Source organism: Lagopus muta, chromosome 4 (assembly GCF_023343835.1).
Source record: "Lagopus muta isolate bLagMut1 chromosome 4, bLagMut1 primary, whole genome shotgun sequence".
Classification (NCBI taxonomy): domain Eukaryota; kingdom Metazoa; phylum Chordata; class Aves; order Galliformes; family Phasianidae; genus Lagopus; species Lagopus muta.
This window is the reverse complement of record NC_064436.1, coordinates 18,137,636-18,699,055: the sequence shown is the minus strand read 5'-3', so window position 1 is coordinate 18,699,055 and position 561,420 is coordinate 18,137,636. Positions and strand designations below refer to the sequence as shown.

The 561,420-nt window shown below is 39.6% G+C and overlaps 5 protein-coding genes and 3 long non-coding RNA genes across 29 annotated transcripts; 3 read left to right on the top strand and 5 right to left on the bottom strand.

The window, feature by feature from the left end:
* The first annotated feature begins 16,984 nt into the window (after nucleotides 1–16,984).
* Nucleotides 16,985–46,153, top strand: LOC125692089 (uncharacterized). Of its 3 annotated transcripts, none has more exons than XR_007376448.1 (4): nucleotides 16,985–17,035; nucleotides 19,604–19,730; nucleotides 20,626–20,696; nucleotides 45,609–46,153. It is a non-coding gene; the product is annotated as an uncharacterized LOC125692089 (long non-coding RNA). The 3 variants fall into 3 exon arrangements; XR_007376449.1 differs by lacking the exon at nucleotides 45,609–46,153 and adding an exon at nucleotides 35,081–35,177; XR_007376447.1 differs by lacking the exon at nucleotides 45,609–46,153 and adding an exon at nucleotides 24,570–24,830.
* A 112,018-nt stretch (nucleotides 46,154–158,171) lies between these two features.
* RPL34 (ribosomal protein L34) lies at nucleotides 158,172–161,579 on the top strand. Of its 2 annotated transcripts, none has more exons than XM_048943268.1 (5): nucleotides 158,172–158,213; nucleotides 158,709–158,782; nucleotides 158,873–158,972; nucleotides 159,730–159,833; nucleotides 161,453–161,579. In XM_048943268.1, the coding sequence occupies exons 2-5, from the start codon at nucleotides 158,718–158,720 to the stop codon at nucleotides 161,535–161,537; spliced, it is 354 nt and encodes a 117-aa protein (XP_048799225.1). In that variant the 5' UTR covers nucleotides 158,172–158,213; nucleotides 158,709–158,717; the 3' UTR covers nucleotides 161,538–161,579. The 2 variants fall into 2 exon arrangements, with proteins under 2 accessions (XP_048799225.1, XP_048799224.1); XM_048943267.1 differs by having other exon boundaries at nucleotides 158,174–158,213; nucleotides 158,704–158,782.
* Nucleotides 161,580–163,320: 1,741 nt separating this feature from the next.
* Nucleotides 163,321–167,431, top strand: OSTC (oligosaccharyltransferase complex non-catalytic subunit). The gene is made up of 4 exons (XM_048943266.1): nucleotides 163,321–163,542; nucleotides 163,716–163,809; nucleotides 165,359–165,556; nucleotides 166,818–167,431. The coding sequence occupies exons 1-4, from the start codon at nucleotides 163,404–163,406 to the stop codon at nucleotides 166,834–166,836; spliced, it is 450 nt and encodes a 149-aa protein (XP_048799223.1). The 5' UTR covers nucleotides 163,321–163,403; the 3' UTR covers nucleotides 166,837–167,431.
* Nucleotides 167,432–184,431: 17,000 nt separating this feature from the next.
* LOC125692582 (uncharacterized) lies at nucleotides 184,432–193,022 on the bottom strand. 18 transcript variants are annotated; one of them, XR_007376749.1, is made up of 9 exons: nucleotides 192,346–193,022; nucleotides 190,675–191,496; nucleotides 190,462–190,545; nucleotides 189,625–190,094; nucleotides 189,046–189,342; nucleotides 188,714–188,832; nucleotides 188,139–188,319; nucleotides 186,095–186,613; nucleotides 184,432–185,866 (listed from the first exon to the last, which is right to left on the bottom strand). It is a non-coding gene; the product is annotated as an uncharacterized LOC125692582 (long non-coding RNA). The 18 variants fall into 18 exon arrangements; XR_007376762.1 differs by lacking the exon at nucleotides 192,346–193,022 and having other exon boundaries at nucleotides 186,095–186,403; nucleotides 186,575–186,613; nucleotides 190,675–192,332; XR_007376763.1 differs by lacking the exon at nucleotides 192,346–193,022 and having other exon boundaries at nucleotides 186,095–186,403; nucleotides 186,575–186,613; nucleotides 188,252–188,319; nucleotides 190,675–192,332.
* An 18,638-nt stretch (nucleotides 193,023–211,660) lies between these two features.
* Nucleotides 211,661–225,455, bottom strand: ETNPPL (ethanolamine-phosphate phospho-lyase). Its single transcript, XM_048943257.1, has 13 exons — nucleotides 225,325–225,455; nucleotides 223,946–224,064; nucleotides 223,645–223,804; nucleotides 222,751–222,825; nucleotides 220,863–220,956; nucleotides 219,697–219,813; nucleotides 217,972–218,054; nucleotides 217,011–217,236; nucleotides 216,020–216,174; nucleotides 215,358–215,447; nucleotides 215,028–215,158; nucleotides 214,041–214,108; nucleotides 211,661–213,167 (listed from the first exon to the last, which is right to left on the bottom strand). The coding sequence occupies exons 1-13, from the start codon at nucleotides 225,390–225,392 to the stop codon at nucleotides 213,036–213,038; spliced, it is 1,518 nt and encodes a 505-aa protein (XP_048799214.1). The 5' UTR covers nucleotides 225,393–225,455; the 3' UTR covers nucleotides 211,661–213,035.
* A 4,195-nt stretch (nucleotides 225,456–229,650) lies between these two features.
* Nucleotides 229,651–374,776, bottom strand: COL25A1 (collagen type XXV alpha 1 chain). Its single transcript, XM_048943256.1, has 37 exons — nucleotides 374,756–374,776; nucleotides 356,312–356,338; nucleotides 350,603–350,620; nucleotides 331,183–331,209; nucleotides 330,991–331,017; nucleotides 320,550–320,609; nucleotides 318,654–318,761; nucleotides 314,921–314,956; nucleotides 305,886–305,912; nucleotides 303,074–303,118; nucleotides 291,923–291,976; nucleotides 290,374–290,400; nucleotides 288,272–288,316; nucleotides 283,484–283,516; nucleotides 283,287–283,322; nucleotides 279,400–279,444; nucleotides 268,516–268,578; nucleotides 267,657–267,725; nucleotides 266,987–267,031; nucleotides 264,845–264,889; nucleotides 264,227–264,304; nucleotides 261,138–261,161; nucleotides 259,748–259,792; nucleotides 258,092–258,136; nucleotides 257,761–257,841; nucleotides 257,527–257,589; nucleotides 255,391–255,441; nucleotides 255,018–255,044; nucleotides 253,025–253,105; nucleotides 251,755–251,862; nucleotides 250,902–250,955; nucleotides 246,058–246,111; nucleotides 244,862–244,888; nucleotides 244,090–244,143; nucleotides 239,928–240,014; nucleotides 237,159–237,197; nucleotides 229,651–235,820 (listed from the first exon to the last, which is right to left on the bottom strand). Exons 2-37 carry the CDS (start codon nucleotides 356,324–356,326, stop codon nucleotides 235,785–235,787), a joined length of 1,779 nt encoding a protein of 592 aa, XP_048799213.1. The 5' UTR covers nucleotides 356,327–356,338; nucleotides 374,756–374,776; the 3' UTR covers nucleotides 229,651–235,784.
* Nucleotides 374,777–376,542: 1,766 nt separating this feature from the next.
* Nucleotides 376,543–526,719, bottom strand: LOC125692579 (collagen alpha-1(XXV) chain-like). Of its 2 annotated transcripts, XM_048943263.1 has the most exons (4): nucleotides 526,170–526,719; nucleotides 525,681–525,750; nucleotides 378,906–378,950; nucleotides 376,543–376,818 (listed from the first exon to the last, which is right to left on the bottom strand). In XM_048943263.1, the coding sequence occupies exons 1-4, from the start codon at nucleotides 526,515–526,517 to the stop codon at nucleotides 376,724–376,726; spliced, it is 558 nt and encodes a 185-aa protein (XP_048799220.1). In that variant the 5' UTR covers nucleotides 526,518–526,719; the 3' UTR covers nucleotides 376,543–376,723. The 2 variants fall into 2 exon arrangements, with proteins under 2 accessions (XP_048799220.1, XP_048799221.1); XM_048943264.1 differs by lacking the exons at nucleotides 376,543–376,818; nucleotides 378,906–378,950 and adding an exon at nucleotides 496,501–496,582.
* A 4,914-nt stretch (nucleotides 526,720–531,633) lies between these two features.
* LOC125692583 (uncharacterized) lies at nucleotides 531,634–561,141 on the bottom strand. Its single transcript, XR_007376765.1, has 2 exons — nucleotides 561,053–561,141; nucleotides 531,634–534,784 (listed from the first exon to the last, which is right to left on the bottom strand). It is a non-coding gene; the product is annotated as an uncharacterized LOC125692583 (long non-coding RNA).
* Between the last annotated feature and the right edge of the window lie 279 nt (nucleotides 561,142–561,420).

Sequence of the window (561,420 nt, the reverse complement as noted above, 5' to 3'; positions counted from 1 at the left end):
CGCTCACTTGGGAAACATCGGAGCGACGCCACTCGTTGTGTTCGGTGCGGGGCATCCTGCGGACCACCGCTCCCCGCCATTCCGGCCCCGTCGCCGGGGCGCACCGTGCCCAGCCCGTACCTCGTCCGTGCACTCCGTTGGCCGCGAGGCCTCCGCACCGCTTCCCCCGGACGGTTCCGTAAGGAATAGGGCTGAGGACGGGAGAAGGTAGCGGGGCACGGCGGGAGGGACGAGCGAGAATAGAATGAAACGGACGAGGAAAGCGGGAACAGAAAGACGGGGACGGGATGAGCCACCCCGAGCACCGCACGGCGCTCCGCGGGCGTTCCTCCGGGACAGCACTGCAAGACCTGCCCGGTCCTTCTGCACATCAGCGGGTTTTGAGCATCCTGTTTTTTATACGCACGCAGAATTGCGTTATAGCAGGATGTCGTGAGGTTTCGGTTGTTTTTTTTTTCTTCTTTTTTTCCATTTTTGCACACCTTTTAGTTTCGTTTGGCCGTTTCAGCAATTGGGATGTATAATAATAATTTTTTTTTAACGATTATTTTACGATCATTTTGTTTTGCAGCCCCGACGGCCGGCCCCGCTCTACCCCAGCCCTACTGCCGGGGAAGGAAGGGAGACATAAGCACACAACCCACGATCCCCACTCGCAGCCCCCCCGGTTGCGTGCGGAGCGGCGCCCCCTATATAGGAGAGGGCGGGAGCGGGGCGGGGCGGCGGCGCTTTGATGTCCCGCCGGCGGCCCCTTTCATCCCCCCCCCGCCGGTCCCCCCGGGCCCTTTGTGCGCCTAAATTTGGCAGGAGCATGGAGGCGCGCCAGGGCGCCCACGTGTGCGCCGAGCTCCCAGCTGAGCCGGCCCCGGGTTTTCTTCCGGGTAAGGAGACAGCGGGGGAGATCAAAGAGTTTGGGGAGCCGAAGCCGAAATGTGCATGGAAATAGAGGGAAATCATCGCCGTCGTCGTAATAAAAATAATACCCAAAAAAATCCTGACGCCTGGACGCGTGCCAGCCCGGAGCTACGGGGGAGAGCGGCGCGCGTGGTGGGGAGGGAGAGGAGGGATGGAGCGGGTTTTCTCCGAGAGGAAAAAAAAATAAAATCTCCCATTTTATAAAGGCTGTCGGAGTTCTTCTCCAGAGGAAATTTAATAAATAAATAAATAAATAAAGGAGAGAAAGAAGGGGAAAAAAAAAAAAAAGAAAGAAAGAAAGAAAAAGCCCACCCTTTTGTTTCAAAGCGCCGCGCAGCCGAGCGGCTCCGCCCGACGGCGCGTCCCAGCGCTGCCGCCCTCGGCCCGGCCCCAGTGGAGCGCTGCCCCCGCGGCCTCGGGGCGTTGAGAGGCGGAGGTGTCCAGCCCTCCCCCCCCCCCTTTCTGTTTCTCCCGTAACCCCTTTGCAAGGTGATGCGACTGAGCAATCTCGAGTAGAAATCGAAATCCATGGGCTGACCTCCCAAACGCCTCCTGCCGGGAATAAAGGAGGAGCGTGGGTGGTTGGGGCGCTGAGCAAAGCACCCTTTCTCCTCTGCCATACCAGTCAGGTGGTCCCAAACCGGGATTGGGAAGACGAAGCTCTGGGATGCTGTTCTCTCTGTTCCACAGCATTATTTGTGCCACAGATAGGTGCTTTGAGTGGAGTAGAAGACAAATAGGGAGCAACATCTGCCGGACTGGGAAGCTCCGTGGTGCTGGTTCTTTCTGAAAGGTGGGCTGGTTTGTAATGCCATCCTGTTGGGGGTTTATTGCAGCTCTATCAGAGAGCAACCTGTGTTCCTCATTTAGAGCTACTTGGATAGAGATTGCATGTAATAGGTATTAGGATATTAGGATTTTTGCTTTTTAATTTACACATCCAGCTTTCCAGTTCTGGGTTGCCATTAATGTTCTTACTCAGAATTACCATGTTTAAGGAGTGAGGTTTTCTTTCCTGTGCTACAACAGGGGCTTTGTGAGATTTGAGCAGACAAATCCAACCAGTGTGTTTTTGCTGTAAGAACTTATGTTTAGATGAAGGCATCGCTAGCGCAGCTCTCGCAAACATGTTTGATTATCTTATTTTGAGATTAAAGGGTTAGCAGTTTAGGAGCTGCTTTCCTAAAGCATCCTAAAATGCAGGGGAAACACACGGTGTATGGGAAAAAGTGGTGACACAAAGTAGCTTGCTAACGAGCCCTCACCTCGTTGAGCATGCGATGATGGGATGATTTCCGATGACTCATCAGATCAGATAATGCGCAGTGTGCGGAGGGATGAAAGGGGTGGCCAGGATGGGAGTGGAGCCTGTGCCTTGTGCTGCAGGGACAGGCAGACAGGAGCATGGCTGCTCGCTGCCCCCAGCAGGGATTTCTGCTCTGGGATGTTCAAAGGGAGCACCGCATCCCTGAGGGCCTGTGGAAACCAGAACTTCAGTAGTTCTGTTGGATACTGCGCTTAGAAGAGATGCTGGCCAAAGGAAAGACTTTTAATTGCAGAGTAGCAGTTTTGCGCATTTATATCAACACTTCCTGCTTTCATAGGGGCAGAAATTCTTCTCCTGAATAACTAACTGTTACACCTGCCCAGGACTGATGATATTTTCCCCATTGCAGAGAGCCAGGATGCACAGCGTTGGTGGACGTGCAAAGCCCTGGCCGCCTCCTGCCAATGCCCCCAGAGCCCCATGGCACAGAGCTGACCCTACAAAAGGGCTCCTGCTGGTGGTTTTATGCACACATCGTTGGAAGCCTCAGGCTGAAAATGTTAATTTCTATTGGTGCTTGCTGGAACAGAGTATAATTAATAGTCACAGCCCTGCTAGGTGATTTGTGGAGGAGTCATCCTTACACAAAAACCCTTGGCCTGGCTGTAGCAAGACCTACTTTGGAATTCAACCTCACCCAATTAACATATTCTGCCAAATATATCATTAATGAGCAGAGCAGACCGCACTGGTGCTTTCTTTTAGATGAACTGACTGTTCCTTTTCTGCACACCCACTGCACCTGGTGGCCTCTGCCTTGTTCTTAATGACTGGAGCTCCCTGTGCCCATCCCACGCTGCCAGCAGGATGTGGGAGCTGCAGAGAAGGCCCCTTGAAGGAGGTGGGAGGGCAGGAGAATCGGCAGCAGCTCCCTAGCAGCAGCTGTGCACCATTGGCACAGGACATGAGAGGCTGCTCCTGGCTCACTGAAGCAGTTCAGTGATGCAGTGAATGTGCAAGATGCCTGCTTGATTTTTCTGAGTGCCCTGACCTCTCTCTGACCACGTCCCCACCATACATGCAGCTAGATGGGGAGGCTGAGCCAGGGGAACACATTTTCCTTCTTGCCAAGGAAGCTGCTTGAGGTAGATATTGTTTTCAAGTGTCAGCTCCCGCTGCCCTGGGACACAACAGACATCAATTTGCCTGGCTGAGGTACTGCACAGTAAAAGCTGTGTAGCAGTCAGCTGCAGCAGCATTCACTAGATGAGCACCAGAAGAATGCAATGAGGATTTTGCAGGCCAAAAGCAGGAGTAATTGCAGAACTTGCATGCCTGGGTAAGCCTCCATCAGCAGCAACAGCCCTTCCTTCCTGCCCAGCGAGGCTTTCCAACAAATGAGGGACGCCAGCTAATAAGGCTCTCCTGGGCTAAAAGACTTTAATAACTTTTACTAATTTCAGTACCTTTTCATGCAACGTGTAATTAAATTATGAGGCTCCTTGCCATAGAATGTTATGGAGGACTGAGTTATAAATGGATTCTGAAAAGGATTAGACAAATTCATTTTGGCTATGAAACACGGCCGTTCAGGTACAACCTCCAGCTCAAAAAGTCCCGAAACCTCCAATTGCAGGAAGTCCGTACTGGCACCAGGAAGATAACGCAGCAGAAAGCAGAATGGAAAAACCAAAACTGTGGAAACTGGCCCAAACACTTGCTGTTACGTAGAAGTCAGATATCTGCAATCTGATCCAACTTAAAATGAGTTTAAATGCATGAATCAGGAGGATCACCTTTTTTTTCCCTTCCAAATTTGAATTTATAGCATGCCATCAGTCACTAGCCTCAAACCATAACCAAGATTAATACCAGCTGATGTGTGCATGCCACTACTATGTTGATAGTGAAATAAAACTTTCTCTGGTTAATTTGCCTCTCCCGCAAGGAATTCAGTCTTTCAGACCTCCCTCTCAGCCAAGACCACCTTTAATAACATTTATTTATGTTTGCTGGTCATGAAGCATCTAAATAGCATTTCATACAAAAACCTTTATAAAAGAACAGAAATGTTGCATGGTATTTATATTTATGTAAAGGTAACACTGGCATTCAGACAAGTTGTGGCTTGGTATCATATGTTAACAAAAGATCATCCATAAAATGTTCACCATAACAAAAGCAATATTCAATAACTAGGAATATTATTTTTAAGTGGGGTTTAAGTTCATTTTCAGTTGAATTTCAGTAAACTTTTATGGTTTCCCTCAAATGAAAGCAAACACCTTGTTGTGTTGAACTGCCTTTTTTTTCCTCAGCAAACTCCACATTTAGCCCTGATACAGGCAGAGGATTCACCAGATTATTTTGCATTAGAGGAGTACTATCTTTAGTGAGAAAAATTAAAACAAAGGGGCTGCAGGCCAAAGTGCCAGAGCCTGGAGAAGCTGTAGATTAAGCTATATATTAATTACTGGATTCCCTGCTGGGAGCTATGAGCAGTTAATTCTTTAATTTTATGCTGTGTTTTTAAGGTAGTTTGAGGTTCTCAACAACCTCACGCATCAAGAGGTTTTGAACATAGACACTGAAACAGGATGTTAGGAGCTGTTATGAGTGTGTTAGAAATGATCTCTGGCAGCCTATGGAGGCAGACCAACGGGAAGCATGAGAAGAGGCTTTAAGGGTTGGTTAGGTAAGCTGCTTTATGCAAAAGATTTGGGGAAGTCAGGCAGCAGTTGGCTCCTAGGTGGTCCCACCAGGCAAAAGCATGTGTGTTGCCTAGCTCCCAGGAAAGACGAGGGAAAGAAAGGAGATAAAATCCTTGAAGGCAGCTCCCAGGCAATCCCAGGGCTGAAAAAGCTAGCTAGATCTGTCTGGAATTGTTTCAGCTCTGGCAGTGCAGCTTCGTAGAGGCTTAGTCCTAGGCCTGACCAGAGACATGACACAGGCTTCACAATGTCCTCTAGGGCATTTTTCTCCTTGTGCTAGATGGACTGTGGGCACAGGCCCTTCTGCCTGAAAAGTTATGTGCAATAGCAGGATGGGCTGAAAATTGCCCCAAGGTTGATTACTATCTTCTGGTCTTATATTTATGGGACTGGGGCATGACACCAGCAAAGAAAACAACAGTGTTGATCAAGACCTACAAGTGTTTGATGTCAGTTGTTCCACAGAAAAACAGAGAAAAAACAGCCAAAGGAGGCCATTTACTCATTCCTAATCTCTAGGCCTCCAGCATAGGAGAGAATGAAAGAGTTTCTAGGTGCACGCTTCCAGCAGTCCTGGCAGCAGTTGTTTAAAATTCATCCTTGCCATCTGGCTTGTATTGTGTCACAAACAGGACTAGACACAGCCGTGGTGCAGAGGGATCTTCCAGATGAAGGAAGGGCTGCCACTTGTGCCTGTGTTGGTGCTGCAGTGCACAGCACTTGTCTGAAGGGCTTTGGAGGTGAGATATGAAAGTGTTGAAGTAGACACCAACTTCAGTATCTGTTAGTCATTATGCACATACTGAGCCTTGATGGCTTGGCAGTGGGAACACTGAGGGTTCATGATAGTCACTAATAGTAAATATATATGTTTTATTTTAATTCTTAAGTGTTGCTTATTTTCTATTAGCTCATGTAGAGGGCAAGGGAAGCCTGGTGATGACCTCGGTGTGCTTGCTCAGAGCACCCACTCAGAACATTCATTTCACCTATATAATGCAATACAATGTGCAGTACCACTTGAGTTTTGGGGACAGCAGATGTCTTCATCTCAATAGTACTGCCAAGTTGCGAAGCTGTGAGTGACTTTCCTGTGGGGAAGATTCCAACCTTCTCCACAGGAAGGGAAAAGAACACGAGTTTCCATTTATGAAAGCAACTTGTGCTGCCTGGTGGGGATATGTGATGAACCATTCTTACTACAATAAATGGGTTACCAAGAGCGGTGGTCAGGCAGGACATGGCTCTGAGCAACCTGATTGTGCTGTAGATGTCCCTGCTCGTTGCAGGGGATTTGGACTAGATGGCCTTTAATGATCCAACTCAAACGATTCTGTGATTCTATGTTTCCACTTAACCTAGAGGGTTTCTGGCCTGTTTAATGATGGTGAGTTAAGCCTGGCCATTCAGACATGCTAATGTACAGGGAAAGTTTTATTGGCAGGAATTTTGCAGGTATTCTAATGTCTTTCACTTAATGCACACGCACAGACTGTAAGGACAGCTCTCTAAGTTTGTAGGGCATGTTGAAGTCAGTGCTTAAGCCAGATGAAACCATTAGAAGAACACAGAGATGCGCACTCAACTTTGCAAGCCCAGCTCCTGTCTCAGAACCCCACCTGACCCCTCCTGTTTCAATGCCCCACCACTGCTGACTGTAGTGCAGATATACATTCCCTGCAGTACGGCAGGAGGGAGAAGAGGCTTTGCTGATGCTCCTCAGGAAGAGCAGGGCAGACGTCTCCAAAAAGCTGAAGAAGCCTCACAGCAGATTGCGTACCCTAGAGACCTTCTTCTTTTCAACTGCATAATATCTGGTTCCAGGACCTTCACCAGCAGTGATGGTCGTGGAGCAGTGCAGGCAGAAAAGCTGCAAGTCATTTGGAGATCAAAATATAACAATTGTCAGCAAGATGTCACATGGAAGCACCAGGAATATTCAATGACTGCACCCCTGTTAGTGATCAGCCTCATTTTAGAGCTGATGTTGGGAACCTGCTTTGGCAGGGGGGTTGGACTCAATGATCTCTGGAGGTCCCTTCCAACCCCTACAGTTCTGTGATTCTGTGATTCTGTGATTTCCCCAGTATACAGGAAAATCTTACTGACTCCTGTGATGGTAGCAAGTTTGGAAATCATTTGACATGGGAAGTGTCCAGATGTATCTTCTCCATCAAGCTCATGTCCTTTCTTGTGTGTTGTAACAAAAATATTTTTTCAGCAAGATTTTGGAACAAGATTTATTTTTAGTTTCTTTTAAGCCAATTTGGATCCAGAAATGAACAAAAAAGCCTCCAAACCCCAAACGAAACAGCACGACTGAACAAAGGGGCTCTTGTTTATAAACTTCAATTTTAAGGGCTTGTTGCACATTCTTCTGAAACAGTTTTTCATCTTTCACTCGCACAGTCCAATTTTTTAAATACTAACCTATTCAAGAAGCAAGTACTTTCCACTGCTATTTTGAGCATCTATTCAGTGCCATCTCCAATTCCCACAAGCTGAACATACAACTCTCCCATGCATTGATCCTCTTCGATAATATTTCCGAAGCAAAAAATAAAACAGTTCCAATGTGTCAAGGAACAAAGTTAAAGAGGCTGAGCTGAATCTGTCCCATGATCTGTCAGCTGCCAAGCCTTCATCGCTTAATGAACCTCACCTCATGTTTCTGCCACTTTGCAGCACAAGAACAGGTCTCTGTTTCAGAAAAAACAACCCAGAAACAACAGCAACAAAAAAATCCCTCTCCCCTGCACCCCCCCAATTTCCCTTTGAATCTAGACAGAGTCTAGCCAGGAGAAAAATTTTCTCTGCACTTCTACCTTAATATTTCTGTCTGCATTGCTTTGCTGTTCTCTGCCGCCAAAGCTAAGTGTTTGCTGAATTAAATAAACCATGCAGCGTTGACAGAGCTTGTGAATGCTGCCATTGTCACGAGAATCCATTCGCCGCCTCGACCCCAAATCCTAGTGCCAATTTTGTACGTATTGGTGCGGTGCTGAGCGAACATGAATTGATCATGTTTATGAGGCTAAGAAGTTCTACAAAAAGTAATTTTGCAGGCTGTTTTTGTCACTGTACGCCAAAACTTCAGGTCTGGTTTGGTCTGGTTTGGAATCAGTTCTGTCTGTCAGGAGAGGTTTTTACATTACAAAATGCTCAGTGAATTAGAACCATGTTAGAGAAACTTCTCATCCTACATCTGACATAAAAACAGTTTGTTTCATTTGCACGTTAGTTAAAAATCGTGGACTTACTGGATTTCCAGTGTCTGCATGATGCAACAGGGGATGGTGCAAAAAAATCGTTTTTTCCTCTCTGTACTATGGGAAGACTGTAAGGTTGATACGGTGTAAAGTCTGTAAGATGAAAAATTTATGCTATTTCTGACAAGGTAAGTTTCTTAAGGACCTTGAGAGGCTCTTGAAGAAAGAAGGTCCTTGAGAGGAGAGGTCTGATTTCTCATCACAAAACCATAATAAAGCTTCCCTATTTTTTTCATGTCCTGAATGCTTCCACCTTGTTGTATACTGCAGAACCAAAGGACCTTCTGCCCTTCTGAGAAACTCACATACAAAATTGGAGCTGCTGGTTCTGTATGAAGTCTGTAAACAAATGCGTCCATCTCCAGCTTCAGCTGCTCTTTGCAAGACTACCCAAGAACACCTCACTGTTATTTCCTCCAACACCTTTTCTTTCCCCTCTTTTCGTGCCTGCGAAACAGCAAAGCAGCAAAGATCTTCCGAAGGTCTCTGCTCTATGGCTTGAGCTGATGCATCAGACCAGAACTTAAGTTCCAGAAGGTATACTGGCTTCAGGCTTTTGGTTTCCCTTTTCAAGTAATGGCGTGTGATGGTACAATAATCTTTTCAGCAGTGTTTTCCCCTTGGCTTTGTTTTCAAGTTGCACAGAGGGCTGCTGTGCAGCTGACTCACCCCATCTTTAGACGCTGTCCTTCATGGAGGTGCGTCTCGCTCCAGAACAGTGCTTTCAGTCCTGTGCTTCAGGTGAGTCAGCCTGGCACCTGGCAAGAGCAGAAATACTGCTTTCATTGACTTTTTGTTTTTTAACACAATGCCAGGGTATACCTATTGCTTGCTTACTTGTGGTCTCATGACAAGGTTTAGTCTGCTACACTTAGGCAAAGTCCTGTGGCTTTATTGATGCTTTCATCTAAAAGAAGGTTGCAAGGTGCCTGGTTTCTTCCAAGCCCTTTATGTGTGAGCTTTCTGGTTCATATAAATAAGGGAAATTATGTTCTTTCAGGCTACTGCCTGACTTCTGCTACATGAACAGAGGCTGGGGCAAACCAAAAGGATAATTCATGTCCACCAGAATTCAGATTAAAGTTCAGAAGTGACTGTTTAAAAGCTCCAGGATAATTATTTCACCTGAAGTTGGATTTTTTTTCTTCAGGCTTGACTTACAGTTTATAAATATGTGAGATAGGAGATTGGTAATTCAGTTTATAGTTTGTATGAACCCTGAAGCTTATGTCAATGCTGTTATCTATTATAGAAATGCAAACATGCTCTTTGATGTGTTATTCTCAGAGACTTGGGAGGATAAAGACAGAATACTCTATGGGCATTTGTAAAAGAAATTCAGAAATTGCAAGTCTACTAGGACCTAATAACATATTTTCACTTATTTTTTTCCACTTTTGCAATATGCTTGATTACAATAACTTAAAAACAAGAAAAATACTGCAACTGTTTAGGCTTCTGCAATGGGATAGCTCAAACCAGTTTCCCTGCTATATCAAAACTCCTTTTTTTATTATGCCAAACATGTCTTAGATTGTAACGGCCGGGAAATTTGGTGCCACATATCTATAATTTATTCTGCTGGGCAGGTTTTCTTGCTATAGGAGCACCTCCTGCTGGCTTAGCACAGCACTGCCCATGGACTGTTTGTATTTTTCAGGTTTGGGAAAAACAAGGCAGCAAAGGGAGGTTTCTTGAGACAAAGGGAAATAATCCAAGTGGGATCAGCTCTGGTGCTGTACAAGGCAATGGGGATGGCTTTGGTGATGGATGCTACCCAACCTACCACAGACACATAAGTACATAATCCACGATGGAGTACTGTTCGTCTGCTAATACCATTGAAGCTCAAACATTTCCAGTGAACCAGGCTGATGAGGATCAGGAGGTGAGAAATATCAAGAAGACATGGCACTAGTCTTTGGTAGCTTCCACTATTCAAGGAAATATCAATCAGAATGTTCTTTCCACCAAAAAATGCCATTTACATTAAAAATGTGAATGTTCTGTGGGTTTGTGAACATTCCAGTGAGTTTCATTTGAAAATATGAAAGCAAAATATGAATTCATCGTGATTGATTACTGCTATAACAAGCAGCTCACTGTTTTGTTTCCAAGCAACTTCTTTCTTGTTGGTTTGTTTTTATTTTTTTTAGGAAGCACTTAAAAAATTGTGTAAGAAAATAAAAGAAGAAGAAAATAAAATTGCAAATGATACTTTAAACTTCTATCTAAATAAGCTAACCTGACCTGAGAGGTTTTTTTTTTTTTTCTTGGTAAACTAAAACAATTGAAAATGCTTGCTGTCATTCAGACACACAACAAAAATAAATTTGAAATATCAAAGTTTCCTCTAAAATGAGAACACTGCCAGTGCTGGCATGTTCCCTTTGGAGATCAAAGCTCTTGGGATGGATGGAGACGACAGAAAGAAAACCTGGTTTGTTAGTTTAAATGTAGTGGGAGGGAAGAATGAGAGAGCAAAGCATCTTAGGGAGTAGGACTTGAACAGAAATGAGCAGTACAGATCTGCTCATCAACTCCTATTACTAGCAGAAATGACTAGCACTGTGGCAACACTTAGAGACTTCTCTTATTTACTGCTAATAGTATATTAAGTATATATAGCTTATATACTATTCTAATAGCATATAAGGAGGCCAATGAGGTAGACACCAGACAACAAACATAATAAAATGTAATTTTTGCATCTTAATCTTTTTTTTTTTTTTTTTTTTTTTAAAGGACTACCCAGGTTTATTCCAAAAATATTTTCCTTCTCTATTGTCCCATTTTAATATTTTGACACACCCAGATGAAAACACAGTGTGTCACTACCATGCCGTGTTGTTCTATGCTGTCATTTGCCGTATGGCTGTGCTCCAGTGTATTTCCATCGACTGCTCCGTTGGTTAATAGTCACCTTTGGCTCACTGCTTTCAGTGTGGGTGCTGTGCCATATTGCTGGTGTTTGCACACAGATGTACGTCAGTCCAGGCCAGAGCTCAACCAGGACACTGTACCTGGGCCTGCCTGCCTATATTGCACATAATTTAAAGAAGGAAAAGCTAGAAAATAATTTAGAAATGATTTGGCAAGTGGTTTAAAACTTCTCTGAGGATGCTTTGGTAAATCTTACTGCTTGTTAAGTCAGACTCCTTTTATTCCTTTTATTTGGGTGGTGACACACTGGAGCAGGTTGCCCAAGGAGGCTGTGGATGCCCCATCCCTGGAGGCATTCAAGGCCAGGCTGGATGTGGCTCTGGGCAGCCTGGTCTGGTGGTTGGTGACCCTGCACATAGCAGGGGGTTGAAACTAGGTGATCACTGTGGTCCTTTTAAACCAAGGCCATTCTGTGGTTCTATGATATGATTCTATGATTCCAGAGGAACTGAAAATTGTAACTAGTACATTTTTAGGAATTAGAAAAACTTACCTAACCTCACATAGTCAGACTATCAGGATATTACCATTTATGGCAGCGCTTTAGAAAAGAGCTTATGGGAGTGTGGAACCCAGACCCAGTTCTACCCCCACTGAAATGCATATTAATTTCCTATCAACTTTCATGTGAGGGATCAAAACTCTCAGCTCTCACCGAATTTCCCTGAGAGTTTGGTGACTGTTGCAAAAATCCCAGCTCAAACCTCCTAACTGTCACTCTCATTTCAGGCAGAATTGGGTGCCTAGTGCGAAAATCCCAGGCTGAACAGCCTGATAACTCCTGGCTTTCAGGGCCAGGCAGCAAGCACTTTGCATCCAAGCAGAAAACCACCAGGAATCTCTGTTTTCCAGCTCAGAGGGTTATGATATTTTGGCCTTGGCTGTACATTCAGGCTGGACGCAAGATTACCTGTGGGAGGTTTAGGATGAGTTTGCCTTCTTCAGGGATAAAGGGGAATTTACATCTGGGCAAGAGATCTGGCTGTAGCGTTGCATTTCTCTGTCCATAGTTGCTGGGTAAAAGTTAACCCAGAATCTGCAATGACTACAAGTAAGTCTTGTGAGATGGACTCATGGGTAAAGATGGGAGGTCAAGAACACATATTCTCTCTCTTTCAATGTCAGCATCAACCAGTGCTATTCTCTTTCTGAGAAGAAAAGTGATGTGTGTGTTATTTCATACCAAATTACTGCAAGCGGATCTGCGCGCCGGCTTTGCAAGTTGGTGCAGAACGTAACCAACCACGGCCAGTGGGATGCTGCAGGGGCAGAAGTAGTCACCGGTACAAATCTAATTACGAGATTAAGACTGCTGTGTGGGTGTGTGCTTGCACGTGTGCCGGGGGCTGCGCGCCCTCCTCGTGCAGACGGATGGCAATAATGAGAGCAACAGCAGTAATGAGTTATTCGTGGAACAAACAAATCTGCTTTACGGTAACAGCTCTGTATCTGTGATCTCTAGCTGCTTTTTATTTAAAAGAAAAAGTATTTGTGTATTGACTGAGTAAAATAGCCTGCTTGCCAGCGCTCTCAGAGCAACAGTAATTACATGGATTTTTGGTCAGTCCTGTCATAGTTACTCCACTAACTTGATTAACCTATATAATGAGTACAGGACTGTGACCAATACTGACCCCACATCAAAGGATGGTATTGCTGCTGTGTGCTGACCTGAATTTTAATTGTTCTCTAAGTTTTGTAATTAAACCACAGATGTGCTAAAGAAGAGATTAGGCATTCTAGCTGGCAGTGTATGCATTTTCCCAGATGTGTCAACTGTGTATACTATAAAATGTCAGATGCCCGCCTCAATACGCAAATATCTAATGACATGCCACTTTGCAGATACCTAAAGCCTCTCTCTTTTTTTTCTTCGTGTCTTAAAGTGGGGAACAAAATTAATTTATATGCTAAAATTCTTCCATATACATTACTGCGTGTCACCATGGCTCTTGCATAAAGTTATATAAATAAATCAACAATGAATAAATTAGAACTTCAAGTGTCTGTGAAGTTCCCATAGGCTTATACACTTGGTCCTCAGAGTCCAAAAACGCTACTGCAGACAGATGTTTTCCCTTCTTCAGGATCATCCGAGTGGTGCATCTGTTGCTTCAGCCAGTGGCTATGCCAGACTCGAGAGAAAACACGTTGCTCCTTAAATGAAGACAACTATTAGAAATAAATTAGAGCATCCAAGAGGCTGCTGTGCCTCCCTCCTGTTGAAATGCGTTTCTCTTCTGGAAGCCCTCATCTCATAAAGGAAAGGAACCATACGGCCCTATTCCACTCAACCCCTCCCTCTGTCTTTCTGATGGAGTAAAGCACATGTTTAGTGTCTGAGCTTCCCAGCACATGTTGCCATCAACCTCGCACTCATTCGTTTAGCAAGGAAAAGTACAATGCCTTTGCTGGCGCAGCTCCCTGCTCTGCTCTTGACCAAGCAGATGAGACTGAACTAAGAGCTTAGCAAATTAATCTAGAGCTGGGTGGGATGCATTGGAAGGGAACAACTGGGACAAAGATCCATGTTTCACTCATAACATTTTGTTTGGAACATATGGAAAGAATTAGGAGCTACATTTTTATCTCGATAAGTTGGGACTTGGGAGTGTGTATTGAGATTTATGCAAGCGTGAATTTGGTCTGAAACTTTTCTTCTTTCCTGTTCTTGTAGTTCTTCCAGCTCCTTGTGATTCATTTCGCCTGTGTTCTACCACTGATGGTAGTCTTCCTTTCATATAGGAAGCCTGCCTTGCATGCAGAACAATGACAAGATGACAAAATATAGCAGGTTTAGTGAGGAGCAATCTCTGAGGTACACACTTCTTTGCATCTTTCAGAGCCAGAGTTCTTTTAACATGGACAATTTGCAGGTGTCTATCAGTATCTTAGAAAAAAATAATTTAATATGTGACCGTACAACTTACTGGGATCTTGAAATAGTCCTAGTCCTCTATCTGAAAAAGAACCCAACAGAGGATAAGAGTAACCACCCAGCACTGTTCTGTAGACACTGCACTTAATATAGCATTTGAAGGATACTATCCAGAGACAGTTTCTGCTTTGTTCTCTCCAGTGGCCTGCCTAGGAATCCCAAAGACATATCTGGAAAGTTTTTTCCTTCAATGTGAGAATTGTTTGTAAAGCCGTGTAGCTGAGTTCATCAACTGGATGCATTTTTTTTCTTTATAGCATGCTTCATTTCTCCTTGGCTCCTGCGGCCTCCAAAGGAAACAGAGCATCACTTCTACAAGAGGTCTTCTTTATGCGTGTCTCACCGCATGTCACCTTCAGGCACAGGGCTTTGCCACCTAATTTGGGTCCTGCCATGAAAGCAATTCCTGTGTGCTAGAGTTTGAAGAGCGTAGATAAATGTAATACTAGTATCAGCACGCTGGTTTTTTTTCTACCATTTTGCAGTGATTACTCACTTAAGCTTGTGACCAGCCTTGAAAAAACAGTGAGAACTCTTAAATGATGGCTGTTGGGCGCTGTGGAGAATGATGCTTTCTTTACCAGGCTCAAATGCACATAGGAACCCTCCTTCCTTTTTCTGGAAGCATCCTCACCTTTATAGAAAATACTGCATCTGCAGTAGAGGCTGCAATTACCCTTCTTGAATGTATGTAAGGACAGAGCATTAAGTAATGTGTCTGCTAGCTAAAGGAAATAATATATCTCTACTGGAAATACTGATGTGCATATTCTTTAAGAGTGAGTTACGCACCTGTGAGAGCAGTTTTTAGACTGTAAATATGACCTCAACTTTTCCTACTGCGTCTTAAGCTTGCAGGCCCATACAATGCATAGCAATGCTCCAAATAAGAATAGAAAACTGTGAAACAAAGTAAAAATTGTTGCTTTCTAGCAATCTAAACCTTTATGAAGCAGATTTTGGCTCTTAAATGGAGACAGTAATATTTAAATAAAATTAAATGGGGTGTCCCAAGTTTGAAATCCTAATACAAGAATTAACAGGGAAGAAAAGTCATAAACAAAATATTAAAATATAATTTTAAGTTAAATATGTTAATTTAAAATAACTTTGCATAGTCATTTGAAAGATGTAATTTCAAGAGAGAATAACCAGTTTAAAATTAATATAATTTATTAACAATTAAAAATTATAACACAAGTGGAGGGAGGTTGGAGGTGAAATATTGAGTTTCCTTTGATAGGTAGAGTAATTATGAAGTATGCTTTTGAAGTTCAAGAAGAGAGCCTTAGGACACAACATTTTTTAAAGAAAAAATTGGCTTGCACTCTCTTCAAGTGATTTATTTTGCACTAAGAAATGGGTGTGAGACATGATGTGATTTAAAATGTCATCCCTTGATGGAACTGCTTGAGGGTGACATCATTTTTTTTTCCTCTCTCTTTTTATTTATATATTTGGCTTCTTGATTTCTGAAGTTCTCTATCTTAGGGAATCTAATGAAATTAAGTTGAAATGAATTTTAAAAAAAAGCAAGCCATCAACACCTCTGCATTCCTTGGAGTAAAACTTTCCCCTAAAGTTCAGGAAGCTAAAATCTAGACTCTGGAGGGAGCTACCAGGAAGGCAGAAATTACTCTGCTGCATCTTTGTCATCCATGTTGTTTACATGATGCCTGTGTTTGAGAAACACCACTTTTTCATATCTCAGACAAATAAATGCAACATGTTGTGGAAGGATGGTCTCTCTTCAAAGCAGGTTGTCCCACGCATCTCTGGGTAGGAAGGATCACTCTTCTTTCCTCTGTGTGCTTTTTTGAAGGAGCTCTTTTAAAAGTTGGGGTTGGACTTAGAGATGTTCTTTCAAGTAAGTTTAGATCTGCCTTGCTTGAGTAAGTGGACATTTTTCCCTGAAACGATAAAAGAACAGACCTAGACTTGGGACATAAGAGTTATGTGATATAGTTGAAATTGTGACTTCAGTAACATGTTTGCTTGCACTGGGCTTTGTGAGCAGGAGGAGGCACAGCTGACTTGTGGCAAAGGACCTGAATGACAGAGCTGGTATCATTGAGTGTGTCCAAAGGTCAACACTGCTGGTGAAACGTCTGGAACATCGTGTTATGAGGAGCACGTGAGGGAACTGGGACTGTTTAGTGTGGAGAAGAGGAGGCTCAGAGACCTTATTGCTCTCTACAGTTACCTGAAAGGATGATGTCAGCCTCTTCTTCCAGGTCACTACCGGTAGGGTAGTTGCACCAGGAGAGGTTCAAGTTGGATGTTAGGAAAAATTTATTCTCAAAAAGAGTGGTGAGACATTGGAACAGGCTGCCCAGGGTGGTTTTGGAGTTACTGTCCCTGGAGGTTTTGAAGGAAAGGGTAGATGTGGCACTGTGTGACATGATTTAGTGTAGTGGTGGTGATGAGATGGTTGATGGTTGGGCTACATGATCTTGGTGCTCTTTCCAACCTTAATGATGCTGTGATTCTTTTATTCTATGATACAGCCAAAATACAGCCTTGCTTTGTAGACCAATCTCTTGTCCAACTTTTGCTTAACTTCAGCAGTATTTTTATATACCTTGCTGACAGCGGTGGTGATTTTTGTCATAAATCTCACAACTTTTGTTCAGAACCCTTAATATTGGAAGCAAGGGATTTATGTGAGAATCTGACAGATTTCACTTTACAGTGAATCTCATAGTGTTTTACCTACTGCTAGTTGAACAGTTCTTCCTTAAAAGTTGTAAGGGACCTGTTATGTCACAGCCTAAACTGATGATTGAGAATCTGGTGAAGGGGGTGGCTGGCCCAGCAAGCACAGGTGCAAACAATTCACCTGTTCTTCCCAGATGACCAGAAGGGGTTGACCCTGGATCCTCCCCTTCCTGAGCTCATTTAAGTGCTAGCCTCCAAAGGGGGAGTGTTTTTTCAATGAAGGCTGCTTTCTGTGAGGGGTTGTTCTGTAGATAGAGATCCTTTCACCAGTTGGGTGAGTCAACTTTTTCCTATATACATATGATTATTGATATTCCTAATGGTATTTTATCTGGTGTTGCAAAGAGTTTATCTGAAGCAATTTCACTGCTTCCAAGAATCTACAAAAGTAGATTTCTAGCTCTCAGATCTGCAAGCTGAAAAGCCTTGGAAAGATAAATAGCGTACCTTCTAGAGGTAGGAAATGGGAAGAGAGCAACTCTACTACATCATTATTACTTTCAAAATCACCTGCTAGAATCCAGATCTTGTAGCTTTGGGTGTGAAGAATCTGGGCCATTGATTTTTCACTGCAAGTGTTTCTGCTGTTACTCAAGGAAATCAAAGTAAAGACCATTAAAGTTGCCACAGCTTTCTTTGTGATTTCCTGTTTAACAATACTGTGTTTGTTTGCAGCCTTACCCAATGTGTACCATTGTCCCACCCTTCTGAGGGATACCAGGCTCATGGCAGCCACATTGCTGTGTATTAATTCACAACCACTGTAATGGTGAACAATACTCTGCCAGGTTGATGCAAATTCACTTGATTGCTCTGGATGTTTCCTGCGAGCTCAGGGATTTGTGTGGAGCTTGTAACAGTCCTGGGAGGTGTTGTATCTACTGGGCTTGGATGGTACATTTAGATGTGAAGTAGTTCTGTTGGGCTGATGTATGGGACATCCATCTGTGCTTGCTACCTATGGAAATCCCAACCGAATTAAAAACAAGCAAACAAAAAACCCTTCCAACTTCACACAGATGTGTTCTGGGAAGTCATGGATGCTATTCTTACTCTCTGCTCCACCAGTTCTGCAGGGCTGAGTGACTGAAATAAAGGGGAATGTATTTCATCACCAGCATCAGTAAATTATAATAGAATACACACAGGGCACAGATCTGCCAAGTAAGAGAAGCTGCATTTTTTCCTTGTCACTTTTCAAATAAAATTGCCATCTAATCTAAAATACAGCAGCCTTGCCGAAAGTCTATGAATTCTCTTTGTATGAGAAAGTGTAGCAAAGTTCGTAGCCAGACTTGTTATAAAAACACAGAAGTTAAAAATAGCAGTGTAATCAAGGAGCAGAATCCAGCTCTAAATGGGTGGCCCAGTTTGCTCTCACATTTGAACACTGTAAACACAAATCAGCCCTTGTCTTTTTAGGCTGCTGCTACTAGCTTTTTCTTTTGCTATGGAGAAATGTTCACGCTTCCCTATCATTTGACAACTCCTGACTGCTTTCGCAGTCTTTGTTCATGAAAGATCTATGTCAACTATGTACCAGCATCCCTTTGACTGTAAGCAGCCCATAATTGGAAAGGTATTTCTAATAGAGTAAATTTTCTGCAGACCCTTTGGAAGGAACTTGCTGTGCTTTTCTTCTGAGCCTTCTACAGGACTGTGCTGCTTTGTGTAATAAGAAAAAAAAAATTGATATTACACTGGAAGATTGATTGACTTTTGGTCCCACTCTGACAGTCACTGAGTTATCCATCCTCACTTTTTTTCAGTGGAGTAATTCTGGAAAATTCATCCTACCTGTGTTTCACACTGGGTGGCAAAAGTGACTGAAAGGGGGGCGCTAGAATGCAGGGCATGTGACCTCCTACCTTCTCTGTTGGGGCTGTGATCCACACCCAGCACTTCATTGAAGGGGAGGATATTATACCATTGAAGGAGAACTGAGATTGTGATAAAAGAGAGGAGTTAGAGGTCTCTAAATTCTTAAATCTTTTTTGAATAGGATCTTTTTTTTTTTTTTTTTAATTTTTTTCTTGAAATGCTTAGTTGAAAAACTGAGGTGAACTCTTCATACTTTCTGAGATACTGTAATCCCGAACCTTGCTGGAGTTTGTACTCTTTCACTTTGCAGGCCTTGTCAATGCCTCTTCAAAGCAGCACAGGCTTCTAGCTGCCTATGGAGTGCAAATGTATTTACCAATTGTGCAATACTTCTTTGAGATAAATTTATTGTTAGTAGTATTTTTAACTGTGAGCCTTCTGATAAAGGCTTCTTGGTACAAAAGCAAAGATGCTGTTGGCGGCAGACTATCACAAAAACACTAGGATTGTGGAAGAGTAGGAGCAAGAAACATGTCTTCTACCCTGTGGCTGTGGTGTGTGTGTTTTTTTTTTTTTTTTTTTTTTTTTATGAGAAGGTCCAGGAAGAGATGCAGTGTGTGTTCTGGGGCTCAAGTGTTGCTGTGCAGCAGGGCTGTCCTGCTGGTAGGAAGCTAGTTGTGCTGGATCCAGGCTGGATCATGGTGGCCTGGCCTTGGGCCACGGCACCCCACTGAGGGGGCTGCTTGTGCATGGCAGAGAGTGACTGAAAATGGCAGAAATCCTCCTTGCTCTTCAGCTTTGCTGTCCTGAGGTGGGATGACATTCCTTGCTTTCCTGGTGTGCTGGAGGAGGCCTGTGTAGGCAAGCAAGATGTGGCCTTCTCATGAGAAGCAGGGGCTGAACCGAGGTGTTTGAGGAAACTGTCCTACACAGATAGCAAACAAAAATACTCTTTGGGCTTTCAGATGTCTTGGAGATAAACTTCTCAAGGATCTCAGACTGTTTTTTTTTCCTCCTGCAGGCCCTTTTATTTTCTTGGGCTGCTGCTAATCAGTAACTACATTTTCCTGACTTCGGGGTCATTACTGTGTTTCCTTTGCTGTAAGGATTTAAAAGGGCTTTCCTATCACTGACAAATACCAAACCAGGTGAGACTGCTGCTTGTGGTGTTTGCTGCTGGAGAGCCTTAAATACTCATACCATGCCTGACAGCGTAGCAATTTCAGCTATTTTTGCAAAAATAACCAGGAAAGATCTCTAGTACTTTCCCAGAGGGGAGTGGGCCTGTTAAAAGCGATGAGTAGGATCCTACCTTGTTGCAGTAGCATGTAATCCACTTTGTTTAACCAATGGAAGTCTGCTTTTTTTAATTACAGTGAAGCAGTTTCTGCTGCTCTGTTGCCCCCGCAAGCTGCAGTCCTTGCAGTTTAGGGACTGCTGGCCCCAAAGTACAGGCGAGTTCCTTCCCTTTGTCTAAGGAAAATGGTCCCTCTGGAAGTCAGCGTGATGACCTGGGGTGTAGCAGGTCGCAGTTCACCTCTTTGCACCTCTTAGCTGGCTGCTAAGTGATAGAAGGCTTTGCCTCCACGTGCCTCATCCCCCTGCTGAAAATAGGCATATAGGGATGGCACATCACTGCTGCAAGACTGCAAAAAAATTGCTGTTTGATAACATGGCACGGCATGTTCTAAAGGGTACATAGAGATGAGTATAGTAAAGCTGATCTTATATTTTCTTTAAGGACTTCCAGACACTGCAATTGCAACAAAATTAACTAAAAACTGCTTTTGATGGGTCTCTTCCAAAATCTCCTGCTTGGAAGTCACCTGCTGAGTTTTATGCTGCCTACTCTGGGCTGCTTCTGGTATGGGAGATGGTTCACTGGAAACTGCACAGCATCGAATGGTAGAATAAAGATATACTTTTAATATAAGATTTCTGAAGTGCTGCTCTATTAAATACAGTAAATATTCCTTAGTGAGTACTATAGCTTCATGCCAGTTGCTTGCATCAAAAGTGATTTCTCGTTTCCCTATTTTTCAGCTGCAGAATGGATCAGTATTTAAATGGGTTGCATTGTGTGAACAGAGAATGCAAAAAATGCACAACTTATGGTGAGTACACTGTTATTTATATTTGGTGGTCTGTTGTTTCAGATGATGTGCAGGTAACCTCTCTGTAGTAAAAAGAACAAAACTCTTTAGATTAGGATTCCAGACTCAAGGTATTTAATTATGTGCAAACTAGTTTAGGCTATGTGCATGTATTCTGTAGTTCTCATGCTCTGTTCTAAGACTTATTTCATGCTTATAAACACTGTAAAAGAGTATGAGGGCTACACAGATTCAGAAGAAAATTGTTTATTTCTTTCATATTTGTTCCAGTAAATGTAGCCAGTGCTCTGAAGCCTAGGCCTGTCTTGATGAAATAATAGCTAAGGTTATTAATATATAAAATAAGTTTAAAAAAAAAAAAAAACAACAACAAAAAACCCTCATGCTGAAAAACTGATTAACTACTTCATTTGTTGAAGAAGGCTGCCAAATCCAAAAAAGAAAATAACCCACATTATACCTGTCACTAAGAGGAGAACACCATGCTGTGTGTTACCTGGATGTTGAGCTATTGGATCAGTGTCTCTCAAGGAGAGTTCTGAAGCCACATGGTGTCTCTGGGTACTGGATTTTGTACTTGGACCTCTGTATTAAAACTCATGCAGAGTGACAGCTCCCTATTGGATATACATCTGAAGAGCCGCAAGAGTGCAAGTCATTCCAGCAAGGGTCTGGTATAAATTACACTCTTAATTGGCTCCAGATAAGTCTATTTTGGACTATGGAACATGAAGAACTTGTGTGGCGTACTAAATCTTCCTACTTCTTTCACAAACCCTGTCTTTACAGGGAACTGCCTGTAAAGAAGGGAGTCATAGTCATACAGATCTAGAAGCTGGCAGGCTTTGCATGGCAAAATCCCATTGGATCAGACCTCGCACAGACTGCTATTATCCTACTGGGCACGTAATTTCTCAACTGAGAGACATGCAGTGAGACCTAGGACCTGTATCAGATGATTTGTTTAGATGTAGCAAGATGTTTTTAAGTGGCAGTGTTTATCTTCGTTCTTATGTGCACAGATTAGGGAAGAGGTAGCCATGGTGTAGTTGTTTAAAACTCCAAATACATTTTAAATAATTCAATGCAATGAAAGTAAAGATCAGTTATTCAAAACATATATTTGCAAAAAATGCAGTGTGACAAAATAAATACCAATAATTTAAAACATTTGTTGGCCTTTAATGTTGCAGAATATGTATCTGCAACAGTAATAAAACCTCAATAAACATGATTTAATAGTTTAGTGTACATTTAACACATAAGCATGCTATTGAGCTGAAAAATCAGACTTCAGTTTGGCAGTGGAGGAATGAGTTTATGAAGTCAGCTTGTAAGTTTACACCTGGTTTGGAAGAGACAGCCACAATCATGTATCTAAGAGAAGAAACTGGTGTTTGTTGAGAATCCTTTATCATTTATTGCATTTACAAGCTGGTGCTTCATAATGTGGTTCTCCTTTATATCAAGTGAAGAAATTTTGAGGGAGGCTAAGAGACAGAATGTGAAGCAAATTTTAAAATAGATGGAGGTAGCTGAAAAAAAATTTATCTGAACTGGTAGGATTTCAATTGGTAATGCAGTGTCCAAGAATATTCTACATGTTTTCTGAAAGCTAAGGAAAATACTTCTAGGGACATGTCAGGGTGTTAGAGGTAGAAATATTGCTAAGCTCAATTGTCCATTGGAGTTAGGACTAGACCACCTCCTTGGAGCAAAAGTAAGGGCAGGATTTCTCTAGCTCTACTTTCAGAAGCTCAGCAGCTGAACCCAGTGCCTATGGCCACTGTTGCTCTCTGCTCCTGACAGCCGTGCTCACTATGAACCCACTGCTGCGAGTCTTAATTCCATGCCTGCATCCTAGGTACTGATGCATAAAAAAGGTGAGGTATAATTCTTTTTCCACTGTGAAAGATGCAGTTGGCAGCCCTTCCTTGGGCAGAAGTCCTGCTGACTTCACTGAATGTTCGTTTGGAATATGGACAACAGAACTCACACCAGAAGAACATGTAGACTTGACGCGTTCATAATGTAGTGAAGCTGCTTGCACGCATAATGTTTCTTTCCTGCAATAAAATGACTGTTTTTCAAAATCCACTTCAGATATTGGAAGTTCCTGCCCCACAGTGAGACCGATTCTAGCAGAAGTAAATATAAATGGATGTAATGTTCTGTATTTTGTAGTCTATAGTGTGGATTTTGTCTATGTGCCTATTATATACCATCATAATACAGTTGGCTTCCTTGGTAATAATTTTTGATTATTGTAATTTGAAGACTTGTCTACATGAAGTACTGAATAGAGGTGTGAACATGAATCATGTTAGCTCTTCAAGCCCCTGTGGATCCTCTTGCCCTGACTGCATTCATGAAGTTTGGGCTAATCCACTTCCAAAGTTAATTAGCATGCTAACTTGTACTGTGCTAATCTTCTTGTGGTCAACAGGCTAAATTGATATTACTTTCAAATCACCTACCTCCTCTTTCTGTTTCATTTGTTACTATTATATAGTGGTGAGAATATAAGCTCACTGTTTCTGAAATATTTGTAGTCCCAGAGCTTTGCAGTTAGAACTCAAATGTTTCATGTTATGCTTTTTCTATTTCTGTGATGATGAGGGAACTTATATATGTGTGGAACTCCTAGGACCTTACAGTGAAGAATTTTAGGTGAGCCTCGATCTTCCATACTATCGAATGCTATTTTGCGTGCTTTTATGAAGAGGGTAATGCAACACAGAATGCTGTACATGGGTTCTTCCAGCTCTGAATTAGTCTCTTTTATCTGTCTCTGACCACAACAGATGTTGGCAGCCTTTCTATTCCATATCCTTAAGTCAGACTAAGAATATCAGTTCCGCTTAGGGAAGCTGTAGGGGAATAGTTTAACCCTTTCAGGAGGCTTTTTTTGTGTTTTTATTTTTCTTTCCTTTAAAATTCTTGACTTTTAATTTAAAGTAAGATTCAGTAAATGCTTAAAGTGGCAACCACATCTTTGAGGGAGTCCTCAGTTTTAATTTCATAGTTGAATTAATTGGTTTCTTTAAATTTTCTGTCAGTTTCCTTCTCATCAGGGACACACAGATGGAGGTTAAAAACATCACTGCAAATGTTTCTAATATAAATTTAGCAAAGGAATTTGGAATGGCAGTAGAGCTGTAGAAGACTTGAGTGTAATCTTCAACATTTAGAAGGTACTGTTTTGCACTATAGATGGTACTAGCCATCTCTGGAAAACTGTTCCTCTTGGACTTTCCAAATGAGTTTATTATAGTGTACTGATAATGGTATGAAACCTTATTATAAAGGCTTATGGGGAAGTAACAGAACTTTCCTCATAGGTAGAGTTAACAATTTTCATTTACCCAAATTCTTTTCAGGATAACCTTGGACTATTTGCTTTTGTTTTAAAACTCAAATTCAAGCAAGAAATACAAGCCATGGTTATATCCCTTAAATTAATTACAAATGCAGATATTTGTTGCTGTGTTTTATTTAGAATTCACATAAAAGCTCATAATAGAAAGGAAGAATATAGTTATATATTAGAATAAACTCTTCTGAATTATTAGTTATGCGTCCACAGTCCTTGCAGTCTGCTCACTGCCCTTTGAGATTACTGGCCATCAGAAAGATCCTGACAATGCCTAAATCAATGCAGCATTCTTCTTACCATTCTGCTGCTGCACTCATGCCTCAAATGCAGCCCTGTACTGCCTGATGTCTAGCTAGTTACATGTATTCAAGTGAGAGGGCTGTAAGGATCTAATTTTACTGACTGACAAGAATTGCAGAAGCATACACAGCCTGCTCATATCCTTTGTGGAGTTGGAAGCAGAGCCACCTTTTCATTTCTTTTTTTCTACTGCACAGAGACGCCATCACATATGTTCTGAGGCTGATGAACTGAAGAGGTCTGGGAGCCACATGTGACCAGCAGAATGAGCACCAGCCTATAGTGCAGTTTCAGTGGGAGATGAATTTTGGGAAAGTTCCCACAGAAATCCCATTGTAGCATTTCTGTTCTTACTGGGCCTGATTTCATTTATTCTGAAGCTTCCTCACATATTTCTGGCATTGCACTGAGACCTTAACATGGGCATAATGCACACTTGCAATCTCATTAATGCTCTTTGGCATTGCCAGAAGGGTGTGAAAGGGCTGTGCATGTCAAGGAGAATCTGGCCCATCGTGTTTATTCATGCAGTAGCTTCTGCTGAGTCACAGTCTGCCTCACAGCCAGGAAAAGGAAGGGCTTGTTTTCATTAGAGGACATCAATACTATCTGGTGGTTGCAGAGCACCGGAGCGCAGAGTGTGTTGAGGGGGATCACAGAGGGCTTTCTGGAACTCAAAGCAGCAATACTTTAGTGTGATGAGTGACGCAGCTGGAAAGATGATATTTTCAATCATACAATACAATGGTTTATCCTGAGGACTTAATCTCCCAAGTCTGGAGTGTGGGGATCGATTGCTCTTCTCCTGGGAGAACAGAAACAGAAGACCTCAGGAGGCTGTGACAACTATGCAGCAGACAGGTCTTCAGCCAGCTTGCTTATGAAATGTGGGCAGTGCACTCTCAGAGGGCAGATGTGCAGCTCTGGTCCCTCTGAACTTCTTGCCTCTTCACAGTGGGGAACAAGAGTAGACTTGGAAAATGGAGATAAAAGAAAATTTCCCCCAAATTAGTTTTTTGATAGGTTAAGTTGCATGGTTTATAACAGATTTTTAGGGGAGTATGGTGTGGGAATGGAGTTAACAGGAGGTACTGAAAAGTAAAAGACTGTTCTGAAAGTAGTGGCAACAGGTTGGGCTGTAGATGGGTTCCTGCTTGAGCAAATGGGAACCTGGAGTCGCTGCCTTCCAGCCACCTGGCAGGAAGAAGTACAAAGAACAAGCAAGGGTACCTTACAGGCCTTCTGATACTAAGAGGGCCCTAATGTTTAGGGGAATGAGGGGTGGTGAAATCTAGAGTTGCAGGTCCTACCTCTGAGTGAGCTGTCCTGACCTCTGATAGAGGAAAAAAATAGCTGATCTTACTGTTGTTTTCTCAGTTGTTATCTATGTGTTTTTATCCTTGAGGTTAGTAATTTGGGGAAAGCTGCAAGCCAAGTGTTTTAGAGGCAGTTGCCACCACTTGTGAATCCCGCATGCCTGTTTGTAGGACAGAGTGGAGTTACATTTTCTGCCTCTATGAGTGGTTCCTTGCTTACATCATGCTGTGCAGTGCCCACTAGCACCATGTTCTTGGGCACTGTCCTGTCTACTGCTAGGTACTGTTAAAGGCTTCCCACCAGCATGCCTTGTGAAAGACCCCTCAGACTGAAAAAGGCTTTGAGACCAATTGCAACAGTGCTCTGTCCACTTTCATTTATAAGCAGGATGTAGCTGTGGCTGCTGTGTACCTTCTATGGTTTTGTAGGTTTGTCTGTTTGCTTCATTTGCTTCTACTCTCAGCTCTCATAGATGAAGCATTTCATACTGGAAAAAATGTTTTGTGCCCAGTGAAGTGGCTTTCTTTTCACCATTATAGAAGAAATGAACACTCTAGTATGGATGCAGACTGAATTCTACCCTATCATTCCCTCTTTGCTGTCAACCTGAACAGATCTTTCTTTGCCGTAGTCTAACTCCAGGCACAATGTCAACATATAAGGAACAGATCATGAAACCTCTTGCTGTGGTGAGTGAGGCTTTTAGAGTACATACCCAAGTAATTTTTCTGAGAACTGATCTTTCATGTGTAGTGTGTGATTTAAACACGAAGATGTCCTGTGATTGCCGTAAGATAATATTAAGTATTTTTAGAGCATGCCAGGCCTGTTGGTGAGTGTTGTCCAATAACTGATAGTCAGAGGGTTTCTCAGTCACTTGTGGTGATGTGGTCTTCCTCTTTGCAGGATTATCAGTCTTTTAAGTGGGATCTAACAACTTTACTCAAAAGAGTGGGATACTAGATTCAACCAAGAATACTTTGAAATTATATTTAACCTAAGGCTTTTACTGAACAGAATACGAAGGGATAATATTCTCTTTCTCTCTTCTTCAAACTTATATGCACATGATTACTGCATTATTTATCCATAGCTAAATACTGTCTAAAGCTTTATATTTATTCATCTCTATTGCAGTTCTGCAGTAAGAGACTTTTAGATTTATGTATTGTATGTGCTTACTGTTAACTTCTATATTTCATTCATCTGTATTTTTTCAGACATATAATTCTAATGATTCCTCCTCTTGTGCTTAATAAACATCTAGTAGCTCATTGAAGAGTATGGAAGAAAAGGTGAAGTTAAACTAAATGGCTTACTTGTGAGCAATACTCATGATTTCACATGAACATTTGATGATGGTTTTCTCAAAAGGGTTCCTAAGAGCATCCTGCAGTCACAGATCATGCTGCTTCCACTCAAAAAATGGTTGATTAAATACATATCTCAGATTTTTTTTTTTTGTCTGTAGCTTTGTTATGCTTTCTGAATCTTTGGAAAAAAACTTCTACTTGAAAGAGTCCTGAGGTTAAACTCTGTTATTAGCCCCCAGATACGCAGTTTCATGAATGGGCTACTGAGTTTCTTAACAACATCTGTATCTGTTGGTTCATACAAGATTTTTGTTTTTATGTTGTTCATTATGATCCTCAGCAGCGTAGAACTTGTAAATGTTGTTTCAATTGTGCTGTTAGTTTCATTATCTTCAGCGTAATCTTTCTTGCTGCAGATTTTTGTTCTTGGATTTGGCTAGTATAACTATTTTTTATGTACCAATGATCTCTGTTAAAGACAGACTTAGCTTCAGAACCAAGCATAAGTTAATGCTGTGGTTAAGAGGGGCTTTAGTAGCATCCCTGAGACTGACCACTTATGAGTTATTAAACAAATCTATGCAACTCTGTAGGTTGAAGTCCAACTCTAACACAGACGTTCTGCATTTCTTTCCATATCTCAATCACCTCAGTCTTCTTGAAAAAATAGAATTGGAAGAGAATAGCAACTCTTCTCTTCCTACTCTTGCCATCTGATGATTTAGCTACAGATGGTGGTTGACTATAACTATGAACAGCCTGTTCCCCAGTGCTTCAGAAAGTCCATGTAAGAGAATTAAGAGAATGGATGAACCAGAATCCTGCTGGCTCCTCACTGATGTAGTGTAGGGCCCAGGAGCTGCATTCCTCCCTACCTCTGAGAAGTTTCAAGGGTACCTGTGTGTCCAGTTCTAGGAATACTGATCCTTGGAAGTGGCAGTACCTTATACACAATTTTTGTATACCTCTTATGAAGTGATCTTGATGTCCACCTATGTATGAGGGAATTGTAGTTGCTAGCAAATAGTATTTAGTGATAATAATTAGTAAATTTGTAGTCTAAGGATTTTTGTTTTAATGCTTCATTTAAATTTTTGGAATGGTAAGTTTAAGGTAATAAATTACAATCATAGTGTTTTTTCTTTTACTTGCTTTGTTCACCTCCTCTAAATAACGTCCCCCGGAACTTGCTTGAAAATCTTCAGGACAGAACCTAGGTGGATAACTTAAACTGCAACCTCAGTATTTCCTTCCTTCTTCCCTACGTACCTCTTTAAATATCATAAATGCCCGATGTACAGAAAAGGTTTAGGGATAAACTAGATCTAAGAAGTTACATATCATAAGCATGTAAATCTAAAATAGGATATTTCTACCATTAGTGATAGATATTCCAAGTCTCTCAAAGGACTACCCAAGAACTCCTTAGGGCTAGGAAGGAATAAGATGATGGATGTTAAAGTAGTGTCATTTTTAGGCATTTTTCAAAATAAGTGGCTATTTTTCTTGCCATTTGGGAGCTATGCAGCAGGATTAATGGTAACTAATGCGCTGTAGGTTTAGACCAACATGCAATTTTAAGTCTTTCAAACATTATCTGGTATTGTAAATAAATAGGAATACATAATCACATGACCTGATTTGTTGGTGTGAGGACGGGATGCTATCCTTAGTAAGTAGCTTATCACTCAAAATAATGTCAGGAAAGAAAAGTTTTCCTGCGCACACACTCAAGCATTCCATATGTGCTGTATTTCACAGTATGTTGCTATGTTTTGCGCTTTCCACACGTGCTGTTACTGGCGAAGTTTACCAACATCGAGACACTTTACAGGTGATTGGCTGCATACATACTACTGCTGGTGATCCATGTGTTATTTTAGTCAAGGTCATGGGGAAAACATTAGTTCTATGTCTTGGGGAAAAAAAAAAACCTGTAAGCCTGGTAGTAGAGTTGCTTTATAAAACAGCTGCAAATACTTCTTCCAGCTGCCCTTCTTCTGCTTTTTTTGAGTCCATTATAATATACGCAAGATCAAAAGTAAAATTTGGCAGTTTTAACTTCAACTGATCCTTTCTTTGTCCCCCCAGAAAAGTGAAAATAAAGGAAATATAAAATAAAATTAAGTGTCCTAGGCAGGCAAAAACTCAAATAATCAAGATAGTTGAGAAAAGAATAGTACTTTCAGTTTAGAAAATACGGCTATTAAAACAAGCAAGGAATAGACTAATTATAGTTGTAGGGCACCTCTTCTATATGAGTTGCAAAAATGAGGATAATAGTCCACACTCAGGGGAGAGAAGGGGAGTGGAGGCTGAGGATGCTCAGCTGGTGAATCAGGCGAATAATGATACTTCAGCATGTCTAATTGTCTAATGCTGTAGAGTGTATAAACTAGGGCAAGCTGTATATTATACAAATTAAAAGGAACCCTAGGCTGTCTTGTATGAGCTCTGCTCTACTGCAAAGGAGTTGCTGTAATTTTGTCTTTGAATGATCTCCAGCAGTCCTCTCTTCCTTGCCTTCTGAGATTTAAGCTGGCAAGTCCCTTAAATTGCATCTCTGGATGTAAACTAAAGGTCTTCCTTGGGACCCTTCCAAGTCAGTGTTCAGGGTGTTCCACATAGGATGCGCTAAGGGAACAGGAATGGTACTGGAATGAGGAGGTTGTGTAACATCTGGCTTTGGGCACTGCAATTGCTTTGATTCATTTCCTTACAGTGAATGCGGAGATGGACTATTCAGTGAAAGGTTTCAGATTACCTAGGCTGGATGTCTACCTCTTTCAAAAAAAAAAAAAAAAAAAAAGCTTTCACTATGGTCATTGCAGCATCTGTAACATGTGTTCTAAACACATTAAGACATGTATAAACCCACACTCTCTTGTTTGAGGAACTGCTGAGTGAGGGCCTTGTTCTTTGAGGAAAGGAAAATAATGGAGCTACCAAAGTGTAACAAGTTGTGAATAGCAAAGAAAAGCTGTGGGAAAGTCTATCCTCCCTATGCCATTATGTGCTGCCTCCCAAGTTGCACAACAAACATGGGAGATGGCCAGCTCTGCCACTACGTTGCCTCCATGGATATTTACCTCTGCTAAGCATAATAGCCTATCTCTTCCTCCCTGTGTACTTTGAATCTATTTTTTAATCTTAATTCAGTTCCAGGGCTTTGGTAAAGTTTAGCTATCCTGCTAAAGATCTTAGATTAATTCAACATTGTTTTTGAGTGGTGGTAATAGATGCCTGATAGAGAAGTTAAACTGTGAAGTAATTTTTCTGCACTGAAAAGGGCTTGGGACTGTTGTTCATCACTGGTTTTCCTGTACTGGTCACTGTGTCCACCTCATGTCCTGGTAATGATCTGCTTCAAGGTTTTCTATTCAGCTGCTCAAGTGAGATGCAAACAGGCCTTCTGTGTCTCATGAGCTAATAGTAAGTTTCAGCCTTTTGTTTTATATCATATTAACAAATCAGTGCAAAAATTAATGCAAGTTAATTAAGTAATTGTTTAATGTGAGAAGCAATGGCAGTCAGTGCAGGATCTGCCTGTGGCATACAGGTAGAAGGCAAGCAAGTACTTAGGTACTTCTTTTTGGTAGCAGCATCTTAGTGCTGAAGCATGGGAGCAGCAGTGCTTCCACACAGACAGCATGTGAAATGAAAGGTGTGTGTAGAGATGCTCACAAGGGCTGAGACAATCATGGCAGAAATGTTATCTCTCAATACTCATTGATCTGGGTTACCTGGATCTCTAGAGAGACTTGCAAAATCCTTGTGCTTGGGCAAGGTTAAAATCTTGACTCTTCTCCCCATGAAAACGAGTTGGGTTGATCCATAATTTTGATATTTAGACTATCAGGCTCTTTCTGGTTCTCTTCAAGACCAGGTGGGTAAATGGGAGAAGGCTGAAACCCATGAGAGGGCCTGGATCCAAAGGATTTCCTGGTTCATGCTGAAGGCTTACTAGACAGGGGTCAGGAAGCAATAAGATTGGAGGATGTTTAGCAGAAATGACCAAACTTCTGGACTGCTTGATGTTAAACTGTCATGAATTGAAGCTCACAGTCAGATGCCCTGTGCAATGAGGTTTAAAAGTAAGAGCCAGCGCTCTGTGAACATCCAGTGAAAAATCTTTCTATTTCATGCAGGCAAATGTCTGCATATGCAGATATTTGCATATGTATCTAATTATCAAAACTCCTTCTGGGGTCAGAGTAAAAAGAAAGCCACAAAACCAAATCTTTAAACAGCCTGACATGAAACCATAAATCTCAGCACACCCAAACTTTGGGGGGAGTTTAAAAACCTTATCCCTATTTGAATTTTGTCTGTAATACACATCTCCTCTATAGCCACAAGTTCAGTACACTTGTGCCTTTTAGTAGTTATGCTAGAAAAATACCTAGAGACAGATTTGTGTAATTAAAATCCTGATTACTGAGGGGATCAGCATGTGATGAGGCAAGAAATGGTGGCTAATATCTGATGTTATCTTGCAAAAGAAGAGCCCTAGAGCTTGCATTGGTTTAATGCTCATTTGGCTTCTCATACGTGAATGATACTGATCATCTTCTTGACAAGCACCACTGATGATAAAGGGTGCAAGCAGGAGAATTACTTGTTTTGGTTTGTGTTGCTGAGTGTGGTGTTTAAAATCAGAGAGGGATGTTTGCGTCTGACCTTTCTTTCAAGGGGTGTTTCCAGAGTCGAGCTTTGGCTGCTTGCTTCTGAAGGAGTAGATGTTTCAAAAGCTGGCCCTGTGACCCAACATCACCACTTACCAGTGTGCATCTCTAGGGTAGCTGAAGGACACTGCTGTAGCCAGCACTGATTTGGGTATGTGCTTTTAAAAAAAGAAAAAAGTTATGATAGATTTCCTTTCCAGAAAAAGGGACTGAATTTGACCTAAAAATCCCTCTGAGAACTAGATATGCTTGTATATTATCAGCTTTTCTCATGAATTAGTAACTTAGCAAAGAAAAAGACCAAAATTACTTTATTCCCTCTGGAAGTACAGTACTTCTGAAAATCACATCCATTGAGAGCTCTAGTTAGTCACTGACAAAGAATCCTTGCCTTTAATTAAATTGTAAGTATTTATGGTAGTGATTACAGTTATCATTTTAATTATTTTCCTTCAGTACAATACCATTGGTTTGCACTGGAGCTTTTCAAAAAGCATCTCCTTACCTAGAAGGACAAATGGCATACTCTGATCAGTGAAATTGTGATTTGCAGATACAGTAGTTATCAGAGATTAGTGTTTCTATGATTTTGAGGTTTAGCTGTCATCCTTCATCTATGTTTAAACCTCACTTTTCTTATTTTTCTCCTGGGGGCATTATGGAAGGAGTATTTTGTTAACTTCATCTTGGAGTTATCCAAATGGAGGGGAGAGAAAGCCTGCTCTGTTTAAAAAAGAAAAAAAAGTGAATTGAAAAATATCCACAGTTTCCACAAGAAGCGTGGAAAATGTGGATATTTTTCAAGATTTACTTAAGAGGGGGAAAGGGCAATAAAAGAAGGAAAGGATTCTGCCCTGTATGTCGAGGGCACCTCACCTTGCAGAGATATTGAGATATTGTGCAGGCTGGAGATAGCATTGCAGTTCTTTTGAGCTGGGTACGACTTGCTAGAATTCCTTGGCCAGCAATGTCCCGGCCCTGCTTATTTACATCCTGTTGTCACAACCTTGAAAAAATATCATGCAAATCTTTTCCCATCCAAGCATATAACCAAGGGAGCTCAGTTCTGCTCTGTGGCCAGAGTGGTAGCATGCTTAAGTGAGGAGAACATGAGGTGCCATATGATGGAGCATCTGCATCTATTCAGGTAACCTGAGTTGCATGACATTCCTTCTTCTGTCTGGCGAGGGTATGGGTGGGGCCCACTGAGTGCTTCAACTTGAGAGCAGTACACATCTGGCTGTGTGGTGAGGAGGGTGTACTAGGTAAAGCCTCAGGAAGAGTTAATTCAGGCAGAAACTAGAGGCTGCTTGTATTGTCTGGGGCTCACTGGATTAGGTACAGTAATCGGGCAGCTTCTGCTCAAAACCACTACCAAATTAACAGGAAAACAATATCTTAACATCAATTTAGTAATACTAATGATATGAGGAACATAAGCTCTCTGGAACTGATTGCAGGTAATGCAATGCTTTAAGATGCCATGAAACAAAGTAGATAGAACAAAATTTCCCAGATAGGGAAGGAGTTCCTTCAGCTAAAAGAGATTTAGTTCTTGTGCAAGTATCCTATTTCAGTTTGTTAGCCCCTGCAGCGTCCTCCTCTGATGTGCTGCTGCAGTGGGTGTGATACAGTCTCTAACAGCTGGTCTCAGACTCTACCCTGCAAGGATTCTTTCAAATAATGGAGTTTACCTTTAACATCAGTGAGTTGGTATTAATTCCTCTGATTTTCTTGGTGGCTGAAATTACCAAGAAATGTGTAAGTGATCCAGTGGCTGACAATTGCTGCAATTATTCATTCTTCTTTGCTTGAAACTGAGCATATCTGCTTTTTTTCTCCCCTGTCATTTTCCCCCTTCCCAAGTGCTTTTAAAGTATTTCTCAGATGTCTGCATGTCAGAGTTCACCTTACGCATTAAAATAAACATCATCCCAGCCTGTAGCCTTTCCATATGTAACTTCACCTGTAAAAGAAATGAGCAGAAATAAACTACTACTTCCTGCTTATTCAAAGTTACTGCTGCTTGTTAAGCAATTTCAAAAGCTATTATATCAATTTTATTTATTAATATCAACTCCCCTTTCAATACTTGTGCTTCACATCTTTCAAAGACTTGTATAAACCTTTCATTCTTCCAACACTCCTCGAGCTCAGATTAACTTATTTTTTCTTTTGATTTTTTTATAGCCTTTTATTTTTTTTCCTTGCAAACCTTAACTAGCTCTGCCTTCTCATTTAGTTTCTTCCTCCTTCTCCATTTCCAGTACAGATTATTCTTTGTCCTTAGAGCTTTGAGTGGTCCCATGTGAATGCTCATCAGTTGCTGTTGCTGCTTTGCTGACAGAAGAGTTGCAGCATGCAGAATGGGAGAGTCAGCAATGCCTGGACCTTGATTATGAGTAGACCTCCCCCTGCTACTTAAAACCTCCCTTGCAAACACTGGAGGGGAGGGGAAACACCTGGTGGAGCTGATATATTAATACTCATACAATAGCACCAATTGCCTGCAGGAATAAAAAAAGACCAAAACCCCAAACCTGAACATCTAACTTGAGAACAAAATTAATTTTAAAATGTAGGTCATATGCTAATACAGCTCCCAGTGTAACCTGTGTAGCTCCAGCGTGCACAACATAGGAGTATGCTGTCTCTTTGTTTTCTTGCTTGCTGTTTTTTGCCACTTTCTGTGCAAATGTGATTAATTCAGCCATGAGACTCACTGGCCCTATAGATAAGATGATTCATTCTTTCATCTAAAGTTTGCTGATGATTTGAGTGCTCTTGTGATTGGGGGACTGTTCCTCTTTCATTGCTGATGAGTAAGGAGATAAAAGGAGGCTTTCCTCCTATGGTCATGCTTCCCTATGGGCAGGCTCTGTTACAGGGGATTTTTGTTGTTGTCACAGCAGTAATGCTCAGATGGTTTGGGTGGACCAGTGAGCCCCATCAGCCAAAGGGTCTTTGAAGCCAACTGGAAAAAATGGTGCCAGCACCTTTGTCTGCATTGGAAGGATCTTCTGGTGGCTTGGGATGCCCTCCTGCTGGAGGATGTCTGGGGAGATGAATGTCCTAGGAGCAGGCTTTGGGCTGAGTGAGTCGGCACATATGTGCTGGAGTCTGTGTTCTGAGCAGTCCTGTTTGAATGCATCAGGACAGATCACTGCGAGGGCCAGAAGAGTGGATTTGGACAATGGTTCAGTTCTGATAGGTTGGTTTTCTACTGCTGTTTGAGCTGAATATTTGCACGGTTCAGACCTTTGCAAAGTTCAGGGTACTTGAACGGGGGCTGTGACAGATTCAGAGCTGCACAGTAACAACTTATGAATACCATATGCTGACTTGGATTATTGGACTGTTTACTGCATAATGATATTGTTTAATTTAATACAGAGAGATGGAAAGAAATAAGCGAGAAAGTAAGATGCAAGATAAGCTACTTCTCAAAGCATGAGAAATAAGGAGCATTGCTAGAAGAAGAAAGAGGCAGAGCTCAAGAGATAAGCAGCACCATTTTAAAAAAGAAAATGTCTTTAAGATGGGATGATGGTTGGCGGCATGAACCCCTAGAACACCGACCTGGTAAGAGACTGAATGCATCTGAAGTGGAAGCAAGAATATAGGCATGTGGCACACATAAGTTCTCACCTGCAGAGCTGGGTAAAGTGTGTGTGTATGTGTTAAAATGAGCTATTAGCGATGCCGATTAGTATCTTAAGTGCACGGTTTTTTGTTTCAATTGTTTTGAAACAAAACTCTTAACGAGTTGTATTTTCTTCTAAGACCACTTTAAATATTGTCTTTCAATTCTTGTATCAAAAAGCTTAAAAAATTCCAAGTCAAGAAAGGCATTGTTTCAGGCCAGTACTTTCCTGCCTCAGCTTTTCACTTCAGTAAGGAAAATAAGGGGATTTATGAAGATAAAGGTCTTTTTTTTTTTCTTTCTTAGTTTTTGGGACTTTCAGTAAACGATAAGAAAATCAGTCCACACAGCTCTGTTTATAACTGGCTCAGTAATTTAAAACCCCCCCCTCAGAAAGCTGCCTCTGTGCTGTACATATGCAGACACAGTTTAAGGAGGCTCTCCGGTCATTAGCATGTTAGAGTCTGACTCTTTGATGGAAAAGCTGGACACTAGATCTGGCCAAAGGAGAGCAAGGGCTATATTGAGTACTTCTATCCATACAGCAAGTGAATCAGAATAGCAAGTGTGTTGCTTGCAGGCAGCACAGGATTGCAAGCTGCATGGGTACTTCATGTCTTAGCTGCCCAGCAGCTCTACAGATGTAGCAGTATGGTCCCTGCTGTGCATATAAGTGCTGGATTTCTTGGCAGACGTGTACTGGAGCCCACACTGAACTCCGTATCTTTGGATCTCGTGTTGTTTGCTATCACTAGTGTTTTCTATCATGTATTAAAATTGGCAAAGGGGAGGCATCTGAGCTAATATAGATGAAAATAGAATAATTAATACTGCCTTGAGAAGGTCCCTTGGTGAAAGAGCAGAAAATAGGTGGAGGTTTGGCTTTCCACAACCATACCGGAGATTACCACTGGGTGAAGAACGCACTAAATGAAATTATTTGAGTGCCAAGGACAGCCGTTTTATTGAGCTGCTTCTGGTAAGGATGAGTGTATGACTCCTGGCATGAAGCAAGTGGGTAGAACGTGAGAATTCCAGTATTTCCCTTTTGTTGCTGCAAAAAGCAATTGCTGTGTTCATTAATATTTGTTGGTGAAAGCTGGCTGGCTGAATAAGGTGGTTGCATGAGGTGTTGAGAAATGCCTTAGATGTTTTGTTCTCATATGGTCATCCTACTGAACAAGCAACTGCCCATTTAAATGTCTGCTTAATTACAGTGGCGCCAGTTTGTCCCATGTTCATAATAGTTGTGCCAGTATTTTTACAATGTACCTTCATTATCTAAGTTTTATGTCTGTTCATAAAATGTTGCTCTAGGCAGGTATGTGGTACATTAGGTAGAAGGGAGGAAAATGAACAAATCCATTATAAGTTAAATTGTAAGAGGACACCATGATTTAGAAGAAAATATTGTAGTATGACCCATTATAGTAGGCCTGTGCTAATGGTATGCCTGCTCTTGGGGGAGAACTGGGACCTTCATTCTCTTGACTCAGTGGAAAGCTGGCAGTCTCACACCTTGCCATCACTGCCTAGTGGAACTGTGCAATGCTTGTTAGCTGTGATGGGCAGAACAGCAGTTGTCCGCTGTGCTCCATGCTTCATCTGACAGCCCTTGCTTGAACTGCTGCTTACCACATCTGCTGTGGTACAACCCTCTGACCAAGTTATCTTTTGCTGAGCTTCTATACCTCAACTCTTGCATGAAATAACATGATGCATTTTCTGTCCTCATTAGCTCATTTTGTCTTTCTGCTCTGCTTTTATTGTTGAAGTTTTTCTTTCCAAAGTAGGAACAGAAATGACTTTTTATGATGTCTCCAAGCACCTCAGGAACCCACAAAAAAAAAAGAATTAGCAAATCAATGTTACTGGTTACCCCATAACTACAGATTTTTCTGCTCCTTTTCTTAGTATTCTTGACTTCAAGATAGACAAGTTATGATGAACAAGATCTTCTCCTGGTTGGCTTTCTGAATCTGCTTGATTCTTGCCTCCAGCTGTCCATGCACTCGGTAGTTAAATCATCACAGCTCTGCCTGGTTCACAACTATTAAAGGGCCTCATGCTTTACAGCTCTCTGATGACATAGGGAAGTGCTATTACCCCCATTTAGTTGAGAAAATATAGCCCAAATGAGATGTAATGACTTTTCCAAAGAACAACAGCATGGACAGCAAATGACCGAGTCTGATCTGCCATAAGTTAAAGGCATCAGTTCTTTTCCAGTTAACTCTTTGTTTTTAAAGGAAAAAACAAAGAAGGGGGGAGGGAGTGGAAATGGGAGGGGAGGAGCAAGATGGTTTTTTAAAAAACTTTAAATAAGATGTTCAGTGAGACCATATCATGCCTTCATTATAATTCCACAAGCTGTACTTTCAGAGTTCTATTTGGAGTTTAAATGTGCAGTTGGGTTTGCTCATCCTTTTTTTTTTAATATCTGCAGGTGTTCACTTTTGTCTTGTGTGTGTGAATTGGGTATTTAAATGTCAAAACCCCTGGTATGTTCATGAGTTTGGTTCATCTTCCCTGTGTTGAGGTAACTGCAGAGGCCTCTGATGATTAAGTAAAGAGAATTAACAAGATAAATGTAAGCATTTGTTCAAACGGATTGTACTTGGAAACCTTAATTAGAGGGCACAAAGCCATTAAAGAGTAAAAGCCTGCCGGCCTGGGGCTGATGAGGAATGCTGGCCTTCATAGCTACAAGCCCAGCCAGCTTCTGTCTTCTCTGCAGTTTTATTTGTTTTTATAGAAACAGTTGGAGTAGTCCATTATTTTTACACTCTTTCTTTCCCTGTATTCAACTGGATTATTTCATACAATGTCTACTTTAAACAGTATCTCAGAAATATGTCAATGTATTTCTTTCTGAAGCCTAGTCTGGTTTACTCTAGACTTTGCAGAAATGCTCATTTTGTTTAAAAATAATAAAAAAAAAAAAAATCCTGCTTTTCTGTGGTCAAACACATGCAAGTAAATAAGGCACAACCTGGAAAAGACATAGACGCCGTTACTTGCATAGGAACATCATCAAACCTTAGTGTCTGGTGACTTCTCCATTTTAAAACATTTTGTTTTATGCTCTTTAGTTAGTATCTTGCAAAAAAAAGCCATATTTTTGCTTTTCTCAGTTTGGGGGAAAGTAAAGAAGCAAATTCAAATCCTAGCATTAGGTTTATTGTGTAAAGGATGAAAGTTTGTCAAGGGAAGCTGGGTATTTGAGCTGGCCTTCTCAGTAGCGTGAAATTTGACAGAAGAGGGCACATGAGATAAGACTGTCAAATTTCACCCCTCAAACAGACTTTGCGAGGCTGCTTCTTTAGGATAGCTAGCAAAGGTGTAGAGGGTGACACAGGAACAAAGAGAAAGGAAGAAAGTGGTGGATGAGAGACTGAGTGCCATTAGACGAGTTGTCTTCGGAGCCGAAGGATCTTGTCTTTCTGAGTTGTATGGGCATTCTTCAGAGGTCAACATTCATGCCCCAATAGTCCTACTCTTTCCAAAGTAAAGGAAATAAACTCAAGGTATGGAAAATGGGTGTCCTTCTCTCAAATGACATCAATGAACCACAGGGATTTTGGCAGGCAGTGCCATTCTTTGAGAGCTGAGCTGTGCTATTGCTCTGCTATGAGCTGTGCTACTGTTCTGCTAATTTCTTTTAAGTAATATACAGATCTCCTGCAGATCAGAAGTTACTCCTGTTGAAGTTTCTTTTGGGATTAAGATTGGGCCCTTCATAAGGACTTGACCAATGAAGCTATTAGCCTGGTCCAAGACATTTAATGTCTGTTATGCATATGCAAGTCTAAGTGCTGGTGCTGCATAAGGAGGACTGCCTGGATAGTGCTGTTACTGACCATGCTAATGGGGGAAACTATTTCTGTTTTCTAGGGTAATTGTTTCTAAAATGCATTGCAGAGTTAGTTGTAGAACGTGATTGAAAGGAATGAATTGGATGACACTGGTTGAAGCATTTTCAACTGGGTGTCTTTTTCCTACTCCAAAAAACTTCACTGCAACCTGGAGTTTAGGCTATGATCTGCGCTCATGTTCTACAAGATTATTTGTTATGGGCTGTGTGTACTTTCAGCAAATGTTAAGGTGTCCTCTCAACACTGGGCATTAGAGATTCATGAAGAAAATCCAGCAAGTACTGCTTGAGATTTTCAAATGACAGGCAGATACCTACTGGCATTAATCTTCTTTCTATATTCTCTAAAGATCTCTTTGACAAGGGTATGTGCAGGACAGGAAGAGCTTGACAGGATTCGGCTCCCTCTCAAATCCCTCCATTACAAATAAAGGAAACCGAGATCCTTCATCATCAGCCCAGGCTGTGGTGCAGACAGCCTGCCCTGTGAGAAGATCTCTCCATTGGGATATGTGGTGCAGACAGCCTCCGGTGTCTGCCAAAAAGGGCCACCCAGGAGCTGTGTAGGTTTAGAGTAGGGTAGGCACTGAAAATTATGATTCTAGCACAAGCCTGCAGCCAAGAGACCCAAAATGAAGCACTGAGATGTGCTCTGCATGGGGTTGCATGGGCTTTGTGATGCCCAGCACCACCATCTATCTTCCCGTGTACGGTGAATGGATGGCTTTGAGACAGCTTTCCTGCTTCAGATAAAAGATGGGTAGTGCTCTTAGTCCACTGGACAACCTGTAGGGCACTCAACAGCACAGGCTGTTGGCAGCCTGGGGAAAAAGATGGGTGGGTTACAGGGGAAAGGGCTTCCTAGCTGGAGAGACTCTAAAACTTTGATTTGAAGACAGTGTAGGTCAATGTTATTCTTAAAAGGCTGAGTTATCCTTGTGAAGTTGTGTAAATGGGATTGATAGAGGCACCATGCCTATGTAATAAAGGACACAAAGCTTTCCTGTCCTGAATGACTGACTTGTTTATGTCTTGCTGTCAGTGCGTGTCATTTCCAAGGTTTTCTCAGTCGTGCTGTCCATTGTGGTTGTAGTCAGGGATTCCTTATTGCTTAAGTTTGGCTCCTCAAAATGGATGTGCAAAGTGAGTATTTGCCTTGCTCTGGTTGTTGTATGCAAGGAACTTCATCACACTTTTAAAAGATAAATTATAAGTTACAAATCTTTTAAAAATATACGTATTTCTTATGAACATTGTATGTCCAGACTATAAAAGGGAAGAAGCTAGCCTAGTGGATTGACTGGCAAAATGGAACTTTTTGTGCAGGATATGTATTACAGTGTACTGGGGGCATGAAAATGTGAAGGAGTTGGAACTAAGTTTTGCTGGCACAAACTTGGAGTAGTTCAGGTGATGATGAACAAAGCCAGGGTTTGTCTCACTGTGGCCTTCTTTGAATCCATACTTCCTTGATCCATGGTTGTAGCTGATTTACAGTTAGTCAGTAACTCCATAATTCCAGTCTTTTCTGCCAAAACCCATCAGCCTTCCCCATGAAGATCTAAGCTTTTCTTCGGGAAGGAAATAATTTAGTTAATTTGCTGAATAAGTATGTGGTAGAGTTTTGTGGGTAAGCCTAAGGGAGAAGATTGAAATCACAAAAGACATTTGAACATCAGCTGGCTGTATGAATTTCAGCACAATGAAAGTCAAGGCAGTGACAACAGCAATTTAGGAGTTTATTTTAAAAACTGTAGCATTTTGCTACAAAACTGTGTAGTGATTTAGGCTTTGAAATGCTTGTATGGCGGAATACTATAGCTTGTCTTATATGAAGACCTGGAACTAGATGTAAATGGTAGCTGAGAAGAGCAGTCCTTTGTGGGAAATCTGAAGACATCCCTCGTCTGCTATCTAAAAGTCAATCTAGCTATCTCCACATGTAAACCTGTAATCCTACAAATATACTATCTCAAGGAAATCTGCAGACAACATTTACATTAAAAGATCAGTCTTAAATGAATACTGGCGATAACCACATGTTAAATCTTGGCTCTTGGAGAAGTTTCCTACTGTCTGCTCCTGAGTGCCCCACTAACCTTGCACCTATAGCTGTTGACCATGGCTTGAATCAGACCTGAAAACTGCTCTGCAAAAATTTCACCAGACCAAGCTGATTTGAGCAGCCAGCAAGTTTCACCTTCCCTTGCAGGAAATCCCAAATTGAGAAATAAGACAGGAAGAGGAAAGAGAGTTTCAGGTCTTCATGAGGAAAGACTGATTCCTCAACAAGATGGCAATTCAAACTTACTCTGTATAGAAATGGCTGGTGAAATTAATGTTACTTTGTGTAAATCAGGGAAGTAATCTGGGCCATGAAGCGACCAGCAAGATGTTACAGGCAGGCAGGTCCCAGGGCCATGAAGATGCAAAATGTGTAGTATTTCCCTGCCCTTTGGTTTATATTTAATGAAATCCTAGAATAATTTGAGTTGGAAGGGACCTTTAAAGGTCATCTACTCCCCTAAAAATGAGCAGAGGTACCTACAGCTTGATTAGGTTGCTCAGGTTTCACCAGTAGCTATGTTGTGCCTTCACTGCAGGTGGACATCAACAAATCAGATTAATCTTGTTGGCATTCATAGATCCTTTCATGAAATGTCCCAATTTTAGCATCAAAATTGCTACCAAATACCAAGGTAATTTTTCCTGATTGGATAGGAAAGATAGCCCTTCTAGAAGAGAGGAAGGGATTTCCCCTTCTTATAAAATTGAAAGGTAATTTAAATGGGTCTTGGAATGAAAGATTTCAAGGATGTGGTCTTGTGTGTTCGGCCTGACTTGGACAAGTGGCTCTGTACCAAACTGGAGACACTCTTGAGGATATCCTGTAGCATAAGATTTGAAGTAGCAATGTTTGGGTTTGTTAAAAAGGTTGTCAAGAGACATTTCTTGAAATCACTAGTGATGATAATGCTACCATTTCTTTGGAGTCTGTTTAAAAGACTATGATGAAAGATAAGAAAAGAAGAAAAAAAAGCCTCAGCTGCTGCTCCTCTAGTACTTTGGGATATCAAGAGTTCAACACAAAGAAAATACGAACAGACAAAAGAAAAATAAGTGAAAGTTCTGGTTCTGCAGTGTTTCATTAAGGATCTCAAAACTGCTTTTCCTGTATGTGGTATTGCAATCCATGTTCAAAGCAAGGCAGGCTCTTAAATCAGATCAGTTTATTGACAATGTGGCCACCTCTCTGTCGCCTTCCTGAAAACCCAAGGCCTCACGCTTTATAAGGAAGAAAGGCTGAAACCTCTTTTAAGCAAGGGACTTTACAGACTCCTGTAACTCCAGAAAAGGCAATAAGAAACTTTAAACACAAGACTTGACTCTGCAGTATTATGTGTTAATGCTCTGCAGTATTATGTATTAAATCCTGCCCCATCTCTGACCACAGGGCAGGTTAAGTTTCATCTCCTTGTTATGGGTGAAGCGGAGGCGAGATGATGTTATTTGTTCCAGGATCGCAGTGCAGGGATGAAACCCAGTATTCCTCATGCTGACTACAGTGCATCACCCACTGAACTGAAGGGCTCTGCTTTGCTCAGCTTAATAATGCTTACAGTTAACTGGTATGAATTTCTCTAGAATTTCATTTTGATGCTTACTGTATCTTAAGCTATCAAGATTCAGCGTGCATGTAAGTGGCATTTTGTAACTGAAAGGTGTTTTCCATTTCCATTTTGTTCATAGCCCTTGAATTAAGTCACCATGGAAAAATGCCAAATAATGCACCTTTTTTTTCTTTTCCAAATAAATATTAAAAACTTGATGCCTCAAGCATATTACATGATTTGCAGGAAATTCCCAGATTCCTACAACAAAGAGACATCCAGGAACCATATCTGCTCTTCAGACTAGACCAAAATTGCAGTTACTTGCAGGAGCAGTGAAGCTAAAGTAGCTGTGGTGCTCACTTATCTGAGCACTACTTAGACACACCTTTTTTTTGTATGTGTTCTGGTACTTGAGACTTGTTTTTCATCCCCTGTTTATCTTTAAGGGGTGTTGTTACACAAATCGGCTGTGGCAACCTCAAAGTGGTAAGATGAAAATTAACATATGTATTTTTATTTGTCAGATTCTTTATACTGGAAGATCCTCTAAAACATAATGCTGAGGTGTTATGGCACATTTCATTTAACAGTAAGAGCTTTTTATATTGGAACAGTTGAGTATGTTTGAGGTAAAGAGGTAACTTCCATCACCACAGGCAGGAATTTAGGATATATTATTATAATGCATAGGCACAGGCATCCTATTTACACAAAGACCAATGATTTGATTTGTATCTATGCAGCATGTGCTGATAAACCTAACTGCATTTTAATGAAACGTGTTTTATGTGGGATCAAACTCTGTGAAACAAAACTGAAGGCAAAAAGCTGAGACTGGAGACACGTTATTAGTCACTTGCTTCCTAGTAGAAGGACATAAATTGCCTGATGTATAGTTTTGTTTTGTTGCATCAGCTTTTGGTACTTGTGTTCTGCTTGCCACTAAGAAAGTCATAGGAAAATGGGCTTCTGTGCTGAAGTGGTACAGTATGCAGTGAAGATGAAAAGGTTTACACATGTGCAACCACCCAAGGCAAAATGAGGGGGATTTGGCCTTGCATGTCTCCTTTCTTCTCCTTGTTTCCTGTAGATTACAATTTAAAGGGTGGGATTCCCTCCTGGGAAGACACAAGGCCTTTGTGGTGTACCAGGACTGACCTCTTAGCAGGCTTCAAACCAAAATGAACTCCACATCTGAACAGCTCTGATTTTGGCAAAAAGAAATATTCACAGCCAAATCTGGACTTTGCAATTCACATCCCTAGGACAGTTTCAAACAATGGTTGTTAGCTGCTAGTACATCTGCTCTGACTCATGCTATGGGTGTGTGCCTTTGACTCCCTTACTATGACTGAAGAAAAAAGAAAAGCAAAACTAGGTGCAAGACTCGTAACCTCGTTCTTAAATTTAATTCATAGATACCAAAATCCTGATGCTGGGTCAGCTTTGTTGAGCTTCACAGGATCACTAGGCTTTGTATCACAAGTCTTATGAGGAGCGGCTGAGGGAGCTGAGGCTATTTAGCCTGGAGAAGAGGAGGCTCAGGGGAGACTTCATTGTACTCTACAACTACCTGAAGGGAGGTTGTGGTGAGGAAGGGTTTGGCCTCTTCTCTCAGGCAACAAACAGGACCCGAGGAAATGGCCACAAGTTGTGCCAGAGATTTAGATTAGACATAAAGAAAATCTTTTTCTCTCAGAGGGTGGTCAGGTGCTGGATTGGCCTGCCCGGGGAGGTGGTGGAGTCGCTGTCCCTGGCAGTGTCAAGAGGTGTCTGGATGAGGAACTATGAGATATGGTTTGGTAGCTTGTTACGGTAGCAATGGTAATGGGAGAACGATTGGACTAGATGATCTTGAAGGTCCTTTCCGACTTTGTAATTCTGATTTTTTGGTTCGTGCCACATCTGCAGGCACAACTGTATACAGTGACAACTGTATACAGTGAGACACATTCCTAAATGCCTTATTTGTTTCATGCCAGGAAAATTTTTTTGGATAAAGCTGATCAAAGGGAAATATTATACCACGCACTGCAGCACAACTCTGCCTGAAAACTAATTTCTGTAATTTCTTTTATGGCTCTTATGCCCTCTGGAGTTTCTACAGCAAGTTGTTCTTGACTTTTGGTTAAAAGAAGTGGCTAGTTGACCAAGAGCTTTTTTTTTTTTTTTTTTCCAGACACGTTTTGCTTAAGATGGAATAATCTTTTTTTCTACCTGTACCTTATTTCATGTGATTGGGCACTGAAATATCACATGGTATGTGGAGGCTTAAGTAATTTCCTTCCTCCTTAAGATCTCAATACTTCTATCATTACTTGAATTACACATTCCATGCTTCGGGCTGCTTTTCTCTGCCACAGTCTTTTGAAGAAACCAGTAACATTTCTTCTACTTCTTGCAACGTGACATATAATTTCATCAGATAAATGTGAACTTTCTATGGATACTAATGATGTAAAGGAAGGCAACTGTGAAAAGGATGCCAAGTTCAATGCATAAGCATTAGTAATTTTGATGGTAGAGGAGACCCTGATTGTAAACATTTGTGAGAATACCACATCACTGAGACACAAAATCTATCTAATAATTCAAAATTATCTTTGACTTCAATAGAGTCAGGATTTAAAGTTTTCATTTAAAGAAGTTGTGAACTGAGTTACTGATAGCTTCCTGATCATGTGAATATCTAAATTTGTTGCTTGAAGACTTGTGCAATGGAGCAAAAATACACATGAGGGCTCTGGAACGATTTCCCTTTTCCCTCATCTTTGCTTCTCCTTTATTTAGTTGACTGCAGAGTGCTCTACTTCAGTCATCCACCAAAGAATGCCTGAAAATCTGAGATGACTTCTAGGACTTTGAGTCTGGAAAGCATTTTATGGCTCCAAAGTGAGGCTCTGCTGTTACTTAATATTTGTGTGGAGCCATAGGTGATTTACATGGCCTGCAGCCCAAAGACATCGCAATCTAAATTGAGCTCTACAAGACAAGATGCTGAGAAAGATAACAGCAAGGAAGGAAATGGAGGAGGATTCCACTAGACAGATTTATGGGCTGTTTGGGAAGTACTATTATGCAGCTTCACTGAAGTAGAACAGTATACTGTTCAGGAGAATCTATATCCAAGATGCACAAATGAAACACCCAACACATTTTTTAATTAAATCATAATCTAAATAAGAAAAGAAACCTGTATCAGCTTGCTCCATTAATCGTAGAATCATAGAATGACTTGGGTTGGAAGGTACCCCAAGGATCACCAAGTTCCGACCACCCTGCCACAGGCAGGGCTACCAGCATCTAGATCTGGTACTAGATCAGGTTGCCCAGGGCCCCATCCAACCTGGTCCAGGGATGGGGCACCTACAACCTCTCTGGGCAGCCTGTTCCAGCACCTCCCCACGCTCTCTGTAAAGAATTTCCCCAATATCCAAAAAAATATTAACAAGTCATTTTGTAGGTTAGAAGTGATTCTTCTGATGGTTTTCTATTATTTATGTTTCCTTTTCAGCTCCAGGTTTCTGAAAATCTTTGACTTTTGAAAGAATTAATTTTCTTTTCCTGAGACTTTTGCTTCTCTTTACCTTATTCCTAACAGCAACTCAGATTTTCTGTAGCAGTTACAGGCTTTTGTTTTCCCACACTTTTGAACTAATGTACTTAAGAACTCCAAGCCCTCTAAGTGGCATTTCTTGTGGAAATTGCTGGTATTATGTTCTTTACTCAGTAAGAATGCCAAGAATTATCTACACTGTGCTGACACTGTTAGTTACGAGGCAAGATCAGTCTTATAAGCACACATAGAGTTCTGGTTCAATGTTGTTTTAATGTTGTTTTATGACTATCTGGAATTTTTTTTATCTCTCTGTTTCTGTTTTATCGAGTGTGTATTATGTCTTTTAATCCTGCATACTTGCATAGTATCACTCTTTATCCAGAGAAAAAAGTTGGATGTAGTTAAATAAAAAAGTGACCTTTCTTAATCCAAAAGAAGATGATGCATGTAAACAAAACCCAAAGTAATTACACTAAAAGATATCTCCCCAGCCTGGGATCACCAGTGTCCTGGCTGAACTATACCTATAAACAGAGCCAAAGAGATCTCCTAAAATACTCAGCATTTTCTTTTTCTGACAAATGACTGGATTAACTCTTTCTCTAGTATATCCCATATTTTTTCTGATGTCTTTTACTCCAGGGTGATTACACTTCGTGTGGTTTGTTGTATTACCAACAATCTGACTTCAGGACGAACATTTAATGTTCCACAACTGAAATGGGAAGCCAGCGTAGTTTATCTAGCTGTGAGATTGATTACAGGTTGCAGTTTTAACAGAGAATTTCACTGGAGGAATATGTTACCTAGAAGTCATTTTTAAGTATCAGCATAATTCTCTGATAATAATTTTCTCATTTTCTGGTTCAGGCAAGTGTTTTTTGTTTTTTTTTTTTCTTCTGAATGGTATTTCTATTCTTATTTGCTGTTAAATCTCACTCGCTCTAGGACTTCCTGACAGGAGGTGCCAATTTTTTCTTTCCCCTATGACTCTCACTTGAAAGGTAATGCTTTGTTTGCTGGTGAGGTAGCCTTGAGTAGGCCTGAGCTGTTTGCTGTGGGGTCTTGGTTCTGCCCTTTGGGCCTTGGGTGTGCTTCTGTACTGGGATTAAGTAGGAGTCTGCACAAGGCAGCTTGTGGTTGGACTCAGCATTCACCTCAGGAACAGGCAACAACAACAACTTGAATTGTTTGCCTTGCTTATGGGCAGAACTCAGCTATAAATAAATAAATTAGTAAAATTTAGAGAAAGGGGCTAAGTCGTGTTTTCCAACATGGGCTTTTGAGAATGTTGTGCTAAGGACGACCAACTTACGATGCTACATGTCCCTACACTGGTGCAGATGATGAAGTGAACTTGTCTCAACTATACCAAACAATCAGGTTTTAGAGTTTCCAATAATATGCCCACAGCCATTGAAATGTAAAGGATTCTCTGAGTGCTGCTGCTGATATATAGAAGGACTGCATGCACTGAAAGCTTGTTGGCATCTGAGGGAAAACGGAGCTCTTAGGAGCTCCAGTTCAGACTGACCCAACCAAGCCAGAACTTAACTGACTTAATTACACCATTCTTGGCTGAGCGTTTAGTTGTAGGAAGGAACCACTCACTGATCCTGGAGCATGAAATATGAGCACAGCTGGGTTTTTTTTTTTCTCTTCCTACTGCTTCTGCTTGGAGCCAAAGCAACACTGTCCTAACTCGTGATTTATGGTTGTTCTTTATAGCAATAAATTAAAAACAAAAATAAATAGAAGCTTTCTGGCACAATTTGCTGAACTTTTCTTTCTCTTAATGCAGTCAAATGATTCATAATTAGAAAGAGTAGTGTACTTTGCTCACTCTGTTCTGGTTATACAGAAACTCATTAAGCACCATGCATCCAAGTGCACTGTTTTATGTAAACAAGACCTCTGAGAGAGATATAGATGTCTGATAAAGATGAAAAGAAAAACAGACTAATACCAGGCCACATAAATAATGACCATGTCACGTTCTTAAAAAGAAAGAAAGAAAAAGTCATCTGCTGTGCAATCATTACACATTTCACAGCAGGATGAGGACAAGGTAAGGACCAGAAATGTAGTCAAAAGAGCAGTCATAGGTTTCAGATCCAAATGATTTAACTACAGCTACGTTGGAAACTTTGCATGATTTTTCCTCCTCGACAAAATAGTACGGACTCTGTCGTGTTCCCGAGTGCTTAGGACTGGTGTTTAGTAACTGTTCTTTACTGAGACTTTCAGGATGTGGTTGTGTTTTGCATCACACAAGTCTAAACTTCAGTAAAATGACAGAATCTGTCTTGCCTCATGGAGATAGGATTTAGATTATCAATGTATTTAGCTATGGCTTCTGGTGTTAGAATGCAACCAAATTAAATGGATTGCACAAGTTGAAAACTCTTCTTGTGGCTGTGTCCCTTGGTGTTGCTATGTGGCTGGGTTATGCTCTCAGTGGTTCAACTTTTTTCTCCAAGAAACAGACTCTGATGACCACCTCAGACTTGCAGCTATGCCAGGATCTCTGTGATATTTGGAGTGGGGAGCCCTCCTGCCCTGAAATCAAGTTTTGCTTTGCTCAATGCAGCTATTTTGCTTGTGGTGAGACTCCCCTTTCTGGAAGTCAATAACTAGGAAGAGCACATGAATAAAAATGCAAGTGGAAGTGCTTTAGGGAGGTTTTGATCCTGGTTTTAGATGTTTGAGAGTATTACGTTTTCTCTGCATGAGAAGTCCTTCAGTTTGCTTAAATTAAAAAAATAAAATGAAGAAAAAGAAAAAAAAAAAAAGTGAAATCTATGAGCTCTGCAGTCTGTGAAGCATCATCCAAACTTACATAACTTTGAAGTAGCCAAGGCTAAAGACACCTGTATTCTTTATAATTATATAGTTTTATACATATAAATGATAAAATAATATGGACTTGCACATACACATAAACTTTATATATATATATATATATATAATATTATATTATATATATATTATATTATATATATATTATATATATTTTATATATATATTATATTATATTATATATATAATATATTATATATTATATATATATAATATATATATATAATACTGCTTTTCACTGGGAAAAAAAAAAATATATATATATATATATATATATATATATATATATATATATTTTTTTTTTTTTCCCAGTGAAAAGCAGTATTTTGGGCTTGACCATTCTGAGATATGACATATATCTCTGATATGAGAAATATTATGTAACTTCCATAGTATGACTCACTCCCTTCCAAAATAAGAAACACTTAACTTAAAAAATATCATTAACTGCAGTTTGTTTTGCCCACATAAAACAATGTAAAGGTCAGACACTTCCACTGTGACTAGATAAACATAGATAACAGAAGTATGTTAGCTTGAATTTTAGCTGAGATGATTTTAAAAGCACAGTTTACATAAATATTTGAGCTAATATTCTTATATGAACTAAGACATCTTAACTTTTTCCAGAGATAATCTTACAGACTCAGTGAAATATAGACTGTAGGCACTTACACCATGACTTTCATTGACAACAGACCTACTGTGTAAAGTAATAGGCCTGGTTATTGCCAGCATAGAAGAAAATGGCTCAATTTCCTTGCAACCAAACATTTCAGATTTTTTTTTTTTTTTTTAAATACACTGTTAGTTTCTTCTCTATTATGCTTTTTACAGACTTAATGTCTATTGTTGATGCTATGTGTTCGTGACAATGAGTTGTGAGAGCTTGGTCTTTAAATACATGACTACAGTGTGCATTCCTGAAAATGATAATGACACTTCATTACAGCAACGGGACTGTTAAAATGAAGGCACTCTGAATATGACTGTAATTGAATGTGTGATAGATTTTGGCCAGCCCTTTTCAATGCTAAGCATCCTTCCAGTGTAACTGGCCCGTTCTTTTTAAGTCACAAGGTGAATTTGGTTGAGATTTGTTTCTACTAGTTGTAGCTAAGCTCTTTTCTATTCATTAACTTTTTGACAGTCACTGACACAGCAGGCACTGAAAAAGTGTCTGTTTAACCCCTGAAGACGTAAGGGTCCAAACTCCGAGAAGATTCAGTTTCACGGAGTCCTCTGCCTTCTCATAGTGCCAGTGTTTTCAGTTTGGTTCTCAGAATAGGTATTTAAAAGCTGTTCTGTAATCCAATTGTGAATGGGAATCATAGCAGAAAGCTTTGCTGTAGCATGAGCAATAGATTCTTAGCTGCTATAGAAATGTTGCAATGAAAGAAAAGCAACAGTAACTCTCCACTGCTGTCTCTGAAGGACACTCAAGGAGAGCATGAGCTATTGCTGGAGTGTTAACTTAAATGGGTTGAGCAGAGATAAGATAAAACTTGCTTAATAGAAAAGTACAATGCTGGTGGTAAATTGCTAGTTGACAGTTCTGCTTTACAGAAAAAGAGTCTTTTGGTTTGCACTTGATAAGCTTGTATGTAAAACTCTTATATTCTTGCTGTTGGCCTCAAAATCAGATAATTTATGTAATATGAGGTTCTTCCTGCCACTTGCAAAAAGTCCGGCTCAACTGAGATACACACCAGGTGAGCACATTGGACAAGGGTAAGCAACTTCATCTCCAATGAGCTCGTTGCCAAATATCTTAAGTGGCTGAAAGCCATCAGAATCATATCTTGGAGAGACAGGAAGGGAGAAGCAGAAGATGCAGTTCAACCAGGGAATGACTGTGGCCTCTCACCATAGAAGTAGGGATGAAGATTGTAAAACCACACACCAGAGAAAGTTAGCAATAGTGGCCTCTGCCCTCCCTGCTCGTTCACTTCCTTCTACAGCCGCAGATTTGAATTGGCACTGTAGTTACATGATTGCTTAGCTTTGTTCCTGGCCATATGACTCATCGTCAGCCTGAGAGTGCACTTGAGCTTGCAGTCTACACGTATCTCAGAAGGCAAAGCTTGACTATCCTTGCACTAATCTATGTCTGCCCTTATAAGACTCATAATGTAGGAGCCACCTCAAAGGAGACAAATTAAACCAGTGCTCATTGTGTTTGAAAATCCTCCCTAGATCCTGATGCATTCATTTTCACTTCAGAAACTTTTCTATGTCATCCATTTTTTTTTCTTTCTGTTTTTATTCTTTTATTCTTCTCTTTTTCTGTATTTCTATCCCTATACTGATTGGTTATCAATGATGTACAGATTATGAGTCAGGTTTTTCTTTTTTTTTTTCTTCTTCTTTTTTTTTTTTTTTCCTCCCAATTGAATATCAACGTCCCAGATGTTTTGGAGGGAAATCTGACAGATTAGGTCTAACAAAGGTATTATACACAGATGATGGGCTGCTGTCACTTCAATGTAGTACTTTTATGAAACGAAACAGTGAAAACATAAATTGCCTTTGCAGACATAGCCGAATGGGTTGCTGGAAACATCAGGAATTGAGTGCTCAATGCCTGGTCAAATTGAAAGAGTAAAGCCAAAAAGAGGTGAGGTTTTAGTGTATTGTTTTTGTTTAGTTTATTTATTTAATTCTATTTGAGCTAATGCTGAGAAAGCTAGACATATGCAGAGAGCCAGTGCTCTCTAATGGAAGAATTCAAGTGGGCCAAGTGCTTTTCTGAAGTTTTTTTCCAGAGTGTCTCAATCACAAATAAAAAGTAACTGAAAGTAAGAAATGCTGCAGGCCCACAAGATCCAACCGCTATGGAGTTAACAATGAATTGATTTTATGCTAAAGTGTGTTACATCCAAAAGCAGCAGCAGAATTCAAAACCACTTCTACAATGGAAAGCATTAATGCAGCTGCTGAATAGGATTTTTCCTCTCTCCATGGTTGGAATGTGGTATATGTTTCAAAAGACAGGAGCTCTACTTTCGCCAAACAAATTGTCATTTTGTTTGCAAGTTTGAAGGCCAGAAAAATCAATTAAGAAAGAAAGGCAAACATGTCACGCAGAGGCAGAAGGATGGCCCTCCACATGTACTGGAAGGCACTTGCACAAATCACATTGCAGCAGAAATGTACTAGTGGCGGCTTTTATTGTAGCCCTCTTTTCTTATCCAAGCCCTTCTCTGCTCCCCATTCTGTCAAACATTGTGATATAAAAGATCTTTTTCCATACAGTAAATAAAATCCAAAGACCTTTGTATGTTTGACAGATACATTGCTGTTCATCTTAGATTTTAAGTTAAAAATGGAAAAGCAGGTGATAATTGGTCAATTTGTAGCCAGGACGTGGAACTTTTTTGAGATATGTGCAGATTTTGCTTTTCTCTACTAGTGTAAAAATCCCAACAAACAATCTGAAAGAACAACTGGCACTAGGGCAAGCATGTGTGCGTGCGCCTGAGTGCATGTGGTGTGCCTGGTAGAGTTTTCTACCCCCTCTTGCAAAGCACAGGCCTTAATGAGTTCCAGGGGGACAGTGGCTTGTCAATCACAATATACTTTTCAAGTAATAGTCATCTCTGCCCCGTCACAGAACCACAAGGCATGAAATAATTAGAAAGCCCAGAGTAACTGCTCTGTTTTACAAGAGCAAAATCCTTGTGTGGATCATTTACATAAACTTGTCACTTCCCATTACGGTTCTAATGCAAGCTGGGTAATAATCATGGGACCAGAGGAGGGGAGGTCAAGGTATGATGCTACTCCATGTTTGAAGCACAAGGTACGCATGTGCCCAGCTTTCCATCCCCCACTGAATTAATGTAAAGTATCTTTTATTTTCCATTAAATAAGAACTATTCATGCTGCTATGGTAGCAGACCATGTGCAGCCTCCTCTTCTTAAGAGAGAAAAAAGGCTTTTGCGTCAAGCCATTGTTAGGGGAGAATTCACTTTGAGGAGCATTTCAAAGCTGATCCGATTGGGGAAGGAATAATGTTAAATATTTGGTATGAAATATTTATAAGACACACACACGAGCATCTGACAAAGTAGCCTGGAAAATACACATTTCTCGTCTTCGACAATTTAGCTCTTTCTCTCTGAGCGAGAGGATGGAGAGAAGGTGTGCACAGAGTGAGTGTTGTATATATAGATAAATGCATCTAAACACACACACACACACACAGAAACAGGCACACTTGCATACAAACGCTTGAATGGGTTGATGGGATTTAAGGCAATCTGCATCTGAATACTGCTCTCCAAATATGGCAGCAATAAGGGCTTGCAGAACTCTGTTTAATAATTGTGAAGGAGAAAGCTCTGTACTAATGCCTATCGCAAGGGGCATCTGTAGAGTAACAGAGGTGATTGCTGCTATTTTCCAGCAACCATTTTGTTGGTGTTCTTCACAACTGTCATAGGGCATCATCTGCATTTCTGCCACAAGAAAACAAGCATCTGTCTTCTGTATGGGTTGATTTTCCACACGTGCATCCGGTTCTTCATTTGCTTTCATTTGAAAAAAATGAACGCGATTAAAAATAAGCAAAGAACAGACTTGCTTATGGGCAACTAGAATTGTATTTTTAATCTTTTCTGCTCTTTCTGATGAAACAAGGCAAAATCTTTTTTTCCAAGGGGCTGCGAGGTTTCAGAAAAATGGGTTATCACCTCATTCTCAGTTTTTCCGACAAGAGATAATGTAATGGCTCTCTCCTTATGGCAGTCACACTGAAATGCACAGGATGGCATATATTAAATAACTAGAATAAAGGAAACCATGTGATCTGCTTTCTTTGTAAGGGGATCTAATAACCCTCTCTTAGAAATCTTACTTCCTTCTCCTTTGTTTTTGTTTTTTTTTTTTTGCCACATCTCTTCTTTGTCTGCCCCACTTCTACCTTTGCCTACCCCACACGACAGCTGTGGGCTGCTGTTATTCTCTGGTGAAATGTCTTTGTGGTGTAGACTGTAAATAAGTTGGAGCAAGACCTTTCTATCTGTCTATAGAGATCCTTTTTACACATGCAGTGCTACATACACTCAGTGCCATGTAATGGGCTGAGGATTCACTCTCACTTTAAAAATCGCCAGATCAAATGCCCCAGGCAGGCTCGACGCATTGTACAACATGTTTTTAAGTGAACAGGCTGCTCAATAGCAAGACAGCATCATTTGCCCTCATCTGCCAGCTTTTGTCTTTTGAGTGGAAGTGTGGGGCCTGGTGAGAGGTAGGATATGAACTGTATCCAGACTCTGTTCCTTATCTCTGAGATCACCAAGAGGGAGAGCATTGTTGATGGATTTTAATCAGCTTTTTCCCCCCCTTGCGCACAACAAAAGTCTAAATCCCTTTTCAGGCCAGATTGCTCCATTTCGCTGCATGGGCTAGGCAGATTGGAAACATGTTTGTCACTCAGCCTTTCTCCCGACCTAATCAGTAGACACTGGGGTGGTGGTGCTCAGTGTATCACCCTTTAATCTATGGAGTCAGCCTTTAAAAGCTGCTGATGCTGTTGCTGCTATGTGTGAGCTGCTTCTGTCTTTCATTTCTGAAGACAGATATAAAAATAATGTTAACCACAAGCATAAGCAGAGGGTTTAGCAGGGATTTGAATCTAAAATGGGATACTTAACACAGGGCAACTTGATTTGGTCCAACAGAGCTGAACCCCTTATTCTGTTAGAATAAAGTGTGTCATATATGGAGGAGATTGCAATGGGATTTACTGCCTCTGTGTTTTAGTTCTGCTGCTGAATAGGCCTAGATGGTGAATAACCATAAGCCACAGTGAGCTGTGGCTGAAAAAGACTGGCTCAGCAGACCCGACTGCAGGTTTCAAGGGTCTCTCTGGTAACACCACTGGCTCACCAGTGCCTTTAAGTTTACTGAGGCTTAGTCCATAGCTGCAAACTTCACCTGTGCCTGACAGAGCAGTCCTAAAGGGATGAATGATCACCACATGCGGTGATAAAGAAGCAGGTTAACTGTCACGGGTATGCAGAGGTTGTGTTGAGGGACATGGTTTAGTGGGAGCTATTGGTAATAGGTGAACGGTTGGACTGGATGATCTTTTAGGTCTTTTCCAACCTTGGTGATTCTGTGATTCTGTGATTCTGAGGTCAGCAGGATACTATGAGGGAGAGTTATGTGATAGGTGTGATGAAAGATGCTAAAAGCTTTAAAAGAATATGCGCTTTTTATGGCAGCAGCCACCACTCTGTTTACACGCCAACAACCTGAATCTGTGTGCACATGTACACACAGACACGTACCCTTTGTGTTAGGATTCCAGGAAAGATGTATTGCATTGACTAGATATGTGTCGTAATATTTTTAATGTTATCTGCCACCAAAATATCTACTTCATATCCCCTGAAACCACACCTGAACTGTTCTGTGCTATTAAAAGATATTGATGAGATATAGAGCTGCATTTACCAGCCCCATTTACTTTATGTCCTGTAGGGACCATGCAAAATGGAGGTACCAAAGAATGCAGAAATGGTTACTTGGGAAGCAAGAGTGGTTTAAAAATTAGACCCAAATGTTCAAACTCAGCACTCTGCTGTGGGGAAAAGTTGGTTGGGTGAAATCAAACTTTTTTATGGACTCACTGAGTTTATGGGTTACATGGTAAGTCAGTCTCGCTGTCTCTTCTGCCAGTCTGTCTTCTCAGAATCCCACCAGCATGTCTCTGGGGGTGTCAGCTCCTGCTTGAAGCTCCAACTTTCCTGAAAGAAGAGGACACTTTCATTTTTCTCCTCATCATTTAAAATACAAAGGAATTTTGAATGAAAAGTTCGATTTTCAACAAGCTGTTTCGTTCTTTTCAATGGCTGTAAGCTATGGCCAATTGTTTTATTTATTCGTATGCCAAGCAACTCCTTTTAGTTTTAACTAAGGAAAGTAAGAAAAATACCAGTCATCTTTCAGAAAATTCTCCTTTGTTTTGGGGAAAGAACACATACTTCAAGGCTCTCCACGTTTTCCCTCCTGCTAGAAGAACTGAGGGACTATAATGGGGAATTACAAAGAAAATTTTCATATGTTTGCCTTGGTAGTGACTCTACCAGTTTTATTCCTGTCTGTATTAATAATGAAGAGTGTTTCTTGTACCTTTCAGTGCCCAAGAACTTCTAATGAAATTAGATGGATATTATTAATATCTTTGCAATAGCCTTTGTCCCTTTGTGAATAAAGAATACTTTTTTTTTTTTTTTTAAGATACTATTCAGGTGGGTGAATTTTAGAAAAAATAGCTGAGGACTTCAGTGTCTAGCCAGATTGGTCAGCAGCAGAGAATCATTGAGACAGATCCTATGTAGGGCCTCTGAACAGCAGGAATAGGTGTGACCAGGCATGATAAAGATTTAAAAAACAAGAGCCAAAATGTCAAGGGTTACTCTTGAAAAAATTAAAGAAATTAATTAAAAAGAAATTAAAGAAAAAATTAAGAATATTTCTTTTTTTTCAATGTGATGGGTGAAATCTTGGACACAGTGTACAAGTCCAGCTGGCTGGTGGGACAGATGTTCAATTCAGTGCCCTGGTGAACTACTTGCAAGCAATCCATATGAGATCTTCACAATAGTGAGAACCTGCTTCCCGTAGCGGGAAACAGGGACAACACGTAATTTCCTAGCTGGTCACTTTCTTTTAAGGGCAAATGCAAACATTCTCACACATACATATATATATATGTACACATATTTTTATATATTTGTAACCAGTTTAATTAAATGAAATTCCTTGCAAGCTGAGACTGAACAAGACAAGGTTCAAGAATTGCTTTTTTTTTTTTTTTTTTTTTTTTTTCAATTTCTCTGTTCAAACATAAATCCTTAAGAAAAGAGAGCTTTGGATATTCCAACACAGGAACGCATTGGCTTTTCAAGCAGGTTGTTGCGAAAGGTTTTACTAAACCACCTCATCAATTAACAAAGATTTGGGCTATGCCTGTGAGAATCAATCACTATTATTACAGATTGGATTGGTAACAAAATGGGAAAAAATTGAGAAGAGATTAAGCTGAATTTAACTGAAAGCTTAAATAAAGTTTAACTTGAGCAAAGTAAAAATTATTTTCCCTGGGATAACAGGTTTTTCTCATTAAGCATGAAAGAGTGTCCAACTTATGTTTTGTTTCATGACACTTTCAAGGAAAGAAAAAGACAAAGTAGATTCAAATGCTTTCGTCCAAGTACCCCGAGACTGGGACACTTATTTTGTTTGTAGGAGTTAAACTACTTCCTCAGCTTGAGAACATTTGAACCAATATCACTCGGATACTGGGGCCTTAATTTAGATGGAGGGGAGAGAAGAAAATCTTAGTCTCTCTTGTTCTGCTTTATGGGGATAATACTTGGAATATTTTGGAGGCCATGAAGGGAATAATTTTGTGGCTTAGTGCACTCACCTAGGAGAAATGAGATCTGTGCTTCTGACTGTGTTACACTGACTGCTTAATTTAAGAGTGTAAGCTTTTCCTGGAGCAGGGACTGCAATCCTTTCCTGCTTCCCCCCACCATTTGTCTAGCTATTTAGTGATGAAACTGTTTTGCTCACTCTCTGAGTCCTAATGAGTGATTTATTCTATGTAAGAAATAGAGCAGATTCAGCAGGACAGGCTGAGATAACCTGACACCAGACCCAATCTGATAGCCTGGCAGATAGGTAGATACGTCCTGGCTCCTATGCTGGTCAGGCAAAGAAAGAGTCTGGACACAGCTCTGCTACAGTCCAGCCAAGTGCCTGAGTGACTCTGGAAGACTTGTAAAGCTAGTAATGAATTTATTTTCTTTTTTTTATTATTTTTTTATTTTTTTCCTAGACTAAGCTAAAAACATTGGTCTGTTATTTCAAATAGATGAGTGAAGATACGAAACTACAGTCAGCAGAAGAGCCTTTTGCCCAGTTCTTTTCTTGACACCCTGGTTGCAACTTCAACTTGAAAAAGTTAGTAAATGATGTTTACCTCAATTACTCAATTGATTCCATGCTTCAGAAAGGAAAACTGAACTTCAGTGAGACTGTTTGCCAGATCAAACAGTATGTTAAGAAACACTGAGATTGTAAACTGAAGCATAGAAGACAAAAGCTAAATGAGCTCTTCAACTACAGGAACACTTTTTTGGTTTTTCTTTTTTTATTTCCCATGTTTCTTATTCCTGGAGCTGAATCCGGAGACAGAGCTACAAAAGACAGGACAAGTAGCCTGATATTTGTGATGGTAACACTTTTATTCAAAGAAAAAATATCAAAAGTAGTACCAGTAGACTGGAAGAGCTTCGTCTGGAGACTGGACATAGCACCTAGACTGTAATAAGTACAATCCTGTCTGTCAAAATGATCACCTAAATGATAAGAAGGACTTTCGCACTTCTCATTTCCATGGAACTTTAAATTGCATTTTACTTCTTTTCTCACCTTCTTATTCTCCTTGAATGAAAAGCGCTGGAAGACAAATTTAGTCAATTTTCCTCTGCTTTTACACTACAAGACTTTCCTCTGCTCTTACCCTGCTTTCTTCTCATAGCACAGGTCCATTCCAGAGTTACTGCTATCAAAAGATTCCCTAGTTGAGAATGATGCCAAAATAAACTGCTTCAGGTCCCACCTCCCAAGACTCTCAGGAATCCCAGCAGAGACTGATGAGTTAGATTTGGCACCTATTGTGTATTTTAAATACATTCTTTTTCCCCTCTGGGTCATGGGTATTTGATGTGTTTAGAGACTTGCAAAAAATTAAGGGAATGACAAGGTTAGCTCACTTGTTCTTTAAGTGACCAAAAAAGAAAAGTCACTACCACAGCAAGCAAGCAAGCAAGCCAGCCATTAGGCTTGTTCTAAGCTGTTAAGCTGTTCCAGACTGTGATGGAGTAAATTTTGTTCCTCCTGTTATTAACAGGAACCATTCAGCAGAGGTAGAACTCCTGTGGCCTTAATTTTTGCAATGTCATTCCCTTATGACCATGTTTTGTATCTTTTTACTGATGGAAATGCTAAAGCCTGGGACTAATTTAGGCACCTGATACCATCAGACACCTGTGAAAATCCCACTCCTAATGGCTTCAGCTTCACCTTCACCTTAGTGATTCTGCTGGAAGCAAAGCTTTTTTCATAAGCAGAGGTGTGATTTTCACTGCCAGAGAAGGAAAGCCTTTTAATTGAAGAGTTACACCTGAATGACTGTTATCCCTTCAGGAAAAGAAAGAAGAAAAAATCCTCATGGGACCAACCAATAACTAATGAGTCTGTCTACGGAGGAGAAGCAAGAAAAGCATATCACCTTGCCTTGTTTGGTTTGGCAGAGCTGGAGCACTTCATAAGAGATGAAGCTGCTACAACTTGCCTTCCTTTCTCTCAAGAGCTGTGCAGCCTCTGCTGCCAAAAGCACTCTTCTATTGGAGCACATGCAGCAGGTAAGTGTCTGCCAAGTGACAAAACACAAACCTTCTAACAAGCAGCTGAAGGTAGGGTGGAGATTCCAGATAGAGACAAATCTATGTCCCTGAGGAGATCTGGAGCAAACTGATCAGTATAAAAAGTATTCACTGCTAATTAAGTCTTGATCCTTTGGCTTCACTTAAAACACTTAGAGAGTATATCAAGTTTGAGAGCAGGTGCTGACTAGTTTGAAAGCACTGGTCCATCATTTCAGGTGAGTGTTTTTTATACAGAAACTCCCTCAAAAGGGAGACTGTAACTTGCTAAGTGATAGATATACCCAGATTCTTTCAAGTATAATACATTATTGACAGAGTTATAATGTTTCTGACTCTACTTTTATTCCACTAAACACTTGGAAAATTCCCCTCAGCTCTGAAAGAGCCTCCTCTGTCTTATATTCTATCTCCTTCATTTGTGTGTATGGAATGAATGCCGAAGGAGACGTAGCCAGGTGCACATCAGAAATTGCAGGGTTATTTTCTTCTGCTCATTAATCCTGCCTTGGTTTGGAACCCATACCCAAACAGGAAAGTCTGATTGTAGGGGAGATGCCACATTCATTCTAATGTCTTTAAAACTTTCAGAAGCCAAGAGCAAAAGAATGCCTCACAAGCTGACTGCATAGTATGTCCACTCCTCAGGTGCCAGAACGTTTAGAGGAGTGGTCACCTTTTATTAGTAGCTCTTAAGTCTCCATGACTGGTCAGATTAAAGAAGGGCAGAGGAAATGTGCAACTGAAAAATAATTAGTTGCATATGCAGTGGGGGACTGAAGTAGAGAGATCGTTAAAAATTTGGGTTATATTTTTCTGTATCTGAAAAACTTCTTTCTTAATGATCTCTGTGCTGCAGAAAACAACAAAGCAAGTTAGAATAAATAAAAATTGTAATGTGCCTCCTTGCTGATATGGCTGCCTGAGGAGAGGCCACAGAATGGTTCAGACTTACAAGAGCTCTCAGTATGACCAACTCCAATTGTTCCTAGCCATAAATTACCTTAAAAAAAAATCATAGCTGAAAGATACATTTTTTTTTCTCATGAATTGCCTTCTGAAATTTAGGTTTCTAACATTCACTTTTTGAAAGTGTCATAATACTGCATTTAAGCAACTAGAAGCATTCTGCACCTACCTCATCAGCTGTATGAAAGGAGTATTTAAAAGACAGAGAAAGATTTGCAAATATACTACTCATTCTTTAATTATTCCCTCTTGTATTGTTGATGTTCTGGAAGTCTGTAGGTACTTTTCAAAAATTCTGGTATGCTTTCCAGTTTCTGCTGCTTGTACTGACACCAGAACCTGTTAGTGTCATGCTGACCAACACGGGTGGAATAAAGATGAATTTTCTTCATCATAGCAAGGTTTTCAGTCAGATCTTTCTTCAAATGTTGTGGTGGTGTGATCACCAGCTTCCTTCCAGCCTCCTGGAATTTGGCAGACAGCTGACAGGTGGTAATTTCTTTTTTCTGGAATGACAAAAAAAGATGTAGGGATGTTTTCTTCCCAGTTATTGTGCCTTGCCTTAAGAAATCCTTGCATGGATTTGTCTCCTTCATATCGCTGTGGAGATGCCTTTCTGTGGCTCTATGCTTGTACTGCTCTCAACACTTAATTAGTTTTTTTTACACAACAGCTGACAAGAGGCTAGTGGGCCAAGTCTATTTCTAAATTAATGGTGTTGTATGGAGGTAACTGGAGGCAATATTTCACTCTGCAAGAGATGAACTTAGTCCACTGTGCCTTATACTGCACAGTGTATCTGTGTTCTTCAAGCTCCATTACAAATGTGGCTTTCACCCTAATCACATACATTGATTTTGGAATGAGGACTTCTGGTGCCTTTATTTGCAGGCATAGTTCTTTGCTACCTAAATAAAGAAGAGTTTTCCTAATTGGGCAGAAATAGTAAAAGGATTTCATTTTCTTTTGACAAATCTACTATAAGCTATGACAGCTACATTTGCTGACAAGTATTCTATTGAGTTTAAACATCAGAAGTAAACTGAGATGCCCAGTATGTTGCAGGGAAAAGAAGTGGTTGAAATGCACCAGAAACTGCAATATGTATCTAGAGCATCCATATTTAGGTCACAGGAAAGTGATCCTAGAAGCAAAGGTTGGGAAAGAAATAAGAACACAGGTGGTGTTGTGACTGTAGTTGAATGTGTTTGTGGTGTTTGTTCTTCATCCTGCTGTTGTCCCTTTGTTCTCCAGCAGTGAGAAGGGAGACTGCTCAACTCTTTTGCTCCATGGGTTTAGTTTTGGGATGGAAAGACATGAGTGTGACGCTGCACTAGGGAATGTGCACCTTCCAACATAGCTCCTTTGAGGGAGGGCCCAACCTGACAGACTATTTCTAGCTGTAGAACAACCCAAGGTCCTTTTTGCCAAGAGGAAGTAGTACAAGAGGTCACAGAGCAAGAGTGAGGCTCAGTGTCAATCCGTAGAAACATAAAATGCATGTAGATGTGCAGGTCTGAGTCTCTTTTGCAGCAACAGAAATGTGGAAAGCAATCTGGCAAGACCCATGAAGGAAATTTCTAAGTGTGGTAAAGCAGCCCAATGTATACTTTTAGCAGTAATCTACATTGCTCTGTAGAATCTAGACTCTCCCTGAGTCTGGAAATAAATTATATTTCCAGATTAGTGTTAGAGGTCAATATATCTTTCTAAGCCAATAGTACCTGAAGTTTTTGATGTTGATCAGGATGTGGATAATTTTCCTATGAAGGTGTTAGTATTATGAGCTACATTACAGGTGCCAAGAAAAACGTAAAATGCAGCTTATTCTTATTCTACAAAAATGTTTAAATACCGTTTGAAGCTGGTGCACTGGAAAAAGTATGCTAAAATCAGCCTAATTCTTCCTCAACTTAATTACAGTCCTTTTCTCCTAAGGGGAGACAAATTTTGTTGATGTACTGATGTCAGTTTTTGGAGGAACCAAACAAGGCCAATAGAAATGTTAAAGCAATCAGCACTGTACTCACCTCTGTCTTCTGGCCTCTCTTTGGGATAGATATACAGCACCTCCAAGATATGGCAAATGTCCAATTGCTTGTGAGGCCACAGCCCCACATTTGAGCTTGGAGCTACCAACTGGCAGTGGCAACAGCCCTGTGCTGTCCGGGTGGTTGCAACCAGTGTCTTTGAAGTTCTGCCCTTCGGCTATCTCCTATTGCACACAGCTTGTGATACATGAGTCTGTGTCCTGCAGCTGTCACCATTTAAGTCAGCAGGCATTTGAAGCAATGCTGGCCACCCCAGGGAAAAGGACAAGAGTTGAACAAAGTGTTCATCTTCAATTAAACCATTGGGATGCCAGTGCAGAGTGTGATTCCCTGCAACTTTCTCCTCTAAAGCCAGTGTCATGTCTTTTAATAGGAAAGAACCGAGGCAGCTGTCAAAGTGAGCTAATTAGCAAAGGTTTGAACAAAAAGGGGGTATTGGTAATGGTGTCAACTGGTTTGCAAGTGGGACAAGCTGACGTTTTGGGCAATAGTCTTGGTAAGCTCCAGCTCTGCTTTTGACTGCTATCTTCACTTTGAAACTTTGCTTCAGAAGAATTTTAAGTTTTCTTGCAGTGAACCAGGCTCATCTCTAGTGTAAGGGCAATTTTTATTGAAACCATATCTGAAACTGCTGCTGAAGACGGTTAGAAACCAGTGGTTCAGATCTTTGTCTGGTGTTACAGTATTTAGGTCGTCTTCACCAGGTAAGACTTCACCATGCAAAGGATAAGAGTAGGAAAATATGACCCACCTGGCAGCTGAACTCACTTAGTCCTGGGCTCAATTTGCCCAAGTATCTCTTTTTTTTTGTCTTTCTCCCATATCAAGCATGCCTGCCTGTTTTGAGCCACAACAAAGCAGTAACAACAGACTTCGACACCTGTGTTTCCTCCAGCTGTGAGTCTCATCTTTTTTTTCTTCCAACCACTTTATCTGCTTCAGAATGAGGGGAGAGTTCTCAGAATTACAAACGCTGCACAACAACAAATGGTGTCTTCCTTTGCTTTATCTGTACAAGTATGTGCTTCTGGGTATTATTTGTCTGTTTCTATGAACTTTATGTGCTGCAGGGTATGCCCCTGACTTAAGGAGTGAGTTTAATACAAATTGCATAACAAAACAATTTAGAGTAGAGGCTCACATATTTGAATCCACAGTTTCGTTCTTAAGGATCTGACTTTTTCTCTCCCTTACCAGCTGTCCTCTTAGAGACTAGTGCTGATAAACAGCCCTGCTGAGAAACCAAATGGCAGAGAGCAAATTGCTTTTTTAAAAAATTAAAAAAGAGAGGTGTAGTGAGAAGAGGGAGCATGAGAGAGAAATCTTGAGGGGAAAAAAAAAAAAAAAAAAAAAAAAAAAGCAAAATTAGGGTGAGAAAAAGTTATTCTAAAATGCTAACTGCTGTTAAGCCTGAATAACTAGACTGGCAATCTGTGCTAGGACTGGAATTGTTGCCACTGAAATGAGTGGAAAATATTGTTGTCATTCACAGCAGAAGAGCAGGAAAGGAATTTATGGTATGAAAGTTGTCTCTGGTGCATCTGTATACACCATGTGCTGGGCCACTTGGCAGGCCAGGAGGTTACATAAAAAAATCTTGGAGAGTCTGCTGTCATTGTTTGATATGTCAGAAACTATATTATTCCATAACCAGAACAGCAGCTCTATATTAGAACTTTTAATATAGGGTAGGGACTGTACGCAGAAAAAAAAATGAAAGCTGTCCTGCTTCCATTTCATGAACTTTCAAGAGGGCTCTGAGGACAGAATCAAAGAAATATGGTGGGCGGTAGCCTAGGGGAAACTTCTGACGCACACCTTACTTGATAAAAAGTCATTAATGTTACAAGTAGACAGCCCAATAACCATGGGGAGTTTACCTGCTCTACCACAGCAGCAAAAATACTTCAGATAGAAGAAAAGATCATTGCAATGCTCCTGAGATTGTAGGCAGGAAGTCAGAATATGGGATATAGTTGAAGTCTATTGGAAAACATTGAAAATCTCACCCTTAAACAGTGAACCAAATTTAGCTCAGCCTGATCCACTTCCTTTCCCTCAGTGAATCTAAGAGAGGATTTCTGTCTGGATAGATGCGTCTCACAACCTAGATAATTAATTATATTCATTTATTTTAATTTAATTAAAACAGGAATAATTTTACATCACAAATTAGTTGTCACTACTTTATTTTTTTAGGGTACGCATTTTAGTCAGCTGGAAAGATCAGATAGATTTGTTCATTTCCTTTTTTGCTTGCAGTTGTTTTTTAGTCCACTTCAAGTTGTTATGCAATGCTATGTTTTGGTTTATACTTAAACTGTACTGTATGTTTTCAACAATATTGTTTGAACCATGTATAGTCCTGAAGGTTTCTCATTTAGAGTTTGTGTTCTACTGAACTTTACCTTTTACCTTTTCTTTCAGAATTATTTGGGACTTTTGGCATACACTGGTAACTTCAAATGTGGAAAACAGTTCACTATTCTAGTTAGCGTTTTTCATTTGGGAGATGTCTGATCTACAGTTATAGCCTCAAAACCTAACTCATAAATATGAACAGAGAGAAGGTAGTTAAATATGTAGAACTGCTACATCATCATTTTGGGAATTAATAGGCTGCTTGTTACTCATTTGAGTCAATCCTTAAAAGTCTTTGTTCTAGCGTACAGAGAGGGTGATCCTACTTTAAATATTGTTTCAGTCTACTCACAGCCATTCTATTCTGTATTTTAACAGAAAACCTCAGACCTCACAAATATACTGAGTTTGCCCTGGCATAGTTATGTGTAAGTAATAAGAATCTCATTCCTGACCTGGCATCATCTTCTGCTCCCTTTGTATTAATTTACTATATGAAGTATAGAATGCATACCAGGCTCAGAAGTATATTTGTAAAAGGCTTCATCATCTTTACATGCCTGTTTTTCAGATGATTCTGTCCACAACTGAGAATTAACTCATCAAAAGATGTCAGTGGAAAGTTGTTTGCATGAAGGATTCTGGATGCACAGGGGCATCAGATAAGTGAATAGTTTTAGGAAAAAAAAAAAAAAAAAAAAAAAAGATGAATTCATATATTTTGAGAATTCTGCTAAAATTTTTATCATCCCATTATAACTCCTAGTCTCGGAGAACCTACACATTTCATGTGCTATGCATATACTTGTAAGAGCTGTACAGAATGAGTTTAATTCCTCTTTAATTATTTCTCAGTCTGAAAAATATCACTGCCTTCATGTAGAATTATCTGGAAAATAGTTACTCTTTGACGTATCTGGAAAATAGTACTCTTTTATGCTTTTTCAGTTTCTGTTTTTTTCCACTTGAATCAAAACATTTTCCTTCCGTAAACCTCTGCATCAGCATAATAAAAATACATGCAGAAAGTCTTTGTTTTATATGTGATGAAAGCAATTTTTACAGAAGCGTATGAGCTTTCATTTCATTTGAATTTTGTAGCACTTTTCTATAAGGACAGAGTCTTTCTGAAATATGTTATGAAAAAGGGGATTTTCTACTTGAGCTGTCTTCTGTCAGAGCTAGTTCAGATATATCGATTTGTAAACCTAGGCTGAAACCCATGTTTTATAATGCATATGTTTCTGATGTCTCAGCTCGTCCAGCCCATCTTTACTGGGCAATTGCACTGAGAGTTGTGCGTTTGCCGCTGGGTCTGTCATGAGGCTTGGCTGGTGCTGGACGTTCTGAGAATTGGCACAACACACTTTCACACGCTGCAAAAATAATATCTTGTGCTAATCCCTCATGGCATTTACATATTACACAAGACCCTCTTTATAGAAGGAAAAAACATTTTCCCATGACCATAGTTAATGTACTGTAAATCTGTGAACTGATGGATCTGTGAGCCACATCTCAGGATACTTTGTTCTCCAGAAAAATACTTGATGCACCAGAATGCTTTGTATCAGAGAGAAAGGCTCTGGTCCTGTTCAAATGTTAGTTCTAGGCTTGAGAGGTCCAAGTTAAAGTTTATGCTTATCTACTGACAGCTGTTTTGCTTTCTCACAATAGACACAAAATTCATGAATTTTAGAGCATCCACCTTGACTCAACCTAAGGGCTATATGCCCATTTATGTGGAAATGGGGAAACAGATAAAGTGCCTGCTGAGACCAACTGCACAGTCAAATGCTCAAGAATGCTCTGTAATGCGTTTGTTGAACACGTCTTTCAACATAGTCTACTTTGTTCAGTCCTCTTAAAGGAGAGAAAGGCTGAATCTTGTTGTAGAGCAGTGACTTCTCACCATGCACCTCACAAATGATATCACAGGTCAGGTGATATGTCAGGATCTACTGACATTATTCTGGATGCTGCTTGTGCACTCAGCCCGAGGGCATCACGTTAGTCTCTGTGACTTTGGGAACAACTAGGAAAATCCTTACTAAAGGTTAGTGTGCAAGACATGCTATAGTTGTGATGCTGAGCTTGTTACTAGCATAAGCATGTATATGCACTGCATCAAGGGGGAATTTAGAATTTACAAGGCTCTTGAGACCTACAGCAGAGACGGGGTCTCCACAGTAGAAACCACCCTAATTCTTCAATTGGGCTCATTCTTCTTACCCTTCTCAGAGCACTGAAACTTTTTTTGCAGTGAGGTTGTAGCACTGCACAGGGTCTTAAAAGTGTGAGCAAACCATGGGTTTTTACAGTCACGTATTCTTTGCTAGGAACTGTATCAGTACTTAACATTTTATTTATTTATTTATTTGTTTGTTTATTAAGAAAACTAGGCAGTCTGTATTGTTTGCAACCTGAACAAAGGAAAGCTTGACCCAGAGTGGGCAATTGGATAGAGCATAACCCAGTGCGCCTTAATGAAGCAAATGGATGCATTTTATTTAAAATACAAATTATTCTTTTGACAGGTAATTTTCCTTGGATCTCTTAGATCACTAAATTTAACAACAGCATTTTCTAGCTGCATTTGGTTAAGAAGGTGATGTGCAGCTGGAATGAACTGTTATGAGGAGTAAACGTAGAGGTGAAGCTGGTAGAAGTGGGGCTGATGTAGTTTTATGGAAAGAGTGAAGACCATGTAAGGAGTAGAATAAGTCCATAGCCGTCAGCTAGTAGAGGAAGTCCTGTCACAGCTTGAGAAAGTCTTCTGAATATCCTGTGCCTTCGTTTGCTTATGCTGTAGCCTTTGGGAGCAGAGTTTCTTTTTGTGCTTTCTTCTCCAACTTACGCTGCACAAACACTGAAGAGGGATTTAGAGACAGGGTGTAACTGCTAACTTCAGGATTGGTGGATAGTGAGAAACAGAGTTGCTTAATAGAGTCTGATTTACTTCCTTCCGCATCTCTCCATGGTTGGTTCTGAAGCTGTTTTTTCTGAAGTTGCAAAAGATGTCCTGTGTTTGTTGCATCGGCCTTGTTTGTCTACAAACAATATGCCAAGTTCTCCTCTGCTAAAACAAAAATGAAAATAAGAAGAAAAGAGTTGCTGTGATCTGTAACTATTCCTGTGCCAGGATTTTTTTTCTCTTATATTCTTTACTTATTTCTCAGAACCAAATTACTGACATGCAGCCATACTGAGATCCTGTTCCTTTTTCACTTCTTTGCAGATGGAATGAGCAACAATGTACATTTCCTTCACTGAATGATAAATACATAAATTAATGGGTGCTTAAATAGTTTTGTAACAGGGCACCAGATGAGCATAAGAACCAGTGAGATTGTTTTCTTTGTCTCTTTTATTTTTAAGCTTTCATTTTTATCCTTGTTTTCCCACTCATGCACCAATACTGATATGTCTATTGCTGCCTAAATCTGATGTGGTGATCAGTGGAAATAAGGCCCTGTCCTGTAGAAGTATGAAATTCTTTAAGCTGAGGTTAAACTCTAGAAAGAACTAACAGAAATTGTTGGTCCAAAATTGTATGCTGATTCTGTAGTCAGTGCAGTGATTTCCCAATCCATACCCTGCACATGCAAGATAAAGAATCATGAGCTGATTTTATAATCATGCTGAAGCTGACCAGATTTAAGTTGCAGGCAGAGTAGAAGTAACTGTCACAGATGTAAGTGCACCACAGCTTTTTGCACTCTTTTGTAGCAGAACAGAATGGGGGAGCATATCACATAAATTCTTCTCATATTCTTTGATAAAAATTTTCTGAAACTTAGCTCAACCCAGCATCGTTGTACATGAAAGAACTGGCTTTGCTTTAAGTTCCCCATGTTCCCCACATAGGAAGAGAACATTCATACTGTCCACTCTTATGGCTTTGATGGAAAGGCAATAAATCTTCAGCAGAGGAACAATAGCAAACTAAAGAAAAGGTATTATTGATTCATGTGTTTGCCTATGGCCTTAGTCACTGCTAAAGTGCTTCTGGTTCATCTACACACAAATGCTCAGAGTTGCTGTGTGTGCTTTGAAAGCAATGTTTCTAAGCTCCCTGCTCATGGCAGACCTATGCTTAAGAGCCTTGAGCAGAAGAGCATCAAGTCAGTGAGATACTGACTTTGAATGATGCTTTTGAGCTGCTTTTAGTCAAACACAGTCTCAAGTCCAAAGCCAGGAGTGCTTTTCAGGTAACAGAGATCTCTCTGAGAAGTAAAGGTCTGTACTGAAGTAGAGATCTATTGTCTAGTAAAAAAGAAAAGAACAACAAAATATTCTGCCAATGCAGAATGACAATTTTACCTCTCTCTTGAACTCTCTTGAGGCAGGGTAAGAATGATTTCAGCTATGGAGCACATCCTTTCACAGTTCTCAACTAACAGTCTGTAAAAATACATGCCAGTGTGTTTTTTTATCTCCTTCTCCTTTAGTTTAACAATAACGCAATGTTTCTATTGCTGACATCTCTCTTACTTTTTACTCCTGCAGACTGAAGCATAGTTAATTAAACTTTGCAACTTCAATATGAAGTTTAGAAAAAAATAAAGATAGTGTTCATGGGGAGAAAAAGGAATTCTCTTAAAGTCAGCTTCATTAACTACTGAGCTATTAGTGTGAGGGTCACTTTGCCCCAACTGAAATAACTGAATCTCCTTAATTGCATTTTTTTTTAAAATTATTTCTTATTTCAAACATGTTATGCTTATTAGTGATTTAATATATCTGGAAGCACAAATTAATTATACCTGGCAGCTAATTGTAGGAAAGTTATGGTGATCAATGTTTATGCTGTTTTTTAAATGTCTACCTTTAGTTTACATACTTGGATCAGTTCCCTCCCAATCATGAATAAATATTTACTGCTTATATGTTCCCATGCAAATTGGATTAATTTTAGCATATTCATGGCAGAAGATCACTGCCTATCCTCAATATTAAGTCAGCTGAACAAGCAAAGTTTTTTTTCCCCTGCTTAAGTAGTGAATGAACTAGATACAAAATTTAGCCCAGGTTTGCTGATCCCAAATGGTTTGGGGGCATCCAGTGTGTTTGGATGGATGGAGGTAAAGGCAATCAAAGAACTGACCAGGAAAGTGACTCTTCCCGAGGCCCTAACATTGAAGAAATTCGGTTAAGTACCGCTCAGCAAAATGCGATGGTAATTGGATAAACAGGGTGGCAAATGTTTGATTTTGGATATGGACAGAACTTAGCACATGCCTGTATGTTTTTCTCTAAATAGCAACTCATGCAGTCTTCATATCCTCTCTGTCCCCACTGAACCGCGTTGCATCCTGTGGTGTTAAAGTACCATAGCTTTCACACTCTCTTCCCCACTCAGCTATCATTTCAGATGTGATGTAAAGAAATGGTCCTTTGCACCTGTAAGGACAGGGAAAGTATGCCCCTAGCATTGTGCATCATGTTCAACCTCCTACGTGGTGACTTTGGGAATACGAACAACAAATCCTGTGTGATATTGACTCTTTTCTCATAGCCAAGAGGTAGCTTGTTTACAGTGCTACATCCTGATAAAATCTGAAAGTGAAATTGTAGCCTTTTCAGGAGATGGCTTCTCTTTTTCCCATTCTCCTAACAATAGGGGTGGGTTGTCCCTTACTGAAAGCTATATAGTTGAGAAATCCTCATCTGTGCATTTGTCATCAGAACTGAACTGTGGAATAAGCCTTGAAGTGAAAAGCCTTTCTACTCAGAGATGTGACCCTTTCAGCTTTTTTGGCAGATTAATCAGTTGTAGGAATGCTGTTTCTTTTGAGACAGCAAGTTGCTGAGGTCTTGTGCATTGTTCTTGTTCTGTAATACAGTATCAGGAACAAGCTGGATACAAAGGCCCAGGTTTCAGGCAGTGCTACAGCATGAGAGACATTAACCAGCACTGTAAGCTTTGCACTGCAGAAACTCTTCAGTTTTTGACACAGCAGGCTGTTCTGATTCGAAAAGCAACCATCTTGTAACAGCTTTTGGGTATTGAGAGCATTGGGTATTTGACAACAAAGACAGTGTGCAGGTGAGATTTATGGATCTAATTCTAGGCATCAATTTGAAAACCTTAGCCAGGATGCTGAAACCACCTGAGAAAACACCAGGATTTTGTATAATCAGTTTGACTTACCTTTTCAATAGCTATGACAGTTGGATGCAAACTGTATTTGGTGGCTTCTTGATGTCTTAGAAGATACAAGATCTCTAGGCCAGTGAGAGAAAGGAAGGAAAAAGCTACAGGGTTTTATTTTGAGTTCCTTTGACTTGATCTTTGACACCACCAAATTAATAGCAACAAGCAGTAGAAGTTCAGCCCTTCTCCTCCATATGGGGGGGCATGCTGCTGGAGTGTTAGAGGAAAGGAAGATACAGTCTGAATGATGTTGTGCAACGAAACAGTCACCATATCCTCCCTTCCAGTCTCAAGCCCCAGAACAGTAAATCTGGCATCCCTCTGCGCACACATGACTGTCCTGTGCGCATCTTCATGATGTGCAGCTACTCCATTATATCTCAGACACACTCCAGGAGGCTTGGGCACCTCCTATGATGTCTATGCCTCTGAACTCCTGGAATGCATCAGACACTTGTGTGATACAGAGTCGATTTTTGCATGGTTGGTGGCCATTTGTCTGGGATTTCCAGATGTTCCAGCTGCTAATTGTCTGGAAATCTGGTGGAATGCTACCCAAAGCAGTTGAGTTGGCAGGCTTGGTGTCTTTTACATGTCTAATTAATGTACTGTGCATGTAAAATGTCTTCCTGTGCAAAGAGAGCCAAGAGGGAAAAGTATGAATTACTAACAAAGGCAGCCTGAACCTCAGTTCTTTGTGAGCCTTGAAGGCCTTTGTTTTTGTATTTCTTACATCAGTGCTCTTATTATAAATACTCAACAAATGTGTGTACTTGTATTCACATGATATATTTCATGTTCTTCATTCTTACTGTGTAAATTTCAAATTTAGCTGCTGTTTTGATACCATACTATTCCTTGTCACGTCAGAGATGTTTAAGTTTTGTCTTGTGAGGCCTTGTGGCCACTCATTATCTCAGACTGAGGAAATCTGTCACAGCCACATGCCAGTGAAGAGTCTGTGCTTTTTTTTTTTTAAAGCTGCTTTCTCTAGGAAAAGATTTTAGATCAGAGGCTAAGGATATGGCATTATATCTATGTGCTATTTACAAGGGATGATTTGAAGATGCTGCTTAGTAGGTTTCTGCAGTTATTTCTCTGCCTGTTTTTGCAACTTTGCGTTCATGTCTGTTTCCCTTCTGCTCTATGCTAGGTGACGCACTGTGGACATGAAAAAATACAGAAGACCCTCGTTAATTACTTGTGCAGATGACACTGGACTAGAAGAACTAAGGATTATGAAGATAAGGTAGGAGAGTTCATCTTTTCAATTAATATGCAATCAGTAGAGGAAAGAGCATGAGAGGATGAATACTATGGCTATGATGACAGAATAGGAGGCTGTGCCTTAGAAACTGTAAGTACGTAACTTAGTGGAAATTTTCTGCATAGGCAGCAAAAAACAACATCTGAGTCTAACATTCTCCATTTGACTTAATTACATCCTTTTAAGATGATAACCATTGTTAGATTTATGAACAAGGAAACTTAAAGTACAGAGAATGTCGTAGCAAATACAATTGGGAATTCTCTGCAGCAAGGACTGGAATGATTATTTCTGGTGTCTTTTGTTTGTAGACCATTACAAGATTCTGACATTTAGAAAAGAGAAAAAGGGTGAATCAACTCTATGCATCAAAGCGCTCAAAGTGGCACTGTGAGGTGCTGATTAGTCTACCATCACGGTTCTACTTTTTTCATTGTTTGTAGTAGCAGTGCATTCAATTAGAGCATTTGAGTTTAAAATAAGTAAGTGGAGTGAAATTGTTCTTAATGGCAGCCTTACCACAATTTTCTGGATGTTTTCCAATTTTATTATGTTACCACATGCTCTGCATGCTTTTTTTTCTTGTTTAGAGTCTAGAATGCAAACTTTCTTTAAAAAAAAGTGAATAAAAAGTCTGGAATTTCAGAGAATTTACAGTTGCAACAGTGCAGAACAGAAACACTGCAATGAGACATGACGACTACATGGTCAATACAGAGAAAGCTCAGTGTGGAAATTTTCTTTTAAATGTATTTCTGAAATATTCCAAATGCAGGAATGTTGAGTCTTTGAAAGTAAAAAATGCAGGGCAAATGACACCATGATCATTATTTTTCCTGAAAATTTAAGTTCAAAGGAATTGCAATTAACAAGAGAAAACAGAAGACTATATTTCCCACAGCACACATTGATGCACAGTGAACATTTAGTGGCTCCCGTAGAAGTCAGCAGAGCCTTATCATTGGTTGAAAATGAAAGAAGTGGGCTATATGAAAATGCAACTGGAAATCTTACTCTTTATTATTCTAGAAGTGCTTCTTTGTATTCCAGATGAGCTGTATTCATGGGATGTGTTTAGTAAGGGCACATTTATAATTTTGTTGTGAGAAGTCAAGAAAGGACAATGTAGATACAAAAGAAGTAAAAAATGTAAAGTGGGATCTTTCTGAAGCTCAGTTAAAATGATTTATTTGATAGGGATGCCAAAATAAATAGAAAATTTAGAAGCATCTGGTACAAGGTAAAATTTCATTTTAATGAAGATTCTTACAAAAAGAGAGAGATTTTTGAAGAATTAGCACCTGTAAATTGAGCTGAAATGGGCATTTTCAACCCCAGATCCTTCCTAAGTACTCAGTCATGAACTTCCTAAGGCTTCATCAGTGGTCTGCATGTATGAACAAAAATTGTATACTGTCTTTTAGATGACTATAAAAATGTATTGAAAAGGGGCTGTGGAGATTGGAGAGAATCATATTTTTTGTTGCATTTACTATTTTATGATCTATTGCACTTTCAGAGTTTGTAAGCAAACAAATGATTTTCTAGTTTGCTGGCATTGAAATTTCTGGATCAGAAAGTGAAACATTCTTTTCTCTCTTTCCCTTTCTCTTCTGGTGATTTTTTTTTTGTTTGTCTAAATGAAGGAGGGATATGTAAAAATGTTTGATTTTTGTGAATTTGAATTGAAAGTTCTTCTTGGTAAAACCAACTACTATGGAGAAATGTCAGCCACGTTTCTCTTTCACAGTAGAGAGGTTAGGCTGAGTTTTGATCCCGTGACCCCTGATGTAGATCACTGAGAGTTTGCTGGTGTTGGTGGCTGGTATTAGATGCTGGCATCCCCTGCTGGTGCAGCCAGCAGTTATCAGTGTTTGCCTGGCGAGCTCTTCCTATTGACAGCCCACTTTCAGCTATCCCTGCTCTAGTCCCTGGGCCAGAGGAATATGGGATGAGCACCCCCAGTGGGAAGTTTGTTGTCACTCTGAGAGGTCACTTCTGCAACTGTGAGGGTTAGCAACTTGTTGTTCTGGAGCAGGGAAGAGAGGGTCTCACAGAGGGACTTTAATATGTGGGAGCTGAAGGAAGACATCACGTATCGCAATGTTCATAACAAAATCTAGCAGGTGTGTTTGTAGCAATAGTTGGCTGAAGCTGAGAAGAAAGTCTCAACTTTCTGTCTTAAAAAAAGGAAAGAAGCTCAGGCTGAGGTAAAAATGGTATCTTTTTGCACTTGCCATCTTTTCCCTTTGTATATAAATTATGGCTTTCTTCATAGGAATTCTTGTCTCCCTCTGTTCTGGCACGTTGTTAGGTGGGATTTGCTCCCCGGTGATGATGTGTATGCTCCTGCAGCTGACTGCATTAGCTGTTATTGAGGAGGAGGGGATTGTTCAATTCCACCAGCAAGGGAGCTGTAGCTTGCGTCTGTCTTAGCTTTGGTATTTTTCTTAAAATGAATGTGTGCTTTCCAATTGATATACCTGCCCATTAGATAGGATCTGCCAGGCCTGGACTTGATCCATTGTTCTACCAACAATATAGTCAGTTCTGTAGCTAATGCACACGTAAAATGAAAGCTGAAAACAAACACCTCTGCCAGATGCAGTATGTTTCAGTGCTCTGCCTGCTAGCAAAGGATCATAGTCAGTGTATTCTAGTCAGAATTTGCAGAAGTTACCACAATATTTCTCAGTGCCAAGGGTCAGGTCTTTAGTCTCCCATGATAATAAAACTACATCTGCCCCAGTGAGAACAAAGGGACATAATTTTGCCCCAGTAAAAATGTGCTTTTGAATGGCTAGAGTTCAATTCACTGGCATCTGAATGCACAATAGAGATGAAATTAAAATTTTAATATATGCTGTTAAAACAACATGAATGAAGAAGAAAACAAAAGCAGGCAAAAATAAAGTAACTATCAAATGGGAAGTACTTAAGGCTAGACTTATGAGATGTTTCAAAGCATGAATTGTAATAGGTGTTTAAAATTTGACTGTTCCTTTATTCTCAGCATGTGGGTTATACTTTGAATATGGAACAAGAATTTAACCTTTTTCAGAAGCTGCATTCTTAACAAATTATTCTTAAAATGAAACTGTTTAATGAAACTGCTTTTTAAGTGCTCTATAAAACCATGCATTATTAACATAAAACCATACATAATACAATATAACACTCTGCAAGGTAACAATAGTCTGCTAACTCATTCATGCACAGTTCTTTGCTACTTTAACTTTAGAATATAATGGGTTAGGCATTGTCTTTGTTGGAGATCAGCGACAAGCACAAAGTGCAATTTTACTGGCAGAACCTCAGCTCTGGGAAGTTCATGGTGTTTTGCAGAAAGCAGGTGGGTGAGCAAGGCATACACTGCAGGGCAGATTGCACAGCTGTAAGATGCGGAATTCCCCTCAAAAGGATCGGCATGTCTTTGAAAATAAATTCATCACTGAAATAAAAGAGATTTCTGATGCAGAGAAAGAAAATGGGGTTTGATTAGTTTTAAATTAACCCTTTTTGTGTTTGTCTTGCCTTCATCTTCCTCTCTTTTCCTCTTTCTCATTGCCTTTCCCCCCAGAATTGGTTTTCAAGAGAGTACAGAGGATGTTTTCATCTTTAAAAGGTTTTATGAGTGTTGCAATAAATTCCTCTGTGCAACCTGCTTTACTGTATGGAAAAAAAAAAAAAAAAAAAAAAAAAGTGAGCTGGATGCATCAGGACCATTGGATTCAGGAAACACTATGCATTCACTGAATATTTTCTCACTAGAATGCTTGCAATTTGTGCAATTGCGTTGCGCAATTAGAATGCTTGCAGTGCTGTGACAAATTTTCACTGTATATTTTTGTGGTGGTTGATATCAACGCAATGCACAAATTAGGAAGAATGGCTGCATGGCATTTGATGCTCCCGTGCTCTTAAGGGTTTGCAGCACTTACGTAGATGTGTTGCTGTGTATATGCTTTGTAGTGTGCTTTATTGTTTCATTCATTGGCTGCACGAGTGAAGATGCCGAGATTTTAATGCCGTATTTCTTCCCTTGTATTCTTGAACTTATCTTTCTCAGCAATTCGTATGCCAGTTAAAACCTGAGCCTGTTCCCTTCACAATAAAAGTGCGTTAGCTTTCTGCTGTCAGAAGCTGCTGTAAATGGGAAGTAGTGAAGTAAAGCCATGTGGGATCCAATAAGCTGCTGAACATTTTCAGGAATTCTTGTTTCATTTCGCAACATCAGAGCTTACTCTCCTCTTGCTGATCAGTGTGAACAGTTTCTGGCAGCAAAAGTCAGCCAAAAAAAATATTTCGCTTTTGCATCTGATAAAAAATTTTGTTATCATATCTAGCTCCAAATAAAACTCTTTAAGCAATTCCTGAAAAACACTAATTAATTTGGGTTTGAATAATGCCCTCAAACTATTAAAGCTGCCAACTGAAAAAGGAACAGATAATTAGGAGATGACAACAGACAGCACAAAGCCAGCAGAGGAAAAATTGGAACACAGCTAGACTGCAACACTGGCTATCCAATCCATTAACAGCTTCGTGTAATTACGTTTTGCTTTCGCATTAAACTGGTATAAACACAAAAAGACATTACTGAAGTTTTAATCTCCAGGAGAAGAAATCTCCTCCTGCCTAACAGCACGCAGCACACACACAAATATGACTTCAATTAGCACTAGTGTGAATTTTAATCTAGCACTTGGTAGGAGCATTCAGCAATGTATATTTGAAATAGGAGGCTGACGCTCCACTAAGGACATTCTGTGCTATTATCCCATTGATCCATTGACCCCTTGATTCGTATCTGTGGGATGTTCAGGAGAGTGAGGATTTACGACTTTAGAGCTCATGAAAAATCACAGAGGATTTTTTTTTTCTTGGTGTGTTCTGCGCCTGTTTCTTTAGCTGGACTTTGGTAAGGACACCAAGGTGCCACTATCAGCTGCAGTGCCTGGGGTGCAAGCTGTCGTGGGCCTGTATCACTCAAGGATGACTTGTGCATTCTCCAGTCAAGCTTTAGTATCCAGCTCCATCTGGTGCACCTCTTTCCTCTTATAGGGTTACCTGCTGTGAGTGCCACACTGGTTTACTTCTACCATCCAGATACACAATACCAGAGTTTGTGTTAGCACACTGCAGCACCACCAAGTGCTGTTTGTTGTGGTTTCGCGTTATTCCCTGGTGGCGGTGCTTATTTGTGTTTAAACTGCAGATGCCCGCTTTTATACAATTTACATTGTTTAAAATGTCACTATTATTTGTTTTTAAAAGAATTCTGCTAGGTTTGGCACAGCGTATCCTGTGATTTACAGTACAGCCCTGTGCTATGCCATTTTAGTGCGAATCTTGAAACAGGGCCCTATGTTTTTTTTCCCTCTTGCTGTTTGTTCTGCTCTTTAATTACATTCATATCAGCTACTTTGAAGATAATGAGACTGTTGGGATATGTAAAAGAGAATCCTGTATTGATTTCAGTCCTAATATCTTATCTTTGCATCTTTCCCTTTCTGCATGTAATGCGTTCTGACTCGGTCACATTCACTCACATGTTGCGATCGGCGCAAGAGCTTCAGCCTGACATAGGGCTTTATTGTGCGATCCAAAAGTAAAAGGAAGTATTCTCATTTTCTCATTAAGCCTGTTATATTATAATTTATTGAAGTTGCTGGGTTCCTTATACATCCTAAGTTATCAAAAATAATTTTTCCTTTTTTTTTTTTCTTTTTTTTTTCTATAATCAGTCCTTATCCTCACTTCTTTTGTTGTTCATCTGAAGGGTACAGATCTTCAAAAATCAACTGCTCATATAACTGTTATGGTGCCTGGAAAAGCATTTTCTAAGTGTAGCTAAGCCATCAGATTTCATATGTATTTTCTTATATAAAAGTGTTTGGGTTTTTTTCAACTAAACTCAGTAAATAATCGCTTTGTGGTTTTGGAGCTGTTTCTGAACTTGAATCCTCCATATAAGCTCAAGTTCCAGCGTTCAGCTGCCAGGTAGAAGTCACAGGGGAAACGTTACTGAGAATTATGTTCTTGCTCTGTTCCAAGTGCTTTTCTGAAGTTTGTTAGGCAGCCCAGACCCACCAGGGCCCAGTAGTTAGCAGATAACCATTCTGCTCCACGGCCTGATCAACCAATTGGAGTCAATAAAAGATTTTGCATATTTTTAAATGGAAGTCTTAGTCTGCTGTCTTTCAGTTTTACAAGACCGTTACCCACATACACACATTTTAGAAGACTGTCTACTTACATTCTAGCTTTGTCCAATTTTTAATAAAAATTGTGATACCCAATAGTTTGGAGCCATTTGAAAATCTGTGCTGGTGCCAGCAAAACATCCCTATGTTCAGTGTGGTTTGAATTTGCATGGTATCACCAAATTCATCCAAAACTTTAATTAAAATACAACTCAAGCAACAAAATTTTATTTTGTTTCCTACTAGAAAGTTGAATTTGTTTTGGATATGATCCTGGTTCTTTTGGTTAGTGCAGAGTCTGAAATGTGTAATGATACCAGAGGCCATGTTTTACTTGTTATATAGTGTGCTGCACAGTTTACTGCAAGGCTTACTGCATCTTTATAAATGATCAGCTTGCATTATCTGTGATAGAAACTTCTTGATCGTATTATTTATATATATATGTATATTTGCTAGAGTTTAGTATGAGAATTTAAATGTGGCAGTGGGGCCTACAGAGTGCACTCCTTGACACAGAAGTGCTGCAAGGTTACCAGGACCCATGTATAGCAGAGTTTAAGCAAAATCAAGAGGTGGCACAGTTCTTCGTCTCTCTAGCCTTGTGACGTTGGAGATGAGTGTTGAGTTTCCAGTTTGTAACCTAGCCGGCTCCAGGAAAAATCTAGCAGTAAATCATCTCCAAAGTTATTCATCTCACATCAAGATGCTGCAGCTACCAGTCCTAGATGTCTGAGTTTCTGGTCTACACCTGGAAGGAAGAAGCTGCTGACTTGCAGCTGAGTCAGGAATTGGATGCAAGTTTCCATTGCTGCCATTTTACCAAGCACTGTGCAGCTGCTGCCTCTGTTTGATAGCCTTTGGGAGTTAGGGTATGGTATAGGGTATGACATAGATGCATCTTCTGGTCAGAAGGGGATGGAAATAATGTAGAGTGGGATGGTGGAAAGGGAAAGGGAGAAGAAGAAGATGAGAAACATCTTGTTTCTTGGCTACACATAAAGGGTTTGGATGAAGGTTATAGACTTCAAAGTGAAGGACATTTTAGGAATATAAAGATAACCCCTGGTTGTCTGCAGGTTCTTTACCATGTAGGTAACTACAGTATCTTCAAAGCTGCTATTTAGCAGAAAGTCAAATATTTCCTTTCTGAGGTTTTTTCCCCTCACTGTCTCCTCTGTTCTCTTCAATGAGAAGAGACTATAAAAATACAACAGAAACATTGCTATATATTAGTGTTGCACAGCCAAAAAATTCCCCACAGTTTTTATACAGCACAATACTGTCTTCAGTGTAAGCTGTATGATAAGTACCATGTATAAAACCAGACTGGAAATGAGGACAACTCTTTTCCACACTGTGTTCTTTGGCCAAGTAGATCCCTTGAAAGATCACTTTGCTGTTTTCTGGCTCCCTTGTTCTCCTGTAAAATGATATTTCATGTGTTAGGAAAGCTCTTTGAGATGTCTGGGTAAAAATCTCTAAGCAAGACTTAAATGTTATTTTATTATATTCATGCACACACTCCCTGAGCAGGTATTTGGCGATATGATGTTTTAATGATTTCCTTTACTGCAGATTTCTATGAATTCAGTGTAATTTCTAAAACTCTTCTTCTATTCACTAGAAAAATCTGCTCTTCATATTCCTATGTAAAAATAAACTCCATTCATTTATTTTTATTTAAAGTAAGATTATGCCTACTACAATTCCATCTGTAAAATGTGCTTTGGCATATCCTTTAAGAAAGCACTTATCTAATCTATTAATCTTTTCCTAAATTCAGGTCTTTCCTACACCTTTATATAGTAAATATATATTTTAACACAGAAGTGAAATTCCCTAAGTACAAAGCCTCATTTTATTCTGTAGAATTACGTTGTCAAGCAATGACAGAATAAAATTCTCCAGATAGACAGAAATACTGCAATGGCCCAATTTATATCTATTCTAAAATATGGATTTTACAAATCATTAATCATATTTTTGTTATGAAGTGGCAGGAAGCTGGCCTAAAAGTCTGAAGTAAAATATACTTCATTGTCACAGAGAAATCTACTTACCACCTGAACTACTTAGAATTTTGATTCCTATATAACGAATACAAGGCACTTCAGGCAAGAAAAATTATGACATAATTGGCAAAAGTCCCATCTCCAGATGGAGGAACTTCTAAGACCAACACATTAGGCTCACATAATTTATGTTATGGGAGAAATAAAGTAACCAAATTCCTTCTGATTACTCCATCCAGGAGCAAGGTTTAAGCAGGCATGTTCTCTGAATTAAAACCAAATTCTTCCCTGAAGTCTTCAACAAATTTAGAATACTGTGTTATGAAAAATACACGAGGGGCAATTGCTGCAATTAAGTCTAAGCTATAGGACCCAAGAGCACTTTGCAGAATCTTTATAGATTTGCTCCTGCTCATGCAACTATATCCTAGAGATTTATATGCCCTATTCTTCTAATAGAAGTGCCTACAAGACTCTACTTGCACTTCCATGCAGTAGGTTTTTTTTTTTAGATGGGGAATGTCAGGACAGAATGACAAAGGGGCTTGTTATATAGAGGGAATTGTACCTGTACATCAAATACTACAGTGCTTTCCCCATTATGGAACAGCTGTTCCAGCCCATGCAGAAGTTTGGAGGTCTAAGACAAGGCTGTTAACCTTGCAGACCACTTACAAGGCAAGCTAGCTGGATGTACCTGTGCAAAATGATACGTTTGCCAACTTTGAAGGTGGCATGAAGGAGGTCTATTGGAACTAGGAAGGAGTTGTAACAATCTTGTAATGATATGTTCCACTCTCATGCACCATCCTTTGGGGATTGAAATATGTCAGTGTTCACTTCCCATCTTTGATTCTTCTTGGTCACAGAGATAACAATCTGCAGAGGAAGAAGCAGGAGAGTGACGCCACTGAGGGCAGGGAAATATTTTTGACAAGGGTGTTTTTTTCTAATCCAGTGTTCTCAATAAATGCTGTACTTGTTTTGGTTCAAGACAGTCACTGAAGAAGACTTTGTTAAACATTTCCCACCAGTCCTGCATATCCCCAAGCAACAGTGCCAATGCCTTGCATGCTTAGGTAATAGGGTGTATTTCTCCAGTAATTGTCAAATAAGGGCTTAGCTAATTTGTTAGCTAATTTAAAAGAAAATTAAGTTAATAGCTTGCCTTGAGAGCAACATGTGCAAATCCATGTAGATATAAAAAAGATCATTCTTTCAAGATGTGTTTTGGCTTACAGCAGGCATTAATATTGGAAGGGAAGCCATGAAAAGTCCCCCATAGCCTACTATTTGCCTACTGCCAACATGGCAGTCTTGTTGGATACAGTCAATCGAGTTTAAGAAAAAATTGCCTTGTTCCTGCTTACTGGCCTCTGCAGTATCAACAGTTTGAATGTATTTATGACCTTCCAAACTAAAGGTGTGATGTGCTTTGTCTGCAAAGTGGCAGGAAGCTGGCATTCTGCCTAAGTTTCTCTCTATTCCCAGCTTTTATGTGGTAAGGAGATTCATGGGTTTTGTGTTGTTGTTATTTTTCCTCTAATTTGTGCCTTTTAGCTGAAGTGTGACGCTTTGGATTGGGGGGCTGAAGAGTTAATGAGATGGCTTTGGTGTGCCCCCGTTCAGGTAATGTTCACACCAGCCATAAATTGCCTACTTGTCTGCAGCCATCCTAGCATGACTGTGTCCCTGCAACATGGGAGCTGCAGGGCTCAGCCACCTAACTGTTCCTGTATTTGCTATGACATTGAGTTTGATGTGAAAAATTCAGGTGTTTTGAATTCTGAGAGGATTTTGACCTTGCCATCAGTTAGTCCCAGTGTTGGGATGAGGAGTATAGGATGAAGGTATAGCCAAGGTCTTCCTGGTCAGAGCCTGGTGAGAGGATGAGGCAAAGAGGAGGAGAATGCGCACAATAAGAAGAAACTCTTCTAAAAATGGGGTTTAAACAACTATGCTGGGACCATCTGTATTTTAACAGCCAGTTTGACTCAACTGTACTGAATTGCCTCCACTAATCTTTGGCAAACATCTCTACAATTACATTAGTAGGATAAATAGCTGGCAGAGATACTTTTTTTTTTTTTTCTAATCCCACAATTTAGAATTTTTCTTATACTATAAAACTTGGATGTTTTATACTTCCTCCAGCAGCCTGTGTTTTTCAATAATCATGATATTTTGGTTTTAGTTCTTGCTGTTGTAACTATCATCAGCCACGCATCTCCCTAGTTTATTTAGAAATAGCATTTAGTCCTTGATGTGTTAGAGAGTAATGTTGAGAGATGGGAAACTGTTCTTTTAGGAATCCTATTGATGCAGAAACTTGGAATACTAAGGTTTATTTCACTAATGACTAGCCATTGTGAGTCCTGCTCACATTTTCTTATCTCCTTTCTACTTCAGTAATTTTATTTTCATAAGATAACACAGAAAAAAGGGCTGTGAAAAGTATGAGCTAATGACCTGGCTGATCAAGTCTTCTGTACATTAGATCAGTTTTGTCGTATAATTTGTTGTATAATGCCAGCTTGGATGATATGGTAGCATCCAAGGACCCAATCCAATTAATACTCCAGTAAAGGCTTCATGAAAGGTCCTACACTGTTGGGGAAGGATTCTTAAATGCGACTTCTCAAAAAAATGCTCCCTGTTTGCAGAATTAAACTGTGCTGTGAAATAGGGATTATTGTTCATGAATTCTGATATTCATATATGTGTATGTCCTGCCTTCAATTGTAAAGTGCATTTCTACCTGGAAATAATTATCAGAAATGTGAGCTAGATAGAAATCTAAGGAGCACACAGGTTGTTTATATTGCATGATAGACTGGAGTTCCAGCAGTTATCCACGTACAGAGTGAATCCACTCACGGCTGACCTTAATAAGATGTAAGTGAAGCAGGCATGTCTCTGTGGTGTGAAAAGAAGAGCATGAGAACCTTGCAAGATTGTGTATGCCTCTTGTAAAGAGTAGTATAACGTGACAAAGGTGGATGATAAACACTAAGATCTTAGCTATAGCTATATAAAACCTCTATATATTGAGGTAATATAACTTATATATTGAGGTAAACCTCTATTAGTGTATTTGATACCAAGTCTGTCTTTGAAGGAAGAAACATGCCAGCCATGGTCTGAGAGTGCATGTGCACTCTGGCAGTGATTTTCTGCAGCATCTGTAGCATGGAGTATGTTATTGAGGGTTGCTCTTTTATTCTTTGTGCTAATAAGGTCAGATTTGTGCAATTCCCAAAATATACAGTGACTCATGTGTTTGTGTTTTCACTGTAGCTCAATTTAAGATGAATTGGAGTCTAATTCTCCTAATTGTTACCTTCTTTGGAGACATTAAAACCTGGATAAGATTAGTGCCCAGTAAAATACCACTGCTGTGTACAGGAACCTTCACACTGACTCCTTGAATGGAAGCTCCTTGAGCTTTTTCTATCTGTCTTCCTGAACTGCCTTTTTAAAAAAAATTTTCACTCCTTGTAGTGCTAAGCTGGTAATGCATACATGAAAAACTACCATGAGATCTCTTGTGAGCCTCATTAAAACAAGAGAGATTAGTGAGATTGATTGACTGAATTGTAAACATCTCCTATGCCCCCCTCCACAATTTTTATTACATAATTTTCCATTCAAGTTTGAGCAATTGACCCGTTTGTTATTCTTGTAACTGTCTGTCACTTGCTTTTCTTTTAATGTGTGAACTTTTTTACTTTGTCTAAATGTGATTTAAAAAAAAGTTTTAGTTATGGTAAAAACAACATAATGTTTGTACTGTAAAAAGTAAATGTACACACAGTAGAGAGAAAAAGAAACTCAGTACGAGGGATGCTGAGAGTCAGGTCTGTACGTGAACTTGTAATTTGTTTGTCGGGTTTTGGAGGACAAAGCTGCAAGCTGCTCCTTCAGGAAATGGGTCAAACCTATTTCATTCAGAGGTTTGAAATGAGTCATGTATTGTCTGTAGTTCTCTGTAGACAAAAGGCCTACAAGGAAGCAAATCTGCATAGTGCATTCATGGTGTTTCTATAACACAATATTTCTTCAGAAGCTTTGCACAAATATTAATTCATTAAGATGATTGCCTTGCCAAAGTCACTTGACCCTTTGCTTTCAGGTCTAGAGCTAATGTAGTCATTGAATTAAAATACTAAGCACTCAGATTAAAAACAAAAATACTGAAACCAAACAAAAACAACATAGAAATAATGATCAGAGAATCATCAGCCAGCTGGAAGAAGATAAAGGTAAGATCTATGGATTCCCTAGAACCAGTGGAAACTGTGCACAATTACTCTGATAGCAAGTAAGAGGAGTTGAAAAGAAGGGAAATGGAAAATGATTTTCTGTTTGATCTCTGAGATGATACTAATAACCCTCTTTTATTTTCATGTGTCCAGTTCTATTAGGAATTCTGTTCAAAGGACGCAGCTGGCAACAGCTGTCTTGAGTGTGCAGTGTCTATTTTAGTGTGTTTAATAGTGTGGTGTCTTAAGTTAAACACATTGCACATTGAATGTGTATTTTTTTTGTATGCAGTCTATAAAGAGTAGTTAGCATCTTATCAGAATGACTGTTTTGTATGTTATATTATCTCTGTTGTCCTCCTCCATGCTGGTCAGACTGTACTGCACTGGTGTTTAAAATGTGTCTAGAACGTGTCTAAAATGAAAGCAAAACCATAGTTTGTACACAAAAGGCATAAAGCATAAGCAAAGAGCTAAACACCAGTAGGCTGAGAAATAAGAATAGTTGGTAGAATGATAACCTCATGGCAGTAGTGTCAGCTCCTTCAACAAGACTTGCATTGTTAGCTCAAACACTGATGTCAAATTGCTGTAGTTTTCTGTAGGAGCATTAGATATGAATTCTCATACCCTAAACTCACATTATGTTGAAAATCTTTCTCTTTCTACACCAGTCGTATGCTCTTTGCAGTGGCTCCTTCAGTTGTTGACTGTGCCAACGATTAAGAGGACTCTGGTGCTGATCCACGTGGTCACGGCTAATTTGCTCCTAATAGCCTTGCCAGAACCCTGGGCTGGGCTCCCCCTCTTCCTTGGGGCAGGGAGGAGGAACGCTCTGATCTCAGAGCGGCCCTTAGGAAAAGGCAGAATAGAGAGAGGCACGCCATGCATTTCCATGCATTTCCATGTTAGAGAAGTGCTCAGAAATCAGTCCCTTCGCCCAGATGAATGAAGCCATTCATTCCAGTGTGTGTGGGTGGAGAGAGGCTGGGATCTAAAAGACCTGCCTGATTTTGTAAATTTCCTGGACTATTCCTAAAGCATGTTGGACTGCCCTAGCCAGCCTCTTCCCTGGCAGGGAGGTAAGGGCAGAGCATTCCTAGTTTGCTGCCTCACTGACTCTGACTGCTCTCTCCCTGCCCCTCTAATTACAGCAATACTGGCTTTTTTGCTTCCACCCATCCCGGCTGTGCCTGCATCCCTGAAACCCTGCTCGACCTTTTAGCCTTTGTCTCCTTTCCCTCACCCCCTCACTTGACTTACAAGCCCAGAGCAGCACTCCCACTCGCTGAAAGAGCCTTGCCCCTGTTTTCCCAAAACACTGCTCCTTCTCTGATCCGCTTTCTCTCTTGCCACTCCATTTCTTTCAGCAAAGCATATTTACCCTCTGCCCCTTGCCTCACCCTGCCCTCTTGAGACCTCCAATCCATTAATGTCTATCACTTTTTTGTCACTCTCAGCATCTTCTCTTTGCTGTCTGTTCTCTTAAGTGACCTTAGTTATTGCTTCCTTTCCCTTCGCTCTTTCCTTGATCTTCAGCTCTTTCTTCACTGACTCCTCAGAAAATCTGCCCCATGAACCCATTCAACCCAGCTTCATGACAATAGCTATCACCACTCTCTGCTGGTCATCTTCCCTGTTTGTTTTGCTTCTTCCTCTGTGTGTACTCTGACTATCGCTTCAACCCAGGCAACACTTTCCTTGAATTGTCCTGTCACCCAGCTCTCCTTCAGGTCCTTTTCTGAAATCTCCTTGTAGTTTGATACAACTGACATTTAGGATAGAATACATTCACCATTCTTCCAAATGACTTTTTATGTTTTATGAAATCTATTCTGTTTTTCTTGCTCTTAGAACAGGACTAAGAATCTATACTTTACTCTTCTTCTAGACAACACAGTGTCCACAGTTTTCTAGTTTGTTGGCATGACTGCATACAGATGTGGGATGGAGCAGGAGGCTGTTTTGCCCCAGTGGTTCTGGGAACAGCTCTGACCTGTAGGTCTGCACCAGGTCAACAGCACAGAAGACCACCTCTTATCAACCCTGTAGCTTCAAACGCTCTAGCCATCCATTTTTTTGTATTTAGCGCTGGTAATAGTTTATTTTTATTCTGCTGTATTTGCCATGATTGAACTTCCCTGCCTCTTTACAGTAGAAACTCTTCTGATTTATTAAAAGTGTCTCCTTCTTGCTCACTTGTCTGAAGTAGGCACCAATTCAATTTTATTTTCCCTAAAACAAAGTTAGGTAGGGTCAAAATACCTTGGATTTGCTTAGAAAACTTAGGTTTTTTGAGTGCTATTTCCCAAAGGGAGTTGTCTTTAGATTTCAACCTGGAGTTTGGTATTTAATTCTTTTCTTCTTTCTAAGAATACTTTTCGCAAGTCTTTGCAGCCAAGGGACTGGAATTGCATTCCTCACAGAAAGAGTGTTCTTAGCTGAACAATTGTTACAGTATTTGGCAGGATCATTTATCTGAGCTGGCATGAAAATATAAATAATATTAAATTAAATGATATTTTTTGATACAATCACGAATTTGAAAATACTTTACTTTACTACTACTGAGGCTGGAAAAGTGAACAGCTAGAAATCATGCTAATTACAAGGACTGTAGAATAAGCTCTAGAGCTCCAAGAGGGAGTCTTGATTAAAGACAGCATTAAGCTCCAAGGAAAATGGAGACTTGGAAAAATCCTTCAAAATTGTAACTTGAGAATGTTTGCCTGTACGGAAGGGAAGGAAGATGGATGATGCTTGAGCTGTGCCTGAAATAAAATGCCTTTACTCTTTCCTTCTGACTAAAGCTTTTAAAATTTTATTGAAATACTGTGATTGTGCTTAAACATGTATTTGGAAAAAAAAGAAATTTGTTAATCCAGGAAATGAAGAATCCATGAAACTAGCAAAATTTTTTGAATAAACCATGTGAAACTAGGTTCCAAGCAAGGAAGCTTAAATATTTCCTCTTTCCTGGTCACTCTTGATGGAGATACTGGACAAGCTCTTCCTCCTTTGAGGCTCTTTTCTCCTTGTGGCTCTTTGTTTAGCATCATTCTATCCTCTCCTCTTCTTGATGTGGAATAACTCGAAAAGCTAGAAATAACTACGAGTATAGTTCCATAATTCCACATAACCAGGAAAGGTTATGCACCTGTGTCCATTTTATGTCTTTCCAAACAACCTGGGATTCTGGCATTACTTAGACCCAACTGTATGTTAACCATTGGAGTCCTGTTTCCTGTGTGAACTGCTTCCATCTGTACCTCAGTCAGCATTGTGTTGTTCTTGTCTCTGTCTGTTCTTTATGTTGTCTGCCATACGTGTATCCATGAAAAAAAATTGCTGCAGACAGTAAATACATTATATCCCATTCTTGGTAGACCTTGCTGCCTCTTTATGGGGTGATTAAAGGATCAGTCCTCCCTTTCCTCTATAGACCTCTTCACCACTGCTGGCCCAGCTGGGAAGAGCAGTGGGAATCCTCTCTGTTGGAAACATCAAGGCCCAAACCATAGTATTTTCTCTTTGAGTGAGCCAAGACTCTGCACTGCCCTGTAAGCAGACCACCTTCCCCTCCCTCCAGCTGACCACACAGGAGCATGGACGTAAAACTGCAATGCAGCAAAGAATAAGACACTCTGCATTAACTGTAAAATACATGGATTGTAAGTGTCTACTTTCCAAATTAATATTTTTACAAAAAAAAAACCAAAAAAACAAAACAAAACAAAAAAAAAACAACAACCAAACCAAAACTCCTGTGGCCTTGTAAAAATTCTACCTTTTTGTGTATTGTATAAAGCAGGCAGAACTGGAGAGAAAATCAAAAGGAGGTGTATTTAGGTGCCAGGAAGTGTAGTTAAATGGAATAATTACAGTGGTCCAGACAACGATGATATTGCTTACACTTTGATAAGCATCTCTTAATCTCTTCTATGATAAATTTAAAAGGTTTGTCATCTTCATTTCCAGCTACTGGAGTTGGATCCAGTCTGGTGCCCATATGACTGCTAAGTCTGGTGTCCTGTCAACTTTAAGGAAGTTTGGCTCCAAGAGTACTTTGCTGTTACAGTCTAGGGTGTAGAAAAACAACACAGACTTCGAATGCATTTCATTTTGATCTCTGGAGATCCAACAGACTAGTCATGACTGTGACTGTGGCCAGTTTGTAGGGAAATTGTCCCACATGCTGACTGTATATCTGATGTCCAAATCAACTCAGTGGCATCAAAGGGATATCTGAAAGGAAACGAGAAAGGAAGTAAAGCTGAAAACAGCTCAGAAACTTGTATGCAACATCTGAAAGGGTTTGGCCCCCTTATGAACTGCTGACAGTTTTGTCACTGCTGTCTGTGTGTGAGCCACCAAAAAAAAAAAAGTGGAGGAAAGCAAAGAACTAAGACCAAAGCAAAAACCAGTTTGCTTAGGTCTAATGAACTGAGCATACCAGGGACGGACCAGAATGGCACATAGTGAAGTAATATGTAGTAGCTTAGTAGCAGATTGTCAACATTGGTGCATCAGTACTTCAGGGATTTTGTTCCCAAATACTAAAATGACAGTAGTTACACAGGATCTCTTTCATGATGCTAATGAAGAACAGCAAAGTCTTAAAAATCTTGAAAGGCAGGCATTAGCTGGATTGTAGAGTATAAAGGAATTAAGGACTGGAAAAAGTAAATTATTTGTTGGTAGTTGGTTTAAAAGAGAAATTGTACTCATTTGGTCAGTGCTCAAGAAATTACAGAAGAAAGCAAAAACATAAGCATTATTCAGAAACTTAAAAAATATATATTTCTAGGAGAAGATGGGCTAGTTAGAATTCTTAGACATTAACTCCCATTCTTATTACTGTAAGACTTCCTGTATTACTTGGACTATAAAGTGGCTGCACAGGATAAGTGTACTTTCACTCTTTCTTGAAATTATGTCAAATTGATCTAATTTCCTCTTGGGGCAGTACAATGAGTGTTGTACGAGGAGCAACAACTTGACCTTAATTTGACCTTAGAAAGGTGTTCTACGTTCTTGGAAGCATAAATTTTATTGCCTTAAAATGACATTGTGAAACAATAAGGCAAAAGACCTATTCTCAGAGATGATGACCATTTCACTGCAAATGGAAGAATATGTAAAGTGAAACTGAGATTTGAGATGAGTTTTGTTCTGCTTGGTGGTTTTCATAACGAATGGCAGGTAGCTAGGCAATGGAATAGGGAGAATCCTTACTGCAATTATAGCAATCCAGAGAGGAAGACTAAGTGCTTCAGAGTCCAAATGATCTTGATGACGGTCTGAAAGAAGCAGGATGCTCCTCTGCAACAGCAAGGAGGAAGAGCAGCACAGCCTCAGGAGTAATTGGCTGAAGGAAAATGAGGTGAGGAACTGGGTAGGAAGTAGTTTTCTAAGAGGTTTGTATTTCATGCTCTGCATACATATGGGTGGCTGAATTCAGAGGGTGTTAAGTCTCTAACTTGTGGTTACCTGTGCATTCTGTAGCCGCCTTGGTCTGTGTTCTCAGAAGTATGTAGGAGTCCAACCTCAGCTGAAATAAGTAAGAATTTGACTCCTAAAGACTTTCTGAAATTGGATCCCTGTTCCCAATCTGTAGAGTGCAGAAAATTATACTTTCCTCTCTTGCAAGTGTGCTGTTAGCATAAATACATTGAAGATTGTAAAGAATTAAGACACTCCAGTAACGGGGATCATATAAATACCTCAGATAAAGCTGTTTCTCTTTTCTTCTTGCATCTCTCTACATTTCAAATTAGACTAAAATTAATCCAATATAACTTTCTCATCCTTATAGTATTTCTATTAAGGCATTTAAATGCTTTACAGTGCTGTTTTTGGCACTTCGCTCCTGTAGGGCATGGCACGGAATAGCACTGTCTGAGAAATGTGGATAAAATGCGACAGAAATGCTGAACATGTGGATACCAAGAAGGTTTCCTAGCAACAATAATGATTTGAAAATTCCCAGAACTTTCTCTTCTTGCAGTTGACAGTCTCCTGTTCTTAGTTCTTATGACTTGTGATACATAATCCAAATGTGGGATTCCCCTTTTCAAATTATTTCCAATTAAGTCTTTATTAGCCGCCTTTTGGAAGTGTGCATATCCACTTTTAAGCAGTGTTGGTTAGACATATGCCATTTGCAAGTCTTTTCTTGGGCTGCAAGAAATACAGGTGTATTATGGAAATATACAGGTGTATATGTCTTCTTGCATTATATGACAAAAGCTTGAAGTAGTTCCACATGTTGTTCTTTGTAAGAGTTTGAATCGAGCAGAAACCACACAGTTTTCTGGTGAAGACATCTAGTGAAAAGAACAAAATGGATAGGAAAACTGTACTAAGTATTTTCAGAATGAGACACTGAATGAAAGAATGTGTGCAAAGAGAAAATGTTAGAAGCGAAGCCCAAATCCATCCCCCCATCTTGTGATCTCAGAAGTGTAGTGAGTGGGACTTTATCATTTTGAGGGATGTTTTGAATAATGGGAAAGTTCAAATTCCACTCCTCGTGTCACTTCCTCAGCTGCTAGGAAATGTGATGAAGTTTACTATTATACAGAAGATCAGCCTTTGATAAGGACTTGGGCAGTAATATGGAATGATTTTTGTTAGTTTTGTGGCTTTCCTTCTGTTCACAGTAGTTAAATTTACATGGGGTGATCAGTGGTGGCCAGCAGTAGCACTACTAGAGCCCTGGTCTCAGTGGCCTTTGGCACTTGATGTTCCATTCAGGTGAAACAGGTCTTACTGAACAAGAGAGGAATTTTCTTTTTCAGTCTTTGGCATCAGGAGAAATTGAATGGCTGGATATGCTTGCATCCGGAACAAGAGAGACCAAAAGGAAAGCAAGAAGAGGGGAGCAAAAAGGAAGCTGTGTCTGTTTGCTGCATGACTGAAGTGGTGTTGCCTGCAATAGTCAAGCAGGAAACGAGGTGTGTGTTGGACAGAAAAGTAAATATTTGTGGTGTTTTGGTTTTCAGGAAGGATAAGAATTGAGACTTTATAAATCTGGTGGAAGAATCGGGTTGCTTTGATGTGGAAGTGGTTCTGGTCTGTAGTGGAACTGACATGTTTTGTAGTTTCCAAAATCAGCTTTAATAAATATATGTTTTGGGGTGGCCTGTGGAGAAAAATAACTTCAAGATTTTAGTATTCATGTAGAGTCATGCCACTCAGAGCTCCTCAAATGGACTTGGGTTGCTAGGGCAGTTTCTGTGCCTGTGACTAGACTGAACTGTAATAGAGAAACAGGCAGAAATCCAAGCAGAGTGCTCATGGACTTTATCTTATTGCTATACCACATTCCTGTTCCAATTCCTCTGTAGTCTCTTTGAGTTAGGTAGCAGCAGATCAAGCCGCAAGTGAGCGGGCAGCAGACCACTAGGCAAAAGAAGCTGCTCCCAAATGTTAGGTCTTGTTCAGACTGGCAGAATAAATGGAGAGTGAAATAGTGCTTATGCATTGTTTGAAGTTATTTGTGACCGGATGTCCTCTAGCACTGCTTGGCTGCATAGTACAGCTGAGGCTGCAGTCTTCTGGGAAGACATTCAAATTTGGCATTATTATAAGTCCAAGCCCGTTTATTCTGATCTAAGGCTGTATTCTGCTCATTGTCCTGGCTAAACAAGAAGTGCAAACAGGACTCTGCAATGAGCACTTGAGTGACTTTTCCAAGTGAGAGACAGTATTTTACCAGAATATGTGAAGGTCCTCAGCAGATGGGGCAGATATGGGTCAGAATAGACTTCTCTTTGTAACATGAAATGGATTTTTAAAAGCAAATGTGTTCTTTTTACACATGGTCTCACTAATTATTAGGAATGTTCAGAGTACTACAAACCAATGTACTAGTTCATATTTTCTTTAAAAAGTCTGTGCAAGGAACTAGATAAGGAGCTAGTTGAAAAATGGAAACATAGGAGCTCACATACATTTTCTAAAGGAAGCTGAGGGAACTTCCTTCACAAAAGTTTTTACATAACTCCTAATTTTGTAAATGTTACTTTCTTAAGTGCAAATTCTGTCATCCCTACTTTTGAGACTTGGACATGTCTGATGGCTATACCTGGGTGTTTCTGAATACTTTTTATGCTTTTTTACTATATGATTGTCAAATGTCTGAATGTGCTTTGATTTGCATTACTTCATTTCTGTCTTCCCATCTCAATTTTCAGCTCTCTTTTGTCCTGAGAAATTAAATAATTTTCTTTTTTTTGGCAGTAAAGCAACTGCCTTGTTGGAGAAAGATGTCTTTTTCTGCTGTGCCTTCTTGTTGCATCCCTAAGGCCAGCTTCCCTGACAGGTCATCCTGCGATGGCACGGAAGCTGGCTGGGGAGCAGCAGGGGTGGTGTTACTAATTGCAGGGACAGGGAAGGGATGCCAGGGCCCAGCCGGCTTCACTCAGTGCCCCCAAGGTGGTCTGGGCAGCACCACACGCAGTGTGCCTGCGTCAGGAGGTACAATCCAGCCAGCAAAGAGCCCACAAAGCAGAATAGCAGACTTCTGATGCCAAATATCATGTCCCAATGCTCTGTGTGCCTGATTGGAATCTCTGCAGCACGGCCTTACCATTCAGCCTCTTCATTTTGGATTGCACTGCCACACCGGCACAAGGTTTTCTGTCAGGAGATGTAGTCTTCTACACCACAGGAGGATGCAGTGCCTGACCCTGGATGAAGTGAAGGCTTGCTCTTTCTCTTTGTAAAGAATAGAGAGCTACCTGGATGTATAGCCTGGCTACGTGCCCTTCTATTATTTTGGGAGGAGGTAGCAGCTTTGGGTGGGAGCAGTGCAGCAAAGAGAGATCCACTGGGCATTCTGTAGAGCAAACCTGGAGGGCTGAGTTGGCAAGTGTAAGCTGTCCATCCATCCTCACCCTGACTGGACAAGGCACAGCCTCTCCTGAATGACATCAGTCATCCCCAGTCCAGCAGTCCGCTCTTGTGCTGCGTGTTTGGTTGTAGCCTTGTGCTGTGTGTCTTACAGATGAATCAGAGCTAGAAGTTCTTGTGCTGTCTTGCCCCCTAAAAGGGTCTAGTGAACAGCAACAAAGTGCCTGGAGCACTTTGAAAAGTGCCCTGCAGGCCTGAAGTGTGGATGCTTGGGGCACTTCAGCACAGGACCGGTTTATTGAGACTGTGCTTGAGGAGAATTTAATGGACCTTAATAGAAGAAATATGGCTTATATCTTTCATACCATGTGGGTTCTAGACTGAAACCAGGTGAGTGTAAAGCAGAGGCCCAATAGTATTCATCCTCATGTACTGCCAGACTCCTCAGCCTACTATGTGCAGCCTGTCTGTGGCCTCTATGTCTAGCAGTTCTCTACAGGTGAGAATGTTTTTTGGAAGACTGTAGCAGAATTACCCAGATTATATATTGAAACCTAACCCTTGTGCTAGTTTTCAGCAAGTACAATCCCACTATTGAGGCTGTTAACCTGGTTTAAGGGACAATGTCTTATTACCACTGTAAAAGTCACATTCCAGAGCATCTGAATCACTGCACTAATAACACACCTGTCAACATGACTCATGGCATGTGCTCACTCCTCATCTAAGAAAAACCTGCAGCAGAACAATTGTTGGATCCATCTGTCTTTATGCTTATACCAGCATGCTGGGAAAAGCTGCAGCATTCATGTACACTGAGTGTATTGTATGGTTCACCAGGAACATCATTTCAAGGAAAGAGCATGACTCACGGGATGCCATTTGTCAGTTCAGGTATTAGGTAGTACCTTATTGATTATTCTGCCTGCAGGGCACAAGGCAGAGAGTGAGTCAGGAGTCCCAGGAGCAGTAGATGTTTGTAAAGCTCTATGAAATCTTCTGATGAACTGTCTATAGATAACTAAAGTTGGGGGGCTAGATGCTTTGCTAATTCAAAATGGCTCAGCGGAATTACATCAGAGTATAATTATTGCAGAGCCGCACCCTAACAGATTTTCAAGAGAAGTCTACAAGGAGCAAGTGGAAAGAAACCATGAAACATTGTCACTTTTCCACTTAAGCAGCTGTGCTGTGCCCCTATGTAAAAAAAAATGCATAGAAGCATGCAACAAAACATTTAGCTGGATGAGACTGAGGATTTATCCCCTTGCTTATGGAAGGCTGGCCAATGCAATCCCATGGGGAACAAGCAAGAGAGCAATTCACAAAAATGTGGCTTTTGAATTATGTCCCAGTGCATGGAAGGCAGGAAAAGATGTCATATGCTGTGCAGCTTCCCTCTTTCAGTTTTCCCAAGAGAAGACTACTGCCTCTTGATTCTTCCAGTCCCTGCCAGTCCAAAGGAAGAACAAAGATGGTGTGGTGATGGGATGCCATTGCTAAAGCTGGAGTGCTGTCACTGTATAGTCAGGCTGCATCTGTGGAAAGGGAGAAATGCCTGTTCCTTACACTGTAAGACCACAGAGGATGTTTTCCCTGTGGATGCAGATCCTCACTCTGACAAGCTGGGTGGTCTCAGTGGAGACTTTTAACCTCTCTGCACTTCTGCTTCCCCTGTGTATGAAATAAGGATAGTAGTAATTAACTGTTTCACAGAGGTACTGTGTTTTCATGTCCATAGAGTGCTTTGAAGGGGAAAAGTAGTCACTACTATTGAAACTCTTCAAATGCAGCTGTATTTCATTGCGTGCATAACAGAGAGTGACATGTTAGTTTAAAAAGATACTTGAAATTCTTGATAATTAGGAAGTCGGGCGATGGCAATTAATACTTTCAGACATGGTGTTACTGCTCTTTTCTAAACTACAGCTCATTTAGAATGCTAGCCCTATAATTTATTAGCAATATTTAATACCTCAGTGACCATAAAACTTAGTGTTTTATTACCACTGATTAACATACGTTTGATGTTCTGCCCAGTGTTACACAATCCAAAACAAATTACTTTCAGGAAGCTGGATATTATATAAATACAGAAAAGCAATAAATAATGCATTGAAGAAACATTTTTCTGTGGGTTCTAACATGCCACAATCTCTTCAAATGACTTAGGCTTCTTAGGCAATTTCTCAGTCCTCCAAGGGTATTTGCAGCAAATAATACACTTCACACCATGCTGGCTACCACTGTTGCTGCCAGTTTGCTGGTGATTCCTGCTACCCTGTGAGTCCTTGATACCATTGGATATTCATGATTTACCAGAGGAAACCTGAAGTTGCTTGGACAGAGTGTCTTCAGTTATGATGGTCTCCTTAATAAGCTACAGATGTGTAAGAAACAGAAAGGCTCTTTCATTTTCTTGGGATGCTTTTTTTTCCTTCCTCTTAATCTGGCACGAAGGAAAAGAGAAGAAAAAAAAAACCACCTGTACAAATGCATTTATTATTGGTTCTCTTGAGCCCGGGTTTAAAAGCAAGGAACTGAGGAAAAAGAGGGAAAGATGGTTGACCTAGGAATTACCAACTGTTCAGAATCTGATTTTTCTTAGTTAGATATGAAGTTGCAACTGTGATAGGTACCTTTTGAAAATTCCAGGCTACCTGTGTACATTTTCACTGACCATGTTGAAAATGCCTCTGAAAATATTGATGGTTTCAGAGCATCTAAGACATAGAAATCTAAGTGAGATAGATCCAATTATAGAGCTAATTTAGACCTGTTTAACACCAAAGTGTGTTTTTCTGATGATCTCTGGTCAACTTTGAATTTTCCTTCAGTGGGCTTTCATGATACGGCTATGATCCAGGTAGGATGAATCTGTAGCTTGAAACTATGTATCAATAAAAATCACAGAAGCTTAACCCAGCAGAATGTGCGATGAAACCACAATTCTTGGTAGAATTGATAAGCAGTAGGCACCCTATTGTGAAATACCCTCATCTTTCTCAGTATAGGAGGTAGCTTTCTTACTGGGACCTTTGTTCCAGCTCTTCTATGAACAGAGTCCACACTAAAATTTAGAAGGTGTGCTCAATGCGGACCCAACCTCTGGTTGATAGCACCTGTCTTCAGCAATGCTGGTAGAGGTTTCTTCTCCCATTTAAGAGAGCAAAAAGCTATAGCTGGTATAAAATGAGGATTTTGTTTCTGTTTAAAGTCATCTTTCCATTGGGAGCAGGGTGATAAAATTGTTTCAGGCAGTTTTATTATCAATAAGAAGGAAGTGAGTGTTTTGGGGAAAACAAGAAAACAAGTATTGAGAACAAGGTTAAAATGATCATTCATCCTCTGGAGGTACTGACAAGTGCCAATGAGTCTTTTCAGTGCACCAGAGAGTTAGTACCCATACACAAAATAAAACGTTTCTTGCCATCCAGAGGAATTTACTGTTTGACTCTGTGATGTGGAAGTGAGAAGTAGGAAAAAAGAAGCAGTAAGATGATGAGCTGTGTTTCTAGCTGCCATAATCCAGCCCTGGCTCAAGCTAGGTGAACTGCTTAATGGCTCCTTTCACACTTCTGCTTAAGTTATACGGTATTTGGAAAAAGCATTGACCTCAAAAATGTACTAGCTACGCACCCTCTTTTTTCTAACCTTCTCTTGCACCCAACATATTCTAGCAACAGGAGGTTTAGTCATTAGCAGAGTTGGGTCAATAATGGATACTTTGTTTCAGTGGTTGACTTGAAATTGCGTTCAATTAAAACTATATATTCTCTTTCTTTGGGTGAAGCAGCAAAATGAGAAAATTCCTGTTGAGTCTACCTGGACAATTTTACTCCACTAGAGACAAAAGGTTTTATTCTAGTTTTTCCCTATTTAACTTTCTGTAGATTGACCATTAAATTAAAATGGCATCAGACAATGACAGCTAAAAAATCTTGTTTTAAAAATATTGAAAAAAAATTATGTTGAAGGATTTACTAACTTAAGTGTGGCTTTAACTATTCATGAGCCATTTGGTAAATCACTTCCAACAACAGACATAACTACCTCCCTCTTCAAGGAGTTTTCTGACAGAATAGTGGGCTAGATCAGAAAATGTAGGTTTTGGACCTTGTGTTAGAGACTATTTACCACACATCTTAAAGTTTTCACTTCTTCCTTTGTATTGTAGCAATGTAAAACAGAGTTTTGTGTTGGCACCAGGGAAAAGAGTTGAACTTCTATCTAGCTGTGACCTTGTCGTGTGTTAACTGGAGACCAGATGCTGCTAACCCAGTCTTGCAGACTTGGTACATAAACCACACAAATGTAAGCTATTTCAGTCTACATTTTCCAGTCCTGGAGACTATATTCTGAAGCTGATGACAGCTAGGAGTTCATGTTGCAGCCAGTACTGATGTAGTGGACATTTAGCTCTTTCTCAGAGTCATCCCCTGCGTATCTGAGACATTTATCTCAGTAAAACTCTTCTTGTGAACATCTGGTAATATCTCTTAATAATATCAAGAATAAGGTTGTGAAAACACCAATTAAAAATTCACAAAGAATTGCTAGTGACTTGTTTCGCATTCACTAAGGCAGATGAGAGATTTGGGCGCCAAAAGATAAAAGGATTTTGACACTGTGATTTATATGGTAAGAAGCCTCCCCCTCCCCCATTCTCTTTTTATTTTTTAAACTCTCCTTAGTCCTGCTGCCCTGCAGCAGTGCTTTTTGAGAGAGGCTAAAGTAAGTTTGTATTTTCTCATGACTGCGTGTCAGTGCCTGTTCCTTAATTCTACATCTGGCTTAAGTGAATTCAGGTGACTCATAACTTTGTCTCCATGCTTAGTTTTTGGTTTTGTTTTGTTTTGTTTTTTTCTCTCTCTCTTTCTTCATTAATCAACAACAATAACATTGTGTGGGAAGTTTTTGGGTTTTTTTGTTTTGTTTTGTTTTGTTTTTGATCTAGTCTACTACCTGGAAAGCCATGTGGGTAACCTTGAGCGGGCTATATAGTGAAACAGTAGACAAGATGGTAAAACAGTAAGAAGAAATGATACTGCCCTTTCATAACACTTTGGTGAGTTAAGGTTGCTGTTGTCTGGACTAAGGGTACTGTCAGTTTGTACTGAAATGACTTGTTCATCCAGCTCTCTGCCATGGCACATATCTTCTTGCTCTTGTCATTCCTGATGCCTTAGATGAGGGTATCCAAATTACACTCTTTGTGCTGTAAGAAAGGGACCATGAAAATTCATTCACTTGCAGCTGTACAGAGCACCAGGAGCAAACTGCTAATCCTGGCAACTCACTCTGGTCTTGCTTTCCTGAAGGAAAGCAAGGAGTTACTGGAACTGTCTGTTATCTGTGAAAACCATGTGTACAACAACTTAGGAGAGGCATGGGCACAGGTGTTCCCAGTGTATGTGCCCTTTCCCTGTCCCTAATGTATGCGTGTCAACAGAGGTTGGATCATACTAAGATGGTTTTTACAGACAGGAGTTACTTACTCTTTCGCTTTGTGGTTTTAAGGTCAAAGGGTCCAGCTAAAGCCAGAATATGCTGCTATAGTATGAGAAGTATATAATGCAAACCTGTAATCAGCTGCTAAGATGGTAAGCATGGCAGTCCTTGGTTTTGTGAGATTTGAAATAAGTCATATTTGCAAAGAAAACTACATGTCTAAGTTCACAAGAAATGTTCTTACTTGTACAGTAGGTGTCCGTTATCACAAGTGTGTTCAAACAAAGCCAAACTGAACCTTTGTCAAAATTTGAGGAGAATGTTTCTTGGCGATTTGGAACTTTTCTTTTCTTTGGTTCTCTCTTTCATATCTGTACTCTTGTTTGCTTGCATGAATACAGACGTCCCAGAGCTCAGTAGCAGACATTTACTACTGAATTAAATTCCTATTCAAAGTATTAGGAAATAAATGATAAATAAAAAGCAATGCTTGTTTCAGTCAGTTACAAATAATGCACCGTGTGCTCTTGTGTGTGGGTGAATGTGAAGGGAGTGGAAAATTGTGACCTTTATGCCACATCTTTTCCCTTTCTAACCTCAAAGGTACTTTGTGCTTGGCTGCACCAGCCCTGAAGGTGCCTTTCACTCATGCTCTCCGTATTTCTGGTTGCTGCAGCTTTCTGGTCTTGTGTGTAAAATAGTTTCAGGAGTGACTGAGAAAAGTGCAAAACTAAATGTATGATAGTTGCCTGAAGTCAGCACTTAATCAGTAAGGGGAGTGTATCTGAGAGCTTGAAGGTGGGGTAAGTACTCCAGAAAAGTGTCAGTCCATGCTGGGTAGCTGTAGTTTTAAATTTTTAAGCATCTGATGTCAGGCCACTGCTCTACAACTACTGTTGTTTTTATGTGTATGAATATGTAGCAAATGGATGTAAGGTGACTCATTAAGGGCTCTTTCTAAACATCAGTCCTGAACTAGGAACAGACTCTGGCTTCTGATCCAAAGCTGCCTACTCCAGACATTCCAAGGCTCTCTCCCAGGTGTGTTTTTACTCTATGACTCAATGTATAGGTTTGCCTGGGTACTTTGCTTGCTTATGGTGCTGCTGCCTTAGGGAGATTTCAAGAGGCCCCAGCCCTGTCCTTCGCTGGGAGGCAAATCTTCCTTGTCTCTGACAGGCTAAACATTCAGACGTCTTCCTGTTTCAGTTATTCAAGGTAAAAGTTTTATGTGGTTCGCCTTTTATGCATAGGAGCAAAAAGGCTGCTGTTTGTTTTTTGCACCTACCTATAGGGATTTTACTGATGGTTTGCTTGCCATCCTCCACCCAAAGGAATTATGTAGGAAGTCACTTGGGATGAGTCAGGAACAAACCAGGTGCTGACATTAATCTGTTCTTGATATCTCTTAGTATAAATACAAATAGAAGGAGGTTCTCCTTAAGTGATGCTGGCAAGAAAGTTAGCTTTGAACTGTCAGCCTGTTTGGGGAAAAACTTGACTGTTCATTCCAAATATGTCTTGGCAATATTGTTAAGGATGCATTTCATGTGTGAACCTTATGCCATATTCTATGCATAATACAGACATGGCGTTCAAAAAGTCTGTTCTTATAGGCAATGGGCTGCAGGCTATGTCATCTCCCAGGTGCGTTGCTTAATGCTAATCTTATAAAATGCAGTGCTCATGCATGCTTGACACATCCTGTGTACAAAAAAAAAAAAAAAAAAAAATCACCCCCTGAATCCAAACAAATACCTGTGAACAGCAGAAAAAAAAAATGTAATAATTTGTCATCTGCAGCCCCAGTGCAATTACAGGGTACAAGTCAGACAAATGAAAATAACCCTGAAGTTCCAACCACCAGGGAGTTTGAGCTTAGGCCAAGTCTCCTTCCTATGCCCGCCTTCATTGTGTGTGTTCGAGTGTAAAACTGAGCATTCTTAAAAGACCTTCCGAGAGACACATGTTTTTTTTTTTTCCAAAACCCAGCCATGGTCTGGCAAAATGTCATACTTCAGGGAGCTTGAACTATTATCCTGAATTGCCATCCTTCATGGGATTCTTAAGGAAAGCCTTCTGATCCCGTGTAGTGTAGATAAACAGCTCTTCAGCTCATTTGGCTCCCAGTGCCATACAGACCACGGATACCTGTCCTGTATTTTGCAGCCATTCTAGGCAGAATATTTTAAACTAGGTTTTGTAGGTATGAAATACAGCAAGACAGAGCATCATAGACCTGTTTTTGCTGTAACTGTCAGTATTTTTAACAAGGAGCATCCACAAAAGAGGCTTCCAGACTTAAGTTCAGATAAATTTTGTGTACAGTTCCCAGTGAGAACAAGGGGCTTGGGCACTGTACTCATTTCTTCTCGTTCAAATCAAAACGCTGTGTCCTAATGCAACCAAAGAAAGAAATAGCACCACCCAGCAAATAATGTCTGCTGAAAATGTTTCAGCTCTTTTAGAAGTACATTGAATGTGTTGGCGCTGGAGGGCTCAGCTTGCATAAGGGAATACAGTAACCAGAAAGACATCTGAAAAGAGAAGGTGCCCTCTTTCCTTGAATACAAACTAGTCTAGTGCAAAAGGAGGAACTTCAGTACTACTTTAGTCATTGCCTGGGCTAAGTCTTCTCTGATACAGGTTGACTAAGCAGCTTCATAAAAGAGGGTGAACGTCAGCAACGGAGAGGACGTTCACCACTGATTTTTGGGTAAATTTTGACTGTACATTTCATGTACCATGTAGTAATTCACATGGAGCTGAGTTCTTCACAATGTTTTCAATGCAAGGAACCATTTTCAGTCTATTTGATCACTCTTACGTATCTGTAAGTGCCTACTTTCCTTCTAAGAGTACAAAATGGATCTAAGAAAGGATTTTGCCTAGCAAGTCAAAATGTTCGTATTAACCCTACTCATTAGTGAGGTAATGCCTGCAGAAGCTTTCCAAGCTCAATTAAGTTGTACCACTGTAAAACAAATGTTTGCAATAGGACAGACTTCTTCAGCTCACATCCGGACAAAACCGACAGCGAGTAGTAGGCAGTTTGCCCATATTTAATTACATTATCCTCTGCCTGCAGTGTACCACAGGCCTTTGGAGGCAATCCAGGGCCATATTTATCTTGTTTATATTTGCTTGTAATTTTTCATGATCGATTGAAGTTTAGGGAAATCATTATGTTTAAAATACCACAGCTCTGGAAATAGGCACTTGGGACTCTTTTCGGTGGCTTTAAGGAGTTTTGCTTTGGTAAAGCTGCTATGGAAGAAGATGTGGAATAGATTCCTGTCATTTATACCAACAGAAATGCAGTAGGTTTTGCTCCTTTAATATTCAGAACTAGTTTTCATGTAGTCTTAAGGGATCTTGTTTGAAGTTAGTTTGTGTCAGAATAAGATCATAGAATTACCATAGAATCATAGAATGGCTTAGGTTGGAGGGGACCTTAAAAGATCATCTAGTTTCATGCCGTGGACAGGACTGCCAACCACCAGATCAGGCTGCCCAGGATCTCATCCAGCCTGGCCTCAAATGGCTCCAGAGGTGGGGCATCCACAACCTCTCTGCAGCCTGTTGCAGGATCATGATTGATGTATATAGGCTAAAGGGAGTTACAGAATGATGGGGACAGTTCAGGCTGGGAAGCACATGTTGCTACTGGCCTTGGCTGTCTGCCTTTCTTAAGACTGAGCTGCCTCTAAATCAGCCTGTTAAAGCTGCTAAAAACAACAGCATCAATGAGGGGTTTCCAGAGACCACAGTTTAGGTCATGTCAGTTCCACTGTGGTGATAACTGCAGGAGTTCAGAAACTGGCTCCCTGAGCTGCTGAGTTACCTGTGTGAACAGGATGGGGCCAACGATTAGGGGTGGAAACCTGAAAGGGCACTCCAGGCTAACTTGTCAGTGGAACCTGTAATAAAGGAAGAAAGCAAAGAATTATTGTTCTGAACTGTTACTCAGCCAAAGTGGTCTGGAGACTGCCTCTCAATTACCATTTATTGGTCCTTCATGGTTGATTCAGCAAAGTGACTCAAGACTGGACTTGCATACATGTTGAAGAGTCTTAGGTTTTTTTTTTGTTGAATATGGGGTCCCCAAAGGCAAAGCAACACTGGCCATGTTGTTCCTCGAGTTGATTATACCACTGTCTTCCTTTAAACCGAAATCCTGTGCAGCTAAATGTTGCTTCCATGTTTGAACTGCATTATCATCAATTGTTCTGACGATACAACTTCAAAAAAAGTTTGCAAAATGTTGGGTTTTGTTTCCTCTACAGCCATTTTGAGGCTAAACTTTCAGGCTTTCTGGCTTGGACCCAATGGGTATATCTACAAAACTGTCTTCCTTTTGCATGTGTAAACCCCACAGCAAGATGCAGGTGCTCACATGCAGAAATACCCATATGTCATACGCTGGTGAGCTGTTTGGTGGTCAGAGACACCTGTCTGCAAGAACTGCAAACATATAAAACTCCTTTGAAGTATCCGTCTTAAACTGCTAAAGATAGTCTCACTATATTTCTGTCCTTGCACAGGTTAAATTAGCAAAAAGACAGGTTGAGGATTAATAGGCAGATCCTGGCAGATTACACTACATCTGTACGGGTGAAGTTGTGATAGAAAGAAGAGAATCTGAAACAAAGTTTGCCAAAAAGAAGGCTCCTATATTTTCAGCTGGAATTTGCCTCCAAACAGCTCTTAAAAATGCAGGTCTATAATGATTCTAAAATAAAGTTTCCAAAGTTGTATATCATTTTGTTTATGAGTAGCCTGAGGGTGAGAAATTGAAGGATCCCTTTTTGGGTTTCTCAGATTACCTGAATTTCATCATACGTAATAGGAAAATTATTTTGTATTAAATATAAAAGGGAGTTTTCAACAGTTAGGACTTGCTATAACTTTATTATGCTGTAACTTTAAAATTTTATTGCATGCTTATGAGTAAGAATTCCATACTTGTTTTTTCTTACACAAAAGATTTTGATGCTTTTAGTAATATGTATTACAGTGCTATAGTACTATGTGCCAAGGTCAGGGCAATGAGTAGTGGTGGGAAAAATAAAAAAAAAAATTTAAAGGCAAAAAATATCCTCTACCAGACCCAGAGACCTTAGCTGATATCTGCCTAATATCTGTCTTTGTTAGGGACAGTGTTGTTGATACACAGGGCACCAGCTCAGGCTGAATTTCCACATCAGCCTTCTGGGTAGATTTCAAGAGGGATCTGAGGGACACTTGGTCTTTGCAGTAATTCTCTGCACAGAGTTGGAATTTATGTCTGGAGCATTACTGTGCTCTACTGTAAGCAGTCTCCACGTGTCGTCAACTTTGAAGAGTTCCCAAAGTTCAATGAGAACCACGTATATTTAGATGTAAGTGAAATATCATGTTCCAGTAATGGCTGCATAGAATAATTTGTTAATATTTTATTTATTTATTTGTCTGAATTCATCCCACTATTTTGAACAAAAACAAAACTCCAGAACAGTTCGGGGACGTTTCAGACTACTGGGCTTCTGGAGCTTTCAAACTCTGCCCAGATAGCACAGAAATTCTGTATGCAGAGGAACAGGTGGGCATGTGCTGAAGAAAGCAAACTTACCTTCTTGGTATACATGAAGCATTCAAAAGGTGCACCCAAATTACTCTCATCCTCATTTATATCATTGGCTATGCTTTTGCATGGAAATTTCTGACTGTTCCGCTACTTCAGTACTTGTGTATCATTTCTGATCTTACACTGTTTATGCCCATCAACTGATAAAGCTCTTCAGGTTGCAAAGCAAATCTCTTAAGCCCTTTCTGCAGAGGATGCTGGCTGTAAATAATTTGCTGTCTTATTTTAGTTATCCAAAGGTCAGCAGGCAGAGGAGAGGCATTTCTACAGCTTTGAAGTAACTTTTGCAAATGCTGTTTTGTCCTTAGGAATACATGTGCATGCTAGGTGTGGGAACACTTCAGCTGACTGAGTATGAGCTAACTGGAAGCAGGACAGCACACAGCACAGTCATACCGTGTCTGGCTCAGTAGGTCGTATTTTACCATAGTTATTTCTACTGAGTCTGAGCTAGTAAGCCTCAAGATCTTATGACAGAAGAGTATTTGGCTCATGTATGTCATAGCTGAAGTAGACAGAGGAGTGCACACAGTAAATCAAAGAATCATTAAGGTTGGAAAATACTTCTGAGATCTATTCCAACTGTCCCACTACCACCAATATTGCCCACTAAACCATGTCCATAAGTATGTAGCTGGATTTGCTTAGCAAGCAATAGGTCCCGTGTGTTCCTAGTAGGCCCAGTTAGACCCAGCAATATCTGATATACTTCAGCAGTGGCTCTCTGGGCAAAGTACCTGTAACCAAAAGGTGCTGGAGGAGATCTATTTCTCTGCAGGTGTTGTAGGAGATCGAGGCAAATTGCTAAAGTTTTGAATTCTTCCTTAAGCAAATTTTCAGAATCAAAAAAAGTGGATGGATCTGACAAAACTGAGCATTTCACTGTCACTTCTTGGTGCCTCTGGGATTCACATGTCTGGGGTTCAGGTCTGAATGCAGCACAAGCCAGGAGACTTGAGTGAAATATTTAGTACTTCTGCATGCCATCTCCTTTTGTATGCTGGTCAGGTATCTGCAGTAACCCCTGTAGCTTGAGAAACTGCATCCTAAGTCAGAGAGATGCTTTTAAAACTCTACCTGCAGCCCACAGCTCTTTTACTGATGAAAATATTGTGGGATAGATTTTGCTCTTCCTCTTGGTGTGCACAATTTTCCCTCCTTTAATCTGCTATAGATTTGCAGCAAGGGTCTGTTTTTATGCCCAGTTCTCCAGCTGGGATGAATAAAACAAACAGAGGTCAAGTGACTAATTCAAACCCAAACAGTGCACCAGCCCTTCAGCCAGGGTTTTAGAATGAGCCTAATGATGTTTAACTCCTTGTTGGAGCTGCTGCTCTAAACTGCTCTCAGTAGGCTGTCTGTCAGATCCACAAAGCTGGTGGGGAGAACAACTGCTCTGCTTTGAAACCATCACACTGCAAATTATCACAGGACCAGAGAAAAGTGCTTGCATAACCGTATGGACCAGTGTCATGCACTTTTTTCCATATACCTCCAGTTTAAGGTAGATAAATTGTATTTTTGTCAGTGTTTAGGGAGCACAGCCTCCAATTAGTCATCAAAAAAGCAAAATCTGTATACATGGTGAATGAATGGTCTATCCTTGGAACTGAAATGGTTAATCTAAGGAGATTATGACACGTTCAGGGAGAAAGTAGATGCTGCCCAATCAGCTGTGTTTGAAACCTCAAAAGCCAGCGGTAAGAGAAAGGAGGCAGAACTAAAACCAAGAGTGTCAGACAGTTGACTGAAGCTCATGCTGTTTGAATTAGAGTTGGGAAAACAAGTGCTCTGAATGTCACTGAGCCTTCATGCCTTCTTCAGGGACACGGGACTGTTTTCCTTGCTTTTCTTAGGGCTCAGGTCTCCCTCTCCTATACACGGTTATCTGGATGGGATAAGAATGACCAAGAAATTTCTCCCCTTATAGTGCTCCTTGGTTCTTGTAAGTAGTGCTGTTCTCTGTCTGCTCCTCACCGTAAGCACTGTGCTCTAAGTGGGTGAGAAGTAGCAAGGAGACTGACTGCTTCCAGGTCAGATAGCTGCATGGGGAACAGGGATGACCTGTCAAGGGGTGGATTTACAACTGTGAGGCCTGGAAAGGGAAAATGGCTCTAGCAGGAGGGCCTTCTATGTGACTCCCACCAGAGAGTTGTCTCTAAATGGCATGGTCTTGTCCGTTGTAACTTGTCTGTTCTGGTTTGGTGTGATTCAACAATAGAGTTTCCACTGTTTCCCTTGCAAGACTCTAAAGAAAGCAGGTCTTACAGACCAGATAACCCTTCCTTATTCATGTGGAATAATCCCACTAAGAAGTCATTCATGGGTAAAGCAAAGAGACGCTGTCTATAAAACAGCTTTCTGCATATGTTTGAGCCAGTGGATTCCTTCATGTATTCTGTTGTTTGTGGTGCAGAACACTAACTGGCAGCAGCAGGGTGTATGTGAATGTAACTTCTTAGCAATATAAGCAAAACAACAATAAGAACAACAGCCCCACCCCTAATATCTTTCTGGTTGAATGGAAAAGTAGAGAAACAAGTCAGGGCATGAGTTCTTTTTGCACAACCAAGGAACGGAATCACCCATATATAATACAACCTCTAGTAGATTGGTGTAGATAGGGCATGAAACCCTCTTGTGCACATTTTCAGTGATATAATTATCAATCTAAAGGAAACCAATTTAACTCCTCTCTGATCTCCTCATTTTTCACTTTCTATGCAAGCAAGGAATATTAATCCCTGGAGAAAAGACTTTGCTGAACCTGAGCTGTTGCGAATGCAGTAGTAGTCCTGTGCTCTGGAGAGAGGCCTCTGAAGACCTGGAAGGGAAGCACTGGCTGCTTGACTCAGCATTTCCAACTTGTCCTTTGGCAGTCTGAACTTGCAGTGAGTCAAGTGCAGTGGCCTTCATAGCAGAAGAGGCTGATTTGGCACAGCCTTGTGGCTTTGAGCACACGCTCTCTCAGAGTGCAAAGAAATGCCAGGTAGATGATGCCAGAGATGAAGCCAAAACCTGTTGCTGCTTGTATTGCAGTCCTTCAGATAGATTGGGGTTGTGACAAGTGAGGCGTGGTTTGATAACTTGTCCCATGGGACAGCTTCAGGGGGCTGTCTTCAATAGTCAGATGAGGAGTGACATGCAGAACAATGAGGAATCCTGCAAGCTTCATCAGCCAGTCTCCCTTAATAACAGCTTGAAAGGATTAAATCTTTGGCTGGTCACACCTTACATTCAACCAGACCATGTGCTTGGAGACAGCACAGCATGCTAGTGACAGCTCAAATTAGTGTGCTTTTGGTGAAGCTCTTAAAATCACCAGAGTTAAAAGGAGATCTTGGGGTCAGATGCGACAGTATCCAAAAATCTGTTAAGTTTCAAAGTTGAGAAAGAACAGAAGCAGTTGTTACACTAGCTGTTAGTGAGGAAAGCAAAATTGCCCCAGCCTTGCCTAGATAAAGTTTTAAAGTGATTTCCCAGAAATGGATTAGTAAAGTTGGAATGGGATTTAAATAGGGGTTCCTTAGATGTCTTTTAAGAAAGTAATATTGAAGCTTTTGGTTATGTCACAGAGCTTGGCAATAACTTTCTCAGCTCATGTCAGTTCTGGCCCATCAGATACAATATCATGCTGGCACTTTCATGCTTATATTTCTTGGATAAGATGTATGAAGATAGCAAAAATGTCAGCAAGTTCTTTTGATAATAGTGGGACAGCATCCTCATGTCACGTGCGTAGGCAGCTCTTTCTGTCATGATAAAAATGGATTGAACTTCTTGGACAATTTCTTCATTAGGCAACACAGGGCAGTGTTGACTCTTTGGTAGCTTTACTACCCGATCAATGGGAGTGGGCAAATAAGGGGAATATTCCAGCAGCAGAGGTTGCAATGAGGACAAAGTAGTGCAGTAAACTCATACCTGCAGCAGCAGTTTGCTCAGTACCTTTGTGTTGGATGTTCTTACTGGCTTGCAAAAATGAAAAGATTTAGAAAAATATTCAATTTCTGCATTTACATGGTTGTAACGAGGAGTATTTTAGTCACAGGAGTGATTTGTGACCTACACAAATAGCACATGGAGGACTGTGTTTCTTAAGCATGGAAAATTTGGGTTCCTGCAACAATAAGAAATTCTTCTCTGTAATCTGTACATAGTTTTATCTGTAGTTATTAAATCTCTTGAATGAGAGATAGAGACTTAAATTCTGTACATGATAGAATTACACCAATGCAGTAAGACAGCATTTCACAAATAACTAGAAGTGGTCTCTGTTGATATGAACTAGAATAAAGTTGAATGCAACTTATCGGTTACTATTGGAGGTCTCGGTAGGCCAGTTACTATGAAACTCTCATGATGAAAAGATGGTGGAGTTCAACACTTGTTTTCTGTGGTAGAAAGCTGTGGTAGAAACTGAGCAATCCAAGACATGCCTGAAGTTCCTGCCAGGATTTTGATGAAGGGACTTAATGGTTTGTTTCTATTAGTATCTATGTCATTAGTGCCAGTTATAGTAATAAAGCAATGAAAGAAGAATGACTCTAGCCCCACCAATTTTAATTTTTCCCTTCGTAACTTAGATACTCGGTTTCTTAATATCCTCCAAATTTCTGCAGGTTGTTCAGGAAACACTCAACAGAAGCCACTATGACAGGAACATTACTGAAGGATATCTGGAAAGAAGAATTTTGGAAAGCACTGCAAAATTTCTAGCACAGCATGATTTCTATATTAGAGATGCCTGACTTCCTTTTAAAAGGAACAGGCAAAGATATATCTTCTGGCACAGTACAACTGTTGTTCCTGGAGAGGTAGAAGGGAAAGGGACCACAGAAAATGAATAGCATTACCTACTCTCCCTAAATGGCATCACCTGGTGTCCTGTGGTGTCCTTATCAATGATCATCTATTTGTTAGCTTGGGTAAGGTCTAATTTTATAACAAGTTTTCCTACAGCAGAAACACTGCATGGTTGATTCACAAAAAGTACAGATACAATGTGTGTCTAGAATCAGTAGTCATTCAATTATGGTTACCACACGTTGCATGACACCATTTGGCTTTTATCCTGGTTCATCTGACATAGCATGTTTCTTTATGAGGCCTGCTCTGGGGCTTCTTTGCTGTTAAGATGCTCCAGTTCTTTGTCAGGTGTTTTGCTGAGGGGAAAGAGATGTTATTTATTGACCAGTGCAGGTGAGATATCAAAGTTGAACAATGGTGGTCTTCCTTGATAAAGTTCCCATTGTCAGAATGTGGTTCAGGGAATTAACATTCTTTCTTAGAGGTTCTTGACTGAAAGGATGCTCTTGCTGAAGGAATCTGCCTTTGAACAGAACTGTAGTGAAAACTTTCTTATAGCGTGTCATGTCATGAATATGGACATCTCTCATCTTCTTGTTGAAGAAAATAAGAATGATTGTTACCCAGAAATCAGCAGATTTCTGTATTTCCCTAGGTTCTTTTTCTTTCCAGGAAAGATTCTCACTGTCCTGAAAGAGTGTCTTACTAAATAAAGACTATCACAGATGTCCTCTCCAGCCTGTGCAGAGACTTGGGTGATTGGTCTTGGCTGATGATACGGATGTGGCTGAGTTCCCAAAGTTCCAGTGAAGATCATGACAAAGTGTGCTTATATGGGTTTCCAGAATACAAATTTCCTGGGTGTTTGTGCTCATTCAGTGCAAACGACCTTTTCCTAGATGACTGCAAAATAAATTCCCCTAATGAAGGAGATGCACGGATGGATCACCTTACTATTTCCAGAGGAGGCAAATTTTCAGCAGGCTGCTGAAGTTCCACTCTTCAGATACATTATGCAGTCCAACAGGCAACACAGGTGGCAACTACACTGTTAGCTTGCCGATTTTTCTTGTGAAATTGAAATCTGTAGACAATGGCTAGTGATTCAGTAGACAAGAAATGTGCCTTCAGCAAGACAACAATTTCACTATTTTTGAATATGAGGCAAAGTGGAAACTACCAGCCATGTTATGATGATAAATGTTTTAGTCGCCCAGAACTACAAATGAAATGGTCTGTTTCTGATTGGGATGGTCTATCTAGTTGGCCTCAAGATAATAAAAAAGTCATGCATAAGTATCCCATGATACAAATTGAATTCTTCAGCCTTTCCCAGAGTTGTCATCTCATGCAGGAGGCCATACTCATTTATATTCTGCAGTGGCAGATTCTTTATTGCAAGTGCCTGCTGGCTGAGGACACCATTCACCTCTCAGTGGCTCCAGAAGTCTTGCTGCTTGTTCCAATTCTCCAGCAAGTTCCAGTCTTGATTGTGAGAAATTTGATGGCACATTTATTGCAGTGACTTGAAGCAGCAAGCAAGTACAAATTTTTTTGTTGTCATTCTAGTCCATTATAATGGTGATCAGATGACTCTCCTGCATTACACTGGTTGTGGTTGATTGAAGAAAAAGAGGAACAACAGTAAATATTTATTTACTTATTTATTTTCCTATGGTATAAACAAGAGATGTATCATCTAAGGTACATTTTAGTGCCACACAAAGCTTAGGTGCTCTTATAATGCATACAAAGTGTAGATCTTCACCTCAGGGGAACGTGGAAAATCTGTGCACCAAAGAATTGATTAGTGCTTCTTTGAAACCAGAGCGGTTCAAGTGTGAGCCTGCTTGAAATGCTTATTGGAAACCTCTTTCTGCTAGAAGAATTTAGAGATAATTTGTCATATTGATCTTTGCCATCAGGAGCCAAAGACTAGAAGGGTAGATTTTAACCTCTCACCTTCCAAAGGGAGACCCAAGCAGAGGAGACACCTTTCAGGTTCACACTTTCCATGAACAAAAGATGGACCTATTGCAGACTTCTGTCACTTAATTTCAGCCACAAAACTAGGGTGGAAAAAAAGCAGCAAAGCATCTGCGCTGAAATGTGAGATAAGGTGATTTCGGCCCTGTTTGGCACAGGACAACAATCCTGCAAACATATGACCACCAACATAATTAACTTAGAATGCTGAGAGAAGGTCCATTAAACATCAGAAAGAGTTATTGTGAAAATGCAGATGGAGTACAACACCTCCTGGGCATGCATTTCTTAGGGAAAAGCACAGGACTGACTTTACTTATCCAGACTGCCTAACCATCTCTCCATCTTGAGAAAAAGTATAGTCAATGGCAATGACAGTGGAAATAGGAGCAGAAAAATCACACATTATGCAGAGAGTAGATCCTCAAAGCTAAAAGGCTGATTGTTTAATTGAATGGGAAACTGTTGGAATAGATGCTTATCAATGTAAATTGCCACTGGAAGAACAAATTTAGAAGTTTCTTTACTTAAGTGCCTTGGTAACTTGACGGATGCTGAAATACACCTCTGAAGTCTAATTCAAAGATATCCATTTATGTTGACCTGAAAGAAGAGTCACCAGATGATACCTAAAGCACCTGAGGAGAAGTCTTGGGGAAGCTTGCATGCGTTAGTTTGGGGTCGTGCAGTTTTACTTCTTTTTTACTTACAGGATGTGATAGCCAGTTGTGATAGCCTGGCAGTCACTGTGTGTTCTCCCCCCAAATACTGATAGGGTTGTTTCTTAAGCTTTTGTCCTTGATGCATTTTCTGAGTGGTAGGATGAAGTTGTGATTAGATGGAGTAAAAGTTTCTGTGTCCCACACTGCAGTGAACTTTTTCTAAAAGGACAACATGTCAGTTCTTGGGAGCTCACTGTAATGATTTTTAGCCAGCGTCTTAGTGGTGTTTGTTTTTTCTAAGCAGTATTACTTTCGTGTGCTTACAGGATGAAATAAAACCCCTTAAAATCATTATGAGAGCTCAGCATATGGCTTGATTCGCTCTTGGCAGGTAGGACTGCCCACTGTCACCCCCCTCAACCATTCCCCTCCTAAACAGTACAATATTTAATCATTAAAGCCACAAGAAATATCTCACATTACTCAAATAAGACGGTACTTTCCATTTTAGTTTACCTCAGGCAAATTAAACAGGCCCTCTTGCAATAGTGACAAGAAGAGTTATAAGAGCTTAGCACCAGACACCAATTACAATTTGAGAACTAAATGCCATAATTAACAAGACATATACTTTAATCTAGAGTAACTTGAATATGTGGCTGGATAAAGAAGAAAGGTAAGGGTAAACTCTGTAATTATAATAAATCAGTGTGCTGAGGAAGTGTGTACCTTTGAGGGATATTCTTTTATTCTGCAATTAATTTTTAAGTGTTTTGCTAAATACCACCCCACTCCACACACAAACACACCAAATCTTTCTTGCACCCAAATTTTCCCCAGTCCTCTGAATAAATGTTTCCACAGACACTTTCCCTCGGTATGTGGATAGCAGGTGTGTCAGTAGCTGCACATCACCGTTATCTCACCACCTGTGGACTTTTCACAAATACTCCACAGTGGCCTAATTCTGCTTTCAGAAAAGGCAGTGGTGGCAGTATTTGTGTGCTTCACTTGGAGCAGAGGTGGGACACTGCTCACTGCAAACTTCTTGAGCATAAAGGAAGCTTCAAACAAACAGCATTTCTCCAAAATATACAAGCAATATATATTTGTATACGTGGCTTTACATTACAGTGTGGTAAATAAAATTACGCTCCTGTTTTTGCTTGAATCTCTTTAAATGACAGCTTATTGCATTCTTTCAGGAGTTTTATTTATACAAGCCTCTCTTTTTGCCATGTTTTTGCCACCTGCAATAGAGTTTTAAGATGTATCCTAATACATAGTAATAAAACATCTTGAATTTTTCTGTGCTCTTACTGATGAAGGTAAATCAGAATTCCTTTTTTGTGTGTGCGTGTGAGACAGAACACTGCCCTCTTCTAATTTAGAAAATTCTGTACCAGAACCAGACAAATGAAAAGGAAAATAAAAAGAACCGTTAAGAGTGAAGCTTTGTGAGTATAAGATGAGCGTGTCAAGGTTAAAGTATTCCTCTAATCCCAGAATCAGGAAGGGAAGCTGCAGCTAATAAAGTCTAACCATGCAGTTTTATTCACTTGCATGCACTTTACTAGAGGAAGAGGTACAGTCTGGAGACCAATTACAAATCACTCGATTCTTTTAATCCCTCTACTTCCGTATGTAATCTAAAAACAAAGATTTATTTATGCCTATGTCTAAGGAAAAATAAATCCTGAATTTTTGTACAATCCATCGTTTTGTTATTGATATGCAACCTCTTATTTTATTCTGGAGCTTTTTAGTTCCTCTGGCTGCTAGTTTCCTTTGGATATCTATGGGTCTAGATTGGCGCTTAGTTTCTAGAACTGCAGGCAAGCTGAAAAAGCATTATCACAGGTGTGCATTATTAAGTTCAGTTTCATTTTTCAGTGGTTTGTTGTGCTTTCAAATAATCAGGACCATGAAGCTCAGTTCTATTAGAGAGGCCTTGGTTTAGATTGCACCTTGGCAATTCCCATTGAAAGCAATGCCTATAAGCTGAGCAAGAAATTGCATGGCAGCAGGTAGACCTGGTCCCTTTGTATTTTCTGCTTATGCATATGTGTTTGTTTTCCAAGTAACAGTGTTTTCTGGACATGAGAGGTGATACAGCTGCACCCACAGTTTTATCTACAGGCAATAAGAGACAGCATGAAGGACTTGGAAGCACTTAGAGTAATAGCGGGAAAGAACGCAAGATTTCCGAGGATCTGCCTTAGACAGGGCACACGTCTAGGAACAACACATGGCAATGGTGTATGGCACTGCTGCTCACCTCACCATGCTGCTGGTTGTCAGCAAGCACCATGAATGATTCAAAAGCCAAAGTAATCCCTGTTTATTTTCTCACTTCTGTGACGAAGGCCAACGGAAGTTAGAAACTGAATAAGCACAGCCTAAAGGAGTTAGAGTGCAAAAGCCTGCAGAAGCCTCGGAGTGCTATTAGTCCTTGGCCATAGATACAGACTTGTTAAAGAAGCTCCTGTTTCAGTTTAAAAAAAATGAAACTTTAACTGACTCTCATAGCGTCACTAGGAACATTTAATATAATTCTCTGTTTTATGTATTTGCTGTCTTTCGTTGGTGCTTTGAGTGATCTTTGCAAACTTGTTTCGTTCTACCCAAACCTAATTAATAGCCCATGTTATCTTCTCAGTAGCATAGCACGAGCGAACATGAAAGTTACTCCTGGCATTCAGTGTGGTAGAACATGTATTTTATTCTCTTAATCATTACACTCCAGATGCAGGAAATGCCCCACATCAATGAAGTAAGCCTCAGCATAAGTCTGCTGTGCAGGTGCTAACTCGGCAAGCTCTTTCTGCTCCTTATCGCTCATCCCTCCCTGTTGTTCTTTCACTCGAATGCTGTGTGTCTAATGCTGCTACCCAGCCATGAGAATAAAGTGGGTGCCTGCGAGACAACAAACACTGAAGCCTGACTGTTGCGCTACTGGTGATAAGATATAAGCCAAGATTGCATAACTCTGCCAGCAAAGAAGTCTAGCTGTGAGTGAGATACTCTGAGCGAAGCTCACAGGGTTTGATTCTGTCCTTAGATAGGCAGAGTCCCAGCAATAGGGAGTACCTTATCAGATCAACCACCTGATTTTACAAGATTTGCAGAGTGCTGTGCCCTAAAGCAAAGGCAGATGCTGAGCGCTGGCTATGCGCTGCACTTTCATTCAATTATAGTGTGATTTCTCAGTACCTTATACTGTCAGATAGAAACTCTGCCTCACGGTGCAGGGACTTTGTAGTGCCACATCAGTCTCCATCACCGGATGGGCGCTATGGAGAATTCTTAGCTGAGAATTGTCTGAATGCTGGGAATTAGTGCAAACAGGTCAGACTGGTTCTCCAAGAAAAAATCCAGGCTGCAGGAAGGTTTGTACCATGTTGCAGTCCATCCTAGTGGCCAACTTTCTGCTCTGCACTAAGCAACGTGTGCTAGATGAGGTCAGAAATAGAGCATAAATGAGTATTTAAGTGATTTATTTATGGGAAGCGTCAAGTGGTCCCTGAAGCTCTTGCACGATAACTTGCCCAAATGTCAGGAGCATCACCCTCTTCTGATATTTCCCTGCTTTTTTTTGCTATCTCTGCAGTATCATGTTAACACCAATGTACTGTGAGCCCAGTCCATGGAATGAAACAGGTGTGTAGAAACTCTCTGAATTATCAATCAAATGCATTTGAATGAGAATATTGAATACCTTTGTTAAGTTCTGCCTGTATATTCTCTCTTTACTGTTCCCTGGATATTCACAGCCTCTGTACTGGTTCCTGTTTGTGCGCTTCCTCTTCTAGTGTGTTCTGGATGTGGAGAGGGAAGTAAAGTTTGCAGGAAATAAAGCAAATGCACAAATGGTTGCATTTGATCTGTGGCTTGCTGTTACCAAGAGAAATAAGTCTTCCATGATTGTGTCCTAGAGTTTCAAGCCCGTGGGGAGGATCTGTTATGGTTAGAAGATATATACCTAACTCTGTACGACAGGCTTGACATTTTCAGCCTGCATCTTGATGCATTTACAAAAGGTGGCAGTTGGGCTTCCTGGTCACTCCTTCAGCAGTAGATCAAGAGTTTCTAGGCATCCAGGTCACTTTAGAGAGTTGAGTGAGGATCTAAAGCTATTTAGATGTCTTTACTCTCTGTCAAGTAATCATGCAGCCAGATCTGAGCCATTCAGATCAGTTTGAAGCTGGGGCAATAATTCCCTGCATGTCTTTCTGTGTTCCTGCATCCTCCCCGTTTCTCCCCTTGCTCTTAAGCACCTGCGTTGCTTCTTTGTGCTGGACCATGTCAAGATCCTGTCCTGGTACATCAAAGCAGTGGGAGACTTCATGAAAGGGCATTAGGAGTGCTCATGTGGTTTCTGTTTGCATTGCAGAGGTCGGGATTTTAGAGCAGTGAAACTAAAAGTGTCTCCAGTTGTAGTTTTTGGAGAATGATTTAGGTGTATAAATCATTATATGCACTGAAAAAGAATATATTTTTTTTCTCTTGTCCAGCATGACATGAGTTTGGCATGATTTCTTCCCTTTGCACGCATGAAATACTTGCCCATATCTCTTTATGTATCTGTATTTATACATGTGCTATAAATAAAGGTAAATTTGAGGGCAAACACTGTGAAATATTGCCTGAGGATTTAGGCTGAGATTGTAATATGTTGCTTGAAGGCTCTGGACAATATTGCTTGAACAAAGGAACCATTTTAATCCGAAAGGGTTTGTTTACTGTAATGACTCTCAAACCCAATCAATATTTGTTTTATTAACCTGTTGGGTGGATTCAGTTTAAAGTCTTGCTGTAGTTTGTTTGAAGTGGTTTGTACTTGGAAGCTCTGTGAGAGGTAAACAATGCTGAGAGTCACAGCAACAGTGGCCTATTGTATTGAGCTGTTCCTTTTTGTACAGGGACTGTTGACCACTTGTGTTGTTTTTGAGGATATCAGCATATGCTTCTTTCCTGACACAACCTCAAGCATTCAAAAACCCCAAAGGTTAGTAAATATTTGTCAAGAGGCACTTTAAAAATATTTTCCTCACAAGTGTTTGCTGGCTCTGCTCCGCAGTTCTCTTCTCTTTTAATACTGTGGTACAGATGCACAAGGAGGTGAACAGTATCATTGTTAATGAACTTCAAGAGCAATGCAGCTGAGACTAATTATATTAAGTCATATGATGACGTACCATTTTTTGACATACGCAGTTTCTCTTTATTGTAAATTAATCAACCTATGAATCTATTTTCATTAGTTAGAACACTGGTGTTCTGTCTCTCTATGTTTTGCATTATTTAGAATCATCGTGGGTTGAGTTGTTTATTTACCTAATTAGCTCCATATGCCTTAACTGCATTCAACATATGTTTGCAAGTACGAGGGACTTGTGTCCCTTTAGGGAACTGCGCAGGCCCTGAAGGCAGGCTGAGGAGATCTGTGGGCATTGGCATGAGCCTCCAACATTCACCACCTTGACAGGCAATGGGGCAGCTGCATTGGACTTAAAATACAGCTTTCCTCTTTAAATCAGGAGGAAAAGAGAAAATGTCTGTGCCGGAGATGGCCAGGGATAGCAATGCTCCCAAGTGGGAGGTTACGGGGAGCACCCGGCAGCTCTGCATAACCCTGGTATTGTCTCAGTTGAAAGAGAACAGCCTTCTCAAAAGCTGAATTGAGTGGCCTCAATTCGTTATGATTTTGAGGCATCTGTAGTCCTGCCAGACTTTCATGCTCAAAAATCCTGAGCTACCCTCCAACAGAATGTGAGGTTGATGGCAAGATCATGAGATTTTTTTAAAAATAAATCAGTTCTGGATTCTTTTATTTGCTCTTTGATGTTCAAGCCCTTGGTAGTTCCCATTTCCAAGCTTTTGTCTGAGAATATGAACACTAGAAACTTTGCTATAACGAAAGCGGAGAATAATCCAGAATTACAAGATCAACGGCACCCATGGCTTTGACCTCCTCCTGTATCCCAGATTTGAATATTCAGGCATTTGAAATCCCAGTTTGCAGCCAGTCTTTGGTAGTCTCCTCCAGTGCTGCTATGGGTAAGCCTCGTAAAGCAGCCGTCCTGCTCCTCTGATCTTCCATCTGCTCCTCAGCTGATCGGCAAAGGGATGCGACCTACGTGCTCCAAGCCAGGGCAGCGACGCACAGAGCGGGGGAAGAAAGCAGCAGCGGGTTTGCAGCTCAGCGGGAAGGAAAACTGCCGACCTGCACGCAGAAAATGTGCGGAAGGGAAACACTAAAAAGGAAGCAGACAGAGCTGAAAGAGAAAGAACTGGCAATCTAAGTGCAGTTGGGTGATAAAAGGACCCGCTGTCTTTATTAACTTTCTTTCTGGGAAGCGCTGCTAAAGCAGCCTTGCTTCGGTATTGGTATTTTCTACATCTTTATCAGAGTTTCCACATGTGCCTGTGGAGTGAATGATAGGACCCAGGTGCTAGCAGCACCTTAGTATCTGAGTGATTTTAGACATTAAATGTAATTTGGGAGCACAGTTCCCTGATGAATACTTCAGAACAGTGAACAGTGCTTAAAGGTCTGTTAGGCAGGGGACATAAAATTCCCTTCTAGATTCTGCTTCCCTGTGATTTCACATTCCGGTTTATGAAAATACTGACTGTGCAAGCCCCAGATCTGCAGCATTTGTGGCTGGTAGTTAGGAAAGGAGCTCAGAGCAATCAGGAGAGCTCTGCTGGCAACATTGCCAGGCATCCCTGCAGTAGCAGAGCACTGTTCTGTTATTTACCAATTCCGTTCCCTAAACCTTCAGGGGTGAAAGCAGAATTACCACCCCTTTCCAAAAGATGCTGAGACTCAAGTGGATTAAAGACCTTGTTCAAGGTTGCACACAGAGACTGCACCTAACCTGACAAGTGAATTTCAGCCTCCAGAGTCCTAATCCAGAGCACTTTCCTCTAGAGCAAGGATAATTCATCAGAGCTCTTGAACTGGATGTGGCGTGCAAGCACTTGGAGCAGGGCTGGCACATAAAGGGCTGCAGTGCATGGCCTGTGGTGCCATGATGCTGGCCCACATTGGCCACACCAGCTGTGCCAGCTGAGCTGTGTTCTCCTTTCACATTGCAAGTTAAGCATAATGCCCCAGGACAGGAGGCCTGGGAGTGTGGGCCAGAAAGGACCTGGGATGAGTTGAGAGGCAGGCTTTGTGTCCTGTAGCTCTTCCCTACGAAGAGTTTAATACATTGTTAGTAAGCACAGTGACATTTGTCACACAACTCTAACCCAGTTTTTCCACCCTGTATTTAGCTTACAGAGCTACATTTGTAGCTACATTACATTGGGTAATTCTACACTATCTGTGACTACTGTCAAAATTCCAAAGGTACACATCTTCCTCTCCACCTACTGTACCTTGTGCTTAGTCTTGGAGCTTCCTACCTGATCTTTCTTTGCCCTCTGGGATTTATGGACTGGACAGGGACACTGCTACAAAAAAGCATCCTGCATGTGGGAGATATGATTCACATTGCGCAAGTGGACCCACTTGAACAGCTTTAAGCCATTTGTGATTGCTCTCAGACTCTGCCCGTTGCAATATTTGCCACCCCACTGACTACAGTCAGGCATACCAAGCATGATTTTTGGTATACATTGGCTAGAAGATATATTGTCCCGGGCTAAGCATTGCTATTGGTCGTGGGCTTTCCCACATCCACTCACAGAGCGAACACCACAGTGGGCTGTAGCATTAAATCCTCTCTGCGGTTGTACTGAATGCTATTCAGTTTGGACAATGCACAAAAGCAGTTTTTGTTATTCATTACCAAGTCCTCTGAGGGTTTGCCTCTTTTTCTGTCTTTCTTCTGGTGATTGTTCTAAAACCCTTGAATCTTTAATTAGAATGAAAATTTGCTTTATTGCTCAAGAGTCTCAACAATATAGCAGTTCGGATGAAATGCTTTCAGCCCAGACACAGCTCAGCACGTTCCCTTCTACACTCTCCTCATCCCTCTGCTCTCCCATGTGCCTTGCATACGTGCCCACTCTTCTTGCCCCCCGTAAATAAATTCAGTCCCAAAACTTCCACATGGAGTGATGCCATACAAACCCTATTGCATGTCCAGCTACTTTCTTCACCTCTAGTTTGCTCCTTTCTTCTTAATTGCTCCATGTAGTCTCCCTTCTTATCCCTCCTCTCTCTAGTGCCTCCCATGGTGAGATCTTGACATTAAGGTCCTGACACTGTGACTACTGCTGAGGAAAAAGAGCACAGCACTTATTTCACAAGGTCTGGGATGTTGGTTTGTTTGTTTGTTTGTTTGTTTTTCCTGGCTAGAGCAGCAGGAAGAGCATCCTTTGAATGCTCACTTGTTTGGGGCTTTCGGGAGGAAACACGTTTTCAGCAGACTTGGGCTTTGAGTTCTGGGGTTCAGTGAAGCTCCAGGGTGGTTTAACAAAATAATGATGTTTACTAAACACATGTAAAATATTCTCTTTTTTGACAAGGTTTCTTCAATTACACAGTATTGCTGTGTCATCCAGCCTTTAGAAGGGCTCTGATGCAGGCAGTAGTGCCCAGGGCAGCAGGGCACTTTGCTGGTCTATGGCACACAACGACTGCTCATTCATCAGATAGTTTTTTCTTCCCCCCTAGTAAAAAGGAACAGGAAAAGTGGAACCAAAGACGACTTTTTTTTTTTTTTAATTTTTTTTTGCTTTCTCAATATCTTTTGTCCAGGATCTAAGTGGGAACTGGAGAGGAGAGGAGAGGAGAGGAGAGGAGAGGAGAGGAGAGGAGAGGAGAGGAGAGGAGAGGAGAGGAGAGGGAGCACAAGCTCACAGGGTATACTTCAGGCTGCCAAGAGGATTTTTACAAAATTAAATATAAGAATCTTAATTGTAAAGGAAAACCAATTTACTGTCTTGACACAGCCTTTTTCTTATTTGTTTTCACAAGAGACTCTTCATGTGTGTGCTTGGTTTCTGAGCCTTACATAAATGGCATGCTTTTTGCACCTATAACTGTTGGTGCATGCATGGCATTGGTTTACTGGGTGACAGCAAGCGGTGCATTTGTTGTAAAAGGGCAGCTCAGATGCCTGGTTTATAATTCTGTAATGTGTAACCCATGTGTTTCAAAAGCTGCCTTGTTGTTGAGGACGTGCACAGAACCTCAGCAACCTGTATTCCATCTCTGCACCGCCCGGAAGGATGAGCCCGCTAACGGTGTTTACCCACCTCGTGTTTGCCTACTGTATGAAAGGGATGCTGTTATTATCGGGCAGACATTCCGAGCCTCAGCCAGACAAGGAGCACTCCACACGCTCCCCCCCCCCCCCCCCCCCCCCCCCCCCCGCCTTCTGACCCGCTCCGGCCGTCTCCATCGGCTCAGCCCCACCTAGCGGGGGACGCGGGCAGCAGCTCGGAACTGGGGGGGATTCGGGGGTTGCAGCCTCCGGCCTTGCCGGAGGGAGCGGTGGCTCGCAGGAACTTGGGCAGCAGGGCTCACGGATGCTTCATCTCTGCTTTTTACTCCCTCCGCGTGAGCTGCGGAGACCGCTTAGGTTGTTTTCACTTTGGCTTCCCCATCTGTCTAACACGTGCCGTGGTTTAGCAAGGTTAATGCGAGGCATAAATAATCACGAAATAAGGCAAATGACCAAGAAATCCTGAAAGCAGATTTTCTGATGAAGCTGTGCTACTCCATGTGGGAACTGCTTCTGGTTTTGGTCGGGGTCTGCTGTGTGTGTATGTCAGGGGGGCAGAGGACTTCTTTGGAGTTAAAATGCAGTATTTGGCAGATGGGAAGGGGAGGTGAGGGAACAAGAAGGACTGAGTCAGGAAGGACGCTTCTGCAGCAGAGCAGAATGGTCCTTTAAAGTTGAGAGGGAGCAGCTCTGCGGGTTTGCAACAAGCCAGGACAGAGGTGCTGTGAGTGTGCCCAGGGCTATGGATCCAGAAGCAGAGATGCTTCAAAGCAGAAACTGTCTCAAAGCTGAAGTAGGATTTCCCCCTGCAGTAACTGAAGAGCAGTAATGCCTGAAATTCTTCATAGAAGAAAACCTAGCTGACAGATTTACATTGGAGTTGCTTTGGCTTTAGCAAGGCTGCCCGAGAGACTCCAGGGGTGTTTGACACAGCATGTGCCCAGCATCCCCCAGCAGGAATGCACAAAATCATCACAACACTGCATGAAGCTGCTGCTTCCAGAGAAGAATCACAGCCACTTCATGTTTACATGAGTGAGAGCTCAGAGAGCTTCTGGAGAGCAAAGTGGAAATGTATTTCCTCACTGAATTTCTGGTTGTAGCACAAAGAGATCTGTTAATAACAGGTGCTGGGCTAAGTATTCTCAAAGGTTCTCCAAATATTACTATAATTTTGTTAAAAAACACCGCCTTAAGCTGCAATTCTGTATTTTATCCATTTCACATCTCGGAAAAAAAGGAACGATTCTGATCTCATAAAAATTCAGTTTTCTATCTATATTACTCTGCACAAAAAGAAAGAGAGAGCGTCAGTGGAGCCGCTGAACAGATCTAGTGTTAACAAGTCCAATGCCCCCCCCATGCCTTAGCTCCCAGCTGCTGCCTGCAGCAAGCTCTGTGCCACAGCTCTGCTGACTGGTAAGCACCACGCCTGGTGGTACATGGTGACATGGGCACCTGAATTTGTGTTTTGGAGGGCAGACATGAGAATTTCATGTTGTTTGATCTAAGTTTCATGCCTGGATTTGATCCGAAATAGCTCTCAGATTTGTGCGCTGTTTTTACAGGGCACCCCAGCGCTCAATACCTTCTTCAGCAGGGTTTTGTGTTTGATTAAAGAGTCAGGTGAATAACACAGACTGCAAAGCTGTCTGATTTCATTGAGGTTTCTCCTATATTTAGGGATCTTGCCTGATTCAGGCCCACAGACATTATCAGTTTCCCGATCTGTTATTTCTGTGTAAATTCAGCAGTAGTTCTGGGAGTTGTAACTTGTCATCCAGGATTTCTACCAAATCACATCTATCCTGGATTACTGATCTGTGTTTTTGCAGATCTGGCTGAGGGTGAAATTTGAATCTGAGCAGCTGCCAAACAGGGCATCTGTCAAGAAATTTACATACTGTTATATTTCTGTAGTTCTCCGCTCTATGTAAATAATATTTGCCTCCTGGCATCTTCCGCACAGAACTGATTTCCTCCCTGTGGTTTCTTGCCAGAATCTTGGCCATTTCAATAATTGAGACTCACACTGAGGCCTCAGAAATGTTAATATCCACAAGGACTAAAATCACAGAGTGCTGCATGATTTTAGCTATTCTAAAAATGTATGAAGAATGAAGCATGTCATATCTTGAGAGACATCATGCTTCCTTGCCCCACTTCTGCAGCCCTTTGTAGTGCAACAGACGGAAACTGGAATCCGTTCCTGTATGCGTGGTTGATATCTGTGCTTTGGAGGAAGATGGAACTCCTTGGCCAGTATAACTGTTCAAGCTCCGTTTCACCCAGCACCAAACCAAGGGGATCTAGGGATGCATCAGAGTGGTGAGAAGGTAGGCTCACTACTAGTTTCACCAAGTTATACGTGATGCTAAATATCCTGTAATCTGCAGCCAGCTGGTATAATGCTACTCTAGCTTAGCTCAGGAAATAGCAGCAACCTGAGAGTCAGGAATTTATAACCAGCTCCCTAAGGCTCTCTTTAATCTCGATCCAGGAGCGAACGTGTCTCCAGTCTTTATCAGCAGAATCTTCCCAGGCAGAGTCTGATCCTTGTCTCTGGGAACGCTGTATCAACGAAATCATATGTACATCAAGCCTGCTAAGTAAAACAGGGCCAGGGAGCAAGCTGGACCACAGATTGCCTTTCCAGCCTAATTATTAACGCACTCTTGACACGAGCCAAGGAAAAGTGTACATAAGGACTATTCCCAACTGTAAGGATGGAGGATACTGCACCACTTGGCTCCTTCCAGCTTCTGTGGTTTGCTTGCCTCCATCCACAACAGTGTCCCAAGCTTTGCACCCTCAGGGGGCCTCCTTATGCCTACCCCAGGGCATGCAGCACATACCCTCAGCATCTTGCTATGAAATCTGGTAAGCTGCAACACATTACTGCACTTTGAACTGAAATAAACACATGAAAAATAGTAATTATATACTAGACTGCAGGGCATCTGTGGAGCCTCTGAAAGACCCAGGCAAGTGTTGCGCAGAGTAGTTAGACTGTTAAAGGTTCCTGGCCCCGTCTTGCTAGTTTTATAGGCAAAGATGCTGGCGCTAAAAATGGTGTTACTATGTGTAGAGTGCTACAGATAATGTCAAAATTCAGTGAACTGTGTAAACTGTAAAAAAATCAACCCATCACCGTGCCAAGAAGACTGGTTATGCAATATCTGTCACTGTCTTCACTACAGTATTTCATATTCTTTCCTAAGTTAGCTCCTCTGATAGAGGCACATTCTGTTTTCAGAGGAAGAGATATTTTATGGCTTAAATGAATATTTTAATCACATATTATCACTCAATCTTGATGAACTATGTTTTCTAATGAACACACGCATGTCCGTACTAATTGACAATCATCGAAGGGGGAATTCAGTCCTCATATTTTTGAAGCTGAACTGAAAGGCATATATAATTCATTCTCATTATCAATTTAGCTTTGCAGGAAAAAAATAACTATGGAAGATAGGAACTTCTTTCCTATTTTTCCACGCTTTTTTTTGCAAAAAGGCATTTCTGTGATTTGCAATGAGATAGAATGAAGATCCATCAAATACCTGTACAAACTTGAACTGGATTGAATTATAGCAATACAAAACCAGACCTATCCCTCCAAGTCTCAGTGAAGCTGCTTTAGTTTTACAGGGCTGGTTATTTTCAGGGCTGTTAGAACACAAACCATAATGTGATGAAAAAGAAACCCCACAATGTTCTGTCCTATCTTAGCCAAGTCTGTCCAAAAGTGAGGATTTCTTTGCTTAAAATATTCTCCTGAAACACGAAGGTGTGGACAACCTGTTTCTGGGAGCTGTTAAAGTAACAGACACTTTCAGATCATCTGACTGGATGATCAGATCTTGCAGTCAGCAGACCAGCATGAGTGTAGAGCCCTGTACACAGGTCCTACCAAAGGGCGCAGGATGGGGAGTCCCCACTGGATGAGGAACACCAGGAGCTGTGGTTTGTTTCTATAGGTTGGATTGCCATTGTCTGGTAACACTAGAACCTGGGCAGGATTTGCATCATTCACCAGGTGTTTACAAGAGACAAGGTGGCTTCCTTCCCTCCCTCTTTGAAACCATCCTAAGTTGCAGAGCACTGGCGAGGGAGACAGCTGCTCTTTGTATGACTTCCAGGAGGGAGCGAGACTTGCTGGATTCTCTGGATGTGGAATGAGAAACGTGCTCTCTTCCTATTTCCCCGGTTAGATTTTTTTCCAGCGGTTGTTTGTGATAGATTGCTATGTGAACAAAGCAGCAAGCAATTGGCCCTCATTATTTTTATACAAAATCTCTGCTTCATCAGCTCTCACCAGCAGAATCACTCCAGTCTTCCCTTTCTGTTAATTGGTCTATTTCTCCATAAGGGAGCTTTATTTTTTTCACAATTCCTCTGTATTTTCTATGTATCTTTTAGAGCAAATCAATTTTTTGAACAAGTTGCTTCCTTCAAGAGCTCTTTCCTCATTTAAGTGGGCTCCAGTGTATTAAGAACTGAGCTGGATGCAGCTAAGTTAACAATACTTCCAACCATATTCCTTGGGTATTTCTCTGTATTAGCTAGGTTTAGGGAGTTGCCATGGAGGTGTATTTGCCTCCAGATGAGTCAGAATTATTTAAAGATGTCTGTCTGGATCAGAAGGATTTATTCCAAATTATGAAAGGTACTCAAGCCTTCATCTTTAAGCAGTCCCTGCCCCTGCAGCTCTCTTCAGATGGACTTGCTGCCACTTTGTTCTCAAAGCACTTTCCTCTTTCAGGTCTTCTGCACTGGTGCCTTTGCAGGGTGTCTTCTCTATTTCCCTCTACTGCAATTGTAGGCAACGACACTTTTAACCAAAGACCTAATGCAAACCTTTGAAATCAGGAAAAATGTTTTCCTCCTTAGGCTTCTCCAGGTATTTTATCACCCACTTCCCACCTGCTGCCCTCCAACGAAGTTAAAAGTAGCCTCAGGGCTTCTCCCTTCTAAATCCTCAGTAAATACAGGGTGACTGAGACTTCTCCCCTCTTTTTGCTCACGATTTCTGTATGGTCTTCTTTTTCAAAGTGAGGTCTCCTTACCCAAAGAGATACAACAAAAAATAAACTGTAGAAAGAACAATTCAGGGTCAGATTTCTTTCACTGGGCATTGCATTCATGGCTATTATTATAGTATTCCTGGGTGGAATAAAGAAATGGTAAGAGAGATGTGCTGAGTAGCCTCTTTCTTCTCTCTGCTTCCTGAGGGCCATGCACTATAGCACCTTGGAAATTCTTCACCACTTGTCTTGAGTGCAGAAGTGCTCAGCTTGGCACTGAGAGAGCACATTGCTTCTATGGGCTGCACCAGTTCTCTTAGAATCACGGAATCATAGAATCATTGCATGGCTTGGGTTGGAAGGGACCCCAAGGATCATCAAGTTCCAAACCCCCTGCCATAGGCAGGGTTGCCAGCCACTAGATCAAGTACTAGATCAGGTTGGCCAGGGCCCATCCAACCTGGCCTTGAACACCTCCAGGGACGTGGCATCCGCAGCCTCTCTGGGCAGCCTGTTCCTGCACCTCACCATGCTTTCAGTAAAAAACTTCCCCCTGACATCTAATCTAAATCTCCCCTCCTTTAGTTTAGTTTTCTCCTATCCTAGGTGGGCTTTCCTCATTCTACAGGAACATTATATCAAGCTGTTTAGTGCCTAGTAGTTACCTACTTTAATTTCACTTTTTTCCCCAGCCTCTGCACTCGTAAGATATCTGAAAAGATGCTATCAGTTACTTCTTTATGCACACCCACATTTGTTCATCTCTGTGCTAAGTAATATAATTACTGATGTCTGCAGAGATTGCACATACAGGTATGAAGACCAAAATAGTAAACAGATGTCAAGCATAATTATGATATACATGTGTGAATGTCTTCATCTGTACATGAAAAAGAACTTAAAAAATATTTTGGTTGTGGTCTTTATCCAAATTTACTTCACCAGCCTCAGGTTTTGCACTTATCTCTAATTCTGCATTACCTCAAAACAGGGATTTCCCATGTTACTTTTAGATGCCAGAAGCACTCGTCAAATAGAAATAGGTCTGATACAGCAGTGTGGAGCAGCATGACCTGGAATTGCTTGCTGTGGGCAGCCTTGCTTTACCTTTATGACAAAGTCCAGAGGAAGACAAAAATTGCTAAGAGAATTAGTCTACAGGTACAGCATAGTGAATTCAGTGGTACTAAAGGAACAGGAAAGCAGACTCTCAGTTGGTGTAACAATTCCTGAAGTTCTTCAGCAAGGCTTTGTTAAATGACTCTCTTTTCCCAAATGCATGGTATTTCAAATTGCAGGCACTGTAGTATGAACAGCAAAAGTGTTATCTGATGAGATCAAGTGGATGCTCGATTCTATTTCATAGGCATAGATTTTGACGTCATTTTTCTTCTAACTTCTTGATAATAGAAGGCAAATTTTTTTGTTGCTGTTGTGTTTTGTTATGCTTTCACCCTCAACAAACTGGTGGGGTAAGATTCAGTAGGAATGTGAAGGATGAAAGCTACCAAACTTTCTTCAGACTGTTCTAGGCATGTATGTTTTGTCTATCTGTACAGCTTCTGTTGTCAGTGGTTTGTTTCTTTTCACACCTAATCATGATGTCAAAATCCGTACAAACAGGTTCTCATCTTTTTCTGGTGTTGCATTGATCTGAACTCTGGAAGACTCTTGCTAGTCATGCAGTCAGGCATAGCCAAACACAGCAGATCAGAAAATTAGTGACAAACTGATTTATCAGTAATGTGCAGAGGCAGAAGAACTGAAATATTGTGGATGTGTATTACTATTTCACTGTGCTTTTGTTGACAAGATAATTAACATCTAACAAGGTTCTTGGTTCTGACAAAGCCCCTTGAAGAAAAAAAAATGGTTTCACAAAAAATATTGTAAAATTGAAAGGAATTGAGTCACAAAGATGTCACTCTCAAGAAACTGAGGAAAAAATCACAACAACATCGTAGGCCTGCAATTATTTCCATTTGCAGGAAAGTAATTTAAAGAGTTAATTGTCCACCAAATAGATAATAGTCCACCAAATGTCTTCCTCGCTTGGGAGGAAAGCACTCACTGTGCTGCCATTTGCAGTCTCCTCAAACATGATCTCACACCAATGTATGAGTTCAAAGTGCTAATAAGGAGAGTGGCAGATGAAGTGTCCATCTTTCACCACGTCCCAAGAAGGTTGAGGCATATGGTCTTCTTCTAACACTTGCATAGTATGTGGTCGTGGGGGCTGGGATCCTCCGGCTGTTTGGGAACGTGGCTGCCCCATTTGTCCTTCCCACCAGCACGTCACTGATTTGCACAGTTCCTGGCAACTATCACACAGCACAGATCTCCTCTACCAGATCTCTCCAAGAAGATCTGGAGCACCAGAACATGGGCTGTTTGCCACCGCAGTGGTCCTTCTGTCAGTGTCCCTCAGAAATCATTTCCTGCATAAGCAGAGCTTCCTCCATATTCTGTAAGCTTGGAGAAAAGCAAGTGGAGAGAATTTAGTAACCTTTTCTTCACGTAAGAATAGATTTACTGCTTTTCTGGAGTTGAAATGAAAACTCATTTTTAACTGATACTTCTATTACTTTTGATGTATTATTTTCACCTTTTGCTTGGTGGTTCTGGTGATTATTTGAGAATATTGGGTTTTTTAATGGCTTTTTATCAGGCATAGGAAAAGTACACAAACTTCTGAGCTGAAAATGTTCAGAAGAGAAACAGACTGACTGAAAATCTGGCTTGCACCCAGAACCGCTGTGTCACCCAAATTATTGTAAAATTGGAGGGAATTATGTTTTTGACTTGTTTATGCTCTTGACATTAGAAATTCAAGCCACAAAAGCTCAGGAACCAACCTGAGCTTTCTAACTTAGGAAACTTGGCTCCCTCTGTAGTCAGTGAAGAGAAAGAAAAAATAATCTCCAGATAGTCGTTCCAGCTTAAGAGATCAAAACTGGCTTATTTTTTCCCACAAACAATTAGAGGTCCTGTAGCTGATTATATGCACACTGCAGGTTTCCCAGTTTGCTAATGCTTTCATTCATCTTTCACTTACTTTCAGTTTCTCAACCACTGAAAAAATCTTTACAAGAAAATATTCAGGAGCCAGTGAAACTTGCAAGCAGGATTTTTCACTTGTTCTAATTTCAGGTTACATATGTAAAGCTTCCTCTTTTATAAAATTGGATATATTATTCTAACTTTTAGAAGAGCCAACACTGTTTTCTGAAACTGACCTTTACCTCTAGTGTTACAGCCAATTACGCAAAATCCTCCCAAAGTCAGATCATTCCTTCTGTTTTATCTATATGAATGGCATTCCTCAGAATGGTTTCACACACATCTTTCATTGCTTCCACCTCTTCTGCAGATTTGGCATATAAATATCAACCTGTTTGTAGTATTCACAGACAAAATTTTGAATATTGATGGGATTTTCCTCTGATTTAAATGTAAAGGGCTTTGTGCCACATGAAAGCCTTCTTTTCCACTCCTTTTCTAACTTGTTTCTTTACACAGACACTAAATTACTTTTTTTTCCTTGGTGATTGTGACCAAAAGGCTTGAGTCCTGTAAATCAAGCAAGCAGGCTTTTAAATTGTTGTCGACCTTCGGCAGTACAAGTTAGGAAAAAGTAACATGTTATCTTCCATGTAGATGCAGCTGATGAAACTAGAAATACATAAGGAGGAAGTGTAGGACCTGTCTGCCCTGCTCTGAGGCTGAGCACAACTCTTCTCAGTTTGCAGTTCTGGTAGTGTGGCATGGAAATTACTCATTCACTGAGTGATCGCCATGGCTTTGAGGAGCTTCTTTTTTTTTTTTTTTTTTTTTTTTTTTTTTTTTTTTTCACTCAAGCACACAGAAAAACAAACTTTAAAATAAAAATTAAAAAAAATCTATTTTTATTTTTATTTTTTTTAATTAGGAAATATTTTCATTGTGGCACTTGACAGGAAGCAGAAACAACAAGTCTCAAAACTCCTTTGGAAAATTTCAATTATTTAAAGCTAGTAAAATGTTTAAATTATCAAGTTGTTTTGAGGTTTGTAATAAAAACAAAAATATGTGTGTAATGCAGTATTTTTCATACAATATATTTGATGGTGTGGTTACAAAGACTGGAGATGGCATCTCTGCTTTCATTTGGTCAAACTCACATCTTAACCATATTGCTTTTTTAATCTATTGCTACTTTAAATGAGCATTGCTGGTTTGCAAATTTTTTTCCAAGTCCAAACAAATCTCCCATTGATCTTATCAGGAATTTTACTCTGATGTGAGATTCTAAGTTAATTGTTAATGAAAATGAACACGACATCAGTAAAACAGTTTTTACTGTCTAGTGCTTTTGGAAGGTTTGTTTATAGAGCTTATAACTTAAGAAGTAAGTTTGCACGTCTTCCAACATAGCCTACAAACTTGCTGAAAATAAAGAAGCGACATCAGGAGCTAATATCAGTGTTGACAAGGACAAAAACAGAAACCCAGCAGCAAATTCTCTGTCAGCCTGTTTAAGACAGAGATTTGAAACTTTCTCCAGCTTGTGGGTAATATCACATTTCTCCCTCCTCTGTCCCCACCCTCCTACTGAGATCAAAAGACAATATTCATGCCTCTTTGTAAGCATTGTGCCATCTGCACAGCTCCATTTGTAGAAGCAAAGTCCAACTTGTCCTCAGCTTTCTTATTTAGATGTACAATACAGAGAGTGCTGCTAGAGATGTGATGTAGTAGTTTTGTTACGTATGAGCCTAAAACCTGAAACCTGCCCTGTGTGCTCAGTCCTAGTGGTAACAGCTTCCCACAAAGTCAGGAGTCAAGATCGCAATCAGTATCAAGTAAAATATGAGCACTATAAGTTTTTGTTTGCTTGTTTGTTTGTTTGTTTGTTTGTTTGAAGGCCACAACTCTAGCAAACAAAAATGTGATTTAAAGCTATTTATGACCTGCTACGGTTGTCTGTTCTTTTACTACACTGAGGTAAGGTAAGATCATGGAATCATAGAATCATAAACAAGTTGGAAAAGACTTCTAAGATCATCTAGTCCAACCATCCACCTACCACCAATACTGACCAGTAACCACATCCCTTAGTACCACACCTATACATTTCTTGAACACCTGCAGGGACGGTGACTCCACCACCTCCTCGGGCAGCCTGTTCCACTTTCAGAGAAGTTTTTCCTAATATCCTGAACCTTCCTTGGTGCAACTTGAGGCCATTCCCTCTTCTCCTATCAAGATCCATTGGAAGCCACAAGAAATGTTCTTCAGATGGTCACCACCTCTCCAAGACTGAGTTGATTGGGGGCCTGGCTGTCGCTGGTAGCTGGGGCACTGTTTCTTATGTTTGTGCAGCACAGAGACGTGAAGCTTCCCTTACAGAGTTCTAGGCCTGTCAGCAGTGCTGGCCAAGGACCAAGGATGTCTCTCTTGAGAGGTTATGGGACAAATCAGATGGAGGAAACATCTTTAAAAAGGAAATAGAAATTGTAATTGACAAATCAGTAGATGTGTTTTCTGAGATGGTCAAAAGCCAGGGTTGCATGTTTGGAAAAGAGGACTCTACTGTTTTTAAATAAAGTACCTGCAAGTAAAAATAGTGATTATTCAAACAAACTGAAGAACCTAAAGGAAGTTACAAGACATGGGGAAAAAATACTAGAAAGTTTATAGCAATCAGTATAGCTTAGAAGATAGAAATGTAAGAAACAGAGGTACAAAGGGATTCTTTCTAGGAAAAAAAACTTATGGAAAGAATAATCCAGGAATTATTTATTCTCTCTGAAATCAATTGAATATGAATATACTGAAAGTATTGCTAATAATTTAGAAAATATGATAGCGCTCAAAAATATGTTGCTGTCATGTTGGGATTATCTACAAGGCACTTTTATTGTGGAGAGATCCAGATGATATCAACAGCTGGGGGTGAAACCTTTTTCTTTCCAACAGTAGCTCAGGAGAATTTAGTGATAGGCATGGAGTCTGAATGCAGACATCTGCTGGTCTCATCACCCTGCACGGTTGGAGAACCCAGGGCCTCCCACCATGTTTTCAAATGTCACACATTTGTTTACCCATGATCTCTTCCTGATGCCATCTGGACTCTCAGTGCACTTCCCATAGAACTGCAAACTCTCAGATCAACCATTCTCTTTATCTGAGTGACGCCTTGTCTTCTAGATGTCTCAATAAATTGAGCCATGCCAGACTTTAAGTTTTGTGTTTTGCATGCTAGGTGAGCTGTTCACGTGTCCTACTCCTATACAATTGTGTATTTAGGCTGTCTAGGCAGGCAGTTGTGAGCAGATGCACTTTCCATGCACACAGATGCATCTTCCACCCCTCCAACAAGGAGAAAGCCTTGTGTGCAACCTGCTGTCTTTCCCTAACTGAGCCTATCTGAGACAAAGTCCTCTGAACTCTAGGAGAGGGCAGAGAAGGCATCTCTATTGAAGATATATATGCAGTAATTGGCCAATATGCTACGCAGTTTTTCTTTATTCAGTCATGGCATATTATGGGCTGGATTTGTGCTTGCTTCACGCTATCAGCAAATTAAAAAGGAGTGAGTCATTGGTGGAGTTGTACAAATTGTCCTTTCACTCAGCAGGAACAGGAATAAGCTCCCCCCATTTGAAGAGACTGTACAAACTGTCCATGTTTTCCTGTCCCTGATCATCAAGTTCTTAAGGGTATACCGTATTCAGTTGCTAAGTAAGACCCTAAGGTCTTTACACCAGAGAAGAGAACAAATAATCTTTTAGAATACGTCTAGATGTATATTACCACGAGAGAATGAGTTTCTCTGCTCTAGGCTGGTCGGTCTAGTTGCTCCGCAAGGTAGCATTCAGTAGCATTGCTTCAGGGATTGAAGTCACCTGGCTTTTGTGCAGGGCTAAGGCAGAGTTGTCATAGATCCTAATAACCAGGCTGCTCTGATATGGCTGCAGAGGGGTATTTGTGGGAGTGCAGGCCATGCACCTACCTTCTACTAGACTTCCTGTTCGCTGGCTGTGCGTGTGAATGCTGCAGATGAGCGACAGCTGAAAAGGCTTGGTTCTCTCCCCATTAAAAATAAATTGCAAAAATTGTATTGATTTCGGTGCAAGGAGATTGGACTCTTAGCCTCCGAGAGGATATTTAATATATTCTGTTACTTGCTTCTTAATGGGATACAGTTATACTATGCCGCACATGGAGCTGCATATGATACAGCGCCCTCAGGCTGCTTGGACAATGCGCTCTCCACTTCAGAGACTAGTACATAAATACAATTCACATGCTCCGTCTTTAGTCATGCCACAGTTTTGTCAACTACATCACATTTTCCTGCCTCAGGCTGTGGTGTGTGCTGTTAACATGCATCTCCGGACTCAGGTCAGAGAGCACAGGGACAGCATGGCATTGCTTCTGTTTTCTCGGGACCTTCCTGTCTTTCCTTGCCATGCAATTAATCTGCTTTGTTACTCTTGTAGATTTTGTTTAGCTTTTTTTTTTCTTCCCTACTACAGCATATAGCCTCTCCACCTTTTGTCTTAAGTATGCACCCAAAAGAGAAGTAGTGTACTCTTTCAAGGCCTCATCTACAATACTGAATTCTAACCCTGAAGATTTAGCCCGTGATAATTAGTCTCCTTGGCCTAGTAATGTTATCGTGAGTTGAAGTGTAACAAAAGAAGATCAAGAAGGGCAACATCTTTTTCTCTCAGAAGACTCTGAAGTTAAATTTAAAGTAAATGCAACGTCCATACATTGCTCCAAAAATAATGCCTCCTATTTGTTTCCATGGAAGCTACAACAGATATCGAGTTATCACAATAACACTAATTGATAAGAGAAAAAGCTACAAAGCACTATTTATCAACATTGTTACTGCCATTAACTGATTCACATGGATGAGTTGATTGAGTTGCTCTTTATTTCATGGTGTGACAACTGTGCACGGCCCTCTGGAACTCTGTTTGTCTTTCAGGTCTCTGTCGCCACTACTGAAACACACTACCCACCACCTCACCGTGCTCACATCCGCTGTTTGGTCTTCAGCCATGTTCACCAAGTGTCAATGAATGTCAATTGGTGCCATTTTTTCCACGTGGAGGAATTCAATTCCGACACACTTCCATGTCACACACCATTCTGCCAGACTGCCCCTCTGCTGCCATTTGTCACATGGCAACAAACTGTAATGGAATATTGGTGGGAAGGTTCAACTTTTACTGCCATACCACTAACATCTGCCTCTGACGTCATGGACTGACATAACAACATGGGAGGCATTACTTTGGACCAGCCCTTGTAATTTGCATGACTCATCTCATTTTATTTTATTTCTCAAGCAGAGCTAGCAAATGTTGAAATTTAGGAAAATAAGATCCTCTTTAGACTGTTCTGAGCAAGTGTGACCTACTTTCTTTCTCAACTTGCCATCAAATCTACACATCTTCCTCCAACTGTCATTGTCTTCCAGAAGATTTTAAACTTATGCTTCCTTAGAATTGCTGGGAATTTATCATATATTGAAGTTTTGGTTAAACTTCGAATCATCAAAAATTACTAAGGAAAAAAAGCTGTCTCTTCATTTTTAGAAAGACTGTGCTCAACCATAGAGAAGGAAACAGCTTTCAATTTTTCTATATGAAATTCCATAGAAATGGGAGGAGGACAGGACTCTCCATCAATAAATCCTTTTTATTTAATGAACACCCAGCACACTGCAGCTGATGGGCCCAGGCAAATCAGGTCAGTGGGGCTTTGCTGTTCCACATCTTCACGTGCAAGATTTCTCTCAGGATGCATTACTTTGAGATTTCCTTCTCTCTCCCTTTGGACTGATCTCGCTATAGCCTAATGTATACAGCAGTGAAATAGATGAAAGCTGACCAAGGGCATGCAGAAGGCAGTACTGAAAATCCCTTTTCCCCTGTTCTTGCTGTCTGACTCCACCTCTTAGAAAGACTTTTGTCTATGAAAAGCAAAATCAACAAAAAACCGTGTAGATTCATGACTTGCTTTTGTCTTCAGCAGTAGCATTTGATGAATGAACAAAGGGACTGTTTAGCTTCCTGTACTTTCTGAATTCAAAATGGAGAGTACTTTCCAATAACAGTGATTTCTTTCATCTTAGAAATACTCCTTCATAAAGAAAGCATAGCTAATACAAATCACAATGATAGATGTCTGTTCCTTGTTTCCTTTGCAACAATTTAGCTGTGTCACTTGTTTCTAATGCCTGAGCATTCATTGTCATCATTCTAAATCTGTTAAATCACAAAAGGATGGAAAATGTTAATAGGAAAAGGAAGAAAGGGGTAATCAGAACAAAATCTGAGAGACAAGTCCATCTTCAAAACATAGTTGCAGCTGAAAGGAGCTGAAGGCATAAACTCATAGCCAAATTCTAGCTCCTAAATGTAGCTTATGGTGCATCTCACTGAGAAAGATGATTGTATCCCTCTTGGTTTGGTATCCCATTGTGTTTCTGCCTGGAGTAGGGCAGTGACGCATGTAAAGGATGTTTGCATTTAGTAAGTACTGAGACTGCTGCTGGGACATTGTGCTGATCCTCTAGAAACATGTTACTGGAATGGAGAGAATGGGTGGCCAACATCCCAAGCTTTTCTCCAACATCCCAAGCTTTTCTGCAACTCCACAACTAGTCAGGACTGGAGCTGTAGGTAACAGCTGGAGATCTGTAGGTAACAGCCATCCCATTTATCCATGGGCTGATATGCAGTGTTGAATGGCTCCAACCTCACTGCTGTTGCTCTACCGGCTCTGCCACCACAAGTGATTCTTGCCAGGCACTGTGTTTGTCTTTCTAAATTCTTCCCGAGTTAATATGTCTAATAGAAGCTTTTTGACCCCTTTCCTGTTATGTGTATCTCCCCTGCTGCAAAGGGTGAATTTGTCAATACGGGGCAATACAGTGTTTTTTGTTTATCAGTAGTAGCATAATTTTATTGCTGCCCTTGCTGTCCTGTTTTGTCCTTCAGCATAGATAGTTCAGCATAAAGTTTCTCCTTCTTTTCTGAGTATGTGGTCTGATGTGTGCCATGCACTACATGGTAGATATGGCCATGCAATACTAAATCCCATTCCCAGGGAATGGCTAATGTTACTGGAATTGTTACTTAATCCTCTGAAAGCTTTAGTGTTGGAAATGGCACACACAGGCTTGCAAAAAAAAAACCCAAAAAAACAAAGGGAGAAAAGGCCACAAAATACTGTGGAGTAAACAAGATCTGGTTTGCAGAAGCTGACTAGAGACAGCACAGCATAGGCACTTCCTAAAGTCACAGATTTTCTTTGTTGCCTCTGTGCCTGCTTCCTGAAGGACTGAAGTATTTTCATGGAGTCCAGATGTAAAAAGACAATAGGTCAGTATAATTAAATACTCAAAGCAAAAGCATATCATAGCCACTAAATTGTGTAGTTAACACCGAGAATTAGGCTTCCAATGTCAGAAGTGTCACACTGAAGTATCTTAATTCTTGAGGTCCTGCTGTAAACTAGACGTTGTTGGGAAAGATAAAAGAAGTTACTTTGCTCTCAATAGAGTAAGTTTGCATTGGCATTTTTTATTGATTAGATATCCCTGGTGAACATACTGCATCCTTAGTAATACAGTATTTATAAAACCCAGCAAAAAAGAGAACCCTGACATCCCGTAACAGCTATGTAGGATGTGGCATTTTGTGTAAAACAGTAGAGTAGAGTAGGAGAAGCCTCAATGCTGTTCCTGAAAGACAGCACTCATTCACTTGAGATGTCCAGCTGAATGAGTGACACGAGCAAGGGTTGCAGAATTTGGTCAGTTGGTAGAAACCAAGCATTGATAGAAGTAAGGCCCAGGTATAATTTTTAATATATCCCACATGCACCCTTTCTCATATTTTTCTTTATACACAATTGAAAGGAAACTTATCTAGAAAGTGAGAGGCTGACATGCCACATCATGACATTACTACACCGTTGTGTTTTGTGAGCCATATTCAATGAAACCCTTGAGTGATCTGTTCCAATAATACAGATAACAGCTAGTAGGATGATTCACCCATCAAGCAATAACGAGCAGCCATTGCATCACCTTCTGTTGTTTATTGTACCCTGAGGCTTTTCAGAATACAGTTGCCTTGATAAAAAGATAAAAGAAGAGAACATAAAACTTGGGTGAAAGAAAATTCTTATTAAACTGATTCTACTTCTTGTCTCCTCTTTCTCTGTTCCCTTTAAAGTTATTATTAGTAAGGCCGGAGTGTTTGATAGTGAACAGGCATTTGTGTGAGAACCATTATTGGTGGAGTAACACCTCTCAACGAATGTTCAATTCAGTGAATAAATGAGGCCCGAAGAATGAGTGTAGGATAGATAGTTAGAGCAAAGTCAAGCCCAAGACTGAGAGACTATGACATTAGTAGTTGAATTCTGAAGGTTTTCTTCCATCTACTTAGATTTTCTGGAAGTCAGTAAGATCTCTGCCCATGCAAGAGATCTGAGTAAAACCTGAGTGATCCCTTAGGCTTTGAAGATATAATAGTGTTTATGTCTCAAGCTCCTCTCAGAGTTCATAATGAGCATTAATTAAATATACCTTAGGGCTCCCTATGCCAGAGCAAAGTACTCTTGCTCTCTTTAAAGAGACCCAGGAAACCAGTCACTGCATGGGAGAAGTTCCTCTAACAGGATTTGGAGTTTCTCCTGGCTCTGGGTCCTTTTTCAAAAGACCCTGAGTTGCTAATTCCTGGACATCCAGGGATTTTTAGGGGTTCTGACTTCCTCCAGCTCCCTGTGTCTTCAGACAGAGATGTTGGTGCTTAGAGCTCCATGTGCCTATATTCTGCTTATCTTTAAGAACAATAAGCAGAGCATCTAGAGTATTTAGTAGCCAGTCAGTACAAGATGCTGAAGACACAGAATGTACTTAATTATGTGAGGTAGGCATTAAGTGCTAACTTACTAATAAATATACCTGAATCATTAATCTCAGAGATCACAAATAGGAGGTCCCCTCTAGTCAGCAAATATATAACTCATCGCATACATTTAAGTAATTCAACACATAAATTGTTCTGCGTTCAGAAAGTGGTGTCAGATTTTACTCTGGGTGGATGTGTTAGACCTTCACAGTTGAGACTTCATAGTGGGAGAGCTGACAAACCCTCTGTTGCAGAGTACCCTACTTGATGTGCCATCGCAACCCAGAGAGTACAAAGAAATGATGACATCATTTATTATCCAGGAGCCTCATGCTGAAATACTGACAGAGAAAAAACTCACCCATTGTCGTCGGAGCCACTAACCCTGATAAGTTATTCTGATCAAAAGACATTTCATTTATTCTGATCAAATTGTTTATTGGCTGTTTCAGAACCAGCACCCATGGGAACCTTGATAATGGTGAAAAGCTGGAGGACAGGACATGGGGATGGACTTACTGTACAACAAGTTATCATGATTCATACTTTCTTTTGCTGCTGCTGAACATACTATGCATGTGACCAGAACTTACTCATAATCACAAGCAGAAATTCTGCTACTTGACGTCATGGCACTAGCCATGATCTGTGTAAGCTCACTGCTTGAGCCTAGGGTAACAGCCAGCACCGACTCGATGAGAGGTGACAGAAGGAGGAGGTAATGTTAGGCGCTTTGATAGAACAAGACAGAAAGAGCACTGCAGATTCTTTTCCAAAATAGGCTCAGCATGGGTTGTCAGTCCTGGAATACCAGGCAAATGTTTACACAGCAATGAGTCCCCCCCTTTGAGACAATCCTACCAATGGAAGAACAAAATCGAAGGCAAATCATCAGCACTCTGTGTGCAAGTTCCCTGCATCCTACCATGTAGCATATGAATTGTATGCACTCCTAAGAATTTCATGCTAATACTCACATTCTTTTTTTTTTTTCTGTATTCTTCCTAAAAGCTTGCCAAGATAAATTACTCTCTCATTTTCCCTAGATGAAATCCAATTTGTGGCACTCCTGATTTGCTGAAATATCTATGGTGCCTCCAAGTTTTTTGTGGTGCACTTGAAAGCAGAGTTTGGTTCATAATTCATGAGAAGTTCGCTTTAATTTTTATATCCAGATTGTGCCATAAATCCTCACATTTTCACTTTGTCAGCCACCTAAAGCGAGGGAAAAGTTTATAACTTTTGCCCCATGACTAATACAAGGCTTTCCCTGCAGCAAAGTGACCGTCAGGAGGAAACTCACCAGACAGTCTCAGTGACGACCTGGGGGGGGTTGTTGGAAGCCCCTCTGGGACAATGCTTTTTCCTGCTTCTGGAAGTCCCTCCTATTTCCACATTGGCTTCTGCATCCGGTACTTTACCAGGATTCTCTTTCACATCAAAGTATCTCTCCCCAGGCTACACATGTAGGGGCACAGCCTTAGTTTCTATGGGAAATAGTTTTATCCCAAAGGAAAGGGAAAGAAATGTTTGGCTTAAATATGCTTAACGCTCCCCCTTCTGTATAAGGAGGTATGTTGTTGCACTTTCTGTATTCCCCTGGGATATTAACATGCTCTTTACTGCACTCAAGATTATTTTCTTAGTTGAGGTGTTTAAAACAGACTATGGGGGAATTTTGCTGTCATCCACACTGGTTAAACAAACATTAGGCTAAAAGTCTGCTAAATTAATGGTATCTTTTTTTTTTTTTTCAGTGTGTGTTTTTGTTTTGCTAGTCTTACCCTTAGGATGAGTTGGTTCCAGTTCTACCATTTAAAAAAGCTTTATCATGCAGATAGTGTGAAGTTTCTGCTTCTCTCCTAAAGTTATTCCAAACAGAGAGAGAGCGCCAATGTATGGGTGACAGAGCTGCTGCTTAGCCCTGTGAACAGATGGGGAAGCCACGAATTTGTGTTCTAATTGAAGCCAAGGAGCGCATTTGATAAAGAGCTCTGACCAGAGATGAGCAGCAGACTCCATATATTGATGAATACCTTGTGCAACCTCAGTCAGCTCACAGAAGGAAAATAAATCTCTGGATACAAGTCTGCTCCTGAGTTGAGTACACCCCTTGAGTAAACAGCATACACAGAAAAGCTATAGGCTTTGTGATAGCAGTTATCATGGCTTAAGGATATTGATGTGATGAGTTTTGTTCGGACCAGCTGACCTAACATACAAAGCAGATGAACATTTTAGTGTACAAACCCATTTTTGAGTTTAATGAGAAAACAGGAGTGTTCCTCATTTGCCAGTGAATGTGGGATCGTTCAGAATTACACATGTGCTTGCTGGTAGCTATGACTGATATCAAGAAAGAAACTCCTGTTGACTTCTGTGGTGGTGAGTTAAACCAACTCAGGACATCCCAACCACACAGACTTCTTCTTAGTCTAAACACTTACAAAACACATATAATTTGTTAGCTCAGTTATTCACTTTTTGAAATCTCCTGACTGTGTTTGTTATTCTACTGTTGGTGCCATTAATTCTTCCCCCATTTCCCTCAGTTGGCATTTAATCTCTTTGAGTTGATTGTTCATGCCTGCAGGATCACTGGGTTTATTTCTACACCAGGCTCTTTGATTCTGCCTGTATTTTGGGGGCTGCTTAGTTTTTTGGTTATTTGAAATGCTTTGAATGTTCCCTTTAATTACACCACTTTGTAAGAGGCTCTTCTGCAAGAGTTGCTAGCTACAACACCCCTGGTTGCCTCAGTAGTCATGATGCTACAGAGAGAAAGCATGAACAAACGTATGTAAACATTTCGTAAAGATGACAGCCACTGAAGTGCAAAATTGACATGTAACCTTCAGGAATCCTTGATTTAGTTTTGGTTTTGTTTTGTTTTTGTTTATTTTATATATTTAGTGTTACTAACAAAAGCTGAAGTGCTTATGGATATGTAAAATGCTTACCACGGAAATATGCAGAATCTGGAAACAGACCTCTAACATCTCAGCCAGAAGTGTGACATTTTTCCTGGGGACAGATTGTCAGCCATGACCAAACATGGCCCAGCAGAATTGAGGATGTATACAAATTGGAGATTGGCCAGAAGAAAGCTACAGGAATGATAAAAGGTTTATAAAGCATGAGTGATGAGGAAATGTTGAATGAACCAAGTTTGTTTAGTCTATAGAAGAAAGACTAGAGGGAAAAGTATGAGTTTTTCAGTATGTAAACAATCGCTTTAAAGAGGACAGTCACCATTTGTTCTCCATGGCCACTAAGAGAAGGACAAAAATAAATCAATGTAATTTGCAGAAAAGACATTTTAAGTTACACTTTGGGAAGAGCTAGGGAGGTCAGTTTCTTCCTCTGGATGTTTTGCTGACATTGGAATTTGTCTCCCTCTTGCTACTTGAAGAAGTACCTGAAGGAGCTTCATTGAGCTTCTCCCAGTGGTTTGGGAGAAATTCCCAACCTTCCATCACATCTAATTCCAGTCTTTCCAGCAAGGAATATGGCTTGTGGTGTCATGAGGGGAGAATGCTGTTGCATATTTTAACAGCCATTACATTAGGCCAATTGTTCTGGGCCCTCACTGCCACCTTGAGGAAGTTTTCAATGCACATGTGTCTTGTGCCATGATATCAGGCTTCTCAGCATGTACCTACAGCCATTGCACGGTCTGATTTGCAGTTCTGTTGGAAACAGCAGAAAGAACAAGGTATTTGCTGTGCCTGCGGCACAGTGACTGTGCTTGAGCTCAGGAAGGGTGTCTTCTGGCACAGGCAGGTGGTGGGTTGAGGACAAAGTGGAGGAGCAGCTGAAAAAAAATGGATACTTGAGACAGGGTTTTAAAAGCACTGAAAAAAACTGCAAGGCTGGTATATTTAGGCAATATGGGAGGTAGCCTGGGAACCTTCAGAAAATGTCCTTCCATCATGTCTTACCTTACAAACACTTTCCAGGGACTTCTAATTTATTTATAATTAATTACTAGTGTATTTATTATTATCAATATTGATTTCAGTTTATGAGGCAAGACACAAAGTTAGCATGAACCATCGTGTGCAAAACCTGAAATACTTGCAGGTTGCTGTGCCAAGTTGATGAGAGCCAGTGCCACACGTGGCATCGAGGGATGCCTTACTGCCAGACTACCAGAGAGGACAAGTGTTCTGGAGGCAGAACTGCCTTCAGATGTAGAGGCATACCCGGGTAGCCTCGAGCAGGCAATGGGGAAGGCAGTATACTTCTGAGATTAAATCCTATCTGTGTCTTAATAAAGACAACTCCTCTGTACGGTATCTTTCAGCATCCTGTTAATTAAAAAGAGGATTAGGATAAATTTACAAAAATAAATAAATTAAACAGAAAGCAACTTCTGCCAAAAAATGAACTTTCATGTTCTACTCCTGCCTGACACTAACTTCCCAGGAGCCAACTTTCTTAGGGAATAGCCTGTTATCAGATGAAGAAAGGACTGAACAAGAAAGATATTCCTTTGTTATGAAAGCCACCCCCTTCTAACAAGACTTTCTCCCCCAGCTTTTAATGCTCGCTGACTTACTTCTGATCTCTTGGCATCTTTGTATTTTCCCACCTGTCTATCAACCTCCTCTGAGGGTATTTTCCTTCTTGAAGCTAAACTTTGCAACACAGCTAAAAGAAAGCAAACAGAAATGGCTTCAATCATTCTCATTGCTTAAAAATTCATAATCATTTCTATAGCCAAAGGCAGAAAAGCTAATTATTTACTGTCCCAACCAGTCTTATCACCTCCTGGGAAAATGTGCTATTGAGCTGGCTGCACTGATACATCTGCAGAAATCAGCTCTCAACCTCAGGACCCAAGTGTACTCATCACCAGTGGGAGTTTTTCAGCTTTGAACAGCAGCAGCAGCAGCAGCAGCAGCAGGCTAACTGTGAGGTAGAAAAGTCAGACACTGGGGAGTGGGAAGACAGCAGTGTCATGCTTCTCTCCCTAGAGAACCTTCTGGCCATCCTGACACTGGCGTTTACATAAGAGCAAGCTATTTAGAAGAGGATTTTCTTTTTTTCTTTTTTAAAGCGCCATGCAAGAGAAGAGCCAGAATCTGGCTGATGTGGGCAGATACCTGTTCACAAATCTTTGCCGAATGGTGGCTCTGTCTTTCTCTTTGTTTTGGTTTTTTTTGTTTGTTTGTTTGCTTGCTTTTTACTGGAAAAATGCCCAGCTGTGAGAGAGTTTGGGGACTAGGACTCACTCTCCCCCTAACCCACCTTATACTGCAGTTGGATCCCACTGGAAACTCTTGTGTATGGACATCCTGTTCCTTATTCCTTTGAAGCAACCTTTTCCCTCTCCTTCTCTGTCTTCCAAGGGCCTTTCATAATCTACCTCTAAACTTAGTTCAGATACAACATTTGTGCCTTCTGCAGAACATGTTCTGGACCAAAAAGACCCTCCCTTTGAGACCTCAAATTCTTTGAACTCCCTCATCCAAATTCACAACAGGCACTTCCTCCTCGTCCTTTTCTTTGAGCAGTCTCTTGCTTTTATTGTCAACTTGAGTAGACTTGCTGCATTTCTCAGCCAATATTAGGAAGATAAACTTGAAAACACAGCTTATGCTGAGGTAGCAGCATGGGCTAATGGAGAAGCCCTTTGCTAGTCTGTATGAGAGCAAGAAGCAGCAGAAAACTACAGTGCGAACCTCATTCATTTAGCCGACATCTTCTAAACCACCAGAAGCATTTTAATAGTTTTATTCAAGTTCTCATACATTTTGCTCGTAGGAAAGTTGTACTGTGAATGATACATAATAATGCTAAAAAATCAGATTTCACTGTGACCAAAACTCAGTAAAAATGGAACGGTAAGCAGGCCTGAGTGAGATAAAGAAAAAAAAGATCTTACTTCTTACAAATAAGTGAAGTATTGGTGGTTTGTAGCATGAAGCCATTGCAGGAAGCAGGGAGTAAAGGAAAGGAATAATTTGCATCAGTGCCACACCACTGAGGAGCAGAAGGCATGATCTCCAGCATGGTCTTTAGGCCTAGGTCTAAGCTCCAGTACATCCAGACAGCTGCTCACAGGTTTGCTCCTCCTGGTCCTTTCGCACTCTGGCTATGCCCCAACCCCTTGAAACCCAGCTCCCCTTAGCTGGTCTGACTGCCTTTCCTAGCCCTGTCTCAGCTTTTCACATAGCAGTCCTCCTTCCTAGCCTGGGGGCAGGCCAAGGGCTGCTGCTGCCAAGACTCCCTTGAGGTTGTGAGGGGCAGCATGGCCTCTTCCCAATGCCCAGCTGCAGTATTTGGCATTGAGAGCTGAGGCTAATGCCAGCATAGTGTACGAGCTTTACGTGAAACCTCTAGATGGCTGAACTGTGCTGGTGGTTTCTGGCAGAAGGCTTACACTGGCACATGCACGGAGAAGTTTCTGCCTTTTCATTTGTTTTCATTGAGAGCATTCATTGCTGTTTCCCTGGTCTGCCACAATTTAATAGGTAATGAAAACTCTACAGTAATACTGCAAATGGTCACAGTCGTAAAGGAATGTCAACATTTCTTCCTTGTGAAGGCACAGGACTAGCAACCTTCCCCTTCCAGGAAAACGCATACTATCCTCCTTCCCATGCTTTCACTCTCTCACTCACCCACTCAGCACAAATTCATCTTGCTTTGACTGAGTAAATGGCGCAGGAGGATGCTGACATCTGGGTGTTGGCAGTGTGTCTCCCAGATGGCCGACGTTCTTGCTTCCTCCTTTTTCAAGATAAAAGGGTACATTTTACAGCCCGTTCAATGATGTTAGAGAATTGGTCTGAACACAACAAAGTGAATAGATCAACAGTTACATTATCATCCTCTACTGCCCTCTATTGAGGATGGACCCATCTGCAGTTATTCCCAATGCAAAACAATTCTGCTGACTTAGAGGTTCAGCCTCGTGAAAATCACAGCTTTTTTAGCCCGTATGTGCAGTTCAGAAAGCATTTTCATTTGCAAAGCTTAACAGGTATGCTTTCTGACATATTACTGTATCCATTATCGGCAGGTTGTATACATAATGCAAAATTGTCACGGATTAACCATCCAATCCCTTGAAAATACACAGAGAAAACCTACTGTACCAATAACCCGATTATTAACCAACCTGTGAAATAGTTCTGGGACAGGATGAGGTCATGTGGAACCTGCCCTGTACATACAATATGCCAAAGGCTCTTTACTTTCAGCCCTCACCTAATCATCTCTGATTTCAGTGGATGAAATAGCAATTAGCTATACCAATCACACCCAGAATTGGAATGACAATCCACTAATTTCTTAAAAAAAGAATGCAGAAGAAAATCTTCCTCTTGACTTTAAAAACTCTCTCTGGCAATATGATTCCATGGCAATGTCATTCCTCCTATGGCAATATTTGTGGAAAAATGAAGGAATGTCACAAGTTATAGTGATGCTAAGAGGAATAAAAGGATAGAAAAGATACCTTATCCTGTACCTTTTTATCATTTATCATCTGAAGATCTCTGAAGGCTTTCAAAGTAATTATTTGCAAAATAATTACTCGCAGGTAATTATCTCAAAAATCACAGTGGACAAGCAGACTGAATTTGTTTATATTTTATGAACAGAGAAATTGGAAGAAAAAAGTAGTCTAAAATGTTTACATCCAAGGTGCCTAAAACTAGGATTGTCCTTCTTCTCTTGTGCTTTCAGAATAAATTTTTTCTCTTCAAAGATGTGTTTAATCTACACAGGGACAACACGGATTTCATGCTGCTAAGCTGCATGACCTAAATTTTTTTTTTTAAACAGATATTTCTCACTGTAACATCTTCATCCTGGAGAGTAAGGATGAAAAAAAGGATGTGTTTGGGTTTCAGCTGTGAAGATTTGAAAATAAATTTCCAAGAAAATGCCACCTATTCTGTTTGATGATTCCTAACGAGAGAGAAGGAGAGATTTCCTGGCCTTTCTTCATGTTGCTCCTATTTTCATAGGTGTCCCATGCTGTTTTTAAGTTCTTCCCTTGACAGCAAAACTGTGACAAGCAAAATTTGATTTTCCATCCCTTGTATAGAAAATCATGTAATTTTTACAAAAGTAGGATCTTCACGAGTATCTTCTGAATCATGACTTCCATGAAATGACAGGTTTACATTCCAGCAGCATTCACCCGTCAGTTCAAATCTGAGCTCCCTGAATGGGAGGGGTTGGGATTTTAGAAAAGAATACACGCTGCTGTTAGAGCTCTTATGGCATTTCATGAAAGCAATAGGCAGTCTTTTGCCAAGAAAGGATTCTCTCCCACAGACCATCTATGTGGTTTCCATCTGCGCATTAATTGGAAACTGCTTGGGGTAAAAAAGTATTCTGCGTTCCAAATTACAGCTGTTCCAGTACCCTGGAAAGGTGCAGGGAGCTCTCTTCCCACAGTCCAGCCCTCCAAGGGGAAACCACAAGGTCTGGATGCAGACCTTGAGCAAGGAAAATCTGGGGCATTTGGTTGGTACTGCCTGTACAGAAGTGGAGCAGTGTGCGTGGTTTGTCTTTGTGTGACAAAGGACTACTTGCTGGCTGCACTCATGCTTTGAGTCTTCAGCAGAGCATCTCCTTCTCTCTGCAAGCTATGGTTGAAGGAACGTCTGTTTTGTATTGTTTCTGCTGGGTAAACATCTCTAATGTCCCCAGAACTGTTTCTGATGACTTCTTTGAGGCATGGGAGCCTTTTACATGAAACACTTAGGAGAAGCCTGGAAACACAGGTGACTCTGAGCACAGCCTGCTAAGCTGGAAAGCAGCAGAGGCTGAGCAGATAGACTGCTCTGGGGCTTTGCTCTTTCACCCAGACCCTTTCTGGAAACTGAGGCTGACATATAGAAAATGACAGGAACCTCAGAGAACAAAAATGTTAGCCAGTAGATAGGCTCTGTGTTGCTTTCACTGAGCAGGGTCTAAGAGTGGCTTATTCCTGATCAATTTATCACAACAGCATTATATCTATGCAAGGGGTAACAGTTTGGATAACAGTCACCTTCAAGGAGCACTCACAGAGCAAATCTAGCTAGATTTCACTTATATAAAGCCTACTTGGGCATCTACCCAATGTGTTTAGGAGATGATAGGCAAAAGCACCAGGAGAAAGGGCCGGTGTGGATTGCATGCCTATTGAGAAGTTTCTTACAGACTTGGGCTCTATGATAAGTCCCCTTGCAACTCATCCTTGGGGTCTTTTAAGAAGAAAAATACAATTTATAAAACATTGGAGTAAGTTTTTAGCATAAGCAAGCTTCATTCTGTGGTTATTATAATAACAGTTGATCCAGGTGGTCATCTACAGATGTTTAGAAACCAACAAGATTTCTGTGCTGATCCAAGATTAAACCTCTCTCTGGTCTGAAATCTGAGCAGTTGATTGACTTTCTCTTCACAACAAATTAATAATGCATAAGAAGAAAGAGCCACACGGAATAGTTGTTAATGTGATTAAAATTGTTTGCAGGTTAATTTTAATTCATTTTAAATGCAGGTTTTATGGAGGGGAGAGTATAGCAAAATGCTATGTAGCAGTTTTCATTGCTACAGGGACTTCACACGACACAGTTAAAGCCCCATCGTCTGTTTCAGTGGGGCTGGAAGCCTGTTTAGTGCTCCGAAATTATGAAAGCAAATGAAATTGAATAGCAAACAAATAAATTCCAACATGATCAGTGATGATGAGAGAACTCCAACTGGGTTCTCTTGGGAGCAATGATCAAGAATTAAAGTCTTGATTTTTTTAAGCTAACAAATGAAGCTTCTTTATTCTACTTAAATGGGATAAGAGAAGCCCTATTAAAGAGAGCTAACAGTGATACTAATCTGCCAGCCACATCCCTGTTGATTCCAGTAAAAAAAAAAAAAAAGAAAAGGAAAGGATTCTAAAATGTTTTACAAAACCCGCACGAAATGAGGGAATCAAAAGATAATTCGAAGCTGTGCAGTTCTGAGAAATATACTGAAAATTCTGTTTTCATAAATGAGAAGTGGGGCAGTAGCGTGGGGTACAGCTCTCATCTCTTATGCTCCAACCTCCATAGCATGTAGCCAGCAGGTTAGCAGCAGTGGTGTATGAAGAGGTGGTGTGAGCTTGGTTGGGGTTTTGCTTTTGTCCTTTTGGTTTTGACTATGGACTTGATCCCCCCCTAGGCATCCTGCCTCCCTGGGATTACTTGCATTTCTGGCGTGAAGGATCTCAGCAGGTGGCTGTGCAGGGGCAATGTGCCCGCTCCGCAGTACTGGCCCACTTTGCTGGTGCATTGGCAGCCTGTCATATATGCTCATCTCCATATAAATATTGCTTAGGCTCTGAATTTGGCCAGTTGTGAGATTATTGCACCATCTGTAATCTGCATGCTCTGAACCTCCGCCTGGCTTGCTGGCCGCGGGGCTATCTTCACAGCCCTTCTGCATCTCCTCCTCCCATGCCCACGTGTGCTCGGTGGCAGCATCCAGCACTGATGGCTTGGCTGTGGCTAGTAGGGAGAGCAATCGCTGTGAAGATGTGTCAACACCGTCGACTGCCAACACAAGGAAGCAACCTGAACATATGCCCAGAGCTCCTTGAGAATTAAGCAGTTACTGCACAACCTTGCGGGTATTTCCACTCAACCGTGGTGACCTGTGCAAGTTAGATTAATGGCAGAGCAGTGGCATCAGCACATCTTCACAGGGCTTTGTGGGCTAATCCCTCAGCAAGGGGGGAAAGGGAGGCAGCCCAAGTGAGATGAGAGAAGGATCTCTTGGCATGGGTGCAACACTAAGGTAGGAAGGAGCCACTGATAAGAGAATTGAAGACAAAATACCTGCACTAGGCTCTGAATAGAAAAGGTGATGGTGGAAAATAAACCATGGTCAAACACTGTAAAGGAGAGACTGAGGAGTCTCCATACTTGGTGATATTCCAAACCCAACTGGACATGGTCCAGGGGCCATGCTCCAGCTGACCTTGCCTTGTGGAGTAGGACTGTGCAGTGATGAATTCAAGGCCAAGATCAGGCCCTCTGAGCAAGTCCCAAAACTTCTACCTCCTGTGAGCAAAAATTCCTATGACGGAATTACGACACAGAATAATCAAGTCACTTATCCAAGTTAGAAAGGATTGGAGTTTTGACTGCAATTTCAATGAGAGGGCAATGGGGTCCTTTGGGTTGGGCTGTATTTTCCAAAGAACCAGACCTGATTCCTAACACTGGAGATATGCTCAAAGTACAGGGCTATATATTTTAAATAGAAACTCCTTTTAATAACCTGGATTTAATGCATTTTACAATGTATTTATTATCTCACACTGTGATATTTTGTAACTTAGATTTTCAGCTAACGAGTAGCTCATCTAATGAAAATAATGATTTTTTCATGCTGTACTACATGGAAACTTAAAGTATTTCAATTAAACAAACCGCCTCATTAGTGTGCCTTGATAATATAGTTGAGTTTTCTTTGATATGGTCAGAAATATCTAGCATGCTTTTGGGATGCAATCAAACTCTCCAATAAACTTGTTGCTGAAGACAGCTGCCTAGCACCATGTATTTCCTGAGCCGTCAAATGACCTAGTTTAGAAGTGTTTGAAGCCATCTTATACAGTGGAAGACGAACAAATTAACCTTGTTTAACAAGTAGTTTTCAATTTGTGTTCCAGAGCTCTTCTGAGCTCTATCATCTCTGATGGAGTAGCATGGCCTTATTTCATTCTTCCTTATACCGATAATATATACTTAATGCTACAGCTTTGACAAGCACCCCTCACCTGCTGCATATACCATGGGAGGAGGCACAACCCTTGCACTCAGAATGTATGTGAAGCCACAGGGCTGGTTATCTGAGGTCTGCTTTGCTCTTTTGTGCTCTGGGAATAACAAAATCACAGCCAATGTTGCTTTTCTCTTTGATTTCTTTGCCTTGTTCCCTTGAATATCTTGTTTGAATGAATATTACGGACATAGTAGAGGAACCTGCAGCAGAAACCCATTTTTTTGTATAGCCAAGATTAAACTGAGCTACTGCTTTGCAGCAGAAGATTTGAGGGAGTGCAGCTAATGTTTCTTTGGACATGGGGTCAGACCTTCAGCTATTATAAATCAGCATAGTTCTGTATAGGGAGCTGGTTTTTATCAGATGAAGATCTGGGTTCACATTCTTGTCATTTCTCTGAGAAAGAACTATTCTGTGTAGCCCTATTTCTACATAGGGCTAGTGTACCTTAAAGCCACAGCAAGGTGCTGTAGTTCAGGCCCTTTCCTTGGAAAATTTGGTTCAGATCTGACTTCTGTCATAGGCAAAATGAGTTACAGGATATCTCTGTGATCGTAGAAAGTAATTAGACGCTCCTCAGTCAGCTGCTGTGGACCATATGTCAAATTCAGGGTATCTTGGCCTTCTATTTATATTCCTAAAAGCAAAAGCAAATGCAAAGGTATTTCTCAGGTGCAGCCTAGTCCCCATTCCAGTGTACCTGTGGTAGCCTTTCCTTTCTCTCCAGTCCCCAGCCAGTTCTCTGAAACAGCACTTTGGTGTGGCTCTATATATCATTTTTAGAAATACATTAAGAAACAAACAAACAAAGAAACAAACAAACAAAAGAGCTTCTCACACAGCAAAACTATCTGGTAGGCTGTAATAAATTTGGGAAATGATACCGTATCTCCCATCAGCTGTTATTTTTCCCTCAGCAGGAAAACTAGTCTGGACCATGTTACTTTTGTTTCTAATCAAGATAATTGTTGATGCCTTTTCTTCCCAGCTCAAACCTATTTGCCCTTGCCGTTTGCAAATAAATATTTACAAGCTCCCATCCACCTACCTGTTAGAAAAACCTAAATTCTAAGCTTAACGTAAGTTGGCAGTGTCCCTTTAATCAAAATTTAATGCTTATCTTCAATCTCCTCAAAGCACATAAAGTCTTGAGGCTTTAGAAGAGAAGGAATCATTAGTGCTGCAGCCTGCTGCTGCTTTCCGGTGAGTGGGAAGTTAGACCACAAGGAGTTATACAAGCATAGGCACTGTGCTGCCCTGCACAAAGCTCTGTTTCAGGGTCAGTCCATTGGACTTTTGGTCCTTTGTTGTCAGTTAGCCTGGGATGTTAAGAAGAGTTCAGTTCCCGTGCAGTCATTCTGCGCTCTGGACCTGTAGAAAGCCTGGCTTGGGAGCAAGCACTTGGAAAGCCAGCTAGGAGCTGCTCCAAAATCTTGGCCTCCAATCTGTGAGTATGCAGCTCAGAATCTCACATAAGGAACAGACCGTCTGATCCCGAGTGTACGCCAAGTTCACCACAGCTTTACAAAAAAATAACACCTTCTGGGGTTTTTGCCATGCACAGCAAAGTGCGGTGTTGCAGAAATATTTTGTGGGCTGCTTTCTGTCTGATAGATAACTCGCAGCTCCGCAGGCGCAGCTACCAAACATTCATCCAGGCATTTCTTTTAGCACAGCGTCACATTTTGTGCTGCTATCAAGCCGTGTAACATGCTTTCTGTTTTAATATGCTCTGTTGTTTTCTCCTCAAACCATTTCCTTTTTCTCCCACATTTCTTTCAACCGTGGAGATCTTGTGCTATCTGACATTATTTCCTTGTTACAAAACTTCTTCATAAATATAGATGTATATAGTAACAATAGACCTTATTTTTTTCTTGTAACCACCAGTAAATGGGTATCCAGACACCTAGCTAGATATTCCAGTGTGTTCCTAATTGTTAAGATCCAATTAGGCTGTGCCTAGCTAAGAATATCCACAGCCTTATGCACGCATATGGTCTCTCTCTCTCTTTCCTCACCCCTTTGCATTTACCATGTGGAGTAGCACGCTGGGCTTTTATCATTAGAGGGTTTGGTTCAGATCTAGCTTAAATGGTAAGCAAAATTGAGTTTCAGAAGATCATTCCAATCATTGCAAGTATTTGCCTAATCTTTAGCATGCTATAGCACAGTCATTACCATTTACAGTATGTTGGAGTTATAGCTTTTAAAATATGTTCATTGTCGCAGCAGGGCACTACCTTGATAGCTCCTGTAGTGAAAACCAGTGTGTGGGGACCATACACTGCAGGCAACACAGCCTTACAGATTAAAGGACTGTAGTCTTGGTTCAGTGAGTTAACAGTAGATCATTGTAACAGGGTGAATAAGGCCTCAGGGTGCATTAATCTATACAGTAGAGGCATCCAAAGGGGTTCTGTTACCTTCTCACCTTCTTAAAGAAGGCATTTATGAAGAAGAAGGGTATAGAGCAATGGGGAGAAGGCAGGAGACATTTTTTTTCATAGATGTAGTGCCATAGTACGTATATGCTTAACAGAAGGGGGAAGGGAGGATGCTTTCTTCTGTCTTCATGTGATGAAAATAAAAAGTGATCAGGATAGATTTTTGTTATCCTCTGGGCATTAGAAGCTTAAATGCAAAATGCATGACTTATTACATCTAGCCAAATCTTAGGGGTAAATATGCAGTACGGGGAATTAGTTGTCGTTAATTGGACTTACGAGCTGAATTCCCAGGGTGCTGCACTGAAAGCAATACCCCCTTTGTTTTAATATTGAAACAGGGAGAATCCGGCTCTGTGGTGGATTCATTTCAATACACCACAGCAGAGCATGCTGCATCATTTCCATCAGGATTTTCAGGCTTTTGTTCTAGGAGCCAGTCTAGTCTGCACATGCTGACAGAAGAAATGATCAAGTAGCAATCCCAAGAGCACAGGCCACAGGTCACACGTCTCCCCTAACACCCTGTTTTAGCTGATCCTTCTAGCAGAGTTAATTGCCACTGGTATAATCCAAAAGGTAACAGAAGAACCAGGCTAGTCTACGTGTTCCTGTGAGTAAAACATCTCAAAGGAACGTTCCTGGTGCTCCTGAAGTGCTCAGGGAAATAACCTTAGGAATTACAAACCTCTTATAGAACCTAAGCAGCAAAACCTTCCTGTACCTCTTCATCTATCTTTAAATCCTGAACACAGATATATATTTTAAGGATACACTGATGCATGGTTGACTTTTCGTTATTCCTTACCTCTCCCCTCACCTCAATACGGTCAGTATTTTCCATGAGAATTCTTTTATTTTAAGGGGCAAAGTCACAGCAAAATATCCAGAATGCCACCTTAGACATTTCACCTCTCACTCGATGATTGGTCCCCACACATTCAGAACAGTTTTATTGTTCAGTGGACTAGAAATGGAGTCTAGACTCTACCCTTTTCACCTTGTGTTGGGGATCGTTTAAATTCATAGCAGATGGCTTTGAGTCATTTCTTGTGGTGGACAGCTTTGTGAAAAGTCATAACCACTCGTTGAAATTGGTGTTTACTTCTGCAAATAATAAAATATTTCTCTCCACACAAGCCTTGAGATTTTTTTAGATAGTAACATAAGTTTCCCTCATTCTTAAGCTGAGAAAATTGGACAGGCCCATTAGAACTAGCACTTAGGTAACTAGCTTGCATATGTGTTTGGAAGGTCTTGTAAGGCCACAAGAAGACACTCCATTACAGACACCCAAAATTAAGGTAACCAGTGTCCAGTGACTGATGGCGCTGCCCTTAATTGTCCTTTTCCAAGCCCGCCATAGGAATCCATGCCAGGGAAGCACTTTGCCACTTTGATCCCCATTGCAGGCACCAACCGCACATCCTCTGTGCAGCGCAGGAGAAAGGCAGCTGCACGGCTTGCTTCAAGCAGCTGCCGTTCACGGGAAGGAGCAGAGATGCTCTCATCTCGAGTAGCTCGGGAGACATTTCCAGTATGAATCTTTCTGGAGATGTGAACTGCCTGTGGCATTATACACATTTCTGGGAAAAGATTGCCTTCGTGCCCTTGATGCCCGGAGGGCCAGAAGGCTTAGACGTGAGCAGCAGACAGGATTTAGCTTGCATTTGGCACTGAGGATGAAACACAGCACAGAAGAGCTACCCAGAGTCCCTTTATTTTATCATCGCTCTGTACGATGGATGGGCGGACCAGCATAACACCGCTGCACCAGGAGGACCTATGGGGGAAATGTGGTGGGCCAGGGACCGCTCCCTCACCTCAGGGACGAGATGAAATGCAGCTGCGAAAATTCATGGAGAATTCATGTCTCAGCACGTGCTCTGCCCAGAGGCTGGGTGCTGTGCTCCTCCTAAAGACTTCTGCAGGGGGAAGGGAGTGCGCACAAAGCCTGTTTAATTAGGCTTTGTGTGGGAAGGACCAGCTCCATCCCAAGTGGAATGGAGGATTACACGTCTCCTCCAGATGGCGAGATATTTTTTTTTTAAGGCAAGGGAAAATAAGCAGGTGTGTGCATGGGGCCTACCTGTATTGGTTTTAATCAGCAACTTTAAGCAAACTCAGTGTTCTCATCAGAAAAGGGGAAAAATAAACAGCTGAGCACTGTGATTCATTTACACTTCAAATATACTTTGAGTTGGTTATTCCTCAATTAATCAAATAGCTGGTGTATCCCTAAAGTAGTATAAAGTGACACGCTGTGTGAAATCAATTTTCCCTTCCAAAATCATTAAATTCAGTAGCCTGTGACTACATCCCTGCTAATTCTAGTACCGGTCCTTTCATCCTCCATTAACTTTGGCACGCCTAACAGGCTGTCAAAAATAATTTCCCAGAACGTAAATAATTCAGAAATTAAAAATTAATAAATAATAACAGAGAGCTACTGGGAGATAGACTGGGTCAATTAGTCAGCTCTGCATTCTGTTTCTTCGCAGCAGGGGGGCAGCCACATTCGTTACTGGAATCTTTCCTCCGATTCCTAGGTCTGATTTACGGCTCTTCATTACTGGATCCAGTCAGACACAATTACCTCCATCACTATCTCAGTTCCTAACTTCAAAGAAACACACATTTTCTTGTCTGCTTTTTTTCTCCTTGCAGCAGCCTCAGCTTGACGTCCCTGGAATTTCTTCCACGCGGACTAATTAATAAGACTTTGACTTATCATATTCACTTCTCTTCTTTGATGTCCTACCTTAGTCAATCATCCTATTTAATTAGAATTTCAATGATAACTTTACTTATCTCGTGGCTAGATGTAAATTAAAATAACGGGATTTTAATTCTCTTTCTTATGGGGTTATGACATTTCTGACAGAAAAAGTTTCAACCCAAATATGATGTTATGTACTTTCTATGCTCGGAGTGCATTCCACTAAATTGTTTTTCCCTTTGCTACAAAATAATTTTGCTTGTTTAACAAGCTCCACTGAAATGGAAATGAACTACAGTTTCTTGTAAAGTAATTTGCACAGGTCCATGTTGTGAAAGGTTACACTGATATAAATGAATATCATCACTGTGACACGTCACGTATTTAACAAGGAAAGATGATGTGATTTTTAAGGTGGGGGGGGAAGGGGAAGAAAAAGACTCCAGAGAGACTATGGACCACAGGACTTCTTCCTCTGTGCTCTGTTTCAGTCGGCTCCTAGTACATTTGCACAGCTTCTTGCTCTCTTTCCTCATTTAAAGATCTATTCCTGCTGTTTGTATTGGAGCAGCACACAAGATTGGATTCAGATTTAAATGAGGCATTTCTGAAAGACATACCTACTGCTGCTCAAAGAAATGTATTGTGGCTGAGAGTTAACAGGAGCAGTACATCCCTCTGCCAGACCTTTCTTTCTCTCTTTTGGCACCCAATATGTGCTTGCACATGGGCTTGCTTTCCTTCCTGTGCCTTTGAGAATTTGCCAGTCTATGACACTGACTGGACGTCGACAGGACAAAGGCAAATAAAGGTGACAACAATCACTCCTCTTTAAATTGAAGCTTATCATGCAGGAGAACCCGTGTGACTGCAGAGGCTGCTGAATCATAGGATCGATGGGAAGAGGCTGGTGGAACAGCAGAATCCTAGTAGGACTTGGGAGATCCATGGAAGGGAGGCATGAGGGTCACGAAAGCAAAGAATGAGGATTTTCAGAGGTCCAGACAGGCTCGTCAAGCCTTACCCATGTTGGTACTTGTGCTTTTACTGAAATGGACTTTTCCATGTGAGGATGTGAATGGTTATGGACATAAACAGAGATTTTCAGAGGAAAGGAAAGTAAGGAGAGAACTGTGTGAAAAAGAAAGCAAGGATGGTTAGCATAGCAAGAAATGGTCTTAAACTATGAACAAAGCAATCTTTTTGGTATGTTAAATGGAACATGGTGACAACTGGCTGGCCCATGCAAATGCTACGCTAATCTGCCACCAGAGATGGTTATCTTTCCAGTCATCTTTGTCAGAAAAGAGTTCTCTGGTTTCACACTGACAATAAGCAAATACATCCTGGAAACCTCATGGTTTCCTAAGGAAAAAGGCTGCATCTGCAGTCCCTATGCTTCCATTTTCCTAGCAGGGAAAAAATGCTTTTTATAGCTGCCACTGGTCCATTTCCAAGATGGTGGGCTGTGCATTTGCTATTCCATCCTCTTCCTTGTATTCAGGGAAAGAATGGAGGAGTCAATGAAAGGACTTGGAAAAACCTGCTCCCCAAAGAGGTGGTTTGGTCCTATGAAGAAGTATAAGTAGTGGGGAGAGCTCCGAGCTCCTTCTTCAAATATTATCCCCACGCTAGATTGCACTAAACCAGCTGTCATAAAACTAACATTTGTACATGCTCTCACAACTGACTTTCCTGACAACCCTTTTCCTCTTGAAAGAAACTGAGAACGATTGAAAAATTAGGGCAGAGCATCACTGGCAGTGAGCTGCTGGTATTTAAGTGACAGCTTCTAAATTCACATTGGTCAAGTTCAGAGCCAGTTGAGTGAGCCCCAAAAATACCAGTACAATAATAAAGCGGTAACCTGTTGCACTTGCAGTATCGCATCTAAACTGTTCCATCATCATTTAATAGTGTTGTTCTTTTAACAATTGGATTCTGTTACACTTTTATATGTAGGCAGGATTATTTAATGGGATTTAATTGGCTTTCTTATTCCCTTCGGGGTTCAGGGCTTAGAAAGTTCATATTAAAGACTCTAATTGCTCTGAAATGTACTTGTTGTCTGAAATATGCTCCAATTTTAAGTATACCCTAAAATCTAGTTCATACATATTTTCTCTTCCTTTGTGAATTAGAAAAATTCTGGTGTCCATAATTTGCACTTAAAAAGAGTCAATAATTACCCCCCCCCCCCCCCCCAAAAAAAAAAAAAAAAAAAAAATCACAGATTGAAAAGAGGGAGGATGTGGCACGGTGAACTGCGAGCCACGAATCCATCAATAAGGCCAGCAGCACACATCAAAGGCTTCTGAGCGTGTGCTGCTCTGCGAAAGCAAAGCTGAGGCAGCTAACAAGGCGCCCAGCCTTGCATGTTTCACGTGCAGCTCTCTGGCTACAGTGGCACAGCTACGTGTACTTCAGGTGCGTGACCTTTGGGGTCACCCTGCTGCCAAAAGCTGTGTCCTTGCAGCACCTCAAAGAAAAAGAGGGAAGAGGCAGGAAAAGTAACTCCCACTGGGTACAGGGGCGTAGCACGGGGGGCTCTTTGGGCCGTACCCAGCCCCTCCCACATTACCCTCCCCGTAATCCTACAACATGGCGACGCCCTTGCAGCTCCGCTGCCGTACAGCATGGCGGCGCCCAGCCTGACGCGCTGCTATTCCTTCCGTGTTCCGGAGCGCCGCTATTTCAGTCTCGACGCGGGCGCTTCCGCTCCCTCTTCCGGATCCGGCGGCTCTAGGTATGGTGGCGAGCTACTGCGGGCCGCCGGCGCCTGTCGGCGTCCATCCGCCGCCATCCGTTGACCGGCGAGCTCTGAGGGCGGCTCCGAGGGCTCCGCTGGTGGCGGTGGCTGTGGCGAGGGGCTAGGGGCCGCATTCGGGCGGGCGGAGAAACAGGGCCGCCTCAGCGGCCTAGCGGCCGGGGTGCTGCTGTAGGGCCGGCAGCCCCCGTCGGGGCGGCAGCCCCCGTCGGGGCGGCGTCCTCTTGTTGGGTGGCGGCGTGCCCTCATCTGCTGTCAGCTCCGCGGCGGGCTGGGCCAGGAGCGGGCAGCGGGCTGAGTACGGAGCGGCGCTGCTGCGGCCGTTGTCACTGGAGAGAGGGGAAGGGAGGGCCGTGTTCGCTTCAGCGCAGCTTTTGGGCTCGGCGGTTCGGTGCGGATGATGCTGTGGTTTGTGAACTGCCATCCGGAGATCGAGTTCTTAAACTGTTGCTGCTTTGGTTTTGCCTAGTTCAGGTGTGAAAAATGGTTCAGCGCCTGACCTACCGCCGTAGGTTATCCTACAACACAGCTTCCAACAAGACCAGGCTGTAAGTAAGCCAGAGTTGCTAGAAAATTTTCTGTGAAGAAAATTAAGCTTAGAATTGGATTGTTGCATTGACTGTTTTGCTGCTGTTTAGGTCCCGAACACCTGGAAACAGGATTGTTTACCTCTACACCAAGAAAGTAGGGAAAGCACCGAAGTCAGCATGTGGGGTATGCCCAGGACGGCTTCGTGGTGTAAGTCTTAGGTTTGCTGGCATAAGAGTTTGGCAGCTATTTCTTTCCTTTTTTCTTGTTTTAATGTTAAAATTCTTTTCTTGTTTGATATTTGTTTCATCATGAATTCAAGAACAGCCTTTTGTTTTAAATTTTTCCATTTGAATATTGTAAGGTGGAGCTGGTAAAACAGTTTGGAAGCATAAGGAACAGGTGCTTTTTTAATGCGTGTGATTCTTATAGCTATTATCTGAACCTGTGTGAGTTAACTTTTAACTGGCTGCAGTTGTTTCAAGTTAGATCTAGATTAATCTGTTGCATGGCTAAAACTTAGAATTTGATCTACTAGATAGATTTTCAAAAAACAAGACTCATTTGACTATGATTTTTAGGAAAAAAGGACTGACTTTTGTATTTTAATGTGCTATTTTATTCCCAAAGTTCCCTCATTTGATGCTATTGCCTTCAATGGCAGATCAGGATGTTTGAGTAACGCTTATTTTCAATCAGCTTGTACCCTTACGAAGATTATCGTTTTTAATAAGCAATTTAAAAAACATGAATGTGTTTCAAAAGCAGTAGAATGGAAAAATCAGCTTTGGAGTGCTGCAGGCAGCATGGATGCGATGTGTGGCTTCACTTCTTGCCTGTTCAGTAATCAGCTTTAGATGCTGCTGGGGCTTTTTGAAGCCAAACTATCCAAGTCTATTTGTATAATACAGCTGTTACCCAAAATTAGGCAGCGCTCTCATTTTCTTCCAATTTTTGCTTCGTATAGGTGCGTGCTGTGCGTCCTAAAGTTCTTAAGAGGCTGTCAAAGACAAAGAAACATGTCAGCAGAGCCTATGGTGGTTCCATGTGTGCTAAGTGTGTCCGTGACAGGTAAGCATATAGCAAACTAACTCTATTCTTAAGGTCACTTAATGTGAGTTTTGAATCTTACTGCATCTTCGTAGTGTAGGCCAATCAAGGGAGTGTGTATAAACAGGAGAGGGAGTGGCTGTTACAAGGGTGGATAGCGATAGGACAACAGGGGATGGTTTTAAACTAAGACAGAGGAGGTTTAGGTTAGATATGAGGAGGAAGTTTTTTCACACAGAGGGTGGTGACACGCTGGAACAGGTTTCCCAAGGAGGTTGTGGATGCCCCATCCCTGGAGGCATTCAAGGCCAGGCTGGAATGTGGCTCTGGGCAGCCTGGTCTGCTGGTTGGTGACCCTGCACACAGCAGGGAGGTTGAAACTCGATGATCATTGTGGTCCTTTTCAACCCAGGCCATTCTATAATTCTGTGGTTTCTGTTCTTCTGTTGTCCTATGTTCTTTTGCTTTGTCTTATGCAAAGATGTTAGTAAAAGATCATGCTAACTCATTTTTTGGGACCCACTGATGTAGTTGTCAGCATTTTACGTAACTTAATGCAGTTAAGCTTTAAGATGACTTTTGCTAGGCATCCCTTAATGAAGCGTTATTGTGTAACAGCCATGTGTCTGTTTACTTCCTTGATAAAGTTGAGGAAGACTGTGTATTACAAACAATATGTCATCCCTGTGAATAGTAATCAAAGCAGATCTCTGGAGCCAGCGGTGTAATGCCGGTTTTTCATCTGTAGTGCAAATGTTGCCAGCCTCTTCTTTTCTCTTCTGTGAGTTCTAAGCTAAATCGCATTAGGTGCCGCTGAAGACAGGTTGTTACAGCTGCAGGTCTTTAGCATAACTTTTCAGTGTTAAGTGCCAGTCTTTTGAGTGTTTCCCACACACTGTGATATTGATAGTTTGCTTTTAACAGATGAGTGCCTGTCTGTCTTTGCCTGAAAGTACACCTCCTTCCCTGCAGCTGGCAGTTCTTTGTCTTTTGTCTGTTGAAGCCTTGCTGGTAGGCTGTTTTTGCTTTTAACTCAAACTCATCAAATAGACTGTTGATGTATGAGGACTACCACATAGATCTATCTACATGGTGGACCTGTATGCCTTCCAGAAATAATAATTGTGTTCAGGCATGACTTAACCTTGCCCGTCTTTGTTTATGGACAAAGGCACTCTAATCCTGGGAGAGCAGCTGCTGTTGTTTTGCTGACTGGACTCATGTCAATTCTCCTGTAATTCTGATGGAGGAAACTGACTAGCTGGTCTCACCTGTTATTATTTTAAGAACTGTTAAATTAATTTGCTGTTGAGGATTTCAGCTTTTTTTTTTTTTTTTTTTTCCTTTTAAGTTAGTGAAGCCATCGAGCATTGCCTTATCTGCCTACAAGGCACTAACCCTACATTTGCAAACAAACAAGGGCTTTTTCCCCAAACCTCCACATTTGTATGCTGCCACTGCCCCTGCTCTTATCTTTTGGTGCTGGCAAGAATGCTCACAGCTTCTTTTAAACTAATATGGAGCTAACACCACACATAGAACATGAAGCACTGGGGCCAACAAAACTGATTGCAGCTTTCTTCTTTTGTGTTCTCAGTTGATTAGATGCATCTCCTGATGGTGTTGTGCTTCCTTTCCAGAATCAAGAGAGCTTTCCTTATTGAGGAGCAGAAGATCGTTGTGAAAGTGTTGAAGGCACAAGCACAGAGCCAGAAGTCAAAGTAAATCTGTTTGTATTTTCTGCCCAATAAATGAAAGTTCCACTTTCCTGGTGTCTTGTCTTTCTGCATGCTGATGAAAGCTGGTAAGAGCTTCTCACAGCTTAGTAAAGGCAAAAATGGGTTTTGATGCAGCAGAAACAGTTAGGATACTGTGTACAGTCATGGGGGCGAAGCAGGCCTGCCTGAACAGGGCTCCCAGCTTTGTCTCAGAATCCCGAGGCAGACTGGAGTAACTGAGCAACCCTTTTTTCATGGCAGCAACTGTGCATGAAATGACTGGAAGACATCTAAAACAGAAAAGCAGACAGCTGGCTAAAGACTAGAAGACAGTGCCAGATGAAGAGGAGCAGAGCTAGAGTAAGCCAAAGGTAGTTTCTTGTTTGTTTTTGTAGTATGTTCTGCAGTTCACTGCTATTTGAATCCGAGGGTAGGGGGGAATTGTCTGACTTGAAGTTAGTGCTGTGTCTGCTAGACCATTGCGTGGTCTGGATTTGGAGGAAAGCTCCAGCTGCTTTGCTCAGGTCACTTGTCAGGTGCTTCCTGGATCTGCAGCTGCAGGCACCATCCGAGCAGAGCTCTGGGTGAATAGACTCTTAATAGCTCTGAGAATCAGCTTTTAGAGTAGCAGCAGGAATGGAGGTAAAATATTTGAATGCAGACCTTGATCCCAGACGGATGGCATTTGAAGGTGATTCTATGATCACTTGGGTCCATTCAGGCTGCGCTTCTGAGAAGCGTACAAAAGGGATTTCTTCCTGCTGGCTCTGTGCTGGCTGTTCACACTGTGTGCCTCGCTGTGTAGTCTGTTCCTCAGCTAAGAGAGATGTATAACGAGAAGAATGACAAGAAGAGCTTGGGATGTTGGGATCAGCTGCCTGCAAGCGTGCAACACTTTGTCAGCATTGCCTCTGAGTGATGGAGGTGGCTATGATCCTGCACAGGGCCAAGCCTGCTGTACCCCAGAGATTCATTTCTTCAGTGCCCCAACTCATTACAATAATGTTCTCAGAGCAGCTCGATGTTGCAGTAAGTCACCTAGTTGTATGAGGCCTTCCTGTCTCATCAGGTTGTGCTGAAATTCCTTCTGAAGGCTGCAGCTCGTTAGAGGCTGCTTTAAGTGCTAAGATTAAACGTGCTGACGTTTTTAGGTGCTGTTACTGTAGTTTACACGGTTAAAACTGTATTAGTTGTTGCCTTCCTGCAGTAGTAGAAACTTTGGTGCTGTGGTTTAAGTAGGGCAAGCATGGGGATCTGTGAAAGAGGCAATGCTGGAGGCAGAACAGTTGAAGAAGAAAAAAATGCCATAAACATCTATTTATTTAATAGGCAGAAACCTTAGCTAATGACCAGCCGGGATTCTTCCTAACGCTGGGGAAGGACGGTTCCTACCGGGGCGAGGGGCAGTGCTCCGCCGGCTCAGCCGAGGCTGCTCGGGCCGCAATCCCCGTGCCCGCGGCCGCCGAGCGATCGGCCCCGCTCACCCTGAGGGCGCTGCGTGCGCGAAGCGCTGCTGCCCCCGCGCGGCCTGTCTGTCCTGCAGGCGGCGCTCCGCCCGCTCCGCCGCGCCCCTCCCGGCTACCCGGTGGCGACACGTCAGGGCTGCTGGGCCCTGGCAGGTGGGTAAAGGGAATCGTTACCCTCCGAGGAGCGGCCTCGGCTTCCGGATGTTTTTCGCAAATCGAAGGCGTCCGCAGAGAATATCTTACGTTCCAGCGTCGCTTTGCGGGGATTTTGTTGGTTTCATCTTTTTTTTTTTCGCTTTTCTTCTCTTTACTCGTCCCTGCCAGGACCCGGCTGGCTTTCCGTTTCCGCCTTCGTGTGAGCAAAGCGCCCGGCGGCGCGGGACCGGCGTTCGGACCGAGCCGCCGCCATGGAGACGCTGTTCCGGCTGCCCTTCGCCGTCCTCGAGTGCCCCAACATCAAGCTGAAGCGGCCGGGATGGGTGCACATGCCCTCGGCCATGACGGTCTACGCGCTGGTGGTGGTGTCGTACTTCCTCATCACCGGAGGTACCGCCGCGCCGCGCCAGGGGAGGCCGCGGCGATGGAAGCCGCGTGGCTGAACGTCCTGCGGCGCCCGGCGGGCCATAGGATACGCTGCCTGCCTGCCAGCTGTCGCCTTGGTTCTCCCCCTTCGCTTGAGACTCCAAGCTGACGCTGTGTGTTTGTTTGTTTCCTCGCAGGAATTATCTACGATGTGATCGTGGAGCCCCCCAGCGTGGGCTCGATGACGGATGAACACGGGCACCAGCGGCCGGTGGCTTTCTTGGCATACAGGTAGGAGCAGCGCCACGTACACAAACATGCGTGAAGGAGCTGTGCCAGCTTACCCTGAGCTTCCCAAAAGGCTGAGCCCGTCCGAAATCTGGGCTGTGATTTGCAAATCTGAAATAAAACCGCTAAAATACAGCAAAAACTAGAAAAATTAGATCTTTCAAAACCTTGTAGAACTGTATATTTTGGTAACGAGTATGTTTTGATCTGGTACTACTTTCAGTTTTTCCTACCTATTTGTTTTTTTTTTACTGGGTGCAGATGCATGGTGATATAATCTTCATGCAAAGTGATGGTCTGGCCTTTTAGCTTTTAATGTAATTGAGAGTCTTGTGCCTGAAGGTTAGAATACATAACATGGATGCCCCATCCCTGGAGGTGTTCAAGGCCAGGTTGGATGGGGCCCTGGGCAGTCTGGTCTAGTATGAAATGTGGAGGTTGGTGGCCCTGCCTGCGGTAGGGGGGGGTTGGAGATTCGTGATCCTCGAGGTCCCTTCCAACCCAGGCTATTCTATGATTCTGTGAACATACAAATACAAAATAGATGTTTGCACCTTTTACTGACAATAAGCAAGAAATTGCTTAGTCAGGATCTGGTCTAAAAATACTTAATCTATACATGTTAATTTTTTTTCTCTACGGTGTATGTGTGCGAGAATCACAGTTCGTATTTTTATTTTTTTAAAATACCAGAACCATTCTGTAAGTCTGTGTCACACTTGGTGTGTAAATTTTGATTTGAGCTGGATGTAGTGTATGACTCGGACTGGGCTGGATGGTTGCAGTGTGCACACGTTGGGCTCCTGCAGGGAATTGACTGCACTTGCGTACAGTTCAGCAGAAACAACGTGCAAGAAGGTGGTATTGACGATTTTAAGGATCTGTGGCAAAAATGATCATTATCATTTCAGTATTAGCATGCGTACATAGCAGTTTCATTTGTACCACGTCTATGAAGTTGCTGGTATTGCTGATTACAGTAATAGGAAAAGGCTTAGTTATTGTTGCATGCAGAAGATCCAGTTGCATGCCCAGCGTGCAGGTAGCAAAACACTCTGCAGACAGGAGCCATTTTTGCTATGTGCTGGAACCTGCAGATGTGCTTCATGTGCTGGCACAGTACTCAGAATGGGGTTTGTTCCAGGCTGAGAATTAGGGCACAGCTGCCTAAACATCATGGTGGAAATAAGTTTCGGAGAGCTTGTTGGCCCCAGCTCTGCACCTTGAGTCATTTGTGAAAGCTGGTGCTACTTTTGGAGTAGATATTTCTGTAAGCTGATGAGCTTGCATGGTATCCAATACTGTATGCTACTGTGCATGAAACCATCATGTTCTTGCCCGGTTGCTTTGCAGGCTCTTAGTGGAGGAAATAAATTACATATAACAGTTTTAATGTAGTTCCGTAATGTAAATTTTCTGAATTTACTTAGTTAGGAAGTCATCTAGCAAAGTTAATAAGTTGAGTAGCTGCATTTTGAAATACAGATAGTTACTTTAAATCTAAATTTTTTCTAACATCCTACCATCTCCCCTCTGTTTTCTTCTCCTGTAGAGTAAACGGACAGTATATTATGGAAGGGCTTGCATCTAGCTTCCTGTTCACAATGGGTGGCCTAGGATTCATAATTTTGGATCGATCCAATGCACCAAATATCCCCAAGCTGAATAGGTTTCTCCTGCTCTTCATTGGATTTGTCAGCGTGCTTTTGAGCTTCTTTATGGCCAGAGTTTTCATGAGGATGAAATTACCGTAAGTAGCGTTTTATTCTCTCTGTTTTTCTCCTCTTTTGTGGCGGCAACAGTAAATGTAAGCTTAGCAGGAAATAAAACCAGGTGTTGTAAACATCTGGACCTTGGCTATAAATTGCTTTTCTTCAGTGCTTTTTTGGAGCAACCTATCTTGAACAAAGTGGGAAAGTTTTGGGCTCAGCTGCTCTAAGATTGCGCTGTGGTTCAAAAAGAGGTGACAGATCCTGGTAAGTCAGATGATACAATTGGTGAGTACGAGTTGTAATTAATTTTCAGTTAGACTGAATATGGCGGATGAATCGTTTCTGTTGACAAGGTTCATGAAAGGTGATAACTAAAAATACTGAGTGCAGTGAAATGGGTTTTCAGAAGTATCCAAGGCAGACCTAAAGTAAAGGTAATGCAGGCTTTTTTTTTTTTTTCTCTGTTGCTGCAAAACTGAACATTACATTGAAGCAATATACGTGACATTTTGATACATTGATATTCAAAGACTGAAAAGTAGGAAAGATCTGAAGCTGTCAGGCTACATAGTAACCAAATGCAAGAATTCCAATTTCTGTTTTCTCTATTTCTAACTCTATTTTATTTAGAGTAGCCGAAACCAGGAGTTTAGAGATACCAGTAATTAATTTCTGGAGTAGCTCTGTGAGGTGTTGACTTCGTAATGCCAGTTACCACTCCTTTCTTAAACATTTATTTACTCTGCATGTGTATTAAGAAAATGTGTTTCACAATGCAGATGTGTTGGGTTCCTCGGTTGCTGGATAACAACCTGCTGTATATTTTTCTTGTTTCATTGATTATATATGTTGTGACGGTTGTTTTTCTTAAAATCTTCAAAGAAATAAGGCTGCAGAGAAGTTGAAGAGAAAAAGAGCCCAGAATTGTGTTCATTGTCGGGGGATGTTAGGACATACTGAATGTCTTAACACTGGCAGTTTGTGTAAAGGGTACAAATAATGCAGCTTTCCAAAGGTGTAACGTGGGCTTCAGAAATTCTAAGCAATTGCTGGAGTTGGATAGAGAGCAATGAGCAGTCTGATCCATTTTCAGGGTTCATTAAGTGACTTGAGGAAGGAGCATGTAGTTAAGTGGGCTGGTGTATACCTTGTGCAGGATGTACGTACTAAATAGCCTTGATACTAAGAGTGTTTTGGCAAGCTGTGGCTTTTGGTTTAATATTGTTAAAGTTCTTCACTTTTTGAGGCGGTCCTGCCTTTGATTGCTAACTTTTTTCCTAACTTAATTTTGTTCTGTAGGGGCTACTTGATGGGTTAGTACCTCTTGTGATGTGTGAAAGCCCGAGGTGCATTTACTCCTCTTCCTGAAGTGTTAAGAAGCAGCAGCTGGAAACAAATTCCACAGTCACTGCCGACAGGAAACAGACCTGAACATGGGAAGCGTCTGAAGAGAGTGCTCTCTGCAACCAGTCTTAAACTACTGATGGCTGATTTGTCATTTTAAAACAGCTATTACTTAGTTGTGTTGTTCTTGTTTTTTAATTTCCAACAAAACAGAAACAAGGAAACCTGTCTTTAGCTCTGCCTTGAAATGAATATTGCCCCTTGGTTTTACAGTTTTTTGTTGCAAGGTCTGTCCCTTCTTTCTTGTGTGGGAGAATTGTGTGAATTGGACAAGAAACACCTGAAACGTTTTCCCAAGTTAAAGTCTGAAAATAAATAACTTTGGATGCTTTACAGTCCAAATGTGATGTGTCTGAAATGATTTCAAAGGCACCTTTTGCCTTATTATTAATGGCTTCGTATGAGTAATTCCAGACGTGCATGGGGAGAGGCAAACTGTATGAATGTGCTTTTGTTTGTAAAAAAAATGTATGACAGAAGCCAAATAAAACTTATTTTCTATGAAGTTATTTGAATTTGATCTATTTTCTGAAACTTTTTCTCGAGTATGCGTCACGTATTCTGCATCCAGGCTTGATATGCTCTACTGTACCATGAATGCATAATTTCTGCTTTATTTTTCATAGTTGGTCAGTTTGTGTTTTTTATCAATATCAAGGGCAAGAGACCTCATACTTTCTGTGCACTTGTCCTGTATCTAAATGACATTATCACCAATCAAATTAATTTACTTTTGTAGCTGCTGCGTTTCTGTTTGAGAGTTGAGGCTCCAGCTTGTTTTTGTCTTCATTTAAAAGACTGAATGTTACCACCATGCTTCATTAAAATGTGTTTGGGGGTAGGAAGGATCTAAACTGACAGAAATGTTTTTTCTGCAAGCCACGTGAGTTTGAGGCACTATTTTTATCTGTGTAGTAAATGTCACTGAGATGTTTTTATTCCCTTAATTCTATATATATCTGTGCATGTACCTAACCTAATTTCAGAGGTAGCTGTTAATTATTTACCCTTGGCGTATTCTCTCATTCTTACACACGTTATGTTTACATTCCCTCATTCTTGCATGCGATATGACTTCTGTGTTTGTTCATCTTAAGTGTGTTTTATTAAGATTTAGGGTAGCTGAAGCTGCTCAGTGAGGTTAAGAACTGCGAAGTTCTGTTCCTTTCAAAGTGATTATCTTGTGGTTTGGTGTGGTGTGGTTTGGCTCATTTTGGTGTGACACATGCTTTCTTTCAAGGGAAGAGATTTGATGTTATGTAAGTCAATAGCAGTACATAATACATCTGGGGGAAGTCAAACAAGACAGACATATCACTGAGTACAGTTGTTCTGATCTCCCTCTCGCTTGGTACTTTTCCCATCGCTGTTCAACTTCAGCCTCTGGATTTGCTGCCAAATCCAAATGAGCACACTCTTGAACAGTGATTTTAATTACGTACTTGAATGGCTACGCATGGTCTGTGAAATGCATTTGGTTATAATTGAACCCTAAGTGATCTAACATGAAACAAAATGGATTTGTGAGTGCACAGTTTTGGAAAAATAAGACTAAGGCCCTGTCTCCAACAAACAAGGTTAAATAATCTTTGTTTCTTTGATCACAGGTTTTGAACCTGGATCTGCTCAGATCCTATGCTCAAGCAGAGGTAGAGAGAGAACAAGGAAACAGTTTCCAGAGCAGAAGATAGGCCACCCAGGATCCAGGTGTGTTCTAGATAGGAGCATTTCACTATGTGTAGCTGAAGACTGGTTTATTTGGGGTATGGGCTGGGGGCTTCATGGTCACACACGGAAAAATTTCTGCAGGACACTTTCACATTAACTGCAAGGAAGGCATTGCTGTACATTGTGGGAGTCATATTATCAGAAAAAGAAAGCCTGGTATTTTATGTAAATGTCTGCTGTTCTTTACAGGTAACAGCATGTGGGTTTTAGTAGGGTTTTAGTGTAGTTAAAAAAAAAAAAAAGACAAAAAGAAAACTTCAATTACTGATAATTCCCATCTGCGTTTGGTGCTCTCAACTAGCATGAATGCAACTTGAGTGTGGTGTGAGAAATTAAAGTTGAAATACTGTGCACACAGTGCTGAAGCACAGCATACAGGAACACATCTTTCCTTGATTAAAAACAGCTGTTTGGCCTATTTCCAAGTAACAGAAGAGTCAGACTGAAGTCTAGAGGTTCTAATTTTCTGACTTGCTGGAGAAAATACTGAATCTGTGCCTCCTCTAGGCTTCAGTATAATCTTGGAGCAATGGTGCCTCATTGGTATAGATGTGGTATTTATAACCTTTGTAGTTTTTGAAAGTTAGCATACACATAAGTGAACTCTTAATAAAATTAACTGATTTAAACAAAAAAAATTGATTTAGGTAAAAAAAAAAAAAGCAAGCCAGATGTTCTGGTTATGTTCTGATTTCCTTTTTTTTTCCCCAGTACAATTTCTGGATTTCTGCAAATTATGGAACAGCAGTGTGTTTGGAAGGTCTGTACCACTGAAACAATTTTTGGCAGGTGTATGGAATCCATTAGGTCCTGGTCTGAACCAGTGATTGAGCACCTGTGCAGGGGTGTAACCAACCCTGGGAGCACAGGTGGAAGCAATTCACTCTTGTGACCCCCGCATCCACAGTTCCCTAACCTCATTTGAGGGCTGGCAGCCTCAAGGAAAGCATCTCTACTGGGAGATCACCTCCTTTGGAGTGTTGGGTGAGCGCTGATCCTCAGAAAGGAGTAAGTAATTTCTTTTTTGTTACCTGATGGCAATTGCTACCTTTCTTGGGTGATCTGGAACTGGTTTTAAGTAGTTATGTCTGCTGCCTCCTGTCCTTATATCGGGAGTATGATGTTTCAACAACCATATTGAGGGGATGCTGATAAATACCTTTGCTAGTAAAGATAATCATGGCATTTTTATGAGTCTGAATTTGAACTTGCAAAAAATGTATAACTTAATTAAAATGTATGATGCTTCTTAAAAGTAAGCTTATTTTTTGGTATGAAGTAGTCCACACTGATGTCTGAAATAAAATGGAGATCTTTCTTAGACTAAGTGGAATGTTCTGAATTCACAGCATTTTGATTCTGAACTGGTTGCGCTTAATGGAATGTTGTGTCATTCTTTTGAAGCTGGATGCTTGTTCTAGTTACCTACTTTATATGCATAAATGTATTTTCTTAAGGTATTAATTAAGAAGCACTAGTTACTAGTAATTGAAGCAGTCGTAAATTGCTGCTGCTGCAATTTACAACAAAGGGAGTACATTTGGTTACGGGGAAGATGGCGGATCTCACTTGTCTGATGCACTTGGGAATGCTATATACAAAAGAAACTTTTTTTCCTTGCAACATCGCAATGGCTGTGAAATAAATGTGAAACTTGTGTGAAAATGATGATTGTGTTTTGCCTTCAGTGCTGGCTTTCTTCAAAGAGTTGCAGTGTTGGCTCTGACTTACCATTAGAATTTCTAGTTCCTGCTTTTCAATTTGTGGTTGTTTTAGAACATTTTTCTTCCAGAGCTTGGTTAAAGAGGTTTGAAACAATTGCAGAAAATGAATGAATTGAAATGATTGGAAGAACCTCAGAAGAACACAATCTTGTAACAATTTACAGTGACTCTGAGGCATTTCAGCTGTGCTAATTACTGGAGAACTGAAATTAGGATTTCAGTGGCAGGAAAATACGCAATTAATGCGTCTTAAAGGGTGGTGTTGGTGGGAAAGTAACTGATGGAAGTAGGAGAGTAGGTGAGAACTAATGATGCTGGTGTCCTTTTTGTTGGGTGTGGATCAGCTAAGAACTGAACTAAGATCACAAGCTTATTTATTAGAACAACAGCTGTGGCACTGTAACGGGAGGCAGGCCTGCCCAGACTTGCACCATGTTTTAACTGGTGATATAGAAGTGAGGAGCTGCATTCTGATGTCTTGAATTATTAAGTGACTTGCTAAGCTGCTGTTTAATGGTATCAATTCAATTACTAATGTCTTTTTGATACAAGATGAAGTTTCACTTACATCACATAACTGCCATACAGGTTCTATAAATGTCAAAGCTGTTAGGCTGTTTTACCTGTGGAATGCAAGAAATAGTGTTTAGCTATAAGTAAATCAGATCAGTGTGGTATCATGTGCTGACTTACGAATGCGAAAGACTGGCGTTAAGAATTTCCTTTTTTGTATCAATTTTCACTGCAAAGTTCAGCGCTGAGGTGGGAACCTGGATGCCTTTATTGGTGGTGGTAACTGTGCTCAGCAGCAAACAGGGATATTCTAGGGTAAAACTTCAAGGGGATGTGCTTTCTGTGTTCGTTAGTAAACAGACTGAAACAATTTGGGAACTTCTAACTTTCTGACAGCTCTTGGATGGTAGATAATATATTCTCCATATTCAACCTTCCGGTACCTCATCTGTCTGGAAATGCAGATGGAGTGAGGGATGTGGAATAATAAACCAGAATTGACTTCAGTCTAAGATAAAGCTTTAGGAGGCGAGGATTGTATGTAGAATAACTGGAAGGAAGTGGTAAGATGATAATTAGCCAACTCTAATCTTTCAAGAGTAAGCCACGGATGAGAGTTATGGACCCCTCAAGCAGAGGAAAAGCAGATGTTTTTTCAGCTGCAGCTTCTGAAGCTCTCTTGCATGTTATGGAAATCTGGTCTATCTGAAACAACTGTAAACTGGATGCAGAAGTACTTGGAAAACCATTTTTAGAGGTGGCTTACTGATTAGCTCATATCTTTTTATCAGAGTGAGTTGGTTTTTTTTTTTGAGGACCATCCCTAGGCTAAATTCATCCAACACCCAGTGACCTGGATAGAATGGGCAGTACTTACTACATTAGCATACATCATAAAACTAAGAGACTGCTGAAGGTCAGAATAAGGATGTAGCATAGTTATCTTGAGAGATCAAATAGTGCCCTAAAATGAACTAATTGGCTTATTCACTTTTGTTCCAAGTGCAAAATAGGTTAGATTGCAATTGGACTTGGTCTTCAAGGTCTTTTCCAACCTGAGCGATTCTATGATTTTATGAAATAGTAAAGATAAATAAGCAATATAGCTGGCAAAATGTGGTGTTACTCCTGGTAACGTATTCTAGGGATAAAATAGTTGACTACCTGACTAAGTTGTCTATAGCAGTGATGGTATTTCCACTGTTTGGAGCTTTAAGAGCAAGGCCATTCAAGCATCCGTCAAAATTTGCTGATAAGGCTAATACAGCATTGGTGTGAAAGATTTTTTTGAAGTGTCTTCCACCAGCTGCCTATTTTCATTACTTCAGAGGTGAGAAGGAAACTTCTGACCTTCCAAACACTGCTACTCTCTATCTTTAAAATTAGTAATGAAAAGGTCTTTCTGTAAGCGACTGTACACCAACAAATATACAGTTAGCAGAGTGGCTTGGCTAGGCTGCTTTTCTATGGGTTGTAAATCTAGAAGAATTATTACAGTAGAAGGAGATAATTGAAAAGAAATGAAAATGCCCACCTGTATCCTTGGCTTGCAGAAAAACTCCAAAGGGAGAGATCTCCAGAAAAAGAGCCTTCTTGGGTGGCAGTCAGCTCTTAAATGGACTCTAGGAGAGGTGCAGCTAGGCTCCACCCCTGCCATTCACACAGGTGAATTGCCTTCACCTGTGCTCCCACAGCTGACCTGGTGTTTGCTTCAGGTGATCAATCAGTGATTTAGCAGTTCCCATATGATGACTAAATCTGTCCTGTAGGTATATACCTGCAGTGTATTCATAAAACAGAATCCTGTTGGTCTCATTTCAATCTGGAGGAAAAAAAAAAAAAGTAGTTGTCTGACTTGCACATGGCAGTAGAAGGTATTTTCATTAACTTTTACTTCAAAGCAGAAAATGGGTTAGTTGTTGATGTAAGGAAAACAAAAAGATATAGATTTCTTATTTTTTGAAGGCCTTTCCATTTCCTAGTTGATTTCTATGTCTGTCTGTCCCTAAATTATGCTGCTGTTAGAATGAAGCAGCAGTCAGAATAGCTGCCATACTGGAACAGAACTATCAGTGGGCAGAGGGAGTCTGTGATATTTCTAGGAGTATTTTGGTGATGCAGCTTTCTCTGTGCATCTGTCTGCTCTGAGGTGGAGCAGCAGAAAACACTAATGAACTTGTAAATTGCTCTGGATTCTCTGGATTTTTACTTTTAAAGAACTTTGCTTCATTGATCTGTGAAATTTAACTTCTACCATGTTTTACTCGAGTGTATGCTGTCTGCCACCATTAGCCATTACACCAGCTCAGAACTACTGTTTTGTCTCCTGCTGGCCTTAGTGGGTTTTTTTGTTTGTTTGTTTTTCCCTGGGGATTTATACTGTTTTTCAGCAGCTGCCATCTCTTGTTTTTCTTTTCTTTGCTGTCATTCTAGACTTTCAACTTTCAGGACACCACTGCTGTTTTTGATTGCTCTTCCTAACTCCGGTGTTATTACTTTCCTTAAAGGATATCATTTATCAGTCTTCTCAGCAATTCCATTTTCTCGTTCCTCCCCATCTAGTACTTTCTCTTTTATCACACTCAAATCCATCACTTGGCTATCCATCAGCTGTGTGCTACTCTTGGCTTTGTTACCTCTATTCCTTCCTCTCTGACTGCAGGTCCTTCAGTTTTCCCTGCTGGCCACTGTCTGAGCTACTTCACCCAGCGGTGACTCCACACTTCATTAGCCCCCGCTATCCATGACAAAGCTCAATCTCCTGCTTTCTCTCATCCTTTCAGCTTCGATCATCCTCCCATCGTTCCTTTAACTACTCCAGTTTTCTCTTAGCTGTCTCATATATTTGTCTTTATTGTTCTACACCTCACACCATCTGTTGTGCTGCTGCTTGCATGACTCATCCTGAAAACAATACAAATCCTTCTGCATCCCCAAATACTAAGTTAGGGAGCCAACAAAGGCACTCTTGTATCCAAAATGGACATCAACAGCAGTCAAGCCAAGATCCTCGTGGAATTCAGGTACATAATTTTTGTTTAAATCGATAGAAGGAAAGTGCCAGATACGTCTGAGAATCCTGCCAAAGCTTCATCACAACTCTTAAGAAAAGGAGGCAGTTGTATCCTGTGGCTGGATTTAAAAACACCTCTGCAGGGATAACCTGAAAGTTCTTTGGTTTCTTAGCAAATAACCTTTTTTTTTTTTTTTTTTTCTGCACATGCAATTACCAAATGTTTTATGAGCATAGACAACACATGGTCGGTATACAGTGGAATAAACTAAGAAAAGTCTGTCACAAATACCAAGATTCATACACACAGTAGAGTAGGCAATAAATATGGAATCTCATAAAAACAGAAATGGAATGTGCTGCCAGACTTTTTTTTAAAGATGCACAAGGCACACAGTGCTACTTAACAAAATGATTAACAAACTAGATTTAAATCATTGTTTGGTTTCATAATCTGAGCAGGAATAATTTTACCTATATTAAAAAGATGTTTACCTCTAAAGTTTTAGAAGGCATTAAAAAGCCTTAGTGACTTAATTATTGTCTTGTCTCATCTAACACCTGGTTAAACCCAGGGTATGTTACACTGAAGTCAGTGGAGACAGATCAGTGCGAGGAGGCAAACTGGGCTTAGAATACTAAAGATATGTTTAAGAGTAGCTTTTAACTATTTTTTAAATATTTTTAATGCATTTTTTAAATTAAATGTTAACAGAAGAGCTGCTTTTGTTAACGTGGATGGTCAGTATAAAATATTTCCTTTGTGCAGTGGCGTTTGAAAAATAAATGTATTAAACATAGTGAATTATTTCTAAAGTGAAGTAAATATTAGTAGTTCCATCATCTTTATTAGCTTAATCCTTGGCAGTCTTGAGATCTTTCCATTTTCCCCGTCTTCGATTTCATTTGTCTGCTAAACCTTCGGTTCACCACTGGATGGCATTCTCTGCAATGCAATTCACCCTGGGAAGAAAAGTCCGGCTTTTAAGTGCGGTACTGGATGTGCGTGCTGTTTTGTACATGAGCGATGAGTGGAATTAGAAGCACTTTTCCTTGTTGCTGAAGTATAAACGTGTGATAAAACTTGTCTTTAGAATTCTCTCACTTAAATTCATTTTACAATTGAAACTTCAGGGCTTGAAAGCATACCAGACAGTACACTTGCACTTTTATGGCACCATCCTTGCAAAGACTTTAGAGTTCCTGTCACACACTGACTTCTTAATTAATCTATATGTGTATACATACAGATTCAGCACACAGGCTGAAAAAACTGTAGTATGAAGTTGAGTGAATTACTCAATTACAGCATTACATAGGTTGAAAATGAAGTGATCCCACATCCACTATATGTCTGGTGGGCAAGGAATTAAATGGCTAAAAGGAACTGGCTATGTAAATGGTTAAAATACAGTAAGTGTGAAGGCAAATACAAATCCACGTGGCCGTCAGTCATCATTTCTGTAAGTTAAAATTATAAGTCAGAACGTAGCAGAGGCAGAGAAAGCTGTGTGGGCATCACCAAGGTTTCTGTGCATATGGTTGCATGGTGAGTTGACTACCACAAGCTTTTGGAGAAGTTCATGCTAAAACCTGGCATCTGCCCTAAAGCATAGTGTGAGAAAATGTTGGTACGCTCCCTGTGAAGCACTGCAATCCACGAGTATGCTTAATTCAGCTACAGGGTTTTCACACTATTGTGTTTTAAGATAGTGAGGTTCTCCTGTTTAATTTGAGAAGAAATTTACGTGACAGCTTATGACACATGTTCTAGGTGTCTCTTCAGCAGTAAAAAGGAGGTAAAATGAAAACAGAGGAAGAGCGTGTGCTGCAGTACCTGTGGAAAAGAGCCCTTTCACAGCGTTAGCGTCTGTCACACAAACAGCAGATAGCTGTTTTTATGTCCCTTTTTCAGCCGGGATATTGAAACAGTAAAGTGATTGACTTAAAGCTATGTGGCAGCTAAATAGCAGAGAAGAATAACATTTAGAACTGATTGTCAGTTCTGTGTTCTACTGATCACGTTGGACACTCCATTGAGCAATGATCCATTTGCTGGAGTTCTTGCAAATTTTTTTTTTTTGTTCTTGGTATTTGCAGGGTAAAAAATGACTCTGAAAATGTTTTTGTCAAAAAGCAGTTTGTTTGGAAAACACAATTATACAGGAACATTCAATTGACACGTTAAGTGTAGTACTTTCCCTTCTGCATACCGGTTTCTGGCAAGTTCTGTTTCTTGAGATGGTGTGCTTCACTGCAGGATCACTTCTAGCATCTCCTTCTCCCTCCTTTACATCTCTTGTTATTGGAAGCGTCACTCTCTCCAATTAGTGCACTGTGCTAAACTTTCCAAATAAGTTTTCTAACATGCTCTGTCAGATTTCCACTCCCGTTATTACTTTGCTCTTAGTCCATAACATCTGCTGAAATATCAGCAATAATAGAATATCAGAATAATAAAAGATTAAGCACACCCTCCTTTAAGACTGTCTCTGATACTGCAGAACCTCTGAAATTGGAGGACTGTAAACTGGCTCCGATTCTCAGGTCTGACCAACGGTGCCTCAGTCTCCTTGTGTTTCCCTGAGTTGGTAGCTGTGTGCTGTGACTTGCTCAGGTATGGTTCATTACTCTCCTTGGGGCAGGAAGCCTTTGTCTCAGCTTCACCTTTCCTGTGTAAAGAACTCCTCAGCACTTCAATTACGTGCATGACAGATTCCACGTTAATTAAATTTTATCACGAGAAACCCTACCACTAAATTCCTGATCGACTTTACTGCTTATCTCGGTCAGCTTGAGGTTTCAGATTACTTTCTAAAGCCAGTTTTGAAAGTCTTCCACAGTTTTCTATGTTTGGTCTTCTTTTTTTTCTTTTTTTTTTTCTTCTCCTCCTCATTCTCCCTTTCTTTCTGCTTACTGGGAAGTGCCAGCGTCCTCATTAGAGCAGCCTGTTTTGCATTTCCCAGGCGTCCATTCAAACCCTCTGCCGGTGACTTTCTCCATGTTCCTGTGCTTTTTTCTGCCCAGGAACACACTGCTGCACACCCTGTGCTCCGGCCAATCCTTTCCCATGCTGACGCAACATGTTTTTCAGGCTGCCACATGTCCCAGGATGACCTTTCCCAGAGTCTGTGCTCAGTCACATTCTGTCAGTTAGTATGAGAGGGAGTTTTCTCCCTAACTGTACGGTGTTGGTCACTGGCAGACTGCTGTGATAACAGCCAGACCAGAGGTGGAGATTCTGGGAGGCAACACTTTTTTTTTTTCTTATTGTGCATTCTGCTGACACCACACATGGAGAAAAATTCTGCACAGAGAAAGGCAAATGTTCACATGACAATAAAGTTACAGTAGCTGCAGTGCAGTGGACTGTGCGTGCTTGTCCTTTCTGGGCAGCGAGACAACTGCCCGGGATTCCTGTCCCATCAGAAATGATGACAAGGAAAAATTACAAAGATTCAGTGACTCAGTACTTAACTGCAGGGGGAGGCAGGGTGTTCAGCTACTGTCGATGATGCTTTGATTTCCTAGGTTGAGAAAAAAGGTCCCTAAAGAAGAAATGCCCCACAGACTTAGAAAAACCTGTTGTTCATGAAGGATTAATTTAGAATACAGACAGATTCAAGCTTCAAAGCTTTCTTTCTAGCTGAGTTACTGGTGTGTTTATGATGTGAATGTACTCTAGCGCTTTGGTCCAAAGGAGCGCGCTGCAGGCTCACATAACACACCTGCTTTAGCAGAAGTGGGGAGGAGCTGTAAAGAAGCTCCAGTGTTAACTGCCCTTCATGTAACCTCTGACACTGGTGGCCCTGGATTCTCATTTCAGGCTTGTATTTTCTTGATAGTTATAGAATGTACTTCTATTACTTCAAATGTATGGTATTTGCTTGTGCAGCAGTACTGCTTGGAGGAGTGAACCTGCATTGGATTTTGTTGTATTGTCTGTAGAAACACACTAGTGGCATTGCTAGGCTGGAAGAGCTCACTGTGTGATAGGAAGGGAGGGAAGAGCAGGCTGACGGGAGAACACTTTCTCTAGAGGATACTTTGCCCTCCAACCTGAACTTTCAGGTAGACTTGCCTACATGGTGAAGCTGAATCTTCCCGGTCCCTGCCAGAAAGGTCTTTCTCAGATACATTTTAGGAGGTTACTGACACTGTACTCGATGTGTTTTCTTATCACTCAGAAAAACGTCTACCAAATTTAATTCTTAACTACTACAGCAGATTGAGGGAGGGCCTCTCACAGAATGGCCCAGGTTGGAAAAGACTTCAAGGATCATCAAGCTCCAATCCCCCTACAGGGCTACCAAATTCCACATGTAATACTAGACCACACTGCCCAGGACCCCATCCAATCTGGGCTTGAACACCAGCAGGGACAGGGCACCAACAGTCTCTCTGGGCAACCTGTTCCAGCATCTCACCACTGTCATAGTAAAGAACTTCCTCCTAACATCCAGCCTAAGTCTTCTTTCTTTCAACTGAAAACCATTTCCTCTTGTCCTGCTGTTATTTACTGTACAGTTAACAAATGCACAGTTGTAAAGAGTGTCATAGTCAGGATAGTATTTTACAGGCTTATAGTTAGAAAGATTATTGTGGTGAAAAGAGACATTATAACAGTAATGCTCACCCATATCCTAGGCTCATGATAAAAAACTCCACAAAAGAGAAATCTCAAAAAAAAAAATCCTTCCCTAGTGGCAGTCAGCCCTTAAATGGGGTCTAGGAGAGCTGCAGCCAGGCTCCACCCCTTCTGGTCACACAGCTGAATTGCCTTCACCTGTGCTCTCATGGCTGACTCATTGCTCGTCTTAGGCAATCAATCAGAGGTTCAAGCCATGACTCGGTAGTTCCCATACATCTACCCTTGTAAAGAATTTACTCCCTTCCTGTTTGTAGGCTCCCTTCACTTACTGGAGGGCTGCAGTGAGGTCACCCTGCAGCTGAACAAGCCCAGCTCCCTCAGCCTCCCTCTTTGTAGGGGAGGTGCTCCAGCCCTCTGATCATCTTCGCAGCCTTCCTCTGGACCCTCTCCAACAGCTCCCTGTCTTTCTTGTACTGGGGACCCCGGACCTGGACGCAGTACTTCAGACGGGGCCTCGTGAGGGCAGAGTAGAGAGGGACAATCACCATCCTGTCCCTGCTGGCCACCCCACTTCTGATGGAGCCCAGGATACATTGGCCTTCAGAGCTGCAGCAGCAACAACTGCTTTGAAAATGCTGTTCCTGAAGCATCTCCTTACATGCTGGGATGTGTGATGGAAGCCTCCTCCTCGCTCAGCACACACTGCTTTGCGCTGAGAGCGTCGGGGTGAGGAGCAGGGGTGTGGGAGCAGCTTTGCCTGCAGGTGCGAGCGGGCTTAGTGCTCACGTGTGCATGGGGAGAGCTTGTTCCTTTTGCTTCGTGTACTGCAAACATGAGAACTGTATTTTTGGAGCTGTCTCATAAAGAATTTTCTTTAAGAAAATAATCAGGTGCCCTTCCTTTGATGTTCTGAATGGGGTTTTTGCAGCGTGTTTTGGCGTATGTGCGAGGAAGCGGCAAGAAAAACTGGGCAGAACCAGAGCACCCGGATGGCTGGGATGGTAACATGGCACCCTGCTTTCTATGCTCCGTGGCTTCCGGTGGTGGGGTGAGGCCAGGGCTCCTTGCCAGCCTTTCCCTGGCTTCCTGCTTCGAAGCCTGGCAGCGCAGGTTGCCCTGCGTGCTGCAAACAGAGCTTTCCTCTGAGGGAGTGAGAGCCGCTGCTGCTGGGTGATAGAGAAAATGGGGCTGCTCTCAGCTGCAGCTGCTGCCTGTGTCACTGACATTGACACATTTTGTTTGTATTTACTGCGTTAATTAGAGAGAGGGTAGTTGAAATTCCTTTCCCCCTTCTTACGCTCTCATTTCTCTGCGTAGGTGAATGTGCTGATAGCAGCCTCTGTACATTCTTTTGTAACCATCCTCTTTGTCACAGTTCCCTAACACTGTCCTATCTCTATAGGAGAGAGAAGAGAAGGAGCTAAGCTCTCACCCAGTGCATGTTGTGCATATAGTGAGTGTCCCCCGTGCTCATAACTGTCCTTGATGTAGCCAGACATATCTCAGTGTGACGAGGAATGGCCATTCCTTGTGTTGCAAGCCTCTGTTAAACCAGAATGCAGCTATTGCCAGACCTGACACGGCTGCCCGGTGTCTTAAGTTCTGTAACAAACCTTCCCTTGCTGCTTGCTTGCTTCCTACTGAGTCTCACGCCTGTATTTCTTTTGCAAATTTGTTTTGCTGCCCTTTCAGCAGTGTGATTGTGGAATCGCCATCACAAATACTGGTGTAGAGTATGGATCCTGGATCCCTTATAGCTGCACAATGGCAACAATTCCTTCTACAAAAGGAGGGTTTCTAGAAAAGAAACAATTACACTATGGAAATTGGTGGAAACTGTACCTCAGCTTCATATCAGATCCTTTAATTCATTAGCAGGGCAGAAAATGTATTCATGCTTGCAGCTTCCAGCTCTGTATTTAGTAGCCGCTCCACATGCGTGTTGTGTTCCCCTCAAAGGCAGGCAGTGCATCCCTCACCTCACTGTTCCCCGATGGCAGCTGGGCAACACTATTCAGCATTCAGGCACCATCCACAGCACCCCAGGAGCAACGAAATGGGCATTTGCTCCCCCCGGACTTTTCCTACTGGGCAAGCCATTAGCCGATCAGAAGCACTAACTGGAACATTAATCAGGGATGCTTTTTCTGTGAGTTAGCATTCAATTGAGAGTAAAGAATCTGCTGCAACCATTTCCTACACAGAAATATGGAGAAAGGGAACTGATATTTTAAAAAAACACAAACAAACAAAGAAACCCAAAAAAAACCAGAATAGTCTTCAGTGGCATCACCTATCCTCAAAGGACACAGAGAACGAGATCATGTTAACTACAATATTTTGTCTCTGCCATATTGTTTAAAAATGCAGTATTTTCAAATGATGGCAGCATGCATTAGATTTCTCTTTTTACGTAAAATTGTGTTATTTTCAGATGAAGTCATGTTTCCATTTCCATACGTGTAAGTACGTGACATTCGTGACATTCAGAAATATTTTCTAACCAACTGTAGTCAATTATTCTTTTGAAAATAGATTCAGATCATTTTCTTATTTAATGACTCTTCTTTTAATTGAAATGTTAGGTGTAGTTATGCAGATCAAATAGTGATGGTGGATGTAGGAAGCAAAGTGTTCTGAGTAACAACACCATTATTGTAGTGGTAATCACTACAGCAGGGGATATCCTAAGTCACAGCCTGAACCAGTGATTGAGCACCTGGTGGGAAGGCCATCTGGGAGGAGCTCAGGTGCATGCAATGTTCCTGAGTGAGCAGAAGGGTGGAGCCAGGATCCACCCCTTCCCAGACCTCATTTAAGGGTTGGCAGCACAGAGTAGCTCACTGTTAGGGATCTTTCCTTTATTTTTGTGTCTGCTGCTGTTGTGTTTGAGGGAATCTTCACTTGTGGTGCCCTGGGACCTTGCTGCTTTGTTGTCATTGCTATGCTTTCCATCATGTTATACTTACATTGTTTTCTTATTTTCCACTGGGCATTTGCAGCTGATGTGAAAGCTCTTTTAGCTTCCCGTGTACTTTAATGATTCTTCACTTTGTGAAGAAGCTGCAATGTAAAAAAAAAAAAAAAACAAAAAACAAAACAAAACAAAAAACTGTATTTAATTTATGTAGTTATTATATTTTCTCTGTGGGAGGACAGAGCACTGTAAGTTACAATCATCATTTTTTTGGCACAAATATCGTGTGTATAAAGCTCCTTGGATTGGATTGGGTTTGGTAGGATATTTATCATGTCTTTAGATAATTACGCCTAAATTTCATGGAAAGGTAAGGTAGTGAAAGGTCACAGTTAGGTGGAATTTTGTGTTTTTTTTTTTTCTACTGAGGAAAATGAACGTCTGCTTCTTTTCTTTGAAAGTGTGTGGGTTATTTAAAGAAAAGAAAAAAAAAATCCTATGGTGAGTTGCATGTTAATCACTTTGGGTAAGTATGCACTAATTCATTTTCTTGGTTTGTTTTTACTTCTGTAGTAATACAGAAGTAGTTACTTCTGTAGTTCTTACATTTATAGAATTCCCAAGTATAAATTCAATGTCCAGTTGTGATATATTTTTCCATACTTGATTTAGTTTTGGCAAGAAATATTGCAATGTCAGCCTGTTTTCCACGGATTTTGTTATTTTATTTCCTCATCCTATCTGAAACACTGATGTGAGAAAAAACAGGAATGGTAAGCGGGTGGCTGTGAATTGAGAGTTATAGTTTGTGATCAGCTGATCTGTAGGACTGGACCGGACTGAAGTAGTAAATCCTCTAAATGGCCTCTTAATGTTACAGATAATGAAATCCTAGCCTACTATTTGGAATATAATCTCAGGACGTGCTCTTGAGCGGGATCTTGATGATCCTTGAGGTCTCTTTAAACCCAAGCCATTCAGTGATCCTGAGATTTTCAAAATTTGAGCTTTGTCTTTGTTTTATGGAAATTGTTCTTATTTTATCCCAGTTAGTTTTTTCCATGAATTGCTGAACATATAAATTACAAGACCTATTAACTGTTTTTTTTTTTAAATTATAATTTTTCCTGTGTTTTTCTTTTTCCAATACTAATGGTACAATTTTTGTCATTAAGAACATTATAGGCAAGAAACTATGTACCTCTAGACCTAATTGGTTTTAATTCCAAGTAATCAAAAGATATTGCCTTAGTAGCAGCTGGAAAGGAATTGTTTTTTCAGAGCATCTGGTATGAGGCCATGTTTTGGTTCTTTGAGAAAAACAATGTTGATAACACACCAATGTTTTTAGTTGATGCTGGGCAGTGTTGTTCAGAGCCAAAGCCATTGTCAGCAAACAATCCATGGAGCTGGGAGGGAATGGAATAGGGACAGCTGACTTAAAGTGGTCAAAGGGTATTCTGTAGTGTGTGACATCACATGGAAAGATTTTGAAGGGGTTAAGAGTTCATCTTGTTCTCTTCCATTCACTGGGGAGCTAGCTGAGCATCAGTCAGGTGGTGGTGGTGAGCAATTACTTGCGCATCACTTACTAGATATGTTTGTGTGTGTATGTATTATCTATTCATAACTATTCATCTCTATCTCTGTAAAAAGTTTTAGTTCTGTTCACATGTAGCAGAGATGTTAAGTCAGGGCCTCAAGCAGTGATTGAGCACCTGGTGGGAAGGGGGGGCCAACCCAGGGGAGCTCAGGTGCATGCAATGTACCTGAATGATTGGAGGTATCCACCCCTTCCCAGACCTCTTTTAAGGGTTGGCAGTGGAGGCGAGGGCATCTCTTGCTGGAGATCCCTGCCTCTGAGATCACCTGATGCTTCTCAGAGGTAAGCAGATTTTTCCCTTCATTTCTGCATCTGTGGCTTCTTCATTTGGACTTGTTTTCATTTACTGCAGCCAAAGACTCTGTCTTTGCTGCTATTGTTGCTGTACTTCCCATCCTGTAATAGCATTACACCATGAGTTCTACTTTAATGGTTTTTTGCAGTTCTCTCCCCTATCCCTCCAGGAAGGTGGGGGATGGAGCACGTAGCTGCCAGGGGGGGTTAAACCACAGCTGGTATTTGCAGAAGGGTATTTCAGTGTGTTTATTTCAATGGTCCTAGAAGCAACTCTTAAAAATAGGGAATATTTACTGTGGATGTTGGTGAATCTCCCAGGCAATTACACTGATGCTCTTTAGTTACTGTAACAGCAAAGGCAGTTTGAGCATGATGGCAGTGCAGAAAATGTACCTATAGAGAAAGCATGACAGCACAGAACCGTTACAGTATCTCAAATTTTTCTTTAAAGACAGCAGGTTTATTTTGGAAAAAACTCCTTCAGTTGTTTGCAACTAAAATGAGAAAGATGATCCTTCTGGGTTTTTCTGGTCTGTAACCAGTGAATCAGCTGGCATGAAGCATTATCAGAAACCAAAGATGACTTCATTGAAATTTTTGTTTGCATGAACTTGGCTATAGAGAGTGAGAGTCCCCTCCTTGTTACAAGGAACCACTTGTTAATTGAGCAATATAATTATTTAAACACAGGTGATTTAAAGACAACTTTAAGTAATACTTTCCTAAGTAATGTACTGGCAAGGAAACTTAAGAAATGGCAGCTGCATTGTGTATGAAATTTGGTAATGTGATTGCAGAGAAACTTGTTAGCAGAAGCTCAAGAAAAGGAGTCTATTAATCTATTTTCTATTAATGTTTACCCTAATGGTAGTGGGCACAGCTGAACACATGGAGAAAAGCATAGAGGGAAACGAGGATGGAAAGTAGTGTTAAATCCCAGCATTCCAGCAACGCTGAAATACAGGGACAGAAATTAAAATACTTCTTACAATCTTAAAATAATATTCTGCAATCCTAGTTCATCTTCATATTGATAACCAAAGATCAGTGAGTTCTTCAACCTTGCATTTTATAAACAGAACAGACCAACCAGGCATAGAGAAACAAAGCTCTGACACTGCTGTAGTAGCTTGTAGTAAAAAATTTAATATGGCAGAAGGGGAAGTAGAGAACTACAGTGATCACATAAGCATTACAAAGCACGATCGTTCTACATTCTTTGATGAGTCAAGTAAGCATATTTCTATACAAGGTATTATCTTGACCAAGGTTCAGCTTTGATTTCCTTTTGTAGCCAGGATTTTATGCAGCAAACATACCCAAACCAACTTGAAAGCATCTGTAGTGTAACAATAGAATATAACAGTAATAGCAATATAATAACTAGTATTACAAATTGTGAAAAACAGTTAACTAAACTTGTCATTACTGATTATATATTAAATAATTTAACAGTAAAAATCCCTTTTTTTTTTTAAAACATTATCTGATTTAAGTACGGAATCATTTGTTCTGGAGAGATGCCTAAGGGCCATCTAGCCCCACTCTCATCCAGTCGAGCAGGCCACCAACAGCTGGATAGTATCACTCTGTCCGCTCTGGCCTTTTGTCATTTGTTCTCCTGGAAGAAACACACAGCCGTAGTCTAATGTATACAGTGGTCTTGTCACTTATAAAAAACTGGAAAAACAATCATTGCACAAAGTTGTGACAAAAATTAATTCTCCTTGCATTCACTGGTGCTGAGAGGTGCAGTTGCCAGCCATGCTGCTACTTTTCAGTGTTTCAAAAGGGTTTGTGCTTTGGGAATTAAGCTCATGGAGTGATAGCAAGCTGTGACAGCTATGAGACCACTCTTGAATAACTTCAGTTTCTGGAGTAAGACCAGTCAGGAGCCCAACAGGTTGAAGTACTTCACAAGACATCTGTTTTCTGTAGCAAACTCTGGAAGTAGTAGTGATAAAATCTACAGTTGAGAAAGTACTTGCAGCAGGGGCTCTTGGCATAGAAGGAAGGCTCTCTTTGCTGTTGTAGCTTTAGGAAGTCAGAAACTAATCAAATGCATATACAGGAACTTGCTTTTACAACAAAATGATCACCTACTTTTTTTAAAAAAGGGAATGTAACCTCTCCTCAGGCAATTATCTAAGTGCTGAGCAGCACCAGCCCTCTTTCACATAACACAGTGAAAGAAGCCGCTGAGATGACAGTCATAGCACTTTCTTTTCCCAGAAAAGGAATCCTGAAGTTATCTGATCCGTCAGCCTTGACATCAGATACCTCTTCAGCAGCTGATGAAGTTGCTCAGGGCTTTAGTCTGCTGAAATTCCAGTCTCCCCAGGTAACCCCATAGCTTTCTCCCTGTCCCACAACCGGACAGCGCAGGAGGAGGTGAGAAAATAACACCTGCTGTACTGGGCTCTGCTTTTTCCTTTTCCGAGCTTCCTGAGGTTCCCCCAGCTTGGCGTCAAGTTCCTTTTAAATGGCAGCTTCACCCTCTGGCAGCGCAACTGTTATGGCTTTATGTGCTACAGGCCATTTTGAGAGACTGAGGGGCACTGGCAAAATTAGAACACAGTAGCATGAAGTGTCCAAGGTGACTGAACCAGAGTAGTGGTTCTTATGCAGGTCAGAATGGAAAAGGGAGCATTGCTTTTTGTACGCCATTGCTACAGTAAAGCGAGCATAGGGCGGCCGAAGCGGCAGCTCTTGGGCAAAAGCCGCATTTAAAGATGATTGCAGAAGAGGCCGCCGCTCAAACCTCCAGCAAAGCAAAGAGCGCTTACCTGGAACCGGCAGAGCAGCAGCAGCGAGCCGCTTCCAAACCGCAGGCTGGGTCTGGGGTATTTCCTGTCCTAGAGGCATAGGACTCGCTCCCCTCGAGCAGAAACAATAAGAGATCAGCAAACAGTCTTCTGGGGAACGCAGTAAAAAACGCAGTAAAGAAAAGAACCGGAGCATTAACTCAGCTACTTGCCTTTTTTTAATCGCCCGCAGGCACGAATTTAAAAAGAAGTTTACTTGCAGAGGGTGAAAGGCCATTTCCTTCTCTTTACCAGCCCACGGTAAGACACATCTTACAGTCAGGTAAGATACTTTTAGTTGGAGATACTTTTAGTTAGTTTTCTAGTAAATCAATTTTTCTTCAACTGTAATTCTAAGCTAACCAATAATAGTCTTACATTCAGAAATAGCGGGAAGCTTACCGGTAATCCCATGAAAAACTAACTTACATACAATAATTACAGCAGAGGAACTGCACTTACTCTGCTTTCAGAGGCGTTCTTGTGCTTGCTCAAAGACACCTGCAGATGAATTTTCAATTTTCAACTTTCTGTGAAATTTTTTAATTTTCACAGAACCCTTCTAAGAAGGCCAAGTGTTTTGCAAGCATTTTTATTTTGTTTTAATGCATTAGTCGGACTTATCAGGGCTTCAAGCATTGGGTTTCCAATACATAAAGCCATAGAGCAGCAAACTTACACTAACTTTAAAGCACTACTTTCAGTTCCAGAAGCAGCCACCACCATCCAGGAGCCACCACCAGCACTCAGGTATCCCCGCTCCCATCAGGGGGGCCCGCAGAGGCCAGGGGGGTGAGGCAGGAGGGAGGCCCCGAGGGGCAGGGAGCAGGGGGAAGAAGGGGGGAGGAGGGAGGGCGGCCCCGGGGGGCAGGGAGGCCCCCAGAGGCCGGGGGGCAGGGAGGAAGGAGGGAGGGCGGCCCCGGGGGGGGGCGGGGGAAAGAGGGGGGAGGAGGGAGGAGGGAGAGCGGCGCGGGGGGGGCGGGCCGCCACATGACGAAACCCACCCCCCCTCCAAAAAAAAAAAAAAAAATATATCTCTTTAGAGATAGTGCAAATTTCGTGGTCTAGCAAACAAAAAAAATCGAAAAACACCCCCCCCCCCCCCCCCCAAACAGTCAGTTACCCCACCACAAACCACAGCCAAAACTAGAATGACCACAGGGCAAACGAGACCAAAAAAAAAAACCAGAAACAAAGACAACTACCAAAACTAAGATCACCACAAGACAAAAAAAGGAGAACCAGAAACCAACTACAAAATACAATCTTAACAAAACAAGACAGCAAAAAAAAAAAAACCAAGATGCAAGACAACTACCAAAAACAGCAAAACTAAGATAGCCACAAGACAAAAGAGAACCAGAAACCAAGACAACTACAAAACACACTCAACAGAAAACAACACAGCCAAAAAAAACCAAGAGGCAAGACAACTACCACAAAGCACAGCCCAAAACCACCAAAACTAAGATTGCCACAAGACAAAAAAGAACCAAAAACCAACTACAAAATACAATCAACAGAAAACAAGACAGCCAAAAAAAAAAACAACCAAAATGCAAGACAACTACCAAAACTAAGATCACCACAAGACAAAAAAAAAGAACCAGAAACCAAGATAACTACAAAACACAATCTCAACAGAAAGCAAGACAGCCAAAAAAAAGACACAACTATCACAGCCCCCAAAAAACCCACAAAATACAATCTCTCCAGCAAACAAGACAGCCAAAAAAAAAAACCAAGATGCCAAGACACAGCTACCACAAAGCACACCCCCCCCCAAAAAACCAAGATGACCACAAGCTCAACAGCAAAGACAGAAAAAAAAAAAAACCAAAAACCACAACTAAGATGACTGCAAAATACAATCTCTCCAGCAAACGAGACAGACAAAAAAAAAAAAAGCCACCACAAACCAAAACCAAGATACCGATACAATCTCTCCACCTACAGTGAACAAGACGACTACCGCAATGCTGATGCACCAATACAAGCCATCTTTCGCTATGCTAACTTACAACACCTTACTAAAACAAGGCGCTCCTTCCTCCACCGCTTCCAAACAAACAGCTTTCATTTAACATTGCTTCGCTTAAGAAAAACACTGGAAAAATAGACCAAAACCGTAACGCTTACTTGACAGCCTCGTCCAACCGGAGGCGCTGCGACGCTGATGGGGCGGGACGCCCGTTACCGTACTTGGGCTGAAAGAAAACAAAAGACGAATCGGTAAGAGACGCCGCAACTCCAGCGAGCTGCTCTAAGATATTCTCCACCCCAAAAAACCTAACCGAGACGAGTTCGTGACATCTCAGTCTAGAAATAACCGTACTAACAAACCCGTCCCAGGAAGAGCAAGCTGCCTTCCTGTGGGGGATGTATTGCTCGCCGGTATCGGCCTCGAACAGCCCCTTCGTGCGTTTAAGGAGCGCCGAGCAAACCCGCTACAAAACAAACGACTGACTCGCCAGTTGCTTGCGAGTCAGGACGCGCACCGAGCGCGGGAACGGCGGTTTCAGCCGCGACTGTAACAAAACAAAAACAAGTTCGCAGGGCTCGACGGGGTCCCAGGAAAGGTCACAATAGTCTCACAGCTACCTCTCCTTCAGGGCGGCCGCCGGTCGCTCCCTGCTCGCTCCCGTGCCTCGCGGCTCTTCAACGACTTCCGCGAGGGCAGGGCTGGTGGCCTTCCTCGACGTCGTCGACTGCACCGCAACCTGCAAATCACAGAGACGGCTCAGGGATGCAGGGCCCCCGAGAGGCCACCGGAGAAGACGCAGCGATCTGGCACCCGGACCCTGAACTCCCACCGTAAGGGCGGTCGCGCTACGCACGCTGTGCTCGCCGTGCTTCCCGATTCGTCAACCCCGTGCCTCCACGAGGAGCGCGCTATCGGGGCTGCGAAGGAAGCGCGACGCCGCACAGCCCACCTGCGCGCCTCCGACCGCAAGAGCCGAGTCTGTCTTCCGACGCCCGGCTTACGACTCCATCCCGAGGGCGCTCCGCGCTCGCCTCGCTCTCCGGGTCCATCTGCGCTTTAACGCCACCGGCATCCTCCCGCTGGCCCCAAACCTGCGGAAAGACAACGGCGGCGCCGGCAGCCCTGAGGCCGGGTGGCTCCAGTTCCCGGGCGCCTGCCTTCTCTTTGTGAAGGAGACTACTCACAGCGAGGATCGGCCACCGTCTCGCGCCCTCTCCGGGGCTGATCCTTGCTTCTAGAGGTCCTGCTGCAGCCCACCCCGGCAGGAGGAGAAGATAACAGGAGAAAAAACAAACGAACTCGTTTGTAAGCAGCCCTTGTACGGCTTCTCATTCCCAGCAGACTGAGAGCTGGACCAAGCAGCGCTGCCCCTTCCCAGTCACCTTCGTCGCTCAGAGTAGGAAGTAGCCTGAAAGCACCCACTCACCCCCCCACAGCCTTCCTCCCAAGGAGGAAAGTGGGAGCAGAGCAGAAGCACCGTGGAGACTTCAATAAAAGCAAAGGGAGCCCACCAGTGGCCCTGCATTACCTCCAAAGCAGGCAGGATGTGAGCACATAAGCAGCCACGTGCGCTAGCTGGAGGGAAGGGAAAAAAAAAAAAAAAAGAAAAAAGGAAAAGCAGAACCATAATATTATGACAAACTCATGCTGGCTAACAAAAAAAAAAAAAAAAAAAAAAAAAAAAAAAAGCAAGGTCAGGGCCTGGCAGCCTGGCAGCACCGTCCCTGTGCAAGCCTTGAAAAGCAGGGTAACTGCCTGGCAGCTTCTTGCTAGCGACAGGGAGCTCCGGGAGAAACCGGCAGAGGCTAAAAAGCTTTGGCCGGGTCCTGCCCCGGGCTCCGACTGAGTACGGCTGCGCCCAGACCATCCCAGCCTCACAGCACCTGGAGGTCATTTCTTCAGTAGCACTGATGGGCCTCGTTAGGGCCAAGCAGGGAGCATCCAGGCAAGGATGTCCCCTCGGGCATCTAGGCTTGCAGCAGGATGGATGTCTTCTTCCTGTGAAGAATACGGTGGGAAAAATAAAGAAAACAAAGTGAAGGAGGAATGATTCAGGATGAAGCTGCTGCCAGCAGACGGGGCTGCGGCACCCGCATCGCACCCCTGGGGTGACTCCGAGCACCCTGAAACTGTGTTTGGCCTCAGGGAGCTGAGCAGCAGCCCTGTGCTGATCCACCCCCCCCAAAAAAAAACCGTAGTGGGAGCTGAACAGCAGCGCCATGCTGAAGCTGAACAGCAGGGGGAACCCGACAGTTGTCCCTCATCGGCCCCGGAAAAGCCGGGTGGGAGCCCGGCAGCCTTCTAACGGAGGCGCGGGATACCCGGAAGCCCCGGTGCGTGTCGTCCCTGAGCCCCCGGCACTCACAGCCTCCGTAGTTTCCCTGGCGGCGAAGCTGCTCACGGGCTTCCATTGATCCTTGCTGTAAAAGGTGCCACTGCAGTTCTCACACTGCGACAGATAAAGAAAAACAAAACAGGAACTTAGACAAAACAAACAAACAAACAACCCTCAAGTTTAAAACCAAACAATCAACCTGAACAGGAACCCACAAGGACAGCATCTTGCAACACTTCTTACCTAAGCAGCACCAGCGCTGGGCTTGAGGGCACAGCCTCATCCTGATTGCCTCTCCATTGAGGCGAGTAGGAGGAACTGCAGCACCCACAACCTTAGAGTTGTGCTTTGCCTCAAGAAATAAAGCAGCAATCCTGAGCCAACCCCCCCCAAACCAAGAAGAAGTAGAAACCAGATGAGAGTACCATGATGACCCCCCCCCCCAAAAGAAAGGAGAACCCAGCTGCAGTTCTAAGCCAGAACCACAAAAAAGCAGGTAGAGAGCCCAGCAGCCTCTCAGTAGACACAGAGAACCACAAAAGTTCCCCCTATAGCTCTCAGGAGCCTCCAGTGAGGGTTTAAAAGGCTTTGAGGCAGGCCCTGCCCAGGGCTCCCAACAAGGCACAGCTGTGCCCCGGCAGCCCGGCCCCACAGCACCTGCTTCGTTAGCACAGGTGGGTCTCGTTAGGGCCATACTGGGATACTGACTACCTAGTTGGTTGCTTCTGCTCTCTCAGCTCTTGAAAATGATAGTTGGCTCTTTGCTTCTCAGGCAAGAGGTTCTTTGGATTTACATTGAGTTTTTTCATTTAATTAGAAAAAAAAAAAAAAAAATGAACCAGTCGCTGAAGAGTCCAATCCTAAGATACGAAGGGACCATTTGGAATAATCAGTAGTGACCTTCAGACAGCATAGATGATGTTGTCCGACACAGCTGCATCGCGTAGCTCCCTTCCTCACAATAAGTCTCGCTAAAACAGCAGACCCCGATCTCGCTCCGAGTTTGTGTGCCGAGTGACTGATCCGGTTTTGCTAGACAGTGCAGCCTAACAAAACCTGTGTAGCCTAAGAAAAGGCATCATTAGGTGAGTTTTGCTCCAGAAGCAAAGCAAACAAAGCAAGAGCTGAAAAGAACCAAAAATGTATCAAGCTGACAAAAAGACATCGGTGGGAAGTGAAAGACAATAGAAACAATGATAACAGCATTGTCGCGTGCTTTTGTTACACGACCAATTGCGGATGCACTGCGCAGTCAGAAGTATTTCAGATTGCTGTGTATATGTCACAATCACTTCTTTACAAATATGTAGATCCTCGCCCACAAAAGCTTTTTTTTTTTTTTTCAGTGCAACAATTCTAGATCAAATGGTTTCCATTTCAACGGCTCAAAGAAAATAGCGCAATCCAGAAATAGTATTAACATCCATGATTGCTCTGGCGGGGATTACTGAAGCGCAGTCATTCTGGCATTTATCAGTATGCAATCTTCATTTCCATAGTCATCTGAATTGGTCTTACTCTGTCTTAACTCGGCCTGACATAGACTATTTGCAAAACTAAGTATAAAGCTGAGTAATCTGGGACAATAGTTAAAATAGACACTTACATAGATGCTAGAACTAAACAGCAAATGCCTTTTTTTTTTTTTTAATAAGTTTATCTGGTATGAAACTGCTATAACTAACTTCTTTTGAACATTTCCCTGTGGTTTTGTGCATTGTATCGCCAGTCACTGAATCTGAGGCTTTGGTATAAACATAAATTCTCCTCATTGAATGTTCACAGCTCCAGTGAAGATCAGTCCCGGGACACGCGAAGCGTTGTCCAGTAGGGAGCCTACCTGGAACAGCTGAAATAAAAACTTTTCATTTTCCTGCAATGCCAAAGCCATACATTGCAGAAAAAAACACCTACACCATGTCAGAATGTACGTTTTCACTTGCCCATTCCCCTTGTCCTAGCAAACCGGCACATCTGTCAGACCAGAGGCTGCAGAACAAGGCGTGCAGCAGAGCGCCCCGGGGACCTGTGTGGATTTTGGTGCTTGCTGCCAGACTCCCCAATGTTGCAAAATGAGGCCTTTGGCCACACTGCAGTTGTAAATAAGTTGGAGCCGGGAGGAAAACACCAGAACTGCTCAATGTGCATATGCTGGGGTATGTCAATTTTAGGAGAGTGGTGATGAGAAATACAACAAAAGGCAGGATCAGCCCTTCCAGGCAGCTCAGGTTATTTCAACATTGCAAAATACTTCAGGAAATGGGCAATTTTTTTCTACTAAAGCTTGGGGAAAAAAAAGGAAAAAAGAAAAAAGAAAAAAAGACAGAGCCCACTGATCACACGGCTTTGTTTCTTTCCTTGGCAATTCGGAAGCAGTTGCTGACTCAGTGGCTGGATTTTGTCTGGGAATTCACTGCATCTCCTCGGTGGCTTTCCCCTGTGCTCGCTCCCTCCAGCCACTTGTGTGTTGATATCCAAACCACGCAGCCCGTTTATGACTACCAGCGAAATTAGTCATCTCAAGGTTTCCTTAATAACAGAGTTTGTTTCTGTGGTTACGTGGACTTTTAAAAGAAATTATTGGCATTCAACTGAAGCAGTAGCTGCCTGAGTCTGGCTGTTACTGGGGCTACTACTGGCTCCTATGATATGGAAGTCATTTCTTTTTTAACTCTGCAACACACATGTCCCAGGTTCAAGAAATCCCAGCACTCAGGACCCCATCAGAATGTGCTACTTTACAGACAGTTAACGACTTTTACCTTATGCCTGTTAACTAATGTTAACATATTACTTTGTCAAAGTTGTCACTTAACTTGAAAAGCCACTTTTCTCCCTGAACTTCTTTCAAGACAGCAGTCATATCCCCCTCAGCTCCTTTCTGCTGGATTTAACAGACAGATGAAGTTTATTTTCATAAGAGAAACTTGTCATCTTTTTTCCCTTCATATCCTCTCATTCCAAATCTTTTGCTTTGCCCACAAATAGTGAGAAATACACAGTGGTCCAGGTGACACATCCTCATTGCGTCACCTAAAATAAATGATAGTGTTTATTTACAGCATCTGCAGGGAAATCCTCTTCCCCTGCAGGCCTTCTCATGGCTGCATCCAACAGATTAATGCACCCATTTCTCTTTCCTGTCTTCAGTTCACCCAACTGAGAGGAGCCGCTAACAGCTTTGCTGTGTTCGGGTCGTGGTCACCAGACAGGGCTGGCTGGGCTCCAGCTCCCTTTCAAGAGAGGTGGACTTGGCCATTTTGCTTCAGTCCTAGTGGCTCAAAACTTTCCATTATAAGTTGCTGTTTTTGTTTGTTTTGCGTGGACCAAACTCAAATGTGTTCAGTATCACATTTTCCTCACTTGCAGACTGCTCGAAGTTGTGGGTTTTTTTCCCCTCCATCTCAGAAAATGGGAATCATTTGTTTCTGAGGGCACGCCTGTGGAAAATTAGTTGTTAACATTAAATTCTTCCATCCGTTTCTTTGAAGAGCTTTACCCCCCGCTTACAGTGGAAAGAAACCTAAAATTTTGCAAGTAAACCCTCTCAGAAGGCATCTTTTGCTGTCCCCATGAAAATCTACCCAAACGTAGACTCACATAAACTTCTGAAAATTCCACTTGTTTGCTTCCACAAGCACATGTCTCATGCTGCTCTGCGGAGGCTGGGCTTGCACCTTGGGTGGAGAGAAAAGCCTGGGACCTGTTGCCCTGAGGACAACTTACTGCTGGTAATGGCAGAAGTGACAGCCCGTCTCCGTCCTCCTCCCATTGCCTGTGTCTTTACTCATTCAGTCCAGCACAAGATCCTGAGATTGACAGGGGTCTTCTGACGCTTTGCCTTAAGGAGGTGAGCACATCTGACTCTTGCAATGAAAATAGTTGCATGATACCTATGCCCAAATAAGGAGTAAAAATGTTTCAGAGTGGAAGTCCTGTATGCCCCGAGGAAATTTTCCCTCAGGAAGTTACACCTTGATGTATTGGCACCAGGACTGACCACAGGCAGACAGATTCGTAGAATCATAGAATGCCTTGGGTTGGAAGGGACCTCAGGGATCAACAAGCTCCAAGCCGCCTGCTGAATGCAGAGCCACCCACTTCCGTAGGGGAGGTGCTCCAGCCCTCCGATCATCTTCGTGGCCCTCCTCTGAACTCTCCCCAACAGCTCCTCATCTTTCTTGTACGGGGGCCCCAGACCTGGACACAGTACTTCAGACGGAGCCTCGCTAGGGCAGAGAAGACAGGGACAATCACCATCCTGCCTTCTGGCAACCCCTCTTCTGGTGGAGCCCAGGATGCCATTGGCCTTCCATGCTGCAAGGGCACACTGCTGGCTCACGTTAAGTTTTTCATCCATCTTCTTTGTTGATTTTCCCCTGGAGCCTCAGAGCCTCACGACTCTGCATTTTCTTAAATACATTGCCCTCAAGAGCCTGTGGAACAGTTATCCGGTGGGAATTGCTTCTGAGTGGGCTGTTGATATTTAAGCCTGTGAAGGTTGAATGTTTTGGGCCCTGGGAACACAGACTGCTTTTAAAGGCTGATAGTCCAAAGAAATATAATTGTGCTACATTTATTTTATGGTCGTAATGATGTATGGTTTCTGAATTTTTTTTTACTAATGCAGAATTTCTTTGCTGATGAAAGGGAAGATGTGGGAAATGCGCTACCTTAGACCAAGATCTTTCATACGATTAGACTTCCCTTCAAATAAAACTCGGGAGTGATCACTAGGATAGCAGAGACTGATCTATTTTGAATAGCTTCTGTATATAGCATCTGTCTTTGTGACTGTTAATGCTCTTGGTACAAAGGGTTAATTTAGTCCTAAAAGGATTATAGATCTGCAGGAGGGCCTATAATTAGTAAAATATTTGATGAGCCGGTACAGACCTTAAAACAAATTTTTCTCTGAAGCATGTGGAAGTATCACCACTTCCAGTACAGGAGAAAAGCAGAACTTCAGCTTCATGAGCAAAACATTTTGTTGACTGGCTGAATCGGCCTTATCTCCTGTAACTAACACAGAAGGCTGGAGAACGATAAAACTCCAGGGGAAAGGCTCCTTAAAACAAAACAAAACAAAAAATTCTTTTCAGTAAGGAGAGTCAATAACTAGATGTGATACTTGAAGAGAAGTCCATCCTGTGTCGGTACGGAAGATGCGAAAGACTCTTTAGCAGCTGAGAACAGCAATGTTCTCAGCTTTCAGTCTCAGTTCTCTTTGGCCCTGGAACAGCAAAGACAGGTATGCCTTGCAGGAAGCAGGAAGGTGGGGTTCTGGCCAAAGTGCTGGAAGACTGTGATGTAAGGTCTTGTGGATCCTGGTAGGGGAAAAGCAAGGACACTATTGCTGAAGTCTGGAAAGTGTTTGTGGGCCAGATGAAGCATCTACATATAAAAAGTTCATCTGGCCAGAGCAGTAGGATCTAAAAATTAGGTCTGTATACCAAAAAAAGGTGATTGTCCACAAAATGACCTCTGCCAGCGATGTAAATCTTGTGTGTGCGCTTCACTTTGTTCTCACTGCTGCTGCCTTGCCTTGTTTTGAGTTTTGAAAGCAGTTATATCCTTATGCTAATTCCCCAATAAAAAACAAATAAAAATGCCAATACGAATAGGCAGAGCATGTCAGTGAAATCCTGACTAAACGTGAGTTTTTCTCCCAGCGATATTCATCTTGGGACTTATCTTAGAAATGCATTCTTTCCTTCTATGATTTTATGTGTATATATGTGTGTGTGTGTGTGTGTGTAATTTAGTATGTTCAGCTCCTTGAAATCAGTGGCGTGACAGTAATAAGCCTTTAAAATGAGGATGGGGACTTTGCAGTTGAGCTCAGGAAACTCTCACTGCTCCTAAGGGACTCTGAGGCAGTGATCGTGAGGGATACTGACAAGCATGCGGATGAGCTGGGAGCTCTGGCAGAGCAGGTGGGGTGAGGAAATGTAGAAATAGACATAGAGGGATAAATGGGAGGGAGAGAGGAAGGAAAGTCAGTCATACCCTGGGATTTGGAGGTGGTGACAAGAAAACTATATTTGCTGTGACTGTAACTAGTGAGCTGCTGGGACATCTGTCATCCCTACTTTTCAGCTCGATGGAAAATACTGGTAGGGCTTCAAAGTCGTATTCCCTTTTCAAAATGAAATCATCAAATAGCTGTTTCAGGAAGGATCGTTGTCCACTTTAATCCCATGCATGATCTTTGCCTTTTGCCCTTGGTTTGTTAATTCACTCAGCTGTTTTGTGCACATTTATCAGACATGTAAGAGCCAGGCCAGCGTTTCTCATCCTTATCAAGGATGATACTTTGAGCTCTAAAGAAATGTACATGGGCAAAAGGCTTGAGATTTGTACATTGTATTAGCTGTTTCTAAAGCGTTAAAATCAGTGGTGCTTTATAGCCCTGTTGTGAACAGGGAAATATAGACTTTTAACTGATGGAGACATTTACCTGCAATGAAATGAGTTATGAAACCATTAGCATGTTTCTTTATCACAGGACACTGTTGGGAAATTCATTAACAGTTAACTCCCGGTTAAGTGGCAGGTCAGGCAGACAAACCGAGGATTCAATGTAAAGGTCTGTTACCTCTTGCAACAACCTTAGGTACGACTGCTCAGCTGGAGTGCTAGCATAAATCAGCAAGGTCTTGTCAATGTGCTTCCCCTGCTGCGATGTGGGAAAGACAGCATATTGTGATCTCAGGAGATACAAGACTGGTCAGCAGTTGCTCCGATGAGTACTACCAAAGCAAATGACTATTCTGTGTGAATAAGTACAAACTCCCCGTGCATCCACATTAAAATAACTAAGCAATCGGCAGTAAAATATGACTATGGCACGTAGGGAAAATAGTGGCTGTATTTCAAGTGTTCGTGGAAAGGGTGTAGATTTATGATAATTCCTTACAGAAAGGCTAAATAAAAAAAGAGGCCAAATGTTTACAAGTAAATTATGTTGCTTGGGAAAAGTATTAGCAACTCATTAAAATACCGGAGAAAAAGTAGTCTACTTTGCATCTTACCAGATCATGTCTAAAAGCATGCAGAGTTTGTGTTGCATTGAATCACTTGTGTTTTGGAGATGAAGGAAAGGCCTAAAAAGGTACAGCTCTAAAATAAAGAAGAAAGCTCAGCACCTTCCTAACAAATGGCTGCAAATGTTCAGCTTTTACCAAATCCTTTAATTCCACAAGCTAGGCTACTAAACGCTGGCAGTCAGTGCTTTGATTCCAGTTAGATCTAGCAGTTGGCACGCAGATAAAACTCCTGCTTTACTTGGAGAGTGTTTGTGCAGAAACAGAAAAGTCATTTAAAAGTTTTCCCGTTTGCCAGTCGTTTCCTTCTCTGGACATCTTCTTAGGATGAGTGGACCTTGTATGGTGGCGTTGCTGGGCAAGGAATTGCTTTTCCTTGTTAAATGTTCTAGAATGGATTCTACAGGTGGCCCAGTTGCCTCTATGTGGCAAAGTACCTAATAAATTCCTAAGCATTTTGCCTAAATAAAGGCAGGAGAAAGGGGCCCGTAATGAGAGTTCCACCATTCAGGCAAAAACTCAATCCCTAGGTCGCTTGTATCCACACTGTCACTTGAAGGGTTAAATGTTAAGTCCCTCAGTGGCATCCAGAACTGTTTCAGAAAGACCAGGTTCCACCGCAGCCCAGCAGGGAACTGACTTTGAATTGCTGCTGATCAAATTGAGGCAATCTGTGATCCTTTCCTGCTTCTGCTGGGAAGTTCACAAGGCATGTCATGAAAGGTTATCAGTGTAACTGAACCGGGAGCCGTTGCAGGATGAAACCAGTCAATTTCAAGTAGAAGGACAAAAGGTCAGAGAACTGCAAACCCAATACTGCCACCAGCATCTTGAGTTACAAGGTTACGGTACAGGGGAAAGAGGGGGATGAGGCGTAGCCTAGTAAACACTCAGGCAACTCTCAAAAATAGAAAGTGACATGAATCCCAATGGCAGAAATATGAAGCTACTGTACAGTACATGTTCACCTGCCATTATCACTTACATACGCTGAGAGGGAGGTCAACTGGCTCCAAACTCCTCTCTGAAGCTGAGAGATATTTTTAAACAAAGCTAATGCATTGAATTCAAATTAATCTGGCAGCAGTAGAGACTACTTGTGAGAGTATTTTAGAAAAGCTTCATTTTGGATAACCATACTTTGTGGTCATTTGGGTTATATCAGTGTTGATCCAGCAGTATACATTCAAGTACAACTTAGTATGGAAATTAAAGCTTTCCATCTGATCCTATTTTTGGTTAAACTACTGCATATTTCCCTTTCATCTGCAGTAGGCCAGAAACCAACTCTTCAAGCAACTGCTTTCAGTCCCCATTCTGTGCTTTTAAGAAAACCTTTAAAGTGTAGTTCATTCCTAGTGAAAACCCCTCGGTATCTTTGATTCTTGTTTCTCTCATCTAGTACTGCATCAGCAACAATGTGCTGGAGACTGTTGTTTGCTATGGTCGTAGATTGTAGGTGTGAGATTTATACTGCTATTACAAGTTGTCTTGAAAACAAATAATGCAGGCGTAAATAGTAACACAGCAAGAACATAGGCTAGAAAGTCTCAGTTTACATTTGACAAGAGAAGAGAAGTCAAATGAAGAAGCTTGGCCGAAGGTATTATTAACTGTTAACTTGTGCAAGCCAGAACCTGAGTTGTATCCAGCTATGCTTCTGAGTAAGCGCAGTGTGCTGGGTTAGTTGGAGTGCCAGGACCTCTTCAGTGCATGTCAACATTGAAACAAGCTGTAAAAAAGCAGGCTCTATTTTACAAATAGCTCCAAGGCTTTCAAAACTTAGGAAATCTCCTGAAATCTCTAATCAGACACAACTTTGTTGAAATCTCTGCTTGCAGAGTGAAAAGGTCAGTCTCTGTATTTAAGTTTTACTCTCTTACGCACACTGGACTTGCAAAATCTAGTGAAAAACGTTGAATCCAATAGTTCAAACAAATGTGTTTGTTGGACAGGACGATTTTTGGAACAAAATGTAATTGCCAAACATAGCCAGTGTAGTCACAATGGAACAAATCAAGTGGAGGGGTGAGGATCTCATTCAAAGACTCCTGTACAGAACAGCATTTCTATACTTGCTCTTTCTGTCCATGTCTCAATCTTACATGTTTCCAGTTGCAAGCTTTTGGAACTGTTGTGATCAGAAACTTTAATGGTGGTTTTTTGTTGGTTTTTTTTTTCCTCATGTATTTATTTTTTTTCATATAAATAGCCATATATGAAATATGTTCTTATGTATTTGCATTAAGGCAGTTAGCCTGGAGACACAGTTGAGAAGGGGATTACAGTTAGTGTTGGTTACAGTAAGTACAGCTTTGAGCAGATAGGTAGAACCGTAGAATTGCTCAGGTTGGAGAAGATCTTACGGATCGCCGAGTCCAACCGCAACCCAACCATACTATCCCCACTCTAACAATAACGATGTTGGTGTTGTTTGGAAGCTGGAGTTGGAAAGATGAGTTGAACGCCAGCAGTGGGAAACTGTACCTTAAGACTCCACGTAACAAAGGCTGCATTGAGTACTTGTTTGTGAAGAATAGGGGACGAGATCACAGCAGGGTGGTTTTTCTGGAGTCTGAAAAAAATGGGCACAATTTAACAGTAAGATGAGCAGTCAGTACAGAACACGTCCTGGTAAAAACTCATCTATAGTTACCTCAATATTTATATCTCTGCTACAATCATGCCAAACTTTTCCACACTGCTTATCAATTTCCTCAGTCAACAGAGACAAAACATATGTTTAGAACATGCACTGATTCATTTTGGCCTTTTTTTTTATTTTTTATTTTTATTTTTTTATCATTATTGAATAACTTCCTGACTGTGTTAATAGTAACTAACTACAAATGATTACTTATGGTTGCTGTCATATGTCCTACCAGGTTTCTCAAGGTTCACTGAGAAATTAAACATCAAACAAACAGCAAAAAAGATTGCAATAGCTAAATGCAACAAACTAAACAATAATTTATGGGGATTCACAGAATAATGCTATTACCTCTGAGGGGTGTTTCTGCTAACCTTTGCTCCCTTTGTTCTATGATTAACCCAAATTATGCATAATCTGGGAAAGGAGCCAGTTTTGGGGGGTTATAAATTCCATTCAATTCATGTAAATGGACCAAGTGGATCAAAAGCTTATTTGTCTTGAACAGCACAGGCACATCACAGATGCTTTGCAGTCCCAACGTGGTGGTTTGAGAAAATCTGATTCAGGGAGAGGAAGAACAAAGAGCAGTGTCACTCATTGTAGGCCATTTTTGCACACAGAATCACAGAATCACAGAATTGTAGGGGTTGGAAAGGACCTCCAGAGATCATCGAGTCCAACCCCCCTGACAAAGCAGGTTCCCTACACCAGGTAGGGAACACCAGGTTTTTGTACTTGTTCCTAACTGTGTACTAACTATATGCTTGAAAAAAACAAGCAGATTTCCATATAAATTTAGGGAATCCAAGTAATATATAGTGATTATTGCACATCCTTATTGTTGGTTTTCCTTATACTGAGGGTGTTTGCACTGTACAAATAAAGAAGCAACCTACTTAGAGCTTAGAAAATACCCTCTGTATTTTCTGTATCTTTCAGCCACTCATCCTTCCTGGTCACAGAGAGACACACAGTATTAATTCTATACTTCTATAACTCTGTATTTGTATGGCCACTAATTCTATAAACCTACTAGAATGTTATACCATTTCCTATGAATGCCTATGAAAGTTTCTGTGATGGTTTTCTCCTCTCTTTAAAGAAGTTTATGAAGAGCTTTCAGTGGACAGCAGACACAAGTTGGCCTGCAAACTCATGTGGCTCTTTGGGTGGTTGTGGTAATTTGTCAGTTGGGTGAGCGGTGCCTGCAGGGGGAGAGGATGTGATCCTTTGGAACAGTGCTGGGAGGTGGTAATGCGTTTTGATACAAAAGGCACCCCCCACAGCCTCTGCATGGATTTGGCAAGAGGTGTGTGGGGTTGAGGAAGTAAGGCTTAGCCTAGTGCTCCAGCCACATTCAACAATTTAGAGGAAGATTTTTCCTCTGCCAAACTGCCAACAGGTCTGTGCAATATCAGTTCTAAGTTTAACAGATGAAGCAATTCATTTTGGAACGCTTTTTCAACCAAAAGTCTGTTTCAAACATGTAAGTTTTAGATGTATTCCTTGAAAGTGTGTGGGGACAGATATTGTCACTTTGGCCGTGGCCATGAGACAGAACGATGTCTTCTGAAGGATGTTTTCTGAAGTGACATCACTGAAAAGCATGGAATATTCCCAGAAAGTAGAAGACAAATGAATATTTGAATGCGTTACTCATTTTTTAAAACAGCTGCTGAGTACTATAGATCTTAATTCACTGTTTGATTATTGATGCTTGGCAAAGAATGAACCAAGTGGATTTTACAAAATGCTTATACTTAATACAAGTCATACAAACCAACTAACTTTACTCTAAAGCCTTCTCCAGCAAAAGAACATGACAGTATATCTGCTATTTGCCTTTTTGCTTCTCTGTTAATTAAAGAAAACTACTAAGAATTGATGCAGAAAGCGATCATCTTTCAGTGCCATTGTGAATTCTCCTCTGTCTTCTCACCTTTTGAAATGTGACCGGTTACGGTTATGGTGAAGGTGAAATTCTGTTGTGTGCAGGTTGAGGACTCTGAGGACTGCTGCTAGAGCTGTGTTGCCCAAAAGCTTTGTGGATGTCTCGATGGCAGATCAGGAAAGCATGTGGTGCACTGCTTAACAGCCTGTGACACCTCTTTCTCTCTTTAGTGTGCCAACATAATGTTGAGAAGCTGTATTCCACTGGTCTCGTGGAGCTCTGGTGGTAGGAAACAGAAGAGCCCACGAGAAATGCAGAGGTGATGCTTAAGCGGTAGAGGCTGAGAATGTGTGGAGGGCAAGAGGTGACAAGAGTGAGGCTTTCACTCTCTGTTTAGAGAAAGTACACTCGAGTACCTAGCGAACAAGCTACTGTACTCCTCTCTCAATTGATGCTGCCAGCAGAGGGGAGCTGTGGTGGGTGAGTAGGGCCTTCTGAAAACAGAAGTCTGAGAAGATGTGGGATGCAAAGGAGAATTCCTTTTTCGAGACAAATGGTAAACATGATTTCTCAGACGTGCTTGAAATTGCTTGCATTAACTAGAAATGAATACCAGGAATGAAGTGGGACAGCATGATGCTTGTTTACAAGTCAAGTTGCCAACTCTTTGGGCCGGCTTGTTTAATTTGTGTTGATTCTTGCCTTTTATGGTACATTAGTTCAAGACAGTGTATGCGTGCTGGCGGAAACCGTTGGGTTGTGAGTCTGTACTTCAGGCTATTTATGCACTTGAGGGTAAAAGCACTCTGTAAATTCACACTTTGTGTTTTCTGGAGTCGTTTAAATGCATGAGACTGTGGATACCGGCGCATGAATAAAGACACTCACCCAAGACTGCTGTAGCTTTGCTGAAGCTGATAGTGCCTCTCTACTTTACACCAGCTGGAGATATGATCCATGCTGGCAAATTTGTTACAGCTGATGAGCAAAAACAGAAGCCTGGTTTATTCTTTCATGTGGAAAAGACTGTGTGGCTCTGCTATTTTCATGCGTGTTTACGGATGGACACACCTACTTTTTGTCTCTTTTCTCTGCTGGTTGCTCCAAGCCATTGAAATGCTCAAATGCCTGAGGAAATATGCTTCCATGCCCTTTAAAAAAGAGCAGCACGTGGAAGCAAGGAATCCAAGCAGGATAGGTGTTAAGACATTTTCTCTTCAACATTTATAAGCGAGATAGATAGTCTTTCTTAATCTGAAAACCTCCTTTCTTTCCAACTGACCCTCATACACGTTGCAAAGACCAGTCTGGCCTCCTGTCCTTATTTGCTGTCCTCCTGCTTGGGATTTATTATGCTCTGGCTATACACAGGCACTTTCTCATGAAATAAACGATAGGACATACAGTTACTTGAAATGTATTGCAGTGGCTCCGTATCCCTTCCACAGAGGGTTTCAAGTGTTCATGCGCTACTTAAATATTGCAACAGTTGTTACACACTGAGCTCTTAGGTATCTTAAAATGCCTTGTTCTGTGCCAGCCATTGTATATGCATTTCATTTGCTGAAGCCACATGTACTCTTGCTAGAGACACCGTCTGCTTCTTTTTCTAATTTTCTTTTCAGTGGCATTTTTGGGTTTTGTCTGCAACGGCACTCTTTGTCAGCTGAATCTCAGGGCTGCCTAAATCCTGGTAACAGTGGTTTGCAGTTACAGCCTTGCCAGAGCAGTGGGTGCCTCTGCTGGGCATCCGTACGGTGCTGGTATCTAACTCACCACCATCCAGCACCAGATACAGAGTCTGCTCACTTGTGGAGCATCCTGGAGCCACCGTTAGGTGCAGAAGAGCTGATTTCACTTGACTGAGTTTCTACCAAATGTGTGCGAGTGTATAGAGTTTATAAACTCCGTGCTATCTGCAGCAGGACAGTTTATGCTTAATCTGCTGTAACATCTGTAAAAATGAAGTTTCCCTTTTTCTCCCCTCTATCACTTCCAAAAATTTGACAGTCTGGAACCTGCAGGGTGAATCTGTACTGTATCAGCTCTGCATGGCTTGTGGCCATGCTGTTTTTGATCTGGCAGTAGCCAGCCTAAATCTGTCTCATCAAATCCTGGCCTCAGGTTGTGCTTTGTGATCAGGAGCACGGTATGGAAAACTGGGTTTCCTGTCTGTCTAGCTGAAGGCAGAATGCGAACACCAGTGCTGTTCAGAATACCTAATTTTAGGACAGTCAGAAACATGGCCAAGGAAAAGAAATAAAGGGGACCCTCGATGGTGTGGAGTCATCTGTTGCCACTGCTTTTTTAAAAATATGTATTTGTGTGTAATTGTTTTGATGGGCATTCTAAAAAGCAAGAATGGCCCCAGGTACACGCGAATATTTCCTTTGTGCCTTTATGAGCCCCCTTGGAAAAGATTGATGTTTTGTTTCTCTGAGGACTAGAAGTCACCGTGTAAGCAGTTGTGGTACTGGAGAAAAGGGTGTCAGTTATCTCGCTTGCAGGTGGAATGCTTCACAAGCTGCCTAAAGAGCCACTGACTGCTAGTGGCGTCACTGCGCTGTTTGGAGGCTCTGGCAGAGTGCGGTGACCAAAATCTTGTGCAAGACTGTAGAGCTCTCTGGATATAATGTTAGCAACTGCTATGGTGATTCGTTGTGCAGCTAGAGTGGCAAAGCTGATCCTCTCCATTCCCCTTGCAGAGTTACTGAGAAAGAGTTGGATTGTGCAAACAACAGATCTTGAGTACTGGGGTCCTGAGATGCTGAACCTAAAAGTACAACCAGAAGCCTTCCATGGCCAGAGATCATTAGTTCCAATATTTGTTGTAGAATTCAAGGATACTTGCAGGAATTAACCAATAAAAAAGTTCTCCAGAATACTGCATTTTCCTACTCCCTCTGTTCTTACTGAAGAGCTGAATTAAGCATATGCCAAAAAGTCTACTGAAAAGGAGAGAACAGTGAAAGACAAATATTGAATTCGAGTACTTCTTAAAAAAGAACTCGGCTCTGGTTGTGTCTCATCTCAAATTCTATCTTTCAGAGTGGATTAATCAAAAGTGGAACACGGCAGACTGATTCCAGAGCAGGCTTTCACGCTGCAAGTTATTCAGCAGTAGCTACTGCAGTGCATGGCTACTCTTTCCTGGGCAGAATTAACTTTGGAGTGCAGACAAGCCTTTTCATTAGCCATGAGTGAATTGCAAAAGCATTTAATAAAGGCAGTGAGTTAAAAAAATCTATAACGGCATTCTTAGTTCATAAACATTTCTGAGCTGGCAATGAAGAACTATTTTCCAAGCAATAGGGAACCTTGTCAATTCTCCTGTGACAGTGTTTTCCCAAGTATTTAAACAAGCACCATTGAAATGCCTGATCTGAAGAATCAGCAGTTTGGGGAGTGCTTGAAACTTAAATAATACTCATAGCATTACAAGTGTAATTTATTCCTGAGCAGCTTACTGAGACAAACAAATGTTCATGGCTTCCCTAAGGGAATTACAAAGGAACTGCCAAAGACCTAAGCCTGCATATCCTCATTTGCCTGGACTGTGGTCATCACTAACTTCATTGCCGCAGGTTCTCCCTTTGGTGTGTGTTAGTGCAGGTCTTTAAAGCTAAAGGAAAATGGACTTATCTGTGCATTTTGTATCAGGTTTCAAATCGGTACCCAGTTTGTCATTGACGTTTCAATGGGAATTGCACTTCCTTATTCAAAGGATGAATTTTGGCAGCTTCTCCTTTAATTAATCCTTTCAACTTAAATCATCAGCAGTACTGTTTGACTCTGCGTGCAAGATTTCTGGGCAACTACTCAAAACTTACTAAGCAATAATCTTTTTTGATTAATCATTCACTGCAAACAGGTTACATAAATGGACTGATAACAGAGTCATGGGACTCTTTTTTTCCACTAGCATTTTGAAAATGACTTCAAAAAGTTTTTAAAAGCTTAGCAGTGCAAAATTAATGTTTCTGCTGCTGTGAGAAGCAAACACTTTTTTTTTTTTTTTCCCTGCTTTAAACTGGTGAAGTTAGATCTCCCTGAGTCACTGGTGCGTCTCTTACCCTTTAAGACAGATCATAGCTTGGTAAAAGCTTGGGTACTGAAGGAATGATGTGTGGCACTGCTATGTACGCTGCTGACTAGCAGAGACTGCCGCTGTTTGTTCTCATGTTGTTCTCATGTTGTGTTCTTCCTCCTTCTTGTTTTAGTTTCCTGTTTGCTTCTTCCTGAGTCAATCTGGCCAGCCCACGTCACCCCTTCTCCTTGCGAGTGATCTGCTCGTCAGGCCTCCGGTTTGCTTGCCACATACCTTTGTGCTTGAGCGGCCTGCTGCAAGCCTTGTTCAGCAGTCTGGAACTGTGTTTGTTCTGTGAGGAGACATTACATGTGAAGCAGTATTCATTTAGAGGAGGTAAAAAATAGAGTGATGGAAAGTGCAGGTGTTCCACACTGTAAAAACAAACACTGTATGTGGGCAAGCCATTGAGTTACTTATTGTGTAAGTATAAAGCACTTTTAATTCAACTGAGGCTAGTCTGGCAAAACAGGAAAGAGAAAGTAGCCTTTCTTGAAGTAATATACCATTCAGCAAGCATATGAGGGTTGTTACCTGACATGCCAGAAGTTCTGCTTTGACTTCCAGACCGCCAGCAATTCACTTGGGGATCTGGTTAAAACAAGGCAACAAGAGGACAGTCTGTGAAGAGACCCACAGAAAGGGAAAGGGGAGCTAGTTGCACCCATTTCTCTCCAGGCACTTTTTGGGGAATGTAAGAAGGGAAACAAGCAGAGAGGTGATTTTTTTTTTTCCTTTAGATATTTTTTTTTCCATGTCCTTTGATGCCCGTGGAAACACCTTTTTCCATAACAGCAGTAAGCTTAGGTATTCTTAAATGCTTTGTCTGCAGTTAGTAGCCTCTGTCTAAGCCCCACGTTCTCTTCAGAAAATGTCTTTTGTTCTATTTCTCAAAAGTGCATAAAACAGTGATTCCATTGCACACTGAATGCATTTTCTGAACATAACTTATTGCCTCACACTTATTGCCTCACAAATGTTTTGCAATGCGTATGTATACGTGTTTCTGTATGTTTGTGTGTACATAAAGAGATACGTATCTCTACACGCCCCTACGATTTCATACACATACTATTTACACATCTGTGTCAGAATAAACTTTTTTACACATGACCTAGCCAACATTGGAAGTCATTTTTTCACTGCAACCTCACCGCCTGTAGCAGTGCCCTCATTTGGCTGTGAGTTAAGAAAGAGGCATCAAATGCTGCAGTCATTTTTGCATACATGCCTAAGCTGAAAGGGAATCTGGTCCTGTCTCATACACACCTATAGGACTCATCTGTACTATAATGCTGATCTTTGAAGGTAAATGTGCAAAGTGTATTCCGTTCGTAGAGCCTAATTTCCTTATGGTTTCCTTCATGTTATTTAGTGCAATCAGTCTATACCTTTACTGCACATAGTAAGGCTTATTTAGTTGACAAAACCACATTCAAGTAGGGACGAAAATGAAGCAACTGTAAATAAATAAATTGAACGAACTGTACTCCGTGACTTGCAGTCCTGTACTATTGGGGATTATGCCTCACAAAGTGATTAACCTTTACAAACCATAACAAAGATTGTTATTGCTGCCTTAGCAGGTGGGAGTAGAGATGTGAAGATGCTAAGTCACTTGCTGATCTGTGTAATGAGTCCACAGCTAATCTGGATCCATGATATTTGTCCGGGCTTTCTGCATTGTCAGTCATATAAGACTTAGCAACGTTTAGTGAGCAACAGAGAGAAAATTTTGTGTTCTTCCCCCTACGCTTCCCTTTCTTCTTTTTTTTCTTCATTCCAAATTGTTGTTGATATATGTTATGTTATGTCGATATATGATATGTTAATATCAGAGCAGAGGTTACCCCGACATATGAGAATGGCAGTGAGCAGAGGTGTGAGACTGGAGGTTGTTTTTCCTAGTACAGATTGGTCTTCAGTTGTGTAGCTCAGTGAAGGCTTTAAACTTTTGAAGTGCAGTATCTAGGATCTTCATTTAGACCCAGATGTGTTTCCTTATGAAATATCAACCTGAAAGGCCCTTCCGAGTAGACTTCTCTCATGACTGAAGCCTGCAGTAATAACGTGACAAAGTCCAGCCATGCTGTGGGTAAGTGGCAAATGCAAAAATACAGTTTGTCTTTTCTCATTCTGAATCTGATGCCTTTTCTGCTGACCCATAGGGATCAATGTTTCAAGTGGGAAAACATAAATGTTTATAGGTAGGATAGATAGAGAAATTCTGTCACAACATTTGGCCTTGCTGTCCTTTGCATAAGTCTTCTGCCAGAGCTTGGTCGGCAACAACATGGGCCAGGTTCAGACTGCAGAGGGACAATAATAAAACTCTTGCTCAAGTCATCACCTGGAAGATTAAATGAACCTTTGTGCTGCTATGAGAAATCTGCTTGCTTGCAAGCATTAGTCAGTTCTGAATTGTTACATTAAACGGAGGAAAAACCAAAGTAGATCAAAATGCTTGCATACAATATGCTTATACAATACAATACAATTGTACAATACTTAACCATGTGGTGTAATGAATATAATTCCACGGAAATCCCAGTCCTGTGGGACTTTGCTAGTGCATGACCGAGCACAACTTCTTTAAGTCTCTGCTTCTCCAGCTCTTAGCTTAGAGTAACTGCAACATTTAGTATTCAGAGGATGCCTAAACATCCTGTTCCTCATTCTGCAAGAGACATTTGAACAGCTTTGTTTTCTTGTAGAAATGCTTTTATAAAGAGTGTTTTCAAATTCTGCATTTAGGCTCTAGTTTTTGCACACTGGTGCTGAAAGAGGTGGTTTTTAGATGAGGGTGTACCATTTTACTGCCTTAAAAATGAAATGCCTCCATTCAGTAATATTCTTTAAAACAAAGACTAAAAAAGAGAAAAAAAGAACAAACAACAAATGCATTGGATGTTGTAACCTGACATGTGTAAAATAATTATATCTGAGGCTTGTCTGATTACTCCTTTCATTCATCTCCCTTTTTTCACTGGATATCATCAGAGGTTGCTTCTTCTGAGGGTATAGATGTGGACCTTTGCTGTCTTGAATATATTGTGTTATCATCTGTCAGGCTTACATCACTGAAGATTGTAAATATATTTTGTGATAAGACTTTTTTGTATGTCTGGAAAACCATATGCCTAGAAAGCACAGACAAAATATGACACTGCATGATATGGAGAAAATAAGTATGAAGAGATTCTGAATGAAACTGGCCATTTGCAGTCTGACTGGGCTTTTGGGTCTCCTCCTCCTCTCCTCCTTTTTAGATTTTAACCACCCAAACTGGTCAGATTGCTGTGATTCGGATTTCTTGTTGACATACTTGGCTTTTTCTTTTTTTGCTCTGTGAACAATACAAACCTGATTTTCTTCATTAATTCTTCTGCTTGACATATTACAACCTTTAATGGAGGTAGGGATGAGGTATACTCCCCAGGCATGGGTATGCAGCATGCTCTGTTTCCTTGGCAGGTCAGTGATGTTATGTTGACATAGCAACTTTTGATCCTGTTTCTTTTCCCTAGAACAGTGCCTTCTAAGGCACAGTTTTCCAATTCTGCACAGGTTCAATCCTGCTTGCTTTTATGCAGGAGAATTAATTGGCATTTGGTTCAGACTCTGACAGTGTTCTTTCATCAGTATTTGAGGCGAGCACTGTCCTTTCTTTTTCCCGTATTCTAAGCAGTCTGTTTGCATTAGGAGCCTTAAAGGTGCAATATAAAAGCAATTGGCATAGTGGTAAAATGCCATAGAATTAATTGGTTCATCTTCTGGTATGATTATCAGCTGCAGTGAAGATAAAAGTAGCCCCAGATCCCCACTTGAGGTGGAGTCCTGCCCCTCCCTCATTCCACTGACTCTTCCTCCTGCTGCTTGTTTTGCACAGGCTTGGGTTTCCTCCAAGAGTCTGCTCATCAGTAAACTAATGGCAAAAAAAAGTGTGGCTGTATTATAATTTTTTTTTTTCTGCAGGGTTAGTGAATTGAACTGGCCTTTGGGGAGTGTCTGATGAACATAAGGGCTGGGGAAATTGAATTACGCGGCCGAAACCTGGCCAAAACCCAAACCTGGCATAGCTAGGACAGGAGAGGAAGAAAGAGGGAAACAAAGGGTTGCAGAGGGGAAAATGCAGTACCTGTTACATGAAGAAAACATATTTGTTCAGTTCAAATGACTGGAACAACTCGTCATGTTTGATGTTAATTATTTCTGCCTACTCTCTTTCATCCTTTAATCGGAAGCTTCTAATTAATAAACCCTTCACAGCAGGGATCGTGCATAATCTTGTCGGACTCTGAAAAATTTCAAGAGCATTAATACAAATATAGTAATAGTAAATCTAGTAAGTCCGTCTCAGCTCCTGCTAGCTGCTGGATTGGTTCCTCCGTATAAATGAAAGTGCTTTATTCCAAGTATATTAGATAAGTGCTCTCCTTCAGGTTTAGCTCTTCTAGATAACTTTCACAATTAATCATAATTAGCGGAACATCAAGGTAGAGAGCTTCTTGTCTTGTGAAGCTGAATCTGGCTGCAAAACAACAAACTGGAACAGGTGCTTTTCCATGTATTTTTAGCCTATGTAGAAACAAGATGCAGGTGTTATAGAGGTAGAGGCACATGCCCCTTGCGTTTATGAAGATATGATCGTTATGTCCCTAATTGGATCTTCCAGTTCCATCTCATCTTTCAGAAGTTAAATATTAATGGTGTGCCACAACAGTCTGTGCCATAGCATAGCCTGGTGGGCTGTGTTACTCTGAGCATTAACCCTCCCAATATCCCTACATTAGTATTTCCTTGCTGGGAACTGTGTGCTGCTCATTTTCTGCGTTTATGGGTGATGTGTAATATAAGCAGCCCTTGCCCTGTACCAGGAGTGAGTTAAACTGGGCCTTTAGACACATTTCATGGTAGGAAACACGTGGGGCACTTAGGAAAAGTGGGTGACCTCCAAGAAGTAAGGAAGGAAATGGACTGTTACTAATCCCTTGGATAGGTGCAGTGTGTTCAGGTGATTTAATTTGCTGACAGTGAACAAGAGATGGTTGGCCTCCAAGTAGCATGTAAGGAGGGCACTTCCCTTCCCCAAGCTCTAGGCTTCAAAGCCTCGGTGGCAGTCTTGATTTTGAGAAAAAGTTCCACAGAAATTTGCTCTTAATATGTTGGCATTTGTTTTGATATACTAGTCTTGCAGTGCTGTATCTGGTCTTATAACTCCCCACCACCCCTCCGGATGAGTTTGACTTAGGTCTCTGTAGCATCATTCTGGAAAAGACCTATGTCTTGCCTCTTGATATGAGGTTAGTAGGATCCAGTCCAATATGCAGGAAGGTCACACAAGTATTGAGGTGTGGCAGCAGAGGTAACATTTGGCTTGGAGGAAGAAGCTCTGTAGCATAGAGCCTTGGGGAAACAGCTACGCCAGTTCTACTGCCGCATGAAGAGAAGCCTAGGCCAAAGCTAAGTGTTTTCTCCTCATCAAATAGATGTTAACGAAGAATGAAATGGAAACAAAAAAACCCTTGCGGAGGACATCATAATCACAAATATTACATATTACAAATAAAGATTTATTTTTATGGAATTATTCAAGAATTGTGAAATAGAAAATAAGCCAGCTTGAGAATGCCAGAAGAAGTTACACTGGAAACATCAATGTTAACATAGCAAATTGTGGAAAATACAAAATTAAAGTGCTGAATCTTCAGACATAGCAGTAGAATCACTAGCAGCAATAACAAAACAGAACTCAGGGTGTGAAAGCTTAAAAGGAAAAAGATTTTGTCTTTTTCCTGAAATACAAACCACTTGGAAGCCCTCAGTGTCTTCCATAGCGTAAAATTGGGCAGGTATTAAAAAAGAATTGTGCACTATTAAAATCTAATACCAACAAGGAGGCAAGTCAGTCCAAATTACCTGCAGCAAAGGCAGGCAGTGGCTGTATGCATACTTTATGCAGAGGGCATCTCATTTTAGTAATCTGTCAAACGTTAGTAGTCACTTACGCATCAGGATCCAATGCAACTGGTATGCAACGCTTCACCTCCGATGAAAAAGAACTAACAGAATTGCTATGAAAGAATCAGGCGGAAATTCCCATGACTTTCAAAACATCTAAAATCCGTGGGAATGCAAGCTGGGCTGCTGGGCTGTCCCTGGGAACCTCATTTTGAACCTCTACTAGCGTATTTTGTGGACTGAGGGAGTTCAATATATAAACTTTTGAAAAAGAAAGATAAAAATCTTACTCTGTATAAATAGTTATCTATAAAAGTTGCTTTATCCCTAGAAAATTATGATCTGTTTTCATTTTCTTTGAAGACAAAGCAAGAATGGCTAGCATAAATGTTCCATCTTCACACAAACAGTAGTAGATACTTGGTAGAGTATCATCGACATCAGCAAAGCTACCCTAACGTACATCAGCAGGGAATGATCCATAGGACCTAAGTTATACAAGGAGATAATAATGGCTTCTCTCTCAAGCAATGTTTTGTGAATTCAGCCATTAAAACATGGAAAGTGATTAACATCTCAATATTACATATTGAAATTTAAAATACTGTAAAAATAGCATGCTAAGCTTATTGTGTTAAACTTAATGAAATTGGCAATTTGCTTGCACGGTGGTTAAGTAATTCAGATTCCGTGTAATGGGACTAAATCCTTCAATTTAGCAGATTGTTTACGTGTGTCAAGCCCTCAATCAGCAACAAGGTATTAAAGTATCACTTGCCTGTTCTGTCACACACAGCTTTCAGACCACATGGTACATTTCTGCTATATCTGAACATGTATTTTAAACTCCTAATGAAGCTAGTTGGTACTAGCACAAAGCTCCAAACAGATCCTAGCACTATTGCACTCTTCATCTCAAAAACAAATAGGAAATAAATTCAATCTGAACAAGAAAACTCTCTCTCTTCATGTCCTTATTGTTTTACTTGGCACTGAGTGTTTTTCAGGATAAAAACCATTTTCTTGTCTGCAGGCAGCTCCATTCAAATGGCTGGTGCTTTCAGTTGCAGACTCTGGTTGAGGACTTCCTTCATTAGCCTGAAACACAAACAAAATATCAATGAAGTGTCATGCTAAACTTTCAACATGCAGCCAACTTAGGTTGATTTCCATTAAGAAACTCTGCATGACTCTTCCGTTTTAGTAGCGCAACTTATTGCCTTTGGAAGAGATTGACCTGAATGTACAAATGCTAATAACAGACAGTTTGTACCCAAAATCTAGATTCATCTGCACTGTCTGGATAGCCAGTAATCCATACGATCTCTGCCTTAATTACTCCTCCCTAGACAGCTGTGCTATTGCATCCTTGCCATTTGCAGCATCAATGGAAAACTCACCAAGGAACACCTCAGTGAGCTTTCCTATGGCACAGTGGACGATACGTACTTTTAAGGGTGTGAGAAATTATATATGATTTGTCCAAAGCCAGTGCTGCAACTTAAGACGTCCTAATTTGAATGCATGGCAACCATTCATACTGAAAGACCTATAGTGGAAACTAAGTCCTTGGAACACTGTAAAAATTGGAACTCTTCCAGGTTGAAGGCAGGCTTAGAAGGCCAAATATCCACTGGCAGCACTCAGTACCTAGAATGAGTAAAATTCTTGACTGCTTAGAGCTCACAGTTGTGTGCAGCCCAAAGTCTGGTAGGTCTTGTTTACATATATGCAAGGCAGACAAGGCAATGGGTTTGTCTATAAAACGTTTCTTGTTGTAGGTCTGTGTTATCAGCTCTTTTTAGATCTGCCCCAGTAACACAATCCTCTCAGGTTTCTTGTAATAGATTATGTTCTGAGCTCAGGTTCAATGCACAGAGCCACTCGTACCACCAAAAAGTACTCAACTAAAATCATTTGTTTCAGCAAACATCTATCTGATTAAAATTTCCATAAAAATTCAAAACATACTTTTATTTTACAATGTGCGTTTGTAGATACATCGTTTCCTGTCTTCATTCCAGTTGCCTCTTCTATTTCTAAGAAAAAAATAATTTAAAAGAACCAAGAGTAAGTAAGCACACAGTCATTCTAACAGCTGGCCCAAGGAAAAGAGTACCCCATCAACTATTCCTCTGTGCATTTATCCCACAGGGGAGTGACTGAAGAATAATGAATATTTCCTAAAACATTTTCCCAAGGAAACGTGATTAATGTATGAAGGCCATGCAGCTTGTGAGAGTTTAGAGAGAACATAGCAGCTTAGCACAGGGGTTCAAGACAGATCTTTCAGAGCTGCCTGCCTGCCTTTATCCAGCAAATTCGTGTCAGTCTATCTCCAGTTGTTTTAATCTCAGGAGAAGAGAGTATTCAACTTAGACTGGGCTTGGAAAGCCCTTACGCTAATAGTATGTTATTAATAATAAATAACCTGATGTTATTTTCCCCTGGATTGGTCCCCAGGTAGAAGATAAATAGAGCCTGAAGACTTTCAGGCTAAATTGGAGCAAGACAAGCAATTGTGCTCAAGAAAGCCAGTTTAGGGAAAAAAAAAAACCAAAACACAAAACAAAACAATGAAAAACCCAAACAGAGCATTATGGAAAGTTTTACCAGTGTTTCAGTAATGTCTTTCAGGCCTCTAGTGAATTACTTTATCTGCTCTTTACCATTCAGTTTGTGTAATCAAAATAAAACATGCAAAAAAAGATAACAAGTCTGTAAGAGGAAGACTCAAGAGCGGGATTTAGCCTAAAAAGCGTGCATCAAGTATGTATGAGGCTTTTAAAACTTTGTTTAGAATAAATGACATTGAGAACAGCAGCTTGGACAAGAAGCACAGAAAGTAATTACTTCTCCTGACATGTAATGATCTGCATTATGGCACTGTGGTTGGTGTTCCCCATGTGTCATTTGGAAATGAACAGAGTATTCTTTTGGGCATTAAAGCATACATACCTGTGAGAAGTACATCAATTGTCTCCACTACATGTTTTGCATCTTCCATAGTGAAACACATTGGTGGTTTAAATTTTAGTATATTTCTGTAGGGTCCATCTGCACTAAGAAGGATTTTCTGCTCTTTCAGCCTGTGGAAAGAGGGAACATATGTTAATAAACAGTTACACAACTACATGGTTCCCGTCCTTTAGGCAAAGTTCAATTCTGAAAATTTTTCTAATGCCATGCTATCACAAGCGACATGAATTTAAACTGAAATTAATGAGTAACTACTTCGGAATATTAGGAGGGTTTGATTGCTGTATGCAGTCTTTAGAAAATGTTTACTTGTAAATGAGGTGAAGGGCTTCAGCTGTAGCTGGTGTTCTCTTTTGTTGATCCTTCACCAAATCCACACCAACAAACAGTCCAACGCCTCTGGAGAAGAGAATAAAACACGGAAAGATAAAATCCTGTGTTCATACTGATAATGTGGGTTAACAGCTGATTCTGAATAAATTCAGCTGACTCATTAAGGCTACATTCTTTCTGTAGAAACCTGCGAACCACAAAGTAGAGTGCTGTGAAAGGTAGCAAAGAACAAGAAGAAAATCAAGAAGAAAAACGAAGGCAAAACTGAAGGTGGCTATCATGATACTAAGGTGAGGTCAGGGGAACCCACACCAACATCTCCAAAGGAAATGATCTGAAGATTTGAATGAGGTTTCCATCATCCCAGGAGTGTGCTGATGACTGGACTATTCTGTGATTATGGACTTTTCTCCTATCTACTCCCAGAGCCTTTCTAGGCTACACTTACTCCCCAGCTAAACAGCTGAATGGAAACATTTATTGTAAAATAAGTTCTTTGCAGTATTGATGTTGGGTAGCCCAATTTCAAAAGGAGTGGCGTGTAAATCATGGCATATTGTTTCTGTGTTCCCCTCACCTCAGACTTGCAGATTTTCCCATCACCTCTCTAAAACACCTAACAGCCATGAAACACCTACCTGATATCTCCCACTAAGGGATGCTTCTTCTTTTGCTCAACCAGCAGTTCTAGGAGGTAACTTCCTACACTTGTAGCGTTTCCTTGCAGATCTTCTTTTTCAATTACCTCCAGTACAGCCAAACCAATAGCGCAAGACACGGGATTACCTCCAAACTTACGGTGAAAACAACAGGAAAACAGAACGCATCAGAAATGTTCATCTGTGTCTACTCCTGTATCTTTTGCTTGACCTCTCCTACGTGACATGTAGTGAGAAAAGCTTAAGGAGGCTGAGATTTTGTGCTGTGCAAGCTACGAAAGACATTTCCCCACGGGCAGCGTTGCAAAGCCCAAGGAAGGGAGCTCCCCATTCCATCGCTTCAGGTTTCAGTAATTTGAAGATTTCACAGCTCAAGCATTCAGACTGCTCTCATGGTTTGCTGATTACGTATGCAGACAAAGTGCTCCTCTGAAGGGCAGTGGGTTATCGATCTGGGGTTTCCTGAACTGTACCATATAAGCTCCATTGAAAGCAGGGGGAATTAATGGCAGCTGGGAAGAAGTCACAGGAGCAGAAAAGAGGATTTGAAATAAGAAGAAAACTGCGCCTCTGTGGCAAGCGTGCCACTCAAATGTTTCCTGGTAGAGGGTCAGTTTTGTTAGGTGACAGCTGCACAGCAAATTCTTCCAGGACCTAATCCCACCTGCACAGCACTCATAGCTGATCCTGTACTGGATAACGAAGTGTTACATGGTCAGCGTTTCAGAGGAAACAAGGGAGAAAAGGGAGTTAAGGTATAATTTATCTGTATGCATAGAAGCTGAGCTCCATGACTTGCCAGAGAGCTAGTGCTGGTCTATTTGTTTTCAAATATTAGACTGGCTAACTCCAGCTCTTAGCAACATGATGTAATGAAGAATGCAGGTGTCAGCAGAATGACTTGAACAACTTGTAACTGCTAAATGTAAACTAACAAACAAAAAGGACAAACCTTCACATACAAACTTACTGTATTAAAATACTCCAGTCCAGAGGCACCAAACTTTTCAGCAATTTCCCTTGTTGTGACCACACAAGACATAGGGTGGCCATTGCCAATGGGCTTTCCCATGGTGACAATGTCAGGCACAAAATCTTCACCTTGCAGCTGGAAAGCCCAGAAATGCTTCCCAACTCTGCCGAAGCCAACCTGGACCTCATCAGCTATGAATACACCACCTGCTGCACGCACATACCTGAAAATAAATAGAATGGATGGTTGGAGTGACTGTGCAAACTGATTTTGAATAGGTAAATTAGGTAAACAAGGATGTCTGCAGTACAGAAAATCTCTACTGTGAAACCAAGTTAGGGAAGAAAAAAAAAAGAACGAACATGACTGCTGAAATATAATTCGGTACTGAACTTCAGTGCTGGTGCTCTAGCAACCGTGCTCAGAAGCTGCATAACCATGCAAGCCCCCTGGCATACATCCCATCAGTCTGTATAAGAATAGCTTGGTTCTTCCTCTCTTATTCCAAAGATTGCTGCCAGGACTCTGCTTTCAGGAATAGTCTGACATCTGGATCCAGAGTGACTTGAGTTTCTCCTTTGTTGTAGGAGCACTCCTTTGCTACTTGAGCACTACAAGTAGTACTACAAATACTTCAAGCTCTACTTATGCTTCATTGACCTGAAAAAAACTAGCTAATACTTGGATGGAAAATAGGAGGACTGTAATTGTACTTCAGGGCTACCACTCTGATGGTTCAACTTTATCTTCCATCAAACTTACACAGAACGTTAAAGATAGACAATTACATAGCTAAAAGAATTAGTCAGCTACTGTCCCATAGAAAATAGAAGTGGGATCATATTCTTCAGAACAAGAACACGTGAGGGATATAGTTGAATTGATTAGATTAGCCCATAGTGAAAAACATATTTGTGGTTAATTTTCCAGGTATGCCCTTCTAGAGCGATGTACATACTCTGCCACTTTCTGGAAATAGCCCACAGGTGGAATTACTTGGCCTCCACAGCTCTGCATGGATTCAGCTATGAAGGCAGCAATCTGAAAGAAAAAAAAAAAAGCAACAAAAACCAAACTCAGGTAAGAGCTATGTTCATCTGTTTGGCCTTTGCACAAATATGTAACAGTCTAGAAATAAACGTTAAAGTGTGTGCCCTAATTTAATCACACACTGGGTTGGACAGTTGAGGGCTCTTGAGAAGTTATGGCTAGAGAGCTTACTCATTTTTCAATAGGGGGTGCCCAAATCGCTGTAGCCAGGGTCGCCTTTGCAATATGATGAGAATACAAGGGCTTCCATTAATCCCTGATCTTACTGCTATTGAAGTTGGAGATGCTCGCTGGTGTCAGCGGACACCAGCTACAGGCTCCTGGGAGCTCTGTAATTTAATTTACAATTTACAGGAGGAAACACAACAATGTTCACAGTTTTCTCCAAGAGATGAATAAAAACTTGCTTAATGCCAGAACACTCCAGTAACAGGTACGCATCAGCTTAATTGTTCAATCTCAAACACCAGGCAGAGCCGGGTAGAAGATGACCTGAGGCTATGCTTTGGGCACCCCTGTCTAATGTAAATAACTAAACAAGTGAAATATCAGCATGAGGCACTTGACAGAAGAGGAGAAATAAATAAATAAATAAATAGATTGACAGATGAAATAATTCCAGTTGCTAGGAATGAAAAAGAAAGTTATTTCAAGTCAAGAAGGGCAAAAGTAGTGGATCAGTTACACTGGAACAACAAAATTTGTTTCGTGTCAACATGCCTATGCAGCAGAGATACAATATTACCCAAAAGTCTCAGCATAAGTCTGCTATTTAAGGGGTTGCATCCCCACACCACTTTTGAACCCCTCCCTGATCATCAAGAGGTCTCTTTGAGTTGGTGGAGTCTTCCTGGAAACAAGGCCGAGCAGTAATGTGTAAAGAATCGTACACTATATTTGAAGAGGCATGCTACAGCCAAAGAGTACGAAGCTTCCATAGCATGTGAGGCTTAGCCTTTAGTACAACTTGTCCTGCCACAGGTTATGTCACCAAAACCTAAGAAATATGCAAAAGAAAGGAAACAAAGGAAGAAAAAAAAAAAAACAAACACAAAACTATCCGTTAGTAGAGAATAAAAAAGTTGATGAAAAAATTAAGAGTGATACAAGTCCATTGGACTAAAAGGGAACATGTTCCCACCTCCACTGAATGTGGGGCGTTGAATCAAGACCTTAACGTCCCAAAATGCTAGTGCAATTGTACAAAATATTAATACACATTGTAAGCAGCCCCTGCTTACAGTTATTATTATTATTTTTTTTTAAATCAAGATCATGTGATTAAAATACTGATCTTTTTAAATGACTCCAAAGTTATCTTAGCTACTGCAGTCAAAACTGTAATATCAAGGTTTTATCTACCATATTTTCTCCATCCTTGACACTTTTACATATCTTTGCTAGAATTTTTGGTGTAGTTTCTCAGCTTACCTCCAAGCCTAGCTGTGCCCTAACATATTCACAGTCTACTGGTGCCTAGAAAAATTATGATAAGAACATCTGGTTGAAAAATGGCACATTTTGAACACAAAGGAAACTAAGTAGAGGAGTATATCTTTAGTTTCCTGTTTTGTGCCCCCATTTTACACTTAGGAAATGAAACTTCAGCATTTCTAGAGCACAAGATACACACCTTGCGTCCATTCTTCTGCGTTTCCTCAATAATCTTTTTCACCTCTTCAGCATAAGCGCTTGCTGGGTCTGGGTGATCTTCCCTATATCTTCCTCTATAGATGTCTGGAGAAGGAGCCTGAAAAGACCAAAATTTTTTTAAAAGCCCATCTTTCTGTGAAGCATTTACTTCATTTTTCTTTTCTCTTGCTCTGCGTTTCTGGAACAGGATATACTTTTGTCTTTCCATGCAGATAAGAGCCAGCACAGTCTCAGTTTCTGAATGGAATTACAAAAAATACACGTAGAGGAGCCTAAACACAAAGGCAGTCCTGTAATGTATTCAGTACAACTGAAGGCAACTGCTGAAAGCCATTTAACTTATCCACCTTTTCAATATCATTCCTCCTCTCGCCTAAGACATAATGCCGTGTCTTCGTCTCTCATCTTATTTTAGATTATTGCAGGATGTTCCATTTCTGCAACTGCATAAGTGGGCTTTCCAATCAGTCACTTGATTTTCAGCATTCTCATCACAGGAAGTAATCTGAGTGAACTTCAAGCGACTACAGTGTTGGAAGAAGTTCCATAAATAAAGAAATGGAACCATAATAGAAAAGAGGGCACTAATCTGACAGCGTGGTTAACACCAAGAAGTCTGGATAGGAAACACCTCTTTGCAGTTTGGTGTACTTCTCTAAGAGTGAATTTTGGTTTGGTAAAACATACAAGATTAGGCTGGAAATCAAACAGTACAATGGTCACCCTGAGCTCTCTGCCCAGAACTGTGTGTACACGCGTGCTCTGCCTTTCTGGTTTTCGGAAATAGACTCAAAATCCCTGCATATTTTTAGCCAAATTAACACAAGAGTTATCGGCTACCTTCTTCAAACTGTGTATCTGTACAGGCCAGTGACTCAGGGTACTTGTTGCACTGGAAGGAATTCAGCTTCACAGCTGAGTACTGTCTTTGAAATACAAAAGCAAGCAATTTTGCTGTTTTAAAGCCACCGACACTCAAGCGTATGTGCACTGGCATCAGCAAAGCAGAATGAAAGTATATTTACACCCAGAAGCGAGCAACTAAATATGCTGCATAAGAGGCATAACAATGTAAAGCAAGAAAAACCAAACCAAACCAAACAAAAACAAAAAAAAAAAAAAAAAAAAAAAGAAAACCACACTTACCACATGCACAAACTCCTTCTTGCTGTCCTTTCCCAGCTGATTAAATTTATAGGGACTGATGTCAATCAGAGATGTAACATGGCCATGGTAAGCACTGCATGAGTGTTAAACGTTGGTCATTTTTCTCCAAATTCATAGAAGAGCTAAATTTACAACTATACCCATAAATAAACCAGACTAAGAGACTGTATCTGCAACAGATAGATGCAACTGTAGAAATGTTTGTGATGGGATCTTGGTTTAAATTCACTAAATCTTTTTTCAAGGCAGTATGAAACTGCTATTGACTTAATTAGCAAGCTAGGAATCAGGAGTGAGGATTTTTTTCTTGCATTAAATCAGCTGCAAGTGTAAGGACAGAAAAAGATGCTGTCCCTGGGTTGCAACACCAGCTGCCCTCACTGATTACGAGCAATAGCTCGCTCCCAGTCTAGAGACCCCAGTTTAGCCTACTCAAGCTTTCTGAGGTAGACACCAGTAACACTGCAAAGGCTCTTAAGAGTTGGTGCTGCAGCAGAAGATTCGTATTTTGTACAGCAGCAGCTCATCACTACCTGCCCCAAAGGCTCGACAGTCTTGTCTGTTTGGCCGAAGCCAATCTCAGGATAAGGAGGAATAATGAAAGCCTTATAATTACGCTAAAAGTGGTTACTACTGAGGTTAGCTTGACTTAGAAATTAGGAAGCACAGCCTTCTGAACATAAGTTCATAATATTTAGTAGCTTCATTCAAGGAACAAACACTTCCATTTAGCCATGAGCTTGATGCGAAGAAATCCTGAACCCCAAAGACATGTCACAATCTAATTGCAGAAGAAATAGTGTACAAAAGGGTTTTAGTCTTTTTTTTTTTTTTGGACTCTTTTCTCTTCTTAATTCCTGTCAGTCATCAAAATCTGCCAGTGGAGCCAAAGAAAGGACAGAAAATAGTCTGTGCCCCGGGCCCACAGATGTAGCAATACTCTGCAGAGCTTTGGAGAGCTGGGGCAAAGAAATACCTTATTGCGTTCAGGAAGACAAGACCTTGCAGTCAAACAGAATAACTGAGCCAGCACCATCATCAGCTTCTCCTTACTAAAGCTACTGGCAGTGGCTCCAAATTGTGGCTGTGTAAGTCAAGGGGGGACGGCAGTGATCTGACTGCAGCTGGGTCAAACAAGCCTTCTGCTGTTCAGGTAAAGATATGCTCTTGCAGTTTCTCTACTTGGACTTTCTGATCAGAGGTTGAGGAAAAGTTAGAGCCCAACAGTAGCGTAACCAACCTTACACCCCCATCTAAGGTAGGGAAACCCAGAGACATGGTCAACCACCTTTTCCATGACTGACAGCCTTTTCAGTTCCTCCTGATTTTGTGGCTGCTCAATCTCGTGTGCTTACTCCTGTGTTCAATGGAGAAGAGCTGAGCATCGGAGCAACAGAGCATCAGCACCATTGCAGAGCTCCAGGATCTTTCTTCTTAACCATGAAGTATTTATTTATCTATTTAGAATCGTTGAGTCCTAGAATCATTTAGGTTGGAAAAGACTTTCATGATTATAATAAAGAAACACATCCAGCAGAGTGTGGCAGAAAGCTCCTTTTCCAGAGTATCCTATGGGCTAGACCACTCATTGGTGCTTCAGAGTGACTCCCAAGCCTCTGGACTGAATTGCTTTGGGATGCTCTGTGTGAAATCCCTGTAACAGGTGCCTGACAATCTCTGTTTCTTACAAATCTTCAGAACTTGCGTTTATCAAATGTGGAAAAGGGAAGCTTATTTCCTGGCCCCTTCTCCTATGAAAGCCTTGCTTTCAGCAGCCAGTACAAGCAGCAGCGGGTTGCTGCAAAGCTGCTTCTGAAGTAATTGTAGGAATTGATGGCTGCATCTGCAGTCTGTTCTGTGTACTTACTTTTCAAGGGTGATCACATCTTGGTGTCCGTGGTACTGCCGAGCCAGTCGTAAAGCCAGATCATTTGCTTCAGACCTGCATAATAGCAGAGACATCCACAATGCAGTGAGGAAGGGCTCCCAGTTAAAATTTGTTCTAACACAGAAGAGTAGGCCTGAGACACAGCAGGCTCTGTTACTATACAGAATACAGTGCTAAGGTTGAGACTGTAAACACCATTTAAGACAGTGAATCAAAACCAGCCCTTTGTACAAACAACAAACAAAGAGATGCATTATTTCACTCCCCCAGTTTGCTCGCACACATTTCCCTCCTCTTGATACAAATGAGACCACTTTGCAGTGCAGTCAGCAGCTGGAAGCGCAACACAACTGCAAGCCTTTGAAAAGCTACAGAACATGCCAGCCCTGCGTGTACCTCCACAATGGCTCCATCCTTCCCAGCACCATCCAGCAGTGGAGGACACATATCTGCTCCGGCTGAGAGCCCCAGGCTTCCAGCCTGATCTACAGTAGCCCCAGTTCCTACTGCCTGTTGGGCAGAGTCCGTGATCACAGATTGGACAGACCATCTGAAAGAGCTACTTGCTTCCAAGGTTGTGTGCCCCTTTAAACATAGCGTTCACTAATTTGCTGTCTGAATTTGCGTTTCTTGTTGTCCATTCCCCCCACCTTTTTTTGTCTGATGTTCTTCAGTTCCATCCTTTGGCTCTCTTGCACCGAGCCGTCGTACTAAGTCCTTCAATCAGTCGCTACTGGAAATAATTGTGTCATTTATTACTAAGCCCCCCTCTCACAGGTTTAAGATTTGGACCAACCTGTTCTGAACGTTCATCTTAAACACAAAGAAAATAGCCTTAGAAATAAATAAATAAATAAAAATGAGCAGACCTACCCAGAGTTAACAAAATAGCAAACAGAGAGTTTCTCTGGCAGGGTAGCAGTAAGACGCTGAGCGTACTGAACGAGGTTGTCATGCAGGAACCGGGAATTCGTATTGAGCAGTTCCATCTGTTTTGTTGCAGCCTTTGTCACATAGGGATGACTGTGGCCAACTAAAGAAGAAAACAGTTGATACTAGCAAACAGTCACTGAACCTCAAAAGGAGACTGAGGAAAGAGCTGTGACCATTTTGTCACTTGAAACAAGTGCGTTAGGATTCCTATTAGACATGAAGCACAAGATAAACTGCTTACCATGTGCAACGTTGTTGATACAGTCTAAGTATTTTTCTCCAGTCTCATCAAACATATACTGGCCCTGAGCACGCACTATCTTCAGAGGGTCCTTGGCAAAGAAAACTTTGCAGGAAGGCCTAAAAAAATTGTATAAAATAACACCATTTTAGTTCTTTGAGGAGTTCCCCCTCCCAAAGGGTTGGTGGGAGGTTATCTGCTGCAGCTCTGGAAACAGGGAAAGAGCTGCTTTCCTTCTCTGAAGATTGTCTGGGAGCAGAAGGTGGTGGAGAAGAACTGCCCATGCCTGGAACCAGGAGCAGCTCTTGCCAGGGGCGTTTTAAGGCATGGCTCTGTCTAGCAGAGTCCTCATGAGCACAATGGCTGCAAGTCTATCCAGGTGCCTATAGGTCCCACTGCATTTCTGTCTGCACGGCTCACGGACACAGCCAGCCAGCAAACTCACTGGGAGTAAAGCAAAGCTGTTAAGAATTTTCTTATGCTGTAGCCAGAAGTTCCTTACGCAACAGCCACAGTGGCTACAGAGGTCACCTTCAGGAACAAAACACTGCCTCCTTGCAGGCTTTATTTCCAGCTTTCACGGGTGCTGAGAAGGCCCTGAAATCTCTATGTCTCTGAAATCAACTGCTTTGAGCAAAACTCTTAAAAGCAGCTTTCTGTAAGCACACAAATCACACTGGCTTCCAGCAGAACTCAGGTTCCTCGTGGCAGATCTGAGGGACTCTTCAAACATTTTTTTTGCCCCTGTGGCAGCAGCTATGGAGTTATGTTGAATGGCATTACTGAGCAGAATGAAAGCCTTCTGAACTTTTAGTAGTGTTTATATGGCCTTGGATAGACACATCTGTTTCCAGGTAACCCAGGCAGTGCTCCTCACACATCCCATGTGTCATCTCTATTGAGATTGGGACCCTGTAAAGCCCAGAGGTAACTCCTAGAAAGAAAACCCACTTGCTTTCTTTCTCACACCTCACACTCCTGTTACATAGATATTTTCTGCTATCTTCCGCTATTCCTCTGCTACACTTCACGAGAAGCACACTTCATCAGCATCATTATTATGGGGCATTTCTGGATGACACTGTTCTCTTCTGCTCCGTGCCAGCCCTTTCTGCAGGAGGTTTTTGGCATCTACCCAACACAGCTCGTGCAGGGAAGCACCCTCAGCAGCCGACCCCTACAGAGGGGTTGATGTGCATGCTTTATGAGGCCACACTCTCTGTGACTTTTTAGGGAGTTTTCTATACACCCGGAGTATTTAGGCTGCCATCAGCAAATAGCCAAGTTTGGTTCTAACAATCTCAGCTTCTTTTTCACCTGCCTGTCGGAAGCAGAATGCCATGGCACAGCCCTTCTCCCGCCCGCCCCGCCGCCCCTACCCGATGTGCTTCCTCCGTAGCGCCAGGGTCTCCGCCTTGCTGTAGCGCTCCTCCATCCCGCCCGGCATGGCACGGCGCGCCACGGAAAGCCCGGGGGCTCCCCGCCTCTTATCGCGGAGCCGGCCCCGCCAAACCACTCCTCCTTCCCTCCCTTGCTCCCTCCTTCTTTCCCTCCCTCTGTGCCCTCCCTCCATTCCTCTTTCCCCGCTCTGCTCCTCTCCCTGCAGTGCCAGGCGATGAGAGCTCGCAGGCAGCGAACAGAAGGGAGACGGGGAGCCTCGCCCCTGGAGCGGGCTGCTCTCCTCCCATCCTTCGTTCTTCACAGCACACGCTTGGGTAACCCTGAGTAATTGATTCACTCGAAACTGGGGCCGTAATTCAAGCACCTTCCCAGTTCTGCTCCATCTCCCAGAATCTGTAACAGCATACTCATACGCAGCATGGGGCTATAGTCCTGGTGTTCTGATGCACTGGTGCATCCTATTTTAGGGCTGGCAGCACTTAACTATAAGTAGTCCCATTCTCCCCTGCTACCCACAGCACTGATTCAGACCTAGGATGGTACAGTCTGGCATTCTTTCATGGATACCCTTGGTGACCGTGGGAGAAAGAGGCAATGACACTAAGAGGCATTGCTTTTCCACACAGCAAGCCAAGCTGCTGGCAGAGCTGCTTAGTTTTACCTCCCCTCTGCCGTGGTGTACCCACAAACCATCCGGAGCTCCTTGAACTACAAAACCTACATCTACCTCCCTGCTGCCCCACTGTGCAGACACTGTGCCCCACAAGCAGTCAAAGCATGTCTAGAATCACACACAGCTTTGCGTGCTGCTGCAGCTTGTCTTTTCTGGGTCGATACTGAGTTAGTCATCCCAGTACTTGGAGGTGCAGACACATACCTTCATATTTTTAGATATTTTTATACCTCTGCCAAGTAAGCCACTTTTCTCCCAGCTTCTCTAGTCGAGCAGCAGCATTTATATCCTACAGGCATTTTCTTCAGCCCGTGTTAATTTTGAAGTTCCCCAGCTTTCACAGCCTGTTTCATCAGCAGCCTCACGTCACCAATTAGCAAAGCAAATGCAGCCCAGGTGGCAGAGACCCCAGCAGCTACACCTCCGCATCCTCGACAGCCAGCAGCCGCTCGTCCTCAGAGCCAGAGATGCGGCACGGACTTTAAGAAGTTCTAGCTGTGTGCGTTAGACACTGTATCTAACTGCGATCCCGACGTCGGGAGGAAATTCAGGACGACTGCTTTTCCCACACCCCGTGCCCGCCTGCCCTCTGTCGGTGCTGGGACAGCGCGTCCCTCCGCCAGGGCTGCTGGCACTGCTGGTGCTGGGAAGCAGCAGCTATTTGCACCGTCCTGCCCCGTCTCGCTGTTTCAGAAAGCCTGCGCCCCAAAAAGATGTAAGGGCTATGCAAGATGCCGTTCTGCTCTTTTACAAGCGTGCATCACTGGCCTGTCGTGCTTACATCATGCCTTTGTTCCAGCTTTAGCAAAACGATGCTGTGTTAGCAACTGATATGATACTCAAGTTCATCAGAAGAGTTCAGAGTGGGATAGGAACTAGCTTGGTACGAGGCAGGTTCCTGCACCTGTTCCTTCAGAGCCACAGAAGGACATGCATCAGCAAAAATGCCCTTTCCTCTTGATGGATGGCTTTTGCACGCTTTTGTGATAAAGTCAATAGTCAGGCTGCCACGTCTCACGTGTAGAGCAGAGAAGGGCTTTTTCCCACAGTTAGCAGAAAGACCCTGCCTGATACACAGGGCTGCCACCCACTCCCAGCACCACACTATTTAGCTTTTTAGTCCTTTCTGGCCCCTTCCACCTGTTGCCATGATGCTGTGGAGTAACACATATTTCTCCATGATATAGAAGATTATTATTACATATTTTTTTAAGTAAGTAGATGTACTGCTTTCTCCATCTCGTTCTGCACACTTTCTGAAAATTTTGTTTTTTCCTGTCTCCCCGTATGGAGGATGAAAAGAAGGAAATGCTACCACAAGCAAGTCAAAGTGTCCAGTAAAATGACTTCCTCTCCCTAAATACTGCTTCAGAGTTGGTGAGCCTCTGAAAAACCGCACATTGCTGTTTCATTCTGAAAGGCAAATCCATTATAGCTGGTCAGTGGAAAATGACCCATGCTGATGACATGTTTCTTCTCAGAAAGATAAAGGCAGGCACACGGCCCCCACTGCCCCTTTGCAGGAGCAGCCAGCATTACCTTCCAGAGCCATTTGCATGCACTCTGCTTTCTGAATGATGTTTGTAGAGAAATCATTTCAGTGCTGAACGTACCAGTAGTGTTTGCAGTTCTGCATTTGTAAAGGGCAAATATATTCACACAACTTCATGAATATCATAATAAGAAGAGTTGATATTTTTGTTTGCTTTTATTGTTACGCCATGTTTGTTTTTATGTATGTTACCTCAGGCAGAATCAGTTACGTCTCAACACTGACTGTGCCACAGGCAGGAGAACTCCTACAAGCAGATGAAAAATTGCCAGGTACTTGTTGTTCCAGGAGGGAGCAGCCAGACAAAAGGTGATGCCAGCAAGAGCTCATGATTGCTTGGAATACTCAGCCACACTGTAATCCGTACATACAAAAATGATAAGAGTATTTATTAGTACTGAACATTATGTCTTGGCATATGCACATCACAGACCTGCATCTTAATTGATGTGACTTCAGACGCAAATTGCAGCACACTGAGTACAGCTACACTGGCAGAACATGCTCTCCTGTTGCAGGTTTGTGTATGGTATTTTCCTGAAAAATACAGTCCATGTATACCGACATACATACAAATGTACACACGCACTTGTGCATGTGAAACATCTAAGCTCTGACTTTACAGCAAACATTTCAAAGCAGCACATTTTTCTCCTACGGATGGAAAAGGGAGAAAATGTCTTATGAGCACTCAGACTGGGAACCAGCAGACCTCAATGGAAAAGCAGATGAGTTCATAACCCTGGGAAAATGGAAAGACTGTGTTTGTGGGAACATGACTCGAATGGTTTGGCATTCCCTTGTTTTGTTTTTCACATTTATTTGGGTGTGGTTGTTAGTACTTGCTGGAACATGAAGGTTTTGTCAGGTCCTTGTGTTGTCCTTTTAGTAACATTTATTTTTGTGTGGTTATTAGAATTGAATCACCAGGTGAAGTTGGGTGAGGTAGGGACATACAAGGACACTTCTGTTTTCCTCTTCTGATTGCCATGGACTCCTTTTTATAAATGGGTAAGGATCAGCAGGTTTAGTAGGTCTACAAAGCAGAGTTGGATGTGAGTTACAACCTTTATATGTTAATTTAACCAAAACTTCCATTACAAATGAGAGGGAGAAGTGGCAGGGATTTTCTGTGCAGCCTTCTGGTGCTTCAGAATGTCACAGAATTATGAAGGAGGGATATTGAAAGGAACAGACGCCAGAGAAAAGTGGAGTCAACATCCCATCAGTGCAGTAGGATGAAGAAGTCTATAGTAGATGGGTTAACTGAGCTTTGACTTTAGAGGGAGTCTGATGTTGAAAAGTAACAGGGAGGCAGTAGCATCCCTGAATGGGAAACCTCCTGAGAGGTAGCTTCGGCAGCAGTCAGAGCTTGTGGTTTGCTACCACACTGGAAATAAATCATATGCTGCAGACAGAGCTTGGTGAACAACAGAGCAGCTATGGAACTGAGAGAGGAAACAAAGGCTGGAAATGTCCAGAACGGTTGACCTCGTGCTAACAAAGTGATGACAGCCTATACGTGTACTGCTGAAACTAGGTCTATTATGGGATAAGTTCTTAAAGAGTAAATATCTGAAAAAAAAGCCATCCAACACATTCACACAGTGTCAGGATTGGGCAGGCCCAGAGCTGTGCTGCGGTTTGAGGGCCCAACATCCAGCTCCAATTTGCTTTTTGTTTGTTTCTTGACAGTACAGCTGCAACAGAATGAAGAACCACTCTCCCTCTTCCATAGAAAAACAACAACAAAAAGTCAAAACGACAAGAGAAGCTAGTACAGAGAAAAAGCCAAGAGTGACCGCCTCAAAAGCAGGGACTACATGCAGCCGCCAGAGAACATCTGCTCTCAGCCTTGCTGGGGATGCCGGGTAAGTTAAGCTTTGTGCTGAGCACCTCCTCTGGGAAATGGAGCAGAGCTATATTTAGTACCCCTAAGAGCTAGATAAGATTAACATACATTTAGAGAGATTACCAAGAGTTAAGAGGAGATGACAAAACCACATGGTGCTCATTCTCTCTTAAAGTCTAGAATGAATACATTTTTGAGGTGAAGGAAAAAAATGGGGAGTGTTTTGTTTGTCTGAAATATTTGGAGATTTAGAAGACCCAAACATTTAAATAATGCTTTGAAGAGGTTACAGCTGCTGCCCAATGTTTTGTTCTTCCAAAAATGTCCCTTGCTCAGAGACTCCTGCAAAAATATATCCTCCGAGAACAGGATGCTTTTGAAAATACACCATTTTTTAATAATGTTTATGCCTCAACTTTTTTAAGCAAAGCAGATTCATAGTAAAACGGACCAGACCTTCATATTCCCTAATGGGTACTGTTGCTTGTGACACAGTCCCTTTGTGTAGCTATTTCTCAGCAGTTCAGGTTTATTTTTCATCTTAAATATTACAGAAAGGGTCCATTGGTGATTTTCAGCTTACAGCTTTATTTCTTTGGACCCCACAATGCTTAAGCAGCAGTTTAAACTTAACCTCAGCAGCTTTTCCAGAGTGAGGAGATGCTCTCTGGTTCGCAAAAGAAGGCCCTTGCTTTTCCTCATTTAACTTTTGTGGACTTATGTAACCTATGGAAAAAGAAAAGGAGACCAAACAGACTTGATCTGAAGGGAATACACATACATTCATAGAACTATTAAGACTGGAAGAAAGCTCTAAGGTCATCTAGTCCAACCATTGAGCCATCCTTGCCATGCCCGCTAACCGTGTCCCTCAGTGCCACATGTACATCAAGAATGGGAGAGCAAGGTGAGTGGTCTTTTTATTGTGCACTGTAGAAAAACACAACATGTTGCCAAGGCCCTGATTTGTGTGCTAATGTGAATACTGACTTACACAACCCACACTAGATTTCAAACTGCAAATTAGCGCAATGCAGCACAAACTTTTTCCATTGTGGACAAACCAGAGCGTATTTTTTGCAGCAACAGAAAGAACTTTATAACTATGCGAATTGGCACCAATAACTGAATTGATATTTTAATAATTACACACTTTTTACATTATGAAAATAAATCATAAATAGTGTAAAAATAATTCTGAAGATCAACTTCTCACCAGCAAGAAACAAAATACAAAACTAAGGAAAACAAAACAGCATACGACTGAAAAACAACAAGGAGAAATTTTAATAATAAAAACAAAAGCATGCTGTTTGATCAGGTTCAATTAAGTGAGGACCAGAGGCCACAATAAAGTGGTAATTAATAACAAATTAAAATGGGTGATTAAAACCTTGCAATTCTTTAAGCAATTCATCAACAGAGGACTTGTGACATATTTACAGGGCTAAGACACTCCAAATATTTATAGGATTGATAATGTGGTACTGACCTATGTGTCCCCCCCCAGAGCAGTTTAATCCTTGCCAAATTACTTTTCTTTGTACTTTATCTCCTCTACTGCATTTATGAGACCACTCGCAATACAAAAATAACTGCACATATAGATGAACTTAAAAAAGTAAAAAATACAAATAAAAATATATAATATTTTCCAAAGGAAAAAATCAGATACATACATCTTTGTAACATTTTTAAAGTTGTGTGATATTTTCCCAAACATGTACAATAATATAAGAATATCCACATATATGTTAACAATATGTAAAACATCCTTCCACCAGCCCAGCTCTTCATAATACTTCTGAGAAGTGTGCAAGTACCAATGGTATCTGGGAAATTCATACAGTGTCCTTTTTAAATAGAAACAAGTAAAACACTAACGGTCCCAGGTTAAGTTAAGGCCCCCTGTTTTCCAAAGAAAATTCTATTTCCAAGCAGCACTGATAACTGGATGCATCTTAAGTAGAACAAAAATAAAACAACACTCCAACTCCTTTTTTTTTTTTTTTTTTTTTTTTTTATAATACAAACTCCACTGGTTTTGTGGAGTATCGCTCTCAAATTCTATCAGAAATGATGGTGGCAGGCACTTGTTTCCAACATCATTTAATGACTCCAACCACCATGTAAAATACTTCAATTACAGAAGATGCAAGAAAACCTTCATTTACACATTACAGCAACATTCAGATTCATAAAAGTTGCAGAAAGGGAAAAAAATGAATAAGCCAGGTGTTTGTCATGATCCTGGTCACTGAAATGGAATATTATTTTGCTATGACTAAAAATCCGACTTTCTTTTGACCACTGTTGTTGCAGATATTAGTGATTTGTATCACTCTTCAGTGTGAAAATTTAGGTCTCTAGGTAAAATACAGAGATTTGCAAATGAAATTTAAGGTGGTTAAGTAGCAGAAAAAAGGAAACTCGAAAGTCAACTACTGTGTGTCTTTTAGCGTCTTGATCACATTCGGGAGTGGATCCCCAGCTTTTACTGACAGTAGTGAGCAAAGTGTTTTGCCTGATTTATGCAGCCAGCAGTGCTTAAAAATCACCTGAAGTTGCTAATATTCCCCTTGTTACTACACAATACATTCTTTGCAAGGGAAGGATGGGTCACTCTCCTTGGTCTGGTGCTAGCGAAAGCGAAGCACAGCCAAGTGAAGAACCTTGCACGGCTGAGCCCCGGTGTAAAATTCCAGCTGTGCAACAGTCAGTGCAACTCTAAATGCTGGCTGGGTCCAGGGTCCTGACACAGCCCCCAGCCTTACACAACCTTCCCATAAGGACCGCTTCTTTCCATTGGTGTTGCATCATCTTTTCCATTGGCACAACTGAGTAACAAATGCCCACATGCATGCTTCTACAACTAACCCTTAACGGATCCAAAGCTATCTTGCCACACTGTACGTGACTAATCCAAGTATTTCCATGAGAATACTTGACAAGTATGCATTTGATTATTCTGCAACTCGTTCATAATACTTAAACGGTAGACAAAAAGAATATCTAAACAGCTGGATGAAGAGCGTCATTCTGCCTTGATACAATACCAGAAGGTGACATCAAAATCAGCAATAAATAAAAAATATAGATCAAAAATACATTGTATATTTGTTCCATGAGTTAAAATTTCACACTTTAACTGAGGAAAAATAAAAAAGTGTCCAAAACATCCTGAAAAAGGTTCCACGTACTAACCGATGAATATGAAGACAAGGACCAATGTCAGACATATTTCATACAGTGCTTAAAAAGACTTCCTGCTTCTGTAGCAGGATTTCTGCACAATGTGGTTATGCTACACTTGAGTAACAGATACTTACAAAACTTCATCTGAAACAATTACTGAAAACTCTCAAAGAAAAAGGAACTAATCATACCTGAAAAGGTCAGGGGTATAGAAATGCTGTAGACTAACACCGCTACACATTTCTACAACTGAAAAGAGTGGTAGAGGAACTACTGCTCCTGTCCCAAACTAAGCAAATCAAATAATTATCTATTTGGAGGAATGCCACTAAAAGATATAACACACAAGGTGGTTCAAGCCGCAGCTTTGCCCTGAAAAGAAAAAAAGATATACTAGCACCAAAAGCAATTGCTTTTTAGAAAATAAACATGTTGCAAGTCTTCACAGGGTGCTTCTCTTGATGAAATATTAAACTGAGCTCCCCTTTTTTTTTTTTTTTTTGTACTGAACACAACTTTTCTAGATATTGTCAGGTTTCATTTTCCAGTAAATCTTACAAGATGAAACATTTTATGCAAATCTTAGCATCAAATCTATGTAGTTTAACCTGTGAAATTCTCTGCTATTCACCATGGTCTTTTATGTGGAATGAACTTTCCATGAAAATGAACAGTAGGCTTTAAAAAGTTAAATTAGACTATCTGAAAAAAAACAAAAACAAAACCAAAAACAAAATAACAACCAGAAAAACCACAATGGTATTCCTTATTCTTATGTGGCAGGAGTTAAAGAAATAAATCATTTTGCAAGACAGAAAAGAAAGTGAGTAAAGGTGCTTAAGTGTTTCATCAGTGGGGTCTCACTGTCGGGGAGTTTGAGGAGAAATGTGTTTTGACTAATAATTAACAGTAGAATCTATAAAACTGCTTTCCTGAATGAAGAAACTGTGAACCAAAGTTCTGCTGGCTTTATTGATGCATATAGAAATGGATGCCATCAGGACAGTTTAAAAATATAGATATACAAATTTAAAAACTATCAAAGTGCTAATGACAGCATGCAAATGCATAGCTCGTTCTGTTGCTATTTCTTAAAATAAGTACGTTGTGTTTGTAGACACTCTCAATATGGCATTGCCAAATGATGTCTAGCCAAATAATAAACTTCCCACTTTATTTTCCATTTGAATACTCAGAGGGACCTTTCAAATATGAATAAATCTGATTGCCAGTATTTGATCTTTTATAAAAACATGCAACTGCTTGTCTTCACATCTGTAATATGGGTAGCCAAACCATGCCAAGTCAGAGCATACGCATAAGAAGCTGCTTCTTGTCAGGAGAGCAGCTTGCTCCTCAACACTGCTTTTTTGGGCAGCACTTCTTAAGCAAACAGAAGCAATCTGGCGACTAAATCATTCATGATTTATACATGATGCTCCTCTTGTCCCCTTTGTGGGAAGTCCCTTGCTCACATTAGTGCTGTAGCACTCTGTTAACATGAATCTATGACACGTAAAGGCTTTTATTATTGTAAATGTAATTATTCAAATAGATTCATACTTGCATTTCTGAGAATTTAAGCAAATAAACATATTTTTCCTCATATATGTGAACATTTGTTTATATCTTACTGTTGGAAAGATGGGATTGAGCCGTAAATATATATATTATATTATGTATATATATACACACAAATAATGTGGACTTTCGTTGTTAGTAAGGTAGTATTAGATAGAGGCCACTAAAATAATCTTTCTTAAAAAAAAAAAAAAAAATCTGTGAAAGATTTCTACCCCCAAGAAAATCTGTTCTTGTCTCTGATACACCAAGATGGCAATAAATTTTTAGCAGAGTGAAAGATAGCATTAGAGTGGCTATATATCGATCTGATACTGAAAAGGCGTACGAAAAGTGCAACTACAGCAGGTCCCCATCTTCACAACTTTGAAATGACTGAGCAAGAAAAAATGTGTATTCCAAGAGGGCAAGATGCCCACACATGGATGGAGACAGCCTGCCTTCCTCGATTTTAGTTTTGGTCTACATATGAAAGACAACGCTCAGAAAAGTAACTTAAAAAGTTTGTGAACATCCTACTATCTACTAGAAACTGAAGTGATTTAAAAAAGAATTTCCATCTGTCAAATATGGCACCATCTCTCAGACTAATCTCTCCAACTACAGTGCACCATATGAAGACTCAAAACTGGAAAAGAAAAACCTTGAGGCAAAAACTATACAGATGTGCATGAATTAAGTATTTCTAGTAATAATAATAATAAAAAAACAGAGAAGGAAAATTTTTCCAATGTACCTCAAGAAACTTCATCACCTGAACAGAAGGGGAGAAATAACCACAGCTGGAACAGTGCGGTATGATGACATGTGCAGCAGTCATCACAGACTTATTTCTCTCCAATGTTTTATGGGTGACAATGTCCACTAAGGTCATCAAAACAGCAGAAAAAGAACGAGGTGAGTAAGTAAGCCTGTGAAACAAAAATAAACTCTTTTCTTTCTTACATTTAAAGGTTTTAAAGATTGTAAAGAAAAAAAGATGGTTAATACTGAAACAAGATGAATGTGCAACTTGAAGTATTTCCATCAACGCCAATACCACAAATGTTGAATAGATTATTGAAATGTGTCCTTCATGGCAACCGTTACAGGAAAACTAACCATAGCTTCCAAAATTCTGCAGAGAAGTTCAGCTAGTTTCATGTCATTTAAATTGCATCACCTGAAAACCACACCATGGTACGCACGGATCTGGTCAGTTCTATTACCCTCCCAGGGAGGGTGTTTCGATTCGTCCCTGTCTCAAGGATGCTTCTTCCTTCAGCAGTCCCCAAATACAACAAACACAGCACAGACTGTGCCAATTCTTGAGTAAGGCTGAGAAGCTTCTGGTCTCAGGCGATCCCCGCAGCATCTCTGTAGCCTTTCCAAACAACCCACAGAGAAGCCTGGTTTCTTCTTCAACCTTCCCTCCTCCTTGATTAAGCACTCAACAGGGCCTATCGCGAATGTCTTCATGACTGTGAGCAGTGCTAGGCAAACTGATGCTGATTGACAGGCGGGACCCACAAGACTGGAGGCCATCCACCTGCAGCCGGAACTTTGTTCCCCAAAAATTCAAGGCCTCTTTCTATCCTCCTCTGCTTTATCTCTTTTTAGCAATAAGCCATGGTGTGACTCCCTTGAGATGACAAAAGGAAACAATTCAGAAGCTGGAATCAAAGGTCACCGTGAGCAGCCATTTAGCATGTGACGTGATCACACAACAAGCAGGCTTGGCACACAAACTCATGCTTTTAGTCTGTAGAAGCAGATGTAGTGGCATGAATCAGTGAAGCGTTTAAGATGGGCATGGAAGCCAAGTCAGTAAACTCCAATGGCAGCTGGTACAGTACATTTCATAGCATTTAGCTCTTATTTGGTCACAATTTCTTGTAAACTAGTTCATGGCACTCATTGTCCATGCAGGTCCACAAGCCAAAATATAAGAATTTGCAGAAGTAATCAGATTTATGTTATTGATCGCTGTATAGGTATCTCTAGAGAGACAATCTTTGCAGGTTTGTCCTGCAGTTATACATCATCTAACTGCAGATGTAAGTGAAAAAAGATGTACACATGGACTATTGCAAACAAGTAGAAGCAGCTACATGTAAACATCTCTCAGACTTGTAAAATCAAATTTTCCATTTTCAACTATAAATACAAAAAGTGGAGCACTATATACACAACTTCATGCTCGTAAGGTTAGATTCATCACTGCAGAGACAAAAAGAGACAGATTGATCAGGTTAGTAAACCAATACTTCTGATTTCTATTTCAAATACATAGAAAATGGCAGAATTTTAAGAGTAGCACTGGAGACTCCTCAGCGATAAATGCAGCCAGAATTTCACTTCAGCTTTGTTTTCATTTTTTCTTACGTATCGCTCCACCTACATCTTTACTCGGAATACGCTGTTTTTAAAACTAGCACCGTCTAAGTTGAAGCTGCACTAAAAAAATGCTGCCACTAACGTTAGTATAAAAGTAATATTACTAATCACACAATTATTGTTAGTATAAAACATAACAAACAGGAAAATATATTCAATGGAAAGGTAAGGCAGAGAAGGGCAGGATGCATTGCTCTTATAAGATTTCCCTGAAAAATAGCATCGTAATACAGCAAAGTAAATGTTTGATAAAAATATCCTATGCATGAGCTTTTATAAAGAATTGGAAGCAGCAGCCATGTGCTGAAACTAAACGATGTGCGACTCTTCAGATGAAAACGTTTTAGACTTCGCAGAAATCGAATGCCAGCTGTTTCTAAAATACTGCCTCAACGAGATACTACTTCTAGTATACATTACAACCTCATCGCACCAACTATGGTCACAGAGAGGTCTTATTTTGTGTTTCTGCATATGTCGAGATGCCTAAGAGGCTCTGAAGTATTGTTCAGTATGACTGCGACAGGGTTTTCTGTGTGCCAAGGACATGCTGCCCTGGGGAGAACAGCTCTACCCATCCTACCTTTTGCCAACAGCCAGGCATTGGTAATCCATCAGGACCCTGTTTCCATGTGAGGAGAAAAATAAAAAGAACGCAGTTAGGTTTGATAGCACAGTTATTCTGTCTATATCTGTTAAAGCAGCTAGAGCAGCTTTGTCTTTTTATCAATCAGGTAGCTACTGCTTCCTAACTTCATCTCTCCTGTTCTCAAGGTGAAGAAAAAGCCACAGGGGTGGTTGACCCTGTAAATCCATACATGCATCTCTGCCACAAAGATACCTTTTTCTAAATCATCTTTTTACCGTTTGTCTAATTACAAAAACACTTCGATAACTTTTCTATTGCTGCCAGAGCAACTTAAATATAATGTAATTCACAACAATCTACAGCTGGATATACAAGATCAATGAGCAAAAAAACATTATCACTTTTATCTGGAGGGTATTGCTTTTTCTGAGCCCCTAATGCAAAGTTATTCCAGTGATAAGATAGCAAGACTCAAATTTGGCAATGATCTGCTCTGTTCACTTTCAGTCTTAGCTTTTGAACGCAGCAGCAAAATCTGAAAGTCTGAACAGTCCTGAATGACACAGCAGAGGAGAACACTAGTGTTGGGGCTACTGAGTGCCTCACCATTGCTTTTCTGTCACTACCCTACTTTCACACATTTCTATGCACTCACTAAGATCAGACCAATTTTTGACTTTGATAACACAGGTTTTCACATAGCTATATAGGCCTTACCCATCAAAGGGTTATATACATAGAACTAGGAGCACATACGACATTAATACATGATACTCGAGCAGCAAAAAGTTCAGGTCTTGACGTTTTTTAGAATAAAGAATAATAACGCCTCTGACGTGGATTTGCACACAAAGGTAGTGATTAATGAGAATTTTTGAATGTAATGTAATCTGATGGGAATGGCTTGCTGCCTAAAGCAAGAAATCATGCTGCTTGCTTAGAAGCTTATTATGGTAAAGACCTGTAAATGAAACATATTTTCATTCATCAATTGTTAGTAAGCCTCCAGATATAAATGATAATAAAAAGACAAAAACAATTTTAAATTACCAAGGCATGCTTGATTATCCCCAACAAAATATATGAGATATGGTTACCACTGAGTGGAAGCAAACAAAATGGAGCATGGACTAATCTTAGAGACTATGTATTTAAGATTAAAATTCATTGACCTTAAATTAAAAGAGATCTAGTTGAAAGAAAATTTACTTGATTTAACATTCATCTTAGAGAACCGTGCTTAACCAACAAACAGTATCAGAACATGCAGATCAAATTTCACCATGAACAATGAAAAAAAAATTCTTTCTTGCTTCTTTAGAAAATGTGTATGTAGGACTGCCTGTCTGTTTGTTTAGTTTTTAAATGGATAATAACTTAAACTTACTTTGCCATTAAATCAGTGTTGCCAGATTGGTACAAGGGAGAGGGTCAACGAGTAGAATTTTAGTACAGGTGGGAACTTGAACTCATGCTAACATAGAGTGGGAAGTGTTGTGTGTATTGCAGGAAGGTAAGTTCCAAGGGTAAGACCATTAAATTGGAGATATTAAATAACAAAGACAGTGAGGGTTTGGGCAGCAGACTGTTATCTTCTTACAAACTTCAGGTAAGCTTTTCCTTTCCAAATCTATTTAAATACTATTTGATGAACAGACCAGACACCAAAGTTACTGCTTGTCTAAGGTCTGAAAGGTCAGGCTCCAGATTTGCTTACTGGAAACCTATGACTTGATTTTCAGAAATCATATTTTTCTGATTCTTTAAATAAAACTCATTTTGGCCAAATCCTGAAAACATGTACCCTCAGCGACACGGATTTGAAAGGAAGACCAGGGTGCAGAGTAGCTCTCAGGTGGGCGAGGGTTTAAAACTGAGCCAGTGCAAACGGAAGTCATCGGACTAGATTAGAAGTGGTGATTGTGCTGGGGTTCTACAAAGACTTGGGTTCAGGGTCAGTAAGGCAGTAGGCATTTTGGGAGGAAATAACAATTCTCAGGGAAAATGTAGGAAGGATGCAAACTTATAAATAGCCATGTGATGTGGGAGCAAACTGCTGAGAGTTAGGTCTGAGGCATCAGGAGGATAGTGTGCTCTTTCTTTATGGTTACGATCACCAAAGCAGCTGATTTATTCATGCACATGCATGTGTTATGTGAGTAATGTAAAGTCAGCTCAGAAATACATTACTTTACATTGAGAACGGCTGACTACAAACAAAGGAACTGCATGCAGGGTTGGTAGGAAAGAGAAATACTGTACCAATTGGCAAGGGGCATCCAGCCCATCCAGGCCAGGCTGGCCTGGCTCCCCTTTTTCCCCCTTAATTCCACGGAATCCCTGTTTGTAAAGATTAACTTGCAACGTTACTGTCAAGGAAATGCCTTCGGTATTGACTTAGCTGGAGCAAACAAATAACAACAGAGAGGCAAGAGGAGCAAGCTCACAGCAGTGGTATAGTTTCAACGTATGGGGTCAGGGACTCTGACCCACACTGAATTTGGTTCTTTTTCAACATTCAGCAGAAAACAGTGAAAAAAGCAACAACTATGTCCTGCTTGAAGGCCTTAAATCCATTGCTTTAAGGCAAATTAGGAGGTTGAAAAACCAACTCTGTTCCCCAGTTTGTGAATCTTGAGATAGTGCTGCATTAACAAGTGCAACCGGTGACACACTAGGTGGTGCTTGTTCCTCTCCCCTCACTTCTTATTCCATCAATCTATAGCAGGATGATCAGTTGTCCAATACACAAGCGAGACGTACCAATGGGCAAGGTGCATCTAATCCAGGAGCACCCTGTTCTCCTTTCTCCCCTTTAGGCCCCTTTTTGCCTTTCTTTCCCTTTTCCCCCTGTGGATACAATGGTTTGGACAAAACATGTTTCATTCTTTTGGGAAAAAAAATAAAGAAAGATTGGTTGAAAAGTTTGAGTTTTTCTTTTTAAGCCAATGGAGAGCTGAAAGGACACTTACCACTGTGTTCTGTTTTGGTTGGTGCATTATGTGGAAAAATAAATTATATGATCACAAGCAAGAACTGCAATCAGTTGGTATTAGTTTGTGTTGTTGACATTTCCTTTCAGTATCATGGATGTTTTGAATCCTAGAACAGGGCTTGAAATCTCTGATCTCTTCAGAAAGAGGCAAATCTGCAAATTCCCCCACTCCATAGTCCAAAATGAGAGGTTTCCAATTTGCTGTAAATGACAGTTCTGAAGTGCACATAAATTTGTTAGCTTCTTCAGAAGATTTGTCATGGGTCAAAAGTAGCTTGGCAAGAGTGGAGGACATTGGCATCGTTTCTCTGAAACTTCAGAAGGAACGGTACAGTCAGCCTGTGGCAGAATTCTGTCAAGGGCTATGATGTCACATCAAGGGTAAACTTGGCCTGGTGCATCCTTTGCTGAATTGACCTCCTGCACTCTGGTAAGAGTCTGGGACAAATCCTATTCTTGGTTACGTCCATGGAAACCTGCTGCCATCACCAAGGGTGCGCTCCTGTCACTCTAAATACAATGGGATCCATTATTTCAAACCCTGTTAGAGGAATCAAAGCACCCAAACTGCTTGATGGAGAAGTTCTGTGGCTCCTTCAAAGACTTCATGATGACTTGAGACCATAAACTAGTTAAAAGGGATCATTACAGTTCCTTTAATTAAATAGCCTAATATTTGAATAATCTTTATTTAATATCTATTTAAATGTTCTTTCAACAGCAGAGAGCATTTCATCTACTCGTTTTACTGCATAAATCCTTTGATTTTGAACTTTCTTTTTAAATGCGAACTTCCAGCACTTTAGTTACTCATGGAATAAGTTGATCCCTTCAATAAAGCTATCTGCAAAAATGACCTCACCTTCAAGCAGTATAAGATGTTTGGAGAGTTCATTTTCTAATTGATTTCACACCAGTTGATCACAATGGTAAATGAGTTTCAGGCTTGCTCTCAAATTCACAAAAATCAAAAAAGGTTCCATTAAAAAAAAAAAAAAAGAAACAAACTGGGCTATGGTTGTAAAAAATGGGATAGGAAGGATGAGTGAATCAGGAATATCACAAAGAAACGGGAAAAATAGTCATAGGAAAATTAGTATGACACTGGAGAACCAGCAAGCAAGGTTGTGGCTATTGGGAGGATTTAATTTGTGAGGAAAAGGGTAAAAAAGACAGGGGAATTATGGGGGATGAAGGTAGAAGGAGAAGGAAGGAATGCCCCTTTGGAAAGACAGGTAGGTTTTGGTGAAGCATAGTAAACAGACATCTAACTATACCACACCAGCATGAAAAGTCTTAATTCATTCACATACAGGCATACAGAAAAAGCTTTTTTTTTTTTTTTTTTTTTTTTTTACACAAATAAAAAACAATTAGCTGTAACATGTTTAAACAAAGAGGAAAGCACATTATTCATTCAGCATCGTAGCATACTTGACACATTCAAATGAAAAAATATCTTTTCCATGAACAAAACATACTGTGCTTGTGACATGATAGGCAAAGTTCCTTGTTCATCTTTTCTGTGTGCCAAAAAGTTTCAGGATGATACTTAGAAAAAAGCAACCCAAACATTACCCTTATGTACCAAATTGTAAGGCTGTGATATATAAAAACCACAAGTTGGCTGGGTTTTCATGTTAAACCTAGAAGTGTAGCTTTATAGCACAGAATCTTAACAGCTTTAGGGTCAAATCTCACTTTGTGCTCATTGCAACACAGATATGTTTACTGTGAGTAGATGTAAGCACAGAATGTGGACATACTTAAAGAATTATAACAACAGATAGTACAGTTTGATTTCTGACTCCTTCATGTCTTTAGGACCTCTATTTCATTAACTTGCTATGTTTTAAGTCAGCAGGTGACTAGTTATACTTCAAACTTTGCAGGGCAAACCTGTGATCCTATCTGAACCAACACAGCACTCATACGTGTAGAGAGTAGTCTGAGTTCCTGAAGACTTGACCAGTTTTCCCATGGACTGAGCTCTCCTCAAGTACTTAATGTCCTTACCAAGACCTATAGAGCTTCATCAGAAATACAGAGTGTGAAAAGACATGGAGATGAATAAGAAAAAAAAAAGGTCTCTTTCCTGTCCTTACTCATCACCTATAGAAACACCAGTTTGTGGCACTTCTGTAAAAGATCAGGCAGTCAGGCTGGCACAGTCTCCAGTCACAGAATTGTTGGGGTTGTAAGAGACCTCATAGAGTCCAACCCCCTGTTAAAGCAGGTCTCCTACAGCAGGTCACAGAGGAAAGTGTCTAGATGGGTCCTGAATATCTCCAGAAAAGGAGGCTCCAGAACACGTCTGGGCAGCCTGGTCCTGCGCTCTGTTACTCTCATCATAACTAAGTTCTTCCTTGTATTCATATGGAACTTCTTACGTTCCAGTTCCCATTGCCTCTTATCCTGTTGCCGGGCACAACTGAAAAGAGCCCTGCCCCACTTGACTCCTTCAGATATTAATAAGCATTGATAAGATCCCCTTTCAGTCTTCTCTAGGCTGAACAGTCCCAGGCCTCAGCCTGTTCTCATATGGGAGATGCTCCAGGCCCCTCATCATGTGGGGCTCATCTTTGTGGCCCCACATGCACAGCTGTGGCAGCACAGGGGATACAGGGAACGTGATGATGCCTTCCCAGCCACCCTGGTGATACCTCAGTACTCTTCTGACAACCCTTATATCAAGAGACAACTGCACTTTTGGGATAAGGGCTCCCTTCCTGCCCTATACACATAACATCTTTTCTTAAAGCTTTTCCTTTTTGGCAGTAGGAATGTTGAATGTGGAACTGAATCACCATTCTCTTTTTAGTAGTCTTCTAAAACCTCTTTACTGAGGCAGAATGTAGTACATACGAAATGATTTTTAATAAATAATAGACTTCTACTCATAAAAGTTGAAAATATAAAATCAATTGTACAAATGTTTCTGTGCTGAGTGCTCCTGGACTGTAATTTTGTAGAAGTAATGGGAGCTATATTTTTTTCTTTTTCTTTTTTTTTTTTACAGCCAAGTTAAGCAGACATTATAATGCAAACACTGACATAGTTCTACTGTTGAGCTGTCAACAGGCTAAAACAAAAACCATTCGCCTAGGATTTATTCTCAAAACTGATGCAACGAGCTACTTGCCTATCAAGACGTATCCATGAAAAACAAGCATCGTTCTTAACAGTGTTTTAGTCATGATATTAATTTTACATTTCAATCTAAAGTAAGTTGCCTAACTAGAAATTAGTTAGTCTCAACTTATTTGAAGAGAGTATTTCTGTACATCATTTGGTTCTAAATTGCATCTTCCAGATTTCCATGCCACCATGTCTGGACAGTGAAAATGACGTCAGGCCTCTTCTGTTCCCCACACGGTTGGTTGGGTTGGGTTGGTTTACCAGAAATGTAGTATAAGATTTAATTTCAGTTCACAACCATCACAGAGAACTTCTCTTAACTGTAAATAAGCCACTGTCAATAGTAAAGATTAGCACAGTCCTTTGCCACTCGGTATGGGACAGGCAGTGTGTGCAGCCACAGTACACAGTACAGTACACTGGGGTCAGCAGTTACACTGAAATGCTGCTGAGGCTCTGAGTCTCCTGTATGACATTACTACCAAAATTACTCATTTTGGTGAAGTCTGCATTAAAAGTTTTAGGCTGACAAGGACTTTCAACAAGTGAAAGATGGACGGAGAAAGCAAGTCTAAAAACAAGCTGTGCTTTGGCACGCATTGGTAGCACTCGTTCTGTGCATAAATTTTCATGATCTTTCTAACACGGGATTTTGTTTAGTGCGCATCTGTGAGCTGCCTTTTGGCACACAGGGAAAACAAAGATCAGGTTTAATGGGATGAATTATGGAATAAAGACAGCAGAGCTGACTGGGCCAAGGAACAAAGCAACAGTTAATAACACCGCGGTTACCTTTTCTCCCTTTTCTCCTATTTCACCCTTTTCTCCTCGAGGACCAGGGAAACCCTATAAAAAGAAGGGACAAAGGTAGGTCGACTTCTATTCACATGCAAGTTAAGATTTTAAATACCTGGAAAATGTGCAAAAAAAGTGACCTCGCAACACGCTTTGTATGTACATGTGCTTTGTGCACAGACATGCATGCACACGAGAGCATGTGAAACAAGTCCGTGGTGTCTGGCACATCATTTTGCCAGTAAGGGAAAGGAATCAGATCACTCAAAACGGTTCATGCTTTGTCACCTACTTGTGGGTTTATGGAGAATACTCCTCCGAGTTAGGGATTTCCATGGACGAGAGGCAAAAGCTTTCAGCAAGCCTTATTTAGCGTGCCAGAAAAAGGGTCTAAAATTTTAAATGCATCACTTGGAAGTTATGGAATAATTGCCTCTATTTAGTGATAAATTTACTTGATCAAATGTTAGCAACGCCTTGCTCTGCTCCAAGTGAGCCAAGTGAGGTTTGACTGTGGAAGTATTTTGACTTCCAAAGGAGCAACTACTCTTATTTCTAAGCATTACTTCTGGCGAGGTCTGCAGGCAAGGGCTATACATTGCATAGCCTTGGTTTTCTTTATCATAGGAAAACAGCAAATGCAGCATTTAGTGCACTCTTTGTAGGTACTGCATGCACACTAAATGGAAACAAACGTGTTTATCAGTAAGCTGTTTCTTGCAAGACGCTTACCTACCATTGTGAGGCATTGTTCATTCATATTACTTACATCAAGGCCAGGCTCGCCATCCTTGCCCTGCCAAAGAACCACATAAGCTCTGTTAGTGTCCCTAAGCTTGGCTACCCGAGGCCAACTCCATGCTCAGCACTGTACTTGCTCCCTGCAGCCGCAGCAGCGCACAGAGCACACACAGAGCACTGCCATTAGGGAAGGATGTGGCAGTCAGTGTTTAACATTTCCAGAAACTGATAACTTGACTGTAAAATGGTGCTGTGGGTTGTAGGCAGGCTCCAGAAGCGGGCTAAAAATAGATCATAAAGGGAAACTGAAAATGCCTTCTTTTTTTTAAAATTAACTCACAAAAGCTGATCCTCCAGTAAGCATGTGCTGCAAGCTAATCCAGCGTTCCACAGAGCCTGAAATTGTCTCTTCTCGTTGACTGCTGATCCAATTAAATGCATCCAATTAAACCCCAAGCCTGTATTCCACCTAAATTAATTTTGGCCCAAATAGATTAGGCTGAACCGGATATGGAGGTGCTGCAAGCTCTCAGAGAGGCTGGCTCTGCCTGGAAGCAGCACAGTGGCACAGCTTTCCTTGTGTCAGTGTACTAGTGAGACAAACACATGTGCACACCTGACCATCAGCAAAGTAAGTGATTCCTTTCAGTAGGGTTACACTCATCCAGGCAAAGGAAGTTCTCACTCATATTTTAGGACTGGCCAATATCTTTTACATGTTGGGTTTAACACACACCATCTCCACCCAGGAACGATCAACAGCAAACTTCTTCCTCAGAGTACTTCTGAGCACAATGCACAGCATTAAAACTGATGTCTCTGTAGCGTCAAACAAAATAATATAGCAAAGTAGCTTCGCAGCAAGGAAATACGAACACTTTATTGACTCTGATTCCAGAAATCAGAGCTTTCATCCTGAAGTCCTGCTGCTTCATCCTCTGGCAGCCCAGATTGCAAGCTGCACAAACAGGAGCACCTGAATTCTCGATTTCCTCTCACTTGCTGCTTAATGGTGGGTCTTGTTTCTTTACTTTTGCATAACCACAGGCATGAGCAGGAACCTACCTCTGCGGCACCAGTCAGTGACCTTGCATTGTCAGGGATCATTATCTAGTTTTTCCTTTTCCAACCAGTTGTATCGCTAGGTCAAAAGCGGTCACAGAGCACACAGGTTAATCAAGGAGTGCTGAAAAGCAAAACAGGTACAAACTACTTGCAACTTACAGGCAAGCCATAGGGTCCTCTGGGTCCAGGGTCACCTACAGTTCCCTTTTCACCCTAAGAACAGAATACAGAACAAACAAAAACATTGTCTGGCTTAAACAATGTCTATGAAGTGCTTTCTTTACCTTAAAACTTACAAGCTCCTAAATCTTCAGAGCAAAAAATATCCAAGCTCTGTTATCTTTGTTAAATGATCCAGGGGTGGGGAGGAAACATGTATTACATTCCAGGCAAAGTGACTTTCTGTGCATAGGATACTTATTTTCAAACAACGTAGTGACTGAAAATACTTTTCAAACTGAATTTGCACTGATTTCAATATCAAGCCTGTAAGAGTTGCAACACTGCACTCAGCAAAAGCTCCAGCACAGCAGCTGAGATGTGGCAAGTTGGCAGGCAAAAATAATATGTCAGTCAAAGGTTGCATGTAAGCAGGCAATGCTATTCCTAGTGACACTGCTGGGATTATCCTATGTACTGTACCATGTTGTTAGCTGCTCTACTGGACTCTAGATTAATGATGTGAATACTCTGCTTTATTAAATTAAGACTCCATTGCTGTGCAGCAAAAACAAATAAAGGGACTCCTCCAGAACCCTGATCTAATTCCACACTAAAATCCATAGAAGAAGCATCTAGAGGGATGCTATGAAAATCATTTTGCAATACAATACAGAGCAAATTTTTCCAAATGAAATGAAATTTCAGAATTTCATGATTTCAGAATGCCAGTACCATCATCTGTGCTCTCCAGCAGATCATCAAGATTGATGATGGAGCAAAACTTGCTGAGCTGGTAAGCATTAACCCATGCGAGCACCCTTGGTACAAATTCATTATTTAGTATTAATACATCATTCTTCATTATTCAAAGCACAGGGCAATTATGTATATATATGCCTAATTAACAGTGTAGTGCACCTGCACAACAAAGTCCCTTAGCCCAGCTCTAAAAGAGCATGGCTAAGTCTAGATTGCCTTGACAGGATAATACAAAACAGTAGGCACCAGGATAAACTAAGAGTCTGAGCCTGCTGCTGAATAATCACAGCAATAAGGAGTTTGTCAGAGAAACTGACATTTGATTGTTTTAGATACTTCACATTTTTATGGTGACTGATGCTGTCTGTCTGCATCGCGGTGTAGAGAAGTTCAAATGTGTAATGCCCAATCTTTCTTTGTTCTGTAAATCTTCAGCCCATTCTGTGCACTGCTGAGGCTGGATACCGTGGCAGAGCAATAGGAGTCACTGGGAAGCAACAGCTCATTTACAAAGCAGTAATTCCCCTGCAGCTTAAAAACTTTCTGCTGAGAAGAAACTAATGTGCTGACCTATGTATATAGCAGCTACAAAATTGTTCGATAGATACTTAAAGCACGTCAAGACTAGTTAAGTGTCTTTCTTTTTTCCAATCTCAAACAGCAAAGATGACTGTACAAAGTCCCCACAAGACAGCCTAAACATATGGTAGACATAAAAATACTGAACACTTAGCATATCAGTCTAGGGAAATAGTCGCATCTGTTATGTAAGAATATATCCAGAGAACTGTATCTCACAATTTTTGCCTCCAATCCAAAGCACATGCTGAGATGTGTTTGGAATATCAGATGAGGTCCCGAATGCTTATGGATTACATAAGATTGATGAATTGTCACAGGCATGCTGCCCTGAGCAATCATGAGAAAGTTTTCCCTTTGGGGAAACAGACATTTGCCAAGTTCAGAAATGGTTTTAAGATTGTTTCTTGAAATTCATAGAATGGCCTGGGTTGAAAAGGACCATAACGATCATCTAGTTTCAACCCCCTGCTATGTGCAGGGTCGCCAACCACCAGACCAGGCTGTCCAGAGCCACATCCAGACTGGCCTTTAATGCCTCCAGGGATGGGGCATCCACAACCTCCTTGGGCAACCTGTTCCAGCGCCTCACCACCCTCTGGCTGAAAAACTTCCTCCTCATATCTAACTTAACTCCCCCCCCCCCCCCCCCGTTTAAAACCATTCCCCCTTGTCCTATTACTATCCACCCTTGTAAACAGCCGCTCCCCCTCCTGTTTATGTGCTTCCTTCAAGTACTGGAAGGTCACAGTGAGCTCTTCCCAGAGCCTTCTCTTCTGCAAGCTAAACAAGCCCAGTTCCCCCAGCCTTTCTTCATAGGAGAGGTGCTTCAGCCCCCTGATCATCTCAGCAGTCCTCCTCTGGACTCATCAGCACCCAGAGAACAAAACCTGCAGACTTGCTTTTTTACCTCCTATTTCAGTTTAGTCACCTGAATCACAGGTGAATATGAGCTATGGATTACATAAGACTGCGTAATTGGTTTCTCATTCTATTAATTGCTGTTTTTCCTTCTACCAAGAGAAATACACAAACTCAGCACTGAAACATTCACCAGTATCATCCCTGAGTGACGCACTGGAGCAGGCTGCCCAAGGAGGTTGTGGATGCCCCATCCCTGGAGGCATTAAAGGCCAGGCTGGATGTGGCTCTGGGCAGCCTGGTCTGGTGGCTGGTGACGCTGCACACAGCGGGGGGCTGAAACTAGATGATCATTGTGGTTCTTTTCAACCCAGGCCATTCTATGGTTCTAAGATGATATCATTCTATGTTCACTTTCTATAACAGCTTAAAGCAAAGAGAAAAAATTACATGGCTAAGCAGTGAGTTAACAGCACAATTATTCTAATATTTATTTTCCTATTTTCTAGTGACTTGCAGTGTATCCCTATTCTACTTTTACATCATCTAAATAAGTTTTTTATAAAGGACTCTCTGACATTTTCTATTTTAATTAAATAGTTAAGTTTGAAACTAGCCAAGTACAAGTCTGTTCTACCTAAGAAAAGCAATTAATCATTGCCTCAAATGTTGCCTATGTAACAATGAAGCCGTGCTTTCTACATACGACACCATCAGGCTTTTGTTTGATTGTCCTTCATTTCCTTAATTTTTAAGTAGTCATAAATGAATAGCAACCAGCATTTTGCAAGTAGTCTCTTAAAGTGAGATTACCTTTCCAAACTTAAAATAATGTAGCTGTTTCACATTAGTGTTCCTTAGTGCCCTTCTAGGCTAAAATTATCCCAAGGTTTTTCTTATCATCAGGGAAACAGGTGATCCTGTCCAGTGGCAGAGTGGTGGCTTTGTGCACTATTATTAATTAAAAGGTGCAATCTGAAATCTGCAGTCAAAACATGTTTTCATCCTGCTTTCACATAAACAGGTTCAACAGCTGCAAGTGCAGGTTATGAGACTGTGTTAAAAATACATAATTTGTTATTTAGATAACAAGACATTTATCAAGCTCAGGCACCTATCAGATGACCATTATATACACACATCCTCTTTCAAACCAACATTAAATTATTAAATAAAGGATTACAAGCAATAATCAGACTAGATGTCTGGTTGGAAAAATAAATCCATCTTTCTGATGAATTCCATTCATTTTGGCTACATAGAGAATAGTGGGTATGCAAATCTTAGTTACAGTATTTTTTGTAAATCAGTCTCTGCACGCAAATGGAATTATTGAACTGATCTACATCTCAGCAGCTCCTATCTCCTTTGTAACTACTTCTTGTCAACAGCCATGAAAGGGCTAATTCTAGATCCAGCTGTATGATTTATTATGACCTTGGAGAATTGCGTAAGGAAGAACAATTGTAGTCATTTTCCATACATTAGAAGAATAGTTGATATCATAGCACTTTGTTTTTAATGGAAATTTCAGGCGTTGGAACAACCTTCGCAACTGAAGTTCATAATCTGTGAATATGGTATCTCTATTTATTTCTAAATGTATCTCTCATCTAAATTATTTTTGGAAATGCAGAATATGACATTTCACCATCTTTCCACAGAGTTGATAGGAAAAAAAGTTGTTTTAGTTGCAAAAAGACTTGAATCTGTAATCCCCAAAGAAAAAAAAGGGAAAAGACTCAAGCCCTAAGACTAACCATTAATGAGCCTGCTACAAGACACTGTTCCTATTTTGGAACCATGCTTCACATCCTGTATTTATTCCCCAACAAACAGCTCTGTAGAAATGAATGCTCGAGTCATGCATACTTTTGTCTGATGCACTGCTGTTTGAGCTAACTGGACCTAAGCCATATGGCCATGTCCCTAATGCAGCAAGTCTGAAGTCGTTTCAACACAGCTGTTTTGTTAAACTGAGAAATTCAAAGAGACATAATTCTGGGCTAGCATCTCTGTGGAGGTTTTAGTGTAAGGTATCACTTATGCTTTGTTGTTGTACAAGTTCACAGTAGGATTGTTAAAGATGACAGACTCATCGTTAAAGATTAAGAGCCCAACCCTCTTCTCATTGGAGAAAATTTACTGTGAATATTTCAAATTAAATAGGAGGGTTCCTATTTTCTATGCTTAAGAAAAAGAAGAAAGTTTTAGATTTATAGAAGTTAGTGTTTTTCAAGATAAAAAATGTAATGCAAATAACTGCATGATATGCTTTTTTTTTTTTTTTTTTTGCTTTTGCATATTTGTATGCCCAGATCACTCTTATCATCTGATTTATTCTCTCAAACTATTTACACTAATCAGTGAAATTAAGCAAAATCATGTCCCAAGTAACACTGTAAATATGACACTCCTATAAGGTCTTCACTGATTAGTAATTACAAAATACCAGTTCTAAAGTTAATGACTTACAAAATCAAACATAAACGTGCACGTAACTTGAATGCAGTTCTGGGTTGATCCTTACACAGATGAGATATTGTTTGGCTTAGTAACATCTAGGCATGCTGCAGTAGCCACGCGACAGTGCAATTGTGGCACTGTCTTCATAAAGAAAAGCACACAGAATGTATACTTACTCTGTCTCCTTTAGGGCCTGCAGGGCCATGGGGACCAACTGGGCCATCTATACCCTGCGAAGAGAAGCCAAGAGGGTAAGAGGGAGGTCCAGTTCCTTCAAGTCTTTAGCTTTAGTAGCTGTCTTCTAGCCAAAAACTAATATGGAATCAGCCATCACCAGATGAAAATGCAGATTTAATTGTGCTGGGACCTGGGCAAACAAATCTGGCTTTCAAAACTCAACCTATAAGCTCTCATGTTACAAAGTAGCTCATCTTTTTTCTAGTTGGATTAGAATTTCTTTATGGAAGTTGTGCAAAGATGTTTAAAAGCTATTGAGAGTTATTGCGGCTAGTAGCAGCTGAACGTTCAAATAATGCTTGCTTTTAAACATTGTTGGTTTTTTTTTTGTTTGTTTTTATTAAATCTGAAATGTCCACTTTATGGGTGGACACACCCCGTCATGATGATCCATACTTCATTAATTAACTAAGAAATAAGGATTCTAGAACGTATTTTAAATATAACAATGCTTCCAGTAGAAGCCCAGCACACCTGATTCCATTTCACTGTTTCCATATTAGCACAAAACAAGTATGCTTTCCTATGAAAAGCAAATCCCTAACCTTGCTCAGGTAAGCAAAACCCCAACCAGTGCAGGCTGTGCAGCAGTTATCCAACCGAATATCAACTTTTCTAAGGCTCTGAGCTTCTTTTTGCTATGAATCTCCTTCTCTTTCCCCAGCACATTGCCCTAGGAGGCTGCTTGAAGCCTGTGACAAAGCATGGAAGATGCCGCGATGCCTGGCCTTCATTCCTCCAGGCCTTGCACAGCCTGGGTAACACAGTGACATGGAAAGACAAGGGACTCACCCGGGGTCCTGGCTTTCCGTCTAAGCCAGATGCTCCCTGTGTGGTTAGGTGGAAGCATGGATGATGGGTACGACACGGGTGACAAGAACGTGAGATTAGTAAGTGGTGCTGATGAAGAAACATAATTCAAATGTACAATACGAATTGTGACAGGGTTCTGGGACGGATATCACATTACTACAGCATGTTAGTTAAAAATTCACATGAAACATCAAGAGCCCGCATCGGTTCTGACATTAGCACTGGACCACTGACCCACCCCTGCCTTCCCACCGCAGCACATTTGCCCAGAAAAAAAAACCGAAGCTACACAGTTACTCCAAACGCCAGAAGTTGGGGTGTTTTTAGCCTTAGCAAGCAAATATTTAATTTGTCATTTACTTGCTTGCTTTCTAATTTGTAAATAAGGACAATACTGAATACCCTACTACACAAAGCAAAACACAACAGCATATGCTAAGAGAGATAAGAAGTATTTAAGCGCATTATGGAGCTAACAAAGCCTGGACTCTACAATGGCCCCATTCATTCCCAGGACGCGCGGCCCGGGGAACAAACACGATTCCTGTTTTCCCACTCCGCTCCCCGCTCCGCCCGGGACTGCGGCACCGCCGGGTCGGCATCCTTAGGGACGGGAGGACCTCTGCTGGGTCACCTGCGAATAGCAGGAGAATGGGCCGCTAGGCTGGGATTCGCCGAGCGTGCATGTCTACCTGGGGCACCGGGAATAACATGGGCCAATAAAATAAAATAAAATAAAATAAAATAAAATAAATAAAATAAAATAAAATAAAATAAAGGAAAAAAATAATCATAATAAAAAGGGAGGAAAAAAAAAGTAATATAGTAGTGTTGAAGAGCCATCTTCTAGAAAAATAATTAGAAAATTCTAACCCCTAAGCCAATTTTTTAACTTTGCTCAGTTAGACTTCTCCTTTTCACAGAGGAAGAATAAATGAAGGTGTGGGGAAGAAGAAGATGCCCTTTTTAACACAAACACCATACAACACTGAAATAACAAAATGATGAATGTAATGGGGTTGATGGCATCCTCACAACACTGAATGCTTTCAACTGACACGTAACAAAAAACCTGACAGCACTGGGTGTTACAGAGCATGACTTGGACAAACAAAAACAGGCTGATGCTTGGCTCTACCATGGCTTATTCTATATACGCTGTTGAGCAAACCAGTGTTGTTCATTGTAAGCAGAAAGAGAAGTTTGCAATTTGCACTGAAATTGAATAGATTTGGGATTTTTTACTTACTGGAAGACCAAGGGGCCCTCTGTCACCCTTTTGACCTTGTTCACCCTTCAATCCTTTAAGACCATTTAACCCTGGTTCACCCTAAATGTAAAAGTATAAATGCCAAATTTTTGGTGCTATAATGGGTGCTTAAGCTGGGATAGAAAAAGCCAGCCTCAGAAATGGCTGCAAATTCCAGTTTAAAGCAGGGACTCACATTCAGCCTTCTCAGCCTATAGATACAGACCTGAGAAAAAGTATTTGGGAGATATCTGATGCAGACTGATGTCTGTGTGAAAATACTGGAAACTTCTGAGCAACAGATTCTCAATAATTATCACCTTATTTAGGTAGTTGGAATTAATCACACAATTCAGGGCTTTTGAGGATTTCCTCAAATCCCATAGCCTACTCTCTACAGATGATTCAAATAGAAAGAAAACTTCCTGAAAATCAAGCCTCAAATCAAAAGTCTCCTACAGTCGGATCTCCTGTTTTGGAAGGAATCAATATTTTTCCCTATGGCAAACTGGAATTTGCACCAAAATCTCATTTAAAGATATTTTAAACCTTTAAGCATATATAATTAAGCTCAAGCAAATTGAAAGCAGCAGTATACATTATACAGCGTCAAGCTGTTCTGGAGGTCCATAGTTTCTGTGTTCATACAGAGAGGCTTAAACAACATAAGAAATGGCACCAGTCTTGTTGCGAATGTTAAATTATGCATAGGTTATTACATTAAACGCTACTAAGAGGATAACGGTGGACTTGCAATTTCCTATAAATCATTCTCACATCACAAAAATCTGCCCCAGCATGAGGGCTACCCAGTCAAAAAAGGTAATGACTGTGCCTGCCTCTTCTGGGAAACAGAAACGTGTGTGTTTTTCATCCAGGCTGTTCCCCATGGCCTTGTTCCTAGGCCTCCCTTTGATGTATTATGCTACTTTATACCATATACATTTAAAATAAAATTCAGAATGAGATCTAGTCTGCTACCTTAAGTAACACCAGACAGCTGTGCCCCCTTGGCACCCATTTCTTCATTTTTTTTCTGTTTGACTCAGTGTGACTTTCAGAGCAGTAGCACTGAAAATGCTGAAGTTTTGGAAACAGACCTGAGAAGTTTCACAAAAGCCCGGGTGTTAGGCCAAAAGCCTGAAGTAAGACAGGTTTGGTATGTAAATGGGACAGACCTGACTTCAAAAAATGATCAATGACTCCAGATTCTTCTGCCAAGGTGACACATATAGTCTTATAATATGTCAAACCTGTGAAGATTTTCTCGCAACTTAAAACAAGCCACACCAAAGGCTAAATGAAAGAACTCCTCATCTTGTATTTCTTTTAGAAAGGTGCATGTGACTGGGGAGCTGTCACAATTAAAAGACTCATTCCTGATAGCAGCACCAGTGCCATTAATGTTGATAGAGTCCCTGCTGTGCATCTTCACGTACCGCACTGCAGAAGACGCTCAGAAAATCTGCCTCATCAAGGAATGGGATTGAAAAACATGAAAATACACAAACAGGCTTGTGGCAGGGAACTTGCCCAGTGCATGATGAAACTGGTCAGCAGAGGACATGGCGCCAAAGAAAGTGAGAGGCCACTCATACTGGAAGAAGTAGGAGAGGCAAGAGAGCATAAAGGAAGAAGGGTTTCTCTGACTTCATCTCCTGAGTATATGCCACTTGTATGTTCAGAATTGCAACGGAAGTGGTAACTTGCCCAACACCAGGAAACAGAATAATTTAGTGCCATAGCACATTATCTCAATACAAAAAATGGATTCAGCCAATGCTCAGGAGAAATACTAACCAGATGCAATCACAGAAAATTTAAAATCTTTTGAGCTATCTATCAGTATTAAGATTTGCTTTAAGGTTTAAGAATATCAGAAACACTTATTGAATGAGACATCAAACAAAACATAGCTGCATGCATTAAAGAACAAAGAATGACACTTCACAGACATCAAGAACATGACTATTTGAGACAGCCATTAATTTACCTTTGGGCCAGGCAAGCCATGAGGTCCCTGAAAATAAAGATACTGTGCTCAATTACAAAAATATGCTATGAGTTTTTAAAAGAGCTTGGTGCTCTATATGGGTGAAAGTTACATCTGTTCTTTTATTCTTGCAAATGAAACGCAGCTGCCAATAAAGCAACTGTAAACACCTGATTTAGAGAATAAACCAGACCAGTAACATGTTTACACCAGCATAGGCAGGTGCAATTTGTTTCTCACTTCCAACGTACTTAAAGGTCCTAAATTAGGCCCCCCTCTAATTGTCATATGCTCTCACATAATTCTATTAATCAGGTATTAAAATAAGTGGGTTCAAGCACTTCCCAGTCTGTTCTCTTCGTCCGAAGCTTACCATAGGGCCCGGAGGACCATGTGGCCCTGGAGGTCCAGGAGGTCCTATGATCTATGGATAAAAAAAAAAAAAACGAGATTAAATCGTACGCATTGAAGAAATTCCCCACAAATACCAAAACTCAGATTGATCCTTCTTCTGCTGGCAAGCAAGCACTTATAAACGTAGCATTGCAATGGTACATCATGACAGCATATCTAGAAAACGGTTTTAGAAATGGGAATTACTGTAACTTGGAAGACAGGGTGCCTGAAGTGTGCCTGAAGTCAATTGCTTGTGCCATATGGCAACATGCCCGTCTCCGATTCTTGCTCCTAGACTCATACACCTTAGAACAACATGGGGCAAAAAACAAACAAAAATAAAAACAAAAAACAAACAAACAAACAAAATAAGCAGTACTGAAAAGATGCACTCAAACTTTTAGATATGTGCTCCTTAGCTGTCTCTGTACTATGTAACCTACAAGAGCAGAAGATGCTGAAGATGCTGTGCAATTCCTTCCCAATAACGATGAATGGATAAAAGATACTAAATAACTCACACTTTTTCAAGACTACCCTTTTTCTCTCCTTTCATCCCACTTAGCCCACTTGTACCAAGAATTCCCTGAAGTCATTAACAGAGGTGATCAGGTTGCTCAGGCATGTAGCTCATGCTTATTTTGTGCTGTTTTTCTGCATTCTTAATGAATCCATAAAAGGGAATGTCATGATGATGTTTACAATTCAGCGTCACCTCTTTCCCAGGGTTTAACCCCAAAGGGTCTCTACTGTAGCCTGCATGGTGGCAGTGAGGATGCTAATTCATGTCTCCAAACTGATACTCAGCCCCTCACCAACACAGACCGTTGGTGGTGACACTAGTGAGAACAAAACAAGCTTTCAGACATGGAGAGATCAATCCACCATCTGTGAAGTCTTCTGAAAATGGAAAGCCTTTTTTTAAGAGAAGTCAAGCAGAGCAAGGTGAATGAGTTAGCAAATCGATTTGTGACAAATTAACAAACGTAACAAAACACTCATACACTGAAGAGACAGTGAGTGCCCAGTGTCCTGTGATGACAAACTTCTTTCATTTCTCAGAGCTTATGTACCAAATACCCAGTGCATGTCACCATAAACAAGGCGGGTAGCTTAATGATAACATTAGTCATCCTTAAAAAAAGTTATTGAGGTGTTTTGTTTTTTTTTTAAATGATTTTATAATGCTTTGAAAGTCAGGAAGATGTCTGGCCCTGAAAAGCTTTCATATGCGGATAATATTATTTACAAGTGGACAAGTACAGAGCAACAATACATTTTCATTTGTGTATTAATTCCATCAAAATTATGCAGAAAATTATGCAGGGTTTACGTAGAAAATTAAGCACAAATATACACAAGACCGGAACTTTCTCCCCCAATTATTTTATATCAAGAAAGTCTTTATCTTGTGTCATAAAAGGGGAATTGGGCAGAAACTGGATGATGGGAAGTTCCATACTAGCAGAAGGAAGAACTTCTTCACTGTGAGATTGACAGAGCACTGGCACAGTTGCTCAGAGAGGTTATAGAGTCTCCTTCTCTGGAGATATTCAAGACCCATCTGGTTGCCTACCTGTGTGACCTATTGTAGCAACCTGCTTTAGCAGGGGTTTGCACTCAATGATCTATTGAGATCCCCTCCAATCCCTATGATTCTGTGATTCCTGACATCACTGAAGCCAGTCTAGTCTGCTTCTCACTGGACTTTCATAGATCACCATAATAGAAGTGTTGAAATAAATCTGATTATGGTTGCTTTTGTTGATTTTATCTCTTACTATTATTTTGCACAGCATTTATTTCTGATAGTTTAGAGAGCCAGAACTCAGTAGGACTGTTATGACAAAGGAATAGAATTGAAAATAACTAAATCTGTAGCATTTCTTCAACAGCATTTAGCTGTTTAAGGTAAATATTTAAGTCCTTTAATTTTCACAAGGCCATGGACTACAGCTGAATTATGAATCAAAATACTGTGAAAGTTCAAGCAGAGAAATCATCAAGAATGTCTGGAAAGATAAGCTGTGAATATGAACTGTTCCTCAGAGCTAAAAGCTGAAACAGTATTGCTGGACTACTACGTCCACTGCAACAACACACTGAGACTTACCGAAGGGCCTTGGGCACCAGGCAAACCAGCATCTCCTTTTTCACCCTTCATGCCATTGGCTCCCTATAAAATCATTAAAAAGAAGCATTTATTAATAGTTTAGATCTCATTAGCAATCCATCTAGGAATGATAATGTGTTTATAATGTAATGTGTTTCCAGCACTGCTGGAAATTCCTGATAGAGGGAGAGATTAAAAATATACTTATTTAAGACAAAATTAATTCATACTCACTGGCAATCCAGGTAGTCCAATTCCTCCCTTTTCTCCATGCATTCCAGGTTCACCCATATCTCCTTTTAGTCCTTTAGGACCCTAAAATATGTATTTATTTATTTAGCAAGTTGTCTGTAGGAACAGAATACTAGCTTTGATCCTAACAAGCAGAATAAGTCATGCTATGGATTGACCTTCATTATTAACATGTAGAATCACAGCCATTATGTGGCCACAGGAACACAATAATGATCATATGGATAACAAATCTAAGCTGCAACTTGAGATCACAGAAATATCCTCTGGAATGATGCATGGTTGTTCATACAATCTGCACTAGGTGGTTTACCTGTTCCCCATCAACTCCAGGAATTCCTGGGGATCCTGGTTCACCCTACAAAAGGTAAGATGGAATTGGATTATTATCTTCTAATTATTCAAGACATTCATGGAAAAAGCAGTACTAAATTTATTAAACTGGTCAGTAATGTTTGCAATTAATACATAATTAGCAACAACAAAACCAGAGAACATTCTTGGTACACATTGTATATACATACAATACTTGTACACAATACTGAACAAACAGCTCAGCCAAAGAGCTGTTTCAAAGTTCATAAACTTTGAGTTGCATAAAGATAAGCAAAAAAGTAAGAGAAAGAAAGAAAAGAAGAAGAAACCCCAAAAGGCTGGGGAAGAAAGTGGGAACTTTGTTCGTTACTGGAATAAATATGGAATCATGGCCCCTGATATATGTAGGGTTGACAGAGACCTCATGTTTTCTTTCCCGACAAACATAAATCACCAGGGAAGGAGTTCACATTCACTGCATTGCCCTACGCGCTGATCCCCGAATAGCATTCCCCAAGGGAGCAAGATGGGGATAGATTATGATATTGACAACAAACTTTTGTAAGGTTGAATTCTGCTTTATGTCATTAGTTTTGAACAGAAACGAACAACCAGATGACGGAAGACATCAACTCCTCTGTGTTTTACAACATACTCTTGGCTGCAGAAATCCTTGTGCTGAGTAGAACCTAATGTGGAAATTCTTGCATGCTTAACTGTGTGTTCCATTATCGGTTTTCATATAGAAGAAATTCGATAGTTTACAATTTCTCAAAACAGTTAACATGTTAAATGGGATGAACTGCCACATGATATCACAGATGAAGCCTGAAATTCAAATGCGTAATACTGTTTTTGAAGAAACAATTATCTACTCTTGGAAGAGCTTAGTGACACTGGCGGAAGATACGATATGTTCAATATTTAAGAAGTAGGAGAATTATCTCAACTAATTTAAAACCAATATAAGTATTGCACTACATGCAACACTTTCTGTTTTCTTAAGAATAGGCAAATTTATTAAATTTTATGCAACAGCGCAGCATATGGTATTCATTGTCTCTGTGTGGGCTGCTCACTAATAGCTCTGGTACTGTGCACAGCCCCAACAGGTGGGGTTAGCAGCTCTGGATTTGCAGCCAGGATGCTGCCCACACGTGCATGTTATAATTTTTACAGAGATTAGAAAATATTGTGCTTCATTGGGTGGGCACTACTGCAATACAGAAGCTGCGTTGACATGCACTTGCACTGTGGCCAAACTCAAGACTGCTTCCCACGCAGCCAGAAGCAACACACAGGAACAACTGTCTGCTGGTGCAGCTACTGTGCAAACACACAGATCGCTCTCTGCAGCAGAAATCCTAGGGATCAGCCTCCGTGTAGATCCACGAGGAAGATGCTTCCAAGCTGGTTTTGTACCAGTTAATTTTGCCAGCTCTCAACTGAGCACCGTGCATGGAACGAAATCAAAGTACTATTTCTGGGAAGCTACATTTCAAATTGCCAGAGTGCAAAGTTGGAAGCATGCTGTACTCAATACAATTTCAGGTAAATATACTGTGTGGGAGAGCTCCAGATACAAAACGTGCAGTGAGAAAACTACAAAATATCTCAGCTCCTAAAACATAGTGGGCAAAATAAGTAAGATCACCTTTGGACCTTGCAGCCCTTGAGGTCCCGGTGGTCCTGGTGGTCCCTAAAAAGAAACACACACAGTTTTAAAAGAAATTCCTGCAGGACTTGCTGTGTAAACGCAGGTCGAATGTTAAGATAGGTACCTGAACAACATGAGTTAGATGTGTGGCACAAAGGGAACCAAGATCAGACATGAACAAGTTGTTTATCTATGACAACTCTCAGCAAACAGATGGGTACCAGTAAAAACAATGTTAAAACAGCAGTGCATTTCCTCTTCTATAAGAAAGTCCTGCTGCTCCCACTGATGAAATGGCAAAGCTTCTGTTAGTGGCAGGGAGACATCAAAGTTCACCTCAGCCACATCCTAATCTAAAGCACTCCAAGGTGAGAAGAGGATTCTGCTGAAAGATGCTAAGTGTCTCTGGGGATGCTCAGTGCTTCAGGAAATTGTTAGGGAGCAAGTTGCAACTACTCGTTTTGCTTCTACCTAAGGATGCAGATACAATTTCAGGAACAAAATATTGAACTGGGTGTCGTACAGAAGGCTTGGGTTTGTTTTAATAAATAAAAAGAAAAAAGAAATCCTCTCCATTGATGAGAGGATAATGAGTGACAGAAATCTACAGAGAATGACTCAAAACAAAGAGAAGAATAAAATAATTTGCTTATACCCAACTTGTTGCTTTAAGAGAAGGCTGATCCAGCAATATTATAAACATCTCCTAGCTGTCAATCTCAGAGACTGTGATAGTTCTGATGTTGTATCATGGGAATTGGCTGGAGTACAGGGCATGGGAACTTACAATCCTCGGCACATGCTGGGGATAGGTGCTGAAAAATTGGTATTTTTTTCTGAGGTCTGATAAGGTAGGTCAAGGGAATTGTACTTGAGGCTCTGTACTTATCCTGACTTACAGTTAACTAAGATGGGCCTTTTCCAGAAAACTCTCACATGAAGTTTCTTTGCAAACCAATGTAAAAGAGCCATCCTTCTGCCCTGAAAATAAGGTGGATATCTGAAAATCATTTGGTACTAAAAACCCATCTTTCCTGTTTCTGGACTCCTGTGCAGACACATGCAGATGAGAATGTATGCCAAGAAGTCTGAAGCTGCTAATCTGCCTAAATATGTACCTACAGAAAAACTGTATTCTTTATTTTCCAGATCTCTTACATTAACGGAAGTTTTGCCATTAATTCATCAGGAGCAGAACTGGCTCCACTATTACAGGACTTTTGACAACAAACTCTCTGGTAAGGGAGCAGTGAGCAAGTAAGTACATAGGATGGTGAGCTGGGTCAGCACTCAAGGAAGGCATGTCCTGAACTGGCAGAATGACAAACATATTATGACATAAAAGAGACATTCTACAACACAAAGCAAATCATGCAATTGGAATTACCGTGACAGTGAGGGTGGCAATCCTCTGTTGGCAAAATGTATTAACAAGAGACAACATTACCAAACTGAACAAGGATATAAATTATTCTGCTTGTAAAAATTAGTATCTCCACAAAACCTATACTGCATCTAGGGAGATCCCACATCTCCAAAAAATAAGAGAGAAAGGACTGATATTCTTAACTCCCAGTGTTGCACAGTTTGGCTTCTAGGGCAATCGGGATTTTACATAGGTGAAGACTGCAGTTTCTTGTAAATTTCAAGTGATTGAGTAGGTGATGATTAAACAGTAAAATCACAGTAAAAGTCTTCCAAAAGATTTTTAGAAACTAAGAAAAATGGGATGAATTGGTCTCTCAGGATAATTTAAAAAGACTTGCCCACTGTTCTGGGATCTCTGCAAGTTTTGCACCAAGGTTTAACTAAAAAATACAATTCCTACAGTGGAAGTGTAACTTTTTTTTTTGTATGGAAAATAAGATACACAAAAATAAAGTTAGGTTCTAAATCTGAAAGTGCTAATCCACAAAAACACTGATAAGTACTTTGAATTCTGCTTTAAATGTCTGGAAAGACAAGAGGCTTCTTTTATTAATTATTATGAATTCTTTTATTATTTTTAGCTTGATCTGCTAATAAATATATATATATATTTACAAATAAGAATCTAAAAGCAAGTGAAAAAGTGTTTGAAAGTAATCAAAATGCTTGTCTATGTTTTTAAAGAAAATAAACATCTCGAATCCTGATGCCTCTCTTTGCTTTTCTATTAACTATGAAGAACCTTCTGGCATATATGGAAAGAAAAGTATTTAGCTTTTAACTCTTTTCCTATGTGCAAATGGATGGTTTGCAAATCTTGCTTTTAAGTTCTAGAGGAATCTTCATTTGCCATGAAAATTGGAGCCTGCTCAATATGAAGTACATAAAAAAGAAATAAAGAAAACTGTTCTCTAACAGATGACTTTAATATAATCATATATTTTGCATTGTATCGTATTTATGGGATTATATAAAGATTTTTAAAAATTGAAAAATTCAGTTGGTATAGACATGAAAACATAAAATAAGCATTGCAAATGAATGCTGGCATGATCACGCTGACAGGCTCATTTTCATCAGCACATTCAGTTTTCAGTACCGAAAGTGTCTGATCCTCTACAAAAGTTAAACTCCTGCAGCTACTGCCTTTAGCCTTAGGAAATTCTGAGGAGCAAGCCTGAAGAGCAATTTTGACAGAGCTGCATTTTGTATTTGGTACTACAAGTGAAAGCCACATGCACACAGCAGGGCTCTTGTCAAACTATGATGATAATTTTAAGATCCCTATATCCAGTGCTGATGGACTCACATGTCTCATTCTGACTGAATGAGAAACTGAGCAGTAGGCACAAGGCAGAGTAACTATATTATCCTAAAGCTTCTGAGCTGCTTGATGATTTATTGCTAAATTCTAAGAAATGCAGACAGCCTGTATCTTTCTAACTCTTGCCAACTTCTTAAATCAGCAGACCAAATTCTGTGTAAGGTCACAGTTTGGTGCTGAGCGCTGAAAGTGCTCCATACCTCTAAGGGAAAGCTGCAAACCTCAGATCCTTTAAGATTTTGGCACCAGGAGACTTCTCAATGGGTGCTTGCCATCTGAAAGGCCTGAACTGGATTTGGCAAGGATATTGTTGACTGATCCTATATAATCTTACTTACACCATCCTTGCACAGACATTCCCATTGATATCAATTATTTGTTGCCCTGGATCAGAAGGTGATGACGTTTGAAATGATTTACAAAAGGAAAACGGCCTCCTCATCTGTTTCAACCACTGCAGTAGGCTTTAGTCCCTTATTGAGGCTTCTTTATGTGCTGCAGCTTTTCCAAGGTGCTCTCACACAGCGCTTGAAAGTAGCACTGATGTCAGAGTGAGGATATAAAGACAGAAAACAGGAAACATGGGGGCTAAAGCCCCAGTAAATCTGTGCTTGATAATATACTACATTACTTCCAAGCTACTTCAGTCATCTAACACTGAGATTGATTTAAAAGACTGAAAAATGTGTCTTTGAATTCCCTTAGGACTGAAACAAGTGAGATGGGTATAATGCAGAGACTCAAAACATGCCTATGTAGACTTCCCCACAGATGCCACTCACAATGAGAGTGGGCTTAGCTTCAAAAACATGAGCTTTTAGATTTTTACTAAAGGCAGTGAGGGTTTTTTTTATTTTCAAAGGAGACTTGAAAAGCACATGACTGGCCAGACATCTATCCACTCCCACTGAGTAAATGCCAGAAAAAGTTCATTGGATTCAGTGAGAAAATGGTCAGATGTACAATGAGCCAAGCTCTGTCTTCAGCTGCACATAAGCAAACCCATTCATTTTGCTGGAGTTGTACTGCACAAAATTTGCATCTGACTACACTGCAATGTAAATCACCTTGACTGCAACAACATATGTCATCTTGTTACTTTGCTTTCATGCAAACACTCATTTATTCTTTTTGCAACTCCACTTTAATCCCACATACTTTTGTGTATACCTGTCAAAACAGGTTTCTAGAAATGAACTAATGGGAAGATTGGTGCTTTGTCTATTTAATATACTCAAGTTGCTGATTGAATCTACAGCCTTCTAATGGAGCCACACGTGTTACGGTTTCCAAATCTCAAATTTTCTGCTCTTTGCATTTTATAGGAAGAGGGGAAGGGAAAAGAAGAAAAAAGAATTGTCAACATTTTAGCTGTTGAACTGAAAAGCAGATGCTTCTGTTGAACTTACGTATGTGGTTCATTGCATGAATTCAACACTAACCCCCACACAGCAATGAATCAGCGTTACTCTCATTAGATGATGTCAATATGCTCTGTGGGAAATGCGACTAATTCACTCAGCTAAATTATATCAAGAAAACAGTTTTTCTCACACCAAATAGCAAGTCTGGTTTCCAAATATAGAAAGACATTCCTAATCAATAAACTCAGCAAATCTTTGGGGAAAAAAAGTGTTCTCATGGTTTATGCAGAAGGAAAATGACGTCAAACGGCTTCTTGGCAGACCAGGCTAAAGTATTTCAGCCTTGTTAAGTTTACATACCTGTAGAGCTTCATGAATATTGCCATTATAATCAATTATCTCTGTAGCACCTTGATCACCCTTCTGTCCAGGTGGCCCCTGTAATACATTTTCCATAACAATATTTGAGACATCTGCCAAAGACTACTCTAGACACTTATTTATTGATGAATGCTTTAATGCCAAAGCAGCCTAATCAAGTTTTGTTGTATTTCCAATGTACTACTACACCCACATAACTTAGCATTAAACTAAAGACCACATTTAAAGGATTTTTTAAATATTTTTTTCAATAAACAAGCAAGTCACTAAGTGAATTGTGCTGCAGTGGGAAAGCAAATAAATGAAACCACTGCAGTTAAGCACTGAAGCAGTTCCAATACAGTAATTTTGTGCTGCCTGTGGGCAACGTTTGAACATGGCATGTAGCATCCTGCCCACGAACTGTGAGTAGGATAATAGTAGTAAGTCAAATAGTAGTAAGGACTGTTACTCATATTAAAGGCAAATTAGTAACACGCTTTCCACCAGGGTCAAGTGACCAATCTCATTACATTAACTGGAGTTGCTGCCACAATTTCGATTCATTGCAGAGAATGAATGCAAGAGTATAAAGATTGAAATGAGAAATAGACTTACCCGTGGACCTGCAGATCCTGTGTCACCTCTGTCACCTGTATCACCCTAGGTAAAAGGGATATTTGAGAACAAATATGCCATCTGACAATATATTAGATAGTTCGTCTCTTTTAAACATGCTTCTCCTAGATAACCCAGTTAAACAAATAGGTGTCTCATTATTAATAGAATGTGGACCTTAGTTACAGCAGAAATTCCTTAAACATCTGTATTGTGACAGGGTTAACAAGGAAGTATTTGGTTCTATACAAGTTGCTATTGTGTGCTGTATTGGGTTGGAATAAGTTGTACCAAAGACTCAACAAAAGAGATTACCAATTCCGTAACAAACACAACTTCTCTACTCTTTATGGCACTATTTTAAAAGCTTTAAGAAAAACCAAGAGAAATAAAATCAGTCTGAAGTCTGAGAACAGTAACTTCCTCAAAGGTGTGTTTCAAAGTGTGTAAACTTTTATTTCCATGACTGTGACTCCACTAAGCTTCTGAACTTCCTTGCTCCAAGTTCTTACCTCTCCTGCAGACACACAGGTACTTTCACCACTAAAGTCCCTTTACTCCCTCACTGTGACAGGCTTAAGATCTTAGCCATATTGCACACACCTTTATCCTCCTGGCTGTTAATAATGTGTTTCAAGTGATGGAGGGAATTTCAAACATATTTGCTTTCATAACTCAACACCTAGCGACTATGATTCTTTTTGCTTCACAGTCATAACAAGCTCTTCAATTTTTATATTACTCAAAATGAATTTGGCAAAGAACTGCTACTCCTGTTGAAATCTCTATAACATTGGTACAAGTTAGGGAAGAATGGTTAATTCACCAGTAGTAATAGGAAAAAAAAAGAACCATAAAACAGAAAACAGTCATAGGGATAATGAAAGAAGAACATGGAGAGGAGGCTGGTGGCAGGACATGATCAACAGTATTGCCTTGCCAGTATCTAGTGAAACTGTCACTGGAGTTGCTGAAAACAATCTTCATTACTAGGTTGACTTCTCTGACCCAGAATTTAGAAACAGTTAGGCCTTTTTGGTAAAATGAGAATTAAAAGAGATATCCCTATCATTCTGGTGCATTTGGGAAGTGCCCAGGAACCAGAGGCAAATGAATGTTTTACTCTTCTGCTCTTACTCTGATGCATTAATACCCCTATCAGCTCCCTTGCTTACTAACTTTCCTTTTTGGCAGGAATGAGTGAGGTGAAGGGGCAATTTCCTAATCATAACCTTAAGCACTGTGAATGGCTGTTATTTAAGGACCTTTCTTTCAGGTTCTGCAACCAGTATCCTGCTAGCCTACAACATTGTCTTGATACCTTTATTCTGACAGTAGACTGAAGAACTACCTAAACAAATCTGATTTAATTTTGATTTGACACATAACATAACATAACATAACATAACATAACATAACATAACATAACATAACATAACATAACATAACATAACACGGAGGAGTCCAATGAGCACAGTATTTGCAAAGTATATGAAATATTTTTAAAAGCATGTATTTTCTTTCTCTACATACATGTGAACCCATTATATCCATATAGAGATAAATGGATGGATGGTCTGACATAGAAAAAAAAGCCAACACTCCAAACAAACAAAATCAAACCACTTTGGTTACAGTAGGTAAAACAGTAATGTAATCTACAAAACTTGCCTACGTAGGACTTATTGGCCAGCATCTCTCTTTTGGCAGTCTTTGAAATACGACTGATTCCTACCCCACCAAGTTTGGTTCCACAAAATAATTGCAAAAACCAATTGAAACTCCACAGGCATAGACAGGAGATGGTTTGTGGCATGTGAGAGAACTAACTCACATCAGTTACATATAGGGAAACCAAGTGGGATGAGGAAAAAAAGAGCTGATTGAAACAGATGTTATAATAAGAAGGAAAATAGAGTTGCAGTGATTGAAATACACAAGATTCAATTCTAGCAGCTGAAGTTGAAAATAAGAATGTTTCATTTATAAGTAAGACAGCATTATCTGGTACAGTTTCTTTTAAAGGGATATCTGAAGTTTCTGAGAAGTGTTACAAACAACATATTGTAAAATAAATGTGTTAATCACTCCACTAAAGACAGGTGGTTTTTTGTTGTTGTTGTTGTTTTTTTTACTACTGACCTTTGACCCTTTGGGGCCTCTAGATCCAGGTTCACCTGTTCTCCCCTGTTTGAGGGAAGACAGCAGATGGAGAGGAGAAAAATGATAATGGAATGGGAGTGCAGAGGAAAAGAAATTAGTAATGACTAACTATACTACAGAACAGCAAAATCACTTAATTTTATATGATCAAGATCATGAGTCTGTAAAGACCTTGAATTTAATAGCATCCAGAGTAATATATTCTTTAACACCAGCATGCAAAGGCCACAGACTTCATCCTTCCAAAGGAAAATTAGTATTGGCATTAGTAAAGAGTAGACATCATTAAAACCGTTTTATGGGAACTGCTCTTGAAAAATGTTAGTCAAACAGTAGAGAAGACATTTAACTATCCTTAAATAAGGAGATTAAATAAAGTGTTACCACAACTACTTTTCCCAGTAATTCAGAGGAATACAAACTAGCTTGCTAAGTACAAAATCTGCCTTAGCATCTTAGAGATGTATTAGGATTGGAGAAACAGCATGCAAAATGGATTTTCTCTGCAATCAATAGCTACAATGATCAGAAAGTTCAAACTTTAAAAATGACCCAGTTCTCTCTTTTTTTTTTTTTTTTTTTTTAGCTGAAAAAGGTGCATTATGTGTTATTGGTGTTCCCCTAACCAAAACACTGCAATCAGACCGACCTTTGGTCCTGGAAGTCCAGTTTCACCTCGCTCACCCTTCCCAGGAGGGCCTGCCTCTCCTCTGTCACCCTGTGGAAGCAGGTACACATATATCACAAAACATTGGGCAGTTTTTAGCATGCAACTTAATCAGTTATGGCAAAGAAACCAAAACATCAGAAGAAAACATTTCTGAGCTCATCTACAACTAGCAGTGGATTGGGGAACACAGTGTTCTCAATTGCAAAAAGTAAGATTTAGAAATTCTATTCTGGATTTATATAGGATCCTATAAAGCTATTTTTCTCCCTATTCCGAAAGAAGTGGAATGAAGATTCCTGAACTATGGTACTTAATGAATATTATTTGTAGAACTCATAATATGCTATCTTCACCACAGAGCAGCTAAAAAAAACCCGTATGTAGTACAAAAAAAGCCCCTATGCTTAATGGCACTGTATTTTACAGTCTGTATGTACTATCAAAGTTCTAATGCCTGCACAAACTTTTAAGATTTCTTCTAAAAAAGTTACGAGAACATAGTTTCTTCTGGCAGGCATATTTTGCTTCTTGAAGAAGTGACTTTTGGGATGCTGAAATTAAACAAGGTTAGTGAATAAACTTACATTGTGAATGGATAAAGTATCTGCCTTTACATTGTTTGAGGGCATCACTACAAAGGCATGTATTTCATTGCATTCGTCCATGAAATAGAACTCTTCAAGTTTCGAGGTACTGTAGGTGCTATATTTTAACCTAAACTTACGACAATTATTCATTTGTGGCTAAAAGATTTTTACAGCATTAGCACGATCTCTGCTAACAAAATTGAACTTGCTCCAAGGGATTTTATATTGGAGCATTGTTCAACTGTCCTTACCTTTGTTCCTGGTAACCCTGGCAGCCCGGGTTCTCCCTGTGGACCAATGAAGCCTGGTTCACCCTTGAAAAGCACAGCATGAGAAGAATGTGAGGTTAGTTATTTAGCAGTGTGTACATACAGTAACAGTAATTTCTTTTGGCTGCATTTTCCCCATATCATCAGCTCATCCTGCTATGATGGAAGAGTTATATTAAAATACTTCAAAATTTAAGCAACTTTCATCAGTATACATTCTTATAGCAAGCCATCACACAGCATATAAAATGCAAATGAAACAGAAGGTGTCAGACATTGTTTTTTTATGAGGTTAAGGATCATTCATTTCAGTCATGTTTTATGAGGCAGTGAGTGGATGGGCAGACAGGGTGAGGGTATGACAAAGTAATGACAAACAGAGGCCAGATGGTACTGTTGCGATGCATTTTCAAGAGAGTCAGCTACATCATTGCAAGGAAGCAGATCAAAAGTATAATGCATCAGCACTGCACTATTCCTCCTCATTCTGACATGAAAGTACTTCATTTGTCCACATCCACACAACTTCCATAGCTGTGAACAGGTGCCAAAGAGCCACAGCTCCTTATTCCCTCACTGTTCTGGGCCCTTCCTGCCCATTAGTTTGTACAAACGTAACAGACAAATAGCAGCAATCAAGCTGAGATGCAGCACATGCAGCATTAAAAAACGGAGTAAATATTTTGTTTGTTCCTTTTATTTTTAACCTATCACTATGGCTGAAGAGGAACAGTGAAAAGTGAAGAAGCCATATGTTTTCCATAAGAAGTTCTCCTGAACAAGGCTTTTGCTACCTAACTTTCTACTTTTCACACAGACTTGAATCAAGGAGATTTACCCACAAAGTATTGTAAATTTTAAAAATCAATAGTATAACCCAATTAGTATAGATTTTTACAATATCACCAAACTTGATGATCATAAATTAGCCATCAAATGTTTCTTTAAATAGCTAAAAAGATAGAAGTATCATAATCCTGTATTGATTTAATTAATGACAGCATATGGAGACAGTAAATAGAAGCAGTTGGATAACAGTTCTCTTCACCTCTTTGCCCGCACAGAAATACAGACATGCTGCAGTGAGTGAGCAAGTTAGCAAATGTTCTTGTATATTCATCTGTGCTCTCATCAACAATCCATCATTAGCAGTTCCATCATTAGCAGTTCAAACAAAGAAGGTCTGTAGCAAATCTATAACCAGAGAAAATTTTCATGTGGCCATACTGAGGAGCATTCAGTGACTTCAACTTAGAAGATCAAAAAAATTCAAAGATATGCCAACACTAAATAGCACATTTTCTAACGTGAAGTTCCATCTGGCTGCGGTTCAGAATTGATAATAAAAACAAAGGAATAAACAACGACAAACACGTCCCAGAGAAGGGCATTTAGCTGTCATTTAGGAAAAACAACCCACAACAGTTTACTTAATTCTTTGTATCAGCGCACACCAGCAAGAGCAACATTAGGTTACCACTGTAGATGGAAACACTTTTATGTCAGTAAATGGACAACAGTGAAATTTCAATTATTTTATGAGGAGGCACTCAGTGGCCCCTGATTGTTTTAATAATGACTTTACCAGGGCTAATTGATGACTTTAAGCAGAAGAAACATGCAGTGGCTCTGCAATTCAGTCTTTTCGGTGGTAAGGCTTAAAGTATTTCTCAGATTGATGCGCAGAGACAAGAAAGAGGTGCTTTGCAAAAGCAAGTGGAATGGATAATGGAGGAAACTGCTGGCTTAATTAACATAGCTAGAGTACAGATCTTACACAATGCAGAGCTTTAAAAGATTATCAAATGTGAAGCGGAATAACTAGTGTGTCAGGAAAGATAGGACCTGACTGGCTGAGTAGTGCTCTGCTGAGGAAGACTTAGGGGTGACAATGAATGCTGAGTTGAACATGGTCCTGCAGACTGTTCTTATCACACAAAATAAAACTGAGGTAGGTAGGATTTGGCTACATAAAGAAAAACATGCAATTCTCTATACAGTGCTGGTGGGGATAAGTAGGTTAAAAGACCTCTGGCTTGCCATCCTAAGCTTCTAAGTAGAAAAACAATCTGCTCAGATGATTTGAAACTAAGCAGTATCCTCTACACTATCTCAAATTTCACCTGTAACCACAACATAAGGTGTTAACCGAAGCACTCAGGCACACTTCTGCACCATTCCCAGCCAGTGGAGATAACGTCTGCACCAGCTTTGTTTCTTGCATTTCTATCTCCATTACTCAGAGAGAAATATTTACATTAGAAACAGACTCCATTCAACTGTCCAGCTGTACCCTGCATTTTGTTCTACAAATGCTGCCATCCTTCTGCTTTATGTTATTAACTACTACATATATTATGTTATTTACCCATTTTGGCTGCGACAGAGTTAATTTTCCTCATAACTTTATTTTGGATTTGTGATGAAAACAACGCTGATGTTTCAGGTGTCACAGCGCAGTGCTCATGCACCGCCAAGACCTTCTGTAATTCTCACAGCCTGACCTACAAGGATTCTGGAGAGGCACAAGGAGCTGAGAGGGGACAGATCCAGGAGAGCTGAACCAAAATGGCCAAAAGGGTATTTCATACCATACAGGAATAAAAACCACAGGCGAAGTTGGCTGAGGCTGCCATTATATGGAGGCTGATGGGGATTGGTCAGCTGATGCTGAGCATCTGGGTTCATTTTTTTCCATCACTTGTTTTTCTTGGCTTTGTTTGTTTCCCTTTTCAAACCACCTCAATGTGGTATTTCCCTCACTTTTACTTTTTCCAGTTTGTCTTCTCATGCCGCTGTAGGGAGTGAGTGAGTGGCTGATACTCAGCTGCCTACCAAGGTTAACACGCAACAGTTACCCTCTGTGCCACACACACCACAGAAAGAAATGAGAATCTATCAAGCTTAGCACTGCCAGCGATGTGTGAAATAGAAGGGAAACAATTTCCTCTCAGTAAGGTAAGAGTAAAAAGGCCTGCTGAGGCTGCTCTCTGAGGTGATTTCATTCTTGCTCTGGGATCTCCCAACCTCAAAATCCTTGCATAGGCAAGAATCATCTCTAAACAACTGTGAAACACTGAAAGGAATGCAAGGAATCAGAGTAACCAAGCTTTATAATACTTTTCTAAACAACTTGCTATAGTTTCTTACAATAAAGTTTTAAATGGAGAGAATATACCACAAGACACTTTGCCTGCTAAAGCAGAGGCAGGGAACAGGACATCTGGAAAGAGTAAAGTTAAGCAGGTAGCCTGTGAAAAGAGAATAAGGAAATGCCTCACTTGAGATACAGTTTACAAGCTGTGTAAAAAGCCATCAGCAAATGACGACTCCTCATGAGTTTTAGTTCAACCCTTTGGCATAGTTACGAAATAAAAGCTTAGAAATCACCACATAGCACAGGAAGTCAACAACATCAATCTCAGCATTTAAACTCCACTTACTGTTAGAGCTTGGAGCAATTTGCATCAATCATAGATCAGAGGCAATGTGCTATTAAATAAATCAACAAGCTTGTGAGTTACTTCCATTTTACAGGAGCGATTTGTTATCATTTAGAAACAATCCCTAATGGCCTGAGACATTAACATTTTAACAGATAAAGGGATGACCTCTGCGTGTGCTCATTTTTAGCTTCAGACATTTGTCAAATGTAGGAATACCAGTGGGTCAGAGAGCAAATGAGATGCTGCTTCTCAGAAACCCTGTTAATGATAATTTTCACCTCTAATCATAAAATGCGTGAAAAGGGCGTTATAATTGCATGCTGTACACCTAAAGTTATGTAAGCTCCATCATAACTAGAAGTAAAAAAAATCCTTGCAATTTACTTCAGAGGATAGCCTTTTTTTTTTTTTTTTTTTTTTTTTGAGGATTATTCACTAGACATATTAATAACTGGTCGTTTTATGATGATCAAACCTTTCATGGGCTGAGGCAGAGGCTAGCTTTGATATTGGAGGTTAACTCCAAGACATGCTCTTCACTGTCACTATTTTAATTTTTACAGAACTTATAACTGGCTAAAACTTGAACTTCTGTTCAAGAAAGGTGCAACAATTACAATTCCACTTTCCATGCTAATTGCTTTTTAAAATGTCACTAGCTTGATGACAACATTTATAAACAACATAATACTGCCCTCGTTTCACAGCACAGCTGAAACGCAAAGCAATGCAATTATTTGAAACTTTGTTCTGACAGGCCTCATCTGTACACTGACAAAGACCTAATATGGCCCATACTTAGGGGCAGGTTGGAGCTTCCAAACTCCTTCCTGTATGTCCAAGCATTCTCTAGATGCTCCCAACTCCTGGGAATGGGGACAGCCTGCAAACTCCTCACAAGTCACAGAACCTGGGAGAGCCCAAGGTGCTCCTTCTAATCAGAGCAGACATGGACAGGTCCCCATTTTATTCACTGAAGAGACCAAGGTGTGCTTGTCTTAAATACCATCCTAACTCACTGATAGTCATTTAAAAAAACCTGATGCGCTTTTCTTGTCTGATGCTACTGAAAGAACCCCACAAAGCTGAAGATACACAGAACAAAATCTAGCAAGAACAAAACATCCAAAGACCCAGGTGTAAGGCCATATAGAGAACAACAAAATTAGAAACATAGAATTTGGTTCACTGGTATTTTCCCTCATTTTCCAGAAATTGCCATTTGTTGCCCCCAAATTTCATTTCTGAAATTGATAACCAATACATTTCCCGAAGTCTTTAAAACGGAGGTGCAGTGCTGTAGCAGCTGATGAAGTTGTACTTGCTCAAACCTAACCTGCTGCTTCTTAAAGAATCTGTGGCACTCAGTTCCAGGGCAGCAATAACTCAGCTCAGCCTGCCTTAGGCCATACAGGTCAGCAAAAGGCACTTCATATTTTCTCAATGTTAAGGGCATTAGAAGGACTTTACATATAACCTTAAGTCCATGGGAATTCTGATACCAGGAGGACTCCAGTATTCAGTTCATTATGAAGGAAGTGAGCAAGGTGAAAGGAAATCTGATAAAAAACTCACCCCACTTTATGAAGCCTTTGTTAAGGCTTTTCATATCAGCTCAGAACTGGCTCCAGAAACGGCCAGCTGAACAGGTTGTCTGGCTCACTCATCACATTTGAAACAATATCTTCACACTCAAATCTGTCTCTAAACTTAGAAAAACAATTCTGGTTTTGAATTTCCAAATGTACATTCAGCCTTTATGATTCATTTAAAGAAACAAAATATACTACCTCAAAACCTGTCTAAAACCCTGAAGCTTCATAACTAACCCTACTTTGTATGCCATTTGTTATTCTTTAGTGAGCTGACTTTCTCACTGTTTTTAAGTTCTGCCTGCTTGGAGCATATGCTGCTTTGGAAGGGTGTTAAAAGAATAATTCTGCAGTAATAATTCTGATTAAATCTGCATGTATTAGTCATATCAAATTCTTCTTACTTAAAGGCTAATTATAATTCAAGTCAGCATGGTACCTATTTTTGAGGATTAGAATAAAAATATTTTTTTGTAATAAGCATCTCATTTTTAATTCTTTGCAATGACTGATCCGCTACATTATTAAAAGTCTGGCCCCAAATGATTTCCTTTAGAACAGTTACATTACTAATCTAAGAATTTTATTTTGCTACTTTTAAAACATAAAGAATTTTACTGCACGCACTAATTTCTGACCACATAAAATTGTATACTTGAGGTACATAAATGATTTCATATTGCTGTGTCTTTCTTATGACTAATGAAATACTTAACAAATAAAACAGAACATAGGGCTCTCAGATTATTCAGCTGCATTAAAAATTTGGATTTAGATTGATTTTTGTAAGTATAAAGAAAAATCCAACTATGTTATGAAACAGATGCTGGGAAATAGATTTTTACAAGCTCAGTCTTTCAACTAATACTATCTTTAGGGCAAATGACATCCTGTATTGCAGTTACTTATACTTCAGCCTCTTCCAGGAAAGAAAACGAGAGCTTTCAGATTTGGAGGATATAGTTTATGACAGATTAATAAGAACTGCATATATCCAAAAGAAGAACTAGCTAAATCCTTCTGACACATGCGTACCATCCAATGTTAATGATGATTTCATTTTCTGGCCTTGATTCTCAATAGTCTGGAAAATGACTTGTCTACCCTGTGCAAGTGATTACTGCCACAGCATATGGAAACCAGACAGGCAGGAATGGATGAACAAAGCTAGACATGTAACTACATGCATACAGATATGTGTTTATATACTTCCATTCTGGAAACAGAATTCTGTTAGTGGCATTACTGTCTTTTAATTTTTCAAATAAATGTACCAATGCATAGAGCTACTTCTGAAAAACTACTTCTAAAAATTAGCTGTCCAAATGCAGGTATTAAATCCTATTTTTTAGATTAGCTCCCATTTTCAGTTAAAAGGATATATCATTATATTCTACTTTTTGGTGTTTAACGAATTCTACACAGTTTCTTTTTCCTACTTGGACAACCACTCTTGAGAGCACTTTATATGAGAGATGAAAGGTTGGAAACTAGTTAACACTTGAACATTTCAACATACATATGAGCTGAGGCAAATACGTATCAGGGAGAAACATAATCTTCCACAAAGCAAAGTTTGAATTCCCACATTTTTCAATTGTTGCAATTAGCATTTTCAGTATATCTTTATATTGAGGACTGAGAAATGCCTGTCACAAGGTCAGCAGGCCCCTTCCAGCTCCCAAGATCAGGCTAGAAGGTTGTGGGTATGGTGATAGATACAAGAGAGATTAATTGAAGCCTGAGCAAGAATGCCCATGTCCCAGAGAAGAATGGAAAGAGAGAAATAGAATCAGCACAGGTTTCCTGGTAACAGTCACTGACAAGTAAAAAACAAAAACCAGGGAAGTTCAACCTTCCTGACAACACCTGGGAGAAAAAGAAGTTTGAAGAATTTTTTTCTGCATTGTGAATGGCGCTGACTCCAAAATGCAAGCCCTGACACCACAATTTACTTTAGATTTCCTTTCATTTTGCTATTAGATGCCAAAGAGAACAACAGGAACTAAACACCCAAGCTTCAACAGCACATTACTCTCTTTTCTGAAGAATTTAAATGGCTTTACAATACAAGCTGCATACAGTGTACCCAGCCTCAAAGTTCTGCCTTTCATTTTCTCTGAGAGGTTTCTTTTGTACTGGAAGTCACTGGATGAAAGGAGCATCAGCTTTTCTAGAGGCTTTTTTTTTCTTTTAAAAGTTCTATGAAGTAGAAAATTTTGCAGTCTTTCTGTGGAGTTTTAGGAAAGATACAGGATGAGCTCTAAGTATGAAGAGAAAAGAAAAAAAGAAATTTAAGTACAGAAAAAAATCAATATTAGAACTGCTTTTCACTAAAAAAAAAAAAAAAAAATCCGTGTTCTTATCCAGGTTCTTCTGAAATCTTGCTCAGGTACAGGCCCAGTGAAGTCAGTCCAAAACACAAAAAGATACAAGTGGCTGCACACTGGCAAGTCTAGTCAGCCAATTACACCAGATTTGAATGCACAGAAAAATGCCCCTACATCTCAAAGCAGGAAGACTAGAGATATTTTCTCTTCTTGTGACAAATCAACCAATAGCAGTTTTCTTGAATACAATCAAATAAAAGCTCCGTTGTAACCACAAACTTTGTTTCAGTATTTGTTTTAGAACTGGAGCAGAAACATTGAAGAAAATTCAGATGGTGCTGAAAATTCAGTACTGTTGCTGAGAAAACGTGAGCTGCAGAAATCTTCCTTCTGCAGTGATGAAATTGAAGGTTGCACTGCCTAAATGCCAGAAAATGCAACACCACAGATTTGAGAGATGTCTGACAGTTCAGCAAATACGAGAATGCATGATTTCCACTACACTAAGTTACCTCTGCTTAGTACACATAAAAGCTATGAGATAAAACAGATATATAAATTTTGTGTTTCATAGAAGGTATTCTGCATCTACATAGCATCAGTTGGGGGATATCAGAGTGATGAATTAATATTCTGTGCTTAGGTCCCTTACTCGCTTCCCAAATTACATGGTGCAACACATTCAGGGGCTCATTAAGTTTCCAGCCATTCCTAAACAGCAACAGGTGCTTGAAAAACACTTCTCCAGCATGTCACAGACAGCTTCATCACTGTCTTGGAAATAACTGACTGCACTTGTGTTTGCTCCATGGCACTAAACGACAATGCTGAGAGACAGCAAAAGAACAGGAAGAACTCCCAAAACATCCGCATGGACACAGTGAACGAGTCTAGAAAAATAATTAATAACAACCCTGCTGCATATTCTGAATTCTGATGTGATACTTGCATGTCCATCCAGTACTGCAATCCATTTGGATCCCAATGTCATGTTAAACCAAGCTCTAATGGGTTTCTGGGAATATACACTGATTAATTAATTGAAATGGCATTACAAGAAGCTGAAACTTTCCAGTGATTAATATTTATTAATCCTTTAAGATGTCTGGATATGCTTTCAGGAACACTAGACCGGATGCCTTGGGAATTTTCTTCAACCATGAGAAGAAAGATGAGATGCAGCTGGAAAGCTATGATTCTCTTCTTGCTGCGGCATTTGTGTTTTCACAGGCTGCTTTAACATTTGTAAGGAGAGCTACGTAGGTGCAGGGTTACCTAAGTATTTCATAGTACAGACTGCCACTGTAGAAAGTTTCATTCACAAGAAGGCAAATTTGTAGTTCAATGGATAGATCAGAGGAGACTTCAATTTCTTAAATGGACGGTCATGGGATAAATACCTAAGACCAGAAGAACTACATCTAAGAGTTTCCTGTGTATAGAATAAGCTTGTGTCTTGATTTTGTTTTCTCTACCTGAAAGAACTAATGGAAATTCTTTGAAAATTGGGAAACATGGAGTCTCCTTTTCCCAATTTCTTCTCATATACCTTGAAGAAGTCTGTTTGCATTGGAGTCTCAATATCCAACAATTCCATAGCTGTTTAGAACATAACAGCTCTGTAAACATGATCCTGAGACAGCAAGTTCGTTTGTTCAAAATTGCTTGTGTGCTTTGAGACACTGTATATCAAATGGAAATGAACACTTGCTGTTTATTTACCTGATTTTCAGAATGCTTGTCTGGGGGACAGTTATAAGCTAAATCTGTACACCTAGAAGAATTAACATATTTCAGACATATTTGCCAATGAGGGCTAACTGTTCAAAACTGTTTAAGCAGAAAACAAACAGAACATAGTAATTTCTAGAACATCCAAAGAAGACAAATTTTGAGAATATTCTGTAACTCCAATTGAAGTGGACAGAAGAAAGATCAAAAAGCACAGTGAGAATCCTAATGCTTTTTAGCTGCAAGGGATCTCATCAGAAACTTTTGTAGAAGACTTTTGAGTCTTTGATTTTTCACTTCACATTTTGCCTTTTAGGTGGATTTGGAAGCCACCCTCTGAGCCACTTTTACCACCAACAGATAAAGCCTAACAGAAATAGTATTCTAGATCAGATATTTAGTTGTTTTAAAGTTCCATGCTGAGATATAAATGAAACTATATAGTTTGCATGAACAGGAAACCACGTATACCAGCCGTAACCCCAGCTGGTTTTGGTGAGTGTTCCCAGGATGCTGGCACTGACCTCCAGCTAAGCTACCTCCTTGCTTCCTAGGAAAGCAAACAGACCATGGATTTCTGTTGAAGATGCTTTTGAAAATACAGTTTCATCACAACTCAGCTACATGATCTTTACCAGTTGATGTAGAGTTCATTCTTGCAGAAAAAGAATGTCCACCCTGGGAACCATATTTTCAGGTATGACAATACACAAACTTTAATATGCACTTTCAATTATTCCCATAATTCACTAGAAACACAGAAAGGACATTATGCATGAACGTTGTGGCAATTCACAAGTCCTTTGAGAAAACCACTGTAAATATTGCATTCCATAAGATAGATACTGAATCCTATCGAAGCAGACAGAAGTTTGGCCTTCGGCTTATCCCTCTTTTTATTGGAAAAGCAATATAAATCATCTCCTGAGGTATGCACAGGCCCATGATGGAATGCAAACAAAAAGTTTCAAAGAGATTTTGTCCTCCAAAAGGAGGATCTTTGCCACAAAGGAGGAGCAGCCAACCTAACAAGCACTCCCTCAGGATATGCAAATCCTGACTTTGCACAGCATTGTACAGTTGCAGCTCAAACTGCCTAAGAGTCTGCAACTCCCAGTGCAACCACTTATGCCAGAGCTAAACCAACCACATGTCTTTTGCATCAACTTACCTAAAGATCCCAGACAAACCGGAAGCCAGGAGCTAAACCAGGTTTTAGACCAGGGACTGTAGCTAATACTGAATAGAATCTTATTAAAACATTTTGACTTCACAGTGGAAATCATTTCTGTGTAATGGAGCAGAGAGTATTTTTGTTGACAGAGCCAGTTCTCTGCAGTCTGTGTATAATGAATGTAGTTTGCTGGCTGGAGAGACCTGGTAAATTCTGTAAGATTACTGCTACTGGAAAGCAGCCATCAAAATGGAAATCAAGTAAAACTTTGTACAATCACAATGTCACAAATGACAAAACTCCTTCATTACAAAGAAATATAAAAGACTACTGATATTAGATATTTTTAAGCAGTAGAATCTTTATTTCCTAGATAAGGCAATGGTTTGCTTCACATTTTACTATAAGATATACTATTTCATTACTTAAACCAATTTCCCATGCGAAACCTTCCTGTGTTAATCAGAGACAATCTCAATATCAGAGACTCAGATGCTGTATGAGCACAGTAGGACTACTTTAGTCTCACCCTTGAAGTCCCTCCCCTCCTTGTGGTGCCCCCCCCAGTACCACAGAGACTACAGTTTATTTACCTTTATCCCAGGGAGTCCAGGAAGCCCAGGAAGACCTGGTTCACCCTATACAGGAAAATTGCATAATATTACAGACATTATTCAGTTATGGTCACTATGCAGTGAACACACCTAGATATTCTGTAGCAAAATAAAAGAGCACAGGTGACTACTAGTCAGTTCAAGCGGGACTGATATTTTCAAAATTAGTGATTTAGATGCAACTCTCTTAATGTACCATTTAAGAATTTAAATATCTTCTGGGAACCTCTGATGCTATGACAACACCAAAACCCACATCAGAAAAACCGAGAATGAATTCTCATAATTTTGGCAACTAAACGAGAAGAAAACAAGCAACATTGGTTCATTTCCTACGCTGCCATTTAAATTCCATGCTTATGACAGATGTTTAATTCTGTTCCATTTTCAACTCTGAGATAGATGTCGTGCTGCCTGACTGCCTGATTTAGCCACCATGCAACTCAGGTTTAAATTGTGCAATTCAAGTGGAACTACCTAATTACAGCTGGAGAACTGTTTTTATAGAGCTATCTGTTGCATTATTTCACTGCTTGATATGTATCTATGAATATACATGGTGTCATGAAGGCTAGTGATAATATAACTTTGCATTGCTTTACCCAAAAATATCTTGCTTATTTAAAATTGTAATAAAGTGACCTGTAGCACAGCATTTAAAAGGGTAAATTAGTAATGAGGATTGAGAACTGAATGTATTTCCTTTGATGCAAAGTTGATATTAGTCTAACACAAGAAAGGCTAGCACAGCATTCTGACACGTGGCCATTTTGAGATACCAACTAAACAGAAAGATGTCATCTAGGGAAATAAAAATCATGAATAGAAAAAAAAAAAAAAAAAGTAGTAGTAACATATGAAGAAGAAATCATTATTTTAAAGGCTGGAGATTTTACTTTAATACACAGATGGATTCAAACCAATGCCTTGGTTGTGAATATTCCCTGAACTTTCTGGAACCGGTCTGAACTCTGAAGCCAACTTTCTCCTTTATAATGAGTTGAACTATATTCCAGATTTTGTATGTGCTTCAGCTTTATAGAAATCCACATTTCAGCTCTGTGGTTAGGACTACAGCTTTTGCTATTATAATATTTTGCTTGTGTATATACACACACGTACACATATTTGTACATTGAGCTACAGATAGATACATACATACAAACAAACGTATATATGCATAATATAAATGTTCTTACAGTACCCAAAAACTCTACTTTGAGACAGTAGTATTAAACAGACTCAAAGTGCTAGTAACAAAATTATATTCTGTCACAAACTGAAGAACACAATACAGGGGCTGCAAATTGCTTTACCAAATAGAGTAACTTTTGCATATTATGGAAGGATCTGATAATACATTTCAGTTACTCCAACATTTTAAGTCGTCAGACTACCTAAAAGCACAGGAAAGAATCCACTCTTAAAACATTAACTATAAAATTAGATGAAAGAATGATGGCTAGGATACAATTTTCAGTAGACTCCACTAGATCTTGGTTTATTGCCTAACACTTAGTAAAGCAGGAAATGGGTTGTCAGTCTTGCAAAAGAATAATCCATTACAAAGTCTTCATTACACCCATTCCTGATGAAGTGCTGGCTCCAAAATCTCTCTCTGTCAAGTCAGCTGGGCAGCCACACACCACACTGCTAACATGACTTTTTCTTATCCAACTTCGAAACACTAAGTTCAATTCTAAGCACAGCATATGAATGATCACAATCGATAAATCTATTGGTATTGCTGCAGTAGGTGACTGTTTAATCTTGGGACAGTTCTAAACCCTAGGGACACAAACATAACAAGCAGAAAGGATCCAGCAAAGCCAGTTTGTATTCACAGCAATCTAAAACACTTAAGATGCCTGTCCAAGATACATCAAAGAATGTCATACATAATGAAATCACGAATGTTTCATTATAGTTAGCATTGTAGATGAGTGTTTAACACTTTATTTTGTGGACTTTTTCTAATATGAAAGACACAAGCACGATTTATGAGAGGAATAATTTTTAAAGAAGGAGAAGCTGTATACTAACTTTTCATCCCACTAAGTTTGTTCTGCCGTGATACGATATGTGGCACACAACAGCCTTGACAGGCCACTCAGGTACCAACACATCTCATTTCATGTAAGTATTATTAAGGTGGGTAGCTCAATATTTACCTGTTCTTAGAAGATGGATAAGGAGTAACCAGAAGAGGAGGGAGAAGTAATATATAAGGAAGGAAGATACAGAAAGGAAAAAAAGAATGGGGCATGAGGGAGAAGAGAGGTAATACAAAGGGATGAGAAACAAGTTTGTTCGGACAAAGGACCCCACAGCTCCTGGTGGGGTGAAAGGCAGAGGCAGAGTGGTAACTGTGGGACACCTGGCTGGAGGACGCACTCAGAGCAATCACATTATGGGACCTGCTGGCCCTGGCTGGAGACAGGGAGGTGGCATACAGGGAGCTTGTGAGGTGATGTGGAAAGAACACATTAAGCTCCCTTTGGTGCAAACAACAAGCTGACACTATAGAAAGTCTGAGCTGTGTACTTCTCACTTATCTATGTTACATAAATGAGATCAAACCTGAGTGCCTGGAGACAGATCCTGCAGGAGCCTGCTGATAAATCACTGCTGCTTTTACCTCCATGGCAGCCAACTAATGAGAGAATGAATCTCAACAGGCTCTTAAGTGCATTTTCTAGTTTATTGCTCCAGCAAAGCACACAGTAGAGAATGCACATGCTGAATGATTTCACAGACTAGATAGCTTTAGGCTACTATGATTACTTTCTCTAATTAAAACTCTATTTTACTAAAGAACTGCGTTTACTACTGTAACAGTCTTTGTTTAGTCTGTTATAAGTGATGGTAACTAAAATTTCTCAAACAAAAAGACTCAACTTGTTGTTTTATATTAATAAGTGTTTTGAGATTTTTCTTAGTCACCTAAAGGCCTTGAGTATTAGAAAACAGTAGTCGTGCCACTCACTGTACAGCTGGTGGGCTGAAACATCTGCACACTCAACCTTCTACTGGGCTCTGCTCCACCCTAACAGTAGTAGGAAATTTTCAATGTTACAAGATACAAGAATGATGCTGAAGGCTCCAGGGGGAAAAAACCAAGTATTGCAGAGCAAAAATCTGGTACCCTCATTGTCTCTTCTCTTTGCTCTTCCACCAGCTCTCCCAGCAGGACCTACCTCCTACTCTCCCAAAAGGCAGCTGAAGGCAAAGCATTCACTGTTTGATGTACTGTGGATTCAAAAGGGAAATTACCCGGCTTCACAGGGCCTCATGCAGCACAGAGCGATTACAGCTCCTGATGGATCTTTACTTGCAAAAACATCATCAGCTATGCAGCACCCAGGGGAATTTCTTCCCCAGGAAGAAAGAATGGAGCAGCATTACCCAGTCTCTGCCCTCCCACACACACTGCGCATCTCTGATAGTTTGATTTTCCTTACAAGTACATAGGAAAGGGATTCTAGTCAGCATTTATTTTCTTCCTAATTAGATGTAATAATATACCACAGGCTGAAGGTTAATAGTCAAACATGCAAAGTTAACTTGTGATCATTCAAGTAGCAGAGCCATTTGTTGTTAGTCTTGCCAGCTGCAATTGGGTAAGCTTTCAATGCAAAGTGCTATGATGCTAGAAGAGGAGGTGCGTTATTCTGACACTGCTTTTCACACTAATTAGTGTTATCATTCCTGTGCTTTTTATAATACAAAATGATCATATGCCATATTGTACAAGCTGCTACATAGCACTACATTGGGCTCATCCTAGTGTAAAAACAGTTTAACATAACAAGACTTATCACAATCCAACAGTAAAGAAAAAGAACACAAACATTTCCAACTAATACCTTTTGTCCGGGCCGTCCTGATTCACCAGGTTCACCCTAAACAAAGAAAAGAAATGAAAGCATGATATCCATCAAAAGGAATTAAAAATAGGGTTGGGGAAGATAGTAACATTACCTGAAACATCTGTGACACAACAAAGTAACACTGATCAGCCACCCCTCTTCTCCCTGCACAATTGCTTTCAACACTTAATTACCTTAATTCCTGCAGCAGATGAACCAGGGTCACCCTGATAGAAAATCCACAAGAAATGATCATGCTTATTACATATGCAGATTTTAGGAAATAAATACAGAAAAACGTGCAAGATTATAGCAAGATGATACAGCAAAATAGCTACTTAGCGAGACTATCTGCTCTCTGTGATGATACATAGGAACTTACCCATTGAAATTAAATCAAAGGATTCAGAAAAGAAACCATATTATTTTCAAAAAAATTCATAGAGAATTAGTTTCAAAAAGTATACTAAGTAAACCCAAATTTCACAACTAAAAATGCAGATACAATAATTGCTGATTTTCTTTAAAAAGCTGGAAGATGGGACACCATTTGGCATCTCTAAGTTGCTGACATACATTAAAAATCATTTACTGCAATTTACGAGTGATCTTTTGATTTGGTTCTACAAATCTCAACTGACATAGCCTTTTGTGCAAATCAAGATGAGCTTTGAAAAAAATCAGCAAACTATGCATTTATCACCATCAGGACAGGTCTTAGCTCAATTTCCACAGCTCTTCAGCCTGTTTAGACTGTTAAGACAATGCAGCTAAGTGGTGCACATGATGGGATGGGGCAGTTACAGCAATTCACGTATTTGGGAAAGCTCTTTCTTCTAAGGACACATCCTGCCTTCAGAAAGAGTGTCCTGTTTTCTGCTTGGTTGACCAGGCTTGATAGGTAGTGATATGCACAAATTCAGAGAACTGCTGAGTGACTTGGTAAGGAAGCTTTCAGCTCCCAGTTTGTGTTATTATCACAGGATCCTCCAAATTCTTAAATACTCAGTTTGCTGCACTTTTTTTCCCCCCTACACGACATACCAAATAAATATGGAGAAAACCAAACTGATGAAAAACTGGGTAGTTAAAATAGAGGCTGCCAAAGATGGCTGGAGCACTTATATTTGCAGGACTGTCTTAGTATTTATTATTCAAAATAAATTTGGATTATTCATTGAAAATAACAAGTTGCTAGATGGCAGTAACTGCAAACTCTGCAAGAGCCTGTTAGCAATTGACAGGTAGTATAGAAGCCAACAGTGTTATCCACTTTGAAGATGTTTAAGCAGAGTACCCATTCCTGATGGCTCTGTGAAGCTGGAGGAAGCATTCTGTGAACAGTGGAGATTCAGAGTTGGTTTGGGGGTTATTTTTTGTAATAGCCCAATAAAATTAAATGGCACCAGAAAACACGCTCACTTTGTTTTAAAGAACAGAAACAGAATTTCCTCTACACAGTTGCTGCAGCTCTCTCGTGTGAGTTAAAAACAATAAGTCAGTTTTATGAAGGGTTGATTCATGTCTGGAAACCTGAGCTGCCTCTTCTTGATAGACGTGCATGAGTGATACTGCTGATATCCCTTACAAGCATGTACAACTGCAAAGCTTCAGGGACTTTTTATAGCTGTAAAGTGGTAAAGCAACTGGTAAGAGACGTTCACAAGTTAAACATTTTAAGGGATAATGATTGATATGGGGAGATAAGAGCATTAAGTATTTATAATCCAACTTCACATAAGAATGAAAATTAATACGGGATTAAAAGAAAAAATATGGCACAGCATGTTCTCTGTTCTCTGATGAGTCAGACCATTTGGAAATGAAGAAATTTTAGCAGGGGAATGTGCACATAGAAGAAAAATACTTGGTAGTTTCCAGGGGCTAAGTCTAAGAACTCATGTCTGACACTGATACTGCCTTCAGAGTAGGCCAACTCAGAAAAGACAGTTTCCTTTCTAAATCTTGGGTCAAAAAGTATTGACCCGAGTCAGCATCTCTGATAGCCACTGGGTACAGCAGTTCAGAAAGTAAAGCTAAATCAACTGTACAAATAGGAACCTGTTCTAACAAAATTTAAAATGGTTGTCACCAGACCTCTGTCACATAGCAAAATTTAAATTTAGTATTTATCTTACAGAAACATGATTTAACCTTTTAAAGAAATGTTTTACAATTTGTGATCTATAAATGAAATATCTTAAGCATCTAGTGTTATCATTTAAGTGTAACGGTCCCCGCATTTATTTATATAAAATAAATGGCTTTTTCTTTTTTTTAAACCAAGCAAGTAGGAAGCATACATACAAATGGCTGAACATCTGGGAACTGCACCAATAATAGCCTTACATCATCTCTGAACAACACTTCCAGCAGATCTCTTAAAATGTCTTTTAAAAATAGCGCCTCAGAAAGTCTTGAACTCCTCTCCACAAGTGTTCAGTTCACAAAAACTCTCAATACTCATCTGGTAGTGAAGTTCTGTAAAGTAACACACACTCTGGACATTTCAGAGCTACCCAAAGAGAAAGCAGAGAGCATACATAAGAACATAAGAATAATGCTTTAATGAGGCTGCCTGTGAGATTTGCTGGTCTTGATTCCAACTGCTCCTTTTAAGACAACAAAAAAAGGTCAGAATTTTTTGTATTAACCTCCCTGCCCTGATAGAAAATACCCAGAGGAAAATACAGAAGAAAGGCTTCTGTGCTGCTTTGAAATCCTGCATTATAGCAGAATAGTCTGGTAAGGGTAACTGTTCAAGATGATTATAACACCAATGAAAAAAGTACAAGCAATACAGAAAAAAAGATACACTGAGAAAAAAAAAAAAAAAACATCAAGGCTACTTTGTGAACATATTGAATATGACTGTAATAGGCTTTCTTAGATTCTCTAACACTAATGCAATTAACAACTGCTGGGCAAATTCATTCTTGAATTTTACGTGATGGTCATACAGCACAATATTTGCCCTACAGTGAGGAACAGGAAAGAGTATCCTCCTTTTTAAATAGCACAAATGTAATGTAAGGACACTGAGTTTTATGCTAGTTCCTATATTATCTGTTGAAATACGTCCTAAAGTTTCTACCAAAGCTATCTTTCAGAAACAGTAATTTGCAGTTCTACTATAAGACACAGATTTTTTTTTCCTGGGTGGCAGATTGCCTTACAGGCAGGGAAAATGGGTGGGCAAAAAACAACAAAGGCCAACTAAGCCACGGTTTTGCTTATTCTGTCCTAAGAATTTGTGTGGTGGATGCCTGGCTGTTACTGTTAGAGCAATGAGCTCCATGCAAACAGCATGTATTTCCATGTCACCACAGCACCTCTGAAACTTACATGAAACCTTGAAGAGTTGGGAGACATCTGTATTAGGATGGTAAGAAATTTATTGATATTTCTTCAGATGTAGAAATATAAGTTCTCCCAATGACCTACTTTTTCAGAATTTGATCCCAAACATTTTGAGGCTCACAGTAATATATACAACGCTATAGTAATATTTACAACACTATATATATGAAAAAAAAATAAAATGATTTTACAGTGAAAGAGGTAGAGGAGTTTTTCTTCCCTTAAACAAGATTCCAAGCAGTCAGATGCATGCATTGCAGACCACGGTGAAGCATAGGAATTCAAATGCGTGCATGCTCACTCTCACAGCAGATACAGAAGAAAAGCAACAAGGGAAGCTCCACTTCCAAGTCTTCCCAGAGAGGTTAACTTCCCACTTATTTGCTACAGGACTATGTCTTAAAAATAATCTCATATTTTCCTAGAAATTATGTTATTAAATCTTGTAAAAATGGATTAAGAAGACTTCACTGGCATACCTTGTCTAAGCAACTAAAAAAAGTTCTTAAGATTTTAATCTAGGCTAATAAACATGACTACAGAGGAAGTATTATATAAATGAACTGAGAATCAAAAAATTTACTATTCTTATACATAATGACTATTTTTAGTACCTGACTTTAGAATACACCCCATAATAACTTTATGTTCTTGAATACTGCTTCCAAATCATAGGGCCTGAGAGATTTGCATGCATTGCTTACTATGTTGATAAATCTGGCAAACTTCTTGCGCTACACTCTGATTTGAGTTGGTTATGCAATTAAACATATGGGGTGGGAGACAAGAATGTTTTTATGCTTCTGCTCAAGTACAGTCACTGAAAATAACGCTTTTAGAAGCATACGAGTTCCAACTTGTGGTAATAAGCTGTATGCAATCTCTACTCAAAAATATACACAAAGAATACAAAAGATTATGGAGAAGATCATTATGGCTGGTCCTTCTTCCCGTACTATGGGTTTCTTTGCATACGTAGAACACAATTAAATACTCAATTTCAATTTTGATCTTTTCTGCAGGGGTACAGAACAAATCTCAAATAAAATAAAATAAAATAAAAAACTACACACAACATTTTGATGACGTCAGCTACTTTTTCCCATTGGTACTTTGCAACAATGAGCTAACAAGGTATTAAGTGAGGTTGTTATTGATATAAAATCTTCTAAAATGTTGTTTTTATCTTCAACTGTCAATTGCTTAGCTGGCTGTTTGGAAGGAAGTTAGCTATCACAGTATCACATTGGTTTAGTCCCTTTCTTTGTAGAGAACAGAGAATGGGAAATATGAACAGCTAAGATATACCAGAAAGAGATATAACTCATCAGACACAGAACCAAAAGCCTGGGCAGATTGCGACCAAGTTTTCTGAACAATGCATATTTTAGCTAAGAGGAGTGATGATTAGAGACTGATGCACTCTGATCTAAAGCTGCTGCTACATAAAGTCAGGAACAGAACAGGGACATTTTCCCACTGTTTACAAGAGTGAATTCAGTCAAACTGTTCAGCATTTTTAATAAGAAAGTTTCTTTTGTCAATTTTTTATTTTCACTAGTTGATTAGACTGTAAACACATCTACGGCACATGCTTTCCTCTCTACTAATAAGTAGCATACCTTTTCTCCTGTGTCACCCTTTGGTCCATTTTCTCCAGCATCACCCTGGAATGAAAATACATATTTTAAAAGATGATTTTATGTAAACACACAGTGTGCGGAGAGGAGTCAGCATTCAAACATTATTGGCAAGTTAGTTTCATTAATCTAGTAGCCAATCTATCTACAACACGGCAGGAAGTGTGGCTTTTATAGCTGCTGTATCTGTCGTGTATAAACCCACAAAAGTACATAAACTCTCAGATAACTATCTTCCTGTTGGTATGGTCTACAGACTTCCACAATTCATTGTGGTTTAGAAATGAAGGAATGATTTCATGATGGTTCAGCATTTTAAACTGGTGGCGCATAGTTCTCCAGAGATACTCACCTAAGCATATCTAATCAAATTCAGGTAAGTTATCCAATTCCAATACTTTTTATTAGATTTTCAATGATGTATGTTATAAACTGCTTGAGTTTGAAGCACTTCCATGCATGATTCACAAACCAGAAAACCTTCACTGATCTCACCCCTCCAGATAGCCACCAAAATGTTTATCTCTACATAAATTTGATGTGTTGTGTGTTATTAAGAAAAGTGATATTCAAACAACGCTCCTTTATGCCTGGGCAGATATTTCTCATTTTAAAAATAACTTTTTAAAGAAATGCTTCAAAAGATTTATCTATAAAAATACAAAATTCCTATTTTTATTAATTCAGTATAGTAACACCCAAGTAAACCAAAAAGTCTGTTATATATGAGGACCAAACATGCCTGTGAGACTCAAGTGGAAGAAATATATAAAATACCAAAGGTACTGATTGACTCTAAATATGCCATAACCATTTTTGTGGGTCTTGGCCAGACAACCAGTAAAAATATTCAAATAACACTATTAATTCAGCACCTGTCACATTGCTCTGAAAAGCTTAATGTAAAATTCCTCTCAGAGGACTTGTACAGGATGGTCACCAATACAAGGGTAACTAGCAAAAAACAAGCAAGTCTTTAATTAAGGGCTTGAGTCATGGAGTTGTGCAACAGTAATGGCTAGGAATGTCATTCTGAGTCCATTTGACATGATAACGTACATATACAACATTTACAACTACATTTTTTAGGGAAATACAATGGATGATTATGGTGAAATATCATGAATTTAAGTAACAGAAATCCAGTACAGGTAAGTATTGTTATACTGCTTTTGTGCTTGAAAACGAACAAAGGATTACTGGAGTTCTACCAGAAATACTGTTTTAACAAAAAGGTTTGATTTTTGTGAAAAGAGATTCCTAGTTATATATTCTACATGTAGGGTAAAAACATTCAAGATTTCCCTTGATAATAACGTGCTTTAGAATACATGAACTGCAACTGGTAATATATGGTTTACGCAGATCTGGAAGTGAAATTCAATTGTAGCCGAAAACTGAAGCCACATGAGCAAGCACTTCTCAAGAGCAAATAACACCTGAATGCAAGCAGCTTACTTTTTAAAAAGCATGGCTCAATTTATTCACAGGAGATGAGTCTGTGTAAAGATGCTTGTTCAAAATAAGGCTTACAAAATAAGGCTCAGGTTGCCCCTGCAGAAATGCAGAAGTTTGATTTGCACTAAGTGTTTACTCACATGAGTGCTCCTGCTGGTATCTTTATATGGGCAGAATCACACCCATGTTTTGCAGCACGGAGCTCATCTTGTCTCTGTGTGACTGTATATGATCTAGAGTTTGCGTAATTACCACTCTGTTACCAAATTCTTTTACTCCCTGCAGGTAACAGAGCATCAAAACCAAGTTATGAGAAATGTTTGGCACTACCATTTATCCAATCACTCATCTTTTTCTGACATGAGCATTAGATATGGATAGGTGCAGAGTTCCTCAGCTGTGCAGCAATTAAGGCATGAGCATTGCTATCCATGAGTAATCAAGCTACAATAATCTCAGAAGGAGTAACTGGTATTCGAATTATTTGATGTCAGAAAAAGCTGCATAATGACTCTCAAGTTGTAGCCTACAGCTGCATTTTTATTTATTTATTTTTAAACTAAGAATCAGAGCGCTGACAGCTTTCCAAAACAGAACAACAGCAAAGGAAGTGGAACAGGACTCACCTTTTCTCCTCTTTCTCCAGGGTCACCCTGAACAAAGCAAGTGGAGCAGAGAAGTCATAAGTTATTAACACGAGTAAAATTCCAAGTTTAAGTACTATTATCAGTCACAATTGATGACACTTTTTCAAATGATAAAAATCCAAGGCAAAATCTTCAATAAGCATTAATAAATAAATTTAATAGAACTCAATAGACAATACATTTTCAGAACAATTTTAAAACATTAGTGATTTGTATGTAGAATTTTGTTTTGTTTCAAAGTTTTTCTTCCTGTTTTGTTCTAGATTAAACCTTCACAAATAGGTGCATGTCTCTGTGGGATGGCCTACTGGGACAGAGGTGACTCCTGCATTTTGTTTTCCTTACCTTGGAAATAAATGAAACACAAATTTACAGGCTGAATGTAGGGTGAAAGTCATATGACTCTATTAATGGCTTAGGAGACTCTGGGAGAAACAGAAAGCCCTAAGCGACTCAAATAAATTCACAACTGATTTAGAGCAAAGAGCCTTTACTGCTTCTAACATTTTCTGGAAGAAAACGATCTTTTAGCCACTATTTTTAAAATCATAACTTATTTGAGAAACTAGCTTAATGGCAAACTCAGATTGGTGCACTGAGCGTGACCCTGACAACTCATCTCTGTGTTTCTGGCTCAGAAACCCTGCCTCGTCTTTGCCCCTTCTGATGGCTGGCAGTCGCTAGGCAACTCGAAGATTACAGTTGTGCATATGAATTAAGCATTAAGTGCCACAATTTGGCTTCTGTATACGAAATAAGAAAAGGTCACGCTCCCAAATGGTGCGTTTTCATCCCTGATGGACAAGCAGCCAGTCAGTAAATGTAAAGAGCCTGCCCTGTGTGTCTGTCAGCAGCAGTGTGATGCACAGAATCAGCTGAGGAGCACTTGTGCACCAAAGACATGCTCACAGCTGATGGGATTAGAATTCAACATTACCCATTCCAAGAGGCCCACCGATCACATCATCGAGCTTGCTTTTATACAGAGTTATAAGCTTTATGTTCCATTCCACTCATTCAATATCAAAACAGCAGAAAAATAATCATTTAACAACAAAATAAATGCAAAGAGAGACTCTGACACATCAAATATGGGCCCAGACATGTTCTTAGTGCAGTCTATTGCTGACTGCCATTATAGCAGGATCAGCGCTCAAGACTTAACCCTGACATTCATCAAAGATTTGACCATAGTAGCTCTTGAAAAGAAGCCTGAAACACATTGTAAAGAGTATAAACAAAGCCTCTCTGAAAAGGTCTCCATATTCCCAAACACTTGCAGGCATATTACATTCACTTGGCAATGGATGCGTATGCGTCAGTGCCACTGACTGGAATTATATATGCACAGCAGAAGATAATGCTTCTTTATGGTGCAATGTGTAAAGCCTCTGACAGTGCTGATCACTAGAGAGAGCAGATCACTAAAAGCCAGTCAGAATATAAACACTGCTTGGAAAGAACAACTGTGATCTATATGCACTCACGTACCGCGTGCTTTTGTTTTTAATCCATTTCCAGTACTAACCTTAAGCCCCGCTGCTCCCTTCTCCCCCGCTATGCCAGGCAAACCAGGTTCTCCCTAAGAACGCACAAAAAAGATGCAGTTAACAAAGACATGACAAAATACATATTAACATCATTTCACCATCTCATATTAAGTGGACTAAATCTAATTTAAGCTCCTGTAGAGATAAGAAATAATTCTACAGAAAGCACCAGAAATACGCATGTGTGAAGCTTAACAGAAAATAGAACTGAGACTTATGATTCTGAAAAGCTGCTCAATTTACCTTAAAAGCAGTCTTTCCTACAAGGCTAGCATTACTTCTGTCTTTCCTACAACTCAGAAATACTGCAAGAAAGGCTTATCTTAAATGACTTTGACATTCTGCTCCTAAGGAAGACAGACGGTGATGAAAAATGAAACGGGTTTATCCCAGAAACAGAAGAGTTTGGAATAGATAGCTTTTTAATTTTTTAAATATACCTTGCTTGTCAGTTTTACACACTCCAGTACCACCAGCTAAAAATTAGATTTAAAAGACTTTAAAAACTTCAGCATAACATTAAAGATCCAAATTTGGGGTATTTTAATATATAGTAGACATAGACAAGCTTGTTCCACAGCTTGAAGAGTGGCAAGTAATTTTCATAAGTCAGTCAATAAATGACAATTACTTGTAAACTTTTTTTCTCTAAACTGAAGAAAAAAAAAAAACCAACCGAAAAAGCAAATAACAAATAGAAAAACAAATAATTCTTAATGATATTTCCTGGTGTTTATTTCCCAGATTCACTGAAAAAAATGCATGCATTATTTGAGAGACATGATATATCAATGGCTTACTGGTAAACATCTAGGGTTGATGACTGAGTAAAACCTTTTGTGGAAGTTATGCCTCAAATTCACAACAAATATGCATATTTTTTGTAACCCTCGCCTACGCAGTAATGCATTGCACTTCAAGGTGGGAAAGCATGTTAAAGCAGCATCCAAAAGAACAGAAGATGCCTTCAAATGAGTTCCTCAATAAGCCTTTTTGCTACATAAATGTAATAAAATGCCTAAAAGTTCAATTCAATAGCTAGTACAGTAATGAAATGAGAAATGATAATTCAGAAACTCAGTGGATATTTTTATATAGGATTCAAATTCAGTAGACAGGATGAACCAACTCTGCCCTGTTACAGAAGAACTGAGATACAAGCTTGTTCCAATCATCCAAAAAAGCCTTCCACTAAGAAAGATCTTTTTATTGCTTATACAGTCATATTTGAATCAGAGATATATAAACTTGATTCCCCAAGAAGGTTCCATTCTAGTTCTAAATTAGAGGAACATAAAGGACCTTAACGTCACCAACTATGGGACTATTTCAAAACACAGAACAAAACCGTTGAGGTTCTTGTAAAACTCTACTGAGCTATTCTTCACAGCAAAGTGTTAGGTGCTATTAGACTCACAGACAATTACAAAGCTATTTGAGTCAGCCCTTTTTCAAGGCTCCTTTGTATTGTAGTAGCTCGAAGGCTGATAAAGTAGCACAGGCATTTGATATATGAGCGGTCAGGATTTGAAGCTGTTGGAGATTAGGCATAAGCGTCCTAAAGGATTGACCCAAAAGACACTTGGAGAAAACTGCCAGTTGACAAAATGAAGCAGAAGGGACTGATGGATATGCACTTGTTTCTCCTCATCCCACACTGCAAACAAGTTTGTTTCTGTCTCCTTCAATTTAAAACAGCTGCAGTTGGCTGACAATTCAAGGGGCTTAAATCAGTAATCGAAAGGTCAAAGTCCCAAGCTTGTGCCTTCCTACCAAATTTACATATCCAAGTATTGCATACACAGCCATTGGTAGGACAAAAAAATGAGACTAAAAACTGGACAAAAAAGTTGCCTTGCTTTCTTAGGAAAAAAAAAAAAAAAAGTAAAAACCTCTGGCTGCTATGTCCTTGTAGTAAATCACTGTTTCTACCAACTGTCCTGTTTCTGGACTATATGTGACTTTCCTATGGCCATCAAACTTTATGCTTCTATCACTGGAAGTACTAGCCAGAGGCATTATCACACTAGGTATTAGCTCTGGGAAAGGGAAAAACTGAAGGCAAACCTACAAGTAAAGCACAGTAATGACCTTGCACCTTTGTGCTTTTGAAGTCATTATCCTCCTGTTTCCAAAGCCCTAAAGCACAGAGGGACAGTATAAAACCACAGTTTCCCTTTCACTGCTTTAGAACCTGATTTTATCGTCTATACAAGCAGGAGCAGTACGATGAAACATAACTTTATTGCACATAACCTTATGTGCTACCCCAGGAAAACCCTGTTTTCCAGGGCTAAAGCTGATTTTTAAGTATTAAATATTCTATTAAAGCCTAAAATAAAATATAAAAACAACAACAAAAACAATAAAACAAAACCCACAACCAACCAACAAATAACAAAAATTCCACCCAAATAAACAGAACAAAGCCCTGACAGACCTCCCATCAGGTAGGAAACACCAAAAATAGCCACATGTTGAAACAGCAGCAAGCATTTTGGAGGAAAGTAGATTGATAGTTTTCCTGCTGTACACTAATCTTAGTATTTGCCATGAATGTAAGTTAAAATATTTCTATTAAGAAGTATGGTTAATTATTTTCCTTCCATTTATTTACTTTTTTGCTGTTTATTGCTTTTTTTTGTTTGTTTTCAATTAAAGCATATATTAAAACTAAAAAATGCTGTGTATGTTTGTTTCACTCCCACAGGTCAGCGTTTGGGAGATTAACTGCTGCTCTTTTGGCTGAGGACAGTTGCGCTGCTGTTCAAGGAGAGATGCATGGAAGGGAAAACTGGACATTCAGAAACACCACCTCATGCATCAACTGCAATTAGAGTGCTTTTAAACTTGGCAAGGTGTCAGAAGCTATAAAACTATATTCCTCATCTCGTGTATTTGTACATTCACCAGGCCATGGTTAATGGCTTCCCGACTCATATTGCTGTCTTTCTTTAACAGCATTGACAGCAAAGGTGTCATGCTGCAGAAACAATTGCCTTCTGCATATCATTTAGCTTTCAAATCAAGTCAGCATATTTTTCTTCTTCCCCATTTAAGGAGTGATTTTGTCTATAGCACATCTAGGTTTGTGTCATAGCTTATCTTTCTGCAGTCAAGACGTCCTCAAAAACAATCACACAGGGACAGGCATTACTAAAACAAAACGTGTCCTAAAACCTTATAGTGCCTATGTAAAAGTATGACATACTACTACACTTAAAATGATACCAACAGCCACAGTGCACCCTCAAATAAGAGTTGCAAGGCCCAAAGAGCTTGTGTAAAAATATCCTCAGAAGATTCTCTTGAAAATTTACTTACAAAGATAGACTGCAGGAAAGATACTGTGGGCAGGTTGGACATATGTAGCTATAGTCCATAAAGATTTTGCTGAACTTGTAAAAGCAGTAAAAAAAAAAAACAAAAAACAAAAAACAAAAACAAAAAACAAAAAACCCAAAAAAACAAAAACAAACAAACAAACAAAAAAAACCAAAAGAACCCACCAAAACCTCCCAGATGTACAAAAATCAAATCCCAAACTGGTAAATCTGCAAATTTTGCATTAGAAGTTCTCCTAACACAGCCCTTACCTTCTGTTTTGTACAAAGTTCTGTTGTCTTTGAGTTATGGAACCAGCCACAAATGGTCCTGTTTTCATGACATAACTATACAAATAAATTATAACCTAATAGAAAATGCTAGAAAAGATACCTTTTCCCAATTTTAATATAAAAAATACTATAATAGTAGTGAGTAAACTTTTGTCTACTGCAGAAAAGGACACCACCACCGCTAAGAAGTTTTTAAGCATGTAAATCTCCAGTTCTTCTCTTGCCTATGATCATCTGAAGCTATTTAGGTCCAGTTCGAGGAATTCAGAAATGGTCTCAGAATGATGGAAACAGAAATTTCCAGCAAATGTGCTATTGTTCTTTCACCCACCCAAAATCAGGCAGCTAAATTCAGTATGATTGTAAGTGCTCCTGTGCTCCTGATGACAGGAGAGGCTCAGAATGAATTAGAAAAAATACTATCACATCAGCAAATTATGATGTCAAGGCACAGCTGAAAAAGTTACAGAGAAAGTTACTATTCAGGATCTTTCTGGTCATTTCCAGAAAGGTCTTCAACAAAACACCTTGAGAACCAGAAATATTTTGATTTTTCTTCCAATTAATATCAACTACCAGAGAAAACAAAATACCAACATGCCAAGAAGAATACATTCAAGCCAGCCACTTGGTTCAGGAGTGTCAAGTAGTTCAAAGAGCAACTCTGGACAGCACAGCAGTGTTGCCTTGATCCAAGTCCTGGTCCTCTTGTGCCTGTATTACCCATATGATTGTGTTAACATTGAGAGACCAGCTCTTTCTTTCCTGTATTAGTTTGGTTAAAACACATCCTTTGGCACCCTGCCCAATGAACCGAATATGATCAGTGCAGAGCACTGCTTGGGCTCAGCTGACAATTTGATAAAAAGCTGTCACTATGAATGCATAAAACCTACTTCAGATCAGTTTTGAAAATGTATCAGCCACTAGAGTACATATTGAAGGAATTCAGGCTGTTGAAATCATACCTCTCCTTAACAGAGCGATCTGTGCCCTTGAGGTATATACCTCTATGACCAGAATTAAGCAGCTAAAAATAAAATGGCTGGAGGCCCTGGCCTTTCTTGTTTGTAACAGAAAAACAGCCTGGAGGCCACTGTTCTGAAATAAGTTTGGTTTCGGTGGGATTCATAACTCCATCTACACCAGCTGGTTGATATCCATCTCGCCCTAAGAAGAAAGCCTGTCAGTACTGCTATATTTTCCAGTCACTAGAATGCAATCAGTTGTAAGGATAAGGAAATACAAGAGGCCCCCAAACTAAATTCAGTCTATTTTTACTCTAAAATACATAAACAAGGACAGAGGGGAAAAAAGTAGTTTCTCAGACATGTTACTGTGATTTCCATTTCAAATCAGGCTTGAATTATTTCCTTTCAACTTGCTTTTCACCCCCCTAAAAATTAACTTAATGTTGTTTGTTTAAGAACTGGAAAGCTCTCCTGGCCCACTCACCAGCTGAAATTAAGTGGAAAGTCTTCAACAGGACTCAGCTGGCCTGCAAACCTGTCTGGGAATCTGTGAACTGCATTCAATGATATTTCCTTCCTCTATATTTCTTTATTTGAAATAAATGCTAGTACATACCCTTCATTTCTCCAAAGAGATGTGGTAATACTACTTTTGAAACATGTCCGACATAGTACAGTAGGGGGAATATCAATGGGGAAATACATATGAATTAGAGTAACAATGAGCATGAGAAAAGCAGTGAGCAACATGCACACAAAGACTCTATGGCTACTAACAAGGAAGGGAGATTTCTTTGAAGTTTATCAAACTGCTATTGTCAAACTATTGGAACAACCTGAACTGAAATGACCTGTACTGACTACCATTCTGTTCTTGATACATCCTTACAAAATAATAAAAATAATTCCTACAGAAAAAAAAAAAACAAAAAACAAAATAGTGCACAGGTTTCTGTTTACCCAGTGACAACCCAGTTGCACCAGGGTAAATTTAGGTTGGACATCAGGAAACACTTCTTTACAGAAAGGGTTGTTAAGAACTGGAATAGGCTCCCCAGGGAGGTGGTTGCGTCACCATCCCTGGATGTGTTTAAAAACCATTTGGATGTAGGGACATGATTTAGTGGAGGGCTGTTAGGGTAGTATGGTTAGGTTGTGGTTGGACTCAATGACTTTTAAGGTCTTTTCTAACCTGAGTGGTTCTATGATTCTATAACACTCTCTCAGACTGCAAGAATTACTAGGTGGCTACTTCCCAGTTGTTATCTTGTTGTTCTTCTCAACAAGATAAGCGGAATGTGGCTACAGTTTCCTAAATGCAGAAACAAACAGGGAATGTAAACATCCTTTCAAGATGACTGGTAATATTTCATAGGATTTGGCCTGAAAGAAAAAAATATATGTGAAACGATGACGATAAGTTTGCTACTATGAAATCTATCAGTTAACAGTCCTGCACAAACAGGTGGGTTGTGTAAAATTACACTTACTCTAATATTTAGAGATTGTCCAAGAAAAGTGGTTCATACGTCAAGGGATTAGAAAATCGTTCTAAGTATACTCAGAATTTATGATCTAGTTTCCAGACCAACCGGTCAGACTTGTCAATCGTCTCCTATTTTCCACTATTTCAATTAAAGAAGAGGTGAAGGGAAAGGAAAAGAAAAATTGCAGGCACATATATGACGGTGATGACCTAAGTGTATTATTCAAGTGCTTGTGGACAAGGAAAAGTTAATTCACTGTCGACATTCATCAGTTGAAAGATATTCAGTGCTCAGATGAGGAATGCATTCACATACAATTTTAAGCACGTGCTTAGAATTCTACCTTTTAAACTAAGGAAAAATAGTAATGTGGATCTTCATGTACCACACACGCTGCTGTTGAGCAGAACAAGTTCACTGATTAAAAGGCTACCAAGACAGTACAACTTTTTTAAAGCTTTCTAACTCTGTATCTTCTTAAAAGGAGATGCATCACACACTGAAGTTGGTCTGCAATCAGCATTAATCTCTCTGAGTAAAGCCAGGAGTGCCAGCAGTCAGCACACAGTACTGGCCAAACTTAATGTATATAGACTCCTAAAAAGGCTGTACACAGATGTCTGACACTGAAATTATCACTCTGGTTGTCATTCAACTGTACCTTGTGAGAAACACTGCACTAAGAATCTGTTTTTATTGTCCAGTGTGGAACAATGGACCTTTTGGTAGCAAAATATTAGCATGGGAATCCTAGACTGCACTCAATTTACTAATACTAAATTCAGATAAATATTGCTTCAGCTTAGATTTATTTCTACCATTATTTTAAAGCTAACAGAACTTATTTTTTAAGAGAAACTTCAACATTCAACTTTCATCTGCTTATACTCTACTTCTTCAACTTTCTATCTGCTTATATAACACATTTTCTGCACATAATGTAATGCTTACAAGTCAACCTTAGCTACCAACTGTAAAACACCCAAATCTGACTACGTTTTACACGTATCTGGCCAGTTTTTGTGCTGACATCTAGACTTAGTTTAGTAATTCATTAAGTTTTTTCTTAAAATTTAGAAGTAGTCCATCCACACTAAATAATTACATTATTTATGTATACACTTTTTATTACTTTAAGTAATGACTGTTTTAGATGCCATAAATAGAACAAAATAAACATAAAAACATCCAAATGTTGGGATTATTTGGCTGTTGTTTTTTTTTTGTTTCTGTTTTTAAATGCAATTCGAAGTTGATAAACAGCAGTTAAATAAGTGTTTAACTTTCACTTTAGGAAGACAATTTCACAGAATCACAGAATCACAGAATCACAGAATCACAGAATCACCCGGGTTGGAAGGGACCCCAAGGATCATGTAGTTCCAACCCCCCTGCCTAGCAGGGCCACCAAACATACACATTCAGATCAGGTTGCCCAGGACCCCGTCCAACCTGGCCTTAAACACGTCCAAGGACGGGGCATCCACAACCTCCCTGGGCAGCTCGTTCCAGGGCCTAACCACTCTCCTAGTAAAGAACTTCCCCCTAACATCCAACCTAAATCTTCCCTCCTTCAACTTAAAACCATTTCCCCTAGTCCTGCTGTTGTCAGCTCTTTTGAAGAGTTTACTCCCCTCCTGGGTGTAGGTTCCCTTCAGGTATTGATAGGCTGCCATGAGGTCACCCCGCAGCCTTCTCTTCTCCAGGCTGAACAAGCCCAACTCCCTCAGCCTGTCCTCATAGGGGAGGTGCTCCAGCCCCCTGATCATCTTAGTCGCCCTCCTCTGGACCCTTTCCAAAATCTCTATGTCTTTCTTGTACTGAGGGCTCCACACCTGGACACAGTACTCCAGATGGGGCCTCACAAGAGCCGAGTAGAGAGGGACAATCACCTCCCTGTCCCTGCTGGCCACCCCTCTCCTGATGGAGCCCAGGATCCCATTTGCCTTTCGAGCTGCCAGAGCGCACTGCTGGCTCATGTTCAGTCTCTCGTCCATCAGGACCCCCAGGTCCTTCTCTGCCGAGCTGCTCTCAAGGACCGCTCCTCCCAGCCTGTACAGGTGCCTGGGGTTCTTCCGGCCCAAATGCAAAACCTTGCACTTTGCCGTGTTGAACCTCATCAGGTTCACCCGAGCCCAGCCCTCCAGCCTGTCGAGGTCCCTCTGAATGGCATCCCTTCCTTCCACCGTATCAACCGCACCAGATCTGTTTCCTTCCCCATTAAGCATGACTGCAATCCAGTCTACGCAGTCTCCATAAAACAAATGTACAATCACCTAATCCATCTCAAAACAAACCCCAAATCTAAGTCTTCCAAAACTATACGTTAATACGTTAGTAAGCTTTTCATATCTGGCACATCTGAGTTATTTCACTGACATCCATTTCTCTGCACATATAGGCAAAGATTTCTGAATAGACATCATGTGAAGATACGTTAAACACTTTGATAAAACATGAATCATCACTTCTATTCAATGTGTTTGCAACTATGTAGTCCACTCTTCTCTCATTGTTCTGCACATACAAAAAAAATCATGCTATAAAATGCGGTCCTGCATTCACATTTTAGTCACATTAATTACTTGAACTCTATACACTAGTACCGTCTGTGCTTGCACCTACTTTCAATCATTCGTGCTAGAATTAAAAGGAGTCACAAAGGAAACAAGGAAAAATCTCAGGACTTAAATTTACTTTGTAACATAATTTTTTTAACGTACTGTGTGTTATATATACCTAGCTCCGAACTTAATTTTAATGTCATTGTTCACAGTAGTCATAATGTTCTGAACATAAACATTGAAAAATAATAGATTCATGGCATGATTACCACCACTATAGTGAAATTACTCATATAATTTCCTCTAGCTACTGTTAAAATGCAGGTTGTATATTACAATAATAGAAGCTTACTGTTAGGAAAGCACAATTTAAATGGAATTATTTAGAAAAACTGAGTGCCTTTTTCTCAAGGGCTCTTGGGGAGGGAGGCAGAAGAAGGCAGAATGAAGGCTGCTCCAAAAGTAATGCCTCCTATTTTATTTTGTTGGCCCATGACATCACAGGTGGATGTTAATGAATGGCAGGATAGGTTGAACCTTCCCACTAATATTTGATTCCATGTTGTTGCCATGTGACAGATGGCAACAGAGGGGCAGTCTAACAGAACGGTGTCTGACATGAAAATACATATGAAGCAAAAATGTGTCACTGAATTCCTCCATGCAGAAAAAATGGCATTCATTGATGCTTGCTGAGCACTTATGGAGACCTGACAATGGATGTGAGCACAGTGAAATGCTGAGTGGGTGGTGCATTTCAGCAGCAGCGGCAGTGATATGCAAGACAAGCCATATTCCCAATGGCCATGCACAGCTGTTACTTCACAAATGAAGAGTATCTTGATCAGCCTATCAACTTGAATAAAGTGGATTATGACCAGGGAACTGAATATTGGCTTCAGCGCATTGAAAGCAATGGTAGCAGTATTGGAATATCACATAATTTGTGCTAGGTGAATCCCATAAATGTTCATATGGGAACAGAAACAACACTGTAGGCAAACTAGTCAGGATTTATAGAACCAATATAAGGCTGAAGGTGACAGTTTCCTGGACTGCATTATTACCAGTGACGGTACATGGTATCACAACTGTAAGCCAGAGTCAAAACGGCTCCATGGAGTGGTGAGATGTGAATTCCGAATGTAGTAAAAGTTGAAGACGTAGCCCTCAGCAGGTAAAGGGATGTGGATTGTGTTTTGGGAGAGGAAAGGAGTGGAAGCTTGCACTTCCACAGTCAGACCAATTAAGAACACAACCTTTCTCTTGCAAAACAATAACACCAGACCCTATTCCAGTGTGAAGACTGTGGAGCACATTGCTTGTCTTGGCTGAACTGTCCTGCCACACCCACTGTACAGTCCAGTTTGAGCATCTTATGACTTTCATCTGTTTGGGCCAATGAATGATGGACAGTCAGGGCAACATTTTCCTTGCAATGACTCTGTCATTGCCACTGTGAAATAGTGGGGTCATCTCCACTGGTGCAGATTTGTATGAGCGCAGCATACAGGCTCTTGTTCATTGTTGGCAAGAATGCACAGCTAACAGTGTAGACTATGCTGAAAAACAGTGTTTTGTAGCTGAGGATTTGCTCTATCAAATAGTGTTTTTGTGCACTTCTTATTTGTTATAGTTTCCATGGAGGCATTACTTTCTGAGCACCCTATATGTAATATGTTCCTTATACACTATCATTGCTTACTTCTCAAATACAGTGAACAAGCTACAGTATCATTTTCCTTGTGGTATTCCCTGCAAGTGCTTTTCAAGTTCACTATTAATGTTAGTGCTTATGAGAACAACAGATGGTTAATACTGTTTGCAGCCAGGGAGGGATATTACTTAAAAACTTCACCACACAGTTTTGCCAAAAAACCTTAGCAGGGCTTTGAAACAGCCCTGCTGCTTCTCATGGAGCACTGTCCCAGACTAGGAGTCAGCTTAGTGAAACATAACACTGGCTTGACTGAGTTACCATCTCCTCCCAGTTGCACTCAAGACTATTTCTTTTCTAATAATTTCTCTGCATTTTCATTCCCAAGTTTAATTTATATTATTCTCTACCTGCTTTTCCAGCCTAATCATTCTCTATTTTTGGCTTGTATTAACAATGTGTTGTCACTGTACAATCACATAAACGTAACCACTTGCATCATGGAACTGAGTTAACAGAAATTAAACCAAAATAAGCTGTAGAAAAAAATGTAGTTCATAAATATACTGAATAAAGTCATACACCACTTACATGGATGTCTATCAGTCACCACCAAATCTGAACGTGAGATTTTTGGAGTAACCATGTTCACTGACTAAAACTAGAAAAAATAACTTCAGAGCACAAACCAGATTTTATAGTATTTTCCACGAGACTGATTTGAAATTAGAACCTTGGATGTTCTTCTGTAAATTGTCCATGTGAATGAGCCTTGAGTTGCTTTAATCAGTGACACAAATAGGTGCTATGTTGACAAAGTCAAGTGAACTCACCATTTGTCCATCTTTCCCAGGAACACCAGGCACTCCAACAGAACCCTGGTGGGAAAGAGATGCCAGCGTTTAGCAAATTAAACAGGCTGAAAACTTTCACCTCTTAATACAGCACCTAAAAAAGATGGTGAATGCCAGCATATTCTGATTGGAATAAATTTTTCAAAAACTAATTTATATTCAAGTTGAGCTCTCTTTACAAGTGACTGCTTATATTAATCATAAATGTTTTTGTGTTGTACATTCTTATGCTCTTACAATGTACGTTTTAGTGACTGTCCCACTGTATAGCCTCTTTCAGAAAGGAGTGTCAAGTTGGTGATAATTTTGTTGTGAATGCCTTGTAAAACACATAAGGATTAAAATGCAATTCCATTTAATGCTCTGGATAAATTTTGAGTTTGTTCTGACACTGCCTAACATAGCGCCTGAACAAAATCATTAACACTTCAAATGCTTTCAAACATCTGAAATGGAGAGATGTGCTCCAAGACCAATAACTGGCAGGGTCAATCTATCTTAAAGCTTTTAAGGGATAATCTGCAATAGTTCAGCCTGACGGTGCAAATTACCAACAACCTTTTAAACTGCTTCAGTATTAGTGCAGTCAGAATTTCAAAAAACGACAAAACACGGACCAAAAACATGGAGTAGACAAAGAAGCAGCAACTCATAATGTAAGAGAAGTCATTTTACAAACTCTCACTCTATTTTTTATGATGGGCAATTTTGTTTGAAGAATCTTATCTGACTGTTGCTGCAGACGTCCAGCAAAAATCTTGGGCACGAGAAATGGAGCTCGCACAACACCATCCTCTTTTTCTGTAACAGCAATGTTGCACAGCAAGGAATCTGATAGTGTATTTTTATTTTCCATTAGTAAATATCTGAACAGGTTACAGATACAGCTATTTGAATGGCTGGTAACATAAAAGATTGGCCGGGAGACTGGGAAAGGCAGAGGCTGTATCAATGGTGAGACACGCAGTTGCTCAGCGCCTGTGAAAGAAATGAGTATCCTTTGAAGCCCATCGGGTCCTGAGGCCCAAAAATCAGTGCACAGCATTTTTCCCTCTGCTTACATTGGCTGGGGACTTCACTAGAAGCAGACAAATACACCCAAAGGAAATACACCCAAAATGGATGCATGTTTATCAATTAATAGAGTTGAGGAAATAATGGATGGAAAAATCCTGTGAAACAAAAAAAGGGAAAAAAAAAAAAGCTTATGAGTGCTTCAAAAAATATCCAACACTTGAGTGCCCAGCAGTCTCAAGCTCACAGCAGAGCTCTAAGCCAGTAATAAATAATACACTGACATCTCAGCTCATGACCATTACCCTGAATGCTTTGTCCTTATTCCCAAAGCTTTCACTTTGGCATTCCGGTGCCCCTATATGCTGGATACGTGGTCATGAATGCTAGCCACTGCAAATGGCTAATGCAAATTCTAGTGAACTTTTCTGTTCATTCTGTAAACATTTTTTGTTTAATTCTTCCAGCAACTTGTAAGAAAAGGCTCAGGAGGGCATTATGACATCCGTCTGTTCTCCTTGTAACAGTTAATCTTCCCAGGGACAGTCTCATACAGCTGCTGACTTTTCTTATGAAACATGAGATATCAGAAAGTTTAAATAAAATTGATTCTACCACACCCTTAATCAATAAATGTTTATCATAAATTGAAAAGCTCACCAGAACATGTTTTTTTGTTTTGTTTTGTTTTTTTAATGTTGTACATACAAAGTATGCCACTCTGCTATTTCCTGTAATGTCAATTTCAGAATCAGATGAGCTTTACAATGTTACATTCTTGCGTTGCTAAACATGAAGGGTAACCTTCTCTCTCAGCTTGTAAACTGTACAGCTCACAGCTGACAAAATCCCATGGATTTACATGCTCTGGGATTACATTTTTACATATCAGGAGGCTTTTGTTTCTTCAAGAAGTTCACTTTTAACAGATGCAACCAAATCTTCACTTTAAATAATATTTTAAAAGAAGAAAAAGAGGTGACAGCTTTGCCACATACATAAGTACTACTTATTTCTTTCCCTTCTTTTTTCTTTATACAAATTAAGCCTGCTCTAATTAGATATCTTCCATAACACTTCTTATCTTTTGAAATCAGTCTCAAAATGACGTGCCTTGGTGGTGTGTGGGTGAGATGCTGGAATGGTGCCACTTTCTAGCTGCTATTGCTGATATACCTAGGACTGTTTTAATGGTGCAGTACCATAAATCCAAAGCTCACTCCATCAGACTGAGGCAGTCAGCTTTAATGAGTGCAAATAATGCTGAAAGCTTCCATAGGAAGTCCGATCTCCGATTACCAAAGGAACAGGAAGACAACAGCAAACCACCTGAATACAGCCAACTAAGAACCATTTATCAGCAACACCTATACCCTTTGTTTCTGTTGGTCAATTTTTCAGTCATATGGCATTGATCTACTTGAGAAAGGACATGCATTCAATCAGAAATTCTATCCCTCCATCTTTCACAATGTTTCACCTTTGGTTTCATAGCTGTGCCAATACATGAATAAGAAAATTATAGCAACCTTTTCACCTGAACGTTAAGCAGACAGATTAAAAACATTCTGCCCTGCATTGCTTGAACTCCCTATGATAGGGAAAATGAGAAATCTTATGTCTAACATTATATGACTACATTTTACAAAAACAAAATACCACAAAATAGCATGTAAATTAACAGATTCAAGGTGGTGTGCAATAGCTAATTCCATTCACCTTTTCTACTTACAGTTTGGAACCAGAAGCTGTAACGGTATTGTTGTTTATACTATACCTTTTGTCCTGGAGGCCCTTGAGGTCCCTGTAAAGAGAAAGAAAATGTAATTACTCTAGCTAATTTAAACTTCAGTGCCCAATTAAAACCGTCCCATTGTGTAAGTATTCAGATACTGGAATGAAACCAGTAGAAATTTTCTGCATCGACAAAAAGTAAAATGTTCTACAGAAAACGCAAATGGATCTTTTCTCTTTTGGAACAGATTTTACTTCTAAGTAGAAGATTCAAACTTCCCCCCTTCCTAACATCTTCTTCAACATCAGCAGTTTGTGTGTGCTGAAGCAAACTTAAGAGAGATTAATTCTGACTGTGTCAAGTTGAAAAACAAAAAGCCAGAATGGGAGAATTCAGCTTGTTTTGATGTTTGAAAAGATAGAAGAAGAATTGATGTCAGAACAGGAATTATTCAGGATTTCATCTTGAACAACAGGATTGCTGCTTCAAAATGGCCAATTTTGTATTTAAGATAGGGTGAATATAGATTAAAACTCCCTTTTTTTTTGGTAGATCCAGGTCGTGTTGGAATGTTGCCCTGATGCAACATTGAACTGGTAACACAGAAAAGCTCCACTGCTTTTAACTGCTGGTACTGGATTCATTGTCTTAGAAAAACAAGGATCTTGCAAGCATCTCCCCTTTTCAAAGGGACAGATTTTGCAAATAGAAAACCATCTGCGATATACAGAATGACAGATTAACTTTCTTTTCTTTAAAAGGATGTGAAAATAACCAAACACTCAGATATGATGATAATTAGAGTGACAGTTAGCGAATAGAGTGATCACCTGATTTTTCTGACTGGAGAAGAATCCCACCAGCCCACTGCATTTCCGTAAACTGCTATTTAAATCTCTTTTCTCAGTATGTGCCTGAATTCTAACTCTAAGATATACCCGAGGATGAGGGCACCTGTAATAGTGATTATGGCAAATGAACAGCCTATAACCTGAGCACCACTTGTAAGCAGTCTCCAAGAACACTGAAGACAGGGAAGAAGAAAAATAAATGAAGAAAGTCAATAGGATGTTGCTAGGTGAGAGTGGCCTACTGGGGAAGGAACCGAACCGTGAATATAACATATTCCATTTAAACAGAATTTTTCCCTTTCTTCTAGAAAATGAAGAAAGTTTCTTCCAGTGCCTCACAGCATGGCAAGTGATGAGCCAGGAATCTTCCCTTTTGCCAAGAAAAATACAGGTTTGGCTATCATCTTAAAAACTCCAAGAAATTCATGTTCAGACTACAGTTTACCTATATCACCATTACCAAAGTAAGCTCCAAATATCCAGGCCCTGGGCATCATTTTTCTTTTGACTTTTATTAAACAGTTCTACTACGTTAGCTTCCATCAATAAGCCAGAACAACTGAAGACTACTTCATATTTCATATCTGTTTCTTTTATGTGCATGGAATAAATGCTTACTCTTCAGTTTCCAAATACATAAGAAGCTAAACATAATCTTTTGGACACATTCAGCTAAACCAAAATACCATTTGGAAGCCTTCAAAACAAAGCTACTATCTGAAGGTAAAATTGCTACTCAGTTATTAGGAATATCCCCCAAAGTAAACTGTGAAATGTGTTGCTCATCTGAGTACTTCTGCGCTTAGAGTCTGCAGCTGTCAACTTGTGGGATGGATTTGATTCAAGATATTGCAAATGTCTCCAGAAAAATCTCCTTCCCTAGAATTTTCCCTTCAATGCTGCTACCATTCCAGCTCTTCCAGAGGACTTACTGAATAAGAAAGTATTTTCATAGAAGAAAAATCTTGCCTTCATTGTTTTTTTAGAATGGATGATTCAGAGAAGAGCATTAGGCACTAATCATCAGTTATTTTAAACAATGAGTAGTTTTCCATTTCTGGTACTTAAACTTTACTCAGACTGGAAGTTACTCTCATGTCTCATGACCTCTGAGCTATTACACCACCTGATGACCAGCATAGTCCTCAAAAATACAGCTATCTTCAGCAAGCTAATTGCAATTAAAAGCTTAAAATGACACATTTTACAATTTACACACAAGAGTTTCTTATTCTGTATGTACTCAGAATGTAAAATAATTATATAGAATTGATAACTGCTAGAGAATCCAAGTAGAAAATGGGAAATGCAATATGATCATGTAGGGTTTTTTTTCCTTAGCATTTAGCAATTAGCAATTGATCCGAGGAGAGCACTATATATATGAAAAATCATGTCATCAATTTGTTTGAAGTCATTAATTAGAATCTTTGAAAATTACCCTTTTTTCATACATGCACTGAGAAACTTCAGTTGAGCTGGCTGTAAATTTTGGTCAAGAGAGTTGCCCAGAACAGGAAAATAACTAAAAATAATAAAAACCATTTTAAATCTCTATTATTTCAGATATCCTGAACACTTCCTAAAACCATTTTCTACCTTGTGTAACTGATAAACTACCTATACAGATATGACAAGCAATAGTATGGGTTTACTGAAGTAGATTCTCAAGTTAATTCCTCAGTTGGAGAGTAGAAAAAGAAATTGCATCGCTCCCAAGAAATTCAATAACTATTCTTGTGTCTCTGGGGATGGAGCATTGTCTGATATGTACCTAAGTACTTGGAAAAATTGGGCATCCAAGGATAAAAAGAAGTTTTTAAGTGTTCTACGAAAGAAATGAATTTTCACAATGAATGCCATTCTTCAGCCACTATTCTCAAGGGATCTACAGAGCTTCTTTCATATCAAATATCAGCATTACAGAAATGATCAAATGAAGTTACAGCTGGATACGCTCAGGTGCCTTCACTAACAACTACTCAAAATTAAAAAGAAAAAAAAAAGGAAAAACAATGGAAAAAGTTGCCACAAATGTAGTCAAAGCAAATTCACTGAGTCCAGAACTTTTTCTAGACATCCGTTTATATGTTATGTTTTCCTTTTAAAGTTACTTTGCTGCTTGTGCTTTAGCAAACTGCAAAATAAGAAATATTCTGCCCTGCAAGTGTTAAAGCTGCGGTTCAAAGACACAGTAATTCAGGGTGTGATATCTCGCAAACAGCCTCCCAGTGTGTTTTAATTTTCAACTTCAAGTGGCTCAGTTGTTAAACATTTAAATAAATATATGAAATAGAAAGCTTGGAGCATTTTCCATTTGCAGGTCTGTGCTAGATGTAATGATTTGTTCTGTGAGGTGCTAGATGTCAAAGACAGCAAACATGAACACCAAATGAAAACGCCTAACAAAAATATAATGAGAAAATGAAAGTTTTGGTGTACTGAAAAAATTATAAGCCAAGATACATCACAATAGAGCAATACATTCATACTGAAACTCTTATTCCAATGCTTGGTAAAAAACAAACAAACAAACAAAAAAAAACAACAAAAAAACAACAAAAAAAAACCCAAACTTTTTTTTTTTTTTTTTTTTTAAGCTTTCATACTACCTTTCTAAAGTAGAAACTCCTTGTAATAGAAGGCCTTTATAAGATCTGTATCTACATTTATAGGACAAAAGAGCTACCAAAACTATACCTGAGAACGCATATTTCCTCTTTGGTACTATAGGAATCATGAAACACTTTCTTATCTCCACAAAGCTGAGAACGAAGAAGAATTTAGGAAGGGAACTTAAAATAACAAATGTACATGCAGAGGAAAACCACAGGTTTCGTACACAGCATCCATCTGCCTTTCCGAGGAGCCTCCGTATTGCCCGTTGACCCCATTTGCTGTGTGGAACAAGGCATATAATGTAATTCTGAAAGTGTGTTCTCGCATGGTTGAGGAGTGTTTCATAAAGATTGTGATGACTGGAGTACTACTATCAAAGCATACAGTGCTTTAGCATTCATGAATTGCCTGAATTTAAAAAAGACTGGCTAAGAAAACAGATCAACTATAATGGAAATTCATATAAATTCTCATTAAGCAGTGGTCCCATATGCTACCTTAATTGATTAAAAGTGCGGCAAAAGCTAATAATTAGTGCTCAGGCAGAAATCCTCATTGTCGTCTTCTTCTTAGTCATTGTTCTGACATCCCAGACAACTGTCACTGAAGTACTGAGATTATAAAATCCCAAAGACAATTTTTCCTAAGACTAGCTCTTATAACTTAAGGCCAATGAATCTGCATCGGGGAAAAAAATAAGTACGTGCCGTAGGAGGTGCAGGCAGAGATTCTCAATTTCAGCTGCTAGTTTTTGGTAAACTTTCACATCTAGACAGCTTGAGAACCACACTTTCTAAAATTTACTGTGAACATGTCACCAGAATGAAATAAACAAGGCTGCTGCAGAACTCTGGCCATGGAAAACAAATTCACAATTAGCAATTTCCCAGAGGAACTATGAAGATTCACACCAGCTGAGGATCTGTCCTTGGTTGTTGGCCTGAGAGGCTAAACTCAAGCCAGCAGCAATTTCCAGCCAGTTCTGGCTGATTCCCCCCCTACCTCTTCCTTTTTTGTTTTTTTAAACCTCAGATGAAAAATATATATTAACTCATTTTAAAGATGTGAGGTTTTATAGATTTGACTGCAAAGTTATGCTCTTTCACCAACTTTCAAGTATATGACAATATTCTTTGGAAGAAAGTTCTCCCTATACTGAATAGCTAGTAAGACCACTAAGTCTTTTCTTTTTTTTTTTTCTTGAACGCATGCCCAGCAAGTCTGTAAAAGCACAAAGCTGCTAGTCTGGAAAACAGTACATCTTAAGTAGAGGGATTTTGCATTTGAGTTAATCATTAAAGGATAGATTTCTTTAGCAAAGAGATATCTTTACCTGAATTCTTTGCTTGTTCTAGACATTCTGTTCATGCAAAACATCTGTAAAATTACTTATGTATCTTTAAAGCCAGTTTCTGGAGAAAAAAATATATATATTTTATTCAGAGACAAAAAGCAGTTGACTCGTACACTGAACACAATTCAACTGACTAATTTTCCAAGGAGCTGAAAAGATGGCAAATTTTGATCCTCCAGAATCCTATGGCTATGCACTGGTTTAGAATAGTTCTAAATTAAAAGCACCAAGAGCGTTTTGGAAACAAAAACAAAAAGCAACATCAAAAAGTTACCATATGGAAATTAGAAATAAAAATAGCCATGCACTTCTGTTCTATTGCAATATGTGAATCTGAAAACACCTATCAGTGTCAGCATTTCAGGTTTCCTGTCATTGACTACACTTATAATAAAATCACCAGCACTCTGAAACCAGAAATCCTAGCTTCTACCTACAGAAGAATCACAAACACTTTTATGATCCATTCTGAAAATAAGAAGATAAAGAAAAAAAGCCTCACGTGGTACCAGGAAGACATGGCTAATGGCATAGGAAGGGAAATGTGTTATAGGAGGCAAGACACAACTTTACCAAAAAGGATGAAAAGCTAAGGAAACTCTACCAGTCTTCCCTCTGGCATAGAAGACTTTTTTTAGATCCACATAACATTTCAAAACTTCAAACCCTTAGCACCACACCTCACTGCTTGGCCTTCATGTGACTCCATTCTGCACAGAGGAGCAATACCTTCTACTCTGGCAGAAAGTAGACCTCAAGGGCTTTCTAGAGTCCTGGAAACTAGAAAAAACAAACAAACAAACAAACAAAAAGTAACTAACTAGGCACTCTTACACTCTCTTCTGACATTAAAGATATATACATTCAATTCTTCTTAACTTAAAACTAACTTTGCTCACTATTCAGCCCTAAAAGAAAACAGATTGTTCCTAGCATAAAAACAAAGGGATCCACCCCTTCCCAGACCTCATTAAAGTGCTGGCAGTGGAGGTGAGAGTGTCTGTCTGGAGATCCCTTTGCACCAGAGGCTTCTGAAAGTAGGCATTTATTTCTTTATTTCTGCGCCCATAGCTGTTGCATTTGAGCAGATCTTCACTTACTGCAGCCTAGGACTTTTCTGCTCTGCTGTCACTGCTGTGCTTTCCGTTGCGTTACACCCACTTAATTTCTGAAATAAAGAAAAGCCATTCCCTTTCTTCAGAGTAAATTGCACAAATTGCCCTGTGCTATAAAGATGAGTTCTCTTACAGCAAAGCTGAACTCAAACAAGAGAACTCATTGTCATTTTCTCTGTCTGGTCCAAGCAAACCTCCCTTGCCTAAGAGGGGGAAAAAGTCCTGAATGGTTACTACCGCTTTCTCTCCCACATCTAAAACATGGTTATTATTACTTTTTTTCTTTATTGACACAGAACTTCAATAAAATTTGAGGAGAATATGGCAGCAGAGTCTTGGTGCAAATTGTTGTGCCCTCACTAGTGCTCCTGATTTCCTATTTGACTGAGCAATAAGAACATGGATGTTCCTGGAACTCCAAATGCATTAAAATGATTTCAACTTTTTGAGAATCAAGTCACATGTTGCTTGAGCAGGTCACAAGTTACTCAAGACGTGTAATAGGTTTGTGTTACATTCTGAGACGCAATCTGGAGAACACGCTGCTATCTCATTATCTACCATCTTTTGCTCTTCAAGGGTCTTATTCCATTCCTTGTAAAAAGAGAAGACAGAAAGCTAAGTAATTTCAAGCTGTGTCAAGTTTTTCCATTTTAACCCTTTTCCAAGGTTAAAACTGAATTTACCAGCTCTAGTAACATTCTCTGCGTTCTCCTAGAAATACTAAGGAATGTTACTGAATGTGAGCATAAATCACTTTTGACAGAGAAAAGCTTCTATCCCACTGTTATAATCTAGAGGTCAGGCCTGCAGTTCTTTGCTTGAATAGTACCAGTGCTATTTAAAACTGCTGAGACAGTGATTCTTTAGAATACAAATAGCCTTCAGTTTCCACCAACCTCAAAAAGTACATTGGAAATTTAGGGATTGTTTCAGGGCCATCGGTGTTGTCCTTGCCAGTATCTTGCCTCTATCCAGAAGAACAACCAGAGTGCACGTTCCAGTACTTGGCTTCTTACTGGAAAAGCTCTGGAAACATCAATAATCCCTAAAAGGTGGATTTCTGGGAGATAAGCACTCGTAGTACTTTTCAGAACCCATCTACCTACTAGATCCTTCTTCACACACAGAAAAAATGGAATTTAACTTGGACTTGAATAACAGCGTGAAACAGAGACAACTCTTTACATACGAGTTCCTGCGGAATTAATGTAGAAGTTCACAATTCACAGTTTCTGCTGTACAACAGAAAAAATCTTTGCTGTACAAAGATTTCTGCTGTAATTTTATTTGAAGAGATGGATGAATAACACAGGAAAAGAATTGCAGATAGGTTTGTGTTCCCTGTTTTTCTTTGGCATCACAATTCTACAGCATAACTGTTTGGAAATCAGCTACTTCCTAGTAGTTCCTCAAATTTCAACATTGAGGTAAAGAGATATTCATGCAGAAATGTATGATGGAAGATGTCAAAGGAAACCAGACAGAATCTGTATGGATAGCTTCAGCACTTTTCACAAGGAAGACAGCCTGGAAATCTGTACTGGCGCAATGCGTATGTCAAAATAACCAAGAAAAATGAAAATAAAATGTCTCTCTGATAACCTGAACTTTTCTTGATCTACATATAGGTTAACACTCAAGCCATCATGTTGGCTTTTAGACCAGGCATTTGGAGCTGGAAACTTATGCAGTCTGGGTTTTTTTTTTCTCTAGCTCACAGATGCTGATATGATTTTTAAAATGCCCTTTTTCTCTATTTAAACACATCTGCACTTAGGGACATGAAGAGTCCTGTAGCAGTTCTTTATTTCCTATGTGCAGATGACTAGAGCAGTGGGAATCTTCTGAATACCGCAAGACTCTTTTGCTTAAAGACCCTTGGGGATTCTGTGACCCTGATGATCTGGTCTTGAACAGAACGAAGACACTGCTGCAGTAAGCGCAGTCCAGAGAGCAAATAGGAGATTACAATCAAAATAAGCAAACCAAAAAAGAAAATGCCCTTCCCAGCTATTATACATGCTATTAACAATAAGTACTCATAAACCAAAAAGAATGGAACAACAGGGAACACAAATGTGCTAAAACACTAGGTAGTACCTTTGGGAGATGAGATTTTAGCTCTGTTAAATTTTTATCTTGAAAAGAGAAGCTACAAAAAATTCAGTTTCCTGATCAAAGGAGATACTTCAGAATCTCAATCTTTTCTTTCTCTGCTGAAAACCTTTCTTGGATTTTGTTAATCCAAAATGTTCTGCAAATTGTCAAGCTGAAGTATCATCACATCTGTTTAAAACTTTATAAATTCAAATAGGTAGTAATCATATCCTCACTGATTGCTGAGCATATAATCTTCCCCTTCAGAAGCATTCAGAAATCAAAAGCACATGCCAAGAGCTACAATTATGTCACTTCGCATAAAAGAAAATAATAATGACCATAAGCATTTAGGGAAATCTTAAGGGAAAAAATGTTTCACAGTTTTGGGAACATGTGACAAGCAGAAACCCCTGATGCATTATCCTGTGTCTGAAGCTGATTTACAGACAGTGGAGCTTCAATTTGCTTCCAAATGAAAAGGGCTAATTAGTTTCTGATGCAACAGAAAACATGTACTCCCATATCTGAGTATTTGTAAAAAGTGCATTCATTTAGCTCCTATATTCTCCCACACATGATGAAAAGAAAACCCTCAGGAGATAATATTCCGAGAGTTTCTTTGCAGCATCTTCACTGTTATGTCAGGCAAAGGGCCAGAACGATTGCTGAGATTTTGGCCTTTTAAACAAGTAGATGGCTGCTGCACTGCTCCACAATCTCAACGTGAAAACAGCTCAAATTTAGAGGTGGCAATAAGAGGGGCCATGAGTCAGGCACATCTGACATGGCAGTTTTTCCTCGCTGTGCCCTCTATACTTCTGCAACCCAAAAGGAAGAACTGCCCTTATATTATAGGCAACTGTATATTTCTAAAAAATTCTATTTTTTCTTGCATTTTCTTTGCAAACGAGACTTCAAAGACTCAATGACAAAGGAAGGCTGGGAAATACAATTATCAAGCTTTCTGGAATTCCACAGTTTAAGAAGCACGTTTAAGTCTGTTAAAGTTTCTTAGCAAACTGAAAGAGTACTTACTGCCAACCCTTGTTCACCTGGCTTTCCTGGCTCACCCTAAAAAAAAAACAACAAAAAGCATGAATAATTTAGAATAATTTAGCATGTCCTGAATTCAGTTCCTTGCTTAATAACAACCTCTTAAAAAATTCCATTACTCAACAGGTATGGCAGCTGACCACATATTAAATACACGCACACATTTATATGTGTATTTGCTTTTTAAAGTAATAGATCAAATCACAGACTTTAAGAGGCAAGGTACTACTTCACAATCTTTTAATGATGTAGTTCTTCAAGCAAAATTTAAACCCTGGTGTGCTGACTCTCAGCCCCTTGGTTCCAATCATAACATTCCACTTCAGCCAGTGGTGCTAAAGAACACAGATAAAGATTTTTTCACATATGTGCTGAATCACTGTTTACATATTCCAGAATTAGTGTTCTGTGTCATCACCTCAGTCAGCAGGCATAACTTACTAATTATCATATTGCATATACCCATGAACAGTGACATTTTGAGGCTATGCAATAATTGTTCGTTTGTTAAATATTTGGATTGGTTTTCAAAATGGTATCCCTTCATTTTCCCAATTAATTCTCTTAGTGGGGCACATGTCTACATGAAGCGAGGAGCTATCTTCACTTCTTCTTAAATGAATGTCTTCAACTGTCATTTGAGACAGTAAAATGGATGTCATACCACACGGGCTATCCATGTGCTGTTGGATCAGCACAGCTGCAGGATCATCTTCATCAGATTTATCATAAAAGAAAACCTGCCAAGAACCGATGAGAACTGTTTTGATGCTACTGTTCTTGGCAACTCAACAGATTCTAAACTGCTTCTCTAGGTAAATGTGCTTTCAGATGCACAAATCTGCATCTGCAAACACACCAAAAAAAAACAGGGAAAGAGAAACCACACAGGCACAGGTTTCAGACAGCAAATTATTCAAGGTTGTTGAACTTCTCAGCTTCCTTTGTAGCCTTGCTTATTTTTGTATACAACAATCTCACAGCATCACAGAAGCATCAAGATATGCCTATAAATGTTGGGAAGCATTATCTTTATGTTGAAATAATTTCAAAACTGTGTAACATTGTCTACTGTTTTATTACCAGCAAAAAACAAACAAACAAACAAAAACAACCCTGTTTTTTCCCTTGTGCTTCTTTCTTGACACTCTAAAAGTGCTGGTATCTGTGTGGCAGGAAAGCTCTTTTGGAAGGCAAGTGTGTACAGGTTCCAAGAGGTTTTTCTACTGACACCCAAATAAAGGCTTAGCAGAAGGATGCAAAATCCTCTCTCGTGCCCTTGATCTTCCTTGGTTCCTGCTAGACCTTCCAATAGGCCTAACAGCATTTCCCTCACATTTCTACCTTCAGATCTAAAGACTTTCTGTCCCAGAAACAAACATTTTCTCATCTCTAAAAACTTTAAGTGACTGGAGCAGGATACATGCTCCTGGCATGTGAGGTAAAGATAGCACAGACGGAGGTCTGTGGGCACAGATGGAGATGTTAGCACACAGACTGTTCCTCAAAACTGCTACGCAGAGGAACAGAAGTAATGATGGCTGCTGGAGATGCTCACCTGGGCCCTGTTATCTTGAGTGAGTTTCACAGGATGCACAGCAAATATATAGGGCATGGACGAAGGCAGCGGTCAAAACATTTTCTTGAAGTTCTGGTAATTATAAGTACCTTGCTTAGAAGGAAATGAAAGCTTGCTTAAGAAAATGACTGCCGTACAGTGGAGGCTGGCCATAGTAATGACTTTCTCTTTCAGTTGTAATGCTGCAGTGTTCCTATTTGTAATGCAGTATAACTATTATTTTGTTATTTCTCTCTTCCACACAAGCCTTTTAAAGATAGAAAGCTGGGACAAGTTTTCCTCTTGAAGCAGGACACTGAGAAGGAGCAGGATGATAACAATAGTCAGCAATCTGGTTTGATTTTTATCTGATTCTGAAGCTGTACCACAAATTGATTCTCCACAATGCTATGGGGCTTAAGATAACCACAGCTGAACGAAAAGAAACAAAAAACAAACTATAAAAAGAAACTCTCTCTCGCCATCTAAAGTCAAAAATCACTACAGAACTATTATAAAATGGAATGACCTAATTGCATAAAATGCATTACTTCTGTCATGAGAAACACTATTGTTCCCTTTGCTAAGCAGCAACAAAAACCAAGCAATCTGCAGTCAGACTGTGACCAGCAACACTAGCTGATTCTTCTAGCCTGTTACATGTGATGTGAATTACAAAAATGGTTGCAAAACCATTAAAACTCTTGCAGTTTTAGAAATTGGTTGTGGTTTCAGTCTCACCCTCTATATCAAACCAGAAGCAACTCCGAACAGAATCAAATTTACCACATTAGAAGACTAACAAGAAATGAGCAGATGGCCAAAGTAAAGCATACAGTGAAAGCAATAGATTTTCAGTGTCACTTCACAACCTTGTGCTAGAAATTATCAGCCCAATGTTGGCTAACAGCAGGCCTCAATTAGAGTCATAGAATCATTAAGTTTGGAGAAGATCACCGAGATCACCTCATCTAGCTGAACTGTCGACCCACCACCAACATCACCAATTAACCCATGACCCTCAGTGCTACATCACCATGTTTCATGAACATCGCCAGGGATGGTTATCATGTTACACTCTTAATACACCTAATGCATAGTCAATACAATTTCAAATGAGGCAGTCTCAAATATGGCTAGAACAGGAACTCAGGTATTTTCTTTCTTGGTTTTGCAGTGAAATTTTACGACTTTCTGTCTTGGCCTACAAAATGAACTATGCTTTCTCTCTGACAAAGCTGTTTCTTTTTCTAGAGATGTCTTCACCTTGCTAGTTCCTTATGCATCCTCTCAGCTGTGATCTTTACTTGTGACAGATGTGCTTACTGGATCTGTGCATTTGACATTTCAGCTGTCAAGTGTACTGCCTGTGATTCAGCTTCCACACTGACACTGCAGTGGGATTCACAATGAACAGAGAGATACGTTTTTCAAAAAGAAAAACATTTAAAAAAGGAGTATTGAAGAGGTCACAAACCATAGAGTCAAAACTATACTCATATTTTGAAGAAAAAAAAAGGTAAAATAAATTCTTGCTTTTACCCATCTTTTTATGAAGTGTTTAATATCACATTATAAAATGCCAAAGCCCATGGGTCTGATCCTGCATCTAAAACATTAAGTAATTTTCTGTATTCTGCTTATGGATCTAATGAAATACAGGGGATGAGTGGAAGAAAATTGTACTGTTAGTGTTGTGTAGAAATGGCAGAATCTCACTCCAAAATTTATCATACTTTGGGCAGCATTTAGCAGTTTATTATTCTGATTTCATAATTTGAAGCTAAATCATTAGAAAGCGAGAAATAAAGCTAGCCTGTGCAATGACATCTCACATTCAGCTTTAGCTTGAAGTCTGAGTGGGAATATTTGCTACTTGAAGAGGAGGCAGACCATTTTCGTACAGCTATTAAAACATCAGTGAACAACTCAGAAACCTTAGAATGTGTGGGAAAGAACTGCCAGGGGTGAGAGGCAAGAAACCTAGGTATTACTCTTGGCCCCGCTATGAACTTACTGCGTGTGGCAGAGGGACTTCAGGTGCACTGCGAAATTCTGTGGTTCAGCTTCCACATGTCTTACTTGCCAATCTTACCTCACAAACCACCTTTGACTGTTATATTTGACAAAAATTTGGACACTAACAGACCAACTCACCGGAATGCCAGGCATCCCTCGAGGACCATCTTTCCCAGTATCTCCTGGGGGACCTCTGGGTCCTGGTGGCCCTGGAGGTCCAGGGGGTCCAGCTTGTCCTTGGTCCCCCTAGCACAACAAAAAAATAATCATCAGAAGTTTGCTTTAGAGGCATCCGCCACACAAAAATACGTTTTTCCAGAAAGAACGCAAGACAAGTTTAAAGAAGCTACCGTGAGCTAAACACTGGTGTCTTTGCTCCTTAATGCAAAGACTGCACTTTGCCTTGAAGACCAGCAGGTTGTACCTGTACAGTGCAAGCGGCCACAGAGCAAAAGGCTGAAATTGTAAATGGCTTGTTCTATCACAGGACACGAACTAGAATTTGGGGTAGCTTTGCAATATTTGACTCATGCAGTTTTCCAGAGAGAGTAACCGTTTTCAATAAGCAGCTCTTCGTTTCCTGATTGGTTTAATCATGACAAAGCTGAGAATTAAAAAAAAGTCGTGTGCCAGAAGTATACAGTTTGCCTGGCAACATTCCAAGCCCATCAATGTTACGTGGACAGACTTCAAACGTGAGCATGGAGAGTAACTGCTTTTCCACAGAGTCGCACAGAATTTTTCATCTGTTTTGGTGAGCTCTTTCAGAGTGATAATTAGCCAAATCCCTTAATGATTTAGACTTACTAATTTGTAAAAGACAATTTCCAAGAAAGTTGCCAGAACATACAGCCTTTGAAAAAACACCAGAAATGGTGTTCAACTTATTTGATTTCCAGTATAGCACTGCAAGCCACTAAAAATGCTAACTGCATCTTAAATGTGGAGCATTTAGCGCAGTTACCCATAATATTTAAGCGCTAATTTCATTAACAATTTCTTAATTATAGAACTTTCAAATAAGCAACTTGCTATAAGAAGGCTTCCGACAAACAGGTACAGCAGAGAGTAAACTGAATGTAAAGAAGAACCAGATTCCAGTGAGATGAAGCACTACCTTAATGAGGCGGCGTTTAATGAGCTGCTGATCAGCAGAGAGAAACCCATGATTGATTTTAGGAAACACCATCTGATCAGGCAGGTGAGGTCAAAGGTTGAAGATCAGAGATGAGAGAATTGAAGAATAGACATCAGAAGGCCCGAGAAAGAAATAAAGATATATTCATTAGATTTGTAATAGCTAAAGTTATATGAACTGGTGCTTCTGCCAGAGAGAAACTGTGCTTTTAGCACTCTGTGAACTCATCATATACAGCGAGTTAATTGTCTAAGTCCTTTCTCCTCAGATTTCACAGGAGAATTCTTCACTTTATTTTTTTTCCATTATCTAGGCTCTGAAAAAATTTAGTATTTTTGCATTCTGTTCTCTCAGCAAAGTTTCTAGACACAAAGCACCAGTTCAACTTTCAGTCAGATTTTCTAACCAGCATATTGTGCCATGAACAATGGTGTCATTTTAATAAGGATTGGAGTTCCAGCTTGACCAGATTGCTCAATTCTTCCTGCTTAATTTGCAAACGCATTTTGAAAAATCAGCACATACAGATTAAACTTCAGATATCTAACACATATAACTGTTTCTTGATTCAACCACTACAGAGTTCACTGACATTTTCAATCCTCCTGTATGCCTCAGGAAAGCAGAACTACAGCAATTCTCATCTGAAAAATAAAATACTGACCAAGAAGAGCACACGGAACATGGGTGCTGCCAGGGGTAGCGCTGTATGCAGTCATGGATCTGATCCCACGCTTTGCATCAGAAATGCATACACCAATACAAAGGCAAAGGGAGTTGACTTAGGTCCACCATAAGGATTCATGGCTATCTTGTAGTAAGAGTAATTTTTTTCATGTGCACTTTTATGCTGATACAGAGAGACCTGACTGAACAGATACATGTCAACCACAAACCTTGACGGTGAGGATCTGATTACTGTGCAGAGCAGCGACTGTGGGGAAGCCTGGCAGACCCTAGGGACACAGCACAACATGGTACCAAAACAACACAACACAAACATCACAGAGACAATTTACTGACAAACAGAACAAACACTATCTTTAGTATACCCCACATCGCCTACTGACAGGAAACAGCCTCTCTGTCATATGGGAAACAGAATTAAGTTTGCACTATAGATGTGTGGATGTTGTTCACAACAATATAAACAGATTATTAGAAGGAGCAGTTGCACAGAGGTGACTCCTTAAAATTAAAATAAATTGTTAGGATTGTTTGACAGTTGTTAGGCTATCAGCCAGCTGACTGCACAGTTTCTCCATTACAACGTGCTACAGCCCTTCAAGACAGCTCTGCAGAAAGCTTTGATTCTGGGTTGCTGCAGAACTTGACAGCAGTGACAGGGAATTTTGAGGCACTTTGTGTAATTACCATCCTGCTCCTCACATTCTGTTTTACATACGACATTCAGCACATAAACTGACCACGCATACACAATTATAAACACTGAACAACAATCTACTGATAGATCTGGGGGAATCCACAATGGCCAAGCTCAACATTTTCAACATATACATAAAGGCATTTTCATAACCAGGGTAATATTTGCCCATTGAGTGCTGTATGCTGCATGTGGTCTCTCATATTCTACTCTACCCACACGTGCAGAACTTGATACAAAAAAGGAAGATGTGGTAATTAGAGCCTGCTGAGAGAGCTTTGCTCTCACTTCAGCACTCTTCTTGCGCTGCCTTCTAGGGTGCAAATTAGACTTCCTCATTAAGCTGAAACCTTGTAGCGTTAAGCAGGATAGTCCTAAAGAATGAAATCCCTAAGCCCTCTAGAAACAGCACCCTATTTGAGGCAGAGATCCTCAAAGGTTTGTCCATGGAGATCCAGGAAACAGCTAAGACATCAGGCTGAGGCATATAGGTAAAACAGTCTGGTATGCCTAAGATCCCTATGTGCATGGACACAAGTGTCACTTCCATGGCACAGCCCTGCTGTGAGGCCTCAATGTAGGTGGCTGCAGAGTTGCACCTGCAGAAGGGAAAGCTGCACATAGCTCTGGCTGCCAGACAAAGTGGCTTTCTTAAGTCCTACGTCAAGGCTCTGATGGGGCAACCCCTGTGGCCAAGGGGCAGCATGCTTTGCAGTCCAGCCGGACTCGTGGAAAGCACCAACAGGGAACAGTGGCCTGACAGCTACAACGATCTTTCATCATTACAAGTAATTGTTCTGTGCATCTCTACCTGCAATCGTATCAGAGATGTTCTGGATCACAAAGACCACAATGGTCTTCCTCCCCAGCTCCCCTAAGAAGGCAGAGTTACATTCTGATGCACACAACATGTCCTTTGCTAGTGCAACTTTATTCTTGATACACATTGGTGAAACAAGAGGAAACTGAGACTGCAAGTGAATCCCATCCAGTCAGAGGCAGTTTTACCAGCTTTCCCGCTTTGTTCTGATGAACCTGGCTGTGGCTAACTGCATTGCTTGATGACCTGAGATCTCCTCTTTAGAAACAAATAAAAAGAAAACAAAGCCAAAAAAGGCTAAACCACCATACATTTAAAGAAGCTCATTCCTGAGACATTGCTAAGGCTGAAATGATACACCATTTAGAAAACAGATGTATCAAATTTGCATTTATCTTGTTATGGAATATAAGTTAAAGAAGTTATTAAATGGTACTGCGCCAGAATCTTTACATCTGTGACTCATTAGTCCTGCTGTGTACATAGTTCATTCCTCTTCAAGCTAAAGCTACAATACCCCTGTAATGGAAATGGGTACAAACAAGAAACCTACAGATCTAAAATTGGAGCAGAAAACAATAAATTTTAGGTGCTTTTTTTTCTTTTTTAATTGTAAAAGGGAAACCCAGAAAATCTTTTAAGCACTTCATTTTTACTCATTGTTGCATAATAGTTTTTATAGAACTGTAATGAGGCATATTTAGAATTTGACTTTTTTTTTAAAGGGGGAAACTCAAAACTTATATTAGGTTTGATTCATTTCACGACGAATACAGAAAAAAACCCTGAGAATTAATTCAGGAGATTCTCTGCAAATGTTGTTTTGCTTTTTTTTTTTTTTATTTAATAAGTGAAAAAGTTTTGAAAGTTTTGTGTAGCTCCACAAACAAACATTTATGTGGAGCACTTCCCAATCTGTGTTTTCAATGCCTCCCAACACCACAAAGACAAGTTCAAGAGTATACCAGTACTGTAGGTTTGTCAACATAAACAAACTATGAGAAAGAGAAACGATCTCCTTCAGCAACAACATCTTCCAGCATTTTCCAAAGTTGAAAAAAACTTCTTTCCATTTCCCAAAACTGATAATCTCAGAGCTAATGGCCAGAAAAATATCAGCTTGGACCTAGATCATATTATCGTACATAATAAGAATTTCTGGAGAGATCAGAAATAGAAGAATACTGAATGGAACCCAGCAGGGAAATTATGAGTACATGGTTTATGCATGCGTGAGAGGTTTCAGAAGGCATTGCATCTTCTGGCATCCATGAAAGCTTATGTTGGCAAACAATAAGCATCAAAAAAGGCATAAAATGATCTACCCTTCCTACAAAATGAGTTCTCTTCCTTTCCTGTCACTCTGCTATAAATACCCCCTCAAACATCCCCTAGATATATGTATATATATTTTTCCTATCTAAAGTTGTTCTCAATGACAGATTCTGTGTTATTCAGTTTTCTCTTTATTTGGTTTCATTCTTGAACTGCGAATATGAACAGTTCTTGTTCTACACCCTAGGAGGCCCTCACAGAGCACAAAAGACTACAGCGATCAGTACAGACCACTGGACCACTAAATTCTGCTGACAACAGCTCAAGCTCACTCTGAACCACTAACTGGTAACCATTTCTACATTAACACATTTGTTGTGTGTCCTGCAATTTTTGCCCAAATGCCAAGCAAAACACGATGCTTGGCAGAAACTAACAGGCCCGTGACCATATAATGCAGTACACTGCTTGCCCACCTGGAAATGCAGATAAAGACTGTTCATTCCCATGCAGTGGCCACTGAAAACACTGAAGAATGAGAGACCCTCACAGAATTGCCCGACTTCCGACTTTGGTGAAATCATTCTCCTGTAACATCCATCACAATCTTTAGAGATGTCACTCCCAATAAGAGTCCCAGATTTTTCATGCTATGTTCAACTTTGTGTGTTGGCCTACAGCAAAGTCTAGCCTATAAGGTTGTCATAGCCCTTCTGTATGACAGGTATAAGAGCAAACATCATTTTAAAGGTTTACAGTAACACTGTCTACACTCCATTTTGAATTTTGCATTTGCTCAGCACAGTAAATGTCACAGTCCTCCTCAGGATTTTCCTTCTGACCTGCCAATAAACCCAAGCTGCACAAGCTTACATGTTCCTGTGAAGACATGGTAAATGAGACAGGAATTACCACCTGCTGTTCACTTGCACTTCCTAAGGTTACAGCCAGCTGCTGCTATTTCACATCAAATCACACAGGCTTCAGGCCAGAGTGGTCTTGACACCCTTTATGGCTGCTTTCCCTCCTCCCCTACACCACCTCCAATTCTAATTAATCCCTCAGACTGAGTGGCAGTCCTGCAGCTAATTATTTTACCTGCCCTGGGGAACACAATGTTTGGTATCACCCTGTACAGTGCCATGGACTCTCAGCAGGAACTCTTTTATATAATCCCTTTTATCATAACCGCTGCTTTCTCCATCAGCAGCTCTGCTAAGTAAAACATTGCACCATTAGACAAGGATCCAAGATTTTTTTCATGTAGGTAATAATTCAGCAAGGAGTTATAATCGAATACATCATGTAATGATTCAGTCCTTGTATTAAAATAATAAAAGTATAATGTCCTACAAATTAGCACAAACTTTGACTAAAAACAGAGCATTGTAAAATAAGTGTTATTTTCTATAATGACCTCTATATTTTCACAGCGGACTCTGCCTAACACTATGCTCAGAAAGGACAAAACTGGATAAAGCTAGCACTTGACTATTTTAGTTCCATTATTAGATGAATTTTGAGTGAGATAAACATCTTCTCCACACAACTCAGGAGTTCTGATGACTATCAGAATCATCAAAAAATATCCTTCTTGAAGCCGTGCATACTCTTACTGAAGCTGGTGGTAAGCATCCAGTAAGATCCAATGTAGGCTGTTTTTTTTTCCAAAAACCATGTTGGTCCTCATATTAAAAATCTTCAGGTTTATCACATTCCTTTTCAAATTTCATACTCACTGGAGTTATAAAAAGCAGGTGAGTGGTTCAAATCACTTCTACAATATTTATTAGGCCTGGAGGAAGCATTTTTCAAGAGCTGGCTTTGATCAAACTGCTGTAACTCAAGTGTTCAGTACTGTAATACTTTTGCGGGACAGCTGTCATTCTAGATGAAATGCCTACATAATGTTTTCTCAGTCACGGGACAGAGCTTGAGAAAGAGGAACAGGATGTACAGAAACTTCCTTCCTCACCATTCCTCTGGCATTACTAAAAAGGAACAAGATGCAAACTGATGAGTGGTAAGTAAAGACATGCACTGCCTAGCTCTTAAGATGGAAATGACAACATCCTTGTCTTGAGAGCAGGTATGTGGCACTCTCTAGTGTCACAGCTGTTCTGCATTCCCCAGCAGTACCTCATGAGCCAAACATCAAAGGCATAGCTTGGCCCTGGAGAGTCATCCACTGCCAAAAGAATGCTCCTGAGAACTCTGAGCTGAGGCTCATCTCAAGTCTTGAGTGCTCCAGTGCTTCAGATCAAGTGAGCAGCCAGTGCAATCTGAGTTCCTTCCAAACCTCACTTCCCCGCTTTCACGTTAATGGAAAACAGTGGAGTCAGAATAGCCTAAAACTGGTCAATTTGTACAGATAAGTAGTCCCAGAAATTGACTACATAAACACCCCTTTTGATTTTTTACAGATAAGGTAATAAAGTCTCAGAATTAACTACTTAAAGGCAAGCTGGCATTAAACTAGATATTGAGAAGTTTTCTCTATGAGTTTGCTTTTGTCAATGTTATCTTAACAGAAATAATTGTGTAAGTTTTTTCAGCCTTCTTATTGTGGCACAACAGGAATATAGTTCAAAACAGTGGTTAGATATAGTTGAGAACTAGAACTTGCTTCTACACAGGACAATGGAAAACAAACAACTGCATGGGTAGTCATATTGCTAAAGTGTGCACTTAATGCAGTACTGCTGCATTTATTTATATGTGAATTTATGTTTGAAGTAATGCATAAAAAAAGAAAAAACATTTTTATACACACCTAACTATCAGCTAAGGAACAACATCTGTATCACTACGTTTACCTGCTTTTGACAGAATATTCATATAAAGGAAACCAAAGAGTATTCTTATTATGAAATAAAAAGCTGGGAACAACACTAATTTCTGCTAGCGAAAGCTGAGCAGTCCTATTAAGGCAGATAAAATTCATGAGGAGTACTTATAGAAAAAAATAAGGTAAGCGTTGAGTAGATGTTGAGTAGAATATAATCAAACATCACCAAGGACAACTGTGGAAGACATTGATAGAATAAGTTATGCAAAGTTACATTAAATTAACATAATACTCTGATTGTAATACTATACATGCCTATGCAATGACATCTCAATGACATCAATGAAAAAAGACTAAGTTTTAGAAGATGGCAAAGAGTTGATGATCATGGGTTACTCATCAGTAAGCAATTACTATTTCCTGATTTATGAATGAAATACTAATTCTAATGATGACAACATAGATTTTCCATTTATTGTCTGAAGGAGCAGGAAAAGACTCAAAATATTTCATATATTCCTTAGAGACATATTAAGGATAATATACGCACACATTATAAAAAGGCTTTATTTATTTTTCTTTAAAAAATAACAGGTCAAACGCATTCCTTAGATATCTTCAATTTCCCTTTAAAATGAGATAGTTTATAAATGCAGCGTCCATAATGCAACAAGTAATACCGAAGTTTTTATTCACAGCCTACACTTATATCAACATAGGGTGCTCTGAAAGCACTGTCTTCTAATTATTTCCATGGAAACTACAACAAAGTGCACGATTACACTGTTTGATACAGCAGATTCCCACTAACAAAAAACTATTTTTCAACACAGACGCCATGATTAGCCTATTAGTGCAGACGAGCTAATTGAGATGCTCTTCATTTTGTGGTGTGACAGCTGTTCACAGCCACCTGGAATGTGGTTTATCTTCCACATCACTATTTCCACTGCTGAAATGCACCACCCACCCTCTGACATCATGGGCCACCAAAATAAGAGGTGTTACTTTTGGAGCAGCCCTTTTATAAATCCAAATACATATGTATATATTTCAGTAAATAGTCTGCTTCCAGGCCTATGTTGTTTATGGTAGGCAAATTTTAAATAGTCTTCCAGCACAGAAGAGTAGAACTTGCAAAATTTCTATTGCAAAGCAGTGATCTCTCTTCAGCAGACAGTGAGTAAAGAGTTAATAAATTAAAAGTAAACAAGAGGGATGAAAGGGTTAAATAGCAAAGTGCATTATATCACTTCCTTCATCTGTCTGGTTTAACAGTATATAAAGAACCTGTTTAACCTTCAAGACAATAAAGGTTATCACAATAAAATAAACTTGTGAAAACTTCCCCCCCCCCCCCCCCCCCCCCCCCCCAATTTAATCTCTTCTGTTGCAGAAGTTTGAGAGATTTTATCAATTCTGTGCCAAGCCAGCAGCTGGTAAACTTTACTTAAATAGGAGAGAACAATTTTGTGAAAATCTTTTAGTTTGATTTCTTACTGTACTAAAACCAATTTAAAGCAACTGCTAGCCACTGATTTCTTGACCTGATAAAGAAAGAATCACTAGTGCATCTAAAGGACAGAAGATACTTGTTACATCAATTAGAGAAGGACAACAATAAGCTGATCAAGACAAACAATACTAGCCAAACTACTCCCAGACATTCACCTCTGGTCTGCTTCCATTAATCAGGGTACAGTCTCTTGTGAAATCTTCAAAGGCTTTTTCAAACTGGGGTAGAGATCAGCAACTGGAACCAAGCAGTGGATTGATATCAGCGTTTAGTCTAATAGCCCAAAACCTAAAAACCACCCTTTGTAATTTTGCCGTGGCTCAATATAGTAATGCAAATCTGCATAACATATCATGGGGCCACGTCCTCTACAAAAAGAAAAACATACAAAAGACTGCTAGTTTTGCATTTGACCTAAATGTTTAGTCTGCCAGATCTGATATAAAAATATTAAACTTCTTTTTTTTTTTTTTTTTAGTTCTTCAAAGAAGATCATGGCTTTTGAATGTACCCACTACTACCTTATCTGTGGTCTCATGAGACTGAAGCAGTATTAACCTGCTGTTCAAATTCACAGTCAGAGCATGAACTCCTACATCATCCACACTACTGGAATGCTGGTTTTGCTTACATATGGACATAAGTGGATTACGCCATCTGGTATTAGGAACTACAGCCCTTTCACCAGTTTCTGTAAGAGAAAGACTGGCCAGCAGCTATTAATTCTGAATATCTAAGAAAACCTTTCAGATTCTTCTTTTTTTAAAAAAAACCTCTCAAAAGAAAAAACAAAAAAGGTCTTTTATTCTAAAAATATATGTTTCTGCCTTCTGCGCAGTATTTGGAGTGTTTTCAGTTCTGCTATTTTTTTAATATATAGGAAACATTTTCAAGAACATTTGAATTTTGAAACAGGTCAGCATACAGTTTGGGTTTCCAGGGACCACAAGAAAGAAGTTTTGAAACACATAATTACTGGTTTTGCACTTTTGAGAATATTTCAGAACGAAAGATCTTTCATACCTAATGACAACTGCTCAAAACTCAAAATGGTATCCTTAAAGATAAAACACAATATTTTTTTGTTTCTTAAATGCCTTTCTTTCAGAAGAATTTTAAGAGGTTACAAGTTCCCCTCTGACATGGAATATCCACATTTTGTTTTTTTTTTTGCTAATGAAAAATACTTGAGAAAAGAAAACAGCTTTTAAAAAGAATGAATGATCATTTTAAAATTTTGAAAAATGATTTGAAACAGTAAGATCTTTACTACATTAAGAACTAAATTCAAATAATATGTAAAAAATGTCACAAAACGAACTTAAAGGTCCTTATCTCTAAAAGATGAATCAGCTCTAAGACGTCCAGCACTTCCAGACATCATATCCAATTTGTTTGCATACTTGTCAAATCCAAATGCTGATATCATTCCACAGTCAATTACAGGTGCAACACTCCTCTAAAATATTATGGTAGGGAGTCACCTCCAAAAACGTTTATTTGACTCAGGCAATGGTGAAATACTATGTGCAAAGGCAACCAACCAGTTATAAATATATTTAATTTCATTTGGAACATGACAGATAATTTACATTAATTACACTGTAAATCTCTTGGCACACCCTGAAGTAGGCTTAACCTGAAGACAGTTAACAGAAGAGATAACTGCTGTACCATGAAACAATAAGTGGTCAGAGGCATCGTCGTAATACTTACTCCAAAAAAAAAAAAAAAAAAAAAGCAAAACAGCCAACCAAACATATAAACAAATAAGAAGACTGGGTAAATTAAGCTATATGCATGTTTCAAAAAGAGGTACTTTACTACAGCATGTGTTGACTAAATAAACAGCGGGTGAAGCTGCTACTAGCTCACAAGGTGTTATTCACCACTTCTTTCCCCTACTACTGACCTCACTTGATTCCTCTCCCATGGTCAGATAGCCTCAATTGGCACTCACTCAACTGGTACCTATGACTTTATGAAGTCCTTAAATGCAAACTTCTTAGGTTGGAAAGTTTTTTGGTAGTTATCAGCACTTGACTCATTATTAACACACAGTAGACATCACCATGATCTGTATGGTCCAGGGAGGTCTCTACTGCTCTCCAATAGAAGGGCGTGATTTGGTTAAGCAGAACACAGAACAAGACACAGAGCTCTTGGATCTGGTCCAGAAGAGAGCCACTAAAATGATCAGAGGGCTAGAGCATTTCTCCTCTGAAGAAAGGTTGAGGGAACTGGACTTGTTTAGCTTAGAGAAGAGAAGGCTCTGGAGAGTCCTCATTGTAACCTTCCGGTACTTGAAATGAGCATATAAACAAACAGGAGGGAGAGTGACTGTTTACATGGGTTGATAGTGATAGAACAAGGGGGAATGATTTTAAACTGAGACAGGGGAGGTCTAGGTTAGATATCAGGAGAAAGCTTTTCACCCAGAGGGTGGTGACATGCTAGAACAGGTTGCCCAGAGAGGTTGTGGATGCCCCATCCCTGGAGGCATTCAAGACCAGGCTGGATGGGACTCTGGGCAGCCTGGTCTAGAGGTTGGCAACTCTACCCATGGTTGGGGGGGTGGGAGGGGGGTTGAAACTAAATGATGTTTGAGATCCCTTTCAACTGAGGCCATTCTATGATTTTATGACAACAGTAATTGAACTCTGTAGGTAATACAACACTGACAACACCAAATTCAGATAGATGAATATACTATGACTTTATATAATCTTATTAACTGCAAAAAATAAAAAGAACAGTAAAATAAAATTACAATTTCAAAATATTCTGCATAATTTACAGACAAAAGTTTATTATGTAAATCTTCACAAAAATACAGCTAAAGGAGGAAATCACTGTATTATTAAAACAACATAGCCAAACGTTTTCTAATGAAGCACAAATGTAAAGAAGAAAGAACCGGCACAGCCAACCTATCAGAACATTTGACCCTGTATTCTTCTTTAGTTGTCTGTTAAAATAAACACGATGTTTAAAAACTAAAAGAAATTTTATGTTTATATAGCTAAACAGTGTTCTGCTTAAGTGTCCAGATGTGTTTAAGAAGTGATAATATCATTATCATTAACAATATTAAATACATACATTTTAGGAAAATGAGCTAGTACATGCATATGTATTTGTTTACAATTCATTAAATAATAAATATGAAATTGAGAACTACATTTATTACAAATCCACTGACCCTCTGCATTGTGGGAGCCCATGCAAGCCGTGAAAACATTGCTGGGGAAACTGAAAGGTTTGGTTAGGAAAGCCAACTTTTATGTAGCAGAGCAAAATCACTGAAACCTGCTTCCACTCACAATGGAAGCTTTATATCTTAATGCATTACTTACTGTTGTTACTCAAGTCCTCTCAGACACTATCTGATCACGTTCAGTATTACTGTCCTGCAGACACTGACTTCAACATGCAGGGTAAATGCAGCTAATAAGCATAATTAGCTCAGACAGTGTGTTTAATTTAGTGTTGCGCTAAAGACTAATTGCCTACTCAGCGAAAGGGAAGTGTAACATTTTTTTTAAAATGCTTACCCGAGGGCCCTGATCACCTTGATCTCCCTGCAAAGTGGAAAGATGAGATGATAGGTTTAACACAGCATCTGTGTGCTACCCAGCTCTCTTACATCATCTAACATTACACTGGGTCAATACAAACTGTGTCTTTAGTTCATGCTGTGACGTATTTCCATTTACCTGCGAAGTGACACCCGTACATCAACTCACCTTCTCGCCTTTTGGACCAGGAGGGCCCTGAAAAAAAAAAAAAAAAAAAAGAAAGAATTAAGGTAATGAATTAATGGCACCGTTGAAGCTATGGGACGCTGTAAGAAAAATGTGCAAGCGAATGCAGTGATTTCTACATAACAAAGTGTTCCCTTGTCATTTTTTGCACCAGACACTGGAAGTATTCCAGAAACAGCTTCTTTGCAGTAAACTATAGGCACTGTACAGTTATTCTTTGAATAGTTTGCTTACTCCATCTGCTAAATCAGACTACTTAGATAAGCAAAAGTATCTCTGATATGGCAAAATTTCTATTGATTTCAGTTATGGGCAACAATTTATCTCCTGTTAGATAATAAATATTTTCTAACACTGTAAAACTTCTTTTCAAGTACAGTTAATAAATTCAGAGGCTTATAAATCTGCCATTTATTTTGGCACCCTTCGTAGCTTAGATTGCCAAAGAAAAATGGATTAGAGAATCTAAAAGCAGTGTGTTCACATCTATCTTTGGAAACACAGAAGTTGATGTTTAGTCTCAAGCACATTATTTTAGGTTAAATAAGCTCTTTTATGAGAAATCTGTGCAACACCATTCTGCAGAAATATTTATTGGTATTTACCACCAGAGAAACAGAAAAGCAACAGTATCACAAAACGGCGAGGTCCTTTAATTTCCATTTTTATTGAGCACCTTCCAGAAAGCTACTCACAGCTTTCTGAAACTACTTCTCAGGTTAGTATCTTGCAAGTAAAAATGCTAGCAGGTCTGCAGACAATCAGCTGCTTACACAGAGCAGATGCAACCTCCAGCTTTCTGAAAGATGCACAGGTGTTTCATTACAAAGAAGGACCTGAGGTACCTAGAAAGCAGCTGGAAACAGAGAAGGAGCCACCCAAGCTAGTCTGCTCACTATTATGACAGAAAGTGCTGTGTGTGCTTGTGCACGTATTGCGTGTTGAACAAGAAAAGGTTGCAACAGAATTAAAAATAACTGAGGTTACTGAGAAGAGTACACCTGGGCAGCTTCTTAACTTGCATTTGTAAAAATTCCTGCAGCCCACATAAATGCAAGTGCAGGGAAGATCAGTCTGCTGGGTATTTTAGATGTGATCAACCACATGCAACTCCGTTAATTCCTACTGCAGCCAATTTTCTACTTATTTTTAAGGACTTCTCATCCATGCCAGAGTAGAGCATCTGCTGCTAAATCTTACAAGGAGTCAAAGCATATGCCATTCCTTCCACAACCTGCCACCTCTTCTGCCTGCTGCAGAGGCCAGGGACACAGGAGGCCTCCCCTCCTCTTCCTTACAAAGGGCAGAGCTTGCTGCAAGCTCAGTTGAAGCCACCTGTGCCATTAACTGTGGCCTCTGCCCTTTTCGTGCTGCCCTGCAAGAAATCAGCCTCTTTACATACAAACCAAGCAAAATCGCTGGATACATCTGCTGCACGTTTTAAGTCTCTCCATTTATTCATTTATTTTATAGGTCATCTCATACATGTTATCAACATAGTGAGTTTGCACACCCACCTTACTGGTAACACTAACTGCAGAGAATGGGAAGAATTACTCAGTGCAGGCTGCTACTTTTTTGTTTATGGCGAACGCAGAGCATAAGCAGAGGACTATGGCTATTCTATGTCTATGAATTATTAAAACATTACTGGCTATGAATATCTTACTGGCTGCAAACCACAAATAGCATGACCTCCATCTGCTACAGTCAGAATCCTATTCCTTGGATCTTAGGCATGAAATTACAGATAGCACAACATGACCAAGAGAGCAAACAGATGTCGGACTTTAAATCTTGCTGTGAACATGGGAGATGTTACTGTCATCATCCAAATGTTCAGCACTATCTTTACATTCATGGGTAGCCCTGCTTTCTAAAGAGCTTTGGATCATGGCTGACGAAGTCAGTCGGTTCCAAGTAGGAGGCCCAAGACCTCAGTAAACTAAGATGGCTCAGTGGAGCGAAAACAAAGTAAAGCGTGCTCATGAATGCCTTCACCAGCAAACCTTAAGACAGCTGGACCATCTCCTGGTACAGTGTCAGCAATATGCTCAGCCAACTCCACCTGCAGAGGTGCCCCTAGTGTGTTTCCTGGAGATTTTCCTCTGATAAGGGAATCTCTGAAAATACAATCCACAGTTGGTTGTTTTGTTTTTTTTTGTCTCATTTTTTTTTAAAAGAGGCAATCACAGACTTCAATTCAATTTTGTTCTCCTTTCTTTAAACAGGGTTTTCTGAAAATTACCTGTCCTCATGGTATTCAGAAATCTATTTTCCATTCATTGCTCTCTAAGGGGCAAAGCATGTAATTAGAACCATTTGAAGTTAACTCACCCTTTCAGCATATAAGCTTTTTTCATGCAAAGCTTTCATCAATATATGACAATTTTATTGTAGAAGAGGTTAAAAACAGCTTTTTTCAAAAGGCCACAAAAGCATTTTTGGCGTGAACATTCTCACAAGTCTCTGTACTTGCATTTCTAATGCTTCTCCTTAGCACTATTTAGCTTGGAAAAAAAAAAAAAAAAAATCAACAAACAATCCCAAACAAAAATAGTTCTTTCAGACGCTATCAAAAAGAACCAGTAGGGTTTCACTAAAGAAAATTAATGCAATTCTGACATGGCAAGGTCACCCATCTTTGGTTCTTCCCTCATTGCTTCAATTGTTCTCTGTTGTTTCTGCAAGCTTAAAAAGAAAATTCCTATCCTCAGTCTTCGACATCTTCTTTCCATTTGTGCTGAGAAATTCTCCCAAGGTTTTTACAGCAGACTTTATTAGTGTGTGTACACTGAGTGGAGGAAGGGAAGAAAAAAAAAAATCTGAGGAAAAGCTGAGTTTATGGGGGCAGGGCGTGATTAGGAGATGGATTTGTTTAAAGGAGGACAAGATTTCTTCTGTAGAAGGCTGCAGACACAAAGAACTGAGTGAGTAAAATAACACTGGCTTTGCGGGCCACAGCATAGACATCCTGCTTTTTTCCCAAGGAGACTTCTGCACTTTCGTTTATGAGATGGCAGAGATCAAGCCACTAGCTGCTGCACAAATGTGAAAGCATTTTGTGTAAGTTATATGAAACGTCTGAGGTCAGAGCATTTCTGAAATAACTTAACAGTGTTTTCACTGGAAACAGAGGCTCTTTTTCTCAGAGTGTAATTATCTGCTCCAGACTACTATATATTTCCAAAGAGAGTTTATAGCCTGTTTCACATAAGGAAAGGCTTGTAAATCACAAACACATGCAAAATCTGCATTCATAATTAGGCGACAAATACTACTGTTTTTTAAAGCAAGATCTTCTAAAGCAGACTGAAAGGCCTCCGGGCACCTGCCAGCCAAGAACTGAAATCAAGGTCAAATCCATTCAACAGCCATGTTCAGGATTATTGGCAGATGATTTTTTCTTGGGGTGGCAGTGGGATAGAGACTATCAAAATCTCATTTCTCTTCTCTCATGAAATTCTTACATTACTATAAATGTATGTAGTAAGGAGTAGAGGGGCAAGAGGACACAACATTGGAAAACAGGAGACCAACACTTGTGGTCTTTACTCAGACAACACTCCCACCTAGGTTAACTAGATATTCTTGAGTGTGATCAGCATGATTTTTCATATAATTGGTATTTTACAATTCATTTCCTGAAATAAGCTAAATTTGCATTCCACACTTTCAGCCAATACCTCCTTCATAATTTTTCAAGATACATTTTAGGGGAGACTTATATTAGATGTTAAGGCGAAATTTTTCATTCGGAGGGTGGTGAGGCACTAGGACAGGCTGCCCAGAGTAACTGTGGAAGCCCCATCCCTGGAGGCATTCAATGCCAGTCTGGATGGGGCCCTGAGTAACCTGGTGTAGTACTTGATATAGTGGTTGGCATTCCTTCTCATGCCATAGGGGGTGGAACTAAATGATCTTTATGGCCCCTTCCAACTGAAGGCATTCTATGATACATTCAATGGATGTCTTCAAGAGACAGTATTTTATTTATACTCATTTAGGAAACATACAGAAGGTTCTGGAGTCCCTGACAGATATACATCTTTTTCTACTGCTACATATCTGTCTTTAACTGTAATAAAGCAAGTTTGACCATGACTTCACAAAAGGCTCCAAGAATCAATAGACATGCAGAAATGAAAATACTAAGGGATATTCTGAAAGGAATTTAAAGAAACAGCAATGTTTCCAGGCTAAGTCAAAAGCTCTGAAGTCTTCGCAGAGGAACTGGGACTTTTTAGTGACAGTTGGATAACACTGCATAAAGAAGCTGCCCGTATCAAGCTGGTAACAACCAATCTAGTGAAATCAATTGCATTGTGACCCCCAGATCTTGGTGGGATCATCTGGCTTCCAGATTTCTAGGGAACTGGAGATGCCAAACTTGGCAGCTTCAATCAGACAGAGCTACCATAGCACTGTCAATAACTCTTTAGATAGGCACCACATTCCTTTATTTCCACCAAAACAAATACAGCCATGGGTTAAGTCATCCTGACTGAATGCATCTTACAAGATTCTACCTTCATTTTCATTTTGGAAAAAGCAAAACACAGTGCATTTACCACTGCAAGCAGTCACAGTATCCACACTAAGACTGTAACTGGCAGCATAAGGGAACAATAGCCTTGCAGAGAGCACTGAAGTGAACTGGTCAGTCTAACACTAGCTAGGCAAATTCAAAAAGAAAGCCAATCTGCCAACTTGCTTAAATGTATCTTCACAGTTGCATGAATACACTGAGTCAATTCCTGCACTTTACTTTGAAGATAAAAGCTGTTTTCAGCATGTAACAACATACTATTCAGAAAAAAAGTGTTTGATTTTTGTTTCTTATAAATTTTGCTCATGACTTCCAACTTTACCAAATCACAAGTTACTGAGTGGAACAACATTCCTTAGCCTAACCTATTGAATATTAGTATCTGATATAATGAATCATAAGATAAGAAACAGCAAAGAATATTAAAAAATACAATATAATTTCTAAGTTCCTATGCTCATAATTTTATGACCTCCATGCAAACCCTGAGCTACAGAGCAATGTGGTTTTGACATCTGCTAAACCTGCCCATTTCTACTGTCAATGCTTACAATGCCAATATCACATCTAGCAGAAATTTTACAAGCATTTGCAAGAATTTCCAGTGAACCTGAACAGCTTCTGTATCTGAAATTATATTCTCTTCTCTTATATATATATTTTATCCTTTCCATGGGATATGGCTGACTCACGGTGAAACCTTCAAAAAAACCAAACACAATAACCACAAAAAGACTTACTGATCTTTCTTTGGCTTCCCTTATACTCTCCAATTTTTGTTACAGTTTTCTAAGGCAGAAAAAACAAAACCTTAACATTTTACACAGTGACTGTGCCTGACTTAATAAATGCTATGTAAAAGGATGTAATCTGAGAAACATAAAATTGATATATATGCAGCAATCTAGATAAACAGCTCAGTTTACTTGTTGATGTGAACATTTAGTGAACTCTGCCATAAATCCACACATCTCTACTGAGAACTCGATGATTTATTCCAATATATAAATCAGGCAAGCTCATAAACTGCAGGCAGAAGAGCTCTATCTACCCAAAGCACATCAAGAAAGGGGATGCGGACCTTACAACAACTGTAATTTAGACATCTTTATTTCTCACACAATGCTTTTGCTGAGACTAGGATGAAGAATTTTATTGAGGTTTACAAAGATGTTAACAAAAATCATCAGATAATTAGACAAGCTAAAAACGGGTTATTGAGAACAAACAGTCCCTATCCAGGAAGAAACATAAGGCTCAGTGTCCCATACAAGATGAATCCTCATTCTTTACTCAATATCATTACTTTCATTCTTTAATCTGTAAGCCTGTCCTCTTCTCTTGTGTTTTCCTCCTTCAGGTAAACATTTTTAATTTTTCTTTTAAATTTGCAGAACCACAAACATCCACATAAGTAATCTAATAAAAATTCCATGGTACCTATTTGTTTGGGCATGACAGATCAAGGATCAATCATAATATAATTTAAACAAATAGAATCTGAATCAACTGTTAAATTCCTTGTGAATAGAGTAGCTACAGTACATGCCAGCAAGATCAAGGATGTGGTGACAACAAAAACTGTCACTTTACCAGAAGCCATTTTCTTGTCTTTACTGAAGAAAAAAGCCTCCTAGCCACCATTTATTGTTCATTACACTGTGAGATAAACATTTACTGAACATAAGCCCTCACTACCTTGTGACAAGAACACTTTTCTATTCTCCTACTTGCTAGCTGTTTACCAATATTAGCTCTGATGCAATACTATAAATAAAAACAAAAATTCTCACTAGTGTAATGGAAATCTCACCATACTAGACTTACCAAACAGCACATAAAAACCACAGACTAGAAAGTCTGCTATTGCTAAGTCACATTTTATAGACAAGCTTCCAGAATTTGTAATGCCATCGGTGCAGGGAAGATGTGAATATACAACCTCAGGTTTAAATCAAAGACAGAAACATTCAGATTTTTTAGCTTGCCCCCAGAATTGCATAGACAGCTGAAAACACAACTGAAGCATGTCCTAAAGAATCAAAACCCCTCAAACGAACTAAACGCTGAGCTTTTGCTATTATTAGTGGTACATTTGATATTTACAATCCAATCTCCGGATTTTTTGGAGTTCAACTCATGATTAAAAATTTTAAATAACAGTATAACAAAAACACCAATTTTAATGTTTGGTTTCTATAACATCCCCTAAATGAAATGTTCATTTGATACAGATTGGTCCAGACCTCCTATTATTCTGCCAATCCTCCAGCAGATCTCAGCCTTATTACATATGCCCGAGTCTTGAGAAAGCATGCCATCTTCTTACAGTAAATTCAAAAACTCCTCAACTCTCTATCTCAATAGACCATTCCATACCGTTTTACCTTCACAGAGATAGTCTCTTCCTATTGCTTTTCTTGCACAGAGTACAGATACTCGGAGTCCCACTCCATCCTACACCAGACTTCTCAGCAGTAGATTATTTTTCTGTATCCCTGTATATCCTCTCCAACAAGATCATGTGCTTGCATCCATGCACGTGACAGAATTCACAAGCGAGACTGCATTTCTATCTCAGCATTCACTCAGTAATCAAGAATTTACATCAGATGTGGCAAAATCAGTTCTATATGTCATTGCTGCTATGGATCAATTAAAAAGGAGTATCAGTAGATAAAGATATTAGAAATCGTGGGCTTCTTGATAGAAGTTCAATAGTTGATAACATTCAATAACAAAACAAAGTGCAGTTGACCAGGGCCTTATACTTTCATCAGTAAATACTCACTAAAGTCAACAGAAATGACCCCATAGGAATTCGAGGAGCAATGAATTAGGCAATCATAAACCTATATGTCTGGGAGACAGAAAGACAACAAGTAAAAGGCTGCTTACAAATATTTCAGTAAAGGAACTAGAGGGTAAAGTGTTTTCCGGATAGACTGCTTCACCATTTCCACAGAACTACATTTATTGTTGTGTTGAAGTACTGAAGCAGGAAAGAAGTTACACCTATAAACAAGTTTTATTGCCACAGATTTCACGTTTTATTTTGCATTGAACATTAAATGGGATATGAAACAATGGAGAAAAATATCTAGATCTGCTTAATCTCCCAATTAACTCCTTTTATTAGAATAGCAGTAGCATGGTACAACTCCAGAGGAATTTTCTTTAGTTGCCTGTGAGGATGTTATCAGCAGGCAGCCAATAAGCAGACTGTACCAATATGGAGATACTTTGCTCTAAAGGAATGACATTTATCTGCTTGTGCTGGAGGCCAGATGCATAAGCTACTGATACCTTGAAGTCAATCAAAACATTCTACTTTATGGAAGCTATTAATACACTTCAAAAAAAAATCAAAACTTGGAAAAACAACAATAAAACAATAATAAAATGTAGTTGAAAGCAAGACCAATACATTTCTGTAGAATTTAGTGCTTATAAAACTGTAGGAATCACGGAAATATATTCTGGCTTTCTTTCCCGACAAAAGAAATTAAACAAAAAACTATTTCTTCTGCCAATCAAATTCCTGAAAATCCTTTTACCAGATATTTGAGTCAGAAAATACACCATGAATTATTTTTATACTTCCTCTGGTAGATTTTTATCCACAAGCCAGTTCTCTCATTTATTGCTTTTAAGTGTAGAAAGAAAGCAGCTCCTTGCAGAGAGTTAGCAACTTCCTGTTATTTTCAGGAATACTAGTCCATAATCTAACATTTCCTTCCTTTATCATTATAGTTTTAATTTTTTTTTTAATTTTTTTTTTTTTAAGCTAAAGCTTGAACAGTAGCTTCTGTAATTTAGAGACTTCTGAGACATTAGAGACTTCTGCTTGCCTGGTTACTTAGTGTTCTGAAGTAATTGAGCTAAAATGACAGCACCTTTTAGACATTTAGCCTTTCTTGTGAGCCTTAAAAGAACCTTTTTGATGAGGATGACAGGCTGAGCTTCAAGTATTTCAGAAAAAAAAAAAAAAAAAAAAAACCAGACAAAAGAAAGTGATGGAATAGCTTTCAGGGCAATGGAGATTCACCACTGCTGTCACTACCTACTCACTATCAGTCACTAAAGTAAAGTGCTGTGGTCACAGCATTTCTCAGCTTTCAAATCCTGTGGAGCTTTCAAATTCGATCACTAATCTGCTACTTTGAAGAGAAACAACATGCAAATATGAAGCAGGCAGATCGTTCTATGAATATCAATAAGGTTAAGGAGGCCTACATATTTTAGCAGCAAAGTAGGGAACCCTACCAAAAAAAAAATCACAAACAAGCAGACAGTGAAAGAAAAGCAAGCCAATCCAAGGAAAAAATAACTTGATTGTTGTGACCCAATTTGTTCTCCTCAAACCTCAAAGTAATCACATTTAGTCCAGTAGCAACAGCCCAAAGTTTTTATATATTTATTTTTCCCCAAGGCATTTCATCTTATGCATACACTTTTTACTTTTCCAGACTTCACTACTCCGTACAGGATACATCTGTTCATTCAAGGCTAAACACAATTTCAGTGTTATCTACAAGCACTACTATGAAATACTACTGGTTAAAAAAAAAAAGCAGCACATTAGTTTACTTTATATCGTGGTCAGTAGGGCAAGAGCAGTAAATACTGGTATGAGGACATAACCATCTAAAATACTGCCTTGGGATTGAAAGGGTTCTAATACACAACAATATAATCTTCTCAGCTTAAAAGCAATGAAATTATTCCACCAACTAGGTAATTATATATATTTTTTTTAAACTTGAGGATATTCTAAGGCTTTGGAAAAAAAGCATTTTAGTCAAATACCAATTTAAACTTCCCAGAGGATTATATCCTTTCCCATTTGCCCTTACATATGCTGTAGTACTTTAAATTGTTTCTGTGTCTACCAAGCATATCACATGCTATCAACACCACCCAAACAAACCTATACAAGAGCAGCTTGACAAAAAATGATAAAATCCATACAGCACTGTAAGTACTAGTGATGAAAAACACTTCCAAACTATTCTATGCTCAAGTCTTGAAGGGGATATGTCAACTCTTAATCACAGATCAATTTTGGTTAAGTTAAAGAATGTTCAAAGATAAATGCATAAAAGTTATCAAATGAAGTAACACTAAAATACAAACAAATGGTGGCAGAAGACTAAGCATTTCATTTCTCTGTCAATTTGCTCAACTAGAGCAGGAGAAAACTACAATAACATCCTTCGAAAAGCTACTTTGAGAACTGTTCAGATTTGTAAAGTTTGAGCTGAAACAGTAAATTCAAAGGAATTTTTATATCAGCTACAAACATAAACATACACTTATACATAGACACATAAAAGTGAGATGACTAAAGATATTTTTGTAATCTTTAAGGCTGGCACCATCTTTTTTTTTTTTTTTTATAAAGGAAGCAATTTAAGACAACATAAATTTTATTACAAAACATTTTTTTCCTTAAGACTAATAGTTCAGTCCACAAAATTCAGAACATCTTCAGGGGAAATTACAGACACATGTATATGTTTACATAAGTGGATGTTCATTCTTTTTGGCAAATGATCACTAACAGAGACATACTGTGCAATATAACTGGATTGCATTCCTGAGAATACAAGATTACCTCACACACTTCTTAGCAGCCCACAATTCTTGAGTATTACTAACCAATCTCAGGGAAAAAAAAAAGAGAAAAAAGATCACTGGGAACTTCTATGTTTTTGTAAGGGCAGCCAAAGCATTTTCAAAGGCAGAATTCTGAGTTAAAGCTCACAAACAGAATGGTGACTTCCATGCCACAGTTAACATTTTTGGAGGTAAAAATATAACTCCAGTGAAAAGAATTGCTATACTTTTTTTTTTTTTTTTTTTTTTAAATAGAATAATAGAATTGCCTGGTTGAAAAGGACCTCAAAGACCATCGAGTTTCAACCCCTCTGCTATGTGCAGGGTCACCAAGAACCAGGCTGCCCAGAGTCCCATCTAGCTTGGTCTTGAATGTCTCCAGGGATGGGGCATCCACAATCTCCTCCCTTGGGCAACCAATTCCAGTGTGTCACCACCCTCTGGGTAAAGGACTTCCTCCTAATATCTAACCTAAACCTCCCCATCTCAATTTAAAACCATTCCCCCTTGTCCTATCACTATCCACCATCTTAAAAAGCTGTTCCCCACCTGTTTATATGCTCCCTTCAAGTACTGCAAGGCCACAGTGAGGACTCCTCAGAGCCTTCTCTTCTCCAAGCTAACAACCCCAGTTCCCTCAACTTTTCTTCAGAGGAGAGGTGCTCCTCTGATCATCTTAGTGGCCCTTCTCTGGACCCACTCCAAAAGCTCCATATCCTTCCTGTACTGGGGGCACCGGGTCTGGACACAGTCCTCCAGAAGGGGCCACACAAGAGCCAAGTAGAAGAGGACAATCACCTCCCTCTCCCTGCTGGCCACCCCTTCTTTAATGCCCAGAGCACAGTTGGCCTTCCAAATTGCAAGCACACACTGCTAGCTCATGTCCAGCTTCCCGTCCACCAGGACCCCCCAAGTCCTTCTGCTCTCAAGGAGATCTGCCCCCAGTTTCTATAAATACCTGGTATTGCCCCGACCTAAGTGCAGCACCCTTAATTCTCACTCCTCTCAAATTGACTAATACTTAAAGAATAACATATCGCAGCTCCTTATTCCTATTCCAACTCAATTTGAAGAACCTGAAACATTTCTGCTAACATCTAAAGCTGCTTTAAGTCAAACTTCCAGTGACAAGAGCGTTACTTTACAACGAAGATAAAAATGAAAACATTTTGAAGCTTATAATGGAACAAACTTAGAAGCAAAACAACTACAATACTGACAGAGAAATAGGAATATTTCACTTGTGAAATTTCAAAACAAGACTTCAGCTATCAATCTGAAAACCAAACATCCCAGGACTGCTCTAGTTTGCAGTGTTCCAGCAAAGAAAGTCAATAGGGCTCTGGACTGATAGCAGCCGATCAAGCAACCTCTGATAGTTTTGCTCAGGGTTTTCAAAATAAGGTCTGAGGTATGCTAGTATTATCTTACAGTCATCATCAGCTTGGTGAAATACGTGTTTTTAGAACTCATTTCTTAACACCATCCAGACTACGGGAATCTGCAAGAAACTGAACTGGAACTCAAAGCTGACTACAACATGAGAACCGGTAAAAACAAACTATGAGCTTAATATCGAATTAAAAACATGTGCAGCAGAATAGCAAAATACTATATAACATTCCTGAACACACTGCAGTATTTTTCTTTGACATAATTCCTTGTAAAACAGAGCACTCCTATATTTCTCCCATCTGTAGAACAGTATGAAGAAAATAGAGTTAATTCTACAAATATATTATCAGGGGAATAAAATGTTTCAGAGTTCATATTTGTATTTTTATAACTCCGTACATCTCATTGGAATCACAATATTAGGTCTGCAATTGCTTTTTTGTACTCATATAAGCCATCTTAAGCCAAGCAACAGCATACCTAACTAAGGATTACAAGTCATTTTGGCTTCACAGTTCTTTGCTTACTGTTAGAAGATTTAGCATACTCTGAGTTACTGGAATGACTAAGTGTGATTTCCTACAGCATCTATGCTAACGCATGCAACAAGTGAGATATGCCTTCATATTCACTGAAGTAAAGAAAATATTTAGAGTTCTTTTTAGAAATTAACGATGCCAACATAAGAAATGTTGGTAACATTCTACAGATAAAAAGGTCCATATGTTTTCTTTTTAAATTGTTTTTTGTTTGTTTGGTTGGTTTTTAATTTTAAGACTTGGATTTACAAAGTAGCAGTACCACAAGTGGTGATTATTTGGATTACTGAGATGAGGTTAATCAGCTTTAAAATTCTGAGTCCAAACAACTTAACTAGTCCAAGAACCCATCCTCCAGGCCTTCCTTTCCTATTCAGGGAATATATGACCCTCCACTCTGGAGAATTCAGATTTAGGAAAAAGAAACTTTAGTAACAACAGATCTTTATTGTGCGGTCAGCCAGATCTGACGTTAGATAGCATGAAGAGATCTCACTACAAAACTCTGTACAATTAATATTCTAATTTTGTGTTTACAAATGCTCAAAACCGAACCTGAATACATATTTGCTAAATGAGAAGAATACAAATCTGTTATTTTGCTGATTCTTAAAAATACATTGGAAATAAACTACCAGTTCCAGGAAATGCCGTGGAACACTGGCACATCCTGCTACTTCAGCACTAGATTTCCAGACAGTTACTGAAATTGTAACTCAAAAGTACGCTTACCATAGCAGGTAAAAAGATCACCATATAGCACAGCTAGGACAGGAGCCTGATCTCCATTTTGGCCATCTGATGTACGATGAAGACTCCAACAAGTCTGTTTCCAAGCTAAGTTCACTTAGCAGGGTATGGTAGGGAAATAGATATGTCATGAGCAGCAATTTTAGCTAAAGGGTGAGGAAAGAATTAAAATAACAAAAACGTGGGAAGCTGAGCACAAGATTCAATACTGCTGGAATTTAGCTTGTTTATGCTTGGAACTTGGGTCTTTTCAATTAATGTGGATGCTTCCTTAGTGTTGGTGCAACTAATAGCCCCACATCATTTCTCCCTGAATTTCCAATTGTGTTTCCTCCTCAAAAAAACAAAGAATTTCTTTATTTACAGTAATAGCTGAAAAGGCATTCAACATTCACAGCTATGTTAGTTTAAACACACAAAATAATGTCTACCCGGGGAGGCTTAAGTGTTTCTGTATTTTAAAAGTGCTTATCATTGTTGTCAAATTATTTTAACAATTTTAACTTCAATTCTTATCAAAATAGAGAAACCAACACTTAATAAAGCAATTAAATCCGCTAATTCCATATGGGAAGATATATTCCACTCTTTGGTTCATAAACACTCATGTACATCTGTTGCAGGTAAAGAAGTTTTGAGCATTATTTCTCCTCCTGTATTCTCTGATGTGGTTAAAAAAGGATCAAGCTACACAGTTATAAAACCAAGGAAAGAAAACAGCTAGATCCTTGCTTTGATAACCAGCATAAAATGAAAAGCCATGATGGCATTGGTTTCCTCAGGTTCACAATTTAATATGGGTAGGGTGATTCCAGAGAAGACTGCAGTTTCACTCCTCTTCAGGAGTTCTACTACAGATTTAAAAAGGAAAAACAAGAGGTAAAACTCCAACTGCAAAATACATGAGGAAATACATTTAGAAATAAATTTCTAAAACCTTGTTAGTATATGTGATGCCCATAGCATAGTTGAAAATATCCTCTGATCCCAAAACTCATAGCAAAGTTTTTCTAGCCACAGTAGCATCAAATATTCAGCCTCATTACTAGTATAGAAGAAACACGCTATTATCTGTTGTGTTCGGCTGTATTCCCCCAGTGTATGTTTACATGGCTATTAGATAACACTAATTTATTTTTTTCTTTTTAAAGAAACTACATGAAATCATCTTCTACTGCTGCATATGAGCCCAAATTCTCAGACTACGGCTAATTGTATGTAAATGAAAATAAGTAAAACTTAATTAGTTTGAACTCGCTAATGGCATTTGAGTGAACAATTTATGACTTGAATGTTTGTAGTCTGAGGTTCTGTTTTGCTAAATTTAGCACCTGCTGACAACAATAATATCTAATACAGGACATGATCAATACAGTACCTCTTAGTACTGTTTACATGCTAGAAACCACTTCAGAACGAACAAAAATACTGATTCCAAGTCTTCAGATGGAAGTTAATATTTGGAAATATTTGACTCCCTTTCAAAGAAGGATCACAGTAACAGTTCATTTCATGAGTTTACATCAACTTACGGCTCTGTACAGGTAATTACAGTTTTGCATAAGCGATTAAGATTATGCACAAAATTTACTGGAGCAATTTCCTAAGAAGAACAAAACCTTGAGTGACTGTACCTGGATTTTGTTCAAGTGATTGCTGAGGTTTAAATTTGCCACACGTAACTGAAGCAGATGGTATTTTTGTATTCAGCCTGATTCATTCTATACTTCAGCAGGATCAAAAGCTTACAAAAGCTTAGGGTATCCAGCTGCTAGAAGAAATACCCTACAAGATACTTCTCTAGAAGGTGAACAGCTGATGGCCTGGATAAAGCTACTGGGCTTCTCTCAGGATCAGAGACTTTACAACACCAAGCATCCCAAGGCAATTCAGTACTTCTCCAGCTTTCTGCTGGCTCTGGCCTTCGTAAGTATACTTTTAATCACCTTTCCCTTCTCTACACACAAGAAAGAGGCTCTAGACATTTCTAAAAGCAAACTGCTGGGAGCAAGGAACACAAAGCTTAAGCTATGACTTACTGTAGCTGGGACAAAAGAACTAAATCCAAATCCAAGAAATTAAACAGGGAAAACCCATTTTAAAGCTTTATTCAACAGGGCATATTGGATACCTTGACCACAGCTCAAAATGCTATTGAAACACACACAAGATAGATTTTTAATCAAACATCTCAGTACTGAATTACTGGACTAAGAAGAGCAGTCAAGTCTTGGAGTGCAGATGGCTCTCCACAGTACTAAAACTCAAGGAGAAACTTAAAACATGTTTCCCTACACAAAACTCATTGCCTCCTTCCAGTCCTTCCTACTGCTAGATACTGACCTCCATCCCGAGGTCTAGGACTCTCCCTGCCACTAGCATTCTCTAGAATGTGATAAACACATTCTAACGTATACTGCTGCTATCCCAAATATTTCTAAACTATGGCCTGTGTCCTGCTATTTTACTTAGGCCTTGAGAAAAAACAGAGAACAAAGTTAAAATGGTTCCCATCAATTCTTTCAACAGTACAAGCTTGTAATAGTTCATCTGACCATGAAATAGAATCTCTGCCATGAAAATTTAGAAAATAAAAATACTCAGTCACATACCTTGAAGCTTGACATTAGAAAAGACGCACACAGCTTTCATGACAATTACTATGGTAACTCTTCATCATGTACACAGAACTGGAAAATTTCAGACTAAAATAACATCACTTCCACAGACGTTGCGCAGGAAAACAAGAGTCTCATGAAAACAAGTATTAATCATTAATACTTTATCTACTTTTAATGCAGATTTGAATGGCTGCCAAAGAGGGGGGAGAAGCATCTGCAGGGCTGCTGTATCTCAAAGTTTTCCACTGAAAGTTCATGTATGCTGGACATGAGAAAGCCTGCTACAACAGATAGGTTAGGGAGAGGATATGGCTATAAACAACTCTCTAAGACAGTCACACTGAATCACCGCCCCACCCCACATTTCTATGTTGATGTTTTACCTCAGAGTTACCTAAAAGAACATTGCCATCCTTTGCCATAATACCAAATGCAGTTTCCTAGTCTTTATACGGACTTCATTTCTAAAGAACAATAATTTGAAAACAAGTCCTTTCCTTTGTCGAGATAGTACAATCCTCACTCAAATAACTTAAGAATTGAAGCTGAAGTCTATTTTGGACAATCACGCATACCGTTATATTAAATAGGAGATTAAAATTTGTTTGTAAAGACTTACAGTGGGACAAAAAAAAAAAATCCAACCAACCACCCACCACCTTTCTGGTACAACTCAGTTTAAATACATATTACGTTCTAAACAAGAAAAAGCAAATATTCTAGGTCACTCAAAATTTATAACTGAGATTTCAGCAAAATACTGAAGTTAGCATTCCTTGTTCTACAGACCAGCCTAGCTTTCATGGAATTTGAAACAGCTTTAAAAAAACAAACAAACAAAAAAAAAAAAAAACACACACCATGGAAAACCAGAGTTACATGGATGTACTTCATTTTTAAAGCTTACGGTAATTTACTTACTTATTTTTAACTAAGTAAGTCCACTTTTCAAAGACAAGACAGAACCATGAGCTTTTCCTGAAAATAAATAATTAAAATATTTTTTGTTTTTAGTGAAGTCTCTTTCTACTTTAATAATGAAAATTATTTTTTTCAGTTGTATGCTGAAGAATGACAGTACAAACTCAATGGCTGAGATAGGAGATGTTACTAATATTACTAATGATATTCATTAAGACTAAGTATTTGTACCCAGTAATTATGTACAAGTTGGGTCAATTAACTGTTTACTTCCTGAAAATCATGGCAAGAAAATAGTTGTGGTTAATAAACTGAGTATAAAAAAAAAGAATTTAGCTTTCAGTTGTATGGACACAGAAGAACTTTCTAAAGTTTTTTAAGTGCTTCAATCATCAGAATAGAAATGGTAATCTTTGAAGGTGAGAAGCCTAGCAATACTTCTCATTCTAAATGTGTTACGGGCAAATAAAAGGATTGGGAAATTCTGTATATTCATGGGTAACTGAAATTCCTGCAAGTTGCTTTTTAAAATGGGAAACAGTTTGTCTTATATTATCAGTATGTAAACAGATTCTAATATTTTAAAGATCTTTTCATAAACATCTTCAGATTTTCAACTGAAGCTTAAAATAACACTTTAAAAATCATACTTACAGAATTTACCTGGATCTAAGTTTCTGTTTAAGAGGAAGGCATCTAACATTTTGCAGGTTAAGCCCTGCAAATTGTCAACATAGTCTAAAGAGCAGTTCAATAGAATGTTGATTACATTCAGTAGCTGCCTGTAATCAGGATCTATAATTAAGAGGCATGGCTGTATGCAAATAGTGTCATTTGAGAGTTTACCTAGGTATTCAAGACAGCTGAACATGACTGACAGATACAACAACATTGTAACAGCAGAATCCTGCCCTTGTTCATATGGCTGCCAGAGAGTAAGCTGGAGACTGAATCCTCCTGTGCAGCAACAGATGCCTGTCAGCAGGCAATGTACTTGAGCTTTAGGAGTCTACAACAAGCTTAAGAGCATTCTAACTGCACTAAGGATTGACTTAACCTTCATTGACTGCAAGCAGAGCTTAGACACCTTGCATGTCAACACCAACACACAAGCTTTATGTTTAGGCATCTCAATCTCTTAAAGTCTCATGCCAGTATCCCTCCTCACGTGTGCATTAGTAAGAATTATTTCTGTACTCATGCAGCCAGTCAAAATAACTGAGCATACATCCTCCTGCTGCAATATGAGCATATTGATTCAAATAAGAGGAAAGGCACAATTAAGGATGAACAACAACAAAACAATGATGATGGCAAATAGGTAGATGTTTCTACTGAGAGGAACCAGAGAAGTTAGATCATAGGAAATCTCATCCTAGATCTAGCACTCCCTGGTACTGATTTCTATATGATCACATAGGGCACCGAAGTTAATAAAATTCTCTGCAATTTTTAGAAGTTTTTTCCCCCCTATAGTTTGCACCCCACTTTCTACAATAGTGATAAGATTTTCCTGCCTGTCTGCTCCTAAAACAGATTATGCTGAAAGTTACTACTCTGCTGGGGTATGCTGCCTATAGGTACCTCAAGGAGGCATTTCATGTAGCAGATGAGCTCCAAGAAGTGAGAAGTTGTTTACAGGCATTAAGATACACTCTGAAAGGAACTGAGGTGGGGGAGATGGGGATCCAGCCTCAGGTGGAAAGCACATGGGCAGCAGCACAAGTAAACACCAACTTACAGTGTAGCCCACAGGCTCAGGGAACACCCTCCAGGTTCTCAGTGGAACTTGCTCAGAACAAGAGTGTCACTCAGAACTACAGTCCCTCTATTGACCGCCAACAGCACAAAGGCTTCAGATATCTCTATGCAGGTCACAAGCCAAGAGCCTATTACCATAAAATACAAGCTCTATGGAAAAGTTGTCATTCCAAATATCATACAGACTATATACGTCATATTAAATGGAGTCTGGTACCCTGCAAAGAAGAGTGTCAGAAAATCCTACAGCACTGATGCAGAGCATTCAAACTTGAGTGTGGAGAGGATTGGTAACACTATAACTATTTTTTCCAACAGAAAGGGACATGAAGAATCAAACAAAAAAAAAAAAAAAACAAGGAAAATGTTTCCTTAATGGAAATTTTAACTTAAAAAAGCAAACAATAACACTGCAAAGTTTTGATTTGCAATTATGATTCTGAAATATCAAACACCAAACAAACAAACATCATAAATTCTGCTCAGACAACATTCTTTGCCAAGATGGACCCCCCAAACCAGAGTTCACTTCCTGTAGTGCATCTTAGGTATATAAAAAATAGTTTTTCCAAGTCATTTCACTGAGCTTGGACTTGGTATTGGCTTCCCTGCACCACCCCTTCCCTTCTGTTTCTTTACTCTTCCACATTGCTTTATCCTGCGACTGGAACAATTTACATGTGGATTTTACTATACCAGATGCTTCCTCTTTGCTGGTCTATTTCTATTTTAGAACCGAAGTTAGGTTCCACATCTTCAATTACAACTCACAAAACAAAGTCCTACTATTCTTAAATGCAGCAGAACTAATCCAAGGAGCACATATAATTAATCACAACAGCTAGCAGCACAATATTTAAAATAACTGAGGCCTGCCTGGATTATAGCAACACTAATAGTATGTGATTAATAAGCAGTTGAAGAATTGCATTTGCTACACATTTGCTAAGTTATTTTATCTTGCTTTAAAGTTAGGTGGCAAAGTTTCAAGCCATAGTTAGGAGATTTGCTTTGTTCAGTACCACGTTGTTAACCCTACCATCTGGTCAAACAGCTGAGGGAACTCAGACAACCGTATGGGAGGCCCCATGTTTCTATCTGGGGAAGTATTTGTCTTACTGAATTATGCAATGGTTACCAGTTTCAAACTTAATGCAGTATGATCAAGAGGACTCCACATCAAATTACGTTGTAGATAAACTGAGTTTTGTGGGCTTAACTTATGAAGGAAATAAGATGGCACTTACTTGAGGACCAGGCTGACCCTGAAAAATAAGAAAATCATAAGGTTATGGAAAGCAGTGACAAAGATTAGGTCATTAAACACTAGCAAAGAGTTAAAGAACTTTATGAAAGAAATAACAAACAATCCAGTAATAGTAATGCAATCAGAGCCTGGATTTCTAAGCCCAACATTTAATTTCAGTGTTTTAATTCAAACTGAAACTGTTGCAATTAAGTGATTCCAGAAATAAATAACACTAACTCAACTGAACCAGTATTTGAGAAACTTCATACTTTACATAGTAACAACAATACAAGTTAGAAATTACAGAAAGACGCAATTTAACAATTCTTAAGTGAGAAAGAATCTACAAATATTGAACTGATTTATAAGTAGGTATTGGACGCTTTTCCTCCCTTGTATCGCAGGAATGAGCCACAATGAAGTGCTAACTACTGGCTATTGAACAAAGTCAAAAAACTGCAGACACAGAAGGCTGAGGAAACAAGACTGTCTTTTTGCCATTCTTGCAAGTAGCACAGTTTTCAACAAGCATAAACTGGTATTTAAACCAGAAAAACAGCAACCAACGAACACCTGAGGTGGCAGCCCAAGAGGCAGCTTGGGAACCTACTCATCCTTGTTGTTTCCCTTACCTACCAACATAACATTTGGGACTACCCTGTGCACAAACAGGGAGACGCCTACTACAAACCGAGGAGCTGTGTACATCTATTGATTCTGTAAGTGCTTCCAGAGTAGATTTCCTATCACTAATGCTCCTACTCTAGGAAAGTCACCGAGTCACCAGCAGTTCTAGCTCACTTGTTACAAATTATTTGCATGAATTAGAAACATAACGCAAAACAGTTAGAGTAGCTGTGAACCACAACCATCTGGCCAACTTGCACTCTAAGACATAGATGTCTACCTCCTTAGAAAGGGACAAATTCTTAAATTAAAAAAAAAAAAAAAAAAAAAAAAAAGCTAGCCTAGCCCTTGGAATTTAATTTCCCTGAACTACATAGGTTGCTTCAAAATTAATGTCTCCTATTTATTTTCATGGAAAACAAAACAGATATATTTAATAGAGCAAGTACTCAGCTACGCAACTGTTTTTCAATTTAGTCTCCACTATTAGCTGTGCATTTTCACCAGCAATCAACTGTATGCCACATTCATAAAAATCTGCACTAGCAGAGGTGACCCACTATTGCCACTGCTGAAAACACTCCATCCACTCATGTGCTCATGCCCACTGTTTGGCCTCCACAAACATTCAGCAAACATTGATGAATGCCAATGGGTGCCATTTTTTCCCCATGGACAAATTCAGTTCCGCACCTTTGCTTAACACGCTCTTCCATGTCAGAAGATGCTTTGTCAGACTGCCCCCTCTGCTGCCATCTGGCACACAGTAATAAAATGGAACAGAATATCAGCAGGAAGGTTAGGCATCTACTGCCATACCATCATCTGCCTCTGACACTATGGGCCAACAAAATAAAATAGGAGGCATTAATTTAGGAGTAGCCCTCTTGTTTTCTGTGAACAATTTTTCTTCAACTTTCCATCTGGAAAGCAGCTTTGCAAGGAAGGACAGGGGAGTTCTGGTGGACACCAAGCTGAACATTGGTCAACAGTACACTCTAGCCACAAGGAAAATCAACAGTATTCTGGGTGGCACGAAGCAAAGTATTGCCAGCAGGTCAAGGGAGGTGATCCTTCCCTTCTACTCAACACTGGTGAGATCTCGCTTGGTGTGCTGAGTCCAGTTCTGGGTTCCTCAGCACAGAAGGATATGAGTATACTACAGAGAGACCAGTAAAGAACTACCATGGAAGCAAAGGTTGAACAAGCTGGGACTGTTCAGCCTGTTCAGGACACAAGCAGCCCAGAGACTTTATGGAATCTCCTTCCTTGGAGATCTTCAAAAGCCACCTAGGCAGCCTGTTCTGGGTAACCCTGCTTGATCAGAGGCCGGACCAGATAATCTCCAGAGGTTCCCTTCCACCTGTATTAGTCAGTGATTCTGTGAGACTTTGAAAAAAGAAAATGCATTTCACCAAAGACATGCTATGTACAAGAAAAGCAGCTGAAGAACAATTTATTTTTACTTAAGCAGTTATTTTTTGTGCTAATTAAAATTAAACAGAAAAGCATTCTTAATTTACATGCAAGCTTCAAAAAAACAAATATATTAGAAAATAACGTTAGAGAGGGATCATAGTGAAAATATGGAGTTACTGTGGCTAACCTAATCCTTACACTGAAGGAGGCCCAAAGCATTTCTTGTTATAGATGCTGTAACCTTGTAATAGTTCCATGTGAGAATATTGTTGTATATGCATTTTCAGACAAAAAACTGACAAAAGCTTGCCAATTCTAATACAGAGATTTCACAATGGCTCAGTTCTATGAAATTACATGTCTCACTTGGTTAATAAACATGCTAGGAGCCCTCTGCACTCAACTTTTACCTTAATCTTCCCATCAATGCAGGTTTTAAGCCATTATATGCTCCACTTGATCCTAAAAATCACTGAAATTGCTTACTGATGCAGTATTGAGCAAGCTGTACAATAAATCGATATAAATGAACTGAATACATACAAACTTTCACATATAAAATACACAGTATATTTGTCTCTCAACAATATTAGAAGATGTAATACATTTTGACCAAATCATGAAAAGGTTTCCAAGGGACACAAAAAACTTGAAATCTGAAATCAACAAAATGCTAATTTAAAGCTGTAGAAGGCAAACAGGAAAAAAAACAAGATTTGAAAACTGACACATTATTCTCCATGCTTAAAGACATGTAGGACACTCAGCATTCACACGGTACATGCTATGTATAAGAGACAGACATACATAAAAGAAACACACTCTGACAAGGGTGAAAGAAAGTCATGCTCCTATGAAAGCACTTTCTACTGTTAGCCTCAGGAGCACAACCAGCCTTCTCAAGTGTATCTATAATTACTAGCTTAACGTATCTGAAATACAGAAGGAGAAATTAGATTTTTTAAAAGACACTTGTTTTTCGTAGTGACACAGAACTCTGAAATAATGATAAATATAATAGTTGAGTTACCCTTAATTTCTGCATATCTTCTACCTTGCAGTCATCCAGAACTTAACAGAAAATATGGATGCTGAATACAGAAGTACTCATAGCACAATTTTTTGATCCTGCTAGCTACAAGGCCCTTGAACATAGAAGGAACTTTGCCTTAATGATGATAATTATTTTCTGGTTTTAGTCATTCTCAATCCTTCAACATTTTTGGACGCTCTTAGATTCTCCTTGTCCTACTAAACAGCAAATGCAGTTTCAGTATAGTTTTCTCACTGATGATGCACTAAGTGACATTAATGAGAGAATGCAGCAAGGACTGTATTACAGAAATCAGCTCTGCTTGAGAAGGTACAGGCACAAAGAAGCTCAACAACTGGGAGACAAAGAAGAGGAGTTCATTTTGCCTTTTCTCAACATTGTATACAGTGCAAATTAAAAAACAACTTTCAATTATGATATAGTATTGTATTTCCTTGGAGGAAACTCAATTAATACGTTTGTGCTCCCAGGAGGCCTCCAAGATAACCAAAATCACTCTGACTCAGTATTACACAAATTAGTCCTAATGCACATGGCTTTTGGATTAAAAGGTTTTATTTAGTCATATTTATCTTACTTTAGAATGAAAACAAAAATGGGTGAAAATACTCTAAGACTGAGAAGTCACCAAGCCAGCACTACTCCATTTTAAAAATATTAAAGAATTATCTTTTATTCTTATGTTATTTAGTGCAAAACTCAGACATCAATTGCAAATACTGAAAGGGGAATATATGGAATATATGTGGATGGAGATTCTGTTTTAGATCTCAGTGAAGGTGAGCAGGTTTGTGTTAACAGAGTTCACAGTAGACTTTGGCCATATATATTTTTAAACAGTGTAACTTATGTACTTTTCATTTCTTTGAAACTGAAGCCCAATCTTCCTCAACAAAACATCTTGTCTCCATATTAACTGGCTCTCAGGGACTGCCACATCAGCCTTGCTTAGATCCATACTCTGAAAGTGGTTTTAGTCTACTCTCTAGGATCAGATCAGGTTTTGAAAAATCTATCTGGGTTGCTGCTTCTTTTCAGCACTGATTTAAGTAATTGCTCTGAGTAGAAGGCAGAATAGCAATGAACCCTCTTATTATTCCACTGATCCATCTCTTCAAGGCTAACAAAGTTAGCTTGGTAATAATGTAAACAGAAGCAAGAGATGCACAGGAAAGATCACCTGCACTGAAATAATCTGAACATCTGAAATAAAAAAAGAAATAAGTGGTGCATTATTTTGCTTGAAATTGTGATAGGAAGTATCAGGAAGAAGTCAACAGCAGGCAAGAGGACACCTGGAAGCAGTCTGCAACCTCCAGCTGTAGTTCCAAAACAGACATGAACATCTGTGGACAGCAGATGCCCATATTCTTCAGCTTGGGTTGGAAAGTTTAATAGGGTTTCATTTTTTGTTCTTAGCCTCTTTCATTCAGTGTGCTGTGTCTCCCTACCAGTCTGTTCTCTGTACACACTTACATAGCAGTCCGAGCATTATTAAGTTACCTGGTGTATTTATGAAGTTAATCTGCATTCTTATTGTATGCGTAGCTACTCCCAGGTTTTCAGCAGTCTTCAGAAGACATTACCTTTCTGTGTTTTTTTTTAAATTGCATTTACCAACTTAATATGCTATTTGGCAGGAAAGAAAGTGGTTAAGTGTGACAGCCAATTCTAATTACCTTGACTGAAGGACTTGTACCCTTGGTTGCTGACCAACTTCCATGCAATTTAACTTAGCAACTGTGGATATGTAAATGACAGTAAAAGAGGAAGATAAAGATATACAGTCTAGACAGGTCAAGATGAAGTCAACAGGTAAGCTATTAATCTGCTAGAAGACAAGATTAAAGGACATCTATTGACCAGAAGCAGCAAGCATTGCAGAAGTGTTGCTTCACAATAGAAAGAAACCTCGAGAGAATAGGAAAAATTCTTAAGAGAAGGAAATGGAAGCAAATGCTGTAGATTTACAAATAGAGCTTACAAAGGAAATGGGCTTTTGGTAAGAGGAAGAACAAAATATGCGTTCAAAGTATCAAAGAATAGGGTGGTCCTGGAAAAGGAGAAAGAGAGAATAGCAGAAACTCATACACTGTTAGCAGCTGATCAGAATGCCTTGTATAAATAACTACAAAGAGCCTCATCTTAATGAATATCTAGGATAGCATAAAGATACATAGGGCTGTTCAGATGTAATTAGCCAACAAAATCCAGGTAGAAAAACAAAAATGAAAGAAGGAAAAGTCTGCAAAAAGAGGAAACACACAAGAGCCATGGATATGCTGCCAGAAGTAACACCATGCCATATCAGAGACACCACCTCACCACCTTTCTGGAACATGCTCTGGACAAAGAACCTGAATCAGGAACACCTGCCCTCTACAGCCTAATCCAAATAGAAAATGATCAGAGCAGTGTATCTGCTTGGGTAGAGGCAGAAGACTGAAGTGGCTTACTGACACCCTTGAAGTCTACAGTACCAAGATTGAAATTATGCCGAAGCAAAACAGTATGCGATTAATATACATTTCAGCATGAGAAATTCAAAAAGCAAAGACTGAATATGTGCAAGACCTAAATTGCACTATTTTTGAACAAATCACCTACCAGCTTTCCATCCATACCAATCGGACCCTAGGATAATCAAAAGCCAAAACAAAATTGAACAGTTAAAATCAGTGGGGCACTGAAGTTGAGAAAAACATACAGACTCAGGGAATACCGCAGGCTTTAGAAGATGACTAACTATATCAGCAATTAAATGCAAAAGATTAAATATATTTCGAGAACCAGGGCGCATAAAATGAGCAACCAAAGTAGCAGACCTAAGACAAATAATAAAAACAGCATGATGCAAAGTAGCCAGAAAATAGCTGGTGTTCAACATGCAGTGAAGGAATTGTTAGGTTGGATAATCACAGTGGTACAACATAACCAAATGTATGAAATAATGCATCTGGTCTGTGCATTTACTTTTAAACTGAAAAAATAAAACTGTTTTTTCACAATTATATTGTTGCCAGATAAAAAGAAAATGGTTAAAATCTTATAATTAATGTATTTGAATTAATAATGTAATAACTGTTTTTAATAAGAAGCATCAGCTCATGCAGTTCATTGAGGTGCTGAAGGTTTTCCTCCTATATTTTGGCCAGGAAGTACTGGAAACCCATATAGAAATAAGTAGGACATCAGTCGAATGCACAGTTCATGAAACTCATTATTTTTGATTACTAGCTTTCTAGAAAACCTGTGGGCTAACCTACTGTTCAGTTCCAATAACAAGTTGTTATGTCTGGATAGCCCTATAGGAATATAACCTCCATCTTTTTCTGCTATTTACTTTCATGTTACAGATTAGATTATGCTCTGAGAACATCAAGCAGGTTGCTAATTTTTATTTATTTTTTTTTTTTTAACCTGCATAACCACTGTTTTTGTTACATTCTGATGTCCTGGGAAAGGTTGTGACCATTCAGAAGGCCTACAAAATCATTCAAATTTTCTTTTTTAAATCATTTCTTCCTAATATCTGACAAAGAAGCAACACTTTGCAGTATATTATCAGGACACTTTTTATTCCCACTCTTCCTTAGTTGTTCTTGATCCCATGCTTCTAGCACACAAGCACACACAAAACACTAATTTTCTCAAAGTTACTTAAATTTCTAACTATATTTCTGTACATCCCAGCAATCAAGACCAATCTGCAAATTATTAGCTGCCCCAGATTTTTCTCGAACTCTAACAGTATTTTTACCTAGTAACATTTACACACAGTCTGCTGCAGGTGTCAAATCGAAGGCTAAGCTGAGCTCTGGCTGTGAATTTACTTCTAGATTTACATCTAGGTGGCAAACTAAAGATTTTAACAATGGAAATTCAGCAGGAAGGTCACGGTAAGTATGTAAAGTTCCCCAAAGGGCTGTGCAGGCCAGCAGCTAAGTTTAACTATTGGGTCTTCTGCTAGTTTAGCCCAAAAGATTTCATTATTTTTTTACTACAAATGAATACAGTAATGACTTACGCAAGCATCTGTAGAAGGAACATTCATTATGAGGGTCAAACTGCTGGCTTAAAGAAGTTAAATCTTTTGTAGCTGTATCACTGCTTGTATCTTGCAAATAGGCACTGTTTTCTTTACCATAGAAAAGAATAATCTACTACTTATAAGCTCCCTTACAGTGAAGAACATTTTAGCTACTATTTGTTTTATTGCCAGCTCTTTGTCCATAGCTCTGCACCTGAATTATTAGACTGTATTGTACCATCTTGAAGAATCTTAGTAAAAAAAAAAAAAAAAAGTCAGAAATCCAGGAGAATTAGAAGAAGCACCTACTCACAGCTGAAAATGATAAGTTTTCTCCCCTTTCATTCCATTTGTATCAGGACTTCTCAATGTCTAATTTGGCAGAGCCTCTTGGGATTTCCTCTACAGGATAGAGCAGTGAGAAATTTGCTTGAGACATACTGCTCTACAGGAAGAAAAAAGCTGACTATAAAAGGTCATTACTGTGAAATTGAATATTAATTGTTGTTTTGAAAAAGCATTGTGTCTTTTTTACTGAAAAAAACATTCAAGTTACCTTCTTCCCTCAGTTGAGGGAAAAATCGTTTTTCAAAAGATTGGAACAACCTGAATTCTCTCAGCTGATACTGGCTGGATGAGACAGATCAGCCGAAGCAGTGCATAAGACTACTTCAAGATGCACCGACAAATCCTTAATACAGCAATACTTATTGAAATTCATTATATGATAGCACTAGAAGTCTCAAGGAACGCTTAGTGGCATCTTCATTAGTTTTGAAAGGACTAAGAACTGCAGTCTGTTTTCGACTTACATTAGAGCGATTGGCTCCCAAGCTACATACTGTTCAAGTTGCTTCCTGCTTTGTTCACTAATTAACTTCTACTATAGATTAACATGTCAATTCTTTTAAAAATAAAACAAAAAAGCATGAACTTCTGTAACACAATTCCCACAGAACATTTAAAAAATTAGACTGTATAACACTAGAGAAGAGGATGCGTAGGTTTGTGCAACAGACGCAGACATCAGCTATTTGTTCACTTAGAAAGGTACTACAGAAGGTAGATCTATACATGTCATTTCTAGGCTTCCATTACCCTTTTTCTAAAATATATGCCATTATTAGTTATTTGCTTATGACATTACTTATTTTCCCAGATCCTCAAAAGCAAAGACGCTTGTACTGTGATTTTCTTTCCCCTAAAGAATAACCAGCTTTTTACTTAGCATTAACATCTTATCTAATAACCCTAAAACTGAGAGGGACAACACATGGGAGGAATGTGAATGAGTGCCATGTAACTTTCATATCATGAAAAATAACTTGTACTCAAGAATACTGTAAAAATGTAATGCATCCCAGAAGATAGATACCTTTAATCAGATTTTTAATGCTGCACAAAATTAGTTGCTTTTTATTTAAACTAGGTTACTCTGGAAGTATGCTTTTTAAGGGGCTAAGAAATTTTAAACATCAGAAATTTTTACATCATCACCAGAAACTTTCAGATTATTACTATCAAAAAAGACAGCCAGCATTCTCACTTTAAGCAGATTTACCAGATTTGTTTCTTTAGAACATTCTGAATGTGACATTAGGTACTGAAAACTAATATAGAATCAAATACTCTTCCAGAAGAAAGAAAGGGAGGAAGACTTAGAATATCTTCTTAGTTTTAAATTTCTCTACTTGTCCTTACATGATCTTCTATTTAAGTAATACCCATGAGATGACTGAATTCTGAATCAGAATAAGCATACTAAATGAAAAACATTTCCTCTTTATGAACTGCAGATAATCCTTTACCTATTTTTTTCATTTTAATAATAAAACATATCTGCATATATTAGCAGTTCAATAGCTTTTATAGGTTAATCATCACTGGAAGTATGCAAAGAAATGTTTACTGTATGTCCTGTGGAAAAAATGAGGCAGTCCTGTGGAAAGAATGAGCATTGCAAATTTGTCCTATTCTATACTTTTGTACAAATCTAAATTAAAATAGGCCAATGTTCTCCAAATCTACAACCATTTCTCAAACACTGATATTTCATTGCTTTTCATATTTTATAAGAAATCAAATATTTTAGAAACAATTCTTTTTCTCAGTGTAGACAATACTGGATTTTTAAAAGTTGTCTTCTCGATAATATATTTGATAGCTTTAAAATACACCCATTTCTGACTACCATAGTAAGTAGAATTTATGAATTCAGAAGCTCTTATCCTGCTGACAAAATTATTCCACATCTATATTCCACATTTCTAAATAGTCTGCAGGAAGTTCAGTCGTGAAATTGTTACTTGCAGCTGCCTGAAATCTCCCAAATAGAGACATGTCAAGGACTCAAGATAGCAAGAACTGAGCTTTGCAGCAGCTGTATGAGCTGCAGCTCAGTTGTCGTGTATGAGTGAGATTAAGAACATCTTTGCGAGAAGAAAATCAATTGGCGCCTAAGCAAGTTAAGAGATAATGCTCAGATTCAGGTACAGCTTAATACAACACATTGCCTTTCCAAATTGCCTATTTTAGCTCAAGATTGTCAGATTTCCTCATCACACCATTACAAGTGATAGATCATTGCTTTTTTTCCCCCACCCCTTCTGCTTTGGTTAGTTACAGGTTTAGCAAGGCTGATTTTAATTACAGCAGTATAATTTCCCAGCAAGCCCAAGACCAATGAAAGTCTGTTTTAGAGCTTATGTGGGTGATGAGTAGGATAAGCTTTTCAACTAGCTAAGGTTTTCCTACTGATGAAACATTTTTCTTCCTCTATGTTGTTAAAAGCAGTGTCAGTGAAATTACCAGGTACAGAATTCACTTGTTACAATCCTGAGAGAAAAAGTCCATTAAATCAACCTGCAACAAATCTCTCTGGCCAGCAATCAGGACATTATTGATAAATCTAAGTGATTTGAGAAGGAAGAAACTTCACTGTGAGAAGAACAGTAATGAGCCTTCTGTCTGAATTCCCCAAATTACCCACAAATTAGAGTACTAAAAGGCTATTTCATAGAAATCTATCACAGAATTTCCTGAAATCTTCCCTCAAGTATTTTGTATTAGCTACTGAGACATAACATCCAGCAAGACAGATCACCACCTGGAGATAGCAAAGTCAATATGTTCTAAGGCAGGAACTTCTTTAGAGTGTAAATGATTTGACAATAGTCTGTTATTTATTATAATATTAGTATTGTAAATATTCTAAGTGTTATAATAGCACTGTCACACTGCTTGATCATCTTGTCCAGCAATTTACAGGTTCCTTATCAACTGCCAGAACCTCTCTTTCAGCTTCCAGAAAGGGGCACCTTGCTTCTCATCATAGAAAAATCAATCAAGATGTGAATTGAACTCCCCAGAAGAGCATACTTTTAAAAACCAATACAATTCTTTTCCACTGAAATGAACAAACAACACAAGAAAGTACATTCTTTAATCTTTAAAACCTAATCACAGAATCCTGTATTTTCAGGAATTTTCCATGCTGTTGTATGCCACATTAATTCCCCCATCAAGAACTCCAACAAAATTGTCTTTATTGAGCCAATAAGGAACTAAAAACATACCCTGCAAGCATGCAAGAGACCTAGAAACAAGATCCCATTAAAAACTGGAGAACGAAGAAATGCAGCACCATAAGATTCCAAACTACGTTTCCATCAGCCAGAAAAGCTGCTCCATGCAAAGACTAGCCTCTCAACACTAGGATTCAGTTCATAAACATGAAGGCAATGAAAATTCATTCCAATTTATATTTCAAACCACTTGTCTAGTGTTATATCTTCAATATAGGGAAATAAGCAGCATATCCCACATAAAGCAGTAAGTCTATGCTAACAGTAAGCTGAAAAGCAAAATGGGCAGAAATCTCACATTTTACTCTTCTTGCTACCCGAAATAAAATATTTTCTCTCTTTTTTCTTTCTTTTCTTTTTTCCTTCATAATTTCCTTTGAATTTCAACAATCAAATGATGTGACCTAAAGAAGTGGATTTCACAAAGTAGCTCTAATGTTTAGATTAGCCTAAATTATACAGTCAAAAGCATCAGTAACAGAAGATGGAAGATTAACTATTGTTTTAAAGATTACAAAATAAATCAGAAATGTCAAGTACAGACTCCAGAACTTTTTGTTGGAGCAATATCACTCTAGATTACAAGGCCCTGAGCCTAGAGTCCAACATGAAGTTTGAACACTGTAAGAACTTCCTTGCAGTTTTAAAATGGGCTGGTCAGTAGTTTGGAGAAAGAAAAACTGTTCAGTGTTTGACTATTCACAGAACGGCTGAACTACAAAAAAAGGGACACAGCATATGGTAACAATATGGGACTACAAAGAGTTCTATGCAAGAAAAATTATAGTCACTTTTCAAAAGCACATTTCACAGCTGAAAAATAATTGCTGAGATTCTGCTCGTTTCTCATAGTTTATGCAGGAAATCTGACAAACAGTTTCTTGTGGTGCAGATACATTTTTGAGTATCTGAGCGATATGACTGCTCTTCCTGCTGAAATCTGTATGTGAAAACACATGAGAAAACTGAGCAGACGTAAACTGGAATGGACTTTTCTAAAAGACTAAGGCAGACATTACTCCATTCATTACGGCACACTGTAAGTGCATGCTGTTAAAACATGCACGGTATTGAAAATTGTGTTCTTACCTCCCACCCCCATATGCTTCATCTATCCATAAAAGCAGTTTGTAAAAGGTTGCAGAATTACACATATCCATTACAAAAATACTTCATTATGCTACTGAATTCCAGCCTTGCTTAGCAGGTTAATTGAGCACTAGGAACCTACGTACAGAACTACCATTTCCCCAACAATTCTTGTTTCTCTCAAAGAAATTGACACTCCTGTATCCACAGATAGAAAGCACATGGCTAATCCATCAATGCCAGTGACATTGTATGAATGTATTAGATGTGGTTAGTGCCATGTTGATGAGAAAACAATAAACTGAAAAATACCACTTCTCAAAAATTAGCTGGCTGGCATTCAGGAAGAAACTGATTGTTTTAACAGCTGTGGCATGACAACTTCGATGGAATAGATTTTTGTTCTTCTGGAATAATTCTAAAGAACCCCTCCCTCTGCCTTACTGTCTTACCATAGAAGTCCCCTTAGTTGCAGAAGGCTGACTAAGGAAGAATGTGCCTTACACTGTTTTGATGTCTTTAAAAAATAAAATAAAATAAAAAAATCCATTGCAATTCTTTCAGACAATCTCTTTTTTGGTTTCTACAAGTCTTTTATTTTAGGGAAATTGAGGCCCTTTAAAAAAAAAAAAAAAAAGAGTTTCCTGGCAAGTAATACAACACCATAGACTTTACTACTACTACTACAACTACCTGTACAGGCCACTTTTTACTTTCCTTCAGTGAAATCATCATCTTTGAAAAGTTAACAAAACTCAAGAGCAGGTTCATTAATTTGTGCTCCATACTTGCGTCATGTACCTACCTAGACTTAAAAGACAGAAATGCACATGCAGGTAGTTTAAAACTACTACAGTTGTTTTAAATATACTGCAACCCAAGCCATTCCTTAATGGTTGGGCTGTATTCAACTCAGCTCCCTCCGAAATGACTTGGAACCCAACCTCTGAAAACGTAGATCACGATGGAAAAACCTGTGGAACACACTTAAAAAGCTAATTTCATTTTAAGAAATACAGCAGAATTCAGTGCACTACCTTTTCCATTCTTTCCACCCGAAGTGTCTCCCATACAGTATTTGATGATGCACCTGATGATGCAACTGTTTTATCACCCCAAATTTACGAAAAGGACATGTATCAATGAAAAAAGCATGCCTTAAGAAAAGATTATTTCTAATCCTTATAGTAAAGTTTTCCAATAGATCTTACCACTATCTGGTAACCAAAACTGGCTTCTAGAAGTAATCATCATTACTGTGACTATGAAAATGAAATGATTAGTCATAATAAGGTATAGAAAGTGCTTAGATATGCACACAGAATTATTTGCAAATTTGTGCTTTTAGTAGTTATTATTTTAACTGGAAAGCTAACGGATTACCTTACTGCCCCACTGACCTCAGACAGTCCTGATGACCATACTAGACTCATGATACTTCAAATATCCAGACTTTGTCTATCACAGAGTTAATGAGATAATGAAGGACACAATATTTGAGTTAAAAATAACCTTTCTACCAGAATTTTTACATTATGTTATTAGGAAAACTCAAGGAGTTTTGCTTTTCCAATATCTCATTGAAGAGCAAGCAAAGGAGTTAGTGGGGAAAAAAATTCTGAGCATTATAAATAATAATAAAGAAAACCTTATAAGGAGAAGCATAATGTAGATGCAGCATCGTGACTGCCAAAATATTTTAGAAAAAAAACTACAAACCACACTGTGTGGTAAGGAAAAGAAGAGACAAAGTAGGATGAAAAGAAGGCCAATTGAGAATAACTCAATAAAGCAGCCATGAAAAAGAAAACCTAGAGCCATACATTCACCAGCCAAATAGTTTATCTAAAATGATTTTTGGTTTGCTTGACAAGAGGCTACTCAATGGATGCCAGCAGGATCCTATCATTTTAATTCAGAGATCCAGCAGCAATATGCTGCTTCAAACTAGTTCTGCAGCTTTCCTCCTTTTTACCGGTGAAAAGATATATACTGGCCCATCTTCTAAACTTCTCATGCCAATTATTTTTTTTTCCCTGCAAATATCTTCCATGTGTTTCTGGAATATATATGAAAAATTGATTTTTTTTTTTTTTTTTTTTTTTTGGACACTAGAGAACAAGAGTGCATCTCCACTAAAACTCCCATTCAAATTGGTTGCTGCTTTCCCCTTTAAGAACTTTAGAAAACTATTGTTTTTCCACGCTCATATCTACGCTTTTCACAGCTTCCTAATTTACGAAACAAACAGATACTCCTACTTGTATACTGAAAGTGTCCTTCAACTCAAAGCAGTACCAAAGTCTCAACCATGCAGTTAGAAGTTCTTCCTTATTTCTTGACAATTACTATCCAAACCAAAAAATCCAAATCAGCCAACAAAATACTTAACCCAGAAAACACATCAACGTAGAACATGGGCTACCCACCCTGTAATGCTCTAACATAATGGAAAACACACCAATAATAGAAGAGCAGCACAATCCTAGGCTGCAACAAATGAGAACAAGCCCAAATGCAGCAGCAATAAACACAGAAATAAAATAAGCTTCTTACCTTTGGAAGGCCTCCAGTAGGCAGGGATCTCCAGTGAGATACCCTTGCCTCCACTGCCAACCCTTATGTGAGTTCTGGGAAGGATGAATCCTGGCTCCATACTTTCTGGTCACTCAGATACATTGCATGCACTTGCATCCCCTGAATCAGCCCCGCCTTCCCATCAAGTACTCAATCACTGGTTCAAGCCATGACTTAGCATTTCCACTACACACCCCCCGCCAAGAAAACCTGCAAACTCAAGTATTTATTATGTCGTTTCAGGTCATATTACAGCAAATCACGTAAATCCTTCTTATCTCATTTCAGTCAAATTATGCAACTAAAATTGAAGCTTCTCAGAGATGAACAAGTAAATCCAAAAACAGAATATCATTGAGTGAAGCAACTTTTAAAATCCTAAAACATTTATCCATTATTCTAATTTCATCACTCCATTTTTCTCTTACCTCTAGACTACTCTTCTAAGTTTCATGGACCCACATATGAACACAGCTAAATAAACATTTTCATTACTTTCATTTGATGCAACTGGATTTCAGATTTATAAAAGAACTTTTACAAAAGCTGGTAACACATGAAGGAAAAAAAAAAAGAATTTCTTTCCAATCCCATTTACAGAGAAACAATTTGTATATAATGGTAATACCAGATCACATTTTCCACACTTCAGGGGCAAAGAGCTAAAATAAGAGATCATCCTATCATTCACAGAATGGACAAAACGTTAGGATAATTGACTCCCACAGCTGGAAGTGGAAATGTTGAGATCATTTCCACATTGCAAATATACTGAAGGATAGCTAATAAGTCAGACTACCTGAATGAAAAACAGAAACCTCATTCACAAGGATTTTATGCACAAAAAAAGTTACTGAACTACTTGTTCACAATTGATCTAGTAAAATGAAGAACTATTACAGAAAGTATTTTTATCATCTTGCAATTTTTTTTTTTCCTGCTTTTACTTCTGTTGTACTCACAAAGAAGCTAAATTCCTTCTGACAGGATCTTGATGATGGCAGGAAAAATACTTCCAGGTAAACCAACAGTTATATACAGAAAGAAAACTGAATCACTCAATCACCCAAAAAGTCAAAGAATCTCTGAGTGCATAGCACTCCCTCCCAAAAAACAACCTAGATCCAAGAGATACTCTCCCTTCAGTGGCTGGCCCTTATATGAGTCCAGGTGCCCGTACTCTCAGTCCACCCCTTCTGGACAGCTGGGAAGCCCAGGTGCAAATAATTTGCCTGTGCTCCTGGGCCAGTCCCACCCCTTTACCAGGTGCTCAATCACCACTTCAAGCCATGACCTAGCAGTTCCCCTACAACTTCAACTTGATAAGAATTCCAGCCTCACCAACCATAAGCAAGCAGCAGTTGATCTTGGTATGAACATCACATAAAACCAACAAAATTCTACATAACAAAATTAATATTCCTTTCAACATGAGTGCTCACACATCATGACTGTTCTTCTTTGTGCTCTTTTTGTGAAGCAAAGAAGAAAATGTTTAAATTCCTCTCAATTAAAATGGAAATAGTTGCAACAGATCTGTACCAAATAAACCAACGGACTTCTTAACGATCATAGAATTCTTTGAGTTAGAAGGGACCCGTGAAGGTCATCTAGTCCAACTCCCTTGTAACAAACAGGGATAGCTACAGTGATGTTCTAATAGATCTTCCACAATGATCTTCTGCAAGATACATGCAGATCTTAATACTATTTTCGTTAACATTAATTGCTTTGCCTTAAGAAAAAAAAAAAAGAAAAACAACCACAATTTTGTGAGGGTGATTTGTGGTCTGCATACTACAGTCATGGAAAAAACCTCCAGTAGACATTCCACACTGCTTGTATAACTCTTCCCTACCAGACAAGCATGTTTGCTTTCAGAAATGTGACTGCTTGAACTAATCTTGAGTTTGGTATGCACAGACATAACTGAGAATTTGTCTCTTCATAAAAGAAAATAGAGGCACTCCAAACAACATCCTAGTGATGCAAGAGGCAAGATGTGTCCACACCAACAGATCACTGCAAGCAGGGAAAGGCTTTGTTCTATCACCTAAACTCTAACATTAAAAAAGAAGCATGAAAACACGTCTGAGAACATTATTATCCTGATAAATGCTAGCCCAAACTATTTCTAGTATAGTTACATGCTAAGCAGCATGTAACCCACTGTAGGTATATGAAAAAACTGATTTCCAATGGGGAGAAAGTTCCTTAACCAGCTTTATAAGGACAATCAGCGATTTTAAGTTTCCTTTAAATCTCAAAAGTGGTGAGAAATCAAACAACTTGGGTAAATTGTAAGCAGCACCTTTAACTATCGCTGGCTATTCACTGTATAATCTGTACATGATTCTCACAGCTACAGTTTAAGAAATGAAGCCCAGAGCTGCAATTCCTATCCATGCATAAGTTGGGAAAACATTTGGAACACATAATTTTGCTCAGAGGTAGTTTATTTCTTAAGAAAAGCCATTTCCATTACACTGGAGATTTGCAATGTGTGTTGAAAGGAAATGACTGGGAAATTTCAAGTGGGATTCCCAAAGAAGGGCAAGTATGAATAATGTTAGGTACAGTTCAAACATTAATTACATATGCCAAAGCATAGACGTGAAAATCCTAATCAAAGCCTTCTGCGTGCCACCTACTTAGCAGCTTAACTAAGGTCAGTAAAGTAGACCAGAGATCCAAAATATCATTGCTACTAAGTGAGTGACAAACAAGTTTAATTCCTTTCCCTATCTACACCAAGTTAATCATGAAAGTGAGGGTAGTTTTAAAAGCTGTGAAAGAAAATACTTTAAAAAGATATTCAGTTGTTAAATCACATATACCTTCCATCAGCAATAACCCTGTACTTACCCAATGGATACATGGAATTACAGTAATTAAAATCAACATTAGTTGTGAATCTGACAGTTACACTAATTCACTCTGGCCCATAGTATTCCAGTGTTATGGTGCTCAACTCTCGTGACATGCTAACACCTAGAAAATGCCATAGAGAGAGGTGGACTTTGCAAGACATTTTTTTCTCTGCCCACACAGGTGAGCAGGGAATTACTAATTTAAAGAACAATCGTGGAGATTCCAGCAAACGGTAACTGCAATGCAATAGAAAGCACAGCAATGACAGCAGAGCAGCAAAGTTCCAGGCTACAATGAGTGAGAATTTGCTCAAACACAACATCTGTGGGTGCAGAAATAAAGAACTTGCTTACCTTCAGGAGGCCTCAAGAAGCAAGGATGTCCAGACAGAAACCCTCACCTCCACCAACAACCCTTAAATGAGGTCTGAGAAGGGGTGGATCCTGGCTCCACTCCTTCTGGTCTGTCAAGTACATTGCATACACCTGCGCTGGCCCTGCCTTCTTACCAGGTGCTCAATCACTGGTTCAGGACATAACTTAGCATTTCCACTACAGTAAAAATTGCCAACATTAGTATTAATGCCCTTAGGTATCTGTTTTTGGGTTTTTTTGTTTTTTTAATATTATGACAGTAATTTTATATCCTTATTTGTTATGGCATATAGAAAACGGACTGAAATATTTTAGAAATTATTTTGAATCAGAACATACAACTTGAATGTTGGCAGGCATATATTGCAGCCCAATCCTTTTCTGAAATCATCATGTGGAGTTTCTTCTTTAGTTGATCTGTGTCACCTTTCTTTTTGTAACTGCAAATTAGGAAATTTCCTCTTGTTTTCCCTGTTGGTTTTACAGATGAGGTAATTGTTATTTCATGATCACAGCAACAGATGATACAGAATAAGTTGGGGCACTTTGGGCATTCTCCACAGAGATCAGAAGATCAGTTCAGAAGTAAAGACTGCATTTTCAATTCATATGCTGGTTATCGATGACTGTTACAGATGATAGGATTCAAGCCATGGTTCCTTGAAAATGGCAATTGGCATATGACCAGCTAATAAACATGTTCTGATACGTAGCATTGATTATCATAGCAACTGTAAGTTTAAAAGATCCCAAACCTTTCTGTTTAAAGTAAAGTTTATGATTATTTTAAATCACTACAAAAATCAGCACATAGACTAATGGATTGTGTTACACATGACTCACTGATTCAGAGGTCATAAAAATATTATAATTAACCTGCTTCACAGTAAACGTACGTTGTCGCTTTTAAGACTGAAAAGTGTTTTGGGAGTGAGTGAAACTGTGGCTGCTCCTAGCATTGCATCACTGAGAAATTCTGATCCACTGCATTATGGATATTAGGAAGATTTTTGTGGTACTATCATTGTTTTTTTCTAGAAATAGATACATTGATATAACTTACCCCTGTAGGCCCATTAAATTATACTACAAGATATCGAAAGCTACAATCTGGAAGGGTGTAGCCCACTTTTTTTTCTCCCCCCATAGTTGACTTTATCCCTTATCTACAGTTCCAGAACGTAATTTTTTGAGTCTGCAGCTTAAAAACTGCAATTAGGACTATAGCTGTGGTTCAGCATCAAGGCAAGTTCATACTCGGTTAAAACTTTGCTCAAGGCTCACATCAGATAACATGGATATAGCTAGAAAAAGGTTACACTGCTACAGCTATTGTTGAATGTTGAACTTGACAGTTATATCCATGGAAAAGGCTGAAAGCATCTTTTACCTACAGCCATAGAATGTCTGCTCATCTCTGTGTGCAAGAGTGGACTACAACACTTATTGTCGTAGTTTGATAGTAATGGAGAAACTTAGCAACTGTTTACAAGCTTCTGCGTTGCCTAAAAAGGCAACTAGAGACTGGCTATAACATTGGTGTAACACGCTAGACAGGCCAAAATAAGTTCTTGGAAGGTTCAATCAACAAAGTGACACATGTGCAGCACGCTGATGAGCAAAGCAAGAGAATTTAAGAGTAACGATTTTGTTGCAATCAATGCGTTAATGGAAAGTGATTATGTGAAAGAAGAAAAGCTGTAAGAAAGTCATTTATACATATTAATTTATACTGACTAGTCACACATTCTCTGCTGGATCTTCAGCACCACTATCAGCTGGCAACTTTTTGGAAAAATAAGCAAGGAGTACACAGCTCTTTAATAGAAATGGTGTACCCAGTAACCTGTGAAGACGTGCAGCTGACCAACTGTATCTTCCTGAGGAAAGCAGAGGATTCTCTGTGCTTTCAGAACAAATAGGAAGGTTGAGGCAGATGGGTCACCTGAAAACTTCATGTTTCCCAAGCCAATCACTTCTGTCAAGCTAAAAAGAAAGACAGAACTGAGAAAATGTACTAAAATCACTGAGCACAAAGAAGCTCTTGAGATTCCAGATGCTTTGAACTTCCTGTGAATTTAGACTAAAGAATTACTCTGAAATCTAAAATAGTTATCAATGTTTTTCCTCCAAATATGAAATGTACTGCTGAAGTTTTGCTGACATATGTTTTTAAGTCCTTATTTTGGTCAAATGCCAAAAATAAAAGGTGGTCCACAGAAACACCTGTTCAGAAGAAGAAATGCTGTAAAAGACACACAGAAACTTCTATCGGATCACCAGGTCAAATCCAAAGGGAGAACTCAGGAACTGACATAGCTGCTACTTGAGCTTAGACATTTATAATGTACTGCAAACAAAGAGAAGGACTGATCAGCTACTTGAAATACCACGTCTGAGGTAGAGATGGTTAGACTGCCATAGTCTGAGCTTAACCACTGTTAAGCTCTCAAACTGAATTTTTTATTTACACATAAAATTGCAGAATAAAGGCTCCTAGATATACATGAACCGACAGAAAAAGTCCAGTCAAATCCTATTGCCTTGTTTTGGCAGACTTGCACAATTAATCTATTAAACAAGTGAAAGTATGTCTAGCCATACAAAATTTTGTTTGCTTTTATTTGTTTGAAATTCCCAGGCAACACTAATAGAGAAGTTAGAAACTGGAAAAGCAGGCATCCGATTAGACACTCTGATGAGAAAACTTCATGCATCAAGTATACACTATTTCTTACACTAGAATTTACTTTGTCACAGTTTTAAATACACAAGATACTTGTAACTCAAACTGAATTGATATTCCCTTAATTCTGTGGACTGGATCAACCTATGAAAACTCTTCCAAGAAAAAAAAATAATCAGTTTCAACCCTGGGTAACAGTCAAATTATTGATGTTTCATACCCATACACCATACTTGTGATCATTAGCAGCTCCTACATGATTTAGTCCTGATACCTCATGCCTCAATAAGAAAGATCCTTTTAGACATAGGCCACCTGATAACATGCACAGGAGGCAGAAACAGGAGGGAGAAAAGCCTCCGAAGTAATATTCACATGTGTAAACTTTCTAAGTCACACGCAGGCAAATAAAATAAGCCCTCAAACATAACCATGCCTGGTTGCTGAACCGAATTTAAAGAATGAAAGCTCAATGCTTTGTCCTCACAAAGGTGCACTTTACCAACTGCCCAGAAAATGTATTATGCATAATTGCATCAGAGACACATGAAAGCAAGAGCAAAGAAGAGTAAAGGGTTCACAATACTCTATGACTAAGTTCATACTTATCCACACAGCTGTAATCTCTTCTACCTCGAGAAACAATTAAATACTAAGTATGACGAGGACTAAGCAACACAGCAAGGCAGTAAAATGTCTTTTTCCAATTGATTTCTCACAACAGTGGTTTTAACATTCTTCCATATCATGCTTATTTCTTCACATTCAAATCCTTTCACAGCCCTTCTCTGCTTTTCCTGGAATTTCCTTTATCATTAGTCATATAGAAACAGAAATTAGAGCCTTCTAAAAGCAACCTGGAATTCTCTACATAACAGGATACACACTTGATTTATGATACATTAAGACTATCTTTACATTTACAAAAATCAGATTCATAATGCCAGTGACATTTTCTAAGCTAGAAGGAATTGTATCAGGCTAAGAATAATTTAATTATTCTTCTTGTTCTGAGCCAGTTTATCTTCAACAATCAGAGTTAAGTGAATATTTCAAGATCTAGGAAAACTGAAAATGAAGAGATAGGTGTTGTCCCAAAGCTCTGCATCTCAGGGTTGGTAAAGTTATACTGTTTTACTGTTACAGGAGAAGAACCATCAATTTAGGCATCCTTTTAATAGCTCTTTGTCCCCCACAGAACACCATGTACGCTTGTGTACATAGTTACTTCACTGCAATCCCAAACAGCTGAACTTATTTAGTCTTCAGTTGCAATTCCAGCCTTATTTATTAATTGAAATGGTCATAAGAGACCCATTTCTCATTCTGTAATATTTACCCATACTGTTGTTCTCTTTTATTTAGGGAGATTTAGCCTATTCCAATTTTAAACTGAAGTTGGAAGAGTTAAAACTCTGAATTTGATTCCTCCATTTTTTTCCATAGTCCTTAATGAGGAAAAAAGGACCCATAACACTGCAGGCTTTTTGTGGTGTCTTACATAATCAATACATCACTGCCTAATAAGCTCCTTCGCAACTGTTACACATTGGAGGCATGTCCAGCTTATTTTCTTGACTTTTGCTACTGCATCTCTCTATAGATGTCTCACTGAAATTCCTATTAATATTACTATGTCTTAAGGAAACGTTAAAATTAGAATGCATGTAAACACTCAAAACCTAAGGCTTGGAGAAAACGGCCGCTAGCTTTTGTACAACTGCATTGTTACATTTTGGCTTATTCAGCTGAGAGCTTTTTCAGGTTTCATGTGGTAGGTATACATCACTATCCTCATAGAATAGCCTAGAAAATCTAATAAAGATTAAAGCAATAACACTCCTGTGGAAGTTAAATAGGACTCTAGAGATAAAACTTTAAATACGAATAGTCTTTTCATAGAGCTTTACAAGACCGTATAAGTACTTCTGGAGTGCATCACACTTGCTGTTAAATATTTCTCTTTCAAAGCAGGACGTGGTTGTAACTGAAAAGGTCTGAGCAGCCAGCCGAGGACAGTGCTGAAGAATTCTATTACTAGCCATCTTCAGTTGAAGTGAGAGAAAGAAGTGTTCAGTAGGTGCTATGAAGAATTCTATTACTAGCCATCTTCAGGTGAAGTGAGAGAAAGAAGTGTTCAGTAGGTGCTAAGCTCTGCTGAAGAAGGCACACGGGCATATGCACGCACATGGATGGCCACATGTATGCAGAGAAAAGCATTCACTCTAAAATTTGCCCATAACAATGCCGCTATTAAAACCAGCCATTTCAGCAACACTGCTTTGAGTCTCCATTGTCTTCAGATCCCACAGCAAGCCTCTTCAAGAAAATAGCTGGATCAGGACAAAGCACTGGGTGTTCAGGCGCTAATGAAAATAATATTTTCAAACTGTCCCCATAGGGCCTTCAAAACGTGCAAGAGTCCGCTGATGCATTCAATCACTTTCTTAACTTGCCAAGAAGTTAAGTCTATGAGGCTTTTGTGCTCCGCACAACATAACTTTGTTATTTTAAGGTCATTAATTTCCACCAACCCAAGGCCGGTTTTTCTGTCCCTGGGAGCCTTTTATTCTTTTAAATCCAAATCTCAGTACAAAGCTCACAGTTAGATGATGAGCAAGAAAGGGTTTGTTTGTTTGTATTTTATGTCAAGCTTTTCACTGCATCTTCTTTTAAACACACACATTGATGCAGATTAAGCACTCTAAGTATCATTATAATGTGCATTCTGAACTTAATGGTTTCAGTACATTCTGGCAGGTTTCTTAATACTAATGATCAGCTCCTCACCAGCTGACTTTCAGCTACTTATAATTATAAAGTTACGCACTAGGTGATATTTCATTGGTAACATCTCTCACTAAACTCTGCAACTACAGCAGACACCCTGGGAAAAGCATTCAAATGATCCTTCACCTGCAGGTTTTCAAGGTATGTAAGCAGTGTATACCTACCAACAAAAAACATTTTTAAAAGTTGCTGAAAAATTATTCAATTGATTGGACTATATAGGTATGTCACTCTAGGCCTTCCATGTAATGCAAGTGCTTCAGGTAAGATCTCTTTCTGCCTGAACAGTCACTAAGTTCTACATATGCACTGTCTCTGAAATGTAACCACTAACACATTTTGTCACTTGGTTTCTGATAAACACATGACAGTAGGCATACAGTTATTGACTGTGAGACTGCATTCAGCTTGCCTGACTACTTGAAGGAAAATAAATACATTGTTAGTCAATTTTAGAAAGATGCATTATTTCATATATTACAATTTTCAGGCAACAAATCTCAAAGATACGAATGAATCTGACAGAAAAGTACATACGTTACTGTGAAATTAGTCTGTGAGAGACTACGCAGCCAATTGTTAAGACCTCTGTAATAGCATTTTATTCTGCTCGAAATGCATTGAATAAGGTGGCCAAGAGAAGCAGGACACTATTGAAAGAAAGGATTTAGAGGTTCCATATGCCAGCTGAACGGCTTTCTAATACAGAAAATTGAGACTCAATAACCTGTTAGAAGAATTTTTTAATTCCAATGAAAAACTAATTTTGTATGCAAGAATGAAGATGCTCAACACAAAATATGTATGGTGTCAAACAAGTAGTACATTGCATTTATAAATCATTAACACTGAGAAGTTGGGTTTTTTTTTTTTGTTTGTTTTTTTTTAAGGAAAGTCTTATGTTTTGTAGGCATCTGAGAAGCAGGAAAACAGTCCTTTTGACAGTAATAAAGCAAAACAAACAAACGAAAAAGAAAGGAAAAGAACAACAACAAACTAGAAACATGATTTTAGAGTGATACAAGCTATCATAAAGATATGTTGAGTTACCGGATAGCCATTTCGCCCTGGTAGACCCTGGTTGAATGAGATGAAATGGTATGACACACATTAACAACACAGCCATGACATATGACATCAAAACCACGAAGCATACATTACTGACAAATTAAAATTTGTATGTCCATTACTTTATGCTATGTGAAGATATTACAAGCCAACAAATAATGAAATAGGTACTATGCTGCGAAAAAAAGGATCTGGCAATGGAAGTCAGGTACCTTAACTTAAATGTTTTAAACAAAAGGCTACCGACTACTTTCGATGTGCAGTGAAATTCCTGTTATTATGAAGAGTATTTATCCATATAGATAGACTGAAGGGCAATATGTAGCTAGAAGAAAAAATGTTGTAGAGCTTAGTCAGTAAGATAACAGATAGGCTACCGCTAGAACATAGGTGCCAAAGAAGAAATTTGAGAATGCTATAACTCATCATAAAAAAAAATTGAAAGCCCCAGCCTTTGACTGTTATCATATGTGACACAGCCATCCTATACAGATAAAATAACTGAAGTATCTTTTGAGAATACAGCGTACAACTAAATTCTATGGAGTACCATGCAGCATATACAAATGCTTGCTATTTTAAATGAAAAGTATTGCCACAGTATCACAGGTGAAAACAGTAATTGAGTTTGCAACAGTTGCTCCCAGCCAGATCCTGCCTGTCAAAAAGCGAATTAAAGATACCACCTTTTTAAATGGCTTGTAGAAAGTTAAACCCTTACTGACTTTCAGCACAAAGTACTGTAGTACTTACTGAAGTACTGTAAGGCAGTTTTATACATGAGACTCAGGATTATAAATGAGATTTCTTAATAATGGGTCAGCCTTCTGAGCTATTTCAGGTTTGTATTAATACTACCGCAATCAAGACTTGTTTTTTTCCTTAAAGGAACCTACACTGAAACAGAGTTGAAGTTGGAGACATTAATAATGAGGCGTATTTTGAACTCTCACTATTATTACTACAGGAAAATCATTTGTATCATGATTTATGGTTGTTCTTTGTGTTTCATGGGAAGACTGCAAAAGAAATTGAGAAAGCTAATATTTCTTTCAAATAAGCAGCACCATTATATATTAAGCCTGGCTTTTCATTGATGGCTTGTTAAATCAATTTGCCACTATGAACTGCTGAGCACATGGTCTTATCTTTCAAAGGTAAGTAATCACTGCCCAGTACAGACAGCTTACACTTATGTCATAAGCTCACATAGCAGAAATCCAATGTTTTAGTTTACTATTTTTAAATCTGTAGGATAAAATACACATATAACCTGATCCAATATAGGAAAAAAAAAAAAACTCTTCAAGCAGAATAAAAAAATACTGCTTTGGCGATCACGCTTTCACACCATATGGATGGCATAACAAACATAAATGTTTGAAATACATGTGCTTACTGTTCTTCAAGTTTGACTTTCAACTTACTCTGGGAACATACCACAAAACGAATAACACAAAGACTGAGTAACTTTTCTTGTAAACAAGATCAGCATGAGATTCAGCCAAATACTAAACTGAACAGTCTTATTTTCTATTCATTTCACACAAGTACTTACTGGCTTTAGTAGCAATTACACCACAATGATCTGGACGGCCCATATACTTCCAAAGAACAAGGAGTTTTGACCCCAAGGATTTGTGACAATGGCAGAGCAAGCTGCTACCGGGTAAAAGGCAGAGTGACTGAGTCTAGACTTAAGAAAGCATACTCACTTATTTTTATACTGTAGTAAAATTTTTGTTACCAAGTCATAAGCAAATGAATATAATGTACTTACATGGAATTGCGATCCAAACTGTTATCTGAAGTGCTGAATGTAAAGCTTTATAGTTTTAGATAAAATTTCCTTAAGGAACTTTCTGGCTAAATTATGCAGCTCCAAAATAATAAGCGAGTGTTTATGCTGTGTAAGTATAAACATCAAGATTCCCTCCTGTTGATACACGATCAGTTTATTGTGGTGGTAACAAAACAGGATCTAACATCGATTTCTCCCTGATTCTGGAAGAACCAACAATGTATCACTGTACTTACAGGAGGTCCTGTGGGGAGGGAGGATGGGAAAAGAGGAGGGGAAAAAAAGACAGACAAAAAAGAATTTGTAAGCTTATGAAATTATTAAAGACAGACACAAATGTACAAACCCAAACACAAGGTTTCAGGATTGTAAGCCAGCAATGCTGCTGATGCATCGTACACATTTTCCCACTCAAGTTCTTTTGGTTTTGGCTGTGCTTTGCAACGTGTAAATACAGCTAATGCTCAAATGCATGCTCTTACCTTACCAAAGAAGTCAATCCTTGAACTAAGGTCATGCAATCTTACGAAAGTTGTTTCTCCATCCATTTCCATGCAATTTTATGCCAGGCCAAAAATACCAGCCATGGACTACGGTTTGTTTTGTCCGACTCCACACAAAACAAACGTAACCACATCACCACTTTCAGTTAGCCACACAGTTAGGCATCTCATCACAGCTTGGCTGCAAAATTGCTCAAAGTACCCTTGGCATTTAACCTTGGCATCTAGTCAAGACATACATGCACCAGCAACCTCCAGTCTTCTAACTTGCCTATAAGGGGAGGTTTCAGTGGCCACCTGACAGCGCTGAACTTTCTTTTCATCACCTTCCTTTCTCAAGGCACACGTATAAAACATTCCTTGTTAAAATGTCACACTTCATGAAGTGATATTTGCACATTTTTTCAATTATTTAGACTCAAAGACTTTTGTATGGCAGTTCTTGGAAACATTATCAAAGGGCTACAAATCAAATCTACTATTTCAGTCTTTTTAAGCTGAGCAGCTGCAGCTCTCAAACCAATGGCATTTCATTAGCTTTTATGCCTCTCTCTAATTTCTGAATAAAGCAAAGTGAAAAAGGTTATAAAACCACAGCAGCTGTACTCTGAGATTGCTTTTAATATTGATAGCCTTTTGTTTTTAACAATGCAATTTTATTATCCTGTAACTAAAGTGATTTCTTTATACTGGTAAATATTCTTAAACAGCATTTTAAAGTGCAGGTCTGTTTTTAAATGGGAGAGATCAATTTCCTTTGTTAATAGTTTAATGTGTGTTTATTTGAGACATAAAATGAACAAACAAGCATACTGCAAAGTAATTGCCAGGAACATTTGTAAGAGTCTTTAACCACAGAATATATTTCTGTAGCATAGCATTTGTCTCTAAGTAAATATTAATCCAATCTCAAATGAACACATCAAGGTGATTTACATTAACTTTTGGCAGGACTTGTTTTCAGTTTTCTGATTCTGAAAATACAGAAAGAGGTGGATAAATGACAATTTAAAGGGTTAAGAAGAGCTACTAATGAATTTGTAGAGATCAAGTTGATTAGAATGCTTTCCTTACTAGCAGAACAGACACGACAACCAAGGAAATTAAAAATGTTCATTTTCTTCTACATCAGTTTTAGAAAATTCACCTTCACTGAAGGCTCAGTTCTTCAAGATAAACAGTAGACTCAATTCCCATGATTGTCAGCAGGAAGAGGTACACAGCATCCCACAGTATTGTTTCAAAAGAAATTTCAAGTTTTACACCAACGTTCAGACCTCAACAGCAAGCTCCCCGATACAGGATAACAAACAACCCAATATTTTTCTCATTTCCATGACAACTAACTTGCTACTTGTTTCTAGTTAACAGCAATGTCTCTCACGCAGAGTACTCTATTTATCACATTATTTCCCTGGATACTGACATCCTTACCTTACTCCCTTCCTTCTAAAACTTCGTCTCAATCCGAAGGCCCAATGCAATGCTGACTTACAGTATTTCAACTGCTGACTACCAGAGTTTCTCTGATCTATGCTAACCTCAGAAGACACTGGAATGATTTGACAGTTACCAGTAATGTTGCCAATTGTACTATGCCAACCATTATGAAGTGTGACTACAAAGAAGGGACACTAGAGACTAGACATGTATCCAGAGGGCCACCAGGTCTATGCCAAGGGTCACATATTTCTACAAAAGAAGTTTCAGAGCTCTCTTTCAGAGCACAGAAAGCAGTGAAAATAAAAATGAATGCATGCTGGTATGTAACTTTGCAAAAACACCCAAGCATCAAACAGTAATGCAATTTAGGAAGGTGAAAACTTACCAGTCTCTCCTCTTCTGCCCCGCTTACCTCTTTTCCCTGGAGGACCTAAAAAGAAGATGGTACATCTTAACAATTTGTCTTGAAATGAAACATGTAGAATATCATTTGAGTTTGATGCTCAGGAACAGCTGTGTAAGACAGTCAGAGAAAGATCCAGACATAGTTGAGCAGGGTCAAAGATAAACAACGATTCAGGAAGCCAAAGATGAAACAAAGAGCTATGATATGTAGTACAGTCTCCGAGGAAAAAAAGGCTGGGAGAAACTGCAGAGGTCGTCCAGCTCATCCCTCTTTCTCATGGCGCAAGTCAACCACTTTGAAAATATTCCTACAACTTACACAGACTTGTTTCCCCTAGTATTTATTTCACTGTTCTAATTACAAGAGCATTTTTAAGTCCAACTTACTGCACAGAAGCTCATCAATTCTTATGCTAGCCACCACAGGCCTCAGATTAGACAGAATTCCTTTTCACTCCATTAAGCACAAAACCAAACCAAAAACTACATCTAAAGTCTTTGTATTTTTATATTCCTTTGAATTACTATGCCTTTCCTTCAATCTTCTTAAGTCTAATTTATCACAAAGCATTAAATTGCTTTCAGTTATTCCTACAGAAAGCAAGGTTAGCGTGTATTTCTAAGAGCACATCCTCTTATAAAAACAACCTGCCCTTACCTGAAAATATTGATAGAAATAATTATTGATAGAAATAATGACAAAGAAACACTTACTTGACTCCCCACACCCCAAATACGAACAGCTTGTCTAGGTTGCTTTGCTTCCAGTTTACATGTTTGCCTTAACAGACCAGCTTGGTGCTCGTATACTTTTTGCTAAGGAAACCCTTATTAGTCATAGTTCTTTCCCCACAAACATTTACATACTACAGTAAGAGTTTTCTGCAGCCTCTAAAGAAAATTTTTTTGTCATTCATTTATGCACTTCAACATCCTCCCTAAACTGCAGGCATCAATATCACATTCCTCTTTTCTTCTTGACAAACTGTTCTTGGAGTGCAGGAAGGCACAGTCACCTCTCCCTGTACAGCTAGGATGAAATGAGACAGCTTCTGTCTTGTTCTAATAAGGACAGTGGTGGCATAATGCAATGAAAGTTTAAGACAACAAAATTAAGACATTAAAGACAAAAAGAACAGCGAAGGATATTCATTATCAACAGAATATCAAGCAAATGAGAATATTTTGCTGTTATATCTGAAAAACTTCTTTATGGAAAACATGTAGCTTTCTCCTGAAATGCTCTGGTCTCTGCAAGAGATACATAGAAACTTCTTACACAGATAAGAACTTGTTTCATGCAATACATTTATATGTAGGCTTTTTTCCCCAACATTTTTTTCCAGCTCTGAACACTGAAACTTGTCAGTTTCCTTATGTATCCCTGCAGTCATGCATCAGCCTGCTGCGAGATTTCTCTGGCTGCCCCAGGCTCCCAAATATGGGTACGCAGAAGTTTGGGCTGATCACACACAGACGTGCAAAAGAAAACTATAAGCTTATTTACCTGGAAACAATATTTTCTTTTCTGTCCTTCAGCATAAAACAACAAGATATTCAGTCTGTTTTGTGGAATACTATTTTATTACACTTCATCTGCACTATAGGTGTGCACATGCATATATGCACATCTACTGCCAAGTTCTCCCTTGAGAAAACAGAACTTCAGAACTAAAAAACTTCTGCCTTCTGCTTGTTTGCAGCCGAACCACAAAGAGAAAACCATGAGGCCAATCCCAAGCTATGGATATTAGGAAACAGGGAATTTCATCCAGTAAAACAGCTTTCCATAGTAAAATAACCTGCCAGTTGGATAGCTACCTGCAGTGATGGCAAAGAACAGGTTCTACGAACAGTTCTTCCCTCTGACGCCAAGCACTGATCCTTCCCAAACCACTACTCTGAGGAGACTAGATTCAGATGCGTGCAAGTATTCAGCATTGGGAAATTATTACAACATTCCCAAAGCAAGCACAACATTGAAGTTAGGAAAATCATTCTGTAGCAACAATGAACTTGATCCCTGCCCAGATATGAGCAACTCCCTTTTCCACCCCCGAATAGCTTTTTACACTTCTGCACTACTCTGGACTCTTTCAAGGCAGTGGCCTTTGTAAACCCTTCAGAAACTGAGAAATGAGAGGTGGAATTTGCAAGGGCTCTCAACCCATTGAGAGCTTTCAAAGAAATTTCTTTTTCTATATTTATTTATTTTTACCGGTACAAAACAATGCTTTTTAAGCACTTTGTCACAGATGGTTCCGATTCACAGAAACGCTCACATGTAAGACCATCATTAGATGACCTACTGCCTCAGAATGCACATGAGCTTTCATCTTTTTCCTGAACAGGCTGCTTTCCCTACATTTTAACTGTTAACATCATCTGCTGCTCTCTGCCTCTCTGCAATTGTGCTTATCAAAACCTGGGTATTTTGCTATAAATATGAGTTTCCCATCTGTCTAGAGTTTTTATAACTTTGCACTAATTGGAGGATGTGGTGAAGATTCAATGCAGCAACAGGAACAGTCAATGGAGTCAGAGGCACAACTTCATTTTACAAAGTCTTTTTTTTTTTTTTTTTTTTTTTTTATACAGCTTGCATAAGGATACAAGACTATGATGTAAATATTCTGAACTTTCATGACCAGGATAAAAATCTCTCTACAATATTACTAGAAAGGCCCGTGCTGAATTGAATTTAATACAGAGCATTTAAGTAGTAGTTTTCTTTTAAACATATATGCATATTAAAAATGGATACTTTATAATGAAAAACAAAGGTCAAATCTCAGCAGAATGAGCTGCCTTAATAAAAATTAATGATACTGAGGAATAAACAAAAGTTAACTTATAGTAGCTAAGTTTGCCAATACATTGTTTTCTTAAGCTTACTAGATTTTTCTGTAGGTAGGTAGTAAAAGTAAATTGCCCAAGGATCAGCTGTTTTTCGTTGTTAACTTAGTTGAGCTTCACAATATTAGAAACTATTTTATTTTACCACAACCATTTATGAGCCTAACTTTTGTGAAATTTCTTGGTTTTTTTTTTTTTTTTTAATGCTTAAAAACAAAAATTTAACACCATATCTACGAAGAGAATTTTGAAAATGAAAGAAATAAGATGTTTTTATTTAAAAAGTCAAATAGTTATCTTCTCAAGCACAAGACATTAGCTGTCATCTCATCTACCCAGAAGGGACTGATGCATTAAAAAAAAAAAAAAAAAAAAAAAAAAACAACCAGACTTCAGCTAGATAAAAGCTTTAGACTTTGAGACGTGATATTTTAACAGAATTGTAAGCAATAGGAAGTATCAAGTCAATATAAAGTACCAAGTCAGTACTGAGTAGCTTTGGCTACTTATGTCACAGAAGTAGTTCAGAGAAAACTGGTCTTCTGTTGGAGAATGGGGTTCATCTCTCAGAGAAGGGAAAGACCATCTTTGACTACAAGCTTTCCAATTTAATTGGGGAGCTTTAAACTAGAGTTACCAGGGGATCGAACCATTCCACTTTGAGGGTGATGATCATAATGAGTGCCCTGGGCCCAGAGTTGGATCACAGGCCATTAAGGCAGCACCTAAGGAGCAGGATAAGGGAACTCCAATTGGTAAATCAGCCTCTACATCACTGACCAACTGGAGTTCATCCCCAGTCTCCACCTGGGGATGGATGAGGAGCTGACAGGAAGCTTATGGGTTAGGGTTAAAGGGACAGCAGGGGAAGGAGACATTGCAATGGGGGTCTGTCTGACCAGGAAGATTGAGTAGATGAGGCCTTTTATAAAAAGACAGGAGTAGTTTCACATTCACAAAACATGGTCTTCATGGGGGACTTAAACCAGCCTGATATCTGCTGAAGGGACAACACCGCATGGAACAAGGAATAGAAAAGATTTCTGGAATGCATTGATGATAACTTCCTCTTCCAAGTGGTACAGGAACCCATAAGAAGAAGTGCTGTGCTGGACCAACAAAGAGAGGCTAAGCAAGCAATGTAAAGCTCAAGGCAGCCTTGGTTGCATTGATCATGAAATGGTGCATTTCAAGATCCCTAGGACATCAAACAGGGTACGCAGCAAGCTTGCTAGTCTGGACTTCAGGAGAGCAGACTTTGACCTCTTCAGGGAAAGCCTTGCATGGTGACGTGGGAGAAAGCCCTGGAGGGAAGAGAGGCTCAAGAAGGCTGGTCAGCATTCAAGAACCATCTCCTCCAAGCTCAGAAGCAGTGCATCCTGAGAAAAAGGAAGGTAGAAAAGAATGCCAGGAGGCCTCCGTGGATCAACAGGTTGGACTTGGAAAAAGAAAGTCTATGGGAAGCAGAAGCAGGAGCGGGCTACCTGGCAGGACTACACAGAAATTATATGAGCAACCAGGGATCAGGTTAGGAAAGGTTCAACACAGAATTAAATCTAGCTAGGGACATAAAGGGAAACAAGGAGAAATTCTAAGAAATTCTACAGGTATATTAACAACTAAAGGGAGGCCAGGGAAGATGCATGCCCTCTCCTGCAGGAAACTGGAGATCTGGTCACAAGAGATACAGAGAAACCTGAGGTGCTCAATGACTGTTTTGCCTCAGACTCTATTGGCAATGGCTATAGTCCCACTGCCCCCCCAAAAATGTAAGAAGTGGAAGAGGAAAGACCTGCAGAGGTCTGTGTCTCTTCAGCCTAAGGAAGGCTCCAGGGGGACCTTATAGTGTCCTTCCCATACTTGGAGGGGAACTACAGGAAAGGTGGGGAGGGACTCTTATAAGGGCATGTAGTGACAGGACAAGGAGAAGTGACTTCAAACAGGAATAAGGTAGATTTAGGCTAGGTATCAGGAAGAAATTCTTCACTGCGAGGACAGTGAGACACTGGAACAGGTTGCCCAGAGAGGCTGTGGATGCCCCCCTCCCTGGAAGCATTCAAGGTCACGCTGAGTGGGGCTTTGAACAACCTGGTCTGAGGGAGGTGTCTCTGCCAGCAAGGGACATGGACTGCGAGGCTGCAGCCAATTCCTCCTCACCTCCTTCATTTCATCCAACTAAAAATAAAAGTTAGTCTCAATAGTCTTTAGAAGTCAAAGCAACTACCAATGTACTCTTCAGTAGTACCTGAAGAGACCATAGGCCAGGAACAAGAATTCTTTTTCAGGTTTTCCAAGACATTTTCAAAGATAAAAAACACAACTTTGGCAACGTTCATCTTCTAGTAATGTCTATTCTAAACTGTGCCTTCATGAATACCAAATTATAGTGATCCAAAACAGAAACATTACTACAGATAGATTGTTATCAGATTATTGCTTTAGTCCTGGAGAGGTCTCATTAGCAGGACTTCTTTCTTTTTAATGCAGTGGATCTACTGTTTTTATGTTGCTGAATAAGCATCATTTTTTTTTTTTATCAGAGGAAAGTAGAGTACATTGAATTTACTCCACTACATGCTCTACTGTGTATCAGGGTCACATACAGCAAACACACCTCTTACAAGGTGAGAACCAACATGCCAGCATCACAGGACGGAAGGGCTTAACTACTGTTGTCATTTAACCTGGCAGGCAGCTCAGCACCACACAACTATTTGCTCACTCCACACTCCCAGTGGGATGGAGGAGATAACCAGGGGAAAATAAACAGGTGAATCTCATGGGTTGAGATAAAAAAAAAAACAACAACATTTACTAAGAGTGAAATGATCAGTGACTAAATCATCAGTGTGTTATCTACACTGTTCTTCTCCCCAAACCAAAACATAGCATCATATCAGACACTACGAAACCAAGATGGCTAGATCCTTCACCTGGCTGCAGGGCTGCATCAAGCAACTAGAAAAGCACAAAGCAGCATTAATAGATAAAAGAATTTAATTTAATAGCTATGGACACCATAAATTCCAGTTTTAGGTTATGCACATTTTTCAAATCAGATAAAACAAAGAGAAAGCATACTCTTAAAATATATCTGTGCATTTTAAGTACGTGGATGGATCGTGTGATAAATTATATCATTGATTTATTAAAGACAGATGTGAAGATGCTGTACATTGCTGGCACAGTGGACAGCAAAAGCAGGGATTTTCTTCAGTTCTCCATATGCTTTGCAAAAAAGAACATAACAAGCACACAGATTGCCCTTGTTCAAATGGAAATGACTGGTATATTAAAAGTCTAAACAATAATAATGTTTCCCTTCTGAGATACATTTTTAGTTAATAAGATTTTAGACTAACAGTGCACATTTCTGAGGCACTGAAAAAACTGAGTTAAAAACTGATTTTTAACTATAAACCAGTGATGATCACTAAGTCACACTGCTTCACACCAGCTAAGAAGTTTGTTAACAGGAGACAGACAGAATGGAGCTGTGGGTGGTACCAGCACACTGTTCTGCTAGCACCACCTATATACTTTCCATTATTGATCTGTTTACAGCAAATAACTTCAGCATAACCAAAGCAGCACACAGATGGAAAAAACATCCAGTAGACAAGACCTACATTATCAGCATACCAGAATGATTTGCAATTTGGTCATGAGCTGATCTAGAAGTCAAACTTGCGCCTGATTATGGAAAGCACTACAGTGGCATTATCAAAGGAAAATAATTTATCCTTCTTATATTATAGGTATTCACTATTACTGTAAATAAGAGTTCCTGCACCAAAGCCCGTGCACCATCCTGTTAGCTGTTTTATTGATGCTCACAGGACGTTGCTCACACAACCCCTCACTCACATACAGCTACTGTTTAAAGTAATGAATATTTCACGTGTATATGAAAAGAATATTGTCCGGTCATTTCCAAGGACACTTGTTTCACACATTCTACTGCAAATAAGAATATCCTTGTCATGTCAAGTCCAAACAAAAAACCCCTAAAACTAGCCCAATTACATTTTCAGAGTAAATCCTGATCAAATTTGCTGAAGTGAGTGGAATTACTTTAGTATGATTAGGCATAAGACTAGCAACTTTGCTGCAATAATGTGGTTAAATACTTAGCAGTCAGCTGAACCAAACCAAGTCAAACTCTTCTTCGTGGTTTAACTGTAATACTGGCAAAATAACAGCTTCTGGTTGCACTTCAATTTCCACCACCTTTATTTGCCAATGGACTCAACTCTCTCCACAAGCAGACTACAATCCACCTCTCTCCATTAATTCCATTTCACGCCTCTCCCTGTTAAATGCAGAAATGACCAGCAGTGCTGCTCTGCTCACCTTGAGCAAACAGCTTCCCAGCAAACTAAGCTCTTTGTGTCTTACAGCTGCAGGGACACTGGGATGGTGCAGGCCAGCAGAGCAGCTGCTGAGCCTAATGGCTATTCCTGGGAAGCATGCATGCCACAAGCAGAAGTGACTCCAGTTAATGCCGTGTGATTATCAGACCAATCCTGCTAGCCTCTTCCTCCCGGTATGGGCACGGGGGACAGAAAACAGGATAGCCACATCCCAGCAGACTGAGCTCTCCCGGGATGGATGCCTGGGCTATGTGAGATTCGACAGACACTTCTGTAGTTCTTTCTGTCAGAGCTGCCATCAATTCCAGACCAAGTAGGGAAGAATGGGGAGGATTTCTATCTCATGAGCATATTCTTACTTACAAGTGCTGTGTGGATTTGTTCCAGCCTACTTCATCAGCTTTTTTGCTCTTCCCTTTTTTCTCAGCTTGTTCAGTTCATGTAATGCTTGGACTTCTCTTTCCTGCCGCTCTGCATAGCCACCCCACCTGGTGGGGTGTCCATCTCCCGTTTTGTACCTCAGCCTGTCTGGTTCAGCCTGCCTGAATTTCCTACCTCATAAAATTATCTCCTCCCCTTGGGCCTCAGCTGGATAAATAACATTTATTGTTTCACACGCAGTCCATCTTCTTCTTGGCTCACCATGAAACATCAGTGCAGCCCAAGGGCTTGGATAGGTGTCAGAGGCTATTATGCAACTTGGCTGAGGAAATGCCAAAATCAGTCTATCTGATCCACCGTTGAGACATCTGACCTCCCTGGGTCAGATTCCTTTTACCACTTCTGTTCATACTAAATGCTGTTTGACTAGATGCATCTAGCCCAACATCATTTCACTGGTATCAGATACTACTGAGGGCGCCGAAAGGATCCGATGACCACTGCCTGCAGTACAGCCAGAACTGCACATACACTTTTCCACTTTCTTCCCTAGCAATTAAATACGATTGCAGCATAGAGAGCAACATCCAGTCCAAAAACTCTCATCATTTAGTTCTATAACGCTGAATTCATTTTATAGCCATAACACTGCCTAATCCTTAATCTTATAAATTCCTTGCATAAGAAATTACATGTGACACAAAGTTTCACCATTTCAAAAAATTTCAAGCCTATTTCAAGGAATATTTGTTTCTTTTTATCAAGTTTATTTTCTTGTAAAATCACAGATGTAAGTTCCCCGGTCTCCTAATGTCAAATGACACATTGCCTATCCAGCTTTTTATTTTTATATCATTTTACCATTTAACAATTTTTTACAATGATTTTTTTTAACCTCTCTTACTCTTTGTAAGGTGAGCATACTCTATTTTTTTCCAGTTTCTTCAGTTGAATTTTCTCCATATCATAAACCATTATTATATTTTTCTGAATTTTCTTCGATTCTGTACTGCCATTTAGCACGAGGCTAAAACACACTGAAGCCCAGCTCCCACAGGAGAAGCACTGTTCCACTAGTTGCTCTATACCAGAAGTCATCAGCTGGAGATAAACAGCCTAGTGCCGCCTTTCCTGCAGAGCCCAGCAAGAAGCACCTCCCTGACCATGTGTTCTTACTTTTCCCAAAAGCAGCTCCAATTCTCAGGAAATGACTACATGCAAAATTTGCTTTCAGAATTTCTCTACAGACAGCTCGCTTTCATCCTGAAAGTTAAATTCTGTTTCCTCCTGTTGCCTAATAACATATAGACAAGGGCAAAAAATTTCTCAAGCAAGACTTAATGTCTTCAGTTATAAAGCAGAAGACAAGCCTTGACAAGCAAAACATGCATAATATTCAGTTCTTGGCTATGGGTAACCAGTAGACGCTTTTTCCAGTTTTCCATTTAGCCCATAAGTTAGAATTATTCATAGATACATCACAAACCTTCACTGAATTACAAGATTCCTGTGCATGCATAGCAGTTCCAAAGTTTATTCACATCAATATTTTCATTCTGTAGGATAAAGACTTAAGTAAGAGACATTGCTGCTAACACAATCTAAATCTAATAAGGTTTAACAATGCTGAGGAAATAGTTTTTAAACCCTGCATCTTTCACAGGTTCCTACACTACTACAGTTGGGGCAGAATACGTTTAGCTGGTGGTACCCAAAATACTAAGATCAACAGTTACATTTATAAGATAAGCAACCAAACAATCCATGTCATATCATGTATTGTGTCCAGCCAGAAGCTGGAGTTCTGATCTATCTTGTTAAGGCAGTTAGAAATAATTCCTGGTAGCCTGGACTAGAACAGTTTGCTGATTCTTGCAGATTAAAGTGTAGTAGTGACACCATTAAACTATTTTAATGAACACATAACACTTTGTGCACACATGGTCATCTTTACAAACACAGAAATAGCTGCTGTCACCTGGCTTACAAATACTGCTGAGGGACAGCTGAAGTATGCAGAGATAGCTATTCTACACTAGCAAGGCATGAAAGTCTTCTCATCATTTCAACTAGCCATTCCATTGTATTATTATCATGCCATATCAATAGTTTGCCCTATGATGCAAAAAAGCAGTTGTTGTATAAAGAATATCTAAACTTCATTTAACTTTTTCAAATATTCAAGTAGATGAAATAAAGTATTAATTTATTTTTTTTTAAACCCCAACAGAATTTAAATCCCCTTTAAGATCAGATCTGAGAATATTCAACTATTCTGTATGTTTGCTTAACTGCAGGGTACGACAATATATGTATAAAAGCAAAAGCTTCAGAATGGAAAGCTGTTAAAAGCTAATCCTCCACCTGTGCTTCTCAGTAACAGAAATTGCATCTTAGGAAAATGATATAATTCTAACAACTTTTCTCAAACACAGTGCTTTGGACGTGCTAATCTTAAGCAAAGAGCATTTCATGGTTCCCAAGGAGTCAACATTATCTAGTACCTACACAGTATCATAGGCTATAGGACAGGACAGCGTAGGCTGGCAGCACTTCAAGCACTGCTGTTAAGAAATAAAGACCTCTTGATGTCAGTAAGTAGTACTTACTATTCCAAACAGTAAATGCTATACAAGTACATATCCTGCCTGTGATTTTCATGTTACTTGTGCCAAGTTGCACTCAGCCATAGTGATTTTTCACTGAAGCACAAGGGCTTGTATGCACAGGGGAAACTTTGGTCATTGCTGTGACCTAAGCAGACCCCACTACTCCAAAGCTCCCTAATGTGACTGAAGGTGCTCAGCTCTTCTCTCTGCGGAAAAGAGGGCATCTCCACCATGCCACAGCTAATGAGCACAGGCTCTTACGAAACCAATGCTGAAGTGCCAACAGAACAGTAAAATCTAAACGGACTTTTCTATCTCCTCCAAAACCTAGTACTCCTGTATTCCTTTCGCTGTAGCTTCCTACCAAGTTCTTTGGGTTCTTTTTCCTTTGCATTTCAATTTCACATTTTTTGTTTTTAATTCTTCAATTCTTTTTTCTTGATGGTTTCACGTCACTCTCAGCACAATGGCAACTCCATGAACTGGGTTGTCAAAGCCCACGAAAAACCCTGCTCAGACACTCACCTGCAGGAGAAGTACCACAGATGCTGGGGTTTGCTTTTGAGCAGGAGGGATGGCTCACCCCAGTGCAAACACAAGCTGTATTGGGGAAAGGAAATGATATTTTCTTCAAAGGTTTATCATATTTTGAACTCAGAATGTCTTCCTTCCCTACATGGCAATTTCAGAGGTAAATAAAAATATAAAAATATAAAAATAGCAGCCAACGCATCTCAATCTTTCACTTCAAACTGGCGCTACATGAGATTTTGTTAACAAAAAAATACGTAAAGCCAGAATTCATTTAAATTTTCATTTTTAAACAGCTAGTCCAAAAGAAATGCTAGCAGACTGCGGTTAACTTTTTGCAAAAAAAACTGTAAGCCATTGAAAATTGAGTCTCACAATAGCAAGGGAGAGGCATTGTTGACAAAATCATGTCGCCTACTCACAACCCTTACTGCAATCAGTCATTTTATTTTCACTGGAAGTACTGAAAGTAAAAGTACGTAAGGATTAATAACGGTATGGGTACCCCAAAGGCTCTTCACTGGCTGGGAGTTCTGCTGCACTCTCACATACCAATTCAGATTACTAAAGCATTTTCATAAATGTCTTAAAAGTGAGTTTGAAAAAGTTACAGCTTGTAAACGTCACACAGCATCCTGAAACAGAAATATGACATTCCTACTGCAATTTTTCCATGATTCTGCTGAAGTACATACAGAACAGTAATTTCTAGAAAGGGTATTACCTTCTTAAATACGTTAACTTTTTTTTTTTAATCTTAAGAGTTCTAGCAATATTGTCTTTGACTTTGAGACATAAATGTTACCATCTTACGTACTATGCATGCAATATTGAAGTTACTAGACTACCAAAGCGCAAGATAGAGCTCATAAAATTCATTTCAAACACAGCATAAGTGTAATTTGCTTACCAAAAATATTTGTTCACAAATCATAGCCAAGCCAAATATGAGTTTGAGACTACAATCACTGTAAGCTTTAGAGTCCCACGTAAACCTGAAGCAATCTAGCTTAGAAGATTTACAGGCTTCTGAACATTTTCTCATCTTCCTTGTCAGCACAAGCACAAGCCGAAAATTTGAACTATTCCCACAAACAAGGAAAATAAATCTCCACCACAGAATTTGCCATTTCAATTTTATTCTAAAAAATTTTCTCCTGCAAAGTCACTAAATAGTCTTCATAAAATTTTAAATAAATCGGAAAAAAAAAAAAAAACTCAACAACATATTTAGTTAAAACACTGAAACATAAATGAACCAAATATTTAATATCCTAATCTATCTCCACTTACACTGTGGAGTCCAGGTGTCTCCTCTTACTGTAGATTTGATCTGCATGCTTGACTTTTAAGCCATGACTGACAAGACCTGCATGATTATGATGACAGATTAAAGTGTTCATTGAATTCAGAGGGTTTTTATTTCAGTTGTGACAGTGGTGCGCTGGTAGACAAGGAAATACAATACCACGGGATTAACAGCAGCACATAAGTAGTCAGGCACTGGTACTGCAATCATCTTTGTCTAACCCACACATGCTGATTTAAACATAAAACCTCACCCTGAGCAAAGCATATTCCTGTCGGTCTTATTCACGTCCCTCCTCTCATTTCTAATATAATAAATATATCATCTGACGAGGAGCTTAGTGACAGCTGCAGAAGTTACTTCTAATTAAAAAAAAATAATAGGTGGCTTTAAAAGGCTCAGTAAGTCTCTACTGTATAACAGCACAAAAGCAGCACAATTATTGCTTACAAATAAAAAGGCAGATAAATAAACAGAGTGCCAGAACTGCTCTGCTCCCAGACCCCAGGTGTCACAGTTTCTTCTGGTTAACCTCTAAAAGCATCTTCTCTGTTGATGTGTGGATTCGTGTGCAAGGAGAGAAAAAGGCTCCTAAAAAAACTAAACTCACTTGCTTCAAAAATAGCTTGTCTGGCTTAGCCCAGTAGGGACACAGCAGAAAAAGACCAAAAAGTAATAAAAGGAAATAACTTACTTCAGTTTACATCTTACAGCTGCCTGTACACTTTTGCTGTGGTACTGGTGCTTGTTCCTAAGGAGACACATACTCAACCTGACAGGCTGCAGTAAAATATTTTTACTATCCCAGGCTACATTCTGCTGTTTAGGCTCAATTATTTCAACAGCATACTTGCCTGAAAACAAAAGTACTGCAAAATCAAATCTTCAAAGAAAGTACAATCTGTATTCAACATATATCCTGTTTTAAACACACTCATGAGACTATGCTCATGAAATATAGCAGCGTGTCTTTGAACCACTGGACATAACTTCAGGCTGAGATGTGAGCGCACTGCGTGATCATAATAAAACAGACTTCAGCAGACACCAAAACAATTGGGAGCAGGATTTTTCTTACTATAGGTCTCTCTTTCAAACATTAAGAGAACTGTAACAAGTCAGGCTCCACATAAGATTAAAAAGTAGTGAATGACAGTTTATCACAATTCTATAGCGGCTTGCTTCAATATACGTTTCCAATTATTTCAAGCGTCTTTTTTCTTTTTATGAAAATGTAAAGCTTAGTGCATGGCCTGTATTTACAGAGCTTACAGAAAGCTGCACAGGAGAATGGATGCTCTCAGCTGCTTCTCTGTGACCAGCTGTACCTTCCTTCAGTAGCTTGGAAAGCATCCAATGCTGTATCTTTGTCAGCCAACTGTAACCCCACATTGAACTTGAAGAACTTAATCCACTCTATTATTGCCTTTTCACAGGTGGAACCTGCACCCATTTCTTTTATCAAGGTCTTTCTCATGACATAATAGAGACTCCAAAAACCTAATGAATTTTCACATTATTTTATATAGATTGTTTTTTACCTGTGCAAAGAAGAAGGACTAGTAGAACAAACAGGAAACAAAGATCCATCTCTAGCAAAGCACATGGAGTTGATCCACCATTTCAGACTGCCAGACAGGCAAACATACAATCAGAGTCAGCTACAAACACAAAGTTTTTTACTTAAAGACAATCCAGAGAGCCTTATCATCTTGGACTGAAGCAAATTTTCCCCTGAAGCAATGGGACTTTTACTTGTAAAAGTACTGAACAGAAAACAAACATCTTGAAATTTGGATCTGTCTTGAAAAAAAAAAAAAAAGTAATGAATATTCTTCACATCACAATACAAAGCTAACTGTCCTCCAACATAGAATATTTTACATATGCTATGGTGTAAATGAGTTAGAAATCAGATGAGTTACGCATTAAAACTACACATCAGTTTCTTACAGTCCACTACTGTTGTTGCTTGTAGATTTAGCTGCAGTCTTTACTTCCAATTCATTCAGAGAATAAAATAAGGAGATTAAGTTTTTATACATACCTATCAAAAGCAGAGTCATAGCTACTCAGACGGGTACCTAAGTCAATCACGCTAATAAAATTAACAGCATAGTTTTGTAATTGAGCCATGCAGGAGTGAGTGAGTGTGAAAGACAGTAATGCAAGAAAGGCACCTGATTCAACAGGGCAAACTGCAAAGTGAAACTGTAGTTTTCCACAATCAATCCATTTCATCTGGAATGAAATGACAGTAATGGAGAACAAGCCTGGCAACACTGGAACATTCAATTTTTGATTTTTATCCTACAGGTCAAGCTGCAAGGTGCCTAGCATGTTCATTGAGAAGTAGTATTGAAAATATGGCTCTGAGTTCACAAAACAAGCCTCAGGAAGGTTCCAGCTGGAAGACTACTCTTTGTACAGATGTTTGGGCAACAGCTATACCTGCCCAAAGGTGACATATTCAAGGTGTCAGAAATGGAATAAGCCACTTTTTACAAACATCTTTCTTAGTGAATCTGGACAGCATGACTTAATATTCCCCCAGTAGAATGGGATGCTGAAAAGCATTACATTCTGTATTACACCTGAAGTACTGTCCAGAGTTAATAAATTTATTTGGTGCTGTGCTTAAATGTCCTCAAAGTAGAATTTACAGGAAGTTAAACATTAGCACCTTGCCATGACTAAGTGCTGCATTTTTCTAAAGGGAGGGAAAGGTTATACTCATACTAAAATGGAAAGTTATAATCACAACCCCAAAAGGTTAAACATTAATAAATAGCATCTCTTAAGCTTCAATCTACGCTTCAAGGACTGTCCATCTGAATTTGGAAATGAGAGGGTTAAATCTGAGCTAAGAAGTCTGGCCATTTCCCTGGCAGTGCTACAGTTCTGTCCTACCAGTGCCACAGACCTGCAGAAGTGCAACATATGTGCAGAGCACTCAAAGATTAAAAAAAGTCTACAGTTCTACTTAGATACCAAAACTGGTGATATGAACTCATACGTTCCTGAACAAAAGACTGACTTGGCAACAATGTTTGGAACAATTTACAGTTTGTGTATAAACCTACTTGGCAAGCCAGACAACGGGGTATTGGAATAAGCTTCTCAACGTCAGTCATGAAAAACTATGCTATGGTCTGGCAGTATCTCTCAGCTGATAACACAAGGTCATAATCATCTGCTGAACACCAAAGCCCAAACAGCACTTTGGAATTAAGACTACAATATCAATCCAAAAGAAAGGGATACTGATGCAATCAGTGAAAGCCTATCCAAGCTAAGAAGAGTCTGCAAAGCCAGCTTGTTTACTGGGGCCTTTCAACTACAGCCATAAACCAGAGAGTGCTGGAGCGCATGTGCATATACGTAAAAAAGACACATAGAAACCAGCAAGCTTTATAACACCTGAAAAGAGGTAGCCCCCTTCTGTGGGCTACAGAATGCAAAATCTGAAAGGCTACTAGGTCTTCAGATATGCCCCAAATATAAAAGGCCAATAATAGCAAATATTTACTCAATTACTATAAATTTTAGTGCTTTCACTCACTACAGCACAGTAAGAATTTCCAAGTAAAGGTCTTTTATTGCTATCATTTGCAAGTTCTTACTTATGCACTTACATGGCTTATTAGTGAGAGCAAACAATTTAAGCTATCCTGGCTAACACTTTAATCAGAAAAAAAATCAAGTTTCATTAATACTGAACATGTGTGTCAAGTCTCTGCTAGATGCAAGAGGCCTGAACATGTTTAACTGAATTAGACTAAAGGCAGATTCAAATCACACTGAAAGACAAGAAATGTCTAAATAATTTGACATTAGGGCAACAAACACTTAATATAGGCAGATCTTTAGCTGTTTTTATCTACTCAGCTATCTTTTTGAAATATAGTATGAACTCACGTGCAAATAAGTGTCTCTAGATAATGCAGCAATGCCAAATTACTTTATAACAGAATCCAACACAAAGAAAGAACACTGTTGAATGCGAGAATCAAAGGTGTTGATAGCTCTGTTAGGATCAAACATTTCTGGATGAGTATAAATGGGAAGACAAATTTTCAGCAAGGTCACTTAGAGGCTCAATAGGGGCAGCCCCTTCACCTTTATGCTCTTGAAATGTCTGCTGAGTTCACAACAGTAAAAAAGAAAAAAAGAGAGAATACTTTAACAGCCAGATACTGAGTAACGTAGCTATTAGCTTTCAAAATAAACATCTGGCAGGGAAAGGGAGGTAGAAAATAAACTTTCTGCTTCTTGAGTCTTGATTGCCTGCAGAAATGTCATCGATGACAGAAAAGGTCCAGATTTCAGCTGCTGCTTCTTCATGGATTTTTACATCATTGCTGTTCATTTGTTCAGCATATTTCCCTATTATCACAATAGTAAAACCAACAAACAAGATTGTTCCTTCTCTTATAGAACAGTCAGTAAATGCACCTGGCACACTAAGAACAACTACTTTCATCATTTATGCATTCACAAAGATGTTACTAATTTCTCTTCCACAACATAGCCAGATATAAACAAGCTTCTCTAACAGCTAAGTCAGAAAAAATAAGGTGTTGCTGTTGGGCTCCAAAGGGCTCCAAACCCTTTCAGGTTTGTACGTTGACACTCTACTTGTCCTTGTCCAAAGCCTGTCTAGAATGACACCACATCTTCCACCTAGTCTCAGCTCCTTTTTTTTTTTTTTTTGAAATACGGATAAGGAACACGCAGGGCTGGTTATAACTAGCTATGTAACACATAATTACCTCCCACTCTACTCAAAAAACAAAGCTTTTTCCAGTGAGATTCATAGAATATAAGCTTAGTTTCAGCTGGTACAGAATTGTTTTCTTCAGAGTGTCTGCTATGACACTATGTTCTGGTTCTAGGAGAAAAAAGCACGTTGGTAACACATCAAATGTTTATAGTTGCTGCTACGGGGTTGTACAGAGCCAAGGCTGTCCTCACCAAAGGGCCCAAGGAGCTGTGAGTGAACATAACCAGGACAGCTGGATTAAATTGACCATAAGGATACTATACACTGTATAACATCATCTGAAAGGAAACTTTTGAAGGGAGTAGGATTCTACGTAGTCATAACTCTTATCTTTTTCCTTATTCCTATCTTAGTAATTTTTTTTTTTTTTTTTTTTAAATCTCAACACACAAGTTTTTTTTTTGTTTGTTTGTTTGTTTGGATTCTCCCCCCTGTCCCACTGGGAATGGGTGGATTGAATGGCTGTGTGGTGCTCAGCCACCTGCTGTGTTAAACGACATTATGAACTCTTCTTCCCTCCTCTTCCCAAGTCACAAACTTTAACATCAGTTAACAAACATTATACATTTAGTACTATGGCTGTTAGAATTCCCTCTGCACTTCATGACTAGCGATGAAAACACTTAAGTAAGAGCCTATTCCTATTGGTAGCGCTGCTATTATCCATTCCACCAGCACTCAGACCATTGTAAGCAGTACTGAATTAACATTCTAGGGTATCATAGATACACATAGATTTTCACCATTTAGCACACAACAGTAATGTAAGCTAAAAATACATATCTTAAATATACACAAGTAGTATTATCATAATAAATTCACAAAAGCAAAAGTTTCTGAATTCTTCTATAGGTGTTACAACTATGGAGTCATTTAAGTCTTTGTCATAAGTTTAATCAGAAAATATTCATCCAGAGGTTTTACATACATTTGCGTGCTGCATCATAATGTATGTAAATAACTGAGGAAGAATAGTTCATGGTAGTGAAGCTTTATGAAAACAGATTACTTCTAATTGCAGAAGTAAATTGAATATGCAAAACAGTTTGCTAGCACCAGTAAAATAGCAGGTGCTCTTCTACCACAGACCTGTTGGAAATTTTTGTGTTCTTACAATCTCTGGTTAGCAGATAATTTCACAGCAGGACCATCAGGTGATTAATGAAATTACCTTCTGAAGTCCTCTAAGTCGTATAAACAATTCTAAGATTTCATTCAGTGATATCATACAGTTCTCCAAATACTCTATCTACCACAAGGGAAATACAGAGAAGCACTTAGTTATCAATGGCACCCAGCATGTAACATAAGATCACTAAGTTCTTTCTGCATTGTAGAGAGATGAAATCTTCAGTCATAGCTGTAAGAGAATCCTTGCTCCTTCCTGTTCACCCATTAGAAATTCTGCACCATACATACAGAACACAGTATAAGTTAAAATACTATGGTGGAGTCCAAAGTATCCATTCATTACAGTAAGGTGCAAATCTTCATTCCTCCCTCTTTCTGCAGTCCACACATCTTACTTCCAGCACATATTCCTGGTACTCAGAATCTCAATTTTCAGAACATCATTCTTGCTACCTAGCATAGCAGCATCTTCCAGACATTTCTTTGCTTCCCATGAGGCCTGAGGGTATTTGTATATATCCAAACATTCAATACTGACAGTTTTCAGAATGAACCTTCACAGAGTACAAAATGCCATCTCGCCTTCTGAGCTATCTAAACACATTTTCCTTGCCATGAAATACTCCACGCTCTTCAGTAACATGCATAGGTTCCCCTTGATTTTTTTCTTAATTAACCTTTAAGTAAACTCAGAATATTGTCACACATAAAACTTCTTATTTTTTTACATCACATTCAGTCATAGCAATTCTCTCAACTTGTATTCGCATTCCGTAGAGTCACAAGCAACTGTCAGTTTGTCTTCACAATTGCCATATCAGAAGTTAAAAACTTCCTTCGGTTACTACCTGCCAGAACAATGGGAATTTCTGATGAAGGGACAGAATGTGTAGTGTTGGAAATAGTATGCACTAGTTCCACATATAGAAGTAATGAAAGCCTTTCAAGTACACAACTGTTCTTTAGTCATCTTTGAATCAACGCAGTAAGACCTCAAGACTACACCAAAACCGAGAAGCCTACACTGCTTTTTCTGAAAACACGCAAATTAAGTTTCAAAATCTAAACAGAAAATGGATCAAAAATGGCTCTTAGTTTAGAATCCTACTTCATGTATGAAAATGTTGAAGCTTTTTAGTTTCTCCAATATCATTGTACAGATCCATTTCCATCCTATCAAGAGTCACTCATTCTTTTAGTTTCTCTTGAGAACTGAGGCTCTCAGGATCACACCGCCAGTGAGCCACAAAAATACAAGTGAGTTCTTAATACTGTACTTATCTTTTTCTCCTGAAGTAACATATACCAACAAAACAAAAATAAACTTTGAGGCATTAAGCACTTGCAGTTACTGTACTTCATACATGAAGATAATTTATTTACTGTCAGGTGTTACAATAGCCATCTTCCATAAAATCTTGGTCAGGCAACACTAGAAAAGATTTAATTCACTATATTTTCTATTGCAGATGGACTCTACTTCTTCTAATGTTCCAACTACTATATTATGGGAGAGATGTTCTGTGCTCACAAAACATAATAACCTGACTCTGAAAAATGTATTTAATTGGATTATTATGCATGACAATAATATCTACATTACTATGCTTATAGCAGTTTCTGGCAGTGCAAGGTTAACACCTAATCTACAGCATTCATACTATTTATGTACTACTCTAGATTTCAGCCCTGAAAATATTTTCTCATTCTGGTCCTTTATCTCCATAATTTAAAATGTACAATTTCTATTCCATCAGAGCAGTCAAGATATCATCTTCTAGTGTTTTAAGTCCATCCTCACAATAACAAGACTAAGGAAAACTCAAAAACTGTACTCAGTAGAGTGAAACAAAAAAAACAAAAAAAACAACTCTAAGGTAACAAAACAGAAAAGCAATCTATATGGGATCATCAGTCTTCTTTCAATATGGTCATCTCTTTGAAGACATTTTTCAATTACTTCAAGGTCCAGACTTCTCAAAATTCACCTCTGATAATAATAGCACTGAACGTTATGAGATATCTGAAGTACATCATGCATTCCAGAGCAACAGTTTGTATCAACCCAGATAGCAACATAATGTTCTGACATCAGTACCTTTAACCTTATTATTGCCACAAGGGCTTTGAACGTTTTCTTAATAGTAAGCATCAAGCATTCATGCCAATTTGACAATATCCATGTGCAGATCTGTAGACTGAGATTTTATTTCTGTCCAAAGCAATGAACTCTAAGGACATCTGCAGTGGGGCACGATGCCCAAGCTGGTACAATATTACATTTGCTATGTCAGCCTCTCATTGTTTCAAGTGACAAAGATCATATCTGAGCACATTATCTTGCTAGAGTCCATGGTATTTTTCTCTTGGAAGCAAGCTGGAATGGCACAGGCCGATGCCAATTGTGAAGTTCTGTAACATGCTTCTATAGCCTTTTTTATAGGTAACATTATATAGCAATTTATACTGTTTACCCTGCCAGCACTTTATCCTGAACAGGTTCTCAGCAAGCTTTCAGACTATTACAGTGCAATGCATGTGGGAGAATCAAGGTACGAACAAGCCAGCCTTCTCTACAGGGCAACAACGGTAGCATGCCAGCAGGCTGACACACGAAGTTTAACAGGCTCTCCAATATGTTCTCACCCCACTTATTAGATAAAGGATCCATACATTTTATGTACAGGGGCAAACAATTTTTAAGCTTTGAAAAAACAGACAAAACTCCATCTCAGCAGCAGTTTCCAACTGTATTCACAACTGAAAACAAGCTGTGTTCTCCAGAACATCTTGTTGATGATATTCAGCCACCACAGAATGCAGATACTTTCCCAAGGCTTACATTAGTAATGCTAACAAAATACAATAGGCTATATATATACACACACACACACACACACACACACAGGAATTTTTATAATAGTTTGTAATATTCCACACAGTGAGGATAAAAAATACTAAATATTAACGATAGGGTTGAAATGTACAGTATCTTGTCTGCGTGAAAAAGCAGCTAAACTGAATTCTGAATTCTCAAGTAAGAAGTGCTGGACAAAGTGCAAAAAACCTAATCTTCTCTCTGACTCCCACAGTCATGAAAATGCTTCTGCATAGAAGATAATTTATTACGGGACATAAATATTGAAGCCATATCAAATGTACTTTAGACATTAGCTACTGTGCATGTAAAATTTGCCCTGAAGAAAACAGAATCACAAATTATGGCACAGAAAATTGATGCAACCATATAAAAAAGCAATTTAAATTACCTTATAAAAATTACTTAACAGAAATAAATATGCAGATTTCCACAAACTCAATCAACCACAAGCAGCTTTGAAAAGTAATTCCAAGCATAAGTGAGCAAGGAGCTGCTTGTATTTGGAAAAGCCATAAAATGTCAACTCCCCACTAGACACTACCCACAGAGACACGCTGCTGGGCACCAAAATCACCTGAAGGAAGCTCACAATAAGACGACAGGCTGCATCTTCTGCCTTTGCAAAGGCCTACAGAGTGCTACACCAATGAGCTCTGGAAATTGGGAAGTACAAACACCTTCAAGCAAATCTTCATTGTGGACTTACTGTGCAATGTACTATTGGCATGTACTGAGTCAAGGATATCCTGGAAGGAAAGAATTTCTAGATCCACCATCCACCTGTGCTACATGACTCTAGGAATGCTGAAAAATCTTCCCAGCCCTCAGTGTCTCTGAATTAAATAGACACCACAATCCCAAACTCTTCCCAAACTCTAGGTGATGCTGATAAAAGTGACGCGCGTGAAGCAACCACACATTACTGACCAACACAGTGCAAAAGATCTAACTACCACTAGTCCTTCAACATCTGCTGCTCCATGCTTGAAAATCCAGTTTCAGCTAGGCAAATTACACAGCAGCTCACAATAACTTCACGGACATTTTAGGGAGCTAGCTAAAAACCCCACCAAAATTTCTCAGGCTTCTACAGGGCATTATCTGAGTGCCACAAATGGATTCAATAACACAGTATGTTGCTTTGTAATGGGCAGCAGGGGTTGAGGCAAGAAAAGGGTTATCAGACAGTGAGTAATGGAACACCTGCTGTCACCTATAGTTTGTTTTGAATCCTTGCTATACAGTTTCACCACTGACAGCACCAGAGTGTAAGTAATGCTGCAGGCCAAACCGGGACCTGTCTGTCAGCCTCCTGGTGTTGGACAAAATGTCCTGAGAAGCTGATGTAGTAGCAACATTCAAGAAATGCAAGAACCATGGTTGGATCCCAGCTACTAAGCAATGGCATTAGTGATTCACGCTGTGGGTATTATTCTTAAATTCTATGAAACCTTTCACTGTCTGAGTCACATACGTGGAATCAACAACATGGCCTCTTGAGACTACACAAAAACTTTTCTTTCTTTTGGAACTTTTCAGCACTGCAAAGAATTTGAACTGATGTCTCTAAATTGAGGCATGAGGGCAGGCTCAAGTGCTGCAAAGCATCCAGACATGCTGTCTTGCTAGTGCTGGCCTCATCCATTGCCATGGTCTAACCCAATACACTGCACTGGATCCAAAATCCAATCTGTCCTACAAGCAGCTGCAGGACAGGGCTCCAGAAAGGATGTAAGCTCTGCTTATTTGTCACAGGCAGGATGAGCAGTTGAGATCCAAAAGCCTTCTGTATTCTGCCTCCTCAGCACCTCAAAGAAAGTAAAAGGAAATATTTATATAGCCCTACAGGCATGGATAGCAGGAGCTGGATCCTCAGACTCCCTAAAAAATCAATACAGCTGTGTTTTCCCTCTTCTCTTAATGTCACACTGTAAAAATGATTAACTTTCTAGTTATATTATTATGCTGACAGCCTCTATCTCAATCTGAATCTTCCTAAAGTTATCTTTTTTTTTTCCTAATGAAGTTTCCATCAATTTTGAAGATATGTTTTCTTGTGTATGGTCTGCAGGATTTCTGCTACCTACTGCAGCAGGGCACAAACAGCTCAAATGACTCTAGATCTAATTCCTAAGTCATCATGCGTTTAAAAACCCAAGTAACAGTGAAGATGTGTACAAATGCTTTTTGGGTTAGGAAAGCAATATGCATAACCTTGCATTCAGACCATTATTGCACTCTTTGAACTGATGAAAATTATGAGCAAGAACTGGTTTAATAAGCTGGCAGTGTAGTGGCAATCAGCTCTAAATTATGATTTTCTGCAATCTAGAAGGGATTTCACAGAAATGACATTGAATTGGTACTACATTTTTCTCCTCTGAAGTCCACTAGGTTCTTTGGTCAATTTAGCACAGCCATCTACCTAAAAAGAATACACTTAAAAAATCATATAACTCCCCAAATTTTTCTTAGTCATTTAAAAGTACAATATCAGTTTTCAGTATCAGTATCAAAGTAAAAGAACAGCTATTTGGGCACCCTTACACCTTGTCAGTACTCAAATGCAGGTGGAACGGTGCAGTTTAAATACAGACGTTTGAAAAGAAAACTGCTTTACAAAGTGCCTTCAGTATTTCAAATTTCATCACTCAATTGCATGAGTTCCGTTGCACTCTCCCATTTCAGAAAATAGAGGTTTCTACGAAGGGGATGGAGAGATCAGAGACATGGACGGGGAGTTCAAGAACACTCCATTCATTACCATATTCCTAACCAGAGGGATCTTCTATCACCAAATTAGTGACTGTATCAACACTGCAGTTGTTTCAATAGCCCTTCTAGTCAATATTCCACCAGCATCATTTTTCTATTAAATATCATGAAGTGTAACTTATCCAAGCCACTGACTAGAAAAATGAGAGTTAAGTTAATCCTCCCAGCTCAAACTGACTAGATTAATCCAGCATGCGCTGGATAACGAAGGTAACATTTCTTACAGTACATGTAGGCAAGATGCCAAAGAGTGACAGAAACAATAGCAGCAACCACTAATTAGCTTCAGTGAAGGAGGAAGTAAGGGAGATTGGTCTAGGACTATGCCAGTGATCTAATGTAGAAAGCAATAAATAGCTAAGACAATAGTCCCAGGGCAGGCAGAGTGGCCAGAGGAGAAATGTGATACATGCATGTCTGATAGCCTGTGGAAGTCGCAGCTTGAGGAGAAAAACTGCTACGTGCAGTAGCTGAGCTGTCATCAACACACATCAACATCAGGTCAGAGCCACGATTGGATTCCCCCAGTACAGGACATGTCTGGTAAGAACTGCAGAGCTGAAGCCCTTATTTATGTGCAATGAATACATCTGTAGAACAGGAATAGCTAGCAATGCATTGTATCTGTCCTGCCAAAGAAATACGTTTTACAATATGTGACACCACAGGGCATCATGGTCTCTTCCAGTGGTCACCTCACCTACACTTTCACTGTAACTTCAAATAGCTGGAAGCATCCTGATGTGTTAATTGTCTAGTGATAGGGAACAACATAACTGCTTCAGAAAAAATCCCTTGGAGATTTACAAATAGCATTCTATTTTTTTTGTTACTAACCTTTCTAAAAATGTTAAAGAAGACATAGAATACTGCACCTCACAGCTGAAAAAATGCCAGGCGTCTGCTCTAGAAAATCACCTTTAAGTGACAGAAATAACTTCTAGAGAAAAAAAGTATTTAAACTAAATGATTTCTCTTAAACAAGGAAGTCTTTTTGCATTTGTACAAAGCACACATTCGAGAAAGATGAGGAAAGAGACACAGGAGTGCTGACAAGCTTTTCCCAAGGTTTAGCCATTTGATAAAGCATTTGATAATTTATTCATGAATGTTTAATCTGAGACTTCAATCTTCAAAGAGCTTCCTAACCAACACATTTGCTTTATTTCCCTCACATATTCTGCCTTCTCGTAATTATAGTTTTTCAAGTGATTTTAGGTATTGATTAGCCCAGCAAGGAACACGTCCATCATCTAAAGCCCAACTATGCTTATCACAAACTCGTGAAAACAAGTGGGCAAGAAAATCCACTCATGCTTATTTAAGCTAAACTGAAAGGTACATTTCTGGCACATGAGGCAACCACTCAGATGTAGACCTTTCAAGTACTGAAATGTAAACAAACGCTTTCCTTCTCTAGTTTGCTGCAAGTGTTACTGCAATGGTAATTTATTCTTAAGTGCTATAAAGAAATACTTTGCTTGCCACTTTCATTTCAAATACCAACACTTCATTTGAATGTCCAGAAGAGTATACTAGATTGAAATTAGACTTCAAAGCTTATTTTCTCTACCAACATCATCGGGGCTTATAAAAATAACAGCACTTTGTAATGAGAAATGTAAGTATTTTCAGCCAGGTACTGGCTCTGGGCACCGAGTTATGAAGGACAGAAGGGCAGACACAGAACAAGACTTCCCAGGCTCATGTAAGACAATGCTGCTTCTATGTTTCTTAAATAACTGTTCATAAGGATAAACAAATAGATCAGTCAAAACAAAAGGGTTCATGTGCCTTCTAAAACTGCACAACTGTGCAGAAAGATTTCCGAAGATATTCATATTATGAAGGAGGGGGAAAAAAAAAAAAACAGGTGAAAAGAGCTTTCAAAAGCAGCTACATTAGCCTCAGAGTTCAACAAATTATTACAGTGTCTAGTATTTGGACTTTTCAGAGCCTTATTACAAGGTGTAGCAGAATACATCATTCATTATTTGTAACAAGTGACAACTCTTTAGTTAAAACAGTAGCTAAATCAATTTCTTTAAAACCTGACGCAGTTAATTTAGTCACAATTGGAAGCACGCTGATTATTTTACACTGCTCTTGAAGATTTTGCTGCTGGACTTGTGCATACAAGTGAGGTAGAAGATCACCCAAGGACAATGTTCTGCACTGAGTACCTTGGAACAGAACTGAAACTCAAACTTGAGTGTTTGCTAGCAGATTCACTGAAAGCTATACAGATTCACCGAACCTATAAAAGTCACAGTACGTACTTTAAGAAGCCTGAATATAGATTGAAGTATCTAATGTCTCGGATTTCTATATAGTGAAAAAGACCCTTCATCTGGATGTCAACAGCATATACAGAATACATTTGGAATATAAGGCTGTAACTGGTATTCAAAAATGCCTTGTTTGTCAATCTCTGTAAAAATCAGAGAGACGAATGTATTAGGTAAACATCTGAAGCGTGAGAGATGTAATTATTTTGAATTATCATTTAATGAAATCAGATTGTCTCACTTGATGGTGCAGAACTCCTCCTATACATTTCCATAAACTGAGTTCTAAGCATTAATTTTTAGCGATAAGACAATCTAGTCAGCTACTCAAGTTGCTTTAGGAGATTTTCATGCTATGAATAACATTCACAAGGAAATTTTCATCACAGAGTCCTGTCATCTGGACCTCAATTTTTCCCACTCCAAACAAAAAGCAGATGCTGTAATCAAAAGCCCTTAATACCAATGGCATCTGCAAATCCTGATTTTCCCAGAGGGTAGGGAGTTCACAAAACTCACTGTAATGAAAAGATTTAATAATGATTGCATGGATAAAGTGAATTATATATCATTATTGTTTAACACAAATGCCCATGGAGAGATGAACTTGGTTATTTGAGAGAACTAGCTGCAGACTTAAAACCAGGACAGGACCTTTCCTATTCAGGAGGTAAACTTTCAATGCATACATTCATTATATTATCATAGTTTATAGTTTCTTTCACTACTTCAAAAAATGAATTTGATGCCATTCAGTTAATTGAATAATTTTTTTCCACTATATAATCGCGATTTTTAATTTTTTTTTTTTCAGTTTGTGCATGATCTAGAAATAAATTATATGAAATATGTAAAAAGCAGCAGTCTGCTTGTACGATCAATAAATATACAGATGTTACACTTATGAAATAAACAAGAGAGTTTGGCTAAGCAAGTTATTATACCAAAATCAGAATAGATAGAGTGCTTACTCTTGTCCTGGGCTCGCTGTAAAACTCTGGAGGAAGAATCTCCAGAAGAAATCCTTCCCCACTGGTAGTCAGCTCTTAAATGGGTCTAGGAGAGGTGGAGCCAAGCTCCAACCCCTTTCAGTAGCACAGGTGAATTGCCTTCACCTGTGCTCCCAGGGCTGACTCACTGCTCCCCTCAGGTGATCAATCAGAGGTTCAGGCTGTGATTCAGCAGTTCCAATAACTGCTCAATAAACAAAAGCAAAACCACAATACATTGAATTACTAGCCCAAAACTGTCTTTGCTTTAAACACGAGAAAATGGTAGGTGGTGGATTTATGGTAAAAACTCCTCATTCACATAGAATCATAAAATTGCTCAGGTCGGAAAAAGATCTTAAAGATCATCAAGTCCAACCACAACCTAACCATACTACCCTAACAACCCTCCACTAAATCATGCCCCTGAGCACCACAGCCAAATGGATTTTAAACACATCCAAGGATGGTGACTCAACCACCTCCCTGGGGAGCCTATTGCAGTGCTTAACAACCCTTTCTGTAAAGAATTGTTTCCTGATATCCAACTTAAACTTACCCTGGCACAACTTAAGGCCATTTCCCCTGGTCCTGTCACCTGTCACCAGTGAGAAGAGACCAACCCTCTCTTGCTGTAAGCACCTTTCAAGTACTGGAAGAGAGTAGTAAGATATGCTTACATCTCACATGGAAGACATGCCCTGGACAAGTTGCACCACATTACTCACTGTCTGTGTCACAACTGGAGCAGTGTCTATGAGCCCCAAATGGACCTTCTTGACATTTAACAACCAGAAATATGGCAATCTTTCTCTACCTGCACCCCATATCAGTCATAAGCATACATACAGCATTAACAGGAGCCACAGCACAAAAGGTACTACACAAAAGGAGTATGCAGGAGATCTCACGACGGACTCGTCTCCACCTGCTTTGGGGCAGTTAAACAGCACTTGTTCCAACACTTCAGTAGGTTCCCTCACTTTGAAAGATTACTCTTTCAAAGCTTTTCTACAGGTGCCACTAAATTCCCAGGATGGAAGATTTAGAAATGGTTTCACAGCCAACAGGAATCTACCGAACAGCAATCCCCCTGGTGATAAGGCTATGCGCTGCTGAAAAACAAATTTCCACATTTCTTGCAGATTCTTCTATTTATTCTAATATTTTAATTACTATTAAAATGTTTTTATCATTTAATTAAGAAAAAAAAAAGAAACCTGACAAAAGGCATCTACACAATAACAAATACTTGTTAATAGAGACAAAAGGTGCTTACAGTAATCTATTTTACTCTTTCCCAACTGCACTGTAATCATGGCTGAGAGAATTGTGTTAAAAAGAATCTCTGATGTGTTTTTAGAACTTGATACATTGCCCTGAAAATGCTAAGTAATTAAAATTAGCATTCTATGAGAGTCTAATCCAAAAACTCTTCTCTTTTCAAAACTATAACATAGCCCAGATTAACCTCTGGGTTTTCTTCAAGTAAAACCCGGCTTCCACCCACTTCTTTGCTGACAAGTGATATCCACCCATTCCAATACTTAGAAGTCTCAAATATCACAGCCAATCAACCCTTTTTTTGCCATTTTAAACACAACTTGAAGACAACTCAAATAGGCTACCTAAATCCTCCCAGCTTAAGAGATGAAGCAAGGCTTTGGCAAGGTGCATCTAAGCATCTGTACTACAACAGAAGGTAGGCAGAACGTCTGATACATTGCTGCAAAAAAAGGTGGCAATCTAAGCTGTGGAAAGTAATGGCTCAATCTGTTTTGATAGGCTTCTGCACAATCACTTCTTTTAATGAAAATGAAATTATTTCTACTAAAATTCTGCAAGTGCATCACTGTCAATTGAAAGAACTTTTAATGAATGTCAAGAGAGAAGACTGCATTCTTACACAAAATGTCCTGGAAAGTCTAAGAAAGGCTAAGAAGTTATTCTTCAAATGCATTTCCATGTGGAAATAATCTGGCACCTAGCTCACAAAACAGATACCTTGAAGTCTCACAGTAGAGCTACACTGGGAATCACGATGAGTACTAGAAGCTTCACAATCAAAGTTTTCTCTACATACACTGCTTTATACTGCATTTAGCTGGAAACAATTCTGGCCTCAATTCACATCCATTGTCTGTGTCCTTCCTGTTAAAAATAACTTACTTGCAATAAGGACAACACAAGCTAAATTAAAAGAGGAAAAAACAACAACAAAAAGGAGAGACATGAACCTGTTAGAGTGCATCCAGAGGAGGGCCACAAAAGTGATCCAAGGAATGGAACACCTCTCCTATGAGGACAAACTGTTCAGCCTGAAGAAGAGAAGGCTCCGAGGTAACCTGAAAGCATCCTTTCAGTATCTAAAAGGCAGCTATACGAAAGAAGGGGGAATATTCTTTAGCAGGGTCTGTAGTGATAGAAAAAGGAGAAATGGCTTCAAGTTTAAAGAGGGTAGATTTAGGTTGGATATAAGGAAGAGCCTTTGACAGTGAGGATAGTAAGGCACTGGAAAAGGTTGCCTAGGGATGTGGCTGATGCCCTGTCCCTGGAGACTCTGAAGGCGAGACTAAACCAAACCCTAAGCAACCTGATTTAGCTGTGCATGGCCTTGTTCACTGCAGGGGAGTTGGACTAGATGACCTTTAAAGGTCCCTTCTGATTCTATGAATAAAGACAGCGTAAAACTACGGGAAGAAAGTGATGCATGCCAAACAACAAAATACAGTCTGTATTTCAGGTCACATTTTGGACTGCGGATAGAAGACTCCTCCTTTGACTGCATCTAGTGGTAGTCATGAATATATTTTCAACCTGGAAACTTGCTCAGGCAACAGACACATTTGTCCATGAAATTCAGTATGACTTTTGTGCTGTATACAAACATAACAGATTTTCCAAGATGTTGATTATGATGCTGGAAATGGATTCTCTGTTTCTTGGAAGAAACATTACAAAGAAACACTGAGTAATTTGAAATAAAAAAAAAAAAAAAATTGAATACTTGCATTTCAATACTCAGTTCTTAGAATCCCTCTAACAGGCTTGTTGGATCCCTTCCCATAGCCTTTAGCAAAAGGAAGAATTTCAATGAGAAGGCTAAGGAGCATGTACATAGTTTATGTTTTAACATATCTGTTAACAAGGACAGAACAAAGTTGCATGGTCAGAAAGTGTAGTAAAACCTGTGTTTTATACTCTCTCATCTTCCAGTATGGAAATACATTACAGATGAATTAAAAATCTTTCTTGCATCTGTTCATCACCTGTTTACTCTAAACATGAGATACAAGTATCAACTAAGAACAATAGCAAAAAGAGGCAATTTCCCACATAAAGAAAAAATCATATAGCTTTGGTAGTCTGATCTACATGTTTTTGACAAGCTCCTTTTTGAGTCTACAATGTATTCTTACACTTTTATTTTATCGACTATTTATGTTGGCAACTTAATTTCTTCTGTAATGGCAATTTAGGCATCATGAACACAGCTAGAAACAGGTACTCACCTCTGCAAGTGGTTTTAAGAAAATAAGCCTCTCAGGGTAGTTCTGTATGATAGATACCCCACTGGTTTCTAAGCCTCTTGCTATTAACTCAACTTCATATTCTAGAAAATTGAGCCATTTGTTTATTTTGTGTTAACACTTTGATTGCTCTTATTTCTCCTCCTCCTTTATCAACTGCAGCCTTCAGTCATCTCCTAGCATAACTGAACATATCAGGTGGAAGAAAAAGCAGCATGGCAGCACATCTGGAGTCAAAGCTCTGTAGCTATAGAAATCTAGTTTCATGTAAAGACAGTCTGCAGCATCCAATATCGCGCTCTGATAAAGAAAAGATGCTTGAAACATAAAACTTCACTTACTGAATTAAAAGCTTTCCTGGTTTTGAAAATAATTATTGAAAGGTTATAAATAGTCCAACTCCAGTTCTCTTTTATTTATATTCTATAGCAGGATTCATTGTATCATGTTCTCAGATTTCATTAACTTACCTGTCAAGAAGAAACAGTTCTTTCAACCAAACTGTTCAGCCTAACAAGCTGTTCAGCAACTGTTCGCACTCAGTACACGAAAACTGTAACTTACCATACACAGAGGCACCCTGTAAGTTATTTTCACAGCTTTTTCTGAACAGCTCATTATAGTCACTGCAGGTCCAGGCACATAGCTTGTTATAGCTATCCCTCTGCTCCCAGGAACATGTTCTTATTGCATTGATGTTTAAATGTGAATATAAGCCAATTGAATTACACGGGCAGCAGGCAACGCAAGACCTCAAAACCTCATTCATAGATTTATAGATTCAAGATGCAAGACCTCATTTATAGATCTTTATAAAATTAGAGATCCCTAACAAAATTGTGCCAACTTGCTGAGTTTGCATTCAGAATACCTCGTCTCCACACCTTCACACGGTACACTAGTAACAATGGGTTAACAGCTTTTTTTAACTAATTTAGCAATTTTTTTTTTCCACTATTTTCTACCTACACATGGGAATCTCTTTTATTTCTTACTACTGACAGGATAATTTGTTTTAATCCATGTATCTACACAGCACTTGATGTAATGTTCACTGTTTGGTTATAGCATGCTGTCACAGCCAAATTAAATAATTTACATAACGCAGCATTAAATCCTTGTGCTTTGCAACACATCTCATGCCATCTGTTTGACAAGTTATGATAGTTCAGAGATTAGTCAGACAGAAACATTCATTCCTAATCAGTTTGCATATAGTGTCAGCTGATTTGTCATTATCCCACAAAGCAAAGCAACCTGTAATTTAATTAACAGAATTGTGGATTATCCATTGGGACAGGCGAACAATTAGACAAAGCCAAGAACTAACTTATTACTCTCAAGAGACTTTTTACAATTCAAGCTCTATGGAGAAAAGGATTAATTATATAAAGGTTGCATAAATGCTACTCATATTGGCTTATGTTAGCCACATGTAGAGAACGAGGTGAAATGGTGAAACATGCAACAGTGTTTTAATTCTAGCTCTACAGATTTTGTTTATTCATAACTGGGAGAAATTCTGAAGCAATTTTGTTTCATGTAGGGGCTCACAGGAACCAGGCTGCAACAAATAAACAAAAATAACAATGCTACTCCTACAAAATAATCTCTAGAGAAAAAAAACCAAAAACTTTATATTACTTTCCTAAAAGTTAACAAGTTCAAAGGATTTGTGCATTATTAAGAATACAGTCTGGGCAAAATGTAACTACATGTAAATAAATGAAACTCATTCTTGAGCAAGGCCAAGACTCGAGCATCTCAAGGTATATGCTTGGAGCTTGGCAACCCTCACAAAGCTGAAGCCTGAGAGGAGGCATCCAGCATCCTCACAGCACATCCCTGAGGGCTGTCAGCACAGGCCACAGCCAGCCCAATAGAGACCACCACACAGCTACAACCAAGACCTAGTAAATTCAAAACACTTATCTGAAGAATATCAAAACATTTATCTGAAGAATGTGAGAATATTACCCTGCTCTCAGGCTAGCTGCTTCCTGAGCACAAGTACTTGTTCAAAAAGTCAGATGACTTCAATTAGAAATTGTCTCTCACTTCACATTACACAGCATGTAGGAAAAATTACTTCCGAATATTACTTCCGAATTACAGTGCCACCTCCTTTCCAAGTGTTCCAAGGTTTATACAAAAAAGCCCTTCCTTATTATTCCTCTTACTGATGACTGCACAGACTTCTTCGTAACAGCTGAAAACAGAGAACAGAGCTACTCCTGGACATAGGGCTGCTGCTGACGTGTGAACTTCCTAAATCAATATTAAATTGTCCTAAGTAAATAAGAATGCCATTCTTAAAACAGTTAAGTGAAGTTCATTTGAAACAATGAGGAAACAACATCCGCACAGGGACAGATGGTCTATCGATTTTCCAAAGATCGTCTTTGTGGAGTTGTACTACATCAGTCTACAGCAGGACATGTGCAAGGGCCTTCACTGCCTCAGACAGTGATTTATAGTCCTTCATCAAAATCACATGCTTCCCGAAAAAATTCCTGGATTTACACCTCACAGCTTTTGTTTGAGCAGGCACACCGTTGCTACACTGCTTAAAGCTGATGCTCACTTTGCAAGATGCAAGTACTGAGTCTGTCTGTTCAGAGAGAGAAAAATGTATCTGGTGGCTTACATGGAATGTGGTGGTTTAGCACAGGAGAAAACTACAGAAAATAAAACAAGTGGAGTTTGGATGCCCGCATCCAAAGATGAAATCTAGCTCACTAAAATGCTTTGGGTTTTGCCACCACTGTTCCAACGAAGTGTGTTATCAATGACTACGTATCCAAAGGTAATAACTTACAAAACGTGGATAACTACCAGTGTGCGCTCTAAGCTAGTGAAACACTTTTCAATGTGCAAGAAAATATGCTTGAATCTAATTAGATTGCCTTTGGAATGCCAAAAGAGGTATACTTTTCCATTCCTTCTTTCAGAATAATAATTAAGCGTTCTTTTGTATGAGACTAGCTTTGATCCCAAATCTACACCAGCCGTCATCACCATCATTTGAAAGCACTCCTGTCATACCCACTTCATTGTTTAACAAACTTGGAACACAAATTAATCTCACTAAAATCACTTCACCTGTTTGTAAGAAATTTAATACGTGCAGGGAGGGAGATAAAGTGACATGATGCATCAAACTCCTTATGCCGATGCAGTTTTTCAAAGAAACCGCTGACAAACAAGCAAGTCAGACTACTGAACAATGTGCAGCCTCTAGTATTTTGTCTACAGGGTATTATGTAACAGCTGCTTTACTGACAATTGTTTCCCTTTCTGGGAGAAAGTAGGTAGTCAGTTAAAAGCAGTTTCAGTTTAACAAATTCTTGGAGATCTTCAAAATCCTCCTGGATGAGGTCCTGGGCAACCTGCTCTAGATGACTCCATTTAAGCAGGGAGTTGGATAAGATGTCCAACCTCACAACCAGCCTTTGATTCTGTGAATCTTATTCCCTGGCTGTGAAAAGTAAACCAGCTTATTGGATACATCAGGTTGCGTTCACTATAAAACCTCAGGATTAGCATGAGTTATCCAAATCAAATATTTTCATGTCTAGACAGAGGGATGCAAAATTTTAGTGCCGCATATATGCTACTTAAATAATAAAACAAGATTTTTCATGCAAAGCTAGCATGTTACGATCATCTCATGAATACTCGTGTTATCTTCTGTAAAGATGATATTCCAAGCATATTTCAATAGCACGCTTGTATGTTACATCATATGCATAGCGTGAGAGAAATCCAACAAGTTGCACATGAAACTGGCAAAAGTATCAGGCATAGGAGGAGTTGTTTTAGAAACAACATCAGTGCCCAACCAATTCCATTCATCTCAGTGAAGGACTTTTTTCCCCCCCTCAATTCCAAATAAGCCATATTTTATTCCACAACTTACGACGGACTTCAAGAAAATACAGAGCTCCATTGATCCACTTGGCTTGCCTATCACAGGGCACTCAGACTTACATGTCCAAAAAGGAACATTGTTTAATATTCAAAGCCAAAGCACTGGGAGTCAAGCCACCTGGCTTCTTTTACAGAAAAAATATAAAACAGATTAACTGACTGAGGATAGGTTGGGACTGTTCCTTGCTTGAGTGCTTACCAGAATAGGAGTTCACAGGGCTTTTGTAATTCTGCAGCAACACCCATAAGTAGACACTGTCTCTGCATTCCTCTCAGATCAAGCCTGTATATGGCTAATGCTTTGTACTTAAAGCATTACAAAGGTGAGAGAGAGGACTAGGAAAGAAATTCCTCTGGAGGGTGGCTGACTTGCCTTTACCTTGGACAGAAATGGAAATGCTAACAGATACCTACTTGCTTGCCTGCTGTTAGCTGTTATCCTCTCCTGATGTGCTGCATCTCAAAATCCTCTTCCTTCTGAATGTCTGTATTTTATATTTTTGTCCTTCTCAAAATGCTCTAAGATGCTTGGATTCACGTACTTCTGCTGTAATAAGCATATGGTATAAGTTTAGACGAAGAGAGAGTAGAGACAGGAATCAACTTGTTCAGAATGGCTGTGGGAACATTTGATCCATTCCATGGATCTTGATGAAAAATGAAAAATCAATAAAATAAAACAATTTGGCTTAAACTACTCATAAACAAACTAGATACTGAAAGAATCATCATTTTTAAAGCAGTATAATTTAAAAGACAAGGCATCAAGATAAGGCAGTTTTTGACTATCCTCACCTCCAAAAAGTTTTAAGGGTTTAGTAATTGCTTCTAACAAACTGTGTTAGTACAGAACACAAATCTATAGAACTTGCCAGCTTTGATCAGTTTGTCATGACACCGGACAAAGTCCACAATAATAATCATCCACGGAAATTTGTGAATCAATATAGTGTCGCTGTTAAAAGCCACAGCATCTTCCAGTTTAGAGACACCTCAGTTGACTAATGTGCCCTGTTTTTCAGTGGTGGCACAGCCAGCTGCCATGCCTGTGCTTGCATCCGTAGCTGCCTTCCATGGCCATGCTTCATAACACTCCACATCAGAGCTGTAGACCCTGGCCACACTTGCCTGTTGGGTCTGGAGAACATAGAGCAGGCCTAGGAGCAATAAACTACTACTGCCCTCCACAATCCACTCCCACAAACACCTCAATGCAAGCTCCTCAGGCTCAAACATGGGTTGAGAAGTAAATGAGCCAAGCCTCACGCAACCTTTTTCTAGCTTTCACCTCCTCTGGGGAAAGGGAAAAATTCTGATACTCCTTTACTCATCATCAGATTGGCCAGGTGTAGACCTTTTGGCATCCTCAAAGATGATGTGTCTCCTCAAGCTGGATAAATTAAGTCAGGATGATAAAGACTGACTAGAAGTACCTGTTGTGAAAGTTATTTCATCAGGAGGTCAAGAGTACTTGACCAGCAATGAAAATGTAAGAATGTTCTAAAACACTGGCACGCTCAGATGAGCGGCAGTCAAAAAAAAAAAAAACAAAAAAAAACAACCCTTCTGAACTCCTTTTCCAAGTAGCCACACAATTAGGGTCTTCATTAAGGACACTGTTTTGGCCCCAAGTCCATTTTTGTCAGTGAACACTAAGGACTAACCGATTCTCCTATAGTCATGTGAGACTACACCTTCTGTTGCTGCCTTCATATCGACAAAGAAAATATTAAAACACACTCTGATCCCCAGTTTACTTTCTTCTCCAGTTGCAATTAGATACTTCAGCTGACAAAGCAGTGAGATGCTGGCTTTTTTCCACTGCTACCAAGCTCTATTTTCAGGTCTCACACAATCAGCCTTGAATTGTAGGAAGTTATTTCTATCTCTCATTCTTGATCTAAAACAGATGGAAGTGGAATTCCAGATTTCTTACTTGAAGTGAAGAATAATTTATAACAATAAAGCTCAAGGGCCAGATTACATGCAAGAAAGCAACTGCAGGAAGCTCTCTGAGGGCATGAGATTGAGGAAGGAAACAGACAGGAGAAGAGGCCAGATACAGTAGTCCATGGGATCGTGAAGTTTTCTTCACTCTGTTTCAAAGCAATGACACAGTGATATCTTTTAGTAGATGCTGATATTTAAGAGTAAAGTTAAGCTTCCTGCTTTTACAGGGCCTGCTTAATTAATGCCTTCATTTGTGTTAGACTTTTTAGTTCACGCTTCTCATTGTGAACACACAGTCAGACAAGTCCACGATAACGCTGCTATGAATGACTTTGTGAGGAAAGACTTCAAGTGCAAAATCAGAATACAGAGGGAGCTTCTGGTGGAAAACAAATCTGAAAAATTGGGAATATCTGAGCAACAATGAACTCTTCAGATTTTAATTACATTTGTGTTAGCTCAAAAGAACATTTATTTCCTATGAACTTTATCTGAGAGCCACACTACAAAATGTTTAAATTTAGTCCAGTGTACAGTTGTAACACCAGACACAATGAAGCTTTCTCTCTAAGATACTAAGTTTCTCTCTAAGTCATGCTTCTGCACTACAGGACTGTGAGAGCCTGATTCCAGAGTGATGTCCCTATAATTTTACTTTGAGTTAAGGCAGTAAACATACAGCATCATGGAAAGTTTGTGCCTAGGCAGGAAAAGAAAACCTTTCATTTTGTACTACATGTACCACATCAGAAGGATGCACAATTAGGACAAAAGTCTTGAAAAAATCTCATCCAGGAATAAGTTAGCTCTGTATAATTTTTAATTACATTCAACATAGTAGGGACAAGCATTTCACAGTTATGGAAAGAATTACATAAACAAAGGAGTTGAGATTCTTCAGTCTGGAGAAGAGAAGGCTCCAGGGAGACCTCATAGTGACCTTCTGGTAACAAAACGGAGCTACAGAAAAGCTGGAAAGGTCTCTTTATCAGCGAGTGTAGTGATAGGACAGGGGGTGATGTCTTTAAACTGTTTTAGGATAGGTTTACATTAGATATAATGAAAAAATTCTTCACTCTAAGGGTGGTGAGAACTGAAACAGGTTCCCCAGAGAAGCTATTCAATGTCCCATCCCCAGAAGTATTCAAGACCAAGTTGGATGGGGCCCAGGGCAGCCTGATCTAGTGGGAGGAGCTCCTGCCCATAGCACAGGGGTGGAGCTAGATGGCCTCTTCATACACAAATCATTCTATGACTCTGTGATTATTTGTCAAAAACAGAGAAGGCAATATATAAATGGGTAACCTAAGAAATGAACCAAAATAACATTGTGTCAGAAGTACAGCTTTTTGAAATATTGTCCTATGGTCTCCTGAATAACAATGACTATATTTACACTCTAGTTATTCATCCATACAGCAGAATCTTACCTATATCACTCAAAGTTTGATACGGAAAGGTAACCTTCAGTTGTAAAGAGCAAATCTTTTCAATTGCCTAAGGACAACGGCTGCATCCTTGGTTAACTTACTAATTAACTCTCATTTCAACCAGAAACAATCCTCATATAAAAGTTTGTGACATCCCAGCAGACCTTAAAAATGCTAACCCTTAGTCAAATGTTCTCTATTCTATTGTACATAGCAATACAGCTTTACCAATACCAGTGCATCATCTATATTTCAGCCTCTAGAACCAGGCTAGGAATGGATGTTTCAGAACAAAACTCTTAAAGAAGAAAGTAAGAAGTAGAAAAAAGAAAAAAGACTAAGAAACAAAAAAACGTTAGGAATAAAAGGCCACCTGGACTACAGTACCTCCTTACTTTGGAATGGAGTTAATCCAGCTATCCTGTTTTCTTGCAACACCTCTCCACAGCACCACTCTCCATAAAGAAATCTAGGTGTCTCTCAAATTCATTTATGCTGCTAGTTTTAAAATAGCTTCCCCATAACTTATTCCTTATGTTTATTAACATTTCATGAAGCACTCCATAATATACACAGAAATGGACAAAAGTTTCCCATCAAGTTGACATCTGGTTGTCTCCTTCTCCTCCTGTGCCTTTCCTGTAAGCACACTAAGCTGTCTGAGCTATTGATGGAGTTTTCTTTTCCCTCTCCAGTGAGAAATTCTTAACTAGCAGTTCTCTGTTATTTCACCTTATAAAAAAAAACAAAACCAACACAACATTTTGTTTCAACTATAATGAAGCATCAAGAACATTTTAATGTGACATGAAACATAACTCTTTTATGCCATTAAAAGATGTATTATTTCCTTCAATAATTAAATGCTTAAGAATTACCATTAACTAAGCCTAATAAATAGCAATAATCAAATTTCAGACGCTCAACTCTACACTGAAGAAGAGTGTACATAGGACAAATGCTGGCCCTTGTGGTTAAGTTTGCTAGATGTAGTTTCACATAACTCTTACTTATATATCAGTATATTATAATATTACTAGGGAAATTCATTCAAAATTCATTTACTTTAGTAGCTTTAAGCTCTGCCACAAGAAAAACAACTTCTGGTTCTGAACTTATCCCCATGACCTTGGCATTCAGAAGAACCACTGAAGATAAACACTAGAATCTTGCCCATGGTACACATAAGTTGTCCTGTGAGGGACAGTGTACTTTTCCAGTCAAATAAACGCTGGAGTTGGGTCCATAGAGAAAATCTGCAGCATCCCGAAGGGTCATTTTTTCATTACGTATTTTCTGGTATAGGCTAAATTCTGACTTTCACTCCGAAGATGTCTCGATAACGCACATTATATTAATAGTAAAAACCCCTCGGGAAAAAGTAAATTCCTCTGTTAAAATTTTAATGTCAATTTTGTGACAGAACACTGTCTTTCCATGGAAAAGCCATCAACGTGCTTAAACTCATGAAGAGAAATGAGTATTTACTACGATCAGCTATTACATCAACAGAGTATGTAGCAAGCTTCTGCAAAGAACCCAGACAGTACGAATTTAGATTATAGAAATTTGCTATCTTTACAGCACAACCATCCATACAGAAGCCCTTAAACTGCAAATAAATGGAAATCCTAAGTTAAACCAGAACTTGAGTTCTTAACTTTCCACAGATGTTTTAATGCAGGAATAGAAGAAAGCCACAGTATTATTCAATCACTGCTAAACTGTCTCATATTATATACAACTCTGTTGTAGAAGACAGCTTTCCACTTAAACATCACAAATTAAATTTATTTAGAAAAAGGAGTAGGACTTATTTTATCTTAGGCCTTTGAAAAAGAAAATTAATAGATACACTAATATATACATGCACATAAGTATCTATCAGGTGCATCTCCTTAAAGAAAAACCGTATCAACTATTTTATCGAGGGAGAAGGCACAAAACATTCCTGCAAATCATGACTGAGAAAGAATTTCCCTTCTGTTTTGCCACAATACATTGTTTTCTTTAAACACATCCCATTAAATCTTGTTCTGAAAAACTCCTTCAGTTACTGAAAGGGATTCTAAGGATCTCAGAGTGCTGGAATTTCAAATCCCACAGGAGAATTTGGTTAGAAAGACAGATGTGTTCATATTCATGAAAGCTTGTTTTCCATATTCTTAATCACCTCCAGACATTGTAGAAGTCATATTGTGCAAGAGAGGTATAGTAACATATGCTTTGTTTGCCATCTATACTACGTGTTACATTCCAAGGAAGGATTAAATATCTATTTGGGAACCAAACACAAACCTCATGCTTTATCAATGGTTAGGATGCCTCAGAGCTAATGTGTGATTGAATGAACTTGAGAATTTATAATTATTTTGCAGAGAGAAAAAAATACTTATGTAATTAAGAAGCCACAAATTTTCTTTTGCAGCTTTTTGATTATGTTCCCAGAAAAAAACAAACAAACAAAAAAACTGATTCCAGATTCAATACACACAGAAGTCCTCCTCAAATGTAATAATAATCAGAAATTAATTTCCACTATATTCTTCAGGTGAAGCACGGAACATGAGAAAGTAAAGCCTGCTATTATCTCTGTTAGTCAAGAGTTTAATAGGGAAAAAAGCAAAGCCTCCTACCAAACAGTTTTCCTAAAAATTCTGTAACATAAACAATGTTTATTTCCTCTCTATCATATTTCAAGGCAACTGTTGTCAAATTGATGAATACAAGAATAAAGCCCACTATCAAAAATAAACGAAGACTGCTACTTGCAAATGTTTTTATGGGAAAAGAAACAATTAGCAGGTGAAGTTAAGTAGAAATTGTCTCATTAAGCTGTCACATTTCATAATTGTCTTTCCATTTCCAATGAGATGAGAACACTAAATGATTACTAAATTATCACGAAAAAAGAAACATTAAGAATATTTCCATTAATCAGTGAAGATTCAATTATTTGACAGAGAGCAAAACAAGAAGAGCCATCTGCTCATCTCATCACTTTTTTTAAGAATATAAATAAAGAATAATCAGTAATACCATGAGAAATACACTATTACTGCTCCACAATGCAGTATCTTAAATGAAAATAGATACCTAACTTCCAGTTTCTTATGCCATTTCATTAACCAAGCAGTTATAACTCAGTCACTGAAACTGGAAGCCAAAATAGACTGCAGCAAACATTTTTTAGCTTCACAGCACTTCACTGCCAATTTCTTTTCTCACAGTACTGTTGCACAAACCCTCTCTTTTCTTTTAATACCTATTAGGAATTTAGACAACTTTTGCTTCATTTCATTTTTATGGAATATTTAGTATAGCTTGATTAATACTCTATTCCATGCACAATTTGGAGGGAACAGGGCATTTTAGATGAGTACAAGACAGTTTTGTGCTGTTTTCCAAGTGGGTGTTAAATTTAAGTTTTCCTGTATGGTACAGTATCTCACTTCAAACAAGTTAATGCTTTCAGTTAAAGGCTAATTAGATCATCAAATTATAACTCAAATGATTCATTATAAAGTAAGATTTAAAAGAGACTAAATTGACATAGGTCAAGCAGATGCAAAGAATGTACCTTAAATGCAACTTCAGAAATGTGCAAGTATTTCCCTGCCAAGAACAGATCCCTCAAACCAAGAATTTCATTTATTCGAGCTCTTACATACGTTCATGCTTGATCGAGGACTGTCATTCAACACCAGCCTTTAAAGACGGGACTTACAGATATATCAAAGGTCACTGACCATGACTGTTAATTCTATCTTCAAAATCAAGATAGGGAACAAATTATCAGATCTCAATTGTCTTCCACCAACTTTGTCACAGGCTAGACTGCAAAAAAATGCCTTTAAGCTCATTGTCTCTACCCCTACAAAGCAAACAAACAAATGCAAACCACCAAACATGGAAAGGCATGCATTAGTAGAACTTGGTTACACATTTCTCAGTCTTAATCTTCCTTTGTCCTTTCCTTCCTTGTGCTTTACCCAAATACAATTCTTCTAACTGTTCGCCTCAGAGAGAATAGGTGTTTTAGTGATTACTGCAATTTCTTTTTATACTGTTTATTCACTGCAAAGAGGATTTAGCGAAAAAGAGTCTGTAGCCCATACTAAATGAGATAATCTCTCATCTGGAGAGATCTGGAAGTAATCAACCCGCTGTCTAAAAAGCTAGAAGTTACATTAGACAAATTATTGGACTTTGTGCAAGTCAATGATTGCAGCAAAACATCGATTTTCAGATGTGAATGCTATCAAGTACTTTTTATTTCATTATTTTTAATCAAGGTTTTAACTTTTTAGAAATTTTACACTGGCATGATGAAGAGAAGCAAGTCAGATGGAGAATGTATCCCCATCAAGTTCAACAATTACCTATTGACACTTGTTCATCTAAGGATTAAGTGGAGATTGCTTCTTCAGTAAACACTTCAAGGGGATAGGAAAAGGGAAAAATGCAAAGTTAGCAGATCCTTCTGATTACATCTCACCCCACTCTGGATTGGATGCAGAGAGTTTGTTAAGCAGCAGGCAAAAAGAGAGAAGCAAGAAAATCTAGGACTCATCTTCAGCAAAGCGAGGACAGAACTGCCTGCTCTCTTCATGGATGGTCGCAGGATAGTGACATCTATTCACAGGGAAAGACTAGCTGTGAAGGAGAGAGCTACTGAGTTACAATTTCAAAACAAGAAAAAAAATTTTTTTGGGGGGGTTCTTAGAACACACTTTTGGAAGGTTCTGTACTTTTTGTGTGTTTCTATTTTGCTCTGTTTTTAAGGAGAGGAGGGTGTAACACTATTACCTTGCATCAGTAATACCATATTCAAATTCTCCAAGCAAGAGAAATTAGCTTGAATTCATATATCAGGTAAATTCAGTCAGCACAAGGAACAAAAGGAAAGAGAGTAAAGAATTAAGTATTCTCTCAAATAGGTCTTCACCTCAAGCATTTAATTCAGTTCTTTTTCAGGTTGCTATGCAGCTGCATGTTTAATATTCTTATCTAAAATTAGAAGGGCAGTGAAATCCAGATTTAGATATTAAAATCCATAAAGTTTATTGGAGTAAAATATACTTAAGTTCACTTGAGGTATTACCAGAAAAAAAAAACACTGATAAAAGTTCTTAGAATAGAGAATACATTCTTAGAAGAGAACATTTTTAATAAGTTATCCATGATGACAATAAAGTCTCTCCTAAGCAATGAGTGCCAACTTCACCGATTCCATTGAAGACTATACGTATGCAAAGCTCTACAGCCCACATTGTAACAGCTGAGCAAGACATACTTTTCTAAAATAAAACATTGGTTGCAAAAAAGTTCAAATTTAGTTCAGTTTGATTACATTCTGTTGCTGATCTCCTCATTCAGCTAGAGGCATCTACCCTTACACATTTCAAATGTCACTCACCTCAGCTAGTTCTAGTATCGCGCTAGTAAGAATAGATTTTTTATCTTTAAAGAAATACTTGAAACTATTCAAGTCAGTTATCAATAATCAGTTTAATGTATTAGGTGGGTATCATTAAGTGCCTACATAGAATCAGACCTTGCTTTTGTCCATGGACACGTTAAGCTTTCAGTTAATCAACTGCAATTTCTATCTTTCTGTAAGAAACTAATCATTCCAGCAAGGAATTATTCCTTAGAATCTGGTGTCCTATAACTGAAAAAAACAAAACAAAACAAAACAAAACCAACCTGTTTCACTTTTCAATGATATACTCATCTTCAAGTGCTGTTTTGGAGAGTAAATTGTTGTACCTCAGTCACTGAGCCTGAAGGCATATCCCCTGTGCCAGACAGCATCTTCCACAAACATCCTTTAGTCAGACACTGCACTAGCATAATCACACACAGCTAAAACGAGTCAAAATTCTGGAAGTTACAACACGTTGTCAAGACATATCTGACAAGAACTTTGTCTCCAGGCAGATGATTATATTACTCTACAAAATGCCCCATTTCTTTCAGTCAAAGGATTTTACAAGTTTACCTATGAATACAGAACTACTCAGCAAGACAGGAAAAATTAATGAGTTGACGAGATGACATCGGAGGCTCCATATTTTCTTAGTACTGGATGAACAGAGTAAAGTATTTCCCTGAACAGCAAAAGCAGAGATAAAGGATCTCTTAACAGAACAGGAAGAAAATTACTTCTTTCACCTCCTGACAGCAGAAGCAAATTGTTTCGTAGCTACTGGGAGAGATTTGCCATGAATGTGCAAAATAGATTTTTTCACCTTGATGTTATACAGAGTTGCTGCACTGGGATTTCAGTGATCACAATTTCTATTCTCCATAGTGACACAATGGCTATTTATAAATAGCATCTACATGTTGAATCGTCCTTTCCTGATGAGGAAAAAAGATAAAAACCCTCTAAATATTATTTATCTGTGTTTCAATTTAATTCTTTAGCCACATAAGGGTTGCTTTTTATTTTTAAATGCGTTTTGATGTTTAACTTCTTTGGAAGCCATTAACATTACACAACGAAGACAATTATTTATTTTTTCTGCCACTTCCTTCTCAGATTTGCTTCTAGAACTCTACCTCTCAGTAGCACCTTCAGTGAAATCACTGATCTGAATAACTTTCAACTCAACAGTATGAATAAAGAGCCTATAATCTGGTTTTAAGTAACTGAAGCCTAAGAAGCATTTCCACTTCTGGCAGTTACAGCTACATAAGCATTTTGATCCACGAGCATTTTTTGACCAAAAAGCATTAAATTACATCTTACATTTACCTACTTTACGTATTTATTACTTCTGTATTCAACGTATATCTATGTAGGCTTTTTTGGTTTAGGTTTTTATTTTCCCTCCACTGAGCCTGTTTCATAATCATAGAATAATCATGAAAACATAGAATGGCCTGGGCTGAAAAGAATCACAATGATCATCTAGTTTCAACCCACCTGCTACGTACAGGGTTACCAACCTCCAGACCAGGCTGCCCAGAGGCACATCCAGCCTGCTCTTGAATGTCTCCAGGGATGGGGCATCCACAACTTCCTTGGGCAACCTGTTCCAGTGCGTCACCATCCCCTGTGTGAAAAACTTCCTCTTAGTATCTAACCTAAACCTCCCCTGTCTCAGTTTTCGCCTTTATCCTATCACTATCCACTCGTAAACAAATGAAGTAAGGAGAATTAGAAGGACTCCAGTGTTCAAAGAAATGCCAATAACAAATGAAAGTCCTGAAAGCTGTACTTATCTCAGAGACCAACAAAACACAGAAACTGGAAAGATGAGTCCTGCATGTTTCTTGCCCAGGCTCTAGCCTCTTGACATAACCAAAATAACCCAACAAACAGAAGATTCTATTTATGACAGTACATTCTATTGCAGAGACCTCTGTCCACTGGTCTTAAACTAATTGATTGAGTCACACAAAAATATGAAAGTATCCATTTACCATGCACATTCTTTTATGTTTTGACATGTCAGTTTCCAAAAAGAAAATATGGAACAGAAGTATGGAAACATAGAAGTGTATTCCTTTATGCAAAGTGCAATTCAAATTATTACTCTGGAGTTGGCCCTGTTTTTAGATTTCTTGCATGTTAAAGTTCAGCTGGATAAACCATTCTGTTTAAGTACTGCTATTTCTGGTACCTCAGGTTACACTTTCCTCAGAGGAAAAATAAAATATGCTTCTTACAGTGGTTTGAGTTGAGATGATTTAAGTAGAAACTGTATCATCTTAAACAAACTTTGGTGGTTCTGTCTATCTTCAGGTGCACTTTAAAATATTTTTCATTTCCACACAAAGCAGTATTTTTGACTGGCTTTATTTTGTCAGCAATCGTGCATCAAAGAGAGAAAGCCTGAGCCACAGTTGTCTTCAAGCTCTCATCTCCTGCATATGGTTTTCCAGATTGCAATTCATCTTGATGCACAAAACTGGGAGGAGGACCCGTTTTAGTCCTAAAGTAGTAATTCAATTAACTTTTCACAGGGATACATCCTATTCTTTGCCCTTGCATATGTTCGCTGAGTACCAAGACACTTGGATTATGTTGATTTATATGGAATGTAGTAACACCTCTTAGCTGATTCTGACATACAAGTGATAATTGCTTTCTTCCACTGCTTCAGAAATGAAGAAATTTGGCACAAAGTTATGACAGGCAAGTGAATCTAAGAATAGAAGTGATTGAGTAGGATAAGAATCCTTATTTTAAAGAAGGAAAGAAGAGGGCAGAGAACATGCTCATCACTGATAAATAAGAGTCATGGTTAGAAGCGATAATATGCATAGGTAATACATGTATGCATATACATATGTATATATGTATGTGTAACAGCCATCTGGCAATAATCAACCAATTGACAGGCTTGAAGAAAAACTCTCCTTTACTCTATGCTAGGGGAAGTTAGAGTCCAAATAAACACTATGAGATATGATGTTACAGAACACGGAATAAAACATCCTGTGTTGTACAACCGCAATAAAAGAATAACATACTTCAGAAATTGACACTTAACTATTTCATTACTCATTTAATTTCTCCATTCTCCCTCGCATAACCTGATAGAATAATTCACTCCACATTAAGTACAGGAAGAAGCTATTTGCTAAGGCATATCATTCTAAAGATCATTCACTATTAAATGTTAGTAAGCTTTGCTTGGTATTGCACATGGCATATAGACAGTAAGAAAGGAAACTATGACTCACATTTTCCACTCAGATTATACAAAGGCTTCCATTAACATACCAAGAACTAAATGCCAGCAGCAAGAAGAGCCTAACCTCTTCAACAGTAAATGTAAACTATATGTCCACATGCCCACACATCAAGAGGGTCTGATTACACCCAATGTAATTAGAAACTCAAATAGTTTGTGATATCTAAAGCCAAGATGACCACAGTCTTAGGACCAAATTCTGTCCTTGGAAGGATAATCATCCCATTGCTGTCCATTTATGAAGGAATACTTAATCGGTCCTTCATGAAGAAATTATTTCTCAACATTTCTCCCTTTGTTCATGTATTAGAAGCACCTCGCATAAACGCTACTCTGTAACAGGGAAGATGCTGTTTGTCACCCTCCTCACCAGTACTTCTGTCAACAGTGGAGGGTATTTACATCTACTGAAGATATACTGGCATAATACCAGCAAAGTTCAGCAGGGCTTCCCTTTTCAGCTTCAGTGTTAGACTTAATTAAGAACACCAAAACTAACTCAGAAGAAAAGATAAAAGAAAAGCAAAGGAGAAAGGAAAGAGACAGAACCACAGCTGTAACTCAGATTTATGCATAAAGGTTCTGACACGGCTCTATACAGCATGAGAAAGCAAGGCAGGCAAGCACGACGTACCCCTATGTACCTAATGTTCCAGTAATGCAACTGGTCATAGTGTGCACTGTGGTTCTGTTTCCCTAAAGAAACATCCAATATAATTAACCATACCATTAGGCAGTAGAGAGGCTTTGCAGAGAAATCTTGACAGATCAGAGGGAATGGGTAACCATCAACCGCATTAACAAGACCAAATACCAGATTCTGCACTGGGGACAAAGCATCCCTGGTTGTATGGACAGCCTGGGGGACAAGAGGTTGGAGGGCAGCCCTACGAAAAGGTATCTGGGGGGTTGTGTTGTCAGCAAGCTGAGAGTAAACAGCGTGTCTCGGCAGCTAAGAGGGCCAACCGTAACCTGGTATGCATCAGGCCCAGCGCCACCAGCTGGGCAATGGAAGGGATTGCCCACCTCTGCTCTGCTGGTGTGGCCCCACTGCAAGCACTGTGTGCAGGTTTGAGTGCCGCTAAATAGGAAGCACATAAAGTTATTAGAGAGCATCAGAAAGAAGGCTATGAAGATGGAGAAGGGTCTAGAGGGCAAGACATATAAGAAGCATCTGAGGGCTCTTGGTTTGCTCAACCCAGAGAAAAGGAGGTTGAGGGGAAGCCTCATGGCAGCTGCAGCTCCTCACAGGGAACGGAGGGACAGCATTGATCACTGCTCTCTGGTAACAGTGGCAGGACCTGAGGCAGTGGCATGGAGCTTTGGCAGGGGAGAGTTGGCTTGGCTGTCAGAAAAATGTTCTTCAGCAGTGGGTAATGAGCATGGAATAGGCTCCCCAGGGCAGTGGTCATGGCCCCAAGCTGATGGAGTTCAACAAGCATTTGGACAATGCTCTCAGACATAGGGTTTGATTTTCAGTTGGTCCTGTGTGAAGCCAGGTGTTGGACTTGATGATCCCCACGTGTCCCTTCCAACTTGGGATATTCTGTGATTCTAAGTGGACACAACATGAAACCTCATCTGCTGTCTAGATGATTTTCAATGCATATGGCCCCTTCATTATAGGAGCAAAACAGTATTTCTGATTTGGATCACTGAAAGCCCAGATTTCTTAGAGGCAACATCTGGGAAAAACCCCTAAATAACTCCCAGAGGATAAAGCTTTGGAATATGACCCATCCAATCATATACTATGTCCAATGTCTCCTGAGTGGGGCAAAGTATTCTATCTTTAAAACACACAAACACATATTCACACTGAAGCATGCAGACTTTGTCTCATGCTGACTACCAGTTAAAACTGAATAAACTTTTCCAAATATTCTTACTCTGTCTTACTACACTTATTTCATTTGATAGATCATAATATCTAAAAACAATAAGGAAAACAATACTCAGGAGCAGCATATTAAATGTTGGCAGTCAGAAACACAAAGGAAAAGAGATGGAGCACTGGTTTCACTTCTCTGTACTGACTAAGCATCAAAATGTTAGAGTAAGAACTATCATTTGAACTACTGCTACTATTCTGGCCTGTAGTAGTCCAAGGATGACATCAACCTTAGGCACCAAACAAAAAACATGGTTCTGTTCTTGAACTGTAGAGTCAGAAGTATGACTGTCACAAGGGAAAGATCTAGTAAAACCCTCATCAGCCAAGCCACCCATACCAAAATCTAGCAGAGCTAGGATGCTGTTCTTATACTTCCCCCATTTTGTATTTCAAAACACCACTTTTCTTCTAGAAAATAAAGGAGATTTATACAAGGGATTATTGTTTAACACTTGCATTTCCACAACAGGACATTTTTCAAGTGTTTCATATATACTCATTTACCCTGAAAAAGGTGGCCTTAATTTTCCTTACAACAGAAGTCATTTTCAAGACCTACTGCAAATCCAGAGGATCGGACTGTTCATGAACGATCCCTTAAAACACTTACATTCCAAATGCAGCTCATGTAAAAAGTTGTCATAACTACAGCAAAAGAATAAGAAATGCTTGTGCAAATCAGCTATATTATTCTCTCCACTGCTGCTGTTCAGAACAAATAGTTCAATGATTACAGTTCAGCTATATTTAGAATAAAGTAAGCAAAAGGCGTTCTGCTGAGAACAAGATAGAATGGAAAAAAGATGACCAATTTTTCCATGAAGAACTTAAGCGCAGTTGTTGATGGGAACAGCTCCATCTCCCTCCCCACTCCTTGCCAGTGAGGTATACTCGAGGGGTTTGTAAATTTAAATTTTCCTTGTTTACTCCTAGTCAGTGAGAAGGAAGAGAAACCAGACAGCTATCCAGTAGAGGAAAGACTTTGATGAGACTACATGACTAATGAACACAGGAAAAAAAAAATAAAATTCTATTTCTGTAAACTTAGTAATTGATTTAGCTTATACCTTATCCTCAGTGGAAGGGAGCACAATCTTCTTAGGATGTAAAACTAATGGAAACCTTTCTCAGGAGAAATATGGTACAAGGCAGAGAATTAGAAAAAACCTCTTATTACCAAGTACAACTTTTAGTAGTCATATCTATGGTGTCACATCAGACCCCACACTTCTATGCTAAAGGTGATTTGCAGGACATGACATGCAGACATGACACTCAGAAGTTTTTCTCTGGCTATACAGTTTCACTGAAATATTGAGCTTAGTTTCCCAAGCAGAAGCATTTTGTTTTAAACTTTCCAATTCCTGGAAATTTAGCTGTGTTAGAAAGCTAAGGTCACCTCCTTTACCCTAATTCATTGTACCTTAGGGTGGGTTGGCCATCCTAGTCTTTTGTTCTAAAATTGCTAAGCCAGTACACCCAGTTAAAGATGCCAAATCGTCTTGAGGAAAAACTCCACATATCTCTAAAATCAGTAACACTGCTCTCACTTCAATTAAGAAGCCTCAAAAGACAGATGCTAGCATCTCAATAAAGGACAAGTCATGCTCTTCTGCCAAGACAAATTAATTCCTTCAAATGAATGCCACACATTTTTTTAAATCCAGATCCTTCCTTGTCTAGCAGAGTTAAATCTGAGGCTACAAGGGTGCCAAAACAACATACAAATGATGCACGTTCTTTCACAAGACTGCAGAAAATACTATCTTCAGATTCATCTATCTACATACAGGTCTGTCCAGTCCAAAACATACTTCTAAAAGCAATTACCTTCCACTTTCTAAAGACCAGAGAAAAGCGATAGCTTAATAACAGGTGAAAGTCATCAGCTTCTCTCCGTACTGCATATTCCGCCTGCACAAGCAAAAAGATGTCATAACTGTAGATTGCTTTCCTGTATTTTCACTGTGCACACCCTTCCCAGCTTCCACTGACCCGTGTGTCACCAATGTTGCTCCATGCTTGCTGAATACCAAATTCCTCCTTCTCATTGTACTGTTCTTTTGAACCACAGTTAGCTAAGGAGTAAGTACCACACAATATGGTAGTCCTTTAACTTAAAAGAACGAGGCATGTTGATACATAACATTCAATACACAGATGACTAACCAGCTTAAGTATTTGCATCAATGTCATCATCACCTCTGTGTGCACCGAGAATATCAAATGCTGTATAATGACACTGCTATACAATAATAGGTCTACAGAATTCTGCCTGTGGGACTTACTGGCATTATAATGGCTCCACGAAACTCAGTATGCTACTGGCTATAAAAAGTTGTGTTTTGCAGGCTTATGTTCTGAGTGTTTATGTGCAAATGTTTTCACAGGTACACACGTACAGACATGTTTTTGCCCACTCTACATCAATACTAAGTATTCAAAGAGATTAATTATAAATAATTGTTCAATAATTACTGAACATTCTAAAACAGATTTTGAAGTACATAACATTGAATAAGTGCCAGGATAAACTGTTCTTGAATTACAGTACAGGTTGGATCATAAAAAGAGCCTAAGGCACAGAAGTAAATACAGGATCCAGCTTTAAGTGAATTGACAGCAGGTGTAGGATTCAATATAACTCTGATGGCATGGAACTCTGCACTTCTCAGCAGAAGAAATGAGCATTCATGGAACTCCATCCTGAAGCTGCTGAATGGCCTTGGTCATCGACTATAACAAGCTTGGCTAAAAAGCTGAGCACAAACTCAGTGCAAACAAAATCAGAATGCTAAAACTTCTGAGCATTCAGTATCAAGCATCTGGAAACTTCTACTGTTGCTGAACTTCATGCAGAATTGCTATTTCAGTGACTACAAAGCTCTTTCTATTAGAAATGAGAACTTACCACTGTGGGTATTGGCTTTATACTCCAGTTTGCTTTAAGTACTGTGAAGTGTTTCAGCTATCTTCCAAGCTGATCCTTTACAGAGCTCCTCTTGGACCCTGAAGCCTTAGATCACATACAGAATTCATCTTTCCAGCACTCTGGAATTAATTTAATCACTTTGTTAGTATTACCCGGCAGGGTGTACCTTAACTGCTATCGCATGGTTTTAGAGCTCAATTACTGAGTAAAATAAAAATGCATCAAATTAACAATTTAGTACAGCCAAATTTTTCCTGAGAAAAATCTGGGCCACACATCTTCAGGAACTAATCCTAAGGGCCAGCATTATGACAGAAGAACCATTTCATAGCTATGATCTGAAGAGGCTTCCAAGGTTGCAATTACTAATCAAGTAGAGAGGAACACCTGCAGATGTTGCAGTTGAGTCAACTCTACCTCATATGTAGTTAGGAATTGCTTGTACTTCACGTTAGATAATCACTAGAATTAAGCGGTCAGTACTAGTATCAATTTTAAATGTGAATGTGACAATTTGGAAATGGTTCAGAGAACAGTTAAATACTATTATTCAAGGCTTGGAAATCTGCCTGAAAGTGAAAAGCTTAAACGCTTAATCTATTTATTTTATCAAAGAGAAGGTTAAGATGTGACCTGATTATGGTTTATAAGTAGCTTCACATGAACAGACATGGATTAGACAGTCATTTACTCCAGCAGAGAAATGCACAACCGGATCCAAAAGTGCTGGGAACAAGATTAATGCATACATTTTTAAATGAGAAAAAATAGCCATTAAAGTGCCCTATGAGAGGGTAAGAGATGTTTTTTGTTTGTTTTGTGGTTGGGTTTTTTTTTGTGCTTGCTAACACGTGGTGATAAAGTATGATCTCAATATACACTTTTATTAGTTGAAACTATACTAGAACTACACGATAACTGACCTTACCACCTTAGGACATAAAAAGGTTTCACATGAGGGCAACGTTTTCACTTCAGGTTGCAAATCAGTCAAAATAAGCACTCAGCAACTACACACAGCTATGGTGCTGTCAAAGAGAAAAGGCAGCTAAATCATCTCTATATTCTATATTCTAAATTCTAAAATCAACCCCACTTTGAAGCACTGACACACAGATATAGCTAATCATACACACCCGAATCCTGGTTTTGACTGAATCAAGATTCAATTTTTCTCATAGTAACTGGTGCTGCATTTCAGATTTAGGATGAAAATGTTGATAGCACATAAGTGGTTCAGTTGTTGCTCAGTAGTGTTTTCACTGAGTCAAGGACTCTCCTGGTTTCCCATGCTGTGCTGCTATCAAGAAGGCTAGAAGTGCAGTAGAAGCTGGGAGAGAACACAGCTAGAATAGCTGACCCCAAGTGGCCAAAGTGATGCCCAGCGCTGTACAGCACCACTGAGCAACAGAACTGAAGGGAGTTGGCTGGTAGTCTACCATTGTGTGGGCAAAGGCTGCGTAGTTGTAGTAAGTAATTGTGTTATCTCTCTCTTGTGGGGTTTGTTTTTAAACATTTCTATTTTTTTCCATCCTCCATTCTTATTAAACAATCCTTACTTCAACTGATGAGTTCTCATAGTTTTACCTCTTTTCATCTTCCCCATCTCACTAGAAGAGAGTGTGGAAAATTTAAGCTGTGCAGTGCTTAAATGCCTGCCAGATTTAATCACAACCAACTATACACATACATGGGGCATGAAGATGCACAGAAATTTTAATTCAGGAAAAGACAATGATGCAGTGCACTTCTCTTGAAGAGTGAGAAATTTTTAAAGATAGTAAAGTAATAAAAGAGAACGAAAGTTTTATGCTTATATAGGCATAACATATCAAACTGAGTTGGGAGCTTCACTACTAAAAACAATCAAATGACTACTATATTGTATGGTACTTACTCCTTAACTAACTGTGGTTCAAAAGAACAGTACAATGAGAAGGAGGAATTTGGTATTCAGCAAGCATGGAGCAACATTAGTGGTACACGGGTCAGCAGAAGCTGGGAAGGGCATGCACAGTGAAAATACAGGAAAACAATCTACAATTATGACATCTTTTTGTCTGTGCAGGCGGAATACGTACCTTATTAAATAGCCCTTGTTTTTATCCATGCTTTATGTCTGTTTCTGTTGCTTTATGGCCTCTGAAGATATTGATAAGCCAGTGACAGTAGGCTCCCAATATAACTTACTGTTCTTAATGTTTCAGCAGAAATTCTCTCAACTGCTATTTCTTTTTCCATACACATGCCTTAAATGCTCTTTACAGTGCCCTTGCCATCCCCCTTAAGTTATGAGAGGTAATTTAATGAGATTTTCCTGTTTTGAAAATATTTTTCCTGAGTTGAAAATATTTTTTCCCTATCATCCACCTTCTAATACATCTGGCCAAGCTAGTCTTTTTAGGTCTTACAATAGAAAATATAGTTTAGTTGATGGATTTTTTTGTTTTGTTGTCTTTTTAAAAAACAAAAACTTTACAGTACTGATTTGCTGGAAGGTGGTTAGTGTATCTTTCCATGCAATATGTATACTTAGTCTGTTACAATAATACGGAAAGACAAACTAAACCTCAGCCACTTCATTACCAAGATGACTGAATTTTTTTAATCAGCTGTTTTCACTAAGCATGTCAACTTAGTCAAGAGGGATGACAAGCAGCAACTTACTCTCACTGCCACAGACAATATACAATATCAGATGAATCAAGTGTGAAATTAATTACAATGTGATTTAATAAAACACAAAATCAAAAAATCAAACATTAAAAAGCACTTATAAAGAAATAAGGTGGACTCTATCCTGGCACAAACCTATCTACCTCAGCAGTTATAGCAGATGCTTGAAAAGCAGATGCATGCTCCTATATTCCCTTCTGGCTGATCCTATGGTAAGAACAGTAACATCAAGAAAAGGGAGAAATTAGGCAGCTCAAAACAGTAATTTTTATTAATGTCCCCATGTACTCTACAGACATTCCTTGCTATTATTCATGGCAATCTCATCCCTATGAAAATATAAATGAGACACAAGTTCTGTCCTGATTTGAAGTAGGATTTAGCACTGATTTGACAATAGCTACAAGCAGCCCAAAAGCCCTTAAAATGCCTGTTGTTTTACTTTCAGCAGTGCACAATCTTAAAGAAGAAAAAGAATAGAGAGAAAAGGGAATGAGATCTGAATGGACTGTATGAACTTCTAAAGCTGTCTGAAGTACAATCCTTGCTGCAGTGATGAGGTTCATAGACATTTTTTGCCCCTCTGCCTTCATTCACCCTAAAGAAGGAACTGTTTCACTGCCCTCTCTTTGTTATATGATTGCAGCTCCCCTGCTGTTCTCATCTAGCTGTTTACCAGCTTGTGACTACGTTTGCACAAGCCAGAATAAAAGCCACAAAAGGTACACAGCTCTATGGTTCTCTGCTTTGCACCTTCTCTGCTTGTCAGAAGATGATGCAGCACACTGCATTTCAACAGTTATATTTTGGAAATAATTATACGACATGATTAAAGGTGTATTAAAACCAGCCTCTTGGCTCCAAAGTTGAGTGCCTCGCTCAATAAATTGAATGTGACAGGTCTTTAACAGGCCTATCTTGCAAGACAGCATGCTGTTGCTTCACTGTCCCTGTGAAATTCAGTTTGGCTTTATGTTTGTGCAGCAGAAGAGTTGCACTAGGATTACTGATAGAATTATTAATTGTCTTCACTTCACAATAAAAACAGCAGATATATAAATGTATGGTGTGTACTGACACATTATAAACCTCTCAAAAATAGCATGACTGTAAAAGGTAATGATTTGCATACTGCATTTTGCATTCAGACCTCAAGTTCACATGAAAGATGTGACATCATCTTTTGGGAAAATAATGATTCCTCTATCTCACTTTTGTTTCAGCACAGACATAAAATACTCCATTTCCCTCATACTTTATTTCTAGGTAGAAACAAAGACCTGAAGTTACACATCACATAAGTGACTATTGAACAGAATATAAAAAACTCAGTTCTCTATCATTTTTTTTTGTATTTAAATGTGAAGATGTTACAGTTGTGTTTTGAAAGGAAAAACAAACTGCACAATTATGCCTGAAAAATATTTCACATACTGTGTTTTTGGTGCGCCAAAGCTACAAAGTTACTTCATATTATTCCTCTTCAGATATTGTCTCTTGTATGAGCTACCTCTGCACTGCACACCATGGCTTATGCTCTACCACAATGTTTTCATGACAAACATTCGATCCTAAAAAGATAGCACTGGTAACAGAGATGCATCATTTCTCTTGGATCTTAAGCTCCAACACTTCATCTCATTGAAAACCTAATGAGGTCCACTAAAGCTAAGTGCAAGGTTCTGCACTTAGGTCGGGGCAACCCCAGGTATTTACACAAACTAGGGGAAGATCTCCTTGAGGGGAGCCCTGCAGAGAAGGACTTGGGGGTCCTGGCAGACAAGAAGCCAGCCATGAGCCAACAGTGCGCACTTACAGCCCAGAAGGCCAACTGTGTTCTGGGCTGCATTAAAAAAGAGGTGGCCAGCGAGGAGAGGGAAGTGATTGTCCCCCTCTACTCAGCTCTTGTGAGGCCCCATCTGGAGTATTGTGTTCATGTCTGGCACCCTCAGTACAAGACAGAGAGCTGTTGGCGAAGGTCCAGAGGAGAGCCACTAAGATGACCAGAGAGCTGGAGCACCTCTCCTATCAAGAAAGGCTGAGGGAACTGGGCTTGTTTAGCTTGGAAAAGAGAAGGCTCCGAGGAGACCTCATTGTGGCCTTCCAATACTCGAAGGGAGCATATAAGCAAGAGGAGGCACAAGTGTTTATGAGGGTGGATAGTGACATGACAAGGGGGAATGGCTTTAAACTGAGACAGGGGACATTTAGGTTAGATACTAGGAGAAAGTTTTTCCACACAGAAGGTAGTGATACACTGGAACAGGTTGCCCAAGGAAGTTGTGGATGCCTCATCCCTGAAGGCATTCAAAACCAGGCTGGATGGGACTCTGGGCAGCCTGGTCTGGAGGTTGATAACCCTGCACATAGCAGGGGGTTGAAACTAAATGATCTTTGAGGTCCTTTTCAACCCAGGCCATTCTATGATTCTGCGATTCATTTTATGCTTTATTTTTGGATTTCTGCAATTTTAACTGCCATCTGGCTCACGTTCCTTCTTTCATATCTACAACAGAAGTACATCACTACAACATCATCTTCAAAAAGATACTTAGAATTACTAACTTAAATTTTTCCTTATTGATAAGTATTTTTCCTTTAGCATTAGCCACAAGGATAACTGAGAACACGGCAAGATGTTTCTATGTGTTGGATTGTGTAGAATTCCATACACCATCCAGCTAGGATATCTAAAACAGCAAAGCTTAGACAGTGTAGTAAAGCATCAGCCAAAAACAAGCCAAAAAAAACCTGTTTTATAGGCTGCTTTCCAGTGATTCAGAAACAAACACACCAATGTAAAAATATCTAGAGAAATACCATAGTAGCATGAAGCCGAATTATCTCTGAAAATATCTCAGATGGAATAATTTACAAATATCTTTATGCTCTGACCTTTAACAGTGTTATTCATGTTAGCCATGTTTGTGTTCCACCAGCAGAATACATTCATTCCCATAGCTGCGCTGAGATTTGGCAGAGAAAACAGCCAAAATCAAATGAACCATCAACACCACACATAGTGTTTGTCTAGGTCTCTCTTGGCTAGGAAGGTCTACATAAAATACTGCTTACTTTTATGAACATGCATCTTAAACTTTGTAAGATATTACCAGGAGAATAAGGAAAATACAATATACAAGATACTTGCATTCTCTGTGTCCTGGAATGGTAAAAAATAAAAATAATAAAAAAAAAAATCACCACAAAGGCCTGTTTGTTCAGGGCCATACTGCAGGGCCATGGCTGCCCTTTTCAGCTTCAGTATTTCATGATCTATGACACCCTGCTTATCTCCATCTAATAAGGGCCAAAAGGGGGAGAAGACGATTGCCTTGTTGACCTCCAAATGCTCATAACACTTTGCAGCTTTACACCATGACTGAATCTCACACTTCAAGGATTCAGCCAGATGTTGGAAAGGTCAGCAACAAATACTGCTCTGCAGTTTGCTGCATTCAGGCATGCCTTCCTATGGAGCATGAGAGATTGGTCACAGGTTCAAAGCACATGGAAAATGAAGCAAAACTGGAACCCAGCACTGGATACCTGACTGATATGTACCAGTTCACATGCTGAACCATTGACCAGACCTTTCACAAATGAAAAGGCTTCCTTTGTGCTAGATGAACAAGGGCCTTTGATTTGTTTTATCAGTTCTCCAGTACAGAACAGGGGTTTTCCCTGGGTACACTGGGGTATATTTCATATAACACTGTCAATATAAAGAACTCAGACATTACTGACAGTCATCTTATGGGATGGGACCTAGTCTACCAAGGAACAAAATACTTTCATTACAGTCTCATTACAGACAGCAAAACATGTTGTCTGTGATACACAGAAGGTCAGCACACGTTATCTAGAGGCCCCTCCTTGGCCTTACTGTGAACTGTCTGGCTTTTACAGGGACAATTCCGAAGATTATTTTTGGTTACCATTGTAGAAGTGAAGTACTTTACTGCTACAGTCTGCTGACATTTCTTTTACTAGCATCATGTATGTGTACACACAAATCTTTATTCATATACACATTGGTATATATTTTGTATGCTCACCCACTAACATAAATATAACAAAACAGCATACACAACAGTAACTTTCATTTTTTAAATTTTTAAATGATTGATTATCTTGCTCCTAGACCAGCTTAACCCAAAGGGAAAACATGAACTAAATTGCCTGTGGGTTTGCTCTCAAACAGCTCTCTGTGCTGGACAGGAGGCCAAGACTATGAATCATCCAGTGGTCATCCACTCATACAGAAGCAATAATAGGCGGTCTGAGAACAGTATCCAGCAGCACTGCAAGAGTTCAGGAACTGTGTTTCTATTGCATGCCTCTGTTTAAAAAGGCTTTAAAAAAAGTGGCATTAAGTGCAGTTGCTTTAGGCCAAGTTTTGGGTTGAAAGGAACTAAATCAGAAGGAAACATGCTGAACAAATTAACTCCCTTCCACTATTTCACATTAAAGCACTCTAATTAATGTGAACATAGATAAGTGAAAAGTCAACTAGTTAGAATTGCTTATTCTGAGTTTGCAACATTGGAAGGGTTGATTACATAAACATAAACATGAAAATATGTGCATTTGTGAAATGGCTCTTAATAGTTTATAAACATTGTATTGCCCATTCAAAGCTTTATTAGATAATTTTTTGCTTTTAGACTTTGAATGAAACTTGCTAAGTAATTTGTCTACACTGTTTCCTTGGTCAGGACCAAATCTAGAGGTTTATATTGTTTGTCTGCAGCCTACTCTACAGGAAAAAAAAAGTAATCAAAATTGTAAAAAACAGATCTTACGTCAAAGAAAAGGAATGAGTAATTTGCACTGAGAAAGCACAAAAAAAGGGAGAACAGCTCACAGAACACAGTCCCAGCCCACTGGCTGTGAAATCATAAGCTGCTGTTTCTTGTTTTATTGTTGTTATTTGCTTTAATAAAAACCATTATTAGAAGCACGTTTAAAAAATTAAGTAGTCACACTACATTCCTCTCAAAATGCTTAGTTTTTACATCACCTCTTCGTTATTTTTAGATATCATGCTAGTATATACAACAAAAGATAAAGTTTTAGACCTCCAGCTACAAGACAAAAATTGAAGTTAACAGCACTTTTTATATATATATGTATAAAATATATTTATTTATTTCCAGGATCAGATCCTTCTCAATAATATCACTTTCAGTTAAGAATAAGATGCATTAAGAAACTGTAAAGGAAACAACAGAATTAATGAAAACTCTGTTACACGTACACATTCACCTTGACAGTTATAAAACTAAGTCATCGTATCACTGCGTACAACACTGTCTATTCTTCATTATATCTTGAGAAATATATTTAAAGCCACTCTGCTAAATATTGCTTCGTAAGAAAATCCTTTTAGTCCTTGTTTGCAACCTACACTTCATTTAGACATCTTGAAATCACAAAAGCCATCCACAAAGAGAGATTTAAAAATCATTACCTTAGAATACTTGTTTAATAGAAAGTGATGGCTTAAATGCTACAATATGTTCCTTGAATATCTTCACATTAAATGGTAATTGAACAAAAAGCTGCCTGGCCCTCTTCAAGGGCAAGTCCCACAAAGCGCCTCATTATCGTAATTTCCAATTTGGAAGCCAAACTAAATAACAAGAAGTAATTTGCCAATTAGAACTTCCTGCTCTTTTTCTCTTTACTCCTTAAACACCATTCAGGGGCTGAACTAGTCAAACACTTTTAGCTTCAAAACCGCAACTGAAAGAATTTAATTTGTGTCTCTCCATGGTGAACTTGTCAAGAGGCAGCAGTGATGCATACCATGTCCCGACACAACAGTTGCTCTTAAAGACAGAGTTCCCCATGTAATACCTAGGTTGATTTATTTATTTATTTATTTATTTATTTTAAAAAAAACTCATTTCCTTTATTTTGTTTCCATTAGGATACACACACTTTCCCAAACTTCAAGACTTCTGATCAACAATTTCTGACATATGGAAACGTCCCTGGGACAAAATTTGTCTTCTGTGTTTGAGAAGCTTTTAGAAAAGCAGAAGGCATGTAACGATAAAAGCAACACAAAAGAGTGCTCAGCAGAAATAAGGTTCCATTCAGCCAGCAAAAACTACTGAGCCCAGATCATTCCAGACATATTTACAGCTTCAAAAACTGCTGTTTTGGCAGCTGTGTATGGACTGCTATATGCCTTCTTGAGAATTAATATCCTAACCAAAAATAATGAAATCAGCTTGTTTTTCAGAAGCTCATTAGAAATGCACACTTGAAGACCAAGTACAGGTGTACAAGATGGATGGCACAGTACAGCAGTAATACTCAGACACTGGACTACAACTTAAGAGTACACTATTGCTCTGTTACCTTGGCTTTTTTGTTGCTGCTGTCGTAAGCTTGTGTTAATTTCAAAGGAGGCAGAAGAAATATGCATGGAAATGGAAAATGCTTTAAAAAGCTTAAGCTAGCTCATTTGGCACAGCAGTCTTGTCGTGACATCAGGAGAATGGAGGAACTAACTAGTTAAAATCAAGCACCATGCTAAAATAATTGCAGTCCATTTGGTAGGTGAGCAAGCCAGTGAGATTCTTAAGAACACTCTGCTATATTTTTGCACTACGCTGCCTTGTGCCAGAAGAAGAATACATCCAGGAAGGGAAACATTTATCAGATACAGTTAATTTTGAGGTCACTAAATATCTCAAGCTGTAGATGCGTCACATCAGAAAGTCAGGGAACTTGCATTTTAATCTGCATGTATCACTATTCCAATTTCAAGTCACTAGGAGAAAATAAAAAACTGGGCAAAATTCAGAGCTATGATATAGAAGCAAAGTATAACGTGACATTAAGTACTAATTTGCACAGGCCAGTGCAAAGCAAATACTAAACTGAACACCAGTTCATCCCAGTAGAACACAATTAACCACTATGTATATTGGATCTGCGATTTTTCAGATGCACTGAGAGTACAGTCCAGAATAAAATGAGCCTGAATTCATGGGCTGTTTGTAGAGTAACTACAGATAATAAAAGAAAGGCATTTTGTTAGATAGTTGAAAACACTGCATTGCTGATATTTTCAAGGAGGTTTTCTATGAACATAAAGAAGCATTAGAAAATAACCAGTAATCTAAAGCACACTTTTTATATGCCTGTGGTAACAAAATTCCATACATGAAAAAAAAAAAAACGGAATGGTTTGTCTCTATATATGCCCTGTTAATCAAAATCAGTGGGATTACTTGCTTAAGAAGGTATATGGCTTTTTCCTTTATTTAGAGAAGGCTTCCCATTCCACTTTGAGATGAGCAGCTTGATCTAATGAGTGTCTGATATTTCCTGCAATACTCTTTTGTAGAAGAATGATAGGGAGAGTATAACAGTCTATAGATTAAACAGTCCATTGAGGAATCAGGGCTTAGATGTCAGAACATGACTTCGCTACTGTGTCCCAGAAAGAAGGTATGCTATTTTAAATACACCAAAATACTAGAACTTCAGACTCGTGTTAGAAGTCACAAATTTATGAGCTCTTAATGCTGTTTTGCAATTGTCACACACAGTATAAATGACTTAAATGACTATTTAACCCCATTCTCTGTTACTCTACTGGTTGGATAAATTCTCCCATTTTTAAGGAAAACCATAACCGACAAACACAAGGATATGCTTACCTCATAAACACTGTGCAAATATCATGGGATAAACTGTTTAAAACAAGACTTTTTCAACTTTTTGATGCAGCTTGTGCAGCTATTTTGTGGCAAGTGTAAGGCAACAGGAGAGTTGCAAACCAGAGTAATCAACCAAACATTATCAACTTATACCATATAGCCCGAGTAGCTAAACTAAGCTTAATGTAGGACAGACAACGAGGGGGTGCATCCTTTCCATGGTGTGGAACAGCAGACTGCTGATCTGAGCAGCTCTCCTTGTCCACACAAATTATGAAAGACAAGGGAAGAAGTGAGAGAATAAGCACCTTCATATATTAAAAGGTAACATCATAAAACTAAGCTATTTTAAGTCCTCCTTAATAGTCCTTAACCTTCTCTGTTTCAACACTGAAGCCTTCTTTGGCACGGAGACCTGCTGGTTCCTAAGCATATTCAGCTTGTTTGACTGAACAGGTTTACTGTTTTTTAACACTGAGCTTAAATTCCAGCACTTTCCCAGTCCAGTCAAAACATTCTTTCCCTTGCTAACCCTCGCAATGTATAATAGGCATATGGATATCAAACTATTGCCTAGTGACTGTAGCTGAACATAAGGCTTCACTATTATAAATATGAATAACAAGAGAGAGCCACTAGATATGTTTGTAATAAAGCATTATATCTCTATTCAGTGATATCCTATATAACATATATATCAGAATGTAAGGTGCAATCTTCTTTAAATACAAGTTCTGGTGGGAAAGATGAAACGTAGCATCTAGTGATCTCAAAATAGAACGTAATATGAGAAGGTGTGAAAAACAAAGGTTCTTTCAGAGACCATCAAGACAATATAGCTAAATGCTTCAAGATCAGTCGTGCTGTGATTACTCTGAGAATTGGCTTACTCCAGTGTGATTCCCAAAATAAGAACTTATTAGGCTTCTTGAATTTCAGAAGTCCTTGGCCGTTCTCCTCAACACAGTTAATCAAATAGTACCTCCTAAGGGCTCTTCTAAGATAACTTCAAAAGAAAAAAATAATCACATTTTCATAGCACTCTAAGAATTACGACCCAGTGTTTGTACATGGCTAAATAACCATGAGCAGTAAAAACTACGAAAAGGTACTTTGTTTGAGGAAAAGATAACTGCACGTACTTAAAGTAACATCTTTGTAACTTGAACACAATGAAAGGCACAACAATAACAGCAGAGCAGCAAGACTCCATGCTGCAGTGAGCAAGGATTTGCTCAAACACAACAACTGTACGCACAGAAATAAAGAAGCTACTTACCTTCAAGAAGGCCTCAGGTAGGAAGGGATATCTAGTGAGACAGCCTTGCCTCCACTGCCAACCCTTAAGTGAGGTCTAGGAAGGGGTGGATCCTGGCTTCACCCCTCCTGGTCACTCAGGTACGTTGCATGCACCTGGGCTTTCCTGGGTTGGCCCTGCCTTCCAACAGGTGCTCAATCACTGGTTCAAGCCCTGACTCAGCATTTCCATTGCAGAAAGCTTCTAATTAAATTTAAAAGCATGCATCAGAAATAAGAGAAAGGGAAGGGAAGAAAAAGAATGCACAGGTGAAATGGAATAAAATATTAAAGCAAGAAATATTTATGTAAATCTATACTAAAGCTTCAAGGAGTTACTTTTGTTGTATCTTGAAATTATGAACAAAAATATAAATGCTTGCAGTAACATTCTCTAGAAACAGTATACCATTATGTAGGGTATGTTACAAGCATAGATGTCAAAGTATGTTATAAATGATGGTGACATCCCAGTTCCATGTGAGGTACTGAATACAGGTATTATCAGTTTGATTTTCAGGGCAGGTAAAATTAAGACTGTTAATATTTTTGCTTGCTTCCTAAAAGAATGGAATTGACTATGATGTGATGTTCCAAAACTGGAAGCCTTAGAGTGGCATACAGGGGACAGAAGCAGATAAAGCCCTTAAACCAGGTTACTAGAGTAGGAAATATCAAATAAAGAACTCAGTAACAACTGTTTTCTGAGCCTCTCACTGTTCATTTTTTAATAGGCATATTAGTCTTTTGAATGACTTCACAGTCGCACAATCCAGCATCATTCAAAACACTGTAATTTTCCTATCAGACTGCTGTGGATTAATGAGACAGCACCTTAAGACCCAAAGCTGTCAGTAGCAACTTAGTCGTTAGCTAATTCAGTTTTTCGACGGAATTCAGCCAGACAGTGAAATTTTATATACCTGCAGAAACAAGGGAAATATATATATTTTTTACTTTAAAGAAATAAAAGAGAAAAGCAAGCCCATTTTAGCTTGAGTCCTGCAACACATTTTATATGGTTAGCCATGACAGGCCAAAGATTTGCAGATAGCTGAGGCCCACGTCAGGACTCCTCTTTACCTCTCTCTACCTCACCACAGAAGTGCAATGAGACATTCTCAAAGTACTCTTTTCCTGACTTGTGCCTGCATTTCCTTTGGCTGAACCTCTTTGGGTTGCCCATGCACAGTGGTCTTTATTTCTGGGGACAGTACATACCAAGAAAACTCATGAGTGAAAATGGAAGGAAGTAGGCTGTAATAAATCAGCTTCTCATGACTACTTTCCATTCCTGGTAAGCAAATTATTTATGTAGTGTGCTGCATGTGAAAAAAAAATGCTTAAGAACAGGAAGTCTCTGTCATACTAGTTCAGCCTTACAGTTTTTACAAAGAATATATAGCCAATTGTAACATTTCATTGTACCAATTAAAAGCATTATCTGGAAAATTCACATTATGGTTGTATAAACACTAAAAATACATCGCAGTGTACCTGCACAGCAAGTCACTCTTGGCTGTCCCTTATACTCTGCCAGATGATACAGTGGTTCTATTCATCAAAAACACCTGCTTGCCACACAAAATCCGCCATCCTATTTGGCACTTCATTGGCACTAGGAGGGAAGCTGATGCTCAGCACAGGGAATGAATTGCCCTTGGAATCCAGAAAAACGTCATTTGGCAACACAGCTGAGATAAATTGTGTTGTACCTGCTCTGGCAGACACATAAATACAGCTCTGTTCAAGGCATCACATAAGCACAAAGTAGATGGCTACTGACTTCAGCACATCTCAGCACGTGCTCACATCCTATCACATCTCTTCTTTCCCAATCTCAGTAAAACCGAAGACATGCTATAGAAACAGATGGAGGCAGATGTTCTGAGCTGGCACTCACTTTGGCTATTCACACCTGCCCAGATAAACTCCTGCCCATTAAGTCCCCCATCTGTGCCATTTTGCAAGAGCTCTAACTGGAAATGTCACTGTTTCCCAACACCGTAGGCAGCTCCTGCACCTCCAACTCACTTGTTCCCACTGAATTTTTTATTTTTTATTTTTTAAATGGTAGAGAGATAGTGACAAGCTGTTGAGATGGGGTTCTCGGAGGTTTATTTTGGGAGCCAGGAAAAGCTAAAAAGAAAGTCCTGCTACTACTGCAGGCGTTCCAGGACTAGGAACTGCCAGGTACAACACTGAAGCACCTATGAGCTCAAGACCAGATCCTACCGATTGCTAATATTGTATTTTTGGAGATCAGCTTTCACTGAGTAATTACTAAGTCATATTCAGCAAATCTATTTAAAGCAATTAGGTTATTCAGCATTTAATTAGGAAATACTTTATAGGGTAAGATGTTTCGTTCCACACAATGCTTCTCTCCCTGCTTTGAAGCATGTTTGTTAGCATAGAAAATACTCACTACAAAGCACAATTACCATATATATATATATATATATATATATATATATAAAAGCATAATAATGACTTTCAATTAGAAATAATTTTAATTACAAAATTAAGGGAAAATTCATTAGCTTCACTGTTTACTTTGGTAATATTCTAGAGATCACATTCCAATGGGATAAAAGTTAAATTAAGCAGGGACTCCTTGAACTTCACAGACTTTACATTATAGTCTTCAGACCTGAACAAAGAATCCCACTAGTCCCGGTAATACATGAATTAATAATTGTAGCAAATACATAAGAGAGCAGATCAAATACCATTTTGAAATAATTGATATCCCACCAATCTCACTATTGAAATTCTGAAGTAGTTAGTTTTAGGCTCCATAATTTAATAAACCATTTAATTTTCAAACGAAATGTTCCTGTGTCTGGCTTCACATCAAATACTAATGCTGAGAAGTAACACAGTTATTAGAATCAGAAACATTCAATTGCAATAAGGAAACTGAATTACGATTGCTTCAAAGCAAAATGAGTCATCTGCACCTTCAGTTCTACCTGAAATATTTTTCTTGCCTAAATACATACCAATTTATTTATCTATGTATTTTTGAAGTATTTATCTCTGCAGAATTTATGCACTATGACATTGTCTCAGTATTTATCTCCATGTAATGTACAAAAAAAGGAAAGGACACCCAGAAAAAAAATGCAGATTCCAATAACAAACGCGGGAAGCAGAAGCCATATTCAACACACCTCATATAAGCACCTGAAAATTGACTCTGCCACTACTGCTTGAGCAGGCTGTCAATAAGCTTGAAATAGTCTTTCCGCAGTTTTGTGGTAGCAACATTGCATGGCATCACTTTAAGAGCCTATAACCCAGTCCAGCTACCCAATACTTGGCTGCACTGCAGAGGGGCAGGATGAAAGGCTGACCATGCACCTTGCCCTGCAGGCAGACACAGACGTCTAAGCTAAACAGGGATAGAAGTGATGCGAAACGGTTCTCCTTCACCTGTGAAAATAGAAACAAACTAGCACTGGATCAATTTGAACAAGAATAGACAACATATACTTGGTGAACCATCCTGTCTAAGAAAGGCAGCGCTCAGGATAAACTTGAAAGTTTTTTCTGATCTTTCATTCATGTAGCCTCCAAACAGAAACTAATGTGCCATGATGAGTAAGACCACAGTAAGCATTTTTGCTGATGCTACTTGAGGCAACACGTTGGGTAAATTACAGTAAGAGACAGTCACATATTAAAATCAAAACTGTTCCTGAGGAGTTCACTGGCAACAACTTTTACTCAATTTACACTAGGAAAAGCTAAAAGACCCTCAAAGATATTTATTAAGCTGTTCTGGGACAACCAGCTTGTTTTGGTTTTTACTTTTTTTGTTTTTTGCTCTTTTTTTTTTTGTTTGTTTGTTTTGTTTGTTTCAAACTAGAAGTACCAAGGCATTCTAAAGAAACTGAAAGGTTTCCTGTGCAGCAAAGCTGACCCCCACATCTAACCCCTAGCCTACTGGGAAAAAAGCAGCACATTCCAGACTCCCATTTATCACTTAATCAAAAATGTCATAAATTACTTGCAATGCTATAAGGCAACAAGTTCTAATCCAGTAAAATACTAGAACTACAGAAATTTTTTTCAGGCTTAGGTATCAATTTTAAACACTATCACTACCAAATTTGCTTTAGCATAAGAGCTGGTTTCAACAGCTGTAATTCCGATGTGCTCATAATGCAGAGAACAGCAAAGCAGCATTTTGTAGCAATGTTTGGTTGTACATAAGCAGTAGTGCAAGTACTAACAGAATGCACTGAAACAAAGCATTCCATTGGTGTTATTCTGGTTTTATTAATATACTTTCAAACATACATGCAAATGCAAAACCACTGGCTAAGTTTCAGATTTAGATCAATTTCTTAGCTCTTCCATTCCATATCCAGAGGAATTTCACTGGTTTTCCATTAAACAATTCTGGAGCTGCCCAGTATTTCCAATTCTAATTCTGAATCAGTTCAATTGAGATATTATTGCAGTAGCTTATAACAAAGAATTAGGTTTGTTCACAGAATGCTTTTGTAATACCCTGGAGCAATTCTGCACAGAATACTGTAAAAGCAATATACGAAAAATGGTGCAAGTAGTCTTGAGGATAAGATCTGCTGAAAGCATTTACAACATTTTGGGTACTATCCACTCGTCAACCCTTCCGTTCTATGTTTTTGTTTATTCCCTCTTGCATACAAACATGTACATTCAACTCCATTCTGCAGATGCGTTAAAAAAGAACATACCTTATAGAGTCTCACTATGAAAAAAAAAATGGAAAAAAACCAAAAACAAACAACAAAAAAACTGTCTTCTATTTAAGGTAAGAAAACCATACATGGGAAAATAATCACAAAAACATATAAACATATAGTACATGTGCTTTCAGAGTACAAAATGTTACAGGGGTTACAATAAAAAGGTGCTTTCCCAACTGTTGGCCTAAAGGGGCAGAAGTGAGCTGCTCCTGCCACTTGTCACTGCCAGGACTCAGTGAGCAAGCTTTAATTTGACCCTTCTGAAAAATATGCAATTAGAGACCCATAAAAGGAAGTATTTAGGCACTACTGTTTAGCAGACTGGAGAGCCTAGTATGTAGGTGTTGAGTGAAACAAAAACATAAAGGAACTTTCTAAAGAGCTTTGTTTGTTCCGGATAAAAGCAAAAACCTTTGAAGATACAGCTTTTGAAGTAGTCTTCATAGGACTACAATATGGACAGTGCAAAACATATCTTTATTTCCACTGCTTCTACACCTCCGCCTACCTCCTTCCTCTTTCTTTTTTTTAAGGGAGCTCACAAAAAAAATAGTCTGGGAAATCTAAATAGATTGGCAAGCATTTAAACAGCAATCAATTGAGGAACAATGCACCAAGGGATGTTCACGCAACTGTCAACTATCTACAAACATCTTGGAGCTTTATTTTATTGCATTTATATTCTAATGTGAAGAATCAGAGCTTTGCAGATAGCTTAGACACATGCATACATTCTGCTCAATTTTCTAAATCAGTACTGGAACTGCTGGCAGTTCCATGTCAACGGCATGAGACATCAGAGCATGGCTTACAAACAACATGATAGTATTTTGCACTGTTAAATTATTATTAATAATATTAATATTTAAGTTTGCAAAATTTCAGTTATATATCCTTTTTTCTGAATCCTGACAGAAAATGAAATATTTATGCAGTGAGAGAAGTCTCACAACCTTACCAAAGTTTGTATGAGCACAGCTTAAAAGAAAGAACACTGCGCTACTGACACACAATGAGAAGCATGTTGAACATATCAGAAGTACAACCATTCCTAGCCCTAAACATATTCATTCAAATTACTTTCTATTAAATTTTTAGAATTATTTCCAATTATATTCTTACTACTACTAACATTACTATCAGGCAAAAACACTGTAGAGATATCTTTCAAAAACCAACATGAATTATCTGCTGCAATTCAACACTCCAAAAAAATCTTCATGAATTTACAGATAAATCCCTACTTCAAGTATTTGTTCATGTTTGCCACAGGGATTTCAAGACAATTTGTTTATAAACTCTCATTTGTTAAGAGCCAGCAGTGACAAATCTAATATCCGAAGTTTGTACCTTTCCAGATTTAAGCAAGATCAAGAACCTGACTATACCTGGAAATTGTACAGTAACACCCTCTCAAAGCTTCAGTGGCTAGTCCACAAATATATTAATTTAATTGCTTAATTACATTTTGATAACCCTCCTAGGTCTGTAGATAGAAGACTGTCTCCCATCCATGTTCTGCCCCTTCAGTGTATCCCTCCTCCTGTTGTCTTCTAGACAATGCAATAAAAGGCAAATTCATCAGCTGAAATAAGTTGTGATGACATAGTAATTCTCCGTCCTCTCCCTCCACACCATAATTTTTTGACCTATGTAATATTCATTATATGTCATTGCGTATTAGCTGATGGTAGAAGTAATCACCTATTAACTTCTTCACTTGCTTAACTAAAAGCAACAACAAAACTGTCTTTTCTGTAACATTTTCTTTAACTTCAAAATTGCATTAAATGATGCAGTTCAACAAGAAATCTTCTAAGAATATTAAAGAGCTTCTACTCCATTAGAACACAGATTTTGGAGAATATAAATTATCAAATCCACATTTTAAATACCACTTTATGGGGAAAAAAATCCAAACATGAAATAAAAAAACTTCATAAAACATACTGTCATGCTATATTGATTATGATAATTAATGAGGATACTACCAAGTTTTTCTAGAGACTGAGAAGATTAGGCAAGTAAACTATCTGTGCCATTAACCATTATTTTATGAACACTTTAATGAAACAGTAAGTCCTGTCCGTATCTTTTTTTCTGCCTTCAAAGCAAAAGCAACTATCAATAAAACATAGATTGTCTCCTTGTAGGTATGTTGGCCTCAGGAGGCAAATAATTTATTTACATGTTCTCTAGCGTAGTGCAGTGAGAATGCTAAGTCTGAAAGCAAACTTTCTATTACAGCATTTCTATTACAAAATGACTGAGACAATCATTTACATTCTGATGAACTCTGGTGAGTCTTACAGACTGCCAATTTTCCTTTTCCAACTTCTCCCAACTACTCTAAGTAAATCACTTCCTATAGGAGTTGCAGATAATTGAGAAACATTGACTAAGTTAAACCTCCTAGCGATTCCTAGATAAACGGTGAATGTGCAGTTCTCAGCCTGTTCCTAGATCTTGACCAGTGCTCTTCTCTAGAAACTGCTATACCAGAACATCAGCAATTCCAGTTGTTCTTTTTATTTATTTTTTTTTTCCCCCCCAAGATTTTGGCTAGAATAAGATGAACTTTCATCTTGGGGAGATTGGACTAGGTGATCTGTAGAGGTCCCTTCCAATCCTTACAATTCTGTGCTTCAGATAATTCTGTCTTCAGGGTAGGATGCTGGGGAATATCAGTTTGAACTGCCTGTGAACATAAGCTACAGAAGTTCAAACATCTCACACTCTTACCTGATTTTTGAGTTCCATCAGTAATTCCATTTAAAGGATTGCCATTTATATGCAAATTATGAAGCAGTGAATCTACTACCTCTTGTTTTTTCCTAAATGTTGCAATTAATATAACGTAGCTGTTCCTGAGATGGCAAAAATAGAATACACACTCATGTAGTCTGCATGGACCAGAGCCATTAACAAATGCAACACTTCGAACCACGTGCAATTATCTGTCTTATTAATTAAGCTCTTTTGTCCAGTCTACAGAACATAATGCATTAGCAAGGAGACTTTTCGTTGTTTGTTTTTTTTCACCTGTAATGTTTCTAATACGGTGCTTCTCCACATCAACAAAACTGTGAAACCCAAGATTAAACTGCTCCAGTCGACTTCTACATGTGCAGCATGAGCAGTCATCGACACAAGAAAGTATTGAGCTGGCACCAGGCACACAACCACGGAGCCAACACTGACATACACTGAGTTTAAATAGTGCCATACCATTCCCAACAGCGTAGCGCCAGAATCAAAGGCATGGACATGATTGAAATGCCACAGTCTATGTCTCCAAAGCTTTTGAATAGCTCTATATAAAATTACAGTTATGTTGACAAGCCACCTGTTAGGCTGAAGAAAAACAGTGTAACATTGTGCCCTTGTGAGGCCATCTTTTACTGCATGTCCTGGCCATATTTTTCTTTCCCCCAGCACAGCAGCCCTGGTGTGCTAAGCCCTGTGGCCATTCACTCAGTGCAGGGCTGTTGTGCAATGCCTGATAGAAGTCTGCATGGTCCAGGCTCAAGGGGCAGGCTGCTGGAGCAGAGAACACACAGGCCCTATCATCCTTCCAAACTTCATGCTCTCCTACAGGCATCAAAACTCACATTTGTTGCAATAAGATAAGAGAATGGGACAGAATGGTTTCTCATTGGTATGAGAGCTCTGTGGGAAAAGAAGCTTCTCCAAAAATTCTCAGGTCAAATAACACATTACAGAGTCAGGGTGCACAGGGCAGGTGTTAGCGATAGACTTTTTCCACAATCCAGCTCTATGCTTAAGACTTATTTTTTGTTTTTCACATTTTCTCATCTGCCAGAGACTCTCTCACTTACAGGCAGGGTGCACAGCTGCTGAAAAATATCAGTTTTAAAGTTCTGTACCTGCTTTTCTATGTGCTCAAATACCATTTTTGGGATAGAACTATTCTTCTATGGAAGACTGGGATTGGAAAAATGAATGGGAAGACAGTTACAGGTAAGAGCAAGAGCAACAGACAGGAGAGAATTTGAATGAATTTTTAGATACTTAGATTTGGCATCTTACCACCTCTTCACAAAGATACCTGAGTGTTTCTGGACCCATGCTCTCGGCTACCATATCAAATGTTTCATACCCCCATACTTCCAGTGTAAGACATGAATATGAGTGTCATTCTGCCTACAAATCAATCCCAACTTAAAGAAATCATTTTAAATGGGACAGGGCAGTTCCACTGTACAGCCACCCACATTTTAGCTTCCATACAAAGTCTGCCAGATAAGCTAACAATTGTAGTAGTTGCTTTCTCGCAATGTGGACACCTGTTCACTACAAACTGAAGTAAGACAGGCTACTCATTTCACATAAACCACCAGCTGTTAGATGCTCCCAGGATTCAGTGACTACTGACCTGGGGTAGATTTGAACTGGTGACCTAGGAATGGTAGACAGTGTATCCCATTACAAATACACATTTAAACAAGTTTTACTTACACTTTTCAATTGTGCTCTAACTTTTTAATAAATGGCATTCATTTCAAGGAAATGCAGGCATATCTAGCAACTTTTTTCTTTTTTACCTGTGGACTTAATTGCACACATCTGACTGCATGACATTATAAGAGTGTTTACCAAAACAGGTATTATTTCAACTTTCTAGCTATCTGTCATCATGCATGTATTGAGAACGTGCAAGTCTTTCAGAATCTGCAGCCAAAAGAAAACTGAGTTTGCATTTTGTTTGCTGTACAAGTTACACTACAGACGGCATTTCAGCACAACTGAGGTGCGTTCAGTAATTTCAAGCAGTTGGAATACATAGAATATGACAGTAAGTATTAGCAGATGGTTGCCATTACATGTGCAGAACCAAAAAAGACTGCAGTTCTTAGGAGCTTGGAACAACTTAACCTGGAAAGCAGAGAAACAGCTATGGAAAGATAACAGAAAGAGATAGCATGTAACAAGTCCTGAAACGGTACCATTTTCAATGCTTCTGAAAAAAAAAGAAGGATGGCAGTTGCAGCACATAAGATCTGTTTTCTGAGAAAGGAAGAAGGGAAGAGAATAGAAGAAGGAAATGGATGAATAATTGCACTAATGTTGAAAAGCTAGATAGCAAATACATATTTATCTATTTATTTATGACTGTAGTCGCACAAAGCTCCAGCACAGATCATTGTACTCAGCTTGTTAGATTTCAAGATAGCTTGGCCATCTTTTGTGCAGCCTAGATATAGCCTAAGCCTTATGATAAATGATTTGATGGCACACTAGTATAATTAGTCCCACGGACAGAAAAAAAAAGGCAAAGAACTGACTTCATGTCTGATTTTGAATCTTTAAAGATGCAGAAGTGAAAACAGCCTTGTAGACGCATAACCTATTCAAAAACAAGAAAACAACAGGCAAAAACATTAAACTATAGAGTTACAGGCTTTCCAAACTTAATGTCTTGGCAAGTAACATGCTTCTATACAGACGGAATGCTTCAAGTGGGAAACTTCTGAAGAGAAGAGGCAAGTACTACAGAAGCTAACAGACAGGAAACATGGTCACGAACAATCTGCAGGAGAGACAGCAGAAGAAGAAAGAGAAATGCTGAAAGCAGCAGACTAGAAGAGGGAGATACAAAATATAATAGAACAACCCTAAAGAAAAAGCACAGAGAGCAACCCCTGCACCTCAGTCTGAGGGATAAACCAAATTCAGTGGACATAAAAAAGAAATAAATACTTTATACACTACAGAATCAACCATGTATTATGTACAGAAAGAAATTTTTGGTGCTGGCCTTGAATATTTTGAGGTTGAAGAAATTCTACCTGTGCTACTCCATGGCTTCTCTTACAGAAGACAAATATAGCAGCAACTCAGTTCTTAGATTTGAAATTTTGACTGAAAACTATACATGTAAGTGGACATTAAGGGATTGTTCAAAGGAAAAATTTTAGTTAGCCATTAACAACAAGGCAATGAATTAGTCTTCAAGAAAACTGAAGATTTATCTCCCTTAATTTTTTCAACATGCTTTGTATCTACAGCATCCCATGAATGCTAATAGCAGTCTTCTTAAATCACCAAGTTCAAATCTTGGTCAAATAAATTTCCAGTATTAGTGTGTATTTGTTCCACTTAAACTGAAGTCCAAAGACTACTCTTCATCATAGGCTGGGTTATTAACAACTATTTATTTCCTTAGGATAATATTCAGCCTTTCTAGTATTTATTTCTTCTGCAGTGGGATAAAGCATTCATTGTGCAGGTTCTCTGTAAAGCACAGATAAAACACTGCCAGATACTGAATAGAAGCCTGGGTCTAACTTATCTACTTGAAACTTACATCACAAGATTAACTACAAATCACTTTCACACACTCATTACACTATCCTTCTGACCTATGCTGGCTTCACTGGATTAAAAGCAATACTCATTTGTTCTTGTCAGAGCTACAAACAGATGTAAAGTGAAAAGCAGTAAGGCCAGCTAGCAAATTCACTGCATTATACCAGTATCTCTGAATGGTTACGTAAGAAAGAAGTGGTACGTTATAATTCACAAGCAAGTTTGGCTATTAAAAGATGAAAATACATTATCTGCTTCAAAAGATGCACGTACACACACAAATATACACATGCATTTCACAGGAAATCTTTTTTATGCTTCAAAGAACCCAGTACTGCGTATCTCGCTGTAGTCCATTTTCCCACAAAATCTATATCTGCCATGCAGAAGCTAGTAAAGTAGGGGGGAAAAAAAAGGCTTCATAAGTTTATAAGTTTCTCAAGGTAAAAGCTTAAGGAAAAGCTTAATCCAAGCAGTTTCATTCTGATGGAAAAATTCTGATTTGAAACGACAACTTGCATCATGCTGAGGCAATTTACAGGTGACAAGTGACTGTATTAGTTCCCCAGTGAGTTTAATCTATTAAACTGCAATTCAGTCTTATCTGTCATCTAACTGCTGCAAAGGGAATAAAAGGAAAAGCCAAGTAAAAAAGAAAGGGCATGCAACAGTGGAGCTGCAGGATGAAATATAGCAGCATATGATCCCCTGGCAAAGCAAACCATGACTGGGACCAACCACATGATTGAAAAATAAATGGCAGATTTTGCATTATTCTCTTATACGTGGACAACATTTCTACTGCCATGTCAAAAGACACCCTTCTTTTCAACATGGACACCATAGCACACAACAGGAGGCAATGTTACAGTTTTACAATGATGCTCCTAGCACTTGAGTTTCAAGATCCCATAGTACTTTCCTCAGGATTTGACCATAAAGTTATGAGTATTTGTTGGAACACTACATTCTTTGATGTAGTGAACTTGATGATAGGCATGCATATGACACGGGGAATTAAAAAACATCTCATCAGCCTTGGGAAGATGACTCAAAATATTGACCTTCTTTTTTCTCTCCCATCATGTGCTTGTACCAGTCAGAAGCTTAAACAAAACCAACATGAAGTCATGAGTCTCACAACAATGTTCATATACAAACTATAGACTTTTACTTAAAATCATGCCTATGATAAATTACTTACTCTTTGCATATTCATTAATACTGTATGAGTAATATCCTGCTAAGTTTATTACTAAAATCAAAGAGATTTGCTCTAAAGATATTAAAATGAATAATGATATTTGAAGACATGAATGGTATGCGTGTATGAGTAAAAGCGAGCATTTTTAATGGCATGATTTTAATAAATATTTAAATCAAATCTGTATACTTAAGTCTTCAAGAGATCAGATTCTCAAAACAAACTGTAAAAACAAAACTAAATGGAATACTAATTGCAACAAGAAGTTTCCCTCATTACTGTATTTTCACCAAAGATGAAGCCATTACTTTGAACAATACACTGTTTAGAAAACTTTCTTACAAAACTACTGGAAATAGGCTCATTCAGATGAGAGTGAAACTGTTTTAGCTTAGGATGTTTAAGCTTTTATCCAGAGGCCCAGCCACCACCTGTATGTCCCTTCAAGTCTGACCCTTGTCCATGGCTACAAGCTTGCTGTGTTTCCTATAATTAGGAGAAGAGGGACCATTTGTTAACCCAATGTCAACTCACACACTGGGCCAGTAGTCAAGCTCTAGGAGGCGTGTGACCTTCCAGTTGACCTGAATGACTAGGTGATGACCTTTGTGGTCCTGCCCAGAAGGGGAAGGGAGTGTTTTAAAATGGTCATTATGATTAATGCTTTTCCCAAGCAAGGCCAGATGAGTAATTGCTCTAACGAAAAAAAATCCCTCAGGCCTCAAATAGTTAGCTTTATTACCTGGAGGTATCAGATATCTTTTTAACTCCTAATCTTCTTTGAAGTAACTGGGAATTACATGGTACATTTTTTTTATTTGTACTGTAGGAATTAAAACTAATTCTTCTTGTAATAAAAGTGTACATCATAAAAGTTTACATAATCAAAAGACATTCCACCTGCAAAGATGTCTTTCATTACTTCCTGCAACACTGAACTTTGGGTCTCAGCTAGTAAGCTGTGCTTGTAGCAGAAGAACTTGCAGAAACTACAAGTCTAAGGAAAACATTTCAAATAAGATGATGAACAAGATGAAATTGATAGAAAATCAGGAAAAATCCAAAAAACTTTCTTAAGTGAGGCAACTTTTATTGTGTTGAGTGAATGAGCAGTCCAGTCAGCTTGAAAGTAGTGCTCATGCCAAAAATTGAACAATTCATCATTGTGAATTACCAGCTTCTATTCTAACATGGAACAAAGTTATGAATATTTTGCTCACACTTTGTAACACAGCAGCCATCAGTAAATTATTGACAGGGCATTACTAACATTTACCATCAGATCAAGCATTGCTGGAAGGACTATCCTATCACCTTAATAGCCCCTCTATTCTGCAAAGAGATTTAAGAATCCTAGATATCCTAGTAAAGTACTGATTTTTTCTAGGCAGCAAAAGTTAGTACATAGTAGACACGTACCTGCAATTAATTGTAGAATTCATGTTATATGTTGGTGAACAGGAGGATATTCTGTCCTAAAATCCGAGATCGTTGGGCACTAAATTTGTGTCAGGATATTAAGTTCACATCTTCTGTATTTCAGCACAACTGACTTCAAGATCAGATTTGCTAGGCTTTCGTAGACAATAATTTCTTAATAATTTATTGCACTATAAAGGCTGAGCCCTTTTTAATTTTAAGGGAGTTCCAGGTCAGAACGATCACAGAGTAAGAAGTTTCACAGCTTCGGGCAAGGTCAGTGCCTTCTCACAGAACATTTTAACTGCTGTCAACATATCCTATAAGAGTACGAAAGCCAAGGAGATAACAATATGCAAATATCCTCAAGCGTCTTTATATTTTAAGTAGTTCATAATATATGCCTGGAAAGCCATAAATCAACAAGAATTCCAGAACTACTAGCAGAAAGTCTCCAGAGCTGCTACAAGTACTCCTATGACTGGGCAATTTGATTATTATTTAAGAGAGGCCATCAGTAAGACTCTTCTGATTATATCTGGGGAGATAAGCATTTTGAGCTTCCAATTTTGCAACCTGCAATTTAAAAAAAGTAATAACAATAAACAGTTTAAAGGAGAATTCATAAAGAGCAATGTGTTCATGAAATATTGCCTTTAGTCCAAGAGTTCAGTATTTCATTTCCTATGAGGCCAGATTTTTTATTTACTTATTTATTTTTGCTTGGGTTGGAAGGGATCTCAAGGATCAAGTTCCAAACTCTTTGCCACAGACAGGGTTGCCAACCACTAGGATAAAGTAGTAGATCAGGTTGCTCAGGGCCATCCAACCTGGCCTTGAACAACTCCAGGGATGGGGCATCCACAACATCTGCAACTTCTCTGAGCAACCTGTTCCAGCACCTCACCATCTTCACAGTGAAAAAACTTCCCCTACATCTAATCTAAATATCTAATCTAAATCTTCGCTCCTTTAGTTTAAGTAGCCTTTTTATTCTTTTAAGAAAGACTTATTCATAATGTTCTGTTGTTTGCTATTTTTTTTTTTTTTTTCCTCCTAAAATTCAGCTTTGTTTCATTGAGCTATGTTTAGGACATCTTTATTTAAAAGGTTCCCTTCCAGTATTGCTGCCTTTACCCACTGCGTTCTCTTCTCTGTCTTGTCAACCTTTATAAAAGTATATGCTACTGACATTTTCTGTTTCTTTTCTGCATCTGTAGTTCCAAATCTGTCAATACAAATTGGCACATGTACTGGATTAAAAGCATTCTTAAAACAACAACAAAAAACCATCTGAGATAAAAACAAGCAAACAAAAAAAAAAAAAAACAAAAAACCACACAGACAAAAAAAACAAAACCACAAGAAAAAAAACAACTAGGCTTCAGTCAAAAAGAATACTAGAATTGGTTTTTAACTGAATACTCTTCTTTGACTACCTAGTTTATTATTTTTTTCTGGGCAGAGTTCCCATTCTCTGAAAGTTCTCAAAGCTTCTCAAATCTCTCCTCTGAAGAAGGCCATAGCACAAAGATTAAGAGGTAGTATGTCTTATACTGTTTTCAATAGCATTCTAGCTTAGTCTTGGTTTTTGTTAAAAGGCCTGAATTATTGGATGTTTTCATTCATCTTTCCCTTCTAACTCTTCCAGGTGATACATTTATTTTTCATTTCATGAACTGATTTGATGATATATCAATGTAGCAGCAGATAAATGTAACTGTTACTGAGAAGGATCAACACTAGCAGAATAGGACTACAATCCCGTATAACCTTGCATAACCTTGTTCCCCATCGTGCTGTCCCACCAAGCTTCGGATAGAAAATCCAAAGATCTGCTGATAAACTGACACTGTTAGGAGACTGTAATGATCTAAACTGCATTTAGTTGAGAGCAGTCCCCCACCCTACACGTTTACTTATAAATTTAAAAAAATTGAAACAGAACTTTTTTTTTTTTTAGCTATTTCTGCCCTTCCAATACTGTTCTATCACATCCATTCGATCTCTTCTATTACAGAAATTCATATAAGACTTGAAAAGAGACATTTGTTAAACCACACTAGAGACTTCATCATTCCTGCATCTCCTCCAATGACGGAGAACACATTTTTAATTTATGCAGTTGCTCTACATAAACCTCCATTAATTTGCTGGAACAATGCTGAATGTGTTAAGCCTGTAGTGTTCCCATGATCTGAAGCCAACACAATATCCAGTCCTACATTCAGTCATTTGACACGTTCCTTTTGTTTCAAAAGAGATATCCACCTTACTATTTTTTTTTTTTTTTTTTTTTGCTAAGTAAATTCTTTACAATAATTAATTAAAAGGAGAGGTTGTTATTATTATAGAAATCACTGTCCTGTATACTCCATGCTTAAACATAAATGTGCAATCCAAAGTCCTAGTCAGAAAATAAGCCTGTTTAAAGAAAAATTCAAGTTTAAGTAAAACAAAACTACTGTAGATTTGGCTAAAGCATATATCTTGATAGCTTTTTTTTAATCTATTATCAATTTGTTGAAATCATCAGTTGGGCATAAGGTCCATTCATATTGTTATGGCAGTCATTTGAGAAAATCCTCTGGTACCATTCTAACAGACTTCAGCAGACAGGCACCACTGACTGACCACTGACCACAGCACTTCACATGAAACTTTACTTGCTGATTGAGAGGGATGTATAGTATTAAATTAGGAGCTTTATCTATCCACCCAAATTTAGCAGATGTTGAATTTGTCCACAGCTGCTGGGCACAGGTAATTCATTCTTGGAATAAGATCTTAAAAATTTCTGAAACAGTCATAATCATTGTCAGTGTTTTGGTCACGATTTTTACATTTTCACTAGAAACACCAGACACAAATTACTGGACTCCTAGCACTTAAAAATAAATAAATAAATAAATAAATTAAAAAAAAAAGTCAATCAGCCTATCATTAAGAAACTAGAGTCAGATTAAAGTTACTTTACTACTACCATTTGGTACATTTTCACTATGAAAAGCACAAGCAAGTAGCATAGTAATCATAGTAAAAAAAAAAAAAAAAAAAAGTCCTCTTTTTTCATGTCTTCTTTTTGTTCCCTCTCCAAAGCCCTGGAGACTTAGCATGTTTCCTAATTGGTTTCAGCCTGGTGGATATCCATCTTCTCAATTGACAGTGCACTAACCAGGAATTGAATTCAAATTTAGGTGCAATACTAATGAAACACAAGATCTGACAGCAGTAGATTATTTAGTCACATTTAATCCTGTTCAGAAAGGGAGGCAGGAGGGAGAAGGCTACTATAAAATACCACATAAGATACCCCTCCATTAAAAAAAAAAAAAAAAAAAAAAAAAAAAAAAAAAAAAGTTTAATTAAAAAAAGGCATGAGAGGATTGAAACTTAAATTGTGAGCACTCTACATGCTTACAGAGCTGACAGTGCTGCTACTACTACACAGAATCACAAGGTTGGAAACGACCTGCAAGATCATCCAGTCCAACCACCCTCCCATTCCTATCAGTGCCACAAGCTACTAAACCATCTCTCGTAGCTCCTCATCCAGGCGCCTCTTGAACACTGCCAGGGATGGCAACTCCACCACCTCCCTGGGCAGGCCATTCCGGTACCTGACCACCCTCTGAGAGAAAAAGTTTCTCCTAAAAAAAAAAAAGGTTTCTCCTGCTGGGCTATGACTAGAGTTCTTGCGCACTTTTGCAGTGCAAAAATTATAACAAACATGAGCAATAACCCACAACAAACTATATGGTGTCTTTTTAAACATTTAAAGAGAGTTTGAATGCCTAAATACTCCACGAAAATGTAATGCATACCCCTGAATGCAGATCCTTATATCCACATAAGGTGTTACTATATTTGATGGCAGTTCACCATCCAAATACAGAACATATTTATGCATAAATTAATACAGAAGGGGAAAGAAAAAGAGTTAAAGAGGATGAAATTGTTTCTTGGGAATGACTGGTAGCATGATTTTAATATATACTTTATTTAAATGAAGTTTCAAGCTGCGCTAAAGGGTTTCAGTGACATATATTTTATTCCCTGTTCATAACAGATGTGTTTCACTTGGCACCACCGCTGTATCAGTTGTCACAGCCTCTATCCATCTATCACTAGATAATTTTCAAATGTGAAAGGTTTGTGTTTTTTTTTTTTAAATACAGCTGTAACTCATTAGTTTCTTTTTTTTGCCAATCTATTTGTGATGCATTTCTTCAGTCCTGACACTGCCTCCCCCCACCCTCCTCGCTAAAGGAGAGCACAACTTTCATGTCTTGAGTTTGAATCTTAATTCAGAACAATTTATATGCCACAAATGCGGTCACGTTTTCCTTTCTGTTTCTGACTCTCAGTTAAATTAAGCTCTGTTTCATCAATGTTTGTCCTATTGAATTTATTTTCATTACATGTATCACAGCAAGGGCAGAAGTAGATATCTCTTCAGAGCAGAGACTGGAGGGGAAATTGGTGCATTCATCTTTCCCATCCAGTAATCCCTCTCAAAGTCCATTTGACAAGTGACTGTACAAATTTATTATCAGATGACCACACAGTCCTTGGAGCTACCATCCCTGTGCTGACTCAGGAGTACATACCACATCATCCACTAGAAGGTCAGTCTCAGTAGATGAAAACATCGAAGACATTATTAATGTAACCCATTCCACCTTTGGGGCAAAACAACAACAACAACAACAAGTGAACATCTAGATCTAAATGAATCCTGAAAACAGAGAGGATAAAGCCCCAGCCATGCAGATATTCTCCTCACAGAACAGTGACTGCTCTCCATTGCATATATGTCAAAATGCCAAAAAATCAGGATGGTTATAAACCGTATCTTCTTCCTTATAGACCACTGCTCAAAGACCATAAGCTTCTGAATTGACATCTGCATAAGACAAGCAGGACTCAGACATGAGGAACATCAGTCCCAAGAAGCAAGTCTAGACTTCTTTGCCCATCTCTTGAATTCATTTAGAAATGCTAACCATATGTAAAATAGCAAAGCCAAAAAATACAATGCTAAAACCATTTATTATATAAAGTATCCACAAAAACAAAAAATTCTCTCCACTCTGAATCAAAACACTCTTTCCTGCCTCTTTACAACTTACTTACAAAATGTGAGCATGCTAATAGCAAAACAAAAGACCCAACAACAACACACTCACACAAAACCAAGGACAAAAGAACTTTCCTCCCTGTTACATATTACTTGCAGTCTTTCAGAAGATTTTTTCTAAGTGAGAGACTTCCAACTGGGTGCAGGTGTCCAGATGCTTGCAGAAGGAACATCCTCTGAGAGCAGAGGCCAGGCCCAGCCCATGCTTGTTCCAGCTGGCTCCAGCGCACTCACTGAAGGTACAGCCGAGCCCATCAATCAAACGTGGTTGTACCTCTGAAAGTGTATCTAGGAAGATGCCACATAAGCAGAGGAGGAGTGGGGATAGGAATGGGAAGTCACATCTTGTGTTGCCCACAGCAATTATCAATCCTCCTGTTTTTATCTTAATCCACAGACTTTATTATTCCTGGGTGACTTTTTTTTTTTTTTTTTTAATATATTTTTTCCTGTTCTAGCAAGGACTGAGAAAGCAAATGGCTGGGCGAGTATTTAGCTGCTTAGCTTAGTCAAGGTTAAGCCACCACTATTCATAACACAACTTTGTGATTTTCCTTGAGAGTATTCAATCACTGGATGGATTTGACAGTATATTAATTGTTCACCCTAGTTTTTCCATATTCATGTCATTCTTAGTCATATACTCTGCTGGTTATCTTACGTTTGTCCACTAAGCAGCAGTTAGCCTTCTCTATATCACATATTTGACAGCTAATACTAAATCACCACAAGGTATCTGGGATGTTTTTTATTTCATCCGGAGTAGAACATCTAAACATCTCAACATCTAAATTGTTCTCCTCACACATTTATCTGCTAGCATAAGAATGTGCTCAGTATCAGTTTGTATGACCTTTAGTGAAGAGATACTTTGCTTTCCCTGATAATTGCCTGGAAAGCCCCTGTCCAGGAAGTTTTTTGGGAGAAAGACTGATGGGAGTCATTTCACTTGTTTTTGTTCTTGCTGTATTCTTCTATATTAGAACTTCATAACAAGCTTGTCCTTATTATCCCCAAATATTATTAAAATTTTCTGCATTTGTCTTCCAAATTATCTCCCTTCTCAGATCATCTTTCACTTCTCCCATTACCCAAAGCTTCAATGTTTTAGGTGTAGCTAAACATGTTAATCACATATTTATTTGACCCTATTCATTTTTATTTTAACTTTATTTTAGGATTCTCTCAGCTGCTCCAAGTCTAGATGGATGAGCCCATATTGTTTCAGATATATTCCTACGCAGAAACAGCAGCTTTGTACTAGAATGTGGGATTGTAACAATTTACAATTACTGTTAGACTCTTGTTAACATTAATGTGCATTAAAAATGTGTATATGTATATATGCATATAAACACATATACATACACGTACACATACGTATTTATCTAAAACTATTTCTTGGTCTTGTTCTTTATAAAGTTTAACTCTGCTCACTGGATAGTAAAAGATACAAATGTGACTACCTCATTGCACTGGGTTTGCATGGCAAGGTTTTGATAGCAGAGGGCTGCAGGAACAGCCTCTGAGAAGAGCCCAGCAGCTCTTCTCAGACCATGTTGGATCAGAGCCAGCTCCAAATGATCCAAAATGGCCCTGTCGCTGGCTCGAGCTGAGCCTCGATTGCCACTGAGGTCAGGGCAGAAGGAGGGCAAGAAGTCTTCCAGGCACAGAGCATTTGTTCCCTGCAGCGCTGGAGAAGCCCATAGTGGAGCAGGTCTAGGGAATTGCTGACCATGTGGACCCATGCTAGAGAAGTCCACTCCTGAAGGAAGGATCCTGTGGTATAGACCTGTGTTGGAGTAGTTTTTTGAAGAGCTGCTGCCTTAGGAAAACCACAAAGGACCAGTCCAAGAAAGACAGCACCCTGCAGGAGAGATCCCATGCTGGAGCAGGGACAGAGGGCAAGAGTAATGAAGTTTTTCGGACTGACCACAACCTCCATTTCTCATTCCTCTGCACTAGCTGGGAGGAGAAGGCAAGAGTGGGTAGACAGGGAGAAGAGGTTTTTGATTTGCTTTTATCTTCTCAGTGCTCTGGTCTGTTAGCAGGCAGGCTGTATATTATATTAATTCCCCTACTGAGTCTGTTGTGTCTGTAACAGTAATAGGTCCACAATCTCCCTGTCCTTAACTAAGTCCTTTTTCATCATAATTTCTCCCCCTCTATCTTTGAGGAGGGGGAGTAAGAGCACAGTATAGTGGAGTTCAGCTACCCATCAAGGTGAAACCACCACATTCATTTACTCAGCATCATTTGTTTTGAAATAAAAACAAATGTGTTCGTATTTTAAAGTCATGACCAAGCAAAGTATGTTTCATAGAACTGAGACAACAGTTCATAATTTTCCAGAGAAAGAATGCAAGGAGGAGGAAATTAAACAAGCATTCTTGCATATATTTCCTGATGTTATTTTCATTATGGAGAAGCAAAATTGCATTTACTCCCTTGATAGCAAAGGTCAAACAATCTGATAAAACGTAGTTAATGCACAGAGAGTGATTGATGCTTAAATGAAAAAGTCATTTTACGTAGGAAAAAAAAAAAAAAAAAGCATTCTTCCTTCTCTATTCTCTCCCTCTCTAATAATATATATACATGCACACACACTTAATATAACAAAAGGGTCTACAACCAAACTAAAGGTCAGAGAAACCTTTTGAATTATGTACTCACATTCCCAATGAAGATTTAGCCATCCATGATATTTACACACAGGTAACATCTCTCCTTTATTATTTGTAGTTCAAGCACAAGCATTGATTTTTAGCCTCATCCTTATCCTGTAAGAGTACTCACACACATTTAATAAATTTCACACTTCTCAGAACAAGCAGCACTAGATATTGACTGTAACCATATGCAAAGTCAGACAGAAGTACCCACTGAATTTATAATATCTTACAGGATCACATTTAAATCCCATTACAGTTAATCATGAACTGGGCTTTTTAATGTTCACAAACCAAAGAACTGGTGACTCATCATTATGGTTAATGCATGCTATCAGGCATCTTCAAAAACACCATATGTTAAAAAAACCCATGTCTTCCAAAGAGCATTCAATTCACATTTGTTCATAAGGTATGTTTTCCTGTTATGGAAGTATTACGCGCAGTTGCAGAAAAACTATCAGGGTTTGCTGCACTGGAAATTACTGAGATGTTCTGGGAAAACACTGAAAAGTGCTAACCTCAAAAAGTGACTGAAACATTATTCATTCCATCCACCAGGCAAACAGTTGTTGCCTGTCTTGACTTTTTGATTCTCCCATTAGTGTTCCTGTGTGGGACAGAAAGGACTATTAAAAAAATAATCAAGGTCATAGGAGAATTTTTCTAAGGTTGGTTTGTTTATCTGGCAGCATTAATTTAATTTCATGGCAACGGAAGCTGTAACAAGTGGTCAGTTTCTCAGAAATCATCTATAAAAATCAGTATGAGACAGATTGATCACACAAGTCAGACATTTAACAGGACTGTATAACGTAAATCCACGACTTTAAGTCCATGCAACGTGATATTAAGGTGGACTGTCTGAACCAATACTGAGGCTCATTTATGAATATTCTCTTTCAGGATACCAGTAGTTTATTCCTTTCAAATCCAAACATGAACAGCAATTCCACATTTTCTGATGTGGACACCTGGTAAAAACTTTCTGCTAATTCTTCTTTTGAATTTTTTCTCTACCAACAAAAACCCACTCTGGTTTGGCAGATCAGAGTCAAGGTTACCTCAAACTGACTAATCACCACTGCAGAGTTTCATTCTTGCTTTTCAAGCTGTGACGATTGCCATCTGAAATAACAGCAAATTCTTGCAGTATCAGAGAACTGATGCTTATTTTCTGTACAATCAAAGCAACATCTGAGGTATCAATAAAATCTTAACACCTTGTTACATGTGTTTGTTTTTAATTGCAATATGGATGATTCTAAAACACTAGATAAAGCTTGGTATCTGGTTGTAACAAATGTTAAGAGAAGTATGTTAAAACCAATTTGGTTGTTTCTTCGGTGCTCTTCTTTTTACCTACAATTTTATAACCAGAGAAATGTAGGTAGCAGGGCCAAGTTTCACATGGGAGAAATGCAAGACTAACTCTACTTAAACCTTCGCAATTTGTGGCACCAATCCCTTTCACAGATTCACAGTCAAGCCTTACTTAATTCTTCTCGTTTTGCCTTCCATGGACTTGCTACTGCCTGTAATCCTTGCTTCTACTTATTTACTCCATCCCTAAAGCACTGTGGCTTATGTGATCTAGTCGCTATTACCTGAGAAAAATTCCTACGGTCAGTTGTAGAAAAAGAAAAAAATCCAAACACACTTAATTGCTCCAAATGTAATCTGGAAAAAAGCTTCAGCAAAGTCTAGACGATAAACCAAAGATTCATTTGTGGGTAGCTACCACAGCTCTGCAGCATATAAATATTACTCACTGAGGGAAAAGAAAGATGAAATGTTATGCTTGAATCTGTTGACCAACTTGCAGGTTCTGTCAGAGTCAGACTTTGAAATTATACCAAGCATCTGAGAGATATTTATAGGTGCAGCTTCACCAAATGAAATCTGAACTGAAAAGAGGGTAGGATATAAGAAAAGGTATGGCCTTTTTTCTTCAAGCATGCCATGCAAAATCATAATTCTATCCCACAGCACTACAATCTCTTACATACACACATCAGTGTCTTATAACCAACTCATTTTAACTGAAAAAAACTGAAAAGTACTCAGAGAGAGTAATCTCTGGATGAAATCTTGTGATTGTGTGTTGGTTTGGGTTTTTTTCCTCATTCTTTAAAATCATTGCTGAATCTCTCTTGGCTCCAACAAGACTTCAGATCTATGCTGCATACCAAATGTACCAACATGCTAAGTAGCATGAAAGCTAGTGTCAAAGCAAAGAAAAGGAGCCTTGCTGTTTGTTTCCAACTTGCAATGCCTCAGATTTTTATGCAAATGAAATTTAGGCTTGGCTGCTGAACTTGTTTCTTTGCCAAAACCAACAATAAAAAAAATGCTTGCTGTAGATGAAAGTGACAGGAATATGACTGTTTTTAAATTTAAGGCAGTAAAAGCTCTAAGCAACCTCCTTCCACCCAAAAAGGCTAAGTAGTTCCTTTAACTCCAAAAAATGATTTTGAGGAATTGGGCACATGACGTGCAGTTACGCTCACAACTTTTCTCCATTATAACTCTGTATTCAGTCAGTTACAGGTGCCATACCACTAAAGTTGGGATCATTGCTCTTCAATGATACAGAGAGGCAAGCTTTCCTTTTTATTTATTTCTTCATATTCAAACAAGCAACAAAACTTTTTTTCCAGCCACATCCTCACTCCTCAATCTACTCTATCAGTGTGTAGCCGTGGATCTTCAGGGCTATTGGAATACCATGTGCTATCAGTACTGTCCCCACATTCCCCAGTCAAGATGTATTTGAGGCCAGGTTTCTCCTCTGAGTTAACAAGAAGTGACAAGCCTGGCAGTTTGCAAATTTCCCCTGCATGACTGATTAAGCCTCAATGACCAGATCCATGCTAATGAGCATGTGCCAGCTCACAATAAAAACATTTTTGAATACTACAAAACTTCAGAGCTTAGTGTGCCAGATAATATAATTCATTGTTTAATTATGGCTCACAGAAGAATCCACTCTTACGTGCATATACAACAAATATTGGTAACTGCAAAACTGTCAGAATTAATGAAATAAGAAATGCAAAACCAAAAAGCAAGACTCTGAAAAGACAATTTAAACTTAATCAGTAGTGCTTTCTACACTAAGCATTCAGAACATAAAGCCTCAAAATCAAGAAGAATATATGATACTTGCTAAGGCATCATAGCTAGCGTTTTCAGTCTTGCTGGTATATGTAGGCAAGAACAAAGTTTTAAGTCCTGCAATTTTTTTTTAAAGACAATACTTATCCTAGTTTCCTTTTGGTTTGCTGGTGGAAGCATATCACTCACACCATCCACCTAAGCAGCCAGATGTGCATTTAGAAGTTCCTTCAAAACAACAGCAGTAACAAATCTAGGACAATATTTTTGTGATAGATCATACCATGTCACATCATGCCATTAATTCAAGTCCTTCACACTAGTTAGACCAGCCTAACTTGGAAAACCCTGCCATTAACTGCCTCCCTACACAGGACTGCTTTTGACAAATCCATCCTTGACTGCAGGTGATGAAGTCTGGATATCCCAAACACTCACTTTTGAGAGTGGCCACAAAATTAGCATTTGTTTCAGTTCCTTTCAGTTCCAAGTTAGTATTAAACTTAAAGGCAGGGTTTCAAAGTTTTGTTTTTAAAACAAACATTTAATATAATGCACCTATAACAATTTTTAATGAAGGAAATTTTTCCTGACCTGAATCAGCTTGTTTCTTGCAAACAGTTGAGACCAAGAGAACAACTACTAAATTCGAAGAACGCAGCAGCTCTGGAGAACAGGCCGCTGTTATTCAGATGTTTTGGTGTAAAATATAATGCAAACTCTTGATTCAACATTTTGTTGGGGATGTAGGCACATTGAGCACTTCTTTGCTGCTTGTTGAAACAGTATTCTTTTCTATAAACTATAAGTCTCAAGAATAGTAAGCTTTGCAATTTTCTTAGGTATTTTAAAGGAGATAGGCAATTGTTAGGAATTTTGCAACTGCCTCCTTCTTTCCACACGGTGCAGAAAATTGTCACAGTGTGTGATAAGAACCTAGCTGAAGTAGCATAAACATTTGCTGAATTAATATTTCATATATATAATATTTTATTTAAAACAAACACCCCATTGTAAAGGATCTGGGTTTTTGTTATCTTTCTCTCACTGTGTTATACTTTGAGTACTGGTTCTGTGTTCAGAGCTCTTAAAACAATTACAAACTGACCTTTGTTCCAGCAATCTTCTCATCTTAGCATTTACATTTTTTCCCCATACGTTGCAGCACAACTAACTTACTTTAGATATGTACTTCACTTACAAGAGAAAATTCTTGCTTACCAACCAAAAAGATGTTCTGCCACCCTCACCTAGGCATCTTAGCTGTCATTTCCACATAGCTTGTTAGTACTTCCCATTCACCAAAAACTAGCATTCACTATGCTAGTTCACCACCAAGGCAAGAGTCACCATCTGTACCCTGGCAGCTCCTTGGGCTGGGGCAGATGACTTTTGAATTTCTCCCAAGTGGCAAGAAAAACATCCTGCCCCCACATCACAGCCTGCCTTTCACACAACCTGCCATGACTGTCCCAGCTGCACCTGACACAACAACTGCTTGGACAACATCAGCGAGCGCTGCTCATTTCAAAGCCCTGTACGGTTAAACTATGCATGCTGGTCTCAGTTTGGTTATACCGCAGTCACCCGAGACCTCTGATATGTTGTCACGATCCCAAACATTTGCTCCAACTCCTTTGGACTTCAGAAATTGAATTCTGATTCCAACTTGCATATATATGCTTTCAGACATGAAAATTTCCTTCCCTTCTACATAGCTGTGTCTCTGGGTCTATTATGTAAGTCTTCAGCTGAAACACATTCCTGTGTCATACCCAGTGAAAAGCTAAAAATGATTTTGCAATTAAACATCACAGATTAGATTATTTTTCTAATCTACTTCCGTATCTTGCACCTCTTTAGCCTAGGCACAAGCATAGCTCAATCTAAATGTTAGGCTGTCACAGGGGGATGTATACATTTTCTCTTACTCCTATCAATTAGGAAATATTGACAAATAAATATTGACAAATAAAACATTTTTTCATAGTTAAGTGGATAAAGCCAGAGAATCTTTAAGTTAAAATAAAATTAGAAAAAATAAAAAGAGTTCCTGCATGATACTGAAGACTACTAATTCACACAGATCTAGAGAAAATAGTAACTAATACATCCTTTGTAAACAAACCACAGCCACAGATGACAGCATCTGCTCACTCCTCGCCCCAGTTTTAGTGTCTACCAATAGGTCAGAGCTGATTACAAGAGCTGTACACCTTGCCCTTTCAACCCTACATGGGGTTGGCTGTACTCTATATTAAAAGCACATCATTTTTAGGAAAGAAATGGAGAAGTAATCTCTACTTTATTGCCACTGTTTCTTGTCCAGTTGTCTCAGTATGACAGTTTTGTTGCAGAGATGAGAAAATGTACAAGCTACTTAACAAAAAAAAAAAGCTGTTAAACTTTCTATTAATTAGCAAGTGCTTATAAATTAAGCATTTTAGGATAAATTCTGAGCCTGCTTTACTGTTGTACAAAAGGATAACAAATAAAAACTGCAGATAATAAGTAGTCAAGAAAGCCCAGGAATCCTGACATTTTTACACTGCCATTAGGGAAGGAAGTTGTGTTCTTTTCACCTGAGGTCTGAGTTCTCATTTCCCAATTTAGCAGTGAGGCCAGGTTTTCTTATTTCATCATTTTTTTTCCTTGAATCCTATCCCTACTTTTGAGTTCATTTGCCCAGTGAACTCATCTCTGAAGTTATGCAGGAGGCCATATACTGGACCTCAATTTTCACAGTCTAGCTGTGCTCTCAGTGCATCATCACAGGGACAAGAGAAAGGAAGGCTCTATCACTGCAGAACTGGTTATGGCCATCATGTACCACGATGAGTTTCCTACCTGGATTTTGTACCAGATGATGATACCTTCGTTTAAAATGATGCAGAGCATAGAATATATATGAAACACTTGTTCCATTTACTCTGTTCATTAAACAAAGACATCACTGAAACTGGTTCTTCGGGTTTTTATGGACAGAGGAAATTAGCTTTCTAAAAACAAAGGTGGCAAAAGAATCAAATCATTGTAAATATGACCTGCAATGACCTCTTCCAGATACTTTATGGACATACCATAATTAGACCATGGGAAAAACTGGAGGGGTTATGCATGTCATCTATACAGGCATGATTAAATGTTCTTGCTGACCCACCCTTTTCTAACACACCATAGAAAAGGCTGGTTATGTTTTCTTGTCTTTTAGGGTCCTGTACTCAAGTAAATGGCTTAGTTCCATATGAGCCCATTTCAAGGACTTCTCCTCAGGCTCCAAATAGGCATACTGCAAAAGGACTAGATAGTGCAAAAATCTGTCTGATCCTTTGAGATAACACTGAAAAAAAGCAAGCATCTGTTAAAGACATTAAGTCGCATGAATAATTGAACCACAAAGTCAGCGCTGGACATGCACTTTCTACAAGACTGTGATGCAATTTTATTTTTTTTCCCCAAGCCAGAAGGCAACTTTTCTCCCCTCAGATGATACTGAAATCTCTGCATCTGTGGGAGAAAGCACTTTGAGAGCTTAAGGCTGATAACATCATCTAAGTAAGAATATAAGAATGTAACACCCACTTAGGCCTGGACAAAGTATTTTTGGAATTACTGCTATAGGTAAGAGCTCATTGCTGACCAACTGAAAGCTACCTGTGATGTAATTTGTCTGACAACAGCACTATCTTTCTCTGTAATGTCAAACTCCTATTTATTTGAGATGCAGGGAAATCCCACAAACTCCGGAATAGGGAAATGTATTTCAACAAAAGTAAATAATAGCTTGCTCCCATCAATTATGGACACTGCCTTACAAACTGGCTTTCAGTTGTCATCCCAGTCAGCCTTGAACCAAGGTCCACATAAGCAGATGGCAAAACAATCTGCCCTGCTAACTAGATTGCAAAATATTAATGTTTGATTAGGATAAAATGTGTCACATGGTAGTCAGATGAACCAGTATTTTCACCTTACTTAGAAGTGGTGCTTTGATAGATAAAACACCATTAAATAGAAAAGTGGCACAGAACTCTAAGCTGTCCCTTGTTTGTTTTGGATGAAGTCAACACATACTTTGGTAACTAGAAAGCCAGAGCTCCAACTTCTCCAGCCACTTGTTTTCTTGTTGCCATCTCCAAACTTAACCTGCTGCCTTAACCTGCTCTCTTTTTAAGACCTTTTCTTATCAAAAACACACTGTACTTCCATGTCTTGCGCAATCAGGGCCCCAAAAGCAAAGTGTGTTGGGCACAACTACTGTTGTTCCACAGTAGTTAGTACAGCAGTCCTTTACAATTGTTCTGAAAATACTCCCACTAAGGAACTAGTGTTTGAATCCTTCATATATTTCTTACGTCACAGCATTTCAGTTGTTCTTACAGTACACATGAAAAGTTCACTTCCGAGATCTTTTTTTTTTCCCCTGTCCTGACCTATGCACCTTAACTGGATATGGTAAGGAAATGCTACTTCAACTTTTACCAGCTTTACTTTTTAAAGAGCAGAGCTAAAGATGAGGAAAAAGGAGTCATATGGCTCAATTCCTTAAATGGTCACACAAGAACAGCACAGATGTCCATTCACATATCTTCATCTTTCAAACCTGCTTGGCAAACCCTTAGGACAATACAGAAATATAGTAAAATCCTGGCCTCAGCAGTGTTAGCTGAGCAGGATTTGCTGCTGTAGTATTTAAACCAGTAAAGAACTACAGGCAGAACACAGCTGCAAACCAAACCAAAACTATTAAGTCCAATAGTAGAGCCAGCAGCTTTGTCAGTGTACCTTTAATGTAAACAAAACACAGGCTGCACAGTTCACCCCCAGGAACACAGCTGAACAACAGTTTGCCTCCTACTGCCAGACTTCCTATGCAACACTAAGTCTCAAGTATAAATCTGGAGACTTAACCAAAATTTACAGTTTTCCAGACCCTATCATCTTGAACAAATCATGACACACAGAAGCCAAGGAAAACAAATGAAATTCATGTTTTACTGGGTCCCACATGCTGTGATATTTCCAAGACCACTAGCATCCACCAAGAAACATGCAGAATGCTCAGTTCCGAAAACAAAGTAATTACTAGGACAGAGCACAGAACAAAATCAACTCAACAAGTTACTTCCACGTGTTTTTCATTTAACTGTATTCTGCAGAGGAAGTGAATTCACTATATAACATACTTGGCTTCTGTCCATATTCCTATTATAATGAAGCTTGGAGGCAGGCGGCTAGTGCCCATCTTTGCAGTCCTGACTTGTCCCTCCTTCACTGGGTACATTCACTCCCCACTCAATGAAGGCAGCAGAAAAAGTTACCTATTCAAAGGTAAATGAGGCAATTACCCAAGCATTCCAAGCCTGCTTGAGAAAATACAATCATGTGTACACTCGTATTACGGACATATATTGCAGAAATATTAAGGTGGATCAACAAGACAGAAAGCTGGATCTACAGCCCTTGGTATGCATACACAGTAGTAGAGGAAAAATGACAGCAAGATAGCCAGGCAGCTTTCCATTTCCCTTCAATGAGGTTAAAATGGCCACTTAAAGATGACTATGCAGCTTGGCTGTCATCCCCAAAATTATGTGCTGGACATAAAACATATGTACAACGTATGGGAACCATTAGGTCATGGCCTGAACCAGTGATTGAGCACCTGGTGAAGGTGTGTTGCCAACCCTGGGAGCACAGGTGGAAGCAATTCATCTGTGGGACTGGAAGGGCCGGACCCTGGCCCCACTTCTCCCGAACCTCATTTAAGGGCTGGCAGCCACAAAAGAAGCATCTCTACTTGGAGATTGTCTCCTTTGGAGCTCTTGGCTAGCCCTGATCCTCAGAAAAGGATAAGCAGCTCCTTCTTTATTACTGGATTGTGAACTGTACCTTTCTTGCGTAACGTGAAATTGGCTCAAAGCAGCTACATCTGCTATCACCTATCCTTACATACAGTAATTCCATATTTTCTGGAAGAATACACTTACACCCATTCATAAGTTACATGCAGCTGAATCAAGTACAATGTAAGAAAATGAAACAGAGAACTCAGGAAATTAAGGTGTTTCTTCATTGAGTGACAAGAAACCTCTTTATATACAACAGTCATTACTCACTATACCAGAGCATCCATTCCACTTGCACACAAGTGGAAGTCACTGCATATACTTCATTATGTTAAGTGTCCATATAAAACAGAACTTTATACCACTCTCTCATATGAATCACCTTTCTAAGTCTTCAGTATAGTCCAAATATTTAGAGACATTTTGATACCAAATTGGATTACTTTTTTGATTCAATGAGTTGCTGCACAAAATATCAACCACTTAACATAAAAATTATGACAAACTACTTCTGCCTTGCTAGAACACTAAACCATTCATTTCCCTCATTTAATATTGCTTGATTGTTCATTCCTATTTAGCAAACTATTTCTGCTTTGTGCTACAAATCCAATAGTCTGACATGAAATTATTGCATAGCACACTTATATTCATTGCTCACGTACAATATAAAGATTAAGTGCAGTTACTGTGGAGTTTTACTAGTCTAAAAGTAAACTAAATAAGTACGTCAGTGGATCTGCACATGTAATTTACTCACAGAAACTGTTCATATGGCAGCAAAAAGTCTTCAGTTGTGCAGGGACAGATCCACACTTGAAAATGGATAGCTGCAGTAGATGCGTGCAACTTGACACCTTCTGAAAATGTGTTTCTTGACAGTACTCCAGGATGTTATTTCAAGACAGCTAAATCAGCTAAGGAAACCCAACCAGACTTGTGATTAAATTTTGACAATATATTATTACTACTCCATCACAGGAAAGGAAAACATACAAAGAGCCACTTCACCTTGTGGCTATTTAGGCTTGCTAGTTTCCTTAACACAGGCACACGACCCTTAGCTAAGGCTACTTCTACTCTTTCCCATCTCTTGATCTGAGAAACTGTGAAGCCCTATCATCAGGCTTCTTCCTTGAACAGTTACAATTATCTAGGGAACAGCAAATTTATTACTGCTATATGTGTAGCTATATTAAGCAACGATTAGTTATATCATTCCCAATGGCTCTTTGTTCCCGTATGAGATTATACATGAACATTTTGCTACTTGAAAATAGTCAGGCTATTGAAAAGAATATACCATATTATTATATATAAAGTTTCACTTCCTTTTTTAGTTTGCTTGCAGTTATTTTAATCCAGCTGAGAAAGTACACACAATCTTGTCACTTATGAGCTAGCCAGCAGGGGTCTAAGGTAAACAAACTAGTATAACTCCCCACGTCTCAGAAGCACAACTAGACCTTGGGAAATAGAATTACTCCATCCTTTCCAGTTAACAGTACACTTTAATAATTAGGAAAAGTTGTGCTTTCAACTACAACGGAACACAGACAAGAACATGACAGCCCCATTGACTGATCAAGCTCAGTGCTGCACTATTATCAGATTATAACTAACAAACTCCATTTAAACAAAAAAAAAAAAAAAAAAGGGGGGGGGGGGGAAGGTGGAGGAGAGGGGTGGAGTTTTTTTGCCTGATCACTGACTAGAAAGCTGATCCAGCTGATCCAATTTTAAGGAACTTTTTAAATTTGAAGCAGGAACTTATTCCATGTCCAGTTTAAGCTGATCTGGAAGCAACCCAAGCTACTGCAGCTATCCATAACCATAAATGAAAAGAGAACTTAATCTGAAAACTTGTATTGGAATCACAAAGTTCAGTCTAAAAAATGATGACTTCAACTTCCAAATGAATTGCAATTACAATCCTTTCATCCTGCAAGAAATTTTATTTTAAAAACCTCAAACCTACCTCATCAAATGCCCATCTACTGAGAAGTACGGTCTAAGAGATTGAGGTACCTTTAAGATTTGCAGGACTAGAAGAAATCTACAGAGTCAAAATATTTTGAGAATAGTACAGAGTGTATTACTTGCTCATTTCAGCATATTGTTACTTGATCTACTGCAGAAGGGTTAAAACTGCAAATACAGATTAAGGAGGATTAAGGCTATTAAAAAATATATTCTTGAGGTTTAAATTGTCATTTACACGCACAGGTGGGCTGAAAGCAAATATCGAATTTATTCAGCATAAGTCAACATAACTTCTTTTTCGGATCAAGGGAGAACCACTGAAGATAACAGTTTCTGGTTGACATAGAAAAGCTATTAGTCGTCATACTGGACATAGTCCTAGTAGAGAAGTTGTTGACTGCAAGGATACAGTCTTAAGTCCACTGTCCCCACCTTACAGTGAAAGGAACACCAGTGAGAAAGTTCAAAATTTCAACCCATTTTGCCCCAATGGAGCAAAATATTTTGCACTGCCTTAATCACATAATGAATTCTACCAATAACATTGAGTGTTCAGTTATTAGAGAGATTTTTCTAAAAATGAATTCAAAGCTTAGAGGAAAAAGACTGAAAATAGAGAATCCTGGACATTCAACTCACCAATCTAATTCTTACTAGCATAAGCATATTTACCTCAAAGTAACAAAACACAGTGATAAAATAAAGATGAAAAGACAGCGTAACTGATAAGGTTCATAGAATCATTAAGGCTGGAGAGTCAAGATAACCTAGTCCAACTGTCAACACGTCTGTGACTGCTTTAGATTATGTCACTCAGTGCGACATCTACTATTTTCTTGAACACCTCCTGGGACAATGACTCTACCAATTCCCAAACAGCCTGTTCCAATACCTCACCACTCATTCTGAGAATAAATTTTTCCAATTAACCAACCCAAACCTCCCCTGGCATAGCTTAGGATCATCATCTCTTGTCTTATCACTAGTTACCTGGGAAAAGAGCTGAACACTCAACACAACCTCCTTTCAGGCAGTTATAGAGAGCAAGAAGGTCTCCTCTGAGCCTCCTCTTCTCCAGACTAAACAATCCCAGTTCCCTCAGCTGCTCCCCACAAGACTTGCGCTCCAGGCCCTGCACAACTTTGTTGCCCCTTCTCTGGGCACACTCCAGGACTTAAATTTCTTACTTGGAGTGAAAGACCCACAAAAGTACTCGAAGTGTGGCCTCACTCATGCCAAATACAGAGGGATGATCAACTTTCTGGTCTGCTAACTACGCAATTTCTGATAGAAGCCAGGATGCCATTGGCCTCCTTAGCTACCTGGACACTCTGCAGTATCATGTTCAGCCAGTTGTCAGTTAACACCCCAAATCCTTTTCCTCTGTGCAGCTTTACAGCCACTCCACCCCAAGTCTACAATGATATAATTTGGTTTCTGTAACTGAAATTCAGGACTAGGCACTTCTTAAAGCTCATGCAATTAGACTCTGCCCATCGATCTGGACCTCAATTTATCCTCAGGTAAATTGACACTTCTTCCCAACTTCATGTCATCTACAGACTTAGTGAGGATGCACTCAATCACCTTGTCCAGATCATCCAGATATGAAACAAGACTGGCCCCTATACTGACTCCTGAGGAGCACCTCTACTGACTGGCCACCAGCTGGATTTAACTCCATTAACCACCCCCGCCTGGACCCAGCCATCCAACCAGTTCTTTATCCAGCAAAGAGTGCACCTGTTCAAGTCATGGGCTGCCAGCTTCTCCGGGAGTATACTGGAGAAGACAGAGTCAAAGGCTCTAGTAAAGGCTAGGTAGATTACATCCACAGCCTTCCTCTCATCCACTAGGCAGAATTCCTAGTCGTAGCAGATCAGGTTGGTCTGGCAGGACTAGCATTTAGGAACCCATGCTAGCTAGGCCTGATCACCTGGCAGTCCTGCACTTACCACACAATCACAGTCAAGACAATCTGCTCCATAACCTTAGATGGATGCAAGCAAAGCAATTAAGAAAGAGCACAAAAGTCTAACAGACAAGGTCCGACAATAACAGACATTTGTCATGGCACAAACCTCCTGAAGTATTTAGATGTGCTGGTGCAGTTCTATTTAAAATTGCATATTCTTTCTACTCTCCACTTAGCATGGATTTAAGTGGGAATTTCTAAGCAAGCTAAATTTTGCTTTTGAAAGTTTACAGAGTAATAGAAATATTATTGCAACAACAACATTAGTATGGTGCGTGCTCTTTCACAGAGCACATCTCAGTTCACAGTAGGGCCTGAAAACTGCTTGGCAACACACAGCAAACACCAATAAGAAGCACAGAAGAGAAAATCAAGACTGACCACTTTATGGAAGCATGGTTATTTCATCAACATCATCTTATTATGTTAGTTATTGTATGCCTCAGCATTGAACAAGTGACACAACACTTACGGAGATCATTAACTATTTACTCTAACCAGAGCATATTAAGACATACAGAAGAAACAGTTCATTTTATTGACTTGTCTCTACTGAAAACAGGCCAAAAAAGTCTAGATGTACCCAAATTAATATCTTACATGTATTGTCAGGCAGGGCTAGAAAATTATCAAGACATGTGAGAAGAGTGTTAAGATACTCATGTTTTTTTTAAAGTCAAAAGCAAAACAAAACAAAACAAGAATAAAAAGCAGCAGCTTTTAAATGGTCCCCTCTTTTTTTTTTTTTTTTTTAAATGAAGTGAAACTACTTTTACTAAACAGCCACCTACAGACAGATCACCAATGAGTACTATTATTTGGTAAGCGAAAAATTAAACCATGGGATCAAAACTGAGGTAAACAACAGTTTGAGAAGGATAAGATTTGTGCTACATTTATATTTTATCTGAATGTCATGTTCTTCAGTTACTACGTCTTGCTGAAGAAATGAACTGAAGAAACACGATCCAGAACACTAGGGATTTGAAAAGTGGTACTTTTGTGAATACCAGTGAGCCAGTGCACCTAGAGGGATGGAAAGATCTGAACTGCAAACCATTTTTTTCCTGTGTGTTTACAAAAGGCCCAGAACCCATGCCCAAAGGTAATATCAAATAAACAGTGCTAGGCCCTTTACAAACCACCAAGAAGACTCAGTATGAAGGACTTACAAGAAAGAGTATCCTATATTGAATACTATGGCACCAAGTGCAGTAGCCTAGATTAACATAAAAAACAAATAAAATCAAGGAGTAAAAATAGCTATGGTTCAAAATGCCCACAACTCTACTAAAATCCATCTGGAACAACTCAGGAGAAACCACTGAGTTATTACAAGATTGACATTTACAAAGGAGGAAGCAGGTTCTCTGAACTACTTCAAATCCTGCAACCACGTTATTCCTGAGGAAAGATAGATTTTTAGAACAAGATCTTGACTGAACAGTGTCACCTACTACAGTGCCAGAATACCATACCAAGAACCACATTTTGCTTGGAAACCTCATAGCTGCATAACAGCAAAGCTGGCTGTGCAAGATCATGAAACCACAGATTCAGGGCACCTGGCTGCAGGCCACACAGAAGTAGACACTGTACAAACCCCAGAGCCAAAGAAACAGATGACACTGACACTGGAAACAGATGGAAACCTAAGAGGTCTTTGTTTGTTTGCTTTCTTTATCAGAGATTATCCTAGTGATAGGCAGAGAAGGACCATTATTTACTCATTTAAACTCACCATTTAGAAAAAAATTAAAAAAAGAAAATCAAGCTGTTCTTGTTCACAGGGGTTGGGTTTACACAATAAAAACACAGGACTCAAATGAAATTCTTCTGACTCAGCATTTCTTTTTTGAACAAATTAAAAAAAAATTCCTGAGGCTCCAAGGAACCTCATCATAAACTGACCTGACTATCTAGAGTTCACCTAGTCTATTTTTCCCACTCCTGTCTCTACTGACGGCAATGCAGAACTTCATACTTTCAATGAATAGGTTTCTGGTTGCCTGCTTAATTTCAGCTGTAATCACTTTCCAACTATTTTCTCCCATGTCACCATCATCCATGAGCTTTTTTTTCCCCCTACCATGATGATTAACTTGGTTTGATTCATTTGTAAGAAGGGAACATTTTTCTTCATCTTCGCTTTGCAAGGTCAAAGAAGCCTATTTCTTTAGATACTCCTAACACATGGTCTTCACTGCAGTGACCTGTCTGCCTGCTGCAGCATGAATTCACCTTTTTTTTTTTTTTTTTTTTTTTTTTTTTTTTTAGCACAGTGATGTAATACTCCAGATGAGGCTTTGCTGCTACCCTGCACAGTGGCATTAGCATTCTACCTGGCATTTGTCATTATTTCACTTTTACATTTGTTTATAAACACATACACATTGAAGGCTCAGTTCCTCAGCCACTGAACAAAACTCAAACTTTTCCTTTCTCCTGCTGGTACCCATCTTGCAGCAGAAACAATGATAAGTTACACATTTGAGGAATATTACTCATTTTGAGCTATACTATTTTATCTATCGCTAAAGGTATAATTCTGTGCTTCTGTATTGTTTACTCATGAAAATACATTTAAAACTCACACAAAAAAAAAAAAAGGAAGGGAGGGGGCAAGACATGTAGATGGAAAAAAAAGAGAAGTGGTGATTTTTTTTGTCATATTACTGGAGTGCTTGAACATAATTTAATGGCATTTTGCTCAAGATAGATTTGACAAGGTCTTACCAAAGCGAAAGTTAGAAAGAAGGTTCAGCAAGAATGAACACGAGTACAACCAAGGAAACAGTTTACCATTTCCCAGATCTGTACAGTGAAAAAATAAATGGTAACAGAAATATTTTAATAATTGTTTTATAGTCCTACAGAGAGAGTAGCTGACAACTCAATTGTGAAGAAAACATCTAAGCTGATTAATGCAAAAAATAAAAAATAAAAATAAAAAATAAAAATAAAAAGGAAGAGTATAAAAGGAACTTTTCAAGGAACATTCAATCCATAAATTATTGTGTGTTTTATCCCTAATCTGATATATGACACCAAAGCAACTCTGGCTAACATCCTGTTTACCCTCACACTGGGCTAAGTGAAAGACTGCATTACTTTTGGGTGGAGTGCCAAGTGTTTCAGTATGTGCCATGCTGATTTCGGAAGCTGCCAAACATTGAAATTGGAAATGAGCATGCCAGCTGCTCCTGTACCTCATTTCTGTATATATGATACAACAAGCCAAACCAGCCCACATCTGATAATCAATTAGCTCAAGAAGTGGGGGAGGGACTTAAAAATCTTGGCACAGCTTTAAAGTATGGCTGTGGAGATGTAAATAATATCAGCGCCTGCATGAATAGCAGAAGGGACATTCAAGGTCTTACTGTTAAACAGATACTGTTCCCTTTCTTAAAGATGTTCACTACAGCAACTGTAAGATGCTTTTAAGGCTTTATCCCTACAGTGTCTCCCTCTCCATTTCTCATTTAGACTGTATATCCTTCCACTCTTCCTTTCTGAACATAGAATTGCTATGTGGAATGCACTTTAAATATTGAGATTAATACTACTTTAAAAACTACATTATTAATTCTGATTCTGTCTCCCTTCAAAAGGAAAGAAAATTTCAAAGAAATGAGCTTAAATGAAAATGTCCAGATTTATGTCCTTTTCATAAGGTAAAAGGCAGCCTTTTACAGTGAGGGCATGTATTTCTAGTGATACCAAGTTTTAACCTTTTCTAAGGTTACTCACCATTACTATTATTGCTTTTGACTGTTGAATATAACGAATAGTTAGCAAAACATCAGTTAAAATTCAGAAGGGAAGAAAAAAAAACAGTGGAAAAGCAACCTAGTAACACAACTCAGTCCAAGGTATACACAGGACCATTTATTCTGGAATTCACCTAAGCTCACTTTTTTATGCAGAGGCTCTACAGTAGTCTTATGTTTATGCCTGATGTGTTTAGGACATGCTACAGCTTTCCAGCTACTGAAAGCTTTACAAAGCTTTACAAAGTGTAACATGGGATGAATTGCTGTGTTTAATATGTTCTCATCAGGAGGAAGCCTACAGGCTCAATGTTACTATTTTCCTTACAAGGCCATTGCATAAAATGGGGACCTGATCACCAAATGCCATCTGTGCATTTCTCCAATCTCAGAGCTGACCTGGCATCACACACCTTTCAGGGCTACTAAAGGAAGTATTCAAGGGCTACTCAACCAACCAGAATTCTACTCTTCTCATTTCACAGCTGCTATTGTTTGAAAATAGTTAATGAAGGAAGAGAAGACATTTCCAGACAGCTTTGCCTGCAATACTCTACAGCTCAATAGGGAATAGGCTAAAGCTTGGCTTTACCAGGCTTGACATCCTCACTGCAGTGCTTTGTCCTAAATTTGAAATTGCCCCATGTTCTGCTACCTTATTAAGCAAAATAATACTAATAAATATTTAAAACAATACCCAAGAGCACTTTTACTCCAATCAATTTCAATACATCGAGACATTCAGCGAATGAGAACTCTATATATATGCACTCGTATCCGCAGATCGTCACATCTACCAGCAACTCTAAATTGCATTTGTTAGAATTCCAATTTTAAGAATTATATACACATCCAAAATGACTGAGTCCACAACGTATGTCTTACTGGAGTTCAAGTTGCTATGCTGCCTCTCCAACAGCACTTCATCAAAACTAGTAATCCTTGTGGCCGAAAGTTAACCTTGAGAAGACAGTTTCCATGCCCTTCTACAGCCTGCACTTTTCACTCACAGAAAAAGAGAGACTTGACAGCCTCTGTAATGATTACAAGGTAAGAAACAGAACAAGTTTAGCTACTTGGGCACAGCCAAAAAGCCAGCAGAAAATGAGTAACGTACAACATGTGTGTTCACAGTGACAGAGGCATGTTTCCAAACGAGAGAATTTTCTCCTTTGCTGAACAGCAGAACTTACTTTACTACAGAATTTCCAGTTTGACTGCTGTAGTCGAAAGCAGAAACATAAATATTGACCAAAGCTGTATCTGGTTCCTGAAATTTATTATTATTTTTTGAGGATAAAAAGACTGAATTCAGGATTTATTTTTAATTAAAACAAACCTAAGCGACTTACCAAACCGATTAGGAAATCCTATGCCTTTCCAATTCTGCCCAGATTTCTGCCTCTACCATACACACTGTGATCAGTCTGGCTAGTTGCAAGACAAACCTATGCAGGTGTGAACTAAAAGAGTTAAAATACTGCTAAAATGCTTTAATCACCCTCTGGGCTTTTTAAAACTCCACAGTTGTGTTGGCAGCTTGAGCTTTCCTCCTTCAGATTTGCAACCCCCTGCCTCCCCTGGCATTTAGATTTACTACAAGAAATTTCTGAAAACAATCTTTTCCCAATTTCTTATGTGCAAAGTCCTTTGTCATAAAAGCCACATTTCCCAAAATGCACTTCCTATTCAACTCAAAGCACAATTCCAAACCAGCATTACACTCCTCATTTCTGAAGAAAAAAGAATATTCTGAAGACGGGCTCCCACAGAATATTTTCTCCCATCTCCTGAGGACTCTGTACTTTCCTGACAGGGATGCTACTAAGCCTGGAAATCTTAAAAAATTAATGAGCATTAATTAACATTTCAGTAAAGAAAAAGCTTCGTAGGCTTTGAAAATACAAACCATACAAAATTGGACTCAAGTCAAGAAGAGAACATAATAAAATGCACTTCTAAACAATAGTTCTCAATATCGACTCAATTCCTAAGATATCAGTGCCCCTACAACATTTAGGGTAGAAAGCTAAACTCTTTTCCATATAGCTCTATGCAGTATAGATTATCACTGCCGTGAAATTTTATTTTGCAGTCTCTAGATGTGGAGTTAATCATCAATCATTAACACTGCAGTGATGCAACATTAGCCTAAGTAACCAGCATAGGGAAAAGTTACATTTTACACGCCATTTTATGCCATAAGAGCTGCTCAGAAGGAAGCCTTTCCACATCTCTTTTTGTTTGTTTGTTTTGTTGGGTTTTTTTTTTTTTTTTTTTTTTTTTTTTTTTTTTTTTTTTAAAAAAAAAACTTCCTAAAGCCTTTCAGAAACATTTGGAACATTTTATCGTCAAAGGGTGGAATCCAGCCTACAAAAAAATAGCAGGGACTATACTGACAGCAAATCTCTTTGCCATCATTTGAAATAATAGAGTATTGCTGTGAAAATGGCAGCCAATTATCATTTCTGCCTTCCAAGCAAGTAGCTGGTAAAAAGCCTCATAAATGACTCTGGTGTCTGAGAGGAGCTGTGCTAGAAGGAAATGTCTAAGGCCCCTCTCTATAAACTGACTGTCAACATAAACACTAAGAATGTCAGAGATCAAATATTCAGTCATGTTTTAAACATCAGGCAGTCACAGTTTTTCAACCCACACACCATACACAAGCACCACATACGTCAAATGCACTGTGGAAAACAAGCTCAGTAACTTTAGGTCTTGACTTCCACTCTTCCTTTCTCACCTTTTTCCACATTGACGTTTTGCGTAGCAAACAAAAGGGCTGACAGACCTCACAGAAAATAAAAGATCATCTTGCCTATTAAACTTCTGAAGTATATCAGTATTTGTCTATCTAAAATCACAAACAGAAATGAAATGCCTACGTATTATTTTTCTGTCCCAAGAAATTTCTGAGTACCTAAGCACCTTTGAGAATTTGGTCTCTGGAACAGTCAGTTGAAATCTTTGTGTCTATAGAAGAGAAAAAACTGCATCAAACACATTATAAAGCACAGTGTTGTCTGGGTGATACTGTAGGATGATGTCAGCTGTGTGAACTGTGGTTTCTTTATTTGGCTCATTACATTCTGTCTTAACCATTAACTGATTTGCTCTTCAGTAGACCCTTGTTTGAACCTTAAGGCTCCTTGAGATTGAACAGACCTCCAGATCACTCTAGGTACTTGTATTAGTGGTTTAACTCACTCTGAAGAGACATTCAGAAATGACCATTCAGAAAAGATGTATTAAAAACAAAAGCAGTTCAGTAGAGACAAATACGTAGTCTACAAAGCCTGTTCACAAAGCATGCATAGGCTTTTTTTGGCTGCGGAATGTAGGGTACAAAAAAAGTTGACCACAGAATTTTAATTATGTTAAACAAAACTCAGTTAACTCTGCCAGCGCATCAAATTTGAGCGTAATAGTTCTCAAGCAGGTATACAAAGTGCTGAGCAGGGCAAAAAGGGCTCGTATTGTACACACACTGAAATACATTGTTCAATTGAATAAAATCTTTATATGAGGTAGAAAGACAACACAGGCTTGCAGTTCCCTTTGATTTACTTCTAAACCCATGAAATAAGTCCAAAACTATTTACCAAGCAGTCCTTTCAAAAACATGGTTTATATTTTGGAAAATGAGGTCTAAATTAACATTTAATTTGAGCTGATGGAATCAATTTTCCCTTTTGTAGGACAAATGCATACCATCGTTCGGGTTTTTTCAACATTTTTATGGGCTCAATTGCATCAAGTTTCAATATGTCTGATTACAGCAAAGCATCATCGTGATATTCAGACCAATCAAGTTCAGCAAGCTGCACATAATGGAACAATGGCACCTTCATAAGTAAAATTACATACCTAAGACTCAGCGCCTTCCAGATGGAGCTTCTGTAGCTAACGTAGAAAGTTGCTATGCATTTCCAAATAATTTATTTCAGCTCTAGGTCAGCTGAAACATTTAAATGTTTAGGCAGTCCATTACCATTCAACAAGATACACAAAGCTGATATACTCTGCCACTCAGGTGCCCTAGTTTACAAGGGTTAAATTGACTTACTCATTCCTAAATCTGGATACCATTCTAAAGACACTAAACCTAAACCTGTCATAACTGCTAACTGATGAACTTGTCATAACTGATAACTGATCTCCCGCGATGTAGATTCTGAACATGGAACACTGGCAGTCTGAAACTCTGGCTTGCTACTAAACCAAAGCTTAACACTTCTGAAAGTATGACCCCCCCAAAAATAATAAAAAATATTCAAGAGATAGATATAATCTCAATTTTGTTCAATAATTTCACCAGGTGGGGTTATTTCTCACTGCTCTTACTAGGACAAATAATTCCACTGATTCCACTGTGCACAGTAACCAAAATGAATTCTTTTACTTCACACTCGTATTTATGTGAATGGCTCTCATCCTTTGACCTCCTGCCTAACCCCACTCTGGAAATGCACTTATGCAATACAATTCACATTTTGTTAGGTCTTATTCCAGAAAGCAAATCCTTATTCAGGCTGTAGTTGAGGCATCAGTGGGTCTTCTGTCCCAGGACTAAGTTTCTGTGGCTGTTATATTGACTTGTCTATTCTATGAACTTTTTCAAGAAATCTGACTGAACATGCTCACAAACAGCCAAAAAATTTTGACAAATTCAGATATTTAAAGCTGGAAGAAAGCATTGTGAGTATCCACTTCATCTGACCCTTTGAATTTCCCCAACTGTTGGCTTTCAACAGCCCCATAATTTCTACTGAAGATAAAACATATATTTTGGGAAGTCATTTGATCTTGATTGAATGCTTCCAGTGCAGGAAAATCCACTGAATCAAAAGATAAATTCCAGTGTTTAATTACTATTTTCTCTTAAATTTTTGATTTTCAGAAAAAAAAAAAGAAAAAAAAAAAAAAAACTTAAAAACCTTTTACAAATGAAGACAAGTAAAAGTTCTGTAAGTGTTGTCATGTCCACGGTAGAGAAGAATCATACAAGGTAATAGAATTGTTCAGACTGTATTTCCCTCCTTAAAACTGTAACCTCTAAGCAAAATTTGAAAATATGTTAAAAGAGAAGAAAGCCAAATAAACTATTCAGTGACATTCTGATTGTAATATCCAGTAAAAATACTCACGTGTATGTAGTTTTAAAAACTAGAATTAACTCAAAATTTAAAAATCATTAATTTATGAGCCATAAAATCCCTCAACACTAGGTGTTGCCATGCTGGAAGAAGAGAGACTTCTTTGATTTACTACTTTGAGGTTTTTCATCAATATTTCTTATTTCATTAAAAATTCTATCCCACTTCTGATTGTGTTTAAGACCTTGACATCAAGGTTTTTCATAAGATTTTTGGCATATCTAAGGACAGACTTAGAGCCACAAAATGATTTAGGTTTGAAGGGACCTTAAGAACCAACCATTAGCAGGGGCACCTTCCATTTGGTCATATTACTCAAAGTACCACCACAAAATAATAGAAGGGACCTTTGAAGGTCATCAAGTCCAACTCCCCTGCTATGATCAGGAACACTGACAGATAAATCAGGTTGCCCAAAGCCTCATGCAGCCCAGCCTTGAAAGCCTTCAGGGACAGGGTAGCCACCACATCTCTGGGTAACCTGTTCCAGTACCTCACCACCCCCACTGTAAAAGGCTTTTTCCTAACCTAAATCTAAAAAATCCAATCTGGCCTTGAACATCTCCATAGTCAGGGCAGCACAGTCAGTGCACATCAATTTGAACCACTAACTGCTTTTTCTGACCAAACCAGCCATAACAGAGAATGACTCCAAAACAGCTAAAATCAGAACATAATAATCCCTTACCATTCCAGTCAACACATGCATCACTTTCAGTACTCACACTGTATAAGCTCCATACCTTCAGTCAGCCATTTGGCCCTTCCTATGCCTTTTCCAGTTCTACCACATTGTTTCTGAGACAAGAGACCAGCACTATATATGCACTAGTGAATTACACCATAACATAATGATGTGCTCTTCTGTCATTTTCCACATAATTTCTCAATTTTACAATATGAATGTGAAAGTTGACAAATACATTTATTTTTAACATGGAAGCAATGGCCTACTGATTAGGAGTTCATTTATCATCTCCACACGTGTGGAGCCAGTTGGCAAAGCCAAACTGATTGGCTGCACATGAAGAATAAAACCTGGTACCTTTTCCAAACCATCATAGAGTGTGACCACATATTTTTGTTATGTCATATTATAGACATTCTCCTCTTTTTAGGACAGTGTCAGAATTTGGAAAAGCTAGCAACAGAATAAGTCACTCTGTGCTATACAGAACAAGCGTAGCAAAAAATACTGACTTAACAGCTGCTCTTAATGAGCTTTGAAAGAAGAATTAGATGGATTCCTCATCAACAAAGACTTCCATGAGTGGAAAACAAAAAAACCCCAACAACAACAGCAACAAACAAAACAAAAGCCTCACCATTCTCTTCAAATAATGCATTTGACAGATTTTTTAATTATTATTATTACTATTCACCTATCAAGAGATTTCAAAATAATGAAACTAAATCTGCTATTATGATATTTGTCTATGCCAAGAGCAACAAGTTAAAGAAGAAAAGATTCAATTCTGCACAGAAGATTCCCCCCTGAACTTGGATCTTAATAAATCATGCCATCAATACTGAACTATGAAGATCTCAGTAGCGTGGGATCTTTCTCAACCATTACACAAAGGCACATTGCTATAAGGATAGTAATCAGATTTCACTGATAACTAAGCCCAGTAAAGTTTGTAGCAGCTGCTTTTTCTACATGAGACAGCCTACTGTCAATCTAAGCTCTACTCCTCTATAGAAGAGTATTTCCACACACCTGATGAGAACCGAAGACCTACACCTTTCTGCAACTGTATCTTACTTCTGCAGATAAAGAAAATGAACCCAACTCTGCATATACAGGTCATGGATGCATTATTATGCTAAAATATGACAGCACCTGACAGAGCGTTGTATTAACTTTAGAAAACATTAGTTCACTGCAAAACCTCACTTTCACCTTTCACAGATTAAAATGGTAATCCATTTTAACATTATTTCTTTGAAGAAATTCTACAAGAATTAGACCTGATATTCACAATGATATCAACAAATTGAACGTAGAATACTCAGATTTTTCAGGTAAAATAAATCATTTGTTAGCAATCTTTTCAACTGTCTTTCATTATCAGCATCCAGAACAACCCACTAACTGCACTGCTAGTTACTTTTCTTATCACCACTCTCACCTAGAACCTATGTAACATCTCTGTTCTGTTTCTCTTTAAAAACTTTTACACTCCTTCTGTCAGCTACTGATTATCTATATTTTGTTCCTCAAACAAAAAATATCAAAGGCATCTCAGTAGTAAACGTGCCCAAAGTACAATTTTCAGCACTAAAAAACATGTAATGACAATCTAAAAATCTTAAGTACACAAACTTTGAAATTTACAGCTGACCATTGCTAGTATCTTGTTAGGTTTTTTACTTTTTTGCACAAGTGTAATTTTACAGAAAACTCATTTTTAATTAATGTGTTTGAATGAAACTAGCAGCTCTGAGTGGGAGACTACTGCAACAGTATTAAGTCTGATGCTCGTCTTAGAACAAGCATAAATGCCATACTGAGAACCTAGGCAGCAAGCATTCAGTTAAACACACCATCAAGAAATGCTTTGTTGACAAAGTCAAAGCTGGGGGAAGTCACATCCCTCACGATAGTGTGTGGGAGATCCTCTTAATTACTTGATGGATGTATATGCCTAAGTTAAGACAACATATCATATTTAGTGGCTATTTGGCATGGTATTTAGTTATCCTGTTAGGGCCTACTGAAAAGTGTTGAAACTTCTGCCTGTTACCAAAGAATTAAGCACTCTAACTCAGCCACTTCTTCTATTTCTGGTCACAATTAAAATAGCCCTGATGCCTTGGTTTCAGTATGATTTCATTTTGAAAAGCACCAAGAAAAAGCATTAAGACAGACTTAAAGAAGCAGCTGGTAGCACCACTATGTAAAAAGAATTCTCCCTGAAAAGCTCAAGCATCTACATTACTATCCATCATGCTTCCCCCTCCTTATATTTCAAAGTCATTAAAAAAAGTACTAAATACAGCCTTAAGTGAGAAAGAGGAAGTAACAGCATGGTGGAATGAATGAGGACGTGGAAGCATTCAAGTGTAGATATGCATGCCTTCTGCTTCCCAGACAATGCCAGTGTCACAGACCTGCTAACAGCTAGCACTGGTCTGGAAAGAACCTGAAGGCTCACAAAGATCCTCACAAAGCTTTATTATATCTTTCAGACACACAGCTTGAGCTCATGCCTGCTGCCTTTCAAGAAAACTCCCTACCCACATTGTAAGTAGTCTCCAAAAAGGGGTTTGGGATTTAAGAACTCACCACAGAGATAAGAGAGGTAGGGGAAAGTAGTACATACATTACAGGGATATTCAAATCCTTGGTTTCAGGCATCTAGCTTCTGGTAACTAAAGATGATGTACTGAAGCACAGGTCAATTGTTTCAGTCTCTTCAAATGAGGAGTTCTGTTGTTTTTGTGTTTTGGGTTTTTTTTTTTTTTTTTTTTCTCTCTCTCTCAGCACACCCTTGCCTTTTTTCTGCTCTTTCCAAACCTGCAGTGGTATTTGGAACTGGTTCAGGGCTTATCATATTGCTTGCCCAACAGAAAAAATAAATGTAGCTAACATGTCCTCTGTCCAGAATCACATCAAGACTGTACAGATTACATGCATTCTCAGCACCAATGTGAATCGTAGAATCATTTGAGTTAGAAGGGACCTTTAAAGGCCAACTGGTCCAACCCCTTTGCAATGAACAGGGACACCTACAGCTTCATCAGGTGCTCAGAGCCCCTCCAGCTTCATCTTGGCATTCACCAGCTCTCTGGGCAACCTGTGACACTGCCTCACCACACTTATTGTAAAAAACAAAACAAAACAAACAGCAAAACAACTTCATCATATCCAGTCTGAATCTCCCTCTTTTAGTTCAAAGACATGTCCCCTTGTCTTATTGCAACAGACCATGCTAAAGAGACAGCCCCCTTCCTTCTTACAGCCCCCCTTTAGATAATGAAAGGCCGCTCTCAGCTCTCCTCAGAGACTTCTCTTCCCCAGCCTGATCAGCCACAGTTCTCTCAACCTGTCCTCGCAGAGGACATGTTCCATCTCTTGGGTGTATTCTAGATGTAATTCTAGCAGGTCCACACTTGGATGTCATACTCATACCACTGCAGACAGGCTGAATCACCTCCCTGACCTGCTGGCCATGCTTTTGTCGATGCAGCCCAGGATGCAGATGGTATTCAAGGCTGCAAGGGCACACTGCTGGCTCACATCCAGCTGCCATCCACCAGTATCACCAAATACATTTCAGCAGAGCTGTGCTTCATCCTTACATCTCCCAGCTTGTACTGATAGTAGGAATTGCCATGTCCAAGGTGCAGACCTTGCACTTGGATTTATTGAACCTCATGAGGTTCGCCTGGTCCCATTGCTCAGTCTTATCTAGATCTTTCTGAATAACATGCCACCCTTTGGGCATGTCAGCTGCACCACACAGATCATCTGCAAATTTACTCAGGGTGCATTTGATCCCACTGCTAATGTCATTGATGAAGATGTTAGCAAGCACCAGTCTCAGTACTGAGAAAAAATAAAAAGCGAGATTTGTAATTACTCATTAAGAATTAGAAGTTTGTGACTTCTCAGTGCACATTATCTGTCAAGTATCCACACAGAACCTGACCTAGAGTAATAAATGCCTCTCAAGTAGAATCTTGCTCCATTCATAAATGTGGACGCTCATTCAGCTCTGCAAGAAGCTAAATGACTCTAATGACCCAAGAGTAACTCCACCCTCACAATACAGCTACAGCATGTTTAGATACACATAAGCTATTTTTTTACGGCTAGCCTGATTATGAAAGAAACTACAGCTATAAGCAGCAAGTTTTCTTGAGGTTCACAGACATCACCTTGCAGTTTTCCCCACTTTTCTGTTATCTCCCAGATATCTAGCGTATTACACATGAATACAACCACTTTTTTGAAGAATACAGTAAGTCTGTCCTCCAGTGCACCAGTGTGAGAGCACAGGATCAAATCTATGTGTTACATAAACACCAACTAAGATGTTGGACTCATTCAAGAGTAGGATTTTATACACAATATACACCAGAATCAAGACAACGTACTTTGGAACCTGAATTTGCCTTGTGTTTAGTAACCTTTGAGAAAGCATGGCATATTCCTCTCGTAAAACCAACGTGGTCTTTAGGTTCTGTCAAAGCAGAATATTGTTCCACTCTTTTCAATATCTCACCAACACTCATGACTTGCCTGGCCACCAGGGTTAGCAGGCTCTCCCTTCAGATCTTGTTCCAAAAGGGTGTGTGTGTCTATCGTGGTAAAGACTACTTAGCATGTCTGCTACCTATCAACTGCTCCTTGGGCTGTTGGGCACCCATATCAAGCTGAACTTATAAAGGCACTCTGCACATTTAAAATGTTATTCTGAACAGTAGTTACATCTCCAGGATATTACTATGTCTTTAGAACTTCCTCTATGTGCTGCTCTCTCAGTAAAGGATTTAAAAAAAAAAAAACAGTGAAACCAGCCACTTTTCAGTCATTTGAAAAACTATTACTGTACTCCACATGTAAGTTCTTGAGCAGTTTATGTTTCAAAATAAAGGGTGTCATTGTAGAACAATACATTAAAAACTGCCTGTAACAGCTTTGAATGCAGACTCAACATGAAATTAGTCTTTTCAAAGCATCTGAACTCTTGGCACGGCACTCTTTTCATCTTGTCAGAGTGCTGCTTTATGTCTATATAAAACCAGCTACATTTTTGATTGTTGACCAAAAAAATGCTTTAGTTCAGTGCTTGAAAAAAAATATGTATGGGACTTCTAAACCTGATTTTCCTTCAAAAAAAGATCATTGCTTCCTGACTGCTGAGATGCTGAGGTTGGCAGGGCACTTTCAACTGGGATTTAAAATTTGTAGTACAGCCATAAATTTCCAGATATTTTTAAAGCCTCTGTCATCAGATATCCTTGCCCACTAGACCCACACATTCCATAAATTCTCAAAGTTACTAAGTTGTTCACTTGATTAAGAATTTCATAGAATGCATACAAGTTCACAACAAATCCTGAATACATTTAAAAACAAAAATAAAAATAAAAATAAAAGGAAAACACAACCAAAAGTATTTTCTACTCTGAACTATGCAACTCAAAGTTGTCAGTCTTCACAGTTTTCTCAACAAAGAAAACATCCTTCAAAATAAGTGGTTGCCCATGATTATTAGTTTATAGTCGAGCATAAATTCCCCTTGCTGACACCTGAAAATTAAAACTTAATTATAAGAACTAGAAGAAATGTACCAGAGGAGCTGTTGCCCTTATGCACAGTACTCAAGTTATGGAAACATGTTCAGCAGGTGTAAATCAATTCTCTGACTTCAGTGACATTACTCCAATTTGTAGTAAGTGATAACATGACCCATGACACTTAATATCCTTCCTGTTTAATATCCCCTGCCCCAGAAAAGAATTAAAAACATTTGAATTGGAATGACAGAAATAAACTACCAGACAACAATCAAATGAGTAAATGCTAAAACTGTTGTGTGTCATTATAGTTCAGCATTTTCACCAGAAAGAAAAGTGCAATATTTTTTCAGATCCATGTAAGTTAAGATTCAGATGTATGAAACTGTGAAGCACTACCTCATTACCTACTCTTGTCAGTCTGGAAAAGCCTTAAACTTGCAACGGTATCATCTGGGCCAGTCATGAAAAGAGGGGAAAAACTTGCACTGTGTTCTGTCTTACAACTCTTATCACAGTTCTGGGAGTACGGTAACAATACCTCTGTTTCTTCAACTGGTAACCAGATACTGGCGCATAAAAATATTTTAAATATGGTCTATTTCTTAGGGATGATAAGAACTCCGGTTTGCTGGAGGTGACTTTAGATGAACATTACTACAGCATAAAAGCTGGAGGGACACAGTCATAGATCATTTTTGAATTAAGAATGAGCAGTGGATAAAATCAGTTCTGACAGTACATTATGAAAACAAGCTGTTGAAAATATTTCTTAGGTTTTTTACTCCAAGGCTTCCCGTAATCCCCTGATTATTGTAGTCCATTCAAAAAGAAAATGCATCTTTTGAACAGCGTAACAGTGAAACAGCCTGTCTAGTCTTTCACTACATGGAAGAGAGAGGCTGTAGATTGAGATGGTATAAGACCTCACAAACAGCTCCTCTGGGTTATTACTACTTCAGAGTAACCGGAGAGCTGCAAGTGCTAACATTTGATGATTCACAGTTCATAGTACTAAAGCCATTCTGCAGTATGGCCTGAAGGCAAATTGCACAGATGGCAACATTGCCATTTGTCAGGTAGGAATTTAGATGCAATTTAAACACTGTACAGCTACAGATTATGAGAACATTTTGGTAAAGCTACAAGGTTATTTTCTTTCATTATTTTTCTTCCCTGAAAGTATCAGATTCAGCTTAAAGCACAAGCAAAGCATGTGTCAGTCTGTAGGAGCAGCGTGAAGAGACTGCACTCTGCCTACCCTACCTGAGCCTGAGAGGACAGACATTACACTCTGCCTGCTAACAGATATTAGGAAGTGGGCATCATGCATGGAGCAAAGACTGCTGTGAGACAGAGATACAACTTTTCCTTACTCTCCTCCCCGCAACTTATGAACAGAAAGCCCCTTCTCTGGGGACAGGACTTGCTGGCTTCCTGCCTCCTGATTCCCTTTTGTTCCTATGAAAGAAGAGCTCAACCAAGGCTCTCGTCCCTTTTCCCAGCCCTTTCTTTCCCAAATAGCCCAGAGGCAGGTGGTGCAGGTGGTCCTTCTTGGGAGGTGAAGAAGCAGGAAGCAGGCCAGTCCCTACAGACGGAGCAAAGAGCCTGTGTTTCTTTGGATGAGAGGAGGCAAAGGAGGTCCCAAAGGAGGTAGATGCACTAAACAAGGCACACAGGCTCCACAAAGCCTGGTGCATAATACCAAGTCCTGCTCCCATTCTCTCCCACTCCAAAATCCCTTTCCCAGGCCCCTCCACCTGCCAGTCCCTGTGCCTCTCAGCCACAGCCTACGTGGCCTGCTGTGAGCTCCTGACACTTCCAGTTAGTTCTAGTATATGCGAGCTTACCTATCTACATATTTTAATCAAAACACTGGAGAAGTTGGCTCATCTACTTAAGAGAACAGATGCAGGCTTAAGTATTTACTAAAAAATTAGTAATTAATCTTATTTAAAAATCAGAAAAAAAATACTTCCCTGCCTTTTCCAAAAGCAGACTCACCATGCCAGTTCTTCCCCCTCGTCTTTCCTGACCTCTCCCCCATTCTCCACCAACTACAATATAAGGCAAATCCCCTTTTCACCAGCCCTGGCAGGATCACTTCATTGTAACAGCTGAACCTTTAATATCAGCTGGCCCCCACCAGGACATAACTGCTTCAGGCATGGGGAACACAAGAACAGCATGAAAAAGGTGGACTGGACAACCTCTGAGCTGAGTTTATGCTAGTCATGCTTTTGGCCAACACTGTAATTTAAGTAAGTTAGAATGCTTCACTAAGAAGATTATAAAACTTTCCTGGCAAACAATATAGAGTTTATCTTACTGGACAGATGAAGTATTTATCTGCACAGATCAAATATATCAACACAAATGTGTAGTTCTATCAAAAACAAAATGTTTAGGAATATCCTCTGATGTTATTTATTATGTGTGAACTCTATTTTCTCATTTCATATCAGAAAAGAATATAAGTACACAAGTACGTACATATGCCATTTATTGCAATGTTTTTCCAAAGCAATTTCAGTTCATTACAAATTGTGTTTGTAATCATGAATTATTGGAAATACTGGATGCTTTCATTATAATTAAAAGCAGTTGAGTAAGATTTAAACAGCAGAATTCAACAACATCTCCATGAAATATGTCACTGCACCAATGGCAGCTTTATGGAGCTTGCATTTTGTAGTAGACTTCTATTCTATTCTACAATTGCACACTTTTTCTTGAAAAATATCAACATTCCCCAGATAATGGTAATTCAGTCTTCCGAGCGCAGGAGAGATAGTAGAAAAAAAAAATACTCTCAGTATAACAGATGAGAAAAGCTACTGTACTCTCACATCGTCTGGACTGACAAATTACTGGACAGTAAACAGGACAGTAAAACAGAAGTTATAATTCTCCATACACATCTCAGTTTCTGCATACCCTAGCTACATCAGAGGAACTGATGTATTAAATTCAATCAGGATACCTTCTGGACCGTGCATCATACAAGTGTTCACAGCACTGAGCCAAGTAAAATTCGCTGCAACAGAATTTACTGCATAATTTTTATACAACCAAATGAAGTAAAAAAAAGGAAGGGAGGGAAAAAAAAATAAATTGTGTTTCAGTCATAGTAAGTAACAGACAAACAAAACATGAGAAACAGGTTTTTAAAAATATTTGCAAGGAATCAGCAGCCTTTGCATCTTTATTATTTCTTTTTTTTTTCCCCAGCTGCATCTTTTAGAGAATTTCAGCTCAACTCGATTGAACTTGTGAGCAAGTTTATCCTTTATGTATGGATGGACTGCTCTCCTTAAAGAAGGGCAACACAAAGCAGGAGTAGGCTTCCAATGCCAACAACAGACAACTCCCCTTTTGACACCTCCCCTGAAAAAAACAAAAAGATGCTTCTGAAAAACTCATGTCCTTATAGAAGGCTACACTGCTCATAAAAGAACCAAGCTCAGATATTGCCTACCAAGCTTCATCTATCTCAGCAGGTTCCAGCAGCCACAACCTTTGTTCCTGCATACAAGCTATACCCGTCAACGGCACTATGAGCTATACTGCCAGACATCAGATGCCAAACATTAGGCATTTCAGCATACATCAAAAGCCACATTTTCAAAGTGTTCTTATTGACTTCAAAGGGGAATTAGCTGCTTACATAAGTGTCCAAACATGGAGTTGCGTGTCTCACGCTAGGTACACAAGGTAAAAAGTTGACCTACATCTTCACTATGAAAATGGAGCCCAAGCATATATACTACTACTGGCACAAGTGCTCTGTGACAAGGTGCAAACACAACAGAATTTTTTTACCTGGTACTACCACCAGATACTGCCATAAGAAGCAAAGCTATTCTGTTCCTCCTGAGAGGCAGCAGGAATTCCATCTGTTGTCTAGGTACAGTGTTCCTGCCCCCATTCTGTGAAGATACGATGGTATACTTCCATTCCAGAGAAAGAACAGCTAGTTAAGATTCATTCTCTGCTCCAAGTTGTGCGACAAACTTCAATGGACTTAGTTCAGACTCTCATTGATCTAACAAAGTAAAGTATGTGCTAGACCACGTATAAAACGTTTTGAAAGTACATAAATTGATTTCACATGAAGGGAGAAGAAATATATATGATCTTCACAGTGCTTGGTTACATCATGAATGCAGCCAGGTGTGTTTATACCTTGAACAATCTATTCACCTGATGTAATGAGGAGGTCAGCTCCAACTTTATTTTTCCCCCCTCATCACAGAATTGCTACACATACTTTTTATCTAGCTCCAGGGACATGCACACACGTGCTGTGTAGGTACATAACAGTCATACATCTGCACATAAGTATACATAACGTTGTACCTATCCACTGAATTAAAACATGCAAACACCCGAGTACACCTGCAAATTTTGTGGTTTCATTAATCAAACAGTAAGTTTAAACTACAAATTAGGGAAATATACTAAATAGCCCATGATTTAAGAGGTAAAAGTTCAGCTGCTTTAAATCAGTGTAGCACAAGAATCTGATCCTACCACACAATCAAGAAAATAAATAAATAAATAAGAATCTAAGAACAGATGGACAATCTTGTGAAATACAACTGCAAAATCTGCATATTATTAGTTTCTGCATTAAAAACAAAATAAGTTCTTCAATATCAAGTTAACATTAAACGGAGCAACACTATTATCCTTCATATCCACAAGATCTAAAACACTTCTTTTTCTATTTACTGAGGCTTAGGTTTCTCTATGAAGTTACTAACTGTAGAAGAGCAAGGAAAATACTGAACCTCAATAAAGAAAATCATCTCTCAGTAGCACAGTGCTTTCAGCAGAAGATATATCATGTGCTACTCTAGAGAATACATGAGAATTCGGACAAAACGTTGTCCAGTCCAATTTCCACTCCTAACAGCACAACAGTGGTACTGGATCTTGTAAGGCAGAGACTGTTCCATAGCGGTGACTATTCTCTTTTTCCTCCATTAACGCTCAAGACAAGGGCATTCAGTTCAAGCAGGCACTGTTTTCTTCAGTAAACATGCGGTTTCAGTCATCTTGAAAGGATTAATGAAATATAGGTCAAATTCACTGACTAATTTCGTCTGGGGGAAAACAAACAAAGAGCTAGTGTCATAAAACGTTCCTCAAAGGTTGGAATTGTTCCTTCTTTACCCTCAAGCTCAGAGAGCGCTGTGGATATGTGGGAAATCTGGGCTTCATCTAGCACATCCAGGGCAGAGACTACAAAGCTTGGGCTATCAGATGAAAGCAGACACCTTCCCAGCAGTTTAAGTCTCCCTTTCTGTTCACTCCACAGAGCACCCAAAATGAAGTATTGTGTCTAATCAGACAATCCACTGCATGTCAAGTAAAGAGTTGCTTTTACTTTGCCTAACCTAAACACAACCGCTGGTTCAGCTTGAACCAGCTTTTATAACTGTTTGCTTCTTGAAATGCAGGTGTTGAAAATCTACAGCCTTCTGCATTATTTAACTCTCCTTAGGATGAAATCTAAATTTCAGCTACTCAACATCTAAAGGGAATACATGCAAATAAGCAATAATCTCCCCAAATACTGTAAAGTCAAAATGCCTGTCTTTTATAAAACTGTTCAACACAGAAAACAGTAACCACAAAATAATATCAAATGATGTCATTCTCTTCATTACGGTCTTTATAGATAAAGGTTCTTTCCTTGGAAACAAGCAGCTTGGTCCTTAGTGTTCTCCTCACTCTTCAGTCGTTGAGATCCCAGATGGCCTTAATTAAAATAGAGTAGTTTCTAATTTACAGCACAGGAGACATTTTGAACCTGTTGTTGAAGTGTTAGTGAAACCCCAATAACCCTAATCTCACCCCTAGAAAGTATGTCAGTATCTTTAATTTATCTACTTAAAGTCCCTGCTGTGCTCATAAATCTTCCTTGCCGTACCAATTGTGTTGCACTTCCACAGTACCTCAACCCCTCAATTTAAACATTAAAGTTTCACTTCACATGCGTCACAGTTTGAACTATTTACTTCTTTCCATTCTTGAAACACTTCTGACTTGTTCCAGCTCTACAGAGAGACTAGCACATAGGCAAGACACTCTGTCTAGAGTACAAGCCGTCTTGCTTTTCCTCTCATGCACACCACATTCGTAAATCCAGCATGGCAGCACCAAAGCATGTAAGCGGGCTAACTCCCATCTTAGCGACTTACTTCTCATGCATCCCATCATGCTACTTTTCTTGAAAGCAGACAGCTATAGCAGACAGGCATCATGCACACAGCTCAGTAACTCAAGGCAAGAGCAACAAACAACCCCTTTAGGGCTGAATGGAATTCTTCAGCCTTCCCTAGCTATGCTTCTATTATATGCACTTCTCTACTTTTACACAAATACAGGTTTATGAACAGCTTACAGTTAAAACTAAAAATGACAGGAAATGTTTCATAAGATAATGCATGAATCTGAGATTGAATATCAGGAAGTCCTGATGTATTTTGTTTATGGTACGTGTGATGATATTTCCTTCTCGCACCAAAAACACACATACACAACTGTAAGAACACAGAATAACTGCATGTCAACATGCTACATAGGCATGCACAAAAGTATGCTGTACAATAATAAGAAATTGGCTGCATAACATAATGAGATGTTTGGGCAAGCCATCTGTACATTTTCTGAAATTGAGAGTTTTCTTCAATGAAAGATTTCTTCTCCTTACAGAATTAATTCCAAATCCTTGGAAGCAAATATGTATTTCTCCTACTCTATTTCTAAACTTTGTGAAATAAAAATTCTAGTTTGTGCCAGTCAACATTTCTACTGCACCTCAACCTCCAGGTCAGTATTGCTCTTTGAAGGAACAACACCAAGCAAAAGTGCATTTCAGAACAGTAAATTTCATCAGCTGTGCTTTGCTTCAGTGTCGAAACTGTACATGCAGATTAATGTAAACTAATAAACTATTAAACTAATGAAATTTAACCAATATCACGCATCCTCACTTCAGCTTTTCAGTAAGGTGCCTGATTTAGCAAAAGGCAGAACCACAGACTTTTCCTGATAGCTTCTTACGTTCATAAGACTATAATGCATCTATCACAAATCCTGAAACTAACAGGAATTTTCTTCAATTGCCTGTACACATAGGTGGCTCCAATTAAAGTTAAGCTGGTATTCATTATTAACATGAAATGCAGCTTTGTATACATCCCTGAGGAAATCCTCACATAGCTGCTAAAGGTAGCCACAGGTTTGCTCCTTACTGCTGGAAAAACTTACGCAGTTCAGGAGGCCCAAGGGTGTAGATGCTTTTGGAAATGTTTTCCATAATACTCTTTTGAGGGAGACATGCCTGCTGTATGAAGATATGTATGAAAAGAAGCATCCTTGCTTGGTTCAGTAAATTATCCTAAACACCAATAGTAAAACACTCATTTGCCTGTACCCTTGGAAAGAACTGGAATAGAATGTGAGAAGAAAAACTGAAAATTCCTTTTGATGAGAAGAATCTTCACTTCTTTCCTGCTACCTACAACCATACTATACATACAGCACATTCATGGTTGTTTTGGAGCACACAAATAAACACACTGTTCATTCCACACAACTTGCAGACGTGTCTAATACTCTGGGAGTCCTTCAGTCCCTTCATACCAGCAACTGTCTTGAACGGCTTAGGAGCCAACTGCTTTTCCACGTACACAATTTAAGAGAAGATGAACTAAAAAATAAGTAGTGTTGAAGGTTCTTCTGATATTCTAGTAACCAGTTACCACTACTAAACCATTTCCAAATAAAAAAACCAAAATGTGATGCTTATTCACAGTTTCTCTAGCCACATATTGTTTCTTTAGCTGTTTCTGCATAATGAAAGTGAAGACATGACCTCAAATGTTAGCATGTATGATAAGTCATCTTTATTTAATAGATGACAGCCTGGAGATTGATTGTCCTGCTTAATTATTTTCTATTCACTCCTTCTTCCCAGTGGGAAAATAAATAAATAAATCAGTTGAGTGCTCTTTACTGCGGTCAGAATTAATGTCATTTACCTAGTAGTGTCTGGATTGCTTTGCTCACTTTGTTATGAATTTGCATCAGGTAAGATATTTGAGCTTCTTCAATAACAAGGAATTCAGAACTCATAATAGCTATCAATAGTTTCCCAGATTCTAAAATATACTCCTTCTCATGGAGATAAAAATGATTATTTAGTGAAGGAGTTCACTTGATGCTTTAACAAAGCATACACACACACACACACACCACATTTCCATCTGAGATCATAAAGAGAGGCACCTGTAAATTCATACTCCCACAGTCCTGAAAATCTGAAGAATGACTTTGTTTTGCTGGTGATTCAGATACTGTCTTTAAATATGCTTTGATGACTTGAACACTTTCATTCCTTCATGGCTCAGACTGCCCATTTCCTTTCAAGAGACGAAGCCTCTGTTTTCCTCTCTAGTTGGTTTTTCTCTTTAGTTGGTTATTTTACAGAAATAACCCTTCTTTCTGAACTCACACAAAGCAAGAGTTATTTAAGAAAGCAGACAATGCTAAAAAATAAGTACAGAATGTTTGTTAATTTTAATATGCATATAGCATATTTTTGTAAATGGACATTCCTTTTCCTTATCAGGGCTGAAATCTCTTATTTAAAAATTGACAGTAGATGACCTGACCATATAGAACATAAGAGCCTTTAACCATGCCACAAAATCAATTTCCTACAAAAATTTACAAGACAAAACTGCAGTGATTTCATAAAAGCATTGTCACTGGAATTTAGTAGGTAAGCCACAAACTGACTGCAGTTTGACCAACAGTTACGCTGCTTCCCACTTGGGCCAACCACCAGAATAACAGTCCTTCACTGCAAGTTTGGAACTGCAGCAGCAGATGAGAAGTCCATACTTACTCTACTTGCTTCTTTGCAATCTTGAACTTTAGCCACAGCCTCCCCCTGAACTCAAAGGCTCTCTAATCCAAAAAGGAGAAACCTTTGCACAAACTTTCCAAGAGAAAGTTCATGCATCTCAAAATCTGTTACTATACATGTCCTTGTGAAAAAGAAAAAAAAAAAAAAAAAAAGATGACAGTGACTGCTTGGCAGCACCCAAAACATTCAAATATAATACCTACTCCATGACAAGGGGGAATGGTTTTAAACTGAGACAGGGGAGGTTTAGGTTAGATATTAGGAGGAAGTTTTTCCACACAGAGGGTGGTGACGCACTGGAACAGGTTGCCCAAGGAGGTTGTGGATGCCCCATCCCTGGAAGCACTCAAGGCCAGGCTGGATGTGGCTCCAGGCAGCCTGGTCTGGTGGCTGGTGACCCTGCACAGAGCAGGGGGTTCAAACTAGATGATCGTTGTGGTCCTTTTCAACCCAAGCCATTCTATGATTCTATGACATTAATAGATGTTTGGTTTTGGTGTCGCCCGTCCTCTGCACACCACCTCTTACAGCATGGAGGGGTATTACTCTTCACCAGGAAGAATGCTGAAAGCTTATTTTCCCTCTAAAATAGTTTTAGTGCTCCAGATGCTTTTGAATTGTAGAAGCAAAAAACGTGAAGAAAATCCCATGAGACACCACAGTCAATACAGTGAAATTCATGCCCAGCACAGAGAAAAGTAATGAAAACAGCTATTGTTTTATTGCATACTTTATCATTCAAACAGTAATAAAACTGTGTGATGTTTCCAAAGATGGGATTTTTAGAGCAAACAGACCACCAAGAAGCTCAGAATAACAATACACATTTGATATGATGGAAACATGCCCCCCTATAGGTTTCTCTTTTTGTTAAACTGAAAGTAGTAAACATTTCAAACGAAACCCAAATTGATTTGAAATAAACTCTGTATTCAGCCCCTTCATTTGCAAGGATATAATACTTTAGAAGTCTGAATATTGAAATATCTCAAGCACAAAAATATTTCAAGAAAAACACAGAGGGTGGTGATGCATTGGAATAGGTTGCCAAGGGAGGCTGTGGATGCCCAATCCCTGGAAGCATTCAAGGCCAGGTTGGATGTGGCTCTGGGCAGCCTGGTCTGGTGGTTGGGAACCCCACACATACTGAAACTAGATGAACATTACGGTTCTTTTCAACCCAGGCCATTCACTGATGAAAAACAGTATCCCCTTGACAGGCAAGTAATGTTTAAAGTAGGTTAGGAGTTCTGTAAGCTTCAGTAACCAGCTTCACTTGATTTTTGTGTTATTCCCTTTAAATGCTGAACAAGGTGTTGTATAATCTACTAAGCCAGCTGCATTTGCCAAAATACAGATAAACAGAGCACAGCAGTCCGTCATGTGAAAATTGACATTTTTAAAGAAAAAAAAAAATGAAAACTTTATAGCTATCTCACAGTTGAAATCAAAGACCAAACTTGTGCCCTCTGAACACAATTAAAAACTAAATCATCTAGCCATTAAAAACACCTTCAAGTTCTATTTTAGTATCTTTAAGCTATTAGCATGCATTGCAGTTTTTCAAAGCAAAAAATAAAAATCCCTTCCCTGGGTCAGCAGTATAAAATGCTAATCCATTATTAAAAAAAATAATGTAGTGACTAACTGGATTACACCATCATGCTTTTACACAAATAAACAAGCTGAGGAGTTCATATAAAGTACATTATGAACTTATAATCTATCATTAAACTTCATTCAAAAGCTAGGTAGATCTATCTCGTGATGACCTCAAAGACTTCTTAAGAAACTGCATGGTTCCCAGAGGTTATAAGACTGAAAAGAGAAAAACAAAACTAAACAAAAAAACAACGACAGCTCTCCACATTTGATGGATGCTGTATCTGCTTCTATGATTCAGTTTAGCTAAAGTGAACTGTACTTTTAAGTTTGCTTAAACCTGACCTTGACTGGTGTGGAAATTGATGCATTTCTCTTGTTTTTACGAGCATGCCCAGGTTAAAATAAATATTTAAACTACTGATCAGCAGTGTTCTTGAAGCGATCTGGCTCAGTTCTAGTCTCTTACAAATTAACAGATTAATGCTGTCAGCACACGGGGCAACATTCCAATATTAGAGACGTGGAAATGACAGCAGAAATGGCTGCCTATTTCTGTACATTGGAAGTAATCATCACTTACTTGCACAGATCAGAGGAAAGGTAATCTCTGTATCAGACCAATGAGAACTTTGACTTCAAGGAGTTACTTTCAGTTTACACTAATACAAAGCAACAGTATCTATCCCTCAAAAACAAATATAAAAGCAATAGAATAGTATTTTTAGACATCTGGGACCAATAATAAAAGCTACAGTATTAGCACAGACAATAAGAATCACAGCAAAGCCAGCAGAAATGCTGATCCAAGAGCCATGACAGACACGGACCTTTTTCCTCCAACGTTCATATTACTGACAGATACTTTCAGGCAACTCCAGTTAAACCCAATTATACCCAAATCTATATAGTGGGTTCAAAAGATTATTAGGAATAATCTTTGCTGAACAGACTTCTGGAGACTACCCTATCCACCCTCACCCTACCCCCAGCTAAATCAGGCTCTCCAGAACGTGGCAGTTGGCACTGCTAAAACATTCCACCCGCCGCCTCACAGTGCTCAAACCCACCATTTGGTCTCCATAAACATTCAGCATGTGCCAATGACTGTCAGTGGGTACCATTTTTTTTCCTCATGGAGGAATTTACTTCCACCTCTGCTTCATACACACTTCCATGTCAGAAACCATTTTGCCAGACTGCCCCTCTGCTGCCATCTGCTACACAGCCGCAACATTGAAGGGAACATTAGTGGGAAGGTTCAACCTCCACTGCCATACCACTAACATCTATTTCTGACACCACAGGCCAACATAATATAAAATGGGAGGCATTATTCCTGTAGAATGAAGGTGAACACCATAGTCTCTGTCAAAATCTAATATATTTTCCTCTTCATTTACTGCTGTTTCTATAGCACTCTCTTACTATCCTTACTGCTAACACAAACTTCTTACCTCATAGGGTGAGAATAATTCATTGAGATATTTTACTTAGATGGATGGAAATACTCATATAAGGCAACTTCAGGAAAATTAATTCAATCTATCATCAGAAGCTATGACATCCTAGGAGTAATGAAATACCAAGATCACTTCCTAGATTTTTATTATTAATAATTTATTTTTAATAAACCCATTTCAATTGCTTAAAGACAGGACGACTTATTTCAGATTTGGAAAGAGAGTGTAATGGGGGGTGAAGGTGAACTTAACAGGATTTTATCCTTGAATTCAGATTCAAATTCCAAAATCCATCTCAGCTCCTACTACCTTTTTTTTTTTTTTTTCTGAAAATACACTTCAGCCAAAGTTTTTATAAAACACACCTTGGAAATCAAATCCCGTTCTTTATCAAATAAAAATTTCTTAAACTGAGATTTAAACAAAACTGGGAAGGTTAAAAGCTGTCAAACTCCCAACTATTAATACTGAAATGCACCTTCACAGAAGGTATTATAGCAACTTCAACTTTCTACCAAAAGAGCTTTTCAAAGGCACTGAAAAAGATAATACTGCTCAAAATAATGCAGGATCACAAGTGTGCAGGAGGTAGTTAACTCCTTAGAATTTTCTCATATCCTCTTACCCCACCCACTCTGTTAGCACTACAGTCTGAGATTAAAAATTAAGTGTACTGCATGCAGTCTAGCTGCCTTCCCACTGAAAACCTCAGCCTCGTTTACACTCAAAAAACCCTACTCTCCTTCAACTATTCCAAAGATTTAGGCCTTGAAATACTATTCTGAGGTCAAGAGCCTAAACATCTCTGTATTTCAGCCTCTAAAATGCACTCTGTCTTCAAACAATACATGACTTCTACAGTTTCTGGACAAATCATATTCTCCAAGTTGCAGAAAGGACATAGGAATATTCAGCAAACTGTTGGTTCATTATGGTCATGAACTCCATCGAGTCCAACAGCTAGTGCCACAGAGGACCACTCGAAATTCAAACTCTGTACTGAGACCATTTCCAAATGCTTCTTGAACTCCTGCAGTTTGGGGCCATGACCACTACCCTGGGGAGCCTGTTCCATACCCACCAACCTCCAGTGCAGAACCATTTCCTAACACTCATCCCGACCCTCCCTGACAGCTCCATGCCTTTCCTTCAGGTCCTGTTTCTGTTGAGAGCAGAGCTCAGTGCTGCTTCTCCATTCTCTACGAGAAACTGCAGCTACCATGGGGCATCCCCCCAGCCTCCACTGCTCCGAGATGAGCAAATCAAGGGATCTCAGTGACTCCTCGTATATCTTGTCCTCCAGACCCTTCACCACATTTGTAAATCTCCTTCAGTTGTTCTCTAAGAGCTTTATCTCCTTACACTGTGGTCACAAACCTGCACACTGTGCTCAAGGTGAGGACACAAGAGCACCGAGTGGAGCAGAACAGTCCTTTCCCTCACCTGGCCAGCAGTGCTGTGCCTCATGCGTGCCCAGGTACACTGGCCCTTTTGACAGCCCAGGCGCACTGTTGACTCGTATTCAACTTGTCATCAGCTAGAACCCCCAGATCCCATTCTACTGAGCTGGTCTCCAGCTTCTCACTCTGCAGTCTGTACTTAGGTTTGCGAGCTCCACATATAAAATCTGGTATTTGCTTTTGTTAACACAGTTGGTGTTAACAAACAAGTCCTTCCCCTCTAATTTGTCAGGATCTCTCTGCAAGGTCTCTCTGCTCTCAAGGAGGCTAACAGCTCTTCCTAATTTGGTGTCAATAGCAAATTTATTTTAAATTTTTTGTATTTTAGCCGTGTTTCCAAATTTATTTATTCATTTTAATAGAAACATTGAAGAGATCTGGCCTTAGGATGGAGGCCTGGAGAAGCGCAAAAGAGGCTGGCCACCAACTCTAATATTTTGGAAAGAAAAGAGTCCAAAGTACTCTGAGTCCAGACTAAACAGCCTGATGCTTTTACCATTAAGTCTAGTAGATCTGGGCTGCATGACAGGTAGAATAGCAATACCAGTGAAACAGCAACTTTCAACTGGGCACTGCTGAGGGGTACTGAGTGTATTCTTCATATATTTGATGAAGAACACGGATACCTGGCTTATACCATGTCAAGCTGTGGACCTAGATCAACGAAGCATGTAAGAGTGTATTTGCAAAGCAAGACCTATGACACACAGCACCATGTTAAAGACTTGCATCTTGGTTAGTTTCAGCACCTTGGGCCCTTTTCAATTAAGATAGTGAGAAGCCAGTTCCAGAACACCATCAGAAAACCAAACCTCTCTTACTATTTCTCTCTTCCTCATTAAAATTCCAGATCAACTCCCACACAGTTTCACTACTGAGCATATAAGTTTGTTACTGCCAGCTGTTCTGGTTTGATTCCCTCACAGATTCTTCTGCACCCCCAACCTTCTTGCTGGCAAGGCAGTATGAGATACAGAATAGCCTTTGACTGTATGTAAGATCTGCTCAGCCACAACTAAGGTGCATCACCAACACTATTTTTATTACAAATCCAGAATAAAGCACCATAAAAGCTACTACAGAGAAAGTAAACTCTATCCCAACCAAACCAAGACAAATTCCACGCATTATCTCATACCATTCATTATGCTTCGATCTCACACTTTCCAACTTAATCAAGTTAAACATCTGTTGCATTCATTTAAGTCGACAGCTTCAGGATCATCTGTCACAATGGTCCTTCAGAGCAAGGTGGATGGAACTTTGAGCACTATGATCTGGTGGACAGAGTCCTTGTCCATGGCATGGAGGCTAAAACTAGATGATCTCTAAAGAATCCCTCCAAGTCAAACTGTTCTGTGATTCTACAGCAGTTGAGATGGGGTGTGGTGTTGGATTGTCGCACATTTCCAATCATCATCTCCAAAACAAAAACTTTGACACCAAACCAGCAAATAAACATTGGCTCACATTTCTTCTACACAGTAAATACTACATACACCCCCTGCCTTATGCCCTTCATCTTTAACACTTAAAACAACTTCTCTTAATAGCTTATTGCCAATTAAATTTAAAGAACTGGAGGATTATTTAGCATCCAAAACGATACACCCACAAATGAAGAAAGTCTTGAAATTTGTAATGGTGCTTTTGCATGGAATTCTTTGTTTTTGTTGCTTTTGTTTGTTTGGTGACAGATTGTTTGTTGGGTATTTTTTTCTTGCATTTTTTTTTTTTTTCTTTTTTTTAAGTTGGCTAGCTGTTTTCCTTTTTTTTTTTTTTTTAAAGATACAAAATACACTGGATTTAATGGATTTTACAGTTAACAGCTGCCAATTACTAGGTGATGTTACTGTAAAATTTTTCATGATTCTTCTAACAATGTAGATTTGTCAAGATCTTTAAATAACATCTTTAATGTTTATGAAATAATGCAGATTTCCTAACCCAACATGGTAGAGACAGCACATGGAGGTTTCCTTGGCAGTGCACATGTAGGAAGTGCAAACTATTTCATGTTTAATTGATCAGCAGCTGCTATACTCTTTAGAGTTTCTGAAGTATCAACATAAATAAAATATAAATAAAAATTAAAACTGCTGAAAGTTACAAAATTTCACACTAGTTTAGCAACCGATGATCATTACCTGCCTTTTCAATGCTGTTAAGACATAAATAAGACACTTGTTATTTCAGACTCATTTTTAAGACCACAAACAAATAAGAGAGTGTTGTTCAACGATATGTCTTCATATCCATTCATATTTAAAATCCTTAAGTTGCTTAAATCTTAAGTATAGATTATAATCCACTAGTTACAAGAGACAGAGCCCTAACTGACATTCACACAATATTTATGCAACTTTGCACATTCATAAAAGACGTAGCTATCACTCCCATTTGAATGAATCAAGATCACAAAGCAATCTCTTCTTTCCCCCCTTCATGCTAACAAATCCTCCAAAGGCTGCAGACAAGTTTTCCATCACCACAGAGAGCGAAGGCCAGAAAGCAAACCTAATGAGGCCAAGTGCTGTTAGAGGTAGCGGCCTCCAATGTTAATCACATTCCTAACACAAGCAGAGGTAAAGAAAAAACACAAAGCTACTTGTAAGGAGAAGTACAGCATTTCTTTTGTTCAAATTTATCACAAAGGGCTTTAATTCATAATAACTAGTGGGAATACAGTTCCTCTTACTAAAGCATATTAATTACCATCATGTATACCATTGACTCTTTTGAAAGGCAAACCAAACCCATGAGACACACAGCAGGGTCCTGCAAGGGCCCGCCCACCATCCTGGATTTACTTCTATGAGGTTGGAGTCCCAGAAGCTGCCTCTGAAGCTTCATTTCTTTTCATGTTGAAAAAAGTTTACATTTAAAAAAAAAAAATCATTACCAGCAGCAAACCTCAGACTTGAACAGGAACATGCTGTCATTCTGACTAGGTCTCGAAGTAGAAAAACATAGCCACAAATGGGCACCTAACTCACAAATTTCAGATCACTGAAATCCCTAAATACATTTCTCAACTCTGAAACATGACTGTTGTTAGGACATCTTTCTTACAGCTTCATTTTACATGCATGCCTAACTGCGTTTATTTAATTTACATGGATATCCTGATCCCTAAAGACCGCACAAGCAACACAAGTACAATTTCTCAGAAACCAGTATTAACTCACGTGCTGCCTGGCTGACTGATAAATGGCAAATTTAAAGAGAATGGTTCCATGTGAAAATAATTTTAAAGCTTAATTTAGGGTGCAAGTTTAGATGTTAAGCGGCAGAAGGCAAACTATATGTGAACAGCACTCCAAGAGATAAGTTTCAGAAGGCTGGAAGTGAATTCTGGTGAAATTACTGAGAGTTCACATCTGACAGAGATATTTTCAGTTCAGTGTTTTTGATTTACATAAATGCATTTTTGTCCAACATACATTTTTCTATAGGTCTTCTACAAGCCACAAGATTTAGTAGTATACGTACAGATGCTGCAAAGGATTTAAAAAACTAAAGAAAAAAAAATATATATATATACCAAACAAAATCTTATTCATGCACACTATTGCCATAAAGCTTATGTAAGTTACAACGTATCAGTCATCTCACTGGCAAAGCCCTCTACAACAGGAGCTTATGAGCATTAGCACGAGTGAGAACGACTAGCCCTGTGACATGTGCAACCATTCTGATGATACCTAAAAAATAGTACCTAGCTTATCCTGCTGCTGACAGGCCTGGGAAGAATCGTATTTTTTATCACTTAAGTCAATTATACTTTATGTCTGTATACAGACAGGGAGCAGACAGTTCCTGAATATGTTAATTTTACAAGTCAGTTTTTAAGAATTCAGCCAGACTTTAAAGTCATGCTCGCACAATCACTGTCGCCACCTCAAATATATGGAAATGTTGCCAACAGAAGTACGTGGTTGACTACAACATTTTTCCCCACAGAAGGCACAGAAAGCACCGAGCTCGAAGTGTGATTCAAACCAAGTAGGTATTGCCCTTACTTTTATTAATGCTTTAATGTATTTCAGAAACACTAGGGTATGCGATTCACCAGTGATGCTAGTGTCAACATACATCATGCAGTACAAAAAAAAATAAAAATAAAAATAAAATTGAAAATACTAACCACACAGTTCCTACAAATGCTACCGTAACTTACTAGGTTAGAAATAGCAGACAAGAAAAAAAGCACTATGAATCTTAACTCACTAACATCTGCTGCAGTATGTTTGCATTTTTCACTTGACAGTTTACCAACCAAGCACTTAATAGAGCCATACTTGCTTGACTTCCATGTAAAAATAACTGCAAAGAGACATAGAGCCTCACTGAAACCAAAGTAAAACATATTACAAAAAAAGCAAATACGTCAAAGAGAAAAAAGCCAAACACTGACAAGCAACTCTACAAAAAAGTTTAGTTACTACGCAAAAAATAACTACATGCCCCAAAAGCGTACCTTTCTCCAAGAAATCACTTTAGCAGAGTATTTCCTACTTTTTATTTGTTGAAATAAGATCTCGTGGCTGCAGTATTTCAGTACTACCATCCCATGAAACAACCGGCAGTGTTCTCTTTTCCAGATACCTCTCTCTTTTCTCCCTAATCCATCCTTCTCTCATGGACAAGCCATAGTACTTGGCCCCAGAGTTTCTCATCTATGGTTTTCTGATATTAATATTACATCTATATCTATAAGCAGCTTACCTTTTACAATCAAGTATAAGGATAATGGAGAATATATTCTGTGATCTAAAAAGTGGCATCTCTGAAAGGAATAAATTAATTCAAGTTACCTGCCGCAAGCAGTTAGTCAGTATGTAATGCACAGGATATTCAGCATGAGCAACGGAGTGGCAATACTGGAGCAATTTTCCAATGATTATCTAAGTCTACTTCCATACAGTAAGAAAAAGAAATTTCTGCCTTGTGATGTGCTATAACTTTCAAAGGTAATCTATTCAACTGTTTACATTGTCTTCTGCAATAGGAAACAAAAAACCACACCGTTTTTACCTTATTTTGCAGCTGACTTACACAAATTTGGAAGTTTACTCCTCCCTCAGTTTTATCTGCTTTAATCTAAAGCACTCTAGTTCTGAAACTCCCTTGTATTCAGACTTTCCTCAGATGGTTCTTGTAGCTGCACTTTGGACTCTTTATCTGATCCACATCTGTATTTAAATGATTCCCAGAACTGGACAAAACTCTGCAAGTGATACCTTACCAATTCTGAGTGGAAGAGCTGTCACGTTTCAAACAGCCTGTTTGACGTTTCTCATAAGAGTGTAGCCCTTAAGTTATGGTCAGCTTGTGACTCACTATAAACTGCAGGCGTTTCTTCAGAACAGCTACTTCATCAATGTCTTCACAACAAACTTATTTACAAGCAAAGTATTTTGTTCTCATCCACACTGGATCACATTTTTCTTTTTTCTCCTTTTTTTTTTTAAAAAAAAAAAAAAAAACAACTTTTTTTTCCAGACTGTTTTTCCACTTCTGTACTCTTGTAAATCTTTCAGTTCTGATGCCTGAATTCCAGCTCTGTCCTCCATCACCCTCACAGATCCTCTCAAGTTATTGTTCTAGAAACTAAGGCGTACAAAAAGGAACACTGGAAGAAAGCCTGAAAGACAAAATGCCTTTCAACTTCAGCCTATAAATGTGTAATTACAATTCTTCTCTCCAGATCATCTATTAAAGCAATAAACAAAGCCATGCTAGATAGCTAAAAAGATTGCGTAGATGAGCTGAACAGTTCAAACTGTGGCAGAAATTATTCTGGTGAGGAAGGGGGAAGGAGCAGGGTGAGGGGCCTGGGGGGGACAGTTTTATATAGGAGAGCGCTATTTTATTTTTGCTACTTTACCACTGGCAGATGAGACTTCAGGAACACACAAACACCATGGGGGAAAAAATGCAGTCTTGAAAGTGCTATTGGCTTGAAGGAAACACATTTTATCCTATAACTCACTTCTTTAGTTAAGTATTTAACTGCAAATATCTAAAATATTACTACAGTAAATTAAGTTCCTCACTTGTCAGTAAACGTTCAACAGATCTCCAGGAAAGGTACATTAACCCAACATAATGTTAGAAACCTAGGTGTTTGAAAAATGTTAATAAACCCACTGGGACAATAAAGAATCATGCAAGTCTGACCTGCCAAATTATGATTTACTTAAGGAAAAAAAAAAAAAAGGAAAAAGCAAACTTTGAAGGACAGCAGCAATAAATGATATGTGATGCAGGTTGCATTTTAACATGAAATAGACTTTAAAAAAAAAAAAACCAAACTCCACCATTCTAAGAGTAACGGAAAGCAGAGGAACGACTAAAGATTTATGTCAAAAAAGTCAGAAAAAAGTGGGCTGTTATTATTGGCACCCGCATATCTATATAGCTTCATGTGCAAATGAACTGCTAGGGACTTAATGCCTCAGATATATATAACATCTAGCCTACAAGTGTCCAACCATTTGGTTTGCTGGCAACCCTGCCTATGGCAAGGGCTCAGAACTGGGTGATCTTCAGTGTCCCTTCCAACCTAAGCCACTCTATAATTCTCAATGTGCCATACAGGAATAAAATGTTTTATTACATCTTTGCAACTTCTGTCTCCTATTTTAACAGTTCTTCACAAGCTGCGGAATAAGAAATCAATCTTTCTCCCCAGAGTTAAATCAAGAGATATTTCATACTCCAAAAAGGACCATGTCACAAGATCATATTTTGTACACAACTAAAAAAATGAAATTAACCAAATGCAGCATGTTTGTTGAACACAAATGGACACGAGCCACCTGCTGCTGGTCACTAGTAGTTATATCAAATTAGTAGCTGTTCTGTTTGCAACACGTATAGGAAAATAATTATGAACCTTATTTGTTAATTAAAGAACATATATGTTACATTTTTTATGTACATAATTTACTTTTGATATCATCTACTCTATAAAAAGTCATTTTGTTCAATTTATTGATGGCATAATTTCAAAATCTAATTGCATTTTATCAAACAAAAACAGATTTGGAATTGCTGGTTTTAGGCCTCCTTTTGATTGTTCATAAAGAAATTGGGGGGGGGGGGGGGGCACTTATTCAGGAGGTACATAAGCATACAATTACATCTTTTATGAAGCTTTCGTTTTACGAAGAACTCTATGTCAGTTCACAAAAAGGTAGACCTCTTGTGTGCTGGGGCACACCGCAAAGCGTTTAAGAAACACTGAACGCAGTCACAATGGGTATACTTAGGCACGTAAAAGCAGATTATTTGAGGACATAGATGTCTTCATTTTTATACAAGCGTCCTTTAGAACCAGCAGTAGTTTTCCAAAGAGTTGGAATCATTTTGGCTGCATTAACCCTGAGGCTATTCTTAGTTACTAAGTTAAACAATCACAGCTTGTGTCAAATGAGGATTAATAGCAACATAACAATATTGTGTCCCACTGCTCCTTTCCTGTAAGCTTCCATTCTATGAGACACAGCAACACATGTATTGAGAATAACTTTTCTACAGCTGATCAGTAGATACTAGTCCAAACATTTAAGTGACATATTTTTGGGGGGAAAAAAGAAAAGAGATCTGGGACAATAACTAAGACTCTGAGTTAGCAAAATATCAGTCTAGAGACAGATCAAAGACCAGCCTTAGCTGCTGTCCTTCCTGCTCTACATAAATTAAGAAATCAAGGAGATATGAAGGGCTGACAGCAAGACAGTGAAGCAAGAAGGATGGTAACAGTGCTGGAATAAATCAAGTTCACCCTTCTGCCTTTAGGGCTTCAATATCAATTTATACCACAGACCACGGGTCCAGACACTTTACTAAGATGTTTCAATAGAGATAAAATGCAGCGTGATAGCTCCCAGGGGCTTTGAGGAACACTGTGACAGCACAACACATGCACTATTTTCATGCTTCTTCTTGCATAGTGTTAACTACCAGACCAGAACAGAGTGCTGTAGAATTTAAAAGAATTATGATCACTCCCTTGCTTAGGGAATAACAATTTGCTACTCATTCACACCGGCCTCCAGCTTCCTATAAATTCCTTCCTTGTCAGACCACCACAGGAAGATAACACTTTCTGTCAGAAGCACATCATTCTGGTTGTAGATTCTCCCCTACATACTGTCCCTCAAGACAGTTAAGTCTGGACATCTTAGATGAGTTCACATTGTCCATGAAGTGCAGTTCAGTAGAAGATATCCTACAGACATGTCACCCTTCCTCTTGACATCATTATGTTTGTCAAGCCCTGTGAAGCCATTGCAGTAATTTAGCAAACCCTGCTGTCATCCACTGCTAAGACGAAGTGAGCCATTAGGGCCTGCCGCTAGAATATTGAAATCCACCCTGAGTTAAGCTTTTCCAGATGTTGCAGGGAAAAAGCTGTAGGAAAAAGTATTCAAGTCTAGTTTGCTACTTCTCCTTTGAAGATTGCGTCAATCCTTAATTCCCCATTAAACTATCTTGGGAGACTATTAACAGAGGAAAAAAAATGAAAGAAAAAAAAAAAAAAAAAGGCCACTTGTATCTGCCTGTGGTATATTCCTTCTCAGTCACTGACAACTGGATTTTCTTGAAGTACGGATATCTCTTAGCAACAGGCTGAAGTACCTTCCCCTCAACTAGCATGCTTATTCTGCATTTTGATAGCTCAAATAGGGACGCATGAAATGTTTTTATATTGCTGCATGCAAAGAAACTTGTTAAATACTGCCATAGAGAAAGGAAGAGAATATTAGGATTCAGCAAATAGAGACCTTTCAAGCATAACATCAGGAAAGCAGATAACAGGAGAGCTGGTTAACATTGTTAAAACAATTGGCAGAGCTGAATGAGCTGAACAGAACGAGTAACTCTTGTACAAGCATGAAAATCTATTTGAGTGGAAAAAAAAAGCAAACAACACCTGCATATGTATTCTATTAAGTCTGTTCTCCAGATTAAAGTAGTTTTTACAAATAATTTAAAAAATTATTTCAATAATCCCCCCCAAAAAAAACTTTTAGAAGATTACTTTAATTGAAAATGGATGCATTTGTAATTACCTAATTTTTTTTAAGAAGGGTTGAAGGGATGATTTAGGGAACTACCAACCTGTTAGCCTCACCTCAATGCCTTGGAAGATCACAGAGCAAATCCTCCTGAAGGCTATGCTAAGGTACATGGAAGAACAGGAGGTAATACAGGAAAGGCATCATGGCTTCATGAAGGACACGTTCTCTCTGACCAACCTTGTCGCTTTTTATGATGGCATAACTGTTACTGTGGACAAGAGAAAAGCAACCGATGCCATCTATCTGGATTTCAGTAAGGCTTTTGATATAGTCTCCCATAACATCCTTCTCCCCAAAATGGGAAGATATGGATTTGATGGGTGGATTAATAGATGGATAAGGAGCTGGTTGCAAGATTGTACCCAGAGAGAAGTGGTCAATGGCTCAATGTTCAGACTGAGATTGGTAACAAGTAGTGTCCGTTGGATCAGTCCTGAAACTGGTGCTCTTTAACATCAGTGACATCAATAGTGGGATCGATTGCACCCTCCGCAAGTTCACAGGAGACACCAGGCTGTGTGGTGCAATCAACACACCCAGGGGGAGGCATGCCATCCAGAGAAACCTAGACAGGCTCAAGCAAGGGGCCCAAGTGAATCTCATGGGGTTCAACAAAAATAAGCACGTTGTGATTTATGAAAGAATTTTCTGCTCTTCGATGCTTTATTCTTAATTTTGAATACTCCATACTTTGGGACATACACAACATTTACATCAGTCCTATCATATAGGTAGTGGAACTCGGATAGGAAGACATTCTGCCTTGCCTTTACTTCTCTGTAACTGAATATTCACAACACAGGACTATTGCTTATTTGTCCTTGCTGTAATACATTAAGCGTGATGTTTCCTCTAAATATGCCTTTAGTCTTTTCCACAAATGTTCCAGTTATTATAATATATATTGCAAATATGAATATCTCATTATCTTAGAGTGGACTGAAACTGCTTGGATTACATCAGAAAATCCACCTTGCAACAACAGATAGATTTCAAGAGGAAAAAAAAGTTGAGGATTTCAGTCATCTCTTTTTCACTCGTTGGTTGTTTACTTTTGAAAGTTGGTGCTTCTTTTTAACTGGCCACAATAACACTTTCTGTCCTGCCTGTTAATTAATTATGCTAAAAAGGTTTTCCTCCTGCACATTAGGATGTGGCTCAGCGTGGAATTTAAACTAAGGAATTATGCAAAGCTGTCCTACAGTGACATTCACAACTGTCAGATTTAAATACTAATCTCTCTTCACCAAGATTAGTCTCCATACACTGAAGAAATGAAATGCACTTATGTGCTTACTACACTGGAAAAACACTACATCTTCACATATTAAAACATTTCCAGCCTTCTACAAACATGGCTGTCATCATGACAAATACATTAACTATAAGTAAGTATTGACAATAGCTGTCTAAGCACTGGTTTATTTTAAACTGAAGCCCCATCACTGTGCCTTTCAGGCTTCATAGTTCATCAGCATTCTGCGCACCTACGTCCAGGAACCATTTGTGAAACATACACAAGATACTCCATACTGAACTGTAACTTCCTCATATACACAGGTAGACAGCTACTGCAAACACCACGAGCCATTGCTGTGCTACCACTGCATTCGTCTGTAGGTGTCACATAACTTCACACTCCACGCTGCGTATTGATTTACGCAAACAGCTGTCAAGTATCCAGCCTGGACAGAGAACATAGAAAAGCAGAGTTGACCATTGCCATAAAGATCACATTGACGGTTACCAGACTTTGGTTTACACTCACGTATGTCTGCACAGATCACATCTCCTGCCACAAGAATCAAATCAGGATTCATGAAGTATTTTTGCTAATGTTTTAAACAGCTATCCCAGACATGGAAGGAACTGAGAGGAATATTATTCAGTTCTGTGTGAAGCTGAGGCAACAGTTCACAGCATTCGTCATCCATCCACTGAGCCATTCTTTCAGCTGACAACACCCAATAGCACAGCAATGGAGACACAAACATTAAAGGGACATTTGATAAACTGTGGCAAAAGAGTAGACAGGAGTGTCTCTGTACAGCCAACACATGAAAATACCTTCATAGTGACGCCATTGGACATTATCTAGATGTAAATTCTAGATGAGAATATTAATCCACAGACCTATGGAGCTTATCCTTCTAATCCTCTGCAGCCATATCCCTGTGCTCAGGTATCAAGGCTTCTCTTTAGGAACATCAAGAGAATTAGAACAACAGCTTACTCAGATGGTATGGGCATGACGTTGGGGGAGGAGAAGGAGTGCGTGCCTTCAAGCAACTGGTTCTCATATTCATAAAAAGGATTATTAGATCTGCCAGCTAAAGGAAATACCTCCTCAACTTAAGATGCACAAGCTTTGACTTTTAGCATTGCAGTCCTCCATTAAAACCCTACTATTATCCAGTACATATATATATATATATATATATATATATATATATATATATACACATATATGTAAGAACAATTATGTCATTTCCTAGCAACACTAGTACTACCATCATAAGGTATGTTGTCTGTAGGCAACTGTTCTTGTTTGCACAGACGGTACATAATCGTAATCACAGAAATAGATAGCTAACAGGTTAGTGTCCTTCAAAATACATTGTGCAATTTTGCTGTCAAATATACACACAAATCCACTGTAATTTCTACCACAGCTCTGATAAAAAGGTCTTGGATCCGATTCTCAGTATATTTTTCTGTTTTCAAAACTTCTTCCAGCCTAATCCCCATCATTTCAGAGGAGATCTTTTAAAATAGCAGTTTTCTACCACAATCTTAAGCACAACACCCTACGAATCAGTTTATCCTTGAGGAACCCCATTCCTAAGTTAACCTTTAATGTAAGCTTGTGATGTGATACTTTTTCCTGTGTCAGTAGGGACACTGAAAATATTCAGGAAGGTAAAGTAAATGAAATTTTGTTAAGACTGCATAAAATTACAAATGGCAGAACAGAAAAGGCAGTGAAACTATATATCCTACTCCTCAGTTCCTTACTCCCAAGAGTACTAAAACTCTTCAGAAGAGTGGGAAGATGTGCTCTATGTGCTGAGTCTGTTCCTAGCTGCAAAAGGAAGAGAAGATTAAATACTTCTCTCCTATAAATCCTTGTAGCTTAGAGGAGGCACCTCTGAGATACCAGCAGACTGAAGTAGTACCAGGAAATGGCATGAGCCAGCTATTTCAGCTAGCGGAAAGGAGTGGATCAGCCACCTGGCACCACGTAGGATTTGTCCACAAGCTCAAGATGCCCAGTTCTCCCTCCATTTATATTAAGTGATCTATATGCTATGCCATGTCACAGTGACTTGGGAAGCAGCCTATTTTGTTTCCAACTCACAGAAGCATGTGGAAGCACCAGAAGTGTCATACTGCTGTGTTATAAAGTACAGCGTGATGCACTGAGATGAGGATCAAAGAAGAGGAAAGTTTGCTTAATCTCCTTCTTCCTCTACTCAGCAGTCCTTCAGCTGAGCTTGTAAAACCACAAGAAAGGTAGAGAAAGCTACTTAGAGGGACTCAAAAGCATCATTTCCCATATGACCCCATTTCCCACCTTCCTGAGAATGCGTGAATTTGTGAGCCACTCTCCACTGCGTGCCCAAACAAGACACAATGGCAAAAGTAAACATGTATTTCTAAAAAATAATTACTAAGTCATACGAAACAACGTTAAAAAAATACTAAGTACAAAAAAAAAAAAAAAAAAAAAAAAAACCAAAACACCACAAAAAAATGAGACACTTCAGTAATGTTTCAGTAATGTCCTACTACATTTGCCCAACACAATAATTGCAAGTAAAGTTTCATGAACATCCTAATCTAAGATGATAACTTTAATGGTTAACAGAGACTATTTAAAGCTAAATATACTGATTTTCATAGACCATCTAATCTATTCCTCATGTGCACATTTTAAAGAAAAATATACTTTATTCATCCTCGATAACTTCCTGCTCCGTTTTTAAGACAGGGAAGGAGAAATGACTTGCTAAATGCTACTTTATTTCTTGGTTGAGCGTAGCCTTGTAAACAGAAGTCTGGGAAATTGTTGTACTATTTTTTCAAGGCATTGTAAGAGTAATAAAAAACTTACCAAATGATATTCTCTGTTATTATATGCTCTTCATCCCTTTTATTGTTTCTTTGCCCCACAGAGGACTGTCATTATACCTCTGATGAGTATAACCGCATACATTCCTAATGAGAAGGTCTATAAAAATGTCTTATTTCTTCAGAAAGCTCACGAGGCATTATCTGTTTCAAAGCTTTAAAAGTCTAAGAAACTCTCCCCGAATGTGCATCCAGTATTTAAAACTGTAAGTAAGTGGCTGTTCCTGTAAACTGTGTCTGCACATATAAATGGGAAACAATTTTAATACAAAAAGACTTGAGAGCAAGAAAGGAGCAGGAAGGATAATTTCACAGCATGCATTGCAGACAAGACTGTTTCAACACACATAAAACACTGCTTTAAGAAGAACAAAATGATCGGGTTTTCTCTGTGAACATGAAGGATGTGTCAAGAGGTTTGCTTCACAAATAAGGAAATTGTAGCCTGCCCACTAAGAAAGTGCTTTCTTATTTGACAGTGCAGCACAAGAACCAGGCAACCTATGGAAACATTTAAACAGTAAGTTATTACAGCTCAGGCACATCTGTGCATCAGCGATTTCTCGTACCACACATTTACTAATTTACAGAGCTGCACATTTTTAACCAAGGAGAATGTTTACATGAGATTGCTGCACTTAATCACCAAAATTGAGCCATATCCAACAATTTGTTGAGCCGTGACTGACTAGAAACAGCAGTTGCGAACCACATGCAAAGAAATACCTGACAATGATTGCCCATACGCATCTGCTGCAGAGCACAGAATCACAAATATGATCTGCTGCATTAACATCCAAACTTGTATTTCTAAAGATTTTAGGGGGAAAAAAATAGTTGCATTTGCATGGAAGGTACATGTGAACCCGGCACATGCAAATTTGCCATTCAGTTTTGAATACATGTCCCGAAATTCCATTTTTATTGAGCTCTCATAAACAACTTCTTCCATCTGAACTTAATCTCACGAAAAGAGATGAGCACATGAATTTAAACAGGCACTGCTTTCAGGCTTTGCTCTACTCTAAGTCTAAACTGGTTAAAAAAAAAATATGACGGTTCACAAGCCTCAAAAAAAGCAAGCCTGCAGCACTGTGTTCACTGTTGTGCCTATTATCTAACTGCAAGTTTCCACTTCAGTTGTACAGGGCTAAATAAGTGTTTTCCAGCCTGCATTACTCTGTACCCTCTTACATCTTCTTAGTAGTTCAAGTAAGCAGTCAGATTTCCTTTCTGTGGCTGACTTGTAGAAAATCTGGCAATATAATCAACTGAAATAATGAAAGGGAAAACTAATCTGCCTTCCTGAAGAAGCTGTAGTTAGCAACATGACTCAAAGTTCTGTGCGTTAAAGATTGATGCCATCATGGGGTTGGCGCCTTGAAGAGATTAATTGTATGTTTCTGACAACCCAAAAGATCCTGTAAAAGATGAATTCTGTCAGCCAAGCTGATTGCATAGATTGCTGATTTTTACTGCTAAATGTATTTCAAAATAATAATAATAATAATAATAATAATAGGTAGGCTGCAGCCAATATATTTAAAAACATAGGAAGGAGGATGAGGGGTGTAATGCAGTGATCCATTCTTGACACAACACATTCCAAAGAACTCACTAACCTTTAAGGAAAGGGCTGAGGCTTTTGGGCATAAAGAAAAAGCAAAAGTATTGCTAAACTGAACTCAGTTATCCCAGCTTTAAATATTCTTCAAGATTTAGGTGCAGGTATTGACAATTTAAGAACAACAAAGCAAACAGAGATGCACTACTTCAGAAGTGGTCTTAAAGATCTCTTCTCACACTGAAGGACACATTGTACTGCACTCCTCTTCTGACACTTAGTGCAGCTCTTCAAGACAGACAGTTGCCACATGGAAGGAGACATGCAGAAGTGAAACACAAGCATTAAAGGACAATTAATGCAGGCAAATCAACATTTTCTAATACACCTTGTCTGACAAAACTGTGCTAGTTCAATAAAAACTGATTTCAGAATAAAACTTTGTGTTAATAATACTTCTGTGGTCAAAGCAATTTTTGTTACATGCCACTGACGTCAGTCATAGTACAAAAGAGAATTCTGGTGCAGTTTGCAGTTGATCAGCTCTCCTTTGAGCCGCATCACGTTTCATTTATCACGCTGCACACCCTACCTCCTTACCCAGAGGCAACAGAATTAAAAGGTCACATCTTAGCCAATAAAATATAAATATCTTCTGTGGGGAAAAAAAACAGTGTCTCTAATCAGTCATCCAAACAAGACAGCAGACTACCCAGAAGGTTGTATGCTGCTGCACATCAATAAACATCTTTATCTAGAAACTAAAATGAAAAATATCAAACTAGCAGAAGTATGAAAGAGGAACTCAGAGGCCTGTCAGAAAAATTACACAATTAAAGCTGAGCACTGCATTCTGCAAATAGATGATACAGACATGGCAGAAATAAGTAGTGCTGGGAGCTAGGTAAAGCTAGCACACATTGGAATTTTAAGTAAAAGGGAAAAACACTATGGATACTTTCTGTTTCTATCTATGTTTCATTTCAGAATTCTTTATCAGTAAACATTTAAGTCAGATCCCTTTTTCTTTACCTCTTAAATCTTTAAAAAAAAAAAAAAAAAAATTCCCCTAATCACAATCAAAGAACAAAGTAATACCCTGCTGATAACAATTTCTGGATTCTTTTAATCCCTGAAAATGATTTCTCCTCCATCTTTCAGCCTCACTAATCAAAACGCTCAGGGAAACAGTTATTCTGAAACACAGGGAAATAGCAAAGAGTGCTTAAATTGCATGGTCTGCTCATCTACTTCCACTGCATGTCAGAACAAACCTTAGGTGTCTGCAAGGACGAAAGTATATTGGGATGCTAAGAAAATACATCCATCCATGCAAAAATATATACAGCACACATGCCTTACTGGTGAGCTGTGGCCATTGAACAGGACTTTGCCACTACAATGACTGCAGAGGAAGACCAACTGGTAGTCTCCGTCCTCCAAAAAATCTATTTAACCTAATGAACAGGTTTGCATATAATCAACTAGGCTGAAACAAGCTTTATATCCAAATAATAGCAAATTGCATGGTGAAATAGCAGGCACATCAAATACCAAGCCATCTAAATGGCAGTATTACATGAACAGCACGAAGTACTCGGCTAAGAGAGAACAATGGCTGTGTCCATACCTGGAAAGGCTTTGAAGTTACGGATACCTGAAGAGAAGTGAGAGAATTACACGGTTCTTGATGGGGAAAATAACAAAGAAAGAGCAAAGGAATGTGAGCATTGTCTGCGGTACAAGAAAAAGAAAAACAAAAATAACAAACTTGACTAAACAGACAGAACCAATCAGTGAAGCTTGGACAATGTTCTTGGAGGAAAAAAAAATAAATGAAACAACAATAGCAAGACAACTCACAAACATGTAAACCCCATAATTTTATGTGCAAAGTACTGTGAGCATACATACAGTGAGACACCGCACTTAGACAATAAAAAAATTATGTTATGCAACCCTATTCTTTGCCTATGCAAAATTTATTTCAAAGAAAAAAATATATATATATGGCATATATTAACACTCCTACTTACAAAATGGGAGGGGAGAGGGGAATGGTGTTGTTTAGTTTTGTTTTTAAAGGAATCAATTTGCTATAATGACTTTCCTAGAGGTTAAAAAACTTTATCTGGGGGAAGGAGAGAAGAAAAGTAATCACTTCTGAAAATGTACAAAACCTTTACACGTGAAAGTCTCTCTTTGCAACTTTTCTATCTTTCTCAAAATTCTATAGCCCAAATCACAAATTTTCTTTAGCAATGGCCATCCACTCACTTTACTGAAATAAACAGAAGTTTAGCGATTGAACCGAAAGCAGCCTAAAGGAACATGCAGGACCATACTACATCAGCTACTAGTCTTCCCACTCACCAAATCTGACCCCTTCTGTACTGACACATCTCAGTCCTATGTGACCTTGCAAGCTCTCTGAAGACCCCTTAGAGAATGAGACATCACAGCACTTGATTGCAAGTGTCAGGGCTTGACCCTTACAAGACAGAAAGGCTCAATTCACTAAAAACATGAAAGCATGTGCTTAGTTTGTGTTGAAGTCTATGAATACCACAAATACACTTGAACATTTTTTGGAATAAGCGGGTCTAAATCTACTATTAGAATTTCTTACAACTCAATCAGGAATATCTTTGTGCCTTCCTAAATTGTTTCTCCTTCCATAGCAGTATAATTCTTGACTTGGTATCCAGCACTGTACCTGACTGTGCCTTAAAAAAAAAAAACTGATTGTGGTACTGCAGATTACGGTACTGAATCTTTAAAGAAAGATTCAGGCATATGAAGTAATTACCTACACACCTATGTTTTTGTTCATATCTTATGGTTTGGAAACATAAAATAAAAAGTCTGGGAAACCTAGGAAAATCAAAATACGAAGTTAAAAATAAACTTAGCCACTCAATCTTCCCCCAGTCCCCTGTGCAGAGGACTAACTGCCAGCAGTGACTGCTGCACTCCTGTTAGAGCTGAGGTAATTTAAGAGGAATGTCAGTATGCATTTACATTTCAAACTTTATTACTCTGCTTTAAGAGAAAGAATGCCTGCTATTGTCATACAAAAATATTTACAAAATCTTTGGTATCTGGTTTTAGTCCTACAAAATTAAAATCAAAACTCTCAGCATCTCTGCACACTATGTGTCTTTTAGGAGAGCATTAACTATTGGAAAACACTTTTAGTGAAAACACTTTTAAAAAACTGGGAAGCCTAACAGTTTCTCATTCTAGAGGAAGTTCAAGGCTGTTGTCGCATTACAAGGAGCTACATATGGACAGCTTTGCAAGCTATGAGCACTTGTGACTCTGGCTGCCTCTCCAGCATTCAAGCCATTCCAACCCAGTTTCCTTTGAACATGCATTTCCTACCACGGAGAGCCACAAGGGGATGGACATCTCAAGCTAATGAGATCTACATCGATTCCATAACTTTAATCCTAAATGAGAGACTACATTATCACCCTCTTGCCTGCAGATTGGATTTCCCTTTCTTCCTCCGGTATAAGACAAAGTAATCTTTCTTCCGAATAATCTTTATTTCTCTTTAAAGAGCAGAATGGTGGAAACTTCCTTGGTGGCCATCTGGCAGCTGCCTTTTTCTCAAAAACTACCTGCGTACCAACAAAGGCTTTCCAAAGCCACCTCAAACAGACATGCATTGTATTACTAAATAAACCCAGGTAAGAAATGCAGAACCTGTTCAGAATAAAGCATTAAAAATGGAATTATGTAGTAAAGAGATCATTTATTCTTTGGCTTCACAGATAGCAGATGACAACAAAACAAACAAGAGACTTTCCGTGATTCTTTTCCTATGAAACTAAATGCATTTCAAAACACAGTAGTCCAAATTTGTAGCTGAAGCATTAAGGAAGAAAACAAAAAGCTCATCACATCCAGTCTAGAAGCAATTCCACAAACTGAATCCAATACAGAAACAATGATTTATTTACTGTCCCTTCCTGCTCTCCCTAATGCCTGCAGTCAGGAAGGCACAATATCAGGCAGTGGTGCCATTCAGCCCTTGTTCTCCCTGATAAGGCTCCCAGGATATTGCCATTTTGATGTAGACACCTGTCCACTGGTAACAAGCATGAGAACATCAACTCATTTTAAGATGCTCAAAAATAAAGCTATCACAAGGCAATATCTCCGAATCACTGCAAAACTTTCTTTCAAACTGAAACAGTGACCCAGAGGTGAGAAACCCAGTATCACATTTCTAATCCCCCATAAGAGTTAATCTTCACACACACACACACACACACACACACACACACAAATGCCCACAACTACCTATACAAACACTTCCCTTGTCTTATAAATCTTACCCCTTGATAACATTTCTCAGATAACTTTATTTCGACTTTTACTTAAGTGAGCATTTTTACAGCGCATGTGAGGATTATTCTGCTGCTGACAATCTATTTGATGAAACGTCTTTAGAAGAAAGGTCAGGTAAAAATTGGTATGATGTGGAGCTCTAGTGGTAGCGGGCTAGTAACGCACCACATAACAACTGTGAAACAGGAGGTACTGACCTTAGGTCTGAAAGCAGTAAGTGAGAACATAACAAATGAATTCAAACGAGGAGAACGAAGAGCAAGAATGTTTGGAATCAAACTCAGCAGCATTTCAAGCTCATAGAATACATCTGTGTATACAGCATGATGAGCAATTCCATTTTCAACACATAAGCTTCAACCTTGTAATGATGACTGCAGTTAAACAACAGAAAAATAAAATCAACACCGTACTTGAAAGAAAATGTACGTAGTGCAACAGTAAATCAATGCCTTTTATCAAAACTAGCTGAGAGTGGAGTAATTCTACGCACTCTTTTATAACAGTCATACATATTATTCTTTTTGTGCTAGACATGGTAGCTCCTACACCAGTGACGAAAAATACTCTGCTCCCAGTTGCAACATCAGCAAGATGCTGTAACAGCATGGTAGTCAGTTTTAACACTGTAATTCAGCAGCTCTGCCAGTTTGGCAAAAATAGAACCCTTAACTAAAAGAGCACCTTACTCATATGTGCACAGTGCCATCACACACTCTAATGGCAAACATTATCCTCAGCTTAATTCTTGCTAAGCATCAATATTCCACCCGTAAAGGACATGGTTTTTTTCCTCACTCAGGGTGATAGAACATGTATGCATGGGCACATGCCCATGCAGTGCCAGTGTTCTTACAGCTATCACCTTGTGATACATCAGCTTTACTCTCCTAACTTTTAAGACAGCACTGGGATACTTATCAGCAGATGTTTATAAAGCAAGGACAAGAGCGACAGTTTTCACACAGTCAAAAAGCAGCACCAAAACCAGACAGCACTGCACTGTGTGCACACAGACAACCAATCCCAGTGTTAGGAGGCCCCGTTTCCAAGTCTGAGCAACAGCACCAGTCGCATAAAGAAACACCATTCTGAATCCTCACTACGAAACTTGCAATTCCTTCCTAGGGGAACCACTTCCATCCCCCACTACAGAAAAACAAGGCAATACTGAAAAGCTCTTGTGTGTGCATGCTGCTGACTTGCAACGGATTCCTCACTTATTTTAATCCATGCTATAAATTTTCACTAGGAATTTTTTGTCCTGCTTCCTGAAACTGAGCGCAGAATGCCTTGATTCAGTACCACTTCACTTAAGATGGAACATGTTTCTCCTTGCTACCATAGACCATTAACTTCACAAGTATCATCATTTGGCATCTGCCAGCCTAACAGTGGTCTTTTAACCAGCGTGTATTCCAAGCCAACGCCGCAAGGGAAACGCGATACAACTCCGGGCTCTACACCTTTGCCACCCAATTGATGCTTACTGAAGAAGCTTGCTCTAATTGATGCCCGTTTGACGCACACGGAACGCAGAATTAACCCCAGAACGCACAGCTCCGGGAGGAGGGACGTCGAGCCGCGTTACCTGGCGGGCAGCTGCACTCTGCGGGCGCTTCTCTCGCCGCTCGGATTTTTGCCAAGTGCTCGTAGGACTTCTGTGGGGGAGAGGAGCAACGTGAGGGCGCTCGGCCTGCCACAACCCGGCGGCAGAGCCCCGCGTGCCCCGCTTTACAGCTGTCTCACCGAGCGCGGAACTGGCGACGGCTTCTCCTCTTGGACGTGACCCAGCCTGAAGGGCTGACTTCTCCACCCCCATCGAAACGAGCCCACCGCCAACGGCTCTCTCTCACCTTTACCACTCCACACGCCCTGGAACTTCATTTATTTTCGATCTCAAGCCCGCTCCTCGGCACCGGCCAGAAACGCGGGGACGCGTGGAGAAAACCCTCTGCGCTCTCCGCGCGATGCCCTTCGTTCCCGCGCCCCGATGGCCGCCTCGCGCTGCCCCACGCGCCCCTCGGTCTCCCCCTCTCCCCACCCGCACCCAGCCGGAGCGGCCCCCCATCCCGCACACCTGGGCGAGCAGCCGCTCCACTTTCTCCTGCATCATCTCGTTGAGCCGTTCCAGAGAAAAGCCGGGCAGAGGTGGGAGCGGAGCGGCGGCGGCGGCGGAGCCCCCCCGGGCGCCCTCGATGGCCGCCAGCCGGGCCTGGAGGTCGCTGGTCCGTACCCCCAGGTACACGCAGGAGGCGGCCGCCAGCGCAGACAGCAGAACGGGCAGCGCCGAGCAGCACGGCCCGGCCCGGCGCGGGCAGCGCTCCCCGCCGCAGCCATCCCGTCCTGCGGCTCCGCGGCTCTTGCCCAGCATGCTTTTGCACCCTTCGGCTGCGGCAGCTTTTATTTCCTTTCCTCCGCCCCCCATGAAGGCGACTAATTTACAAACAAAAATAATAGCGAGGAACTAGACCGAAACGAGCGACCAAAAGGCGGGTGACGAGGACTAAATAAACAAACGGAGGCGGAGCCCGCGGCCGTCCCCGCACTTCGGCGGCGTAAAGCGGTGCGGGTCGAGCCCCGCGGCTGCCGCCCGCCCGGAGACGCGCGCTGTGCGAGCGCTCCGCCACTTGTCAGAGCTGTGGGGCGGGAGGGAAGCTCCGCTCCTCACCCTCCCTCCCTCCCTCCCTCCCTCCTCGCCGGACTTGTTGCTCCCCCTCCACCTGCCTGCCGGCTCCCACAGCCGAGCCGGGAGGGGAAGCCCCGAGCTCGGCCCCGCTGTCAGCCGCCGCCCCGCCCTCGTTTGCACGGCGTTCACCTGGGCGGGGGCTCGGCACGAGCTGCTGCCGCCGGCTTTGCCCCCTCCTACAGCTGTTTCTCCCTGCTCGAGGCAGCGGCGGAGCCCGAGGGAACGCTCGGCTCTAAGAACTGCTCGAAAGGTGGAAAGAGTCCCGGGGCAAAGCCGGACACCGTGACTCCTAGACAGCGCCGAGCGTGCTGGTTTGCACCACAAACTGCAATTCCTCGTGGAGTTCTGTTTGTGCACTTTTATTACCTATTGTTTTCCAAGCGCTCACACACAGTGACTGCAACTGCTGTGAAAGCACGAACGCAAAAAGCTCGGCCGGGGTTCTGCGCAGTCACGGAGCCTTTGGGTAAAGAGCATCTCAAATTCATCACTACCGCTTTAGACTTCATAATTTGTCTTTCTCCATGCTAAAAAAAAAAAAAAAGAGAGAGAGAAATGCTTCACGGGCTGCTGTCAGGGAGCAGAAGCCATGACCTCCAGCCTTGGGTGACCATCCCTCATGGCAAACAGTTAATGGTTGTGACAGGCAACGTGCAGACAAACTCCAGTGAGCTGCACGTGCCTTGCCTTCGGGACTCATGGATAACAACCACTCTACCACTGTAAAGCAGGGATTGCTCGCAGCCTATCTGCTGGCAACCAGAGGGAGAAGCGGTATGTGGGACAAAAAATCCCAAACAAGCACACAGGCATGCTCTTATTTGGTGCACAACACGGGTCGGCTGTGTGCTATGTGCATCGCCTGCCATCCTGTAATGTGGAGGCCATTGGCGCCAGCGAGGCGCTGGGCCCCCTGCTGCACACCCAGCCTGCTGCCTGCTGCCAGCCCTTGGGATGCCATCGCCCTCTGCTTCACGCAGCAGTTCTAAAGCTGTCATACAGTGGCTTGCCAGTGCAGAGACCTGCCTCAGTATTTTGCTCAGCGTGGCCACTGCCCAGGCAGCTCCTGGTCTCAGCATTGTGCCACCAGGTTGCTTTCAACAAGGCGTGTTTCACATCAGCAACTAAATGGCCGGAGATGGAAAAATCCCTGGCTGCATTCAGTTTGCACAATGCTCATCATTGTAAAGATCACAGAATGATCCAGATCCCAGTGTTTCTTCAGGATGTGACGCAAGCTCTTTTCTTAGTGGGTAGCAAATCTCATGGCAGGTGTTCCTCATTCTGAAGAATCTTGTTGCAAAACTTTCATTTTTCTACCTGGGAAAACTTTTGTTTGTCTCTGCTATGCTATGATCAAAGTCAACCCAAAATCAACTCAGAAGAATCCAGGGAACTGTGTTTGTGCTTTGTGTTGCAGAGGCAGCATTGCATTTTACATCTGGCTGATGTAACACCTGGGAAGGGACAAGGCTAACCCAGAATTTGGGATCAGAGCAGCACATAGAACCAGCAGCAGAGTGACTGAACTTAGTGCAGGAGCTGCTGCTGCAGGTGAAGGGCACAGCTCAGCTGCTTTACCTGCTGCAGAATTCACTTCTGTCTGAACAGTTGCTGTACCCTCCTGAGCTCAGTTACTTGATACCATCAAGTGGACAACCAGCAGCTTTGCAGTGCGCTTACCCATCTAAACACAATAAAAAAACACATTAAATCCCAGCCTTGCTGTTCTCGCTGCCTTCTCCCAAGGGAGAGGCAGAGCGAATCCAGGACATGTGCAGGTTCAGTGCCAGTGAGGCTGATCCTTATTTTCCAGCCATGATGATGCCAGTCAAGAAGGCATCTATTTAGAAACACAGCTACGATTGAAAACAGATTTGAGAATGCTATCTGGGTAATGAAAAAAAACGGTTTTCTTCCCTTTTTTTTTTTTTCCCTAAAAAATGAAACAAAACAAAACACTTTTTTATGCCTTTTATCTGTGAAGATTTATTGTTTTTGAATCACAGTTAATGACTGGGTCTAGGGAGTCAAACTCCTACTCCAAGAGTTTGGCTGTTCAATTTAACTGCTTGTGGGCAGGCATTATGCATCTCAGACATTGCTGATCACAGTTTAGGTGATAAACCACGAAAGTCCAGGCTACAGAACACTTAAAATGCCTAAAATGCCTGGTTTGCATCTGGTAGCTGGATGAAGCCGCTTGAAAACAGACTGGTGCCCCAGACACATGGAGCTGCCCATTAACAGTGCAGGTGGAGCATCAGAAATTGCAGCTCCACAGCAGCCCAACTCAAACAGTAGCAGAAAAAGGGAGAAGGTTTTAAGTAGGGCCTGTGAGGTGCAGACCTGAGACAGCTGTTCTTCCCACTGGGAGAGGAGGGCTCTTGCTTTGAAGATCCCAGTCTGCAAATGCTGCGTCCCAGCACATCCACGCATGGCCAGGGCAGAAGCACCAACAAAGCTGCAACTGTTTGCGTTGCATTGGTCTGTGTTTGAAAACGTGGATGGTGTTTGCAGATAACGATTTTCCACCAGACAGGCTAGTGTCTGGAGTTCTTTCCATATTTTTATGTCTACAGCAGGGCGCATTCTGGATGACCAATCCACAGTGCATAACTGGATTTCTTTACCAGATACAACATCAACTTGCCATTGGAACTAGACAAAAAGAGAGCCCAGAAAAAGTAATCACACGTCTGCTGAAGTGACAGGTTGTATTCAGCTGATAAAATATTCTGTATAAGCAGTCAGGAATGGCAGAAGGTTCGGGTAAACGCAAGCAGAAAGCGAGATCTGGGACTCGGTACTGGAGCTGAGGTGACACACAGGAGGATAACAGGTTATCAGTGGTCACACACGCTCCGAGACCCAGCTAAAGCCTACTGTTCTGAATGTTCCTGCTTCCAAATTGAGTCTATACATTATTCATTACACATGGACTTGATCTGTATCTTCAGTCGGCTGCTTTCTCCGTTCCTCTCATGCCTGCTCAGTTCACCCTCGGTGCCTCTCACGCTCTAAATGGGATTTCTCTCCACTTTTGTGCACAAGCAGAATTTGGTAGTTCTGTGACTTTCTTTTCAGCTCCCCAGAGTTTTTGACAGTACAGTGTTGCTCACCGACCTGCTCATCCTATCTGCCAAGAATCACCAGAAAAGCAGAAAACAACTTACTTTCTTGTTTTGGAAAAAAAGAAAAAAGATGGAAAAGCCTTTCATTTTCAAATACCCAAATAGATTGCCTTCTGTCACTTTAAATTTAATATAAGCACACTGAAGTATAGTATACATGATGCAGTACATTAATATACTTAGCAGATGGATAACACTTGCTTATGATTTAATGCTTAGATATACTCATTTCACATCTACTGTACAGGCACTTCATATATTTGAGTCTGTAAGTCAGACTTATCTTCAGACTAGAGGCAATTGAGTCACATGAGCATAAGATTTAGTTTATTAGTTCCATAACCTTACTGGTATTTTGGCAACCCTGATAAAAAAATAATAAAACAAAAAAACCTTGCATCTGGATTTTAATATATTTCACAGGATTTCCTTTTTTTCAACATGATGAAGCCAGCAGCAATCCTAGAGCTACAAACTGACTGATTCGAGACAAAATTCAGACACAGTGTATCATTTTTTACTAAAATTCACAAGCATTTTTGTGTGCGTGTGTATAAACTGATTACAAAACGCTTCATAACAGATAAACTGACTACCTTGCATTTTTCAGAGCCTCAAATGTTTGCCCTAAAATGCAGCCGGCGCTTGGGACGTTCTGGCAGGACTTTTGCTGACAGGAGAACCATAATCAGAAGGGGACCAGACTTGAGTATCTTGGACAGAAAAAAGGCTCCCTTGCTCAGACTCCAGGCCAATTCACATCCTTTGGCTTCTCGGCTTGTTTATTTGTCTGTAAACAAAGGCCACTGGAACTGATGGGTCTTTGTGAAGGACTGTGGGGATGGGGTTGCAATAAAGATTCTGAGCCTGCAAAGCCCTGTACTAACACATAGCTTTACTCACACATACAGTCTGATCCAAATCAACAGGGTGAGTCCTAAAAGCAGTTCTGCACAAGTGTTGGAGTATTTGGAAGACACATAAATGTCAAGACAAGGGTCAAAATATAGAATCCAACATAAAAAGCCAATAGGCAGGGACATTTTCTTGTTAGTTGTTAATCACCATCTCTGGTTGCTTTTTTCCCATCTTTTTCATGTGAGGTCATTACTAAATAACTTCTGAATGCAGATACTGTTACATTTAAGAAGCAACTTTATTTCCTAGCGAAGCAATTACTATGAAGAGTAGACTCCTGAGGGAGCACAGTGGAAACCAACTCTGAAAAATGGCATTGGTAACTTTCAGGATATTTTCACGCTCAAAAACAAAGGCAAAAATTACCAAAGATATAGAAATGAAGAACAGAGGGCATTAGCAATCATAGCTTTATAGCACTCTCATTAACGCAGATGTCGCACAACTGAAAATCCTAATCGGGATGCCTGATACCCTCAGTTATCTTTGGCTCCCTTGATGCTAATAGTGATCCCACAGTCCTCCCGAGGTCTCTGTTTGTTTCCAGCTCTGAAAACAGCAGTGGTGGGTTCTGAAGATTTGTCCTTTCCAACTAATGGTTGAAAATCCAATCATTACAAAATTTTGAACAGATCAATTCAGGTTCAGTAGAAATCCCTGTTTTAGTCCTTCATGTTCTTTTTCTGCACTAATCCCCCATACTTTCATCAGTGTTAGTCCCTTGTCCAGTTATTTGAATACGATGTCAAATGTTCTGACATTCAGAAACAAAGATTTTAAGCTGCTTTGAAGTGCCAAAACACTTTCTTGTTTTTTTTTGTTGTTTTGTTTTGTTTTGTTTTTAAACTGTAGCTTGTTCATGTAAGTTTTCCAAAGAAAAATCTTTCCTTCCTGATCATGCTGAAATCAGACATATATAGCAGTGCCTTTATCTCCCTCTAAAAATGCTCAACTACATCACAGGTCAGTAGGAAAGAAAATTTTAAATAAATAATATTAAAAAAAAAAAAAAATCAGTGCTCTTAAAGGCTTATCTGCATCTGGAAAATGACTGCTCAATTTCTCTGGGTCAGGCCAAGATAAATTGTAAATTGTCCTGGTAAGCATACGACAAAGCTATGCAACAGAGTCAACAAGAGGTGGGAGGGAGGTTTGCCTGATACATTTAACTTTGTTCTTAGCTGTTTTGAGTAGACATCTTGGTTTTCTCAGACCTTTTATCTATTTTATTCCCACTGAGCTGCCAGCTGTCAGATCAGCCCCTCACCCTCTCTCTGACATGGGCCTGAAGCTTCTGGCTCTAGATTTCTCCTTCTCTCTCTACAAAAGGGAAGGAGGTAAACAGCCCTGTTCCTTCAAGGCTGCACACTAGAAATAATTACAAAAACTCTTCAAGGGTGTTTTATAAGGCATGGGATGTCCAACAGTCAAGGCCGATTCCAAAAATCATTACTGTCACCTCTTGCACGTGAAATTCTTAGGGAATGAGAACAGGGTAAAGCAGTCATAACATCTGGAAAGAATTAAGTCATTATCATGAAAATTATGGAACAAACATCTCACTGAGCACAGCTTCTGGGAACCATAATGTTGAAAGTCAAAAAGAGTGTCCGAAACCTGATCATGAAATTTAGGGCATTTTTCCTTTCCACTAGTAGAAAGAAAAAGTAGGCCATCCAGGAGGCTCTATCAGCTAAAGAATCCATAGATCTCCTAAAGATTTCACAAGTATTCATGGGAATGAGCATGCTAAAGTAGCCCGGCTGCTCAGGATTACAAGTCCCAGCCTTATGTCTGCATCATCTCAACCCAGTCAGGCTTTCAGCTGCCAGAGACCTCACTGCATCTTTCAGGGCACAGATTCCTCAAATTACTGTCACAGACTTCTCATAGCTGTCACATTCTTCAAACTATTTCTATTACTTTTAACTCAAAGGTAAAGTCAAGCTGTTTTGTCTTTGCCATTTACTATGCCTGTAAGAAAATCTCAGTTGTGGATGATGATGCTGGCTGCAAGGGCCAAACTCATTGAGTGCAGCATTAAGGGAGAAAGGGGCCAGGAAGTAGCCTGTAAACTTCCCATCTTCCATATCAATCTTGCCCCTTAGCCCTGGATCTCCTCTCTGGGGCTTACATTTTCCATATTCCTGCTCCACAACCTTCTCACTCAGAGCCCTCCACATGTTCCCTGCGACTTGCAGTGTTGCGTTATAGATGTCTGCATAGAAGTCAAAACAAGCCTTTCTGTTCCTTTATCTTTCCAAGACTACACTGTCAAAACCAGTCAGCTGAAACGCACACACGAGTTAAATGCTGGCTCTCATTCTCTCAGGCAGTTGACAGAGGTGCTGTCTTTATAGGAAAGCAGGAATGCATTGGCAACTGGTCGTATAGGATCTGCAGCAAATGGCAGTAATGGTGGGAGCTGATAAAGGGGGAAGCCGGGACACAAGGGTGACCTTGTACTAACTCTGCAGAAAGCAGCACTGCTTGGAGGGAAATAAGAGAAAGATGAATCTATTACAGACTTGTAATTCAGGGCAATGCTCCTAAAAGCTCCTTCTTAGTGGAAGAGAGGTGGAACTGAGAGATGAGGGGGACAGGCATTTGTGGTAATAGCTCTACAGATAAGAAAGCAGAAGGGCAGGAAAGATCTATCAGTGTGACACAAACCACTTGGTATTTATATACTGAAGGACCGGGAGGAGTTATGGGAACTCTCAAATAACTGTTTTGCCAGCTACCTGCCAGGATGAAACCATCTTATCCGGGCTCAGTAGATCTCTGTGTAAGAAGGTGAGCAAGAAAGTGTGCAGTGCACATCAGAAAGAATGTTTTCCAGCTGCGATTTTTGCTCTGGTTTGGTTAAAGCCTCCAAAACATTGTCCTTCTGACTGTTTCTGATTCAGAGCAGCTAGAATCTAAAATTACATCAGTCCTCGTGCTGCAGGGACAGCAGCAGATCCCAGCAAGCTTCGGGAGCAGCATTCCCCCAGTAGGGCAGGAAAGGGAATGTTTTTGATCACTGTAGCTGAAGTATTTTCTGCTTGATGTGGAAGGCCAGGTGGGTGAGCGGAGAAGTGGCGTGCAGGCTCTCTGGAGAGGAGACTGATATGCCTGGAGTTCTCTCTCCTTGATGAAACTGAAGAAAAAATGGTCTGGGGAGAAGTCTACTCTGTATACCTGCTTTCTGACGCACACATATCCAAAGTCAGATTTTCAGTGCTTTTTGCCTGACGTTATATTTAGATAAGATATCCTTCTTGAACAGCAGGGTGATGTGTGCTTAATTTTTCATTATTGTTGAGTATGGATTTGCACCCATGTAAGAAATTCTGTGATCAGTTTTCTGTTCCATCTTGCCCTAGAGACAGTTTAGTTCAACTGTATTTTCCTGTCTGTCTCTGTCTTCTGTGATTGTAAGTGTTTAAGACTTATTAAATATAAAAGCTCTTTGATATCAGCTGGAGCACAGCTGAGGATTAAGCCTACCCCTCAGTGCTCGCTCTGCTGCTGGCGTGTCTAAATCCTGCATAGGAATCGCTCCCTTCCACAGAAATCACTTGCATGAAACACAGCAGATGCTTTGCAAAACAGATTTGAAAGGAAATGAAGATACCTTTTCCAATGAGCTTTGTGATGAATATAAAACCCAGCAGCAGTGATGCTCTTCTCAGGAAGCCAGTGAATAGGCATCTGTAACTCACAGCACGTGTCTTGCAGTCCTTAAGGGATGTGGCTGCCAGATTTCTGCCACATAGGACAAGATGCACCTAAGAAACCATGTCCCAGACTGGCATATGGCCTGGGGGTCTCCCTTGCCCAAGGCAGGTTCCTGTGCCATGCCACATCCAGGAGTGAAGCCAGGCTGACCCCCAGCCAAACTGAGCAGTACCTCCGCACCACAGCCAGCTGTCAGGACTGTTAGGACTGCAGCTGACCACACGTTAGACTCTAGAAGAGAAGAAATATATAAAAATTACCAAGACCAAAGTGAACTGGTAGTCCTGGTCACCAAAAGGATAATCAGACTTGGCTGTAAGTTGCAAATCTACTTCTTTTTCTGGCAGCACTCGAATATTTTTCTGCCAAGGTTTCATCAGTTGTACTATACATTTTAGTTATTTGAATCTCCATTAACATGTCTGTCTGGAACTAATTTTTAGGTGGTTTACCCACAGGAATACCCAGCCCATATGCTTAAAATAAAATGGGGGATATGCATATATGTATGTAGAGAGAGAGGGGATATAGTATTTTTTACAAGTGATAGCATGCCTGTATATGATTACAATGTGTAAAAAGTACTCCAAAGCCTCCTCCTCAATCTGTGTTTATAGGAAAGGTTCCATATACTTCTAACAGAGTGAGGAGTTCTGAAACCAATCCCATAAATCAGCTGTAAAACTTCTGCACTACAGCCATGATGTAAGGCTTCCTGCATTGCCGCGAGAGCCTGAGGGTCTGTGCAGCCTCTTGCTGAGGTCACTCTGCTGCAGGCTCCGAGGCTGGGAACTGTGAAGGGCTGAGCCCTCAATTCTTCCTCAATACCACCAGCAAACTGGTACTTCAATACAGATACTTATGGTGCTGCCTCTTGAGCCATTTTCTTCCTGGCTATATAGAAAGAGAAACATGGATGTCTCCTCGCTGTAGTATTTAATACATGGCGTAGCAAAAAGGAGAAGGAAAGTTCTTAATAGTGATGCGCTGCCAAAATCCTAGAGATCTTTGCAGTTATCTGCAGGCCAGAGTGAGCAGCAGCTGCATATTATAGACTATGCCTCTAGTACGAGACAAGGAGATCTACTAGTGGCAAGGAAGCTACCAGGATTTAGGATATAGACCTTACATCAATTATCTCTTTATTTCCTCTGTTTTATTGGTCTTATTTTATTTTCCCAGTGGCTCCCACAGTGCATCTGCACTCCACATTTCTTTACAACTTAAGCTACTTGTTTTAGCTACCTCTGGTGCTGCTTCAAATAGTTGGATCCTATTTAAGCACATAAGGGTCACCGTTCTTTCCCCATGAGCTGTGCATTTAAGTGCCATTAATATTAAATAGGATTTGGGGGAAAGCATTGAGGGAAAATAAACCTCTTAAACACCTTTTTTTTTTTTTTTTTACCATACCCATTTTATTTCTTTGGCATTTCTCACCTCTTGAAGCTATTTTCTTATTTCCCTGTCTGTACAAGCACAGACCACATCTCACCCTTACAGCAGGACTCCCCCCTTCCCTCTGGTAAGGACTCTCAAGGAAGCCAGGCATTCGGATATTTACAGTTTTCTTTTGCACTCCCACTTAAGAGACAGAGTTTGTTTCCTCTCTAAACTCATTTCCATTCAGAGACCAAAACTACATTTCCTCTGGCTTGCCCTGACAAGGAACACGCGCTTGCCTGAAGCCATTTGAAGACATAAAATGAACATAAAGGCTTATTTATTTATTAGCTTTCTTTGAGCTCTTTTTAAAAAGAAAAACATACATGTATATATATATATTTTTTTTTACACTAATGTTTTTTTCTTACGGCATCGTTCATCCTTCCCAAGTTGCCATTCCACAGCTAACCAACTAATGCCACGGGCTTAGAGATGAGCAGTTGTTGCTGAACATAAGTCCTCTCAGAAAGGGAACTCTCCAGCACAAAGCTAGCCACTGCCCTAGGCAGTGCCACTGACTTGTGCCACTCCATCACAGTGAACAGAATTAGGAATCAATACACTGCTTCTTGTGCTATTTCATTCCTAAAATGATGGCCTGAGAAGGAATGCACCCTTTCTACATGTTTTTGCCATAATGAATGGTAGTTCTGTGCTCAGATGAACCGTTTAGCTTCAATTGTTTTTCCATCATCCCAGAATGAACTGTTAAATGGGTTGAAAATCTGTCTGAGCTAAAGATGTCTTCTCTGTGGTAGTAATTGCTAACAAAGTGAAATGGAATATCAGGACAAAAGAGGACAGAATGTCACTTGCATGAAATCTACGTTCGAAAAATTGATCTGGGAAAATGTTAGCTGTAGGTTAGAAACCTTAAAATGAAAGCACTTAACTCTTGTGATTTTGGAAACATTGCCATTTATCACGGATTAATTCTGCTTCAGTAAATAACTTCCAAAGATGACTGAGTAACTTCATACCCCATAGTTACCTAAGCAGCATGCTCATCACAGCTTTTAGCTTTAGGTGGCAATTTCAATGTGTCTCTAGCTTAGTCATTACCATTTTTGCAATAGTTGTTAGCTTATCTTGTCGATCTGGAGTGCCCGTGATACAAATCTGTAATTGTACAGGGCCAATCAACCTTCATTTCCTAGGTGAGCAAGGGAGTTGACTGCATAATGAAGGAGCACTAAAAGAAAGCATCAATCCAACTAGAAAAGTCACAACAGGAGAGCAAGAAGAAGTGAGGACATTACCATGCCAAGTTGCTCATGAGAGTGCTTTATAAAGGGCCTCTGTGAGCTATACACAGGGACTCCAAGAATAGCTCTTGTGTTAAAGGGGAATGTTACTACATTACAGTTTGTTTTATACTCTTTTTTTCTTAATTCCTCCCAAGAACAGTGGTCTTGTGAGCACCACAAAATAACGCTTTTGGCTCTTGTTTGGTCACAAACCAGCACAGCTGTTTGCTGCAGGGCTGCCCCTGGCTGTATGCTTGTAGCACAGCCTGCGTACCTCAGCTGCTCTCACATGCAGCACAGCAGCCCACAGAAAACTGATGACTGAATTAGCTTCAGAGCCACCATCGATGCATGAACATTCCATGAGGAGAGATCTCCCTCTTGCTCAGCAAGCAAGGGACTTTTGCAAGAGCACTCCTCCTGTGTGAGGGGAGAACATGTGTAGCCATTTCTTTTCTGCATCTACACAGGGGCAGCACTCACAGGCTAACTGTGAAGAAGCAAGATGACCCCTTCTTGCTTAGCAGGCTGGAACAGGGGATGAATTTCTATGGCATCCAGGGGACCTGCTAGTCAGCACGCTATTAAATAAAATGGTGTAATTGCCACAAACAGCACAGAGTATTTCTGTAAAGCCTGCTGTTTTCCATAAGCATATGCAGATCACAGCATACAGGGAGAGCACATGAACGAATTGTGGTTTTGCTGTGTTCCCAGATCACCAATGGTGAAGACAAAGGTATGAAGCTGAAGGTGCCTTCTCCTACAGCAACAGCAAGAGGTGCCAAGCAGCTGCAATAAGGCTAAGAAGGGGTAAGGAATACTTTTGCAGGGGGAAATGGTGGTGGAATGGAAGAGGTACTAAGTAGCTTAGAGGTGCCAGAGCATAAGAAAGTTCTTGGTGGCTCTATATGCTGCAGCATGTTTAGCATACTGAGGTTATTACATTATTTTTAGGCCCAGTTTTCACACGTGAGGTGTGAACATAGGCCTCTGTTTTGTTTTCAAAGGCGTGACTCTTCCTTCACAAGCTGTTCTGAATACATGCCTCAGTGTTCAATGTGCCAAAACAAATGTTCTGCTACGTTCTGATTCTGTTTCGGATTTTCCTTCTGAGTTTTAAGCCAGTAACATGCACAATAGCAAACTTATCAGTGTTCAACAGCATCAGATACATGCTATTTCATGGCTATACCGTTTCAGTCATCTTCTTCCCCTTCATTACTTATTGGCTCACTCAACGCCAAGAAAAAGGTGGAAAAAGGGAAATCTTAGGAAGGAAAAGGACCCGAGTCCCTGCTGTGAACTCAGAATTGTGGCCAAAATCTTTAAGAAAAAGATTTTTTCAGTTAGGTTTCAGGAGAAGTCTGATTTTTTTAAAATAAGACTAATGAGCATGTTGGTAAAGGTTTGGCAAGCATTACTGACATTCGTTTTGTAAAGCCTCAAGTGCTCAGGTAGCCACCAAAATAGCTCAGTTCTTATCAGAACAGCTTGCAGGATTCTAGCATTGTTTAGGTTGAATACAAACACTTATCTGAAGTTTCATATGGTAATGAGACTTAATGCAAGTGAGATCTGATCTGGAGCCAAGCTCCACATCTGACCCAGCTCCAAATATGTTCAAATCCCCAAATATATTTTAAGTATATCACATGACAGACTCCCAGAACATCATGACAAGTTATATGACAAATATATCCAAATGAGAATGCTTTGATAAATAAAAGTTCTTGTGCCATTGGGTCTTTCTGTGACAGCACTAAAGATTGGGCCGCATACTTGCCTATACACTCAGAACACCATGGCTCCTGTGCTCCAAAGCCAGGAGCAGAGAACTGGCTGATAATTGCATAGATCAGAAAAAGAGCCGGGCTACTCACTCGCTGTGACCAGGTGCAAGAGGGCTCCTCACTGAGCACTGCTGATCCCCAGGCCAGCTGCATGGCACCCGCTTGTCGGAGGGATGCAACACCTCAGGCTCTGGGCACCACACATATCACTTTTGCACTCTCTGGCAGGTGGTTACCAAGCAACAATGCAGTTTCAGACTGAAATTGTCCTCTCTGCTACTGGATGAATGCATCAGCCGCAGCTGCTGCTATCAGGAGGAGTGAATGTGATTTTGGGGGAGGGTGACTGTAAAGCAAGGAGTTCTGTATAAATGCTCTCCCCCCACCAGATTCCTTCTGGCTGGTGCTTAGAGATACTCTTTGAGGGAAATTCAGGATCTGAACTCATTCATGTCACTGCAAATGAGATTACCATGAAAGAGGAAAGATCCCAGATGCTTGCTCTCACTGCAAAAGAGCAAACGCTCGAGTGATTTTTTTAGACTAGGTAATCGTAGCACCTGCCTTTGCTGAGTTGTGTAATGATGCAGCTCACCCTCACGGTGACCTTCAAAGAAGAGGAAATAGCTTGTATGCAGAAATACCTATAACATCTTGCAAGAAAAGGCTCTGAAGAGAGATTGCCTGCTGGCTATATCACATATGAGGGAAGAGGGGGGGGATGGGACTTCATTCTGGATTCTCACACCATTCCTCTTTTATAACCAAAGAGGGTGGCTGGTTTCTGCTTTTTCCTGGCTGTTTTTCCTATAGCTGGATTTGTAGTCTGAGCAGGACTTCATCCCACTCACTGCTATAGGAGCATCACTTACATGCACAAGAGAAGGAAGAGAGACCGCCCAGGTGGAGACCCACTGGAAACACAGCAAAAGTAGCCCTCGCCACGCCTGCTCTGTAGGCACAGCCAATCCCTCTCCCAGCATGCTGCTTCCTACTTTATGCTTCTACAAAAATGCCTATTTTTGACTAGCAGTACCAATTCCCCCTTTAGCTCTGAAGAAACATTTCTGCAAACTATAAGGGATGCAGCACAAGGGGAAAGGGTAGGAATGGGCACATCCTCTCCTCCCTGTGGCATCCATGTAATTCAGCCCTTTACTACATATCTATTTTCCCTTGGCTGTAGTCCAGCCAGAAGCCTAGACATTACCTGTTTTTTGGATTTCCCCATTAAATTGCATAAATATTCCTCAAAAGAGCTTCCTAAAAAACACACAATAAGGGTGTCTGTATCTAGGAGCCTTCACTTAACGGAATTAACTTGCTTGCAGGCTCAAGGAGCTTCGGGAGGACCCTTTTAAAACTATTCATAAAAAAAGACAATTTATTTCTGTTAGAAGTTGCATTTTCACAAGCATGGGAGCATGACAGGCTCTTCCTATATTCCTACAGAGGCAGAGGGCTGGGGACTGCCAGCTGCTCTGCCCTTTGCTGCTGTAAGAATGCAGCTGAATCTGAAAACTTGTCACCATGCTGAATCCACGATACACCTGTCTCTCCTGTCAGTCTCCTGTGGCAGACTCTTACAGGGACTTAAAAAAATTCAGGCCATAAAAATGGGATTTAACTAGACTTATCTTAGAATGCAATATGTAACATACATGCTCCATATGTCCCATGACGGGAATGTCCCTCTAAATGGTGATATGTAAACAAGACAACAGCTGTGGAATGGCATGAGCTGTCACATTAATTCAGAGAAGAGTTAAACAAAACTTCAGAGAAATAATCCTTTTTATTAAATACCTACAGCCAGGAAAATAAGAATATATGATGGGGATCAATATATATATATATATTTTTTTAAGTGGCAGACTGATAAGCAGCTCATCAGATGAACAAAAATGGCTTCTCCAGCAATGAGAATAGAAGAAAATACTTCCTTTTTTCATGTTGTTAAGTCCTACATCTAGCTCAGGAAGACAGCGACTTAGTAATCTCTTAGAGCTCACCTTTTATAGGTCAGCAGTGTGGGAGCCCTGGAGGAATGTACTCTGGTAAATGTATGAAAACAGCTGGCTGCAGCTGAATTAGTTGTTACTCCCTGGAGATAAACATTTGTCTATCTCTTTTTACTTCTCTCTTAAAATAAAAATTGGACATTGCTATTATGCAGAGAAATTTCCTGATATTTTTCGCAAAAGCTTGTATAACAAATGTAATAGCAAGCAGTACTCACAGAATCTCTTTCTCTATCAGTTAACTGAACGGGGAGAAAAAGGATTGTGATTTTACGTTTGTTCCTTTGGTGAGCTTTTTCCCCCCCATGAGAAAAATATATTAATCTCTGGCTAAAGAAAATGCTTTATTTTACTACAAATCAATCACTTTGGCTGTTTTCTCCCCCTCTTTCCTATATTAAACTTGGGTAAATTGAAGTTAAACATATCCAAACAGCAGGTCAAGGTGCTTGACTATTCTTTAAAAAAGCATCCCAATGGTTTGATTAATTTGAGTTTAACCTGAAAATAATTAGTTCTACCAAGCTTTCATTACAGGTTAATATAACTCCTAACATTACAATTTTCTCCTCTTCTAAGTACAATATCAGCACTGACTTTTGTGACACATACTAAGACTTAATATCCCCACAGGCAAATATCAACCAGGACAAGAGGTCAGTATTAACCTGTCAACTCAATAAATCCAGAACATTTACATCCACAGTAGTTAATTTGTTTATACTCAAAAACAAAACAAACGTCAAGATTATCAAAGAAGGTAAAACTGCTGAAGCTCAGCATTATGTCTTTTTAACACTTCTTTTACAAAGCTAGTAGCAAGTGTTCACAAGCAACATGAAAATTACAAGTTGAGAATGTCATAAATCTTTGGCCAGACAGAAACTAGGCATCATCACCACACAATTTTCAACTGGATATTTAAAAGCAGAATCTGACTATTCCTGTAATTGTAGTACCTGATTGGAGGCCTACAGGGTCATGAGTGAGCGTGAGGTCCTCTCTTTAAAAATATGCTATCTCTGCTAAACACAGAAGGTAAACCCACTTGCATTGACATGCTGGTTACTCCCAGGGAAGAAAAAGAAAGATCTTGGGGAGGAGAAGAGAGATTTTATTAGAGGGATTTCTTCAAAGCTCTGGCTAGGAAGCTAAGATCTGCATTTGTGAAGACTTTCAGCAAGGAAATAAGTACAGGGTGTGCATCCTAAAAAGCTTTCCATATGTGGTGATGGTGTAAAACTTTCTAGCAGTGATCCAACTTACACTAAAATCTGTTATTTATGGTGGCCTCATGATAAAAAGTCAGTATTCTATCCGAGTTACACTGAAGAGTGCATACACCTAATCAAGCTTTCAGAGAGGATTTTGAAAACAATTTCACACTTACTGTATTAATAAGCCCATGTTTGAAAGAAGTACAACGCAGAAGCTAAGAGCAGAGATAGAATGTTCTTTCTCCTCCGCAAAATGCATCACTAAGCAAAATATTTAAGGTTTCTGGACTGTTTCTTTTAATTCCTAGAACTCAAGCAATCATCTTGCTGTAGACTGTGATCTGAAAGCTCAAATTGCCGTGCAAATGAGAATTCTTATTAACAGCTAACAAGGACTTTTCAAGAAAAGAGAAGGGTAGCAGACAAGGAGAAAAGGTTCCCTTGCGTCAGCTATGGGGTTAGCAGGGGGAATTCAAGGCTTGGAACTAAACTATCAGCACTGCCTTTCCATTCTGACAATGGAACATTGTTCAAGCATCTCTGCAATGTCCTCTAAGATAATACTGTATTCTCTTTGAGTAGTCTACCCCAGAAGCTGTATAGATTATGCATTAAGTCCCACATACTTTAACAAGGGAAAAGAAAGTGCAGAAAAGCTGGACTTCTGTGTTCCTTCAGTGCTGAGGGAAAAGAATAATAAAAAGTATGCAAGAAAATATTCTCAGTGAGGTGTCTAGTCTGGTCCCAAGAAGAAGAATAAAATACAGCGTAGCACCAGTTTGATCCTCACTTTCAAGGTCGGGATCGTGGCGATATCCTCTTTTTTCGTATTAATGCAGACAAAGTAGGGAAGATTCAAAAAGTGCCATTTATTTCAGTTGTCAGCTGTAATTATGATCACCATCACTTGTACTGTAGTGATGCTCCCATCCAGCTAGAACCTCGGGAAGTGTAAAAGGCATCAACCCACTCCCAAAGAGCGTAGCATCCAATCAACAGGCAGCAAGCCCAAGCCACATGAAAGGAATCAGGAATGAGGAAGAGGTACTAAAAGGAAGATTATAGCACTGCTGGGATACAGTGGAGAGCTTTGTCCACAGTCAAAGTTGTCTGAACAATTTTGAAGTGTCAAGCTTATTGTAAAACAAGTAATATAACAATAACAGCTCTGCTCAGCCATGGTTCTATGTCATCTCCTATGCATGCTGATCTATGAAAGTGTGGTAAATCCGTGAGTTCAAGCTCAGGCTACATCAAGACTTTGCTTTTCTCACATAACTCTTATCTAAGCAGCTATAGGGAGCTGTAAAGGAAGCAGGAGAAGATACAGTCAGTTGTAGAAGACAAAGGAGGACGGCCACAGGGGAGAACACCAGCTCCAACTGGAAATATAGCAGTGGATGAAGGTGAGGTTCCAGCTTATGGCATCCCCGTTTTCCTTTGGGGAAGGACACAAGAGCAGGCGCAGCAATGTGAATCCTGGAGACTTGTCTGCAAAGTGTTACAGGGGACTATTGGTGAGAAAAATGAAGATGTGTCTGCGAGCATATTCAGATAATTGACACTTGTGAAAAGCCACATTATGAGAGATGCAAGCTAAGTGGGTGGATAGGCTGCGGTCCTGTCTACAGGGGAAATTTACTATTGACTAAGCTAAGGTGTGAATTCACGCAGCTCCATACCACTCTGCAAAAGCTTCCTGTGTGGATAGCCTTAATCTGCACTAAGAACGCTTTTGTGAGCACAATGACACATTTACTGCCGGAGCTAATGGTGAGCAGCTAATGCGCTGCAAATTCACACCCTGGCCAGATCCATCATGCCTGCCCCTGCTGATTGCACAGAAGCCTTTTCAGCAAGGGGCACTTCGTGCAACAAGCAGCCTGTAAAGGTATTTCCCAATGCTGATGCTGTAACAAAACAATGCTGCCTGCACTATACTTTGGGTATAGGAAACCAGATTTTAGAAACTGTTAACTAAGGTTGAGCACTGATAGCCAGCTGAGAAGTTTACTGTGGAAAGCTTGACATATTCTAGCAATGACAACTGACAACGGACATGTCAAAATCCCTTGGTTACATGCTCTTGTGAAAGAAACACATCTGGACTTCTTGACAAGTCTGGGGGAGCATCCACAGGGAAAAGCATCTTTCCTGATGTGGATGAAAACTATTTAATATCATTAAATATCTCTTCAAAGGCTAATATGCTTCACGTGTCTAGACTCCTCTGTTTAGAAAACATGAAACTCAATTACAGCTGAAACTACTTACCCCTAGAAAAGGACACTTGATCTTCTGATATCTAGTCCTGTTCTTAGGGAGTCTGACTGTGACAAGCCAAAACCTTTTGTCTTTGTGAAAGTAAGAGCTGAGACTGTGGTTCAGCTACTGGTTTAAATTTTGCAGCTGAGGCACAGTAGCATATGATGAACTGAGTGAAAAATAGCTGTTGCTGGAGTGCATAAAAACACTACAAAGAAAGACTCTTAAATCCCAATCACTTCTGAAAACTGTCGTCTTTAATCCTACTGACATTGCTGAAACCCTTAATCCTGGAATTGTCTCGCTTACTTGAGTACATGAGGGTGGAGAACAGTCTGGTTCTGTAGAAACAAACATACTCTTTTTATAAGTGATAGGTTAAATGTGCAAAGTCTGTCATTACCATAACGACAGAAGTGATGCTGTATGAAGAATACTAATGCATCTGCACTCATTCCATCTCAGAGGGCACACCACTGTTATGGTTGAAAGCTTCTGATGCAAATAACAGGTTTCTCAATGTTTCCTGTTTTGCTGAAGAGTATGACACATTGTCACATCACAGTGTTATATGATCTGGTAATGAAATACCATAGTACACTTATACATGAAAATAGGCTCTAGGATACAGAGAGTGCATCAGCCCTGAATTGTACAGCCTTGGACATGCAGTTTTGATATGCTTTATGGTCTAGTGCATAAATGCAAAAAGTAGCATTCCAAACCAGCAACTAGCCTCATCAACAAAATGTCATCACCTGGGAAGGTGGACAGCAAAGTGCCATTGGACACAAATAACGGGTACTTCTCAGAGACACTCCACCTGCATTCACTCTGATTTCACCCCTGTAACTATGTTTTACAAATAAACATACATCCACAAACATTCTGCCACAAGCATTTGGCTGCTGTTATATAAAAAAAGCTTCAGTGTACTGGTTTGCAGGGATGAAGCTGGATGTTCCATAAGAAACATCTGTCCCTTATTTACAGGAATGGTTTGAGTCTTAGAGCACTGATTCTTTAGTCATTCCTCTCCCCTCTCTCACAGTGGCTTATTCTACAGTTTGCCAACAATTTACAGCCTTTCCTAGACATCCTTCTCTGGTTTCCAGACCTGATAAGCCATGATATTACTCATTAAGCCAACATCTCCAATATTTTGCATTTAAGGAGATGTCTGCTGATTTTTTTTCAGCTCAGACAAGATTAGTACAAAGCAAGTGAATTCCTCCCAACTCCAAGGTAGCCAGTTCACTCAGGCAGAGAATGGCTTAGTATTACCATATCCCATTTGCAATGCTATCATTGCATGGTTGACTTGCAGTTCCCATTATGAGCCTCATTTTCTAGGGTTTGTACTTCATCCGTAACTGGCCATTAAGGTTGTCAGCCCAGCAATGATATTACTTCAAGACTTTGTTAGAAAACTGGCTTAGCTTGCCTTTTCTCTCTTTTTATTTAAAAGCTGAAGTGTAAAAATAGATTTTAGGTGTGGGTTGTGAAAATCTCTACCTATCTCTGTGCCCTCACCAAGATGTCATGGGTACTTTGACACACTCTCAACAAGCAGAGCAGCACAGACCGAAACACAGTACTTGAATTAAAGGTTAACTGAATGTTTTGCTGCATCTTGGGCGCCACACTACTCCATCCCCAGCCTTCAAACTCTTATTAGAGACACACTATATTTAGCTTTTCCACACTAACCCCATTCACTCTGCATCTCAATCCCACAGATTCTTCATTTCATTTAGTTTTATTCATTTTCAAGGACAGAAAATAGCAGGTTTAAAAGCTACGTATATCTCCAAGGAATGCAAAACAAATTCCACACTTAGGTGTTAGTTCAGAGCATCACAATTGTTTACAGTTGCGAGTTTCATCTTCCCTCTGCTACCTAACTCCATTCGCTTGGCTGCCTGTGCCTCCACTGAGCAGAGGTCATAGGACAGATTATGAAGGAAGTAATTTTTGCTCAATTTACTAAGTCTGAAGGAAAAACAGTACTCTCTTCTGAAAGAGAGTTTCCAACTTCTAGGATCCCTAAAACTTCGTGAAACCTGTATACAAGAAACGTGAACTACATTTTTGGGTGCCTGACATCTTAAGGGCCCTCTCTTCTTTTCATAGCTCTGAAACAACGTCTTCCATTTCTTTAAAAAAAGTTTAATCAATTCATGAATTTCTCTAGTGTGAAAGGATTATCTCTTTCCCTCCTGAGCTTGTCAGAGCTCCTCCGCAGCCACAAAATTTCTCTTTCAGGTGATGTGAATATGGCAAATGTTCTACCACAGTGTTAAAAAAGACTTACACCCATTTCTTAATTCTGTAGAATCATAGAATCACCAAGGCTGAAAGAGAGCTCCACCTACCACCACCGTTTTCCACTAAACCATGCCTCTCAGCACAGCATCTAAACATTTCTTGAACACTTGTGGGAACTGTGACTCCACCACCTCCCTGAGTAACCTGTTCCAGCACTTGATCACTCTTTCAGAGAATAAATTTTTAGTAATGTTCAATCTGTATCTCCCCACCATGGTTTGACTGTTAGATTATGAATAATTCAGAGCTAGAAGCTGCTTTTGATTTCTTTGAAAATAAACACTTGTGATAAAATCAGGGAAATGGCCATGATATATTGATTAATATATCAATATATAATATATTATATAATAAAAATAATAATAAAAAATAAAAATAAATAAAAATAAATAAAATAATAATAATAATAATAATATATCAATATATCATGGCCAAAAGACCATGATATATTGATAGCCTTCACAATTGCCTGTGGAAACCAAAATTCAAAGGAATTCCACTAATAGAATCCTCACCTGCTACACTATACTTCAAAGCTGAAGACAACAGCAGGAAGCCCTGTGAAAATGTAAGACTGCTACAATATTCTAGTAAAACAGAAATATAGAGTTTGTACAGCTCTCCTTCTTGGCCTCTGTATTTGTCCAGATTAGTAATGCCATACACAGCCCCCATTACTCAGCAACGTTATCCATCCAGTCTGCTGCCTCTCAAATCTCCTCTGTCTCTTTATCAGAAGCTGCTGCATAGACAGCAAAGATAGCACAGCAGGCAACACATCAGCTGCACTGATGCCACAGAACACAAGCCAATATACCGACTGACTTTCATCTTACATTAAAATGCTGAGCACTGCATTGTTGCTGAAGAGTGCATCTCCTGTTCTGTCCCCTCCCTTCTTCAGCAGGAACAGTAACACTTGAAAAAGGGCAGGACAACTAGCGGGAACAGCTAGGATTTTAGTTGTCACTGCTAAATCTGACAGGGATCATAGAGCAGAGCCCTCAATTTCATCTACATTATTCACTCACGCTGTATTAATTCATTCCTACCGTCTTTTACTGCTTTGGCTAACATATGTGAGTATCATATTGCACATTGCAAAGCCAAGTTTGCTTCAGACTGCAACTGCATGGAATTCAGAGAAAAGCAAGAAAAAGAGTTGGCCACTTATTCTTCTGCTAATGGCATGTCCAGGAATTGGGCATAATTAGTTCAGGGTGCCATACAGCAAAGTATTGCTGTCTCCCTGCACCACATGCATAAGTAAACCACATTTGCTTAAGTAAACTCAAACACACAGTAGATAACTGAAGCTTTTCCCCAACCTCCCTCTTGCTTGTTCAATTTCTGAACTCTTAAGTTTTATTTCTTTTTGGAATGCCACTGCTAATGTAAAGGAAATTAAATATCAACATTTCTTTCAGCACTTTTTAATCATACACTTTGTGGCTAGAACTTATGCCATTAGTGAATGCACATTAAACCTTGAGGAGAGTACAGTGCAGCCCTGGGAGTTCAAGAAACCAAAAGAAAATAACCAGTCATTGTCCCACTATTATTTTATGGCTACCTAGAGTGTTAGGAAACAGAAAATTAATACTGATTAATGTGTTCCTCTGATTTATTTTCAACGCAAGAATGAGCTAACAAATTGAAAACTAAATTAATTTTGATAGGAATTAAAGCTATTCCATCCAAGTTTAAACCTAAAGACAGCCAAAGTCATGTGTTACAAAGAGATAAAGAAAAACACAGCATCTCTAAACCCACCACTTCCTCAGTTTCACGAGAGGAATGTAGATCTGCCTTGAGTCCAGCTTCCTTCAGACAGAAAAGTAGATGACTCCTAGCAAGTCCTCAGCATTTTTCTGCTTGAGTTTAAAACCATGTAGACAGTAATCCTGCTTTAAAGTGAAACTCTGGTACTAGAGAAAATATGAGTACAGATAGGAAATATTAGGAAGATTTATCAGGAAAAAAATATTACTAAAGATTCCTTCTCAGGAAGAGTGGTTAGGTGTTGGCACAGGCTGCACAGGGAGGCTATAGGGTCTGTCCATGTAGGTGTTCAAGGAAAGGGAAGATGTGATACTAAGGGACATGGGTTGGTGGGCACTGTTCAGGTAGGTTGACAATTGGACTAGATATTTTAGTGGTCTTTTTCAACCTTAATGATCCTAGACGCCTCAGAAAGAACAACAGCACATGCCAGAAAATAAAAAAATATCCAATGCTGATCAGAATTCTGGGTACTTCTCAGGTTGCATTGGTATTTGGTGGGCTTTCAGAGCAAGGCTCTCCAAACTCTCACCAGATGCATGTTTACTTCCTCTGTCCAACATAACTGTTGCATTGACATAAGATTCTGCCTTTACAGTTCACCCTACTGCTTGAACTGGTTAACATTATAAGCCAAAACAGCTTCTTCTCTTTCTCATAGGAATCAAGTAATTCAGTTTTGCTCAAACACCAGTTAACAACTTAGAAGAGGGACACCATCATAGGCCTACCAGCTCAAAAAAAAAAAAAAAACTTATGCTGCTGTCTTATGGAAATACACACCTAAGATGTGTTGGAAGAAGTGTTTCACAATGGGATGAACAGTCCTACAACATGATTGTATTTGCTGTACACAAAGCAGCAAGAATTGTGGGAACCTGCAATATGAAGTAAGCTATGCATCAAAAGAGTGCCAAAAAGTTTTTTGCTACTTCAAGGTGTAAATCAGTAAAAAACAAAGATGTGCAGATGGTAAAGTAAGCTCAGATTTGATATTCTGTGGGTGTGAAAGATACCAGCATGGATTCTTATTGAGAAACTAGAAGTTAAAAAAGCAACTAAGAGGAGGAATTGTTCAGGGTCTGATTCTATTTGAAGGTATTCCCTTACATAATTTTCTTGCTAAACTCACCCATCCTTACAGCACAAACTTTTTTTAATCACATGTATTACTGCAAAAATATTTAGCACAACTCTGCTTTCCCCACATACTCTTATTAAGTAATTTACATCTGAGTCACAATTTCTATCAGTTCTGAAACAAATTCCTCACATCTTACTGGCTTATTTTTTAAACTGTGAGGGGTTATAACAACACTAGAGTACGATGAACGAACATACACCACACCAGAGCTAAACTCCATTATCATGGGGTTTCTTACAGGTTTCTTTCCATACCTCCTTCTCCTTTATTAGGATTTCAGTGTCAGCACCAAGTGTCAGTTGTCTGACCCTCAACTTACCCATTGCATGTTCCCTCTAATACTGACTTCCTATTCAGTTTACAAGGAAAGGATGTAGCATCATCCCAGCACTTTATATTAATGCCTCTGCATGATACTCAAATGACAAACAGTCCATCTCTTATCTGAACCTGGTGGAAGGCTGAGTTGACTTTTGTAATTCAGGATGTTATCTACTGAACACAACAGCACAACTCTTCAAGGTCCCTGGGAAATGGGTATTAGTGCATTCCAAATACTGACCCACAGGAAGAGTGACAAAAAGAGGAGCCTAAGGCCAGCTGGTAAATTTTACTGGGGTTTGATTCCTAGAAAAGTAGTGCATGTCACCCCCACAGCTGGGAACTGAGGCAGTGATCCACAGCTTCCCCCTGCAAGCCCTGGAGGCTCTAGTGATAAATGCCTAGTTCCATTTGTCAGTCCAAGGTCTCAGTGAGGCCTGGGCAAACTTTTCTTAAAACCCTCAGTCATACCCAAGTACCCCCATCTAAAGCTGCAGGAACATCTGCACTTAAAACCATCCTGTTTTTTTTTGTTTGTTTTTTTGTTTTTTTTTGTTTTTGTTTGTTTGTTTTTTTTGCTAGGTGAATTCAGTGCTCCTCTGTTTTCCATCAAAGAAGGTTCCAAAGAAGCCTAGACAACCTCTAAAAACATATTTTTCTTTCCACTGTAACTGAGATATACCACCTTCCCAGCTCTCTCTGCAGGGCCAAAATGTATGTCACCGATTCATTACGGGTCCAAAACAAAATAGCTTTGCTTAGCAGAGCTTTGTATTCTGCAGGATAAAGCAGAGAGCAGGTAGGACTCAAAGGTCACAGAAGACATTTATTTCTAAGAAAGGAAGGTTATAAACAAGGTGTATGCTATCTATAACACCTTATTTCCTCATTCACAGCTGAATCCTTCCTCATGAGAAAATTTAGCAGGGACATAACTATTGCGACTATGGTGAAAGCACAATAAATCCAATTGGATATTCCACTTAAGGGAGAGATCCAGGGGGGGAATGGTAGAAATTGCCAGCAGAAACAGAACTAGTTTTAAGTAGACCACCCTGAAATAACTTCCCCACTTGCTGATTATGTTGTTGAGAATTGGCCAAGAATTTTGTAAGAAGTACCTAAAGTTAGCTCAAAAGATCATACTCCGGAACACAAATGGCCCAAATTACAAACATTGTGCTTCAGCAACTCAGCAACTGTTTAATTATGAAGGAAGCATGCTACTTATTCATCTTCATTAAGATTTTGAAAGTCTTGACCTTTCATTTTCTACTAATGACAATGCAGCCTCAGTGTAATCAACAGTTCTTAATTGATTCCATCAAGAAAAAGTAAGACTCCTCACATAAGAGATTTTGAAAGGCACAAAAATCATGTAACCATAGAATCGTTGAGAGGGGCCCTGAAGGGCCATCTAGTCCAACTCCTCTACAACGAATGGGGAAACCCACAGCTCCAGAGGCTCCATCAGAGCCCCTCCAGCCTGACTTTGAGTGTCTTTAGGGATGGAGCATCTACAAACTCTCTGGCCCACCTGTGCCAGTGCCTATGAAGAGACTAACAGAACAGTCATTCTTGTTTCCCAAGAATGGCCAACCCAAGAGCAAGTTGCCAAACTCCAACTTTTTAGATGCCTCCCTGCCAGGTCGAGAGAGCCTGTTTCAGCCCTTCATGGAAAAGCTAAGCATGGAAGATGTTAGCAGTACCATGTTGTTGATGGACTCTGCTATGAAGCAATTGCACAGAATTAGCAAAGAAGAGATTGGAGATATGAAATGTAACTGGTGGGATCACAGTAGGGTAGCACTGAAGAAGCTGACACTGAACCAGAGAGCTGTTTGTGGTAACAGAAGAAAAAATTAACGCAAACCTTCATTGACATTTCATGAGAGCAATTGGTAGCCATCAACCACATACAGACTATAAATGGAGAATGGGGAACTGACCACCTTCAGCCAAAAGAAAGAATAAAATGCATTAGGTCTCCTGCACATTAAGAATTAGAAACCCATACAAATAAACTATTTCTTCAACAGGCAGTGTCAGCAGCAACACTCTGAACTGCTAGTCTGCTCTGACAGCAATGAGAAATGGCAGCTACTCAAAAGACATAACCTTGACAGAACTGCAAAAAAGGCCCAAATCTGCATGCGGAGCTCACCATCTGGCTGTGTGTGAGGTACACGTGGGAAACCAAAAGGTAGAGTTCTGAAGCTCTTCTGTTTCTGTAAGCCTGCAGGAACTCAATTGGAGTGGTCAGTAGAAAACCCATGAAAGATAACTGACCTTATCTTAATCTAGAGAATCTCAAAGTTATTAAGAGACAAACAGTATTAATTTTAACAGCATTTATTAGTCTAGATTCTCCCCTTTTCCTGTGAAAATATGTTCAGATACATCTGTGTTAAAATACAGAAGAGACTCCCCATAAATCCACATACACTGTGTTGAACTTTGTGATGAGCAGCAGTTGAAATAAACAGTGGAGAACGGCAGAAAACAGAAGAACAGATTTGACTGGAGCCTCTAACTGCTGATTCCTTCCTTCCTCCTACGCTTTAATTTCATTCCTTCAATCAGTCTAATTTTTTCCCAAATTATTCACTAGGTAAAGAAATACTTCATTCAGAAGTTAAAGTAGTGCTGATATTCTACAACAAGACAAAAGTGTTGAAACTTGCTCCAGTAAGTTCTTGATTGCTCTGATGTACGCTGCAAATACTAGAATCTCACATTAATGTGGTTTCCATTTGTAGAGTTTGCTTGAATCTAATTTAACACAAACACTTCATATAATAGTGGATCTGCTTGCTAAGAAGATCATATCTATCTTCAGTATCTTTCCAACTCCCAGTGCCTGTCAATTTGTTAATCTAGATTCTTGTTCAACTCAGTATGTTACCCATTTTGATTCTCCTAGGAGCACTGTTAATCCTCCTTCCAAAGGAGGGCATACATTTCAGATTAACTTTTGTAGGAATTCACTGTGAAATGCTCATGAGCAGCCAAGGGACTTCCCAGGCTTGACACTCACAGATCAAATATCCTATGATTTGTTTGGTGAGACTGTTCTGAATGTTGTCCTGTCATTTACGGATCAAGTCAAACATTTAATCACAACCTCTCACATGCAAAGCTGCCGCCACTTCCTCCTTCAAATCCCTCCCTAAATGCATTTCCTTTGAAAGGCTTCCAGTACTCCTCTGCTCACCAACATCTGCACCCACTTTATGGTAAAGCAGTATCAGTGACTTGTGCTTAAAGTAGACGTTATGCTAACCGTAGCAGGGCCCAGTCTTCCATCTGTTTGGAGAGCATGCACTTGTCTTGAGATCATCCCCTTCCTTCCTAACAAGACAACCAGAAACTGACACAATCCAGAATCAAATTTCTATGGCAGAACCTGTGGCCAGGTCCTGCCAGTTGGACTGCTGAAGAAAACAGCCCCCACATTTCCCTAAGAGTTTCTTAAACAAAGGAAAGAAAGTAATCTCTATTGCAATAAGAATATTTGAAAGCCTCACACAAGGAGTATTTGCAAATCTTGTGAAACAGAAAAAACAAAAATAATTAACTTTATTATGCTTCCTATTCACCAAGAAATATTTCTTCCAATTGCTTAGGGCCCATCAACATCGGCTGTTGTATGAAGACCAGGTTCCTGAACTCGTTTAATTACAGTCACTTTATCCTTTCAGAGCACATTTATCTCTGTCCCCCCCTCTGCTAAGCACCATGGAATTACAGTTGCTTGCTGTGGCTGGCCTGCCATTGCACTCTAACACCTGATTACCATTGACATACACAAAAATATCAATTATTACAGAGCGCGTTTCTTCCTTTCACTACATGGACTTTCGCTTCCTCAGACCCTCAGCCTCACTCCCTACATACCCACCTACATCTCACACAGCTGGTTTTGAAACAGGCTTATGCTTTGCTTCCTATTGCTGCTGTCACTGGATGGTAGCAGCTATGCCTGCAAGTGGGATTTACTAGCAAGAGTGGCAGCAACAGCACTACAGACAGTGATAAAGCAATACATCTTTCCTAAAATGATACCCTAAAATTATGCATTTGATTTAGGTGCACAGTATAGTACATCTGTGATGTAGGAGTCCATAAATGCACAGCAAGTTTGGTCTGACCAGAAATTCAGCTACTTACGCAGCACTGAAATTCCAGAGTAGTGTATATGTAGATGCCCAAATAAATGGCCTCTTTCTGTAAGGCTGAAAACTGCATTTACTAAATATGGAAATAGGGTATCTAAAAATAGCCACACAAGCATCAACATATTAGCCTTATTCTATAAAATGGGGGCAAGAAAATGGCAGCAACACACATCTTGCAAATAATTCTATAAAGTATCCTTTCTCTTGCCCAACCCTCAAAGAATCCTTGAGCAAAACAAAACCAGAAAGTGCTCATGAAAATTCCCTTAGTTGAACATGATGAGAAAGGCACAGAAAAGATTGCTAGTGATAAGCAAGCAGCCTGTGGATGAATAGCCACTCACATTGCCAAAGGACAATAAAAGTCCTGCATTGTTTTGCTAATTTTCACACTCTTCTTTTTATGGCAGAAATCATCATAGGACAGCAGAAGACAATACTACCTAATGGCAAGCACTCATGGAATCCCAAGCAGCAGCAGAGTGTGATAAAGCTACACAGCATCTGGAGTCTGCTACAGCAACAAGCAAATATAAAAACATAAATGGAGTTTACATTTGATCTTCATTTTTGGAAGTTCTTCAACACTGCTCCAGCAAAAGCTTTTTCAACACCTTAGTTTCAAACTGGAATCACCATTAAGCCTATCAGGTTTCTGCCCAGGCACAAAAAAAATAAAAAGACAAATTCCCAGGAGCATTTCTAATTTCTCTGCTTAATTACATCCTTCAATTTTAATTTTGTTTTACCCTGCAAGTTTTTTTTTTTTTTTTTCAATCTGTTTAGGGCATATTACTGAGCAGGCTAAAACCTTTCACATCCAGAAATACAGATGATATCGTTATCCAAATCCCAGTAGTCAATATTCTAGATCAGAGAAGAAAAATCCTGGTTCAGTAATTTGTACAAGACTGAAAGGCAATGTGTGTTCTTCCTTTTTTTTTTTTTTTTAAGAGCTCAAGTCGGTCTCCCAAATTACTGAAAACTGTGAGTTACTGTTTCACTCAACAAAACAGTCTTGAACATATTTTTCCTCAAATTTCCCTTCTAAATGCCTACAAAAAATGTGCTACGGCTCAGTTTAAAGTATTCCTTTCTTTCCTCAGGTTTACTTATTCGGTGTGCAGCAGCATCCCCCAGTGGCCATTCTGCTTCTGCAACGAAGACAGGAATTCGGGGTTTCTAGCTTCTCCAAAACAAGTGGTTTTTGCAGCAAAGAATCATTTGAGTTGGAAGGGACCCTTAAAAGCCATCTGGTCCAACTCCCCTGAAATGCACCCATTTAGCTCCGCTCGAAGATGAAATGTCAAGGCATGTGTTTCAGCACTTTCTGACTCTAAACAAGTTTGTTATTTCAAAACCAATTTGCCCACCTAATTCATTCTAAATTTTGATCACTGTATCTGTGCTTCCATTACTACTGAGCTTTGTTCTTCACCAAGTGTTCAGCTGCAGCAGTAAGAAAAGCAGCAAAGTAACATCCAATTTAAGCAGGAATCTTCTGCAATAGATACACCTGAGTTTTTCATTTTTTGTTTCATACCTGTTTTGATCTCTGCTTCAGTATAATTTCTACAGCAAGCAGTAACAAAGCTGGTATTTATTTATTGAGTACTCCCTGTGTGACTGACATTTCCAACGCCCTCAAGGAGACACAGGCCCTGCCTCAAGGGCCTTGCAGCCTGGAAAAACAACACAGTTTGGATTCACTGACCACACAAGAGCCCAGCATGTCAACCTTAAACAGTTCACCATCTACAACTAAATGTTGTTTTTTAGACGATGAAGGGGCAGAAAGCCTGAGTATAAGAATAGTATTTTGGTGACGAAAAAGAAAAAAGGCAAAGTTGAATATCTAGAGGATCAAATCCTCAAAACGAACTAAATGATACATTAATAGGGAAAATTCAAAAAATTAAAACACATATTAAAGTAACGTGGTTCCTGTATATGTGAAATGACAATGCTTACTGCTATTTTCAGGGGAAAACTCATGTTCCCCTCTGTGCTTTTCCAGCTCTCTTAATATGTTTACTCAGGACATATAAAAATAAAATTTTGTGTTCAGACTTTTTAGGTGCTCGCAGAACTCAAAGGGAAATAGGCCCCTCACATCCCTTCTCTCTCTCCACCCCGCATACATATAGGGGTTTTGATTCCAAGACAACTGTGGTGTGTTAAAAGCAAACAAGAACAATAGAAGCTGTCACAGCTATTGGAAGCAACAGCACAAAACATTTCACGAGGACTAAATTTAACCCCCATCACCCTGTTCAAGCCTAGCCCAGAGCTGGAAAGAAAGCAGCAGTGCGCAGTCACACGTCTGTAGCTTCCTTAACAGTTCCAAACTCTCCGCAGTGAATGGGAGTTCCCAGTTCCAGAAACCTTCAATCACACAATGTTAATCTCTTGTAAATGTAACTGTCTCTTACATACAATCCAATCAGGAGAATACCTGTCCAGTTGATTTTTCTCTACTATTTTGCCATTAATAACTACACTTGGATTTATGCATCTTAAGCCAGAGGGCACTTAAACACAAGATAAGATTCAGGCACATTTCTGAAGCAGAATACTTGCTTAAATGTGAAAGTAAATACAAGAAAACAGCTGTTTTTGGGGTCGATCAGATGAGCAAACAAATCCTTCTGACATCAAGCAAAAAAGGAGGTTAACAGGAGCTGTAAAATCATCTGGTTACATTTCAGGTGATACCAGTTCTTTTATCACTTATTCTTACTTCCATATTCTACAACTGCCCAAAGAGCTAACAAAAATACTCCTAAAACTGAAATCATCCAGTTAGATTTCCAAATGGTGTCAATCTAGAGCTGCTTTCTTCTCAGGTAGAAAGTAATGCACACCAGCAAATGCTCATCTCCTTCTAGACATGTCCCAGGACTGGGATCTCAGTTACAACTAAAGGTACATCCAACAAGCTCCAAATACACAACCTAGGACAGAATGTAGCTTGTGGAAAGGTGAAGCATGTGAGCTTGTAGCTCTGTTCTTAATATTTTAAATATCTATTTGCTTCAGGAAAGGCTAGAACTTGAACTTTACGCACTGGAAGAGCAAGCAAAAGTGGAAATAAGAAAGTGCTGGACCAGGCACAGCCTTTGCAACCAACTCAGGTCCAACAGCCAGAGACAGAGGCACTTCTGTAGCTGATTCTCAGTCACAGCTTCACCAGAAACAAACTGGCAACGTAGAAGATTAAAAGCAGGGACATCTCACACAGCCAAAGAAATGGCAGTCTGCTCCTCTTAACTCAGAGCAAGCATCTACTAAAAATAGTTTCATAGACTGTACCACATGGTCTTACAATAATAAAACAATTTTCCTTTGTTCCTACACGTGTGACCTGCTTCAGCACTACTTCCAGTGCAAAGTGAAACCACACAGCATAAGCTGCTCTTAGAAGATAGCAAAGACCCATTTTCACTTCTATTCAAAGCAAAAGCATCACACCACAAGTAAACTGATCTTTAGACATGGAAACTTGCAGTTTATGTTAGAAAATATGATGCGCTTCAAAGAAAATTACTGACTTTCACTATTTTATGCTGCTGGACAGTAAACTCCGCAGTGTTAGCAAAAGATGTACTTAAAAGCAGCGTTTACTCCACTCCTTCCTTAAGAGAATTTGAAACTATAGTGCCACTGCTTAATTCAACACAAGTTGAACATAAAAATACAGAGCTAATTTACTTCTGTGCCATGTTACATATGGAGTCAGAGGCGACTGGTGGGAAGAAGTTAAAATAGGTGATAAGCCATAGTTAAAACAGTTACAAGGTCAAGACTAGTAAGGCTGTCAAAACAAATAAACACTACAGGTTTTTTCCAAATGGGCAGTTTACGTATCTGAAAAGATTTAAACAAGTATGCCTTTCTACATTAATACTCTTAGTTATTTTTTGCTGGACAATGACATTACTACTTTTAGTTTTTTCTCATATATATAGCATCATAGTTCTTGACTGCAATGTTGTACAATCACTTCCTACTGTTGCAATATGAAAGCTTTCTACTAATTCCATTTTTTTTTTTTTTACAGTGGAAGCTAAGTAACCTTGGTTGAAAATCGTGGACATTTACTCACTAATAAATGTGACCTTAGATAAGTAGCATTTAACAGGATACCATGATTATACAACCATACTGAAAGAATAAATTGTTTACAATTACTGAAAGGTACAATGTTTTTTTTCTTACTCACATGGAATGCTATGGCCCTATCCATAGTTAGTCCCACAGCAGAGGTTGAGGCAGTCAGCACAGGATCTCACCTTGGTCAACTAGAGTGTATTATATTTAATTGCTATGACACGTTTCCCAAATATTGCCAACACATCTTGTGAAAGGAATTTTTCAATTAGCTGCAGAGGGCAGCAGTCTCCTCCGATAAGTATACAGGCAATTTCAGCTTCTTATGTTGTTTTAAATGTACACAGAAAACTAGAGTTTCTAAAACATCACTGTGAAGTCACTGAGGTTTATAGTATTAAGCTGCTAATTCACAGCAAGGTGCTTTTAAGTTTTAATTGTGCTTGAATGGTTTAATTATCTTTTACTTCACTCTGGATGGTTTGATCTACAGTTCACATGAGCCTATGTTACTGCCCCCATTCACACAAGAACCCCTTTGAAGCCAGCGGTATTACCATGTGACTGAGCTGCTCAAGACCTGCAGTGTACACACACAGTGGTGCTTGTGCAGTCATGTGCTGTAGGGGAGGAACCATCTATTGACTTGAGTCTGTGCGTTTCGCAGCACCCAGGACAAGATACAGAAGGGATCAGTAACAGACATCCACAAAAATCAACCACTTTTAAACATCAGTTTACGTATTTCCACCACATTGCTCTTTTAGAAGTAATAGCAAGATAAGCCATGGATGAAGTAGCACATCTGGAGCCACCAGAGAAATAAGTGAATTGCAATGATTTAAGATGAGTCACTGTTCCACCTTAATAGAAAACCTATAAAATATTAAACTGCGAGAGAGCAACAGATCTTTCAGGGTTTATTAGTTTTACAGGTCTTATAAAAATTACCAGAAAAACATAAAACTTAAATAGCTCAAAACTGAAAAGCTTTCATGGAGCTTAAGCTCAGCCTGTTCAGAACACAACATAGCTACACCTCTACAGCTGTTATGTGGCACACTAGCTGCAAAAAATACACCAGACTCTCTTGCTTTTGGTTAGCTGCCTTCTAAGCTCACACAAAATCTTGTATGTAGAATTTTCCTTATAAAAAACCATGAAAATATTTAGAACTCCGTACATAGTTGACTCGCAGGTTCTCTCTTAGCCACAGCATGTCTGATGATCTTTAAGTATTAATGTTGAGGACTGAACCGTGAAGCCAATGAAAACACTGAGGATTATTACAGTAGAAACAGATACATTTATTTTCCTACACTGCATACTCAAGAGGCTTACCAGGCATAATTGCCAATCAGGAGAATCTAGTTAAGTGAGAATTTATGTCACACATAATTTATGATTTGAAAAGGTATTGTAAAAAAAAAAAATCAAAGACTAGACATGAAACATGGGAGCCTCATTATTATGTTACAAGATGGAATAACAGCTCTGACATTTAGTCTTGCGACCTCTCAGACTAAATCTGTAAATATGTGCCATATCCAGCACTTAGCAGATACAGCAGTTCACAGAGCTCATAGCCAGAGAAAAACTAGGTTGTGTGTGTCACATAGAGCCACCCTAGGATGATACAATCAGACTGCTGTTGATGCTAATGTAGTCACAGCTAGCTGGACAACTATCAAGCTACTAGCAGTGACAGTCCCCATTACTGAGGAGTCTACATAATAAGTAAAGGCATTTACTGCATAGAATGCACAGCTAAGTCTCTTGAGAGCTAGTGGAAACACAGGCAGGCAGATTCCATTGCTTTCTAAGCCTTTTCCATTGCAGGTACAAGCACCCAGAATAAAAATAATTAAGCACTGTTCAGATCTTGTGTAGGTAACCTGAAAATGTCAAATGCATCAGAAAAACAGCAGAAAGCCCCACTCTCCACGAAGCCTAAAATAATAAGTTATTTTGGAGTCTCAAGGTGACACCAGGAGATGGTGGCTGGCCAATCACACTCCATTAACCATAAGCCAAACCCAACCACATACCCAGGAGCAGGAGACATTAAAGAGACAGCTGTAGATTTTAAAAGAAAGTTTTTTCTCCTGCCTACCATCAGCTAAAGAGATTGAGCTTATCTGGAATAGGGAAGAAAAGAGCCTCATGAAAAGTAAATCTTCACAAGGAAGTTAAGCTGTATCACAACTGATTTCCTTCTCTCTGTTAAGTTTTAAACCTTTGAATAATTAGAAATTTATTAATGAATGAGAGTGACTAGCAGTAATATATTAATAATTAAGACAATAAAAACTCCTGAATTTAGCATTTTGCTTCCAGTAAACTAGAAAGGACTTAACTGAGTTTTGTTAGAGGTCAACAATGCCTTCAGTTTGGTTTAAAGTGATTATGTTTTCAGGTTTTTCCTCCTTGTAAACATAAGTTCTGCTTTCTAAGTTTGGACATTTAATAACCTAATCTATCTAGGTCATGTAAATGCCATGCACTTTCACAATCCAAACAATAAAGAACTCCTCTTCATAATACCAAAATCAAACTATTGGAAACCAAAGCAAAATAGAAAGTATTTCAATAGAAACAGCAAACTCCTTAGCTAAAGCAGAGCAGAGCAAAACACCCAGTTACTCACCTTTGAAAGACCTCAGACAGACAGAAACCTCCAACAAAAAGTGCCCCTACTTCCATTGCTAACCCTTAAATGAGGTCTGGGAAGGGGTGGATCCTGTCTCCTCCCCTTCCAGTCACTCAGGTACATTGCATGCACCTGGGCTTTCCTGGATTGGCCCTGCCTTCCCACCAAGTGCTCAATCACTGGTTCAGGCTGAGACTTAGCATTTCCGCTTCTGTAATTAAGCCTCACTAGCTGGCCAAAAGAATATGTAATCCTTTCTTATCTGTGACATGAAGTTTCCAAACTAAAATGAAATTACTCTGATTACTGCATAAAGATGCTTAGGTCTGCTGAACCTAATCTTTAAACACAGTAGTTCACATATC

What these genes read in the sequence shown, in the direction of transcription:
- RPL34 (XM_048943268.1), top strand. Translation starts at nt 158,718, where the DNA reads ATGGTTCAGCGCCTGACCTACCGCCGTAGGTTATCCTACAACACAGCT. An exon ending in GCTTCCAACAAGACCAGGCT is followed by an intron (nt 158,783 to 158,872) that starts GTAAGTAAGCCA and finishes GCTGCTGTTTAG; the next exon opens with GTCCCGAACACCTGGAAACA. An exon ending in GCTAAGTGTGTCCGTGACAG is followed by an intron (nt 159,834 to 161,452) that starts GTAAGCATATAG and finishes CTTCCTTTCCAG; the next exon opens with AATCAAGAGAGCTTTCCTTA.
- OSTC (XM_048943266.1), top strand. Translation starts at nt 163,404, where the DNA reads ATGGAGACGCTGTTCCGGCTGCCCTTCGCCGTCCTCGAGTGCCCCAAC. An exon ending in GTACTTCCTCATCACCGGAG is followed by an intron (nt 163,543 to 163,715) that starts GTACCGCCGCGC and finishes GTTTCCTCGCAG; the next exon opens with GAATTATCTACGATGTGATC. An exon ending in GTGGCTTTCTTGGCATACAG is followed by an intron (nt 163,810 to 165,358) that starts GTAGGAGCAGCG and finishes CTTCTCCTGTAG; the next exon opens with AGTAAACGGACAGTATATTA.
- ETNPPL (XM_048943257.1), bottom strand. Translation starts at nt 225,392, where the DNA reads ATGCCGGGCGGGATGGAGGAGCGCTACAGCAAGGCGGAGACCCTGGCG. An exon ending in TATCAACAACGTTGCACATG is followed by an intron (nt 223,805 to 223,945) that starts GTAAGCAGTTTA and finishes TTTCTTCTTTAG; the next exon opens with TTGGCCACAGTCATCCCTAT. An exon ending in GCCCTTCACCTCATTTACAA is followed by an intron (nt 215,159 to 215,357) that starts GTAAACATTTTC and finishes CTCTTTCCACAG; the next exon opens with GCTGAAAGAGCAGAAAATCC.
- COL25A1 (XM_048943256.1), bottom strand. An exon ending in CAGGTGAACAAGGGTTGGCA is followed by an intron (nt 305,913 to 314,920) that starts GTAAGTACTCTT and finishes TTCTCTTTACAG; the next exon opens with GGACCTCAAGGGCCTCCAGG. An exon ending in TAGATGCACCTTGCCCATTG is followed by an intron (nt 237,198 to 239,927) that starts GTACGTCTCGCT and finishes ACATGGAAACAG; the next exon opens with GGTCCTGATGGATTACCAAT.
- LOC125692579 (XM_048943263.1), bottom strand. Translation starts at nt 526,517, where the DNA reads ATGGGGGGCGGAGGAAAGGAAATAAAAGCTGCCGCAGCCGAAGGGTGC. An exon ending in AGAGTGCAGCTGCCCGCCAG is followed by an intron (nt 378,951 to 525,680) that starts GTAACGCGGCTC and finishes TCTTCTTTTTAG; the next exon opens with GTCCTCCAGGGAAAAGAGGT. An exon ending in GGGCAGAAGAGGAGAGACTG is followed by an intron (nt 376,819 to 378,905) that starts GTAAGTTTTCAC and finishes CCCTCCCCACAG; the next exon opens with GACCTCCTGTAAGTACAGTG.